At 47.0% G+C, this 576,716-nt stretch overlaps 2 protein-coding genes and 2 long non-coding RNA genes across 8 annotated transcripts in view; all 4 read right to left on the bottom strand.

Annotated features, from left to right (window-relative positions):
* LOC116877046 overlaps nt 1-1,508 on the bottom strand; it is a 2,821-nt gene extending 1,313 nt beyond the window's left edge. Inside the window, exons 1-2 of the long non-coding RNA XR_004384515.1 lie at nt 1,431-1,508; nt 1-232 (exon numbers count right to left, since the gene is read on the bottom strand). The exon at nt 1-232 is cut by the window's left edge and continues 4 nt beyond it. This is a non-coding gene — a long non-coding RNA (uncharacterized LOC116877046). The remainder of the gene's footprint in view (nt 233-1,430) is intronic.
* A 204,953-nt stretch (nt 1,509-206,461) lies between these two features.
* Nucleotides 206,462-361,224, bottom strand: LOC116877048. 3 transcript variants are annotated; one of them, XR_004384519.1, is made up of 6 exons: nt 361,183-361,224; nt 286,659-286,784; nt 284,244-284,768; nt 232,480-232,629; nt 206,810-206,973; nt 206,462-206,740 (listed from the first exon to the last, which is right to left on the bottom strand). It is a non-coding gene; the product is annotated as an uncharacterized LOC116877048 (long non-coding RNA). The 3 variants fall into 3 exon arrangements; XR_004384517.1 differs by lacking the exon at nt 284,244-284,768; XR_004384518.1 differs by lacking the exons at nt 284,244-284,768; nt 361,183-361,224 and adding an exon at nt 361,018-361,163.
* Nucleotides 361,225-361,473: 249 nt separating this feature from the next.
* Nucleotides 361,474-430,730, bottom strand: LOC116876988 (translation initiation factor IF-2-like). The gene is made up of 4 exons (XM_032873445.1): nt 430,084-430,730; nt 428,836-428,995; nt 412,842-412,912; nt 361,474-361,523 (listed from the first exon to the last, which is right to left on the bottom strand). The coding sequence occupies exons 1-4, from the start codon at nt 430,728-430,730 to the stop codon at nt 361,496-361,498; spliced, it is 906 nt and encodes a 301-aa protein (XP_032729336.1). The 3' UTR covers nt 361,474-361,495.
* Nucleotides 430,731-474,097: 43,367 nt separating this feature from the next.
* On the bottom strand, nt 474,098-479,218 carry MYC (MYC proto-oncogene, bHLH transcription factor). 3 transcript variants are annotated; one of them, XM_032873541.1, is made up of 3 exons: nt 478,633-479,218; nt 476,231-476,996; nt 474,098-475,119 (listed from the first exon to the last, which is right to left on the bottom strand). In XM_032873541.1, the coding sequence occupies exons 2-3, from the start codon at nt 476,985-476,987 to the stop codon at nt 474,557-474,559; spliced, it is 1,320 nt and encodes a 439-aa protein (XP_032729432.1). In that variant the 5' UTR covers nt 476,988-476,996; nt 478,633-479,218; the 3' UTR covers nt 474,098-474,556. The 3 variants fall into 3 exon arrangements, with proteins under 3 accessions (XP_032729432.1, XP_032729431.1, XP_032729433.1); XM_032873540.1 differs by having other exon boundaries at nt 476,231-476,999; XM_032873542.1 differs by lacking the exon at nt 478,633-479,218 and adding an exon at nt 477,194-477,277.
* Nucleotides 479,219-576,716: the final 97,498 nt, after the last annotated feature.

A 576,716-nucleotide genomic window follows, 5' to 3' on the forward strand; every position in this document is an offset into this window, starting at 1 on the left:
GAGTGCAGGGAGAGCAAACCATGCAACCCAGACTGCTAGCCCCATTCTCTCAAGTGGATCGGGGTTAAAGCACAAAGCCCAGGGTAGAGTTCTGACCCTCTGGCAGGGAAAACAAGGATTGAAACTCGCTGAGCACTGAGCACAGAGGACAGATCATACCGAAACCATTAGGTGGGCGGGTAATGCAATGTTCAAATGGAACTGGATTTCTTAGCTTCGATTTCCGAAATCTCTGCAGGGAAAAAAAAAAAATAAATTGCCTCTGTTTTTCTTCTCTTCTCCTTATCTGTTCCCGTGTCTGGGATTGTTGGAGTTAGTATCAGACTCTCTGCAGTCTCGAATACGTCCTCCATTGTGTTCTTTCTGTGAAGAAAATTACAACTTGGAAAGGAAAGGGGGCGGAGAGGAACATTACATTCTAAACAGTCTCAGGGAGATAATTGCGAAGTCTCCTTCCCTCGCTCCTTGTTCCCCCTCCCTCCTTGGCCCCTCTGACTCTTCTTTGCCTCTAGGATCTGGCAAAGGGGAGCTGTGCTGCAGGTGGAGGGACGGATTTTCAGGTGCCTCCCTGTCATGTACCAGCTGTTTCTCCTCATCTTCCTGGGGCAGCCTGTACCTGCCTGGTGCTGCCCACAAAGGAACATTCAGGGGATTTTGTCTAGGGAAATGTGGAGTGATTCCTTTTTGTTCTTTTTCTTGGGGTCTAGGTTATCCCTGTCATACCTTCAACTGTCCACTTGGTCACGATTCAGTTCAGCACTCACTGCGCAGTTACTTCACTGTTTCAAGCATCTCTAAGTATTCAATATACCATTTATTGATTCTTTATTATGTGTCTAAAACCATACCAAGCATCGGCATCCTTGATTTCACTGAATCCCCAGAGCCATTGTAGTAGTCCTACTTCCTTTTCAGTGATACACTGGGTCCCAATGAATTCATATGTCCAGCGCTGCCATCCTTGAAGTCTTAAGGAAGAAGACAGACCTTAACTGGAGCTGGTTGTAGGGGTAGAAACCTACAATGAGATCAGGAAGGAGAGATTTTCAGGGGAGTGAAGGACTTGCCCGAGGCTACCTGGCTGTACTTGGAGGCTGGAGGAAGTGATTCCTGTAGCTCCTACTAACAGAGATTGAATGAATTGTGACTACCAGATCATTTAGCAAACACCTGGGCATGAGCTTACAATGATCATCCTCCCTGACCCCTGTGCACAGCCTGGAAGAAAATGCCAAAGGGAAAAGGGGGGAAAAATGCATGACCTTGGTTTTCTTTTTTCCTTTTTTTTTTTTTAAAATCTCTCTCTTTCTGGTTTTGTTAAAAAAAAAAAAAAAAAAAAAAAAAAAAAAAAAGCTAAGCTCTGAGTTAGCCAGACCACTTTGTCTTCATTTCCAAGGCCAGGAAACTGAGGCTCAGGGACAATGAGTCACCTGGGATCTGAAGACCAGGGGTTCTTTCCTTTACACCAGCATTTTTCAAAGTGTGGTCCTAGGACCAGCAGCATCAGCATCAGCTACCTGCGAACGCATGAGAAATGCAAATTTTTCAGGTTGCACCCCAGACTCACTGAATCAGAAACTCTGGTGTTGGGGCCCCACATTCTGGGTTTTAACAAGCTCTCTTTGTGATTCTGAGGTAGCTAAAGATTGAGAACTACTGCTTTACCAACATTTATAGCTCATAGTTCAGAACGAAATCCAGTTGTGAATCCATATATTTAGAATTTTTGCTGCCTTACATTATGGATGGTTTTGAAAGCAATTTTATTTTGACCTTGAAGAAATCCATTGCAAAAGTAAGATGCCAGAAGACTTTTAGAAATCTAATCAGCCGTGTAGCTTGTGATATGCTGGCAGTTGGAGCCTGGCACAGAACAGCAGGTTGCTGCATTAAGTGCAAAGGTGTGGATGGGAGAGGATTTCCCATGTTCTCATCACTTCCTTCTTGAGCTCTGCCTCACTGGGGCCAAGCTAATGGAGTCCTTCCCAGCTGTCAAAGCATAATAAACCTTGTTAGAGTTGCCCTCATGCTAGAGCCTCTTAGTACCAAAGAAAAACCACACCAGCTTCCTCAGAGGTAAAATGACTGTGTAAGGTCACCCAGCTGCAGAGTGAGGTTGAGGGAGGGAATCTATGCAGCCCCTTTCAACACCAACCCTTAATGAATCTGACTGCCAGGTGGTTTTAGCAGATGCTTTAAACAGTATTTAAAACTGATCACTGGTCTTGTTTCCCCACAATGATTGCCAAGCAGCTCAGAAGAAAATCCCCCAAAAATCAAAGGACAACCTTGAAATATTTCCTTCTAATTTTTGAAGTCTGGGGTTTGTTACATTTTTTATTTTCTGTTAATTCTTTCAAGTAGGCTCCATGCCCACATGGAGCCCAACACGGGGTTTGAACTCATCACCATGAGATCGAGAGCTAAACTGAGATCACTTGACAGACTGAGCCACCCAGGGGCCCCAAAGTCCAGTGTATTTTTAAAAAATGATTTCAAGATTTTTTTTCAGCAGTAAAGTGATAAAATGGTATTATAAAAATATTTACATAATCCTTCAGTTTTCAGAGCAAAGACTGAGTGATGTTCAATTAACCCACTGTGGGTATGTAGCCTCATTGCTCTCTGTCTTTCTGAGTCTGAATTTACTGATAGGGTTGACCTCCTCCCTGGCTTCACCTTCCTGCCTACACTCTGTTCAGTCTTTGCTCCATTTCACTGTGGTTTCTTTCCAGCGATTATCAGCAACTGCCTCATCCACAGTCCCCTGGATTATAGTCCTCCTCTGTCCTTCGCTCTTGTGTTTTTCTTTCTCATGATTCCTTCCCTGTCTCCTTGTGGAGTCCATGCCCTTTTTCTGGCTCCTGACCATTGGTGATCTCCCAACCCTTTGGATCTCAGCCCGTGCTCTTCGGGATGACCCATCGGAGCATCCCATTATCTCAAGTGTGTATCAGTCCTGCTCTGAGTTCTTTTTGAGCCTCAGACTGGAATATCCAACTCTTTGCAGAACTTCTCTTACAAGTATTTCAAACGCCACATGGCCCAAACTGAATGCACCTTCGCCTCTCCAAAAGCTGCTTTTTCAATTATTTTAGAGTAGACACATACACCGCATTATCCAGTTACACACTGCATTATCCAGTTACACACACCAGGAACTAAGGAGGTGTTTTGCACAATGCCAAATCTCAGAAGCATCACCTCCATAACATACACACGTACCACAAACACACAGCACACACATGCTTTCTCTCTTACGCACATGTGAGTGCACACAGATGCACAACTGCATACCTGCTTTCTCTCTTACACACGTTATACACACACACACACACACACACATACACATATACCATAGGCAAAGACCAAACCCTGTGAATTTTGCCACCATGTCTTCCCCTCCTTTACAACCCTGCTACCATTGTTCTTGAGCTAAGTCCCTAGTCATTGCTCACCCAACTACTGACAGTTTCCTGACTGTTCTTTTCCCTTCCTTTAAATCCATGCTCCCATTCTAGCCAGAGAAATTTCTCTAAAATGCAAGGCAACCACAGTTCTCTCACTTTGTACATCTCACATCTCCTCTTGCTTGTAGAAAAGGCCCACACTCTCAAGCACAGCCAGCAAAATCCTCCCTGACCTGTTTCTGCAGACTCTTTATCGGTTTCCACAAGAAATACCTCACCAATGAGTACCCTAAAATCCTCAAATATTTTATTGAATTTCCAGACACAATTAATGTCAATAAAAGGCTATTAATTAAAGAAAAAAACTTTAGTAGGAATATGATTCATGCAACAGCGATTTGGAAGTCTTAACAAACTCTCTTGCTGTTCCAATGCCATAAGTAACTGAAGACAATGGTAAGAGAGCGTATGAGAAAAAATTAAATTGAATTAAATTTTTAAAAATAAAATAAACAAAATCTTAAAAAAAGAGAGAGAGTGTGCATGTAACTATAAGAAAAAATTAGGGAATCGTTTACACACCCACGTGGATATATGATAATTTATTTAACCAAACCCCTATTGATGGAAATAAAGGTAGTTGCTAATCTTTACAACCTACATTATTAAAATATCAGTCTGTCTGTCTCTAGGATTAGAAGAAGAGTAAGAGTCAAAATGGGAAGACCAGTTAGAACAATAGAGCAGTGACTGAGACCAGCTGGTGTCAGTGAAGATGGAGAAGAGAGATATTTAGGGACCTAGAGGCCATAGCCTTAGAGAATTTAACATTGTAAGAGAAAGTGCAAAAAAAACTAATAATTCCAGTGCATTGATTCACTTGACACATATGGACTGTCCATCCACTGTATTTAAGATTTTTCACCCATTATATTCTGTCAAGCCCTGAAGACCAAATGTGTAATAAACTTTTGGCCACTTCCTGTCCTCATGAACTTTCAGCCCCAAAAGGAATGCTAGGTGAATATTTCAGAGGATCTAAACCAGCCTGGGACATTTGGCCTGGGTTGTCAGTAAGCAATGTGCTAAGCAGTGGACAGGAAAGTCACTGAATCCATACTTCTTCAAATGCAACCCTCACCAAAGCAGTAATTTGTCAGAGCCCACCTGAAACCTCCTAAATGAGAAATGGGGACTAAGAAGAGCCCAACGATATGGGTTTTAACAAATCCTTAGGGTCGGACTTCCATAGCTATAGTTTGGGAGCCACTGCCTAGAAACCCAAAACATGTGGGAGCAAATTTCCCTGGTGGTGCTGGTCTAGAGAGGCTTAAGGAGAGTGAGAGTTCCCCAGAAGGACAAGGAAAGCTGGAGGGGAACATTCCAGGAAGTCCAGGTATTTGTGCTCCCTGAGCTAGCTTACAGCACCTCCACCCTCACATTTTCTTAACAGAGTTAGAACAAAACTGGGGGAAATGATGTATGCACAAAGTTATTCATTGCATTTTTGCAAACAATTTAAGTGACCAGCTGATGACTTCTCGAATAAACTCTGAGTCATAAATGTAAATGAATACTATCCTTCTGTTTATCAGGAGAGAGTTTTAGAGATGAACTTCAGAATATAGTGCTAAATACAAAAGGCAAGGTACCCAATCATGTGTATATCATGCAACTTTTGGGGTGAACAAATGTAAATTTATGTGCTGCAGAGATGCACAAGAAAGTGAGAACAGGAAATTGGCTCTTGGGTGGAGAATTTAAGGTGGAAGAAAAGGATGGGAAGTAGGTCTTCACTGGATGCCACTTTGTACCTTTTAAATTTCATTCTATGTGCATAGATTACCAACTCAAAGAAATAGATGCCCCTTTCTTAATGCAAGAACAAGGAGTGGGGAGGGAGAAAACATCTGCTCTGAAAGCCTTCCTGGCCCTCAAGAAGGTTTCCCCCTCCTCATCCTCACCTAACACCTTTTGGGGAAATTCACAGGGTGGGGGATATGACAGGGAGGGGTGCTCAGTGTTATAATTATTGTTTTCAGTACCTATTTTGTTCTAACAGGATGTGCTGTTGGGGTCAAGGCCCCTGGCCAAAGTCATAGAAGAGTAGCTGTTTGCGGTACTCCCTCTGAGTTCCTGGTATTTGGGAAATGGTCACCTCACAGCATCAGCAGGGGTGGGAGAGTTGGGGGAGGGCCCAAACCACCACAGTGGTGGGAAGGGGGGGGCCACAGGGGTTCCATTCAGAAAAAGAACAATTGTTGGTTTCAGGCAGCTGAAGTAAGGGCAGAAGGGAAATGAGGTGGCTTAGCCTATTAGAGGGGACAACACTAACCCTTGCCTCTAGCCAAAAAAGGAAACAAGTAGGTACAGAAGAAGTGGGCTTTAGCGCAAAATGCTTCTTCCTTCAGCAGCCTTCAGCAGTCTCAAAAAAGATTATCTCCCCATCTCTTGTCCAGCTTACCTTCCCCACTTTCCCAGGAGGTAGGGGACCTCACTGTGATGAAGTGCCCAATATACACCCAATATTTCTGTTTTTGTTAGCACATTGAATTTTCTCCAAACCCTTCTAGGAAAACACCCCACTGAAGTCAGAGGAGCAATGTAACTTGCCCAAACCTTGCTATGGTGTCAGGATTAGAACCCAGTTCTTCTGACTCCAAGATCTCTGCTACACTGATTTTAGGCTACATCATACTAGGGAAAGACCCCTTCGCAGACTCTGAAATAATTCATCATAGACCCAGCCATGTGGATCCAGACTCAGACCCCTGGTCTGTTTGAAACTATAATGGAAAGCAACAGAGAGCACTGTGATACTTGCAAGAAGATAGAAGGATTAAACAAGGAGATCTTGTTGAAGACAAAAAGAGGATTCCTGGGATTGATTTATCTACTAGGGTAATCATGGTTTGTGACTTCTTCTGTAAAAATACTGGTTTATCAAGTTCCATGTGCTTGATGACCATCTATTGCCCATCTATCACAAGAGTTTTCTACTTGCATGTGACCCAGTAGCCAGGCCCACTCTATTCCCAAGCTCCATGAATACTGTCAAGATAAAATCTTGTTTGGAAGGGATATGACCTTCTCTGGAGTTTCCAAAAAGAACCTTGCAGATGGCTTTAAACTGAAAGGCAACTTGACTTAAATTAGATGAGGGGTTTGCTCTCTGGGATTTGTTTGTTGAATCATTCAGCAAGCTTCACAAGGACCTGGCATGTGCTGAAGATACCAAGATGACTAACACATGGTTCCAGTCTCTATAGTCTTTACCATTTCAACATAACACAAGTATAACACGGAAAGGTAAACTCTGAAAGAGAGGTCTGAACAAAAGTTTAGGAGCACAGAAGGGCAAGAAGTTAATCCTTCCTAGGATTGGGGGTGATGCAGAGGAGGTATCCTTTGAGATGAGTCTCATAGGACATGGAGGAGGACATTCCAGGTACAAGAAAAACATGATCAAATTTTTGGAAGCTCTGAAATTCATTATGCACAGAAGGGTGTTGCTCACTTGGTTGGAATCTGTCTCTAATTCTTGTGCCTGCTATCAACTTTCTATATAATTCTAGGCATCTCACTTTACCTCTGATTTGAAGTCTCAAGTTCAATTCATCTCGGCTATAGAAGCAGAGGGAGAAGGACAGAGCCAGAGACAGAGACCTGCCTCAGTTTCAGGTAAGATGGGATTCACTATTTCATGTCACAGAGGGTCCTGCTGTTCTTTTTTCATCTTTGCATGAAAACACAGGTTTAACTCAAAGCCTTCAGAGAAAGGATTACAAGATTAGCCAGTGGCTGTCATTCGCATTGCCACAGGTCTCAGGTATCTGGTCAAGTTCTCAAGAAAAGAGGAAGTAAAAATAGAAAGGACTAGACAGCTGAAAGCAACTGATTGCTGGTGCTTGCAGAGAGCCTGAAGATGGAATTCCCCTGAGCCTCATTCTGTTCTTTCAGACAGGACCACTTGCAGTGTCTCTCTTTAACTCCGATATGAACTATTTCCACATTCCTTCCCTTATCCACCAAGTCAGATCAGACAGATCTTCTATGATTCACTGTTTCATGGTTTCCTTTATCATATTGAATTGTAATCATCTATTTCCTTGATGACGTCCTTCATAATGTCTCATTAGGACAGCCATCATCTCTCTCCTTTATAGCTACAGCCTGTTACATAACATGTGAAAAGTAACTGATGAATACGAATAAGAGAACAGATGAATGAGTAAAAGAGAGAATGCAAGTTGGAAGCTAGTGAGCAAATGGCAATTGCCACAGAGTAGTCCAGGAGGCTAATGTCACAGAGCTTGAATGACACTTTCTCTGGGATTCCAGGCACCATTATGTATGAGTGTGAGAGAGGAACAAGGAAGTCCCAGCAAAAGAAGTACTGCATTACAACTGTCACTGAAACCATATTTTACTTCCCACTGCTAGAATTTTGAAGATTCAGGTGAGTTTTGGGCCACTTTTCTATGGAGATACAAAAAGCATAATCTACTCCTATCTTCAGCAGTTAGCTTCAGATGGTTGAGCCAGGAAAAGTTCTAGAAGACACAAAAGGAATGATTCATTCTCTGCTGTGAAATGGCAAGATCTGGGCTGGCATGAAATGGAAGTACTGGGATGGTCTCCACTGAACCAAGTACATAATAGTAGGGAAGTCAAGGCAGATAGTGGCAATGATGGAGAAATTAGTGATGACAATGATGATGATGATGATGATGATGGTGATGGTGATGACAGTGAAAATTGTAAACATTTTGAGCATTCTACATTATTATCATATTTACTCCTTACAGCAACTCTACAAGGAGGATATTATTATCTATTCTCATGTTATTCTATAGATGAAGAAAATAAAACTCTGAAAGGTTAAAGAATTTATTGAGGATCACGCAGCTCATACAGCAGAGCCAGGACTTAAACCTGAGTCTGGTTCCAAAACACATGCAGCTAAACATGGCTGTTCTGTCATCCAGTTTCTCTTATGGATTAATATTTTCTTACTTGGGATATTGACATCTTCATGCTAATAGGCCCTGTATCCTGAATAACAGAGTCAGAGTCATTGCTAAGAAAAAATAAACTTCCTACCAAACTTAGTTGCCTGAAAGTAAGTCAAAACATTCATGACAATCTACACTAACTCAATAGACCAAAACACTACCATCCATACTAACTCAACTGCATATTCTAAAGTGAAAGACTATTGCATAACATCTAGAACCTGATTTCAGAAGATAGAAGGTGAGTTCAGATGTGCTGGAATGAATCCAAATTTCCAATAGTGCTTGTCATACTTCTTGCGAACCACTGGATTATCATATATAGATCCCATCAGTTCTGCATGTTGACCCTCTTTATCCAAAGGTAGAACTGAAATCCTTTCTCAAATGTTCTCAAAGTCTTGCTTTGGCAAGAATAATCATATTGGGTGCCTGATCCATTCCGGGGAAATTAATCACTATGGGCTTAACTAATTGCCAGCTTTTAAAAGACAGAAAATATGACCATTAGCTATCATTTACCCAAGAGTCAGGGATGGAATGGGCTCATTAATTTAACAGTCTGGTGAATTAGAAAAGACCATAGCTAACAAAAGATGGATTTCTAGATTTCCAAAATATAAGCTATAATAGAATACAGTACATTTAACCTCATGTGAAATAAAAAATGTCTTACAGTTCATAGAGTACTCTGAAGAATATTTCCAAATATGACACAAGAACTCCATGAGGAAAATAATAGGCCTATCTGCATTAAAAATAGAAGGGCTTGGAGAGATTTAATTATGTGTCCCAGGTCACACATCAAATAAGGAACAGACTAAAATTTGAACTGAGACTTCTAACCCCTCATGCAGTGAGCATTCTGTCACCTGTCCTGCCTCACGTCTTTGGTTTCTCTTCCTTTCTAGTCAACACAGGCATCACCAACATGGTCAGACAAACAGAACTTATATACAATAAGCAAACCATACAGTAGTTTGCTTTTGTGCAAAGGAAATGTGGAATTTATTATGGAATATAGATGGTATATAATCCACTGAGTGCAAAGATAAAGTCCTGTTAAACTTATTATGCCTGGGATTCAGCACAGAGAGAACGTTTGTTGAATTAATCAACTGGCAGTTACTGTTCTATTTGGATAACAAAGTTTGGGGCAAGTCCTAAATCATGAGCCAACTCTCTTCCAATTAGTTGCTCTCTCAAGTCAAATCAAATCAAGAGCTCAGATTTGGGCTGAAAATATTCCTGGACTGGGTCCTTGTAAACTTTCACCTAGAACAATGTCATCTGGTACTTTCAGGATATGTCTCCTTGAGAGCAATAAAAGGAGCACTGGGTGATATCAGGCTGATGAAATCAGAGCGTGGCTGAGATCAGCCACTGGATACCAAGTCAAGTACTGGCTTCCAGCCACAGCTTGCATTTACGTGCAGGACACACTAGATGTCCCTAAGAGAACCAGAGGGTCAGATTAGTGTCCCCAGTCTCCAGTAGACGCCCTTGGTCATGGAGGCTGAACAAAGCTCCCATGAGAGTGAATGACAGGCCACATTTTCAGAGATGACCAGTTTCCCATCTCCCTTGTTACCACTGACCACTGCTCACATGGGAGCATGCCCGTAACCCACAGCCCAAAGCAGTCAATAAGGATAGGAACGAATGGCCAAAGGATTGGGTTTCAGGCTGTAAGATTTAAAAATCTTGATTTTTCTAGCTCTGTGACCTTGGATAGATTGATGAAACTCCTTGAGTTTTAAATTGCTCTTCTGTAAAATGAATGGACACAAAGTTTAAATGAGACGATGTATGGAAAGCACTTAACACATAGTAATGGAGTTGAATTTCATATGACATGTAAAAGTGACATATAATTAAAATTACCCCTGGGAATCCCTTAAATTGCCCAAAAAAAGATAATATATGTGTTCTTTGGCATATATGTCAGATTTTATATGATAAATAATATTTAATACATATTAAATATATTATAAAATATAATATATAATATCATATTTTAAAATATATTATATATAAAATATAAAATCTGCCTTAGTAATATATACATATAAATATACAATGTAAATAGTAGTATATATGCAGAAATAAATTTTATAGTATTCTAATTCTAAACAAAAGAGTATATAATTGAATTTGCATGAGTTAAATAGACATATGAGAAAACCCCACTCTAAATAGAAGCTGAACATTTATGATTTACTGTCCTGGAAGCAGAAGATACAAAGAAGCATAAAATGGCAATAGTGAATTAAGCATATTCTCTAATCAGGGCTCTCTTCAAAGTATTGTCTCACAATTCTTCATTTAATTTCACAACTTGGCAATGTAGTTCTGCTATTATCCCCATATTACTGCTAAGAAGGCTAAGGAAAAGAGAAATTAGAAATTAGTCTGCCCCGCAAAGGACACTGTAATCTAGTTATATGGATGAACTACAACCAAAATTGATGCTACATAAATATCTGTAAGACGACTGCCTACAAGGATAAAAATGGATGGCAGAGAAGTGATGCAGATAACACTCCATAAGCTTAGGATTTCAGAGCTGGAAAGAGCCTGAGTACATCTAGTCATGTAGGGAAGAAGAGTTCACTGTGAAGTCAGAGTCCAAAAAAGGCTATTCTGTGTCTTTGAGGATGGATTTTCCCAGTCAGGTGGTAAGAAAATGGAAGCAAGTGCATGAATGTTGATTATGGGATACAAAAATGCAGAGGCAGGTATATGACATTTTGTTTAGTGGATATATAGGAAAGGCGAGCTATAGCTACAGTGGAAATGGGCATGGATGACATGAAAAATATGCCAAAGTCTTATCGCATTGGTCTCTGGGGTGATACTCCAAGGAATTTGACTGTGAATTTCAGTGACCCACTGAAGACTATGGAACTGTGGAGCAAGAAGATCAGACAGAGCATGTGGGGACATCAGTTCTACTGCTAACCCAACACACTGGGACCATCAAACAGCTTAACCGACCCTCCATGAGAAACAGTTAAAAACAGTTCTGTGGAGGTCACTTTTACTCAACAAGCAAATAACTGAACAAATAAGTCCTCTTTCAGGATGAATATGGACTTTCCAAACCCTTGGGGGCTGTCTTCATACACAACCCACAGGGCCTCTGCTGCATGTCCCTTGCAGCCAAATGACAAAGTCATTCCTGACACTCAAGAACAGTATTTGTGACCATTTAATCTTTGATTTTTTTTTTCTTTTTAAAACTCCTGATAAATTAAGTCTTCTGGAAGGCAAATTTCCTAAACTTTTCTCCCCTGCACTTAAACTTTCCGTTTTCACTGCTTCCGTTCCGTTTTCACTGCATATAAAATTGAATTTATATGCATACTTGGCAAACTGTTGACAGTGATGTAAGCATTTACCATGAAGACAACCATACTTATGATACCTATAGCTTCAGTAGTAAATAAAATAAAGTGTTTTTCTGCCCAATATCTTCTTAGTATACTCACCCTGCTTGAAAAAAAAAAAAAAAAAGGTTCACTTATTTAGGAAGCTTGTTTTGCAAACCTAAGAACACAAAGGTTTGATCAAATGGAGCCCTGGTTCATTTTAAAGCACTTGAAGCTAAATGAACATTGATGTAGTTATTTGTTACATGGCAGCCCCTTATAGCCAAGTGCAATGTGATAACTCAGCCCTATGAAACATAGTAAATAAAGTCAGTCATCATTATTTGTGAACTCCATATTTTTGGATTTTCTTAACTGCTAATATTTATTTGTAACCCCAAAATCAATATAGCACTTTCAAGGTCACTCATTGACATGTACGGAGTGATGAGAAATTTGCATCATCCACTGTGCATATTCCTAGCTGTGACAATGAGGTGCTCTGTCTTCTGGTTTCAGCTTTCATACTGTAAACAAGTATCATTTTCATGATCTATTTACTTATCCTTTTCATGATCTATTTAGCACCACATCTTTCTCATTTTTATGCTTTTTGTTGGTTTACTGTTTAAAGTGGCCCCCAATGGTAGTGCTGAAGTGCTGTCCAGCATTCCTAATCATAAGAAGACTATGGTATACCTTACAGAGAAAACACTGCTGTTAGATAAGCTTTGTTCAAGCATGAGTTGTCATCCTGCTGGCCATGAGATCAATGTCAGTAGATCAATAATATATATTAAATAAGGTGTCTTTAAGTAGAAACACACATAAAGCAAATTTATGTACTGATCCATTGATGAAAATGTTGTGACCAGAAGCTTATAGGAACCTAACTGCATATTTCCCCTAAGAACAATTGTTCACTATTCATTAATTTAGTGTTCATGATGTCTTTAGAGAACATAACTACCGAAAATGAGAATAATGAGACTCAACTGTACCTGGGATGGTGGTAATGGTGTGTATACAAGATCAGTGATGGGAAGCACTAGCAGGGCAAGGAGAACCCATAAGAAAAGTTTCTAAGGAATTTCAAGACTGAAATAAATTCCTATGAACCAGTGAGTGGCAAAGAAATGGTAACAACATAGAGAAGATGGCAGAGAATAGAGACTAATGCTAAATTTCAGAGCAATACAACACTCCTAAATCTTGCTACAAACATGACCACTTCTGCAAAATTTTGAATTCAGTTAATTGCTGATTTTGTTCTATATAAACATACTATTTTCTGGAAGTTGTTCAGGAAATATATTTTCCTTGTAGTTAACTTCATTTTGGAAAACCAAGAATTGCATTACTTTTTTCTTCTCCAGGATAAACAAAAATATGAAATATAACCCTGCCTATGATACAAGTTTCCTTGTTGCCCCAAAGATAGAAAGAGCTGATTCCCAGTGTATCATTCACATTCTTTCTTCTGCTTCAAAGGATCCCTCCTCTCAATGACAACCCTCCCCACACATTAAGACCCAACTTAATTCCTTTTTAGAGAATTCACAGTCATGTTGATACACTAGTTGAATGACTATAAGCACACACGCTGGAATCAGACTGATGTGGGTCTGCCTTCTACCTCAGCCACCTATCAGATTTCTGACCTCTGAATTACTGAATCCCTCATATCTTAGTTTCCTATCTCCAATATGAGTATTAAATAGGAAAATATATGCTGGCTTCCAGTACACTTCCTGGCATAAATCAGCTGTTTTAGCTGTGATTCATTATTGAGTTTTCTGTGTATCCAGCACTCTACTCCATGCTGTCCCATTTTGGGCCCTGTACCTCAATTCTCCCCATGCATGAAATTTGTCTCTGAAATAAGACCCTGAGATCTTTGACAGAAGGAGTCCAACTTGTGTTCATGGTTATCTCAGTCACCTCCTGCCAACTCTGACTCTTTCTGGTCATATGCAGGTTTCTCTCTTTCCTCCATGACCACTGCCACTTCTCTGTCAAGGACCTCCTAGAAACTCCTCCAGATTCAAACTCCTCCTAGAAACTCTCCAGCCCTCCTGTTCCATCTCCTTCTTTTCTAACCTGTTATATTGTTAATAATTATGCTTTCTTGAGCTCCTGCTACTTACCAGGGACAAAGAGAAGCACAAGACATGCCCCTTTCCTAATCTCTACAAGGACTCCAGAGGTGTTTCTTAATATTCCATTTTGCAGATGAAGCAATTGAGTAAGTTTGAGAACAGCTGTTACATGCCTGAGTCTACTCAGTAAATGGGGCTCAAACCCAAATCTATGTCTGCTCCAAAGCACTCTCCAGTGTGCCCTGCTCCCTCCTTAAGTATTTTAAGGCCTATAGCCAATGAGTCTTATTAAGTCACAGAACTGCTCAAAAACATTCCAGGCCTCCTTCTTATTTATGAAGAAAAAACGGGTATCTCTTGGCCTAATATTAAAGATTCTCTATATCTGACCTCAGCCTACAGCCTGAGTTTTATCCCACTGTAGTGCTTCATGACCTTGGGCTGGCAAACAAAACCACCCTCCACTATTCTTCATGAAAGCTCAGCATTTGCCAGTCTTTGCATGTTTAAACAAGACTCTCTGTTGAGAATGCTCTTGAGGCAGCCACTCTCAATGTCAAACCTTCAAACACGTCCTCTCTGTCCCCCAGGGCTCATGTTACACACCGCACTCTCCCTGAAGCATGCACCCTGTTCTCCCCTTCAGTGATGCTTCTGGTGTCTACTGCATGTCAAGCAATTTGACCTCCTGTGCACTCAGCACCTATGGGTGTGACTGTGCCACAAGATAGGCATAGGGGAGGGGCACAGAGGAGCAGCACTAGCCAATCAAGAGGGCCTTTCTGAGGGAGGTGATGGCTTGGTTGAAACTGAAGGAGTTAGTAAGAGGAAAACAATCTCTCCTCACTCCGAACATCCACAGCCAGCATTCTTTCCATCTTTCCCAAGATCCCACTTTCTCCTTTATATTACAGTTACTTTTTTCACCCCTACTAAACTGAGAGCTCCTGCAGAACATTATTTGTGACCATTTCATCTTTGTTTTTTGTTTGTTTGTTTGTTTGCTTGGTTTGGTTTGGTTTGGTTTTTTGTCTTTTTTATAAAATAAGTATTCAGTGGTAGGTATGAATACAGACAGACTTTAGAATGGGCAAATGTGGATTTGAGATCCAGCTCTACCATTTACAAGCCATGTGACCTTGATTGGACTAAATTACTGTTTTAAGACCCCATTTTCACATGCCAACTAAGCAAGAGAAAATTCTGTCTTACAGAGTTGTTAGGAGAACACAAAATAATTACAAAAATGTTTATATAATGTTTCGCATCGTACCTGCTACACGGTAAAAAATCAGTAAGTGATAGCTTTGTATTTCTGGTACACAGTCTAAGATTTATTACTTATTTTACACACCTCTTAGCACAGCACACAAAAATGGTCCCATGTGAATACTCACTAATTTGAAGCATCTTATTCCAGGCAGGATATGTGCACAGAAACATGATCAGATTAAGACCGTATCACAGATATTTCTTTGGCAAGGCAGATTTTTTTCTCCTGTCCAAAAGCTCATAAAGAGGTGGAAACTGAGGTTGAAAAACCTAGTGCTTAATCGTATTGCCCTTTTTCCAGAGTTTGTCAGTTTCTATACAAATGAGCCTAGGAAGTGATTCATTGTTGACCTGCATGTGTGCACATGTGTGTGCGTGTGTGTGTGTGTGTACGAGGTGGTGGGAGAAACTTTCAGTTAAAGAAAGTGAAAATAATCCAGACTTCATGAAAAGTTAAAATCATATCTTTCTTTCTAAGCAGCTTTTGTGGTTGGTACTCAGTATAGATGGTGGTGGTTTTTAATTACCCAAGATAGAGGAACACCCATCTAATAAAGGAAATCCCATTAAATAGTCTCAAGTCAACCTCTTAATTCAGGCAAATAGAAAGAGGCAGATCATGAATTTGAAGGATTTACAAAAAAAAATGCCATTGTATTACCTTCAAATGCACGTGGGAACCTCAGCTACCTCATTACTAATTAAACAGATCCACATTGGAATTCTCTGGATAGAGTGAATATAATAGATTAGAATATTGAGCACATACTGTATACCATACACCACTCCAGGGGACCTGGGATGAATGCACACACGAGTGAGACTGAGGTTCCTTTCTGGGTGAGAGAAATATGCCAATACCTAACTTCATCTTAAGACAGAGTGAAGCAGCACAAAATGGAGGCAAACTTTGCAAGCTGTTTGAGATTCCAGAAAGGGGCAATCCTTGCCATTGGGGCTGACTACTTTCCTTTTCTAGGGGGAGACTATTGTGCTGAGTTTTGAAGACTAATCTGACAGGATAAGTTGAGGAATTCATCCTTGTTGAGAACATATTCTGTGACATATATTTTAGATATTATATTTCATTTAATTCTTAAAAACTCTCCAAAATATTAGTACTATATGCTTATTGTCAAGATAGGGCTTGTTACAACCAAGGGCACACCACCAAAGAGTAGGAGCTTGGATGTTAATATGGGCCTGAATGATCCCAGAGGCCGTGATTTCACCTCCTCTTCTGTCCGGAAACTCCTTTACAGCGTGTATGAGGTCAGCTATCTGGGAGATGAGGTTAAAACCATCGCACTAGAGTGTCCATCATTGTAACCAAACAATGAAGACACGAAAGCCTTTGTAAGCAGTTCATTCCTGTAAGTAGATTATGCTCACTGCCAATACTGCTTATACTATTCATTACCCTGTATAGATAACTAATTTGCAGCTAACTTATAGCTAATTTACACAATTAATAAGGATTATTGGATTGAATTGAATGGATTTCTCTCTCATCGGAGACAGTGTAAAGGTTAACTTTGGCCCACTTCAAGCCTAATTGCAATAAATTATATAAAATACTGATTAGCCAGAGATCTCATGAGGTATTCTCAGGGCTCAGTATTAGGGCACCAGCCCACCAGGTACTAACACATAGCTGATCTCTGTATGAAAGGCCAGAGAAACACAAGGGAGCATGATGAAACTGTAGGGAGTAGAAAGCTTAGACTGCTTAATGTTGTTCCCTAGTAGAATGGCTCAGTATATTACAGTGCCTCCATGTAGCAGGGCAGCATGCACCTCTCCAATGCTTCTTCTTGGTCTTTTGCATGGGATCCTTTTCATCTCTCTGAAAAAAGTCTTTGGTCCGCCTTCTGACTAATCTTCTCTCAACCACGAGGTGATTTCACCTCCTCTCATGGCTTTTAACACCATCCAACACAGGAAACCTGGAAATTCATATCTCTATACCTCTCTACTGCATCCTAGACTGGACTATCAAGCTGGCCAGATGGACAGCTGACTTGACATCTCCACTTCAATGTCTGATAAATGCCTCAAACTCCACACATTCTCACTTAATTTATTATTGAATTATTGCTTTTGCCCTCCCCCTGCTTCCCCTTAGAACCCCTGATCTGCTCCTTCTGAAGTTTTCCCAGTCTCAGGCAATGGGAACACTGTGTATTCAGTTGTTGCATTCAAAGGAACCTGGAGTCAATCCTCTCTATCCCCCATACTCCACCTGAAACCCATCCCCCCACACTATCATCCCATCTACTATCAACGTACTACTCTTACCTCAACCTTTAAAATGCATGTAGGAAAAAAATTAAAATAAAATGTAGGTAGAAACTGACCATTTTGGGTCACTTCCATGCTACCCCCCTGGCCTAAGCCCACCATCATCTCTTGACTATATTTCTGCATTGCCCCCAGTGATCTTCTTGTTTCCATTCTTTCCCTCTACCTTAACGCAGTAGCCAGAGAGGTGCCATTGGCTCTCCACCTTATCAGAGTAAATGCCCAAGTCCATACTAGAAACCATAAAACCCTACATGAGCTGCCTTCCAGCATATCCCCACACAACTACTTTCCCTCTGTCCTTACATCTTTGCTGTCTCTTCCTTGTCAGGTACAGTCTGGTGACACTGTTCTCCTTGCTATTCTTAAAAATAACACACATCTTCTCACCTGGGTCCATCATCCCATAGATGAATGGGTGTCAATCTCTTCTGCAAAATGAGATAATTGGATCAAATGACCTCTTGGGTTCCTCCACAAAGATGTTATGATTTTGTAACTATTTTCACCTGCAGTGATGATCATACAATCCAAGCCCAACAATGACACAATATTATGAGCTCTGATCAATGGCAAAGAAAAACCTGCATTTCCATATCTTTTGCTACTTGTCTGAAAATCAGAATGAGTTGTAATAAGCCATTGTAGTGAGAACCAGAAAATTAATGATGGTCTGTGGATATTTAACCATTTAAATGTTATGCCCATGGGAACTGTATTATAAGGAAAATTATTCTGTTAAAATGTTAAGGGAGGAGTACCTGGGTGGCTCAGTGGATTAAAGCCTCTGCCATTGGCTCAGGTCATGATCTCAGGGTCCTGGGATCGAGCCCTGCATCGGGCTCTCTGCTGAGCAAGGAGTCTGCTTTCCCCTCCCTCTCTGCCTGCGTCTCTGCCTACTTCTGATCTCTCTCTCTATCAAATAAATACATAAAATCTTTAAAAAAATGTTAAGGGAGAATAGAAAGGTAAGTTTGTATGAATACTATTATAGTACAAATAAAAACGTAAAAATAAATGGAAATATTTGTGGAAGAAAAATCATCAACTTGCCAAGAGTAATGGTGTAAAAGTCACAGAATTAAGGGTGATTTTTTCCCCTTTTCTTTCTTTTCTGAATTTTCTAATGTATGATTTATTTTTCTATCTTTATAATGAAGACATAAGTGTGTGTGTGTGTGTGTGTGTGTGTGTGTGTGTGTGTGTGTGATATTTTAAAAATTTAAACCAGGAGATTGCTTTCTAGCTAGAAACAATACTTTATGTTCTTTCAATTATTAGATCTGTACACTACAGGCAAATTAGGAACAGTAGTTCTTTGAACAAGAACATGGTAATAAAAGATTAACAGGCAATTTCCCTACATTGATGTGAATCAGTCATGCAGTCAACACAGTTGGCAGCCAAGAGCCCAAACACAGGCACTCAGGTATTTTCTTATCACACAGACATGGTTAGTTGTGTACTCATTGATTCAAATGGCTGGATTTTCCAGTGGCACTTGGAGAGGTTCTATATTTTTTTCTCTCCCTGATAATGCCAAAATGCTATTCTCAAGTCAAGGGATAGAATAAGCCTGATCATTCAAGAATATTCATTGACTTTCCCAAATTGCAATTCAGTCTGCCCAGTATTTATTAAGTCTATATTATGGATCTACGTATGTAGAGTCTAAAGTTATGGATCCAGAGTGTTCCAATAAAAATCTGATTCTTAAACTCTACTTGTGGCTGATAATTGCCTTTCTCTGATTGAGTTATTTTGCTTAGCATAATACCCTCTAGTTCCTTCCACATTATTGCAAATGGTAAAATTTCAATTTTTGGATGGCTGAGTAATATTCCATTGTGTTGCTGGAGGGGTGTGGGTGGGGCATGGGATAACTGGGCAATAAACATTAAGGAGGGCGTGTGATGTGATGAGCACTGGGTGTTATAAGCAACTGATGAATCATTGAATTCTACCTCTGAAACTAATCATAGACTGTATGTTAATTAATTGAATTTAAATAAAATAAGGTCATTGTTTAAATGATGAAAATAAAAAGCTGTCTGATTAACCAGTTTACATGCCATCATAGGTCTCTATCTTCTCTTCCATAAAATGGGGAAAACAAGAAGCTGGCTGCTGTGGAAGAAGGGAAGCAAGAAAGGAACCATGGAAGGAATGTCTTACAAGGTTGGTACATGTGTTAAATATTATAAGAAGTTGCCATAAGATTTGGCTAAAAAATTCAGTCCTTTCTCTATTCCACAAGTGTCTATTGAAAACTTAGCCATGTGACAGGTCTATGCTAGGTAATATGGACACAACACTGAACAAGGCTCATTCCTCTCCTCTAAAGTAGTGTCTAAGCTGGTAGGAAATTCGAAGAAGTAAAAGACTATTTCAGTCCTAAAGGATATGCAACTAGATGTGCAGAAAGCATGACGCTTTGGGGGCACAGAGAGGACTGGACATTAGGGGGACAAATAACCCCTAAATACACCAAAAACTGTATTTAATATCAACAATAACTTGAGTGCTTGTTAAATGCCAGACACTACTCAGATTATTATAAAAACTTTCCATCTACATTATCTCAGTGATTCCATAGTATTATTAATATCCCTATTTTGAGATAATTGAGACATGAGTAGCTAAGTAACTTCTCCAGAATCTCATAGCTAGCAATTTTATTGGAGCTCACATTCAAAGACTTCCAACCTGTGTTTCTAACTACTCTGGGCACTTCCTCCTTCATTGGCTACTGTGATTATTAAGTGAGGTAACAAATGTAATTGCATACAGTATTGCCTTTCCCAGAAACTATCCATTGTTGACTGGTGTTAGTAATAGCAGTAGTAGCACTAGCAGCAAGAGTAATAGCAAAAGTAGTAATGGTGTAGTAATAGTAGCACTAGAAGGAATAGTAGTGGTAGTGGTAGTAATAACAGTAGTAGCAGTAGCAAAATGAGAAGCTCTCTACAAATGCTAGCAGTTATTATTAGTCTGGGCCTAGGAACATTCTAAGAAAGAAGGTAAAAAGTGCTTTTGTATTTTTGTGTCATATGGTTCCTGCTCTTAAAAAAAAAAAAAAACACTTCTTGGTACAGAAGAAGGAGACATATATAATACATATATAATACAGCTGGCAATTTAGAATAAAAATTATTTGTTTCAAATTGAAAGTTACATTTCCAAGAACCAAATGATCGAGGAAAATGTCATCTTTTAGGGGTTAGTGCAGAAAGGATGTAATGTTAAGTCATAGGAGCACATGCAGCATGCATATGGCACTATACCAACACACTTCACAAGTAGCAGTTCATCTATTCCTTGCAACCATCTGGGAAGTAGATATTGTATCATCCCCTCTCCACATATGAGAATAATGAAGTTCAGAGAAGGTAAACAATTTGCCTTGGATTACACACAGGTAAGTAGCAAAGCCAGGATTTTAACCCAGAGCAATTAACTATGCTCACCTGGCCACTGGATGAAGGTGAGGACAGCTCAGTCTGAGCATGGATCAGATGTGGACAGGGAAGAAGGAAAAGCAGGGCATTCTGAGAAGTGGAGCTGCTGGACAAGGGTCCAGAGTGGAGATGAATACAGGGAGAAGTGAGCTTGTCCAGCTATCAGGCTTGAGCCTGGGCCCTGCCCTTTTAGAGCTCCCCACCCAAGAAAAACCACACAGCTGAGACACAAGAATATCTTGTTTTTAAGTTGCATTTTGTTTTTGTCATCTGTAGCAAGCTGTACAAGCTGTACAAGACCAAGATGAGAATATTGAGGGAGGACAGTTTTTGTTTTTTTATTTTGATTTCTTCCAAAATGTACCCAAAGTAATACAACTTTAAAAAAAAAATGCTACTCTGGGTGTCAGACAATATTTAAGTCCACATTAATCACTCATTTGACTCCTGTCCCCATTAGTACTCAACTGAAGCAACCACAGAAGCCTTATAAGGGCAATCATTCATTCAATCAACAAACATTTATTGAGCACTTAGTCCATATCAGACCACATGCTCAGCAATGTAGACATAGCAGGGAACAGGAAAAGACACCATCCTTGCTCCCCTATAATTCACATTCTAGTTGGAAGAGAGGGGTGATGAATGTAAAACCAAATAAAGAACATGCCAGGTTGAGACATATACTTGTATAAATAGAGCTAGAGTGACATGAAAGGGAGCTACTCAGGTGGGTGGCCAAGGGTGGCCCTGACAAAGTGATGTTTGAACTGGGAAGGAACTATAAGAAGGAGCCCACAATGAGGATCTGAGGCCAAAAGGAGCCAGATGGAAGGAAGAGCTAATGCAAAGACCCCAATACTGATGAAAACTTTGGGTATTTAAGAAACATAAAGAACACCCATTTGGATCAGAATGTGTAGTAGGAGATGAAATCCAGAACACCTTCAGTAAGCGGACAAGGGAGGATCTTGTAGTCTCAGTGTAAGGAGCTTGGATTTTACTTTCAGTGTCACAGAAGTCACTTGAGGATGGTAAGCTGATCAGAGAAGGGAATTTTTTATTATTGGGGAAAGCATCTCCTTGATAATTGTGTAGAGAATGAATTATAGATGGCCACGGAAAGGTGGGATACAAGTTAAGAAGGTATTACAGTGGTTAAGGTTGGTGGGAATAGGGTACAGACTAGAATAGTTTTGGTTTATTTGATCATAAAGTTGGGAGCCCATATCTCAGCTCTCTACTCTGTTCCATTGGTCTGTGTGTCTGTTTTTGTGCCAGTACCATGCTATCCTGGTTATCACAGCTTTGTAGTAAAGCTTGAAATCAGGCAATGTGATGCCCCAGTTTTGTTTTTCTTTCTCAACATTTCCTTAACAATTCAGAGTCTCTTCTGGTTCCATACAAATTTTAATATTGTTTGTTCCAGCTCTTTGAAAAATGCTGGTGGAATTTTGATTGGAATGGCATTGAAAGTATAGATGGCTCTAGGCAGTAAAGACATTTTAACAATGTTTAATCTTCTGGCCCATGAACATGGAATGCTCTTCCATCTTTTTGTGTCTTCTTCAATTTATTTCATGAGTGTTCTGTAGTTCCTCAAATATAAATCCTTTACCTCTTTGGTCAGGTTTATTTCCAAGTATCTTATGGTTCTTGGTGCTATAGTAAATGGAATTGATTTTCGCTTTCTGTATTTTCACTGTTAGTGTGTAAGAAAGCAACTGATTTCTGTACATTGATTTTGTATCCTGCCACATTACTGAATTGCTGTATGAGTTCTAGTAGTTTGGGGGTGGAGTCTTTTGGGTTTTCCATATGAAGTATCATGCCATCTGCGAAGAGAGGGAGTTTGACTTCTTCTCTGCCAATTTGAATACCTTTTATTTCTTTTTGTTGTCTGATTGCTGTTGCTAGGACTTCTAGTACTATGTTGAGCAACAGTGGCGAGAGTGGATGTCCTTGTCGTGTTCCTGATCTCAAAGGGAAGGCTGCCAGCTTTTCCCCATTGAGGATGATATTCACTGTGGGTTTTTCATAGATATATTTTATGAAGTTGAGGAATGTTCTCTCTATCCCTATACTTTGAAGGGTTTAGTCAGGAACAGATGCTGTATCTTGTCAAATGCTTTTTCTGTATCAATTGAGAGGACCATGTGGTTCTTCTCTCTTTTCCTACTGATTTGTTCTATCACATTAATTGATTTACAAATGTTGGAACAAAGCAGTCAGATCTAGAAAAAGTGTTCAAGGCAAAAGCAAATAGCATCACTTCTTACTGTAACTATCTTACTTCAGGAGTGAATGTGGGAGTGCTTGGGTGACTCAGTTGGTTAAGCGTCTGCCTTAGCTCATGTCATGATCTCAGGATCCTGGGATTGAGCCCCACATCAGGCTCCCTGCAGGGAGCCTGCTTCTCCTCCATTCCCCAACTCATGTGCACACTCTCTCTCTCTCTCTCTCTCACTATTTCTCTCTCAAATAAATAAATAAATCTTAAAAAAAAAAAAAAAAGGATGCGGAGGATAAGGGAACTTGTGAAGTCCAGGAATTTCCCTAGGATCTGGATTAAGGAACTGGATACATGGTGGTATCAATCAATAAAATATGGAGATCAGGTGAAGAGAAAATTGCTGGGGGTGCTGGATAAAGAATCTATGTGTTCTGTTTGGAAATAATAGGTTAGAAATTGTTATTAGACATCCATGTAGAAATGTCAAGTAGGCATTCAGATACATGAATCCAGAGTGCAGAGGAGAAGATAGGTTGGATAGATTTGGGGCTCAGATGATAAGTCTGACAGGTGACTGGATATGATCACCTTGGAAAAGAAAGAAGGGATAGAACTAATTCAAACCATCTCAAAATAGTGTAAGCCTAGGTTCCTCATTTATAAAACAGAGATAATGATAAACCTGTAGGGTTTAATAATAATAATAATAAACAAATTAAATTCTACTTATATATAATGCCTTAATCTGTCAGATGTCAAGTCCCTGGCCCATTTCAATATCATATCAAGGTCCCATCAAGGCCAGTTTCGCAAAGGTTAGGATTGCTCAAGAGAGAGAGTTAATTGATTTGTAAAGCCAAAATCCTACAATCCCGTGGTTTCCACCCTATATGGCTTTCTTTTTCCTTTCTCCTTGACCAATTCCATCCCTGACATGTTTTTACACACCACAAAAACATGCACAATACATTTGGATCATTTCTCATGGGCTGCTAAATCTCAGGTCCTCAGGAAATAAAAGATCTTCAAGAGTCCTGACCCGGTGGTACATAACCTCAAGGAGTTGCAATGGCATGGGTCAAATCCCATTGCACAATGTCAAGTCAAGTGGCAGCTAACTCCCCTTGGCTAGAATAAGTAATGGCTTCCCTTAGAGTCCTGGGTTAGTGCCCAGTAGGGTGAGTGGCAGGCAAATGAGTTTTCAAACAATGGGGTACTTGAGGACACCAACATGCGTGTGCCTTGAGCTGCCTTCTCTGTCACATTCTATTGTTCAGAAGAAAGGCAGAGTATACAATAATAATAGCTAATGTTTATTGAGTGTCTATTCTGTATCAGGCATGTTGGGTAACACTTCCTATGTATTACCTTACTTAATACTTTCAGAAATCCAGTGATAACTGATACTAATATAACTCCCAACTTACATGTGAGGAAACAGAGACCCAGGGGAGACAGGTCATTGTCCAAGTCAAACAATTAAGAAGTGATGGATGTTTGAAGGCAGGTCTACTCTCAACCTCTATGCACTATCATCTCTTAGCAATATAGTTATTAATCCTTTCAACCTATGTCAGCAATACTGACCTCCCATGCATATAATGAGAAGAGCACTGGATAAGGAGTCAGGATGTGTCCTGATCTCAGGTATGTTACTTATAATTATGTGACCTATAGTACATCATTTACCTTACCTTCAGTGAGCCTTAGTTCTTCTATCTTCAGAGTGGAGAGAGTAATCTCTCCCTTATCAGGAGTTTTGGGAGCACACAATGTGATAACTTCATAAAAATCATTTGCCAACTTTCAAGTGAGGAAGTCATAAAAGGTGGTTATGCAGTTATGATGATGACATGATGATGATCATGATATTGATGCTGCTGCTAATGATAGTAGTCCACATACACTCCCCTACACACACACACACACACACACACACATACTAGAATGAAAGTATCTCACAACTCTCATCACCAATTATTAAAATATTTAGAATGGTGTCTGGTCCCTAAATGGTGTTCAAAAAATATTATGAAATAAATAATGAAGATGAAAAAGAAAGAGTTAAAGGAGAATTCATAGATTCAATCCACTTCAAACATTTGGGTCTGGAAATTGATCACCTATACATACATAAAGTTAGGCTCAATATGGGAATCAAGGTGTTAATAGCAAAATAAAGGTTCAATATCTATGGTTCAGCTTTATCCTTCAGAGACTTTAGGAAAGATCCAGCGTAGCTAAAGAACTTCCCCCACCCAGTAGTTAGCATAGTGTTTGATCACACAGTAAGTTCTTTATAAATGTGTTTTTCTCATTGACTCCATTTTTCTTCTTTTTCAACACTCCTCCCTTCTCCCCCTATCAACCCCCCACCTCTGTATTATTTTAGATTCTTTTGGTCATTTCCTCTCTTCTCAAATTTCTTCACTTCTTTTGGTCCCTCCATATCCTTTCCTCTCCCCTCTTTCTCCTTACCCCTCCCTTTCTCTCCCCAGTCACTTTTCCTAGCCCACTATGTAATGAACTCTGTTCTTTATCTTTTGGGTTTCCATTCCTCAAGCCAATACTTAAAGATATATTGTCCCCCATGGGTTTTCCAGCAAGTCTTACTGGAGCTAATGACAACTGGTCCAGATAGTCATGGGTTCAGATAGAGTAATTATAGAGTAATACTTAGTTTTAGGGAAACCTGGGTTGCTTCCTTCCTGCACAAGGACCTGGTTGTCTTTAGGACAACTACATCATGGGCTGTCAGAGAGGACATGACAACACCAGTCCTTATTCTCCTATGGATCAGGAAATGGTTTGACTACCCATATTCATTTACCTCGAAGGCCATATACCTGATGGCTGGGCAGGGGATCAACTGCCTCAGACTCTTTCTAAAAAGAACACAAATCTGGATGTTAGAATTAAGGAGTGACCTCACATTCTCCTTTCTTCATATCCCTGATAATGTTGCTTGAAAGTGGTTCAGATAGATCTCACATCCCCTGATAAGTTAGAGGCCGAGGTGAGGCTCAAAACCAGCACAAACTTTAAAATATTCTTGTGAGTCCTTCAGCACTGCCCACCACACTTACACCTTTTATGCCTGTAGATTATTAAACCTACTATGAGTAAGACATTATGGCAGGTATTGATAAAATAAAGCTGCATCCTTAGTCTCACTTGACCAGGAGAACTGTGGACAATAGAAATTATTTGTTTGCATGGCTTCTCTTTCATACTGTTCTGCCCCGATGAACTGAGTCTCCAGAGGGACATGTCTTACCTCTCCAGAGGCCCTTCAAGACCCTACTTCTGTGACTCTCTCAAAGTCTGGCAGAATAGGCCTTTTGGGATACTGACCTTTTTTCTTTGAATAACTGTCATTCTGTTCAAGATCAAGGTCTAAGGTTACTTCCTCTCCTTAGCATAGACATCATCATCTTTGGCAGTTCATATTCTTTTATTTCTTTGTTGCTTTTATTGAGAGTCAAAGGAAGTCAAAAGAAACTCCAAACACCTCTATTCTGCCATCTTTGAACCAATCCTGTTATTTTCAAGGTAAGTAAACTGGTCCAGAGACGGTTAGAGTCAAGAAATCCTGGGGACTCCTAGGTGGCTCAGTCAGTTAAGCATCAGCCTTTGGCTCAGGTCATGATCCCAGGGTCCTGGGATCAAGCCCCACATCAGGCTCCCTGCTCAGCAAAGAGTCTGCTTCTCCCTCTGCCTACTACTTCCCAGGCTTGTGCTTGTTCGTTCTCTCTCTCTCTCTCTGGCAAATAAATAAATAAAATGTTTTAAAAATATATATTTTAAGAATCAAGAAACCCTGGACCACACACAGTGTCATGCCAAATCCTGGCCGCTTGTCTCCAACTTGATGCTGGACAGAAATTTGGGGAAGGAGAGCTCCCAGGTTTGATGCCTTGATGATAACTTGAGGGGGAAATGTTGTGTTGAGAGAGAATGGCCTCCAGTAATTTCCCGCTCATTCTCATTGCTATCCCCAAGAGAGCTAAGATGGTCTCAAAAACTTGGAAGTGTAATTTAGCCAGCAAGTTCATTATGTGTAATTTACTATCTCATTTGATGTGGAGAATCAAATTTGGTGAGAGAATTAGAAGGAGCTGTGGTTTCCCAGTCAATTAACATTTATTAAGACCCATCTGTAGGATAGCTGGACACAGATATAGCTTGTGTCCTTTTCATATGGCAACGGCAACACCATGTGATAGTCTTAGAACCTAAGCTTCAGAGTCAGGCAGCTTTAGTTTCCCTCCTGGATTTGTTATGCACTGGCTGTTTGATTTTGGGGTAAATCCCCTAATCTCTATGAGCTTGGATTTCCTTAACACTAAGATGGGAGTAAAAGTTTCTACTATATAGCACTCTTTAAACAGAATAATGTAGGTCAAATAATTCATGTGGTAGCTGGCACATTAATGTCTGAAAACTGTGAATAATAATCATTATAATAAGTGTTAGATTATAATCAGATGAGAGTATTCTGAATGAACCCACTACCTCCTGTCTTATTTAGAAAAATATTCGAAAAATCCTTCAGATGTTTACTCTGCATCTGAGACACTTAGTAAAAGGGCAATATATTTGCATGTGTGTCCTACTTGGTCCAACACATATTGACACAGATGAGTTTCACTCTTGAATCTGCTCAGTCTTGAAATTTTCTTCTTATGAAAAAAGATTCTGACTTGCCTGTGGTTTTTCCAGTAAATCATTCAAAATAAGGACCTTTTGAAGATCATTTTCACCTTCATCTCTTTTTGGTTTAATGTTGAATTTTAGCATACAGTCCAACTGAGTGGACCCCTAGTGCATCCCGTAATAAATTTACATCACACACGGGAAAGATCACCTCTTCCAATCCAACTAGCCAACACTGGAAAATGAAGTAAATGGATTATTAATGTGAAAAATCAGTTTGCAAAAATAAGACATGTAATTCTAATTTTGCATTCTTTCCCTTTTTTCAAGGTATATACTTACATAGTAAAAACCATGGAAAAATGTAGAGCCAACTGTTAATAGTAAACTCTAAAAAGTGAGACTATAAATTATTTCTTATTATTATTATTCATTTTTGTATTTTCAGAAAAGACTACAATGAACCTGTGTTGTTTGTGTCATAAGGTAAATAGCACAGACAAACTATAAGTGACTTAATCTCACAAAACAAACTGAGGGCTGATGGGGGGAGGGGTTTGGGAGGGGGAGGTGGGGTCATGGACATTGGGGAGGGTATGTGCTATGGTGAGTGCTGTGAAGTGTGTAAACCTGGCGATTCACAGACCTGTACCCCTGGGGATAAAAATATATTATACGTTTATAAAAAATAAAATAAAATAAAATTAGGTTTAAAAACACTCTACTTAATATCGTTCCTGGCAAATTTTAGATGCTCAGTGAATGTTTAATAGTTGAATGAATGGCCCACAATCTGGGCAACTCCTGATGAGCCAACGGTTCAGCTATCGTGGCATATCCATCATTCTGGCTCCAGCACCAAATGATCCCTTCAGGATAACAAGAGAAAAGGGAGGAATGGGGAAAAAATGGAGAAGAGAATAGAGAAAGAAGGTTTAGGAATGAGGCTTGGTAAGAGACCAGTTATACCATTCAACGGTGAATGTTTCACCTGTAAGGCATTCTATGAACAGGGGACTCACATCTCTTGGGCACTACTCAGACACCTCACAGAGAACACAGTTCCCTACTCCTTTGCAACCTCCATCATGCAAATGGGGAGTCAACCTGACCATCACAAGTGTCGTTAAATGACAACGGTTTGAGTCAAGGCCTCCTGACACCACTTCACAGCTCTTTCTGAGAAAGAAATAACATTATGAAATGTATGAGCGATATTTGCAAATTCAATTTGATTTAGGGACTCAGAAGGGTTATGGGAAATACAAAAGAGGAGAATTAGAACACTTAAAAAAAATAAAAAACTTCAGGGGATATTTTGAGCCCCAGTAAAATATATAAAACCTACAGTCAGGTAGAATTTATGCATGGTATGAATGTTCTCAGGAACTAGAAGAGAATCAACCTACAAAGAATAAATCAATTAACTCCTCCAGTATGGAAACCATCTTATCAGCCCAAACACACAGGCAGATATTTACCAACAATCTGTGGGAGGAAAATTCTCATTGTGTATTTAGGATGTCATTCATTGTTGTGTTGAGTTCCTGTGTTCAGAGAAGTGTGACAAGGTCTACTTCTCTTACCTAAATCCCTAGGTCTTTGCCTCCTACCCTGCCTAACCAAAGCTCTATCCTGGAAGACAGGAATTGCTAACGGACTCAAATATTAACTGCAATCCACAAAACTGCATCCCCAAATGCCAAAAGGATGATTTAAAAGTAGACCACTGATGCACCTAGAGCATTCAGTATTCAATCAACATAGAAAGAGAGAATTATGTCTCCCATATTGCAATTCTCTACTTAAAGGCAATCTATTTTTCAGATTATCCTTTTATTTTCATTACGGGAACAGGACACTGTCTTTTAGCCAGGATCTCAACATGTTTCACAGATGTCATGGAGAGGCCAGTATTCCTTTTCTCTGTTCTTTAGACCGTTCTTGTACCAACAGTTTAAGCAAGAAATGAAAGCTTAATGTAATATTGAGGGCTTACATTTTAACAGAGGTAAGGGCCAAAAACTGAGGTGACGTTCCGTTCCTCCCCTTCACCACTGGCATTTGTTCTCTGTCTGGGAAAGGTTCGGGAAGGGCCGTAAGGACCTTGGAATCCCTTCACCCCACCCTGCTGTACCGTCATCTTTTCCCCTGCACTGTCACTGGCTGACTAAATCTGAGAGAGAACACTGGCTGCATTGATTCTAAGAATGTTTTGGTGTCCTTGAATCTAAGAAGGCTTTGGTGCCCTTGAAGTCGATTCATCGTAAATATCGGTTAAGTGAGATTTGGGTTTCGCCCTTATTTTTATTAGCAAATGATAAAAACATTAATTAAATTACTGTTAGCTGCTATTATAAACAAATCCCCCAAATTTACAATGTTCCAAGCACAATAGAAATTTCCACACATACATTATCTAAAATGGGTTGTGCTGATCAGCAACTGGTCTGCTGTCTGATTCCAGAGAACAGATTCCTCCATACCATGGCTCTGTCACGTTCAACATGGGATCCCCAGGGTTAATGGCTTCTCTGGGTCTGCATTAAGCTGATAGACTGGAAAGAGCACAAAAGAGCCCATGAGAAGAATTCTTTATGTGCTGGGCAGGAAAGTGGAGCAGGTCACTTCTGATCTCATCCTAGTTTAGAGTTCAGTAGTATGACCGGGTCTAAATGCAAAGGAGGCTGGGAAATGTAGGCTGTGTGCCTGGAGAGAAGAGGAAACAGGTGTGTTAAGCCACTAGCCAGTCTCTATCCCAATACGGAAATAAGTCAATATCCGCACAATAACAATAAAATGACAGTTTCTAAACAGGAGAGGCCCCACCTCTAATCAGAGCATCTTCAGTCCTACACTAGGACTAGTCCTACAATAGGACTTCAGTCCCCATACAGAAAAAGATTTGGTGAGGTTTTCTCTCTAGAGATTATTTAATCATCAACACAGGACACCTCCCCCTAAAAAATGAAAATAGGGAGATGCATCTCAGGAGGGAAAAAAGGGTTTTAACAACCACAGTTGAAGGGGTAAAAAGCATCAAAATCCCTAATTAGTTTGAAATTTTAATTTACCAATGAGCTGATGAATTAAATGGACTGAACTTATTCAGTCCAGCTAATTTAGGTTTTGCCCTAACCGGTTAATAAGTCAAGGTTATTAAAAGTGATATTGTAGTATATTCAGTACCCTAATGAATCCCTATTTGCCATATATTCTACCTTAGACTAGACAGATGCCTCATGAAAGAAAGAAAACAAGAAAGAAAAAGAGAGAGAAGAAGGAAGTGGGGGTGGGAAGGAGGAGAGAAAATAGTTCCCCTCATTTTGTGTGTTTTCTCCATCATTTGGACAACTACACTTGGCTTTTCATCTCCCGTGCTCTAATTGCAATGACAAAAAGGAGCTCTGAGTGAAGAAACCCAAGAGTATTTGAAACCAGGTTACAACTCCCTTCAGCAATTTGGTTCTGTAAGAAAATATGCATGCCTGCAAATTATCTTTAACTCCTGCAAGGAAACATTCAGATCTCGTGGGAATTTATATTTATTTCGAGGTAGGGGAGGAAGGCATTCTTTTTGCCAGTTTTTAAAATGGATTTCATGACTGTAAGCATGAAAGACAAGTTTCCAGCAGAAAAACACCTGAACTCCAATCAAGCTGAACTGATGTTCTTGATGCTGTAGGATGCCGAGTGAGACAACGGATTGTGCCTGCCTCAAATCAGATACACATACCACCTTGTCCCCTTCAATCTGAGCCATCATCCAACAAATGCAAACACTGAGATGCAGTCTTCTCTCTCATATATATTTTAAATATCCCCTGATATTGACAAGGGTAAATTTAATAGATACACTCAAAAATCACTAGTGGAAGTATAATTTGGAAAGTAGTTTTGTTGGAAATTTTATCAAGGTGAGATGCATTCATAACTAACTTTCTTTCTTTCTTTCTTTCTTTCTTTCTTTCTTTCTTTCTTAGAGACAATGAGAGACGAAGAGTCAGAGAAAGAGAATCTTAAGCTGGCTCTATGCCCAGCGCAGAGCCCAATGCAAGGCTGGATCTCACAACCCCAAGATCATAAACTGAGCTGAAATCAAGAGTTGGATGCTCAACCGACTAAGCAACCCAGACGTCCAAAAAAATGTTTTGTGTTTTTAGAACAAATGATTGAATTTCTGACCTCATTTCAAAGGAAATGCTCTTGATGTCAGAGAAAAAAATTCTGATACATGTTTACTGTAAAGCTATTTATGACAGCAAATGTTACAAGGAGATTGGTCAAATCAGTCTGGCATATATATATAAATGAAGATGGGAGTGCCTGGATGGCTCAGTCTGTTAAGTGACTGCCTCTTGGTTTCAGCTCAGTTAATGTCTCCAACCCTACACTGAGGTCCACACTTAGTGTGGAGTCTGTTTGAGATTTTTTCCCCTCATTCTCCCTCCCCTTTTTCTCTTCCTCCCGATCGCACTCTCTTTCTGCCTGTCTCTCTCTCATAAATAAATAAGTAAAATCTTTAAAAGTTGTTTGAAATTATGCTTTCACTTCAGTCATATGCAAATTATTATAAACTGTAGATTAGTACACTCATAATTACTGATATTTTTTAGAACTCCAGTGTCAAAAACTTTGCAAGCTCAGTCTTTAGCTTTAAGTTAATTAGTATATACTCTCTAGATGGCTAGAATATGTATTTTTGTTTCCAATTTCAGGGTCTTTTAATGAATGAATTGAAATTGAGAATGAATTGAAATTGAATTTAAGTATCACTATGAAAATAATGTCACTTTGCAAAAACCTGGAGATAGGTCACAAGATAACAGCGAGTGAAAAAAAACAGGAAAGTAATTTGTTGGTACAGGGTGTTAACAAAATGAAACAAAAATGAAAATTTTGAAAGAGGAAAAAAATCTCTTCTCATTTTTCTTCCTCCTTTCAAAATTTCATCAAGAAAAAAAAATTAAAGAAAAAAGTTTTGAGAAAAAATATAAACTTGACAAAAATTGCTTCTCAGTTTCGTATTGTCTCACACCTCAAGTGCCTCTCCCCAAATGCAAGATCATTCAGGTTCTGTGAGGCCAGACATTAACTATGCATTCACAATATTTCCTATGAGACACGACAGGGCTCATTCTTAGGAGTAGTGAGATCCCTGGAAGGACTGATGTCCATGGGGCCAACGACGTGTTCTGTGTCCACCCCCACTTCATTATAGAACCAAGAGGTTGAAGTTGATTATCAATTAAAAAAACAGATGTGAGCAAGAATTCCATTCTTTCTCAACTTTGTGGCACTCCTCTGCCTGGGTTCTAGAAATTACTTCTCAGGCTGAACAAAGATGGGGAATTACTTCTCAGGCTGAAGTAATTGGGGCAGCAGAAGAATCAAAATCTGCCTTACACACTCCTCATTAAACGTACCATTGACAGAAAGACTTCAACCACTACAAGTTAACAATCTCTTTATTGCTGTTGCGGCCAGAATGCGGTTTTGTCGCTCTTTCCGTCATAGTGGCACTGAGCCTACCTTTGGTCAGGGTTTTCTGCATCATTCTAAGAGAACTTTTCTCTCTCTCTCTCTCTCTCTCTCTCCTGCATTTAGTCACATTCTCTGCTGCTAAAAGAAGCAGTACTTAAATCCTGTTCAGCAGGGCATAAAAGATCACCTGTGTTCCCAGGATTTTGATAGAGGAGACTTGCCTTCGAATGATAAAGTATCCCAAGGAAACTGCTTGCCTGTGATCCCAGTCTAGCGCCCAAGTCCTGTCTCCTCCTGAAAATTTGGTACGGAGTTGGGTTGAAGAGGTGCAGTGCGAGCTTGCCATGCCTCTTGTTTGGTGCATCTCTATTTCCTTAGAACCTACGAGGTGACAGGAAGTGCATTAGCTGCTGCAAATAGGACAGTGGAGATTTGCCTTGAGCAAATGCTTTCCAAAAGTTATTAACTAACTGAGTTCCACTGTATAGTGTGCTACAGGGATGCCTCAAAGGAAATCATACTTTAGTCTAAGGCAGAGATTCCCAAGTGGGGTCCCCCCAGGAGACAGAAGGCAGTAACTGAAGACATTTTCAGCTTTTACAACTTGGATGGAGGTGAGGACTTGGGCTGGGAGTCTATTGACATCAAAGAGGTAAAAGGTAGGATGCTGCTAAGCATCCTATAATATCAGTAGCGTCAAGGTTGAGAAACCCCAGTGATATTCAAACTTAAGCGAGCAGAGAATCACCTGGAGAGCCGGGCCCCAGGCCCAGAGTTTCTGATTCAGTAAGTCTGGGGTGGGGCCTAAGAATTTGCATTTCTCACAAAGTCCCAGGTGATGCTGCTCTCTGCCGGTCCAGGGACCACACTTGGAGAACTACTGGTCTGTATTTTCACAGAAGGTATTCCCCCAGAAAATGATGTGTAAAGGTTGGCGACTGTCAGCTGGAGAAAAAAGGAAAAGATAAGCTTTTTTAGGCAGTTCAGCCAAGAACCCGGAGGTGAGAGGTTTGTGTTCAAGGATCAGAAATAAAGGAGCAGGGTATTAAATGGAGCTGGAGAGGGAGCCCGAGGCAGATGATGCAGGGCCATAGTGGGATGTGGTCTCATCCATTTAAAACAATAGAAAGGCACTGAGGAATTTTTACCAAAGAGAAGTTGACCAGATAGTTGGAGTGGGGAGTAGAGGGGGGCATGGTGCCTACAGTTTAACATAACAAAAAAGCATGGCCTTTGGAATCAGACAGTCCTGGGTTTCCATCCTAGTTTGGTCTCTTACTAATGGTATGATCAAGGGCAAATTATTCAACTTCCATGAGACTCAGTTTCCTCATCTGTAAAATGGGACCTCTCATATCCACTTCTGGATAGTTATGAGAATAAATGAGATCATGTTCATAAAAGGGTCTGGCACACAGAAGGGCTCAATGACTGTTAATTCTCTTCTATTAAGTGTCAATGATGAAAGGACCAGGGGCTCCTCTAGAAGCTAATTTGCATCTCAAAGAGCACAGAGCAAAGCATGATGTCAGCAATCCAGGTCTGTCCAAATAGCACTTGCATCACCTGTGTGTGCCAAGCCTGTGCCAGGACCTGCTGCTGGCGTGTTTAAGTGCGAATTAGGCAACCACCAGCCCACACAAAAATGCTGCAGAGCTAATGCTAGGTTTGCAGATACCATCACAGGGCTCAGGCCAAAGTTACCTAATTTATTGATGTTTGGATACTTCAGAGGCTCTTTTACCACATCTCTTATTGTTTTGTAGCCTGACAATGGGGATGAGAAACAGTGCTTGGAACCACAATAAATAATAATACTTAGCACTTAAATAACCTGTGCATCTTCAAAGTCATTTCCAAACACTCCCAAATTAAGACTTACCCAGCCCCAGCCTTGGGAAAGTGTCATTATCTTAGTTTCTTCAACGCAGCAAGAAGAAGGAGGTGATGGTGTTGCCCAAACTCTGGCCAGCTGGCAGTAGAATGGGCTGCTTAATTCAATCCAGGCATCCCTAATGAACCCACTCCAGAAAAATCTGGGCATTTCCTTGGACCATGAGTAGAGCAAAGTTTAATTGGAAGAGTTAGTTCCACTCTTCAAGAATCACTTTAAAATAAAATAATAATAATAATAATAATTAAAGAAGGTGGAAGAAGACTTCTGGAGCAGACAGATGTGTTTATGGTATAGATTGTGGTGACAGTTACCAGGTTGTATACTTATCTCTGAACTCCTCAAGCTGTATACATTAAATATGTATGGCTTTATGTATGTTCATCATACCTTAATAAACTGGTTTTTAAAAATTCCTTGTGAGTCTAATTTTGCACAGATGTTCCCAGCATATTCTGAATTAGACTTAATGAGAACAGTTGGTTTGGCCAACAGAGTGCTATCTCTGGTTCCCCGACTCCCTTACTCTGCCATCTCCCAGAAAGCTGGGCAAATGTCAAAATTTTGTGTGACCTTGATAATTACATAATTAATAATGATAATATCTCAAACTTTCCTCATCTGTAAACTAGAGATAATGACATACAGGGTTGTTGTGAGGACAATGTGTGAAGAAAGCCAAGTAGGTAATGCACACAAGGAAACATTCTTTATCATTGTTGTGGTTGACACCACAGCCATTGTATTTATATCATTTTATTATTTCCCATATGTTTCCCATATGCTGTTTTATAGTGTTCATAATCATTCTCTTGTAAGGATAAGCAGGTAGCATTATCTTTTGCAGAAACGTAAGCTCGGAAACAGAAAATGGACTCATCTAAAACCACACAACTAATCACTGCAGAGCAGGGGTAGGAGCCACAGGTTGTCTTTATATCACCCTACTTCATTCATAACTTCCTCCCCTCCTACCCCAAAGACTTCATCTTTGCATTCACGAAGTCTAGATCTCTGTATTCTCTCCTTCACATTTCAGGAAAGAAAAGGCATCTCTTACCTCCCCCTTCCATAAATCCACAGCAACTCAAGACATTTATTAAACCCCTGTATATGCCATACTCTGAACCCAAGGTCTGTGGAGTATCTTTAAGGAGCCTGTCCTGAGGAAGTTGCATGTCAAGGGGTGTCTGGGTGGCTCAGTCAGTTAAGTGTCTGACTCTTGGTTTTGGCTCAGGTCATGATCTCCCGGTTGTGGGATTGAGCCCCACTTTGGATTCTGCACTCAGTGTAGACTCTGTTTCAAATTCTCTCTCCCTCTCCCTCCTGCTTTCTCTCTATCTCTCAAATAAATGAATAAGATTTTAGAAAGAAGGGTCATATCAAGTGGGGAAGATGATCTCCAGCTAGAACAATTGCTTCTTAAAATCGAGATTCAGAAAGAACATTTAGAATGGTCTCCACATGGAACACTCCATCAATAACCAGTGACGTACTGTATGGTGACTAACATAACATAAAAAAATAAATTAATAAATAAATAAAATGGTCTCCACTACAATTCTAGATCTGGGAAATGCCAAGCACCCCCACCTTCACCCCCATTCCAAGGACACCATGTTTTAGAAAGAACATCATACAATTGCCCAAGAAACTCGTTTGTCTCAAGGGTAAGTTTCTTCAGCTAAGGTGCCCAGAAGTCCTGTAGACTTATTTCAAAGTGGATGATGTTCACTAACATATTACACTGACTAAGTGCCCAGGCTTTGGGACCAAATAGACCTGGACCCAAATCCCAAGACCCGCAGAAGCATGACCTTGTACATCTTACTTAACTTCTCAAAAGCTGGGCTTGTGTAAAATAGTGATGACATATTTTGGGCAGAGGATCTGAAGAAGAAAATGTATATGAAATGCTTAACACAAAGCCGGACACATAGTAGCTCTCCAGAAATAGCAGCTATCTTTTATTATATTATTATAATATCATTGCTATTATTATACCACGATATTATTTACACAAAATTTGAGTTGTCCTCTTTTTTTTTAAGATTTTATTTATTTATTTGAGAGAGAGACAACCTGTGTGCACAAGGGCAAAGGGAGAGGCAGAAGGAGAGGGAGAGAGAGAATATCAAACAGACTCCACACAGAGCACAGAGCCAGGCATGGGGCTCAAGCTCACAACCCTGAGATCATGACCTGAGCTGAAATCAAGCATCAGGAACTCAACCAACTGCACCAGCCTGGTGCCCTACTTCTGCTATTTCTCCTATATGTAATCTTAGTGAAAACTGATTGCTTATCTATGGAAACAAAAAGAGGGTCCTCGAAAATAATACAGCTATCCATGACATAGTTGCATAAATTAATTTAAAAAATATTTGTGCTTGTGGGATGTTGATTGCAATATCTCCATCTGGAAGCATTGGTCAGTTGATGACCATTAGGAGTAAGAAGAAATAAGCTCAAAGGAATAGAGCTGCAATCAGATAGTGCAATCCCAGCTCTGCTTTTTACTAGCTTCATAGTCCTGGGGAACTCAGCTGCTCCCCAGGGCTCTGTCTCCTCATTAATAAAAAAGGAAAAATTAAGATCAACTTCCCTGGGTTACTGAAGAGTTAAGAAACAATATGTGGCACTTTACAAATGTTACTAAAATACTAATAAAATACGAATATTTTACTGTTCTTAGAATAGTGCTAGCTTTAATTAATAAGAAACTGGACAGCATACTAGTAACTATTTTATAAATACAATTGTTTAAACTCTTTAAAATAGGCAGTTCAGGGAAGGAAGAAGAAAAGAAAGAAAGAGAAAAGGAAGGAAGGAAGGGAGGGAGACAGGGAAGGAGGCAAGGAGGAAGAAGAAAAGGAAAGGAAAGGAAAGTGAAGGAAAGGAAGGGAAAGGAAAGGAGAGGAGAGGATAGGAGAGGAGAGGAAAGAAGAGAAGAGAAGAAAAAAAATAAGAAAGGAAGGAAGAGAGAAAAAAGAAAAGAAAAGAAAAGAAAAAAGGAAGGAGGGAGGGAGGGAGGAAAGGAGAGTAGAGAAAGAGGGAATAGAGAGCTGATAGATGATAGATAGACATGATAGATAGACATGATAGATGATAGATAGATAGATAGATAGATAGATAGATAACTATTGAAAGTTACCAGAGGGAAAAGGATGATTGGACTTGAGAAAGAGACTGTAGGGACTATCCCACTCTGTGGGCTCTAAAGAAAAGAAAAATCCTTTAGGGATTGGAGGTTATGCCAGTGACCTCTGACTTCCCTTCCAGCTCTCAGATTCCATGACTGTCTCCAAGGAATGGATACGGTGATGATTAACATTCCCTTTTCCCCAAGATGGGTGGTGCATGCTTTCATCTTTCAATGTTTATAAATGCCTTTGAAAATGGAATGTGCCGCATACATACTATGAGCTATTATTAATATAGTGTCCAAACACCTCTCTCCACATGATAGTTAAGGAACAAAGCAACAGGGGTGTGAGTGTTAGAGAACTTTCCGAGTAAGCATGTGTATGTGCACACACCCCAGTCAAGGAATGTTCTTTATTCTCACCCTGCTTTGGGATAGGCAGACTATCTCACAGGGGCCAGCGATGGAACAGAATCGGGGACGTGCAAGGACCTGAACAAGAACTGGGTGGCAAGATCATAGTATAATTGATCAAAGCCATTTTCCTGGGCCCCCTGTGGGCTGCAAGTCATGCTAAGTGCTGTGGAGAATATAAAAAGTTAATGATCACAAGCCCTGATTGGAGCGCACATATGACAAAGACCATGACCCACTTTTGAAGAAGTCTGTTCTCAGAAAGTGGACTTACAGGCTGGTTGACCGGGCCCCAAGTGCAAATGACAGCAGACCTGAGCAAGGGGCAGATCCTACTCATAGATAACCAGGAGTAGGTCATCGAAAAGTTCTGCTGCCAATGCAGAGGCTGTGGTTCTAAAACATTTTGTTCATGAATGCTTTAAGAAACCCAGTGGAAGTTACAAACCTCTTCCCAGAAAAAAATTGCATGCAGATAAAATCTCCTACTGTGTGTCTCACCTAGCTCACACATTTCCTAAAGCTCTGACCTCCCTGGGCCCTTTTCTGCAGCTCTTGTGCAGCTGAAACCTCTAAGTTGTGAAGTCAGCGAACTGAACAAATTCAAAGCAGAGACCATATCTTGTCTAACTCCTGGGCATCTAGCGTGGTTTCCAGGGCATGGTGCACCTAAAATGAACCCTTATTTAATAAACCAGCACAGAATTAAAGTATTTTAATGAGCAACGGTTCTTCCTTTAGCTATACTTTATACGGTCTTCTTTACTTGTTTGTTTTCTTGCTTGTACTTCTCAGGAACTCGACCTCCAGAGTCTACAGAGCCAAGAATACATGATTGGACACTTGAAGCACCCAGAATCATTTCAAGAACAAGGAAAGGTTGAAACATTTACTCTCTTACCCCAACACAGGATGCAAACTCTGTCTTGAAGAGCATTAAGGGACCATGTGTAAATTGCAAAATCCACACCTAAAATGGCCACATTGAGAAGATGTCTCTCTAGAAATCCCAGAAGAGCAAAGCCGTGTATCATTCCAGCCTTTGATCTGTGTGAGCAGAAGGAGCGCAGCACACTTCTTAAACTTCCGAGGGTCCTTCCAGCATGAAAGACAGGAGTAGGTCACACTTAAACTCTCCCTGGCTGCAGGCACCTCTGGGATTAGCCCCCCAATAAGACAAAAGCCTCTGGCAACCATGCCCTGGGAGAAACAAGTCCTATCACTCAAGGAAGATCCTCAGTCAGAAAAGTCAAGATGGCAGGAGAGAGGCAAAGTCGGGAGAGAGTAAAGAGAGAAGGTGGGCGGGCCAGAGGGCCAGAGGAAGGCTTCCGAAAGTCCTGGCTTCTGGTTTCATCTCTTTCTAAAGTAGCCTTTGCCCACCCCCAATAGGTAAATAAATCAACACCATATGGGTATGACGTTATGCAGATGAGGAGGCTGAGATAAGAGACCCTCAAGGCTGCTGAAAGCCATGCCGAAAGCCATGTGTGCATGAGGTCCCAGTACCCGCCGCCCCCACCACCCAGCCCCACCCTGCCAACACCTTTGCATGCCGCTCCCGGGCTCAACCCTTGAGGGCTTCCAACTTCCGGCCACCTTGAGGGACTTTTTGGTGAAGTGCCACAGAAGATAAAATTAGAAACGAGGAAACGAGGCTTCCTTTTTCCCTCCTCTCTCTGTTAGTCACACACACACATCAGCTCTGACTGAGAAGCACCCTCATACCAGCTTTGGGTGACAGATGCTTGAGTGAGCTATACTTTAGTGGCTACCTGTGCCCCTCAGACCTCTGCTTCTCCACCTCCCCCCTCCCCAGCCAGAAGAGAACGCTGCCGCCCCAGACCCACGTTCTCACCATGTCATCTGTTCCCTCTTCTTTCTGAATGTGTGACCCCAGCAAATGGCTTAACTTCTTCAACCTCATCTATAACATGGAAATTAGAAAGAAAGAAAGAAAGAAAGAGAGAGAGAGAGAGAGAAATCTGTCCCCCTGTGATGTTGTTTGAAGGCCCAAATGCAACAATGTGGGTAGCATCTGGGATCCAGCTGGGCACTGACTTCACTGCAAAGATTGTTGCAAGCAAACTACTGTGAGCCGAGTTTTTCAGGCTGATAACTTCCAATTTAGCCTCAAATATGCTCCTGGAGGGCCAGGACCTGCTGCGCTGGTCACTCACTGTGGGGTCTGTGCCCACCCCCCGCAGGTGGTCCAAAAATGTCACAGCCCAGAGGCTAAGGATAAAATATTCACTGGTCCTCTCCCAACAACAAGACCTCTTATGTCATTTGCATTTATCAAGAGGCAAAAAGAAATCAGGAGTTTTCTGTTGTCTTTCCATGAGGGTCATGACTTGATTCATTGGTATGTAGCTGTCACTGGCTTTGTGGGGATTCTACCTTTGGAAACTACCCAGAGTTGGAGTATGGTGGCGAGCCTACTGAAATCCTCTGACAGGTGAGTCTGCAGGAAGTCCTGGCAGCTCCCTCAAGTGTGGCCACACACAGGAGATGCTTCCTGGGGGTGCACAGATAAACGTTTTCTATCTGTTGATGTTTCGAAGCATGTTTTAAATCATTGCAAAAACTGACAGCTATTTTCCAGTTAAAGTAGTTTTCTTCTATATTATTTCTATACAAATTTTGTTTTAAGAAAGAGTTAATCTACAGAAAATATGAAAACAGTAATACAGATGGTTTCTAAGTGAGTCTAAAATCTTGAGTTGGTATTCAAATTATTTATTTTTGAGAAACTATAGACAGTTAGGAAGAGCTTTGAAGGAACGGTGAGGCATCTGGCCCCAGTTCTGTCTCGTTACTTTTCTGTGAACAGGGAGGCATACCATAGGACATCCTTGTGCCCAGATTTCCCAGTCAGGGACAGTGGGGAGTAGGCTCCAGGTAGGACAACTAGTCTCTCTCCCACCACGCCCACTTATGGAAAACATCCTCAGTCTTTCAAGTTTACTCTACCCATGGCCAGCTCTGTTGGACGTGCCTCTCCTTCTGTCCAGTTCCCGTGTCATGACACACAGGCTTCTTGGGAACCAGCATAGGAGAGTGATTACAAGCCTGAGCTTTAGAGCAGGGCTGTGGTCTCCATATTCCAGCTCTGCCACTCTCCAGCTGTAACTCCATTTCTTCCTCTGAAAATGAACTATCTCCCTCATAGAGCCATTATTAGAATCCAGAGAGTGTACATCGTAGAGTGTGTACAGTGATTCTAATCTCATTTTACAGAGTAAGGGATTGAGACCCTGAGTTAAAAAAAAACAGGTGCACCCAAGATTACAAAGTGCATTGGTGGCAGAGCCAGAACTCGAACATTTCTTAAACATTGATATGCCTGGCAATATCTCTGTTTGGCCACCATACTATGCTCTATTAAAACAAATTAATGAACTTTTTTGTGGTAATCATTTTGAATATATACATATTTCAAGTCACTAAACCATACATCTTAAAATTACACAATGTTATGTATCCATTATATCTGAATAAAACTGTAAAAAATGTAAAATAGAACTGTAAAACATTTTAATTGACAGAAATTTTTAAAAAATATATACAGGAAAGGGTTGAATGACTAAATGAAAGACTTGCTTCTCCTGGAAAACACACTATCAAGTTTCCAGAAGAGAAAGATTTGATGGAAACCCACCACCCTCTGTGTATGCACCAGTGTCAATCAAAATAATGCCAATTATTACTGAGGAGGCACTCAGAGCAGGGGTCTGTAAACTAGTCAGTGGGCCACATCTGACCAACCATATGTTTTTGTAAATAAAGTTTGTGTGTGTGTGTCCTGATCCACTTTTATTTTTTTAATTTAATTTAATTTTTTTCAGTGTTCCAAGATTCATTATTTATGTACCACACCCAATACTCCATGCAATACGTGCCCTCCTTAATACCCACCACCAGGCTCACCCAAATCCCCACCCCCCTCCCCTCCAAAACCCTCAGTTTGTTTCTCAGAGTCCACAGTCTCTCATGGATTGTCTCTCTCTCCAATTTCCCCCAACCCACTCCTCTTCTCCAACTCCCAGTGCCCTCTGAGTTATTCCTTATGCTCCACAAGTAAGTGAAACTATGTGATAATTGACTCTCTCTGCTTGACTTATTTCACTCAGCATAATCTCCTCCAGTCCCATCCATGTTGATACAAAAGTTGGATATTCATCCTTTCTGATGGAGGCATAATATTTCATTGTATATATGGACCATATCCTCCTTAACCGTTCCTCTGCCAAAGGGCATCTTGGCTCTTTCCACAGTTTGGCAACTGTGGCCACTGCTGCTATTAACATTGGGGTACAGATGGCCCTTCTTTTCACTACATCTGTATCTTTGGGGTAAATACCCAGTAGTGCAATTGCAAGGTCATAGGGAAGCTCGATTTTCAATTTCTTAAGGAATCTCTACACTTTTTTCCAAAGTGGCTGCACCAACTTGCATTCCCACCAACAGTGTAAGAGGGTTCCCCTTTCTCCACCTCCTCTCCAACACTTGTTGTTTCCTGTCATGTTGATTTTGGCCATTCTAATGGGTTTAAGGTGGTATCTCAATGTGATTTTGATTTGAATCTCCCTGACGGCTAGTGATGATGAACATTTTTTCATGTGTCTGTTAGCCATCTGTATGTCTTCTTTGAAGAAGTGTCTGTTCATGTCTTCTGCCCATTTTTTGACATGATTATTTGTTTTGTATGTTGAGTTTGAGGAGCTCTTTATAGACCTTGGATATAAGCCCTTTGTAGGGTAATTTGCGAGTATCTTCTCCCACTCTGTGAATAAATTTTTATTGGAACATGGCCATACTTTTTCAGTTCTATAGTGTCTATAGATGCCTTCATTCTATAATGGTAGAAGACTGACATGACTAATACAACAGGCAATATGATTGGCTTGCCCAAGGCAGGGTTCAGTCATCTCCAGTCTGTGGATTTCTCCTACATAAACGAAAGAAGGTTCAGGAAGGAGGGTAGTTCATTCAGTGCACACATCTTCATTTTGTCTATTTGACATTCATGCATCAATGCCATCAGAAAATTTTACAACATGTATGGAAGCAAGATGTATCATAGAACTTACCCATCTGAGAATAAATCCTCACTTGAAAATGTTTTTCTGATTCTATAAAGATCACAAAAGATTACTAATACTATAGATCCAAGTTATTTAAAATTATATTTATATCCTTAAGATCAGAAATGCTAAAAGGCAACATCTTAAGCCTTCAAGGGACTGTGGTTTGACCTCCAGGTCTAACAGAGGTCTTCCCTTAGAACCAGAAAACCCAGGGAGGGGCCAGAAGGGTAAGAAGAATGTAGACTGCTGAATCAGCACCTGAATAAATGAGAAAGAAGACTCCTTAATTCCTAGATCCAGCTGCTTAGAATTTTCTTAAAGTCTTTGAGGTTATGCTCATTGGGAGGTTGCATTATTAGTCAGGAAATATTCACTCTCCTTTCCCCAGCACTATGGACAGGGCATAACACCCTGCTCAATGACTCCGGGCCTGACCAGGTGACTTGGTTTGGATGGAAGTGATAGGAAGTTGGTTTTGGATGCTTTGTATTTTCAATCTCTCTCTGCCCCTGCTAAATCCACATGAGAAGTAGATGTCCAAGTGGCTGCTGTTTTTCAGCCTGTGTTCAGGAATGAGAGATGAGTGGGAATACTCCTACACCTGACATGCAGATAAAACCCGATCCTCAGACCAAAACTGACCAGCAGACCCATGTGCAAGAGATAAAACTTATAGTTAGAGGCCACTGATATTGGGGTTATTGGGTGCTACAGTTAATCTGACTAACACAGTTCACGTCTTTATTTGTCAATGAGGGTGTGGAAATGGTTGGTTTGTGGTCAGATGTGTAAATTAAAACTCTTAATTAATGCTTAATTAAATGCCCTTTCTTTCATCTTCACATAAGGAAACTGAAACGCGGAGAGTATCAGAGAAAAGGGGATTCTTGCCTTGTGATCCACTACCCTTATGCTGACTGGCTCATTCATTCACCAGTCTCTTCTTAAGCATTTGTAAATTTAACATTCTAACCTAATAAACACTTCACTCCATGAAAAAGTCCAGAAATTATTATCAGGAAAAAACCCAGATGAATTATTTGGGTGTGAAATAGATATTAATATATCAACATTGTACCAGATCTCCTCAGAAATGATCTGTGAGGTCACAGCAAGTCGAGTCCTAACGGTAAATACAACCACATCTTATTTTTCAGCCTGAGAGCTGACATTCACATGCTACAGATGCTGTTTTAGATTATCTTTCTAAGAAATCTAAATGGTCATCTAGGCTGGCCAGCTACTCCCCAGATGACTCAGAAATATGTTCAAATTAGGCAATTAGACTACATGGTTCTCACCCACTAGCCCAATGTTGGACAGCTAATTTTTCAAATATTCCTAGAACTACAAGATTTTCAGGTTATATGCTTCAAGCTTCTAATTAATAAAGCTGGAGTTTGAGGATCTGAAAGATCCTGTTTGAAACCTCACCTCTTGAAACAGTTAGTGCGTGGCCTTGAGAAAATTATTCAGTCTCTCTAGGGTTTTTGTTCTCTATCTATAGTATGAGGATAACACTACTATTACTTCAAAAGACAAATGTGGAATTGAATGAACACAGGCACTCAAGGAGAGGTGGATGGAGCTTTGGAATAGCCCCACAACTGTTAACTTAGAAGAAATGGTTGGGTTGCTAAAAAGCATGTGAGCTTTGAAATGAATCTCCCAGCCCCAGTGACAGCCCTATATAGCCTGGGTAAATCGTAGAACCTCTTGTTTCCTCATTTGCCAAGTCAAAAGAAGCCAATGAGAAATTTTCACCTATGTTCCAAGGGACTGTCATTGAATCTGGACAGCAGAAATGCTCCAGGCTTCATTTCTGCTCTCCAGCCTCCAATGAGGAAAAAGAAAGTGCAGGATAGTGAAAAGTATAGGACTAAGAACCAGCAATTCTGCTTGCAAATAGCTTCTCATAACCTTCTCATAATAGAGGCTCGCCTCTGTTTTCTCACCTGTAAACTGCACGTGGCCGCTTTTGTACTGCCCATATCCCTGGGCTGTCGGGCTAGTCAAATGACATAATGCAAGCAGAAGAGCCCCATAGCCCACAGTAGCCTCTGCATTTGTCAACAGCTGTGGGAAAAAACAACAGGTTGTGTGCACTGATCAGATCCTAGGGCTAGTACTGAGAAAATGGGAAGACAGGGCAGGAGTTTGAACTTAGCTAAGCTCTCCCCTTTGGGTCTGAATGTACAAAACATCAAAGATTCCACCAAAATAACTAGATCATGCAACAATGTGATACTATACATATATTCCCAGAGACAGCAAAGAGAGGACAAAAGGAAGGGAAGAAATAACCAGATTTGTTAGAGAGGAAGGAGGGGGCAGAGCTTTAGAATATGGGTCCCATTACCTGCTTCTGTTCCTGAATATAACACTTCAAAGCTCCATGACCTTGGCAAGATAACCAAACTTTCTCTGCCTCAGTTTCTTCATCTCTAAAGTGATATGGCCTCCCCTAGAGAGTTGTAAAGATTATATGAGTTACTGCAAATGCTTGGAACTTGAGTGCTTCCCATATAGTGAACACTCAACATGTGCTGTATTTATTCATTCATTTATTTCACTCAACAAATATTTATTGAGAATTCACTCTGTGCCAACCTCATTTGGGACTGGGCATAGAATCATGAACAAAACAAAATCCTTGCTCTCCAGTAGCTTGGAGTTGGTTCCAGAGCAGTTCCAGAAAGACAATAGACAAATTAATATAAAGTATATGGCAGTTCATGATAAATACTATGGATATAAGTAAGATGGGTTAGAGGGGATATGAGATTAAAGGGTTGCAATTTTAGGTCAAGAGGCCAAGTAGACTTCCTTGATCCCGTACTATACTAAGCATGTAAGTGAAAGTATGACGGGCTGTCAGGTTGCCCCCTCAGGATGGAGGCACTCATTCCATGGCTCCCAGGAGCTCTGGCTACTACCCCCAGATTCAGCCAAACAGAGCTTTCATCTCATGTCCTTTCTCTGAAGGCAGCCTGCATCTCTGATCATCAACACAGATGCACAAAAGCCCCATCACTTGTCCTCTCCTGGGACAACACGGAAGAGGCAGCCAGCTCCAGGTTTCCCTGTGGGATTGCCCGAGGTCTCCACTGAAACTGTATCATGGTCCAACTCCTCCTTCTGCCCATCACAGATGTTGTTCCTGACTCTGCTCCCCAGCTAGCTACTCCACACAAATCTCAGATTCTCAGACTCTCTTTCCAAGAAAATCTGACTTATGACCAAGGCTAAGTAACTGGTACAATATCTCTTTGAACAGAAAGTAGTAGATCAAGGGTTTGGTCCTGGGGCTGCCTGCCTCTGCGGCTTTGAGAGTCTTCTGTTGTTATCAGAAGCAGTATATTCTAGTCTGTTCAGTCAGTGCAGTAACAGGAAAACTGCTTGGAATTTCTGAGCCATCCAGAGCATGAGGGTGTGGCTCTGGATAAGAAAAGGAGAGGACGTGTTAATGTCAAGAGCCGAAGACATTGCATGCATAGAAACCCCATGATGTTGAAAGTACATCAACACATTTTGAAAAGAAACATGTAATATTTTAGAATTTGACTTTTTTCCTACAAATTCTTAGTGCTTTTGCCATAAACATACAATTGCTTGTTTTATACGGATTTTTAAAAAAAAAACTATTTTTAAGTAAGTTCTATCTTTAGCACAGATTTTCATCCAGTGTGTTTTTATATATTTTAAGATATCATTTATATCTTGGGATAAAGTGACTTTTGGGGAGCCCCAAAATGTGATCTTCCTCCTGATCTCAATTATGCATTTATTTTTATATCAGATGCCTTGAAGGATACCTGCCTTTGGCTCCAACCTAGATCCCAGATGTAGTAGTTCCAGAAGCTGGAGATACAGTAAATAGGTATCCCACACAGGGAAGTGGGGGACACAGAAATTCCTCAGGTGTTAAGAAAATTTTCCTGAAACAATGTCACAAGCATCTGGATGGGAATCTAGGACTAATGAGAAGGTTAGAGTCGTAAGAGTAGAATCTTACAAAGAAAAGACAAACAAGGGGTGCCTGGGTGGCTCAGTTGTTAAGCGTCTGACTTCGGCTTGGGTCATGATCCTGGGGTCCTGGGATTAAGACCCATGTCGGGATCCCTGCTCGACTAGGAGCCTGCTTCTGCCTCTTGCACTGTGTTCCCTCTCTCACTGTCTCTGTCAAATAAATAAATAAAATCTTAAAAAAAAAAAAAAGACAAAACTTCTAGGACTTCAGGAGAACCAATTCCAGATTCACATAATTTTTTTAAAAGTGCTTATCCTCAGGACCCACTCTAGATACATGTGTACAAAATACATTTTTATGACATGGAAGAGAAAATTAAATTCACCTTATAAGGAAGAAGGTATTAAATATACCGTAAAGCTATGAAAGCTGAGATTCAGGATAGGTAAGTGAATTCCTAAGGTTTCCACTCATGAGTTGGAGAGTGAGTACTCCCAGCTATGCCCAAAAGCAAGATTTCATTTTTATAATGATTGGAAATACAACTCAGGAGATAAGTATCCTGTTCTCTCACAGTTTTGCCCTTTGCAGGCGAGAGATGCAACATTGAAACCCTGGTTAAACTGGAATTCCCTGGGTTTATCTTCGAGTCTCTGTAAAAGTATCATCCACTCTGAAGGTATTTATAAATTTCTTTTTTTTTCTTAGATTTTATTTATTAATTTGACAGAGAGAGAGTACAGGAGCAGGGGGAGAGGAGGGAAGGGGAGGGGCAGGCAGAGGGAGAAGCAGACCCCCGCTGAGCAGGGACCCTGACGTGACACTCCCTCTCAGAACCCTGGTATCATGACCTGAAGGCAGCCATTTAACCAACTGAGCCACTTAGGTGCCCCATGAAGATATTCGTAAATTTCTAATATGTCTTCTGCCTTTGGGTCTCCACCATGGCATTAACATCAGAGGCTAAACTCTACATTATCAAAGCCAACATAGAAATTGGTACAAAATTTCTAGTTGCACAGCATTCTTTGGACAAATTCCTGTATGGCTGAGAGCCAGTGATAATAATGATACATTGGTTCTGATTAAGAAATGACTAAAAGGACAAATGATATCTTTACTAAATATTAGTGACTCTGAATTATACTGATGTAGTGTTGGTCTCTTTCCATTTCAGAATCTTATAGGAGCATCTAAACCCTTATAATATATCAGAGCAAATGTTACCTACCCTTTCGCTGAAATCTGTAAGCATTCAACAGGTTCCTATCAAGCAGAAATATGAAGCAAGATATTGAAATATTATTTTTAACTTCTATATTCTTTGTGTAGTGTATCTTCGAGCATTTACTCTCATCAAGCTTCAGCCTTTTGATCTGCTAGAGATATCTAGGGTGGTGCACTTATCACACGGGCTAACGTGAGCAACAAATCATCCCTTTGGCTGGGTGGTAAGGTATTTGCTGAGTTAGCCTGAAAACCTTAGGTTGGAAATGTGCTGCTTAATGAGAAAAATTCAAATCATGTTCCCTCTCTACCTATCAATGTTCAGCAATCTTTGAGAGTTACCCATTGCCCAGTGCAACCACTAATTTTGGTCCTTGAGGCCTTTAATGACCTGGCCTTAACCTCCTATCTCTCTAGCACAGCCTTCCTTCTCACCACAGTCTAAGATATACCTAAAATATGGGGCCCCCAGGTGTCTCAGTCGGTTGAAAGCCTAACTCACGGTTTCAGTTCAGGTCGTGCCTGTTCTCAAGTTGTGAGATCGAGCTCCATGACAGGCTCTACTCAGGGGGAGTCTGCTTGACATTCTCTCTCCCTCTTCCCTATACCTTCCCCCATTCAACGCATTCTCACACTCTCTCTCTTTCTAAAATAAATAAACATAATCTTTTTAAAAATGTATAAATATATGCCTGAAACATCATCAACTTTTCCCACTCTGTTCAGTCAGCTTTCCCTGTGAAAAATGCCCCTTGCCTTTGCTTCTATCTGCCTGGTGAAATCAAGTCCATAATTTAAAGCCCAACTCTCAAATATCCCCCTAGGGAGATTTCCCCTGCCACTCTCTTGCCACCTCCTAACTTCCACAATACTTTGTCCATACCACCAACCAAAACCAAAGGGTTTTTGTTCCTGCTCAAAGTTACCCCTGGTACTGACAGAATGGTGACCCAGGTACCTATGTCACCTGCTCTCCTTCCTCAGATGCATCAGTGAAAATTACAAAATCATTCTAGGAAATGTGGGAGACTCTGATGAATACTCAAAACAGTTATTCCATGTTTAACAAAGCTAATCTACCCAGCCATCCTAATAAAATTGTGGAAATGTAATTGAGTGGACCGTATGACTCATTCATGGCTGGCTCTGTCTCCTCAGATAAGGCATGGAGAACTAGGTATAGAGCTTATTCAAATAATAAAGGAGAGCAAAAATGAAGTAAGCGGTTGTAATTCCATCAAGGGTCTCGATAGTGACAGAAAGTCCCAGAGGAGGCTTCTCTGGTCACAGAAAGGGCCGTCTCAGTGAAACCATTAATCCCTGCAATGTTTGGCTTAGATTCTGACAGTGAGAAGACTCGCCAGATAAAGCCATGGGCTGCAGTAACTGGTGGGGTTTGGGCAGCAAGGCCGTCCACAAATGGAAGATCCACTTTATGTCAGTGAAAGGTGAATCTGTTTGTGGCTCCTTGAGTCTACAACCTCAAAATAGAATCGTGTCTCCTCCAATTGGAACACAATCCTCTATGAAAAAAATGAAACACTTCAGAATGCGTGTAAGTCACAGCAAGAGAGACTTTGCGGTTACATCCACTAGCCATAAATTTGCTTCAGGTAAGGGATCCTGTAGGCAAGGAGAATGTAGGAGCAAAGGGGTGACTCTGCATTAGAATAAGAAAGGGAACCTTCCACAGGACATTGCACAACAATTACCTCAATAGAGCCTCACAAAATCCGTAGATCTAGGCAAGTTACCCTCACTTCACACATAAGAAAAATGAGACTCAGAGGTGCAGAATGAATTCCCCAAGATGCAAAGGAAAGACTGGGGGTTAGAAACAGTCCCCAGTTCAGTGCTTTCCCCACTCCCCCAAACAGCCTCTCTGAGCAGGGGGTTTCATGCACCATCAAATAGAGAAAGAGAAAATTAGAAACACTGGGCTTCTATAAAAGGAAATGGAAAGTTCTACATTCCAAAGGAAAGTGGTGGTTTCTGAAGATATCAGGCAATAATAATAAATAATAATAATAAATATTCATAGTATCATTAATAATAGAACTGGACTGAGTTTTCTGATCTATACTTTTGGTCTTCACTCCCATGGAACGTGTTTCCCCAGGGAGAGAATATAGTATGTTTGGAGGTGCATGGGGATTTGTCTTCAGACAAGACTTGGGTTCAAATACCAGCTTTCTAGTCACAAGCTGGTGCAACTTTGAAATTGAATTTTCTCATCATGAAAATAGGGACAATAACTCATCACAGAAATAAGATGAGTAAACAAAATAGCACGTGAGAAGTGTTTAATAGTGTAGTTGGCATAGAAGGTGCTCAAAAAATGTCATATCCTGGGGCACCTGGCTGGCTCAGTCAGTGGAGCGTGTGACTCTTGATCTCCAGGTTGGGAGTTAGAGCCCCACATTGGGTGTACTTAAAAATAAAATTTAAAAGTAAAGTCTTTTCTACAGAAACAAACTTTAACAATGTCTCATCTGCTAAGGATGAACAAGCCACCCACAGCCTTCTTGAAAGACTGGCTTCATTCAATGTGGCCCCAGTAGGGCACTGATCTTTGCTCAACCTCTCCCCCTGGGAGGAAGGCGCATGTTCTTAATTTAAGAATCAAATCATTGTCTTCAGGTTTCTGTCAGTGGGCCAGGAACTAAATAAACCTTTTCATCCACCAGCAAAAGATGAGGTGCTCTTTTTCTTTACTAATGGAGTGGCTGACTCATTAGTTCAAATGAAACATGTTCCAAACGTTTGAAATAAACCCTCATCCTGGAAAAGCACGAGATGCCAGTTAACATTTTTTGAGCACCTGCTTAGTGCCAGTCTCTCTGGAAAGCACTTCTACCCACATTAGCACATTTGAATCTTGCAAACAACTCTACAAATAGGTTCTAGAGAGATAATATTCTCTCCATTTCACAAGTTAGGAAACTGAAGCTTAGAGTTGCCCAAGGTTACATAGCTCCTACAGCAGCTGAGGTAGGGCTCTGAGTCTAATGTTGTTCCCTTTTCCTTTAGGACAAGGGCTCACAGCCATATGGCTGCCAAGTCATCACCATGTCGACATCCAACAAAAAGTACCCGAGAGCAAGCAGGGACAGATGCGAGGTTGCCCCCACTGTTGACTCACAACCAGGGGAATCTGCAGCAGTCTTTGCTTGCTCTGACTCTTCACTTGTGAAATGGGACAGCACCGTGCTTGGTTTAGATTTAAGTCAGTATCAAGTCACCAGTAGCCTGATTCATTTCAGAATTTTAAGAAGTATGTTTCCCAGAAAGCCCTTTGGAAAAGCAGACTTCAAGTTTGTTTGTTTGTTTGTTTGTTTGTTTCACTAAGAAAATCTCTCCTTTTTATCCTCACCTACTGTTTATGGAGTGGACACTCTGGCCAGATACTCTGCTAGGTTCTGGGGATAGAGCAAACCACCTGGACAGACTCTAGGCCTGCCCTCCTGGAACTGATTGTCACTGAGAAATAATGGACAAACACTAATCTGTAGGAGTGGTTATATAATCAAACTCTGATTATATATATTCTCTGACACAGAGAACCCTGGAATGCCATGAGAGAGTATCAGGGGACATACCCTAGTCTGGGGGTCAAGGAGGGCTTCCCTGCCTGAGAAAATGATGTTTAAGGAGAAAGCAGAAGGATGAATGTAAGTTAGCCACTTGAATGGAGGGGGATGATACTCCCAGGGAAGGAAACCAGAGCTTGCAAAGTCATGGGAGTAAGAGGGAGCATGCCTTATTTGAGGAACTGAAAGAAGACCAGGTAGCCAAAGCATAGAGACCTAAAGGGGAAGGAAAGGATATGAGGCCTGAGCCAGTGGGACCACAGCACTGCATCCAGATGCACTAACTGGTGGTGGTTTTAGTCACCGTGAAGCCTGTGTTCAGCCCAATGCACATGCCAGCTGGTGGATCTGCTATTTATAGAAGTGACACCCAAACAAATGAAGAGATGAATGGACCAACTTTTCCTTCTCCTTCTCTTCCCCTTTCACCTTATTTTCCTTCTTGATCATCATCCTACTTCGAAGTACCATAAAATAACTCAGGATAAATTATCTCCTATGAAATGCTAGGTGTTCAAAGGGTGCAAACTTTGGGGGGTAAGATGGGGAAGATCTGGGGTCTAACGCACAGCGTGGGGACCATAGTTAAGTATACTATACTGTATACATGAAAGTCGCTAAGACGGTAATCTTAAAATTTCTCGCCACACACACGTACACTCACACACAAAACCGTGCGAGGTGAGGGAGGTATTCAGTAACCCTATTGTGGTAATCTTTTCTCAATATATATGCATGTCAAATCATCCCCTTGAAGGCCTTGAATTTACACCGTGTTATATGTCAATTCTATCTCAATGAAGTTGGGGAACAATATGATGCAAATACAGTTTAAAAAAGAAAAAGAAAGAAACAACATGTACTGCCCAGCCTCATGTACTTGTATCCAGGGACACGTGGTAAAACTTGAAGAAAACCAGTCCACTTCAGGAGTTTTTCCTTCTGAAAATCAGGAGCGTTTCAAAATTTCAGAGCAATTATAGGATTAAATGGGGGGGAAGGTACATAAATCTACTGACTACAGTGATTGGTGCTAATAGTTATGTACTAGATGCCACCTTACCTGTGCAGGTGAGACACCACCTTACCTATGCAGGTGAGATTGGAAACAGGAAAAGTGTTTTGGTGAAGCTAAGCTAACTTCTATAACAAACAAACCCTATGCATTATGGCTCAAATGTGATAAAAATTGATTTAATTCCTTACTCATATGTAATGTGGTGGCCAACTCGCTTCCATACGGCAGTGCAAGGGTCTTCCCTCCCTGTCAGGCCTCCATGGTGTTCTTCTGCATCAGATAGACAGGAAGGACAAAATGTAGAGGTGTGTGTAAAAATCAGGCCTGGCATATCATTTCTCTCGCTAGCCCCCCATCTCATGATTATACCTGACTATAGGCAATAGGCTTCAGAGGATACTCAGGAAGAAGAGGGACCAAGTGTCAGTGACCAACCAGCATTCTAGCCACCACACCAAGATGAGAAGGAGCATAAGCCTAAGTAAAGCAATGTGCCATGATAAGCACTGCATACATCTTTTCTGCACCCTCCCCCTTACAGTCTAGGTATGGGTGCAGCAGTGATGATCAGAAACACTATTATCTTCCTCCCAATCCGGAAGTTCCTGAGAACTTATTAGCAGCCTGAGTCCTCCCACTCCTTTATCTCCACAACCACCCAGCCATCAAATTTTCTACTTCTTTCTTAAAAATGTGTGAAAATCCTTCCTCTTACTATGACAACTGCCATGGCCCTTTATCCTCTGTCCCTGGATAGTGGCAACAGGTTCTTTACCTCCCCTTTATCCAGACTGGCTCCCACTCACCCGCCAGAGCCTCTGACTTCAGTCCACCTTCCTCACTTCAGAGGTTGGCCCTCAAATGTAAATCTCAAATGCAGTCGCCATTAGCCTGCTTCAAATCCTATTTGGCTCATCAGAGATTCAGGAAAAGTCCAAACCCCTTAATTTGCCAGTATACAGAACCTGACCCTACCACCCATGTTCCCTCATCCTTCTCTAAGTGGTATCTTGTACCTAGCCAGCCAGCAACACCAAGCTACTTGTGGTTTCCTGCACACTGAGTCACCAAGCTGTTTCTCTCTTCTAGGTTCTTATGAATTTGTTCGCCTAGTGGCATGCTCCATCTTTAAATTCCATCTCAAGCATCTCCAACCCCAGAAGCCTTAGGTGACCCTCACACTATTCCTCTGTGCTCTCTAAATATCCTGTACATGTATTTCTCCCTGAACAATCACTGTGGGGTGTTCATTTATATGTCACCCATCCTCCCCACTATCTTTGAAACTCTCTGCAGGTATACAACTTTTAGAGCATGGAATGTCATGATAAGGACTTGAAGGTTAATCCTATCCTGTAAGAGAAATTGCTGAGAACTCCTGAAAAAGGGAGTGACACATGTAGTTGATATTTTAAGAAGAAAAATCCAAGGGGGAGATCATAAAGTAGTTATGGGAAGGACTGACTGGATGTAAGACAACCAGCATGGAAGGAAGATGACAGCAGCGTGGAATTTGCTGTATACCCAGGGTCTCAGGGTTTAGGTCCCAGCTTTGCCAGATGTTATCAGTATAACCTTGGGCATGCCACTTCTTGGAGTCTTGTTTTATTTATGAACAGAAGAGAAATAATAAATCATTCTGGACTGTCTCACCAGGTCGATGTGAAGACACTGCAATATAATGAATGCCAAAGTGCTTTATAGATTCCAATGAAATTAGTAAAGCTAGCAGTTAAAATCCAAATGACTCCAAAAAGGGACAGCCTCACTAGCACTCAGCGTCAGCATCCCTCCTTGAAGTCAGTTGGATCCCAGAACTCTCTGGCATTCCCACGTGTAATGTGAGGCTGAGATTACTCCTGCTTGTCTATCACCTGAAAGCTGACTTCCAGTATCTGAAGGGTTGTCATGCACGAGAAGAATGGGGTTAACTCCAAGGAGCTGTTTGGCAGTTATCAGGAGACAAATACTGGCTCAATGCAAGGAAAAACTTTCAAACTGTCAGAGCTGTCCAAAGGCTGCCCGGGGCTGGGAGTGGAGGTGGGCTGTGAACTCCATGAGATTGCAGATGATGAGGCCAGAACTAAGAGACCATGGCTCCAGACTCCATGCGTCAATCAGGTTAGGACTGGCCAGCTTCAAAGTTTCCCTCCAATTCTAAAATCATATTGTCTGCTGCCTCTGGGTGTACCTTTCTCACAGCCTATTGCTCAGGTTGTAATTTTCAATTTAGGACATGAAATGGTCAGTTTAGAGGTCTTTCTCTTCCACTAGACCAGGACCACCCTAATCAACCGAAAGGTGGGGACCAGGTCCCCTTCAACCCAGGATCCTCAGTGCCTGCAACAGCTTCCAGACCACAGGGAGCACCCGTACCTGGTGGTGGAATGAATGGATGGATGAATGAATTATTCTGAGTTTCTCTGAAACCCCACAGGGGAAACACAATGATGACTTAAGCTTGGGGTGGGATGAGTCCTTTCGTAGAAATTGCTGTGTATGAAGACCTTGGTCTGGGTTAGTACTTTCCAGCGAAGAGTCTTGCAACTCCTAGAGGTCCTATTTTCAATATTTTTAGAAAATACTAAAATGAGCCATTTATTCATTTACAGAGTCCCCAGGTTTCTCTTCATTTTGTGGGAATTTATCAACTTGGCATTGTCACTCTTTATCTCATATTGCAAACCATCACCTTGGAACTCTACACATACTCCTCATTTCATCTTCACATGAAGCATGCATGTGAGTTATGTGGCCTCTAGCTTACAGACAAGAAGACTAGGGCTCAGGGAGGTTTCATGACCTGCTTAGTGATGGAAGTTTATGGTGTTACAGGCAGAATTTCAGTCTAGTTCTGCCTGACCTGTTAGCGCATTCTCTTCCTGTGCAGCACTGGGCTTCATTTCAGAGGAGGACACTCTGATGTGTGTTTCTATCACAGAGATCCTTGAGATGAAGGTCTGTCCTGTCCATTAGCTCTTCCCTTCCCTTTCTGGGGACAATGCACACAGGGTCTTGACCACTCAAACAACCCTGGATTTAATGAGAAGGTAGATATACTACCCATGAGAGTATACCTGACCTCATAGGCCTCCCAGCCCCAGAAAGCCCTCAGCCCCGCTTCTAGGAGAATCTCCCTCCTACTCTCAGATGAGATTACATAGAAGAGCATCGGGAAGTCTCCCAGACCCTTTATTTTCAACCTTATATTTTTCTTGTGTTGACAACTTAATACATGTCCACACTTCCTTTTATGGGGAAAGATAAGACTTTGATGGTAATCAGAGCACTAGGGTAGGAAATGCCACATTCTTCCATGTAAATATTTGACTAAGCTTTCTCCAGGCCATGCATCATTGTGCTGAGCCCCCAGAAAACCTTCAAGTCCACAGATCTGCAGGTGAGATACCTTGGCAATGAATTATGAGATGGCATGTTTAAAAACCAAGGCCAGAGCAGTGTATTCCAGGGGGACCCTACTCTACATGACCAAAAACTATTCTGGAGAATCTAGGAATAGAGCATCGTCTCAGTGGGGATGGAGTTCTCCCCTACTATCAACTAATACCTGAGAAAAGGGACTTGTTCGGATGGCTCTTAAAAAAAGAAATGGTTCCGGCCTTGTAGCTAATGTTCACATCCTTTTATAAAGTGAAAAATCTGGAACATCTGAAGGTCAGTAAGGAATTGCTTATTGATCCGTCCATGTAGTGGGTAAATAATCATAAAAGTATTGGTAATGATAGCTAACATTGATCTATTGCTGACAATATGCCAGTAACCACTCTAGGTTTTTTTTTTTTTTTAAATGTAATTACCTCATTTAACCCTCATAAAATTCTCATAATGCCTCTCAAGGTATGTATCACCCCATTTTACAACTGTAGAAACTGAGGCAAGGGAAGGTCAAACAATGTGGCCAGAGTTGCACAGTAAGTGAGTGAAGGAGCAGAAAACTAGGCAGCCAGTAGAAACTATATTACAAATGGATACTTGATGGCTAAAAAATGTTTATGGCATTCAAACGGGTGTGAATCCTTTCATTACTATTATGAAAAGAAATGGAGATCCACCTCACACTCATTGTCAGTGGCCACTATTAAACACACACACACACACACACACACACACACACTAAACAGAGAAGATAAAAAGTGATAGTGAGGATAGAAACTGGAACTGCTGGTGAGAATGTAAAATAAAAAACTACCATGGAAAACAGCATAGGGGTTCCTCAAATATATAAAAATAGAATTACCACATGATCTAACAATTCCACTTCTGAGTATCTACCCCAAAGAACTGAAAGCAGCATCTCAAAGAGATACTGGTACACACATATGTTTACAGCAGCATTATTCCCAATAGCTAAAAGGTAGCAGGGCCTATCACCCAAAGGCCTATCAATGGGTGAAAGTGCTGAATACACACAAGGGAATATTATTTGGCCTTAAAAAGGAAGGGAATTTTGATACGTGCTATAGCATGATTGAATCCAAGGATATTATACTCAGTGAAATAAGCCAGTCACAGAGAGACAAATACTGTATGATTCCACTTAGATGAGGTACCGAGAGTCATCCAATTCACGGAGATGGAAGTAGACGGGTATTGCCAGGAGCTGGAGGAGGGGGAATAAGGAGTTATTGCTGAATGAGAACAGAATTTCCATTCTGCAAGATGAAGAGTTCCAGAAAATAATTGCACGACTATGTGAATATACTTAACACTACTGAACTGTACAGTTAAAAATGGTTAAGATGGGGAAGGAGAAGATGGAAAGGGAAGGGAAGGGAAGGGAAGGGAAGGGAAGGGAAGGAGAAAGAACATGTTACAGTATTTGTGGGAAAATTTCAAAAGGTTGTATAACCAGTGAATTGATAGTAATTTGCATTAGGTCATAGTTTTATATGTAAACGTATCTATTTTGTGCTTATTTAAATTTTCTCATCTTTCCATAAGGACTGTGTATTGTACTTGTAATAAGATCTTTAAAAATTATCTTCAAAATAGGAGGAAAGCAGCAAGGCAGAGTAAAATCTAGAATGCAGGGCAAGTAGCCAATGCTGTGCACAGAGGAATAGCATGCCCACGGCTTTTGCAGGGGAGCAGGTGCCAGCAAAGCCAGCTCTGCACTCCACTCCAGTTCAGTCCTTATGCTCAGATACTCAGCCTTGTGGGCAAGGGGCTTCACAAGGAGCCTTAATGACCAGTAGCAGGGAATCCTCCTCCCTTAAAGAACATGGCTGGCAGAAGTAAAGTGAGAATTGTAATTCTGTGTGGAAGTATGCATTGCCTGGGTGAATGTAAGGAGGATCTTGCATGACACCCGTCTGAGCTCTAATTCTGGAAGTGGGTGAAGCAGGGAAAGGAGATTTGTGGTAGGAACAAATCTCATCTCTCGCTCACTATCAATGCAGATACAAAATCTGAACCTCTGAGCTTAAAGGGACTCAAACCATTCAGCCCAAACGTCTCATTCTACAGAATGATCATCCCCATGCAGGTGATGGGACTCGGACAGCATGCAGCCAGGTTGGTGGCAGAGACCGGATTACCGTCCGCTCCCTGACCATGCCTGCTTTGTCAGTCCCTCTGTCTCCCCACGCCTGCACGCACGTCCATTCTTCTGTTCTTCACTCATATTTGTTCAGCTTCGAGGCTAACCCAGTCTTGGAGGAAGACACTTTTTTTTCCCCATCATTTTGTCCCCTGCAGTGCTTCATGGAGAGGATATTTGCAAAGGTTGCACAATAGAATAGAACGAGTAGATGCAAGTGTATGCTTTGCCACAGGGTCACGTCTCTTCCTCATCGCTGTGTTTGCATTATTGCTCATCCTTTACTCCACTCTGCAACAGTCACCCCGTAAATAACCCAACCACCTCCCTGAGGAAAATTTCAGAGATGACGGCTATGTCACAATCTTCCATGTGAGCCCTATCTCTTAATTAGTTTTTATAGTCAAGGATTTGTTGTCTTTGTGTGAGTTATTGTGCAGGGGGCATACAGACAGTCTGGCTGCCTTGAGGTAGCCATTGTAAGATCTCTTAGAAGTACAGCCCAAAGCCAGACAGAGCTGTGTGCAAATCCCGTGTCTACCACTTTAAGCCATGAGAGCTTAGGCAATTATTTAACCTCTCTGTATCTGAACTTCCTCTTCTATGAGGACCCTAATACTTACCATGGGCAGCTCTTACATTTAGGCATTGAATAAATGTTAACTTTCTCCTTCAAATGTACATGATTGTTAAACTTTCACACCAGCTTTGCTTTTTCTCAAGGCCAACTCCTAAGGTCAAAGAACAAGGTAAATGAGAGGCAGAAGATTCTTAGGCAAAAAGAAGGAAGTAGTTTAGCCATGTTGAGCTGGTTTAGAGCAGAGGTTAGTAAACTGCAGCTCCTGGGCCAACTCTGTCTAGTCCTCTGATTTTGTAAACAAAGTCTTATTGGAATACAGCTACATTCATTTATTCACATATTGTCTGTGGCTGCTTTCTGTTCAGTGGCAAAGTGGAAGAGTTAGGACAGATATTTTGTATGCCCCACAAAGCCAAAAATATTTATGATCTATGTTTTTACAGAAAAACTTTAGGTATATGTGGTATTTTATCAGGAAATGATTGACACATGTAATTTTCCTCCCCAGATCTTCAAGATGAAGCAGCAGACATTGGCAAGGATGCTGAAAGAAGGAAGACCTAATGTTCTTCAGCAATCTGAGGATGGCCTTTTACCAAATTCCTTCCACCGTTCTTTAGACAAGACACTGATGTAGAGCTCTACAAAACCAGAATGTGGTTGTCAAGTGGCAGGCAGTGGGGAGACTTAATTGGTTTTCTACTAGTAGATAATTTGTTAGATCCTAAACAAAGAAGAAAGACTAATGACTCTAAGATGCCAATAACTAAAAGTCACAGGATTCTGCGCGGTTAACCCTGTGATACCAAAATGACTCATCAGAGTCTATGGCTTTCCTACTATTGATTTCATGGTTTCAGTCCCCTTTGGTTCAATGTGTTCATCCTATAGGTGCTGCTGAGAACCTCTTAATGCATGTTAGAGTTAGCTGCAGAGGCTCTTAATTTGGTCTCAGTTGTGTGTGTGTGTGTGTGTGTGTGTGTGTGTGTGTGTGTTTTAGAGCTTCTGGCTTCTCTTGGCAGTTGAAGAAACTGTGAAAGTTTCTGCTTAATTCCACAGTCTCTGGGTTCCACCTCTGAGCTAATGATTTAGCCAACAACAGGAACAGAGTACTAGAAGACTGTCAAGGACAGAGTGCCTTACTCAGCCTGGGTGTCTCAAGTTTGGAAAGGAAGACAAGCTTCCTGAGTATTTCAAGCAGAAAGGGACTTAATACGTAGAATTAAAGGTTTAAACAATTATGGCATGTATTATAGACATGTGAGTAGGGAAATCTGCAAGGGCTGAAATCCAGGAAGCTGCTACCCCTAGAATCTAGGAATTAGTGCTGAAGTGGATAATCCTCAAGAGTATGGGTGAAAGGAAGCCATTGGGAACATGCCACATCAACTAACACCTACCCCCTAACACCTGTTGCTAAGAATAAGGACCTCTCCTTCTCCTTGGACTTCAAAACACCATATAAGCACCTTTCCTTGGCAGGATCCAACCCTGAACCTTGTGGGTAAACGTCTAGGGAGTTTGGTCCCAGACTGGCTTCTCCCATGCAGGGAGAATGTAGAAGGAAAGAGGGAATATTGTCTAGTTGATATGAAATGACTTAGCTTTGGGGAAGCTTCAGGAAGACTTCCTAAAGAATGTGATGCCAAAAACTGGGTTTTGAAAGATCACATTTGGCCAAGCCCTGCCTTGGTCACTGATTCATCAAAGGAGTTTCCCTTTCTAGATTGCAAGAGCCAAAGTTAGGGAAGTACCACCTTCCCAAGAAGTATTTATCTTATGCAACCAAATGAAGAGATGGCTATAAATAACCTGACTTTCTCACTATTCTGTTTTCAAATGGATAAATGCAAGAAACACTTCCTTCCTGAAGAAAGAGAGTTATAGTCACCAAATCAAACAGCAATACCTCTCCTCATTGGAAACACAAATGGGGAATGTTTTCTCTCTGAATATATTTCATAGGTAGTTTTGGAATTATTGTGCCAAGGGAAGAAAGATCGGCCAACTACAATGATTGTTAGGGCAATGTACAGAGTGAAACCCTAGCATCTCCACCTTGATTTGATCTCCCTGTCCTTTGTAGCTCCTCCTCTCCCTTTCAGAGATACATCTGGAACTCTCCAGATAACTAGCCTACTGACAGCTCATATTTTTTCTTTTCATGCAAGTTTAGATTGACAGAAACCTTCCAGTGCTGGAAAGGTAACAGCACAGCATCAATTAAGCACCTCCTGCTTCTTTTAATGCATTAGAAGCTCTGTACACCTATTAAATCCTGTACAGGACCTTTAAGATAAACCTACTATCCCTGCTTTCCAGATGAGGAAGCAAAGGTCAAGAAAGGTAAAGCAGTATTTCTAAGGTCACATACGCACTGCTGTCCTCCAGAAGAAAAGGGCAGACCCCCACTGTCCAACTATAAGTGAATCTTGAATTCCATGATGTTCTTGGGTCTCACAGAGGTCATAACATCCTCATGTCTCTGCAAAACCATGCAGAAGCCTGAGCTCATCCCTGGTGACTACCATTACTTCCTCCTTTTTCCCAAGAAATAGGGTACAGACAGAGCTCGCAATTGCCAGTAACAGTAGCCACAGTGGGGATCCACACCCACTCTAGCCTTCCTCTGTGTCACTTTTCCAAAGACATGAAAAAAAAAAAAAAAAGATGATGCCTTAGAGCCTAGAACCCATGTAGATTTTTTAAATTTCAGGTCAAATTCATTTAGGGATTTCTTATTTGCTATTACCTTCTCACGCTTTTACCATTTCTTTAGCAATCAAGTAAAAGGAAAATCTGTAGCCACATTACAAAGATAAAATATATAGGTCCTTTGTAAGACAATGTGTTTAACACTCTATTTTTCTTCTCCATACTTTATCTCATGGACTTCAGTGTCTTTCTTAATAATTCCTTGACATTTTGGGATCCAGATTATTTTTATGACTCTATTATTTTACAGAGTAAAAAAGCTGTTTCCTTAATGAACTTCAGGCTTTCATTCAGTTTTAAATCCATAGTGGTGCACATGAAAAAAAAATGTTCATCATCATTAGCTATCAGGGAGATTCAAATTAAAACCACATTGAGATACCACCTTACACCTGTTAGAATGGCCAAAATCAACAAGACAGGAAGCAAGTGTTGGAGAGGAGGTGGAGAAAGGGGAACCCTCTTACACTGTTGGTGGGAATGCACGTTGGTGCAGCCACTTTGGAAAAAAGTGTGGAGATTCCTTAAGAAATTGAAAATATGACCTTGCAATTGCACTACTGGGTATTTACCCCAAAGATACAGATGTAGTGAAAAGAAAGGCCATCTGTACCCCAATGTTCATAGCAGCAATGGCCACAGTTGCCAAACTGTGGAAAGAGCCAAGATGCCCTTCAACAGATGAAAGGATGAAAAAGATATGGCCCATATATGCAATGGAATATTATGCATCAATCAGAAAGGATGAATACCCAACTTTTATATCAACATGGATGGGACTGGAGGAGATTATGCTAAGTGAAATATGTCAAGCAGAGAGAGTCAAATATCATATGGTTTCACTTACTTATGGAGCACAAGGAGTAACAAAGAGGACATGGGGAGAAGGAGAGGAGAAGTGAGTTGTGGGGAATCAGAGGGGGAGACAAACCATGAGAGACTGTGGACTCTGAGAAACAATCTGAGGGTTTTGGAGGGTGGGGGGGTTGGGGGGTTGGGTGAGCCTGGCAGTGGGTATTTTGGAGGGCACGTATTGCATGGAGCACTGGGTATGGTGCATAAACAATGAATTCTGGAACACTGAAAAAAAATTAAATTAAAATTTTAAAAAATCCACAGTGGTGATATTAGCTTACATCTTCTTTAATTGCTATTACTACTCACTTCTTGTTCTTCTATATGGTGACCATCTAGTTCTGATATTTTAATTATTTTATGATTCAGTTTGCATACATGTCTTAAAGAAGTGTTTCAAGGTGGTTTTGAAGATAATACGTATTTTTTGTCTCCTTTGTATATGCTCTGATATAGTTCTATTCCCTGCATATGTGAGGACTAACCAGAACTCAGAAATTTCTGGGTCAGATCCTTTTCTTCTCCAAACTCCAAACTTTAGTAGCATAGATGCTACTAAATGCTACTTCTGGTTTTTAATGTGTTGGGAAGAAGACAATGATGGTTAGGTTAATTTCCATCATCAGATACAACCCATTGTTTCATGTCTGGATATGATATTTTTGGAATTTGTGGAATAAATACAAATATTTATTTGTATTTTTCTTAGTAGGCTGATACTTTCAGGCTGGTACTTTCAATGGCTATATAAACATGAGGCTCTGATCCTTGAGCTTTCCTAAATTGGGGTCTGTTCTTTCCATCTCCCATGAGCTTCCTCTTCTTTTAGCCCAGGAATGCTTACCTGTGTCATATGGCTCTACATTTTCTGTCCCATGTTTCAGAAACCTCCTTTATTTTCACTATCTTCCTTTTACCTCCTCCTTTTACTCTCCTTTCTCTAAAATTTAGAAGGGCTTTCAAGTACATCTTCAACACCAATGACAGGGCTTCATGGGGTACCACTACTGCTCTTCCTACCTCTAACAGGGTTGAAATGCCAGCCACTGAGCACATATTCTCCTTGCTTTTCCCGTCACTGTTCCCCACCCAACTTTCCACCTTTGCCCCTCTGAATCCTGCCATCAGACATTCTGCTTTTTTTTTTTTCTTTTTTTCAAAGGGACCTTCACTGAAATTTGTGGGAGTACCATTCAGTTTTCTGAGATGATCTAGATTCTGAGGTAAATTTGTTTCAGTGTTTCTCTGCCTTACTGATATTATTTCTTTTTTTTTTTTCCTTTTCTTTGCAACATTTTTTATGGGCCCCTTGTTGTTGATGATGATGATATTTTTCATTTGACTCGATTCATTTACTGTGAATTGTTCCAGGACAAGATCAGTTTATTGTAATTTTTTAGAGCAGGAGAGAGAGATTTGCTCTGTGCACTGCCCTGGTGATCTAATTCCCTTCTCCAATCTGCAATTTATATTCACGGGTCCCAGTCTGCTCTCACTTAAATAGTCAGCTGTCACCTGGGACACCATGCACTGAATAGGGTTGCCCTTCCCCAGCCCTCAGCCCAGCTTTTGGTTCTCAGAGACAACACACAGTGGGAATAGCCCAGCCCCTCCCTGACAGAGCTTCATGCCTGTCAGGGACAGGCCTCAGCAACCTTCTTCAGATCTTTGCTACAGTTGTTTACCTCCCGGTGGTCACTTCAGTTAAGCAATTTGCTGTGATTCCCCAAATCTGCCTGAATTGGGGAAGTGGGAGAAGAGGAAGCCCGAGAAAGGAAAACCAATGTTATTCAAGAGAACAACTCCTGAAGATGGGAAAGAAGTGACTGTTGCACTTCCAGTTTACATCAGGCTTAGGGTTCAGTCTGATCACAGAGGGTGGGAGTCAAGAAACTTCCTACCCAGTTAAGGGAATTTCTTCATGAATGAGAGCAAGAGTATGTCACATTTGGGAGCCAAGGGAGGCAATCCTCAATCCAGATCCATTCACCCCATAAGCACTGTGCATTGTTCTGGATTGTCATTAGATTGCGCCACCAGTCTTAGCATTCTGTCTCGCCTACCATTTTAACGAGAAGAGCTGAATGGTTCAGCTTTGGGAACCACCAGCCAGCTGCCATTTTGAACCAGAAATCAGTGGGTAGCTTACCTTTAACCCTTTCAATTTCTAAGCAGCTGTTACCTCAAAAAGCCAAAAAGAAAATGTTCAATAACTAAAGCTCATGGTACTCTGTTTCTGTCCTCTACACAGTCTGGTTGAAAACTTGCCACAGAATAAGATTTAAAAAAAAAAAAAAAAGGCATCGACATATTATCTTATTTAATTTTACTCTTTAAGGTTATTTTAGTAAATCCTTTTCACAGAATCTTTCAAAGCTCAAGTCTAGTTTTCATTCAACACCTCAGCTTCTGTAGGTTGTCCTCAGCCGCAGCTCTCCATTACTCTTCTGAGTGCCCCAGGCTGGTCTGGGAAGCCCCATTTCAATAGTCCGCCCTCGAACCCACAGACAGCAGACTCTATCTTTCTCACTTGGAGGCCCAGGTGGTTTGATCTAGGCAGTCAAGGCTGGGGAGGAAAATTACCTCACCCACCCTCTCGCTTTCAACTGTAAACTTTTGGCACCTCATGACTTTCCATCCCTTCCACCTTTCATCCCGTTTCCTAACTCCAAACCCTCCACCCATTACAGGGGCTGACTCCTATGCTCAAGAAAATGTAAAATGCATCCCAAGAGAAGAACAAATTTAAAAAGAAACTAACAGGCTTAGGGTATATTCATATGAAGACTAGCATAATGATTACGTTCAAAGGCTCTGGACTGCCAAGGTTTAAATCCCAGCTCTGCTACTTGATATCTGTAGAAACTTGGGCAAGAAAACTAACTTCTTTGTGTTTTATTTCTTCATCTATAAAATGGGATAATAAGAGTACTTGTCTCATTGAGTTCTTGTGAGGATTAAATGAGTTAATGTATTCAAAGTGTTTTAAGAGATAAATGTTCTGTTCCTGTTAGCTTAATATTAATTAATTAATATTAATTAATATTAAGCAAGTGCTTTGGGACACGTTATTGTTAGGCACTCCATCCTATTATTTAGTTCTTCTCCTCTCCAGGAATCCTTGCTCAGGTTGCAACACACAAAAGGCATAACAGGAAGCAAAGTCAGAACCTTATTACTAGAAGGACAAACACACCATTATCAAACGAGAGCAGGATTTCTCAGCCAAATTCAGTAGTGGGTGTGGCTCAGGCTCAGGCCTGACGTGAAGCCATTCATATTCCAGAATGGCTAGTTCTCCATGGCAGTCTCTGAGCCCACTCACCCCTCCCTCTACCAAGACAGAGATGCCCAACCTACCTCTCCCATCTGACACCAACTGGAAAGTAGACCTGACATGAGCAGTCTCGTGGAGAGAGGCCTGTTCTGCCTACATGGAGGCTGCATGTGGAGGATGCATATGGAAAAGAGAGTCCATCCTGAATGGGCCACACTCTGATGAATAATGTCTGCCTTCCTTCCTCATATCCTCTCCTCTGTGGAAGGAACAAACATGCTTTCACCATACCAACAATCTTTCCACAGAAGCTTCTCCATAGCCAACTAGGCATGCTTACCCATGCAGCCCACTTGAGGAAACTGAGATTCAGTGAGATGAGAACAATCTTGTCTTCAGTCAACATCCACACTGCCTCCACCATGCCCCACTTGTGTGGGCAAAAGTGAGAACACATTAGGTCTCTGCAGTAGGTCGCTAAGCCAGGTGTAGGAAACACACCCATTGAGAGCCTGGGAATCTTATTTCAGCTGCAAGTAGGAGCCTGTGTGGAGTGACCATTAGAACAGGGCCTTCAGATTCTTTTCACACAAGTATACTTCTCTCTGACTTCATACTCGTGGTAAATAAAATTTGCTCACACACCTGCCAGCAAAATTTCCACAGGGCTTCTCAGATTTCACTGAGCCTTGAATTTCCCAACTGTAAAATGGAAATAGTAGTATTGATTTTGCAGAGTGTTGAGAGGATTAGAACTCATCTACCGAGTCTTGGGTGTTAATTAGATATTCACTTGAGAGATGATATTCTTAAATATAAATGCGGTCTTTCCAGTATTCCTGATACTTCTGGTCTTTCCCTGACCTTCTTCCATTCTGGTGGTTAGACATAGTGGCATCAGCTGATTCAGGGGAGAGAAATGGCAACAAAAGAAGAAAAAGTTTTTAATCTCCCAAAGTTTAGATATTGGCTCCAGATACGGACACAAAAGTAGGTTTCTCCCTGTCTCCTGAAATTAAGTAAAGACATTGGGGCACCAGGGGAGGATGGAGAAGAGAGAAGTGCTTGAAAAGCAGCCTCCTGCCCATCCTGAGTATCAGGTGAGGAGGGGAGGTTGGTACTGACAGTCCCCCAGAGAGTTAGGGCTCCCACAAGCAAAGGAGACAGTATCTTCTTTCCCAGATAGGAGCTGAGAAAGTGGCAAGTCCCCAGACACTTAATATGGTGTGGGAGCAGAGGAAATATTTACCATGTAGCCAGGAGCAGCCAAGAGCCAAAGGATCTGAAGGGCCTGGTAAGAACAAGGGGCACTTGTGGGGACTTGCAATAGGAGAGCAAAGAAAAACAGAATGGCTCCGTTGATGGCACCAAGGAGAGGTAATGAACCAGAACAGATGTCTTCTCTTCCATCTCTCAAAATTTCAACACCCTGTAATGCCTCATTTGAAAAACAAAGAGAAACCACTTAGTTGCATCACCTGGGTAAAGGGAAGAGATACTAAATATTAAGCTGAGATTAAGTTGCTGCTACCAGAAAGGCAGCTTACAATAGATACCAAGTTCAAGTAGAGAGAGAAAGGTCATTGTAGGAGTTGTGTCCATGTTGTAGATCAAGTTTTATACCAATTGCACTATTGTTGTGACTACCATGGAATATAGTGCAAGAAGGCACATAATTCCATGCAAATTTATATACTTGTATGTTTCTGGATCAAACCAAGAGAAAGAAAAAAGATCACAGAATCTCCTTCCCCAGTACCTACCAAAATAAACACAAATTAGAAAATAACAAAAAGCTAACAATTCACCAGGAACTACTTAATAAGAGAAAGGAGCTACAAACTTATAAAATAAACTTGGAAAGTAGCCACTAAGGAAAGGAATAGAAGATTCTGATCCACAGAAATGTAGCTATGCACCTAATCCTCAGTTTCTCGAAGATGTCTTCCGATTTGGAGAAGAACAGTGGGAAGAGTGAGCATGCGCAAATAGACGGACATGGGAAAGGTCAGAAACAAATACTTGAGGTGAGAAGTCCCTACACAATATTCATCCATCCATCCATCCATGCAACAAATAATTGAGTGTCTACTCTGTGCCAAGCATCCTTCTTGAAATTGAATACAGCAGGGAACAACCAGACAAATGTACATGCCCTACATTAGTGTTATGAAAAAAAATAATAATAATATTAGAGAAGGGGGTAGATTGTGCCTTGTCACCTGCTGTATAAAATAGCACAATTTAGGAAGACCTCATTAAAATCCTGACCTATATGCAAAGACTTGGATCTGAGACCGAAGCTGTGTGCCTACTTGGAGAATGTTCTGGGCAGGGGAGCCACTCCTGGAACATGTTGAGGAAGATGTGGGCTCGGCCCAGTTGAGGCTCAGGTAGGAAACCAGTGTGACTCAAGCCAAATGAGCTAAAGGATAGAGCAGTTCCAGGGGCCATCACACTAAGAGCCAAGGAGGCACTGGAGCAGTGGGTGAGATGGGAGCTTTGGGAGTGACATGCTTTGACAAAGAATGTTAAAGGAGCGTTGAGGAGGCTGCAGTGAAAAATGGGACCGTGGTGAAGCACAGAGGATTTGTGCAGAAAGAGCGGGGGCCACTGGGACCAGCTTTGGGCTAAGATGGTGGAATGCATGGGAAACATATTTAAATGATGAATGGTGGGCCTGATACAGGATATTTGATGGAACCCTAGAAGACAAACCATGTTGGGCCAGCCAGCAGCTATAGCCCTATATATCCAGAAACCAGAGGAGTATTCAGGAAAGAAGCATCGACTCCAATTACTTCAACTAAAATAGCAAGACAAGGCCACGTGATCAAAGACTGTATTTTCCACATTGGCTTGGAGGAAAGAGAAGGCCTGGACTGAGCTTCCCATGCAAAGCATGAGGAGAAATCAAGGAAATGGCATTTTAACTATGCAAGCATTCTAGAACACAAAAGGGAAAGGAAACACAGTCTGAAAAGAACAATAAAAAACTCAGTATGGTGTCATTTATACAAGACTCAAAAACAAGACAACGAAGCAATATGCTGGGATGAAAAGGGAGATTGCCGGGTTAAGGAAACAATCGGGGGACCAAAGCAACATCCTTATAGATCAAATAAATAAATGCAAACCAGCAAAGAACAGACTAGGCGCAAGTAAGAAAATCAAACAATGACAAAAAAAAAAAAAGAAGGCTTCAGAACATCACAGTGAATACAAAGGAAGAGGAGAACTTGAATAAATCAACGAGTGATGATGATGAGTAAGGATGTCAAAGATGACCCAGTTAAAGGTCACTTACACTTCATAAGAACTGTCCACCCAAAATGGAAAAGTGTTTCACAGATGTAATTTCACGAGGTTTTTTTTTTCTGTTAGAAAAATACTAAATCTGCACATCATAAGAAATTAATACACTAGAAAAAGAAACAATTTACATGGAGATGCTGAACATGCCCTGATCAACATTAACTGTAGAGAGTGAGATCATCCAGGCACAAAGAAGGCAGGGAGAGGTGGGATCCAACCGGCCTCAGATTTCTCCACACTGATATTTTTCCAGAAGAAACTAGAGTAATGACCAAACGTCCCAAGTAAAGGAAAGTGTAACTCAAGAATATTAAAACTGAAGACATTCTCAAACATGAAAGAATTTGGGAACTATATGAGCCCTTTTGGGAAATACGCTGGAAGATTGACTCAGTTACAAGATGAATTTATCGAACACACACACACATCTCTAGGGTGAAGTTATAGGTAAAAGAACTGGCAATGAGAACTAAATCCATTTTCACAGGGATAAACAACAGCACAACAGCAACATTTTCTGTTGTTGAACAGAAAGTGTTATTAATCATTTCAAGTTTAAAATTATAAAAGTAACAAAAGTCAGGAGGCAAAAGAAATGAGACAAAGTATCAGAGTATGAATCGCTTCATCTCTCATCGTAGGAGGTTAATTAGTACTGCCTGAAAAGTGGAAAGATAGAAGTTAAAAGGGGGGAAAAATGACACCAACTTAATTGATGGCAGCAGGTTTTTACTTAGCCTTACTGGAAAGAGATTGGAGGAAATCCTGTTGCTGGCAGAGGAGAAAAAACATATCTAAGTTTGAGCAATTCCTCCAATTTCACTTTGGTTTATCATTCTTTGGTTGCATTCAAGTGAAATTAAGTAATGCTTTATTGGAATCAGCATGTCAAGTAGGATCTCTAGTTAGCTAGCTGTTTATCTACTTAAATAGTCTCCCATCCTTTCAACCTCTCTGTCTATGCACAGGGATATCTGGAATGATGTACACCAAGTGTTAATGTTGGTTATTTCTTTTTGGTGGAATTTCATGGTGATTCGTTCTTTCTTCTTTGTGCCTTAAAAGGTAATTTTAAATTTAATTTTATTTTTTTTTCAGTGTTCCAAAATTCATTGTTTATGCACCACACCCAGTGCAATATGTGCAATATGTGCCCTCCATTGTACCCACAACAGGCTCACCCAAACCCCCAACACCCTCCCCTCCAAAATCCTCAGATTGTTTATCAGAGTACAGAGTCTCCCACAGTTCGTCGCCCCCACGATTTCCCCCATCTCACTTCTCCTCTCCACCTCCCAATGTCCTCCATGTTATTCCTTATCCACCACAGGTAAGTGACACCATATGATAATTGATTCTCTCTGCTTGACTTATTTCACTCAGCATAATCTCTTCCAGTCCCCTCCATGTTGATACAAAAGTTGGGTATTCATCCTTTCTGATGGAGGCATAATATTCCATAGTATATATGGACCACATCTTCATTATCCATTCGTCTATTGAAGGGCATCTTGGTTTTTTCACAGTTTGGTGACTGTGGCCACTGCTGCTATGAACATTGGGCTACAGATGGCCCTTCCTTTCACTACATCTGTATCTTTGGGGTAAATACCCAGTAGTGCAATCGCGGTCATAGGGAAACTCTATTTTCAATTTCTTAAAGAATCTCTACACTGTTTTCCAAGGTGGCTGTACCAACTTGTATTCCCACCAACAGTGTAAGAATTCCCCTTTCTCCAACTCCTCTCTAACACTTGTTTCCTGTCTTGTTGATTTTGGCCATTCTAACTAGTGTAAGGTGGTATCTCAATGTGGTTTTGATTCGAATCTCCCTGATAGCTAATGATGATGAACATTTTTTCATGTGTCTGTTAGCCATTTGTATGTCTTCTTTGGAGAATTGTCTGTCCATGTCTTCTGCCCATTTTCTGACATGATTATCTGTTTTGTGTGTGTTGAGTTTGAGAAGTTCTTTATAGAACTTGGATATCAGCCCTTTGTCTGTAGTGTCATTTGCAAATATCTTCTCCCATTCCGTGGGTTGCCTCTAAAAGGTATTTTTAAAAAGTTGTTTTATTATGAGCATAGATCATTCAATAAGAAATGAAGTTATTATGTTCTGAAACTCTATGTTTACTTAAGGTTTATATTGTAGTAAATCACTTTTTGATGGTGTCCTGAAATCAAAATTAGTACTCAATTGTAACTGGTTATTGTGAGCTTGCTGTGTGCCAAGTGCTTTGCAAAAGACCTTTATAAACAAGACCATTTTCTTTAAAATGCATCACTTCATGAGCATCTTCCTATTTTCCTTTTTTAAGAAAGAGAAAAGAGAGAAAGCGTGAGCAGGACAGAGGGAAAGAGAGAGAGAGAATCTTAAGCAGGCTCAACCAACTGAGCCACCCAGGTGCCCTGAGCATGTTCCCATTTTAAAGATGAGGAAATCAAACTCATCCATGTTGAGTGATGACATCATACACTTCTAAGCAACCGAGAGCTCCAACCCAATGTTCATTCAGCAGTTTGGACCAAAACCCCACTCTGTGCCACATGGTATTTATTCTCCATTATATCACAATTCTTAGACTTCCTCCTGAAGACAATTTTGATGAAAAATTTCCTCTTTAGATGGTTAAAGAAACGTATATGGCAACATTTCATACTGATTCAAAGACTCTAATTCATAAACCATCCTAAAATAGTGCTTCTCGGGGTGCCTGGGTGGCTCAGCGGGTTAAAGCCTCTGCCTTCGGCTCAGGTCATGATTCCAGGGTCCTGGGATCGAGCCCCACATTGGGCTTTCTGCTCAGCGGGGAGCCTGCTTCCTCCTCTCTCTCTGCCTACTTGTGATCTCTGTCTGTCAAATAAATAAATAAAATCTTTGAAAAAAATAAAAAATAAAATAAAATAAAATAGTGCTTCTCTCTGGCTTTCCTTTCTTTTCTTTGAAGATGAAATAGTTACTGATTTTGCATATACCCTGCAGATTTATTTTATTTAAAAAATAAAATATACTGAAATTGGAACCAGGGTGTTTGTTTATGATTCTTTCAGCTGAGTATTTCTCCCTTGTGTATTTTCTGGATGTGGCTGTATTGCGCAATCTCTAAAAAAGTTGTTTTTGTTTTTTTTTAAGAAAGCTTCTAGACACAGGAATGACCTTGCAGTTTGTTTCACTCAATAAATTAAATTCTGATCTGTGGTAAATTGTAAAACAAAGATGCTTAACCATATTTATATTAATGTGTATAGAATTGTGCATTATGTACCTATTCCTATGTATCAAATCAGCCCCAAAGTTAGCACCTTCAAAGAACAAAAGCATATTATTCCACAGATGCTGGGTCAGGAATCCGGGCATAACTTAGCTGAGTGTTTCTGGCTCCCTCTCTCTCACAAAGCAAGAATCAGTGTGTTGACTGAGAGAGCCATCACCGTGCTCAAATGGGGCAGGACTGCCTGCACACTTATCCATGTGGCAGCTGACCAGTCTCAGATCTTTGCTGGCTGTGGATCAGAATCATGGATTACTTCATCACATGGACTTTCCAATAGGTCTGTTAGTTTCCCTCTCCCAGAAAGAGGGATATCAGAGAGAGGAAGAGAGATCTGAGATGGAAACCACAGTCTTTTTTAATAACCTAAAAAAGGTTCAGAGGTTACATTCAAATGTTTATTACATTCATTAGAAGTCAGTCACTAAATCCAGCCCTCACTCAATGTGGGGAGGGGACTCCTCAAGGGTGTGAGTAGCTGGATGTGAGGTCATTGAGAGACATGCTTGAGGCTGCTTAGAACAGACTGGAAAGCCGTATATCAATATGTTAGCTAGCACTGGCTGCTTCACGTAGCAGATCGGAATTATGGGGTTTTTAAATATTATTTTCATTGCTTCTCTGCTTCTCTAAAGTGTCCAAGGTCAAGAAATAGAAACAGTTGGACACATAGGCTCTGTATTTCAATTCTGCTTTTGTTATTTACCACCTGAGTAAGACATAGCCTTGCTAAGACTCAGTGTCTCCAACGCCTTTTTATTATGGTTTTTATGAAGATCAAGATGATCTATATGTAGGGTACGTGGGTGGCTCAGTGGGTTAAGCCTCTGCCTTCAGCTCAGCTCATAATCTCAGGGTCCTGGGATCGAGGCTCACATCTGGCTATCTGCTCAGCAGGGAGCCTGCTTCGCCCTCTCCCTCTCTACCTGCCTCTCTGCCTACTTAGGACCTCTCTCTCTGTGTTAAATAAATAAATAAAATCTTTTAAAAAAGATGATCTATCTATATGTAAAGCACATGCACAGTAGCACATTTCATGAGCTTATTCAATATGGGTGTTTATCATTAATGAATGCCTAATTTTTGAAATATAAAAAAAGAAGATGGGTCGAAGTTGTGCTAATACAAAAAAGGGTTATCCCATTTAAGTTTACACTTACATTTTCACTGACAGGAGAGGACTAGGAACACATAACACACAGGAAAAATGAGACCGTGATATATGCAAATGCTAAATTATGTAGATCAGACCGTAAATGAAGACGCTAGAAATAAAGAGAAAATGGGAGACGGAGCAAGCATTGGGAAAGATGCACTTCAGGGGAGGGAGGGCAAGCTGAGGACAGGCTGAAGGGCAGTATTAGAGGATCTGAAATTCTGGTCATTCCTCCTTGCCTGAGTGCCTCCTGCAAGTCAGCCACTGAGGGTGCGATATTGAGCAGGGTCAAATGTCTGCCTTCAGAAAACTCACAGTCTCAAAGGCAGGGATGTCAGTGAAGAGATGCCTTCAAGATATTTGGTGATTTGGAGGCAGATATAAGCATTTAATCAACAGCCATTTATTAAGCACCTACTATGTGCCAGCCATTATAGGGGATGCCAGAAACCACTGCCCTCAAAAGAACTCAGTGCACTCTGCAGGAGAGAAATAATGAAACGAGTCATTTTAAGATAGTGTAACAAATGCTAAGATGAGCAAAGAGTCTTTTTTTAAAGAGATTGGTGGTTCAGTCCATTAAGCATCTGCCTTGGGTTCAGGTCATGATTTCTGGGTCCTGAGATCAAGCCTCACCTTGGGCTTCCTGCTCAGCAGGGAGTCTGCTTCTCTCTCTCTCTCTCTCTCTCTCTGACACTCCCCATGCTCCTTCTCTCTCTCTCAAATAAATAAAGAAAATTTGGGGTGCTATGAGAGCTCAGAGAAAAAAATGGCCTAAGTGAGAGACAGCAGTCTGGAAGGTTTAGACATGTTAATCAAGGCCAGGTGAGGGAAAGTTCAAAACCACAGACAGCAGGAAACAGGGTGCATGTCTAAAAATTTGCAGAGAGCAATGACTTAGTGGATGCTGTTTAAGGATAAACCTTGTGTTTCCTCCAGAGGAAGCGGGAAAAAAGTGTGAGCTCAGCACCCAGGCAGGAGGTGACCTTGACATCAGAGGTGCCATCCTCCCAATGGTGACTTCCATAAGTGCCAAGGACATCTGGGCTAGAAGTCCACTGGAGCTCATTCTAAGCTCTACAGAACCAGGTGATGCTTCTGTAGATAGTGAAACAGTCTCATGCATCATAGGCCAAGAGTTGGAGAGAATGAGACAGAAGAGGGAACTGTTAAAACAAATAAAAACATACCAGGACTCAACTGGGGTCTTCAGAGAAGGTGTGCAAGAAGGTGTGCTCAGGGAAGGAGGTGCCAATAAAAGCAGAAGAGAGCCAAAAACAGCATGGGAGAAGTTATTAGTCCCCACTACAGTGGGATGACCATCTAATTTCACTACTCCAGAGCAGGGTGACTTTGGTGTAATCACTTCATCTTTTTGACCCAAATTGCATACCTGTAAAGTAAGGGTAATCACCAACCTCTATTTCACAGGACCGCTACAGGGATCAAGTGAAACTATCTTTATGAAAGAACAAGGCACTATCTAACTGTAAATTTCCTGGACTATAATTATTAGAACAGACTGTAATTATTAGTGCCTGGATTCCAGAGTCCAAGCTTGGGTTCAAATATCAGTCTTAGAATTATTAGCTCTGTGATTTTTGGCCAGTTACTTAACTTCTCTGGGTCCCCAGTGCCTTGCCTGTAAAATGAGAAAATAATAGTAGCTACTTCATAAGGGATTTATGAGGTATAAATGATTTATTCATTTAAAATGCTGAAACAATGCAGGCATGGAATCAATTCCCAATAATTATCTGGTATTACTATTATTGGTACTAGTAGTTGTTTTGTTGTTATTGTTGAAATAGTAGCACCAGTAACATTTCTGCACTATATGACCTTGATTTTTAGAAAATGCTAATGGGGGTAGAAGAGTATCATATGCATGTAAATGACATTTACTTAGCACCTCAAAGTTGCTTCATGTATTTGATGTTTTTCAAATGTAATAGCAAGTTTGCAGCATTATTCTCATATTAAATATGAGAAAACAGAAACTTGGAGAAGTTACATGAATTTCTTAGGATTACACACCCAGGAAAGTCTGCAAAAGGAGTTGGCCTCAAATGTCCTGATGCTAAATTCAGTACTCGTCCTGATAAGCTGAGCTGTCTCTCTGTGCTGGGGATGCTGTGCTTTAAAAAGAATAATTTTGAGACATCTAACCAGGAATTATCTTTAGGTTGAGCTAAAATCAAACTGTATGATATTAGCAAGTCTTGTTGTTCCTTTAAAGTGCTTTTGTTTTCTCTGGTGTTGCCTTTTGGATTTCTCCTCCAAGAAGAAATTTTCAATTAACCATTAGCTTATGTTGCAAACATTTGTTCTTAAATGCACTCATTCATTCTTGTAGGTGATTAAGGATGATGGGTATATAAATATACAAGTACATAAATGACAAGGCAAACCATGTACATATGGTAATTTAATTTTGAGATGAGTACCATGTTTATGCACTCTATCAGGCCTCCTACTTTTGATGAATGTGCAATTTCTTACCCGCCATTTTATCACTGCCAATATTTAAGTAAATATCCTAAGTGCAGTGCTAGAGAAAACCTCTATGCCATACAAATAATTTGCAGCTGGGAAAAATAAGCAGCAGGTCTTTTCTAGATTCTAAATCTGGTGAATTGTTGCTCTAGCTACATTCATGCTGCATGTTTAGCAGGTGTCCAGTGATTTGAACCATACCACAGTGGGAAGTAACATTGATCATAGACAGGAGTATAGATTTAAGAGAATGTTCAATCATTTGCCTGAAAATTGGCAAGAACATTTCAGAAACTATCACAGGTTATAGAATTTTAGAGTTATTTAAATAGAGAGAAGGGGACCAAACCCAGATAAGTAGGACTAGCCATAAATTAAAAAAGAGGAAATGCATTCCAGAAAGTAGGAACAAGATGAAAAATAGGATGACTCAGTGCCAGGACCTATGGGAAGTTCTGTTGCTGAAGACAAAATAGCAGAGAGGAGAAAGAGGTGGGCAAAAGCCAGGTTGTGGAGGGTCTTATGTGCCACACAGCAGGGTAGGACTCTACCCTGAGGTCATGGGAGGGTTTAGGCAAGGAATGGCCTGACCAGGTGTGCACTTTAGTTAGATCCCACTAATGAAAATGTGGAGGAGCTTGAGGGATGGTGTCCTTTTCCCACAGCAGCCTGGAACTCCCAGCATTCTTTGCTCCTCATTTACTGTTAAGTGTAGTCTGGGGCTTCCCTCTACAGCAGGGAGGCTTAGAGAATGATTCCAGGAAGCCAGGAACATTCTGGTGCTGCCAAAATCAACACCTAAAATCATCCCTGACCATGAGTAAAGTTGAAATGTTAATAAGTTTCATAGGGCTCACTGCTAAGGGATGGGAACCCTTCAGATATGATGTGAAACCAGAATTGAGAATCTGGGTGGCCATATACTCTCCTAGGGCTTTTTTGCACCTCTCAGGGTGTTGGCTTGAGCTGAGCTATTGTACAACTGCGGGCTCTGCAAACCTGAGCTCATGAGATCTTTTCCACACCTCGCCCTGCAATTTCACCCCTCTGGGGTCTCTGGGTCTGAAGTAAAACCGAAAGTGCCAAAGGAACCACAAGAGACCCCTGCTGTCATCTCCTCCCCAAACTTCTCTTGCCAAAATCTACCCTCTTCTTGTATTACACATCTACTTCACAGATGTTGGGTTGACTCAGGTTCTGGATGCTGTACTGAAAGAACACTGGGCTTGGAGTCCAGGCACTTGGTTTCAGTTCTGGTTCTGCAGCTTTCTGACCATCTGACCTGTCCTTCCATTTAACATTTTGAGCCTTGGCTTTCCCATCTGCAAAACAGGAAATTAGTGAGATGTTGCCTGAGGGAGCTTTAAACTCTCTAATATTCTGTGATGATGAGAACATCCCTTTACTCCTCACTGTCCTGGATGCTGAAGAGTGATAAAATGAAACAAGCCACAATCCCCATCAACATAGTACAGCCATGATAATCATAATGGGCAGGTAATCAAATGAGGTTGTAGGCAGATAGTGAGTGACATGGAAAATTCTTCAGCTCTACTGTCAAGTGAGAAAAGATTCTACAGAGAAGTACAGCATGATCTCTATTTTTGTAAAATGAATCTATGTAAAATAAATCTATAGAAAAAATATCCAAAGGACAGTCTCATGGTCATCTCTGATCATGAAATTTTCTTTGTTTTTTATTTTGTTTTTTCTTTGTTTTGTTTTTTTGCAAGGAAGGTGCATTATTTCTGGAGTAATAAAATAAATCTTATAAAATAGTAAGAGTTATTTTCTGGTGCATGATTACAGATCATTGGCCATTCTTATGGGGAGCTAAAGAAGACTTTGCAGATGGTATGACATTTAATCTGAAATGTGTTGGTCAAATAGGAATAGCTTATTTCTTAGCAACACTTCCATCCACCAATTGTCCTATATTTTTCTCTTGAATGCATCATATTATTTCTCATGAGTAAATAGGACTTACCCCACTAAAGCATACACTACTTGAAGGCAAAAGGTAATTCTTCTATTTCTACTGTATCCTCTCTAAAAATAACAAGGATTTGTCCCCCAGAATATAAAGTAAATAAACTTGCACTTATGATGGGGGTTTTGCTGAAGGTAGGGGTGTGATTAACACCTAACTATGTGGGAACTAGTGCAAAAATCTGCTATCTCTGGTTTCTCAGTCTTCCAAATCTAAGGTCATGAGTTCACTTCCTGCATCAATTAGCTTCATTGTCTTCTTCTGAGGCTCAAACCAAAATCCCAACAAAATATGGCAGTCACATTACTGGAGAAGCTGAATAGAGGTGGAAGGATAAACTATCAAAGCACAAGGGACAAAAGATGTGGATGGATGGTCCTATTCTGTGCAGAAGCAAGGAGTCATTAGGGGAGGGCAGAGGGATGGAAGGAACAGAGGGAGCAGAGAGGAAGGAAGAAACTTCACTTCTTGGACCTAAGCTAAATCAAAGTGAAATCAGTCTTGGGAAAAGAACAGTTGTCAGCTTCACTGCTGCTCTTTAATTACCTTCTATCTATATGCCAACAATGCCCAAATGTATATCTCCAGGCTGGACCCATCTCTCAAATTCCAGACTAGTGTACTCAACTTTGTACTTGATATGTCCACTTGGATACCTAACCAACCTCTCCAGCTCAACGTGTCCTAAACCGAGTTCCTGATCCTTACTCCCCAAGCCTAGGCTATCTGCAGCTTCCCCATCTCAGTGGATGGCAACCTCATCCTTCTGGCTGCTAAGGCTAGAATCTAAAAATAGGCGTCATCTGTGCTGTCGCTCTTTCTTTGTCCAGAAATACTCTTGGTTCTAGCTTCAAAAAATACCAGAATCCAATAATTCCTCACCAACCCCACCACTGCAACTCTAGTCCAAACCATCATCTTTTGCCTGCATTACTGCAATAACCTCCTAGGCTTGACCCCTTCTTTTTTAACCCCTTTAGTTGATTCTAAGCACAGAAGCCAAGTCTCCACTTAAAACATACATTATTTTATGCCACCCTCCTACTAAAAATATTGCCCTGGCTCCCAATTTCAATCAAATAAAAACTCAAAGTTTTTTGTACACGGTGATCTACTAGACCCAATGTGATTTGGTCCCCATTATTTCTCCTGCCTCCTCTCACTCAATTTTTGCCACATGACTTTCCTTACTACTGTTTCGACACATTTATCCACTGCTTATTATTCACGGTTGTGTGTATACATTTTATCTCACTGTTGAAAAACATGAGTAGCTAATATTTGAAATCCCATATTTGCATAACAACTAATAAATTATGTCTACATATAACATTTCACTTAATCTTATAATAATGTTGTAAACTAAGTATTCCTTTCCCCATTTTATGCACAATAAATCTGACTTTAGAGAGGTTAAGCAACTTGTTGAGGGTCATGTGGTTAGTAATCAAGTGCTTGTATTCAAATATAGATCTATTTTACTCAAATGGGAAAAAGGAGGACTTAATGTTGATTGATTTCTACTAGATTAAGGTCCTTACATTAGTAATCTCATTTAAATCTGCTTAATCTATCATTTTCCCTCCTTTTATTATGTTCTCCTCCATTATACAAGGTGTCTTGTACATAGCAGATGATCATAAAATGTTGATAAGCATCATCATCACCATCATGTCCTTACAAATTCTATTTTAAGTCTTTGCTTCAGTTAGCATGGGTCATGTTCTATTTATTTCTCATTCATGCACTGAAGAAATAGACTTATGGGCAGCAAGACTGGATAGTTCAATTCAGTGGGCAGTAATTGCATTTCTTTTTCTTCTTTCTAAAAATTATTACCTATTTTTTCTCAATATCTGTTCTGTGCCCATTGCCAATGGAGTTCTTGGTTCCTTGAGTTCCTACTAATTCCCTTCCCACCAGCAATACAGTTATTCAGCTTCCCAAGTGTATGTTTCCAAGTGGCTTCTCAGTTCTCCTTCATAAAAGTCAGTATGGTCTAACCATTCCCTAAATAGTTCACCTATATCCTTGAGTATAATCCTTTATCTTACTTTGCAGATACTGTTCAGAGCTTGGTCAGTTATCCAGTCAACAAGTATTTGTTTAGTCCCTAATATAGGCCAATCCCTGATAAGATGTGAGGTTGTTTTAGTCTGTTCCTGGGTTATAAATCTTAGCTAGAAGTTACCGAAGACATTGATTAATCTCCACTTTACAGATATATAAACTAAGTGCCGGATTTTTAAAGGCAGTTTCCAGTTTTTATACCAATTATTTTTATCCCAACTGGTTTTAAGTTTCTTAAAGATTGTGTATCCATTTTTAAAAAATACGACATTAAGCAATTTTAATGTTTCACAGTTTTGTTAATTGAAGATGCCGATTAGAGCTTCTAATTAGCACGAGATTGTGTTACTATACTAAATTGATTTCGTTTCAGCAAAATTAGAAAATCTTGACATTTTGTTGAACCTATGATTAATAAGAAGACTAAACATAGTTTTTTGTTTTTTTTTCCCATTGTAACCCCCACAATATGTGTTTCTGGGTGTGTGTGTGTGTGTGTGTGTGTGTGTATTCCTGGAGATTCAAGAAGTATCGTTTGGGAAAACTTGATGAGATGGGAGAATAAGAATGCCAATGTCAAGACCAGAGCTCTTAGTCTTGTAGTATACTCATATTTCTTCATACATTATTCATTCAACAACCATTCTTTGGGACAAGCTCTGTTATGGCTACTCTTATATATACTTTGAGACAAGCTCTGCTATGGCCACTCTTATCCTGCGAGCTGCAGAAGCTCCCAGAGAAGAAAAGAGCTGGGACATGTGGGCTTGTGAGAAGCAAACCATTCAAAGCTGTTGGACCAAGCATAATGAACAGAGGTTTGGAGGAGGTAAGTGAGGTATCTTGTTTTAAAAGAATGTACATAGCATCTTAAGGAGTTTGAACTTTATATGTAAGTAGTAAGAGGCCAAGGAGGGCTCCGAATGAGGAAAATGACATGGTCACTTCATGGTTTCTAGAAGCAGCAATCTGGAATTTGTATTAACATGGAGGAAAAGATCAGAGCAAGGAGACCAAATCAGAGTCTGTCACAGTAATCTAAGCAAGAATGTATGTGGGCAAAAACAGTGGGAATAGAGAAGCAAGAGAATCAATATGAGAAATAGTCTAGAGAAGCAGGAAGGACGAGTTATAAATTGCTGTCAATGTCCCATCAATCAATGTAGCAGTTATTCCCAGCCTCCTTTTTAAGCTTACCATGTGCCTTCTCCCATGAGACCCTCTCTAAGTTGATGTCAGCTTATTGGACACAGTAGATACCCAACTCCAAATGGGCCAAATTTTCTTTCTTAGAAACTTTATAGTAAGTTAATGAAGCTTGATTATCCATTCACCGGAAAGTCTTAGAGATTAAGGTTGGCACCACAGAGATTCAAGGGCTAAAGGCCATGTTGGGTTGTGAACAAGTAGTCAAATGTAGTATCTTGGGTGAAGAATACAAAGGACTCATGGGGGTGGGGGACAATGAAGGACCATGTTATCCTAGAGATGGAGGAGGGAAGGGAAGGACGGGAGAAAAAGAGAGGGGGGCATAGACAGAGACCTGGATAGTGCATCATAGTGTCTAAATCATAAGAAACAAAATCATCCTTCCTCAGAAACAAGAAGACTTACTTATCCCATGCAAAAAAGGTGTTGAGCAGAATATTATATTTCACTTTAGAGTGGTTCCAGGAGACAGAAGAAGAACCTGGTAAAAAAGACCTTAGGGAGCACTGAGACATTGCTACCATGAGACCAAATATGAAACAAAGAAGCTGTGGCACCTAAGTGTTTTAGAAATGTGGCAAATCAAAGTGTTTGCCTGCTTTTAAAGAAAGCAAGCTTTCCACAGGAACAGCTGGGTAACCACAGCCATTATATTTACATAGTCATTTAGCAGGAGTAAATTGTAATGCCACATTTGAGGGGTTGGAGGTTTTCTACAAAATGTTTGTGATGGAAGAGTGGCAACAAGGCTCATTAAAGAAACAGAGAAATACATATGCACTGGCCATTGTTTCAGGTGGACACAGAGTCACAGAAATTAACAAGACATTCCCCACAGGGAGAAGCATACATTCCAGAAAATGTGACAGTATAATGCTAAGTGTTACAGCCAAATTTTGGAGAAGAAGCCTTAAGAATCAAAGTATGGGTATTTGCATGAGCAAAGTGAGATGGAGAAGTGTTTTCCAAAGAAGAGGCATTGGAGTCTTACAGGAGAAGCAGAAATTGATTGGACAACTAAGGTGGAAGCTTACACAGTGACGGAGTTATCACACATTTCTTCTCAATGGTATCTCATACATCTAGGCACTGATCTAAAACAAAACCTAGGCCTCATGAAAGTAGGCTCTTTTTTTTTAAATTAATGAGCTGATATTTCTTTCTCTGAATCCCAACCAAATTTTTTTTATTTAAAATCAATTAGCCAACATATAGTAGTACATCATTCATTTTTCCATATAATGTTCAATGATTCACCAGTTGGATGTAACACCCAGTGAACCAATCTTAACATATCTGGTATTATACTTTCATGTTTGTAAACCCTGTGTGAGCTTTGAATTCTAACATACCTGCCCATAAGTTGTAATTCTGACATTTCCTAGGTGTGTCATCTTGAGCAAACTGTTTCATATCCCTGTGCTTCATTGTTCTAAAACTACCTACTTTCTCAGCTGGTTTTGAGAATTATACCATATAAAGTACATAAAGAGCTTAATGCACTTCTGGTAATACAGAAAATACTTGAAAGAAGTTATTTAAGAACAAGCTTGTGTTTTATATCCCATTATTCCACGAAATCATCTCAAAAATGTAAAAATGTTGACAAATGTGGTTTATTCGTTTACTACCTCTTTTTTTAAAATACTATAGGAAGTTAAGAAAAGAAAATGTTACCTATTATGTCCATTCAAACAAACCACCTACTCTTCATACCTCTCCAAAACTCCCTTCAAATTTTTAGCCCATATACCTGCTATTTTATTTTATTTCATTTTTTGTTATTTTGTTTTGGTTTTTTGCCTGCAATTTTAAATGCCTGAAATTCTACCATACGTCTAAGTATATGTTATGTGCCTTTTTGGTTAACATTATTTACAGACATTTTCTCTTTTGTTATGTATTCCCTTTTAATTATTGCTCAAAATTCTTTAATACTGACATATCACAGTTTATTCAATTTGATCCCTATTGTTAGCTATTTAAATTATTTACAATCTTACACTGTTAAAAATAGTAATGTATTATTTTTATTTATTCCATAAACATGTACTGAGCAACAACTAAGTACAAAATAGTATACTGTCATCTGGGTTTAGGAAGTTTATTCTGGCAGAAGTTCCACTTGCAAGAAGTTTTCAGTCCAGTTGTGTCCAGCTAGGTCAACAGATAGATAAATACATGCAATAAGAGGAATTCCAGGGGTGCCTGGGTGGCTCTGTGGGTTAAAGCCTTTGCCTTCTTCTCCGGTCCTGGTCTCGGGGTCCTGAGATCCAGCCCTGCCTCAGGCTCTCTGCTCTGCTCAGCAGGGAGCCTGCTTCCCTTCCTCTCTCTCTCTGCCTGCCTCTCTGCCTACTTGTGATCTGTCAAATAAATAAATAAATAAATCTTTTTACAAAAGAGGAATTCCATGGATGTTATAAGAGATGCTAAGATACTCTTCTAGAGCAAGGGATTCTATTTGGGATTCTAATTCAGGATTAGTTGATGTAACACCCAGGGAGATTAACTTGGAATAGTTAGGGCAGATCATATAAGGTCATGAACTCGGAGTCAGAAACCCTCAACTACTTTCTATGATTGATGGGTTACCATCCATTGAGGCATCATGGGATAATGGTTAGAAGAGAACAGATCCAACAATAAAAATTTGTTAAATAAATCATCGTATGTACAAATAATGGAGTACTGTGAAGCCATTATAATAAGTGGTTGAAGAAGAACTAATGGCTTGAAAGTGATTTATAATGTTGTCCACATAGAAAGGTAAGGTTATAAAGCAATACATCCAGTATGATCCCAATTTTGTGTCAGAAACAAAATGTAGAAAAAAAAAAAAACTGGAAATTTTTGCTCAGATTTCTTTGTGGTTATTTCAGAGTATAGGGATTATGAATGATATTATTTTCTGTTTTGAGCTTTGCTTTCTTTTTTTTCATTTTTAAATTGAGCACTTAATATATCCCTAATAATTAAGCATTTGGATTCTTTCCAATTTCCATTAGTATAAGTAATGGTTTAATGAACATCCTTGTACATAAATATTTGTATGGGTCTCAGTTAATTCATGTAAGTGGAATTTAGGGACCAAGTGGTATGCTCACAGGATATATATTACTTTAGTATTTAAATTTTTAACTTAAAAAAAAGAAAGCATGAGCTCTAGAGTCAGTCTACATATGTTTTAAACTCCACCACTCTCTAGAATGTGATCCAAACCAAGTTATGTTAGTTTTGTACATCTTGCTCCACTCTTTTTATTTATTTTTATTTTTTAAATATATGAAAGTGTATGTTTTTATTGTGGTAAAATATACATAACATAAAATTTACCATTTTGAGCATTTTGAAGTGTAAAATTAGTGGCATTAAGTGTATCTGTGTTTCTGGGCAACCATAAAGCATATGTTGTGTATCCAATTATAAAATATGACTGAAAATCTTTATGCATTCAAAACTAATACTTATAATACAGTTGAGATATTTGGTTTGGGGCTTTTTTTTTTTAAATATTTAAACTTTATTTTATTTTTTCCAGTATTCCAAGATTCATTGTTTATGCACCACACCCAGTACTCCATGCAATACATGTCCTCCTCAATACCCACCACAAGGCTCACCCGACCCCCCACCCTGCACCCCCTCCAAAACCCTCAGTTTGTTTCTCAGACTCCATAGTCTCTCATGGTTCATCCCCCCCTCTGACTTCCCCCAACTACCTTCTCCCAATGTCCTCCGTATTATTCCTTATGCTCCACAAGTAAGTGAGACCATATGATACTTGACTCTCTCTGTTTGACTTATTTCACTCAGCATAATCCCCTCCAGTCACATCCATGTTGATACAAAATTGGGTGTTCATCCTTTCTGATGGAGGCATAATATTCCATTGTATATATGGACCACATCTTCTTTATCCATTCATCTGTTGAAGTGCATTTTAGTTCTTTCCACAATTTGGCGACTGTGGCCATTGCTGCTATGAATGCTGGGGTATAGATGGCCCTTCTTTTCACTACATCAGTATCTTTGGGGTAAAAACCCAGTAACTCCACTCTTTTTAAAATGAGGACATTAACTGTACCTTCCTCATGGGCTGCTCTGAAGATTGGATGCATTGACTCCTGTAAAGGCTTACAACAGAGCCCAACCCATAGTGAGTGCTTATTAATACATGTTAGAAACCATGAATTTTTTATTGTTTTGGATTTTTTTAATTTTTTAATTTTTATTTTTTTATTATGTTATGTTAGTCACCATATAGTACCTCATTAGTTTTTGATGTAGTGACCCAAGATTCATCGTTTGTATATAACATGCAATTTTTATTGTTGATAACACAATAAAATTTTTCTTATTTTGTTTTCCCTGCATTGTTGTCATTTAAATGTGTTCTGCTATGACAGTATCTTACTTAATTAATTATCCTTTAATTAATCCATCCCCCAGTTCATCTTTTGCTCTCACAGTTTCTTCCTATTGCCCCTTTAGAAAATACTATTTAAGGATAAAACTCAGGTCATGGGATATGAACTTTTTCTTTCTTTTTTTTTTTTTCTGCTCTTGATATGAAAGCTTACTTGTAAATATTCTTTAAACTACCCAATCACTAGTCACAATATATTTTGGCATGAAAGTCAGTTAGAATGTAGTTCTACAGTGTCAAAATCAATTTTGAAAGAACAGTGGGATCCCTAAAGGATTTCAAGCTTCCCTTTTCAAGAAAATATTACAGCTGGAGCAAGCATTTGTTCCCAACTTTTCCCTCTAAGGCCTCACAGAGATATCAGATGAAAGCACAGGAAACAGGTCTTTTTTACAAAGTGGAAGGTGCTCCCGTCAGAAGCAATTACTTATCACCTAAGAAAGCATCCTTTAATTTTTTTTTGTTTGTTTTTGTAGAGCATAATCCTATCACATGAAATAATCTGTTAAAGCCTTGCTTGCAGAATAAGACTCCTTTAGAATTTGGAAGCATTCTGTGTGGTAGCAGAAAAATGAGTCCTTCCCAGAATTCTTTGCATTTTCCCCCTACATATCTGTAACTGATTAAGAATAGGAATGACTCACAGCAAGGAACTGAGGACTGGAAATCAGGATAGCTAGATTTTAGAGTCCTCCCACTAATCACCTGGATGACCTTGCATTAATAGTTACAATGTAACTTCTCTGAACTTCAAGTTTCTATCTGTAGAAATGAGGCATAGAATCAGCTGATGTCCAAAGTTCGGTTTGGTCCAAACATTCCAATGCACTTTTCCTTTTTTGTTGTTTCTTTTTAGACTTGGCTCAGAGTTAGGAATGCAGAAAGCAGTCATTAAATATTACAACAGAATTCCCCTTAACACTTAGAGAGGTTGAAATGCATCTGCCAACATTTTCTTCCTTAACACCAACCCATATTTATAAGGTACCTACCCAGTGTGGGTCCTGTTACATGGTGAAGACATATTAGGAGCAAAATAGAAACAGTCTCTGTCGTTTGAGGTTTATAGTAGATCAGATAATGACACAAGGGATGATAATTAAGTTTGATGGGTACTGTAACTTCAGGGCTTGTCAGCTTTGAGAGGCTGTAATTTTAAAGCTGGACCAACAGTAGAGGAGATACTGATGTAACAGTTCCCTTAGATAACCCTCCCTGGCCATTCCCAATATCCTTAGTTCAGGCTAAGGGTGTGTGTTCCTCCTTGGGGCTCCCATGGCACCCTATGCTTCCTGCCATCTTATCCATTAAAACATTGTGTTGAAAATATATGCACATATCTGTCTGTCCCATCAGACTGCACCAACCTCAAGAAGAAAGGCCATTTCAATTTCATTTTGTGCCTCCATCTACAACCCCTACCTCAGCACACAACGCAGATCTTGATATATCGCTGTGGCACAGAAAATGTTTGTTGAATAGACATAAGACCTAATCTTTTTATAATTTCAGAAGAGCAGTGACAGATGGTGAACTCAGGATATATCAGAGTTCAATCAGCCCAAGAGTCAATGTCCACCTCCAGCCAACCAGGTACTGTCTGACTTAGAGAATATCCAAATACAGGCAATTCTTTAGTTACATACATTCTCATGTAGTGTTTTCTTCTATGGCCCGTGTATTTTAATTTCCTCCCTTAAAAAGTCCCCATTGGAGCATGAAAGCTTAAAGGGATGATGTTGGCCAAGCTCCTTGATCTCTGCAAGAATGTGAACACAAACACACACAGAATAACCTGGCATTCCTTCAGCTTTTTCTTTTTAATATTGAGATCTTGTCAACATCTGATCAACAAGTGGCCCCACTCATTTCAGGATACATGTTTCTAACAAACTCTGAAGAAGGACAAGATGAACAAACATACTCTGACACAACTCCAAGGTATTGGGATCCCCTTGCTGGTGTCCAAAGCAGACAAGCGGTGTTCCGACCAAGTTCTGCAGTTCTGCCACCAGGCAATCTTCTTCCAACCTGATGTGTTCTGTATTTCCAGCTAGCTTCATGTCTGGGGATCTGCAGGTCTGTCTCCATCTCATACCTCTGCTTCTTCCATCACCTGGCCCAGTTCCATCTTTCCTCCTTTTACTTCTTCAGTTCTTCCTTGTTCTTGCTAAGCTGGTCTCTCTGTTCTCTCCAAAAACCCGGCTTTCTTCCACCGCCTTGCCTTTGCACAGAATGAACTCTGGCACCAATACTCCCCCACTTCCCAAGCCATCTGCACGTATTTAAATCTTTCCCATTTTCAAGGTCCAAGTCACATAGCAAATGCTCCAAAATGTCTTTTCTGAATGCTTCAGCTTAATTTAGTTTCTCCCTCCTCTGAGCTTTATATGGAACCCTCTATTTATACATATTCTTCTTATAACTTCCTGCCTGGCATTCTGGGAGTTCACAGACTGGCCTTATCTTCCCTGCTAGCTGCAAGTTCCCCAAAGGATGATTCATTGCTATATCCCCAGCCCCCAGTACATAGAAGATGTTCAGCAGACTAGAGACTGTGGCATGGATGGGTAGTCCTCCCCCTGGATTTCTCATTCTTCACACTAATAGATGAATCTGGCATTTGCAAGGAATGAAGGGGAACAGACAGGCTTGGTTGTCGTAGAACTGCCCCAGATTGCATCCTTGGCTCTCTACGGTCTGCCCCAAGATAGGCTGATTTTTGGGTGGAAAATACTCAATTCCAAGGAAACAGTGTCAGCAAAGCCCTAGAGAGGTGACCAAGCATTGACTGTTCTGTAAACTGTAGAGTGACTTCAATTTAGAGCCTACAATGGGAGAAGATAGAGAACTAGAAATGTAGAGAAATCTTCATGGTAGAGATGCTTGCCCACCCTGTGAGGGGACTGGAACTTTATCATGCAACCACATGAGGAAAGTCACCAAAGGACAATACGCATGTGAGTTCCTGAAAGTTGACCCTGGATGTAGCATAAATAAAAGACTAGAAAGGGCAGGGTGACCAGCTAAGGGATGTTCATTGTGATTCCCTGATTATATGATTCTTTTTGATTTACCCTGGGGTAAAAGAAGGAGAAATGGCAAATTTGTACAGTGTACAAACACCTTTTTTACAATTAAAAAAAAATCTGCAAAAATCAAATGAGCTAACTATTCACAGAAGCCTTCAAACACCAAGGCAACACGCAAATGTAAGCTACTCATCCCCTCAGGCTAAGGGAAGAATACAGCTTCCAAGGAAGTACTGTTTTGAGACACATAGTTATTCATTTTATTCACACAGTGACTTACACCTATTTTTTATGTGAAACATTCACTGTTCTCCAGAACATGAGGAGGAGAAGGGTGCTCGAGAAGCTTGCTGAGTGGAGAGAGTGGAGCAAGTTACAGATCGTGAAATTCAAAAGTGTATTTTAAAAGATTTTATTTTATTTTATTGGACAGAGAGAGAGAGATCACAAGTAGACAGAGAGGCAGGCAGAGAGAGAAGGAGAAGCAGGCTCCCCGCCAAGCAGAGAGCCCGATGCAGGGCTCGATCCCAGGACCCCGAGATAATGACCTAAGCCGAAGGCAGAGGCCTAACCCACTAAGCCACACAGGTGCCCCTCAAAAGTGTATTTTAAAGTAAAAGTCCAAAGCATTTTTTTTTTCGGTTTAACTCTTCACACTCATGTTTCTTTTGGGTCCATTTTCATTCATTTCTGTCCTGGGATCAGTGGTGAAACCCAAAGTAAATACCTAGTATTTGCTGAAGAAGGTATTCCCCTTCATTTTGGTTCCCTTTTTCTTCTGTTGTGGATATCGTTTTCCTGTGGCTGCCATTTTAAAAGTTCTAAAAATAATATGTAAAGAGACCTAATCAGTGAAGAGAAATTTGAGGTGAACAAGGAACTCAAAATCGGTACCTTGAATTACTGCAGTTCTTCTTTCTTCACTGGGCAGAACACTTGATGACGATCCACGGAGCAGAGATTGCTGTCCACTTACCTTGTCAAGCACCTTGATTGACATATCATTATCTACAGAATCAAGTCTAATTTCCTCTGCCGGACATTCAGAATCCTCATGGGTTTGATCCCAAGCAACTTTCCAGCTACATCTTTCCCTGTTTCTCCACATCCTGGTCTCCTCAACAGTCTCCAAACCACTATCTTCATCATATGATGATGCTGTCTTTCACCCCGGGTGTCCATCCAACAAGATCTTCAAACACCTAATGCTACGTTGAGATGTCACTTCTTTGAGAAGAGAGAATATATCTCAGTCATCTCCACTTGTCTTACAGTCATTCGCCCAGTAGCTGCACACAATAGGTCCTCGATATTGGCTTGTTTGCTGTTATGTTCCAATCCAATCCATCTACTTATTCTTGCCTGGATCGTATGTGACTAGGTAGAGGTTGGGCCATTGCAGAAAGGCAGGGAAAGGAACAAAGGTTTATGTGTTATGCATTCTTCAGGCTCATTCATTCATTATCTGTCATTTAGTAAGCACCTATGATGTGCCAGGAACTGTGCTGAGAGCTCCACATGCATGATCACTCTGTCATTTACATTTCAATGAGATAGACACTATTACTAGCTTTATTAGTCAAAAAAGGGAAACCTGGGGTCAAACCTGGTGCAATTTGCCAAAGATCACACAGCTAATTTGTGTCTTATCATAGAATAAAACCTATGGTCTTTCCATTATATGTCATTGCCCTAAGACAAAGACCCTGACACAAAGGAGCTCACAGACTTGAAGGGGATTTGTGTTTTATAGCCTGTTCACTAAAATATTCATCCATTTATTCCACAAACATCACATCAGGCATCAGGAACACAGCTGTGAAGAGCAGGCAGTGATCGATGGGGAAAGAAGGGGAAACATGAAATCCAAGAAAACCCAAGAAACCAAAACAATTCATTCAAAAAAAAATAATAAAACAAAAGAAGTACATGTGACTTATTCACATACTTTTTTTTTAATTGTCAAATGAGGAACTCTACAAACCTGGGTGGGGTTTTCAACATGATTGGTCTAGCTGAAATAGAGGGGGAAGTGAAAGTCAGAGAAGGCAATGGAACATTGATTTGGGGTGCTAAACCTATACTATCACAAATGTCCTGTTTTGTTTCTCAAACTCCTTAAGATATGTGTTCAAAAAGGAAATATCTGACAGTTTACTGGGTAGCCCTGAAATTGTATTGCACAGGTCTCCTGAGGTAGAAGCACCGCTGACTGAAAGTCCCAGCTGCTGGACCTGCTACTGTGTTCATGCCAAGGACACACCTCCCACAGGCTACTTGCTGCCAGTGACTGAGCATGACAAGGTTTCAAGTCCAGACCCATTTCTTCAGGACATGGAACTGCTCACATGGGCAATTTGGGCTCTGTCCAAATACTGAATCTTAGAAAGGTGCTTCCATCTCAGACTTTTTTTCTTCTTTTTTTTTTTTTTCCTTATTCTGTCCTCTGCTTGAGGCTCTTGATCAAGACAAAGCCCTTTATTTATTTATTCTTTTTTTAAAAGATTTTATTTATTTATTTGACAGACAGAGATCACAAGTAGGCAGAGAGGCAGGCAGAGAGAGGGGGGGAAGCAGGCTCCTTGTTGAGCAGAGAGCCTGATGTGGGGCTCGATCCCAGGACCCTGGGATCATGACCTGAGCTGAAGGCAGAGGCTTTAACCCACTGAGCAACCCAGGTGCCCCATCTCAGTTTTTCTGCTGGTCCTTTCCTTCCTCCTCTCCTTTCACAGGTGTGAGACCTGAATCAGGGTCTAAAGGCTCTCCCTGCTTCCTCCTACTTCCTCTCTCTTTCTCTTCACAGGTGTTTCCTCCAGTGACTCTCTTGGGCACCTAACCCTGTCTTAGTGTGTGCTTCTCAGAAGACCCAAACTTCTACACTTGTCCATTCAGTGTTCCAGGTGGTCAAGTCAGAAATATTTTTAAACATATCCCTTTAGCTAGTTTGAATTGACTGGAGAGTTGGAAAGAACTGGTCATAGAAGAACAATTGTTCTCATGCTCCTTGACCAAAGAGCTTTCTAGCATCGGAAAGAACTCTCCTCTCAGACCATCATAAGGAACCATAATAATAATTACAATGAAATCATTTCATCTTTTACTCTGTGATAGCCAGTTAAGTGCTATGGGTGGGTATTTAATGCTCATGTTAGAGATCAAGAGGCCCAGAATAATGAGCAGTCTTGTCTAAAGTGATGATGTCTTAGTGGATGGAAAGACACGGTGAAGATTGACTTTGCCCAGCTGCTTAACTACCCTCTTCTCCATGTTGCCACATAGCATACTCCTGGTTTCACACCCAACTGCAAGAAAGAATCAATTCAGAATCGATTCAATCTGAAGGGGTCACTTTGGGTGACATGATCAGGCAGTTCTACCCAAAGAACTTCGTCTCTGAAAAATAAATATCAAATTCTACAGATATTTTTTAACCATTCTTAAGTGACCAGTCAGAGTCATTCTTGGCAGCCCAGCACCAAGCAAGAATACAAACAGTGCCTCACAAGTATTGGTTGGCTATTGTTGGGTGGGCTGACTTTGGGTTTTCCCAAAAGGCATCATCTTTTTTCAAAGATGACAACTGCAGATGTCTTTGCTAAAAAGTGCTCATTTCAGTGGCAAACTGATGACTACAGCTTGTGGCAACGGCAACTACAGATAGCATTTGTTTCACCCTTTCTTTGTTGTGGTCACTGTGCCAGAACCATGCTCAGTTATTGTCCCATTTTGTAGATGAGAAAAATTGAGGCTTGGATGTATTAAGCAACTTGCCCAGTATCTCATAACTAATAAGTGATAGACATCAGATTCCATTCAGATTAGACAATTACTCATCATTCTATCTCCTTCCCAGGCATATTCCAAGATTGAGCATAAAGTCCCCACTTTGGTCCAACAGTGTGGGGTAAATAAGACTGAAATCATGAATAACCCAGGATAGCCACTAATTTAAAGAACTATTTCCAAGTGCTTCATTCAAACTAGATTAACAAGGTGATACCTAGAAAGGGTGGTTAGACCTTTTGAGCTGTGAGCTAAGTGGAAGGAGTTTATAATTATCTCATTAAATCCTTGATAAGAAAAGCTTCCAAGATACCTAGTGCATACCGAACCATATATCTTTAATATTTTCCACAGATCTGTTACTTTGTTGACATTCTAATAAAGTAGTTTAAAAACTCACAGAAAACTGTCCAGGAAGAGGACTGAAGAGAATGGACTACCTTGGTTTCCTGTCTTGGCTATGCATACAAGTCCTTGAACGCACTACTAGCCTCACCTACCTGTCTTCTCCTTGACTGAACTGATCAACCCACACCAAAAGCTAAAATTGAACTGTGTGATAGGCTATATTAACCTCTTACTGTGTTATCAAATTTGGGAAGCATCATCTGCAGATAGAAAGAATAGTTCTAGGACTGCCTATATCAGAATCAGAGAAATGAGGAAACCAAAAGAATAAATAGGGAGAGAGGCAAGGAGAAGGATATTCTAGTCATTATTTATCCACACATTACTTTACTCAGTCCCCAATAAATATATACTGAATGCTTATTTTAGGTCAGACACTGGGTTAGGAACTGGTAAACCAACCAGCCATAAGAAGGAAATGACAAAAAAAAGGTACCGCAGACCCAGCCTGCCCATGTGTCTTCCCTCCTAGTTCCTTGTTCCAGCCCCAGTGGATGAATCATGACTCTTCTCAGCCATTCACAGTTACCACACTCCCTTTGAAAGCAATTGGTTTAGGGTTAGATATGTGACACATTTCTGATCAATGGCACATAAAAAGAAGTTTGCAAGGGGCCTTCTTGGGAAGATTTCCTTCCCTAGCACAAAGGAAGTATATAAGGAGGAGACCCTTTCTGCTGCCTACTTTCTTTCATTTTGTCTGAAACAATGCCAAGAGGACATGATGCTTAAAGCAGAGGCAGTTGTTTTGCAACCATGAGGATAGTCACTGCTGAAACTCTAAGGATGCATGGAAAGACATGCAGAGCATGGGTCTTCAATATCACAACAAAAGGTGACATGCATCAGAATCCAGCCAACATGTGATCAGTTCAGATAGGCTTAACCGTTGGTAGGATTGGTGGAGTGTCATGTTTTATTAATAATTACAATAAAGGAAGATGGAAACGTACGGCATCCATTTATCCCAGCTCTATTTTGTATGAAGCAATGGGCAAGGTGCTTTTCACAACATCTTTTCTCATCAGCATAAGAGAGGCAAGCTGATAACTGCGGGTGTAAGATGAAGCAGCCACTTCCTATCTACTCAAACCAGTTGCAGTTTTTAAATCTCTAGACTCCATTCCTTCTTCTTCTTTTAAAAGCACCTTTATTTTGTAATGGGTGGTTCTTGATAAAGCATCAGCTGTGCTGTCTTGGCCTTCTCTCACATATCTGACAAATAGCAAGACCTAAGAAACTACTAATATTTTCTCTATAGCTCTATAGCACACTTGTCTTGTTCTCCTGATCCATATATATATATATATATACACATACATACATATATACACACACACACACACACACAAACACACACATACAGGCACACACATGTATATGTATACATATGTATGTGTCTATATGTGTGTGTTAGTGTGTGTATATATATACATATGAAATATGCTCTTCTCCCAAGACTTGACCAAATTTTAAAAAGAAGAATTTATCTTTAATATCTTTTTCAGGAAACCACTTATTCTTAAAAGATTTACCATATAAGTAAGGTTCTTCTTAGGAGACCCGCAAAGTTCCAGTGTTCCAAATTTCCATTTTTCTCACCACAGACTAGCTTCATGTATGTAAAGAAGGTGCACTAGTCCTGGTTAACAAAAAGCTGGAGGGAAAATACGCAGGAGGGCTCTCACCACTCACACTTGTTAGAGAGGTAATATAAGCAAACACAAATTCTGAGAATAAGATTTCCTTGAACGTACCCTGTCATTGCCGGGAAAATATTACTTATCTTTAACACTGAAAAGAAAGGAAAGGAAAAGCCCTGCCTAGAAAGTTCAGGAATATTTGCCTGTTGATGTGACCTAGCACAATGCTTTAGATTCACACTGCTCAGGCCATATAGTACAGGCGTCAGCAAACTACAACCTGAGGGCCAAAGATGGCCTATCACCTGTTTTTGTAAATAAAGTTATGTTGGAACGCAGCCACACCTATTTGTTTACACATTATCTATGGTTGTTTTCACACCACAATGACAGAGTTGAGTCTGTGACAGGGAGCATTTCTTCCACAAAGCCTAAAATATTTACTGTCTGGCCCTTTATAGGAAAAGATCACAGGGTGCTAGTCTAACATAATAATATTAACAATTATTATCAGTTATTGAACATCTACATTTATCATCACTTTTGGTTCTCAGGTCTTGGGGAGTAGGTACCCAGTCCCATTTTTCCAAAAAGGAAGGAAAATGAAGCTTAGGAAGTTTTAAAGATTTTTTTTTTTAATTTATTTATGACAGCGAGAGAGGAAACACAAGCACAGGGGAGTTGGAGAGACAGAAGCAGGCTCCCCACTGAGCAGGGAGCCTGATATGGGATATGGGGCTCAATATGGGGCTGGATCCCAGGACACTGGGATCATGACCTGAGCCGAAGGCAGACACTGAGCCACCCAGGCACCCCAGATTAGGAAAGTTTAGTAGCTTGCTCAAAGCAGACAGAACAAGGATTCGGACATGCACATTCATTTATGAGTATTTGTTGATAGGCTACTATGTGCAGGCCATGCACTGAGTACAGGTGACACAGTGGTAAACAACACTGTATAATCTTTGTCTCATGGAACTTATGTTGGATGGAAAGAAATTGTTGTTAAACAGATAATCATACAAATGCATATATTATATACGATGGCCAGTTGTGCTAGAAAAAGCTGTGAGACAAAAGAACAGAGCACTCAAGTGTAAAAAAACGTGTGGTCAAGTTTAGGTGGGAAGAGAGAGTCCCTTAGGCTGAGTTCCCAAGACAGCAAAGCCTGCAGTAAATCTCACTTACTAATGCTTTATTGGGTGGGGGAGTCTAGGACAGCATGACAAGGGGGAGTGAAGGAATGAGGGAAAGCACATGCAAGGTGGTGCTTTACCAAGCTGGCACCAGCCTTGCAAGAAAATATAGATGATGGCTCAGATAGAGGAGCCATCTGGGACAACTGTGATGTGGAGAGCCCATCCAGGAGAAGGAAGAGAGAGAGATTTATCTCCTGGCTCCTTCCCATCTCCTGTTTTCCCTGACGGGAGCTGAGAGAGCCTGAGGTGTTAGGAGGTCAAGATGTATGTAGGAGATGGGATTCTCCATCAAGCTAGTTGCCACAGCAAAGAAGGTCAGATAAAGCTGAAAAAAAATCTAAGAGACTGAAAAGAGTCCATCATGGATCCTTTTTGAGGAAGTGATGTTTCTACTGAAACTTGAAAAATGAAGTGAATGAATGAAAGAAATTTTAATTCAGGTTAAGGAAAAAGGAAGTGCAAAGGCCCTGAGACAGGGAAGATATTGGCATATTCGAGAAACTAAAGAAGTCTTGGGACTCAGGAGTTACATTTCATAGATCCATAACCCTACTCCTCTATTTACTAACTGTATAACCTAGGGAGGTTTCTGAATGTCTCTGAGTTTCTATTTCTTCACCTATAAAAGATAGATGATAATTGTCCCCATCTCACAGAGTAGTTGTAGGATTAAACAGCATCATACACATAAGTACTTAACATCGTTTTTGGCTCATAAAAGGCAAAGAATAATATTGGTCATTATCTTTATTATTATTATCACTGTTGTTATTACTTATTCGGACCCACTGAATTAACACAGCTGGAGAAGGGCCCTTTAATTGCATGGTTTTAAAAAAATCCCTGTGACAACTTGCATTGCAGATCAGTCTTCTATAGAAGGATTATGCTTCCACACCCTTGCCACACTCTCTACCAAGCCAGTAAATTTTCCTACTCTACTGTCAGATTTGGCTGACTGAAATTGCTTTGGCCATTGGACTGTGAACCACATCCCTACAAAGGTCTAAGGTGATGGCATACCTGAACTTGGTTTCTTACACTCCTGCTTTCTGTCAGAACAGCACTCTGCCTATAGGGCCTGCTCCTTCTTGTGCAATCACAGACAAAGAAGACCTATGGAACTGACCGCTAATCAACCCACAGCCTGGAGCACAGCAATTCCTGGGCTGTAGGCATCCATCCTATGACATAAATGGAAAATAAATTTTCGTTATTATAAGCCACTGAGATCTGGGGCAGGGGTTCTTTGTTATGTAGCAAAACTGATAGATACACTGTCTACTGATTCTTTTACAATAAAATTACAGAAATATAAAACACTGAGGCCCTGCTCTAGGCTCTTAAGGGAGCTTTTTTCAGGGACAGATACCTGGCAGAGTCTCTGAGAGACACAAGTGCGTATTGAGGTGGACAGTGAAAGATGGCAGTATCAGAGAATTTGTTCTACTAGCTGATGTTAAGAAATACCCAAAGCTAATATGAAGGAACTCGCTCAAATCTCTCCATGCTCTGTGTAAGAAGGGCAACCACTCCTTGGCCTTAACACACACATCTGCCTTCTGCATTTTCCATCTGGATGATTTCTGTTCCCTTCCAGGCATCTCAAGATGTGCATTTTCATTTTCCGCTGAGAGCAGAGGTGTGGGGGTGGGGAGTGTTAAAAGATCCCAATTCTCAGGGTGTTTTTCTCCAGACCTCACTTGGACCTTATGCCATAGGTGATCCCAAAACAACCCCAGGCCCTTGAAAATCCACACAGATCACCTTTGCACCATGTTCTTCTCTAAGAACTATGTTAATAACAACATTCATATTTATACAATTTTGACAAAATATATATTAGAAATGAGACTTTTTTTTTTTTTTTACTCTTGCCAATACCTGCTGTCCCCTCACATAGTGGTGAAAAGGGAAAGCTCTGTCATTAGAATGCTTGCATTTAAATCCGCTTACTAGCTGTGTGACCCTGGACAAGTTACCCAACCTCTCTGTTCCTGCATTTTCTCATGTGTAAATGGGGATTATAAAAGTAGTTCTACTGTAGGGTTATTGTGAGCATTATTTGAGTAAATACACATATGGCACTGAGATGGGTGCCTAGTATATAGCAAAATGCTCAAACAAGTGCTAGCTTTTCTCGATTTTTATGAATGTGCTCAAGTATCTTGGTCAGATGGGCAGAGGCAAAATGAGAGATGATGAATTCCAACCTCTTCTAAATGCTAGGGATGATCTGGGTCCCAGCCGTCGGCCACACCTCTTATGACGCACCGCTGTTTTTGCCCTCACTCCATTGTTCTGCTCTAGGCTGTGGGTATTCTTACTGGTGGAAAATGAGCTACAGCTGAGGACTGGAATGAGACCCTGTATAGCAATGTCCAGGGAACCAGAGGAAGGAGAGGGAAAGGGTGCTGGGGAGGAAGAGAGGGCCTGAGGGCCTGAGGACCTAAATGCCATTCTGAGTGGGGTCAGGGCTGCACTGTGGGGTGGGAGTACCCTGGACAGGGGAATCACTGAGGACATTTCAAAGAGAAATTATTTATTTCATCATGAATTATGTACAGGAAAAAGGAAGATGGCCCATTGGTAACAGCCTCAGCCTACCCTATGTCCTCTCAAACAATTCCACTCTGGCCCAGACTTGCATATTGTTCTGACATTAACCATCATCCCTAGAAAGTAACTTAATGGGGGATTATTTATACACTCTTAATTCTGGTGCACATTGTTGAGCACCTCCTACACAAGCCAGGCAATCTGTTAAGGGTTTTACATTCATTAACTCCCTTAAAACTTCCCTCAAATCCGATGAGGCCAGAATTATAAAGATTCTCATTTTGCAGGTGAGAATCCAATCTCTGGGAGGTTAAGTAAACTGCATAGGGTCACTGGCAAAGCGAGGAATCAAACTTAAGTTCAGCTGTGCTGCTCTGTATGTCTGGTACCACTCGAGAGTATTTGCAGTCCAGTAAATGGTGACAGTGAAGACCAAGATGAGGAGACAGTTGTGGGTTTCCAGAATGTGATGTCTCCCTATCTCCTCTCTGTCCCTTTCTGCCCCTTACTTTCTCCCTCCTGGGACCAACAGCCTACTGTCCTTTTTATCCTCCCTATCTTTGTCAGAAGGTTGTAGCTATTACCAAGAAGAGTTTCCCATGATTCAGAGAGAATCTCTAAAACATCTATGACTCAGCATGCTCTGGGGGAGATGCAGTTGCTGCATATTCCAGAAGGAGTCAGGGACTGGGCTCTGAGCTCATCATCTGTCACTAGTTACATGGCCTTGGCCAAGTCACCTGATTTCAGTGAGCCTTCGTGGATAAATGATACATGTCCTACAAACACATTATATTCTTAGAAGGTGGCTGTGATGTCACCCCTTCCCACCTTTTTTTCTCATCAAATCCTCTCTCTGGAGAGATTCTGTTTCTGCTCTACTCCACCAGGTGTGGTCCACAAACCAATACAACAGCACATTCTGGAAAGCCATCTTCCCTAGACCAGGCTCATCTGGTGGCCACAGTGCTCTGTGTATGTCCCTTCTGCCTTAGAGCACAGCAATACAGCATATTCCAGCTGTCCTCAGACATGAGTATGTATCAGGATACAGGAAGACTGCTACCACTTGGAGGGCTGGGCCCCACCTCCAGAGTTTCTGGTTCAATATCCCTAACATGTTCTTGGTTGATATCAACGCTGGTCTTAGGACCACTTTGAGAACGATGGGTATCTCTTAATATTTGACAAGTATTTACAAAGGCAGGCTTACGTGCTCAGACTACATCTTGCCAATTCCCAGCTCTTCTGCTTTCTGGCTGTGCAAAATTGGACAAGTCAATCTCTGTGAGCCTCAGTCTCTTCATCTGTAATGGACATGGCAATGATGTACCTCATAAAGTTATTGCAAAGAAGGGTGAGCTCCTGCTGAGAGCCTTCAGCATTCTGCCTCGCACTTAATGAGTGCTCCGTTTGTGAGTTCTTAAAACTCAAGGGGTTCTTAAGCCCTTAGCATCATTTAATTTACCCTGTATCTTCTCACTCTGCTGCATCCCTCAGCCCCCAGAAACAGTGTCTATTGTCTACTGAATGTGTCTCTGTTCTGGGAGCTGCCCAGAAATTAAGGCAAGCTTCAGAGCAAACCAGCAAACCATGAGCCAAACACATTGAATCCTCAGGCTGGTGGCTGAGAAAAGATCAGACGTCTCACATTCATGCTCTAGGGAAAAAGCTCAGGACATGTCATCGAAAGCTCAGAATTGGTGGGGCACCTGGGTGGCTCAGTCAGTTTAGCATCTGCCTTTGGCTCAGGTCATGATCCATGAGTCCTGGGAGCTTCTCCCTCTCTCTGTCTGCCTGCCCCTCCCCCTGCCTGTCCACATGCTCGCTCTCTCTCTCTCTCAAATAAATAAATAAGCTCAGAATTTGGATGCAGGCCCTACTAGGTTCTGTCTGGGTAATCTTAGACAAGTTCAATGCAATCTCTGAGACTCAGTTTCCTAATCTGTTCAGTGGGGACAATAATGTTTACCACAAACTGAGAGAGCTGTCAGTTTGTTTTGTAGGTTGATTCTCCTAGTTGTGAGAAACCCAGCAGCTACCTAAATATTTGTGTCCCTTACTGCTCCCAGCAATTCCAGTGCCACCATTGATAACCGGAGCCCATCCAGCGCTCTCTGCCTGCCTGGTTGTACCACTATCTGGACGCTTCCTTGGTAGACCCTCATTTCTGAGAAAGGCCAGGACACTTCACTCAATCGGCTTTCCCTGGCCTCAGCCTACCCGTGTTTCCAGGGAACACCCCTGGCCTATGTACCCAACTACAACTCATCTCAAAAAAGTAATGTTCAGCAAAGGCTAGGAACAGTCACAGTCAGCTACGTCCCTAAAACCCTCAAGAGACAAGATTCATGATAATGTGCTCATTTTCCTTCCTCTTCTCTTTCCTCCAAGAAGTCAATTTCACCAGTCACTGGACATGCTTTGAAAGACCTCAGAAAATCCCACAGGAAAGCACCAAAGATTGTTTTTATCATTTGTTCCATTCCTCCTGTTTGCTTAGTAATCCTGGTAAACAACTCTGTGCAAACAGAAACCTTTTTCATTCTATTGAGTTCTTGCTTGGGGCACTGTTGCCTCAATCTTAAAGTTTGGGGCTAGGTGGAAAAAGCACTTTGGATTTAAACTTCCTGATAAGTGGGCACGCAACAAAAATGAAAGAACACCCACTGGCCATTTGTTTATTCATACGACCCCCTTGAGGGAGTTGGATAGGAGTGGCTTTCTAGGTTTCCATACGAATGCTCTATTTTTTATTACCATTATTAATAGCATCATCTTTGTCATCACCATCATCAGATGCTTGGGCCACAAACACAAGTTGTATTTGTAGACTGTGAGTTAGTCCAGGGGATCAGAGGCCTGAGCCCAAGTTCACCTGGTCAGTCATAGGCAAAGCCCTAGAGAAAAAGAGAACCTGGCAGTGTTTGGGTCTGGAAGGGGGCTGCCATAGAACTTGCTGAACTGATCTGAGCCGGGTACTCTGAACCAGGTTACACCTTACAAAGACCTAGAATTTTGCCAGTTTAGAGTTTCCACACTGCCCCACTGACCCTCACTGTATTACCACAGCCGGCAACATTCAGTGACTCTGCATGGGGAACCATCTCCACACCATGAGTTAAGAGGATAATAAATCCTTCAGCTACGGTTTCCTAGCCTTCCCTCTATGGGCTCTCTTACCTCCTAGGCCTTTTCACGCAGTCCTTGCTCTTGACGTTCTCTGTCTATGCTGTCTGGGCCCCTGGCTTTTCTTGCCTGTTCCCATGCCTGGTATAGATTAGCACTCTGTACAGCCTTAGTTCCAATTAATTCTTTGTTTTGTTTGATTTCTAGCCAATGGCCAGCAGCTCCTTGGGTTTTACTCACCATCTCTGAAATAAATAAGCCAAATGTTAATTTGCTGCTCTTCAATTATGATAAAGTGTAGAGATGGTATAACCAGAAATACTAATGTTTGTCTAGGTGTCCCTGGGGATCACAGTGATGGCACTGGGTTTGGTTTGGCTTTGTTTGGTTAAGTGGGGGCAGGGGATGCCCCTTCTTTGAGGTCCATTATCTCACTGGATTCTCTTAACGGCCTGGCAGAGTGGACAGGACAGGGATTATTATCTGCATGTTGCAGATGAGGAAACCAGGCTCAGAAAGATGAAATAAGTTGCCCAAAGCCCCACAGCTCATAAGCAGCACACTGTGGCTAAAACTTGACCTGACTCCCAGTTCAGCAAAGCTGTTGCGGGTGGCTCTGTCCTCCATCGGCTCATCATGTAGGGTAATAATAATATTTTATATGATATTGTTTCACAGACATTTTCTAGGTTATCCACAGTGCATTCTATGATGCAGCAGTTGCATAAAACACTATAAGAAAAAAATTCTGTGGTTAAGCATGTCTGCAATATGTTAATTACTATATTCTAATATAGTATATGTTAGTAATAATATATATATATACTGTAGTCTGTTCTTGGAGATCCAGTATATTGATTAGAACATGGAAGTCCTGGAGGAGGAATCAAGATGGCGGAGAAGTAGCAGCTGAGACTACATCAGGTTGCGGGAGATCAGCTAGATAGCTTATCTAACGATTGCAAACACCTACAAATCCAACGGGAGATCGAAGAGAAGAAGAACAGAAATTCTAGAAACAGAAAATCAACCACTTTCTGAAAGGTAGGACTGGCGGAGAAGTGAATCCAAAGAGACGGGAAGATAGACCGCGGGGGGAGGGGCCGGCTCCCGGCAAGCGGCGGAGCAACGGAGCACAAAATCAGGACTTTTAAAAGTCTGTTCCGCTGAGGGACATCGCTCCAGAGGCTAAACCGGGGTGAAGCCCACGCGGGGTCAGCATGGCCTCAGGTCCCGCAGGGTCACAGAAGGATCGGGGTGTCTGAGTGTCGCAGAGCTTGCAGGTATTAGAACGGGGAAGCCGGCTACAGAGACAGAGCCGAGGAGTGAGCTCACAGCTCGGGGTTACCTTGAACCGGTCGCAGGCTCGGTCAGCTCGGAGCGCGCCGGAGGCCAGGGTGATGGGAGCAATTGGGCGCTGTTCTCTGAGGGCGCACTGAGGAGTGGGGCCCTGGGCTCTTGGCTCCTCTGGGCCGGAGACTGGGAGGCCGCCATCTTCATTCCCGTCCTCCGGACTCTACGGAAAGTGCTCAGGGAACAAAAGCTCCCGAAAGTGAACCCGAGCGGATTACTCAGCCCGGCCCCGGGTAAGGGCGGTGCAACTCCGCCTGGGGCAAAGACACTTGAGAATCACTACAACAGGCCCCTCCCCCAGAAGATCAACAAGAAACCCAGCCAGGACCAAGTTCACTTACAAGGAGTGCAGTTTCAATACCAAGGAGAGCAGCGGAATTCCAGAGGAGGAGAAAGCAAAGCACGGAACTCATGGCTTTCTCCCCATGATTCTTTAGCCTTGCAGTTAATTTAATTTTTTATTCTTTTTCAATTTTTTTCTCTTCTTCTGCTAAATTTTTTTAACTTTTACCCTTTTCTTTTTTAACGTTTTTTAACTAGTTTATCTAATATATATATATTTTTTCCTTTTTATATTTTCTCATTATTGGTTTTCTTTTTTTATTTGTTTCTTTTTTCTTTTTTTTTTTTTTTTCTTTCTGAACCTCTTTTTATCCCCTTCCCCCCCCCCTCACGATTTGGGATCTCTTATGATTTGGCTAAAGCATATTTTCCTGGGGTTGTTGCAAACCTTTAAGTATTTTACTTGTTCCTTCATATACTCTTATCTGGACAAAATGACAAGGCGGAAAAATTCACCACAAAAAAAAGAACAAGAGGCAGTACCAAAAACTAGGGACCTAATCAATACAGACATTGGTAATATGTCAGATCTAGAGTTCAGAATGATGATTCTCAAGGTTCTAGCTGGGCTCGAAAAAGGCATGGAAGATATAAGAGAAACCCTCTTGGGAGATATAAAAGCCCTTGCTGGAGAAATAAAATAACTAAAATCTAATCAAGTTGAAATCAAAAAAGCTATTAATGAGGTGCAATCAAAAATGGAGGCTCTCACTGCTAGGATAAATGAGGCAGAAGAAAGAATTAGCGATATAGAAGACCAAATGACAGAGAATAAAGAAGCTGAGCAAAAGAGGGACAAACAGCTACTGGACCACGAGGGCAGAATTCGAGAGATAAGTGACACCATAAGACGAAACAACATTAGAATAATTGGGATTCCAGAAGAAGAAGAAAGAGAGAGGGGAGCAGAAGGTATATTGGAGAGAATTATTGGAGAGAATTTCCCCAATATGGCAAAGGAAACAAGCATCAAAATCCAGGAGGTTCAGAGAACCCCCCTCAAAATCAATAAGAATAGGTCCACACCCTGTCACCTAATAGTAAAATTTACAAGTCTTAGTGACAAAGAGAAAATCCTGAAAGCAGCCCGGGAGAAGAAGTCTGTAACATACTATGGTAAAAATATTAGATTGGCAGCAGACTTATCCACAGAGACCTGGCAGGCCAGAAAGAGCTGGCATGATATATTCAGAGTACTAAATGAGAAAAACATGCAGCCAAGAATACTATATCCAGCTAGGCTATCATTGAAAATAGAAGGAGAGATGAAAAGCTTCCAGGACAAACAAAAACTGAAAGAATTTGCAAACACCAAGCCAGCTCTACAGGAAATATTGAAAGGGGTCCTCTAAGCAAAGAGAGAGCCTAAAAGTAGTAGATCAGAAAGGAACAGAAACAATATATAATAACAGTCACCTTACAATGGCACTAAATTTATATCTCTCAATAGTTACCCTGAATGTTAATGGGCTAAATGCCCCAATCAAAAGACACAGGGTATCAGAATGGATAAAAAAACAAAACCCATCTATATGTTGCCTACAAGAAACTCATTTTAAACCCGAAGACACCTTCAGATTTAAAGTGAGGGGGTGGAAAAGAATTTACCATGCTAATGGACATCAGAAGAAAGCAGGAGTGGCAATCCTTATATCAGATCAATTAGATTTTAAGCCAAAGACTATAATAAGAGATGAGGAAGGACACTATATCATACTCAAAGGATCTGTCCAACAAGAAGATCTAACAATTGTAAATATCTATGCCCCTAACGTGGGAGCAGCCAACTATATAAACCAATTAATAACAAAATCAAAGAAACACATCCACAATAATACAATAATAGTAGGGGACTTTAACACTCCCCTCACTGAAATGGACAGATCATCCAAGCAAAAGATCAACAAGGAAATAAAGGCCTTAAATGACACACTGGACCAGATGGATATCACAGATATATTCAGAACATTTCATCCCAAAGCAACAGAATACACATTCTTCTCTAGTGCACATGGAACATTCTCCAGAATAGATCACATCCTTGGTCCTAAATCAGGTCTCAACCGGTATCAAAAGATTGGGATCATTCCCTGCATATTTTCAGACCACAATGCTCTGAAGCTAGAACTCAATCGCAAGAGGAAATTTGGAAAGAACCCAAATACATGGAGACTAAACAGCATCCTTCTAAAGAATGAATGGGTCAACCAGGAAATTAAAGAAGAATTGAAAAAATTCATGGAAACAAATGATAATGAAAAGACAACAGTTCAAAATCTGTGGGACACAACAAAGGCAGTCCTGAGAGGAAAATATATAGCGGTACAAGCCTTTCTCAAGAAACAAGAAAGGTCTCAGGTACACAACCTAACCCTACACCTAAAGGAGCTGGAGAAAGAACAAGAAAGAAACCTTAAACCCAGCAGGAGAAGAGAAATCATAAAGATCAGAGCAGAAATCAATGAAATAGAAACCAAAAAAACAATAGAACAAATCAACGAAACTAGGAGCTGGTTCTTTGAAAGAATTAATAAGATTGATAAGCCCCTGGCCAGACTTATCAAAAAGAAAAGAGAAAGGACCCAAATAAATAAAATCATGAATGAAAGAGGAGAGATCACAACTAACACCAAAGAAATACAGACAATTATAAGAACATATTATGAGCAACTCTATGCCAACAAATTTGACAATCTGGAAGAAATGGATGCATTCCTAGAGACATATAAACTACCACAACTGAACCAGGAAGAAATAGAAAGCCTGAACAGACCCATAACCAGTAAGGAGATCGAAACAGTCATCAAAAATCTCCAAACAAACAAAAGCCCAGGGCCAGATGGCTTCCCGGGGGAATTCTACCAAACATTTAAAGAAGAACTAATTCCTATTCTCCTGAGACTGTTCCAAAAAATAGAAATGGAAGGAAAACTTCCAAACTCATTTTATGAGGCCAGCATCACCTTGATCCCCAAACCAGACAAGGATCCCATCAAAAAAGAGAACTACAGACCAATATCCTTGATGAACACAGATGCAAAAATTCTCACCAAAATACTAGCCAATAGGATTCAACAGTACATTAAAAGGATTATTCACCACGACCAAGTGGGATTTATTCCAGGGCTGCAAGGTTGGTTCAACATCCGCAAATCAATCAATGTGATACAACACATTAATAAAAGAAAGAACAAGAACCATATGATACTCTCAATATATGCTGAAAAAAGCATTTGACAAAGTACAGCATCCCTTCCTGATCAAAACTCTTCAAAGTGTAGGGATAGAGGGCACATACCTCAATATTATCAAAGCCATCTATGAAAAACCCATTGCAAATATCATTCTCAATGGAGAAAAACTGAAAGCTTTTCCTCTAAGGTCAGGAACACGGCAGGGATGTCCGTTATCACCACTGCTATTCAACATAGTACTAGAAGTCCTAGCCTCAGCAATCAGACAACAAAAAGAAATTAAAGGCATCCAAATCGGCAAAGAAGAAGTCAAACTATCACTCTTCGCAGATGATATGATACTATATGTGGAAAACCCAAAGGACTCCACTCCAAAACGGCTAGAACTTTTACAGGAATTCAGTAAAGTGTCAGGATATAAAATCAATGCACAGAAATCAGTCGCATTTCTCTACACCAACAACAAGACAGAAGAAAGAGAAATTAAGGAATCAATCCCATTTACAATTGCACCCAAAACTATAAGATACCTAGGAATAAACCTAACCAAAGAGACTAAGAATTTATACACAGAAAACTATAAAGTACTCATGAAAGAAATTGAGGAAGACACAAAGAAATGGAAAAATGTTCCATGCTCCTGGATTGGAAGAATAAATATTGTGAAAATGTCTATGCTACCTAAAGCAATCTACACATTTAATGCAATTCCTATCAAAGTACCATCCATTTTTTTCAAAGAAATGGAACAAATAATCCTAAAATTTATATGGAACCAGAAAAGACCGTGAATAGCCAAAGGAATATTGAAAGCCAAAGTTGGTGGCATCACAATTCTGGACTTCAAGCTCTATTACAAAGCTGTCATCATCAAGACAGCATGGTACTGGCACAAAAACAGACACATAGATCAATGGAACAGAATAGCGAGCCCAGAAATAGACCCTCAACTCTATGGTCAACTAATCTTCGACAAAGCAGGAAAGAATGTCCAATGGAAAAAAGACAGCCTCTTCAATAAATGGTGTTGGGAAAATTGGATAGCCACATGCAGAAAAATGAAATTGGATCATTTCCTTACACCACACACGAAAATAGACTCAAAATGGATGAAGGACCTTAATGTGAGAAAGGAATCCATCAACATCCTTGAGGAGAACACAGGCAGCAACCTCTTTGACCTCAGCTGTAGCAACATCTTCCTAGGAACATCGCCAAAGGCAAGGGAAGCAAGGGCAAAAATGAACTATTGGGATTTTATCAAGATCAAAAGCTTTTGCACAGCAAAGGAAACAGTTAACAAAACCAAAAGACAACTGACAGAATGGGAGAAGATATTTGCAAACGACATATCAGATAAAGGACTAGTGTCCAGAATCTATAAAGAACTTAGCAAACTCAACACCCAAAGAACAAATAATCCAATCAAGAAATGGGCAGAAGACATGAACAGACATTTCTGCAAAGAAGACATCCAGATGGCCAACAGACACATGAAAAACTGCTCCATATCACTCGGCATCAGGGAAATACAAATCAAAACCACAATGAGATACCACCTCACACCAGTCAGAATGGCTAAAATTAACAAGTCCGGAAATGACAGATGCTGGCGAGGATGCGGAGAAAGGGGAACCCTCCTACACTGATGGTGGGAATGCAAGCTGGTGCAACCACTCTGGAAAACAGCATGGAGGTTCCTCAAAATGTTGAAAATAGAACTACCCTATGACCCAGCAATTGCACTACTGGGTATTTACCCTAAAGATACAAACGTAGTGATCCGAAGGGGCACGTGCACCCGAATGTTTATAGCAGCAATGTCTACAATAGCCAAACTATGGAAAGAACCTAGATGTCCATCAACAGACGAATGGATAAAGAAGATGTGGTATATATACACAATGGAATACTATGCAGCCATCAAAAGAAATGAAATCTTGCCATTTGCGACAACGTGGATGGAACTAGAGGGTATCATGCTTAGCGAAATAAGTCAATCAGAGAAAGACAACTATCATATGATCTCCCTGATATGAGGGAGAGGAGATGCAACATGGGGGGTTAAGGGGGTAGGAGAAGAGTAAATGAAGCAAGATGGGATTGGGAGGGAGATAAACCATAAGTGACTCTTAATCTCACAAAACAAACTGAGGGTTGCTGGGGGGAGGGGGGTTGGGAGAGGGGAGGTGGGGTTATGGACATTGGGGAGGGTATGTGCTATGGTGAGTGCTGTGAAGTGTGTAAACCTGGCGATTCACAGACCTGTACCCCTGGGGAAAAAAATATATGTTTATAAAAAATAAAATAAAATAAAAAAAGAACATGGAAGTCCCTGAGAAGTTCTGCTGTAAAAGACTTGGACAAATTTATGACCCAGAATTGTCTGAATGTATTTGATCCTTTGGAGGCCAGAGTGGAAGCAGGGAGATCATGTCCCAGCAATGCAGGCAGGAGCTTGGGGGCATTTGGACAAAGGCAGACAGCACCAAGGTGGTGAGACATGGGTAGATTCTGGACATATTTCAGATGCAGAGCTAACCAGATTTGCTGCTGGAGAGGATATAGGACGTAAGCAAATAAGAGGAGGCCAGGATGGCTCTGGGATGTTAGTTCCGAGCTTCTAGAGGCGTAGAATATAACTGTTCCTTAGAGAAGTTCTCCTGGATTAAGAGCTTCCCCCTATCATTGCGGCTTCCTACAGCATCCAATCCCAAGGCTCCAGAGATTGCAGTTTTCATTTTATCTATTGATGAGATCACTGCCAATGGCTGAGTTTATAATTTTTTTTTTTTCCTTACTACTGTATCTCCAGTGTCTGGCACATTGTAGTCAATAAATCTTTGCTAAATGAATGAACAGAGACTAGCATGCAGCAGTTGCTTAACAAATTGTAGCTCCTATACTATTAAGCAACCTAGTACACGGGCTTGATGAATGCAACTAGTTGATTAGTATGCAGAGGGGTGGTTGGAGGGAGGTGGAAGGGGCATGACTGCTAACTGGTTGAATGACCCAGTTTTAATCTGAACCAGTTTAGACTTGGTAACTATCTCTCAACTTGGATATCAATCTCTCGACTTGAGTAACTCCCTTCCACTCTCTGGGTCCAGTTATGATCCCATTGAACAAGGGGTAGGATAATAAGATTTCCATCAACCTACACCTTGCTGCCCAAGAATCTAAGTGGAAACCATGCCTATATCTCTGAATGTGTGACACAGGACAGTCCAACAGAGACTGGGTCTGATCAAATGCTCCACACGATCTAGCCCAGCTTAAGTCCCAGAGGTGCATAAAAAAGAGGAATGCAGTGGTGGCTAGAGTCACCAAGAAGGCTGACTGGAGGTTCTTCTTTCTCCTTCCAAGAGTCTGAAGTAACAGATGAATATGGTGACATTTGGTGGAGAAAAACAACAACAACACTAAAAAACATTCTTCTGGTTTTTCTTACTCCCAGTCCAGTTGGCAAGACTATAAGAAGAGCTTGCCCCTTTCCTGCCCCTGAGGAGGGATCATTGAGCAAAAGTCACTTGTTCTATTTGACGTCACTTTTAACCTTGCTTTGTGCATCTGAAATAATCTTCCTTTTCTCCTCCAGTTAGGAATACACAAAAATATATTTGCTGCATGGATTTTTTTTTTTTTTTTGAGCCATTCTTCCTAAAACCTGGTCTTGGATCTCTGGATCTGGGTAGCTTTCCTGACCAGGGACCTCACCACAAGGCATGGACTGGGTCCCCAAAGTTTCAACAGCTCTGCCTGTGATGGCTCTCTCAGGGAGAGCTCTGAGCAAATAATTTTCAGTTTCAGTTCATTTGTTTTTGTTTTCCATTTGGCTGCTCAGGGCAAACATCTACCCTGAGATCTTCTCCCCCCGGGGACCATCCATTCTGTCGTTGCTTGTCTTGGTGCAGATGTGTGCTTGCCTCTTTCATTCTCCAGAAGAGGTCACTACTCGATTAAGAAAAATGATAACCCCTTAGCCCCCCAATGCCAATCAATGCACAGTTATCAGTCGCTAATAACCAAACCCTGCAAAGCCACCCAGTCCTTCCTAATATTCTCACCATTGATTCTATTATCACTGCTATGGTGAAAAAATATTCACAGCACCATGTGGTGATTATCACCACCTCAGTCTCGCTTTACAAAGATCCCGGCATCACAATCATTTTATTTCTGCCTCACACTGCCCTGGCACCTGTTACTTAGCCCCGTTTATGGGTGAGGAGACTGAAGGACAAAGAGGTCAACTGACTTACATAAAGATTATCAACGGCAGGCGCACCGGGTGGCTCAGTGGGTTGGGCCTCTGCCTTTGGCTCAGGTCATGATCTCAGGGTGGTGGGATCGAGCCCCACATCGGGCTCTCTGCTCAGCGGGGAGCCGCTTCCCCCCCTCTCTCTGCCTACTTGTGATCTCTCTCTCTCTGTGTGTGTCAAGTAAATGGAGAAAGTCTTTAAAAAAAAAAAAAAAGATAATCAACAGCAAAAGTGGGATGAGAACCCATGTCTTCTGAGAACAAGTTCCCCTGTTGAAAGAAAAGGTAGAGTTTCACTGGCTGAACTGCCCTTCTTAGGCAGGAGTAAAAGATCAAAACATGGTAACAATTCAAGGTGAGAGGTGTCATGCCATGAAGACAGAAGGCCAGGCTGGATTTGGAAGCCAGGGGCTAAGCTGGAGGGCAGCTCGACATTCCTCCTATTTTCCGGGTTCTTAAAGTAGATAATACAAGTGAAGCTACCAGGTTGAAGGCAGCAGAAGTGCACACCCAGGCATCGTGGGATGAGGCTGAAGATCACGTCAGTGTTCCACGGAGTCTTGGTCACTGAAAGAAGTACCTGAGGTGCACAGAATGTCATTCTCAGTTCTTGGTTTCGAGTTACATATGGAGAAAAACTGGGGGTGGGGAGGGTCAGGTAGTGATTTACAGCAAGTTTATGAGGCTCACAGCAACACGACACTTAGAGAATGAGAACCATAGCGGTCTGGATGATTAAGGAGGAGGAAATTCAACCATGATCTTGTAGGAAGAATGCAGCTGAATGCCACCATCAAAGCTACCTTCGTTGTGAATGAATTCTAAGTAACCAGAAGCAAACATCGTACAGCCTGGATCCCAAATCTGAAACACAAGATGGCAATAAGGGTCCAATGGGCCAGGCCCTGGACATTTATTCAGCTCTGGCAGCCTTGGGATGTGGGGTGAGCCTAAATTCTCTGACATCTGTGGTAGGTGGAGGCCACTACTCTCCAACAAAACTACAAAAAAAAGAGAGTCTGTACCAGCAATGCAGGAGGTCAGATATAGCCAGGCCCCAAAATGAAAGTCTATGAGAACCCACCACACATGGGACTGGGAAGCAGCTTTATAAATCCAGTGGTTTTTGCAAAGAAGATGTGGACCACTCTAGCATCTATGGTAAATATCAATCACATCTATAATTTAATGAGCACCTAGTATGAATTGAGCAAGGTAATGAGTGCTATATACATATGTCATCACATTTTTTAAATTTTTAAATTTTATTTTATTTTTTATTAACATATAATGTATTATTAGCCCCAGGGGTACAGGTCTGTGAATCATCAGGTTTACACACTTCACAGCACTCACCATAACACATACACTCCCCAATGTCCATAACCCGACCACCCTCTCCCTACTCCCCTTCCCCCAGCAACTCTCAGTTTGTTTTGTGAGATCAAGAGTCTCTTATGGTTATGTCATCACATTTAATTTCCACAACTGCCCCTGCAAGGGGTTTTATGTATCCTATTTCACAGAAAGGGATCTGAGGCTCAGAGAGGCAAGATAACTTTTCCAGTGTTGCTCAGCTTGCGGTTAGAATTATAACTCAGATCTAGATATCTCTGCAAAGCAGCAGTTCTTCCTACCACCTGATACTATGGTCTCCTGGTGAGACCAGGTAACCCTGCATTTCCATAACAAGAGGACTTTGATGGAAGAAGAATGAAGAACACATGGTAACCACCTTGGAGGGGACATTGTTGATAAGGGTTTGGACCAAGTTGGCATCCGAAGTCATCCCCCAAAGTGAGAGGGAAGCAATTAGCTACAGGGACAACTCTAACAGTACATTATTCCCAGTTTTTACATTTTATCCTATGACCCAAACAACAAACAGGCAAGTGTTTGTTGAGCAGGGCACTGTGATGTTAGGTCCTAGGGAGATGGAAGAATTTCACAAAAGAATTAACTTTTGTTAGCTCACCACAGACCATTATTAGGTTTGCACAAATATAGAGACAATACAGTATACCCAGAAGCTGAAATGACATCTGCAAAGGCAGAGAGACAGTGAGATTAGCCCAGCCTAGAGTGGAGAGTCGATAATATGTAGTGAGAGAGAATTAAAAAGCAAGTTGAAACAGATATATACAGGTATTTTGAATTTCTAGCTTAAGGGGCTTGATATTTACATTGAAAGCAATGGGAATCTGAAGGAGGAATTTGAACTAGTTAGGCACCTGTCCAGCACCCACTATAGTTCTTGGAAGCTAACAGATACTTAATACATGTTTGCTAAATGAGCGAATGAATGAATACTATGTATAGAATGGGCTGGCAAGGGAAGAGAACAAATCAAGGACACCGATTAGGAGCCTATCCCACTAGCAGTCTGGATGATACAGATAGAAATAGAAAAGCCACAAAAAGCTTAGAGACAATGAAAAAGGCATCATAAAAGGAAAAGAAGATTATTCTAATTCCAGCACTATTTTCTGATTGGTAGTTTGCACCCAGAACAGAGGGAAACAACCTTCTACTAATCTCCAAATTCAGGACTCCATAAATCTACCAGTGGAGCTAAAGAAGTTTGAATGTTTCTGGAAGTCCAAAGATTGAGTCAGGAGGGGAAAAGGAGAGGAATGTTTAAAACAGAAAGTAAAATAATGTAAAAGCTCCCACATGTTAAGCTTTGGAGCCAATGGTTAATTGATAGTCTGCTAAATGGTTAATTGATAGTCAACTTACCTGTGGTGAATGAACAAACACAGAACAGCAGGTCTTGTTATGTCCATTTTGCAGATGAGAAAAGTGAGGTTCAGCCCAGTATCTCACAGTGTCTTGACTCCGGGTGATCCAAATGTAAATCCTGTTCTTTTTTTGTTTGTTGTTGTTGTTTTCTATGATCCCCTATGGCAGAAGGAGAAAGGAGAAAACAGAAAGAGAAATAGAAAAATACAGACCTAAGAAGTCCCACTGGTAGATAACTAGGGAAATACGTGGTGGGGCTTCATAACTTATGCTCAACTTTGCTCTTTGATATAAGTATGAACAATCACATGTTTACCTAAAAGGATGAGCAGTGAATCATAATCCATTTTCACTCCTGACAGTATAGATTTTCTTTCTAACGCAGAGAGACCACATATATGTACTTGGCATTTTTTAACAAGTCTGTGTTAGGTCAGTAAATGCCTGCCTTCCCCTTTTCGCTTCCTGCATCATCACTTACAAATTCCAGCAGATACCTCTCCCCCGAGCCAATAAGCCCCAGAATTACATAAAGTTACACCCTTCTAACCAAACAAGATCCTACCGCTGAGAACAAGTTGCTTGGTTTTAGCAATTTGGTTTCTTGACAAGAGCCAAAAAGTGCTGAGATCCCATCCCTGGAAGGATCAGAAACCTGGAAGAAGTCATAGATGGCATATTCTTCGTGCTCAGCATCTTTCTTCATGACATGGGACCTACCAAGGGGATGACAGGGATTTCATAAAAGCTTTACAAGGCACAGTGGGATACAAAGGCTCTGAGCCACAGTCGCCTTCGTAAAGATCAGTGGTTGTGCTCACCTCTCTCATAATGCTTCAACAGAAAGGATGGCCATATTCCTTTCTGTGTCTTGGGAAGCCCCAACAAGTTATGCCTCTTCATGATGATTCATTCAGACTCACTGTGTTCCGCTGACGAAGGAGGAACCTCCAGAGTTAGCCTCCAACATAACTAGTGACTTCTTAGAGATTGTCACCTGAAAGCTGTGTTTAAGTTTTAAGCCACAACAGCTGATGACACGACACTAAAGGTTCACAAGGTGATACCACTTCGCCTGGGCCACGTTCTGCCTTTTCTCTTGTCCCCTGCCAACACTACCACCTAGCCTTGCTCACTAAGAAAAATGGCTTCTTTGGGAAAGCAGAATCCAGGGTTACTGGGATGTAAGAAAACCCCTATAGACAGCAGCTATTCCATATTATGGAGCAGCTCACAAGCATACGTGGGAGAAGGTCATGCAGGGACATTGTTCCCCTCAGCCCTGTGGGAAGCTCAAGCCCCCAGGGAGGTTGGCTTCCAGCATATTCTTCTCTTTGCCCTCTGCCCTTGTTCATGTGTGCCTAAATTATCCTTTCTTACACATGCCAAAAAGTTTAAAAAAGAATTTGGAAAGCATTGTCATCAATTATTTTGGGAACAACTGGGTAAAGCTTTTTAAGGGACAACTGGGCAAAATTTATCAAATGCCTCAAAAAGTGCATCCATTTTAAACCAGAGATGCCACTACATGTGATTTATTCTATGCCCGCAATTAGGTGTAAAACTATAAAAGGATAAGGATGGTCATCACGTGTTGTTTATAATGAGGAAACATTAGAAACAATTTATGTGTCTACAAATAGGCTTCTTTTTTGTTAAGGTCATTATGGTAGATCACGCAAAATGGTATAAAAATCATTTCATTGATCTGGCAGGAAATTTATGATATATTATTAAGCAGAGAAAAGAAGATCAAAAAATAGTCGTTGGAAGCAATATTATATTTTTGTTCAAAAATAGAACATTAAAAATAGAATATATTAATAGGGCCATATATTCACAAATATACATATTATAAACATATATAATAAAAGTCTGTGGCATGGTGGTACGGGGATGGCTTGATACATAATTGCTACTATGTTGGCGGTATTACCTTAAAATTTGGCTTTTCTAAAGTTAGGCAGGGGCTCCTGGGTGGCTCAGTCAGTTAAGCATCTGCCTTGGGCTTAGGTCATGATCTCAGGGTCCTTGGATAGAGTGCCACATCGGGTTCCCTGCTCAGCCGGGACCATTCTTCTCCCTCTCCCTGCCACTCCTCCTGTTTGTGCCCATGCGCTTACTCTCTCTCTCTCTCTCTCTCTCTCTCTCTCTGTGCCAAATAAATAAATAGAATCTTTAAATTTAAAAAAATAATAATAAAATAAACAAATTTAAAAATAAGTGAAGTTAGGCAAAGGTGAAGCCCTGAGGATAAGGGAAATGGTCTTTTCCAAAGTGGAAAATCCCCGCTGTGGTCAGTCCCTCAAGAATAAGGGTGTGTATCTTAGCAATTAAGCATTAAAAAAAGAGATTTCCTTCCTGGATCTTTTGTTTCCTGGTAATCTCCCTGAAAGTCTATGGACCTGTAATCCTTTAGAGTGAACTAGTCAAGGGAGGAGATGTCAAAGTCCAAGCTGAATTCTGGGTCATTTTCTTGGTGCAATCCCTTAAGAAATTTTAAAATCTTTTTTACATTTTGATCTGTTCCGGGGAGCCAATAATAATGATAGCAATATCACTGGGGGCCAGGCACTTTGTATCCATTTTTTCCAACCCCCAACCCCCACCCCCACCCCATTGCGTGAGAAGGAAGAGAGAATTTCCATGTTGCAGGAAGAAAGCGCTAACCATTCTGAACATTTAGGCTAATCAGACACTCCCTTCAGGCCTCTGCCTCAACTCCCCTTAATTCCTCAGGGCAACCTCCAAAAGTATTGATAGGCTCCCACTTTACTATTGAGGAAGCCGACAGGAAGCTACGAGAGATGAGTAGCCCTCCGAGGTCACACAGATTGTTGGTGGGGTGATGGCCCTCAGATTCAGGTAGTTTGTCCCTAGAAATTCTAGCTACTAAGATCTACTCCCAAATGGTGGAAACACGGGAAGGGGGCTTATCCATGGTAGGGCCAAAGGGTTAAATCGGGAAGCAAATAACACTGGAGGCCAGAGCGACAGTGGCAGAAGAATTAAAAAGAACCCCCACCCCCACCCCGAGGGAAAGTCAAATCTCCCAGAGACAGAGGGATGCTGGTGTGGCTGGCCTGTCTTTCCACAGCCTGCCACCCCCAGGCTCTTTGTCTGAAGTGAACTTTGGGCTACTTGTTCTCCATTTTATTGAAAGAGGCTGCATTCTTTAGTGACATCAAGAAGAAACTCAGATCTCCCTGTAAGTTGTGTTTTTCGGTCATTTGATATACATTGCAGACAGAGGCCTAGATTGTGGTACTAGGTTACAAGGCTAAGGTACTTCCGGCCTCGGGGTAAACATAAGAATAGTTTTAATTATGGACCATTGCAGACAGTGAACCAGGCTTCACAGAAACAGAGAGGCACGCTCTGGGATCTATCTGTTGGAGAGAGGAGGGCTATGCCAGGCAAACTTGGTCACAGGCTGGCAGGCATCACTCCTAGCTCTCATGCTCTCAGGCTCTCCAGGAGGCTCCATGAAATGGGAAGCACTTGGCCTTACCCTTGGAACAAGCAAAGAGCCTGGGAGCAAAAGTCTCTAAGAGGAATCCCCTGAGACCTAAGGCAGACATTCCTTGTGGTCCTCATCAGCTCTCTCTCTCTTCTCTCTTTCGTCTCTGCCTATCAAAACAGTGACGATGGCCAAGGTGCCTGAAGGGGATCCGAAGAGCCTGAAGGGGATCCGAAGACTGAGGTTGCCTCCAGACCCAATATAATAAAGTCCTCCCCCTCGCTTTATGCTTTGCGTCTTCTAGAAGCTCTTTCAGCTGGATCTCTACACCCAAACATACACACACATGCCCCACATGCATACACTCATGCACGTGCCCAGATGCTCCTGAAGCAGATATTATTTTTAAATATTTGAGGGCAGTGACCTGCAGGTCTATTGAACTGGAATTACTGCTGCAACAATATCCCTCTCAAGCCAAACTCAGATTCGAGTCAATACCTCCAGCCCAGATTCTCTGTCCCTGAGTGAGAAGTTCACTTGGATTATGTCAGAATGAGCCCAGCACGCAACTGATCCATAATCGTGCTTGCTAAGAGCATTTAGCCTTTCGGCTCCAGCCCCTCTGATGTCTGCCTTAGACTTGTGTCAGGGGCTAATGGCAGAAACAGAGACGGTGCCATTCAGCTTAATTGGGCGATCATTAGGACTTCCTCCAATAAACAAAGGAAGCCATGAGCTGCAGCCGACCTCCCTGGGGCTGTCTAGGGGTCTCCTGCTCAGGAGCTTCCTTACACATGATGAGTTCATCTGCAGTTGCCTAACTTCCCAGCCTGATCTAATTAGTAAACACCTTCAAAGGGATCAAGCTGACTTTTGAGACAAAGTCTACCCCACATGGCAAAGGTGGGCAAATAAATATTTAAAGGGCACATCTGTGTAGGTGGAGTGGGGAGGGGCAAACAGATTAGACACAGATATGAGTTAACTCTGGGAGCTGTGTTGTGTAATTGTCCTTGCCCTCGCCCCTTTGCTGGCCAAACTTGCCCCCTTCTCCACAGCTCCTGTGGAATCTGGCTTCCTAGACACTCAGCTACCCACGTGCCAAAAAGCACCATGATTAGACCTGAGCATAGCCCTGGTCATTCACTACCACAATTGTTTCGGATGCTAGTACTCACAGGGACCTGTTGAAGAGCCTAGAACAGAATGGTGCTATTCAGGAACTGACTGCTAGCAGCTAGCATGCAAATGACTGCTTGGTTGTTGGCTGTTTTTATTTTTGTTTTTATTTCATTTTCTAATCCAGCAAAGATTGAAATGAAAGTTTGACCCTCCATTGACGACATTCTAGCAACACCAGCGGTTACCGACTGTCCCCCCCAAACACCCACCCTGTCTACAGCATTCCTTGACTCTGTGCTTTTGCTGTGGTTCAGCCAATTAACATATAGATCCACCACCACACGGTGCAAAAATAGCTCACCAGACCTCCCGGGTCACCCAGTGGCTTCAAAAGAATCAAAGCTCATGGTGCACAAATGAGCCATGATCACTTCACCTCCACCATTAACACTCTGGAAGAACCTGTGACAGGAACATTTTCATCACTGGAGTTAAAGCCAGAAGCCATATTTGGAACCAGAGTTTGGTTCTCTGAAGTGGATGAGTATGTGAATTGAACAACATACACTCCACTCTGTTCTATTTCGTGTTTGTTGTTTATTGGTTTGGTTTTGGTTTTTCTGCCAAACCATGTATATATTGATCATTCATTTCACAAAAATTATAAAACACTTGAAGGCAAGATCCTTGTCTGTTTTCTCCCCATTGTATTCACAGTGCAGAGCTGAGTGTTGGACCCATATTCATTCATTCATTCATTCATTCATTCATGAATGCATTCACTCATACCTAATTGTCAGATATAAGGGATATAGCTGTAAGGAAAACCAAAAAGATACCTGTTGTCATGAAGCTTACATGTTACTCAAGAGAGACAATACATCAATAAATAAGCATGCTGATAAAAGAAGAAAGGAAGACAAAAACGAGAAGGTGAAAGGAAAGAGAAGATAATTATCAGAAAGTCATGAATGTCATGCAGAGAACTGAAATTAGAAGATATGATGGAGAGAACCGGTGCCCATGAATTGGCCCCTCAATATTCTCAAAGGAGGTGACCTGAGATCTGAATGACAAAAAGGAGGAAGCTGTAGAAGATCAAGGGAAAGTGATTTCAGCTAGAGGAACTGCAAAAACCCTGAGACAGGAATGAGTTTTAGGGGTTCATAGAACTGAGAAAAGCCAGTATGGTTTGAGCAGGTCAGTGAGGGGAAGTTACACAAGATGATGTCATAGAGAGGGCAGGAGCCAGGTGACTCAGGGTTTTATAAGCTGGGATTGGACTCATTCATCAAGTATTTGTTCAATGAATAAATGCACAGGCCTTGGAACACTATGGGAATGTAAGTACCAAATGCCTCTTAGGAATTTACAGTTGTACCAAAAGGATGAAAGAAATCCACATCCATCCATTCAAGAAATATTTACAGAGGCTCTAGCCGTACCAGGCACTGTGGTAGATAGAGGCGGTACCAGGATGAATGAGCCACACTCCTTACCTTCAACCAGCTTTCAGTGTTAAAGAGAGAAACAAGACCACATTACCAGAGCAATAAATCCCTTCATTTGAGGAAACACTATGTGAGCATATGGAAACCATCAGTCTCAGCCTGGAAAAAGTCAAGGAGAAGATAAGACAGCCAAGATGAAGAGTCCAGAGTTGGGTTGGTCACTGGAGGCTGGAAAGGTCAGGTAAACTTCCCATAAAGAAAACCAGCCTCAACTTGGCACTTCAGGAATGAATGGAATGTAGAGGAAAGAGGGGGAGGTTCCAGATTGAAAAACAAGTAGATACAGGTTTGAACCAAAGGTCAAAACTTGAGTGGGCATTCAAATCTCCCACAGTGTTTGTCCCTTTTAACCAACACCTTCCCTGCACACACATGCTTATCTTTCCCCTGTGCCAAAACACAACTGAAACGATCTGCTAACCATTCCCCAAATTGCTGAGCGTCCCAGTCACTCTGAACTGAAAGTCTGATCCTCATTCTAAGAACACCATCTACGGTTTTCTGATGATTGACTATTCCATGGATAGGGAACTCCTAACTTCTCCATGTGTTCTATTCTAGACGCCAAAGAACTTCCTCCTTAAACAAGTCTGCATCCTTGATGCAGCTATTATTTGACCTTAATTTTAATTTCAGAAGTATTTTGGTCAATTGTTACTAGGTATGAATCAATATTAAAACCCCAGGAGCATATAAAAATCAGCATTAACTTCTCATTCATGAATATATGGGCTGGCTGGAAAAGCTCTGTTGCTTGCCTGGGGGTCGGAGTGCTGCTCCATGAGTTTCTCACTCTCCTCTGGAACCAGTGGGCCAGCTGGGACACACTGTTGTTATTGTGATGGCAGAAATATAGGAGAGGGAATCTGCCACAGCACTAAGTAACTTCTGCTTACATTTCATTGGCCAAAGCAAGTCACATGCCCAAGCCCAAAGTCAAAGAGAATCTCAAGAGAAGAGTATAAAGTCTTCTTACCATAAGGACGTTGCAAGAAGAGATGCAATGGGATAATTACAACCAATTATTCAATTGACCACAGGAGTTATAAAGAATTTATCCCACTTCTCCCACTAATGTTAAACCTCAAAATGTAGAGCTTATGTTCCTATAAACACCCTTACTTTCCAGATTAAGCTTCCTTAACTTCTTAACCAACAGGTCCTAAGAACTCTTATCCTCACCATACCCCGAACACATTCTAGTTTGTTAACATTTCTAGCTAATATTTTTGGCAGACACGATCTCGGTACCGTCTTCCAGTGTGGATTTGCCAGTGCAGGATGATGCATGCATCTGTTAGGATTTGATATCTAATAAAACACTCTAAAATTTAACTCCTAATTCTTGGGTCAGCGAGACAGTTATTTTGGTCTGGGCTGGGCATGGTGGCACTCATCTAGGCTTTCTCAAGTGTCTGCTCTCAGCTGGCAGATGAGCTAGAGGTTGTTTGGTCTAGGATGGCTGTGGCTATGATACCTGGGGTCTCCCTTCACATTGTCTACTTCCTCCAGCAGGCTAATCAGGACCTATTTGCATGTCTGTATCAAGAGTTCCAGAATAGGGCCTGAATGATTGAGGAGTAGGTTCAAAATGACACAACATCACTTCTGCCACGTTCTTTCGGCCAAAGCCAATCACAGGGTCAACTCAAAATCAAGAAGCAGGGAAACAGATGCTAGCCTCCCATGGAAAAAGCTTCAGAGTGCTTTGGGCATGTTTGCAATCACGCTGACAGAGGTACTCTGTACCCTCTGTCCATGAATGCAGTGCATGTAGTCAGGCTTGCCTTGGGTCCTAGCCTCTGCCACACTGTCGACTTGCAGAGTTAGAAGGCATTTAACAACTTCAGATACTGAGTCGTGAACCGTTATCTAGCAAATTCATACTATGTCTGTATTTATGCTGTTGATCTGAACTAAAATAACCCTCGTATTCCATTTCAATCCATTTCAATTCCATTACTTCAGCTACCTTTGATCCTTCCATATCCCTCCTTGCAACAATTCTTTGTATATCTCGTAAAAGAAGTTGCCAAATTCTGAATAACATCTTCATGTATCTCCTTGCCGTATCTGGTGTAAGCAGGTGGTTGTTATCAGGTCAGTTGTAACAACCGTTTAAGGACAGCAATGATCATATTGGCCAACACTGCAAGATATTCTATGGCAGGATCATAATATGGGGCACACAGCTGCCCCCTGCTTAACATATGAAGTCACACAAGAGTGAATCAATACTCGATACAACACAAATCCAATGAAGTAAATCAGTGGCTCTTCAACTCTTTTTTTCAGTACAGCCTTTTTTTTTTTTTTTAAACAATGAAATAACATGTAAAAACCCAGCACAAAAGCCAGATACACATGGGACTACTTCGGCCAGAAGAGGGGATGTTCCTGGAGCCCTTTGTACCCAGCTTCTCCCACCCCAATCTCCCTTAAGATGTCTGAGGCCTCCCTGGATGCCATGGAACAAAATTTGAAAATCACTGAATGAAACCTGTGCTTTTCAAACTTGGACAATCATGGCCCTCAATAAGAAATGCATTTTCATAGTGACCCAAAACACACACACACACACACACACACACACACACACACACACACAGAGGTAACTGAAACAATTTTCTCCCTGAATGCAATATACTCTATATTTTGTATTCTACCCATAGATGGAGTAGAACACGAGCTAGGAATATTGATCACGAGCTAGGAAGCTGTTTTTACAACCCACTAAACAGGGCATGCCCCATAGTTAGAAACCACAGGACAAGATGACCCATAAATCCTGAAGAAGTCTTTCAGTGTTGAAACTCTACTGGCCTACTGTTCAATAGCTTCTGTACCCTCAGTGCTCACTGTTTGTTTTCAGGGACAAGGAGAAACCAGTGATGGACACCACCAAAAAGAGTAGAAGCGAAGTTTCAGATAAACCCTAATAATGCTCCCAAGAGTAATAGAGACCATGTGCCCTCATGGACACTAATAAAATTAGTATATTAGCTCATGAGAAGAGTTTATGCTGGAGCCAGACTAGCTAAGTTAATTTCCCAGTTGTGCCAATGGTAGTCTGTGTTACCTGGGCTTATTACTTATTCTATCTACACGTCAATAAGGACTTCTTCTGATGTGTAGGTCTAATAATTAGTATCTACCCTGTAGGGATGTTAATAGCACTAAACAAGATCATGTCTAGTGCACTTAGCAGAGCCAGGAACATAGTAAGTGCCCAGAGTTCCCTAATATTAATAAGGGAGTAGATGGGGTAGGTGGCTCCTCCCCCAAAGAAGTGGGTTCAATAATCAAGACAAACAATGAATTGTTCTCTCCTCCCATCCCCCTTTCATTGTAATAGTCAAAGGGATCTAAGTTCAAATTCTTGTTCTCTCACTTAACAGCTGGGGTCTTAACGATGGTCTTGGATGACTCACACTTTCTGAGGCTCAAGATCCTCCACTGCGAAATGGGAATAACGAAACCTCCCTGAGACAGTTGCTCTGAGGACAGTTGAAAGACTGAATGTGAGACACCCAGCCCAGGGCCTGCTCTGTATTAAGTCGCCCACAAAAAGGAAAGGGACACAGAAAGAGCCAGAGTCAGAGATGGGGAGAGGAACAACTTCACACTATCTGTCCAAAAAGAGAAAAAAATGCTTTGAAAAACAACTGTTCATATTTTGAAAGTAATTGAAGAGCATTCAAGTTATGAAAGAAACAGCCAACCACAGCCGAATCCCATTGTCTGTCTTAGCTGGGATTCAGTGCTCTTAGATGCAGAGTCCTACTAAGAAGTTCCAGCAACATGAAGTCAATACATTCACCATTTGGGGTGTGTGTGTGTGTGTGTGTGCGCACGTGTGCACATGTGTGAGTCTCGTATCTGTTTGACTTAGCAAACACAATTGTCTTCCAGGGGTCATGAAATGTTTTGAGGTTCATTGATAATTCAGGCATGTCCCTCCGACCAGAGAACCTATAATCAATCAATACCTCAACTCTGCTCCCCCCTTTTTTTTTTTAACACTGACTATGTAGCAAGGGTTTTAGACTGTGTCAGGTGTTTTAGACACATCACTTTGCCTAATTCCCAGAGCAACCTGGTCCAACAGGCTTTGTTATTCCCATTTCACACTTAAAAATGCTAAGGCCACAAAACTGGTAAGAGGCATAGAAAGAATATGAACCCAAATCTCCCCAAGTATTAAAGCCTTACTACTGTGCATCAGCCCATAGATGAATAGATGTAGGTATAAAAAGTGCCAGATAGAATATAGATTACCAACTGGATGGCACCTCTGGGTACATACCCCAAAGTATAGGGTAGTGGTTAAGAACACAGGCCTGGCCTCGAAATTCTTGTTCTTGACTGAGTAACTCTCAAGTTCAAGAGAGAGAATTAGATGGATACATGATATAATATAAATTTTCTGTAAATGCATGCGCATGCGCGCGCACACACACACACACACACACACACACACTCAGTGCTGAAAAGTACCTTAAAGGACATTCCAGTCATTACTATGAAGATGAGAAAGCCAACACGGGGTGGAGGTGAGTGCACTGGGGGTTTCATGGCCGGGGTCCCACGGGGGAGGAGAGACAGTAACCCTTAGAACCAGGAGCATCAGACACCCCAGCCCTGGGCTCTTTCCAACACCACACCCCAGTCCGCCTCTCTCGATAAATGTGACCAAGTTTTCAAATGGTTACTTCCCAAATCAAAGGGAATGGCTGTCCCAGATACGGCAGATTATTACAGAAGAAGAATGTCCACCTCATCCGAGATTTTCCCCTCTCTGTTCATTCGTAGAGGTCACAAGAAGTGCAGGGGTATGCTAGCATGACGTGACTCCTGGATCCTCATTCCCAAGAATGCAGGAAGGTTTAAATAAATCAGACTGCAGGCAAGAATTCAGACAGGCTCCCCCACATGTTCGGTGCTTTTTTTTTCCCTGGTGGATACCATCAGCTGTCCTGTTGCTAAGAGACCAGAGTGGGTGGGAAAGGCCAATAGTCGTATTTTTCAAACTTATCTACAAAACCGGTTGTGCCTCTGCTCCCTCCAGGGGTTCAGCTTTCTCAAGAACAGGATATTACAACCAGGCAGATGGAGAGAGTGAGAGTACATTTTTTCGAGAAATGAACTGAGCTTTTCCTGGACATTCCGTGTCATCAGCAGAGTCCTGGGAGCTGCCAATTATGGGTCTGAGGCAATGTTTGGGAAAGAGCCTCCGAGTACACATGACTCAACAAAATGTTCTGATTTACATTCCTATCTGTTGGCAAGTTGCACTTATCGGCACCAACAAGTGCTGAGAGTCAGTAGGAGTGCCGGGCTGAGTTGGTCATTGGAAAATTAAAAAGGAATAAAAAAAATAAGCAGGGGTTGTGGGGAGGTGAGTATTTGAATCACTCCGGGACTTTCCTTTTTGGTTGCATTCCAATCAGACAGACCTAAACCTGGCAGAGTCATTCCATTGCTCAATGTCAAAAACATTTGCCTGGAATGCAGGACATGTGAACTTGGACACCCCCTGCAGCTTCCCTGTGTGGCCCAGCATGCTTCATCCACTATAAACACAGGAGAGCCCAGGCCAGGGTGAGCAGGAAGGTGGCACAATTTCACATAAAGGGAAGCAGGGATACAAAGGGTGCGCTCTGGGCAGCATACTTCCCTCAAGGTCTTTGTACTGGCTCACAATACACTCTGATGAGCCAAGCAGAGCTGGAAAATGAGCCCTTGGGAACAGGCTGGTGGGTTTTTTTTTGTCTGCAGAAGAAAGCAAGAATGTGAAGTAACTTCCTCCTTTACTGAAAAGGAAAAACAAACAAACAAACAAACAAAACAAAAACAAAACAAAAAAACACCAAACCTGCTCTAATCACATATTCCCAAAGAACTCTAAGAGAGATAAACATGGACATCTGATTCCCTATTCTGCCCAGGGACTCCTCCCACCTTGATTTAGTTAAGGTAGGAATCACTGTCACTCTAGTGTAAATGAGGTTATAATTCAGCAAACCAGAAAGTCCACTTAGACCTTGCATCATGTTCCAGAACTCAGTGTCCTGGTCAGCAAAGAGCTAATGGTTGGCAGAGCATTCTAGGCAACCATATACAAATCACATTACCCCGTCTCCACCTCCAAATTTAGGATAAAAGAAAGGAAGATATCACTGGTGATGGGCCTTTCTGCTGTGGAGAATAATGGAGCCGAGTGCAGGATGCTGTGTGTGAGATCAGGGATACTCCGGTTCTAGAAAATAAAAACACTTAAGCTAAATCAAATGTTTACTGTAAACAAAAAAAAACTTGATAGCTTCATCCCATTTAATTTTCATAAAAACCAATGAAGTGTCAGCAATCCCTTTTCAGATTTACTGTTCTGTAGGATATACTAGCCTTGAAAGTCCCTACAGTGCCGAAGGGGAAAACTTGCTGCTAAAAGTGATGATTACTCAGGCCAGCTGTCACAGATGATGCAATCTTTCACATAGGACAGCAATTAGCTGAAATAATCCCAAACCACTGTTGCCCTTAATTCCTGATTGCCCATCTGGGTTTGCAGATTTGTCTACCAAACAGACACTTAAAGTGGCAAGTGAAAGGGCTATTCAAAGAAGATTCTAGAACGAGTTTAAGTGTGCCTTTTTGGAAGACTGACAGGTAGGTAAGGGACCGCTCAGCCAAGGTGAATGAGACCAAAGGCAGGGTGCCCAGAATTGAGTTTATTGCCCTTTAATCTCTGGAGCTCAGCAGGAGGTGGTGGAAGTAGGAGAAGTTGAGGGCAAGAACACTGATATTAGGGTAAATTCCATTATTGTTTTGATTGCGGACTGTCTGTGTGACACAGACATTTTATTTATGGAGGCATCAGAATGCATTAGTCTGGACATCAGCCACCTTGTCCTTCTCCAACCGTCTGATAAAATTTACTGTCTCCCTCATGGCACAAAAGGGCTGAGGCAAGTGATAGCATTTGGAGCCATGGTTATGACTTCATACATGATCCATCGAAAAACAGGGTTTGATCATATCAACATATCGTCTGTAGATAAAACGATGAATCCCATTCATGTCTGGATTTGTATTTAGAGAAGGTGGTAAAAGAGTGGGTCAAAATCTCTCTCGCATTGTTCAGAACGTAAAGAATAATGCCATCCTCACAGTAGATGCCCCTTAAATAGAAAGATGCCTTGTCATGGGTTGAAGAAAGTAACAATCACTTCCAAGTTAAACTTTAACTTTAACGTTGTTTACTGGGCCTTAAGGAAAATCGCCAAAAGAAAAGTAGTAGCTGTTGAATAAATCTTTGTTGAGAAAATCAGGGGCTCAAGGGAATTGAACTCGGATAGAGTGAGAGTAGATCCTTCTCTAGCGGTATTTGGGATTTCGTCCATGGAGGGCAACATGTGCCAGTCTCGGACATGACTTTCAACCCCCACAAACTTGCCTCCCTTGTCCTGTATCACCTTTGTTGGTCAACACTGTTTCCCCTCCATGAAATACCTTTCCACCACATTTGCCTGGCACTATCCTTGTTTGAAACTCTTCCCAAACATCTACTCTGCTGAAAAGCTGTCACTTCTGCAGCTCTACAGACAGCTGGTCACATCCTCCTTTATGTCCGGCCTAGCAAATAGCATCACTTGAAAACATTTTGACTGATGAGCAAATGAACAAGTGGATGGTCAGTAGAATATAAACACTGGGAGTAAATCAGTGTATAGCAGTGAGATGCCTACTAAGTAGAAGGCATGGTACTCCTGGCTTTAGTTAGAATCACACTGCACAACACATGGGTTGTGGCAGGGAAGTGGGGAAGAAACTATAAAGTGAAAACCCATGTACGTTGTATGGTACAGCAACATTCCCAATAGTGTTTGGGTTGACTCGAACTAAGAACATTCTATAAAACTGAGAAGCCAAAAGGAGCATGGAGGCCAACATCACCCCTTAAATAGGAACCATCTCAAAGTGTGGGATCCAACACTGTCTCTGCAGGACTTCCACCCACTCTCAAAAGAGAAAAGAAAGCAGAAGCAACTGCCTTCCTCCTCTGGGGTTGGCATATGTTTTAAAATAATGTTGATCATTTTCACAAGTACTTTGACTCATGCCATTTGTCATCAAGACACTTATTTCCGCCTGGGTCTGTCCCATTTCCTCTTGGAAGAGGAAGGATCATTTGAGCCAAAGGGGCCAAGTTTGTCAGGAGATAGATTGTCCTCCAAAGCAGCAGCCCAAGGACCACAGTGACGCTTTGGCCATGTGGGAATCTAGAATATCAAGGGGCTTCCCAGACATTTTCACACTGAGTAAAGCATCTAGGTTCCCCAGTGTTCACCCTGGACAGAAAAACTATGGAGAAATAACAAACCCATCCTTCTGCTCTCTTTTGCCCACATTTTATTTTTCTGAAAGTTTCCTGAACATTCAAGTCACAAACATTCGTAGCATTGGCAAGGAAGCCTATGTCTGAGTATAAATTATACTGAGTATAAATTATAAATCCCTAATAAAATGTCTAGGAAGGTGCACACAGAGGACACTTTTCACTGCAGTTATCTCTGGAGATGTGAATGGGATTGCGGGGCAATTAAAAGGAATTTTTACTATTTTCTCCATAAGCTTCTGAATAATTTGTGTGGTTTTTTTTTTCACCAAAAACACATATTGATTATAAAATTTAAAAAAAAATAAAGGAAAATAAATTTGTCAAAATGAGGATAAAGGATGAGTTGGGGCCAGTTTGGCCTCAAGAGTTCTCTTTCTCCCCAGCAGTACTAAATATCGGTGCTATGTGATCTCCTCACTCCAATCACGGAGCCTCTCGGTACTTAGACTCTTCCATCCTCCAACATTTACCAATGAGTCAGGAGGGCATGGAGGGCTCCCAGGGAAGAGACGATGCTAACTAAAACTTGTCCCAGAACTGACTGAACCTTTCATTCACACGATCTCATTTTGATACTCTTAAAAATACCACAAAAAAAATACCACTGGGTGCATTCTGAGGATGAGAAAATGAAGAACAGAGAGGTTAGTTGTGCTCAGGGCCACACAGCCAGTAAGTGACAAAGCAGGAATCAGAACCCAAATCTGCCAGGGACCCAAGCTCCTGCTTTTAAAGGTGTGCCCCATACTCCATTCCAATGACCGCTGTCTTCTAGGAGCTCTGCCAATGACATCCTCACCAGACCAGTCCCAGCCTCTCTGCTTACCCACCCTCGCATCAGGAGAAGTTGCTCTTTCCAGATGAGTTGGAAAGGAAAATGAAAACCTCATGCATTTTACTCCCCCTAGGCTCACCAATGTGTAGTAGATGTGATCAGCAACTTCTCTCTACCAAATTATAAGGCTTATTCTTAGACTTCCTCATAGTTAATGGTATGATTTGAATGCTCAGGCTTCTCATCCACCTGTCGACTCCATAATAAGTTCTCTCAAGTCCAAAAACAAAAAAGAGAGAGAGCAATAAAGCACAAGAAAAGGAGAGAAGAGACATGACCAGTATGAAAATGTCTGGGGATTTTAGTCAAAGTGGGTCCAGAATGAGTCAGCAGGGAGATGTGGATGACAGGAGGACAGATTCAAACTTCAGCACCCTTGAAAAGGCCAAGGTGCTGAGAATGGGGAAAATCATTGCCATCTTTTATGTCGGAACAGGGCCAGTTTCTTAGTCTTCCTGGGGTTCAGATTCCTCAACTGTAGAGCCGAGATCATGATAGAGAACATGCACGATAATCGGCTAGCTGAGTACCTAGCACACAGTCAACATTCCAAAAACAAAACCAGTCTCATCATTTCCTCAACAATATAAGAGGAGGTGCTGTTTGTTATTTTACAAATTATGAAACTAAGGTGACAAAGCTCTCGAGTGGCAGAAAATAGATTAACACCAGGTCTGCCTGATGCTGAAGGCCATTTTCATAACCACTAAGCTATACTTCCTCCCTCTATAGAAAATTTAGAACAAGAAGAAAATCCCCCATAACCTCATGACCCAGAGATAAGCACTTTTACCCTCTTAAATACTTTCAGATTTTCTTTCATACAGAGATGAATACTATTGTTCAAAATTGGGGTTCATGCTTTACATTCTACATTTGCCTTTTGCATATTTGTCAAGGCACCATAACCATCTTCCCAGGTCAATGAGCGTTTGTTTGTCTAGCCATTCTCGATGGCTACTTAGTATTTATTCATTTGGACTATGAACATGTTATATCCTTGCACTTAATCCCCTATCTCTGAATATTTAAGTGGTTACATTAAAATGTTTTTAATTTTTTTAAGACTTGTTTGTTTATTTTTATTTATTTTTATTTTTTTAAAGATTTTATTTATTTATTTGACAGACAGAGACCATAAGCAGGCAGAGAGGCAGGCAGAGAGAGAGGAAGGGAAGCAGGCTCCCCGCCGAGCAGAAGGCCTGACGCTGGGCCGGATCCCAGGACCCCAGGACCATGACCTGAGCCAAAGGCAGAGGCTCTAGCCCACTGAGTCACCCAGGCACCCCTAGACTTGTTTATTTTTAGAGAGAGAAAGAGAGTACAAGCAGGGAGAGGGGCAGAGGAAGAAGGAGAGAGAATCTCGAGCAGACTCCCAGAGAAGTATGGATGCAGGGTTTGATCCTGGGACCCTGAGATCATAACCTGAGCCAAAAAGGAAGAGTCAGATGCTTCACTGATGCAGCCACCGGGCCCCCCTAATTTGTTTTATTATTGAGGTGTAGTTGACATGCAATTTTATAGTAGCTGAAGGTGTGCAGCAAGGTGATTGGACAATTCCATACATTCCGTAGTGCTCACCACAAGTGTAGTCACCACCTGTCACCATACAACGTCATTACAGTATTATTGACTCTATTTCGTATGCCATACTTACTTACCTGATAAGTGAAGTTTGAACCTCTTAATCCTTTTCCGCAAATGTCTCACAACTGTGAGCAACGCTGCAGTAAGTATCCTCGCTTGCTGTGTCTTCATCTTAGCTATTACTTAAGGAGGTGCAGAAGCACTGGGCTTGTCCTAGAGAAGTGAGGCTCCAGAGGCAGGAATAGGGACAGGACAGCTGCCCTCAGTGGCTGGGGAGGAGCCTGTGGCACAGGGACTGGATCTTCTCCAATGGTCCTAAGCAAGTACCCGCTCCGCTGAAGGATAGACCCAGCTGTCAAAGGACCTACTAATTGCCCTACCTCAAGAAATGGTGTGTTCCCCACCCTGTGGGAAGCTCAACATGGGGACCTACTGAAAACCAGGTGCTTTATAAACATCACCTTGTTTAATTCACAGAACATTATCATAAGGGATGGGGCACAGCTGATAAGTCCTGGGAATTCAGACCCAGATCTTTCGGATACCAAATCCCTTACATCCAGGTACCGTGATGAAAAGCATGAGTTTTAAAGGAAACCGACTTGGGCTCACTTGTTGGCTGGGTGACCTTGGGCTAATGACTCAACCTCTCTGAACCACAGGCCTCTCATCCACTGTAGCAGGATAATAACCGCGTTGGCTTCTGAGAACGCTCGTGAACACTGAAAGCCCTGACTCCTGTAAAATGCCCAGCACACATGACACTCAGTCAATGTGGAGCCTCCGCTGGAAGAAGGTCTGGAAGAAAAACATCAAGGTTTTCAGACTTCCTTTGGTGATGCATTAGTTTTTCTCTAAAACAAGCCCACCTGGAATCATCCACGAAGACCTCTGAGCCCTCCAGCACCCAGAGACGAAGTCTGGAGCACAGACTCATCCACGAGATGCGTCCATTCATCCATTGCTGGGCCCTCGACCAGCTGCCATGTCTAGCTGGACTGAGCAAGACTGGTGATGCCCTGCCTAGCGGAGCTTCCAGCTTCTGGGCGAAGACAGACTAACCCATGATAATTCCGGATGGAACGTCCACTCCAGAGGAGAAAAGCCAAAACGTGATGGGAAGAACTACTTGAAGGTTAAGCAGAGGGCGTGAGAGGTCATGGTGAGGCTAGGAAACTCAGCAGGAGCCCCTATAAGAGCAATCCTATAAGAACTATTGTACTTAATGCTGTACTTAATGGTGCAGGGTTTAAGCCAAGGAGTAATAGGAAGAGCCTGGAATTCAGAGATTAAGGGCGGCAAGCCTGGAGGCAGTGGCTTCTGGGACAGAAGAGAACAGCAGCGGGGCAGGAGAGCGGCAGTCCTCGGGAGCCACACCTGCCAAGTGCACCCACACTAAAAGCAACCCCAGGGCACCCGGATGAACAGGATTTTTCTTTCTGGATTCTGTATGGAGCTTGACGTGGTAGCTCCAACTGGGATATTAAAAAGTCAAGCCAAGAAGGATTCTGGAGTCAAGATCCTTTATCCTTCTTCTTTGGTTCCACATGTTCAAATCATAGCAATTCAGAAGACTCTGGGTAAGCAGAGCAGGATTTGTCTCCTTTCTGGCTCCAAAGTTATCCCTCCACAGAGCTTCAGCCTCAAGCCAGTTCAGGGGATGGATGGAGAGGGAGGGAGAGTTGGGAGGATGAGGGAAACCAGTTCTTAATAATAATGGGTCGGCTCCGCATAATAACAGCTTCTGGTTTACAGAACACTTTCACAGACATTATCTCATTTGATTCTCACAGTGAATGGGGAGTGGAGGGAGGCGGACAGGAGGCAATTAGCATCAGCCCCCACCCTTTCAAATAGGAATGCTTGTGGCTCAGAGAAGTTAAGTGATTTGCCCAAGATTACAAAACCCGTGAGTGGTTTTATGACTCTCACTTCAGTGCCTCAGCTCCCTCCCTTAGAGCTAATTTTTTGGAAGTGAGAGTGGTTCTTTCTGCCTTAGAAGGATGGCATATGTATACCATTAACTCCTACCAACAGGGACGTCAAGGCTAAAAGAGGATCTCTAGGCATCGATGGCGCACCAAACAGGACAGTGCTGAATGCTGTGGGCAGGGGATATTGGTAAAAGGAAAACATACTCTGAGTACATTCCCAGGCTGGGAGCGAGCTGGATGTGCCAGAGGCAGGAAAATGCTGGTGCATGTCCGTGCCCCAGGGAACTGTTGGAATGAGAACCGGGGGAAAGAACAGAAGAGTAGGAACTCCACACAAGAGTCCAGGGCTGCTGGATGGCTGAGTCCTTCAGCAGAGTCCGGAACCCCATCTAGATGTCAGGAAATGAGAAAATTCCACAAACACCCCCACCAACTCTGAGTAGGGGCGTTCAGTTACAGGGTCCTTGATCTGGTGCCTGTTCAGGTCACCACAGAGTCAGTATGAAGAAAGACCTGAACTCTGTGTTGGGACAGACAACCCAGTGAAATCCATAAAGCAGAAACCAGTTCTTGTGGCCTTGTGGTATGGGGTCTGGCAGCTGACCAGGAAGCTGTGAATGGTTCCTGTTTCCAGAGCAGTTGAGCTGGGTCCCTCCCACCCCAGAGAACCACAGAAAGGAATTTTGCAAGGATGATCTATAACTGCCATCCAGGAAGGAAAGAGGGAACGGTTTCCCAGGGTCCTGCTAGAGACCCACATCAAAACGGCTCTGTCATCTCCATCCTGAAGTGAGGAGAATCAGGGCATCTGAACCTCAACCCACAGGCACTTTTGGTACTTCCTGCATACCCACTGTACCCCAAATCCTATGCAAAGAGCTTTATGCTTGACCCCATTCAATCCTCACAACAACCCTGCATTATGTTGAGGAATCTGAAGCCCAGGGTGGATAAGCGCTCTGTCCAAGGTCACATCACAAATGAACTGCAGAACAGATTTGCTTGGAGGTCTGGAAGCTCAGCATTCATGTTCTTTCCACTCCCCCACAAAGCCTTGTGAGTTTGAGTGCTTGAAATAGCATGGCAGGGATATGAGAGGAAAGGGGCATGGAGTGGGATGGAAATTGTGTCTTAAGCCACCACCCTGACTCACTCCCTTAATAAGCATCTAATGACAGCTGAAGTGTCTGCCTTGGGGGGAGTGGGGGTTTCTAGAATGGTACTTTGGAGAAAAATCCAGACTGGCAGTGACTGAGGCATGAATCAGCATGGCAACTTCCAGGTCAAAGAGGAAGGCTTAATGAGTAGCAGCTCCAAATGCAAAAGGAACAGTTTAGTGTTATCTGACAAATCTGGGACCCAAAGGAACAATGTCTTGCTTCCTGCTTCCATCTTCAGCCTTATTTCAAACTGCTCCCTAAGATGCAAACTACTGGAGCCTTGCCCTCTTCCAGGTTGTGGATACAAGGATGCCCATCTGGCCTCAGGTCTTCCCTCCTGAAGTGGTCTCCATTAGAAATGCTCTCTTCTTGCTCCCTTCTCTGCCCCTCTAACACTGACTGGTTGAACCCAACTTCCTCTTCTTCCATGGGATCTGTCTGGCCTAGTTTGTTCACTCATGAAGTTGTTGAATCATCATTAAACAACAAGTATTAAGCACCACAATTCCTAAGCACCATGGAAGATACTGGGACGCACTGACAAAAGACTCCCTGCCCTCATTGCCTAATAGGAAAGGGGAAAACATGGTGATAGAGTATAATAGGAGTAACAATAAGAGCTTGGAGGACGCTTAACCCTTCTGGGCTACAAAGCCGTTGGGGAGACATCCAGATGAGGCAGCTTCTGGACATGTTTTGAATGATGGGTGAGATGAATGAAAAGCTGTGTACTCAGAGTCAAGAGACCTAAGTTCTGGGCCTCACTCTGCCTCTGTGCTAACCTCAAATGAGGTATCTCCCTTCTTTGGACTTCAAGAGGGAGTAGCCTGGCACAGGGGCCAACATCTCTCCTGCCTGAGTTCTGTTCCTCATATTCACAGACCCCTAATTATTGCTCACCCGGCATCCTGTATCTCCAGATCTTTACTTCCTCATACGTAAAATGGAGATGCTAATAACCAAACTTTGGGACCCTGAAAGATTCAACAGGAGAATGTATAGGAAAGTGCTTTTGAAATTGGATATGCAGAGCTCTGAGAAGGGAGGTGTGGCTGTAGGTCAGGTCTCCACAGGATCATGCTCCCCTCTGCCTTCTTCTAGGGATCTAGCACAAGGATCAGCACACATAAGAGCTTCATAAAACATGCTGAACTGAGCTTTATTTTACACATACACACACATATACTCATCCTCCCTATATCTCAGAATATCCTCCTCCTTCAATCCCAACAAAGCACTGAAATCCTCTGCCCAACCCTACCCAAACAAGTGACCACTCCCACAACAAGACACTAATTCACCTCTTCCTTCTCTGTTCCTTATCATGATTTAGCTACCTATCTGCCATATCTGAACACCATTTCTGGGTCCTGCCTTCCAAGTGTTCCCTGTGGCGTCTTAGACCTCCCATTCTTGCTGGAGTATGTGGTTGGTGAAGCTGCCATGGTGACCATGACCACTTACTGAATGCCTTCTCCATGGCCTGGTTCTGTGACTCTTCCCACTGATCCTCATAACACCTCTGTGTGATGGGAATTATGATTTCCACTGTTCTAGTAGCTGTCACGAAATAAATTCCTATTTTGTGCCAAGCACTGTACCTAGTGTCTTATAAGTCTACTCATCAAACTGTATACTTTAAATATATGATCTTCATTATATGACAGTTGCACATAGATAAAGTTGGTTTATTTGGTTGTTCTTTTGTTTTTTTTTTTTTTTTAAAGAAAACCCTGGAATTGTGAGTATAGAGATGCACGTGTCAACAACATAGGAAGCTTCTCTGTCTTGTGTAAAGTGGGCTCTGAGAGGGCACATTTGCCCTGTAACAGTAATCTCAGAAAAAGTCACATTTGGGCATCTGCTGGGACCTCCCCAGAGGTAGTTGATGTAGAAGAAAAAAAGACTGGTTAAGACTGGTTAAGAAAAAGAGAGAAAGACGGAGAGGAGGAAGGAAGGAGAGAAGGAAGGAAAAGGAAAGGAGGAAGGAAGGAAAGATGGAAGGAAGGAAGGAAGAAGGGAAGGAGTGAGGGAGGGAGGAAAGGAAATGAATTTTTTAAAACAAAAATATTTTATTTATTTACCTTAGAGAGAGTGTGTGTGAGCATGGGCAGGACCAGAAGGAGAGAGAGAGAATCTCAAGCAGACTCCTTGCTGAGTAGGGAGCCCACCACAGGGGCTCGATCTCAGGACCCAGAGATCATGACCTGAACTGAGATCAAGAGTCAGATTACTTAACTGACTGAGCCACCCAGACACCCCAGACCTGATTTCTAACTCAGGTCTTCACATGGAAATGCTCCTTGTGCTGACTGGGCAGGAGCTAAGTTCTCATTTCAGGAGGCAGTAGGGCATAATAAAATGGCAAGAGTTTGCAACCCAGACACCTGGATTTGTTTTCCCACCTTGTCATTGAAAGAATGCACAAAGCAGAAATGCACAATGATGCATTTTCACACCCCAAAGCCCCTCTCCCAAGTGACCTGTATCCAGATCAAGAATCAGAACATTGTCAGAACCCCAGAAGTGTCCTCATGCTCCCTTCCAATCAGTATGTCCACCAAACAAACCTTGATTGGACTTCTACTTCCTTCGCTCATTAGCTATGTGACTTTCAGCACATTTTCTCATCTATAAAGTGGAGCTAGTAATGCTAATTTAATGAGTTTTATTTCTTAAAGAAGAAAGTGAAATAACATGTTTAAAACACCTAGCACAAGGCCTAACATGTCAGAGATGTTTCACTCCTGGGAGTTCCCTTCCCAAGAGGAAACTTGGAAGAGCCAGACCCCAAGGGGCAGGGGGCACAGAATGCGGAATGTAACAGGCACATCCCTGGGTGAGTCACTTGGCCTTCCTGGGCCTCTTGTCTCCTGTCCTGTAAAGTGAAGGCTTGTAAATGCTGGGCTCAACATCACGCCCCTCTAGAGCACCTTGCCCAGGATACAAATAAGCAAAAACATAGCTTTTGCTCCCTAAGAGCCCAGAATCCAAAACTCTCCAGTTCTAATCAGATGTGAGTAGGAATCCCAGCTTCTGTGCAATGGTATGAATACCTATAAATACACAATTGGAGAGATCAGAGCCACCGTCATCGGACTGCTCATCATGAACACCAGAAGGCTTCTACAATGGAAGTCCCCCCTTCCCCTCCCAAATGGACGTCACTAAGAGGCCCCAGAAATGTGGATGTTGCTGCTAATGCCACAGGTGATTTGGGTACAGGTGGGAACTACTAGTGAAGGAGTCAGACCGAAGTGGTGCTGAGACTAGGACACACTGTAGATTAACCCTCCCTTGTTTGAATAAATCTCCAAGACCACTTTGTGTCTTCTTCATTTGCCTTTTCCCCCTGACATATGCCCCAAACATACTCTCATTCATTAAGAGCAGCCAGTTATTTTAGCTCTAATCAAGCAACTCATTTCTTCTTTCAAACCAGGGTCTGAGTTCTCAGTTCCTAATGAACCTGGGATAATGAGAATGATTTACCTGTTTTTGAGCAGCACCTGATTATGAAGTGGCAAGCCAGTCCCAACACCTCCTTTGCGCAAACAGCCTCCCAGCACCAACGACAAGCTGTTCTGTCAACCAGCGGGCTGCTCGCCCTGACAACTCTCTACACTCCTTGTCCTAAGTGCTGATGTTAAGTGGTGGGTATCACTGAGGGTGTCCGTAGCAGTCTTTCCAAAGAGTAGACCTCTGCAGGGCTGTGTGGGTGGCTCAGTTGGTTAAGCCTTCAATTCATGATTCTGGTGCAGGTCATGATTTCGAGGTTGTGAGATTGAGCCCCATGTCAGGCTCCACACTGGGCGTGGAGTCTGCTTAAGATTCTCTTTCTCCCTCTTCCCTACTTCTCCCTCTCTCTCTCTCTCTTAAAAAAAAAAAAGAAAGAAAGAAAGAAAAGAAAAAAAAAACAAAAAGAAAAAAAGTATAAATTAAAAATAATAATAGACCTCTATATCTAATTGCCAGCCCTGATCTGCACCAAGTAAGGAATAATTATTAATAATGCTAACAGCAGCGATGACACTAGCCAGCCTTTTCAAGGCACTGATCCCATGCCCAGATACCCCTGGCATTTTGCAGATGTTATTTCACTTAATCCCCATCAAAATGGAGTTATTGATCCCAATTCTTCATCCCTCTTTTTGGCCGTATCCATGCCCACTGCCATGAGACCGTAATTCTCCCTAGGAGTAGAGTATGTATCTCTACCCCTTTCCTCTCAGACAAACCTAGGCTCAATCAGTGAACCTTCAGGTATCTGAGCAGGAAAACGTGGCTGTGATTTGAAGTCACGAAACATGGAGATGATTTGTTATGCAGAAACAGCTGACCAAACCAGTCCTCTAGTACAGACATTGGCAAACACATAAAATAAGTTTTATTGGCACTCAACAACACCCACCCATTTCTGTATCATCATCTGTGGCAACTGGCATGGTACCAGGCAGAGGTGGGTGGTCACAATAATGACCATCTGATCTGCAAAACCTAAACTATTTACCACCTGGCTTTACAGAGAATGTTTGCTGATTCCTGCCCTCGAACAGGATTTCGCAGACGTTAACCAGCATCACGATCTCCTGGCAGGTTTATTAAAACACAGAATACTGGGTCCCAACTTCAGAATTCTGATTGTGTAGGTCCACAGTGGAGTTCAAGAATTTGCCTTGGTCTCCCGACCCTCCCCACTCACCCCAGACAGACATCCCACTCCTCCGTCAAGGGATTTGAACTTGCTGTTCCTTTGCCAAGACTGTCTGAGCCCCAGATATCTCCCTGGCCTATTCTTTTGCTTTGTTCAGACCCCTGCTCACGTGTCCCTGTGTCAGGGGAGCCTTCCCTGTCCATCCTTTAACTAAAATCAAGTTTCCCCAGCCTCTTCAATCTTTATCCCTTTACCCAGCACCCCTCCTTTCTATAGCATCTGCTATCTGCTTATACATATCTTTCCAATTATCTGTCTCTGCACTAAATGGGAAACTCCCTGAGGCTAAGTATTTGACTTCAGCCCCCGGCCCTGTCTCCAGCACTTAAGACAGACCCACGGCAGAGGGTCCAACAGTAGTTTTGAATGATTGAGTAAATGAACAGCCAACCCTTATTTAAAGTGGGACATTCTAGTTCCCATAACAAGTATCTTCTCTTATTCCCTGCCCCCGCTTCCCTTCAAAAGGACTCAGCAAAAAGCCTAGAAGAAGCAAAGGAAGGTCTGTCAGTTGGCTGCCCTGCCCCTTTGGCGTCCTCGCCCTCCGCCACCCGCCAGACCGCCCGGGCTGTAGCTGGACCCCCGCCGTGACTCTGTGGCCTCTGCAGACTGCAGACCGGGGGGCCCAGGACAGCTCCGCCAGGGAGTCTGCAGGAGCCCCTAGGGACACATGCTTCAGGACTCACACCGCCAGGACACATGTGACTCCCCTGCCTAGACCGCTTCTTCACATCTGCCCCTGTGTACTTTGGCTTCCAAAGCCTGTGTTTACAAATCTGGGTCGAGGAAGGACAGGAATTCCAACAACATGCGATTCACAGAATCCAGCCCGTTTTTCCTTGTAAGCAGCTAGTGTGGAGAGACGGCAAGTCATCTGCTGGACTCTGAGGCCACGCAAACCCCATTCGTGTCCAGCTGGAACTCTGGGCAAATTGCACGGCCTCTGTGAGCCTCAATTATCTCATGTAAAGGAAGATGATAATGCAAATCTGTTATCAGAATTAGAGCCAATATGCAAAGTCCCTTAAGAATTTGGTAATATTATTTCTATTTCTGAATTATGCTCCACTATGTCTATTTCAGGCTGAGACCCAGACTCACCCTCAGTTCCATTCTCTTCCTGAGATAAGAGACCATCATCTTGACATTCTATCTCTTCACATACCACAAGACCCCCTCCTTCTCCCTCTCCCTGTGCAGGTCTCCCCAGGAGAACTGGTCATTCCAAGCATAGACTTGGGCGTTGTTAGCCTGGGATTTTAACCATGTCTCCATCCCTTCTAGCTGAGTGATCTTGACCAAGTTACTCTGTAACCATGTGACTCACTTTCCCAATATGTGAAATGGAGATGGCGGTGGTAGCTGTGGAGCGAACATTGTGGGCCTCTGGCTTTAAAGCCTCTTCCTCCCTCCTCCCTATTGCGCCCTCCCATGCAGAAGGTGGGAAGCCCATCTCAGAGCCCCCAGCCCTCCTCACAGCTAGGGCTGAGTGTAACTCACTCGGACCCAAGAGATCCAAGTGGAAGCTTGCCAGGAAGTGCTGACCAAGCTTGAAGATTAAATGATAATATCCCTGTGAAAAGCATAGGGGAAAGCCTGGCAAACCACACATAAATGCCTATGGAAGGAACACGGAAAGGTAGACACTTCCTGAGTCAGAATTCAGCTGGAGTCATGAGGTGAGGTCCGGGATGGCAGAAGATTTGGGGTGGTGGGTGGTGCTAGAGGAGAGGATGGAATCTGTGTAGGGGGGGATGTGGGTGTAGAGAGGACACAGGTTGGGGCCACAGAAAGGAGCGCATGTTCAGACTCCCTTGAGCGCTGAGCCAGGACACCCCTAGCCCAGGCTTCAGAATGGGCTCAGGAGAAGCCTGTCTCAGGAGGGAAGCCAATTAAAGTGTCAGTCACAGGGATCCGCCATTCATCGCTGGACTGAGAAGTGCTTATGAATTGGTCTCCACATCCATGGATTTTATAGAGAGAGCATTCCAGTCCCTGTGAGTGTGAACGGTGTCTTTCATCTCACGCTGCCTGGTGGCCTGCAGGCCAGACTGGGCAAAGCTCTGTGGGAAGCCCCAGGGCACAGAGCTGCAAACGGTCCTCTGGGCTGCCCTGGTAGAGCGATAATAACCACAACACTGCTCTGGAGAAAAAGTGAACCGCCGGGTCTGAAACCGCCTCCGGTACCCTGTCCCCAGCTGGAGAGCTGCAGTGCTGTGTCCCCACCCTCTGATGGATGCCACGGAGAGCAAGTGGCAAGAGGAGAATTCCCTGTGAAAGGACCCAATTTGGCCGATTTGGCTGATGGCTCCTCATTTTCCTGAATCTGAGGGGGTCTTCCACCTCCACAGCTAGCCCCCTGCAGGGAGGAGTTACTGGTATTGGAGGAGAAGCTAGTGAACACAGCATGGGCACCAAGTCCCCTGAGAGAATGACTCTCAGGTGCCCCACTGGGGTCACTGGTTACTGCAGAGGGCGTGTCTGGAGGCTGACGCTGAGCAAGGGCAGTGCTAACCCAGCCTGGAGACATTCCAAATATGTAAAAAGTTATATTATGCTGGGCACTCAGTAGCCCTTTGAAAACATGTTTCAAATACCTTCTGTGTCCAGTTTCTTGCAGGCTGAACCTAGAATACCACCGTGGGAGTATTCTTTCCCAAAATGCAAACCAGAGAGTATCACTTTCCTGCTCAGAATCTTTGGTGCCTCTGCATTAAAGATGAGATTGAAGCTTAGCCTGGCAGATGCTCCTGCTGTTTACCTCTCCTTCCTTTCTTTTTCTACACTGGACATTCAAAACTAATTTATATCCCGTCCCCCAACACACGGTGACTCTCATCCTTGCTTGCCTCTGTACATGATTTCATTCATTCACTGATTCATTCATTCATGGAACATTTATTAAGCACCTACTGCATGTCTTTGTCAGTGACTAAGATACAATAGTGAACAAAAGTGACTTCATAGTCCCAAAGCTTATAGCATTGAATTCAAGAGTTCTCACACCCGGCAGCACATCCGAATCACCTAGGGGGCTTCGTAAAAGCACAGAGGTTTGGACTTCATCCCAATATCCCAGGCTGGGAAGAGAGGGGAAGGAATCAACAGGCAAAATTATCACAAAAGGAGCAGGGAGCTAAACAGCAGTTTCTTCTGCGACCTCCTTAGGAATCAGTAGGATGAGTAGGGAAAAGCTGGGCTTGAGAGTCAAAAAGACTGTCTCAAAATACAGGCATCCATATAGTCTGGCTTTCTGGAACATTCAACTTTTACATGTTTTGTCTGGCAAAACTCCTAATAGTCCCTCCTTTTATTCTCCAAAGTGTCCTGATTGGGGTGACAAATGACACGGCCACTTTCTTCCAAACTCCACTTTACCCTTTCTTACCGTGAGAACCTGGAGTCTGTTGAAGATCCCCAAGCCTCAGTTTCACGGTCTACAGCACGGTGTGAGCAGTACCCGTGTTAGAAAGTGAAAGAAGTAAAAGATCACGGCTGCCAAGTGCCTCGGAGAGTAGGCGCCTAATTCACAGAAGCCATAACTATTCTTCACCTTGTAGGAAGCAGCCTTCATTTGTTCGCATTGTTATGAAACGACATGTTAAGGATGAGAACACAGTCAGATGAAAAGCAGAGCATATCTATTTGTGGAGAAAATGGCCCTAAATCACCAGGACATGGCTAGGTGATTGCTGGCCAGGATGGCAAACCCATCTGGCATTATATGTTACAATATTTCAACAGCAGCTCAACCTTCTAGAAAGCAGAGCTTTCCCACCTTCCTTATTGGTTAAAATTTCTCAGAGTTGGGCCCAATGTCTCTAATGGGCCCAGATGCAAGGAAATGAAGGCTATAGTCTAATGTGTGGGGCCAGGCAGAGGGAAGAGAGAGATTGACATATCCTCTGTCTGGGTGACCATCCACTCATGACTCATCACATGGGGAGAAGGGCCCCTGTTGGCCTGTCTGTGCGGTGATTCTGCCTGTGATTCACGGATGCCCATGAGGAAGCCCCCTTTTTATATCCTCTTTCTGGTCTCTTCGATTGGCATTTGGGGCCAAAGGGAACCTAGAGGGAGAGGGAGGCAAGAAGATCTGCCAAATGGATGGAATGTGGCTTGACCTAGTGGCAATGAGAGACAAGGACAAGAGGAAGAAATGCTGGCAGGCCTGGTTCCCTGGGTGGAACCTTATGAACGGCTATAGAAGAGAATTTTAATGCAAAATGGTGGATATTCAGAATATTTCAGAGAACCTCAAGGGCAGAGGATGTCCCATGGACAAAAAGAAAAGGGATAAAGCTTTGCAGAAACCCAAAGTCTCTTTGTATGAAGTTACATGAAGGAAGAGCCACATAAACAGATTGCTTGAAAGTCGTAGGTATGTTCATCTGAAAGTAATCAATCAACATAAAGAAGGGGTCTGTAGAGTATAGAATAACAAGGAGGCTGAGACAAGAGTTACCTAGCTCTGTTCTACAAACACAGGCACAGAGGCTGGTAGGTATTGAGTCTCTAGAATCACTCTGAGTTCTCAGGTGTGGGTCAAAAATAAGTGATTAGTTTTCCCAAAGTGTGATAGGCAAAATGAGCATGCCATAGATACAGAAAGAACACTTATTTTAGTAAGCATGCATTTACTCCTACTACTGGCACATACAACCCACAATATTATATGTATTTTCCTTTGAACACAATTGGGTAAAAATATACACACTTCTTTCTTTCTTCAGACATGCCAAACATCAGAGCCCATGAAGTTCTCTCTACCTAAAGTGCTCTCTGGCAAACCCTCTCCTGCCCTGCTCTTCCCTACAGATCTCAGTCCAATGCCACCTTCACAGAGGGTGGCCTTCCCCAGCCACGATGTCAAGCATGAGTGTCTCTGGTCATTCTCTCTCCAGCCTGCTGCCTTTTTCTTAAGAAGTACTTCCAGGATCTAGGTTTATTTATTTATTTATTTGTTCCATGTCTCTGTTCTCCCATCTCCAGCATCTTGCCCATAGTTTGGCACATAGTAGTTGCCTAATACTTATTTGTCCAGTGAAGTCCTATTGAAACAAATTATGACCTTAGTAGTGACATTCTGGCGTGGGAGAAATGAGTATGAGCTGTGGTCAGGGCATGGTGAAATGTGTGGTGCCCTGGATGCAGCCACAGGAAAAGATAAAATGCTTGGTGATAATTTTACCCCTCTCCCAGCTAGCTGACCTATAGGTAGGCCACAGACCCGGGAGTGAGGTAGGGATGGACTATATGCCTTATGGTGGTAAATATAGATTAAAGAACATGGCTTAGAACTGAGTCCAGAATAGGTTTCCTGTTCCTTCCTCTTCTGAGGAGCCCACTCACCCCATTGCAACCCTAAAATTTCAGGCTTTCGTCCTCTCTTCCCTCTCTCTCTCCCTCACTCCTTCTACCCCTCCTTCACCCTACCTCAGGGTGAGGTCTGTTCCAGCAGATTGACTTATGGGAAAGGTAAGAGCCAAGAGAACATGTGTGACTCTGAAGAGAAAAAAGAAATAGCATGTCAGTGCTAGCCAGGGGCCCTGGTCACAGCCTAACCAGTCAGAAAGGCCATTCTTTCATGGGAAGGTGGAAGCCAGGGTAGAAGCTTCCCCTCCAGTTCTTCTGAGACTGTGGAAGTTTCTATGTGGAGGTGGGTTAGTTCAGGAATAGTTGGAAAGGAGAATGGTTCTCCATAGAGTCAAGGTCACACACACACATCTGTGAGAAAGGGAAGTCACAGACCATTGTGAACAATCATGAGCTCCTGGAGATCATAAATTACATCTTGGATACTATTGGCCCTAACATATATCTCTCTGCCTGGCCAACGGTAGTGGTCAATAAGTATGTGCTGAAAGAATGGAAGACTGGATGAATGATTGAATGCACTAGTGTTTAAGTGAGTAATATATGTATTATACAATAGCCTCTTAAAATCTTGTTCATATGTGTAATCTTAAATCTTAATCACCTAAGTATACTAAAAAAATGACTTTAGAAATAGGTAAGGGTGAGACCCAGAACCTGGACCATAGTGCCCCCACTAACTTCTGGTCACCTTGTAAACCCTCTTGGAATACAGTTTAGCTCCAAGGAGGTCGAATTACTTAGAGTAGGTGGCCCGTATCATCTGTGATCCATCAATAAGCCATCTATGCCTGCCTTCCATCTCTTGAGCAGGGAATTTTAACCTGGGTCTATGGACTTTGCAAGGATCAGAGGACAGATATCCAGGGGTCTGTGAATTTGGATGTGATAAAAATACACCTTTATTTTCACCCACGTCTAACGGAAATTCAGCATTTTTATCACAAGTGGATGTAAGTGACAACCCCAATATTAATAAAAACTGTGATATTATCATCAATAGGAATCACCAATAATTTCATGTCATGTGTCAGCTTTGCAGGGATTTGTGTCTACTTCAAAATGACATTAGTTATGGGACCTCTTAGATCTTATTTAATGCCTTCATAAATAAGCATGCGCCATACCCACATAATCATGCCCCTGAGATGATCCTTAATGATCCCATCTCTTAGTATTCACACCCTGTACAGTCCTCTCCTGTGAATATGAGCTGAACCTAGTGATCTGCTTTTAATACATAGAGTAGGGCAAGAGTGAAAGGTCATATACACGGATGAGCCTACAAAGACAGTGACTTTTGTCTTGCTTTCATTTCCTCCTGCTTACTCTGATGAAGCCAGCTGCCGTGTGTGAACTGCTCTATGGAGAGGGACTAAGGGTGGCCTCTGGCCAACAGCCTGTGAGGAACCAAGGCCCTCAGTTCAACCTCCCATGAAAAACCAAATCCTTAGAGTAAGTAAGTGAGCTTAGAAAGCAATTTTATCCCCAGCCAATCTTAAGAGACTACAACCCTGGCCACTACCCACATTGCAACTTCAGGAGAGACCCTTAACCAGAAGCCCCAAGCTAAGCCATGCTCAGATTCCTGACCCACAGAATCTGTGAGATAATAGATGTCTGTTTCTCTAATATGCTAACTTCATTGCTCAGCTACAGATAATGAATAGTTATCTATCTATCTATCTATCTATCTATCTGTCTACCATCTATCTATTTCCTGATTGGTAAGTGCATCTCAAGATAACTAGTTTACCTTGAGGAGGGGTCCTGGGTTTCACCAGTCTGACAAGGTGATCCATGCCACCCAGCGGTTAAGAGCCCCTACACCAGATTCTGTTTCGGAGAAACACTTGTTCTGGAAGGGGCTTTAGGGAGTAGCATACATCTGAAGTCATATCCTCCTGACATTGGAGGAAGCAAATGGAAGGAATAAGGAAAACCAATGATTGGGGTTTGGTTTAGCTTGGTGGGGTGTCATAAGCTGGAGCATTTTCATCAAGATAGCCAGAAACACCAAAAGTAGATAAGAGAGCTGAGAACCCTAAGTTTGAGTCCAAAGTTGGAAGGGTAACAGAGGAGAGGGTAGATGGAGAAGATAGATATGGAACCAGGGATGTCAGATCTGGGGAGAGAAGAGTTGGCCTGGTTAGGCCCTGCAGTGGTCCCGACCACACACTATGTCTCAGGTGCTTTGTCCTGGTGTTTTTAAAGGGAAGATAAGCACAGAGAATAGAATTCCATCTCCCATTCAGAGTAGGAATCTCATGTTTGGTGACAGGCATTTAGACACCACTTCCCTGCCTTCTCATCTGGATGGTAAGCTCCTCAAAGGCAGGGCCCCGATGTACTTATTTCCTCCGTACCCCAGAGATGGAGGACGGCATAAACTTTCATAGATCAAATATCTGCTAAGTGACAATGCTGTACCTGGGAACCACAGATGAATTAGTCTCAGTCTCTGCCTCAAGTTGTCCATGGTCTAAAGAAGGAGTTGATAGAGACAGATAGCGGCTTTAGAAAGCCCTAATTCAAATATGAGATGCATTTCCTAACTATCCTCCTAGTTTGGTGGTTCTCCAAACCTTGATTTTGCATGTGTTAAAATGAAGGTAGTAACACTCATTTCCCTGGGTTGTGAAACTTTAAACCAGATGACATATTCAGAGAACACCATTTAAGTCATGACGTGTCAGGGGTACTTCTACCTCACCTCCTATTCTGTTTCCAGTCTTCAGTCTTAAGGCCCCAGTGTTTATGTGAGATCTAAGTCCTGTGTGAATATTGTGGCCATGTGCCACAGCCCATAAGCTCAGAGGCAGAGACCATGTGGAACTCATTTTCTCAACTCCAGTGAATAAAAGAGCTCAGCCTCAGAGTAGGGACTGTTCAGCACATGTTTGATAAATGATTAAGATGATAAATGACAAATCCTAGAAAATCCTTCAAAATTGAGTGCAACAGCACTCCATAAGAAAGGTCACCATGAGCTGGAGGAGTGGGTGAGTGGATAGGACTTGGTTGAGTGGATAGGACCTGGTAGCAGAGAAAGGAAGATCCAGAGGATACACACCAGCTTACAACAGTGATCACCTCTGGGTGGGAAGGAGAGGTATGTGATGGGGAGGGACAGAAAGGGAGTGTCAATGGCCTCTATCAAATTTCTTTTAAAAAAATAAAATATCACAATCAATTGCACCAGAAATGCCAACATGTATTAAATTGAAGGGGTGGGCACAAGGGGACTGTTAACAGTTCCCCTGCTTCTTACTGTGTTAGAAATTTTTCATGTTGAGAGAGGAAGGAAAAGCATTTCAGATAGGAAGAATGCTGGCCAAATGCAGACGGGTTGGGAGATTGTGGCAAGGACAGAGCAAAGAAGGCCTGAGATAGGTTTGTCTTTGACCCTACAAACAGTGTCCCCAGTGAGGGGGGCAGGGAGCAAGTGGGAACTGTCCTTGGTCCTGTCCTTGGTCCTGAACCAAGACCCCTCCCTTGGTCCCTGTTGTTTCTGGTTATCCTAGAACACTGGGGGTTTCTGCCCAATTCCCCCAAGTGCTCACTGGTCTTCCTGGTATTCTCTAACTCAATGTCTTTAGGTCCAATTTTGCCCAGCTTCTGCAAAAAGGAGCAGAACATGAGTATTTCTCAACCTAATAATAGTTTCTACTATTGATCAAGCTGTCATGTGTGGCAGGCACTGATAGCAGTTTTTATACATTGCTTCATACTGTTATAATTATCCCCACTTTATAGATGAAGAAACAGACACAGACCGAGATCACATAGCCCATAAATGGCATCATTGAGATTAAAGGACGTCACATAAAGACATAGCCCAGGAATTAGCTAATCATTCCCTGGCCCATGCAAAAAGGCCTTAACTCAGAAGAAACTATCCCTTATGAAGTCATTGGCTCCATATTTTCTGGATTTTGTTTTTCCATCTACAAAAGCAGGATAGTGGATTAAAAAAAAAAAACAATGTGGGTGGAATTATCTTTAAAATATCAATTCCTCTACAAACGTTGGCAGCCCTCTCTAAGTTTATTATCAATAGGTATGGTGATAATGAGAATAGTAAGCCTTCTACAGATGTCAACACCATAAACCATATTCTACTTCCATTGTTCAGGGAAGTAAAACAGGGAGGGGGGAATATACTCATATCTCATGCATATACCTACAGAGAGAGAGAGAGAGAGAGAACGCCCCAAGATGGAGCAGGGCAGACTTGGATGTATGGCCCTATTGCAACATGTGCTAGCAATGTGATGGTGGGAGAATCATTTGATAGCTTCCCAGGCTGTGTCCCCAGCTAAAAAATGGTCATGTCCATAACATTACCTATTTCCTAGAGTAATCAGTCAAGATAAGAGATAAATGAGTTAGCCTAGGATAATTACGGTAACTGATGATGATGTTAGAAGCTACCATTTATTGACTGCTTGTGGCCTTGCACCAGGCATTGTGTTGGGCACTTTGTGTGCGTTAGCTTCTATCCTTGTTAAGGCCCTTGGAAGTGCCTATTATTCTCTCCATTTTAAAGATGAGGAAATTGAGGTTCAATGTGCCCTTACTAACTGTCAGCTCAGTCAGATGGAATGTGACTCATCCATAAGCAGATGGCACTTGAGAGGTTGGATGACAAGGGCTGGCAGGTACAAGGTGGCCCTACTTTTTATTTTTTCTAAAGTCTAAGCAGGTACTCCTATCATCAGATCTCACTCAGAGCCAGTGCCTGGAGAGAGAAACCTCACAGACAGACATGCAGTTGAATCACAATTCCAAATTCCATGTATGGCTGAATCCAGTCTGGCTCCCCAGTGCTAAGAGGGCAGCTGCCACTGGCCCTCCTTTTCCCCAAGAGAAGGAAAACCTTTCCTTTCCTAAGGAAAACCTGCCCTGCAAGCATGACAGAACCAGTGTAAGGGAGCTAGGCTCCCTCCTTTCTGCCTGGAGAGCAAGAGAAGAGATAGGAGGGAATTGTGCCAAGGTCACTGTGTTCCCGGTCAGTGTGTTCCAGCTTTGAAGTCAGAGAGCTGCCAGTGTCCAGGCAAGAAGAATGCTGCAGGGTGCTCCACCTGCCAGACCTCTGATGAGCTCCAGCTGGGCCTCAGCCTCCACACAGCTGCATACTGCAGAGAGGCCACACTCACCACACACTGCCTTTCCAGCCCCAGCGGCACCCCTAGGAACCTGTGACTGAGAGAAAGCCAAGCCATGGGATGCACAACAGATGTGCCCAGGTACCTTGCTTCCAGAGCCTCTGCAAAGAAGCCAGGCATGCCTCTATCACCAAATCCCATGAGAAGAATTCTCCACACATCCCCTGGGTCTCTCTTCCTTCTGCCGCTTTACTTACAACTTTTCTTTAATTCATTCAGTCCTGGACCCCTAGGAAACGTTTATTGTGCACCCACTAGGAATAGATTCTACTCAGAGCTGCAGTCTTGGGAGAGCACAGGAGTCTTGGAACAGCAATGCCATGACCCACTTGTTCAGCACTTCCTCCCATCCCTGAGCCCAGCAACCCAGAGTGGACCAGCAAGCTGGGGATGGCTGTCTCCTGCACTTAGGGCCAGCCCCAGTTTGCTGTTCTCACACGGGACCGAGGCTGATGGTGTAAGGGAAATGTGGGGCCACTTTGAGAATCAGGAAGGAAAAGTACCATTCAAAGTACTAAAATGTAAAGTTTTTTTTCTTTTCTTTTCTTTTCTTTTCTTTTCTTTTCTTTTCTTTTCTTTTCTTTTCTTTTCTTTTCCTTTCTTTTCTTTTCTTTTCTTTTCTTCCACAGCCTTGCCCTTGACTTGCCATGGTGGTTTTTATTTGTTATTTAATGTCAGTCTAAGTAAAGCATAATTACAATTGTAAATTATTAGCATGAATTTTAGCTCATGTGTTTATATTGTACTTCATGTTAAGTGCAAATGTGAGAACATTTGACTCGAGCAGAATCAACAATATTACACAATTTGTATTTTGTAGCCCATGCATGTTCTTACCCGAACAGTGGAAGCACTGCACAAACTCAACTATTTGATTTCACCTTTTCAATAGACACGCATTACATCAACAATGGCAGTGGCAGCTTCCTTAACACACACTTGATGCTGGCTTTGAGTGTTGCCATCCAATTTCATTCACAAAGCTCAAGTTCAAAGATAAGCTTATTGAGAATTCCAAAATGGTACCCGCATAGTATTACACCAAGCATGGGGCTCTTCTGAGCATGAGGCCCGATAGGACTTTCCTGGTTGCACAAGCATGAATCCAGCCCTTTGGAATGATGATCTAGGTACAAATCTTGACTATAAGTATTTAACATGGCCAACTGTTTTGACTGTCATAAAAAAAATTAACCTTTCTGGGTGTAATTTTATCTTCCCAGAGGCTTTTGCCTTGTGGTTTGCAGATCAAGTGGGGGTGATGGGTATAGACATGAAAATCAGGGAAAAGGTCTCCTAGAAGAGCCTATACCCATACAATCTTCTGTAGTAGGTGGAGCCAGATTCAAAGCCCCACTTCATCACTGAGCAGCTTAATAACACTTGACAAGTGATTTAGCCTTCTGAAGTTTCGATTTCTTATGTTGTAAAACTGGGGTAATGGCTACCATATCTCAGAGGAACTGCCAGAATTCAAGATAACTCGGGCGAAGTCCCTGCACCCAAGAGACACAAAATTAATGAGCACTATTGTATTGTTTTTATTAAAACACTCCAGGTTTCTGAACTTCAGGCTGTCCTGCTTGCTCTTACTACCCCCAGATACTGCCTAAATCACTTGTTACCTGGAGACACACACATTTGATGGAGGAGGCAGAAATGTGCAGTGAAGGAAGGTGAATGGTTTGGTGGATTTCTGACTCAAGCAGACCTGAGTTCCAATTCCATGCCCATTTCCTGCTAGACTCTCAGCACATGGCTTTACCTCTTAGGGTGTCCATTACCTTATGGATCACAGGGAGGAGAGGCATGATCATAGGGCCTACTTCGTGAAGCCATGGTGGGGATTCCATGGGCTCTGTGCTCTGCTTAGCAGACTGCTGGGCTCAGAGAAATATTCGGTCATTTATCCCGTGTGTCAGTTACCTGTCTGCACAATGAAGATGCTGGTTGTCCACACTGCATGAGGTTGTTTTGGGGGACAAATAATAAATGTCCATGTAAAGGCATCAAATACAGCACCTGGCGCATAGTTAAGGCATCATGACTGTGAAATGTTGACAATGACAATACTTGGCAGTTATCACATTATTGATGACAGCAGATAACCACCACAATTCTCTCTCCTCCCCGTCCCCCTGTGCTGGGCACACGGACAATACCCAAGAGCACTTCCTGGTTCAGTGTCCAGTTTCAGCTTTTGCTGGAGCTACTTCAACACCCTTCCCCACCAGAGAATAGTTTGCCCAAGGACTGAGTATATTTTGTTTTTGAAGACGGAAAACAGACGTTAGTGCCAAAGCACAGACTTCTTCAAAACAAGACAGGGCTCTACACAAGGCCATGGCCCTGACTTTTAGGAACTGGAAGGAGGTGTACTTTCTAGTAACCTCTTGGAGGAAGATGATAGCTACATCTCTTACCCTGCAGTTGTGAATCAAGGTCTCCTTGTCCTCTAGTCTAGCTTCCCTGTTAGAAGTTAGAAGCTGTGAGATTATCTTGCTTCAGGCAGTCACAGAACACCAGACTTTGCCCCAAGCTCCTTTACCCTTCCTTCTGTAACAGGGAGCCATTCCCCATGAACCCTTATACATTATCCAGGCCACAAGGCAGTCACTATATGCATATACCTTTCAGATAAACCTCTTGCTTCCCCCAACTCAATCCATGCCCACCTGGTGAGCTCATTTCTCCACTCAACAAAAACTTCTTGAGCACTTACTATCTGCCAAGCTTAGTGCTAGATACTCAGAGACAGACCTGCTGAGTTAGAGACAAACTGTTTCTTGTGTGTAAGCCAAACTATGAATAGAAGTTATCAAGAGTGTATAAAATGTAGTGAGGAGGGAGAAAAAGGAGTACCATGGAAACTCACAAGAAAAGAAGAAGGGCTTAGTCCTAGGTAGGGATTAAGCATGAACTGCAAAAGGTGACACCTGATCTAATCAAGAAAGGAAATTGCTCTTCCTCACCTATTACATTAGTAAGTCATTCAATTCACACACACATGGAGGAGGCAACCTTTCCCTCCAACCTACTCGTCTCCTCTGGCGGCCCCCCATGCCCTGCCATCTTGGCTCTCAACATGCTGCTCTAGCAGCGCTCATTCCATCATCTGACCCCCAGACCAGAATGTACACCCTGTGAAATCAGCAACTAGACCAACCACGTTCTCTGTCATAGCCACAACCCTTAACTTGGAGCCTGGCTTCGAGAACTGAATATTGTGAAGGCCCCACGCTGGCTCGTGGTGATACAAGTTTGACAAATATGCTTACATAAGTAATTAACAAGTGGAGCTGACGAAAGGGAAATATTAAATGAATGATACAGATTGAAGAATTTGGGAAGAGCAGCATGTTTAATTCAGCTCAATTAGATTCAGTCCAACAAACATTAACTGTGCCTTCTATGTGAGAGGAACATTCCACGAACAAGAAAGGATACAAAAATATATCAGAAGAAGGAAGCCCGTATGCTCAATGTGTGAGCTTAGAGGACACAAGCACACAAAATAAAGATCTACCTACATCAGAGGCCATGAAGATTCAAGGGCAGGAGCCTCAGAAAACATTTTAGAAGGGCTTCAGGGAATGGATCTTGAAGTAAAGCACTTCTCCCATGTGGGTTCACACTGAGTGGGCATGAGCTCATTCCAGTAAGAGAAAACACCAGATGCAAATAGGAAGAACAAGGGTGGTGCATTTCGGAAAGTCCAGCTTACAGTCATCTACAGACAGTGCTCAGGAGGAAAAAGATCCTGGCTTCAGGGACTCAGTGACCCAACCAATTCTTCTAGCGCCTCCTACATTCGTAGTGCTGCAACCCCAGGGCCCCAAGAGCTTTGGAGTGGACACAGGCTGCTTGTGTCTGTCCAATACCTCTGCTTCCTTGGAGGACATCCCCCATCCCGGTTCTGCATGGTCCTATGGAAACTTCAGTCAGGGTAGCCCACCCCAAACTCTAGCCTCAGGGTGGATACAGAAAGCTCCATCATAAAAACCAATCCCCTACAATAACGGGACAGCCCAGTGGCCAGAATGTGACTCAAGGAGGGCCATCAGTATCTTTTCCTGGATTGATGCATAGACATTGGGGAAGAGAAGTACGTTTTTAGCTGATGTTGCTATACTGGGAGAAAATGAATTGGAAATATTTGTGGCCATCCTCTCTGCCCCACAGAGACAGCCTGCCAGTGGTGTGAAGCCAACACACAGAGGAAGCCAAGCTGAAGAATGGAAAGAGGGCCTGATAACAGGCTTTAACAGATGGCTGCATTTTTAAACTTGGGTGGATGAAAGAATGATGGACCCATTAACAGAAATGCAGAAGTCAGGAGGATGAGCTGACTTTCAGAGAGAGATGGTATCACCCCAAATCACCAAATCTCAGAGCTAGAAGAGATCATAAAAAGATTCTGCACAACCAGTCATCTGATGCTCATTTTTTCTGTTTTCCTCAGTTAAGTTTCACTCTGCTGGCTTCCTTCAGTCAACAATGTTGATTAAACATTTGATCAGTTTGGTGAACAAAGCATTAAGGGCCTTCTTTTTGAGGAGCTTACTGTTCAGTTGAGGAGAAAAGAAACCAATGAATATATAATATAGTGTCAGGTTTTAAATATAGGCTATTAGGAAAAAATGAAGGTTTCCTGATGGCTTTGGGTATGCTGCATTAGATTAGGCAGCCAGAGAAGGGCTCTTGAAGGAGAGTGCGTACATAAGCAGAGCATGAATGATGGGAGGAAATTAGTCATACAACTACTTAGAGAAAAAGAGGGCTGTTCCAAGCAGAAGTCACCAAGGTGGGGGAGTGCCGACAGGGCCATAGGATGCCCCCAAAGCTAGGTGTATGCAGAGATGGGACGCCATGGGAGAGACTTGCTGGGGAGGGGGTCATGGTAGTCAGTGGGCTTGGCGAGCCATGGTGAGTATGACCAAAAGTCATTAAGAGAGTTTTAGGTAAGGGGGCCCATAAAAGCATAACTGTGAGAGTCCCCCCAGGTTCCATTAATTGGAGATGGACTTGACTTGAAAGTAGAGAAAGACAGTAAGAAGGTAGGAAAATAAAAAAGAAGTTCAGGCAGGGAAGCCATACAGAGCTAGGAACAGCAATAGAAACACAGATAAGGTGTTTGGAAAAGAGTGAGGGACAAAGATGAGGGACAAAGATGCAGTGGGAATTTTAAGTAAAACCCAGCGGACCAGAAACTGGAAGAGTGAGGTTGGAATCCTACTTTGGTGGGCTTGGATGTCAGGCTGAGAGAATGACTCCTTATCAGGTGGGCAAAGGGGAACCATTAAAGGTTTTTGGAAAGGGAGGGTGAACTCTCTGCCTCAGAAGATCAAAATCGTGTCCCAGGAGAGGATGTGTGTTAAAGTGGGAATAAGCATGAGCTGGGATTCAGGCAGTGCTAGTTCAAGCTCAGATTCCACTTGTATTCTGCCTGTCATCTGGGACCACCCATGAAAAGAGTGAGGCCAAGGAAGGAAATCAGAAATACACCAAAGAGCATCTCATCTCCCACAAAGAGTGGAGTGGGCAAACTACTTTATCTTTGTAAGTAAAACTTTATTGGAACACAGGCATACTGCCCATGTACACATCATCTTGCCCACAACAACAGCAAGGCTGCATGATTGCAATAGAGACCATATGCCTGGCAAAGTATAAAATAATAACTATCTGGTCCTCTGTAGGAAAAGCTTGCTGGCCCTAGTTCCTCAAACCTTACAGACTCAAACTTGGTATAGTAGGTTGGCCATGGTACAGAAGGAGAGAAAAAATGGATTCACACATAGCTACTTGGAAGGGAGGAAGAATTAACAAGATTGGCAGTTTTTCCTAGACGTAGGGGAAAAATTATTTTCTCCTGACAAACAGTCAGACAATGGCAGTTTTAGTGTGAGATAAAGAGGTCAGAGATAGAAATGGGCAAACACAGATGAGAGAGATGGGCAAACTGAAGAGAGAGTTAGAGCCATGCAGACAGGTGAAGAGATAGTCTTTGATATATTTCCAATATGATTTATATAATGTACCTGTATGTGTGTGTGTTTGTATGTGTGTATATCTGTATCTATATATCATAGATAATTTATGGTAGCCACACTCTGGGGTGTTGACAGAGTATTTAAAAAAATATATCCTCAGTACAAAGAAAACTTCTTAGATGGAAATGTCAGAAAGTCATTTCTTCATTCCAAACTGTCCTGAGATAGAAAATCAGGACATATTGCCCCAAGGGTAACTGTGTTGACAGAGACTAAGACAAGATCAATACTGGGTTTTGATAGTGAAGTTTGCAGTATGTGGAGGTAAATAAGACCATGTTCCCTGAATGCTTTTATCAGAAATATCAGCTGCAGGTTTATGAGGCTTCTTTTCCAGTCTGTCTCTTTCTGAGCTTATAAAAGTGCTTTTAGGAGATGTCTTACTGATTGCAAATATCACAAATGGAAGTAATGAGTTTTTAAAACCACAACCTCCCCCCACCCAAGAAAACAAAGCTATTTCCTGATTTTAGAGACAGGAAGAGGGGCCTATTATCCCAGGGAAGAAGAGTCTGGCTGCCTCTGGAAAAGCCACAAACCCTTTCCTGAGTGCACGCCATCAACGAAGACCACAGTTTGATGACTGAACAGTATCAAAAGGCTTGCCAGAAGTAGAAGAGAGGGCTCAGGAGAAAGGAAAAGAGGGGAAACTAGGGAAGATCCTTCCATGCCATCCACTAGCTTTGCTCTGGAGTGATTCATAGTGCGTAGTGTGGAGGCTGGCAAACCAGGATCTGAATCCAAATCTGACACAGGGTCGGTGATGGGTCTTGAGCAAGAAGTTCCTTGACCGCTCTCCACTTCATTTGAGGAACTACAGATAATTTTCTATAGTTGAGCTAGGTGGCACTTGTGAGGACAGAGCAGGAGAGAGCGAGGATGAAGATGACGATACACAACCACAACCACCCCCACCACAATAATAGCTCTCACTGACTGCTTGTGCCCAAAAGTCCTTCTAGTGCCTTAAAATAAGAACTCCTCCTCTTCTCACAACAACCTTCAGAGGCAAGTTATTACAATCATGAGCTCTATGAGATAAATGAGACTCAGAATGGTTAAGTGAAAAAAGCTAAAATTTGAGTCCAGAAAGCCCGCCTAAGGGCCTGCAGGGTTATCTGCTCTGCTCTGTGGCCTCTACAATGAGGCTGGAAAGATAGGCAGGAGTTAGACCATGGTATTAATTCCCTACAGCTGTAGGTAAGAAACGACCACAAACTGGGTGGCTTATAACAATAGAAATTGATTCTATCCCGATCTGGAGGCCAGAAGTCTGAAACCAAGCTATCAACGGGGCCATGCTCCCCTTAAAGGCTCTGGTAGAGGATCCTTCCTTGCCTTTTCCAAATTCTGGTTGCTCTTGTCAACACTTTGCTTCTTGGCGTATAGGTCTATTACAATCTCTACCCCATCTTTATTTCACTCTCTAGTCTTTGTCTTTGCATGTCCTCACTGCTTCTTACAAGGACATCAGCCATTGGATTTAAAACCCACTATGACCTCATCTCAATCCTCATCTAATTATATCTGTAAAAACGCTATTTCAAAACAAGGTCACATTCTGAAGTTCCAGGTAGACATGAATTTTGTGGGGACCCTGTTCAACCCACTAAAATTATGAAGCCCTTAAATTCTAACCTTATCTTGCAGGGGCTTAAGACACAGGCTCTTTCAGGCAGAGCTTCTTGGGTTATAAATGATAGAAACTCTGCTCACATTGGCTTATGTATAAAAGGCATTTATAAGCTCAAATAACTAAAAAGCCTAGGTATACACTTTAGGTATGAAAATTTTCCAGGCAGATATGCTTCCAGGAGCCCAAATTAATAACTATTGAAGTCTCCATCTCTCAAGTCTAACTTCTCTTATGTTGGTTTCCCTGAAGCAGAGTCTTCCCCAGAGACGTCAATGTGGCTTCCATAGTTCCAGAAATAAGATTAAAGGAAAAAATGGCCAGATCCACTTTGCTTTTATTTTTATGTGTAGTTACTGGTAGTGGGAAGCTAGCAACGATTATATCCTACTTTCTCATCAACCCCAAATGAAGGAGAACATGTTTTTCCCCAAACTTCTAACAAAAGTCTTGGGAGTGAATCTCAGGGCACCAACTTGGATCACACTGCATTCTTTAACTAATCGTCGTAGTCAGAGGATGGGGATTACTCTAATTAGCTAGGATGCATACCCACCCCATTCAATCACCGCTCATGTGAATACGTTGTGGTTGGCTCCCCTAGGAAAAATTGGGATGTTGGACCAAAAGGGAGGATGGGTACTGACAGACAGAAACTATACATGTCCATCATAGATGCAAAATAAGTGAGTAAATAAGAAGAAAAAGAAGAGAATGACAGCATTGCATAAACTTGGATTTTCAAAAAAAGGATACAGATGCTTTCCATTATATTCTATCTTCTCTGGCCTAAATTGATGTATTGCAAAACAAATGGGACCTGAACTCCTGTAGCCCAAGAAGGGCTGGCGTTAAACTATTGAAAGTACTTTCAAGTTCATCTCCATGTCACTCCAGTGGGACTGATGTCTCCTTGCAAGCAAGGATTATGATCACTATTGCCTCTTTGTCTACTCTGGCTCTGTTACGCATAGAGCCCCACCCTTAAGAGTTTACATTTACTTGAGGGCATGGCTCCTATGACTTACATAGCGAACTAAGAGGAATAACCCAAGACCAGAGTCCAAAGGATGAACTCAGCTGAGCACAGTGTCTGAAGCAGACAAGCGCTTGACCCCACCCTGCACATCTTCAATTTTTCCCAGAGCGGGATCTAATTAGGAGCAATGGCATGGGAATGAAAGGGTCCCATGAATCCTACTATAGATGACGATTATAAAAAGTGAATTAAAAAAAAAAAACTATGTAATGACCCTGGAAAGCATCCAAAAGCAGAAGCCAGAGGATAATTTAATCTTGGAAAAAACTATAATTGTGAGGGAGAAAAATTAAGAATGTGTGGCTTTCTGATCTGAGAGTTCTCCACAATCTCCATAGCTATAACTGTGGCCCAATGTGTCAGAGATCAGAATACAAGCTTGTGAAAGCAGGTGGAAATTTAAAGAGGAATTCCTGGCAATGAGAGAACCACCAAAGTAATGAGAAGCAAACATCGAGCATAAATTCTGCCTAAATCCCTGGCTGACAGCTAAACCCTGCAAGCATGGGAGAGAGGCAGACAGGCCAGCAAGAAGCAGAAAGGATGAGGAGGAAGTCTACTCTTTCAAGATAAAGGGACAAGGGATGAGATCTGTGAATGTTCTGTTCTCTTTTGTTTTATTTTTTAACTCTGTACCACTTCACACAGCTTGGAGAGCAGAAAGCTGAAATCTTATGAAATCTCGGGCGACAGAACCTGGGGTTAACAGACAAATTAGAAATTCGGGTGGGGTGGCACCCTAGGGAACAAAATTACTGAAAGTGTAAGTCTCATTGCTGCCAAATTCTTGACAAATAACCAAGTTATGCAGGCATCTGAAAGACTCCCTGGAGCCAGGCTAAAGTAGCCATAGGAATAGAGCAAAAATATTGGGTACTACATACCTTTCAAGACAGGCAGGTTAAGTGCTTCTGATTAACAAAAAATCAATAATCCTTAGAAGAACACAACATAATACAGAGTTACTACAATGTATTATCTGCAACGCCCCGTTTTCAACCAAAAATCACACCATGTTCAAACAAACAGATAAGAAGAATTCACACTCAGGAAGAAAGTCAGACCATAGGAAATGACAGTACATGGGAACAGATGTTGTAATTATCAGGAAACAACTTTCAAAATATGGTACTGATGAATGATCACATAAAGAATGAAGAAAATGGAATATGTAATAGCAAGATGAATCAATACAAACTATCCAATCCAAACAGCAGAGATTAAAAGTAGTGAAAGAAAATACACAGAAGCTCAGAGCCCTGTGGGAAAATATCAGGCATGATCCAGAACATATACAATTAGAATCCAAGGAGAAGTAAAGGGTAGAAGGGGGCAGAGCAGTTCTTTGAATCAATAATGACCCCACACTTCCCAAAACTGGCTGTAAAGAGGATGAGGGAGCCAGCCTTCTTCACGTAAACTCAGGTCTTCATCAGGATAGAATTAGCCTCAGGAACATCTGGCCCAGTGGGTCACAGCTGAAGGACAGCTCTTAGGTGGTGGCCACTGCTTTCTGTGGGTGAAGTGAAGCGGAAGTCAGAAAGACCTAACGAGAGAGGTCAGGTCCATCCTTTCCCTGCCATGTGACACTGGCTGGTTATTTCAAGGCTTTGAAATGCTTAGTTTAAATGCTTAGTTTCTTCATCTGGAATATGGGGTGTCTCCTATGCCCAGCATCTTGCTACCCATCTGAAGTGGCATATGAGGAGCATATCTTTTTTATTAATTTTTTTAGTAATATATTTTATCTCTCCCACCAGAACATAAATCCCAGGAATGGGGGGGGGGGGGGCTTTTTTTTTTTTTTTTTGTCTGATTGCTCACTCCTATATCCCCAGCACCAAGAACAATGGCCAATGCGTGATGGATACCCAGTAAATACTGGTAGGAAACAGACACGTGTGACTGAATCAATGAGCGGATAGCCAGCAGAGAGCCTGGCAGAGTGTGGAGGCTCAGTGAGCCTGTTTTCCTTCCGTCCCACACTCAAGGAAACACATCTGCCAGCTACTGAGGGACTCAGCTCTCGGCTCTGGACGCATTCTCATCCCAGTCAAAACAACATGATTATTTGGCCGGGTGAGACAGGAAATGACCAATGGCCACAACTAATGACACAGCGCCTGGCCTGGGAGACGAAAGAACAGCTCTGTGCAGAGGGAACAGTGAGGGAGCCACAGGAATGTGAGACAGAAACATTTTTTAAGGATTATTTCTAGTGAAATGATGCAGCTTGCCTTCCACTTATTCTTTGATAAATCTGACACTCACCTTACACAACTCAGCGACGATTTAGTCAGACAGAATCCTCCCTGCCTCTACACCCACTTCTCAGGAGAAGGGTAAATCGTACTCAACAAATGAGCAGATTAGAGTCCTGCTTCTCTTCGGGGCCGCAGACCTCTGCCAGGCCCTAACAAATATTATAGACCCTCTACCCAGTGGGGAAAAAAATACACAGACAGACAATGGTTTGCATATACTTTCAAGGTTTTACAGGCTCCCATCAGCCAGATCCATGAACTATGTAGTCTGAGACAAGTGCTCCATTTTGCAGATGAAACTGTGGCCCAAGGTCACATAGTAGGGTCACTAATAAGAAACAGCTACACACTGACCCCCTAACTTCTAGTATTCAGTCCACTGTCATTTTCATTGCTTATTCATTATTTCAATTTTCATTAGCAGTCAAAATGTTTTCTGTCACCTCTCATGAGCAAGGTATGTGACTCAGGCCATTAATATCCACTCTGGTGGAATACAGTAGAAGCAGAACATCATGACATGAGGGTTTGTGCCTGAGACCAATGCAGATTTAAATCTTGGCCCTCCTCTTAGCTGTGTGATCTTGAGTCATTACTGAACATTTCTGAGCTTCTGTTTCCCTTGTCTGGACAATAAAAATCAGGAGTACCGACTTCCCAGGGCTGTTGCCAGGATTAAGTAAGATAGTGCTTGTGAAGCATTAGCTGTTATCAGTAGGAGTTGGACCTTTAAAACCTGAAAGCAGTTTCCAAAACGGATGTACAAAATATTTTGAGTAGCAGCAATTGGAAATGAGTGCCCAACTCTCTACAGTTATGACTCTCTACAGTGTTAATCATGTGCCTCCTGAATTTAGGAGAAAGGCCATCCTGTGAGAGTTAAACCCCTAATATTCAAAGAAAGGGAATGTTTCATCAGGATAGGCTGTTATTCTCCCATAACAAATAATCCCCGAGTCTCAAGGCTTATAGCAGTAAAGATTCATGTCTTATCCACAAGACTTACCCCACACTGGTTCCACCTGGTCTACTCCATGACCCAGTTGTGGAGCAGACTCTATTTAGAACATGGCCTGGCATCAGGTCAGAAGGGGGAGGAGGGAAGATATGACAAACCACATGCCATCTTCTGCCTGATAGGGATGCATATCACTCTCACCTATGTGTCATTGGCCAGAGCCAAGCCACATGGCCTGGCCATGTCTCCATGGGGTAGGAAGACATAATTCTACCCCCAGGAGTTGCAATGAGTATTTGTGAACAATAATGCAATCTACCTTGGTAAATGGGAGCTGCTTTATGCAGAATGTACCATCCTAAGTGATGAAATGTAATTACAGGGCTGAAATACTCAAGTCCCATCCAAATTGACAGTTGGAAAAAAGAAAAAAAAAAAAGAGTCCACCCGTGACATAGAACAAAAGCCAAGACCAAATCAAAATGATCCCACCTAGGCATAGAAATAGCTGAGTCGAAAGACCATAATCTACATAGAGGTTGGAAAAGTAGGGATCTGGGTGGGGGCGGTTGGGGGCACGGCGGAGAAAAACCATGAATGTCACCCTCACTGCTCAGGAGAAAGAGGGTTCCAATTATTCAGCAAGAATTTGCTGGCACCCCTGGCAAGCACATTTTTGCCGTGGGGCCATCTGTAAGATGGGGTCATAAAAATACACACCTCTCAGGGTGGTCATGGGAACTTTTAGATGAAATAATGAGTGTGATGTACTTAGCACAGTGTTTGGTCCATATCACAGTATCACTGAACGCTAGCTTACAGAGAGAGCAACACACACAGACAGGGACAGAGACGCTGACATATTCCCCATCACACCTGCAAGGTTGTGAGCCTCAGACCCTGACGGGACCTGGCACTACTCTGCATCATCATGAAGCATGGCTCAGAGCCCTCGTGTCTGTATTGTGCATGAATGCTTGCAAAGTCCATTCTTGTCCACTTTTTCCTGTTCAATCCCTACAAGTCCGAGAAGGGCAAGTTCCCATGGTTTGCTTTTGTCATCGTTGTTTTGTTTGTTTTTATTGCAGTATAGCTGACACTCAATGTTACACTGGTTTCAGGTGCATGACATTGTGATGTGACCGCTCCGTAAGTCACGCCACGTTCAACACAGGGCAGCGACTGTCTGTCCCCATGCAGCACTATTAGAGCACTGCCTATTGTCTTACTTTTCATACCCGTGACTTACTCCTCCTGTAACTGGAAGCCTGTTCCTCCTTCTCCCCTCTACCCATTTTGCCCATTCCCCCACCCCCTCCCCTCTGGCAACCACCAGATTGTTCTCTGTGCTTATGGGTCTGTTTCTGCTTTGTTTGTTCATTCATTTGTTTTATTTTTTAGATTCCACATCTAAGTGAAATCGTATGGTATTTGCCTTTCTCCATCCAGCTTATTTCATTCAGAGTAATACCGTCTAGGTCCAACCATGTTGTCACAAATGAAAGGTTCCACTGTTTTTTAAGTGGCAAAGCCAGTCTCCAAGACCGACTTCACCTGACGCCTTTGGGCTCCAAATCCTATGCTCTTTCTCCAATGGAATTCTACCTGAAGCAGAATTCTGGCCACATTCTTTGATCTCTCCCTGTCTTTCTCCGCAATAGTTACTTCCAAGTGATAATATTTGCAAAAGGAAGATGCTCAGCTACCTTACTTTTCATTCAGTGCATGCATCCTTTTCCCCATTCTCCAGCATGTCTGACCCAGCATGTGACTAGCGTTGGGTAGTTTTGGTCCCTCTTCTGGGCTCCGTAGGCCCTGGCACAGAAGGCTGGGCCTGCTTCTCATTGTAACAAGGTTGCACTAATTAGCTGCATTTGATTTTGCATATGGAGAGTGGATGCAAATGAATGCAAAACAATATGCAAATTAGCAACATCCTGGCTCTCCAAAAGAAGGATCCTGCGGTACTGATGTCATGAAAATGTATATTAATAGTCCATCTCACGAAGGCGTGCTATTTTTTTTGAAAGGGGCGGGCATCCAGGTTCTTTTTTTCTGGAATAATAGAATTCAATAATATGGATTTCCATGTTTATGATCCTTGACAAGAAGTCTGTTAGCCATCAAGCTATGTTCTCTATAGATGATTCTTGTAGACAATGCCTACAAAGGACAGGCTTGGGAACTGAGCCAAAGAGACTGTGGTTCAAAGTCCCGCTCTTTGCCTGGGTATAACCTGAGTCTCAGTCTCCTCAGTTATAAAATGGGGTCAGAGCAATGGCTGAGGACTAAATGAGGTAAATTTGAAAGTCACCTGACATACAGTAGGTGCTGACTAAGTGTTCTTTCCTTTGCTGAACTCACTCCTCCAGGAGTCTAAGATAACAAATAAAGGGCATAGAGGGGGCTCATCTCCCCACCCTCGATGGCCTTGCATTGCTTGCCATTCCAGGTAATGCATCTTCTCTAGAACAAAGCTGTGTCACAGCTCAACCATTATTCTTAAAGACTTTATTCATTTACTGGAGAGAGAGAATGAGAGAGAGAGCACAAGCGGAGGGTCGGGAGGGGAGCAGAGGGAGAGGGAGAAGCAGCCTTCTTCCTGAGCAGGGAGCCTGACATGGGGCTCGATCCCAGGACTCCAGGATCATGGCCTGAGCCGAAGGCAGACACTTAATAGGCTGTGTCACCCAGGTGCCCCTCCATCATGTTTAACAAAGAACTGTGTGATCTCTTCTAGTCCACCACAAGTGAGTAGATGACTGTCCTGTTCACTAAAGTACCACCTGCGAAAAATAGCAGCTACTCTCACAAAGTTTCTTCCAGTGTCCACCCTTCCCCAAGCTGGTGTGAGTTCCCCCACTTTCAAGATTTAGGTCAAGTACATGGTATCCCGATAGCCTTTCATGGAGTCTCTGAGAGACTAGGGGCTCCCTTCTGTGCTCCCAGAATGTCTGTGGCCCCATCCATGCCTGTGTTCTCTTACTACAGCCTCTTGGCTTATCTTCCTCCCTAAATACATGAGATGTTTCTCATGGACAGGGACCATTTCTTTCTTTCTTTCTTTTTCTTTTTCTTCTAAGAGAGGGAAAGAAAGGAAAGAAAGAAAGCAGGCTCCACACCTAGCACGAAGCCAGATGTGGGGCTGGATCTCAAAACTCTGAGATCATGACTGGAGCCAAAATCAAGAGTCAGATGCTTAACCAACTGAGCCACCCAGGCGCCCCCGGACAGGGACCATTTCTGAATTGTCTTTGTGTCCTTAGCCCATGGAACACAGCCTGGTACAGAAAAGGTGCTCAGTCTAGGCGGGAGCAAAGGAGGGAAGGAGGGAGGAAGAGAGGATACAGAAAGTATCATCATCACATATTCAGCTGAAACCAAGCACATACATACACGCAGTTACCAGCAACAAAACCCTGATTAAAATCAGACAAATTCTGGAAAGGCATAAACATCTGAGCTTCAGTCCCTAACACCAAGTCCTGCCTCAGAGCAGAACAAAGCCACGAGGACACAGATCTGCTCTCAGGCAGATACCTCCCTCCCAGGGGGCAGAACGAGGATAGAGGGGCTCTTCCTCAGGGCACCACATCTCCTGGGCCAGCCTCACGCACTCAGAGCCTCACAGCAGAATGTTCTGACCATACACTGAGGATTTGTATTCCATTCCTGCAGCCTCCAGCCTGATGCAAAATAAATAAGCCTCCTGCCCCCACCCTGGTGGAGTGTGTGCACACACACACACACACACACACACACGGGCACACTTACACATGCACTGCCACACGTACACACGCACAGGCGTTCTCGGGTGTGTACACAGAACTCCCTTCATGCTGGACACGTGTGCACATGCTCATGGAAACTCTCACGTGTATACCCAGACTTGTCTTCGGACTCTACCCACACGTGCACACGCACAGCCGCACACACATATAGGCATTCCTGTGAGTGTACGTGGAACCGCCTTCACATGACACAAACACACTAAGGGCACACATTTAGAGCTACTCACAGGCAACAGACACTCTGACATTAGCTTCATCCTCCTCTTTTGTGCCAAACCCCCACACCCAGACACTGCTCTTGATTGGCTCGGGAGCACCTGAACTCCACAGACAGAAAGCATAAAAGCAGCCCCAGGGGCTCGGCCTGCCCTCACCAGAGCAGGGCCTCCGCTCTAGTCTGGCCTCCTCGGGGTCCACCCCAGGGAGCCTCGCATTCTTCCTACTGGCCCTTAATAAATAAACTTCAGGATCCAAGTCAGAGGCACCAGCTGACGACCTGGAGGGCCCACGGGAAGGAACCTAGATACCACCCTCCCCAGTATTTTCTCACAATAGCTCCTGGGAGGGAGGGTTATTCTCACTTTCCAATTGAAGTAAGTGAGAGGTGAAGGGAGTCACCAAAAGACACGCAGATCCGTGGCTGGAGATCCAGAACCAAGCACATGCCACCGCTACAGGGGCCCGGGGCCAGGCTTGCCCCAGGGCTCTGAGCTCTTTGCAAAATAAGCTCTTAGGAAGACAACCGTCCAAAGATCTAGGGTACAACTTCTCAGCCCAGAGGATTCTAAGGACCTCTCCATGGGACATGAGGGAGGGACAAGCCTTCCCCTTCCCTGGACTGAGACTCAGGCTAGCTTTTTGCCCTGCTGCTGGCAGACAGCTGGGGTGGAAAGAGGGAAAGGCAGAAGAAACTGAGCAGTAAATGAAGGAGAAGGAGAGAGGAAAGGGAGAAACTGAGCAGTAAATGAAGGAGAAGGAGAGAGGAAAGGGAGACACAGAGAAGGAGAAAGAGAGGAAGGAAGGAAGAAGGAGGGAGGGAGGAGAGAGGGAGGGAGGGCGGAGGACAGGCAAGTGGGCATTTACCTTGGAGGGAAGAGTGGGTTCTCCATGGAAACAAAAGTGCCTGTTTGTCTTAAGATGGCACTAAAGAGGAAAATTGTAAATCACTTTCCACCCAGGAGGCAGGCATGATTGCCCTGGCTTTGACAGCTGAATTTGAAAAACATTCCTATCCATCACCCCAGGTGCTATGGGGGCTGTTTTTAAAAAGGCAGGCCCCACACACCCTATTTTATTGTATACATTCCTTTTAGACCAATAATATCCAGGGATCATTTTATCTCTTCCTCCATCTTCGGTTGCAAAGAAAAGGAGGGAGGAAGGGAAGGCAGGCCAGAGGGAGAGAGAGAGGGAAACACGAACAAACAGGGAGATGGGGCAAAACTTATTTACCTGCCATGACAGCAGAAAGGGGCTTTCACCCAGACAGAGGTTCTAGAGGTGGACAGACAGACTTACATGTGAAACTCAGCAGCCCTGAGCCAAGCAATGGGGTCTGGGAAAGCACCTTAGACTCTGACCCCCTCTCTGGGGAGGATCGTGATTTAGCACAGGCTCTCATGGGGTTGTTGTCGACTTAACTTAAATATGGCTTCTGTGAAAGAACGAGGTGGGCTAGTGAGGGGCCTAGTGAGGGGCCTAGTGAGCCTGCATGAAACTCCTTCTTCCTTCTCAGATGGGGCATCTGTACGAAAACACCCTCTACCCTTCTCAAGGTAGGAATCCCTCCTTCCCCAGAGGTGACACCAGTCCTGATGAACAGTCTCTCATTCCTTTCCACGCTCTCACAGCCCGCTAATCAGGAACCACATATGTCCCAGCTCTTCTCCATTTGCCTCCGGCCCCACCCGATTCATTGTCTGCGCCCGAGGAGGTTGGCTCCAATAGGTGGCATGTCCCAAAGCTCCTTGTCTTCTGGCTTCTGATTGGCTCAGCCAGGAGGAGGGCCTGGTGAGAGACCCGTGGAGGGGAGGAGGAAGGATGGGGCTACTTCTTCCCTCTCCCCACACCTGCTACAGTTCTGTGTTCTGGAGCTCTGCTGGGAGAACCCCTGTGAAGTCACAGCTCCTGCTGGGTTCCCACAACATTAGTGCCCTGCTTCAGGAACTGTCCCCCCACCCCTGACCTCGCTCTTTCCTGGAGGCCTCAGAGGTGCTGGGTTCCTTAACTCCTCCACACTGATTATATATACCCAGCAAAACACCCCAAAAGTTAATAGCTGAAAATATTAACCAGTATTTTGTTCATAAGTCTGTGGGTTGGCAAACTGAGCTGGGCTCAGCTTGGACGTTCTGCTCAGAGTGATTCTGGCCGGACTTCTCATACATTTGTAGCCCACTCATGGTCACCTAGGGCTGGCTAGTCCTGGGTGGCCTCACGCACGAATCCGATGGGGGTGCTGGCTGGTGGTTGGGTCTTTCTCTCCAGGAGGCACATAATGTCAGCAGCATTTCAAAAGTGTGAAGTGAGAAATTGCAAGGCTTCCAGAAGCTACCCCAAGTCACTTTTGCCAGAGTATCTCACCAAGGCAAGTCATAAAACCAGCCCAGATTAACAAGGATGGAAAAACAGAGTCCACCTCTGATGGAAGGAGCAATGTGGGAATCTGTGGACACAAACCAATCAACCACACCTGCAGCCCTATAAGGGGTCCCATCCTTTCCTTCTCTCCAGTATTCCAAGTCTGCCTATTATCTCCTCCTGAGACCCCGACGGACACAACATATAATGTTACTTGTGACATCCTGCTATGTATCTCTCCTTCAAATGGCTTTTATACTTAACGGTGTTTCTAAGATTCTCTTCCATTTAATCCATGCAGCTCTAATTCATCTATTTATACTTCATTTATTCTCCTTGTATGTGTTCACTTTGTCCATTCTCCATTCTCTGTGGATGGACATTCGGCTTAGCAGTTTTTTGCTATTACAAATGCTACATTTTGCCTTTGCACATGAGCATTCTCTGGGGAGTATAATTAGGAGTAAAGTTGCTGTAGTGTAATACTGCCAAATTACTCTCCAAAGCCAATATGGTTTTTAATAGAACAAATAGAACTTGAGAGCTGAACGAAGATGAAAAACCGGGTTCACCTTACATTAGGCAATTAGCTGTGTTTCGAAAAACTGCAGCACTGTCTGGTTGGAACGGACCTCCCACCCAATATAAGAATCCTTTCAATGGTGTTCCCAGGAGATGGTCAAACAATCCTTGCTTGAACTCTTGGAAATACACAGGGGAAGCTTGTTACTTTAACTGTGATTCCCTTTGCAGAGCAAGAATAATTTGGGGAAAAGAATATTCCTCTCCTTTTGCAGTGCAACTGTAGGCGGGGGTGCATGGCTAAAGGAAGACGGAGCAAGAGACTATGAAGGTAGCAAAGCAAGCTGGGATAGGCCACTGAGGGATCCACCTGCCCCCACCAGGAAGATGTACTTTATCCTGAAACGGTGGGGTGTCACTGAAGGAAGGTGGGCCCGAAAGAAGCAGGTTCAGATTTGGGTTTTCTTCTTTTTAAGATTTATTTATTTATTTGGGAGAGACAGAGAGAGTGTGTGTGTGCATGCAGGAGGAAGGGTAGAGGGAGAGAAAAAGAGAATCTCAAGCAGATTCCTTGCTGAGCATGGAGGCCATCGTGGGGTTAGATGACCTGAGCTGAAATCAAGAGTCAGAAGCTTAACTGACTGAGCCACTGCAGATGCCCCCAATTTGTTTTTGTTGTTGTTGTTTTGTTTTTTAAGATTTTATTTATTTACTCAACAGAGATCATAAGTAGGCAGAGAGGCAGGCAGAGAGCAGGGGGAAGCAGGCTCCCTCCTGAGCAAAGAGTCCAATGCAGGGCTCGATCCCAGGACCCTGGGATCATGACCTGAGCGGAAGGCAGAGGCTTAACCCACTGAGCCACCCAGGCGACCTGCCCAATTTGGTCTTTAAAAAGTCATTTTATGGGCTTTATTGGACTTTCATGGGAATAAGTGCATTTATTCCCATGAAAGTCCAAGGTGAGTGTCACTAAACCCCACATAGTGGTTTAGGGCCCCAAGTGGGTCCACTGTCACCTTCCAGCCTGAGGTCAGATCTTGACCAATAGGATCCTTCCATGGTTCATCACAGAGTCCTCCAGTTCTCCTGTGACCTGAACACTCCCCGCCCACACACTTCCAGCCCCTTATCCTCACCCCGAATGTCTCTTCCGCAGCAGATTGTGAGGGAAATTAGAGCCGTGCTCCTCTATTAAATCTCTGAGTTGTACTATTGAAGTAAGTGTTTACAAGGAATAAATACATCACCAGAAAACATCACTTCCCTTTCCTTCATCCAGCTTGAGGAAAGGGAAAGAGGCTCATCTACTTAATAAGACCCCCCTCCCGCCCAACACACACACACCTGGGTGTGAACACAGCACTGCTGTTCACACTCAGCAGGAGAACCAGGCACATGGCCACATCTAGCTCTGCAGGATGCTGGGAGATGCAGTCTTCTCTCTCCACCAGAGCTGCTCAGCCTCCATGCTGGAGAAGTCTTTGCCATGGGGGCTGTCCTGCGCATGGGGGGACGCGGGGTAGTGTCCCTGGTTTCTGTGTACCAGACGCTAGTCTCACATGCATATACACAGAGGTCATGACAGCCAAAAACATCTCCAGGCATTGCCCAATATCTCCTGTGGGGAGGGAGGGGTTTGGCAAATGTGCCCCTGGGTAAGAGCCACTGCCCTACAAAGGAAGGAGAAAAGAGATTGGGGAGGGCGCAGTTGGCCACCCCTGCAAGAGAGAAAAATCAGCTAAGCTAATCGTTTAGCTCAAATCTTAGTCTCCCCTAGAATGAGCTCCTGAAGGAGATAGGAATCTTGTATATTTTGTTTCCTACAGAAGTCCCACCCTCAACCCCTCCGCTGCATCCAGAGCAGAGCCTGATCCCCAGCAGACATCCCATGCCCGGCTGCCAAAAAAGTGGATGTGCTCTGTGGCCTGGACCAACCGCCACAATGCAAACTTGAGTGCTTTCCAAGAACCAAGTGCTGCACTTATAAAGGATGCCCTCCCTCCTTGTGTCAGGAAGTAGTCCTCATAATGAGAATAATCATTTCCAAAGGCCAGACCCAGGAGAAGAAGGAAATCCCACAGGGTGTCCCCACCCCCACCTAAGTCTGGAGATGCTGAGAATCTGGAACTAAAGAAAAGAGGTTCCAGCTCGGGCTGCTAGTCCATCACCGCTGATTTCCTCCTCCTGAGGGCCCCCCAATACCAGAGCTTTACAGACCCCCCCACAGCGCCTTCTGCCAAGCCACGGTGTTCTCTGAAGGAAGACCGAGAAGACCAGAGGCAGCCCCCCGCAATTTTTCATCCGTTAAGTGAGGCTCCGTGGGGTTTTAATTCTCCCCTCCACTTCAGAGGCTCCGTTCCTTCTCTTAAGTGTCTCCCCTCCTCCTGGCTCTGACATCTCTGTCAACGGGATGGGACGGGAGACGCAATGACATTACCGTCGCAACGGACGAATCTAACGGCTGTATTGATTTCTTGGTCACATCTGCTCCAAGGGAGCCAAAGAGAAATCAGCCCCTCAGGGTCTGGAAGGATAAAAGAAGAGGAACATAAGTGGACTTTTTTTTTTTTTCCTTTTGGGAACTAATAACTACAAACAAATTAGCGTTCGAGTCCATGTTACGGGAGACCAAGAAATACACGCACAGCGGTCTAGGCATGTAATGTGTGATGCAGAAGAAGCTGATCACCAACGTATCCTGAAAAAGAACCTGCAAGTGATTCAGGCAGGGCCATTAAAGGGGCAGACAGATTATATAGGTAATGAGAAGACACTCACTAGCTATGTGAAATTAAAATCTCTGAGCCACAATTCCCTTACCCATAATGTGGAGCTGCTAACATCCACCTTGCTGGATTATTATGAAGAATAAAGACTCAGGGCGCCTGAGTGGCTCAGTGGGTTAAAGCCTCTGCCTTCGGCTCAGGTCATGATCTCAGGGTGCTGGGATCGAGCCCCACATCCAGCTCTCTGCTCAGCCGGGATCCTGCTTCCCACCCTCTCTGCCTGCCTCTCTGCCTACTTATGATCTCTGTCTGCCAAATAAATAAATAAATCTTAAAAAAAAAAAAAAGTCAACAGGTGTGAAAATGTCATGCCAAGTCTCTGCAACATACTGAAATCCCAAGATTATTTTTGCTTCACAGGGGTAAAGAAAAGTGGATACCCAGGCTATATGTGTGGTTTTAAATATGAACATTGATGAGAATTAAAGTTAGGATAATGTCAGAACAGCCTTCTATACATAGTATTGGAAAAGAATAAAAATAAAGTGATTTGCAGTTCCTGCATGACAAAACCAGCAACAGCCCATGGGTCCATCTAAGGCGGCCTCGCGGAATGAATGCCAGTTTCAGCCTTTCCAAACCCCAACGTCTGCCCCATCTTATGCCCCAGGGCCACCACCAGCACACAAAGTGCTATCCTGGCCTGCCCTGGAGAGAGCAAACTTCCCACCCTACCACCCCCAAGGGGCCAAGGAAGCAGAAGATGAGATAGAAAGGAGACAGATTAAGTTCCAGAGTCACCTTGCAAAGCGAGATAAGATGTCAGCTGCCAAAGAAATCAAATTCATGAAAGAAGAGGGATGGTTTTGGCCAAAGGTTGCCATCCACAGCATTGGCTTAGTGGGGCAATCATTTTGACTCCCATTCTTCTCTAAGATGTTGGCTGGTGGGGAAAGGCCTCTTTCTTTCTTCTTCCCTCCCCTTCTTCCCTTCATCTTTTTCTCTCTCCCCACCTCCTTGATTTCCAGGCACTGATCTAGGCACTGGAGTTCCAGGAGACCTTGGGACATTCACTCTGAAGCAGAGCAGCAAACATGGCAGTTGAAAAGTCTTTGATGACTCTAGGACCGGTCCAAGGGACACAGGTGCAAATGGAATCTTGTTGCATTTTTCAGAAGACAACTTCGCTGGTCACTTTTCATTTGGTCAAGCAGGACCAGGGAAAGTTTTCTGGTTCAGAAGGTTACAAAAATCCAGATATGCTGATTTAAAGTAGCTCTTCCCCAACCCCAACCTCTAGGTGATACGAATGCAGATTTGGTTTTATGCAAGAGAAATAAAGGCCTAGGTGAGCATCTACAATATCCTAGACATAGGGGACAGATTCCAACTTGAGCAACATTCAAGTATTCATATTCAATAATATTATCAAGCTCCTACTATATGGTAACCGTGACATTAGGAAATGGGTTCAGAGCAATAAATCCAGTGGGGAAAGGGACAGTTTTCTGCTCTTGAGTTATTCACAGAAATACAGAAAAATAAACAACTTCAAAACAGGAGTGGTAAATTCAGTGGGAATGGCAAGCAAGGGCTGTCTACAGCATGAGTAGTTGTGAGCTCAACAAAAACTTTATTAATTGAATGAATGAATGAGTAGGTATGAATGAATGAATGAATCAGGGAAAGATAGGGGCTGCCCAGCAGAAGGAACATTCAGTGCAAAAGCAAGGGGGCTTGCAAGACCATCAAAATTGTCAGCAAGTAATCGTGGTAGGTGTGCCTGAAGGTTGCAAAGCAGGAACAAGAATAATGATGATAAGAGAAAGATGCCTAGAGGCATTTGAGTGTTTTCCTTGCACTTGGCACTGTTCAAAGGGCCTCAGGTGCATCATTTCATTGAATAGCCACAATACTATTAGCCCCACTGCACAGATGGGAAAATTGAGGTATAGTGAAGCTAACAAATTTCCCACAGCCTTACACTCCACACACAGATGATGGAAATGGGACTCAAACCAATGCCAGAGTCTTCAGTCTTCACCTCTGGATCTTGGGGAAGGCTTTGCACGTTACAGGAAGATTTTTAGACTCAGTCTTACAGTAATGAAGAAGCCAGTAAAGAAGCCATATGGTCTTTTCTTTCAAACATCTCACATCCTACAAGGAGAAATGGACATGGCAGAGGCCTTCAGAGTCTACACAGGGCATGACCGGTGCTGCAGTACAGGCATAGGTGAGAAGGCGTACCTATGCCTCTGCTCCAGAATGAGGGCAAATTGTACACTCATTTGACTGATGGATGAAGGGTTCATGGAGCTTAACTCGAGCTGAATCTGGAGGGACGACAGGGAGCTCAGGCAGATGTCCCAGTATATACAAAGGCAGGAAAGCTGGAACTCACAGATGTTTGAGGCAGCTGCGTTTGGAGCATTCCAGAGCGCTGGAGAAGGAGTGGCAGGAGTGTCGTGTTTTCCACTTGGACAGAGTTTGTCTGTGGCCCTGAATCCAGGGTTTAGACATTGAAGAAGCAGTAGCCAGAGAGTTCCATGAATGCTGGAGACGGCAGCCGTGCATTGATTGCTTCAGGTGGTAGAAGTGAAACTCTTGCAAGAAACCCCTGAAAACACACTGGGAGCTTTCAAAGTGCTTGACAGCTGCTCCACTGAGCACCTGGACTTCTACAAGGCTGAAGGCTGATGGCCACAGGATAGGCTGACGGACCCAAGAAATGTCTCTTTTCCTCTTTTCTTTTCTCAATTTTTATGGGAAAAAAAATCAGTTCCATGACACTGGCTCTTATGAGAAAGCCCACTGAAAGCACCTGAACCAGGGAGAAGGCAAGAGATGAACGGGGAAAGCACCTGAGATCAGGTCCCATCCCGGCCCCAACCACCTGCATGTTAGGCACACCATCAATCCCTCCTGGGGAAGACTACATTTCCCAGCCGCCTCTGCAGTTGTTTTGGGCCATGGGACTGAGTTTTGGCTAATGGAGTATGAGGAAAGGGCAGAAAAGCCACCTCCAGACCTAGCCATTTAAAACATCTCCCTTCCAAGGTGACTTGGGGGAGCCACATGGTCCAAATGGTCCAAATGGTGCATGGATGGGAGAGCCAGCTCACTCTGGTAGGGCTGTGACTTGAGCAAGAAATACGTTTCTTTCATTAATCCACTAACAGTTCAAGGGTCTGCCATGGCTACAACATGGATTCTCCGGTGGTTCTAAGCATGAAGTCAGCTTCACCTGAGAATCTGTCTGAGAAGCAGATTCTCCAGCCCCACCCAAGACCCACGAATTAGAAACTCTGCTCATGGGCTCGGAAACCGTCTTCAGTTGATCATGATGTGGCTAAAGTTTGCAGACCATTAGCTCACTCTAATATGCTACTGCATGGCCTTCCTCTTTTGAGCCTTAGTCACCCCTTCTGTCAACCCCTTGCTGGGTTCACGTTGGGGGAAATGGTACTATGTGATGGGATGTGTATAAGGAATCTAGCTCAGTGGCCCCCCCACACAGTCAACGTGCATTGTTCTCTCCCTTCTTCCTGCCTGGAGTCTGATGCCTGGGAGAGTCAGAGAAATAGAAGGTAGGATTTCTGCCTTCGGCACTGGGGTGGGGGAAGGGGGACCCCCTCCCAGATGGTCTTCAGTGATCCTGCCTCCCTGTGTTCAAGCCCTGTGTAACCCTCTTCAGCGTGTGTGGGCTCGACCTAGTGACGCCCATCTAATGAACAGAATATGCTAAGGCCCTGCTCCATTCAAGGTTCAAGGGCAGAAGTCTTTGCTCCTTGCTCTGTGGAGCCTCTGGTGGCTCCACACATTCCTTGGCTTGTGGCCCTTTCACTCCAGTGTCCTCCTCCATCTTCCCGTGGCCTCCTCCACTTCTTTGTCTTCTCTTTTGTCTCCTGTAAGGACACTTGTCATTGGATTTAGGCCACCCCGGTGATCCAGGATGATCTCATCTCAAGATCTTTCCCTTCATTCTATCTGTGAGAACCCCTTTTCCAAATGAACTCACATTCATAGATTCTGGGATATGGACATACCTTTTTGGAAGCTACCGTTCAGCCCACAATATGGCCCAGGGGCAGGGATGGGTCTTGTTCAACATTATATACCCCCTGACCAAGACACCTAATGCCATGCTTGACAAAAAGTAGAAATTTGATAGAGTTTTGTTGAATGGAAAGGCATCAGAGCATAGCATTTAAGTGCCTGGGCTTTAGAATTAGCTACACCTCAACCACTAACAAACGATGTGACGTTAGGCAAATTACTTAACCCCTCTGAACCTCAGTTCCCTCCTGTGGACGTTTTCTTTGTTTTTTTGGTTTTTTGGGTTTTTTTAGGAGGGATATCCTTTTTTTTTTTTTAAGACTTTATTTGTTATTTAATTGACAGAGAGATCACCAGTAGGCAGAGAGGCAGGCAGAGAGAGAGAGGGGGAAGCAGGCACCCTGCCAAGCAGAGACCCCGATGCGGGGCTCGATCCCAGAACCTTGAGATCATAACCTGAGCCAGAGGCAGAGGCTTAACGCACTGAGCCACCAAGGAGCCCCTCCTGTGGACGTTTTAATCATACCTATTTCATGGGGTTATTATGAGCACTAAGCTTGTAACTGCAAAGCAGATCCACCTGGCAACCAATAGGGGTGCAAAGTGCAGACACACACAGGGCCCACGGGGAGTGATCAATAAGGGCTCTCGACTCTGACTAGCACATTGGTGATTGTAGTTGCTGTGGTTCCCACTCTTACAAAGCCTCCCAGCAATTTGCTCTGACTGCCACAGGAGCCCCTTCCCCTTCTCAGAATCCCTGGGGTTACCCAGAAGCCCTTCTTCGAGTCATCCATGGACACAAATGGCAGTCCTGCCCTCCCACTTCCCTCCCCACTGCCCGGCTCACCTCCTCTAGGGACACCTCCCAGAGCAGGGCTGGCAGCAAGCCTGCCTGGGCCCCTCATTGTTATTCCTGGCACGAGGTAACCCTGCCAGCATCCTCAGAGGCCCGTAAAATTACCCACAGTTTGTCTTTCATCAGAGCAGCTTGAAGCCGCGTGGCAGCCTCTAGAGGAGACAGTGCCCCAACTGGGTTCTGGGAGCCGGCTACTTCCCAGGATGGTCTGGTATTGTGCAAAGCAAAGGGAGCAAGTGTGAACTGAAAAAACGCCTCTGGGCACTGGCTTGAGGACCGCACATTTCCAGCTACCAGGGAGACACAAGGATTTGTGTATGGAGAGATGTTTTCTGGAATTTTCTGGATGTCAGTGCTCTGAGTCACAGGCAAGTGGGGTCTGCAACTCCACTCTGCTACTGAGCAGCTGTGTGACCTTGGGCATCTCATTTAACCTCTCTGTGTTTCGGTTTCTGCCTCTCTAAAACAGAGTGGAGGTAGTAACATTCACTTTACAGGGCTGCTGGGAGGATGAAGAGGATAATGCAGACGTAGATGGCAGCACGTCTCTGACAAAGGACTGGTACCCGGAACAGACTAAGAACTCCTACAACTCAGGAATAAGACAAGCAAACTCCCTCCCCAAGTGCAAAACTTCTCCGACACTTCACAAAAGAAGGTATCTGTAATACATACATAACAAGGTGCTTGATGTCATTAGTCATCAGGGAAATGCAAATGACAACAGCAAGATACCATTTCCACCCACCGACCAGAGTGGCCAGACGAAAAGCACCATCAATACAGAATGTTGGTGAGGATGTGGAGCAACTGGAACTCTCACACTCTCATGGCGGGAGTACAGTAATGATGCGACCCCTTGGAAAAACCATTTGGCAGCTTCTTATAAAACTAAAAATACACTTAACGTGTGACCCAACAATTCCACTTCTAGGTATTTCCCCAAGACATAAGTCTACAAAAAGGCATGTACATGAAAGCTCCCAGCAGGCTTACTCATAATCGCCAAAAGTGGAAAACAACCCAAATGTCCATCAGTTGACGAAGGGATGAACAGAATGTGTGTGTCCAGACAATGGAAGAGTGGACAACAATAGAAAGGACTAGAAAGCTACTGGGTGAATACCATTACACTCCGTGAGCGAAGGAAGCCAGACGTGAAAGAGAACTGCATTCATAAATTCTAGAACCAGGAAACAAACCTGTACCACCCGAGGTGATGGAAATGAGAGCATTGGTCACCTGCATGTGAGGGTGGTAGGAGAGTGAATGAAAAGAAGCTCCAGCACATTTCTGCGGGGAAGGAAATGTCCTGTATTTGTATTTGTATTTGGGGTGATGTGTGGGTACATGAGGGTGACAGCTGGGTACATGAGTGGATACATTTTGTCAAAACTCTCCAGACTTGGTACCTTAGGTCTTTGCATTTTGTCACAGGTAAATTATATCTCCGTAGAAAAGATCAAAGGGGTGTCTGGCTGGTTCAGTAGGTAGAGCATGTAACTCTTGATCTCAGGGTCCCGAGTTCAAGCCCCATGTTGGGCCTCGAGCTTACAGGAAGGAAGGAAGGAAGGAAGGTAGGAAAACAAAAGAAAAGACCAAAAGGCATTGTGTATACAGAGTGCCCAGCAAGAGGGCCAAGCTCAGAGATGGAAGTCAGTCAATGTCAACTACCATAAGGAAACGAGAAACACGAGTAAAAAACATATACTCAACTACATGTTGGGGGTTCAAAGAGCTAATCTGGACTCTGACCCTCACTAGTCTTGTCCCCTCTGAGACACGTGGCAAAACACACCCAAAGGACCCCTAGTCTAAGTCTTCTGTGCCCTGCCGCCACCTTCCTGCACATTCTCCTGTCAACAGAGAAGCAGAAGTGTGTCAGGCTCGGTAAAGATGCTGTGCTTAGAGGGAGCAGAGCCAGTGGGTGGAGGGGTAACTTCGGGGGTGTGGTGAGAACTAGTGTACTAACAATAAGGAGGCATGGATGCCTCACTGGGTCCAGCGCATAAGCTGCCACATCCAGGGGTTTCAAAGACGCCCAAGGCAGCAGTGGAAAAGAGTCTAGCCCAGCTGCTTGGGGGGCGGGCTCTGGAAGACAGGACAGGTTCCCAGGTAAGGGAATAGGCTGAGGCCCCACTGTCCCCAGACTCCTATCTAATCCCAGGCCACCTTTCCCCCTTACTGAGCTTCCCTAGAGGGCTCCTCCCGCATTCCTCACTCTTTCTGGAATGTTCCACCTCCAGGATGTGTCTTGGCTTGCCCAGAAGCCAGGAGGCATTGCCCTCAGTCAGGCACACAGTCTATCCCACTTTATCTGAGGCCTCTCCCTCAGATCTGAAGGTGCTGATCTTCAGTGGGTTGTGGGATCAGCCTGCGGTTGCTGCTTATTCTGCCTAAGGAGCCTCATCTGTTCCACAGGACACAGGCCAGAGGAGCAGCTCTCCCGCCCCATGGCTCTGAGGTGCCTGCAGTGTGGCTGTCAGCCTCCCACTGCTCCCGCCATGGCCTGAGGCTCCTCCCAGAAGTCACGGGGGCAGCAGCTCAGGGAGCCAAGCCTCGTTAGCAGGGCCTCGCTAGTGGCACCCTGCCCAGCCCATGAGGTCCACCTCTCCTTCCTCCATGGCCTGGCCCAGCCTCACCAGCCTCGGAGATGCTGCATTTGCATAGAGTAATTGCCCCCGGTGTCTGTTACAAAGAACTCTTTGCGTCTGAAGATTATAGATACAGAAGAAGGGAAAAAAATACCATCTCCCTATCGCCCGCTACCAAACAGGGCTGCGGTTTGGGAAACAGCCCACATTCGGGATGCAGATCCTACGAAGACCTTAGGAGGCTCTGGGGAAGGCATCTTTGTGGAAAGCAGCAAAAGTGCCATCATCCGGGTTTTCGTCGAAAGACTTTGTTTCTACCGGTGAATCAAGAGCCAGAACAAAGTGCACCGAATTACTGAACTCCAAGTAAGCATTTGGGGGGGTTTTGTCGATGGGGAAGGCAGCTACCATTTCCACCTATGACATGCGAGTTACCAGGGCTGGCTACATGACTAGCAAGGCCTACCCAGTGCAAAATGAAAACGCGGGGCCTCTTGTTCAAAGAGGATGAAGCCAAGCTTTTTACTTTATTCTTCAATCTCTGTCTTGATCTGTTGTAAGCTGTTTATTTGCTATTTAATGTCTGTTTGAGGATGCATGTGGGGCGTGTGCAGCCCCTCACAGATGCCCACGGCCCTGCCCCCGCCACACTGTCCCTTCCCGTGCCTATGCCCTGGTCCCCACCAGGAGCAAAGGGCAGATGCTTAAGGTTATGATACTGTTGGCCAACACAGGGGCAAGGCCTTGGCCAAGTTTCAACTCTTCCCCATTTATGAAATAAGGATAGACCCAGCTCCCCCGTGACAGGCTGATTTGAGAATCAGATGATCTAATGATTGCTGAGTCTTAGATGGCACTGGCTACACACCCCCACACGGTTCTATGTACCTTACAAATATAACTTCACTCAACACTCATAACAAGCTGGTAGGTGGGTTTCCACTTTATGAAAGAAAACACTAAGGCACAGAGAAGTAAAGCAACTTTCCCAAACGCACACAGCTGGTAAGTGGGGAAGCATCGTAGCCAATGTTCGAACCTGTCCACCTAGCTCCAAAGTCTGCATCTGGACCCACCCTGCACAGCTCAGGCCCTTAGTAAGTCAGGAAGGCTGGTTACTGCTTCATTTGTTGTCGTCCTCACAGTGAGCCAATGAGGTGGGTTTTACTCTCATTTGAGGTCACTTTTGAGAGGAAAGCATGGAAGCTCAGAGGTGAAGAAACATGTTCCAGGCCCCAAGCAGGACTGGCTCCAGGAAAGGAGAAGATGGGAGCTGAAGGGGAAAAGGAGAGATGGGAAGGAGGCATCTCTGACGGTAGGGCCCTGCACAGATGCCTTGGAATTTTCGATGTAGGCTCTGCGCTCCAGATAGATTTGGAAGGTGTGAGTTTGAGGGGCATAGAAGAACAGCGGCAAGCCTCAGGATGTGCTAAAGTCCTTGATTATCAAGGCAAGGCACCAGCTTGAAGATCACTGAATCGGAGTTTTAATTTTATGGTTGGGGAAACCAAGCCTCGAGGTGGGGAGTGACTAGCCTCCTGCCCAGAATCAGGAAGCACAGTCCTAGGACAGGATGACAACCCTCTCCCCCAGCCAGAGTGCTCACCAGGTCTGTGGAGTGTCCTGAGCACACCCCAAGGGTCCTGGGCCCATAAATCTAATACCAAACCCCTTCCCCACAGCCTCCCCACAGGCTCCTGGATTCCCCACAGACAGTCCCAGTCACAGCCAAATCCTTATAAAATAAAGCTTCTTGCTGTTAATAAGCAATTTCTGGTTAGGGATGCTTTTATCATCTGTAGAGCTAGAGGGGAAAAAAAAAACCCACTAACTTTGAAGTCAGACCTAGATTTGAAAAGGGTTCTATACTTCTTGGCTCTGTGATCTTAGGCAAATCACTTAACCTTTCTGAGTTTCAGTTTCCTCATCAGTAAAATAGCTCTGAAGTGAGATCACTTCATGGCGAAGGTGGATTCTGGAACACCCTGAGTAGAAAGGAAGATACAGGCTGTAAACCTGCCCTCTGTGTGGCTGGCCGGCCCTACTGTAGGTGCTCGATAAAGGCCATTCTGAAGCCAGTAGAGGCCAGACTTATGTATCATGGGACAGATGAGCTTCAGAGGAGCTGTCAGTTCCAGAAGCACCTACAAGCACCTACCAGACATCTCCATCAAAAGCCCAAGAAGGGAAAATACCACAGAATTTGGAGAGGTCCAAAAAAGGGCCACCATTCATCATGAGCCAGGAGACAAGACTGGGAGGTCCAGGGGCCAGGTGGGCAGGAGGGAGGCTGAGGAGGAGGGGAAGTGTGAAAGGGTTTCCATTTTTGGAGGTTTTTCTTTTTTCTTTCTTTTTTTTTTTTTCTTTTTTCTTTTTTTTTTTTTCTGTTTAAGGTGTTGCTAACTGCTTGGTAAAAGTCATTTTTGATTCTTGGCAGGAAAACACATTCAGCTTAAAAAGTAAGAAGAGACCCTCCTTTGGAAAGTCCTCACCGGCCTTCAGTCTCTCTTGTGTTACAGCAACTGACTTGGGTTGAACAACTCAATTTGAATAATTGAACTTTGAGGATTTCCAGGGGAAGCACCCAGGGTAATCTTCTGACTAGGGGCTTCTATGACACAAACTGATTCTGTAAGTCCAGAAGATTCCCCCGGACTGCCAATGCATGCATCCGACAACTACTTTATTGAGCGCCTACTGTGTGTAGGTGCTCCATTAGAGACTGAGAACACACAGGAGGCCCCATGGACCCCAGCAGAGGGCTTACAAGCAGTGGGGGAAGCTTTCAAAACAGAATCACACACGGTAATAAGCAGCTGGTGGAGGAACAGTAAAATGGGCTCAGGTGTGTGACTCGGGGACTAGGTCATGATGGGAGGCTAGCAAAGCCCTCAGGGAGGTGGCATTTAGGAGGAGAACTGAGGGATGAAAGGGGGGGGTGTGTGAGCTTCCTGGGGTGGCCGGAGTTCCACAGGTGGGGGGCTTAAAACCATAGAAATTTATTGTCTCACCGCTCTGGGGGACAGACGTCTTAAAGCCCAGGTGTCCGGAGGGCCATGCTCCCTGTGACACCCAAAGGGCGAGGACTTTGCCGGCCTCCTCTAGCCACTGCAGGTGGCCAGCAACCTTAACACATCGCACGGCTTGCAGGCGCACCCCCCAATCTCTCCCTCCGCCTTCACACGGCCTTCTCCCGTGTGGCTGTCTCTTTTACAAGGACACCGTCCCTGGATTAGAGGCCACCCTAATCCAGAATGATGCCATCAACGCTGGGGATTATGTCTACAAAAACCCTATCTCTAGATACAGTCACCCTGTAGGACGCCCACGTGTCTTTCTGGAGGCCCCGGCTCTATGCAGTACACAGAGCAACACAGGTAAGTGAGCGCCCAGCCAAGCCGGGAGCTGGAGACGGGGCTGGATGAGCAGGAGAGGGACACAAAGAAGCCAGCATGTCTGGACCATAGTGAGGGGAGGGGAAAGGAGGCTCAGGAGACACAGAGGAACCATGGGGAATTCACCAGCTCCTCCCGCTCTGAGATGGACATGCCTTTTCCAGCTTGTGCTCAAGCGGCCCTCAAGGATTCTGACACACGGGCAGGGCCCCAAGGCCCCTGCATCTCCATAGGCAGACCCACCACACCTGTGACTGTGTGTGCCTGCCGCTCCAGAGAGCTAGAGGTGAGGTGGGAACTTTCCAGCAATGATATGCTCTCTGCTCTGCAAAACCAGAGGCTGGAAGTGTCCTGTTTACTGTACATGGCCGCCTGAGTGCATCCTGGCAGGCAGCCAGGGAAACCAGCAAGCGTCTTCCTTTGCAAAAAATATGGCACCTTGGCTATATATATATATATATAAAATATAGTTTGGTCTTTGAAAGATATATATACACACATACATTTTATATATATCTTGATATACATGCCATGTATGTCTATGTTATATATGCCTGAAACTTTCAACCATATATAAATATACAAAACACATGTATTTTATCACTTTAAGGTTTATTTTCTGTGCTGGCTGTCTTTGGTCTAAGGTCATTCATTCATTCATTCCACAAATATTTACAGAATGCTACTATGTCACAGGTGTGGTTCTTGGCAGGGGCTAAGACAAAAATCAGGGCCCCCCCGCCCCACCCCCCGGAGTTTCATCTCCGGTGAGATAGGGGGAACTCATGGATCGACTCACAGAATTGTAAGGCACGCTACAAAGGTGCCAAGAAAAACGCAGGAAAATAAAGGCAGGAAAGAGAAGAATGAGAGTTGCAGAATGGGAGGCGGGGGACGTTGAAATGTGAAATACAGTGGCCAGGGGAGGCCTGGCTGAGATGGTAACTCATAACCCCTGAACAAGTGAGTGATCAGTGAGGAGAGGGTCCAGCAAGCAGAGAATCTGGAGTGTCTGATAGAGGGCAGGGCAGGGTGACAGGCCAGTCAATGGGACAGAGGAGCTAGGGCACAACCAGGGTAGCAGGGCCGGGGTGCACCGGTCTCCCAGACCATTGCAAGGCCCGCGGCTTTTGCCCTGAATAGGATAGGAAGCCTGCAGGGGCTCTGAGACAGGAAGGTCACGTGCCCTGGGCTGATTTCAGAGGCTGACCCTGGCTTTTGTTTTGTGAACAGACTTAGAGGGACTATGGCAGACGCAGAGACTAGTCAAGGGCTGTTGTCCTAATGCAGGCAAGAGATGATGGCAGCTGGGACCCAGGTAGGGGCTGTGGGGAGGTGAGAGGATGTGAAGCTCTGGATATGGTTTACTGATGGTCTGGATACGATATAGTTGAGTGAACGGAACCCAAGGCTACCTGACTTAAAGGTTGTAGCCTGAGCAACCAAAAAGTTGGCATTGCCACGAATGAAGATGGAGACCACAAACAGGAAGACACAAAGGGGGTGGGATCAGAAGCCTGAGATGCTGGTGGGACACCCCATTGGCAACAAGGTAGATGTAGCCAGATACGAGTCTGGAGGCTGAGTGCAGCGACCCCTGTCCCCTCACTTGTGCTCTGCCTCTCCAGACCTCAGGAGGAGAAACACAACATGCCGCTCGGGCCCTTGAGAGGCCTCTCCTGCCAGCCTTGACCTAGAGGCCTCCTACGCACGCTCAGGCCCCAAGGGCTCTTGAGAGAACCTTTCCCCGAAAGACCTGGGAGGAGCTCACGGTTCGGCATGCCCCAATGGAAGCAAGCGCCGGTGGCCAGAGTGGGGCCATCTGCAAGGATGTGGAGAGCGGGATTCCAAGTGAGGCAGCCCTGGCAAATGCGGCAGACATGGCTCCCACCAGCAGCCAACAAGGTCCGACGCAGTCCCTGCCATCACAGCCACTGAACTCTGGGTCTATGGGGTGGTCTGGACACATGGCAATAGAGATACAACCCAGATGATGTGCCCAGCAAGATGTTTGGTGCTGTCAGCTTGCAGTCACAGAGGAAACCTCTGCAGGAAAGGGGTCAGTTGGTGAAGGGGAGCCCAGCAGGAGTCATTCTCATGCTGAGCACCTATTGTGCACCAGGAATGTGTTATCTCTACATAAGATCCTCCCAGGCCCTCACCATTGCCATTTGAAAAAAAGAGGAGGGGCACCTGGGTGGTTCAGTTGGTTAAGCGTCTGCCTTCAGCTCAGGTCATGATCCTGGGGTCCTGGGATCCAGACCCACATCCTGCTCCCTGCTCAGCGGGGAGTCTGTTTCTCCCTCTCCCTCTGCCTGCTGCTCCCCCTGCTTGTGCACTCTACCAAATAAATAAAATATATTTTAAAAATTTTAAATTTAAAAGAGAAAAACAGGAATATTGAGGCACAGAGCGTTAAATAGCCTGTCCACAGCGGAACAGCTAGAAAATGGCTTCCGTCTTCACTTGTGGTCAGGAGGGGCCGGGGAGGAGGTGATTTGAGAAGCTCTCTGTTCCTCTTGGCAGCTGGTATTCTCACCCCTCCTGAGCCCCTGCACCCAGGCTGTTGGTCACAGAGGCACCACCCCACCTGCTCAGCCTTGAAGTGCAACGTTTCCCCTGGTCTTCAACACCTCCACTGTGCCCTGCTGTTCCCTGTGATGCCAGAAAGCCTGGGGCTTCTCCCCAGCCTCCTGGGAGAGGAGGGTCTCAGCCAAGGTCCTGGGGCTACGGAGGGGCCAGGGCTCAGGACCAGGAGTTAAGGGCATCTCCCACTGCAACACCCTTGCCCCAAGGCCATGCACCAGGAATCCAATTCCATATTGGAGGGACAGGATGGGTAGAGAAGACAGAATGGAAGAGGGACACAGAGAATGCTTCAGGAAGGGAGACTCAGTGGGAACAACTTCAGGCCTGGCTCATGGAGACGTGTCCAGCCTCAGAGAGCAGGATGAAATAGGGTCCCACGCCACCATGTGGGGCAGAAAGGTAGAGAGGCACCACAGCCCTGGAAGCCCTACAGGAGATGAGCTGTCTTGGGAGGTGGTGGGAAGGCGGGGGGAGGCTGGGGGAACTACACCCTTGAGGGGGTGGTATTTTCTGAAGTTTATCTCTGCAGTAAGAAACTCGGAATGGGCAGAGTATGGGCAAGTCCTAAAGCTTGACCTTGGCAGTGTCCAGATGCAGGGGTAACTGAGGTGTCCACCATGCTTAAAAAGCATGGACTCTGAAGCTAGCCTTCCTATGTTTGAACCCTGGCTTTGCCATTTATAAGAGTCTCAGGTAAGTGAATTAGCCTCTCTATGCCTCAGTTTCCCCATCTTTACAAGGGATGATAATCCTACCTGACTCGGTGTTGATAAGAGAAAAGAAATGAGTCTGAGCCTGAAGTCTTGCAATGGAGCCTGGCTGGCATATCAGAGGACTGTCTGGGCCAGATGTCATCAAGTCTTTTCTATAAAGGGCCAGAGAGCCAATGTTTCAGGCTTTGTTGTTAAAATTTTCAATGCTTTGGAAATGTAAAAGCCATTCTTAGTCCAAAAGCCTTATAAAAACAGACCCCTGACCTGATCTAGCCCACAGACTATAATTTAACAATCCCTGATGGAGACCAAGATTGAGCCTGAAGATCCAGATGTGGCTGGGGGTGGGGTCATGGTGGCCGGCTTCTTGTACCTGCCAGGGCTGGCCTAGGGACAATGGTGGGACAAGCCCTAAGCACAGGCAGAATAGGACAGTCGGCCAGGCCAGGTGATGCAGAGGAAGTGTCGCAGGACTGGGGGCCTGGGGAGGGCCAGGCAGGGCTACCATGTGCTCTCACTGAGGGTGGACCTCACCTGTCAGTGTCAGGGCCTCGTGATCTAAGAGTCACATGAGGCCAGAGCCTCTGAGGGCAGCAGGTGGTGCGACATTTACAAAGCGTGACCATTTATCTTCCCAACAAACATTTATGAGACATAGACTATGTTCCAGGTCCTGTTCTAAGCCATGTGACCAGGCTCCATGCCTGGACATCTGGGCTGGAAGCTGGTTCCTTGAGTTGCAAGGATGCACTTGCTTCATTGGACTCAGCCTACAGCAGTTCCTGAGCCATCTCTTCATTGGGGCTTAGGACTCTGGACACCTGTTACTCTGTCCTTGCAGAGGGAAAGGAAGAAAACCACCTGCTGAGCAGGAAATGGTAACAGAATGGTGACCCAGCCTTGCTCAGCCAGCATGGCGGACAGGAAGCCCTTGATTGATAAATGTTGTCCAGGAAGATGCCATCTACCACCCCCAAAGCCAAGGTTGCAAGAGGCTCCTAATGGTGGGCCCTGACCATCACAGGGAGGGTCAACATAAGGCAGAAATTGTTGACTATCACTCTCCCAAACTGAGAAATGATTTATTTTATTATAAAAATATCTGACTCGTTCCTATGTTTCAGGCACTTGATCATAGGTAGTCTTTACTACAACCCAATGTGGTATCATTGTTTCCATTCTACAGATTGGAACATTGAGGCTGACTGGGGGTAACTGAGGTGTCCAAGGTCATTCCGTTTGTAACAATGAAAGAAACCCATGTGCTCTGTGCCCCAGACACAATGAACTTCCTTTGGCTCCCAGTCAGTGCCTTGTCCCTTGATACTGAAGAGTAAGTTATATCTAGTGGGGTCCTCCTTTTTTAATCTTGACTCACCCATAAAGTGTTATTCTCTGGGCTGACTCGTCACAGGGTATGTGGCCAATCCCTGATGACTACACCAGCATTACACAGGTGGCTAGAGTTTCTTCTTACACAGAAATGAAAGTCACACCACCTCACCCATGAGAACAGTGGGGCATTGCGAAGTCCGTTCTGAGCTTGCTGGAATCCTCCGGTGGAATGAGGCACCAAAAGAAAAACTAAGTATTTCAGAGAGGGCATCGAGCATGTGTTTTCCAAGCTAGCTGCTGGTTTTCAACTCGTAACTGCCCACACACCTGCAATCGGGGGGAAATGAGATCGGTGGTCACTGAAGGACAAGGTGGAGGTGGTCTTGACATTCAGAGCAGGGACCACAGGGATTTGCTTATAAAAAGCAAAAAATCTGCAAGACCATACATTTCTCTCACAACTATTCAACTCCATGGCTGTGTCCATCCCCAGAAGCAACCATCACCCCAACTCTCCAGATGAAGAAAAGCAGCACAGAGGGTACATCCCAGAGCTTGTGAGGGGCAGAGCTGGGATTTGAGACCGAATCCCAAATCCTGGGTCTTGCCACGGCTCCATGCCATCCCCCAAATCACAATCAAGACTCTGGATTCCAGCCCAGAGGCTGCCTCTGCCAAGCAGTCATCCTGCACTGAGCCAAAGTGTGGCTCCGGGCACCTTTTTGTGCAGTAGGGGCCCAGCTTCCAGAAATGCCCGAAGCCAGAAACGATGCCATGGAAACCACCAACCTCTGATAAATGCAAAAGAAGCTGCTCTGTAGGGCACCCCTGCAGGACTGCCCCCAGCTGTGTCTGGGACCCAGCCATCCCTGAGGCCGTGAGGGGCTACGATTTGGCCCCACCCACAGCAGCCGCACTGGCCAGACAGGGAGGCCAACGGCCGGAGGACAGAGCCGACAAACACAGTCCTGCGGTCTGAAGGCTTGTCTGCACAGGGCACTGGTGGGAGTCAGCCTGTCGTTCTCTTTTTATGGTTTTATGTGGCTTGGACCCTGAAATAAAGGAGCTCTCTGTGGAAGGGAATGAAGATGGGAAAGGGAGAGAGCGCAGGAATGGACTTTTCTAGAGTTTCTCTTTGGTGCTAGGCACTTGAATTGGACATTTCATCCACACACCATGGGGTGGGTACGCACTGTTGCTCCTGTTTCATAGACCAGGCATTGGCAAAGTTTCTTCATTAGGACCAAGTAGTAAATATTTTTTATTTTGTGAGCCATGCAGCCTCTGCTCCAACTGGTCAGCTATGCCTGGTACACTGTGGGTGCTGTATACACCCTCTGTCGCCATATAGACCACTAGACAATGAGCGAGAGTGGCTGTGTGTCAAGCAAACTCTGATGATAGACACTCTGAATTTCCTATGATGCTCATGTGTTTTGAAATACCATCCTTCTTCTGAGTTTTTATTGTTTAAATGTAAAAATGAAAAATATATGAAAATGTAAAAATGTGGGGCACTTGAGTGACTCAGTGGGTTAAAACCTCTGTTTTTGGCTCAGGTCATGATCTCAGGGTCCTGGGATGGAGCCCCACATCAAGCTCCTACATCAGGGGGAGCCTGCTTCTCCCTCTCTCTCTGCCTGCTGTTCTGCCTACTTGTGATCTCTCTCTGATTTTAAGTTTTTTTAAGATTTTAAATAAAATCTTAAAAAAAAAAAAGCAAAAATGTTTATATGTCAAGTTAGCTTACATTTGCATTTAAAATGTGCATGCAGGAGCACCTGGATGGCATAGTCAGAGGAGCGTGTGACTCTTGATCTCAGGGTCATGAGTTCAAGCCCCATGTAGAGATTACTTAAAAAAAAAAAAAAAAGAAAGAAAGAAAGAAAGAAAAGAACTTGGAGCCCCTAGGTGGTCCACTGGGTTAAGACTCTGCCTTCAGCTCAGGTCATGATCTCAGGGTCCTAGGATCGAGCCCCACATCGGGCTCTCTGCTCGGCAGGGAGCCTGTTTTCCCCCTCTCCGCCTGCCTCTCTGGCTACTTGTGATCTCTCTCTGTCAAATAAATAAAATCTTAAAAAAAAAAAAAAAAGGAAAAGAACTAGCACAGGAACGACTCTATTAAAAAAGTAAATAAAATAAATAAAATGTACATGCAAAAGTGTAAAATTTCAAATGCAAGTGACATTTGGGAATGTAACACCCGTTTTTAGTTTGTGGTCTCCACAAAAGCAGCAGTGGATTGGAGGTCACCCATAGGACATGGTTTGCTGACCCCTGTCCTAGATGATGTCACTGCAGTATGGGAAGGTTCAGCGCATTCCTGGGTCACATACATCGTGGCTGACCCAGGAGTCTAACCAGGTACCTAGGTTTGCAAGCTCCTGGTGTAGAATTCCTAAGGGCAGTGTGGATGATAGCAAAAGCCTCCCTATTTTTGACAATTGCAAATAGAACCATAAAGGCATTCATTCATTCATTCATTCATTCACTGATATTTCAAAATGTGCAAGACCTTCAGGTCAAGAGCCTCTTTTAAGCCTTATGGCAATTCTTCAGAGGGTTGGCAACCTACAGTGGTCATCCCCATTTCACAGATGAGAGAGCAGAGGGGTGGAGAGAAGCCCACATTCATTCCATTTTCTCATCTGCCTAGGCATTGTGCGGGTGAGATCATTCCTTATGGAATGTGGCAACAAATAAGTAAAATACATAAAATGAGAAGGTTAAAAAACAGAGAGATCTTAAGGTTGAAAAATATGTATAATTGCTTCAGATGGGGCCAATGGGCAAAGCTCAGGGTGGGGGCATTTGGGCTGAGCTGCATCTCAGCCATCTAAGATGGGTATCCTAGAGCAGCAAGAAAAGTACAAGGTCCAAAGAAGTGGATGGAAGAGTGTGTGGAGAGAAGGGACTTCCCTCCTTCCAACAGCAGCCACAGACCCTGGGGAGGTGGGACAGGCTGGCCCGAAGAGGGCCCGAGGCCATGCCTAGAGGATGGGATGAGCTGCAGGGCACTGGGAACTCCTGGGGGCCTCTGCTCTGCTGTGACAATGAAGCAATGGTCAGTGCCTGAGTTTAGGAGCACAAGACTAGGGAGTTTCAGAAAGTGCTGGAAGAGAGTATTGGGAAAGTGGGGAAAGAGAAAATTCAGCCCAACTGAGGGGCTGACTGCCAGCTGGAAATTCTCAGCTTTTGAGTCTGCAGCCCTTGGGGTGCTGGGAGCTATAGTCAAGCCCTCCCTGTAGCCCTGACGGGTAGGGGGGGTGTGGGAGGTGGCCGGCAGGCTGGCTGAGCAAGAGGAGAGCGCTGTCTAATTCGGAACCCTCTGGGCCCCAGTTTTCTCAAACACCCCCCTCCTTTCTGATCCTCATACCCTCACGAAGGCAGCGGTCAGGAGCCCCACTTGGCATCAGGAAGCTAACACTCTGAGGCCAAAAACTTCAATTGAGGCCACATCCATTTCCCCTGACTGCTGAGAATGACCACACTGATCGATAATAATTAACATGGAGTGCTTAGGATGTGTTTCCATGGGTTTTCCTAGTCAACCATTTAAGATATATATATATATATATATATATATATATATATATATATATATATATATCTGTAAAAGTTTATATACAGGGTTGCCTGGGTGGTTTCAGTTTGGGTCATGATCTCAGGGTGGTGAGATCGAGCCCCATGTCAGGCTCCATGCCCAGCACCGAGTCTGCTTGAGATTCCCTCCCTCTGCCACTCCCAGTCGTACTCACTCTCTAAAATAGACAAATCTTTTTTTTTTTTTTTTCCCTAAAGACCTTATTTATTTATTTGACAGAGAAACATAGTGAGAGAGGGAGCACAAGCAGGGGAGTGGAAGAGGAAGAAGCAGGCTTCCTGTTGAACAAGGAGCCCTAGGTAGGTCTTCATCCCAGGACCCCAGAATCATGACCTGAAATGAAGGCAAACACTAAACGACTGAGCCACCCAGATGCTCAGATAAATAAATCTTAAAAGAAAAGGTTTGTATATAGAAGGCACATATTATATGCTATGCCAACAATTAGCCATGGAGGGCGCAACCCTGTCCCTCGGCACCTCCCAAGCCCCGCTGTGCCCCTCCCGTGTATGGGAAGTGCCAGTGGGGGACAGAGTCAGTAGGGCAGAGATAGAGAGGAAGGACAAATAAGGATCTTTTTTTTTTTTAAGATTTTTTTTTTTTTTTTTTTTTTTGACAGACAGAGAGCACAAGTAGGCAGAGAGGCAGGCAGAGAGAGAGGGGGAGTCAGGATCCCTGCCAAGCAGAGAGCCCAATGTGGGGCTTGATCCCAGGACCCTGGAATCATGACCTGAGCTGAAGGCAGAGGCTTTAACTCACTGAGCCACCCAGGCACCCCACAAACAAGGATCTTGAACGCACCACAGCCTTATTATCTCCCTGGGGGAGGACACAGAGGTCGTGCTGGGATGGAGTGGGTGGGTGAGCACACTGTGTGGCACGGGCCTGGAAGATCCTTCCGAATGAAGGTCAGGCTTCTCTACAGGGAGAAACGGCTAGAGGGTAGCTGTTCCCTCAACCCCAGTGGTACAGGCTTAGCAGGCTGCCAAGGCGAGCACTGAACTTGGCCGGGCATACGGGGTTGTATAATCATCTCAGCCTGGCCGGGTCACTCTGGAACACCCGGGCAACCTTCGTACCAGAAAAACAAACTCTTGACCACTTGCCAGTCAGAGGAGTAAATAGAGGAGTGATCATACACCAGGGACCCCCTGGTGCTGGGTATTGGTCCTGGTCCTACTGGACTAGTAATAGCCACAGTAACCTAGTTTACTGGAGCTCTTATATGTCAGGTGCATGTGCTCCAAGTTCTAAATGCACGATCTTGTAAGTCATCAAGAAAACACTCTGAGGAAGGTAATAAAACCATCCCCATTTCAGAGCTGAGGACTCGCAGGGTCAGGACTTCCTTTGGACCATCATGCTGTTTGAGAGTCGGGCTGGGATGGGAACCCAGGCCACCTGATTCCTAGAGCTGCCCCCATGGCCTCCAAGCTTCAGGGAGTCAGCTGAGCAGGTGGCAGTTGAAACAGATCTCAGAGCCTGGGGTTATGTAGAATCAGATCTTAGCTCCCCCAGCTTCTGGCTGGAGCTTCGAAGTAATTCTGCTCAGTATCTGTTGTCTCATGGGTGGGATGTGGATCCTTGGTTCTAGGGTGGTACTGAGAATGGGAGATATAAGCAGAGTGGCTGCCAGTAGTTCCTCCATAAAGTGACTGGTCTCATGGGGCCCATAACCTCTGCCAGAGTAAAGCATGTGTCCTCCCGAACCTCAGACTCCCCTTCAGCTCCCATGAAGAGTCACCCTGCCCTCCCAGGTTGTACTCTATATAAAGTAAACTCCCAGCTAGGGTAGAAAACCCCAACAAGTGATTCCAAAAGCTACCAAAGACACACATTCTCTCATCTCCCAGCCTCAGGCCTTCCTTCCTCCAAACAAAGTCAACCTTTAACTCCCCACCATCCTGTCTTGCCAGTTATTATACTCCCTTCACCCAGGGGACAACAAGGGAAATTAAAAAGTTGGGAAAATCAGCTGAGTGTTGGAGGTAACTAGTTCCTAAATGTAGTATTACCAACCTATGGAAAGAAGTTTCTCTCTTGGCCATAAAACATCTCACCACTACTCCAGAAACCTTGAGGTCCCCCTGCAAAGAGTTGCATTTCAATACAATTGTTTTCCTTTGTGATCCCAAGTGTTGTACCATACGCATTTTAAAAGTATTGCTTTCAAAAAAGCATCCAGAGCTTCCCCAGTTTGTAAAAAGAGTCCAGAGCACACACATGCACCAACATGCACACACACACACGTCTCAAAGCTCCTGGCATGCCAGGCCCTAGGAACCCACGAGTTCCTTGCCCTTCATGAAATTATTTCCTAAATAGGTTTACAGAAAGAACCATGTTGTCTCCATCTTTCACTTTCCCTGTGGAAATTCTCCTCTTTTATCTACAAATCTGTGTCCCTGAGAAAGACAGAGGGAGAAGTTAGGCAAAAATGACTCTATTCTGATCTGTATGCACTTTACCAGCTATGACCCCTACTCTGTTTGTCAAAACTGCCTATTTCATGGGGTGCCTGGGTGGCTCAGTCTGCTAGGCGGCTGCCTTCAGCTCAGGTCATGATCCCTAGGTTCTGGGATCGAGCCCCACATCAGGCTGCCTGCTTAGTGAGGAGTCTTCTCCCTCTCTCTCTGCCTCTCTCCCTCTCAAAAAAATAAATGAAATCTTAAGAAAATAAAAAAAGAACAACAACGAAAAACGAACAAAGAAACAAAAAAACCAAACCTGCTTATTTCATTATCTGTACCCCTAGTGCCCTGCAAATTCTGGGAGGGCAGGGGCAATGTTGAATCTATTATTCCACAGCCTAGAACAGCAACTACAAGGAACAAGTCTCAGATGGGTACATGGATGCTGAATCCATGAGGAGGAAAGGCAGGCATGTGGGAGAGAAAGCTCCAAGGCCCTATGGCTTCACTGTTCACTTCTGTGGGTAAACGTCCCTCCCTTGAGCAAATCTCTAGACATTTACTCCTGACCTCAGCGGTCCATTTAGAGTTCTCAGGTTTTTTCTTCTTATTGGGGCCACAAGGGAACAAGCTGGCACAGTTTCTGCCTCCTGGGGTTAGAGCCTGGCCATGCCTTCTCTGCCTGGTGGAGGTTTGCCCTTGCCCTTCCCCTGGGAACATGGCAGAGTGACTACCATCCATCCCCCATGGCAGAGTCCCGGGCTTTCACAAATGATATCCGTGAAGCAGTTCACCCAAACCTGTAGAGTTCACATTCCTGGCAAGTACCTACACAGCATTCCCTGCTATAAACCATATGCCGAGCCAGAAAATAAGTGTTATCCATTTCAAAGGATTGAAGTCACATGCTACATCTTCTCTGAGGACAATGGAAATAAATTAGAAGTCAGCAAGCATGGAAAACCCCCAAATATTCGAAGAAACTCTCTTAGTGTCTGACATGGGGTTGGTACTCAATAATTTCTGCCCCAATATCTTTCTCCTCCATAGTTATGATCCCTCTGGGGCAGAGCGGGGGAAGGCGTCAATGTCATGGCTGCGGTCTGGTGTACAGCAGTTGCTGCCTGATCTACACAGCCAGCTGGGACCATGAGTCAACCTGGGAGCCCCTTCTGAGCCCCTTGACTTTCAGCAGATCACATTCACACAGGAAGGTCTCTGCTGTGCTGCCAATGGGGTCCCCCTCCCCCACCCCTGCTCTCTACTCTGAGAAGCCCAACCTTCTCAAGGGCCTGCCCAGTGTCAGGCCCCACCAGGTGATGGATCTTGCTCTGGTCGCTCAGAATATTCTCTGGCAAATAAAATGAAGTTCATTTCGTTTAGGGACTGTGACTGATACTCCTTGAGGAAAAGATGAAGGTAGCACATAAGAAATGCCTGCTTTCTTTTGGTGCCATTTTAGGGGGTGTCCGTGAGACCAGCGGTATAGTCAACCAGAAAGAAACTCAACGGCCAAGGCATTTGAAGTAAACGGTGACTGAGGCCCTGACATTCCTGGATTGGGGAATGAGGTGGGATCTGAATTTTACTTAAGAGTTTGCTTGAGCTTTCGAAGGCTGTGACCTGATCTGTGTTTTCAGTTCATTATATAAACGGGCAATGATGGTGCTGATAATCCACCCCCCGACAGGAGCCGGAAGGTGGGGGAACATGTTATTGGCAGAAATGGGCAGCGCGTAAACAACGTTTCACCCAGACAAAGCTGGTCCGAGCATCCTTTTCCCACAGGTCAGAATAAAGATCTCCTACACTGGAATGAGTGGGAAATTAAGACCATAATTAAAGTACATCTGGAGGGGCTGGTGTGTGACAAAACTTCTTCAGAACTCTGTCTGTGGAAGATTTCCAATGGGATCCCATCAAGAAAGGAAGTTTTCGGAGGCAAGATCCTAGCCCAGTTTTGTCACTTTCAAGCTGTGGGGCCGAGGGGATAGGACTTCACCTCAGCTTCCTTCTCTGTACATTGGGGATTAAGGTAAAAGAACCTGCCTCAGAGGGTGGTTGCGATGACGCACAAAGACACTGAGCAAGTAGCTTACACAGAATAACAAACAGTCTAGAGCCCTTGTCATGCGATCTAAGCAAACACACTTAATGTTCAGGACAATCCTGGGAAGGAAGCTGTTCCCATTTTGTAGGTATGAATATTAAAGCCCAGTAAAGCTAAGAAACTTATCCAAGGACACAAGCTGTAAGTCATAGAGGTGGGATTTCACCCTCAGGTCTAACTCTGGAGCCTCAGGAAACTTCCAGTCTAATAGGAATGTCCCACAGAAACACCACCTCTGGCATTAACCAGGAGGTCCAGCCATTGTCTCATTGCTCCAGGGACAATGCACTGGACTCATCCTATAGGAACAAGGGTTGTGGTGTCCCATTTCAGCTGGACCTAGAAGGACATGTTGGTTGTCTTTTTTTTTTTTTTTTTAAGATTTATTTAATTATTTGAGAGAGAGAGAAAGGGAGAAAGAAAAAGTGAGCAGGGGGAGGGGCAGAGAATCCTCAAGCAGACTCCCTGCTGAGCACACAGCCCGCCATGGGGCTTGATCTCACAACTCTGAGATTATGACCTCAGCCAAGAGTTGGACACCCGACTGAGCTGCCCAGGGGCCCTGACATTTTGTTTTCACTGAACAGAGGAGCCGGTAAGAAGAATCTTATTAGTGGAAAACTCACATTGACAAAAGCAAGAAGGTGTGAAAAGGAATCCCCTGTTAAGTAGGACTGGAATGACCGCTGAGCTGAGCACTGGGCTGGTTGGAGTCTCCTATGAACTCCTTCCCGTGTCTTTGCAAACACCCTCATCAGTAGGGGCACCTGGGTGGCTCTGTCAGTTAAGCCTCAGTCTTTGGCTCAAGTCATGATCTCAGGGTCCTGGGATCCACTCCCACATCAGGCTCCCTGGTCACCTGGGAGCTTGCTTCTCTCGCTCTGCTCTCACCCCACTCCCCACATGCACACACTTGCTCTCTCCCTCAAATAGATAAAAATCTTAAAAAAACAAATACAAAAAGAACAACAACAAAAACACCCTGATCAGCAAAACACTGTGGGTAAGAACACAAGCTCTGTGTCTGATGGATTGTTGACCTAATAAAACTGTGTGTCTCTGAGCAAGAGACTTAACCTCTCTGGTCCCGAAAGGAGATCATCTTTCAAACGAGGGCCATCACCTTAACCCTCTCTGGGAGGCTGTACTGACTCAGTGGGGTGTTCTACATAAAAGCTGCTAACATCTCAATGCTTCTGCACTAGATGTGTCTCCCCTCTACCATCATTCTTCCCACTGCCCAGACCTCTCTTGCTCACTGGCAATGACATCTCACAGGAACTACTAGCTAATGTCCTTAAAAAAAAAAAAAGATACAAAAGCTGAAGAGCAGTAGGGTAACAGCGGTCTGTTACTACAGCTAGAGATGAGTTTCCATAGCAAACGACTAGTCCTCTTATAACCAGAACTGGAGATCTGGCGTCATTCCTTTTGCAAAATACATTTTTGCTGAATAACTGTGGTGTGATACCATTTGAATTCTCACCATTCGACAGCACCCTGGAAAAGGTGCTTTCTGCCGGGACCACAGGGTCTTCTCCATGGGTGTTTGCACTATATCATGTAAAATAAGATGACAGATCGGAGACTTTCAGAAAAAGGCACATTTGCTTCATGCTTTCTTCTCCTTCCACACAAATGTAAATCTGGGGGTCTTGTTCTGTGCCTGGGCTTAACTAGGTGTTTGTGATTCTTTAAATCAAAGGTCTCAAGATAATATAGCTTTTCAAATTACACCATCTCCACATACGCATGCATCTTACAACAAGTGGCGTTTGGTAGTTTAATTGAAGGCATTTGTTCCTTTCTTAATGGCACATAAATTAATAGTGAGTTGTATAACTGATAGCATCTCAGATTTGAGGAAATGCAGTATGTGCTGGGAACCAAGCTAGGCTTGAAACAAAACTTGATTTTGCTCTAAGCAATGACCATGTAACTATAGAATGTCACTCCTAGCTTACACATGAGAAATCTGATGCCCAGGGTGTGAAAGTAAAACTTGCCAAGAGCACGTTAGGATGCAGGAGGAAGAGTGAGGGCAGGGTTCTGGCTACTATTGCTGAGGATGAACTACCGCAAAACTCAGCATCATAAAACAACAATCCTTTTATGTTACTCATGAGTGTTTGGTCAGGAATTTGGGAAGGGCTGGGCTGGGCAGTTCTCACTTGGGGTTTCTCATGCCCTTTTAGTCAGATGTCAGCTGGGCTGTGGTCATTTCAAAAAGCAAATGGTCTGGACATCCAAAATGTCTGTTTGCAAGGCGGTCGGCCAGCGTGGGGTGCTGTCTGGGACCACAGACGAGGGCACCCACACGTGGCTTCTTCAGCAAGGTGGTCGCAGCGCTTCCCTCAGAAAGAGGACCCCAAGGCAATGTGGAGGGGGCTGCAGGATCTTTTGTGACTCTAGTGCTTGAAGCCATCACCACGACTCAAGGAAAGGACATCAATCCCATTTTTCAATGGGAAGAATGTCAAGGATCGGGGCCACTTTTTAAACCATCACAGATGAGAACCGTCATCTGCCTGGTAAAAAGACGCCATATGTGAGACTGCTTGTCTGGTATCCAGAAGCACAGGGAGGGAGAACAAGAACTCGATGTGATGAAGGGGATTTTTAGACAAAGGCAGGTGGAATCATCCTGTCACCTGTGCATTCACTTTCAAAGTCTTTGCTTTGGGACGTTAACCACGGACCAGGTGCTGCTCCCATTGTTCAGAACCTGTCCGCAGCTTTCTGAAATACAGATTTAGATTTGTAGGTTGTGAACCAACCTAGCAGGTTCACAAGAGACCTCAGGCTTAGGACTTGGCCAGACAAACCTTGTTTCTATGCCCCCCCCCAAAAGGCTTTATCCAATTTAATATTTACTGAACACCAGATGCAGAAAATTCTGGGGTCTGTGGATATCTGAATGAATAGAACAATGCCACTTTCCTCACAAGGTTTATATTCTGGTAGGAGATGCATAAAGTCTTCAAATCTGTAATAATATCAGCAAGGCATAAAAACTATGGATAATGACAGAAGGTGAGGAGTAGGGAAGCTGTGTTGAGGGAGGGTGGCCAGAGGTGGTCTCTCTCATAGAGTTGACATCAGAACAGAGATCTCAATGCAATGAGGAAATGAGCTACGCATGCAGGAGACAAGTGTTCCAGAAAAGGGGAACATTCCGTGCTAAGGCCCTGAGGCCAGCCTGAGATGAGATATGTTTAGTCTATAGCAAGAAGGTCAGTGTGGAAAGTGGGGTGAACAAGAGGAGAAAGAAGGAAGGGAGGACCTAGGGTCTTCTCAGGGAGGGCCTTACAGGGCACAAGAAGAACTTTGGATTTTATTCTAGGTGAGGTGGCACTCCCCTGAAGGGTTTTGAGCAGGTGAGTCATAGGATTTGGTTTACATTTTGAAAAGATCTTCCTGGTTGCTGAGAGAGAAGGGAGGACAGGGTGGAAGCCAGGCCCATCAGGAGGCACACTCCCTCAGTGGCCCAGGCAGATGGTGGATGTGGCTTGGTCTGGACTGTCACTGGCAGAGGGGGTGAGAAGGGGTGAAATGGGCATATATTTTGAAGGAAGATCTCACAAGGTGTGCTAATGGACACATCTTACCAGCTGATCTTGTAATCTCACAAACGTTATGTATCCAAAAAATGTTTAGCCCTTGCCCCAATTCAAATCTGATCTCTACAGAAGGTGGCAACATGGGTAGTGAGAAGCTGGAGAGACCCAGGTTAAGCTGGTTCCCTCACACACACTAGTCAGGGGTCTCGTCCTCATGGCAGAGAAGGGCCAGGAAAGCAGGGATTGCCCTTTCCTTCCTGCACGTCCCCGACCGATCCCCCATCCCCCCAAAGAAAGATTTGAGATTCAAGAGAATAAGCCACTGTCTGGAAAGACCCTTTCAAAAAAGTTTGAGAAAGACTAGAACCTTCTAAAAGGGCTGTCAGGGAGATGCGCACCCATTTGCATGGGCAAGTTTGGGTATTTTGGTCACTCGCTCCATGACACGACTTGGTAGCCACAGCCCCACCTCCTGCACAGGTCGGTTCTCTACGGGGCCTTTTCTGTCAAACAGAAACCCCTGGTGTGGCTGCTTTGAGACAGACTTCAGGGGGAGTTTCATGCTCCAAGAGTCTCAGTGGTGAAAGGGTCAAGAAGCTCTTTAAATACCACAAGTGGCAAAATGATTAGATCAAGGTGCAAACCCGCGCCTATAATAGTGGCTACTTTTCTTTTTCTTCTTCTTCTTCTTCTTCTTCTTTTTTTTCCCCCTTTTTCTTTTTGACCAATAGGTATATAGCTACTTACTACATGTCAGGCAGTATTCTCATCACTTTATGAAACATTAGGTCATTTAATGCTCATTAAAGTAATTATAGTAAGAACTGCTAGTATCCTTCATTCGATACTCAGTACACATTTACGAAGCATTTTGCAGATGAGGACAGTGAGTCACAGAGGAGCTAAATGACTTGCCCAGATCACTGTAGCTAGTAAGGGGCAGAGCCAAGATTAGAACCTGGGACTTCTAGCTCTGGAATTTGGGCTCTTAAGCACCATACTAAGTGGCCTAAAACTGACTGTGCTTCGGTGGAAATCCATATATCTATTCAAAATGTTTTCAGCTGCAAATAAAAGACAGCTCAGAGTAGCATAAAGAAGTAGGCTTTGTTTCAATTACAGAGAGTCTAGAGTTAGTCTTCTGTCCTGGGCTTGGGGGACAGCATAACTATCAAAGATGTAGGTTTTTCCTATCTTTTCTGCATCAGCATTTTGGTCTTTTGACTTGTCACCTCATGCCTGCAAGATGGCTGCTACACCTCCAGGTATCTTACCTTAGATCCCCGCAGGGGGTGGGGCGGGACATAGGAATGAGCTACCCCTGTGGAGTACTTTGTCTTATTTGAAAAGAAGACTGCTCCTGAACAAAACTAGATAACATGCCTGCCATTTCCATACCTGGTTTAAATCAATCTGGACTCATCTCATTAGGTGGGATTGGAACCTGTCTTCCCTGAGGCTCTACGGATAGATACCACCTAAACTTATCATGGTTCAAAGCAGTGGAGAGACCACAGCCATTGAGGAGACAACAGATAGCATTTGTCGCAGTAGGTATTACTATCCCCATTTTACATGGTCACCTCACAGCCAGGAGTCACAAAGTTGAGATTGCTTGGCTGGTAAAATGGTAGCCCTAGAATATTAACCCATGTCCACCTGACTCAAAATCACATGCTCTTAACTATGGCATAGTACACCGCTGAGTAGAGTCAAGAATGGATGGACACACATTTGTTGTTATTATTAATAGTTCTGGAGGCATGAGAAACTTATCAGCATCCCTAAGCCTCAAACATCTTACCTCTAAATTGCAATGACACCTAACCAGAAGGTGGCTGCAAGAGTAAATTAAGTATATTTAAAATATATTTGAAGAGACTGACGATACTAAGTAATCAATAATTCTTGACTTATTGTTATTTTCACTTATTACTGCTCTTGCTTTTTTAATGCCATGAGACTTTGTAGCCTCAATGCACTCGTACCTAAATGAAATAGTACTTTGGGCAACTTTGGGTGGCATGGTGGTCATACAGACTAGTAGGTGGGCTTGAAAGTGAGGAGAGGGTGTTCATTGTAACACTAAGTATGGTTTCAAGAGTCCAGAAGCTTGCCCTGCTTGAATTTAGTGATCCAGGGCCTGACCACCCAAAATATGGGTCCACCATCTACAAAGCACGATAGTTAGCTTTTAGCCTTGGTTCTGCTAATTAGTAAACTGCTGTTTGTTCAGAAGCAACTTGCTTTTCCTTTCTGCACCTCCATGTTCTTATCTGTACAGTGAAGTGGTTTTCCTTCGTCAGTAGTCAATGTGTAATGAGCCTAACTGAGCACCTACTGCATACACTTGTTCACGGAGATGCAGTGATGAGGAGGCAGACGTTGCTCTCAGGAGTTGTAGAGGTTCAGAGATCTTCAAATTTCCTTTCCGCAATAAAATTTGATGTTAACCAGAAGGTGAAGTTAATAACATCCAATGCAGGGGTTATTTTGAGGATTAATATGTTAGTAGTGATACAACTATAAGCATTGAGTAAATGTAAAGAACATAAAACTTTGGCAGTTTCCCACAAGGCAAAAATAGTCTTACCATGTGATGTATCAATCAGGCTCCTGGTGTCTGCCCAAATGAGTTGAAATCTTATGTCCACTCAAAAACCTACACACACTTTACACCAGCTTTATTTGTAATTGCTAATACTTGGAAGCAACCAAGATGCCCTTCAGTAGGTGAATGAATAAAGGGTACGCTCAGGTAATGGAAATTATTCAGCACTAAAAAGATATGAATTATCAAGGCATACAAAGACATGGAGGGGTCTTATATACATGATACTAAGTGAAAGAAACCAAACAGAAAAGATGACATACTATGTGATTCTAACCATAAGACATTCTGGAAAAGGCAAAACTATGGTGACAGTAAAAGATCAGTGAGGTTTCTAGGAGTTTGGGAGGAATTAGGGACAGATAAATTGGTGGAACACAGGATTGTTAGGACGGTGCAGCTATGCTGTGTGATAATGTAATGGTGGGTAAAGGACATTTTGCAGGTGTCAAAAATCCACAGAATGATACAACAGAAAGAGCGGACCCTGAATATAAAGTATGGACTTTAGTTAATCATAATGTGTTCTTTCAAATAATGTGTTGTAACAAATGTATCACACAAGTGTCAGATGTTAACAATATGGGAAATGGTGGTGAAGGGGTTTGGTATATAGGAGCTCTATACTTTGTTCTCAAATTTTTTAAATAAACCTATTATTTCTCTAAAAATAAAGTCTCTTAAATATCTCTATCTTGTTAGATAGATATAATTTTTTGAATAAATTTCATATATTTTGATCAGAGGATTGTACTTCTGAGATTCTCCTGAGAAACAGGACATTTTAGAAGGACAAGTTCATTTATAGAAGGGGAAAAGAGTAAGCAACCTGGAATTGCTCACTAGCAAGTACACGGATACAAGCAAACTAAACAATGGCGGTTGAAACTGCTCTGAACGTGGACAGTGCTTCCAGAAAAATGCTGATGGGGAAACAATGAACAGCTTCTTAGGATAACTATGTAAAACAACACAAATGGTTTCTAGCCCCTTGATAACGTAATTGCTCTGATGCCATGGGGGCGTAATAAGATTATGGATAGCTTTTTTTTATTCTTTTCCCATTTCCTATAATATTTTAAATATATATTCATAATATATATTTTTGAAGGTCTATGACCCTCTAGCTAGGAGAGAATGACAAGAATGGTAGCAAAGCCGGACAGCTAATCCTAAATGCACCAGCTCCAGTTCCACGAGAACTGCGTAGGGGCACAGGCAGGGAAGTTAGTGTTCTTTGTATTTGGATAAATTGTAAATCATTTGGGTAACTCCCTGCAAGTCACAAGGCTACACAGCTCCTGTTGCATACATTCAACCAAAGCGATTGGCATCTGGAGCTCTGGCTTAATCGAAAAGATACTGTTGAGAACATAGTACAGTCACCCTAGGGGTATGGAGCATACAAAGATGTATGGAAAAAAAGAAATACAGGGATCAAGAGAGAAGGTTAAAACTCTTTACTCACTCACTCACCTACCCAGAAAGGCTGTATTTACTGTTTACTAGAGGCCAGGCACTGGGGATACACATATGAATAAAGTAAAACCTCTGACCTTTATTTATGTTTCCACACTGCGATACTTTAAATGGTGGAAAAGCACACTAACTGCATAGACAGGCATAAACGGGAGCTCTGTGGTCACCCTAAATCCTCCCAACATAGGGCGTCTCCCCAAAGGCAGGGACCATCCCTACAAACTATAAGATGATAACTACCCCCTTCCCCCACCCCACTGAACCCCATGCTTTTTAACTTATGCTGATTTTTAGAGTCAGGAAACTTATTTCTGATTCTACCTCCCACCCCACCCCCTCAAAATCAAGCATTTCAGATCAAGTATCTGTGAATCATAGGTCAGGTTGACTCATTCTTAAAGTTTCCAGGCTGTGAATTAAAACTATATTGATCACTTGGAGGGGGGTCAAGTGTCGGAAGAGACAGTGTGACTCGCTCTACATTTATCTGTAACAATGCAAAGCAGGTTTGTAAGTGTTTTATTGAAATGGGGGTGGGGGACAGGGAAGACACCTGCTGAAAAGTACTCCCGGATGCGTGAGGGTAGGTAAATGAATAGGACCCATCCGTCCCTTTTCCCACGAAGTGAAGATCTGCATCATGCTGATGCTATTCACCCGGATGCCTTTTTGTTTCAGTTTGGGTCACGTGAACAGTATTTAGGGCAGGCTTTTGGAAACTGTTACAGATTCAGAGCCTATAAAGTTGTTTTTCAGGGAAAGGGGAGGGAAGGTAGCTTGGGCTGAACACCTGCTGCAATCCCATTTCATCTCTTCGCGGCGGAGCAGGATCCGGCCAGGTGATGCTCCTGGCCTCAGGAGCTCGCAGTGGGGGAGCTGCCCAGACCGTCTTCAGCCCGTATAGACCTGCACAACCAGGAACACTGACCCCAAGGGATGTTCAGAAACAAGCTCACAGGAGGGTGAAAAAGTGTGGGGAGCAGGGAAACTGAACCCCAGAAACTCTGTGGGGCTACAGCACCCACACAGTTTTCACACCGACTGACCACGACCTTTCACCTGCACGATCGCACTATCTCCAGACCAATGTGTAATGCCAAGGCCAGGGGCAAGAATTCTCGCCCCACGTGGGAAAAACCTGACTGGGACCCCGAGGGAAAACCAGCCTGTGTGTGAATCACCCTGTGACCCGTGTGGTCCTGGGTCTCAAAGCAGGGGTTACACAACAACACAAGCTCCGGGGCTCGGGTGGTGGGGGGGGGATGTCTACCTATGAATCATGGCTTCGCAGAAACTTCTCTGGGCCTCCCTGGAAACCCACTGAAGGTCTTCACTGGGGACTAGGGCAGCTGCACACTTCTCATGGGAAAGAAGGTGATTTCAGGGGTTTTGGTGGCCTTTAAGGGTGTCCCATCAAGTCGCAAGATGAACTATCTACAGGTGACAAGGCTCAGAAATGCCAGATGAAACACACGTGAGTGTGATTTTTACTTTCCTTTTTTTTTTTTAAAGCAGATGTTTGGCTAATTTGAAATCGTAGTATGAGCAGTTGGACATCCAGATGTTCGTGACTTGTCTAAGACCACACAGCTGGAACTACAGAAGCCTGTAAGGAGAACTGGAGGTCCATGACTTCTTTTCCCAACACCGCATGGCCTTGCTTAGAACAGAAAGTTCACACAGAGCAAAAGAAAAAGAAAATATATACATTTTAGTTGGGTAATAAAGTAATAAGAGTAAGATCCAAAGGTGGTACATTCTGGACTTCGTGACTTCTACCCAGCTAAGAGCTCTGGGCTGCATCTCCAGTTAAAAATTTTAAAATATATTTTGGGGTGCCTGGGTGGTTCAGTTGGTTATAAGTTTGTCTGCCTTCAGCTCATGATCCCAAGATCCTGGGATCGAGCCCTGAGTCAGGATCCCTCCTCAGCGGGGAGTCTGCTTCTCCCTCTGGGCCGCCACTCCTGTGCTTTCACTCATTCTCGCTCTCTAATAAATAAATAAATAAATCTTTAAAAATTTAAAAAAATATATATGTATTTCAATTAAAATATAACAAAACATATTTAATTCATTAAAATTAAATTTAAAATATATCCTAAAATTGCCCCTCTCCCATCTGGACACATAGTGAAGAGTGGGCTCATACATTCTGTGTAAGAAACCTGGGGCTTTGTGTAAATCCCATTATTCAGAGTCCAGTAATGGAAAAGGCTTACTGAGTCCATTGTGCAGATGAGAAAATAAGGGTCCGTGGAGAGGAAATGACTTGCCCAAGGAAAGTCAGATGACTATGAGCAGAGCCAACACGATATCTAATATCACTCTCTCTGGAGACCTGTGGCGTTCCCCGGGCACAGCACACCCGCAGACAAGGCGATTCAGGTCCCTCTGGCACTCCTCAGCATTTCCCAGGATTCTGTCAACCGGTTTGGCATCATCTCCAAGGCACCTGGCTGATTTTCATGAAATGTGTTATAGCTACCAAAGGTAACAGTGGACATGGTAAGTTTCTTAACATGAATACAAGAAGAGATCCTGAACTACAATGAGTGTGAGAACAGATAAAGAACTTACGTATTTGATCGAATAAAAGGTATATCCACACAATGTGATAAAACTTGGTGGCAGTTAAAAAAGAAAAGGCAGCTGACATGGACAGCACTCCTGGATCCGTTGCTGAGGGCGAAAAGGCAAGTAATTAGTTTATCAAAGGTCTAAATAACAGCACCCTGTGCTTGGGCACGCGCACGCCCACTCGTGTGTGTGTGCGCGTGCACGTGTGCATGAAAGTACATTAGAAAAGTCTACAAGGTTGCGTTCCAAATAACTCAAGCAGAGCTGATGAACAAACCAGGATAGGGACCTAGTGACTAAAAAGAACTTTAGCTTTATTTGGAAAGCCCCCCTCCACCAGGTGAAAAACACTCATTTACTATTTGTGTAATAAGCTTTTTTTTTTTTTAATACTTTATTTATTTATTTGACAGAGAGAGAGATCACAAGTAGGCAGAGCCCCAGGCAGAGAGAGAAGGGGAAGCAGGCTCCCTGCTGAGCAGAGAGCCTGATGCAGGGATCGATCCCAGGACCCTGAGATCATGACCTGAGCTGAAGGCAGAGGCTCAACACACTGAGCCACCCAGGCATCCCAAGCTTTTTTTTTTTTTTTTTTTTTTTTTCTTAAGAGGAAAATGGGATTTTATTCATTCATCTTTGTATCCATCCTACTATTTGCACACTTACTGCTACTGGGTGAGAGGAAGATTTGTCTGCTTGAGTCATGTAATGAGGTAGGTTACATATGTTCTGGGGAAGGAAGGGAACAGTAGAGAGTGGGAAAGTAAAGGGATTTCTGTGTTTCATGGGAGACCAGAGGCCAGAACTGTCCCCAGTAAAATTCTGTCAAGGCCTGCCATCTTGAACAAAAGGGCAATGACAATTGTTCGCAAATGGACAAAACTTTGATATATGTATATATATATATATTTTTTTAATTTATTCTATTTGAGAGAGAGAGCATATGAGCAGGGGGAGGAGCAGCGGGAGGGAGAAGGAGAACCCCAAGCAGACTCAGCGCTGAGTATGGAGCCTCATGTGGGGCTCATTCCCACGACACCGAGATCATGACCTGAGCCGAAACCAAGAGTCAGATGCTCAACCGACTGAGCCACCCGGGGGTGCCAAATTTTAAAGGAATTTCAATTGTCTTTGACTTTAGTTAACTAGAGTTCACAAAGGAATACAGGATGATACAAAGGACAGTCTGTGGTCCCCAAGAATTTAACTCCCACAAAGGGAGATGGTTTTGGTGTTTTTGAAAGACACGGACTCTTTGGCTGTGTTTATTGGTACATAGGCTTACTCTGCTAGGCTAGAAACGGCCTCCGCCAAAACGGCTGTTTTGCTTTGGATTTCCAAAAATAACTCATAAGAAGCCTATAGTATGAGGAAAATGGTCACACACAGCTCTGGGAAGGAAAAGAAATAACATTTGATTTGAATCACCTAAGAGTGGAAATTGAGGCAAATATCTCCTTATAGCAACTGCTGTATAATTATCCATCCTAATGGGATCCTTTCAAAACCAAAGCAGCTCAACAAGGAAGTTTAATTGAAAATACAATTTTCAGACCAACTCTTCTGCCAAAATCACATTGAATGAAGATAGCTCAGCAGTGACTAAATCACTGCTAAATGTGTCATGTGTTACGGGCGAGGGGCAGGAGAGGGTGGGTGTTCTCCTATGTGGGGGAAACACAGCAATCTCCTGGGCTCCTTTTTCCAGGTTCGTGTGTCTTCTAGTCACTGGACACAAGGATTCACTTCTCTCTGGGTCAATGCTACCTGTGCCAAGTGTTTTCTGGGCTCCTGAAAGTAAGAAACCAGAGTTAAAATCTCAGAGATAAAGACAGGGAGAGAAGAGAAAATGATACTCACCATCCAACCCGTTCATTAGTGCAAAGATGACTCCCATTCCAGACGTAAGCTCGTGGAGGACAGCAGTGATGAAAAATGGCCTTCACTGCTTGGTACGTTCCTCTGTGTCCCTTAGCTGTGTGACCTCTGCTGAGTTACTTAACATGTCTGAGCAGTTCTCTCACCTAAAAAAAAAATGTATATATACACACACACACAATTTATATACACACACACACACACACACACACACACTATATATACACACACATAAATATATATTAAAATATATATTATATACAATATGTACATATGTACGTGTATATATATATATATTCCCATACCCTCTGGATAGTCAGGAAGATGAAAGGATAATGTCCATTAACTGCTAACCAGTGACAAAGCTGAAATCTATGCCGTGTAGTGCTCTAGACAGTATCTGGTACCGCATGGGGTGGGACTCGATGTTTCCTTGCTATTCCAAACGGGTCAGTGTGTGGGCCAGCAGCATTAGCAGCACTTGGGAGCCCAGCCCTAGTGCAGGATCTCAGCCCCACACAGAGTAACTGAACAAGACTCTGCATCTAGCAAGGGTTCCCTGGAGATGGGTGTGCAGCTCGAGTTTGAGGAACAAAAGCTTTGGCCATCTTTCAGGTGTGTGGTTCTGCACCAGGTGAACGAGTCAATAGAACATGATCTAAAAGCTGCCCTTGGGGCAGAAGCAGGGTCCTCAGAGGGCCACCTGTGGCGGGCATGTTTCTGGAGACCATCCCAAATTGTCATCCAGTCTTCCTACCGGCAGAGAGGGAAACTGAGGCACAGGACCTACCAGAAACTGAGGGATTCTCCACCAACGGGGCTGGACCACCCTGGGATCCATGGTCACGTCATCACAAATGTCCCCATGTCATCACGTGCACCCAGGAATAGGCCCCAAGTGCAGAGTGGGCAACAGTAGCAGCTAGTAAGTGACAGGCGGGAATGGTGCCTGGAAACGCAGGAGAAATGGGATGGACAACAGACTGTCTTCTTTCCCTGATCGTGGCCTAAATCACAGTGCTCGTGTGCTCTAAGACAAAGCAACCTCATACTGTAGAGAAAGAAATAGTACACACACAGGGAGTTTGCTGTTTAGGCGCAGACCATCTAGAATCACAGATGAGACGCTTTTGAAGTTGACTGCCTTCTGGAAGGGAGAACTATAAGCTGGGGAACTGGAAATTGATGGAGGAAGAGAAGGAAGAAGAAAAGGAAAGAAGGAAAGCAAGGGAGGGACACTGACATTTAAAAATAATAATAATAATAATAATAATAATAATAAAATAAAAGATAGTTGAGTCTCCTGTTACATATGCAGGGTTAGGTTTAAAAGTCCTCCCAGATATTCAGGCCACAAAGCCATCTTTTCTATTATGACCCTCTGTTCACACCTAGTGCTTTGTCCCTCACACCCAGCACATCTATGGCTGAACATGCTTGTGTGAAAGAATCTGGCAAGGGCACGTCCCGGGTGGCAGACAGCTCCCTTGTTTATTTGCTCCCACAAATCGATGGACACTAGAGCTACCCCACCCTGCCCAAATCCCAGGGGCTCCTGACTCCAGTTCACCTGGCTTCGTTAGACAAGGACAAATCTCTTGTAGAAGATTCTAACTAAAACTCTGGTCTCCAGAGACTTCCCATGACTAAAGGGGATTGGGGGACACAATGCTTACACTTTGTGTGAATGTGAGTACATGAGAATGGAGATAGGATACAAACAGGAAATGACAGGTCAAATCCTAATTCTGGAATAAGTAGCATTGATTATGCTGAGTTTATAAAGCTTTTCTTAAATCCTTACTGGGAGGAAATAGAAGAGAAATCGGATTTAAAGGTGGGGAGACTGAGGCCCTGTAAGGTGTGTGGTAGAACCAGGAACTGAGTGTTGTACCTTTGCTGTCCCAGAGCACAGGCTTCTTTTGTGTCCCAACATCCTTGTCGGTGACTGGTGTCCCAGCCACCTTCCCGTAATGACCTGCCCATCTACCTGCTGCTGGAAGCATTACACTCTATCTTTAAGGCTGGTGATTAGACACTGTTTTTTGGTGTTTTTTTTTTTTAGTTTTTTTCTTTTTCTTTAGACTTTCTTTACAAAAAGCTTCTCTGGGTCTTCAGATGAAAATTTATTCTACTGATAAGGAAAGTGATGGCAATGTTCCGTTGAGCCATGGAGCTACTACTGATGATGTATAGTTGGACCAAAAAAAAAAAAGGCCAGCTTTCAAGTCAAAATGTCCCCAAACTGTGTCCTTAAAAAAAAAAAAAAAATGTCCTTGCTACTCAGCCCTGTCTGACATTTGGTAAGTTGATCTCTCTGATGCTCTGGTTTCTTCATTTTTAGAAATGGCAACAGCACCAGCTAATGTTTATCAAATGTGAGCTCTATGTGTCCACTGTGCCAGTGGTATTCTAAGTAAGCACTCTGTATTTCCCCAGTCATCCAGTACTTGTAACACACGATCACTAATCTCCCCGTATAAATGAGAAAGCCGAGGCACAGAGAGGTGAAGTGACTTGCTCAAAGCCACGCAGCTAATAAATGTCAGAACTGGCATTCTCCAGTGGTCTGGCTGGAGTCTGGGCTCTCACATTAACAGAGATGTTCTCATAGGCGGTCAGGAGGGCTATGTGAGATCATCTGACCCAGAACAAGTACTCAATAAATTGTAACTATTGGGTATCACTTAGAAATTAATTTCTTTGGTTAGGCCGGAGCAGGGCTCAGTATAGTATGCACGTGGCTAATGAGAAGCTGCCTACAGTGCTAGCATTCGGCCTCGAGAGTGTGCCACAGGCAGGAGCTCCAGGGCTCAGCCCCAGGGTCTCCATACTGACCACTTTCACAGGGAGCCCACACAGAAATCTAATTTGGGGTGGCCAGGATGGGAATAGGTCTGATGTCCACCTGGCAAGAAGAACAGCAGGTTCCAAAATGGGCCGGACGGATCAAATCCCCAAGGCAATGCCCATGGGCTCGCTGACTCATTGCTTTAGAAAGTCTCTGAAATTGGCTAATTGCACAGAGTTTCGAGAATGATTCCTTGTAAAGATGAGGCAGCATGACTCAAAAAATTGGTACAATTAAAGATCTGGGGTGGAAGAAGAGTCCACTGGCAGCTGAACGACCAGCTTTCTTCCCCGATGCAACTTTCCCCAGTTCTGCGCAGGTATCTGGAAGAGGCACATGGCGGCCGTGGCGAATCCTGTTGTGCCCGTCACGGTCTAGCCTAGGGTGGACTCTCGGCCCCATCTGGCCAGTGAGACAGAAGGGGAGTCTACTGGGGATTTCTGGGGAAATTCTGAGCCTGAAGAGAAGAGAAGAGAGTTGCAGTAGGAAGGAACCCCTTTTCCTTTTGGATGTTCTTCCGGCCTGAAACACTGCTGGATAGGTTAGGTCTGCAGCATGAAAGAGCACCACAGAGATGCTAATTCGATGCCCTCGGGCCATCAGATGCATGCTTTCTGAGACATCTGGTAACAGCAGGTGCTGGGGAAGACACAGGAAACAGAAAGCCCTGCACACTTACCGGTATAAGTGTAACCTGGTGCAGTCATTCTGGAAGACAACCTGGCAGTACTCGTGAAATTAAACACGAGCACAGCCAATGACTCATCCATCCATCCCCGCCCGGAGTCCGCCCAGAGAAACTCTCCCACAGTCCCTGCGGGCACAGGTGCAAGGTGTCACCACAGAACTTGGCTGTGCTTCCCTAGTGTCCATCTCCAGGGGCAAAGGAGTGAACAGGGCAGGACCAATGGCAAGGGAAGGCCAGATGCAGCCCTCGGATGAGCTATGTGTACAGAATGAAGAGAAGATCTCTAAGAGAACCCCATTTGTCTAAATTAAAAAGTGCCCAATCATGGCCCTGCAGCAGTCCACCTGTGCAGCACCCAGCAAAGGCACCCGAGTGGACGCCGGTGAGGAGCAAAGGGAGCAGAACGGGCAGAACACAAGAAGAATGACAGGGATCCTGCAGAGGCCAGAGAGAACGTGCCTTGAACAGAGAAGACTTTCATAAAAATTCAAAAGATAAAATGCAACCGGATTGGGAGTCAGAAAACCCAGCTAGTCATGTTTCCAGGACTGATTCTTACTGGCTGTGGGCCCTCTGGCAGGTCACTTACAGCCTCAGTTTCCCCACTGCAAAAGCAGATACAAAGGGAAGGCCTGTAGAGGAGACGTGTGCGCAGCCCGAGTCTGGAATGCAGCAACTGAATGACAACTGAGGACTGCGCTTTCTCGTCTGTAAAACGGGGACATTACCTAGCTGGTATCTTTAGGGTGAGGTTTCAGTGAGACAGGACACAGGCAGGACAAAAAGCACAATGATGAACGACGCTGTTTGGTACACTTGGGAGGAAGGGAGCATATCCCCCAGGGAGCTCAGGCTCATACCAGGCACTGTGCAGGGAGCACAGCAGCACATCGCACCCTCACTGGGTGCGGCACACGGGCCCTTCAGACCTGGAAGCATGGGCAGCCCCTCCCTGCAGGGCACCCGTGGCTCACTCCCCCGACCCCCCGCAGGGCACCCATGCTGTTTTGGGCAAACACCTGAGAGAGGGGACATCTCAGGCTATCTTTATGCTCCCACTCCTGGACACCTGGGGCCTTACAAATCCACATAGATATGTCTTTTTCTTTTCTTTTGTGGCAGTGAATCCATTTTTAACTAGATGAGCTAGGTTACCAAAAAGAGAAAAGACACGAGGAAGAAACAATCATCACTTGCCTGCTATGCTACCAAATAAGCCAATCTTCACTTTTCCAACAAAGAGCTATTCTCTTTCTGTAACTTCCTATAAGGAAGGACACATTGCTGTATGTGACTGTCACATCAGGGATGGTGGCCACTCTCCTTAAAGTGAACACCTCTTCCCCATCCCTCAGATGTCTGGCAAAGATGCCTTGGCGCCCAAGTACCATGTATCCTTGGGTGTCTCCTGGTCTCCAACTTTGCTCCCAAATGTGCCCGGCTTCAAAAAACCTCCCACCTGCAAACGAGTGCCTTCCCTCCTGGAGCGTGTCTTTGAAATACGTTCCGTAAACAGGGATACGAGGTCAACATGGTGTTTGATAACTCCTGACAAACCGTTTTTTCCAAAAGACCCATTTATGTGGCCACGTGTGGTGGAGGCACAAGCCAGGCTGCCTACAGAAACCTGTCACTCTAACATCTGGAAATGAGCAGGGAGTGGGAGGCTATAGTCATACCTGGAGCTTCAGGTTAGGTAGACTTTCCACGGGGTCACCAATGCTCTGCTGTCCTCCCATGAGATCTGCGTGCTCACGAGTGCTCCCAGAGGGTCTCTGCATACATTATGGACCCCTTCACACAGCCAGCCCCTGCTAGCAGTGGACAGCAAGTCCAGCCTGGGAGGGGGGTGGTGTGTGGACTGGATGGTGGAAGCGAGGGAGCAGTCCTCAGCCACCACTCTACGCTGGTTTCCCCCTTCCACTATGAAGCCCCACGCCAGGGAGCCAACCAGTGCTTAGACCACGTATGTCTCAAATGCCTGTTAGTGCCTAGACTCTGGGTGAGGGATTGCAACACCAAGGCCATTTCTCGACCATAGCAGCGAGTTAGGGAGTCAAGACGCCAACACGAGGAATGCTAGATACCAGGGAGGAATGAAGGCAAAGATAACAAAGCCAGACAATCAAAGATTGATCGTGTGTGGGTACTGGGTGGTCTGGGGTCCGGCGGCAGGTCCCTGCAGGCTGCGAAGGAAGTGCTCAGGATGACCGCAGCATGGGGGGCTGGAGGGGTTGGGGAGGTGGGGAGGTGGGGAGGTGGGGACGTGGAGGAGGAAGGGGAGGAGGCCTGTGATCCAGGCCAGGAGCGGGGGATGTGGGTGGCACACTCACAGGCCAGGGAGGTGCTTCCTGGGCCTAGAACAGAAAGAAAACATCTGGAAATCCTGTTGGGTGAGTCAAGGCCTGAATTTTGAGGACCCCGAGAGCCAGGTAGAGGAACAGAGCTCATAAAGCAGTGCGGCTGATGGGAGCAGTCTATGAGATCTGTGTGGGGCAGCCCTCAGGAGGGTCTGCATGAAGAACTTGGTGAGTAGGGAGGCCTGTGGTACCAGGGCGTCCCCGTCCCACCTGCCAGCATGGCAGGCCCTGGGTTGAGGGGCCTGTGGCCCATGTGAGCTTGTACGTGGATGGCCCTTGTACGTGGATGGCCACGTTAACTTACTGTCGTCCCTGGCATGTTGGCCCGGATGCTATGCTAGGAGCTCGGCAAGGGTTTTCCGTGCACTTTCTGCCTTACTTGTCACAGCACTCTGATGAGGTTGGGGGTGCTGTTAGCATCCTGGCGGTGAATGGGAGAGGACCCTGAGGCATAGGAAGGTAAGTAACTTGCTCTGATCTCATGGCTCAGGAATATGGAGCCAGAATGCACCCCCAGGCAGTTCGCCTCTAGAACCCTCCTGCTTAACTGCTGTGCCTTCGGGCCTCCCTGCATGACCACCTTCCTCTCCTGTCATTGTGGCGCGTTCGATGACGGGCTTGTGCTGTGGAGTCAGGCCCACCCCTCCCTGTCTGGGTGTGTCTGAGCCTTCTATTGCTGATGGGGAAAATGGGTATAAGGACCCCTGCCACTTCAGGACTGATAAAAGGGCCAAAAGAAGCAGCAATATTTTACGATGTTTGGCGCTCAATAAATGTATTGTCAATTCTTGCTGGTTGAATGAGTGAGAAATTACACGTGCCCTGAATAGGGACGTACCCACGCCACTCGCTTTTCCAGACTGTCTCCTGCAGGTCAGGGTTGCACTTCCTCACCTGCGGTGACTAGATCTGGCGCACGAGGAGTGAGCAGAGGTGACGTTCTGTTTCTGGCCTCTGTGGGGAAATGCTCGTGAGCGTCCCTCTCTCTTCCGCCCCAGTGCCCTGAAGTGCCCCGCACATGGTGTGGCTGGTGGGGGCGTGGGAGGAGAGGTGCTGCCAAGACAGAGGGGGTGCAGGGAGAGAGGCCACGTGGAGTCAGAGCCTCGACGCGGGCCTGCCCTGCACCCAGCTGCTCGCCTTCCGCCATCTTGTCTTGCTTCTTTCCCAGCGCTGGGAGCTCTCCCAAAGGCCCGGACTGCGTGTGGACCGGTCGTGCTGCCTATTGCCCATCTCCCTGACTGGAGCCTCTGCTTCAGGTTTGCCTTGGTCAGAAGGTCAGGCTCTCGGGAGGGCGCTTGGCAGACAAGGAATGGGGGAGCAGAGACACCAAAGTTCCCTGAGTGCAGGGGCTCCGTCAGCTTTTTTCGCTGTTGCCTCCACGGCACAACACCCAGCACCTGGCAGGTTGTGTGCACCGAGGCCTTTGTAAACCTCAGGCTCCATCAGAGGACTCAGCCCTTCATTCTCTGCAGGGAATTAGGCTAAATCCTGGCCTTGTCAAGTGGGATGCCTATTGGTGAGTGGTTTCCACACAGAGTCCACCGTGGCCTGCCCCCGGCCCCCACTCAGGGCTCCAAGCTGGGCCTCAGGGTGGCCTGAGGACACAGGTACCAAAGGGGAGAAAAGCCAGAGTGAAAGAGACATGTGGGGAGAGACTGCAAGGGGGCAAGGTCACCTGCCCCTGAACCCTCGTGCACACATTCAAAGCTATCCATGCTGTGCTCTAAAGTGGCCCTTTCTGGAACTTGTTGCATGGCCAAGGGTGAGTCCTTCTCCTCTAGGTCCCGGTTTCTCTGACAGTCAAACATGGGCACCGAAGAAGAACATTTTTTTTTTTAAGATTTTATTTATTTATTTGACAGACAAAGATCACAAGTAGGCAGAGAGACAGAGAGAGAGGAGGAAGCAGGCTCCCCACCGAGCAGAGAGCCTGATGCAGGGCTTGATCCCAGGACCTGAGATCATGACCTGAGCCAAAGCGGAGGCTTTAACCCACTGAGCCACCCAGGCGCCCCAAGAAGAACATTTCTTCCTGATCGAAAATGCTAGGAACACAAAATCCCGTAGGCTTCGCTCCTCAGAGCCTGGCTCATGGGGTTGAAATGCCTTCAAGGCTTCTGTAGGCCCCGAGACAGCTATCAAGTATGTTAACCCTACCTGGCTCCTGTATACAACATAATTCCCATGTAACTGCTAAAGCGGAGTTGCATTTGACCAGGCAATAAAAAGTTATATAAATATGTAACACAATTTCCATTTTGCAGCTCTGTCTTCATATTTTGAAACTAACACACAGTGTCTTTCTGGTCAAATGGACCCATCTATGATGTCCGGTGAAAATGCCATTTCCCAAGCCCCACCCCAGAGCTACTGAATGAGAAAATCTGGTGGGGGAAGCCCAGGGATCTGCATTTCACCAAGTTTCCCAGGTGGTCATTTGCAAACTGAAGTTTGAAAACCATTGCCAGAAAAAGAAGCCGAGAAAAGGGGCTGGGGCAGGCATTCTGGAGCCGGAAGGAGGGCTGCAGAGGTGACCGAGGAAGGGGAGGCGAGGTGATGCGGAGGACAGCACGTGGCTCCTGCTTTGCATGAGTGCAAATCGCTGTTGCCCATGTGTGCCCTGCGTGTTCCACCAGCGTAAACATACATTTGCAAAACCCTGACTCACCCTCTGCCCAGCCCTTCCCCCAGCCCAGGGAAATGATACTCACACTCCACCCCGGGACTGCGTTCTCTATAAGAGAAGGTTTCCAACGTGTTGGGCACATTGCGGACAAGGCTGTTTGCGGACCGAGGCCACCGCCACCAGGAATCGTGCTGCAGGAAGGAACGTAAATAGCATGGCCACCCAGAGCGTTGCTGCAGCTGGTTTGACCTTTGGTTTGTGACAGATCCTAGTCCCCGCAGCGAGTTGCCCCAATTCGTCCACAGGGACGGAGGTTCTGTTTAATGTCGCACTACACACAGAGAAGTGCTCCTGATGAGCCTGCACACACGCACACACATACGTAAACACACGTGCACACACACGCATGCGTATACATACACGCACACATACACACGCGCACACACACACACACGATGGGCTGAGGGTGTATATAAGCTTCTGCAATGATTTGAGGGCTGGCGCTCCGCCGTCAGGAGTCACTTGGACCCCTCGAGGGCTAGTTTCCAAGGTACCAGGAAGGCGTCCTGCTAAAAGGAGGGAGGAAGAGTAGAAAGCTGCTGGGAAGGGCCAAGTACTGTGTGTGTGTGTGTGTGTAGGGGTACGGTTCCCATGGACGTTTCACACCACTTGATCCGGGAGACTACCATCAGTTCCATTCTTCTGATGAGGAAATCAAGACACAGAAAGACCTGCCCACGATCCTGCAAGATAGAACTCTGACCTCGCCAACCTTGAAGTCTGTGTTTGGTACTTACACAGTACTGCCTTAAAGCTGAGAACCAGGAAGCATGGTGGGGATAGAGGGGGGAGTCTCTTCCAGGGAGGTGAGCCTATGCAAACTGACCTCTTCCACGAGTGAGAGAAGCAAAATCACTCAACAAACAACTGAATTCGCAAGCAATAAATGGTCATTGGAAAAAATAAATCACAGATATGCAATAGAAAAAAAAATCACATTATAATCACATTCTCCTAAAAATAACAGCATTTATACTTCCAGGCTTTTATTCTAGCCAAATATATATATGTGTGTGTGTATATACATATATTTTTTTTCCTAGCCTACAAATAAAATGATGCAATTTTTGCAATTTTATAAGAAATTTCATACTGCTGATTTTTAACATAGGTAATTAACAATGTTTGTCCAACCCTGATCTTCTGTGTGCTTACGTCCATCCATAAATTTCTCTGCAGAGCTTAAGGGAAAGATAAAACCTTTCACTTCTTTTCTGTTGCCTGTTATTGCCAGTTCATCAGCCACTAGTGCATTTAAGGAAGGGTTAGAGTGTTCTTGTGGAAGATGCCACTTTGAAAAACACACCCCACTTCACCCCCCAAAAAAATTCAGGTTGGTTTTCTCCTCCCCACAGATGAAAATGGATAATAGGTTTTGCAACAACCAAGAAAATGGTGCCCTCTCCCACCCCAAAAAGTATCTCAAAGCCAAGGGAAATGGCAGCTCTACTATTCAGAATTGCCCATCCCCCACTGCAGGGACCAGCCCTCCAAAGGCCCCCCAGGCCTCCCTTCCAGCCTTCCCCTGGTTAGGTAAGTGAAAAATAACCTCTTTTCCTCCCTTTTGGTGTTAACGAGGCTTCCCACTGCGACACAGTTAATCACATCAATTAAAAGCCTCTCACACTTGGCCTTGCCTGCCTGGTCCTCTGTCCAGGATAAGTCATGCCTGGAGATAGCTAATATTCTTTTCTTTATCCCCCTCTGCCTATGCTTTTTTTCACTTGTATGCTCTTTTTCAATTTTTTAAAATTCAAGCTTAATTAACACAGTCAAATGTCCAAATCTTTAATGAACAGTTTGATGAGTTTTGACAAATGCAGATACCAAAAACACTAAACCACAAAGACACAGAACATTTCCCTCACCCAGAAAGTTCCCTGTGCCTTTTCCAATCGTTGCTGCCCACCTCCCAGAGGAAACCACTGTACTGATTTCTAGCACCATTCATTAATTTTGTGTGTTCCAAAAGTTCATATAAATGGAATCCTGTGATTTGTAAAGACGGGCATGAATGATGGCCAAGAACACGCAGTTCCTATGGGCATGAGAAACAGTGTAGGTGCTTTGGAAAACAGTCTAGCCGTTCCTCAAAAAGGCTGCAGAGAGAGTTGCCACGTGACCCAGCCTTTCCACTCATAGGTATATATACTCAAGGAAATGCAAACACACCTCCACTCAAAATCTTGCACGGGAATCTTCAGAGAAGCATTCATTATTCATAATAACCCCAAACTGGAAACAACCTGTCTATCCACCAAAGAAAGAGTAAATGAAACGCAGTCCCTCCACACAATGGAACATTACTAAGGCACAGAAAGGAATGAAGTACAGACACACCCTACAGCGGGATGAACCTTGATAGCGTCATGCTAAGTGGAAGAAGCCAGCTGCAGAAGACCACCTATTGTATGACTGCCTTTGTGTGAAATGTCAGGAAAGGCAAATCCCCTGTGACAGAAATTCTAGGTTGCTCAGGACCCGAGGGGCCAGGGGAAGGGGGAGAAGGAGGTGATAGCTGATGGGGACAGATTTTTTTTCTGAGGTAGTCAAAATGTCCTAAGACTGGTAACTTGTATGACACATGAATTATATTTCAGCAAAGCTGTTGAAAGAAACCAAACATTCGGAATCAACCCAAATGGAGCCAGTTATGACACATGGGAAAGACACCGGCTTTCCTTCAGTGGGATTTTGACAGATGTGTTTGGCGCTGAACCCCATGCCACCTGGGGAGCATCACTGTGGTCCGTGAAGGTCCACCTTCCCGTGGTCTCCTTCCCATGAGAATGTCCTCTTACCGCTTTCCCCAGGGGTCCCTGTCCTATCTCCAGAGTCTAAATTCTGAAGAGTCCAGGAGACATTCACCAAATTCATTCACTCATTCCACCAGCATGTACTAAGTCTATATTTAGTAGAAAGCACATAACCATATCTAGTCTTGTCGTATTACCTCCCTGCTCTCAAGGGACTACACTTTTAGGGACATCTTGAATGCTTCTGTACATTTGGCCATGTGTTTAGCAGGTGACACCAGAAGACGGTGGTGGGTGGGGAGGGTATAAACTCATTATGAGAGAAAGGTCAAGAACTGTGAGGTCCAATGGGGTTGGTTCTCAGTACTGACTCTACCACTCATGAAGGCATACCTCCGCCTCTTCCTGCCTCATGTCTCTCCCCTCCAAAGACCAATAACCTGCCCTATGGTGGAGCCATCAGGAGCCCCAGCTCTGAGAACCAAACCCATGCTCTACCACCAACAAGCTGTGATGACCTCAGGCACTCTCTTAACCTCACTTCCCTGTACAGTCAGGATGGCGGCAGTAACAGCCTGCCCTGTGCAGGGTTAGATGGGTTCATACGCGGCTCAGCAAACTGAGGGGCCAAATGGGGAATATTCTGGGGCACTGCGAGCCATGCCATCTCTATACCAGCTCCCCATCTTTACAATCAGAGTGGCAAAGTCACCACAGACAATACCCAAAAGAAAGGGCAGGCTGTATTCCAATAAAACTTTATTTATGGACAATGAAATCCAATTTCATACGATTTTCATGTGTCAGAAAATACAATACTTTTGGATTGTATCTGTCAGCCATTTAGAAATGCGTAGCTCCTGGGCTGTACCAGAAAAGATGGTGGGTCAGATTTGGCCAGTGAGTGGCAGTTTGCCATCCCTCTCCCGACATAAAGCTCCTAGAGCAGAGCCCGGCACACAGTGGGCACTCACCACCCCTGGACCATGGCCCCAGCAACGAGAGCCGAGCCCCTGCGTGTGCTAACCACGCGCTGCACACTCCACGTCGCATTTAAACCTCACCTTGACTGTGTGAGGCAGGTAACGTGACCCCACAGAGGAGAAAGCAAAGCCCTAGGTCGGCAGAGGGACAGCGCTGTCAGAAATCCAGGTCCTTCTGTCGTGAGCTTTTGCTTCTGACCGTTACGAACTACTGTGCCGGCTGCCAGGACACAAAAGGGAACCAGACACACTCAGGCTCCGCTCCAAACACCACAAATCATGATTTAATTAATTTGAGACATTTGTTACAGAAAGCAATGGCTGCAAGGAGGAGCAAGGGTATTACAGAGCCCACGGTGAAGGAGGTCCTCTGGTGAAGGGACACGTAGGTTGGGAACAGCAGCCATGTGTCTGGTGCTGGGCCAAGTGTCAAAGAGAAGAGGCTAGAAAAGGCACGTCCGCCCTGGCTCCCTACTGCGGGGGGCTCAGAGACGTGACGGTGTCAGATGCGGTGGTGGAGAGAGAAACCGGTCCAGACTTCCCGAACGGTCTGCAGCAAGCGCAACAGCCTAGTCTATCTTAGAGGATACATCCTCGTGAAATAGGAAAACACAGTCGTGAAGATTTAACCATGTTAATATTCACGGAAGCCCTGTTTGTAATAGTACAAGTGTGGAAATCGTAAGTGCCCCCAGACCCTTAAGAAAAACTGGGAGAGCCTTTGCGCCTTCTGTGTGAACAACGGTGCAGCTGCGTGTCCCAGCAATCAGACGGTGAGGGGGCAGAAGTAGGCACACTAATGTGGAAGGCCAGCTGCCGCACATCGCAGCTCTGTGCACACTAATGGGTGCCCTACCCTGCTCTGCGTCGGATGCATATGCATCGACAGCGCTCCTTTCCCTCAGTCACCTCTGAAGGATAACAGAAGTCTTGTAGCTTCCTGCCCTTGTGTGTTTGGATTGGGTGATACTTCTGGAATAGATACTCGGTGCTTTGTGAGAAGAAATGAAGGACAGCTGGTGGCCGGACAGGAGTTCAATTCTCCAAAGCCGCTTGGCTTTGGTAAAGCAGAAGTACTATGTGTTCATTCAACAGGTGCCTCTGTGGGGAGAGTCCGCCACACGCCAGGCTCTGGGGCGTGCGCTGCAGAGGGAGGTCCGTGAGGCTGACGGGGCCCCGGTTTCGTTGGGGAGGCCTGCTCAGGTGAACACGTCAGTGCATGCAGGGGTTGATGTCCCACCGTATTTGCAGAGGGACCATCAGATCCTGGGGAAGGCAGAGGTCCTGTCCCAGAACATGAAGCTGCCTCAGTGACTGCACATACGCTCGGCTAACAGTCTACTGGACGGAGGACTCCTGGGAGCTGGGAGCAGCCTGGTGTTTGGGCTCAACTCGAGGCCCTTGGCCTTTGTCTTTCTTGTCCACAAGGCCAACGTCCTCTCTGGGCCACTGTGTGGAGCAGTTAAGTTTCGGGAAGCGTTCTTTAGCGGCAAAGCTCTGCACACACGACGGGAATAACTTAATGCCAAGATCTGAACCCCTTCCTACAAGGGTTGACAACCTGGAATTTCAATCTTGATGGATGCCAAAGGATGGGGAAGAAAACATGTTTACAACAGAAATACTCCACAGAGAAAGACAGTGAGCAGTGTGACTCCCCGTCACCACACCCTGGCCAGCCTCCCCGCTTCTGTGCCTTCCAACTCGGCCAACACCAAAGCAGCTCCTGACTTTCTGGAACACAGTGTTTGTAACCCCGAGGGTAGTCTGTACATTTTACATTGGAGACACCTTCTCTGTGTGATTTTGTTGACATGTGTTAAAGGGAAGTATTTAGGACCTATGGCCTTGAATAGAAATCCTACATACATCTCACCTCTGCCATATGGAAGAGAAAAGGCTTTCCAGTGAGGTGGACAAAGGTTTAAATGCTGGCTCCTTCTGGAAATTGTTTATTATTTCCTACTTTCAGGATAATGGTATCTTTCCTGCAGGGTAATAATTACAGTAACATATGTATAAAGCATATATAGTCAATAAATGACAGTTGTTTTTTTTTTTTTTTTTTTTTTCTCCCTAGTGGGAAGACTCAGGGAACAACGAAACAGGGTCACATTGCCCAGAAGCTGTACCTTGGGGAAAATCAGCTCATTACGAAAGGGAGGGCTGGAGGCCCAGGGTGGTCTGGCCACCCAGAGCTAACCCTGACCTTGGCTCAGCCTGGAAAAGGTGAAGCAAGGAGACCATGTCTTCCTTGGTGGTGTGGGAAAGTTTAATTGGACTGAAACTCCAAATATGAAACCAGCCCTGTGCTTTGCTTCACCCCCTCACCCTCCCGAGATCCCAACTGTGTGTAAGTAGAAAGTACTGGGTTTTTCTGAAAGGAAACAGGAAAGCGACTGAATCAGAGAATGAAGGTGGTAGCTGGGGGACAAGCCACCAGCAGAAGCGGCAGAGTGTGGGTCCCAGGCAGATCACCCCAGAGCAACTGGGCAAGCAGGACTGGGATGGGGCCGAGGAGGGTCCATATCTCACCAGGACCTGCTGACACTCTGCTTCTCAAGGACAGGCTAGGGAACTGCTCCTAGAGTGAGGGTACCAGGCATGGGCCTGGAAAGGGCTCAGTCCAAATTCCCGCTGGGTACCAGCTCTCATGTCCAACTTTAAAATTTTCTCGGAAACACGACCCAGGCCCAGGGCAAGGCAGGCTGCAAAGATGTACGCACAAGGAAATAACCTTAGAAGCGAGGCACTCTGGACACTTGAGTGGAGCAGCTGGTTAAGTGTCTGACTGTTGATCTCGGCTCGGTCGTGATCTCAGAGTCATGGGATGGAGCCCTGCATCAGGCTCCATGCTCAGTGTGGAGTCTGCTTGCCCCTCTCCCTCTGCTCCTCCCCCTGTGCTCTCTTGCTCGCGCTCTCTCTCAAATATATAAATAAATAAAATTCTTTTAAAAAAAGTGATGTACTAAATTTCATACACACACAGAGATTGTGCATTCATATGTACGTGTACACGTATACACACCAATACAGACAGGCACTCAGGTGTGTGTATGCATACGCACAAATGCATGTGCACTTACACACACACGCATGTGTGTACACGCACACCCGCGTGCGTACACACAGGCATATCCTCACACAAGCTCTACTTTAGTACCAGTATCGTCCCCATCTTCCTGAAGAGGAGACTGAGTCGTGGAAACAGGAAACTTGTCACCCAGTTAGTCTGCGGCAGAGGCAGGCTCTGAAACAAGATGGCCGTCCCCAAGCCCCTGCTGAGACTCACTAGATGATCACAGATAAGCCAGGACGGAAGCCATCGAAGTTGAGAGTCATCAACTCTGAAAGCAACTTGTGCGCTGGGGTTGGGGTGTCCAGTGCGGGTGGCCGAGAACCTCTCCCACTTCTGTCCATGCGTGTTGTTTCCCCATCCCGTGCCAGGCTTGATTTCTCCTGCCCCGGAATCTGGGCTGACCTGGGACCCCCTGAGCAGGAGAACTGAAAGGGAGTGAGGTCCTGTGCATTCTGCGCCTTGCCCCAGGAGACCAGGCGGCCTTCACACGAGGCACTGGGGGGGATCCAGCTGCCGCGGTGTCAAGAAAGTCGGGCTGGACGACGATGGTGAGATGGCAGAGAAAGGGCGAGCCCCCAGGTGCTGCTGTCATCCCAGCAGAGGCCCCAGCTGTGTGAGGGAAGCCTCACAGAGCTCCCCCGGGAACGCAACCACACAGACTCCGAGTGTGGTCGAAGAAACTCCTGGCAGGGCTCAGCCACCCTACAAGACCGAGAAGGATAAACAGTCCTGGTTTTAAGCCACTAAGGTCGGGGGTGGTTTACCGTACAGACAACTGGGTCATGTACCTATGGGGCTCTCAGACAAGTATAAATTTTACAATGAGCAATGTTATTTGTTGAGCACAATACCAGACAGCCTAGGAAGCTCTCTGTGTTTATTGTCCTGTTTGTCTGTATCTCTGCTCATTCGCCTAGCATGTGCTCATACTGTTTCCAACTTACCCACAAAGAGACTAAAGCCCGGTGATGTGAGCAAATAAGCCTCCCCAGGCAGTGGCGGTTCTTAGACGTGGACCCACATCGGTCTCGTTCTCCCTGCGGGTACTACTCAGGCTTCTCCAGGGAAGGGAAGTCATAGCATGCGTGTGCACACTCACTTGGAGGTGGACACCATGGCCCACTGAGCTGACAGACAAAAGAAACCCTGACACTGCATTCCCCCTACCCTGAACCTCTTCGCCTGGCAAAGCTGGACCCCACGTTCCTGGCCCACAGTGATGCTGTACCATCATGGAGTGCATAGATAGCAAAATAAAGGAGCCCTGCTGTCAGAGTCTGTCACGTGGAACGGCAGGATGCCTCACAGATGTGGCAAAAGGCTGCTGGCCATGGAAGCCGCCATGGAACTAGCTTGGAGGAGAGGGCAACTGCAGGGCTGAGGCAGACTGGAGGTGCTTCCCTCAACAGGGGACGGGAACAAAGATGGCAGCATGGAAGGCCCCGTGGAAAAGGAGGGAAGGACCTGAGGTTGGTTCTAGGACCTGGCTTACTCCTAAACAGCCGTGTGACTGTGGACTATATGTCACCTCTCTGGGCCTCATGTCCCCAAAGCAAGCTTGGTGATGTCCAAAGAACCGTCCACTTCTGTCCATGACTCTCTGTGGCTTTGGATGCTGCACCAGTCGTTGCCTAGCATCTACTTTTGACGGAGGGACGCCCAGGGAACACCACTTTGCCACCATAAAGACTGTGGGGCTGAGCCCGTCCCTGCTTTCTGGTGGCCATACAGTAAGTCTCCGATGGAACCTCCAAAACCCAGGAACCCCTAAGCCTGGGCATCTCTCCTACTGGCTAGTCCCACCCTGTTCCCACTCTGTGCTAACATACTGAATTCAAACTCCCCTTTTGTAAGAACTCACACTCAACCAACACCTCTGAACGTGTCCTGCAGCCACCCAGCAGCTTCTCCATTCACGCAGAAGACTGGCAAGAGGTTATCACTGTCATTGGGGTTTGTTTCCTTGTCCCACTGAAGCCAGTGACTTCCTCCGAGCTGGTATCAGGCAGGCCAGGAAGTTTCTTTTTCCCTGTAATCCATTGTATGTGGGAAGATCAGAAGGACCTGTCGAGTGCGAGGACGGAACCAGCTGGGCACGTGGAGATAGGGGCTGGCCCTTGCGACTTCCCCCAGCCCTTCTGGTCGCTCAGCCAGTCCCAAGCAGGGGGCTATGCTGACGGACAGTGAGGACAACAGGAGACTTGCTATGATAATTAATCAGGAGCATTATCATCACCCTGGAGAACCTCTGGGCTGCTCCAAAGCCAGTTAGGAAACTGACCTCACCCCCTTCCTGTCTCCTAAACCCACTGTCTCCACTCACCTAGGACCAAGGGATGGAATATTTCTCCATGCCCAGCCCAACAAAGCCTGCCTGAGGAGCCTGTGTGGGCGTCAGATGAGAGCGCCTCTCATCTCACCTCACGAATGGGAACGCTGAGGCCGACAATCATACCAGTGGATAGAAAGTCCTTGGAGCACGAAAAGCCCCATTGTAAGTGCCAGGCGTGTAGTGGTTTGCAGACTCGCCACCTCCTGAAGCGGCCCACACCCTAATCCCTGAAGCCTGTGACTATTTAAGTTGCCTGGCAAACGCAAATTCAAGTGGCAGAGGAAAAGAAAGTGAATGTGGGGATGTTAAAATAGAAAGATTATCCTGCATGATTTCTGTGGGCCCAATATAATCAGAAGCATCCAAAAATGGGAGAGGGAGGCAGAAGAGAGAAGCAGTCAGGGTTAGACGTGACTATGCAAGAAAAGCACAGACGGGGTTAGGTCGCCCGCTCTGAGAAGCAAGAACACTTATCCCCCGGGGCCGCAGAAGGAGGCAGGCCTGTGTTCCTTGATTTTAGCCCAGTGAGACCTGAGCTGGACTTCTCACCTGTGGAATTGTGAGATAATACACCGTGCTACTTGAAGACACTAAGTTGGTAGTAATTTGTTACAGCAGCAAAGGAAACCAAATATGTGAACCAACTCACTCAGTTAATTAACATTCTTACAATAACCCTATGAAGTGACCTAATGGTATCCACTGTGGCTGCAAGGATGCCGTGTGACAAAACAGCCCAACTCTGGGCAAACGACAACGAGCACTGCTTTCTCACTCACATGTCTGTTGTCAGCTGGGGGCTGGTTGGTACCAGGCGGGCATGTCCGCACTCAGCTCCATACGAGGTGTGAATTCAGAATCTGCTCCATGTCTCTTGTCCTTTGTGGACTGGAGGCTGTCAGAGGCACCTTGTCACCATGAAAACCATGCAAGCAAAGAAGCCCAACCTCGTACAATTTGTGTCTTCCACTCCCATTATGCTGCTAACACCCCATAGACCAAAACAAGTCACATAGCCAAGATGGATGTCACTGCGAGGAGGACTGCCCCTGCTCACCTGAAGGCCACGGCCACGGCCACAGAGTCCACGTGTTAATTTGATGATAAGGGAGGAAAGCACTGGGACTGTTCCATCTACCACAGAAAGGCACTACTGTCAGCGTTCCAGTTTACAAATGAGGAAACCAAGGCACAGAGTCTCATCCAGGATCCCACCGCTAGTCAATAATGCAACCAGGATCAAAATCCGATCTGGCTTCTGAAACTTCAGAAGAACCTATGGGTCAAGGACCTACTAAGTGAGGGAGCTAGGACACCATGGATCTAAATGTCACAGTCTCTGGGGCAGGAGGGGGTGCCCTCCAGGAGGGGGGTGGTTTGCAGTGATCTCCAGAAGTAAGAAGACAGTGTCAGAGGTTGCCCATTGAAAGTACAGCCAGGCTGAATTGTTGGTCTCATCAGCAGTTGCTGTCAGGGCCAGGCCTGGGGCCAAACCACCTTCCAGGGACGAGGTGCACAGGGAACCAGCGTTCAGGATGAGCCAGCTGTCCGTGGCCGTCACAGGACCAAACGTCCTTCTCCTCCTGCCTTGGAGGGGCTGGACCAGCTGCTCGACAGGCCAGTCTGCAAGAAGCCGGCATGTGGGCTCCTTGTAAAGTTGTGTATCTGAAGGCCAGAATGAGGTAAAGGGGCGGTGAGAGATGCAGAGAGAAAGGATTAGCCACATAATGGGGGCGGGGGATGGTGGAGACAGGGAGCGAGGGAGGAGGAGTGAGCCGAGGGAGGAGGAGTGAGCCGGAGAGAGGAAGCTGGAAGGAGGGCGATCAGGAGAGAGGAGGAGAGCAAAGCGATGTTTAGAATTCAACATTGCAGAGAAATTTTATTTGAAGGCCACAGGCAGGGAATTCCTGGAAAGGGTCAGAAAGTCACACCAATGATTCTGGGCATTTGGGGTCACAGTTCCTTACCGTCCTATCCAGAGACCCAGACACTCTTGGGGGCCTTCAGCCTTGTGGCATAGGCAGGGGGTGTGGTCACCAGAAGCCCACCACACCTGGCCCTGCAACTGAAGTCAGCGAACACTCCAGTTATGGCGAGGGCATACTAAGGCTGAGAGGAGGCTTGGGGACCACCCTCTGTGTCCTCCAGGAACTACGTCCCTAATCCTTGTCATCCAGCCAGGCCATCCCCTGCTGGGGAGGGGGGTCTGCTCCCTCCTAGCTACTTTTACCTGAAAGGGGTGTGAAGCACTCTCCCCAGAGACAAGAAGCCCACTAGGAGGGCAAGGACAGTGAAGACTTTGTGGGTCATGTATGAGCCCTTGTTCACCTCCCGATGCTCCTGTACCACTGTGCAAGGGCGACAGCACTGCTTAAGTCCGAGATAAGAACATCCCAGCTCAGGGAAGTGAGAGGTTTTCCACAGTCCCCGGTTAGTAACTATAGGGGAACCCTGACTGCAGTCCAGGTCTTCTGGGCTCATTCCAGGTCCCTCCGCCCCTGACCGTGCCACCATCCCTGGGCCCAGCACAGAAACTACAGTGAGGACCTCCCTGAGAGATGGGACACTGGCCCTTTGATTCACGAGTCCATCCATTCACTGAGCATCCCCTCTGGGGAAGCACCAGCAGGCTCTGCCAAAGGGGTTAAGAGCAAGGACCCTGGAGCCATGGTTTGGTTTTAAGATCTACCGGATGGGGCAGCTGGGCTGTACTACTTAACCTTTCTGTGCCTCAGTTTGCTGATTTGTAAAATGAAGGCAGTGACAGCATCTATATGTCAGTAGGGTCTCATGAGGATTAAGTGGCTGGGTAAACATCACACCTAGAACCATGGCTGGCACATGGTCAGTATGATCAAAGTACTGGCTTTCATTGTTCTTGCTGCGGTAGATGAAATTGACCCCATCTTTGCATTTTCAGGAGTACAGTCTCATGAAGGAGGACAGATGTGAAATAAACACAAATAAATGTATCATGATAGATCACACTAGGAAGGAAAAGCAAGGAATAGTGGGAGGAAACAACAGGAGTGGTGAAGAGTGAGAAAGCATGCAAAAATAGAGGGAATGAGCATTCCAAGCAGAGACACAGCATGTACAAAGGCCCTGAGGTGGGCAGGAATAGGATGTATCACTCAGCAGAGGTCAGTGTGGCTGAAGAACAGTGAGCAAGGAGAGAAATCCAGGCCAATTCATGTAGAGCCCCATGGGGGATTTGGGGTTTTATCCCAAGAACAGAAATGGGAAGTCCTTGGTATGTTCAGTGGGGCAGACACAATTTGATTCACATTTTATAAAGATCGTGCTGGTTGCCAAGTGCAGATGGGATTGCAGTGGGACAAGGATGAATCCGGGAGTTGAATTTGGAAGCTCTAGCTATGAGCTATGGGGAGATGAGGATTATTTGGGTAGGAAAGTAGGTAGTGGATAAAAAATAAACTCAACTGAAACCCCAGATGCTTGAGGCTCACAAGGAGAGAAACCCCAAGTCAGTCAGCCAGGATGGTCAGCTTGCTGGCTCCCTCCCACTGCGCTGGCCAGGGAAAAGCTGTCATGAATACTCAAGGCAACATCATGATCATTTGGGTTGGAACCTTCTACAACACCCCTCTTGGAGGACTTCATCTAACAAGGCCTGTGCCAGGTCCATGATGCAAAGTGCTGCTGACCTTGGAGCTCTCCCCCTCCATCGTAGGAAGGGAGGCCATGACAAGGAGAATCTGCAGATTGGATAGTCTCAATCTTGACAAGGCTACTCATGGCATCTCGAGAGGGGACCCCATGCTCTGATCTGGGGGATGGGGGCATTCACCTGAAGGGAGGCATCATCTCCTTGGCCATGGAACTCTTCCCACACCCCCCAACCCACATCAGGTTCTGAGCTGCCCATGGGGAGGGACAACGTCTCTCCAGGTCTGTAGTCCATGACTGCCACAGACTCTTGGGTAAGGCAACCTTCTTACTAGAGGACGGGCTCCATAAGGACAGTCTCCGTTTTACGCCTCCTTCCAACTCCAGTGCCAAGAACAGACCTACTACAAGATGTGCGTTCAGTCAAATGTCACTCAACCGAAGAACAAATGACTCTCCTCCATTCCCTTGGAGTCAACTGCTCAATCACTGAATCGATGGCCAAGCTGAGAATCAGGATGTACTGTAGCCAATGCCCTAGAGCAATCTACGTCATGCTGGGAAGTCAGACACACGCAGAAAGAGACAAGGTCTATTCTGGCTGTCCAGACAGGAGGCACTAAGATGGAGTCCTTCCAACAGAGGAAGTTGACTTCAAGGCAGAAGAGCCCAGAGGGAAAGTGAATGATGGAATGGAATTTGAGCAGAGGCAAGGTTTGGGTAAGCTGAGGGGCAGCCAGTTAGAGAGAGGGGACCCCTCACTCACTAAACACCTGTCCCTGGGCAAGCCCCAGAGGGACTCTTCTCCAAAGAACCCTGGTGCTGGAGCTCACAGCCCATGTCACAGTTGAGGACACTAAAGTTCAGTCTGGTTTAGTGACTAGCCCACCGTCACAGAGCAAGGAGCTGGTAGAGCAGGGGAGGAGCCCAGCCCTGTCTGTGGTCCCCTCAGGAGGAGACATGACAGGATCAGGTACAAAAGTCAAAGGAAGATAGTGGTTGGTTCAAAAGACAGGGATGGACCCTGCATGAGAGGCATCATCACAGAGGTGACCAGCACAGCATCACAGGGTGGGGTGAGACTGAGGGGAGCTTTAATGGGTGATAGGAGGAATGACTGTCTTTGATCGGAGAGGGACAAAGGCTGAGCGGTGTTTTCAGAAAGCGGACCTGCTATCAGGAGGTGAGGAGAGAGACAGGGAGCCTCAGCACGCCTCACCAGAGGGCGGGACTGGAGAGGCGGGGGAGAGACGGAAGAAAGCAGGACTTGGGGCCAACAGGAAGGAAGTGAAGCAGGGGCAGGACTGCTAGCTGGAACAGGTCCAGGGAGAGGGAGAAACCACTTCTCCTTCCCTTTCTGATGATGGCAAGATTATGACTGCAGAGCAGGGCTGCACAGGGCAGGACTTCCCAAAAATCAGGAGGGAAAGAGCTCTGCGCATGTGTCCAAAACAGAGCCTGCAATCCCCAAATCATGTGGTCACCTCTGACCTCCTCTACCCACCCTGGAGCTTCATCTGCAGTGAGCTCTGGCTTTGGGCCCTCGGGGACCCCTCAGTGCCCCTTCCTCCAGATATCAGGGCAAAAGAGAGACACAGAAATCACGGAGATCCAAAGTGGCCAGAGACCGCAGTGGAGGCGGTGTCACCTCATGTGATGGGTAGAAACCTAGGCGCAAGAGGTAAACGACTTGTCTAATGTCACACAGGGGAAGGGACAGAATCAGGACTCAGATGCAAGGCCTTTGGTGTAGACCTTGCCCATATCCATCTGGGACTCAGCAGGAGCAGCCAACGAGTACACTGACCTTCCTCCCTTCCCGCCCACCCACCCTACCTCCCAAACAGAAGCCACCTACCCTACCTCCCAAATACCCACCCTACCTCCCAAACAGGGCCCAGGAACCCCGTGTGGCATCCATCCTGTTGCACCCACATAGGACAGCCTCTCTGTGCCAGGACAAGGTGGAGGATGGGTGGGGGGCATCTGGAGGGGGACAAGGAGTTCATGCGGCACCTCACCCCTCCCACAGCCAAGACTGTGGCAGGTACTTGGGCCTGAGCTGCCTCCCCTCTGTAGAACCGTGGGGCAGAGGCCCCAGGCCTGGGCTCTGCAGCAGGAGGCCACCTGGCTCTCCGTCAAGGGTAAGGCCCCACAGGTGCCAGTGCTCTGTCTCTACCCCCAGCTGCTCCAGCATCTTCACATCCCCTCCTTCCTTCCTCATTCACTTGGCCTGCCCTGCCCTGCTTCGATCATATGCAAAAATGTCCCAACGGTCTACTTCCAGTGACAAGGCAGGCTGTTGGGAGTGGCTGGTTGTCATGCGGAAGAGACAGGGGCCAGCTGATGCCCGGTACACAGCAATGTGCCCACCCTGAGCCCCCGGCCACCCCCCTCCTGCCCTGCCTGCCAGCCCCACACACTGAGGCCCTGCTGCCAGTAAAAAGAAAGGGCTCCTATCTCTGATTCCTCAGGGCCTCTGATAAGAAATGTCATCCCTCGCTGGGTAATATTACCCACCCGATAAGAATCTCTATCAAGCTCAAACATATGGCTGGCTACAGAACACAGAGCCCAGCAGAGCAGGATAATTTATTTGCTTAAGCTGAAAACCCTAGGCGGCCAAGAGAAGTACGCTGAATAAAAGAGGAAGGAGCCAAATTTTAACCTCTCTGACTTGCAGAGGGGATTTTCCCGGGGAAGGCTGGGGCACCTGAGGACAATAGGGGGCCCTCCTCACTTTCCTCCCTACAGGGAAACACTCTCCCCTGGTCTCCCCTCAAAGGGCACTTTCACTTATGCTAGCTATCAAAGCTACTCACTCCTCAAGACAACCTCAAGAGAAGCATTTTTTATTCTCCTCTTACAGACCAGGAAATTGAGATTCAGCAAGGTTAAGTAACCTGGCCAAGGTCACACAGGCAGCCAAGCAAGAGCTCAGACTTAGACCCCATTGGATCTGACTCACCAGCGTGCAGCTGCTGGGTCGCCTGGCTCCTGGGACTAAATTAATCAGTTGGGTCAGATGTGCCCAACTTGTCCGTTTCAAAGGTCCACTGCAAGCCTCTCCCTATCCCTGGGTCTCTACAATCTGGAACGACAAGGAAGCCTGGCAGGGCACAGAAATTCAAGGGAGAGAGGAGGGGAGGCCCAGATCAGTGGAGAGGTGGGAGCGACAGAACATGGTAAGTGGGGGTGCTGGAAGGACAGGAGGCTCCTTGCGGAGAGGTGGCTGTTAGCACACCCCACACTCTTCCAGGCCCTCCTTGCTTCATCAACATTGGTAAGGCTGAGAGTGCATTTTGAAACTGATTATTGTTTTAAGATGGTTCCATTTTCCTTCATCAAGCCACTCATTCTTTTTAATAACTGCATAGTGCTCCATTCCACGGACCCAATCCCAAACTGAGGGGCTTTAAGGATGGTGTCTCACAAAGACGCATGGACAGGTGAAACCCAGAGGAATTTCTTCAGGGCCGTGAAGCCTGCATATGATACTACAATGCTAGATACCTGATGCACATTTGTTGGAAAAGGGGCAACACCAGGAGTGGATCCTAACATAAACTATGGACTCTGCGTGATGATGACGTGTCAGCGTGCATTTGTCGGCTGTAACAAGCGTCCCAGTCTGGTGTGGGATGCTGATAGTGCATCCGTGGGGACAGGGTGGATATGAGAGCTCCCTGCATTTTCTACCCAATTTTTCTCAGACCCTAAAACTGCTTTGAAAAATAAAGTCTGTTTAATGATAATAAAAACGAATCGATCACACAAGTGTGAATCACAACTGGCTCAGTTGTATTCTGTTAACTGCTGACTTTCTTTTCCCCGGAGTTTGGGTCAGACTCTCCTGCTTCTTTATGTATCCAGTAATCTGATTAGAAACGAGGCTTCAGGTGTCAATAAATAAATAAATCATCTTATCACTTGCCACTTCAGCCGTATTGAGATGAAGATGCTATTCACACCATCTGCACCTGGGCAGGTGAATTCCTAGAATTCACCCAGTGCCTTAGAAACTCCGTTTTTTCTCTCCTTATGCAGCAAAGTCTCGACACTGAGCATCGCCGAGCTGGTGGCTCCTGGCATGCCCACCCTTCTCAGACCTCAGTGGGACTCTGCTAACAGGGCCTTACTAATCCTCGGTGAGCAGCTCCTGCCATTTCCACAAAAGCACATGAGGAAACAAACATATTTCCACTTCTGGTTGCCAAAAACCCCCATTCTTCCTGCCCCTGGTGGGTTCGTTCTGGAATCAAGCTGAACACTAAGCAACACACCAACCTCTCCTCATTCAGGCCATCCCCAGAGCTGGTCAGCATTCTTCTTTTCCTTCTGGGCCCAGAGATGTTCAGGAATACAGATAGCCCAAGGTTGGATAGAGGCAAATCTCCACAGGAGCTCAGGACTCTGCTAAAATCACAGCCTGACAACCTAGGAAAACACAGTAAATATCAATTATGCCATTTGGAGCCCGAGGCACCTTGAAGAAAATCATCCATTACAAACAGAAAATCCTCTGATAGTCAGAAGATAAAGAACACTTATCTCCCTGGCTGAGATGAAGAAGAACCTAGAGGTTGATATCCACTGAAGACAGCCGTGGATGCTGAGGGGCACACAGACATGAGTACAGCAGACCCCCTCCCTGTTCTAAAGGAGTCAAGACCCACTAGGGTCCTGAGAGAAAGGCTGTGATCCATATGGTCATAGAGGGAGGGACCAAGAGCTTTGGGAATAAAGAGAAAGGAGGCACAGACTCTTGCCACACAACATAAAGAAGAGGCTATTTGAGCTAGGTATTGAAGAGTAGGGGTCACCAGGCAGAGAAAGGCGAGGGGACTTTCAGATGTCTTAACATCATGTGTGACATGGAGTGTGAAAGCTTGGACAGGGGCCAGGCGGTAAAGGACACCCCTCATGCTATGTTAAGAAGTTTCACTTTCCTCTACAGATGTGATGGGAGTCACAGAAACTGCTGAGCAACAGACTGACAGATCACCACCATGAAGGGACCCTCAGCCACAGGGGACTCAGTATACACGACTCCCAAGTCATTCTGCAAAGCAGCAGACATAGTGGTTAAACCAGTAGCCTCCAGAGCCAGCAATCTGTCTTCAAATTCCAGCTCTGCCACCGCCAGGTTGTGCAAGTTGCTTATCTAGTCCGGTGTTCTCATCTGTGAAATGGGTAACAGCAGCAGAGGCCTGTTCTTTGTGCTAGCGTGTGGACGGTGAATTGGATAAAGTTGGTATATGTAAGGTGCTCAGACCAGTGTCTGGCACATGACAGGGGCACAACACATGACAGTTTGGGGGGCTGCTACCATCGTCCTTGTTCCCCCTGTTTCCTCTTTCAGCATTGCCCTTTCTTTGGAGACATGAGCTGCCCTGAATCTGAGCAAAGGTGAGCAGGCTTAAGTCCTGATTTTGCTCAAGAAGGGCTGGAACTCTTGTCTGAAATAGACTTTGAGGACTACTGGTTTCTCATCAGCTTCCCAGCATCCCTGTAACAGGTGCTGTCAGACGGGCTCTCAGCACGGCTGCACCACAGAATCACCTGGCGAGATGTTGTAACCTCAGTGCCCAGGCCTCACTCCAAAGTCAGAATCTTTGGGGGCTGGGGGATGCGGGAGCCGGGCATTCCTGCCACAAGATTCTTAATTTCCTCAGGTGAGTCCGACGTTACACCCCATCTGAGAGCGACTGATCTAAGGGCCGATCTGAACAAGGAAGGGAAACATGGCAGCGTTCAGGAAAATGCCGCCACCCTCAGTTGGGTAATCTCCGAGACAAAAGGCACCTGGCTCCCTAGGTTTCTGCTTCCGAATGCTCAGGGTAATGCCTGGGCGCCTTACCTTTTCCGGGGATGCCACACTGAGCTAGCGAACTTGAAAGTGCCCTGGATCATGATGACCATGACAGAGCCGTCAAAACTCTTCTGGAAGTAGGCAGGCCATAGAACACCAACAAATAACAACCACGTAGGGACATGCAGTGGAAAAAGCGTGGGTGAGTTGCACAGACCTGGTCACTGGGTAGGCTCTCACGCTAACCACCGATACTACTGGGGATCCCATGCCTTTTGTCTTCAACTTTGTCCACGGCAGGCCAGGGATAAGAACTGATCTGCCCATCAGACAAGGTGTCTGTGAGGTGTAAGCAGGAAGACACAGGTCACACCATGAAGGGTCAAGCTCTGGTAAAGAACTTTATTTCACATTTCCTAGGTCCTCCCTGCAATGTGGAAAGTTCCAGAGAGAGAAATGCCTCCTTTCACAACTGTTGTAATGGAGGGTGGGGAGGAGACAAGGAGTGGTGCTGACCACATGAAAGCTTTGCTCCTGGCAGGCTGGAATGGAACCTGTCAGGGTCCAAGTGGGGATCAGTGATAGGCCAGGAGGGCGGGGTGGGGCCCAGGGCGGCTCCAGGGAGACGTTAAGATAGGAAATGTTATCTGGGAACAATGGAACCACCAGACCGTTGTCCTGGCCTGGATCTGACAAGCCGGGATAAGACTCCAGGAAACATGTCCCTCCACAACTGGCCAGAAATGGCCCCAACAGACCCCTGGCCCATGCCTGGTTTTGCATCCATTCTCGCGTGTACCCTGAAGTGGGCATACAACCACCATGTACCAAGAACTGGGTTTGTTAGAGGTGGGGATGCGGGGTGCCTGGGAGGCTCAGTCTGCTAAGCCTCTGCCTTTGGCTCAGGTCGCAATCCCAGGGTGCTGGGATCGAGCCCCCCATTGGATTCCATGGGATGCCAAGATGAATAAGGCCTGGTCTTCTCCCTCAGGAAGGACAAAGACAAGGCAAACAAAGAAGTAACATTTAGATACAACACTATGAACTAAAATGTGACAACACAATAGCCACCCCGCGCTGCTGGCCAACTACACGTCAGTCAGCATGCTTTGTGTTTTCTCTTTAAACATCTCAAACCCTCAGTGTCCCCTCCAAATAAGGGTACTAGCTCCATCCTACAAATATGGAACCTGTGGCTCTGAGAGGCTGGTTACTGAACGCAGATCCCACAGCAGTTAAGAGGCGGGGAGCACATCCGGATCCAGAACAGTGTTACTCCTAACACTCGGGCCCCTTGCCCACAGCTCAGCACGACAACCCAGGGTATCTTCCCTCACGCACCTCTTCCCAGCACAGCGTCTGCATCTGGAGACAGTTTACGCACCATAAGCAGCAGACCAGAAGAAACACAATTAGGCACAGCACCCGGCCTCAGCTTATGGCTCAAATAGAACAGCATCGGAGGAGCAGAGGGTGAGGTGTTGGACATCGCAGACCCAGGCCTGAGGCTCGGCCTCAGGATTTACACCTCCCTGAACTTCAGGGCCCTCGTCTTAGAAACAGGAACATTACAGGGCATCTGGGTAGCTCAGTGGGTTAAAGCCTCTGCCTTCGGCTCAGGTCATGATCCCAGGGTCCTGGGATCAAGCCCTGCATCGGGCTTTCTGCTCAGCGGGGAGCCTGCTTCCTCCTCTCTCTCTCTGCCTGCCTCTCTCCCTACTTGTGATCTCTGTCTCTCAAATAAATGAAATCTTAAAAAAAAAAAAAAAAGGCAAAAACAAAAACAAAAAGTATTGAAGAACTTGCTTCTGGGGATTCACCGTGAAGTGTTTCTTCTCTGACTTCCCATTGGATTGGAGCTCCTGAAGGCCAGGCCTCAGGGATCTGCCCCTATACCTGGCACCTGTAGGCCCAGCAGGTTTGATGAATGGATCCACAGGTGGATAGAAGCAAGGAAAAGAGAAAAGGAAGAAGGGAGAGAGGGAAGGGAAAAGGAAGGTGTGAAGTGTAGGGTTAAAAAGAAAATGTCTATGAGATGAAATCATGGGAAATAGAGATAAAAGGGAGAAGAGGATAAAAGTAAAATGCCCACAGAACAGCTGGAAAAAAACTATGGAATACGATGCAGCAGTTAAAAAAGAACAAAGGGTGTGTGGTGTGTGTACGCACACACACACACATAGGTACACACCCACAAAAGACCTGTAAGAGATATTGTTCAGTGAAGAATGAGTATATTGAAATATTCGATGGTCTGCAGCTCAGAATGCTCTGCAGTCCATGAAGCCAGCAGACCCAGGGCTGCTGGCTTGAGCGGGGTGGTGGGGAGGGTGAGGGGGTGGTGGGGGGTGGGGGTGGTGGGGGGGGGGGGGGAGGGGGGGCGTGGGGGAGGTGTGTGAATTCCACAGAGATCAGCTGACCCAGCCCACTGCCTCAGGCCGACATTTCCGCCCAGCCCACGACGAAAGGAAGGCCATACCCTCTCTCCGGGGCTCTAGGCCACAGCAATCTTGTGATTCAGCTTCCAGTCTAGCTTTGCTCCCCCAGCTCCCTGAAAATACTTATACTGATTTCAAGACAAAATAACTGGAAGGAGCTTCCGTCACCTCCAGGGTCCCCGCCTGTGGTAACACGTAAAGGACAATGCCCTCTCACTGAGCTGTAAATGAGGACCTATGGGCTCTGTCTGGCTACGGGTTTCACGCAGGGAATGTTGTATTTCTGAATTTGTTGTCCCCATCTAAAATTCAGGAAATTTCATTACAGTACATAGTCCAAAAACTAACTCTGCAGCCATGATGCCACACAACACAGTAGCTAGCTGGGTGCTGGGGGGGGGTGCTTATTCAGGCCTGCACCCTCCCTCTGGCCACCATCTCATCCCTCCGGGATCACCCAGCCCAAACTCATCACAGAGAGAGGACAGGAGACTTACCCAAGGTTACACAGCAAACCAGGGGCAGGAGGAGACCAGAACTCCATATTCCTCACACAGAGACCTATGTCTCTTCTGGCTGCCAGTTTGAACCAGTTGCAGCCTTAGAAGTTAGATGACCCATTGACATCTGGCTAGAACAAGGGTTCTGGGGTTAAAGTGCAGCTCAGGCAGCAGCAGGATACCTCCTACCACAGGTGACCCAAACACACCATAATCAGCCCAGGCCTGGTCATCAGGAGGACTCTTGCTCAATGTTATTCTTTGCTTCATGGGTTCCACATCCAGAGGAACAATACTTCCCCCAAAATCAATTGTCCCCAGAAACCTACCTACAGAGTTCTTGGAAAATACGGGTTAAATATTTTGCCGCACCCCCACCCAAAAAAACCCAAAAAACAAGGAACAAAGAGGGTGAGGGAAATTCATCAGCAGGGTCCTGCACTTTTCATTATTCACACCAAACGTTTTTCAAGTCACCAAGTTCAAATGCCCCTGTCCCTTGGGGCTGCAGAACTATTTTTACCAACACTTGCCAGTAAGGAGGCTCCACATGTTTCAATAAATGGAATTACTCAGTATCAGGAGACACAAAATGGCTTCGAGGGGCTGGGAGGTCAGGGGAACTGAAAATGTCCGGGAAGGAAGATGCCAGAATAATCAATTTCTGACACAGGAGAAGGAAGAGCCGGGTGCCACGCCGACGCCCAGAACACTAGGGAGGCTGACACATTGCAACAGATCAGTCAAATAATAAATAAAGGTCCACTGGGGATCATTTCCCAAACTTCCAGAGCAATAAAGGAGATAGAGGGCAGCAACCAGTCCTGGGGGATGTCAACACATAATAAGTGGTCAGTATATATTACACACACACACACACACACACACACACACACAGTCCTAGTCCTGGGGGATGTCAACACATAGTAAGTGGTCAGTATATATTACACACACACACACACACACACACACACACACACACACGTGCTGGAGAGCCCAGTGGTCTGCTCCTGTCTGCTCACACTTGCCCTCTTGGGGATCGCACCAGTCTCTTGGTTTAAGTAATAGGACTCCAAAATACGTCATCCAACTACTATTCTTTTACTCCATGCATCAGTCCGGGTTCTTCAGAGCAACAGAAACGTAAATAAGGAACTGACTCACTGAGGTATAGAGGCTGGGAAGACCCCGAGATCATGACCTGAGCTGAAATCCAGAGCTGGACGTTTAACCGACTGAGCCTGTCAAGGAGCCCCCTGACACACAAAGTTAATCTTCACATTTCAGATGCATATATCCAGCTACTTCCTGAATATCTCCCTTTGGATGTCTGATGAACATCTCAAACATAATGAGTGGAATCCTACCTGCCAAACAAACAAAACACGCATTCCCAATCCCCTCACTGATTCCCTAAAAAGAATGAACGGAACTTCATTCTCTACTTGCTCAAGGTAAAACCCTAGGATTATCCTTTATCTGATACTCTGTATCCAAGCCATCAGCAAATGCTACTTTTGTGATACATTCTTATCTGATCCCTTCCTGTGATTTCTTCTGCTACCATGTACACACTATTGTCACTCCTTCCCTGGATTTCTTCAAAAACCCTGGGTTTCTGCCAGAGCCTCCTAACTGGTCTACCTATTCCCACCTTTGCCACCCTTGGTCAATTTTCAGCAGAGTGGCTGGAATGAGCCAGTTAAAATGCAAGTCAGATCTGTTCAGCAGCCTCCAATAGCCCCAACTCAATAGAGAAGAGCCAACGTCCCTGCCCCACCCCCTCTGAACCATTTCATCCCTGACTCTCTTCTGCTTTTTGTGGCTAGCCTGCCTTTTCCCTGGGGGAACGCCTGCCCATCTCGCAGTGCCCACCTGGGGCATTTCCTGAAGCCTAGCCAGCACCACCCGGCCTTACAACCAAGCGAGGACCCTGAAGGCATTAGTACGGAAACTGGAGGACAATGTAGGTTGCAGCCATGCACAGTGCTGACTAAAGGAGAGGAGGGTACAGGCGGGGATTCGTGTCTTTGAAAGACTTCCAAAGGCAGCTGGTGTGGCTTGTTCTCTGAAGTGCATTTTAAGAGAAGAATCAAGTGGCTTCCAGGTAAGGACGGTGGGCTGAGGGAGGAAGGCGGGAAGGAGGAGAGGTGAGAACCTGTACAGGTGCATGGCAACCTCTGACGCTCGCTGCCATGAGATGGCCGGTTCGCACATCCCCGGCTGGGGGGATCCAGGCAACAGACACAGAAAGAAAACACTGCATTTGGTCATGGCCAGGAGGAAGGGCAAACGCACGATACCAGTGGGATGGCTTGGCAAGGAAGCCGACCACCCCCTCCCATCCTCCTGTGCCCCTTCCCCCTCTGACAGGATCTGAGGACAAAGGTTCAAAGGCTGCATGGTCCCTTCCTTAGCTGAAGACTTAGGGACAGAGAGAGGAATCAACATCTTTCATCCTGCAGAGCGTGAGGCTGCCTTCAGAGGACCTGCCCAGCTACTCAGCAGGGTGCTCTGGCAAGGAGGTGAGGTCCAAGGTCCCTCCGGGGCCTCCTCTCACGGGGCCCAGTGAGACTGGCCCTCACCCCTTCTCAGAAACGCCTCTCGGTTAGCAGGACACTGTCTGCTACAGAGCGTGTTCTAAGCCATGACGAGACTCTCCCTAGAGGGGCAACTGGTGGGAACAGGGCTCTGAAGGGGACGAAGCTAGGGCTGAACAGGAAGACCGGTGAGAGGGTGACCTGATTACTTACAGGGTCTTGCAATTCCAGAGAGCCCCTCCCTCGAGCCCAGCAAAGGGCTGCGCCTCTGTCTCAGCACTGGGCACTGCGGGGATTTCGACTGTTTCCACAGCCTCCTGATGGTCACCACGGGTCCTGTTCCTGCCGTGGCCATGAGCACTGCTCCCCACGGCACCCCTGCACCCCGAGAAGCACCAGCCCCGTGGCGAGCGCTGAGTAAATCTGCACTGAATAATAACGCCCTTCAGGTGCATGAGAGGGGGACAGGATGGAGATTCCTGGAGAAATCTGGAGCTCTAAGGAACCGTCCACAGACACTGGATCCAAAACGTGATTTTCAGGCGGTGGAGGAAGTTCCTATTAGTGATTCGTCACTGCGGGTATTTGGGCTCTTTTACAACTGGTCAGAAATTCTACCGGAAACTGCACCTTCTGTTTCATTTTCAATAAGGCGAGAGAGCTCCCCAAACGTCAAGCTTCTTTGCTTGATACTGGCCAGAATGTAGTACTAACTCAGTCCAGTTGCAAGGATCAGAAACACCAATGGGTGGATTATTTTTAGGTAAGAAAGTGGGTTTTAGGTAAGAAGGTGGGAAAAAGATTCCCGGACAAGTGAAGTCTGTTTATTTGAAACAATTGTCTAAGAAGGAGGGCGAATCAGTAAAAGGGATTTCTGGAGTTGCAAAGGTGGGGCCTCGCTGGGCTACACCAGTGGTTCCTAATGGAGGACGCTGTTGTCCCTCACCCCCCAGGGAACATCTGGCAGTGGCCAAAGGCATTTCTGATGGCCATGACTAGGGACTGCTGTTCAGTGTGTATAGGCCGGAAAGAAAGGGGTAGCTTCTGGCAGACTTTCTGACCAACTGAAAATCCCTGGCCTTTTATATCCTTCTATTCCAGAACCAGGCGTAGGGGAGGGCTCACAGTAGGTGGCCCAAAAGTATGTCTTGTGAGCCTGAACACATGCACGATAGAGTTATTATAGAATCAAAAAGGATGATGAGCAAGAAGGGACCCATCCAGGTCCCACGTGAAAAATTTGTCCATCTCTACACACACTAGGCAAAGCTCCTTCGGGGACTAGTGCTGGCAGTCAGGAGCAAAAGGTACTGCTTTTGCTTTGGGCTCTGTTACGGGTTGAACTGTATCCCCCCAAAAGATATTCTGAAATCCTAACCCCGAGTACCTATGAATGTGATCCTGTCTTGAAATGGGCTCTTTGCAGATGCTATCGTGTTGAGATAAGGTCATAGCGGGATTTAGTGTGACCCTAAATCCAGGGACTGGTGCTCTTAGGAGGAGAGAGAGGTGCAGAGACTGATACACACACACACAAACACACACACAGGAGAGAAGTCCAGGATGGAGTCCACAAGCCAAGGACCCAAAGCTATAGGATTCCTGGCTACACCAGAATCCAGGAAGAGGCAAGGAAGGATCCTCCGCTAGAGCCTTCGGAGGGAGACTGGGGTCTTCCTAACTTGATTTGGGACTTGCCTTGGGACTTCTGGCCTCCAGAACTGTGAGGGAATGAAATTCTGTTGTGTAAGCCAAGTTTGTGGTGCTTTGTTATGGCCACTGTGGGAAACCCACATGGGCTCTAACATCCTGCGTAGATCCTTTGGAAGAAAGGAGAGGGGAGTGTCAGCCAGGATTCCTCTACTAAAAGTTCTCCTTGGAAGGTAATGATCCTGGCCCTCATCCCCTGGCTGAACCACCTTCATCCTCCCTTCTGACCCCAAGGACCAGATGTCCACAGACTCCAGTGCCACTTAAAAATCCAGAGTCTGGGCAGGGTGGACAGCTGCCAAGGGCTAATGAACACACCGACCTAGTGCAGTAAATACCGCTGGATGACTGATGGACTCGTCAGTAAGTGAGATGGGTGAGCATGGAGGAAGCTCTCAGAGTTAATTAGCTGTCACCTTCCTGTCTACAATCAGCAGGGATTTCCAGATGGACACCTAAGACAACCCTCACTGCACAGTACACTCAGTGGATCTGCTCTCGGGCTCTCTGTCAGGGGGGATCAGGGCAGCTGCAGGGCCAAGCACCGTGGTGGGGAAGGCTGGGAGGCGCAGGCTCAGGCAACATTTTGCAGTGTTTGCCCATATCTGTGCACCGTGCATGACAACACCCAATTACAGAAATGCAGAGGAGCGGGAACCACTCCCACACTTGCAAGCTGCAGGATCTCAGCTCTGTGAGGTTCGGTGCTTGCCCAGAGACCCACGGTGTGGTAGGGAAGTGGGAGCTTCGAAGCCGAGGCTTCCCACGGCAGGCCCCCATTCCTTCTCTCCTGCACCGCACAGAGTAAGTGGAATGCAGGGCGGTGGCTGATGGACTCTGCATTCTTACAACCACATGACGGAAACCATAGCAGGAAAGCAAATCTAGCCAGTATCTCCCATCACGCTGGCATGAAAACTTGAAATTCCCAAAGTGGCCTTTCTGGAAGTCATCTACATGCCCACGCATTTGCACATTGTACTCATGTGAGATGATGTGCTCTGCCTGCATCACTCAGATGTCATTTTGAGGATCTCAAAATGCTCATTTGGCACTCATTCAACCAATTTCATTTTACACCTGCTATCTGCCAGGCACCTTCATGGGCAGTCAAGACAAAATGGTGAGCAAAAAGGACACTGTCACCACCAAAGAAGTAAGGGAAACGGACCTTAATTAAACAACCAAACAATGACCTTATTCGGAACTATGGTAAGTCCTATAAAAAGGCAAAGTGTTGAGCTCTAAGAAAGCTTGTAATAGGAACTTCAAAATGATAATTTTAAGGGTCTCAAAATATTGGACCAGGTGGGTGATCATATTTACCTCAATAGTCTCCATTCAGTCAAGTTTGGTTTCAACTTTTCATCAACATGACTGAAGTTACTCTGAAATATCTGGAAATGAAATATCATGACGTTTTATCATTTACTTGAAAATACTTTGGAAATAAAAAAGATGAAGTAAATAAAGCAAACGTTTGTAACTGTTAAAACGGGGAAGGGGTGTATATAGGTGTTCATTATAGCAGTCTCTCTACTTTCCTAGATGTTTGACATTTTCCATCATCAAAAAAAAAAATCATGATTTAATAGACATTTGCACAAAATAGGCTTTTTTTCTTCCTTTGAATTATCCCCTTAGGATACAACTGGCAAATGAGGTAATGGCATGAAAAGATGCAGACGCCATCAAGGTATTTCTGCATACTACACTAACAAAACCCATTCCAAACATCCTACCAACTGCCACAGGCACCCCATCCACACACCTGCTGTCCTCTGGCCTCATTACAGCAATGGAGGGCAATGTTGAACTTGTTTCCTCATTTAATTAATGTAAATAGGTAAGGTCCATTATATTTTACATTGCTCCCATTTCCCAGTGAAGCATCTGAACTGCCTTTTATAACATCAGCGAGCTGCTCAGAGAGCAAAAAGGAGGGTCTGAGGAGTCAGCAGGATCCCAGGTGAACCCTAGCTCCTCTGCCCCTTAGGTAAATGCTTTGGCAAATACTTAAGTTTCTGGGCTTCACCTGAGAAATAGGGGTGAAACGTCTGCCTGAGAGGGGGAGGCAGGGCTTAATGGGACAGCCTATGGGGAAGGCCTTGAGACAGCCTGGGGGCACAGTGGGTATTCACCGAACCGCCTAGCACCTTCTCTGCCCTGGAGCAGACTGCACCCCTCTCTCACTGGCCAACAGAACCTCACTGCAAGCCCTGATCTCGTGCTCCGGTGTGAACACAGGGGCTGCGTGTCGTCACCTCTCAGAAAGTGTCACGAAGGCACAAGATGAAGGGCCCGGGACCGAGAATCTGTGCTGGCTGGGGGCTCCCCGTCTTCGTGGGCTCCTTAGCCCAGCTGGTACGCATGCTAAAACTGCAATGAGCTCTACCCTCCAGATCTCACTACCCAGATGTTGCCAGGTTGCCTGCTCACTCTCCAACAGCCCTGCTGACATGGCGGAAGGAATGCAAGCAGACTGTGATAACAATACGGAGACAAAGACATATTATTTCCAGTGGTGGGTAGTGGGGTACAGGGGCAGAGAACCACTACAGCAAAACAAATCAATGCAAACCCTTCCTCTCTCCCCTAAATCTATTACAGAACCAAAGAGTATAAACTCCAAAATCACATCTGGGATCACCTCTTACTCTCTGTGTGACCATAGGCAAGTCAGCCTCTCTGTTCCTGTTTTCCCTGGTGCAAGCAGCGAGAATGATCCCTCACCTCTGAACGGATGTGTGGGATTAGAGGAGAAACGGTGTTATCCAGTCACAGCGCTACAGAGCACAATCTGTAATATGGGCACAAGGGCTCCAACTTCTCAGGAGTGTGGCTGCCACAGAGTCCCCCTGGAATGCCTGGTTCTGAGCAGCCTGGACTCCGCCCACTGCCTGGGGTTCCTCAATCCCTGCACCCCTGGAATGGTGCAGCGGACTCTGCCATGAGAAAAGGGGTCCAGGTGGCCTGTTGTCAAGTGAGAATCCCAACAGGGGTCTGCAACAGACAATCCTGAGCAGCATCAACACCGACTATGCCAAGGAAGGAGCCGGAACCCGTGATGCCTGGATGGCCTATGGCAGCTCCACACACTCTGCTCACCCCTGCGATGCCGAGCACATAGCAGGGGTGAGATACATATTCAAGAGTAGCTTAAAAGGAAAAACTGGGCATTTCTGTAAATTGCACTACCCTGGGAAGATCAGGGGATAAGAAAACCCATGACACCTGCTGGTCCCACCATCCCCTATCAAAAGGGCCAGCCCAGGAGCCTCTCCAGCTGTATCCCTGCACTTGGGCAGCCCCGCTGGGTGCCTCTCCCACACCCAGCATCCTGCTGATGAAGGAGGAGGCACATGGCAGGGATGAGAATCTTTGAAAAGTGATGTACCAAAAAGCCCCTCAACAGATGGAAGGTGGAAGCAGACCTAAGCCATTAAGCCAGGGCTTTGGGACTCCAGGGATCTTGCTCTGAACCATTGAGCCCCCATGGGTTCCTTCATCCTCATACAGTATGGCAATGATCTGTCCTATGAGTTTCCCTGTTGCTGCTGTAACAAATTACCACCAACCTCATGGCTAAAAAACAGCACAAATTCATTCTCTTACAGTTCTGAAGGTCGGGAGACCAAAACAAGTCTTAAGGCACTAAAATCAAGGGGTCAGCCAAGCTGGTGGTTCCTTCTGGAAGCTCCAAGGGAAAATACGGTCCTCGTGTCTCCCGCTTCTAGAAGCTGTGGGCACTCCTGGGCTCCTGGCTACATCACTTCATTCGGTTTCCACAGTCACAGGGTCACATTTCTCTCTGCTTCCTTCTCCTAGGAACACTTACAATTACATTAGATCTGGGTGCCTGGGTGGCTCAGTTGGTTGGGCAACTGCCTTCAGCTCAGGTCGTGGTCCCGGAGTCCTGGGGTCAAGTCGCATGTCAGGTTCCTTGCTTAGCAGGGAGTTTGTTTCTCCCTCTGCCCCCTCCCATCTTATGCACTCTCTCGTTCTCTCTCAAAATAAATAAATACATAATCTTAAAAAAAAAAAAAAAAAGATTACATTAGCTCCTCCTAGATATGCCAGGATAATCTCAAGATCCTTCACTTAATCGTTTCTGCCAAAATCCCTTCTGCCCTACAAAGTGGCAGGCACAGGTTCTGGAGATTTGGATGGGGAGATCTTTGGGCGCCCATTATGGGGTGAACCATGGGTGTTGATTTGTATTTGTCCCACACCACTTGTCACCGTTCCTTCTAGAGCCAGCACATAGCATGATGCCCGCTAGACCGTAAGTGCCCAAGAGATGCGGAAGAAGGGAAAGCAGGGAAGAAGAAGGGAGGGCCCAGCGTGGGCACATAATCCTAAAGTCTGCATCGTTCCTGAGCCCCCACAAGGGCGAGAATGAGAGGAGGTTTCACTAGCAGCTATGCTGCCACTGGGCACACTTACAAACTGCCAAGTATCGGCTCCTTATCGGCTCCCCGGTGCGCAGTGTGTTTGCTTTCCCGTCCCTGTGTGTTCCCACAACTACTGCTGTCTACACAGCAGGCGGGGGTGGGGGGCGCTGAGAGGGGGGCAGCAGGCAGCTCCTTCCTGCGGACTTCCTGGGAATCCAGGCAGGGCTGGAGCGGCCAGCTGGCTCGCTGCTGAGGTCGATGCGGGCACTTTGACTGCAAGAGAAATGACACCTCCAGAAGCCTCCAGGTAACTGCCGCTTTGCCACAGAAAGGCTTGGGTGCCCAGCCCACCCCCGCCCCGCCCTCCTCTCCCCTGCCAAGAAACCGTAGAAATGGTCCCTTCTCAGGACAAAGCCCGCTGGCAATGAGAGCTGCAGCTCACGCCTGAGCTTTGCCAACAATGATCTCTATTCTTTTCAGCCATATGGGGGAAGGAAACGTTTGTTTCCATGTTCATTTCACAGGTGTGGAAATAGAGGCACAAGGCAAAAGTCACCAGCCGGGAAAAGGCAGAGAAAGGATTTCTGAGTCTGTCGAATTCTCAGGCCTGGCTCTTTCCGCGAGGGCGCAAATCTGCCAAGCATGAGGGTTAAACTGTGTCCCTGGAGCCACAGGCTTTGTCTGTAGCTGGTGTGACAGGAGGGCTTTCCAGCCTCTAACTCGGAGCTAAGGATGTGGAGCCCAGGCCCTCTGCTGACCTGACAGTAACCCACTTGCTGTCACATTCATGGAGCCACTCTGCTCAGGGAAGTGACATCTACATGTGCTCAGCCCAGAGGCGGGCCCCAGGGACAGAGAGATGATGGAGCTACTGTCACTGTCCTCAGAGGGCTTGGTGGACACACACACACACACACACAAAACTGACCAGTGCTGGCAGCGCTCTGTGGCCCGGGAACGGTGTCCTGCTGAGGCCGTGCCCTGACCCAGAGGTCAGTGGCCCCAGCTGCGGGGGTGACGAGAGTCTCATGGAGAAGTGGGCTCTGCTATGAGGTCCTGAAGGATGAAGAGTTTTCCAGAGACGAGAGAATACTAAGAGTTCTTACAGGCAGAAGGGGATCTTCTTCATAAACCTTTAGCTCACTGGGAAAAATACACACCTGGGTTGGTGTTTGGCATAGACTATGCACAGTGGAGTGAAGGAAGGGAAGAAAGAGGAGGAAGAGGAAGAGGGAGGGGGTGGTCTCTTGTTTCTGTCTTCCCTGTTTGAGGCTCTGCACTGGACTTTTTTCAGGCCAAAGGTCAAGGCAAAAAGAGGCACAGATGGTAATGCCTCCTCCCGCTAGGGAGGTGAGGTCAAAGTAGGTGGCTGAGGCCTTCCAGTCTGGCCTCCCAGCAGTCCCCTCAGACATGCACCTTAGTCTGGGAAAGCAAGCAAAGCATGGCAAGGGGTCCAGGGCAGCTGGGTAGAGGACAGGGCTCCTCGGGGAAGGGCCTCTGAGACAGAGCTCAAAGACTGCATTTGGCATTTTTATTCCTTGGGACTCAGCCATGGGTGAAGGGGACAGAGGAGGAGGAGCCACAGCTCCAACCATACAATGAGGAATCCTTCCTTTGAAGCCATTTTCAAAATCAGATCCCTGACTTGGTTTTGATCCTCCAGGCTGGCTATTTAATAGGTGAGGCCCCAGCCCTGAACGACGGCTATGATATGGCTGACGGGCCTCACTGCTCCATGTCAGGGGTGTTTGGGAAGCCCCCCGTCCCAAGGGTCTCAAGAGAAAATCTGGGGTCTCAAGGGAACCATCTACTATGGTCTATGGGGTTGGCTACCCAGAGGGAAGACTGTGGGGAACCAGAGGCTCTCCTCACCCCTTGGAAGAAAAGGTTACTGTTTTTCTGTCCTACAGCATCTTTAATTCCCAGCATCCATCTTCCAAGAAACACTGAGTCTGCGAACTAGCTGCGTCTTCCTCCTGAGTTGGACCTGGGTACAGGTCTGGGCTCTTCCACACATGCACCCGAGAGACGGGCTTAGGGCAGTCACTCGTGGCTGAGTCACTTCTTGGCTGGGTGACCTTGAGAAAGCGGCCCTGCTCATGAGGCCCCGGGAATCACAGTACTGACATCCCCCCTTACATGAAGTGCCAGTTTTCAGGACATTGGCAGGCTAGTCTGCTGGGCCCAGGAGATGAAAGACACACAGAGTAGGGTTGAGACACTTCCAGTCACCCCACAGAGACTAGACGGACGGACCACAGCCAAGCCCAGACACGGGGATGTCCAGCCAAGATCAGCAGAGCCACTCAGCCAACCAGCCCAGATCTGTAAGCAATAAATGCTTATTATCAGAACTGTGAGATGCTGTTGCTTGATACGTGGCATTACTAGGGCAATAAGTCTTAAATTCAATCTGTAGGATGAGAGTAATAATAAGGACCTTTGAGAGCCACTGTGCAGATTAAATGAGACAAATGAGTGTTTGCTCTTGGTGAATGGGTCCTGTGACCCCACCATGTTCACAAGAGGGTCTGCGATCACCATGGGATTGATGGCAGAGCCTCAGTCCACCATCCTGAAGGAGCCGGCCAAAGTCAACATCTCTGGGCTTCAGTTTTCTCATCTATAAAACGATGATCATAGTACTCCCTCCTCACAGTGTCATCATGAAGATCACATGAGTTAATACACACAAAGCAGTTAAAACGGTGTTTGGCACGTAAGGGAGGCTCCGTACGGTTAGCTGCCCTCTTGGGGCTGCCGCCCATACGACACTTAGACAACCACATAGCAGGCACGTTCAGCGTCTCACCTCCTTGAATCCTCACGAGGGCTCTGGGAAGCGTAAAGGGACTTGCCTCGATCTGAAGGCAATGCGGTGCCTGTTACCCCAGGGTCCCAGGCGATGGGCAGGCCACAGCAAGGCCCCAGAGCGTGCCCCCACGCCTTCCCACACCCAAGGCTGATAAGCTCTTTGCCGGTATCCAGGTTGTTCTCATTTCACTTGAGCTGCTTCTGCAGCTTTCGTCCTCCACGGTGCACTCGGCTGGGGAGGCACCCCATGGCATCAGAGACTCTGCTGGCAGCAACTACAGGGAGAAGCCGTGCCAAGGTCCCTCCCCTCCAGCCCCCAACCCCTGACCAGGCGGCCCGGGAGACTTGCAAAGAGGAGGTGCCTGGCCTTATAACCACTGCAGGTGTTACTGAACCCTCAGCTGCATGGTCTGCTCTAGAACAGCCCAGGTGAGCCAGGCAGGGGCCGATGGCCAGCTTGCTCCTGGACCCATGGTGACAGGTGGATCGCTGGAAACTGATGGGGCCATGGAACTTGACCTCTGCATGTGAGGAAAGGGTTCAGAAAAGCTCTGTGGTGGGGGCACTGCCTGGAATCCAGAGTGCAGAGATCCCTGCATCCACTCTCCAATTCAAGCACCGAGCACCTGCTCCAGGCCCTTTGGCTGAGGGATTCAGAGCTAATCTGACCTGAGGTGCCTGGGGGGCTCAGTTGGTTAAATGTCTGCCTTCTCCTCAGGTCATGATATCAGGGTCCTCGGATAAAGCTCTGCATTGGACTCCCTGCTCAACAGGGAGTCTGCTTGTCCCTCTCGCTCTCCCTCTTTCCCTCTCAAATAAATAAAATCTTAAAAAACAACAACAACAAAAAAAAAAAAACCAAAAAACTAGTCTGACCTGGTCCTGTCCTCAGGAGTACACAAGCTAGTGCGGAGGCCACGTGTGGAGACACACTGAATGCCAGAATGAGGTGTGAGCAAGAAGACCGGGATCAAAGGGAAGCAGACAATGTAGTTCATTCACTCAATGACTGTTAACAGGGCGCTCAAATGACAGGTACTGGGGATACAAGAGTGAGGCAGGCAGACTTGATCCCTGTTTTGATGGAATGCATCTTCTTGCGAAGTCTGCCTCAGGGAACCACAGACACCTCCACGGACAAGTGTCTGGGTGTCAGCCGTCCCCCAAGCACCTGGGCAAACCTGGCAGGTGCCTGATGGGACAGGGAATCAGACCAGGCCCCCAGAGGGCAAGCTGGGCTCAGGTACTAGCTCTGGCTCTGTCCAGTGCTCAAAGGCTCAGCAAACTCCGCGAATATCACCAATAACAATAACACATCCCAGCAACTGCTTATCAAATGCTTACAGTGTGCTGACCATCAGCACCTCATCCCTCCTCCCTGGACATCCATGCACTGGGAGTTCTGTTCTCCCTGTGTACAGAAGAGAAACTGAGACACAAAGCTGGTAAACCCCACAGCTAGCCACGGTAGCTTGAGCACGGTGGTGCTCAAGCTATGTGTGTAGCCAAATCCTGTGTTTCTGCTCCCCACCCCACCTAGAGAACTGAGAACCCAGCCAGCCTGTTCCCGCTGAATGCTCGCTCTCCTCTGTGGGGACCAGAGCTGGGCTTTACTACAGGAAAGGCCTGGGAAAGGACTTTGGGCTGTGGGAACAGCCCAGCCAGCAGCCCTGGATAAAGGTCCGTGCCAATCAAGATCGAGGCAAACATCCAGGTTCTGCTATCCCTGCAGGACCGGGCGCCAGAACAGCCAGGCCCAGGGAGGTGGCAAGGTGGGCAGGAGCCTCCCGGGGCCCTGCCCTGGCCCCAGCCCCAGCCCCAGCCCCGGCCCTGGCCCCTGTGTACTCGGGCCAGCTCCACTGGTTGTCAAGGCTTCAAGGGCTGTGCCAAGCAAGCTGGGGGACCGGGCTAGGCTGGCTTGCCTGAGATGGAGATGGGAGAACAAAAGGAGGCCATGTGGGCTGGTCTGGCAGGAGCCTGTGGCGGGACAGAGGGCGGGAAAGGGGAGGCAGCGGGGGGAGGCAGCGGAGGGAGGGCTGCGGTGAGCAATGCGAGGTGAAGTTGGCACTGCGGAGCCAGCAGGAGGTCCCGGCAGGGCACCCGCACAATGAAGAACCTGAGGGTGGGGGAGGCTGGGCCGAGGCAGGTGGTGGGTAGCTGGGAGCAGCCCCTTGCACCTGTTAGGAACCCCCAGGACTCAAGTAGGCATCTATGCATTTCAGAGAACTCACTTGCTCATTTCTCCACTCACCCAACGTGGACCAACACCCACTATGAGCCAGACACTCAGGATCACTGAGGACCAGCCATGAGCCGGAATGACAGGGGTCCTGTCTCAGTGACCCTGCTTGGTGGTAGCTCCTACAGGCCTGGGTCCCTTGGGGTGAGGGCAGGGGAGAGCCTTGTCTCATGGCACAGCAGTTAGGTGCCCATGTGGGACCCATAGACAGAAGGCCTGGGCTCCCTTCCTGACTCCATCCCCAACTGTGACCTCGGGCATGGGTTCACACCCAAGCCTCTGTGCTTGGCACACAGAGTCTCTTTGGTCAAAGTCACTGGCAGCCAAGCACAACAGCATGTTGGCAGGTGCAGGAAAGCCCATGATGCAGCACAGGACTCCTGTCCCCAGGAAAAGTCTCCTCCAGCTGTGTCTCACAGGCTCCCAGGGAATCACTGCCACGTGGAGTGAGAGAGGCTGGCATCGTCTAAGCACCCAGACACCTGAGTCCATTGTAAATGTCACAAGAGAACATCGGAGGAAGGAAGTAGTCGCTTAACTGGGGAGATAATGCACACCCTGCCCTCGGCCACATGGGCAGGGAACTGGGATCCCACCATCTCAGTGCCCCGACTTTCCAGCCCGTTCCAAAGACAAGGTCATGTCTGGCCCCTGCCGGAGGGGTCCTCACGTTCTCCCTGGAGATGACAGCCACACATAAATGGAACCGGGGGTACCATGCAGAGCAGCTGGTGATCAAGGGTCACAACAGGTCACAGAGGAGAGCCCAGGGAATGAGGGAAACAGAGGGGGGAACCAGGAGAGGCCAGATAGGACCAGAGCCTTGGAGCACAGGCCGAGGAGGCAGGGGCCCATCACATCCCCCTTCACTAGGTGAATGAGGGCCATGGAGCAGGGGGGATCACGGAGGTCTGTCCTTCCATACCACAGACCCCTGGCTCTGGACGGGGGGCAGCAAAGAGGCTGGAAGGACATGGTCCCTGCAGGGGAAAAGGGCCAGCAGAGTGTGCATGGCTTTGGGTGCCTCCCAGCCTTCTCACCTGGTGTGGGGTCATCCTCACCACGACCCCCTATCCCCTGCCGGCCCTGGCAAGCCTACACAGCACGCTGAGAGGAATAGTGAGCCTCCGGAGGCAGAGAGGCTTGCATCAACCAGCTGCCTCTACTTACTGTGGAACTTGGGGAAAGACCTTTCACCTCAGGATGCCCAAGCTGTCTTGGGTGCACTGTGGGGGGTGGTGACTAAAACCTGCTCAGAAGAATAGACGAGACACCACACAGCAGAGCCTAGACAAGAAGTAGCTCAGGGAAATACTAGTTCCTTTCTACTCTGACCTTATTTTGAGAGCAAACTCCCTGGAGTGAAAACCCATGGTTTTTTTTTGATGTACGCAAATGCCAAAGAGGGAAATAGAAAGAAGCCTAGATATTTAGTGGGAAGACCTGGCTTCCAGTCTCGTTCTACCTGTAAGGACTGGGCAGCGTACAAAGTCTCCTGGCCTCAGACACCTGACCTGTAGGATGGGAGTGGCCATGCTTCATCCCCAGGGTGTGAGGGACTGGACATGCACTGATACCAGTGAGTCTTTGCAAGCCAGAAAGCTCTCTACATGCTGGTTATAGCAATGCTGCGTAAGAAGGGGCCTCGGAACCCATTTCTCTCACAGTTCTGACAGGAAGGGAGCTGCCCTGAAATTCTGGGTGAAGTTAAATCATTGCTAATGTCTAATCAAAGGTGGCCAGTGTGTCACCGGAGGTGTTCTCCTGGCCAGAACTGCAGCAAATACTTCTTGACGTGGCAAAAGGGCTGGGATGGTGGGAGGCCGGACATTTGAAGGGGCTGGGATGCTGCCAGCAGGGGCCTGGCTCCCTCCAGGGCCTGAAGGGGCCCGATGCCGAGCTTCTGGGCCCCTTGCCAGTGTTTGTTCCGTGCACACCAGCGGCGGGGGCGGGGGGGGGGACTCCTCCCTTACTCCAGGGTCACGTTAGATGGTGGTGGGATTATCACCTGCCTGTCAGGTAGCTGAGAGAGGGAGGTACAGAGAGGCCAAGAGACAGGTCCCCAGAGAAGCTGCCAGCCCCAGCAGCTGGACCCCGAGGCCCGGAACGCCCAGGGCCCAACGGAAAGCATCCTGCTTCCTCTCCCAACTCGCTGAGCAAACATAGGAGGATAGCAGGTGCCCGGGGCAGCTAGCCAAGCAGGGCTTCTGCCCGCTGCTCCCACCTCATCCGGCCCAGCCAGCACAAGCCCACGCCCTGGCCCTGGTCCCGCTCTCACTCCCTGATGCTCAGAGTGGGGGCTTCCCTCCGCAGCCTCTTGGTGGGGTGAAAACAGCAGGGGCCCAGAGGCTCTGGCAAGCTGGGCGTCTTAGTGCCTGTTTCCAGGAGCTGAGGTGCACACCTGGAAACTGCTAATGCCTTCGCTGGGAACCTACCAGGGCATTTCAGTGATGCCACTGACCCATGAGATCTCCTCCAGACACACCACAGGGCCCAGAAGGGTGTCAGATAACCTGTTCACGGTGCATGGCCAGGGCAAGCCAGGCCTCTGCTCTTGGGGACGGACTTCCTCATGGACACAATGACGGGCTCAGGCCCGGAGCCTGCTAAGATCCCCGCAGGGCGTGATGGGGTGGAAAAGAGGCTGTCTTTGCTGTCAGGAGGCCCTGGACATCAACATTTGTGCTGCTACCTTCTTCGCTGTGTGGCTGTGGGAATCCATTTGCTGTCTCTGAGTTGTTTCTTTGTCTTCAAGGTGGGGAGGGCAATTCCTCCCTGCAGTCTCTTGGTGAGAAACAAATGAGAATGGCCAAAGGGGCCAAGTGTGGAGCAAGTGCCCCAAATGGGGAGGCTGCTATACCCTCCGCACCCACAGTAGGTTCTTAAATATTATTTGTGTCCAATCATTTTCCTTCTGAGGAAGAGAACAGGCTTGCTCTGGGGGTTGGGACCCAAAGTGCTCACTGGATCAAAAGAGCCTTACTGATCTCTCACTTTCTTACATAAAACTAGGACCTGAGCTACTCCACTCCCAATACACACACATGCACACATTCATATTGTCTCTCCTGCTCTCTGATTCACTGCCTCACTCCCTCCACACATGTCCAACAATGGCACCGCTGCTCCTACAGGAAACCAAACGAAGGGGGGATGGTATGGATCCCAGCCGATCGGAGAGATTCTGAGTAGAGAGAGGGCCAGCAGCAAGCTGGAGGTGCACAGAGGGCTTTTCTAATGGTTTTCCCCTATCAGATTGCTCAAATAGTCCACAAGGATGAGAAGGACCGGGGAATGCAAGCAGTGCTATGGCAACCCTGCCCTCGGCAGAGTTCAAGTCATCTATTAGTTATTATTGATGTTCCCACCATATCTACCACCAAGGAAAAAAAAATGCTGTGTAACAACAAAAGCTCCATGGCATAGACACTAAGTGTCCGTGTGTCTGGGTGGCCAGTCAGGTGGCTCTTGTGACCTCTGTGGGGCTCACTCAAGGGTCTGGGAGTTGGCTGGTCTCAATGAGAATTGAATAGAGCCTTGGCTATGTTCTGCGTGTCTCTCCTCCTCAAGGCTCGCTCAGAAATGTTCTCTTGGCGAGGATGGAGGCCCCACGATGTAAATGGAGACGCTTCTTCAGAGCTCTCTTTGCGGTGTATCTGAATCTGCTTGTGTTGGGCAAACGTGAGTCAGAGAATCGAGCCCAGCATCCGAGATACAGGGCATGGGGAAAGATACGGGCCATGGGTGCAATCCACTTACCACTGCGCTAAAGGGAGGAGACCTACAACTATGTCACGGATAGTCTGCAACACGAGAGCCGCTGGCCTGATGCTGCAGCTGGGTCCCGCCGGGGGAGACGTCAGTGTGTCCCAGGTACCAACGGCCCTGCTGAGTGGGCAGAGCACTGACGACGCCCGGGAACAGAGGCTGAGGAGTAACCCAGGTCTGGTGACCAAACTCTTTTTTTTTTTTTTTTTTTTGAGAGAAAGAGGGAGGTAGAGAGAGCACAAGCTTGGCGGCAGCAGGGAGAGGGAGAAGCAGGCTCCTTGCTAAGTAGGGAGCCCGACGTGGAGCTTGATCCCAGAACCCTGGGATCATGACCTGAGTGGAAGGCAGCTGCTTAACCGACTGAGCCGCCCAGGTATCCCCTCCCCCAAACTCTCTTCTTCTTCTTTTTTTTTTTTTTTAAGATTTTATTTATTTATTTCACAGAGTGAGATCACAAGTAGGCAGAGAGGCAGGCAGAGATAGAGATAGAGGAGGAAGCAGGTTCTCCATTGAGCAGAGAGCCCGATGCGGGACTCAATCCCAGGACCCTGAGATCATGACCTGAGCTGAAGGCAGAGGCTTAACCCACTGAGCCACCCAGGTGCCCCCCAAACTCTCTTCTTTCCTCGATACAGAATGAGGGCAAATAGCAAGGAGTTAGTTAAAATAGCTGGAACAAACTGGCAGCCCTATTTGGGGGAAAGAGTGTGTGAGTTACGCAGTCCCACAGAAAGGAAGGCAATCTTCCAAGCTCCATAAACCCAGGATAAAGGTCAAGCAAAGTCTCCATGTTAATTGTCCTCCCCTGCTCCCCACCCCAAAATGTCCTCGTTTTACTGGGGATAAGGAGAACACGCAGCAATAAACCACCTCTGTACAGGGTCCGCAGCTCTGCTGTCTCTGCTGGCTGGAGACTCGAGAGAAAAGGCCTACTAGGGATCGAAGCTTGTGTCCAACCCCAGAGTCAGTGGCTCTGGGCTGGGGCTCAGGAGCTGATGTTCTTCATGAACGCCCCAGGAACCTCTGCTGCAGCTTCTCCTCAGATCACTCTCTGAACCCCTTCTTCCCAAGACGGATGAAGGAACATGGCTGTCAGATCAGCCCATGCCCTGCAGAGACCCCATGCGCCCAAGGCCACGGAGTACTCACGTTCGATTGCGGAAACCTGAGTGCCTACAACACGCATGCATGCGCACACACGCCACACATACTCATCACAAGCACGTGATGTCGAACGAGGGGCGGGTCTGTAATCACAGCAGCTGGCGTGTTCACTCCTCACAGGGCGAGCACTGCTTCTGGACTTTGAGTGCTCAGCGAGCATCTCTGTCTCTCTGTAATCGGAGGCAGCGGGTATTTTTATCGCTTATCTTTTTCAGGTGAGAAAAATAAGGCACAGAGAACTTAGAGAAGTTGAAGTGTCCAAAGTCCCAGAACTAGGGAGCTGTGGCATCCAGATGTGTCAGCAGACATTTGGACCCCAGAGCCCACGTTCCCTACCCCCATGCCGTGGTCACAAAGGAGCATGAATCCCGACTGGGGGTGCTGTCCACCACCAGATGCCCCAGCCTAGCAGGTGGCACCCTTATAAAGACGGGAGTCAAGTTCCTGAGCTTGCCTGTGGCCCCAGTACCTTAGAGCAAAACTGTTAAGATCATTAAGTCCTTTCTCTGATCCTTTGTGATGGGAAATGGCTTACTCACATTGCCTCTCATTTTTTTCTGACAACCTCTTCATGCCAGTCTCCACTACACTTCCTGTCAAGCTACCCACCTAAAAGGGGGTACCACGAGGAAGGCAGCTACCCCAGGACCTACTGTGTGCATGCACGCAGGCAAGGAACATGCCTTCCTTGGGTCTCCACAGCCTTGCTAGGACCACGCCTACCTGCCGTCCACTGCCCCACTTTTGCAGACAAGGAACTGAAGGAGCCTCAGAGAGGTTAAGCAACTTGCCTGTGGCTACACAGCCTGTCCATGGGCCAGCCCTGTACTTGAACTTCTGTCTCGTGTAGTCTAGATAGAGCTTGATCTCTCACCTCCTCTAAAGTGTGATTCATGCGCCTGTTTCAAGGCCCTTGGGGACTGAACAGAACGTCAACATCCAGTCTGAAAAACGTGATGACCATCTTTACTGGAGGGAAAGGAACTTCCTGTGTAGTTATTATAAGTAATGGTGGGGGGTGGGGTTCAAACTGGGAATAGGAAATATGCTGCTTCCCAGCAAAAGGGTGTTCTGGAGCCAAGGAGATGCTGTTTTTGAAGGCACATTCCAAGGAGGGGTCGGCTGCCTGCAGTCAATGCCCGGGGCTACTAGGGAGGCCCCCGGGCTGTGTGCTGGCTCTGGCTCTCCAGAACGTTCTCTGCGGACGTGGCTTTTGAGGATGGGGACGGGCGTCCAGCCAGCAGCTGACAGGACGCACTCTTTGGCAAGCTTCCCTAGGATGGGATAAGGAAAAGTTTTTTGTTTTTTTTTTAATTTCTTTCCCTTCCTACGCCAAGTTTCCCCAGCTTGGGGAAAAAGAGAGGAGAGAAAAGAAAGAAAGAGAGAGAGAGAGAGAGAGAGAAAGGAAGGAAGGAAGGAAGGAAGGAAAGAAAAAAAGGAGCCTCCCTATCCTGACAGAGGAGAACTCACAAACGGAAAATCTAACAGACCAAAATGAAATTCTAAAATATCACTTCCAATTTGGGCCTGTTCAAGGACCTGAAGGGGCCTAGGACGCCTGTCCGTCTGCTGTGGGGCCCTCTTTGTGCAGGAAGGGACACTGGACTAAGGGTGAGGAGTCCTGGGGAATCTGTACCCGGGGATTCGGTGCGATCCCATGAGCTCACGGCTTCACACCTCATCATTTCACTTGGGACATCATTCTTGCCACGGCCACCAGGCTCACATCCCTGTGATTATTCAGCGTGAGAATGGGGAGGAAAGCCTTTAAAATGGTAAAGACCTGCTGTACACATGACTTGTTAAAAATCGTAACAATCAGCGAACCCCAGCAATCACGTTCACGATGTCCACCCAGGAATAAAGGGCTGTTCTCCTTCTGATGGGTGGAACAAAATGGTGGCTGCTCAGGGGTCGTGACACCGTAGGCTCTAGAGTATCTGTGTGGCTGGGAAATAGGGCTCGACTCCTAACCAGCTGTGTGACCTTGGGTAAATCACTTCGTCTCTGTGTGCCTGTTTCTTCATCCATAAAATGTGAACAACTCAGCATTGTTCTATTAAGTAGCCTAATCTATGATGATCACGCATGGCCAACATGTCTTCACCATTATAAAATTAGTGACAGTGATATTGCACTGTAAATTGTAAAATACTTTTCACCATGTTTGGGCCATCTCCAGACGCACTGTACATGGCTCCTGCAAACATGGGTGCTGTTGCCGAAAGGATGTGGTAAAACACCTCGGAGTTGGTTGATGACCTTGGAGACAACCCTTATAAAACAGTGCAAAACGAGCCCGCGGAACACTCCTGGAAGAGGCTTTGTAATGCTCGACTGCAGGCACTGTGCCCAGTGCAGCGGGCAGGCCCTCAGCGTCCTCCTGCCCTTCCCCTTCACCCTGGACATCCCACGACTGGGTGGTGAGCACAGGTGACGGATGGTGTGTCCGTGGCACCGCAGGAGGAGCAGGGAGAAAGGCCCGAAAACAGCATATACGGTCCGGTGGGGGCCCGGCCTTGTGCACCACACAGCTCTGGGGCAGGGCCTCTGGGGGTCCTGCTGAGACTGCAGGGGTGCGCTGGCCCATGAGCCGGGCCCTGCAGTATGGGACAGCTGGGGCATGCCAGGGGCAAGAGGAGGAGGCAGGCGCACAGAGGGAGTCCTGGGGGAGCGGGCTGCAGAGGCCTGTGAATTCCCAGCCAAGGGGTCTGTGTTTGACTCAGGGGAAAGGGACCCCCAGGGAGGGCTGTCACTGGGGCAAAGCCATGCTCCAGAAGGCGGATCAGACAGCACTCTGGAGATTGGGCAGGCAGAGGCAGCAGGTCTGGAGCTGGGGAGACCCCCTAGGAGGTTCAGAGAGCAGCATCGGGGCTCTGACTTTGGGAGCTGAACTCCACATTGTGGTGGAAAAGCCACCAAGTAGCGACTCTTGGTGGCGGAGAGGCGAAGGGTTTGTCAGATGGTGGGATCGCCTCCCTGGACGTAGCCCAGGGGAGCAGGGCTGGGCCTGGAGCAGGACACACACCAGGCACTTGAGGGTCTCCTGGGGAGGAGCCACAGTCGGGAAGTCAGAACAGAAGGGCCTGGAACCTGCATGAGCTTTCTACAGCTACGGGGACAAACAGACACAGTGGCTTCAAACAACACGCACGCACTGACTGTCTCAGTCTCCTCGTCAGGCGTGCAAGTTGGCTCCGCTAGGTTCTCGGTCCCAGCTTTTGTGGGCTAGATTCAAGGTGCTGGCTCTAACTGGGTGGGGGGAGGGGCAGCTATGGGGAGGATCCTCTTCCAAGCTCACTCATCCATGCCCTTGGGTGAATTTGGTTCCCTGCGGTTTAGGACCGAGGGCCCATTTCCTTGCCGGCAGTCCGGGGGGGCCACCCTTCTGCCGCCCGACCTCGCACCTGGGCCCCCACATATGGGAATCAGCAATACGCCAAACCCTCCTCACACTGGAAGTCTCTCGGATCCCTCTTTAGGGGATCTCTTTGATCCCAAAGAAATTCTCTGCATCGTCTAGAATAATCTCCACAGAGGCCCACCGATGAGTCATCTTAATTCCATCCTCAAAGTCCCTCCTGCCAGGTAAAGTAAACATCTCATAGGCCTTGCCTCAGAGATAAGGGAGGCTCTTCTGCCTGGGAGAGCGTCTCTGTCCTCTACAGGAAACCTGTACACATCACACAATAAATAATCAGTACCACCAGCACCGCAGATGAGAGCCCTGCGTTCTAAGGGACAGGGAAAAGGCACATTACCCAGCCTTGGAGAGCAGGCGTGGGGAAGAGAGGAACAGCAGGAAAGGTTCCCTAGAAGAAAAATGAGATTATCTAATGGACCCTGAAGATGAGGGAGAGTGAAGGGAAGTGTGACCACCAGAGGCGGTTAGCCTGCAGACTATTAGAATAATATGTTTAGGAGAGGCCCGAAGTCTCCAAGATGTGGCCAGTGGTGCAGGGGCCAGCCTCCCTGAACTAAGAACTGCCGTCACGCTCCCCTCTTCTGGTGGAATGAATCTGCAAGAACCTTCCAGAAGCAGCACAGTGCACCTTCACGGAAACCCCACTATGCAAGGGAAATAAGCTAAGTGAATCTGCATGTGCAGGCTGGGGAAGAGGTATGCGGCACAGGAAATGAAAACGACATGCAGACCACTATGCGTAACGGGTTTCCAATTTCCTCCCCCGCCCTCCCTCCCAAATGACAGTGATCACTTGCGACCATGCACAGGTTTAGAGAAGCCGATGGTTAAAGATTCAAGAATCGTGCAAACTGGATTTTAAACCTTTTGTAACCTGAAATTGGCCATGGTGGGATTTCACCACCAAAGTCAGCAAACCTACAATTCAGGGCTCTTTTATTCCCTCCTGAGAGGCTGAACAGCGCACCACTGGGTTTGCGTAAATGACCAAACTGATACTAGGGATTATCTCAGGAAGAGGTGGGATGCGTTTCACAGTGGTGTTGCCCACTTTTCCTTCCTTGGATTCTTAATTTTTCAAATTGGTGCAATTACAATCTTTTTCACATCTTTTCATTACTTTCCAGATACAAATAATGAGCATAAAAATGCACCCCAGAGCTCTCTGTGATCCCCATTTTCGGGGCTCTCCAGCCACGGAGGCAGCTGCAGCAGGCTCTGACGTTCGCAGGCGGACAGGAACCACTACCCCACGATAATGCGCGGCTCATCCCTGACGGCACTGCTGGGAATGGAGCGGCCCAGGCCAGCGAGACGGCTGGGCGGGAGGCGGGGGGGCAGGGGGTTGTCCTTTGGGATGCTGGGCACGCTTCCTTGGGAAAAGACCTCCATCAGCTGCAGTCTGAGCCATGGGCCTCATGCCTCATCTGCTACAATCATTATGAATCACACTCGGATCGTCAGAGAGCTAGGACAGCTTCTCTGGGGCCCGCCAGCTCTGCTTCCCCTGGCCAGCCCTGCCCTCTGTGCGGTCACAGCCAGAGAATGTTCAGGGGGCGGAGGAGTGGAGGCGGGAGGCTGAACAGCAGACAGCACCACCAACTACTCGCCCAGCCGATTTGTAACGTCCTGGGTAACTAACACACTCCTAGTAGCCCACAGGGTGTGGAGGTAGGAAGGGGGGCTTCTGCCCAGCAGGCTGGACAGAGGCCCGGTGGAAGACGAGCTCAGGTTCCCCGAAGCAGACACCCCCTGATTTAGCCTGACTGCACTGCTGTCACCACCTGCAGCCGAGTTTTCCACCTGGAATCTTTTGGCCTCTTACCCCAGGCATTTCTCCAGGACTTCTTTCCCTCTGTGACCTCTCAGAACAGCGAACACGTGGACCACGCCTCCAGGGAATGGGGAAGTCATCATCACACAGAGCAGTGAGCCCACCATCACCCTTGGTGCCAACTGCGCCATTACAGAGCGGTGAACACGGCCTGCCGCGGCGTTCTGCAGAGGGTCCGCTCAGAGCCGGGCTGCCGGGCACTGCCGGGGGCTGCAGGGAGCCTAATGGTGCAGAGAGAAGCACGGACAGATGGCTGCTCCTTGGAGCAGAGCGTAGAGAGCTCTCCCAACCCCAGCCAGGTGCCCGGCATACAGCAGCTGATCGTGATGTGACCCATGGCTGATCCATGGGTCACCTGACCTAAATGCTTACGGAGCTTTCGTCTATCCTTATCATATCATTGTGCCATGTAAACGATTTTCATCCTGCCCTTCCTTCCCAGAAGGTGGCCCTTCCTAACCATCCCTGTGATGCTGAAGTGGTGGGATCACAAATTCTCTGTGGGTGTTACCATCCCTTCAGCTGCTCCCATATTATGCAACATTAAAGCCATTTCTGATTTTTCGCTGGTATAAATACTACTACGGCCAACATCTCTGTGCATAAGCACAATGGGATTCTGAAAATAACTGAAAAATAATCTACGTACTCATCTGTAATACCTGCACCTTGGTCAGGTGCAGCATCATCCCCGACAGGGAGAAATAAGAACGTTCGTGACCCAGGTCCTGTCTGGTGGGTGACAGGAGGCGGAGGATGGCTGCCAACATAAATGAGGGAGCTGGTGTCTGGGTTTTATTCACTTGTGCTGACAGGGGAAGGAGGTGCAGCTAACACATTCTTTCTGGATCACAAACTAGACGGCTGGAGTTTTGGGGTCCCACCCACGACCTCTCCTACCAACCACCATCACCACAACCCCAGAACACTGAGAGGTCTGGGGTCTCTCCCAGAGGTCTCTCTGGCCCAGGAAGGATCATCCACAATGTTTGGAAAAACAGCACTCTGGGGGTGCCTGGGTGGCTCAGTGGGTTAAGCCACTGCCTTCGGCTCGGGTCATGATCTCAGGGTCCTGGGATCGAGTCCCACATCGGGCTCTCTGCTCAGCAGGGATCCTGCTTCCCTCTCTCTCTCTCTCTCTGCCTGCCTCTCTGTCTACTTCTGATCTCTCTCTGTCAAATCAATAAAATCTTAAAAAAAAAAAAAAACAAAAACCAAAAACCAAAAAACAGCACTCTGGAAGCTTGAAAAGGGGCCCAAGAGGCCTTAACTCAGGCCAGGGACACCCAGATCTGAGGTCCGCTAAGTTCGTTTCTGACTCTGCATAATTCCTTCCCCCTGTCTGAATCTGTTTTTCCACCTATAGGCAGTGGGGTGCTGACCAGAAGATCTGTGAGGCCTCTTTTCTGACATTCTCTGAGGCTCTCAAACCCAAGAAGAAGGGAGCTGCCACCCTAGGAGAGGCAGGAGCCTGGTGGCTTCACCTGGACCAAGAAGTCAGACCCTTTGTACTTCAAGACCCCAGAGCACTCGGGCTGTTTCTGGAAACCACTCCTGTCTGTGCTGGGATAGCTGCTCCGTGTCACCTGTACGGCTTATTGAATTCAAGTGTCCTGAGGGCAATGAACGGCAGGACTCATCTCTGTCTCCCTTACGACACCAGCTGTGCGATGAGTATGTGGATTCATTCTGTATCCTCTTTCTCAGCAAACAAGCAGATACAACTGAACGTGATCTGAAAGACGCCAGCAAAGGACAAGCTAACGTAAATCGTGATCCAGCTCTGGAAGATGACTGAGCCATTACACGAATGGTGGAGAGTGGTCCTTACTAGCATAGAGAGATGTCCACCACACACTCTCCTGGGGTAAATTAATTACAGAACCACAGAAATGGATGTGTGTGGCCATGCACGCCTGTGGGGGGCAATTATGTGCTGTGTGTGGAAACCCCTGGGTTTTGGGATTTTAGGTAAACTTTTAAACTTTCTCCTTTGTCTTTCTCTGACTTATATCACGTTTTTCATAAATAATAAGCATTCCTACCTAGTAGCATCTAAGACAGCAAAGGGCAAACTATGGCATTCAGGCCAAATTTGACCATCACCTGTGTGTGTTTGGCCTATGAAATTAGAGTGGCTTGCAGATTTTTTTAGTGGGGGGAAAAAATCAAAAGAAGAATAGCATTTTGTGACACATCATGATTATCTGAAGTTCGAATTTCAGAGTGCAAAAATAAAGCTTCTCGGGAGCTCAGCCATGGGCAGTTGCTCTGTACTGTGTATGGCTGTTTGCGCTACAATGGTCCAGGTAGCTGCCGTGGAGACCGCATGGGCCGCACAGCCCTAAATATTTGCTCTCTGCGCACAGACTGTCTTCAGACCCTGGTCTAAGGCTCCACCTGCTCTAGAAACCTCTGTGGATTGGCAGCTCCGCAGGGATGTATAGCTCACACTTGACTGCTACGCTCGGGATTCTGCATCGCGCATTTGCCTCCTCGCTAAAATTTACCTGGAACCCCTCTTACGTGGCCCTTTAGCAGTTACTTCCAGATATTCCCAGAGCAGCAAAACAATGTGAGCTGTCCAGCTCGCGTGTTCCCAGCTGAGGCCGGACAAGGCGATACCCGGCTCCTGCTCGGCTCTCGCACTGTAAAGGAGTATCCCTTCTGAGGTCTCGGCAGTGCCACATTCTTGTCCTTCTTTTTTGGTGTTTTCGCTCTTCAAAAAGCCTCTCAACCCAGTGCCTGAGTGCTGCATGGTGTTCCTGAGCACAGAGGTTGTGAGGTGCCTTCTTATGTGAGATAAACTTCGTTCAGACCACGAGATACAGCGCTGTGGGCCAGTCGTCCAGTGCCAACGCACCAACAATACCCATTAAAGAAGGTGCCTTTGGACAGAAACGCACGGAAAACAAGGTCATGTATTGATTGGCCAATGAACATGTTGTGGCTAGAGGCCCCGGGGCCCTGACCCTCTCTTTCCCCTGGGGCCACGATTCAGCATTCACTCAGTGATTGTCTCCCCTTCATACAACAGAACTAGGGCAGCTAATGAGATTCCACTATCCTTGCTTTCATGATCCATCCCATCACCACCACCTCTGTTCCCACCAAACCGCCAGTTCCTTGGGGCCAGGGACAGGGGCTTGCTCCTATCTGTATCTGGGATCCTACCACACTGTCTGCCATGCACCCTCCTCACCCACGCAGTGGTGAGGTCAGGAGCAGGGCCAAGCAGGAAGGGCCTATGCTCCTCTCTAAGCCCCCCTCATCTCCAGGCTCCCCGCCAGCAGGTGACAGCACAGTGTGGCCACTGAGCCTCATGATCCTCTTCTAGAAAGCAGGGATCATCCCAGTACCTGCCTTGGGTTGTTGAGGGGACTCAGTGAGCCAGGACAGGTAAGCACTTGCCTCCTGGCACCCTGTGAGCGCTTGGCGAGCTATTCTTATTTAGGAAACTTCCAAAGAAAATGTCCCTTTCCTTTCTCGGGAAACTGTCACCAGGCTTGACCACACTCTTCCAAAAAACCCCTTTCCACATATTGAACACAAACCCTCTTGTACATGCTGCTGAGTTCTCAGTAGAAACAGCTAGAAAGGAAAAGCAAGTAGCCACAAAGCCCCGTAAGGAGCCACCACAAACTTGTCGAACCATCGACAGTTTTTGGCAAAGTACTGTGACAGACACAGAAAGAGCCTGACCTCTCCCTCATCTCATCCCCCAAATGTCACACGTGCTACCAACATAGGAGTTTACAAAGTAGCCTGTGAAGAAAAATATAAAGAAAAATCCATTAATCTGTAAGGTATTAGAAAAGAGCAGAGGGAAATCTTACACATAATAAAAGGCAGAATTTGTAGTACATGTGAACCCAAACTTACCCTTCTACAACACTAAAGGAAGGTATTTAAGGCAGAATTGCTCACCAAGTTTGTGGTCCCCCTCCTAGAGCTCACTTATGCCCAGGGAGGGATCACCCAGGAGGGATGACATTTCTCTCCTTCTAAGGAGGGATGATGTGCCCAGCTCTCACCAGAAGAATGCAAAGACAGGGACTGGATGCCACTTCCAGATGAGGTGTTTAGGAAGTGAGTGACCTTCTTGACCTTCCCTTCCTTCCTTCACCAGCTGGGTTAGATTTCAAGGTCACTGAAGGGATGGCAGACTAAGAGTATGGAACACATTTGAGTCTTCCAATCACTGCTGAAGGTCTACCTGTGGACCAGGAACATCCCTCAGGGGCCAGTCCGTGAGTAAAACATGGGCACTTTTGTGCTGAGCTACTAAAATAATGAGGTTTATTTGTTATAGCATCTAGAGTTACCGGAATGAAACAGTCCCAACTTTCCTTTCTTCTCTCTTTCTCTCTCTCCTTTTTTTTTTTTTTTTTTTTTTTTACTTTGTTGGTTGAGAAAACCAAGGCTCAAAGTGGTAGATTAAACCTGACAAGGCTAAACTTCTAGTAAGGTATTGATTTCCACTAGTTGCTTAGAACGTTTCTAAAGCCTGTGATCTCTCTCTGAGACCCAGCCGCTGACATGCTAAGAGCTCTCTAAGAGCTCTGAGAGTCCAGATGAAGAACGGTTCAGGGAAAACACTCTGGAAAGCACAAAGCGCTCTAGAAATAACAAAGGTACATGTATCATCAGCTTCCCTGTCCATGTTCCCTTTGCTTAGCCAGGTTCAGTCCATCCAGAATGTCACTTCCAATGCAAGCAGAGAAAGCAAATGTGGTGACAGACACACCTAAAGAGGCTCAAAGGCTTCTGATAACTTTGAAACGAGCTAAAAGAGTCCATCCTTCCCACCCACCACATCCCCAACTCCCCAACCCCAGTCTGTGCTCTGGGTTCAGCTTATCATGAGCACGGCCTGTGGCCAGGCACGGCCAGGCTGCCTCACAGAAGCCAAAGAAGTTATCAGAAATGAGTACGAGCTGTGACAGGGAAGCCAGATGTGCAGACGGGGGCATTTCGAGGCCCTCACTTCCCTGCTCACAATTAGTCAGCTTCTCGCAGTGACGAGAAGCTGAGGGTGTCACAAAACAGTGCCCTTCGCCGGCAGCTCCTGTGAGGAAGGGCAGCTTCAGCACCAGCACAGGACTCGACACGGCGCTCGGGGCTTCCCAATGTTAGCCAACCTTCTCCTCAGAGCTGAGGACAATCCCCAGGGAGGAGACAGTTCATCGGTCCAGCTGCTGTGGATCAGGACCTACTGTGCATCAGGCTGACAGACACATGCATGCTTCCACCCCACGCACTGTCAAGGGCCCACTGTCCCGTGAGTGCCCCTTCTTCAGAGTGGCCGTGATGGTCCAGACCTACATGCACTTGTATATCCGTCTTTCCCACAAGAAGGTAAAGGTCTTTTCATCTGTGTGGCTCCAGATTTTGCACAGGTTCTCAAGGTGTGTTGCTTGAACTGAATTCAACCAAGGGAAGGAAGAATGGAAGGAAGGGAAGGAGGGAGGATCCTGGGGATATAAAAATGAACAAAATGCTTTTCCTAAGCCCAAGGCAATGATTGTAGATGAATCGGGAGGGTGGACAGGTGAGCAATCACACCGAGTCCAAGGACATCGGATGTGCAGAATAAAGAAATAATGGAGAAGTCATTAGCTCCGGCAGGAGCAGCCTCTCCATGATGAGCAGACATGAATTAGGACCATTTGATTTGTTACATGCACTCCTCAGCATCCTGGCCTGCCTCACCACAGCATCCCCTGCACATTCTTATAACCTTTGTTCATCATCTGTCCCCTTCGAAGACAAAATTCCCCAAGGAGCAGAGACTGCTTCTCTCTTGTCTGTTCCCCAACACCCAGAAAAGCTGAATAATCATTTGTGGAACGGATATATCCGATTAGAGACGAATACACCTTATAATCCCCTAATAGATACAGATAGAGCTACGGGGTGCGAGGCTTACGCACAAAGTGGCTAGCTGTGCCCTGAAGCAAACAGCAACATTATATACCGACACAGACAACTTGCGGCCACCACAATGACAACAACTGATCTCATGGACCAGTTGTGGTCCCCCGGGTGGATGCTCACAGCCTCATGAGGAAGTCAGCATCATCATTTCACAGAGGAGGGGAGAGGTAGAGACACAGAGAGAAGGTGGCAGGCCCCAGGTCACAGAGCTAGTAAAGACAAGAGTTGAGTGACTTCACATGGTGTGCCACTACAGCACGACCTCAAACCAGGAAAGTCAGAGGGAAGGAGAAACAAAGTCATGCCTGAAAAGCAGACAGCCACCAGCACCAGGCTAGGCAGACCCTGGGAAGAAGGCAGACACCAGCCTTCATGCCTCATCACAATCCCCAGGGAAAGTGCATGCCCAAGTGTGCCCCGCAGCAACACTAATTCAGTGATTCTCAACTACTGGAAGACACATTTAAAAATACTGAAGCCAGATCCCTCCCCAGACCAATTAAAGCCTGGTTTAGAAGGCAAGGGGCAGGGGGGTTTGCAGAAATTGGATACCAGCATTTCTTGCAAGCTCCTGGGTGACTACAGCATGCAGACAGAGCTGAGGACCTCCGGGTGAGGTGTCTGCAAACCCGCTAACTTTCCAGAGCCGGGCTTTGGCAGGAGGAACTGCCAAGAGGTTGCTGGAAATCAGGTGTGAGTACAAGAAGGAATGACTTGCCTGTTGGCCTACTGTCTTCCCAGATGAGTTATTCATTTACCTGCGACTGTATCCTGAAAGGAGGACCCCTGTCCACTCTGCGTGTGGTCAGGAGTGGCGGGCTCTGCCCTGCCAAGGTGGGAGGCTCACAGGTGCTTGGGGAGGCTGCCCACCACATGCAAACCCAGTGCTCTACCACAGAGGAGCTGGATACCTTGCAAAAGTCACGCAACTCTTGGAGCATGTTTTCTTACCTGCAAAATGAGAATAAGCATGTTGCGAGGATGGAAGGGGCTATGGATGCTGAAGAGTTCACTAAGATGAAAAACAAACAAAACCAGAAAAACACTACCTAAAGAGAAAGTGTTACCACTGCCAACTTGGAGGAAGTCGGGTCGAGCGGTGGGTAGAGCAGAGATCTGGGTTCAAGCCTGGCTTGGCCTTTATTACGAAGTCAAGAAACCACTCTGTGCACAGTTTCCTCTTCTGTGGCCCACAGCACAGCAATGGCATATCTGTCTACTCATTCCCTCAGTCATCCAGCTTGTACTGGGCACCCAACACAAGGTTGTTGGATGAATCAAATGACATAATACTTGTGAAGACGCTTTGGACATTGTAATCTGCTCTACAAAGGACAAGCTCCTTGGGGGAGGGCTGTATAATGGTTAACCACGGGCTCATGGGCTTCTGGGTCTACAGGGACCTTACAGGGGAGCATTCAGTGTGATGCTCGATTCCTCCCATCCTATTCCCTCTCAGTGCAGTGTGACCTCTATGTGGATCTTGCCGGCAAAGAGACCGTGACTGCTGTCTGAGACCACTCAGTCCACCCAGGTCTCCATTTCCTTTTCCTCCATTTAGATATCTGCCTGTTCTTTCCACTTCTCTATCTTGGTTCTGATCTTTGGGGCCACGTAAGACACATCGGAGCTATCGTCATCCTTCCTGCATTTCTCATTGGAGACGATCATCATGAGCATTCACCTCTACCCTCCCAACTCCCCTCCAGTTTTCTCTGTGGGAAGCTGGGGCAGTGCGAGTCCCCTGTCTCCGTTAGCTCAGGCTGCCACAACAAACAACTCGAGACTGGGTGGCTTAACCAACAGAAATTTGTTTTCTTGTAGTTCTGGAAACAGAAGTCTTAGATCAAGGTATTGACAGGCATAGGTTCTTCTAAGGGCTCTCTTTGGGTTGCACATGGCTACCTTCCTGCCATGTCCTCCTATCAGCAGCAAGGAGAGAGAGCTCAAGCTCTCTGATATCTCTCCTTAGACAGGACACTAATCCCATCATGGGGCCCCATTCTCATGACTCCATCTAAACCCAATCACCTCCCCAAAAGCCCATCTCCATATACCATCACCTTGAGGGCTAGGGCTCCATCACATGAATCTGAGGGGACACAGTTCAGCCACAACACAACCCCCCAGAAGGTTCTCTTGCTCAGAAGAGGTTCCTGCTCAGTAGCACCCACAATGCCTATGAAGCATTAGTTATATATGTGGAGAAAACAAATAGGAATTACCTGCCCTCGGGACACTACTGGTCTAAAGGGGGTCTCTATCTATACACAAGCAGTCCTTGTACCATGAGAAAGAATGGGCCAGAAGCCGGGGATAGGAAGTTCACAAGAGAGAACAAGAGGTCACAGCAAGAAGAAAACATCATCCTGCCCTTTGACTAGCATCTACTGTAGAGGCGGTGAGCCCTGCGTTGAGATCAGGAGGCTCTCACTCATTCATTACTGACTGAGCACCTTCTCTCGCTTACCAGGATCCCTGCTATAGGCTACAGACGTAGCCAGGAGCAGAACAGACAAGCCAGCAGCCCCGAGAGAACAGAATTCTGTGTTCTGAGACAGGCGTGCGATCCTTCCAGGTGGGATGGGGTCATACCCTGAGGACATGCTTAACGACACAACTCATCAAATAATGAGTGAAAACTCAGACCTCTCCAAAGTCAGCCTTTATCATCAGGGGTAATTTATTGGCACTTACTCAAGGATGGCCATGTGCCTTCCTAAATGCCAGAGGATCACTCCCTGATTATTAAGGAGAGCCAAGGGCCCCAGGGGTCCCAGACAGCTGAGCCCTCGAAGCCACTGTGACGCTGTTCTGGTGCAGATAGAGCACAACAGGACTGGACTGGCCTTCTGATGACCACTCACCACCAAATCCCAGGGCTTGACGACAGGTTCACTCCTGGAAAACTGGAATTGGGTGAAGAAGCTGGCAGCTATGTCGCTGCCTGCTGTGTGGCAGGTCTTGGGGGAGGGCTGGTGACTCCCACCCTGGCCTTCACCCAAGTGTCATGGAGGAGGAAAACCCGCCCACAGCTGGCAAGACCAAAGCAACAAGGTCACTGAGACAACTGTTGCATTCAGTAAACTGGGGCAGCCTTAAGCTACTTGAAGTGGGAACTGAGAAAGGACACAGTTTGAGGGATCAGCAGTGTGGATCCCTGATGGGCTAGATGTCCAAAGAAGCTTCCGCCAGAGTCCAAACAGCAGTTACAGGGCACCAGCTGGAACAAAGTGTTAAGTGCTCCTTCTGGGTTCCTGTCAATCTCCCCCAGCGTTTAGGGAGAGATCCTTACTGTTCAGCCTTGGAAGCACATTTCCCTTTTCAGTTGACTTTCCTGAGTCATGCCTTACTGAGTGACAGTTCTTACTCAACTCTACTTCCCATGCCGGAATCTTATTGACAAGAGATTTAGAAGGGCTGGGTGCCAAAATACCCAAAATGACACTTGTTCTTAGGTCTAGCACAGTTTTATACTAAAACATTGTATACTGATATTTATCCTAACATTAATTTAGTGGAATATTAAAATATTTTTTACTAAAATAGTGCATATTTTCAGTTCACATAGAACTGGAATACTACAGTGTGGCTTCCCCTTGGTCCTTTCAAACACTGAAGACATTTGCCTGGACATCTATGTTTACACTGCTCACATCCACACACACTACAACAGGATGGGCACAACCACTGCTTTTGTCAGATCTGCCAAGTGTTCAATTTTTTTAAATGTACTGTTCAAAATACACGTACACGTATAAGCAGGGTCCAACTCAGGATGGTTTGACTTACGATTTCTTGACATTATGATGGTGTGAAAGCAATATGCACACAGGGTAGAAAGCATACTTGGAATTTTGCACTTGGAACTTTTCCCAGGCTGGGGACATCTGGTATGAGCCTCTCTTGTGGTGCTGGGCAGCAGCCCCAGCTCCAAGTCAGCTAGCGATCACAAGGGTCAACAGCTGGTGCAATGACAACAATTCTGCTTGTCACTTTCAGTAGAGTCGTCGATAGATTACATGAGATAGTCCACATTTTATCAAACAGGCTCTCCATTAGATGACTTTGCCCAATTAGGGGCTAATGTTAAGTGTTCTGAGCGTGTTTAAGGTAGACTAAACTAGACTATGATACTCAGTAGGGAGGTTAGGTGTAGTACGGGCATTTTTGACTTACGATATTTTAACTACGATATTTCAACTTAATGATAGTTTTGTGTGGATATAACCCCACTGTAAGTTGAGAAAGAACTGTATATGTACACGCGCACACACACACACACACACACACACACACACCTATTTTGAAAACATCACAGAGCTCTTCAGACAAAAAAGTCTCAGAGTTCAATTAATGTTTGCTCTTTGGGTGCAATGTGACAGGAAAGATCTGAAAACAACAACAACAACAACAACAACAACAACAACAACAAGACAATCAGGGACACCAGGATGGCTCAGTCAGTTAAGCCACTGCCTTCTGCTCCGGTCATGATCTCAGAGTCCTGGGATCGAGTCCTGCATCTGGCTCCTTGTTCAGCAGGGACCCTGCTTCTCTCTCTGCCTCTGCCAGCTGCTCTGTCTGCTTGTGCTCTCTCTCTGACAAATAAATAAATAAAATCTTAAGGAAGAAAAAAGGTGGGGGGGACTATTCAGAATTTTTAATATAATGGTACCTGTGTCTTACCCAGGACTTATAGAATAGGCACTTCAATGTAGCAAATGTTTTAAAAGACAGATGCTTTGTTATGTGATGGTTTTATTATAGCTAAAACAATTTCTGATCATAGAATTTCTTAAAATTTTGTCATTTCTTTTACCATACTTACCAAAAGATGATTCTTTTTGTTGAAAGACTGAACTTTTCCCCTTCTTTTCCATAGCCTTTGGTTGAAAAACAAAACAAAACTGTTTCTACTAATGAAGTAAGCAGACATCTAATATTTTATATGCGTTTCAGCTGTGTAATTTAATATTGGGATACTTCATTATTAGCTTATGTCATTGATAAAGTGGTGATGTGTATGAATAGGAGTTGAACCATATACTTATAATGTCTGGGAAGATGCAGCTATAATGCTGTGGGAGAAATAATTTGGCAGCGTTCACTTGCTTACAAAAACCTAGTGCAAGAGCTTAACTATCTAAGCGCATGCTGAAATGAAAAGAACACACAGAGGGGACTTAGCTTCCTGCTCCTAGACAAACCTGTGGATTTCAGGCCCCCATCCCACCAGGAGATCCTAAACCTCATTGGGTGGGTGCCAGCATAAAGCCTGGGAGTGCCTGGCATTTTGTCCAGCACAGTGAAGGCTGGATAAAGACACTTACAGATTCTATTTTTACTATTTTCATCATCATCATAATAATTACCAAGAAAACCATCCACGGAAACAACATGCCAGAACAAGGCAAAGAACCTAGAACACAAAAGTGGGGCCAGCATTTAGGAGCTATGGGAAGTCATGGGGCAGCCCAGTGAGCAGAAAGAAGCAAAGAGAAACCGTTCTGGACAATGACCCGGAAGGAGTAAGGGACAGGCAAGGGGCAAGGGACAGTTCCTGCAGGAGCTAATCCAGTGAACCCACCAGAGCCTGCAGGCACACCTTTAGCATCAGTTTCCTCATTGTTAAATTGGAACAATGTGACCTAGCAGGGGGGAGATTACATTAGTCAACTTGTAATAGCTCACAGCACAGGGTAGAGCTTCAAGAGATGTTACTTTTGTTCTTGCTTCTTCCTTCTTGAATCAAGAAGCGCTGGCTCTAAAATGGGAAAACTAACCTACGCATAAACATAAATCCAAGTAAATGAAATTTTACATAAACCACAAAAGCCTAGTAGTGATTATTAAAAGTCCCTGGGAGGAACTGATCACAGTTCACCAATTAATTGGGTTTAAAGATACCAAGCACCACTTAACCAATCATTACTATGTCGAGGAGCAAATATGATGACTGTCACTTGGCAAATTTCTAATTTATACTCCTCTGGGAAGACTGGAAGAACATGCACTCGGGCATCAAGTTCTCCCCTCAAGTTTTCAAGGGTGAACAACTGCCAGCTTCCTTGGATAGAGGTAAGATGGGTCAGCTGGTTTCATGATTAACCAGCACGGACCACAGGCGCACCTACCCCAATGCATATCCAACCAACGGATATGTTAAGGATCAGATGGAGGAAGGCAGAGAGTGGATTGAAAAGTGGGTGAGTGTTCACTGGGTAGACCTTTTGCTCAGCACTGCTTGTGTGCAGGGACCTGCCACTGAGACTGAGCTGGATGGGGGTCATCAGAACTAAACACACGTGTGCAGAAGCACATCCACACACAACCCATGTGCTCACAACTTTTCCATTCTAGGAGTAAGACATGCTCTTTAAAAAAAAAAAAAAGAAAGAAAGAAAGAAAGAAAGAAAGAAAAAGTCAGACTCCAAGCTCCTGCTTTCTCACAACTTCCAATCACATTTCCCAGAAATGTCTGTTAACAAGAAGTACAGACCCTTCTCAGAACTTCTTCCACGTGCTGATAAAAATGTGTGTGTCCTCTATTGTTCTGCCTTGTTCTGTCAGATACGTTACAGTCCTTACAAAAGCGGGTAACTCTGTGCAAAAAGTACGACTATTATTCAATTGATTCCGGACACCTATCCATATTAGTATATATAAATTTATCTTATTTGTACTTAAATGTCTTTTTAGTTTTTAAAAATATTTATTTATTTATTTATTTATTTATTTATTTTAAAGATTTTATTTATTTATTTACAGAGAGAGATCACAAGTAGGTAGAGAGTCAGGCAGAGGAGGGGGGGAGCAGGCTCCCTGCTGAGCAGAGAACCCGATGCGGGGCTCGATCCCAAGACCCCGGGATCATGACCTAAGCTGAAGGAAGAGGCTTTAACCCACTGAGCTACCCAGGAGCCTCTTTTTTTTAACTTTTTATTTCAAAATAGTTTCACACTTCCAAAGAGAGTTTAGAAATACAGTGAATTCCCACAGCCTTGAAACTTCTCAGTACAGATGTCTTGTGCAGTACAATTACCAAGTTTTATCAAGAAATTAACATTAATTGCTTAATCCAGAGACTTTATTCCAATTTTACTAATAGTGTCTTTTCCAACGCAGAATCTAGTCCCAAGTCACATATGGCATTTATCTGACATGACCCTTAGTCTCCTTCAACCAGTAATCATTCCTTAGTCTTATTGTGTCTTTCATTTTTGAAGAGTACTGAGCAGCTATTTTGTAGAAATGTCCCTCAGTTTGGTTCTGTCGGCAATTTCCTCATTACTAATTTCAGCATATGGGCTTCTGGCAAGAATTCCCACTGAAGCAGTGGCTGACTCCAGGGCTGGGGGAGGGACGGACAAGATGAGACTGGAACATATTGTGGTGCCAAGAAGTAAGGCAATGCTCAAAAGATGATGTCCAAAGGACACAGAGCTCAACATGAAGGACACCCCAGTGGCCAGATCTAGAAAAAACTGAGCAAAACAGTAATTGTTTTTACCAATAGTAACCAATATAATAAAAATGCATGAGTTCCTACCAAAATGAAAAATTTTTTTGAGTAGAAAAGAAAGGAAAGCTCTTCTGTACATTAGAATCCCAAGTGATAAATACAGAAATAATGAGACAGACGACTGTGAAGCAAGCACCAACAGTTGAACAGTTTCAGGCAAATAATCAATGATGGGTGCTAAAATTAGTCAGGTAAAAGTAAAATGAGAAACCCACTATTTACATAGTTTTAAAGTATCTCCCAATAAGATACCTCTTAATAATTAAGAGAAAAAATAGTGACTTTACAGTGTAGATACCGGCCAGACACCAGGTTGACCTTCATCAAGTGATCAAGGTCAATATTCTCAGGGATGGGACAAACCAGCACCATGTACCTCCTGATCAGACGCACTGAGGAGGACACAACAGCTCACTCTTCTTGGGGACTGCTGAGCAGGGCACCATCTAACAGTGAGGCTATCTGCCACGTTCTGCCATTTTATCAGTGCTGTCGCAGGAGAACCTTTTGCAACGTGTTCTGCTGGTCCTCCAGGACCGGCTCATCAGACGTGCACCCGCTCAGCACTTTAAGACGTGCCGCCGAAACTTCCTTCAACAGAGCTGGTCTGATTCATCACCACCCCGGCCCCCAGCACAGCTGGAGAGCACCCACTTTCTCTTGCCAACGTTCATCGCTACAACTTGCAGAACGCCTGATGAAGTAACTAAGGAAACCGGCTCTGGCACGCCAACGCCGGGGTAAGATGCCGGGAGCAGGAGCCAGGAGAACAGGGAGCATGGGTGCACCCGGCCACGGAGGGATTTCACAAGGGCCGGACTCCAGGCCACGCACACACACAAAAAACACCAGGGAAAGGGGCTCTCCCATAGCTGCAGGATGCCCCACTTGTGGGCTACTTGGGAAGGACTCAAGAGCTTGAATCTGTACCAATCCCCACCGGGCCTCAGCTCCAGACTTACAATAACAAGTCTCAAACAATACCGATGTAGTAACGAAGTTTCCCAATCAAACCTGCTCGTGGTAACTCCCAACCTTTGTGTTGTGTTTTATAACCCGCTGTATGTCACTCTGTGGACATTTCATAACAGTGAGAAGAGCAACACTCCCTGTACAGGTAACAGAGAACAGACACTCAGTGAGAGGAAGTAACCTGGCCAGAGTCAAACAGTGCGTGGAAGAGAGAGGCGGCTGGAATCTGGAAGCCTAGGTCAGAGGTCATCTGGAGAGCAGTGGTTCTCCCGGCCTGGACTATGATGGGGCCGAGGGCCCACAGACAGTCACTCATTCCCTCTCCACACCCACCTGACAAGGCCAGTGTCATGATTAGCTTCATTTTGCAAAAAGGAAAGACTGGGATTTCGCCAAAGTCCTTGCCAGCAGTAAGGGACAGGCTGAGGACTCCCACCAGTTTATGAGACCTGTGACGGTCCTGCTGGGCTCTTACCTATGACTAGGAAGACCTTGCTTCCTCCCGACTGTGCCCTGGGCAGTGGGCAAGGAGGGGAGAAGCAGAACTTGTTCATGCTTCCTCCTGCCTTCTCTGAGATGAAGAAAGGGTGAGAAAGGGGAAGCACTAGCCATGGGGGACATAGCCCTCCTCTCTCTACCACATGACCAACCCAATAAATTCTCAGTCATGATCACCTACTGTATACAAGCTGGCTGGACTCCACAGCCCTGCTTTACGAGCTAGTCTGGAGCAAGACAAATCCATGAATAAAAATCCAAATGATAGTCAATACCCAACAGTGACATCAGTGATGGTGAGACAAGACACACAGCTGGATGATAAATCAAAGGGCTGAGAAAGACAGGGCCTGGGAGGCCTCAAGGACGGTGGCAGCCACAGTGAGCCCTCCACAGTCCCCCTACCTCACTGGAGCAGGGGTGAAGGAGCCATCGCTGCAGGGCAGGGTAGGGGCAGGGGGCAGGTGGGCAGAAGGGAAGATGGCCTGCAGCTACTAAGCACCTACTTAGTGATGGCACTTACCCTTTCCTAATAGCCCCCTAGGCAGGCATTATCCCCATGTGGACATGAAGAATGACAAAGGCATCTGTAATTTGGAAAGAGAGGCTCAGAGAGGGTGGTTAACTTGCCCAAGGGACCCAGGCACTGATGATAAAACAAAATATAATACAAAGTGATAAAAATGCCGGGATAAAAACCAGGTATAGCTGGAAATCAAGTCGGGGCCTAATCAGGCTCCAGGTTTTTGGTGCAATTCACAAGACCCAAGGGCACTGGACTGTATAATAAAATCCAGAAGATGTGACATGTTGTGGGCTGTCTCCCCAGAAATGCATATGTTGAAGTCCTAATCCCCAATGTGACCGTATTTGGAGACAGGGCCTTTATGGGGGTAACCAGGGATAAATGAGGTCATATAGCTGGAGCCAGATCCAAAAGGACTAGTATACTTATATGAAGGGGCAGCATAGAGCCTGTGTATTCTCTCTCTCTCTCTCTCTCTCTCTGTAAGGAAGCAAGAAGGTGCCCATCTGCGTGCCAGGAACCGACTCTTCACCAGAAAATGAATCAGCTGCACCTTGATCTTGGACTCCTCCATGTCAGAACCACAGAAAATAAACGTCCTGTTGTTTAAGCCACCCACTCTATGGTATTTTGTTATGGCCATCCAAGGAGACTGTGACTTGGCCGGTCCATACATCAGACCGGTAGCCTGATTTCTGTGTTCTTGGAGTATGCCCTCATCACTAGTGTTTGAGCACAGCCCCCAAATTCTGCATAAGTATTTGTCATTTGTACACATAAATGCCTGTATTATGATAAAACATACACAAATGAAGCCATTTTCTAAGAAGGGAATAAAATAAAAACAGATGTAACCTTTTCTTCATAGGCCCTGTTTCAGGTTGAACTGTGTCTCTAGAAAGACATGTTACAGTCCTACCTCCCCAGTCCCTGTGAATGTGAGCTTATTTGATAATGGGTCTTTGTAGAAGTAGTCAAGTGAAATGAAGCCACCCTGGATTAGGGTGAACCTAATCCTTACAAGAAAGGGGAAATTTAAGTACAGCCATATCAGAGAGAAGCCCACGGGAGGCTAAGGCACAGACAGGAGAGCTACAGACAGGAGAGCTGCAGCCACAAGCCAGCAAAGGCCAAGGACCGCCAGATGCCACCAGGAGCTCAGAGAAGAGAAAGGACTTTTCCCTAGAATCTTCAGAGGGAACATGGTCCTGCCGACACCTGGATTTCAGGCTTCTGACTCCAAGAACTGAGAGAGAATAAACTTCTGTTGTTTTCAACCACCTAGCTGGTAGTCATTTGTCACAGCAGTGCCGGCAGACTGACACCACTGCCAATAAATCCATGAGGACGGTGAATTCAGACCAGGGTGCCAAGACAAGGGGCAAATCACACACGAGAGTCGTTTCGGTGTCAAGGAGACGCTCTTTGGTGAGTGGCCATGGGGAGTGTGAAGGGCCACAGTAAGCATACCAGAGTCGGCCTTCAGTGGGGTCATGGCCCAGAGGAAACCCCCTGAGAAGCCCCGGCCATGTCTTCTGCCCAGGCCAGCCTCACTTCCCCGTCAGCCCTGCCCTGGTCTATTTCCACGGGGCTGTTTACACCCTGCACGGGCACACGCCCCTGCAGACACAGAGAAGCCCAGCACACCCTGGGGACCGGTGCTTACAGCGGAAAACCCGAAGCATCACCCACCCCGCTCAGCAGGCTGTGGAGACGGGCTGCCGGCGAGCCCCCCGGGAGTGCCCCTGGTCGTGGGTGGCAGCAGGAGGAGGTGAAGACGGCCGCCAGCGAGTGTCAGCGGCAGGCCTTCCGGGCACGGAGGACGCAGGTGGGCGGTGAGGCAGCCCATTCTGGGCCTCGAAGTCACAAGTTTGGAAACGCGCTCCGAGCTCAGTTGAACAAAGGGGACAGGAGTGGGAAATACAAAGATATACCTTGTGTATTAATCAGGGTTCGACCTGGAAGAGGAAGTCTATCTGCTGTTTCAAGAGGCAGAATTTCAGATTAAGCAGCCATTTACTGAAAGGCCAAAGGGAGACCCTGAGGCATCGGGGAAGCAGTGGCTGCTTAGAGTAGTACGTCCCCTTAGGGAGGGGGTGCAAGAGCGGGATGATGAGAAGTCCCGCGGGCCCGGGCGGGGTCTCGGCTGCGGGTGTCATCTCTGAGAACAGCCAGTGAAGCTGCTTCCCAAAGTGTGGAACCAAAAGGAACCCGTGCACACGGGGACGCCACTGTTGCTCTCAGGACCAAGTGCTGCCTCCGTTACCACGTCAGGAACAGCGGCGAATAGCAAGGTGCAAGGCCCCTGCCCTCCCAGGCTTATGGTCCCCCTGGAGCCATCAGATCTGGCCATGATGGGTCATGGGCTGGCCACTGTTCCCTTGACAGTGGGCATGCACAGGGGCAAGAGTCAAAAGTTTTACAAATAAGAAGTTAGGCACAGACCCCAGGCAACCCGGCAGGACACTGACCTGAGCTGGGCAGCTGGGCAGAAAGGCCCTGTGCTGTCCAGTTCCCCAGCAAGCCCTGATGCCTGCCCAGCAGGCCCACAGCGCTGACTCCCATCACCTGCCTGGCCCTGGAGGCACATGAGTTTGAGACAGCTGGCAGGAAAGGGAAGCAGGGAGGGCACCCGCACTGTATGTGAACGCCCTCATTCCCCTTCAGTGTGTGGCAAATTCTAAGAAAGCCGGGCATGTGTCTTGTCCACTGCTTTATTTTCCCGACAACCTCAGGAACCAAATGGATGAACCGTCTCCTGGTTTTGGGGGGCTGTGAGTCCCTGCTAAGGTGACACAGCACTTCCCTCATGGGTTTGGTCTACTTAAGAGAAGCAGACAAATATTCAATTAAAAGGGGGGGTGGTGGGCACATTCTGATGTGGTAAGGCCAATGGGCTCGGGAGTGTGGGCGGAGAGGGCATGAAGCAGGGCTGACATGGGGAAGGCTTCCTGCAGGAGGACAGGAAGGCCAAGGGGCCAAGAAGGGCACACAGGCCCAGGGAGAAATGAGCAAAGGTTGATGTGCACGTGATGGCATCCTGGTCTACATGTATTCTGGGCAGGACACGTCTCTGAGTCTCTGTCACAAGTGTCCAGATCATCGTCGCTTCTGCACATGAGACCACACTGCCCACAGGGAAAAGTCCAGTGTTCTTAGCCCACGGCTCTCTGCCCATGTGGACTTCTGGACCTCACCATTCATCACCACCTCTTGCCAATCAAGGTGGCTGGAAAAAACAAGTCTGTTCAATAGTATGTGATACAGTAATGGACTACAGCTGGGGCATCAGTGGAACTCATGGTTAGCTTAAATAGATTTGGACCAATAACTATGCAAATATTTATATGTGTATGGGTATACACGGGTTATTATACACATGTGGGTATATGCGGGTTAGTATACATGTGCCACTGGACCTGGGTTAGTATATGTGTGGGGTTGGATGTGGGTTAGTATATGCGTGTGGGTAGGTATACACGGGTTACTATATGCACGTGGCTGTATTTGGGTTAGTATACACGTGTTGGTATACGCAGGTTAGTATACGCGCATGGCTGCATGTGGGTTAGTATATGAGTATGGTTGTATGTGGTTTAGTATATACATGTAGTTGGATGTGGGTTAGTATACACATGTGGTTGGATGTGGGTTAGTATATACACATGCACTTCATCACTGTCTTTGGGAAGGCCTAGGAACAGTGACATCCCAGTAGCTGTGAGCACATCTCATACCCACATCTTGGTTTCTAATACCATTTGCTGATACAACAAACTGGGCTCCTTGAGAAAATGGCTGATTCTAGGTCTGGGACAGGAAATATATAAGTAGTGCCAGAAAGTAAGGAAACACTCAAAAACAAGCAAACAAGAAAGCAAGCAAACAAAAACTCCTATAATAATGGAAGGTATGTCAAAATAATGGTATGTCAAAGGACAGAGGAGCCCACAGAAAGAGCTCCCAATGGCCAAAGCTAGAAAAACGTGTGCAAATAAAGAAAGTCATACTGGATTTTAATCCAAAGTATATAATCAATATCCTTGACTCCATATTGAGATACAGATATAGAAACAGATACAGATATCTATGCACATATATACGGATGGCGCGGAGGAAAAATTGCCCAATGGAGAAGAATCCCACATAGTGCATAACTGCTCCACCACCAAGGGGGCATAGTCTCCTGCTCCCTAAGTGTGGGCTGTACACAGTGACATCCGACTAAGCACAGAGGAGAAGGTGGGGCAGGGAGAATAGAGTACAATGGAGAAATCTGATGAATGGCACCATAGCCAGGTGGTCAAGGTTAACATTAACAGTGATTACTCAGGTGACAGTATATTGCTTGATATGGTGTGGTGAAATAGCCCTTTGCCCCTGGGGTCTTCCTTCCCAAAGCCATCATCCCAGTCCATTGCTGGGTAAAACATCAGACAAATCCTAACTGAGGGACAATCTACAAGGCACTTGACCTACTGGCCATCAGCAACAAAGGAAGTCTGAGAAACTGTCACAGCCAAGAGGAGCCTAAAGAAACATAGTGACTAGATGTAGTAGAGTGGATGGGAACCTTGGGCAGTAAAGAGAGTATCAGGGGAAAAGTAGGGAAATCTAAAAAAAAATCATAATAATAAGTATAAACTGCAGTTAAGAATAGCAAATCAATATTGGTCATTCATTATAACGAATGTGCCACACTAACATAAGATGTTCATAGTAGGGAAAACTGTGTGGGATATGTGGGACCCTTCAGAAGGACTGTCACAATTTCCTGGTAAAACAGAAATCTGTATTAAAGTAAAGTTTGTTTAAAAATATGTGTGTAGGATATGCACGGGAGAGTGGAAGCATCGGGGGTCCAGGTAAAAATCATGACTCCTGGAAAATTTGTTTCGATGTCTGCTCCTCTGACGACTGTCTGATGCTCCCTTCCATCATCACTGGGGACAGTCAGGTTTGAAAACCCAAAGCAGATGGCCAGTGAACGCATCATCTCGACCACTGGTGGAACATCTCCGGCGTCTTAGAAGAGTCAGGCTACAATGTTTTTGGTGCTCAGAGCAGCTCGCTGGGCAGCGAGGAAACTGAGGCTCAGAAGCACCAAGACCCTTCCTCCTAGCACAGGGCTGGTGGGTGGCAAAGCAGAGACCAGGGTTCAGATCTCCTTCCTGGGTCCCTTCTGCTCCACCTCTCCAGCTGAGGTCAGTTCAGGGCACAATTCCCTCCCATCCCAGCAAGGGCAGGGGCTGACAGGAAAGAAGCAAGCTCAGAGAGGATGGCATTTAAATTGGTTTTTCTTTTTTCTTTTTTTTCCCTCTTACTTTAATTTTTATGAAACTTTCCCTTAATCCAACCTCTTTAAAGCTCCCTCCCCCATCTGATTTCCCACAGGCACAAAGCCAGGGTGCCTCTGGTCCGCAGCAGCACAAAAACGGCCATGAGTCTTTGAGGCCAAACACTGTATGATGCTGAAAGGGGTCAGTTCCCTCATTTTAATAGAAGTTTTATTTTTGCAGGGAGATTAAAACAACAAGAACAACAACCACCACCTCACAGGCCAGCCTGCATCCATCCCACTGATGGGTGTTTTCTTCCCAAAGGCACCCACCACGACTCGTTCTGCCAGAGTGACGAAACGGGAGAGAAAATGGCTTGGAGCAGAAGAATGGGAATTCCAGCAAGCTGGTCATTCCTCAGAGTGACAATGGGGACCCAGAGGGCAGCAGTGCGGGGCTTCTGGAAGCAACCAGAGGAACCAGGCCACGAGACTGCTGTGTGCCATGTGGGGCTGTCACTTTGCTCATTACAAACCTAGAAGCCAGCCACCCAGACAAACCTGGATCCCACAGGAGCAGGAAGGGAAGGGTTTCTCACCAGAGAGAATGTGGTGCCCAAGCTGGGAAGCGACCTGGAAGGAATCAGGGGCACCTGGGGTGAGAGGTACCAAGAGACACACTAGGATGGGCTGACCCAGTGCAGCTCCCTGTGACATGGGGAGAGCATCCCTTAATCTGATCAGGTCAGGATCCCGCCCTTCTGGCCTTATTTAAGCTTATTCCCTTCACTCAAATATAGCCAGACTGGGATAGACGGTTGTAGGCTGTGAATTTGGGTGAGGTGGGGGCATACGAACATTTAGTTCATTACCGGCACCATTTCTTTGAGTCTCCAGATCATTCATCCCAGTTTGCTCAGCCTACCATCGCAAGATGCCACCCATGGGGTGGCTTAAATGACAGACATTCATCTCTCACAGTCCTGGAGGATGGACGTCCACAACTTAGGGGCTGGCAGATTTCAGTCTTCTGGTTTCGCCCTCTCACTGCAGAGACAGAGAGAAGTGACTCTCTCCTGTCCCTTTTCTGAGAACATTAATCCCATGGCCGAGGGCTCCACCCTCATGACCTCATCACCTCCCAGAGGCCCCGCCTCCTAAGACCACGGTGCTCTGGGTAGGATTTCAACACATGAATTTTGGGAAGGCACGGACATGCTGTCCAAGACATCAGGGATCGACAAAGCCAGTCTCCATTCCCAGATTGCCTTCAGAGCAGGAATGGTGGCTCCTCCCTCCTTTACTGCGGATGCCCACCGAGTGGGATGCTGTAGGCTCTCGGTCCAGACTCGTGCCCGAAGAGGCAGGAGGAAGGATGAGGGAGGCCTTCATAAATGGAAAGCCCTAAAGCAGAGGATCGTGCTTAGGTTGATTCCAAAGCATATTGGGGAGCCCTTGAAAGAGGAGGGCTTTCTGCCTTGTTTCCAACTTTCTAGCCCAAACTCAGTCGGTCCAAGAAAAAAATCTCCCAAGCACGTCCTGTGTGCCTGTCGTGATGCCAAAAGCCGGGACTAGAGAGAGCACAAGACACTCAAAATATTTACACTGCAGGGGAAAAGTTGGTATTACAGAAAGTCGGAGGCTGCTTCCGGAGACAATGAAGCCCACTGGAGACATAACAAGAGCCAAAGTGACAATGTCTGGCCTTTACTCTAATAATAATTATAATAATGATCACACATAATGATAACCGCAGTGGTTGTCCATCTGTGCAGCCAGCTGCTGGCCCAGTGCGCCCGAAAGAGTCCCAGAAACACTTTTTTTTCCGGGGATGGTGAGGACACCGTGCCTGCCTCTGCCTGAGCCCACGGGAGCACAGCTGAGGAGGCTTGGTGTCTGCTGGCATGGCAGGTAGGGACAGGAACAACAAAATTAGGCACATTCTCCTTCAGACTTATGAATCCCTCTTCTGCATTTGCCCTCACACTCTGACATTAATCGAACTCTGTCTTCACTACTAAAAATAAACTCCAGGTCAAATGCAATGAGCCAAAAACCTCAGCATGAAACCACAAGAACTAGAGTAAATAGTCAAATGGGCTAATGGCAGAGGTGTTTGGGTGAAAATATGTTTTCTGTTTCAAGCCCAGAGTCCCGAGTGGGCCGGGAGCTCTTTCAGTGCTGCAGACTGGGAAATACAGGAGGCGACCACACAGCGGTGGCCACGGACCAGGGCTGGCTCCTGTCCACGAACAGGCCGGCAAGCAGGAGCTCGCAGACACCCTCTCCCCCAAAGGTCAGGGCCGGCGGCAGCCTGAGAAGATCTCGTGGGAGCCGAGAGACACTCCCAGGGGAACAGTGGCAGGAGAAGAGTCCAAAACAGCAAGGTGAGGGTCAAAGGGTCTAGAAGGCAAGCCTGTCTGTATGTCCAAGCAGGGGTGGGGATGGGAAAATCAACCATCAGAAGGTAGACAGGTAAGGAGGTGGAGAAGCCAGCAAGTGCTCCCTTTGGCTGAGCATTCTTTTCAGACCAGCTTTGGGCTCCTCAAGACCAGCCTGAGGGGGGACTGGTCCATTTTGCCACTGAGAGACAAGAAGCCTGGAGAGGGTGAAGGACCTGCCCAGGTCCCCGGGGCCCTAGGAGGGGGAGGTGGGACAGAATGCAGGCGTACTGGTACCTCTGTTCCAGGACCCAGGCTCACAGACGGCAGGGGTGCCGGCAGACAGGCCCCCGGTGGAACGACGGTGTCCTCCGGCGGCCAGAACCACACGCACCAGCACAGCGTGCACGCCTTTCTCGGAGGCCCCAGCACAGACCAGCCCTGCCAGGGTGTTCACCACGCTGCTCCTCGGAAGCTCAGCACCCACCCCTGCGCCATCTGCCTACTCCCAGCAGCTGAATTCTGGGGACGCTCCTTTCCCGTCACCCCCAGACTGATGGGTCAGGCCGCTCTTCCATTCACAGAATGAAGGCAATACCGTTCATGTTCACGGCTGCGGCAGCAAGAGATGGTGCTCCCAGCTCGCAGCTCGTCCCGCCAATGACTAGAGTCCCATCAGCCCTTGTCTGCATTCCCAGTGGGAGCAGCTTGTTCCAGCCCTAATGCCAGGTGCTCCGGGGAAAAGGGTGATCCCACAAGAGGCTGAGGCACTTTCACCGTACTCCCGCTTCTGAAGTCGGCTACCTGGATCCGGAGCGTGGGCTGCGGAAGCAAACGGCAAGGGACTGGCTGAGCGCTGGAGAGCAGACCAGGTTGGCCGGGCAGCGACACTCAGTGTAGAAGAGCTCTGACCCCAAAGCGGGCCATCAGCTCCTGACACGGCAGTGGGGACACAGGTGCACCAGGATGCTGGTGCACAGGCACCCCAACTGCAAATCGGCTTGGCTCCTACTAGGTCTCACTCATGTGCCACCTCCCCCCCTCCCCAGAAAGCCCCCGTGACCCTGCCCTGCCCTGCCTGTGGAGAGTCTAGAGAACCCCAGGTGCGCGTCAATCTCCCCGACCTTGAGTGGAGGGCGGGGCCTCACACTCGCACCATGTGGGTCACTGGACCACGGGGGGCACAGGAGAGGAGAGATACAAGTGCACTCAGACACATTTAACACACAAGAGAAAAGACACAGGCACATGGACACCGTCCTCTGCTGTCCTCTCCCTCTGACGGCCACACCTGTCCTCTCATGGGTCCCCACCTGAACCATGGTTCCATGTTCCGTTGTGATTCATTCTTTTCAACACCTTGTTTTTTAAAGAAAAAAAGTTGCAACTGACCTCATTCTTTGCTCTAAGTCTTTAAGAACTTTCTTCTTTTGGTGTTCTCTTACTTTCTCCTTCCTCCTTTTTAGTTACTCATTCCTTTGTTCTTAAAACATCCACAGTAGTATCAGGTGGGTGTCGGGAGGGCTGTGAGGATGTGGAGACAGGCCTTGCTCTAAACAAGGTCATGAGCGACTGGGGGCGTGGGCGTGGGTCGGGGAGAGACACGACAGGGTCTGAGGGAGGCATGCCCTAGATCGCGGGAGGAAGTCAGGCACTCCGCTCAGGGAAGGGGGACCTGCTGGGAGCGGAAACACAGAGAGAAGAGCAGACCAAGGACTTGGAAGGAGCCTGCTGTGCGGAAGGAACTGTACATGGTGTAGTTAACGAGTTTAAACAACAACCACCACCACCCCAGGGTGCCTGGGTGGTGCAGTTGGTTAAGTGTTGGACTGTTGGTTTCACTTCAGGTCGTGGTCTCAGGGTCCTGAGCTGGAGCCGCCCACTGGGCTTTGCAGTCGGCATGGAATCTGCTTGAGATTGTCTCTCTCCCTCTCCCTCCGCTCCTCCCGCTATTGCTCTCTCTATCTCAAATATATAAATAATTCTTTAAAAAAAAAAAAAAAGAAAAAGAAAAAGAAAAAAAAAAAAACAAAAAACCCCTCCTGTTTTGGAGCATTTCCTTCTCCATGTCAGGCAGCCTGATGAACTATCTCCACCATCTTATTCAATACCCGCGACATCCTCTTGAGGCCAGAGCTGACGCGATCCCTATCTTGCAGATGAGGGAACTGAGGCTTGGAGCAGCTGAGTGACCCGCCTACGGTGGCAAAGCCAGGAAAACCCAGGTCTGCCCGAAACCCTGGGTTTTCACCTCTTCCTTTACCCCAGACAGCCTCGGACTTGGAACGACTAAGCATGAAATGCAAGGGGGTGGGAGGGTGACAGGGATTCTGTCTCCCCCCAAACACCCAAAAGGTGTTTTGCCCACAATGTACCATCTCATCTCCCCCAGTGATGCAGTCTCCATACGTCTCAGCAGGACAGGGGAGTATCCGCCCGCCTCGACCAGAAGGAAGGGTGCGGGGTATCCACTTAGGAGGGGGTGGGCTCCATCCCTGGCTAGACACAGAGGGAGCGCTCCCAAAGCATGACACTGAGGCCACCGAATGCCGAGAACCAAGTCCCAGATGTCAGGGTGAGGTTACGGGAAGTCGGCTTCTCAAATCAGCACAGGAAACCAGGCCAAGAAGTCAAGAACCACAACCCAACTTGTGTTGCAGGAGATCACGGATTCCAAAGGCTAGTTTTTGTTCAAGAGGAGAAATCTCTTACCTTTATTCTCCAAATCCCCAAATGGCCCAGCTTTTTCATTCAGGGAAGGACATTCCCTCTAGAGTACCAAACAGGTACATCTGCTTTTCAGACTGACAGCACCAAAATCCAAGGTATGATGGGATTCTGTAAACCGGCAAGAAAAGGACAGAGAAGTATTAGAATCAAGGCTGACACAGAACAGATTTGATGAGAGGTTCCATTCATTTGAAAAACACAAAATGCGTACTGACTAGATGTTGAAGGAGAAGCTTCAGAAGAGCAGACATTTACTGAGCAACTATTATGGGTCAAGCCCTGTGTTAAGTCATTTAATCCTGGGAGACCAGTTTTGATGGCTCCGTGTTTCCGAAGTCACGTATGAGGCCAGGCCAGAATGCAGGGCCACATCTTCCTGCCTCCTAAAACCCTGCCCACTGATCTCGTTTTCTGTCCCCACTAAAGCTATTCCACGCACCTAAGTCCGGAAACCCCAGGTAGAGGGAACAGAAAAACACACCCAGTAACTTCCCTCTGAGAATGTCTTGTCCCTGGATGTCCAGCCCATTCCACAGATGGTGGGGACACTATAAGCCATGGAGATGGTGTCACACTCACTAGGTTGTAAGCTTTATCTGAGCTGGACCCTGTCATATGGTAACCTGTGACCGGCAGACACCACGGATTACTCAGGGAACAAAAAGTGTCACTTCGCCAGGGGTTCTTATTCTAACTGATCATCAAGATGGCTATATGAGGTGGCCAAATGGGGGGTGATGGGGAATGGGACAAGGGGGCCACTGCTGGTCTTACTAGCTCTGGAAGGACCTCCCAAGACACCTGGAGCAGAGCTGAACGCTCAGCCGTGGGTGTAGACACAGACTCTTCTCCTTTGAGGGGCAGTTGGCATAACCGAAAGCCACACTTCTGGGGTCCCGGGGTGGTTCAGTTGATTAAGCCTCTGCCTTCGGCTCAGGTCATGATCTCAGGGTCCTGGGATCGAGTCCTGCATCGGGCTCTCTGCTCAGTGGGGTGCCTGCTTCTCCGTCTTTCTCTGCCTGCCTCTCTGCCTACTTGTGATCTCTGTCTGTCAAATAAATCTTAAAAAAAAAAAAAAAAAAAAAAAAAAGATTACATTGACAGTGGGTGATTCTACCCCGTTCCAGACCTTCCTCAATTTCCCCAGCATCTTAGCCATCAGATCATCTAGAAGATGGAGCTCGGTGAACACGGACTCAGCATCAGTAAGACTGACAGGTTCTGAAGAGGAATTTGCCCCCAAATGTAGGAACAGCTGGAGAAAGACCGTCATCCCCAGCTGAGAGCAGATGTCAGGTGGCTTGTCTTCCCCACCATTGATTCCTTCACCCTCGTCCAGGGGAATGTGGTCACAATTAGCTTCTCTGAGCCCCCACGTTGTCACACGCCTCCCTTGGACGTGTTGGCATCATGGACGGACCCACAGCAGCTCTGCAGGCCGGGGAGTGCCTGTCTCCTCCCACCCCATGCCCTGCCCCCGTTCCTAGCAGAAGACGCTCACTCAGGGAAGTCCCTTGCCTGGCGATGCACTCACAAGGCTGCGTCCTCGGCACATCCACGCTCCAGCTATGGGCGGCCTCCCACACTTCTCAGGCACTTTCTTTTTTTTGCCTTACTGGCAAAAATGCACTCACCTAATTGCCTGGAAAAGGCAGCAACCCAGCTCCTGGTTGTTAGACCGCCTGGATAGGCATTCCAGGTCTACAAGAGTCTTTTTATGGAGCCCGAGCAAGTTACCCTCCAAACCTGTTTCTCATCCTAAAGGTTTGTTCTTAGTCTTCAGTGAGAATCTTTGCAGAGCTCAGCACTGAGTCTGCCAGGTTGTGAAAACTCAGAATAATCAGCTATTAGAAACACCACTTAGCCAACGCTCAGGCCTGAACTTCTTGGTCTCTTCCCAATGAGGGGGAAAAGGCCCCCCTCCTCCTACCTCAGCACGATGACTTATCCAGCGCAGGGGCTCAGCACTCGGGGCAGAGGGAACAAGCAAAGCCCATCAGAATCCATGCGGTGGACCACAACATTCACCCGTCTCCCAGCTGTGCCACCAGCGTTAGACAAGATAGAGCACGCAGGAGGGGCTCTACAAACAGTCAGGTGCTAGAGCACCTTACTGAATCACATCAACACCACCACTGACAAGCGCCATCTTCACAGAACACTTTGCTAAGGAATGTCCTCACAGGACCACACTGAGCACCCGCAGTGACCCGAGGAGGCCAGGTCACCGTGTAAACCTCATCGCCATTTTACAGATGTGGGAACAGAAGGTCAGCGGGGCTGAGGAGGAACTTGCAGCTGCATCTCTGGTCTGTGAGCTCACTCCCTCTTCCTTGAAAGGGGGCAGCAATAACACACAACATCAGCTCTTACAGAAAAAGAACCTCTTTCCAAGGCAGCCAAATTGATTAATGTTTTTAATTAATGTTTTAAGCCACACACACACACCCGGAGCAATGTTCCATGGAAAACGAAGAGCTAAAACTTCCAAGTTTCTCCTGGGAGCCAGTCCAGCCAGGTGCTCGCTGCCAGAGGGATGGGGGGAGGAGTCCTGAGCCAGCCAGGGAGGTCAGAGTGGGAAGGTCACAGCCCTGCCTCGATACACTGGGTCTGGCAGGCAGTCCGGTCACTTCCCATCCACAGAGATGAGCCAGGGATGAAGGAGACTGGTATAGTACAGGAATCCGTCAATCTCAGCAGAGGAGAGAGCTGGGGTGCAGAGGGAGGCCCGATGTGTAGCAGGTGCCTGGGTCCTGGGCCTAAAGGGGGAGGTGGCTGCTACTTCCAGAACCTCCCGCCTGACGCTTGGTCCCAAGGATGGGACATCCACCTGCTCTGCAGTACACGGAGATATGCCGCATGTGAACTGGGGGCTGCAGGCATTCTCCGGATGCTGACGAGAGTTCCCTGATGGGGCCTGGGATCACTGGTGCGGCCCAATGCTGTGTTCAGATGAGTAAGGGATTGGAGTGCCTGTGACAGGCAGACCCAGGACCCCACGGTGCCCTGGAGGTGAAAAGCAGACTGGGGTCCAGAGAGGAGCCCTCTTCTGTTGTGCTTAGGGACCCCCTTGCTCTGCCAGTGGTATTCCAAGTGAGTAAGTGAGTCCTGTACCCAAGTGTCCTCTACACAATCTGAAGGCAGGGCCGTATCAGCTTCTTATCTCCAACAGGAAGGTGAGGGGCATGGAATGTGGCATACAACACTGAATAATTAATCAGCAGCTCCACTGAGGGCATGGCGGCCACACTGTCAGTGCAGCTGGCCTTGAATGCCACCTGGATGCTGCATGGGCAGTGGGGCCAAGTGGGCACACTGACAGCAGCCAGGACCGGCCACCTTCTTGGTGCAGGCCCTGAGCCGCTTGGCAAGAGAGAGCTCTGGCTGTGAGAAGAGTGACTGCATGGGAATTCCTGACTTTAAAATCATCAAAATGCCATCTGTTCACTGCAAATAGACCACAGAAGTGGACTACGGCACCTGTAGCAGCAGAGGACAGGATAGCTGTCCCCCAAGAAGCCCCTGAGAGCAGGACCCAGGCTTGGGATGTGTTTGCTCCCTCTGGAAAAGGCCTGGGGGAAAGACATTGACTCAGGTACATCTGTGACTCTCCTGCAAGGTCAGCAAAGCTGGTGGAAGCCTCCAGCCTGGCCCAGCAGTGATCCCAAGTGACATCACGGAAGTATGGTCAGTAGTGCCCCCAACGCTATGAGATCCAGCAGGCTGAATGCAAAGGCAACAAGTGTGCTCAGGACACAGGTTGCTCAGGTCAGAGCTAGTCCCTACCCGCTAACCGCTGTGCACCCTGGGCAGTCAACTCACCCTCTCTGATCATGTGTAAATCAGGGCTCCTAAGAGCAGTTACCTTTCTGGACGGGGCAAGGATGCATGCAGGGTGTGCAGAGCGCCAAGTACAATGTCTGGTGCAGTAAAGGCTTGAGTCACCCTGGGTTATTCTCAGGGTCTATGTACTGTCTCCACTTGTGTTGCTGAGCAGGCAGATCAAACAGCCTTGGATTCAAATCCCAGCCCTGCCACTTCCTAGGAACATGGCCATGGACCATTCACTTGACCTCCCTATACCTTAGTTTGCTCATTACCAACAAGTCACAACCAAGGATTACAGGACATGAAGTAAAGCAAGCGGTATGGCGTGAACTTTCAGGAATGAGGGCCCCACCCCAAACTGAACAACACTCCATGAAGCAAAACTGGCCCGGACTCTTCAAAACATCAAGGTCAAGAACAGCCAAGGAAATGTTCCAAGATAAAGGGAGGCTAAGGAGACATGGCCATTAAACCCAGCGGTGACCTGGAATCGGGGGAAGAGAGTCCCAAGGACATTACTGGGACGGCAGATGAAATTGTGTGTGGCCTGTGGAGGAAAGAAAACAATTGCAGCCATGCTGAATTTTCCGAGTTTGATCGTTACAGGGGGTTTCTGTGAGAATGTCCTTGTTCTTAGGAAAGACACGCTGAATACTTTGGGATAAAAGGGCATGTCTACAACTTACAGATGATTCCCCAAAAAAAGTGTGTGTGTGTGTGTGTGTGTGTGTGTGTGTGTGTGTGTTTCAGTCGGGGTGGGATCGAACCAGCCACTGTGATTCTGAGTGTATGTTGGTTCTCCGCATTGCCTCTGCAATGTTTTCTGCCAGTATGAAATCATGTCCAAATGAAAGATGACCGAGGGCCCAGATGCGGGACAGGAGAAACAGACCTGAGGGCTGGCCTCAGCCATCCATGTGAGCCAAAGCACGGGCCTTTCCTACAAAAACCATGTCACCTGACGTACAAATGTTGTGACGGATTGTGCAGAAAACTACAAAGGATAAAGCTGAAAAGCTGAAATTCAATTTGCACCACCACCCCCTCCTGCCAAGAGAAAGAAAGACAAATGGATGCCTCCTCTATGACTAGGCCCCAGGGCCCGGCTTGGCCGACGCATTGGAGCCATCAAACAGTGTGAGGGCGGTGGGGGGCCTACAAGTGCAGCAGTGCCCCCAGAGGGGGCGGGGCATCTGGGGCTGGTGTTCACTAGGGGCCAGGCGGTCTTGTAAGAGCTTTCTGCACCCTGAGCTTCACCCTGAGCTTCCCCAGACCCCTCGAGGCAAATGCAATCATTATTCCCATCGCGTGCTGCAGGAAAATAAGATTGGAAGGAGGCTCCCGTGGGTTTAATCTGGAGCATTGGGTTCACTGGGATTTAAGCCCAGCCTGCCTCCATAGGATTTCCATGGGCAGCAGGGAGACAGGCCCCACTGGCCAAAGCAGCAGCCAGCACCCAGACAGGACCTTCCTCTGCAGCTGAGGCCTCCTGCCTGGCAACACAGGGTCTCGATACAGTGGGAAGCTGCAGGGGGCTGAGACCCTAGCCCCAGCTGGACACCGAGGTGCTCCGCACTGGCTTGCAGATACACTCACGGGCATACATCTTTTATAAGGAGTCCAACCATGCACACAAGATCTCTGGGAGAAACCTAGCAGACTGGGCCCACCAGTGTCATCAGAGAGGAGACACAGGGGTCTGGGGACATGAGTGGGGATGGGTCTTCATTGAAAACCTCTTTATTCCTTCTCAGTTTTATCTTGTGAATGACTTACTTATTCAAGAAGGTTTGGGTTTGGTTTGGTTTTATAATACAAAAGAGGAAAAGAAATGGACCCTGTTACTGTGTGAGCTTGCTCTGAGGATGAAGCAGGAGCCATTCCCTACTGCACACCAGAGGGTCCCGGGAAGAGAGCAGTCACATACCCCACCACCTCCTGCTTTCAGAGGCCAGGGACAGTCATGCTTCAAGCCCCAGGAGAAGCAGCAGCATCGTACTTGAGGAGAGTAGATCTGTGGGCCAAAGAGACCAGCCCGGAGGGCCTGGCCCCCAGCGGTGCTGTTAAGGTGACATGGGAAAGCCACCTAACATAATGTGATCTCACTGGCAGCTTCCCCTGCACCATGGAAGGGTCCCACCTCAGACTCTCCTCTGTGGATGCACGCTTACATTCAACTTTCCCTCACAGACACCCTCCCACCTTTCCTCCTACCCCAGAGGTGTCGACTTATTAAATCAACGCCAAAGGTAAACAGTTTTCTTTTCTCCAACCCCAAAACCTCCTTTCCTGCCGGTGCGCTTGGGTCTTGTCTCCCAGAACATCAAAGGCATTGCTTTCGGTAAAAGCCTCTCGGATCATCAGGTGACTGCCGTGTGCAGATAAAAACAACCCACCACATGCCAGGCTGGGCCCCCTGTGGGGCGGCGAGTGGGCTAGGAGGAAACGGTGACCTGCATGGAGCCAAATACTGGCCCCTCTGCCCAAGTCCACGTCTGCCTGGTGACCTTGCCAGTCCCTCCGCCTGTGACCTTGCCATGTCCCTTTTCCAGCTCTGGGCTTCTCACGGAGGAAGGCGGTTGAGCTGAGCAACCTTGAGGTCTCTTTCAGATGTAAAATTCACTGATTCCATCTCGTCCTCCCTGCTCAGAGTCTGTACTTCTAAATGTAGTGGCAGTTCATTTACATACAGGAAAAAAAAAAGACAACAACAAGATTACGTGGTTGCTAATACCCTGAGCTGTAGTTTTTGGTGACTCAGAGGAGAAAACACATTTTTCCACTCAACCCAAAAGAGTGGTCCCTCCATTCTCCAATTGCTCAAATGATGTAAGTCCTGGGCCAGTGGGACCCTTGGGGAAGTTCCACGCTGCTGGGAGCACAATCGTCAGTGAGCCGAGATGAAGCGGGGAATTTCCCTTGGCTGACAGGTGCACTGACAGATGGGTTGGATGGAGAGTCCCCTCCCTGAATAAAACACCCCTTACCCATTCATTCTCTATCTTAGTAAGTCTATATTCCTTAGGGGGCCAAGGAAACACGGGGCTTAACACTGGCCCAGGGACCACCACCCAGGAAGTCACACCCCCAGCATGAAGATTACCTCTTCCAGGAAACCAATGTTGAACCCCCACCCACCTTGGCTTGGCTGAAAACAATGACCTTGCTCAAGGTTGCATATCCTTCCAACAGAGCCTACATACAATGACTGGTCAAACCCTTATCTCAATTCTGGACCATTCCAAGGGCCATTCCAGCTCTCGGGCTCCCATGGGGTTGGCGGAAGCATTTGTTGGGACACTGGTAGAGCCTAACTTCTCCCTCTGCCCAACCCTAAATCCTCTCCCCTCAGTTACATAGCTGTTGTTCCCGAAGTCATGCCATAATAAACAAGCGGCTTACTAATCTCCAGTTCAGCATCTGCTTTCCGGGAAACCCAACCTGCATCAAGAAGCTCCTTATGCTAGACGCTCAGGCCCTACGGCACCAGGACAAAGCCTCCAGGAGTAGGACAAGCAAACATCCCATTCAGCAGATGGGAGTTCCTTCCTTGGAGCACGCTACTGGTGGCAAGGATGCTGAAGTTTGGGCTCAGGGCTACAAGCAGTGAATGAGCTGTATGGGTGTGACCACCTGTAGTGGTTGTAATGTGTGGCTGAGTCCCAGATCCTTCTAGAGACTCATTTTCCTGGTCTTTCTCCCACAGCACCCAGTGTAGGAAAGGAGCTTGGTAAAATATCCATTGAATGGTAAGATGATGAATGGATGGATGGAAAGATGGAAAAACAGAGCTCATTGAACAAAGAAGTCACACCTAGAGAAGCTAGACAACAAATGGAAGGCAACAATGACTCTGTCTAAGCTAAATCGTATAATTCCCGTAAAGTGTATCACAGTTCCCCAGAAGCATCGATGGTGAAGATGACAACTACGCCCCCCGTGGAGACCTCCTTGGAGGTGGTGACCTGGGATGAGCAGCCTGGAAGTGAGAGAAGAGTAGAGGGTACACGAAGTAAGAGAAATGAGACATTAGCCTTAGCAAACTGAGTCCCGACACTGCTCATCAGATACTGAGTGAAAAACAAGACCCTCTTCAGCAGGGTCGCCATGACTGCCCAGTGTTGGAGAATGGGGAGAGCCTTCTACAACCATAACGTCACTATGAATGCCGGCTCTGACGCTCTCATCACTGGCAGAGGCGGTCGCCGATAGAGGGGCTTGTAAACGGTACTGTGGTTTGGGGACTTAATCCTACAGAGATAGGAAGCCACTGAGGTTGAGGAGCAGAGACACTAGGTGACAGAATCGACTCAAGAATTCTTTAATCACCCATCCCTCCGGTTGTTGGCAGTTGCTCTGAACCCTCAGTCTGCTGTGCTTCTGGGCCAGGTGGGGACTCGGGGTGCCCAGAGCCTCCATGTTGAGAAGGTAGCCTTGGGGGAAGAATCAACACTGGAGGACCACGGACCCCAGGCTCAGTACCCCTCAGAAGTGTACGGACCCTGGGACCATCCTCGTCAGGCACTCGTCTAGCCCACTGAAAGTCCTCGTTTCTGAGGGCAATGCCCGGGGAACATAGCAGTGCAGAGGGAAAGGGGAATAACTAGGGAAGCTGGCGTCTGTGCAAGCAAGAATCAGGGAAGAGGACAATGGGAAGGGAGAAGGTTTACCTGGGAAAATTGTGAACATATTTCAAGGGACATAATGGGGCAGTTTGCTAAGCAGCCCGGTGTATCCCAGAAAACACGGATGCCTTGGGCCCATGACCACTCGTCCCTGAGCTGGGAGCATCTAAAAAGCTAAAAATGTTGAGACTATCAGAGGCAGCAGGCAGGGGTGACAACTCAGAGAACCGACGTCAGTGCCAGCCAGGTGTCAGATTGAAGGAGAAAGTCACAGAGAGGCAGTACGGCTCACAGCTGAAGCAGACGGGCTTTGCTGCTGAGCGACCTGGGCTGGAGGTGAGGCTCCACCACTTCCTTCCTGAGCAACCTGGCCGAGGCAGAGGCTACCTCCCTGAGCCTCTCGGCCTGTCTGTAATACAAATCTATCGGGGAGCCTGCGGAGGTGAACCGCACCTATGCCTGGCCCCCACAGACATGCAGGTGGTGCTTGAAAGTGGACGCTGGGTTAAGAGATCGCACGTCACAGGTCTGTCTAGGAACCTTCCCAAGTAAGCCTTCCAACGGCACAAAACACATTCTGAGGGGTTCGAGTCCCCTGGGAGGCCCCTCTAGGGGCCTGATGTAGTTGGGGCGGGAACGGTGAGGGACCATAGCCTGATTTAACCCAAACACATAGATTTCAGTTGCAAAAGGGGTGTGAGGGCTTTGAGAAAGCAGCCTCTTTGCCTTCCTGGAGAAGGAAATGAAGCTTCATGACCCAAGGGGCTCCTCTAAACTCCCACAGCAAGCCCGTGGCTGTGAAGAAACGACTCTGTGGGGGACCCTGACTCTTGGGCAGTCAGTTCAAAGGCGGGGGTCACTAGATGCATACTCCAAGGTCAAATGCTCCAGAGGTCCCAGTGTCTTGGTATACCCCAAGACCAAGTTCACAGCTCTCACTCTCGGCCTGGTGAAACGGGTGAAAGGAGAAGCAAGTGGAGAATGAAAATCTGGGCAGAGAGCGAGATCCCGCTCCACTTCTCAGAAGAGGGCGAGTAGGGACGCCTGGGTGGCTCAGTTGGTTAAGCAGCTGCCTTCGGCTCAGGTCATGATCCCAGCATCCTGGGATCGAGTCCCACATCGGGCTCCTTGCTCATCAGGGAGCCTGCTTCTCCCTCTGCCTCTGCCTGCCATTCTGTCTGCCTGCGCTCTCTCTCTCTCTCTCTCTCTCTCTGACAAATAAATAAATAAAATCTTAAAAAAAAAATAATAAAAAAAAAAAAAAGAAGAGGGCGAGTCTATCCCAGATCACTCCCCAGAGCTAGACTGGGGCAGGATAAGGCACACAGGCCCAGGTGCCTCAAGGAGACTCAGTCCATAAACGTCAGGAATGAGAGAACTTAGGAACTGAGGAGAAACCAGTTCCTTCCTTGTTAAGAAATCACCGCTCCCAGACACTCTTGCCATGTCTTGTCCAGAGTCACACATGGTCTCCAAATGCCCACAACGCAGACCCATGCAAGTGGCTATGTGACTTCTCCCCGGGCAGGGACGACAGAAGAACAAGACTTCTTACAAGTCTAAATGATTCCAAGTGACCACAAGTCAACCGTCAACCCCAGCATCAGCGCAGACAAAGGGCAGGAACCCTGGCATGGAAGAATCGACCTATCCCACAGATATCACGCGTAATGGCCGCTCATCCCAGCCTCCCTGGTGCCAGGTCCCGGCAGGCTTTCCATGTGATCTCAAATTCTAAAAGCCAGTCATATTGTCCCCAAGTCACAGATGGGTAAAATGAGGCTCAGAGAGCTTCCCTAAGACACAGCCAGATCTGAACGCATACATTGTGAAGTGTCCTAGGCTAAAACCCCTTCCTCCAGTCCTGCTGCTTTTTCCCCACACCCTTCCCATTGGAAATCCCTGTTTTAAGGGCATTAAGTCAACACAAGGTTGATTTTCTGAGATCATCATGGAAGATGTTGACCACACAGCACAGGGGGCTGCCCGCAGCCATGAGGCCAACCTCACAAATGCATTAGAGGGGGGCCTGTTCCAGATTGCGATTGGGAGAGGGGACCTCTGCAGCTTCATTTAACCCTAATATTCTCTGAGTTCAAACTGAAATTTCCCTTCCCGTGCAACCATCCCCCCTCAGGCGAATGTAGGTGTTTCTATGGGTCCAAAGATGTAAGCTTCACTCTTCTCAGAGACAGCAAGTCTCTTTGTGCTCCATCCTGGCTTCTCCCGACTGGTTCCGGCCTTCCTGGGGAGCAAGGTTTCAGCTGGAGAGCTGGGTGGGCACGACAGCCCGGCAGAGAGAAACAGGAGCAGATGAGCCTCCTGACCCCACAGGATGTGGCGAGGTAAAGCAGCGAGACAAAGACAGAATCTGAGAAAGTCATGAAGCAACGCCAACAGCGGCACGAGAGCTTTAACAGGAATGAACGTGTGGGGACTTTTCTTCTTCTTCTTCTTCTTCTTCTTCTTTTTTTTTTTTTTAGCTAGGAAGCCCAAAATAGTTGAAAGAGTTGGGTCTCAAAGCTTTCTGAAGAAAAACCATGCCTTGTTCCTAAGACACATTGAGGGGGCAAGTATGAGGTTTGGCGTCACGAAGCCTACAAGGGCCGGTTCAGTTGCACACGAGCTCCGGGGTGTGAGCTAGGACCGTTGTGCCGGCCCCAGCCTTCACCCTCAGGAGCCAGCGTGCTGATGCGCGTTTTGCGCAAGGCCTCGATGTTGACGCTCACTCGTCTTCAGTAAAGCCTGGGTGGCAACTGGCTCCCCTTGAAGGTGTCCGGTGGAAAGTAATGAAGCTGGCGGGAGGAACAGCTGACAGCAGCGTCCCCAAAGTCAGTTGATAAACAAGCGGATGAAAAAAATGTGGCCTCACGAAGGCTAAAGAAGCATAAATTTAACAAGAGACCGTTTCGCATCTATTGGATTATAAATTTTTTAATATATTTTTTAAAGATTTTATTTATTTGACAGAGATCACAAGTAGGCAGAGAGGCAGGCAGAGAGAGAGGAGGAAGCAGGCTCCCTGCTGAGCAGAGATCCCGATGCGGGGCTCGATCCCAGGACCCTGGGATCATGACCTGAGCTGAAGGCAGAGGCTTAACCCACTGAGCCACCCAGGCGCCCCGGATTATCATTTTTTTTAAGCTAATAATACGTGGCGTCGATGGAGCTGTGGCAGAGCTGGCAAACCCACAGGTGGATGGCGGCTGCGCCAACAACCTTATTTGAAAATAATTTGGCAATACAGGTCAAGAGCCATAAAACGGTGCCTTCTGACTCAGTAAGCTTCTGCTGAGGATGTGTCCAAAGGATTTTGCAAGAAGGGAAGTGTTCTGTGCACAGAGCTCTTCATGCACCCTGAAGTGCTACAGTAAACGGCTGGGAACCTTAATTTTCGACAGCAGAGAAGTGGTTTCGAATACAATTTATCGACTTGATGAGCCATTACATGCGCTTTGAAAATGGTCATTTGCAAGGTGCTCCAACAAAATGGAACAATACCTATGATCTGATGTCAGATAAAAAACATGACGAAATATTTCCTATACCTATGCCCTTATGAAATTGTAAGTTAATAAATGGACTCACCTGTCACACATCTGAAGACAATCTGATGGGGGGGCAGGGTGGAGGGCAGTGTTATTGATGTTGTTTTCTCATCCATTTCCATTTTTTTAAAGAAATTTTTATTAGAGAGAGAGAGAGAGCATGGGTGCATGTATGAGCAGGGGGAGGAGCAAAGGGAGAGGGAGATAAGCAGACTCCCCACTAAGCAGGGAGTCGGATGTGGGGCTCAAACCCAGGAACCCCCAAGATCACAACCCGAGTGGAAATCATGAGACACTCAACCGACTGAGCTGCCCAGGTGATGATTATTTTCCATCGGCCAAACTTCAATAATGTGTAGGAAAGAAATGGGTGGAACTCTGGGGTACTAGGAATAGAATTCAGGAGATGAGAAACAAGCAAATCCCAGAGGCACCTGTGGATCAAGGCTACGACACGTGATCTCCAATCAGTGAATGGAACTGTCGGCACCCAAGGGGTCACACGTTAGTGACAGGAGTGTCCCAGGCCTTGTGTTGCCCCCAGCAGTATCTGATCATGTCCAGTTCATAAGACCAGCTCTCCTCCTCTCCACCACGCCCACGGCACTCGAACAGGAATAGAAGAGCCCATCTCTGTACAGATTTAAATGCCCAACCTCCTAAACCAAAACTCTGCTGAGAGGCCTAAAATTAATTTAAATACCAAATTTCCCAAACCAAGTCTTTTTCAAAAAAGCAACTTGAACGAGTTTCTACACGTGGAACTCGAGGTCATATGGGACTTCCATTTTCTATAGCGGAGGACCCCGCCGGGATTTCTGGTGTGAACAGTAATCTCAACTGAGAGCTGTCCCCACTGGCGGCCCCAAGCAGGGACACTCAAGTCGGCACTGGGGAGTCACAGGTGACCAGTCCCGATGGCCAACGCTACCAGCCCCGCACCACCGCATCTCTTCTGTCACCCTGGGACCTCTGATCTGCCTCCAGCCAGTGGGGTCCTTTCAGCACCCTCCTCAAGGGGGTGGGGTGAGGGGTGAGAGAGCCATGTCCACTCTGCTGTCCACTCTGCACGGTGCCCGGCAGTGGGGGTGCTCCCTAGCTGCTGGCTCGCTTCCTCACGCTCATTTCCTTGTCTGGTCGACTGGTCTCCAAGTGCTCTGTGTGCCCTGTGTGGGGAAAGAGGGCACCCATGCAAATGAGGGAGGGCAGCTCCACCTTGCTTGCCAAGGAGGGTCACCTGGGGGCTTTGGAAAGCACAGAGGCTCTGGTCCCTCCCCGAACGATGACATCAGGTTTCCCGGAGGCGTGGCCCTGGCACAGTAGTTTTGTAAAGCTGATTCTGTGGTGCCACGGGGCAAGGGCGCACGGGGTGAGGGACCAGAGGGGCCTGTGATTTCTCCTCCAAAGCCCCAAGCCCACGACAGTGTAAGGCAGGAGTCTTTTTTAATTTATTTAGGCCACGGTTCAACAGCTCCTTTTGGAACAACACTCTCAGAGTGACTGGCAAATGGAGAGGGGTTCCCCCACTCCCTGCCTCCTGCTCAGCCCAGGGATTTCCTGCAAAGCACTAGAGCGGGCCAGCTGGAGCAACCTGCCTCGTGAGCCGCTGGGAAGCACCTGATCGACTTGGGCAGTGACGAGCCACAGCTGGACATGCATCCCCGGGGCCACCCCAGTCTTCTGCCCCTCTTGTGCAGATTCCTGTGTGTCTCTGGCACAGTGGCAGCAGACGGGCCCTGTTTGCAGAGGCGGCCAGCCCAGCCCCTCTGGAGGGCCAGGTGGAAAGTGCAGGAGGACCCCTCTTCTGGAAAGCGGGCCTAACCTTCCCTGGGCACCGCTGAGGGAGAGGCCATGTGCTCCATGCCAGGCCCAGAAAAGGCTCTCAACCACAGTGGCAGGAGCTACCGTTGGTGGGAAGTGCCACTGAAGGGAGACACTCCTTCTGGGAGAAGGTTAACCCTCTGCCTGGGGTCGCGGACAGCAACAACAGCTGCTGGCTTCCCACGGGCAGGCTCTCCCAGTTCTGGAGGCTGGACGTCCTGTGAACGTGTCACAGGGCCCCGCTCTCGCAGAAGGCCCTAGAAAGAATCCTCGCTTGCCCCTCTCCTGGCTTCTGGCGGCCGGCAGTCCCTGACACCCCTTGGCTTGCAGCAGCAGGGTCTAATCTCTGCCCCATCTTCACATGGTCTTTGTCCCCCATGTACCTCTGTGCGTCCATCCTCCGATAAAAACACCTGCCATTGGCTTTAGATTCGGCCCTACTCTAACCTCACCTTAACTTAGTGACATCCACGCAGACCCTACTTCCAAATAAGGTCACATTCACAGGTACCAAGGATTAGGACTTAAACACAATTTTTGGGGGTACACAAGTCAACCTACTACACAGCCACCACCCCACCTACCTCCTGCTCTTATCAGAACCTCTCCAATATGCTCCCCTGGGCAGCTCTCATCTAAGCCAGTGTCCAGGTGGGCTGGGACCTCCCCGCACCTTCAGTCAGCAGGGATGCACGGAGCTCCTCCCACAGATCCCGGGGGGAGCCTGGGCACAGCATGTCAGTGAGACGAGAGGAGCTGCACCTGCCACCCTGGCCCCCATCTCTGGGAACTCTGAGCGGCTGCATTCACATCAGCATGACCCTGGCTTCTTCCCAACAGTAGTTCTGAAAGGGAGCCACCTCACACCATACCCCTACCGACTCAGAGCTCTGCACTCAAGAGGCACCCAGGTCCAGGGTCTCTGGGACAGCAGAGGTTCTCAGACCCGTCCCCGTCAGAAGGGAAGCTGAGCAGAGATCTTGCTAAGAAGCCAGGCAGGTGGGTGTCACTGAAAAAGGGGCGCACGCACCCCTGGGAGTGGCAGGTCACTCGATACGGTTCTGAGAGATCCAGAACCTCTCCCTCCCTGCCATTTGGAAAACCCTGAGCGCTGAATCTGTCCAGTCAGCCAGGTGGTCCATCTACAAACATTTCTCAGGCTTCACTCTACTGTCCGTGATTGTTAGCCGGGCACAAACACCAGCAAAACAGGACAGCAAAGAGTGAAACTGGCCCTCCAAGGTCATAGGATTCCAGGGCCTTCAAACCCCAAAGAGCCCTCCCGATGAAGCAGCTAGGAATACCGCAGGCATCAATAAATGTTAGTTGTGGTAAACTGACCAGACAGACTTTTCCAGTCCATAAATGAGGCCTGTGTACGCTCAAATAGTTTTCAGTGACCTGCTGTGTGACCTTGGGCTAGTTACAGAGCCCCATGAGTGAGCTCATCTGCTTATCTAGATGTACGACCCTGAGATTAAAAGGAATCTTGAAGTACTTGGCATACTTTCCCTTTCTGTCTTTATGGCAGAAGGACCAACCAGGTACACTGCTCCTTCTTTAAGAGAGGTCTCAAAGCAGGCCGTGAAAAGACAAGTGAACCTTCCCTAAAGGGGCCCCGTTCTCCACGTGGCCACAATGCATGTTCTGGAGCCAGCCGGACTGAGCCTTGGGTTAGGGGGTGGGCTGGGGCCGCTACAGACCCCGTGGTTCCATCCTGAGCATGAAGAACATTCCTGCTTTGTGCGGTGGCCCCAATGTTAGCATCTACCATTTATCTTCCTTCCCACCAAAGTTGTACTGCAGTCCTACTTTGTGCCACATAGTGGGGTCTGGAAGATGGGGTGACAAACCAAGGGACAAAGACCCACCCAGTCTTCAGGGGACTAACCCTAGGGTCCTCTCCTCCCTCTACCCCTTCTCCAAGCCCCCTAGGACTTGATCCCTTCTTCTGGATTCAGTGCCCAGCTCACCCCTGATCTTCCTCAAGAGGTCCCCAATCTAGTTTTCCATCCAAAGGCAGGCCCTGCCCTCCTCCTGACCGCTCCCTTTGTCACAGTAGGTGGATGCTCGTTCCTGTACAAAGCATATAACCTACAGTCAGCCTGGGGTGACATCCCAGGAGCCTCCAGAAGCAAACACTCATTACTCGGGGATCTGTCAGGTGACCCCCCCAGTCAGTCTTCCTGAGCTGGGGGCAGCAGCCCAGTGGGGTCCCCCTGCTGGGGGTGAAGGGGCTGGAGAGAAAGGAAGGAGACATTCTGATGTCCCCACCAGCAGACACTCCTGGCTGTGAACCTGAAAGAGGCAAGGTCGGACCCAATAAACATGTGGCTTGCACAAAGTCGGTCCCACGCTCCTCTGTGGCCCAAACCTGATTCTCCCATCTTAGCCACCAGAGTTCAGAGCCCTGGAAGGGAACACAAGCAGGGACGACCTTAAGCTCCACCTGGAAAGGCTCAGAATCGCCAGCTAGCCCTTCAGCAGGAGCAGAGCTGAGAACAAGGAAACTCTTCAGAGAGCCAAACAAGTCAGGTGCCCCCACCTGCAGGGCCCCATGGGGTAGACAGGAACCATTAATTTAAATATAAATAAGTAAATTCACATGAAAATTGCTGTTTCTCAGATGCCACAGCCCCATTTCAAGTGCTCTGTAGCCACATGTGTCCAGGGGCTCAGGTATCATCCCACACAGGGCTTCACGCTGCTCCAGAACTTTCCTCTGGCTGCCTGGAAGTGGAACAAGACCCAGCCCACCCTGTGGCCCCATCTACACCGGGCGTCCCCAAGGCATAGTGTTAAATCTCTCCAAATGGAGAGAAGTGGGTCATGGCTCAGAAACGAAGGAAGAACAGAGGGTTAGAGTCCCCGAACTTGAGGCCTGCATGCAGCTCTCCCACTGACTGGGCAGCAACCCCAAGCAACCAGCATCACCTGTGAGCACCTCAGTTGCCTGGTCCACATCCCAGGAAGGGAGAAGCACTCCCTGCCCCTTCCCGCAGCCGTTCAGTCTTCGGGGACTCCCAGCGTTCCAGCGTCGCAAAGAGAACTCCTGCTCAAGCGGCATTCTGTGAGATGTGATTAGCAGCCTCCTCTTCTCATTAGGGAAACGCCAGCTCTACTGACCCACCAGGAGTTAACAGACTCTTAGTAATGAAATTGAACTTAATACAAACAAGGAAGAGACCGTCTCCACACGCCCCCTGCAAAACTCCTAGAACCGGAATTGCCATTAGTCTTACTTGTTATGAAATGCTCTTTGGCTGGTTTTCCAGCCCTAACTGTGCACTAAAGGAAGCGTGCCTTCCAAGACCTCTGCCATCGGGTACTGGTCCCATCGGTGCCCTGAGCTGTGGGCTGCTACATCCCGTGAGCTGAGAAGGCATGGCCAATACACATTTCTGAATGGATGGGCAAACGTCAGCCTCCTGCTCTGACCGGAGGAGCAGGCACGCCACGGGGCAGGAGAACGGGGCTCCTCTTGGACCTGTCCAAGGTGCGTCCTCCTCTGCATGGCCTTCTGTCACCCCAGCTGCCTGTCCTGACCCCCACCTGAGTTTGCCTGTGTGGACTCTGGCTAGGTTTCCTCTTCCCCCCGTCCCGCTGTGAGCCCTCGAGAGTGGGGACATGTCCATCCCCATTAGCCACCTGGCCCTTTGCAAGGGTCACAGCAAGAATACATAATCCCAGAACTGGAAAGATAATCCAACTGCTTAGCCTACGTAATGTGCAAGGTAAGAATCACTGAGGTGGGGTGACCTGCTAGGACAGAGCCCCAGGGGCCCAGACCACAGACCCACTGGCCTCTACATCCAGCCCAACCCGGACTTCTGGCCTAATCAGCTTTCTCCCCCACACAGAGCAGTCCTTGTTGTCTCCCCAGGGCAGAAAACAGTGCCTGCTGCATTGCACATACATGGTATTATGTCTGTTGAATGACTATCTGTTCATTGAACCAGGAGCTCAAAGGAGGCATATATAAAGTTAGTCTTCGTTTTGCAAATGTTGCTCAAACACAGAGCTGCCCTCTGAATGGAAAAACAAAAACTATCTAAGGATATGAATTCCCTCTGGGCTCATACTTCTGGGAAGTGCTCTGCCATGGTCTTCCTCAAAGAAGGCAGGAAAGTGTGAGTGAGAGGAGCAGTCCTTGGAGGGCTTCCAGTAGCAACTGCAGCACAAGCAATGCTTCATTCACCAGACGGCCACCAAGACTTACGGGGTTGGGATCGCGAGAGAGACAAGGCCTGTCACTGCTGCTAAGAACACATGGGAAAAGCAGACAGTGAGCAAAGCCTGGAAGGAAGTGATGGGAGACCGGGACCCAGAGAGCAGAGGCGAATGCTAGGAGCAGCCTGGGACCGGGGCAGGAGGGCTGCCTGGAGGCAGTGGCAGACCCGAAAACTTGGAACACACACTGTAGATACCTCCAGGAGGAAGAGACTGCTGGGCCAGAGGAGGGCCAGATGAGACCGCGATTCTGTAGGGGAAAGAAAAGAGCCACGGGGCAGGTCAGACCTCACAGGTACTTCCTTTCCCCAACCCACACCCCCTTCCCTGACCACCTCACTGCGGATATGACACCATTCACACAACTGTAGGTCTCAGTCTGCTCCTCTGTTAAAGAGGGACACTAAAATGGAGAAAAATCCCCATTAGACAGAAAAAAAGCCCAAGCCTGGAATTTAGGAGGCCCAAGTCCCAGCCAGCCCCTTGAGGCCCCTCCATGCTCTTGCCTACAAAATAAGGTCAAAGCAAAGCTAGATGATCTTTAATGATGCAGCTGAGCTAAAACAAATTCAGGGAGTCAGTGACATCCATCTCAAGGCGCTGGTCTCCAGGTGAGGAAGGAACATACGTATCAAAAACCTATCCAGCTGTAAAGCAGTGTACGAGGATAGAGGATAACGTATCAGACAGCAAGCTGCTACACTGACCAGACTCTCTGCTGTGCCCCACACTCTGCTCTGAGGGCTATGCCCATTGTCTCCCGGTCACACAACAAACCTGTAACGTACAGATGTGCTTCGATTTCACAGACCAAAATAAGAGGTCACATACCATTAGCCACTGCTGGAGCCAGGAGTCAGATCTAGGTGGGGGTACCCCAGAGACACACAGATCACCACCACTTGTCCTACAAGGACTGGCAGGGGAATCCTAAGGACATGGAGGAAAGGGGAGCAAACATACTTTGCTTTTTTGCTTTACAAAAGAATCCATGCCCTTAATGGTTTTGAGGAGGGAAATGTGTCCGGGGTGTCAGGGATACCTGACTCCTCCACGGTCCCAGAGACAGGGCTGTGGTCCTCAGTCTTCGGAGCCTTCAAGGCAGCTGCCCAGAAGGAGAACCTGGACTTGCCAGTGTTAGGGGACCCTGGGCGCAGGTCTCCTCCAGCCCTGCAGTGAGGCACAGACCCCTCCGTGGCTCCAGCCCAGACTAACCTTGCCCCAGCTCCAGCGCCACGAGATCAGTGCCATGCCACCCACTTGCACAAGCGCACACACGCACCCCTGCACTTCCTAGCACAGTGCAAGACACGGAATCCATGTAGGAACCCACAGATGCCAGTGGCATATTGCTGTCTTTCCCTCCTATAAACCCCCAAGCTTATCACATACTTTGTTGGGGCTTTTCTCTCTGGGACCTCTCTCCCACTCTAGGCCCCAGTCACCACTCTGCCACGTTCTATATCTTGTGTCCATAAGGCAAGGGCGAGCTTTCTGAAATGCCAAACTCATGTTCTCACAGCCTTGCTTAAAATTCCCACAACTCTACACTGTCCCCAGCCACATGGTCTTTCCAAGGATCTGGTCTCTTCTTCCCTCTCCCCTCCCACAGCACTCCTGCCTGCCTCTTCTCCAGGCTTACTTCTCCCTTCTTGTCCAAGTCCTCGCTGTGGGACACTGTGGGCTTATGCAACCTGTGTCCCCAGCATGGCAAATCTCCCCTGCCTGGAGACCAACAACACTCCAAGGGAAGAGAGCATCCTGCCTCTTTCTGTGTTCCCAGGAGGCAGCACCACCCCCGGCCTGTAGTTATGTTCAGCTACACAGTTGCCTAGTGAGGCCTGTGCTGCATTTTGCAGCATCCCAGGAAGCTGAGAGAAGATACATGGACCAGGATTTTTTTTTTCTTTTTTTTAAGAGGAGGGCAGAGAAGAATTATCTTTGCCTCAGTTACTGTATCTGCAGAGTGGAGACAGACTCCAGAACAGGGTGGACAGGAAGGAAGTACTCCAAGCAAGCCCCAGAGAGGCCTCCAGCGATAAGTGTTCTCGAGTCCTATCTTCAGCTTGTGGATTTCCCTATCAGGGTGCATCCATCCAGAAGGCTCAAGGGTGACAGGCTCTGCCACAGAGATCCTATCTCCCACCAACTGAACTTCAAAAGCATCTTTATCTGCAGAACCCACCTCAAGGAAGGTTGATTCCTAGCTCCTCTTGGTAATCCTTTTATTCTAGGCCTGCGAGGCACACCCATGGAGCCTTATCAGCAACACCCCAAAGCTGCTGTCTTTCCAGGAAGGGTGTCTCCTATCTACAGACCTCCAGGAAGGGAATGGAAGTGAGCACCACCAAGGAATGGAAGTGAGCACCACCTGGTTCCCTCTGCAAGCTTGCCACCTTCTAGCTGGGTGACCTGGGACCAATCAGTCCACCTCTGGGGGGCTCGATTTCCCCCATTTTCCCCTCTGTATCAGGAGGGGGTGAGTGGGCTCCAGGCTCCTCCATCAGGGGCCAGGCCAGATAAGCAGAATTGATACCCTGCCTGCCTTTGTTAATCCCTCCTGGCAAACAAGGGAACAGCAAGCAGAAAGAAATCGGGGATATTTCCGGTAACTCTGTTATCCGGTGTATGCTCTGAAGACAAAATTACTATACGCGGGAGAGCTCCTCCAAAAACAGCCTCTGCATCTGGGGAGGGCCAGAGTGGGTAGACACACACCCAAGCAAGTGAGCATTATAGACAGTTAAGTGAATGCCAGTCCCCTGCTCCCAGGAACTGAGTTTACACTAAGAAGAATTCTTTTGCAGCCTCTTCTGTATGTTGATTTGGGGGACCCACAGAGAAGCAGGAGCATGGACACCTGAGGGGCTGGCCAGCTCAGTCCTAATCCACTCCTGGCATTGTGCACCTGGCTCGCTCTCCGCCTCCTCGAACCCCAGACACGGAGCAGCTCGACGGAGAACGTCTGCAGCCATCTAAAGCAGCTCCAGGCCCAGAACTGATGCCTACTTCCTGCCTCCTTCCCCTAAGGAGTTTGTGCTGAGCAGAGAGAGTAACTCTGAGGGCCAACACTGGAGCTTCCTGCTTCTGTATCTCCAGAAAACAGGCGTTGCTTAATAAATGCTCCGTAAACGCAGGGTGAGGATGAGAACGTAGACAGGAAGCCATCTGAGGACGGGTCGGAGCAAAACGCAGGGAAATGCCTGAGCACTCAGGAGATGTCACCCAGGGCCCCCAGCTCTTGCTCCCTTAGAACTGCGGAGGCGCCTACCCGCCCCATGCCACCCGATGCTTAGCTCTGAGAGGCAGTGCAGGGCAGTGGCGAAGCTGGAGGATGCAGGCCAGCCAATGGGGTCCAACCGTGCAGCTCGTCAAACTCCTTGAGCACCAACCACCTCAGGAGCCCTCAGTGCTCCTGTTCTGACAGCACCCACCTTGTAGGGAGTTATGAGGACGTGGTGAGTTGACACATCTAACATGCTCAGAAATGGGTCTGTTACCCTGGGACCCAAGCTCAGAGCTTTGAGATGACCCGCTCAGGGCGGAAGCACCCGGGCACGGCTCTGGTCACCACCAAGCAAGGTATACATCCCCGATTCCAGAACACAGAAGGCGAGCTGCATTTGGACTTTGGACCTGGAAACCTAAATCCTTTGGTCCCACCCTGGCTGCCCCCCCCCCCCCCGTCCCCTCCCCACCCCCACCCGGCTGTGGCCTCTGGCACATTCCTCATCTGAAGAACAGATTGCTGCATCCGCTCACAGAAAGCAGAAAGCTGTCCTCCTTGGGTACCATAAATGCTACATAGCTATTTTTATTTAAATGAGTGAATTACAGTCTCTGCCACCCTTACATGCCCCTGCCAGACAAGCACTCTGCATGTTTCTGTTAGATTCCTCACCCAGGCCCTCCCCACATCTTTCCCATTTTTTCCCCCTCCCCGCTTTGTGTTTGGTGCCCTCAGCTCTGCTCACCCAGCTGGGCTTCTGGTGCCGGGGGAATTGGAAACTGCAGACAAGCTTTGCAGAATGCAAGCTCCCACGGTAGACAGTGGCCCCCACCCTGGGGCTTTGCCTGGTGGGACAAGGGACAACACTGGGAACAACACCCCCTGCCTCACATTTCCCTTCCTGCCCGCGATTCCGCCTGCCTGTGTACGGTTCTGAGGATCACAGTGGCATGAGCTGTACCACATATGCTGCTACCCTTGAACAAGACAAGCACTGGCTGAACCACATACCAGCGCACAGGCAAGGATACCAGGCAGCCTGGGTTTGAATCCTGCTGCTGCCATGGAAAAGCTGTGTGACTTTGGGCAAATGTGTCGACCTCTCTGTGCCTCCATTTCCTTAGAGCTATAAAATGGGGAAACTCAATGGCACTTGGCTCTGTCTGACCTTTGTTCTGGAAGTGAGTTCTTTTCTGAGCCCTGCCGGGCACCTGCAGGGTCAAGTAGGAGGCAGAGCAATACCCAGGCTCAGATGAGAAGGAGCCTCTGTGGCCAAGGTGGTGAATATGGAAGAAAAGGAGTGCTGTAGCTTCGTGTTCCTAGGGCACTGTCATTCCCTAGGCCTTCAGCTCCGGAAAGGGAGCTGTCTCCCTGGAGAGAAGTAGCTGAGAGGGGAGGAGGGAGGGAGAGGCAGGGCCTCCCCACTGCAGAAACAGGAGAGTGTAATTTGTCTCCCTGCTTTGTAGACAAGGTTCCCAGGGGCTGAACAACTTGCCCAAAGCACTCTCTCCTCCGACAGGGCAGGGGCCCTGGGAAGGAACAAGTCACTTTTCCTGAGTTTGGGTCCCTTCTCCTATAAATGGAGACTGTCTCCTCCCCACCTCCCCCACTCCCGCCCCTGCCCAGGGTCCCGCAGAAGATACATTAAAAACCTGAGAGTGAGAAGGAGTTTGTGTGACAAACTGCCACTGTATGCTACTCTCAGGCCTGGGAACTCAGGAGCAGAGAGTGGATCCTGCCACTCCACAAGCTAGCTGTGCAACCTTGGGCAATTGCTTGATATCTCTGAACCTGAGCTTCCATCTGTGCAAAAGGAGGATAATAACAGCTAAGATCAAGGTGACAGTAGTTGAAAAAGCTCTTTGAAAAGCACTAAAACACCATACAAGTAATACAAGTAAAACCCCAAGGCCAGTAATACTAGTTAACTTCTATAGAGAAGAATAAAAGTTCATAATGTTGGTGATGATGGTGATAAGAGTTTCTATCACGAGAATGTGGCGAAGAGATGGCTAGTCTTTTAAAAAGTCAACAGAGTAACAAGAAGGTGCTGCTCCCGAAAGGCAAGTTCTAGCTCAGGTTCAAAGCACACCCTGTGTTCCGCTTTAGCAGAAACGTGTCGGACTTCATGAAAAAATGAAACCGAGGGCTGTGTCTTCCCTTTGCCAGGCAAGATGGAAAAGAGGCACAGTTCTCCCCCTGCCGTAGCTCCCTGCCTGTCCCTGCACTGTCTGGAAAGACAGACCAGGCTCTGTGCAGAGCAAACACGGTGGCCAGCCGCTCCCACCCTCCAACCAAGAGGCGGCTTCTGGTGGTGGCCCACATGAGACCTGCCCCAGGCCCTCCAGCCTGGCTCAGCCCCTTCCTTCCTCGGGGACAAGCACTCGGGCTCACCCCGGAGCAGCTAAGTGTTGGCGCCAAGGAAGGGGCTCTTCCCGGTTGTGCCTAGGTCCCAGACGTTGGTCTCGAATCCTATTTTAATGTACTCTCATTGCTGACTGGGGTGTCTATAGCCCCAGAGGTTTTGGAGGACACGGTCCCAGGTAATGTCAGTGGAGACGGGGTGCAGTGCAGTGTGTAAATTCACCGTTCAGGAGCCCAGGTTCAAATCCTGAGTTCGAATCCAGTACCTACGCAAACTAACTGCCTCTTGTCCAAGTGACTAAGTTGCTTTGCGCTGGGATTTGCATCTGCAAGACTGACTCTTGTGCATAATTCCAAAACCTCCAGACCTCTCGAGATGAACCATGGCTGGTAATTTTGAAGCCTGATTTGAATGAACGTAAGGCTATTTATCGAGTTCATTTGTCCCACTTGGTATGACAATTCCTATGGAGCTCTTAGTCGACGGCACTGCCCCAGACACACAGTCTGTCCGTCTGTCCCTCTGCTAGGACTCCTATAACAAAATGCCACAGACGGAGTGGCTTTAATAACAGAAACTTATTTTCTCATACTTCCGGGGGCTGGAAGTCCCAGATCAAGGTGTTGGCAGGTTTGTTTCCTCCTAAGGTCTCTCTCCTTGCCTGAAGACCACCACCTCCTTGCCATGTCCTTATATGCTATTACATGTGCATCCCTGGTGTCTGTGTGTCCAGATTGCCCAGGTGGGTTGGATGAGGGCCTGCTCTAACAACCTCATTTAACTGAACTGCCTCTTTAAAGGCTGTACCTCCAAAGACAGTCCCATTCTGAGGTGCTGGGGAGCCATCTCCAAGGGTCACGGCCAGGAGCCAGTGCAGGCACACACACAAGCCAGCACACAAGCCTGCACGTGGTGGGAGGTGCTTCCCACGGGGAGGGACTCGCTGGGTCACAAGCAGCGCTTGCTGGGTCCAAGTCACTGAGGACACACAGCCCCACCCGACACCAGTTCATCGAGCAATGCCTCTCCTAGTCATGACACAGGGTTTGCAGGCCTCTCTCACCTCTGAGAATGATTCTCAAAAAATATTCTGGGGCCCTAAGCTGGCAAAGCTGGCAGGGGTGGGGTGGGGGGCAACTTGACCTCCAAAGGCAAGTCAAGCCCTTGCCAAGGAATGACAAAAGCCTAGGTTTTTTTGTTTGTTTTTGTTTTTGCATATGTTTATGCTGTTTTCTAGTAACAAACTGAGACGTGTTCCAGATTATTCTGTTTGAACTTTGGTGGGGGTTTTCTCCAAAGTCCTGCAGCCACACCCCTTGGCCATGCTTGGCTTTTCTGTGTCTTCCGCAGCTGGAATTCCACTGGGAAGGGGGATGGGTGTGTCAGGCAGCTTCTGACCCATCTATCTGGGCTCTAGTCAAAAAAAGCCAGTCATCTAGGAAATCCACATGGAAATGGGCTCACAGATTTTTTTTTTTTAAGTATTGGAAGGGGAATGTTTCATCCTCTGAGTCAGGACATTTGGGTTTTAGCTTCAATTCTGTAACTTTGAGGTTCAGTCTCAACTTCCTGGTCTGTAAAATGGGAGCAAATGGCCTGCTCAACTGATTCCATGGTGAGCTTGGAAGGAGTGCGGGCAGTGCTGTTCCTGCCAGACCCAACATTAGATGCTTCCACAGAAGTGGTTAGCTCACAGTAAACACTCAAGAAATGTTAGCTATTACGAACTATTTTTCCATCTTTCTTGACAGTCCCCCTGATAAAGGTATTCCAAAGATGTAATGATTTAATGATTCCTGATTTTAATGATGGAGGTTGCAGAGCTGGCCTCGGGTCAGGTCCTCAGGGCAACCTCAAAGCCACCTGCCCATTCCCCACATGTGAAGAGCCAAGGAGAGGTGTTCTTGCACAGGGACATTGAGGCGGGGTGACCCCTGGCAGATCGCAGCCAAGATTCTCCAGATCTACTCAAAGGACAGAAATGACCCAGCCCTGGCATTGCTGCAAAAATGAGCAACATACCATCACCATCATCTCAGGGTCAAATTCCCCTCCTCCCGTTAAGGAAGAGCAGAGCAGCTTCTGCTTGCTGGAGAGAATGATCTGGAAAATGCAGACATGATTTGATCGGGGCAAGGCATGACCTGGTAAACACAGTCGGGGAGAGGATTCACTGCTCTAAGCCGTGACCTGGTCGACCTCTCCAGCCTGGGCCTCGGGTGCCTCACCTGCAAATGGGTGTACACGCATCTCGCTTCCCAGGATGGCCGTGAGGTCTAAAGGAGTCAACGGATACATCAGGCTCACCTCAACAGAAGTGCCCAACATATGCCCGTGCCTTCGAGGAGAGCAGGTTAGTGAAAACCCAGCAGATATTCAAGAGGCAAAGGAAGCATCAAATAAAACACATAAGGACATAAGGGGGCTGGAAGGAGAAAATGGGCTTTGCGGCCCTGGGGACGTTTTTGCTGAGTAAGCCATAACGAGGGGGCCAGTTAATGCGGCCTCAGCGCTCAGGGAGCTCAAAGGGCTTGAACAGACATGATCTCACTGGGATTTTTTATTAGCTTCTAAGGCAGGTTAACAGGTTCCTCCATCTCTGCTGAGACAGTGAAACTGCAGCTCCCCCAGCCATCCCTGACAGGGGAGAGGCCTTTCTGAGCCTACCTGGGCAGCAAAGACCCAAGATCTGGCTCCTGATCTGCAATCTATCACAAAGCAGGCATCGCAGAAAGAATTTATTTATTTATTAATAACCTTTCCTAGAGCAATACTGAAGAAATTCCGTTTCTGTTTTTCTAAGGAGCAAAAGCAGGGAGGGAAGAAGGGAGGTTTGGGGTCGGCTCTGGGCTGAATCCTGGATGTGCTTCTCAGTCTGCAAAGATGGAGCAAGCAGCTTTCTTCCGCGAGGGCGACACCGAAGACAGGCACCGTGGGGACCGTGAGGCTCTGACGAGGCACATGACTGCCCGTGGATGGCCGCTGTTGCTGTCACTGCTCCCCCGTTACACGCCTTGTCACTTCTCCTTCCCAGAGCCTCATTCCGCTCTAATCTCGGGACCATTCTGCTATCTCCCGATGCAACTCAGATGTCTGCCCTACAGTGGGAGGCTATCGGCCTTTTGATGGTTCTAAGTCCTACATCGACTCCACCCACCGATCTACCGGAGCCTCCCACTCAGAGTCCTGCATCCAAGCCCACAGCCAGGCTCGAGTAGAAGGATGAACACGAGCCTGGACATTCTGTGCAGGGAAGGGGGCCCTTCGCTGGAGGACTGCGGGGTTCCGGCCACACGGTGGGGCAGCAGGAACGGGGGCCGGCTCCCAGGCAGATACTTCCCCTCTGTGGAGGCCTCAGTTCCCCTTCACTGAAATGGGGGGCTTGGATTCCCACGTGATTGCTCAATGGAATGAGATCATGTCTGTGAAAGTGCTGAGCAGGCAGGCACTGACTTCCACTGTCCCCCCACCTCTTCGAGGGGGTATGTTCCTCTTGGGGACCGTGAAAGACAGGTGGGGGGTGGGTGGACTGTGGACCCAGGGAGCTCGCCGGGGGCCTGGTCTCGGGCATCAGCCTGGGCCGTGGGCGTGTGCCAAGGGGCCAGGAAGGAGGGGCCCAGGCCCTCGGGGTGAAGGTCGATGCTGCCCGGCCTATCTCTGCCGTTTGTGACTCCCAGCGGTCTCCTCACCACTCAGCCACTTCTTCTCCCCAGTCTCTAAAGCAAATCTGCCACCTGTGCTTGGCGACCACACAGCTCTTTCCATGGTTTCCACTTGAGAAAGTGGGAAGCTCCGCCCATCCCTCCCACACAGGCCTGGGGACAGTGGGGAACGTTCACGTTCTAGAGTCGGGGGCCGGCCAAGCCCACCTGGAAAGCTCCGCTGACATTTCCTCACATTCCAGGATAGCTCTGTGGTGCAGGCTGGACAGGCAGACCCCATGCCTGCGTGAGCCAGGGAGCCCAGAAACACCCGGGTCTGGTCTCCCACCGTGAAGCAGGCATCACGGCAGCGGCATGGGCATGCAAGGGCTCAAGGGAGTCTAGCCAGCTGCCTGGCACCCAGCATCACCCAAGTCAGATGAGCTACTTTGTCTTGTGAGAGGGGAGGCTGAGCTGGCTTCCTCTTCCGTGGGAGGGAGATAGGAAGAGCCCCTACCATGGAGGTCTCCTGAGAGAAGCAAATGAGAAGACAAGACGTTTGTAAAGCGGCCGGCACAGCAGCTAACACTTGGGAAGTGCTCGAAAAATGAGCTCTGGCCTGGCTGGAAGTCAGAGGGAGAATCTATACCCTCCAGCATGGAGCTGGGCCAGGAAGCAGGGCTGCCCAAGGAGGGGCCGGCCTCAGCCAGGAGGAGGAGAGTCCCTCTGGCCAGTGACTAAGGCCTGGCTGCGGGATCCCACGGCGCGGCAGGGCGGGGGTGGGTCCTGGCCTCGGCTGGCCCACGTTCAGGGTGATGCGTTTTTACCGTAAGGCCTGAGTAACCCCGGAGCCAGTGCAGGCCTCCTGGTCCCCAGGGCCTGATGCTCCATGGCCAGCGGTGAGAGATGCTCTGTACAAGAGGCAGAGTCCAGAGCCCTAAAAACTACAAAGGGCAGCAAAGGCGCGGTCGGGGCTGGGGCCAGGGAGGAGAGGAGGGACTCGCAGGCACGAGTCGTTTAATAAAGGCCACCCTCTGCTTACCATCTGAGGTGCGACCGGGGCTCCGCAGGTCCGGGCGCCAGGCTGTTCCGGGACAGAAGCCAAAGTCAATTAAGATCAGGGATGAGGAGGGAGGATAAACAGTGAGAGGAGGCTCATGGAGTAACAGAGAAAGAGGTGCTGGGACCCAAAACAGGGAGGGGAGAAGGCAGACAGCCCCGCGCACACACACACGGCGCACACACAGCTCATGGTATCTACACACCATCAGCTCGGTGCGGACAAGAGAAGTTCCAGATCCAGGGTGTCTACCTTCCTTCCACAGTGCCACTGGGCCAGGCCCCCCCATGCAGTCTTCTCTCCGTACACGGTGTCTCCTTGCGGTAGGAGCCAGGACCACGCGGTGGCCGGCTCGCTAGGCGGCCTCTGGAGACGGAATGCAACAGTCCATGTGCCGGCTGCCCACTGCTTTCTGAACAGCATCAGGGAAGTTAAGTAACAGCTCAGGGCCCCACTTCCTTCATCTGTGCAATGGGAACAATAATACCCACCCCTCCCCCTCCCCAAGAGGGTGCACATGAGCACTAAGGGTGTTCAGACACAGAAAGGGCTAAGAACAGGGCTACACCAATAGTGAACCCCAATGCCTGTAAGCCACTGTTTCACCCCGATTCAGCCTGTGAGGCAGATATCCTAACGCCCCCTCTCACAGCCGAGGTAAAGGGGCTCAGAGAAGATGAGCCGTGGTCACTTGTCGGTCAGCTTGGGCTGCCAGACGCATAATGCCGAATAGGCAGTTTATACAACAGAAATGTCCTTTCTCACAATTCTAGAGACTAGACAACCAAGGCACTGGAGCCTGGTTTCTTGTGAGGCTGCTTTCCATGGCTCGCAGATGGCCATCTCCCTCTGTGTCATCTTGTGGTCTTCACGGGGTGCGGGTCTGTGTCCTCCTCTCCTGTTCTTGTGAGGACACGGGTCACACTGGATTAGGATACACCCTAATGATCTCATTTAACTCAATCACGTCTTTGAAGACCCTGGGTTAAAACCATTACATTCTGAGGTCCTGGGGGTCAGGAATTCAACATACGCATTTTAGAGGGGACACAATCAGCCCCCGCTGGCCGTCAAGCTCCCCAGGTTGGTGATGAAGAAACCAGAGTGAACAAAGAAGGAAATCTGAAGGAGACCGTAGCTTTGCCGTTCTACCAGGAACTAGCGTGCGGCGAGGAGCTCTGTCTGTGAGTTTCCTACCTTGGAAGTCCTTCATCACTCGAGAGCTGCCCAAGAGAATGAAAACACCAGCACGTGCCGCATCCTCCACCACTTAAAGCACAGGTTCTTGGAAATGTCACTGGACTGTGAGACTTTCTTTTTTCCTCTTTTGTCACCAGACTCAGCATGTGGTAGGTACTCAACACATACACAGGGTGAGTCCCAGACTTGTCCAGAAACCTGCCCCCAGGTAACAAAGCTACTGAGAGGCAGGGCTGGCGAGACGCTACCGGACTTCCCCACTCTCCCAAATGTAAAAGAGGTCATCACAACTACACCCACTTCCGAGGTGAGCAAACTGAGACCCGCAGATCGGCAGGCTCTCTGAGCCTGCCTGGCCTTGGGCTGAGCGGCAGAAAGGTCAGAAAGCAGCATAGGGTTCCAGGATAAAAGAAGTTTCAAAGAGCTTGTTCACAGCTGTGTTTTACCCAGACTGTCGCCATCAGCTTTTGGGGAACAGTAACTATCTCTTCCCACTGACCAACTGCATCTGATCTCATTGACCCGATTATTTTCCCATAAGGGAATAAGGATGCAGACATCAAAAGCCAGACATCTGGGGTCTTGAATCCATTCAACCCAGCTGTGTGACTTTGGGTGATCTACCGAACCTCTCTGAGCCTCTATTTCCTCATGCAAATGAAGAAAATACCCATCTAGTTGTTATGAGAAAAAATTGCCATGTGACAGGCCTTCACCAACAGATCACCCCTTGTCATAAATAAGACATGCATCATGAGAAAGTGACCAAGGGTTTAACTTCCCAAAGGCACTATGAAAACAAAGTCTTCATTTTAATTAATACCTATTATATAAGCGAACAGATTCATTCCTAGAGCTTGCTGCTTGAAGAAACTGGGGAAAGGGCACTCAATAACAAGGCAACAGTGTCAGGAGGGGAGAGGCATGGCCGTGCATTGAATGCAGGCGGAAGACGGCCAGACTCGCTTTTCTGTGATTTGCAGGGATGTGAGCCACACGGGAGAGCAGCCACAGACACTGTCAGATAAAAGGAAGAAACCATTCCCAAATTTGGACCCCTTGGCATTGGCCCTGTGGACAGACTGTCCCTGTGCACTCAGCTTGCTTACCTGGAAAAGTGGGATAAAAATATTCCCTGCCTTAGTCATGCCAAGCGCTTATAAGAAGGTTTGACACCCAGTAAGTGCTCAGTAAATGTAAGCCATCCTTTTTATTCCCAATTAATATTACTGATTGCCATGGTCTCTTCTCTTTCCCTCCTTGGGGATCAGCACTCACTCAGAGACAAACCACAGTTACCAAAGCAATGAAGACTGCCACCGCTTCCTGTCTACTAAATGACAAGGTCCCCTGGAAACATCTGGGAGACGTGAAGATGCTTTCTTAGCACTGAACAAATCCTTCATGCTTTGCTCTCTCCCCCACCAGACTACAGGCCACCCAAGGGCAGAGTGTGTCTCTGTGTTTGCTTATCCTTATATCCCTAGCAGTTAGAATAGTATCTAATATAAGGTCCCGTAGAATGGAAGGTGTAGCCGGTACATAACAATCACCTGGTATCTTGGGGTGAACGAGCATGAGCAGGACGGCCAGCCACCATGAGCTCCGCCCATAGCCACGTGGCCTCCTAACCCAAGCCAGGGGAGGCTGGACCCAGAGACCAGTAGTCGTTTAGCCCACAGGGGTCTGCACAAGCATCTCGTGCACCACCAACTTGTGAGGATGGCAGCGTCAGTCCTGCAGTATAGAGAAACAAACGGACACCTGGAAAGCTCGCGGGTCTCACTCTGGGCCATGGGGTTGATAAAGAGTGAGGCGGCAAGAGTCCTAGCAGCCAGCCTAGACCCCAGGACTTTCCTTCCACATCCTGCACTGAACAAAATGCTCAGTACACATGGGTTAGATGAAAGGGAGGGGGGAAAAATCAATGAATGGGATGAACAGTGGGATAATTTCCCAAAGAAAGCAGAACCCTGTGTCATTCAATGCTGGAGAAAACGGCTCAGTGGTGGGTCTGAAATGGACATCCCTTGCCAACAAACAAGAACTGGGCAGGGGACTCACTTCAGACGGAGATGACGAATCGATCAATCTTCCTGTGAGTCAGGGGAAGAGCAGGGGCCGTGATGATTCAGGCTGCCTTTGGGTCCTTCCTTCCAGGTGCGCACACACAGACAGGGTAGAGGACCTTTTCCCCCTAGCCATCAGGGACACTACCAGAAACTGCATCTCACTCGTCAGATTAGCAAAATGGTGAAAATCTGATGTGTGGAATGTGGGTAACCAGGTGGGGAAAACGGGGCTCCTGTGTACAGAGGGTGGGAGTATAATTCGGCTCTGTTGTTCTGGAAAGATTTGGCAGTACCTGTAAAATGGAGAGCGTTCATCGGGAGGCAGCAATGTCACCTTGGGGTGGGAACCCTAGAGGCGAGCTCACACATGTACCCAGGGGAACAGGAGAATGTTCCTCGAAGCACTGTTTGTGATGGGGGTGGGGGCTGGGGGACGGAAGGAAGAAAGGAAAGGCATCAAGCACAGTATCTCAAGAAGGGAAGGAGAGCCAGCCCTTGAAAACCACTTCTGACTGTTCATTGTCCCTGTTCTTCTGTCCCGACTTCCCCGGCTCTGCACTGGCTCACCCACCTCATTTTCATGTCTTATCAGCCTCCTGCCTTGCCCTCCAGGGAAAAGCAGAATTCACAGATGAAAACAGAGTGCCAGACTCCCCGGAAAGCTTTTCAATGTCCTTTGCCCAGGAGAGGTTCTCATTACAATGGGGCCTGGACCTCAGCCATGAGCCCAGGGAGGGGAGAAGCGATTTCATTCCACTTAACCCAATTTGCGGGGCCCAGAAGGCGGCTAATGAGCCGCCAGCACCCTCGGAGTCAGATACCACTTTCCAAATCAAGTTACCAAATTGGTCTTAAAACTGCTTCAAAGAGGCCAGGCGGACTGTTCCCAACGAGGCATCCTGCTGGCCATATGGCCACAGTTCCTGCCGCGGGCACCGTCTTCAGCACCGGTGACAGAGGGAACTAGCTGGCGCCCTGGTCTTTGTTCTGGGGGCCCCCATCTCCTCCAATGCCTGATCCTCCGGAGTGGAACCCAGGACACCATAAAAATCATGAGTCAGTGATGGCAGAGAGAACCAAATCACGGAAGACCCAAAGTCAGAGGAGAAAGAAGAAATTCCCACACTTGGCTGCACCCAGTGCACTCCCCAGGAAGTCTCCCAGATAAGCCACCCCAGAGCTGGCAAAGGGCCCAGTCCAGCATCCAACAGAGCACTGGACAACAGAGCCTCAAAGGTCACCTCCGGATGAGAACAGCAGTGGGCAGATGCTCTCTGTGATCTTGCTGAAGCCTCACAGGGCCCTGTGAGGTCAGGAGTCTTATCGCCCCATTTCACAGATGAAGAAACTGAGATGACAAAATGTGAGCATGGTCACGCGGCCAGCACGTGGCTCCCACAGAAACCCAGCCCGCAGCGGCCTCTTCAAAGGCTGACTGTGTTCAGCCCCTCGGTCACACCGGCTTTAGAGCTGAGATCTTGATAACTTACATTCCCTTCTCTGTAATTAAATACAAAAACAGTCCAATGAATCTTGCACAAGAGCCAGATACGCTTTCCTTAAGATACCTTCCGTGAACAATCCTAAATAAGGCACCTACTTTTTCTTGAGCACCCATGGAATGTGAAGCCCTTGACCACCTTATCCTTCATCACCTAAAAGTCCTTAAGGGCACGGGATTATTTCTGTCTTTTACAGATGAGGAGCGAGCCGCTCCAAGATGTTGAGTAATAGATGCGATGTCACACAACTATGAAGCTCCTGTCACACAGAAGGGATGAAATTCGCTTTAAACACTTAACTCAGGGTTCTCTTCCCTAGACCAAGCTACCTGTTAACCCTTCTGCCTCCAGGCTCTGTGGAAGAGTCTAGTCAACTCTACTAGCCAGGGAGAGAAAACACATCGAGACCTCTGGTTCTCAACAGTGTGATTTGGGCCCCACTCTCCAAGGGAATATTGAACAATGTCTGCAAACACTTTGGATTGTCACAACTTGGGGGTCTGAGGTTTGGAGGGACGGTACTACTGGCATCTAGTGGGCAGAGGCCAGGGGTGTGGCTACACATCCTACAGTGCACAGGACCACCCTGCAGTGAGTTATCTGGTCCAACATGTCAAGAACACTGAGGTTGCTCCAGACCTTCCACATGTCTTCGGCGTCTCTGTGTTTCTCAATACAACAAAACAGCACTCATTAATTTGCATTAAAACTTAACACGCATTATTCTTGGGGCTAACGTACCCACCGAAGCCTCGCAAAGGTTAGGCCAGAAGTGAGACTTGAGCTGATTCAGTGCAGGAAGTAATGATGCCAGGACCTCCTGAGAAATCTGCTCTACCTGAACACGGGCTGAGAGCCTGCTGGGCGTCAGGATGGATCTAGGGGTGGATCTGGGGGTGGGGCCAGGGCACAGGGGCACTCTCTGTGTCAGAGGACTTGAGTGCCTTCTCCCCAGGGAGAGCCACCAGATGGGCTGGGAAGACATTGCCTTTTATCTGGGCGACATTTCCAGACCCTCAGGCCCAAAGCCCCCACAATAGCACTTTCTCTTCTTTCAGGACCTCCGGAGAAAGGCTCCAGAGACAATAAAAAGAGAGCAGGAAAGACAGGCCATTGAGTTTGCCCAGCAGACCAGGCCCAGCTCCCTGCTTATTCCCCAAAGTCCCAAGAATAATAACCAGAGGTGAAAGGTCAGCTTGTAGAACCTCAGTGCCGGGCTCCCCAAGGGCTGCCCCAGACCAGCAGCCAGGCTGGGAGAACCGATGCCCAGCTTCAGAGCGGGATTTAATCCCAGTGGCCCTTCTCCATTGAAAAACAACAGAGCTGCAGGTGATCTGTCACTCCACCTGCTAAGCACCCCTGGGAAGCCGAGTGAGCTCTTGAACCCAGCTTACTCCACTCCACCTCACCAGTTTCCCATCACTAATCCTGGTCACCAGTACCTGGTGTGACCGCAAGAAAGCCCGGTACCCTCCTGGGCCTCAGTTTACTACTTGTAGAATGGGTGATGGCTGCTCAGTCATTAAGCATCTGTCTTCGGCTCAGGTCATGATCCCAGGGTCCTAGGATAGAGCCCCACATCAGGCTCCCTGCTCGGCAGGAAGCCTGCTTCTCCTCCTCCCACTCTGTTCCTTCTCTCGTGTGTCTCTCTCCATCAAATAAAGAAATTTAAAAAATAAAATAAAATAAAAAGTGATGCCTGGGTGACTCAGTCGGTTAAGCCACTACCTTTGGCTCAGGTCATGATCCCAGGGTCCTGGGATCGAGTCCCGCATCAGGCTCCTTGCTCTGCAGGGACCCTGCTTCTCTCTCTGCCTCTGCCGGCCACTCTGCCTGCTTGCGTGCTCGTTCTCACTCTCTCTCTCTCTCTGACAAATGAATAAATAAATAAAATCTTTCAAAAAATAAATAAAATAAAATATAATAATAATAATTAAAAAAAAACAGTTATGGGGTAAGAAACAGAGAACTGGGTCTGAACCTCTCCTGGGGTCACGGGCAGACAAATCTGGGCTGAGAGGTCAGCTCGCCGTTTGAGGCAAGTCGATCCCACCCACTTCCATGACAGGGATTGGTAGGAGCTGCTCAGAGCGAGCATCCAGCCTTCCTGCAGCCATGTGAAGAAGAACCACACCCAGGGAGAGAAGGAGCTGGGGACACAGACCACACCCCAAGGGTAGCCACAAGTCTGCGGGTGTGGAGGCCTAGAGCCTAGGCCGCCCGTGGGAAGGGAATCATGGTGGCACTGATCCCCGAACACAGGCCCCCAGGGACAGCAAATGTATGCTTCAAAGAACAAAAGGCCCAAGAAAATCCAGAGGGTCATCCCTGGAAGAGGGAGAGGGACCGCCACATCCCAAAGGGATGAAGTCCCACTACACATCTACATTCCAGAAGAGGGGCTGGCAATGGAAGGGGGGCACGTCCAGGCCTGCCAGAGGCTGGGGACAGGAGCCATGCACCAAGCCAGGAGATAGGAGATACAGAGCAAAGAGGAAAAAAAACCCAGGACCCCAAATCAGGCATCTGTTTAAGACACGACGATCATGAAATGTATCAGGATGCTCACCATCAGCGTTAAAATACCAAAATAATAATAACTTTTAAAAAAAGGAATACCCAGTTAACAGGAGACTAGAGCAACAGCAAACCAGCTCAATAAAGCATGAAGTTTCCACCACTGAAATTAAAAAAGCGAAATTTCACAGAGGATTTACTAGAGACTAGATATAATAAGGTGGCCTTTTTTGTAGGTCCACGGTTGAATGCTGGCAATTCCAGAGGCTTCAAGCTACCATTTTTAAGCACTTCACATGTATCGATCAAGTTCCCTTAGGGCATGGTGGCCAGAATCATCCCCCGCCTCCACAAAAAAGAGATGTCCGAGTCCTAATTCCCAGCGCTTGTGACTCTGTCCCCTCCCTGATAGAGGGAACTTAGCAGATATGATTCAGGCGAAGGGCCTTGAGCTGGGGATTGGCTTGGATTATCAGGGTGTGCTGATCTAATCACGGGCATCCTTGAAATCGGAGAACATGAGCAGAGAGATGAGAAGGAAGAAGAAGGATCCCTGAGAGGCACTGTACCCACTGTTGCTGGACTTGACCATGGAGGGAGGAGACCACCAGCCGAGGGTATGGGCAGCCTCTGGGAGCTGGATACAGAGCCCAGCTGACAGCCAGCAAGAAAACAGGGATCTCAGTCCTGCACGTGCCAGGACATGACGTCTGCCAACCACTGGCAGGAGCAGGGAAACAGACCCTCTAGAGTCTGCAAATGAGTGCAGCCTCTAGACACCCTGATCCCAGCCCAGAGAGAACCCTGCCAGACCTCCAACCCCACAGAACTTCATGATAATAAATGGGGCTGTGGGGTGCCAAGTCTGGGGTCATTTGTCGCAGTAGACATAGAAAACACACACACTAGGTAAAAAGCATTCACAGCCACCATCAGGTACACAGGAGAGGCAAATCACGGTGCCCCAGGCCACAGAACCAGCAAGGGGTTGGCCAGGACCTGGCGGTGGCAGGAGACCTCCAGGGACCCCTGGTCCTGCCACGTTGCTCTGCAGTCCATGGCAGAACGATTTCAAATCAAGTTCCTAGAGGACAGCAGAAGTCACTGCTGGAATTACTCTACCTGGAGTTTCTCTTGACATAGTTATTTTAAAGTGAAATGGGGGGGGGATATAAATATATATATATATATATATATATATGAACACACAACCTGTCTCAGGAAAACTAAGGGGAAAGTTCTGTCCAGCCCAGGCCTAGATGGTGGTAATAATTACAAGCCTGGAGAGACCAGGCCCAGACCTCAGCAGGCACCCACCCATCTGCTATCATGTTAACATACTAAAATGCTTCCAGAGCAGTTCAGAACTAGCTGCTTCCCCAAGACAACTCTTGTCCCACTATCTGGGTCTGCCCACAGCCCCCTGAGACCTCACAAAATGCAGGGTTCAGGACTGGCACAGCAGGAGGACCCCACATGATGGCACCACACACTCTGATTGCTCGAGCGCTATCCCCCCTGGGGAGACCCAGGGCAAGATGAAAACCAGGGATTCCAGCAGGCAGATGACCATGGACTCACCCAGAAGAAAGGAAAAACTGTCCCTCCCCCAGGCTCTGTGGCTCTGGGCGTTACACGGAAAATCCAGAGGCCCTTCCTGGTGTTGAGCCTGCGTCTCTGTCATCTCCTACCAGCCCATGGCCTTCAGCAAGCCACTGCACCTCTTCGACTCTCAGTGTCCCTCGTGGCAAAATGCAAATGTCAAGATGGCTATTCGCTGCGTCCTCAAAGGAGAGAACCTGTGGGTTCAGCCCCCACTTACTGGCCTGCAGCGGGTACACCCAGATACCTCGGAACAAGGCGTGGTGGAGTGTGGTCAGCTAGGACTGTAAGTGCTCTGGGAACCAAAGGCGTACTTTGCAGAGCACAGCATGCCCAGGGACCTGGGGGCTTGGAGAAACCCCTACCTCGCTCAGCTCAGTGCTTCCCGATGTGATCAGCTTACAGCTAACTTTTCCTGACAGCCCACCCCACGGGTCCTCTGTCCACGATGGGCGGATGCTTTTTGCTGGTGCACGTTCCCAGCTCAGATCAGGGTGTGGGGCCATGGTGCAGCTGGGGAAGGACAGAAGCCCAACCCATATAATGGGGAACTCTACAGAGTTTGGTTAAATGAGAAGAAAGGTAGGAGGGAAAATCACTGAGTAGCTGAAACGGACCCCGGCCCTCTCCTCCTCGATAATCACAAAGCCACGGCAGAGACAAAGACAAAGCAAGAAGACCCTCTAGTCCAGGTCCCACAGCCAGCCCTCACAGACCGAGAAATTAAACACCAGAAAAAAGAAGGGGCTCCCACGCCATCTCACCGCCCCACATCGTTCTGTTCTACCTGGCCTCCATCTCTCCACCAGTCACATGGCCATGAGGCCTGCTCTGCCCGCCTCACTGCAGGGAGGGACTGCTCAAGGGACACAGGCGACGGGAACTTCTCTGGGAGCGTAAGGAACATTCTGCCATGTGACGAGAGTGGCCCTCATGGAGCCCACACTGTGGCCACACACAGACTCTGGGATGAAATTACCACGCGATAAGGGCACCTGGGGGCTCACTCTTCAGGCATCTGCCTTTGGCTCAGGTCGTGATCTCAGGGTCCTGGGATGGAGCCCCACCCACATCAGGCTCCCTGCTCAGCAGAAAGCCTGCTTCTCACTCTCCCTCTGCCACTCCCCCTGCTTGTGCGCTTGCTCTCTGTCTCTCTATCAAACAAATAAATAAAATCTTTTAAAAAGAAAAAGAAATAACAAGGTGCAACCCAAGATACCACCCATTTGTAAGAACAGCCTGGGACTTTCATTCATTTCCAGGGACATTTACACCTTCTCCAAGTTCTTGGCTTTGAGAACAAATGGCCTGACTGTTTTTCTTTAAAAACTTTAACAGAGAAAAAGGAATCTTACAGGTAACCTATCTATGCAGTCTGTCTTACTGGGAGTTTTCAAATTTGGAGCCAAAGGATGTAAGCCCAGGAGAAGGCCCTGAGTTCCCATCGTGAGCCCTCATATTTTCTTGGGCTTCTGCTGTTCATCTTGAATGGGGTGCCATGCATACAGCGTTGACATGAGTTCAGTGTCATCTCTGGCCAAGAAGAAACCTGATAGGATCCAGGCTCTTCCGTCCCAGAATGGGACCCCCTCGGGCCGGAAGCCATGTGCAGTCACACACTTCTCCTGGAAAGTGATGAGATTTTTAACTTCGCTCCCATGCGATCATGGTCGATTCCTCTTAGCCTCCGCTAGGGGTGGCACCAAATCCAGAATGGGAGGGGCACAGGGGGCAAGGAGAACCCTGGACCCCACACCAACCCCACCTCTATGCAAAGACACATCACTGGCTGAATGGCTCCTCTCCCGGGAAACACCCCGGGACGTGGCCTGAGGCGGCAGCAAAGGCGGGCACAGCCAGTGGCCTTGGCCTGGCGTGAAAGAGGTGAGTTTTAGAAGGCCCAGGACATGTGCCAGGAGGAAAGGAACAGAGAGAGGCTGCCATCACTCCATCCATCTCCAAACAGGTTTTGAGGAGGTCAGAGCACATGAAAGGTCATGACTGGGGACGAAAGAAACACAGTGGGTCACGTTCCAGCTCTATCACTTTCTCAGTGAGCGACACTGAACAATGTCTCAGCTTCAGTCTGAACGTAAGTAGCATGGCTGTGTGGTGCTCCGAAAGATGACAGCCAATAAGGCAGGTATAAGCATCTTCAGACAGGCACGCGAGACCTTCCAGCTCCTTGTCCTTGCTCACAGTCTGCTTGCAGAGGCCCAGCGGGTGCCCCAGCAAAGTGCCTGAACCAGAGAAGATGACGACCCAGCAAACGGTGCAAATGGCAAGCCCACATGGGTGGGTGACTCAGTCTGGGCTGAAAACAGGGACAGTAAGTGGGACAATAGTGGTCATTTTCCCAATCTGCACATTCTTTCCTGTGCAAAGCTCTGCCAAAGCGTCCGTATGAACACAGACGGAGACTCCAAGCCAAGGCAAGCTGGGTGTCTAGGAGGAAGATGCTACTCTGGGCGGGGGGGGTAGGTGGTCTGCAGAGGGGGAGCTGTGCCAGGTCACAAAGAAGGGTATGTCCTCATGCCAGGCGGCAGGGCAGACACCTGCTCAGCCTCTACCGTCAGGGTGCCCACCACTCGAAGGTGCCAACAAGCCCCCCACTCACACAGAAGCAGGAGAGGGAACAGTCTGGCCCTGCACACGGCCAGCACTGGGCAGCACTGACAGGCCCCTGTGGCCTTTGAGGAGGAACCCTCAAGGGGGTAGGGATGCACGTCCCCAAAGCCAGAGCCTGCAGGCCTGGCCTGGGCCAAAAGGAGGGAAGGAGGTGCAGATCTGACAGTCCACCAGGCTCACAGCATAGCCAGAATTGGGGCAGCCATAGGAAGTCAGCAGCCACACCCCACACAGGCTTCCTCCTTTCTAAGAAAGACCATCAAAGCGCAGCAAAGGTGGCTGACAGGGTGGGGAGCTCCTAGCACAAACAGCCCCTTCTGGGCTCCAGTCACGCTCAGAGAAAAGCACCGCCTGCCCCACGCACATCCCAAGGACACCGCTCGCCTGGACCCCCTCCAGCATCACCTCACCATCTGGCCACCCCTGCCAGGAGTCTCCTTCTGAGCCCCCAGCCCCCACCCACACTGTTAAGCATCTTCGGGTCACTCACAGCGAGTTGCCAGGTCTGGTCAAACCCACCTGACCCAGGATGGCCACAACAACCCCGGCCCATCGCAGCGTGCACTGTATGCTGAACCCTGTTCTCCGTCCCTTAGGGAAGACCTGACTGCGGTAAACATTCACAATGACCCCAAGGGCTGAGTACTCTTACTACTTCATTTCACAGGTAAGATAACTGAGGTTCAGCAACGTTAAGTCACCTGCCCCTCCCTGTGTCTGCAGGCCGTGCACACCTTACCTTCCCCTGTGCTCTGTGCACCCAGAACCTTGGTTTAAATATGACTCTGACTTGACCGACACTGACCTCGGGCAAGGCCCTCGCTCTCTGTCCTTGAAGCTTCACTTCCTCCTCTGCAACAGGGGATGTTAACATTGGTCCTTGCAGGGGCTGTCTCAGTGTCAGTGAATGCAAACCCCCACCCCAGGGCCCTGCTCGCAGTAGGTACTAGAAATGGCAGCTGCTCCATCCAGGGGCACCTAGAGGAGACCTGCACACATGCACACAGACTGACCTAACTTCTCTTAAAAAAAAAAAGCAGCAAAGTAACCGTCAGAAACAAACAGCGATGGGGCAACAGCACAGGACAGCAGCACGTGCACACTAAACAGCACACTGATCACCTCCTTCCCGAGGGAAGGGGGGCTTAAGAAAGAAGAGGAAACCGAAGAGGGCCTGGGCAGACGCTGGAGCATCTGGAGGAAGCCATGATAACAAAACAGGACTGCCCGAGGTCACCCTTCACCCAAGCTCACCTGGCGCACAGTGACCAAAGTGGAGATTGGAGAAGCAATGACCAGAATGTCAACTCTGCCCCAGCTCTCAGTTCCCCAGTAAACCGCTGACAAGTGAACACCATGAATGTAGCTCCAATCACCTTCCCAGCACCTCCGCGTGGCCCTGCATCCCCAGAGTGAAGTCTTAGTGCTGAAAGCTGTTGAGGGAACCTGTAAACCACCCCTGCAGGCATAAGGGGAGCTTTGCTGGCTGAAGGAAGTGGTCTGGAATCATCCAGAGCTCAGACCTTTCTGGGGAGGAGGCGGCACGGAGGGAAGGGTTCTGGGAGGCCAAACTCCCTGTGGGCACCACCTACCCCACCTCCAGGCTGGTGGCTTGAGGGAGATGAAGATGGGGCCGTCTCATTGACCGCCCTTTGCCAAGACGAGTACCCAAAGGTGTCTGAGAAATTTCGTCAAATGACTGACTGAGCAGGATCGTGCCCCCCAGAGGAACTTCACGTGGTCACCGCCGCTTGGTGAAATGCCCGAGAGACGGAAGCTCTTCTGCCCCTCTGCAAATACGAAAGCCACCTGCTCAGTTACGTTCAGCAGACAGCCAATACCAGGGCAAAGGAGACCCGCCATGGTGCAGAGAAAGGGGCTGGCTGCGCACCCCGTGACCAAAGCCCGTCCCGTGACTCCTAGTGTCAACTTATGGGCAGCACGCAGCTCTGTGAACAGTCACGGTTAGGTGACAGCTTGCTCTGCCCAGCTCACCTGGCCCTCTCGCCTTATGAGACACAAGTGACAACCCTCACATTTCATGGATAAAGAACACAGGACCCGAGGAGCTAAGCAAACGTGGCTAGGGTCACTCATCTAGAAAGCGGCGGTGGCAAGACCTGCTCCCAGCTCTGTCGACCTCCCACGCCCAGGCTCTTCACCATGGTCAGGCCCAGAAGACACAGGGAGCAGACCAAACAGAACCCCTCTGGTCTCGGGGTGGCCACACCTGAGCAAGCGTCTCTAGGGTCTGTCCCCCCCAAACCCAGGAAGACCTCTCTCTGCCCCACCAGTCCTCACCGGCCTCCCTGTCTCCAGCCCACCCACAGGCACACAGGGTCTTCACTCCTCCAGAGCCCTCAGCCAAGGGACCCATGCTCACAGGGCCAGTGGCACTCTCCATGGGAAAGTGGGAAGCAGGGCCAAGTCTCCTCGCTAAACCCAGCACACAAAGGCACTTTACGACATCAGGGACACTGAGCTGCACAACGGATCCATTCCCATCTATAGAACAGGAATAAAACCATCAACCTCCGGGGTTGTTGGGAGAATACGATAACCCATGAAAAGAACTACTAACTAGGGTTTGTGTTCTTGTAAATATATTCCTAATTCCTAAATTTCTACAGGTGGGAAACGGGAAAGTAAAAATTAAATAGGCCAGTCCCTTAGCACGCTGCACCTCACGCACTGGGGGCATATAGACGTGTGTGGACGAGCATGTGTTTGTGTGGGATGTGCGTTTGTGTTCATGCACATATCAAGACAGAGGGGTGTGTGTGTGTGGTTGTTTTTCCACTGACGATGGGGACACAGCCTTGAGTGTGGTTAGCAGGGCTGTAACTTGGACTCGTCAGGCAAACTGCCCCCAAAACAGCTGACCTGCACAGGGTTAACTGGAGTCCAGTGATGTGCCCATGGAAGGCGAGGATGCGGCCATTTCTGGGGGGACTGTGATAAAGCTGGTGCTTGGAGGGGAGAATGCTGGGCTGGCCTCCAAGTGTTCATGTTCATCTTGCAGACAGGACAGAAAGAAGACTCATGCATTCCAAAATTCTGCATGCCATACACTGTCCGTGATCACTGCGGGAAATTCGTCTCAGCCTTCCTTTTATCGTCCCTTTATCCCTTCGTCCATCTCTCTGCCAGCAGAGGGGCAGAAAGGAAGGAGCTAAAACCTACAGAGGAGAGGCAAGTCAGTGCACACCTGCCAGGATTGGGGGAGGAACAGAAGCGTGGCCTGATGGTCTGAGCTGCCCACCTGCACCCCAGAGGCTCCCCACACCTATGGCTGGGACCCCCTTTTGCTCCAGGCACATGCCATTCCCAGCCGGGACGCAGGCCCTGCTCCAAATGTCCCTTCCCATCCACAGCCAAAGCCCTGGGGGGTGGTGTTCCTGGGAACCTGGAGAACGTTCAGGAGAGGAAGCCCAGGGATGTGGCAGGAGGAGGAAACGGGGCAGAGCGACCTGCCAAGTCTTCCAGAGGAAATGAGTAACCCGTTGTTAGGCAGTTACACAACGCCAAGCGAGGAAGTGGCATTGTCTGAGGACCGGCCACGGGCCTTACATAACAAGCACCCCCTCACACTCTGGCCATGGCCGTATTTGGGGATTGGCAAAAACATCTGATGAGCACCTCTACCCTGTGTAAACACTGGCTTTATTAGGGTGGTAGAGAGAGGTCTGGCTCACAGGCCTGCTTGGCTCAGGACTGACAGTGAATCTGACTCCACGTCTCTGGGGCCCCCCTTTGGCGGCGTGCACCCACTGGGTGGCTGGGTGGCTCGGTGCTTAATGTGGGCTCGGGGTGGGGCCCAGGCTCCCGGCCTCCACCACCCCGCACACCCCGATCCCCAACACCGTGATGTGAAATCGGACAAAGACCTCCCTGGGGGGCAGCGAGCAGAGGAGAGAGGCATGGAAATGAGAAACGCTAAGTTCTTGCTGCAGTCGTAGGAAGCTGCTAGCAGACTTGGACAGAATCTTCAAACTCAGGTGAATTCAAGTGACACGGTCATGGGTCTCAATGCCAGTGACAAGGCAGAGAGATAAGGATTCAGTTCCCAGCAGCCTGCAAGTCCGTCCGCTGCTCTGCACGTAGGTATGGAGCGCAGGTACGAGGGTGGGAAGAAACCCGCAGTGCCCCACACTGGGGCCTGCAGGTGGCCTGCTCGAGCCCCTGCACTCATGGTGTCCCTTCTGACTGAGAACCTGCCAAGGTTCTCATACACACCATCATACACACGTACATGCGGACACTTACACGGGCACTTACGCATGCTCCGATACATGGCCTTTATTTTGAAAGCTGGGAAAACAAACACAGAGAGGTGAAGTTCTCTGGCTAATATGAAACCTTGGGTCAGATCTGTTTTACTCTCCACAAAAAGGATCTGTCCCCTTCCGTTGGTTAGTTGAATTTTTTTTTATTTAAGTAGGCTCTTCACCCGGTGTAGGGCTCGAACTCATGACCCTGCAATCAAGAGCCACATGCTCTACTGACTGAGCTGGCCAGGCACCCTTATTATATTTCTTAAAATAATCACAAACTTAGACAAAAGTTGGGAGCACGGTGCAAATTATGTTTCCTTACACCACGTGGGACCATGTGGCTGGCCAAGGCCCCAGTGCCTCAGAATACTTGGGTGGCTACTTTCCAAAGGAGGGTCTTTTCCTGAGAACCACAGCCCACCAGCATGACCAGGAAGGGGACGCAGACACACACAAACGTCACATCCTCTGTCCATGCGAATCAGTGGAGGGTCCACAAGGGAGCCCTGCAACAAACTGTCACAATTCATCCCTCTCCTCGAACCTGGAACCGGTTGTCTGTCTGTCCTTCACTCTCATGACCTTGATGCTTCTCAAGGTTATAGGACCATTAGGTCGAAGCATGTCCCGCAGTTTGGGTCTGTGAGATAATTTCTCACGATTGGATTCACAGTGTGCATCTTCATTAACTTTTCCCTTTTTTTTTTTTTTTTTTTTTTTTTTTGCATAATTGCAAAGCCAGAGCCGGAGGGAAGACTTCCTGGACAAAAGTAAATCATCTCAGTCAGCTGTGATGACAGCCTTCACCCAGGCCTTTTTCACCAGGCGCAGGAAGGCAGCGGAGGGTAGCCTCTGACCCAGAGCAGTGAGCAGTTGGGGTGGGGGGGGCCGCGGCGCTCAGAGTCTACACAGCCAAGGAGATGCTAGCATCTTTCTCTCATACCAGCTTTGCTTATAAATAAAAATAAAAAAGAAAGAAAAAGAAAAGAGAGAGAAAAAGACAAACCTCAGAGTTCAGTTTAAAAAGACCTTTCATGCGATGCCAGGCCTCTCCCTTTCCCACCCCCTGCCTCTGTTGCAAAGTACAATACATATGTTTATCTTGCTCCTAAGAAGGGGTATATTAAAATACTTGAGGATTTTCCCCTCCTAACCCTGGCGTGCTGGCTCCTACTGGCTGCAGAGCCACGTATAATGAAGTGAAAAGCAGCAGTCAATTATGGCTTTTGCAAACACAGGGATCTTTCCTGAGGTTGGAAGTCACATCACTTGAAAGGCCGACTTTCTTCAAACTTCCAGGAACTGAGTGGCCCAGAGCCCGTCTATTTAAAGGTCAACCCAGCCCTGCTGTATTTGGAGGGCTGCCGCGGGCACAAGCTTATTCTCGGCCCCTGTCCGCAGCCACCGCAGCGGGCCAGGCTGTGAGTAGTGCTGTGTCCCTTCAGAGGGAAGGGACGGGATGCCAGAGTCAGAGGCAGGGCCAGAGAGACAGGGAAGATGCCGCTATCAGTCACCTCCCCCCTGCTCACTGTGCCCTTCTGAGGGATGGCAGTGGGAGCTGGACTTCACAGAGTCAACGCCCTCAGGGCTGACCCTTGGAAGCAACAGCCACAACACCGAATTGAGCCTAGTCCCAATTTCCTGGGATGTGATGGTTCTTAGGTTCCCCCTTTTAGCTCAGCTCTGTGGGCCCGAGCTCTGGCAGGGACAGATGGCCCCTGAGCCGCCATGAGACCAGAGGGGCGACAGCCTAGTTCACCCACCGAAGTTCACGCACACAGCTCTGCGTTTACGAATCCCCTGTGCTTGCCTGGGAGTTCCTTACTCTTCCAGCTGCTGGCCGATACAGAGCGGCCAGGTTATTGGGACACCATCGCTGACAGCGTCCCTAAAACGTGCCCCGCATTCTATGGGGGAGCGGCTGGCTCAGCTTCCCAGCCCAAGCTGTCCTGCTGGGGAAGGAACGGGGCTAGAAGCCAAGTCTGACACCGGAACACACACCCCCTCCTCACACCCACCACGTTCGCAAAGGCAGTGATGTCCTGAAGAAAAGAAGCCCTGCAGGTCCCACACTCTCTGGCAAGGAGTGTCACACTAGGAAGTCCCGACCCTGCCTGCCAGGTCCCCAAGCGTGCTTCGGAGCAGGTGGCGTCCGTGGGGTTCCTTCCGCAGGCTCAGAGAGACAAGGAAGAGCAACCCAGGAAGAAGGCACAATGTGAGCAAAAGCAATGCAACGTGAAAAGGACCTGGGTGGGTGAGAGCTGGCTGACAAGGATGAAGACCCAAGGGGCTGTGGGAGCCCAGGAGTCCTTGGGGACATTTCTGCAGCCTCTGTGAACCATGTACCGACTCAATACCCCTCACTGTCCCGGGTCACCCACCCATCCTCCCCACAGGGGCGGGGAAGAGAGATTACCGGTCCAGGTTGCGGATGAGAAAGTGTAAGGCCTGGAGAAGGAACACTACTGATCACCTGGTTGCTGGGTGGCCGGGCTTGCCCTTGACCCAGGGCTGTCTAGAACCAAGGCCAGAGTGCCTCCCAAGTGCCTTCCCAAGGCCTTTTTCTGCTGAAGTCACTGCTAACACAGGAAAGGATGCTGAGAGGGAATGGGATGGGGGCAGGGGGCCGAGAGGAAGTAGGGAGGGAGGGCGGGCGGGAGGGAGGGGAGGCAGGAGGACAGTGCCAGGACTGTGATTCAGTGCAGACCTTTCCTAATGTCTGATTAGCTTGAAAAGACTTTGAAACCAAATCCAACAAAACAAAACACTCAGTGGGCCAAGCCAGGAAGGAAGCTCAGGCAGAGAAACTCCAAGACTCAACGGCATCAGAGGGGTCCCAGGAAGGGACATTACCAGAAAGGGTCTTAGTATGCACTCCCTGGAAACAGGTCCTGAGATGGGGATTCCCTTTTTTTTTTTTTTTCTTTTTTAAGATTTTATTTATTTATTTATTTGACAGAGAAAAAGAGAGAGGGTGCGCACATGCAGGGGGAGCGGCAGGCAGAGGGAGAGGGAGAAGCAGGCTCCCCACTGAGCAGGGAGCCAGATGCGGGGCTAGATGCCAGTATCCTAGGATCATGACCTGAGCAGAAGGCAGACGCTTCACTGACTGAGCCACCCAGGCGCCCCTGGAGATGGGAATTATTTTTTGCCTATTTATTAGAGAGTATGCACAGGAGAAAGGGAGTGGGGGGTGCAGGCCGGCCTGAGGAAGGGGTGTTCAGCACAGACCTGGTCTCAGCTCGATGCCAGCCTCGGCCTGAGCCCACAGGAGTTCTGGCACATTAACGGCACCACAAAGTTTGCCCCACTTGGAAGCACAGGGGGGCTTGCCTGTTGTACCTCTGAGTCAGCAGGAGCTGGGGAGGGGGGGCTGGAGGGTGAGCAATGTCTTAGATGAGGAAACAAATCTCTGGAGCATGAAGCACTGCGAACTTCAGCAACTGGGAGGTGACTGTGCCATCCCATGAAGGGGACCTGGGTCAGAACACCAACAGCATCCACTAAATTAGTCATCACTGGATGACCAGGGGATGACCGGCAACAATAAGTGTGCCCATTTTTGAACGTTTCCTGTCTAAGCCGGACACTGGGCCTGCACTGAGTCAGCCACTCAGATGAATACTAAAGCAGCTGGGACAACAAGCTGGGACGAGGGACACCACGAAGCCTGGCACAGGTGTCCGAAGGGGGATGGGAGAGCAGGAAGGGCATATCATCCGAAAGTGGGTCTCTTCCCTGCTTCTCCCTCCTAAAGACAGACATTGTGTGATGTCACATGAAATGGGCCAAAGACACAAACTAAGTGTGCCATCCCCCTATTCAGAGAAACCCCAGCAGGATGGCCCAGGAGACGCATAGATCTTTTCAAGGGATTTTACCATCAGGCACAGTTGGTCAGAATTACCAGTTAAGCCTCCTCCTACAGTGTCTGCATACACGGAGTGTGAAATAAAAGCTAACGGCTTACCAGCTGAGCACACCTCGACCTCCACCACACGCTTAATGCCAACCTCCTAGGCCTTTCCCAGAAGCGTGGAGACTCATTTCTGAATGAGGTGCCACCTCCACATGTCCATCAACACATGGATACATAAAATGTGGTGTGGTCACACAGTGACATACTACTCAGCCATAAAAAAGAACTGAGCATTGACACACGTAAGAAGCTTCATGAACGAAACTGGGAAATACTACACCAAGTGAAATAAGCTCAGACGAAAGACCGCGTGTACAAAATGAGGGCACATACGTGACACAGACAAACGGGCAAATCCGCAGAGACAGAAGGTAGACTGGTGGTTGCCTCGGGAGTGGGGAGAAATGGGGTGACTGGTCACGGATACAGGTCACGGAATATAAAAATGCTCCAAAATAGATGGCGAGACATTCGCACAACTCCACCAACGTATTAAAACCACTGAACTGTGCGCTTGGAGTGGGTGACTTGTGGGGTATGTGAATTCTGAAGCCATGCCAATAACAGCACCCGTGCTGATACCGGCCACTGTGCGGACGTGTGAGCTGTGGCTTCCAAAACAGGCTGGGCCAGGTCTGAACAGCTCCATGAACACAGAGATGGGGGTCCCCGGACACAGTCCCCCACAGACGGAAGACCCTACTGGCTGAGAGCCAAAAGGCTTCGGAACAGCTGCTGCCCCTCCCTCCGCCCCCCAAAACTCTGACCCTCGCGATGCAACGCCACGACAGAGGGCCATGCAGCGGACAGCCTGGAGCTCTTATTTTGTCTCCCGCCCCGAGCAGTTCCTAAACAGTGGGAGTTAAATATTTATAAAGAAGTCACTGTTTAATGTTCCGTCTGTACTCACGAAGCCTGATGCAGGGAAACGTTGCCGTGACAGCTGATGATACAACCCAGGGAAGCCCGCGCGCCGGGGCGCCTGACAGTCCGCAGGACCCCAGCCTCACCTTCCCTGCCTGCTGTTTCCCGCAGAGCCGCCTTCCTCCTTCTCGGGTTGCCCTCCACACACACCCTCCACTTCCTCCCTCCCGCCCACCCAACCAGAGGAAAGAGCCCTTTGGGCCAAAAGCTGCAGGTCTCATGGATCCCGGTGAGCGCTTTGAGCCGTTCCTGGGTGAGCAGGGTGCTGCGGGGGAGCCGTCTTCGGCAGAGAAGCGGTGAATACGATGGGAGCCTCCCAACCAGGCAGCAAGAGTGCACACATGGACCAGGATCACCTTCAGAGGAACCCCCCCCAACTGTCCTCCCAGGTCAGTGCCAGGCACCAGTCTGAACATGGCATTGAGGGTAGACGCCAGGCCCCAACTCCCAGACCTCACAGCCCAGCTTCAACCTTCTCTGCCTCAGTTTCCCCAGCTGTAAAAGCCACCTGGAAGGCCTGGCTGATGGATAGAGTCACTTCTGAGCATGAAATAAGATGGGACTTAAAGGCATCAAGCACATGTAGCCATTCTCATTGTGATAGAAGGTGACCACCGCCACCTGCTTCCCCTTCCTGGCTCCAGCCTCACTCGGCTGGGACCTTGCGCTATTCTGGTCATGTGTCCCTGCCCTCCACAGTGGCCTAATCAGCAACTGGGAATGAAGGAGACAGGGTGGGGAAATGGTCTTTGTAAACCAGAAAATGCTGCTTCCTGCACACGTTAGGAGCTGTCAGTGTTGCTGGTAAACTGTAGGGAGGGGAGGGGAGCACTAGTGCTTCCTCTGTCCCTCCCAGGACTCCTTTTTGGGGCCTGCACACATCTGAGAGTGGCTCATGCGCGGAGGCTGGGTTGCTGGCTGCAATGGAGAACGGTTCCACCAGAATCCGCCTTCCCTGTTTGCCCTCCGAATTCAAACCCACCCTATGTCCCTAGGCCCAAGGTGAGGGCAGAGGGGAGGCCTTGCCCTAGTCTGCTGCCCCTTCCCTGTGCCTGCTGGGCAGGAGGTTCTGAGCCAGGCAGACCCAGACCAAGAGGCAAGGTCCCTTTCTGCAGGAACTCTCTTCCTTGCTCCGGAAGCCAGATACCGAAGGGACTCGGATGAGCACAGGCACAGAGGGAAATCAGGGGGCACGGGGACGTGCAGGCCAGGTGGGGAAGAGGGAAGAATGGGGGCAAGACCTGAGCACAAGGAACCACATGGAGAACAGGACCCAGAGAAGAGCTGCTTGACGCAAAGCCGCTTAAAGTCAGGTCCCGGTTTTCACAGTCAGGGGGCAGGTGTGTGTTGGGGGGAAGGAGGCACTTTCTCTTGAAAAGACACACGGCCAGCACCTGCTCTGGATCCTCAGTTCCACTCATTTGGCTGTGACCTTGAGCCATTGAGGTCACTTGGGCTTTACAAGAAACAGAATTATTAATATCAAATATTTTACATTCAGAACTTAATGATTTAGCATTTATAAATCACAAATGTATAAGGCATTAATTACAAATAATTATAAATGCAAATGAGGTCTGTCTTAGACTTCAATTCAAAGTTATCATTTTAAACTCCCCTCTAAATGTTGGTCATGCAAAGAATGAATCCAATGCCAAGGCCTTTCTCACCACTCGCTCTTGGCACAAAACGGAAACTCCCTTCACTCCTCATCATTAAAAGATCGTTTTACAAAAGACCTTCCTGGACTTCCTCAATCTTCCCAAGTCCTCTTCACTTTTTTAAATTCTTTAATTTCTAAATCATTTTCTTTCGGTTGCATGGAATCATCTTTTCTTTCTCCCCTCCACGTTAACTGGGCTGATTCCACCAGAGCCCCCAGGTCTCCCCGACAGCAGTCGTCAGGACCCCTGCCTGCTTCTCTCTCCTTAGGCCATAGTAAGCACCCTCTCTTTAGCCTCTAGTTCCCTTTGTAGTTGCTTCCCCTAGAATGCTTCCCCTGCCCCAGTGCCTGGCACACACAAGGTGTTAGAACTAGTATGTGTGATTCAAGGAGCCTGCCCACGGTACCTGTGCCTGCATCAGGGGACCCTGAGGTCTGGACAAAATGTGCAATGCCTGGGCACTGATCCGCCTTAGAGAGCAGAAGCCCCAGGACCCAACTCCCCCATGGAGGAGGAGGGCCCTGAGGAAGGGGGCAGCCATGAACAGGACAGATACTTACATACTTACCATAGCTGTACGTGTGTTCACCAGTCAAAAGGCAGGGTCTTTCTTGGGGCCACTGACTGGAGATGCCAACTGTCTTTCTTGCCAAATACACCCTCACCATGCAAAATCTATGATTTCTGATTTCCATTGCTCTAAAGCGGTGCAAAAGTTTAAGTCACCTGCAAAGCACATGGAATACAGACTCCTTATAATTTTACTGTGTCTTTTCCCCTCTTTTTACAGTTGTTTCGTCTCTAAGGGATTCAGTGACAACTTCTTAGCAAATCAATGTTATCTGTTCTTTCCAAAGTACTAAACTCAGTTTTCATGCAACAACTCGCTTTATACCCAGTTTTCATCAGGTTACGTGATATTTAATTACCAACACAACTAACTTTTGGCCAGTGCAGGGATCAAGGAGTGGGATAAGGCTTCTGACACACCAACAGCGAACATTTAACAGGTGTTTGCTACATGCCAGAAAACACTGTTCTAAGCATTCACATGTATTAACTCATTTAATGCTCATAAACACCCTAGAAGATAAGTACTCCTCTTCGTGCAGTTTTACAGATGAAGCCTACAGACACAGAGAGGTGACTTAACCTGCCTAAGGTCACACAGCAAGTCAGGAGCAGAACAAATGTCTTAATCTGGAAAACTGGATTTGCGGGTAGCCCAGCAGCCCCGGGGCCTTCAGGGAACTTGGGCCCTCATGCAGTTTGCTACCCAAAAAATGGGCAGCGTCCCTCCCCGGTAAGAGAGCCAAACAGAGGTCAGTGAAGAGTTTCTGTTATTCTTGCCCTGGACTGACAGATGTTTACAACGTCTGGCCATCAGCAAATGACGGATTATCGTCAGATGTGGGTGGGCTGGACACTAGCAATGAGTTTATTAGGGTGTATTTTTGTGTTATGATGACTTCTGCCTCCCTGGGCAATCTGTCTGTAGGAACACAGATACGGGGGCCCATCGACTTCTGTGTGGCTGAGGCATGAACCCTGAGTCAGTGGAGGGCAAGAAATGAGGTGGGTTCCGAGCGAAGCAGAGTTCAGGTCAGATGAACGGGGCCGGGGGCGAGGGGGTGTTGGACGGAGCATTCTCTACGCATTCTGCTTCATGTCTAGCAACCGGCCTGCTACCTCTCCCAGCGACAACAGGGGATGAAGAATCCCTCATCCGCCGGTGCGTCTGGCAGTGCAGGCGCAGGGAAGGCCTGCAAAGGGGGTGGGAAGCCTTTCCTTCTGCTTTCTGACCTGCCTAGAGACGCCCACCAGGCCCACACTGCTGGACCTGGATGGACGCACCCACACCTTAAACGGGTAAGGCCCTGAACAGAGGCCAGACAGGTCTGCCAGGTCGACAGGGAAGGTAGGTGCCTGACCTGGTCTCTCGTTATCACATCACTTTCCCTGCCCCAGGCCACAGTGCCCCTGACAGTGACTGCTGGGGGTAGGGGGCCACACACCGCCCCCCCCAGTTTCACAGAAGGAGGGAGAAGTACTCAGTTTCCAAAGGCCCAGACACACTGACACAGTGTCACTAATTCAATAACTCCGCAGACTAGAGGATCAAGAAAGGGAAATGGCTTAGCTACCTGAATCTCTTCCATGGGGTAGAAGAGGTCACCTCGCTATTTCTTAAACTAAAAAGCATCAAAGAGGAGCTCAAGGAACATTCAGCTTCTCAGTGCTGAAAAGGTGCCACACTGGAAAGTCAAGATCTACAGCGGCCCAGGTGTCTCCCGAGGTGTGGTGTCAAATAAGAGCAGTTAGGCGTCTGACTCTTGGTTTCAGCTCAGGTCGTGATCTCAGGGTGGTGAGACTGAGCCCTGTGTCAGGCTCCATGCTGAGCATGGAGTCTGCTTGGGACTCTCTCTCCCTCTCCCTCTGTTCTGCCACACGCTCTCTCTCAAATAAATAAATAAATAGATCTTTAAAAAATAAATAAATATGCATCCCAAAAAATGCCACCTTAGACTTGACTGCTCCCTTGTTTATATGGGGGCTGGTCACATCCCTGTTCACGTGCAGTCACACCACGAGGCTAGGGACGTTTACATGCCCTCAGCATGTGCTGTACGTTCTTCCTTTAGCTTCATCCACAAACAGTGCTCAGGAGCTGGGGAAACAGGCTTGGGGAGAGGAAGTGTCATAACAAGTGCCATCCTGCTGGGTAAGCAGGCAACTTAGAAGGGACGTGACATCTGCCTTCAAGAACTTGGAAGCTGTCGTCTATAAGGAGGCTGTTTAATTGGGAAGGTCCCAGGAATCAGAACCCAGAGAGCTTCGAGAAAGAGCCCACACCCCAGCAGAAGGAAGTGCATTAGAATGGTCAATGCCACCTTTCAGTGGTAGGAAGTGCCCCGTTGGTGGAGGTATTGAAGGGCACACTGGACAGACATGTGGCTGGGTTGCTACAACTGGAGAATCAAGTTATCTCATGGGCGGTTGTCCTGGACTGTGGCAGGGAGTCCACGAGCGGACCAGGTCTTAAGGATGTGCCTGCTGTGTCCTGTGTGCACTCCTCGAAGTCTCTACAACTAGCATGCTTCAAGTTCAAGTTATCTAACCTCTGTTCATCCCCTCCCACCCGCCGGAAAGCTAGATGACACATATGGCTGGCATACACAAAGTCTCCTTTCTCCATCGAGCCATCACCCAAGCATTTACAGAGGACCCGCTATGTGCCAGGCGCTGTGTGGGGAATGTGGGTAAATAACGCAAGTCTCTAGATCCTTCTACCGCCTACAGCACAATGGGGCAAGTTCATCAATGACAGGGGAAACCGATGCACATTCCTGACTCCAGACGGTGCACCAGAGCAGCTGTGGAGGCCACGAGAGCTGGTGGCATGAGCATGCCCACTGGCAAAGGAGGCCAGAGGCCACAAAGCACAAATGACTCCCTAGGTCCACCCAGTGAGTAGAGAGCCAGCCTTCAAATCCAGCCAGCTCTGTCCAGCTGCGAAGGGCACCCTCTTTCCATGACGCTGCCAGATGCCAGGAGACACGTTCCGGTACCAATAGGAGCCCCCTGTCAGGACAGTCAGAACTTGCCTCTGCCGTCTCCACTCCTCTACCCATAGCATAGCCTAGAAGGTCATTCCACCCTTTTCTTTATATTTTACCACTGGCCCGATCCAATTCCGGTGGCACCGGCCGCCCCGGATGCAGGCCAGAGCCGGGCCACGCTCTGATAACAGAGATGAAAGGCCGCTCTGCAGTGTGCTTGACATCCCAACAAATGTCAACTGCTTTCATCAGGAAAACCCCAAATTACCCGCTCTTAGGCACAGTCTTTCATCTCCCACAGGGCAAGCAGAGGCTGCTTATTAGAAAAGCTGCCTTGTCCACAATCTCGCTGGTGGGGCTGCGGGTGGGGGACACGGGCCCCGTCCCCTCTCGGAATCCTGGCACTGGCTCTCAGAGGGGCCCTACTGGCCCTGGCCGCAGGCCACCAACTAACTGGTCAGAGAGGAGCTCTGCGCTGGGCCAGCCACCGCCGCTGCAGAGGGACGGCGGTGCCAACGGACAGCCGTCCCCAGAGCTGGCTGCAGCAGCCGTCCCCAGAGCTGGCTGCAGCAGCCGTCCCCAGAGCTGGCTGCAGGAGTGCCATGCCCCGCTGAGCCGCGGCTCTGCGCCTCCCACACACACAGCCTGCGGCCCCAGGAAACGGAGGTTTGGGACCGCAAACATAAATGTACAGCAGGACTGACCAGCCCCTCTGTTTCTTCCTTCTTTCTTTTTCTCTCTCTCCTCCAGCAAAGCCGAGAGTTGAGATCTCCACATCACAGATTCCTGTGGCTACAAGGGGCCTCTTGAGGTCATCAACACGGTTCTCCCACATCAAGACAAGCCCGTCCTAAAGCTGTCACAGGAGCCAGGCCATAGTCCTCCGTGAAGGGATCTCAGGGGAGGCTGCTGGCCTGCCTTGCTGCTATGAGAGCGGTCTGCGCCTTTCTGAATCATAGCACCCGAGACATTTGATTTTCCTATGTTCTGCCAATACCTATGTCCCACTCATGACTGTGAACTCTTATGACCTCTCGGTGTCCTCAGGACCTAGCATATTGCCTGGTTCAGAGGACACGTGGGTTACGTGTGGGTGGCTGGGTGAGTGAATGGGGCGGGTAGTTGTGTCAACAAGTGGGTGGGTCGACGGGTGGGTAGGTCAGTGGGTAGATGGATTAAAGTTCAGGCAGAAAAGATAAAGACAAAAGATGGTTGCAATAAGGGGCTTGTACCAAGCACACCCACCATCAACTGTCAGAATCTTCAGGTTTGGGGGCCAAAAGGAACTTGAGGGATCCTCCAAGTGTCATCCCCCCGCCTTGTTTTGCATGAAAACAGAGACCCCCGATACAGGCTGCCGTGTCCAGGGTCACATGACTAAGAGAGAGCAAATCCACAGTAACACCTACTGCCTTGGCCACCTCGATCAGAAAGAAGAAATAGCTCTCCCACCAGCTGTCAGAACCGAAACGATGCTCACATCCCTGACTTGTACCCAGAGAGGCACCGCCTCTTACCTCCAACCCGGAAAGCTTCAGCTGCGTGCTCCTGAAAAAGTGATGGGATCCAGCAGAAGAGGGCACGGGGCCGAAGTGATGCGGCTCTTCCACCCTGATATGGCCAGATTCAGGCGACAGCCCAACAACTTCCCATCAGGAGCGTCAGCCCTGCCGCCTCTGCGCTGGATCACACACCGCTGCAGGGGGAGGCGGGATCAAGCGGAGCACCTGTGGCTTCCTCCATGACGTCTTCCTGCAATAATTCCCACCACGCAAGAAAAAAGCAGCCAAAATCCAGAAATCAGAATGAAGCTGTCCATCTCCAGCTTGGGTATGGAGAAGAGAGACAAATCAATCCCCAGTTGTTTCCTGACGGCCTCCTACATGCTCGGTCCCGGGGCTGAGCACACACAAAGGACACGTACAAGCCTAAATCCTGGACCAAGCCCACAATTCAGGTCAAGGCCTGCCTCCTGCCCCTTCATGCTCTCGTTCGGGCAGCAAATCAATACTGAGCACCAGTCACATGCCCTTCAGCTAGATTTTGGGGTTTGGGTCTGTTCTCTGCTGCATATGCCAGAATGTTGACCTTGATTCAAGGAGTGACCCTGCCACCCCTCATGTCCATATGGTGCTTTTCCATCCTTCAAGTCCAGACACAGATACGGTCAGTCAGTCCTCACAACCAGTCCAGGGAAGATGCCTGAGTGTTGTCCCGCTCTCCCACGACACATTTAGGGAAACAGAGGTGCTGCAGATTTAGGAGGCTCATCCATGATCACACAGTAGGACTGTGCTCAAACCTTCACCTTTCGTTTTCTCTCGGCTACAAATCTTTGCATCCTTGGGAGGGAAGTGAGCAGTGTGTGTTGGAAAAAGATCTCTGTAGGCAGGTGGCCAGAGTGGGCCGGGATTCAGAGGACGTGGGCATGAGGAAGGTAAGGGGCAGGCATCTCCCAAAAGGATATGAAGCTGAGGGAGGCTGAGCACAGTTCCCGACATGAGCTCATTCTGAAGCAAGGCAAAGCCAAACAAAAGCCTTTTGTGCTGGCCAGGAGGAAGAGTATGGAGAAGTGATCGGGGTCGGACCCAGATAAGCCCATATTCATGTCTGTCGGTGCCTCCCTGAGTGCCCTAACTGAGCCTCAACTTTCTCACCTGTATAATGGAAGTAACACGGCCCATCCTATCTTTATCAAATTCACTGGGGTCAAGAGTCAGACATAAAGCACATAAAGCATGTGCCCCATGTTTCCTCTTTTTACCCCTTGGAGACCTGCAGTGACGCCGGGTGTGTTTGTTGTAGTTGAGGTGAAATTCACAAAAAATAAAAGTAACCATTTTAATACACACAATTTAGCGGCATGTAGTACACCCGTGATGCCGTGTGACCACCTCTTGTCCTTCTAGAACATGTCCATCACCCCAAGGTAACACCTCATCCCCATGAAGCAGGAACACCCCATTGCCTCCCACCCCGAGCAACCACCAATCTGCATTCTGTCTCTATTCTGGATGTTTCCTAAAAATGGAATTATGCAATATGTGATCTGTCATGCCTGGCTTTTTTCAACTTTCTGAGGTTCATCCATGTTGTAACATGTATCAATACCTCCTTTACATACGAGTGCGGTCGCTTGGTCACAGGGTAATTCTACAACTAACTTTGTGAGGAGCTGCCAAGCTGTTTTCCACTGCGGCCGTCACCCTGTTACACCCCCACCAGCAATGCAGAGGGCTCCAACGTCTCCACAGCTTGGCCAGCACCTGTTATTTTCTGCTCTTTTGAAAGTATGATTACAGCCATCCTAGCAGGTAGAAAGAGAGAGCTCATGGCTTTCATTTATACCTTTCCTTAATGACTAATGAAGTCAGGCATCTTTTCATTCACCAGCCATTTGCACATTTCCTCTGGAGAAAGGTATACTGAAGTCTTTTGCTCATTTCTAAACTCGTTGTCTGTCTTTCTGTCGCCAGTGCTTCTGCTGCCTCCAGATGAACGATCTGGTAGTGATGGGCACCTCATACACAGGGGCCTGGAGCAGGGCAGCCCCGGGGGCAAGGCCCAGCCCCTCACTCAGAGAGGGTGCAGGCTCTAGAGAACACCCGGTCCCGGGATAAGCAACCCAGCAGAGCAAAGACACAGCTAACCTGGGCTGGGAAGTGGGACCTGTGAGGAAGTCGGAGGGGGTCCAAGAGAGGGCAACACTCGAGATGACTTAACACCTTCCACTGGCCTGAAGCGGCTGAGCAGGTGATTTGGAGAACCAGTGACCAGCTGGCTTCCGTCTCCACAGCACAGAAAGGGGAGGAAGGGTGCACGGCAGGTGAGCTGAAGGAAGGGCTCCCAGCCCGGAGAGCACTGTGGGGCCCCTGAACCTGACCAAATCTGTCAAGGCCTGGCACAGATCACAGACCAGCCAGGGGGCCAGTCCACCCCCACCCACGTGGCAAGCAGTGCCCCAGTGGGGCCTCCCCCTTCTCTGCTGCCATCCGCCACTAAAACACCATCTGCACCAAAGAAGTGGGACCGACCGCAGTCACACATGGCCCAGTATGAACCTGGATGCCCAATGGCTTCCTGGCGCCAAAGGGCACACACCAGGTCAAGCTTGGTGGATGAATTTTCTGATCACCAAGCTTCAGAGGGAATCCTGGTTTGAACGCTGGGTCCTGGGAGCGGATGTGAAGAGGAAGCCATGCCTGAGTCTGAGGGGTAAAGCTCGCTCTCCAAGTCGGAGGAAAGCAGAGGCACTGTGAGGACACCTGCACGGAAAGACCAGCTGGATGGGGTGATACGAGCTGAGCCCAGAGGTCGGCAAGAAAGGAAGGAGATCTAAGAGTGACCCCGTATTTGGAGTCAGTGGACCTGAATTCAAGCCTAAAGCCACCACTTAGAACTTGCAGAATTCTGGAAAATTCCTTAACCACTCACAAGCCTTTCTTTCCTCATCCATCACAAGGGGAATTATTCAATCTTCCCAGTAGGAGAGTGGTGGGATAACATGGGGGAAGGGTCAACTCCAGCTTCGTGGAGCCCTCCGCCGGCAGAGGGCCCACCTGTGTGAGCCTGGCAGCTGCTCCCTGTTCAAATCCCCACTCAGTCACCTACTCCCTGAGGGATCTTGGGCACGTGACTTAACTGCGTCAAGTCTTTGTTCATCTTTAAAATCGGAGTGGTGGTAACAGTAGCTATCACATCAGGCAACTGTAGGGTTACGTGAGTTAGCACACATGAACCACTCAAGAGGCCCAGGAGGCACCCCCCATACTGAGCTAACTCTTACGGTTCGACAGCCTTCGGGAAAGCAAACTGTCCGCGTGGCTAGTACAGATATCTGCAATGAGCTGAATGCCGGCTCCAAAGCCTCACCCTGCAGGGTCACAGAATTTTTAAACAGGGGGATCTGTTGGCTCCTCTTGATGAAGTGAAGAGACAGCCCAGAGGCCCACCTCCCTAGGGGCAGTCAGCCAGGTCTCCTCCAAAAACCAGTCCTGTTCCTGCCCCCAGCCCCATTCACCAACTGCCCACACAGCCGCGCCCATTCTTTATCCCTCACGAGACAAGCACCACCCAGAAACCTGTGGTGAACTTCAGTTAAAACAGTTTATGGCCAGGAAAGCTGCTCCTTCTGTCTTCGCCTAAGATAAGCATAATCACAGACCGGAAAGGAGCCAGGACATCACCTGCAACACTGACTCCTGGTCAAAACAGAGACGTTCTTGCCGTCCGTGAGCATGGCAGAGCAGGACCAGCATGCTCTCAGACATAGCCGGTGTTCAGCTCTAGTTCAGTGGCTATGTCTTCGGGCAAGTTCCTCAATCCCCCTGGACCTCAGTCTCCTCACCTCAGGGAATCCATGGGGGTTGTAGTGATGATAAGGCTTAAGGCACCCCAGACAGTGTCTAGTGCACAGTTTCTTCCCAGATTCCAGCCCCGCACTGCAGAGCCGCTGGAGTGACGGCTCGCTAGAACTCCAGCCCCTGTAGAGTCTCTGCGAGGCCAGCAAGTTAAGTGCTGAAAGGCAGGACCAGCAGCCACAGGGCTCTGTTACATGGGTCAGAGAAGCCATGCTCAGGCGCACTCCTGGCTGCAGCTTTCCTGGTGAGAGCTCCCAGCACAGATGTGCCTGGATCTACTCAAATGACCCCAGCCAAGAAAGCAATGTCCAATACAAGGACCATGTCTGTCAGCAAAAGGGAAAAGTTTCCAAGAGGAGCTGGGCAGATGCTGGAAACAAAAGGAGAGGTCACCTACTTCTGGGGTTCCTGCCTGTTCAGCTTCCCTGTGCCACCGATGGTTCAGATCAGGTGGAAGAGAGATGGGTGTCCAGGGTTCAGCCTACCCCAGACTCTGAGCATAATCCCCTGGCAGTGGTAACCTGTGGGACGCTGAAGAAAAGTCTGTACCCCTATCTCTTCCCAGAACCCTCGGTGGTTAACAGCACAGGCTCTCGAGTGAGACTGCTGGGGCTGGAATACCAGAGCAGCCACTTTTAGCTGTGTGACCTCAGATATTACACTCAACCTCTCTGATCCTGTTTTCCTTGCTTGTAAAATAGGGCTAATGACAGCACTGCATCTCCTAGGATGACTTCAGGAATTAAGTTCTAGAACAGATGGCCAGGACTTAACCACTAGATGAATGTCGGCTATGACTATTAGCTACTAATCTAATTATTACATCAGCCAGTCATTTGACTTCACTGATCCAACTAGTGCGGGCTTTGCAGATGTCTGTCTGATAGCGATTTCCCAGCGAAGAAGACAGTTCAGAAAGAGGGAGGCTTTAGCATTCTCTGCCACATTCCTACAAGCTCAACCATTTCTGCTCAGGATTTCACACCTGCCCCAGAGTTTCTTATCCCCAGTTTGCAGATGCAGACACCAAAATTCAGTGGCCTAGGAAACAGAAAGCAAGTCAATTCTTTCAGAACAAAAACAAGCTTCAAAAGCATCCCCTCCTGGTGCACATTTTCACCACTACCACCCCCATTTCACACACATCTACTCCCAACTCCCGGCACCCCAACCCTCTTCTCCTGAGTCGAGGGTGGAGCCTGCCTAACTAAGCACCCTGCCAACTGTTCTTCCTGCCCTAACTGTGGCAGGGTTGACCTAGGGCAAGTGTAAGCCTGAGCACAGTGTGCCTGGGCCCGCCCCTGCACCCCACCCCCAGCACCTGGCGGCTTACCCCTTGCATGCACAGCCTCTCCCCCCCATGCACAGCCTCTTCCCCCAATGCACAGCCTCTCCCCCGGCCTCATCAGAAAAACTGGCACCCACTCTGGCACCGCAGGCACACACCGAATCTTGGCCACGGTGCCCACTGCAGCACCTGCAGGGCTGACGTACAAACAATCCTTGAAGAACACGAGCACGAGTGCCCTGCTTCTCTCTGGTTCCAGAAGCCTGAGGCCCAACATTTTCCTCACCACCCTCCACTCCTGGAGGCTGGTTACTGCCTCCCAGAGGGGAGTCCTGGTTCCCTCTCTCATCCCAGCGTCTCTGCAGGGGCTGCCCACAATCCAGTTTTCCAGCACGCAAGCCTCTGCATCCCAGGACCCCACGCCCTGCGCTGCACCACCATGCCCACTAAGGACCGCACTGAGCTCCCCACCCCCCACAAGCAGAGCTGCAGTTCTTAGAGGTGCATCACGTCCACCTAGCTTTTAAAGGAAAAACAGTGGCCCATGGGTCTCCCCCCAGAGAGCTTCCCACACATGCTCAACATTATGCATGTACTAGCTCATTAAAATCTTCTCCAGATGTGAACGCTAGCTTTATTTACTCCCATTCTGCAGCTAGGGACACTGAGGCTCAGAGAAGTATCTGGTCTCGGGTTACATGCTCGTCAGCAACAAAGCCATGATGCAAACTCAGGCCTCCTCAGGCTGAGACACATCATCTGAAACACTGTATTAGACTGTTTTCCTGCTGTTTTACCCAATTTAGGGAGGGACAGGTATGCCATTCAAGTAGCTTCCTTGAGAACACAGCAGACATCCATATATACCCATTGATTATCAGAACGATAAACAGCAGCCAATCTATTAAGGGGGAAAGTGGCCTGTGTGACCCCATCCCCTTTAATTCGGAAAAGTCTCAACCAGTCTCTTGAGAATCCCTCCAGCACCGCACATGGGCTGGCCCCACACTACGGGCTTTGAAATACAAGGTGAGCCCAAACCTGGTCCTCCCATCAGAGAAGCTTCTAGGCCCATGGGAAAGACAGATCCATGCGGCAGGAGCACGCTGGAGCAGAGAGCAGGTAAATGCCTGTGAGTGAGGGGGAAGGGGCAACCAGCCCTGCGGGGGAGCCAGAGGAGGCTGGGTCTAAAGTCAAGGTCGGTGGGGACTGGGAACTACAGAAAGCACCCTATCAGGATGTCCATCCCCTCTCCCCACTTGATGGTGCCGTGCTTCACCTCCCGTGACAGATGCCCCACTGCCACACCCCTGGGTCCAGAGACCTCGGGGGACTCTTCCAGGGAAGCAGGCCAGGAAGCCGGCCGTCCCGAGAGTTCCAATCTGAAGGTCCTGGAGTGTTGAACCAGAGGTCCCCCCAGGGGTGGGGGTGGATGGAGAAGCAGGCGCGGAGCCCCAAAGATGACAGGAACAATGGCACGTGCACAAGTCACCCGGCCAACACGGCGAAGGCCGGCCAACAGAACACGAGGCCTGGGACGCCTGGAGACGACCGCACGTGAAGACCGAGGCTGGGCTGTGCTTCCTGGAGTCCTACCATATGATGCCTCCACACGTGACCCAGAAAAAGAAAAAAGGCAAATTCCAGAAAGATGAGGAAGCCACAAAATGAAGATTGAGAACGGCATGAATGATACATGATGGAATTCCCTCCCGAGTCACTGGAAGGCACAGGAACCCAACTCCAGGCTGAGGGAGGCCACTCTTGCCACGTGAATCAGCCCCTTGTTCTCTGCCGGGGAGAAAGTTAAACCAGGAAGAAGCTGGGTGTGGAACGTGCACCCTCCTCTCCTGTTCCTCCCTTCCCTCAGCCGCTGCCCCTTCCCCATCCCAGCCCCACCACTGCTTCCCTCCTTGCCGCCACCACAGATCTCTGGCTGGGACCCCACATCCACCATCCCTAGAAGGGTAACCAAGAAAACAGGGTCCTTTAAAATGCCGAGGACTTTGTGGGAAAATATAAAGATTCCCCATTTCTCTTTCTGCAGCCCAGTCTTACTGACCCAGATCTGGTCATCTGAGCTTCCGTGTAATAACCCGACTCCATCCACAATGCGGTCAGCATTGTCTGTAGGTTTTTTCCTGCTCACCAGCCCTGCCTGCCTCCCTGATGGCCACCAGGCCCATGTCCACCAGCAAACCAATGCAGTGGGGTGTAGCTTCCTATCTCCATCACACCCACCCCAACAGAGCAGTTGACCTCTGGGGTCCCTTCAGGACAACAGGACTGTCAGTGTAGCAGGCTAGCGTCAATTCCATCAGGTGGGAAGATCCAGCCTCCCATAGGGCCCCTGTGTCCATCTGGGACCAGAGGCCTGGCATCTCGCATGATAGGTCGTGATGTTTCTGGGGTAGGGAGCAGGCAGCCTGGGAAACAAGGTCAGGAGTCGCAGGGAAACTCAGAATCCCAGGTTAGGCCTTACGAGCCCGGAGCCTAAAACTGTTCTGAGGCTCTGTTTTCACACCAGTGAGGTGAGAGTCACACAGCATTTACCTCTTGGGGTTGCTAGAAGCTTTATTTAAGTCTTGGAGCATAAAAGCCATTCGATAAAGGGTAATTAATATACAAGCACCATGCCACCAACGTCCAGATATCCACACCCTCTTCGATCCTGCACCCAAGCCCTTACATTGCACAGAATGGACAGAAATAAGACTCAAACATTAGGCCATGGACGCATCATGAGAACACAGGCTTCTCCGGGCAGCCAAAGCTTCCCCTTACCTGCTGATGCCCCTCTCACCCCAACACCTGAGAACACAGGACATCAGGAGTGTCCCTAAGCCATGTCTTATCCATTCATCACACCAAAGGGGGACAGCCTGCCCTGCCCAAGCCTAAATTTCCCCTTTACCTTTTCTGCTATCGAAACATTATCTGTCCTCAGGAAAATGCAAGAAGCCAGTGCTCTCTGAATGCAAAATGCAGTGTCAGCTGAGAACCTCAAAGCCAGTGGGAGGTGTTTCTTTCAGTGCTACCCAGAGAGCTAATGAAACCCCGGGGAGGGCTTTGTTCAGCCTGCAGACAGCAGCCGGCCAGTTTCTTCCTATCTCACTCTGGCTCTCGAGGCTTTTTGCAAGAATGCCGATAACACATGGTCGGTCCACAAAGGCATCGCGGGAAAGGTGCTTGCCAGGCAGGGAAGAAGGACCAGGCTTATCCCAAGACCTGCCGTAAACTGACTGAGTGACGGTCAGCCAGTTCCTGACCGGCTCTGAAGCCCCGTGGGGTCACCTGGAAAGACCAGGGTGCCCAATGCCACCCAGGCTTCATCCAACACTTGGTAGGTGTTGGTGCCATGCTGAAGGCTTCATGTAGCATCTCGTTTAAACCAGAAGGCTGACTTCAGGCAGCTGAGATTACTGTAACAATATGCCGCAGTCAGGGGCTTCAACCACCGACCATTACTTCTCAGGGTTCTGGAGGCTAGAGTGCCAGCAGATTCTGTCCTTGGTGACGGCTGGCTTCTTGGCTGGTGGGTAGCCACCTTCTCGTGGCTCATGGGCCTCCCCTTGGTGTGAAAGCATAAAAAGAGAAACAGAGATCTGTCTTCCTGTTTTCAAAGACACTGGTCCCATCGCAGGTGGGGAGGTGGGGGCACCCTCATGACCTCCTGTGAGCTGGATCACCTCCCAAAGGCCCCACTCTGAATGCCATCCTTGAGGCTTAGGGCTTCAACATAAACATGTGGGGAAGACACAAACATTCACCTCAACGGAAGAGCTATGGTGACCCCATTTTACAGATTTGAAAACAGAGGTCAAGGGAAGTTAAGTAACTTGCCCAAGGTCATCCATCCAACAAACAAAAGGGCCAAGACTAGCACCAGACCCCCTGAAGCTACTGCACTCTGTGACCCGGGAGACTTAGACCACAGTGTCAGGTAACCCGGCACTTCCGCTCCCCACCCGCAGAACAGGGGTGACAGCAACAGCCTCCCAGTGCTGCTAGAGTGACTGAATAATGTGAGGCCATGAAAGCCACCCAACGGAAGCAAACGCATCCTCAACAAACCCACAGGGCCTGGACTTCTCAAGACAGGGCCCTGCGTGTATTAGGTGTGTGACAAAGACGAATCAAATGGGAAGACCTTACAGGGCTGTTAGGAAGGGCCACCCCTGCAGACACTTAAAAATATGCACCCTGGACGCATTCTCTTCTCCGGATGTGGCTCCCCCTGGCCCTCACCCCTGGGCACCGCGTGGTGGCCTGCACCCCATCCCCAGCAGAGACAGTGATGCCTGCAGGCGGGAGGCGTGGGCAGCCAACCACAAAGCAGGAGAGGGAGGGCATGGTAACCCCTCAGGTCCCGCATGCCCCAGGGGTAGCAGGGTGCCATCAAGTGCTGGGAGGTGGGGCTCCCAGTGCTGACTGCAGGAACACCCCGGAACAGCCAGGGTGTGGGGTCACCCGAGTCCTAGCAGGGGGTGCTCCCAGTGGAGCCTCGTGAGCACTGCCCTTCTCTATGTTCTATATTCTCCCCAAAGACCTTTATTAGTTTTACCATCAGAGAAAAGGTTTAAGAAGAAAACGGGCTATCTTGCAGTATACACATTATTTTCCCCGTACTAAATCCTAATTTTCCATTCCTAATCATTCAAAAAAGGGGAGGGGAAAAAAGCCTCAAACCTTGTGTCTGATCCTCCCTCGCCCTCTTGCTTCTCTCAGCTTTTCCACGGCATGGATCTTCCTTCCGACACTCTCTTCCCCGCACGGTCCACAAACGCCCCTGCTGCAGCCTGGCCTCCTGCTCTCCTTTACTGCTTCTGAGACACAGGCTTTGCTGGAAGCCCCATTCCTGGCTGAGACTGGCTCCTACGATGGTCACGGGGATACCCATGTCCCCCATGGTGGGGACCCGCCTGCATGGACATGGCCTCAGCCAGCCCCCCAGGAGCCAGCCTCGTGATACCCAGCCTGGCCCTGCCACCCCTGGTTTTCAGCGCACTCTCGGTGCCTTTTTCTCCACCACCCCCATCTCTGTTTTTCTCTCCACTGACCTCGCTTTGGCAGAGGGCAGCTGTGGCAGGGCCTCCTCTACACCCTAACCCTGGTCCTGCCCTCCATGCCAATCTCATCTCCTTCCAGAACTCACCCTGTTCAACAAGTAATGAGCGGATGCTGGTACCATGCACTGTCGACCGGACACAGACGCGGAGCAGGGGCGAGCATCACTCGAAGAGCTCTCCAGCTCACAGAGAGACACCTCCCAGCCCCCAGCAAGTAGAGGATCCCAGCTGGACGGCCGCAGGGCTTCCCTGATGAGGCAGAAAGCATGCATTCCTGTGCATCAAGGCCCTGGGGACACCCGCAAGTGCACCGGGAGGTTTGTGCAAAGAAGTGTCCCCCAGCACTGTTTACAGTAGCAAAAACCTGTTAACGACCCAAAACCCACCAGGCGGAGCAAACAGCAGCAGCAGCAGCGGTGGCGGCGGCATCCAAACAGAACAGAGCAGAGTGCCATGACCACGTGCCTACACAAGGCCACCACCACAGGAGTCTGCAAACAGGAGAACGGGTGCCAGAAAAGGTCTCCAGACGGATCTGTAAGAAAAGGGTGAGCCACGACGGACCACAGCCCGCCTTCAGAAGAGCGGTACTTCTGGGAAGGGAAGGAGCTGCAAGGAGAGAAGAGAGCCCACAGGCTTCCACTGTATCTCTAAATTATTCTTATTTCTTCAGAAGCAATGATCTGAATCACACAGGTCCCCTCATTTAACCCCAGTTCGTCCTGGGGTAGGAATGGGGGAGTCTGTTAAATGACCCTCTGCAGCTTCTTGCTTTGTGTCTCAGATCTGGACAGCATGCAAAGGACAACAGCCCACACCAAGCAGATTCTAGAGCCTGGCAAGTCAGTCTGAATGATGCGGGAAGCAGAGGACAGCAGAGCCGGCAGCACTCACAGTGTGTCCAGCCTCCTGGCACGGCTTCTGAGGGACACAGGGCCATCCACATCCCAGACACACTTCTCGGGCTGCCTGGTCTTAACCTTGAGGAATGTGCTTGAACCTGCCACCTATGCCGCCTCTAGACTCCACTGTCAAGAGATCAGGCTCAGCCATCACACAGTCCAACAACAGCCACATGGGCCAGCTCTCAGGCACTTTAGGGAACTCATTTGGTCCTTTCAACAAGCAGATGAGGGACAAGAGCCACAGACCACCACCACATTGAAGGACTAGAAGTCAGAGCCTCAGAAAAGTCCCAGGAACCACCTGAGATGACTCAACAAGTGGAAACAGGATAGTCACAAAAGGGACCCAACTGGCAAATCTGATTTAAGTTCAGGTTCAGAGGCTGGGAAGGGCCAGGCTTTACATCTCAGGTCTTGTAATTTTCACAAGAACCAGCTACAGGAGGAGGAAACTAAGGTCCACAAAGACCAAGTGTCCCACCCAAGGTCACACAGCCAGGAAGCCCCAAGACACACATGGTCCTTGACTTTCTAGCGTTTCCTGGGCAACCTCTTTAGAGCAGTTCTCCATCGGGAAAATTCTTTTTATGATGAGCATCATCACGTTCTCTGAAAACGCAGCAGTTTCCAGGGCTCCTGGGTGAGTGGAAAGCCGGGAGCTTGTTCTGGTTGATGTTTATTTGTTTACGTAGCCTGCTAAACCCTGTCCCTACTTCTGAGGGACTCAGAGAGCTCACCAGAGCAGCTGCTCTGGTTGGAGCCAGATAAGCCTCCATGGGGAAGGGAAGGGTCAGGGCAGTTCCTAGTAATCAGGTAGAGCTGACCCCCTCTCCCCAGAAGCCCCACCCTGTGGGGAGTCATAGATGGCGGCAGATAGGGCAGACACATAGCTGATAGGGAAAGACCCCCACCCCCAGCCGCTGTCCTGCAAAACCAGGCAATTTGAGCAGACAAAGGAAGGGGACAAAGCCTCCCCAGTGCCCACCTACCAGAGAGCAGCCAGGGCAGACTGAAGCAGATGCCACGCAGCTCCTGGCAGGTCCGCACCCGCCACCCTGAGTCCCGGGGACCGCAGACACAGATGGAGCTGGGCACAGACCAGCCCCAGCCACTGTGGCCCTTCAATGACAGCAATTTCCCTGCCCCATTCTGGGTTCCAAAGCCTTTCCCCTGAAGTTTCCATTAGCAGGAAAGGGAGAATGCATCTGCAAACTGTATCAGGCAACAAGGACCCACCCCCTTTATCCGGTTAGTCCTGAAGTCAGAATCATGGCAAAAGCTTTCTTTCTTTCTTTTCTTTTTTTTTTTTTTTTAAGGCTCCTGAGTCGGGGTGCCTGGGTGGCTCAGGCAGTTAAGCATCTGCCTTTGGCTCAGGTCATGATCTTGGGGTCCTGGGATCGAGTCCACATCCGGCTCCTTCCTCGGCGGGGAGCCTGCTTCCCTCTCTGCCTCTGCCTGCCTCTCCCCCTGCTTGTGCTCTCTCCCTCTGTGAAATACATAAATAAAATCCTTAAAAAATAAATAAATAAAGGCATCTGGGTCTTTCAAATTTCTCACACAGGCCCTTAGTCCCTCTCCCCACCTTTATAGCTGAGAATTATCCCCTCAACTTTTTCAAATATGCTCTCCTTCTCCCATGATGGCCTGCCTTGCCCACTCTGGTGGCTCCAATGCCCTTCTCAGGTTAACCAGGCCCCACAGGGAAGAGACTCAAAGTCAACCACCCTGGCCCAGACTCCCCGTGGCCAAGGCCACAGTCGTGCCCCATCACGTGAGAGCTGCTTTATGGAGCTGCTACAATCCTTTGATTGCCTCCAAACTTGCTCAGGGATGACAGGGGGTTGGGGAAAGTGTGGGAGGTCAAGCAGAGACCCTTCTGGAATCTGCTCCCTTCATTAACTTCGGAATTCCTCAGGCCAGTGTTTTCTCAAGCCTTCTTACCCCGAACACTCACCAGGGAGACGGAGCTGAAATCCTCACATCCACAGGCTCCAGCTTAAAAAGCCAGGACCCGGTTTCCTGGGATAAGGGACAGGTGAGGCCAGCAGCCACCAGGCCCCCACAGGGAGGAACTAACATTTAGAGAGGAATCACTAGCTGACCACACTGAGTTAAGAACTAGAGACTCAGCAGTGCCATGGTTCCCACTTTGCAGATAAAGAAAGTGAGGTTCAGAGAGGTTTGGGAACCAGAGCTAGGTCACACAGCTATGGAACGGCAAAGCTTCAAAACCTGGTTGTGTTTTGCTCTAAAGACCACATTCTTCCATTAATTGCAGGTATCACTCTAAGAGCGCAAGGATCTCATCTGACACTCCCTCCTCATCCTGGAGCCCTCACTGCGAGGTAGGCTGCTCCACAGCTAGCGCCTGGAGCTCAGGCAGGCCACTTAAATTAGCATTAAGGCTTGTGTGTAATTCAGGAACTGGAGATTGCAAAGGACACCAAAAAAAAGATCTAAGCTGACCTCCCTGCAGCACTGCCTTGCTAAGGCAGTCCCACCGACAAAACGCATGCACCTTTAGGATGCATTAGGGATCCACATCAAAGGTGGAGACATAGCAAGGCCTCAATAAATGTTTGCCAAATCCGTGGTAAAAGAACTAGCAATGTAAAGGTCTTCTGCATTTTCCATACAACCCCAACAAAATCACCATCCCTACACTGTCTAACAAGCTTCCTATAAAGACCACCTCCTGGGGCTCAGCTGGTAGAGTGTGCAGATCTTGATCTCGACTCGACGTTGTAAGCCCAACACGTTGGGTGTAGAGATTACTTAAAAATAAAATCTAAAAAAAACAAAAACAACAACAAAAAAAAACCCCCTACATCTTGTAACAAATTTTTCTCAATGTTTATAAGCCAGAAGTTGTTCTTTTTCAACAGCAGACAGGTTTCCCTCATTTAAAACGAAGTGCAAACTACAGCCTATGGGCCTACGGTCGGTTCTTATAAATAAAGTTTTATTGGAACACAGTCATGCCCGTTTATTTACCTACGGGCTATGCCTGCTTTCCAGACGCAGAGGCAGAACTGACTAATGGTGACAGAACTCTGTGTCCTGAAAAGCCAAAAACATTTACTACCCAGCCCTTCACAGAAAAGTCTGCCAACCCTTGACATACGCAGACAAATATAACCTACCCAGTGTGTTGGGCTAACTAGAAAGAGCAGAATTTCATACTAAAATTTTAGTAACTCGCTCATCCTCAATGCTCTTTATTTCTGTATGCCTACAAGTTCTGATCTTCTAATTCCATTTCAACACTTTATTTAAACATAGCTGGTATTCCCTGTGTGCTTATTACATGTCAGGCCCCAAATTAAGCCCTTCAATATGTTCTCTTATGTAATTCTCACAAGGAACCCATGGGCTAGGTAACATTATCCCCTATTTACCAAGGAGAAATGAGTGAAAAAGAATGAGTGAATGAGTCACCACTTGACTTCATAGGCAGAATAGTTACTATTTCATAATTCAACCTCAGACAGTGATCGAGAGGTGACTGGAAAACTCTGGGTGCTCAATAAATACAATACGTTGCCTGTGCCATGATCAGGGGCTGCCATCAATTCAAGCAGAATTACAGGATCATAAAGTGTTATCGTTCTGCGATTCTGTTTTCCCACCTAGCTTCGGAATGAGCTGTGTAGTCCCTTCACCGTGCATCCTCTGTATTTCAGGAGGATCGCGGTGAACGAGGGCGCAGACGTGTTCCGACATGAAGCAGGGTGCAGACCCATTGCGTCCGGGGCAGAGAGACATGTTCTCTGGGAACGTGGCCAGAGCCGTGCAGCCGAAGGAGCACAAACAGCAGAGGGGACTGCCCTCCAATTTGGCCCTCTTCAGGAGGGCTGTGTTTACTTGCTGTGGTCACCTCAATATCTTTGCAAAATTGGCTTTTTTCTTTTTTTATCTCAAATATCTAAGTCTTAAGCTGTGACAGCTGCACAAACAACCAGTCTCCTGCATTGTGATCTTTTCCTAATTCAAGAGAAGGTAAATATAAAACAATTTTTTTTTTAAACTCAGCCTGTCCCTCAATAACCTACAGGCACTTTGCACACCTCCCCGCACACTGAGAACCAACGTTCCAGCAGGCGAAGGGAGGCTGAAGGCTAACGGACTGGAGAGCAGGTACCAGCTTCTCTGCTCTCTCCAGAGATAAGTGATAAGTTGGGAAGCTCTCTGGATCTCTCTGAGCCTCAGTTTCTTCATATAGAAAAGGGGCACCACACCCATCTCGCTGGATTGGAAGGTTAAGCAGGCACATTTCCAGACACTAATAAGCACCAGCCACGACACGGTCCCATGGCTGTTCATTGAGAAGCCTGGGCTCCAGACCCAGTCTGGAAAATGAGTCGCAGCCCTTCCCTCAGCCTAGCCTGTGTCGACTCCAGGGGACCTGGGCTCCCCTGTTGGTAGGTCTAGGGCAATAAGCCATCTCTAGAAACGCTGGCTTGGGGTGTCTGTGTCAGTGGGACAGCGGCACTGCACCCCGAGCCCCAGGATGACTGTATGTACTGTCCACCACCACGGGTTCCCGTGAAAATAAACAAACAGAGGGTCAGGCCTGCACTAGCAGAGTCTGGGGTAACAGAGCTCGACGAGACACAGGCTCCTCCAAGCAGATAAAGATGGACTTGTGAGATAAGGAGATGAGGCCAAGCTCATGTGCCCCACGCGGAAATGCAAGCTGTCCATGTGGCTGCAAAGGGGGATGTGGAGGGGCTGCTGCAGACGCAGGAAATAGCACCAATTCACCAACAGTGGTACCAGCACCAGGACCAGGACCAGCAGGACCGGCAGCACTGCCCATGATCTAACTGATAAGACCAAGGAACACTGGGTCTACTCTGCCCAGCAACAGCCGTTTGCACCTGTCGTCCCAGACCAAGTGTTAGCACGCAGCTTTCACTCGCAAGTGTCCAGACTTAGAAAGCAGGTGGTTTCCCCACCAGTCAGGGATATGAAGGCCCAGATTAGAGAGGTAACCTGCCCGAGATCACACCGTCCTCACCAGGGACCAAGAAGGAAGCAGAAATGGGTCCCTCAGCTCCAGGCAGGGAGGCCTCGTGGCTTTGGCTTCCAAGAGAACTGTTCAAATCCTGCCTTGTGCTCAGGGGGACCTGCTCTGCCTTTCTGCGCTCCAGCTACATCAAGAGGAAAACATCAGACTAACCGTGCTTACCCCACAGGTGTGTTCTGGCCTTAGAATGGAATAGTGTCGGCCACATGTGTGGCTTAAGAAATGGTGGTCATTTCTCTGTCACTGTCCATAGGGTGCAAGCCTGCAGGTGTGGGGCAGGGACTCAGCGGCCAGAAAGGAGGGATCCAGCAGAGTCTTATTCCTGACTAGGACCATTCTGTGTCTTCTGATGCAGAGCCCACCCTTGTCTTCCCGGGAGGAGTAGGAGATAACCCAGACCACCACAATGGGTTTGTTCTGGGGAGCAACCGATAAAAAGAGAAGCGGGGTTCTGGGTCATGTGATAAGTGGGGGCACAGCTGCCACAGCGGGAGGGACAGGGAAAAGAGCAAGGGGGTCAAGAGGCCTGGGGCAGTGCTGTGCCTTGGTGTTCCCAACTCACTCTTCCAGCGGAGGCCCTCGGGTCCCCAGGACTGACCTGATCACCCCTGCAAGCCCAGCCAAGCCTCCCCATCCTCAGAGTGCTCCCAGACCTTCACCAGCCCCCTCAGAGGAGTCCCCTCTGCGTCGTGTTTGGCCATGGTATGGTGGGCAGCACACCCATCATAGGGGGCTGCAAATCCCCACCTACCCAGGGGCACAGGCTCCTCACAGGCCATAGTCTTCCAGGGGCTGGACCGCAATCCCAGCCCCCCTTCATCCTGCCTCCTCACACAGGAGTGAGTTCTTCCTGAAAGTCTGTCTCTCCCGGAGGACAAAGAGGGTACCCAGTGCTGAGGAGCCCAGGAGCATTCCTCAGCAGGCAGTGCTACACACACACACACACGCACACACACACACACACATGCACACACACACATGTCCTTCTAAAGACCTCAAAGGAATAGCCTTTACTCTTCTGCTGAACTGGCGTGATTCAGCATAAAGCTCCTGGCTTCCTGCTCAGTGTACGTCGGGTGAGTTACGCAGCCCCACCAAACCTCCCAGCTCTCAGCTGCGCGGTGCGCACACCACTGCCCCTCAGCAGGACCACTGGCTGATGAAGTTACACAGATGCTCAAAAAGAGAGTGCTTCCCTCTGTCTGACCTCTTCAGGAACACCGAAATAAAACCACTGAGAGTCACCCTGCGATCTGATCAAGCGAGATACAATAAATAACATGCCTCCAGGGCAAGACAAACCCATTTCCTGACCTCAGAGAGGCAGCTTTCCAGGGTGGGGGAGAAAGACACGCAATCAGACAACCTGTGTAAGTGAACACCACATCACATCTAGGCGCTCTGATTTAAACCTGTGGGGAGAGACCAGAGGGACAGTGTTTCCACCAGGAGATTGGGGAAAGCCTCGCTGCAAAGTGCCACTGGGCAAGAGTGGAACTGCGAACTCAGGCAGAATCGAACCCCAGGCCCCACTTCACTGTGGTCTTGCCAGCCACCCCAGGTGGTCCCAGGTGACCTGTACCGGGACATGGGTAGTTTGAGCTGCCATTGTCCTATGGGGAGCCCAGTGCTAAGGCAACATCTCTCTGTCACCAATGTCATAGTTGCCAAGTTGGGACAGGGGTGGTGGGGGTGGGGAGCCAGTCCTTCTGCTTGCCAACTGCAGAACTGCCATGGGCCCTTGTGGCCAAGTTCAAGTCTGGCTGCTCCTTCCCTCACGCGGACACAAGGCTCCTTTCCCTTGCCTGCTATTGCCTTGCCACTTGGCCCTCCCAAGGGCTCCAGGGCCTGTGATCTGTGATCAACCTTCCATGCCAACCAGCCATACCCAGTGTGAAGGCCAGCACATCCCACCTGATTCTCGTTCACGGCCCACATAATACCCACCCACTCCAGAAGCCTCTCCCTGAGCCACAGTGACGCTGCCACGTGCAAGGGTCTGCTGTGTGCCAAACACAAGCATCTATTCTGTGATCCTTGATACCAGCCCTGCAAAGAATGATGACACATCACCTCTACTGAAGAGAGAAAGGGAGAGGCATGCAGCAGTCACCTGGCCTGAGTCACACGGCAGGTACAGGGCAGAGCACCCAACCCAGGCCTTCTGGCTCCACGGGCCGCCTGACAACTCTCAACAGTATGTTTCTCGCTCTAAGCACAGAGCCACGCACACTTTCCCTATTTATTCTCAATGTCTTCATTCACTCTCCATCATGCCTTCATGCCCTTTCTGCAGCAGGAGACACTATACTCTGTCTTCCAGACCCCCGCCTTCAAGGCACTTGTGGTCTGGTGCCCAGAGACTGGCCCATGAGCCCGGCCGTCGGGGAAGGCTGACAGGCATGACAACGCACATTAGCATGGGGAACCGGGGTGGCTGCTGGAAAGCTCCTTTCAGTTTCCTGCTGTCTCCCCACGTACCCAGCATCCAGCAGACACCAGGAGGGAGGTCAGTAACTGCCATGTCCCCCTGAGAACCGGCTCCATCACTGTGACTTCTCTCGCCCCAGCCAGGCCAGTGTCCCTGAAAGTCCAGGTGGGCACCTGACAGAACACGCAGGAGCACGAGGAGGAGACGGGCCTTACCTTTCACAGGCGCCCTCAGTGAGGCTGGTAGTGACCCAAGCCAATGCTTGTGCAGATACGGCAGAGATCCCAGGCACCACAGGAAGCCACGGTCCTCTGTCCCCCACAGGGATCTGCCAGGCATTCAGCCATGGTCTTCCTGAAAACTGCCATTAACATCCAAACGTGTGCCAGGCGTGTGTGATTCCAGACCATGCTTCCTCCGCCATCATCCTCGGGCAGCTGAATGTCACTGTAAATCCATAAGGCTCAGGAAATCCCTGAACGCAGCTTCAAGCAGCTTCAAGCACAGCCATTGTAAGGGGCAACTTTTTCATTCCTTTCTGGTCCAAAGATCAGGCCTGATGGAAGAAGAAAATCATTTGTCTGTTACAATCACGGACCCAGAGCAGCAGTCGTGTTATTCTTCCTTCCTTCTGTTTGACCCTAACCTACTTAGAAGGGAACTCACTAAAAATAATGTCCTGCAGCTCTGATACCCAAACAGAGGTGTGGCAGGAAATCAGGGAGCTTTCAGGGGAGAGTCACTTTGCACAAGCACCGAAGACCTCTCAGATCCAGAACTTTCTACAGCTTGGGGCTCCCCAGAACTACCCTGAGAGGTCTGTCTGTTATAAAGATGAGGAGAAAAGGTTCAAGAAGGGGTAAGTGGCTAGCTTAGGGAGTCAGCCTGACATGCAGCCCTGAGCTCCTCCGCAGGGCTGAGAGGTCCTGGCAGTGAGCTGAGGGGGTTTGGGGTCAGCTGGTAGGAAGTAGTTCTTCGTTTTGTTTCTTTTTAAAGACAACCACAAAGCTCTGGCATCTCTCCAGGCCTCATCCTGCACAGCGAGGGCAGGGCAGACACCCGGAGGGTGTTCCCCAGGGCAGGGCTAGGGGCTTCTTTCTGTATTCATGTCTGCAGCCATCACGGAGCACCTGCTAGGTACCTGGGACTGTTCGAGGCATGCAGGGACCCTTCTGCCTCCCTGGCGTGGCGCCCTTCAATTATTCTCCAGATTAACCGAGGAAACACATAGGTGCACGATGCAGAGGGCCTGAGGCTCAACAGTCACCAGCCACCCAAAGATAATAACAGCTGCCCCGTGTGGACGGCCTATCGCTCACCCTGCTGAAAGCTCCGGCCCACCACCTGATACAATCCCCCAACCACCCTGGGACTCCTGCCTCTATTTTCCAGATAAGGAAGCAGAGGCACAGACAGCTACCTTGCTGCTAAGAGTGGAGCCGGTGTGCCCCCCAGTCCTGTGGGACCAGTGAGGATGCCTCCCTCGAGCGACTGTAGCTAAAACTACCACCAGGCATTTCAGGAGCATAACAATCCTCATCTAATCCTCCAGCAACCTCGCAGGTTACAGACCATCCCTACCCAGTTTGAGAGATGAGAAACCGGAGGCCCACAGGGTTAAGCAAATTGCCCAAGTGACACAACTGGAAAAATCATACGTCAGGGATTGGGAGTCAGGCAGCCTGGCTCCAAAGCCCATGAGTTTGGCCATGACACCAATGGTCATCACAAGCACCTGGCTTGTTCCTGTGGTAACTTCAAACACTCAGCAGCACAGCACAACACGAATTCATCATCTTACACTTTAGGAGGTCAGAAGCCTAACATAGGTCTCATCAAGGCAAAAGCAAGGGGTGGGCAGAGCTCTTTCTTCTGGAGGCTCAGTTTCCTTGCCTTTTCCACCTTCCAGAGGTGGCTCTTGGGTACCTCCACACACGGTTCCCTTCCTCCCTCTTCAAACACGGCAACATGGCATCTCTCTGACCCTGCTTCCCCCAGTGAACCTCCTTCTCTGACTCTTCAGCTTCCCTCCTCCACTTTCAAGGACCCCTAGGATTACACCAGGCCCACACAGATGACCCAAGATAACACAGTCCCTCCTGACAGGTAAGGAACATATTCACAGGGTCCCGGGGACCAGGGTGTGGACATCTCTTGGAGGACATTATCCATAAGTGTTCTTCAGTGGCCAGGGTGGGTCACAGGGTGAGCTCCCTTGGTCCCACTGAAAACCCCCTGACATAGCTTTTAGACCCAAGAGAAAGGAAGTTTAAGTTCAAAAGGAAATTTAAGTTCAAAAGTTTAAGTATCCAAACGTTTAAGTTTAACTTATTGGATAAGTTTAAGTATCCAAACGTCAGCCTCCGTGAGAGAAATACAGGGTAGTGGTTAAAACATCAACATTTGTCGTCAAACTAAGACATCCAGTAGCTATGTTACTCAGAGAAAATGGTTGTAGCCCTTAGTTTTCTTATCTGTAAGGTGGGGAGAAATCACACCTACCTACTTCTCAGAACTAGGCGGATGGCGGGAAGTCATCATCCTAAAGCCCTCAGCGTGTGGCTGGGCACATATTAGGAGTCCAGTTAGCCATTGTTTCACGCTGTAAATGGATGAGGCCTCCTGCAAGTCAAGCATGGCCTGTCCAGGGACACCTCACGCTCCTCAGATCTGACAGCAACCAGCACCAAGAGCTGGAGGCCCACGCAGCAGCCAGGAGCGGCAGGGCACCGGCATGTTGGGCCCAGACTCCTGTGGGCCGAGAGGGGCTGCTTCCAGCAGGAGTGGGCAGTGACTTGCAGTATCAGCCCCAGTCAATGGCTAGGGGAGAGGAGGAGGGACACGGTCTGTTAAATATCGACAGAGGCCCACTGGAGTCACGTCTGTTTTGTTGGATCATATACCTTAAAGCTCTGTCATGTTGGGAAGAATTATTACACGGTCTGCTGGGTATCCCTGCAGCCAAGCAGCAGACCACCACCCCCCCACCCCACAGGAGGCTCCCCCATCTTGGGGAGCATTTTCACTTCCTCTGCTATGTTGATTCCTTTCTAGGCATTTGCTTTCCCTAACAGATTGATCAAAATAAAAAAGATGGTCAGTACCCAGGACCAGCTTCTTAGTTGGCACTGGAATTCTCACACAAGCTGTCGGACAGACGATGGGAAGAAACACCTGTGACCACGCTGGGAAACCGTTGGGCATCATCCTCTAGAACTGAACGGACATGCGCCCAGTTCCATGCCTACATGTAAGTTCACAGAAATGTGTACCTGTTCACCGAAAGGTATGTCTTGGGATGTTCACGGCAGCACCACTCATAACGACCCAACATGGCAAACTACTCAAAAGCCCATCAACAGAAAGGACTTCAGAAACACACACATGGGGGCACATGGGTGCCTTAGTCAGCTGAGCACCCAGCTCCAGGTTTTAGTTCAGGTCATGATCTCAGGGTCCTGGGACTGAGCCTCACATCAGGCTCCCCGCTCAGCAGGGAGTCTGCTTGTCTCCCTCTCCTCTCTGCTCGCTCTGTCATTCTCTCTCAAATAAATAAATAATTCTTTTTTTAAGACTTTATTTATTTGAGAGAGAGAACGAGAGAGACAGAGAAAGAGGGAGTGCACAAACAGGTGGAGGGTCCGAGGGAGAAGCAGGCTCCCCACTGAGCAGGAAGCCCGATGTGGGGCTTGATCCCAGGACCCCGGAATCATGACCTGAGCTGAAGGCAGACACCTAACGGACTGAGCCACCTACGCGCCCGAAATAAATAATCTTCAGTAAATAAATAAATTAATTAATTAATTAAAATAAAAGTAAACACATAAGCAGGTTAAACGAACCTGTGCTCTGAGAAGTCAGGACAAGGTGATCCTGAGAGAGGTGTAAGGGACAGTTAGTGACTAGAAGGTGTCAGGTGTGGTTCCTGATACGCTCGTGACCTTCCATTCACACAGGTGAAACTTTTGAACTTAAATTTCCTTTTGAACTTAAACCCACGGTTTGTGAACACTTATCAAGCCGTCCATATACTTAGGATATATGGGCTTTCTAGTGCACGTCACGCCTCAATGAAAAGTTGGTTAACGTTTTTTTAATCTGTCCTGTGAAAGTACGCTTCTGGCATGCTGCAGACTCAGGGACAATCCTCAAGGCCTGGGAATCGGCACCTGCCAGCTTTCCCTGCCCCTCCGTAGGTTCACGGCCCGCTGCCTTCCAGCTGACCCTGCCCCCAGAGGGCAGGGAGGGGAACACTCTGCAAATAAACGTGTTCTGGGCTGGTGGTGCGGAATCTGGCTTGGAACTGCCACACAAGAAAACACAGCCCCCAGCCCCATTCTCTCGGCTGAGTTTCTGTCTCCTCTGCCTCCTGGGCTGTCTGGCCCAAATAGATCATTTCATTTTTGACCCTCTCTAGTTCCACCAGCAGTGGGCATTTTGAAGAAAAACAAAGACAGGTCACCTCTATTTCCTGCCCTACACTTGAGACAGCACATTTGTACACCAGCAACCCTTAAATACAGGATACACGCAGGGACACTCTGGGAACTAGAAGATTCCTGGCGTCCCGGGTTGGTCTAGAGCAGTGAACAGGGGTTCAGGGCATGGGCTGCACAAAGCCAGGTCAGCTAGCTCCTGGCACCCACATGTGAAAGCAGCACGGTCCGCAGCGGGAGCCAGAGGGAGCATCTCCCAGGTGTGCCTGGCAGCGTGCTGTCCCTCTCTGCTGCTCCGTGGGTGTGTGCACACACGCACACTCTCTGTCTCTCACTTCTCTCTCCTCCCTCTCTGCTCTTGCAACAGCGATCAGTCCCGTTGTCCATTGCAGTGCAAGCGAGCATCAATAGATGGTGACTGCAGCAGCCGTGACGCTGGCCGCGGGGCATGGCACCAGCCATCGGGGAGGACAGAGCAGCTCCCAGGTGTGAGGGTCCGGCGGGCAAGCTCTCCCACTCCGAGTGCCCCCCACTTGCTCTCTCAGGTTCGGGAGGCAAGATTTCTTTGATTACTTGTGCCACACAAGAGGGGTCTACTCCATCTTTTTCTAATGAAGGGAGAGACCGTGATTTCCCTGGCCGTATTCACATTCTTTCTCTGTGCTGCCCCGAGAGCTGGAGCCTGCCTCACCTGGGCAGATAAATCAAGGAGCTCTGTTCCCAGAGAAAGTGGCAGCTGTCCTCCTGCTGACAGACTCTATTTTTGCTTCATTTTAGTTTCCCTACCATGTGTGCGGGGAAGACACGGATCAACTGCTTTGGAATTCCCAAGCCTTCCAGCACATGCTCCCCGTGGCACTCACCCGATTCATCAATCAGGGGATGGGGGCCGTGGGGGGATGAGGTGGGGCTTGTGCGCAAAATAAACCGGGTGTGAATCGCGATGCTGTGGTCGGTCACTGGCCGTGGGCACACCCCTTAACCTCTCTGAACGTGTTTCCTTGTCTGTTTAATAAAGATAAGGAACCGCAGCGCGTGTCCTGTGGGGTTCGCACGTGGATGAGAGACGATGCGGTACTCAGCACGCGCGCCTGCCGCCGTGGGCTCACAGCTCACACAGAGCCGCAGCTTCACCCCTGACAGCCCGACCCACCAGCCAGGCATGAGAGAGGCCAAGTGAGCCCAGTCCTGTTCACTAGTGTCAGCAAGAGTCTGCTGATCCTCTGCTCCATGCAGACGCTGTGGGCTCACACAGGACAGGCGAAGGAGCCCACACAGCACGAGCCCGTACTGCACTACCTACGGGAGCTCTGCTCACACACGGACCCCACTTAGAGCCAGTCTTCAGAAACACTGGCATTCGGGTTCAGCCAGGCTCCAGAAGTCCCACGCAGCACTCAGGTCCTTAACACATGCTCCGTAAGTGCTGGCTGGAATAATGCTAGGGGCTGGAAATAATGTCACTCAAGAAAGACAGGATCCCTGCCTTCAGGGACCTTCCAGGCTGCACCAAGAGACCCAGAGAAGTGACCATGCAGACAATGTCTGTCCACCATTGAGCACACTAGGTGGTGTCCAGGCTGTGATGGTGGCGTGGCAGGAGCCAGGGCAGAGAAGGAGAGGCTGGAACATACATGAGATGTCCCTGCACATCAGAGCATGAGAAATCTTCAATTCCCTCACTGAGCAGCTGAGAAATGAGGCTCTGAGAAGTAAAGTGACTTTCCCAGGGTCCCCCAGCTAGGACCTGTGCAATGTAGAATGAGAAGCCAATGTCAAGTGAGAGGTGAGCTGGACACACAGTGCCTGGGAGAGGAGTGGCTCCTTAACCGGGAGGTGCAGTGTGCTGTCAGCAGAAGGCAGTGTGACCAGAGGTTTGCCAGGGCAGGTGAGAACCATATCTCCCGAGGGCTTGTTCAAGAGCACTGGCCACAGTAAGTTATGTCACTTCGACAACCTGTAAGGTATGAACCCATTTTCTTTCTTTCTTTCTTTCTTTCTTTCTTTCTTCCTTCCTTCCTTCCTTCCTTCCTTCCTTCCTTCCTTCCTTCCTTTCTTTTTTTAAGATTTTATTTATTTATTTGACAGAGATCACAAGTAGTCAGATAGGCAGGCGGGGGTGTGGGGGGAGCAGGATCCCCACTGAGCAGAGAGACCGATGCAGGGCTCAATCCCAGGACCCTGGGATCATGACCTGAGCTGAAGGCAGAGGCTTGAACCTACTGAGCCACCCAGGCGCCCCAGGTACGAACCCATTTTCAAATGAGGACAGGTGTCAGAGATGAGGCTGAGATATGACCCCATGCCCTCTGCCTCCAGAGCTTTTATGTTTAACCACTAGGTTGTCCTGCCAAAGAAGGGTTATGTGGCGGGAAAGACGGGGGCAGGGTGACAGGATAAGAAGGTTCCAGAAGACAGAGACAGGGAAGCAGGGGCTTGATGCTGGAAAGGTCAACGAACAGTGACTCCTCAGCCATCAACAATACCCATGCCAGCATCAGACCAGAAAGACCCCCAACGGAGCGCCCTGTCAGTAGATTCCAGTTCTTGCTTTTCCTCTGGTAAGAAGGGCCTCACATCACCCATGACCCACACCTCTCCGGGTGGCTCCTCATCAGAGTGGGCAAGTGTCCAGCTGTGGCCCAGAGTCACAACATCATCCCCACCAGCCTCAGGGCTGCCATGACAGGATTGAGGAGGTAGTCTCCCCAAAAATCAACTGACCGCTGAGTACATCTCCCTACCCGCAGGTGAGAGGACAAACTCTCTGGAAAAAACCTGTGAGCAGTGCCCGGGTGGATATGGCACTTCTCACAAACTGTCCTACAAACCTGCGAGGACGGAGGCCCCGAAAAGGTTCAGGGATCCCTATCCTAATAACAGGTTCCTGGGTTCCCTCACAATGACCTTCTGTGTCATTAGCTAGAACACACCAGAAAGGAATAACAACAGCAATTTTAAGAGAGAGAAAGAGAGGCAGATAGAGAGCAGGGAAGGGGAGGCTACACCAAGTGACAAACAGACCCAAAGCTTACTATGCAGCTGTGACACTTGGAGCTTCCTGAACCCCCATCCATATCTGCCAAACGGGTCCTGACTCACAAAGTGGGTGAGGAAATCAGAGATGGCCTGTGTAAAGCCCTTTCACGCAGTAGGTCCTTCCTTCCACCTCCCACTACAGCTTAAAGGTGATTCAGATACTGAAATGGGCTGAGAAAAGTCACAAACACTTTCCTTCCACAAATGAGAGACCTTTAAGGTTTGGGAGTATTTTTTTCCCTACTTCCTTTTGTTTGCCTTCGCTCACAAAATCCCTCTGGGAAAGGTCAGCAAAGACTCAAACATCCATCAGATCCCTGTGAACAAAGGGGGCAAAGTCCCCCGGAGCAGAGCCACCAAACAATGACTAAAGGAGGCAGCAGGACCCGCCCTTGAAGACTCAGGGTACAGATGTTCTAAGGCGTGCATGTTCTCCAAGAAAGGAACTTTGTAGGAGACTCAAGATCTCACCTGTGCCCCTGCCTACAAAGAGGTTCCCATCTCATTAAAGAAAAGGGTCATTGAGAAACCATCCACTTAAGGACTACACTAACAAATTGTAGTCCACGTACCCTGGGACCTCAGGGAGCTCCACACGGGACTGCTGATGTTTACATGACGATCACATGGGCCCTGAGAGGTATGTCAGTTGGGAAGAGGGAAAAAAATGCTCAGGGTAGGAGCAAGGGCTAATGCTTGAATTAAGGAGGAAATGAGAAACAGCGTTTACCAACAGCCAATCACAGAGCAGATCCCTTGTAATTTCGCTATTTAAAACCCATTAATGATCACAACCTGAGGGACAGGACTCACATCCCAAAATGACAGAAACAGCAGCATGGGGAGAGCAAGCCCCTTGCTCAATGTCACACAGCTAGCAAGGGAGGGAACAGAGCCCAGAGCCATGGGCTGCACGCATCCCTCGGGTCCACCCCTGCCCCAAGCCCCTACCTCTCTTTATCATCTGGATCCCATTCTGGGGCCATAAGCTCAATTCCTCAACACAGAGCTTCCCACCAGGCGCCCCTGCTGCCCCTGCTGCCCCTGCCCTTTCCCACACCCCACAGCTCACACATCCCTTAATCACCACCTTTGTTCCAACTCCTCTTTAAAACCTGGATTAGCTGGGCTTCCGTGGAGGTCACGCTGTGACTCTGGAATGCACTTCTGACTTTCACAGAAACCGGTCTTACTTCAAGCCACACAGGCACAGGTCCCTAAGTAAACTAGCGCCATCTACCTTGCCCCCAGGATGCGATGAAACCCAAAGTGGACGGTGTGGGGCAGGAGGAAGAGACCACAGAACAGAGCCCCAACAGGCTGGGCGCGAGGCACAGGGAGCCCATGCTGCGGTGCAGTACCCCAGGCACGCCAGGCGGGAAAGAGCTATATCCATCTGCCCATCTGCCAGCAAGCCCCATGCGGAAGCTCAGTGGCTCCCACTCTCCCGTCCTCCGTCCCCCCCTCAGACGGCGTACCCTGCCATGTCCCATCTCACCAGCATTAGAGGGTCAGAAGCCACAGAGCCTCTGGGCCACAAGAACACTGTCTAGAGAAAGACAGCAGAAGAAGGGAGGGAGGAGAGAAAAGGGAACAAAGGCAATCAGTAAACAGCAGAACCACGTCAGAATAGCAGTCCAGAAAAGAAGCCTAACAGGGAACTCAAGAGTCCAGAGCTCTGTGGGACCTGGGCAATGTTCCAACACTCATGGTGGTGGTGGTGGTGGTGGTGGCAGCAGTGGGGTGTGTGTGTGTGTCTGTGTGTGTCAGAGAGAGAGAGAAAGAGGGAGAGAGTGCATCACTCAGACCTACCGAGTGCCTGCAGGGCAGGAGGCACACAGAAGGTTTCTCTGGGCTGGGGGCTCACACCTGAGTGGCCCTCACAATCACCTAGGGGCTTGTTCCAGTACCCCTGAGGTCCATGCACAGCAAGGCTGGTCAGTAGGCCTGGGCTGGGGTTGACTCCACAGGCCCCCACAAGTGGTAGGGACACAAGGGTGCGGAAGAACTCACTGGAGAAAGCCCGCTCCAGGAGTGAGCCTGTGGCCTGAGATGAGTGTGGGCAACTGCGGCTAGGCGGGAGGAGGGGCTGAGGCCTGCCCTCACTGGCACCTTCTGTGCCAGCCTGTGCAGGGCTCCTGACACCCAGGGTCTCATGCTGTCCCCACCCACCCTTGGAAGTTGTCCTCGGCTGCAAGTTTGGCAGACAAGCAGCTAGTGCCCACCAGGGTGGCTTGTCAGAGGTCACCGAACCAGGACCAGCAGAATCTGGAACTTTCTTTTGTTGCAGAGAAGAGGAAAACAGAAAAAGAATACATACACGCTAAATTCTGAGACTATAGGCAGGTTTAGAGGAGATGAGGAAAGGAACAGAGTCCTGAGTGCTCACTACTTGCCGTATGCACCCACACCTCTTGCCATCCTGCAGTTGGGCTCCAGAGAGCCCGTGGCCTCTGTGGCCTGCCTGGCTGCCACCACCGTCAACCGGGGGAGAAACAGATTCGGAGAAACAGTTTCAGAGAAACAGGGACCACAAGTGACTTTCCACAGTCATGTGGCCAACTGACCAAAGACTCAACTGGAACCCGGTCCCCTGACTTCATGGTTACCACAGAGCACTCAGCAGGCTCAGCACAGCTCAGTGTCCCTGCTGCCCCACCTGCAAGTACACAGGCACCCGTAGGGTCATGGCCAAAGAGATGGTGCAGGGGAAAGCACCGCTGCGTCTGGACGCACACCGGAAGCAGAGGACCTTCCTTTCAGGAAGATCAGGGCCCCCAGACACGTCTAATCATGTCATTCCCCTGTCTCAGACCTGCAGGATTAGCCAACAGCTTCACAGTCAGGGCCAAGGTGATGCCCACAGCTACCAATATGGAGCGCCTTGTAGGTCAGAGACAGCATGCGTCTTCATCGCTCAGTGCCCCAACAGGTAGACATCAGTCCCTTCCCGGCATATAGGTGACAAAAACCACAATACCAGTAACACAGGGGTAACAACACCAACTGGGACTAAGACCCCACAGTCCGAGCTCTGAAGCTTTCAGCCTCAGCTTCAGTCCCCTCTGCACTCTGGCCACAATGGACATGCCACTGGCTGACCACCCTTTGGGTCTCTGCTCCTGCTGTCCCTCCAATTGTTCAACTTCTACTCATCCTGCAAAGCCCTTTCCCCACCTCCGTGCAACCTTCCCAATTTTCTCATCATCCTTCTGTGGCTCACAGTTGAACCCACTGCTGCCCCTCCCCCAGGGCTCCCAGAGCACAGTCACAGACACCATATGAATTTTAAGTTCCAAGCCTGTCCTCTCCTCTGGCCGATGGCTCTGCCTGGGAACCCAACAACAGGCCCTGGGATGTTCTGAAAGCATGCAGGCCTTACTCTCTCCGTAACCCCAGCCCCACACTGAACTGCCCACATTGGTATGTAGCCTTGACCTTCCTCCATTACAATCTGTGAGGGAGCAGCCCAAGGACAGCAACTCTATCATCCTTAAATTCTCTACCTCCCAGGATCTAACACTGCAGCAAGCAGATGCCCAACGAGGGTTCACCCTGGATATTCATTTACTGTGTTAGTTACACGGTTTGGCCAGAATGATGGAGACGGCTTCTAATGGAGAGATGGCAAAAAGATTCCAAAAGAAAAGCGGACGATCCCGAACCACCAATTCCGAGACAGAGTGGAGCAGAGAGATGCACAGAAGATTCTGGAAGGGAAATATCCTCTTGGGAAACCCAGGCTCTGTTTGCATTCTGCCTCCATTATTCACTGTGTACCCCAGGAGGCTTACTTGGCATTTTGATGGTCTGCCTTCCCCCTCAGAAATTAACAACTGTCCTTACTTAAAGGACAGCTGGGGAACAAAATGAGACAATCCATGCAAAGAGCACAGCGATCCCTCACACAGAGAAAACACTCAATAAATATTAGCTAATATTACTATCCATCCCCACCCACCCCTGACAGCTCAATACGTGAACATTAACCACCATCATTTCTTAGCAGCCCAGAATGCAACAGAATGATAAACATATTCCCTATGTTTCCAGAAATTAAAAGGGGTCTCCTTTCGATTCATTTTCCAAATTAGTTAAAGATGAGAAAGTGTCATCCTTCAGCTAGTTCAGTGTGCCAGGCACATTCAGGTCCTGCAGGTAAATGAATGGAATGGAAACACGGTATGTGTCATGGGCATTTCAAGAGTCTGCAAGGGGGAACATGTATGCCATCTGAACTTGCCTGACTTTCTCTAGAACCCGTGGGAGGACACACCCAAGGCCAGAGGCAGACCCAGGTCTTGGGACACCGCAGACACTCCTGGCTGCATGCCTGCAGCTCCACGTCCTTGCCTAGCCTGGGCGGGAGAGCTGGAGCTGGCCAACACCAGCAAGCGGAGAGAGCAAGAGCTGGGGCGGACATAGCAAGCAGCTCACTCTCATGCAGCTGGCAACAGAGCAGAGAACGCATCGGGCTTTTCTAGACACTCTGCTCTCCAGAATCTGGATTCCTAGAAGATCAGAAGCAAAGGGGTGGGAATGGGGACAAAGAATATCACTGAAGCCACCTCAGACCAATGATAGCCCTGGACGTAATTTCACCAAACATCTCGGCAAACTCTCCTGATGGCACTCGTGGCGGGGGGAGCCGTGGAGGAGGACTTTTCCCTCATGTGAGACCTTTAGAAACTGAAAAGTCAAGAAGAGGCTTCCAAGCCAGGGTTTTCTGACTCCTTGCGTTAACATTCACTGCCAAAGGATAGCGATGACAAAGGTCACTTCCTACTTTTAAATTTCTGTAGTGGTTGAGGTTATTTTTCAATAAGCACATATTTTTAATATGATCAGGAAAAAATATGGATGTTTTGCTTGGTTTTGCTCTTGATCACCATCTGGCACTAGAATTTGTGGCTATTCTACTCGGGTGCCAGACCAGTTCCTGGCTGTAGGTATAAATGTACCAAAAAGCCATATCCTAATCTTTCCTTTGCATGAAAGATACCCTGCCCACACTGATGGGCAGTCCCACACCACACCTGATTCTAACAGACTTCTGCCTAGGGACAGATAAGTGTCAGGGACCCTGGGCACCAGGAGACCTGCACAGCTGGTTGCAAACCCCAAGCTACTGTGTGAAGCAGCAGGCAGCCTGGGCACCACTTACACGAATCTACCTGCTCCCACCCCCCATGAACTCGAGCCAGGGCCGAGAAAGGACAAGTGCACAGGGACAAGGGAGAATGCACATTCTTCCCCAGCCCTGGGAAAGGGTCATGGAACCAAACGAACCTCTCTGACACCCAATTTCCTAAGCTGTGAAACAGGGTTATTGTGCAGATGGCAAAAGCTAAAATTCAACGTTTCCTCAAAACTCTTCCACCCCCATGATTTGCATGACCAAACACAAAGGTGGTGTGACACTGGGGGGTAGGGTGGGGGAGGGGTTCCCGTTCCTCCTGAAAGTATTCTGTTATACCAGTTTTCATATCGCTGCTCCCAACCCTCTTAGGTCTGCCATTCCTGGGAACATTCCTGGGCATCCAATCCACAGAAGTTTGTCTAGCACTCACATTAGGCTACAATGTCGATGCGCATCAATTTCCAACACACACCTCCTGGGGTGCCCTGGCCCAGCCCCCTTCCAGCAATAACCGTTCCTCTGCATGTCATATTCCTGCTTTTTCTCCTGCCCATTCTTCCTTGTGGGAGGGTAGACAGAGCAGGGTTACTCAACCCACCGACATGGGGATGGGAAATGAATCTAACAGAACAGGAATGATTTCAGCTTCACCCTGTGGGCTTCCCGCCCTTCCGGGCTACTGGATGGAAGAAGAGGTCTGGGGGAGATAGGACACAGACATTACAGGGTTAACAGGAAATGGGGACACAGGCAGCAACACAATAAGCTGCTAACATTCTGGGGCAGCAACCATGCACAGGGGCTCTGCACGCATCATCATGTTTAATCCTCACCATCACCCAAAACAGGTTCACCTATTACAAGTCAGGATACCACTAAGGTCCAGGGACTTTCAGCTGCCTTCTCAAGGTCGCACAGCAAGCAAGGCGGAGAGGGGTTTCCTCTGGCTTGAAGAGGATGTTTGCTTGGGCCAAGGCATGCAGACTGGGAGTCCCGGTCTCACAGCACAGGTCATTTTCCCCACTGTTGACAAAGCGCCTACACTTACAGAGAGGAGTGGGCTCTTTCTCCCTCCTGCCTTCTCCCTCCAAGGGAGGCTGGCTCTGTGAGGTCAACTCTCTTAGGAAGACTACTCTGCCTGGCCCTTGCCCCTGGAGGTTCCCTGCTCTGCTTGCCCTTCCTTGGCTCGCAGCTGCACCACTAGAGTCTCTGCCCTACAGCCCATGGCCTCTTCCCTGTGTCTCTCCAGAGCATTTCCCTCTATGCCCTTGTCTCTCCTCTCCTAAGCACACACTCATCGGACTGAGGGTGCACCCTAATCCACGATGACCTCATCGGAACTAACTGCATCTGCAAAGACCCCATGTCCCCACAAAGCCACATTCTGAGGTCCCAGGAGACACAGATTTGGGGGAGGAGAGTATGTCAGTCAACCCAGTACGGCTGTCCACTGTGGCTTTCTATTACCAGATAAAATCTGACACACATCCTCAAAGTTCAAGTTATGGAGCTGCAGGGAACGGTACATGCAAACAGATCCTCAGGCTCTCAGGAAAACAGGAAGAAAACCCTGATGGAAGATGGCTGGCACAGTCTCGCATCTCTGTCCCTCCAACTTTTGGTGTTAACCAAACACTACAAAGCTAAATACTAAGTAATGAAACTTAAATGATTAATACATAATAGCATTAGCACCATTCTGTTGTTTAATAAGAAAGAAGAATGTCAGCTTCATGGTTTACTAATGACAGCTTAAATAATTGATAGTTAATATGTAATATGCAAACTGTGGGCTCCTTCACCAGACCCCATCCTGAACCCAGCCCCCAGACCTCTGGTCACGGGCATCCCTGCCACCAACATTGCCCTAAGCTGCTGTTTACCAACCTCAGTCCATCAGAAGCAACTCCCTCTGCACGGAGGACACAGCGGTGCCTGCGCGGGGATTGTGTCTAGGGGAGTTTTAAGTCATTCTCAAAACTTAGTAAACTTCTCAAAAGTAAAGAGTCAACACTAAAAATGAGAACTATGTGTAGAGAAAAGAGGACCAGGGTGCAGAAGTACACAGGCAGCGCCATTAAAAAGCATGTTATAAAGGGAAATCGTTAAACAAACTTTGATGCTGCTGTACAATGAAACTATGTAACTATATCCCACTATCTAAATCCTAAGTGCGCTTCTTCCCAGGCAGTGCAATTAACATTTTCCACTTTCCCCTTTCCAGAGCAGAGAAGGCCCCAGACCCTCCAGCCATGCCCTGGGCCGGTCCTCAACCTACAAACTGCACCCTGCATCCTGGACACCTAACCTCTGCCTTTGCACCCCCTCAGGGACCGTAATGGGATTAAATTACATGTGGAACTATCTGCAAAGGACTTGGGACAGTTGCCTTGTTCATAATAAGGGCAAAATACAATTTTTTGTTAAACAAATATTATTTTATAATAAGAAAAAAGTGAATTATTGAGAAATCAAGGAAAAATGACTAGTGAATGAGGACAGAAGGGATCACAGCAGCGCAGTATAATTTCCCTATGGCTAAGTGCTTTCCTTTTCTTATATGCTCCCTTCATAATGGTTTCGGGGTGGGGGGCTTCCCACCCTCCAGGATGGTGCAATTTAGATTCACCAGGGACAGCAGACGATAATTTTATTAGAGGGTGGGTGACCCAGGGCCCCTGGCACATTTACACTAAGAGAGATGCCCCAGAAGGGGGGACTTCTATGGAGTCCCATCTCATCACTCCACCCCACCAGGTCCCAGGCCCCCAGCACATCTCCATAAAAAATGAGACTGCACAGCCTCCTGGGCAGGCGTCCAGATTAATTTTTCACCTGGAGCCAAGGCCAGCCGGAAGGGCATTACCATTCCAATGGCTCGCCATTGTCAGCCAAGGAAGGAGAGCCACACGCCCGGAAATGCAGGAAATACAGGGCTGGTTCCAAGAGCCCTTCCAGGACGCAGCATCCTCCAGGAGCACTAGGAGGCAGGCATTTGCAACATCCGTCATTGTTATTCCAGCCTGAACCCCAGATTAGCGCAAAGGAATGTGCACCTCAAGATCAGAGCTCATGCTCCCCATGAAATTCCTCACCTCTCACCCCTCTCACTGGAGGAGGGGGTTCCTGGGGGTGTTCCTGGGAGAGGAGCAGGTGGTTTGCACATAAAAAGGTTGGCAAGCTGCAGAGTCTTGGTCCCCCCCCACACCTCCACCTTCTCTACAAGTGAGGCCCTCCCCCTGCATCCTCCCTGACAACTTGACCCTGGCTGAGGCCAAATGCAATTCCCAGCCATTCCTCACAGTCCCGGTGATGGAGCCCGAGGAGGCCCCAACAGCCCTAAAACGGGACAGAGCAGGGTATCTGTAGCCAGCAGAGCCAGGCCCTGCGCAGAAGTCACTCGGGAGCACCCTGTCATTCAGCTGAGCAGCCCAGGGACTTGGCAGGTCCCGCTAACAAAGATGGGAGCTGTCCCAGCTTGGGTTGTACGAGGCATGTCACGCAACACAGTGAGCCCAACCCCCCCCACACACACACCCTTACACACACAGTGCGCCTTCTGCTAAAATGGCCCAGACTTCTAAAAGCTAAACCTCAAGGCTCCACAATGCACCTCGAACAGTGTACATCGAACACCTGTACAGGTCCCCACACAGGAGGCAAGGTGTTTAACTCTTCGGGCCTGGGACTCTTCACTGGTGACAGTAGAGGGGACTGTCTATATAGGATATAACAATGCTGGTGCCCTCCCTAAATGCCTGTATTCACTACCAGATAAGCGAGCCTCCCACACAAGCTGAGATCTCTGAGAAGGCTTCTGACACAGCTCCCCTACCCTCTTAGCAACATCAGCTCCTGGCTCCATGACCTAATCATCAGCCCAGGTTCGCCCAGTCCCTGCAGCCTTCTTCTAGCCCAACCTCTCTCTTAGATCACCCTCCTCCTCAAGGCAAGTGCCTACTTTATGTCCCTGTTCATCTCCAGGCTCCTAGTAGGCTCCCACCAGGTAGGTGTCGGCAGTGCCTACTTTCCAAGAGTAGACCAGCCAGCCAGGTCCCAAGCAGGTAAGTAGTTGGCCCCAGGTTGGGGCTGGGGTCACCTCTCTCCAGTCCCCTGGCTGATATCTTATCCCTGGGGCAGGAGTGCAAAAGAGGATGGGGGACAGGAGTGCACATGACCTGCACAGGCAGCTTCAGAGGGCCTTATCAGCAGACTTTGGACATGTGTCAAGGGAAGACTGAGAAGGTGCTGGATCCAGAGATGAAACACAGCCATGGCTTCCAAGCAGCTTACAGAAACACCAAACTCACTTCTCAAACTCAACATCCAAAAAAACAGATAATCAAGTCAAAAAATGGGCAGAAGACATGAACAGACACTTCTCCAATGAAAACATACAAATGGCTATCAGATACATGAAAAAATGTTCATCATCACTAGCCATCAGGGAAATTCAAATCAAGACCACACTGAGATACCACCTTACACAAGTAAGAATGGCCAAAATCAACAGGACAGTAAACAACAAGTGTTGGAGGGGATGTGAAGAAAAGGGAACCCTCTTATACTGTTGGTGGGAATGCAAGTTGGTGCAGCCAGTTTGGAAAACAGTGTGGATTCCTCAAAAGGTCAAAAATACACCCACCCTATGACCCAGCAATTGCACTACTGGGTATTTACCCCAAAGATATAGATGTAGGGAAAAGAAAGAGCACATGAACCCCAATGTTCATAGCAGCAATACCCACAAAAGCCAAACTGTGGAAAGATCTGAGATGCCCTTAAACAGATGAATGGATAAAGAAGATGTGGTCAATATATACAATGGAATATTACTCAGCCATCAGAAAGGATGAATACCCAACTTTTGCATCAACATGGATGAGACTGGAGGAGATTATGCTGAGTGAAATAAGTCAAGCAGGGAAAGTCAATTACCATTATGGTTTCACTTGCTAGTGGAACATAAGGAATAACATGGAGGACATTAGGAGAAGGAAAGGAAAAGTGAAGGGGGGAACTGAAGGGGTAGACGAAACATGAGAGACTATGGACCCCGAGAAACAAATTGAGAGTTTTAGAGAGGACAGGGGTAGGGGGATGGATAAGTCTGGTGATGGGTATTAAGGAGGGCACATATTGCATGGAGCACTGGGTGTTGTATGCAAACAAGGAATCATGGAACACTACATCAAAAACTAAGGATGTATTGTATGGTAACTAACATAACACAACAACAAGCCAAAAAAAAAAAAAAAAAAAAAGAAGAAGAAAGAGAAAAAGAAATACCAAAAGAAGAAGAAGAAGAAGTAGTAGTACTAGTAGTAGTAGTAGTAGTAGTAGTAAAAGAAAAAGAAAAGAAATACCAAAGTCCGAAGACCAGCAATTAAAACTTAAAACAGCAGGATAGGAGGGGTAGGGATCCCCAAACACCTAACACACCTTTAGACCACCCTTCCCAGAGGGAGGGGTAATGGGCCCTGGGCATTTGTACAGGATCTTTTCTCATATGGACCTCAGACAACCTGGTTACCCAAGCCATCCCTGCCAGGCCACCAGGGAGGCCTCGGTCTCCGTCAACGATGATCACCCCCAATCAAGGGTTGCCTGCCAGGGCCACAGCCACTTGCTCTGACGGTCTCCAGCGGCCACTCCACATGGTACAAGTGCAGCCATCAGATGCTTCACCCACTGCATGAGCTTCCTAGTGTTGGCAGAACAAAATCACCACAAGCTCACACCTTCAAGGCACACAGATTGACTCTCTTATAGTTCTGGAGGGGAAATGTCCAAAAGGGGTCTCACTGAGGGTCAGCAGAGCTTCATTCCTTTCTAGAGGCTTGGCGTGGGGGTACGGGGGGGCGGTGACTGATTCCTGAATTCCTGTCTTCCCGTCTTCTAGAATCGGTTAAGACTATTCCCTGGCTCAGGGACCCTTCCTCCACCTTAAGAGTCAACAGCATTACTTCTTACATCTCTCTGACTTCTTCTGCCTTCCTCTTCCACTCTTAAGGACCCTTGAGATGACATCAGAGCCATCAAAAAATCTGGGATAATCTCCCTAATTCAAAATGAGCCTTCATTCCATCTACAACCTGAATACCCCTTGACAACGTAATATGCAACATTCACAGGTCCAGGGATTAGGGTGCAAACTTGGGGGGCACATTATCCCACCGGCCACACCCATGTCTGTGCCAGGCCCCAGGCTGCTGCTCAGCACTCACAAAGCCCCCAGATAAGTAGCTACCACTCCACCCCATGAAAAAGCCTATCTGGACCTGATCCCAGAGGCTCCTGGATGCTCCCAACCATGCAACCATCCCAGGGATCCTCTCTCATCCTGGGGAACAGCGACCCTCCCTTCTGCCCCTCTGACAGGTTTGGAAGCAGTAGCGAGAGAACTATCAGGGGGCCCCTCGGCTCTAAGCAGTGCATGTGGGATGGGACCATGCGTCTTCCAGTGGGCTTGCTGTCCACCCACACACACGGACCCCAAGATCTCAGAATGATTCCAGGCTTGTGCGTTTAGCTCCCTAGCAGATTCCTTCCCACACCAGGCCAGCTGTGCCACCCTCCTGTGGCACTCCACTGGGGAGGAGGACCTTCAACTTGACTTCTCACTGAATTCACACAACATTTCCCAGTATTAGAAATGTTCTGCCAAATTCAGTGTCAATGAAGAAAAATGGAGGGAGGGAGATCGAAAGGAAACCAACCACCCTTGGGCTCTTGTTAAGTACTAGGAACAGGTGTCCAGTCAATGGATTGCCCATGAACCCTGAGAGTAGCAAGTGTAATCATTTCCACTTTTCCCACAGGAGGCTGGGTCCCCAGAGATGGCTGGCATGCCCAAAGTTACACAAGAGGGAGTGGGCGGCACCTGCTTCCAGCAAGCGGGCTCTCTCCCCTCCCCACCGAGGCCTCCCCTATCCCTGCCCACCCAGGAACCAAGCATTCCAACCTACATGGAAGTTACCCGACCACACCACGGAGACATTCCCTCTCTCCTAACCCTTGGTACAAACCCACACCCCACCTGTGGCTTCTGCTGCCTTGTTGTGATGCAACAAGAGTTCCCAGATGGTTTCATGCCCCAGCTTGTGACCAAGAAAGCTTCTTTCTCTTTCTACAGCAGGCCTGGGGGACATCACGCCGAGTGCAGGGCATGGGTGCCGCCAAGCGGAGGGTGCAGCTGGCTGTCATTTGTCACTCACCTGGAAACCAGTCCCAACCTTTCCCCTAGATCTCACTCTGTTTTCACTGAGCCAGAATAACCTGGAATGACCGATGCCAGTGAGGCATGGGGACAAGGCCTGTCATGCCAGCCAACTTTTGCTCTGCTCACCCAGACACCAAAGCAAAGCCCCAACTACACGTGAAAAGCCTCCTGGAGAATCCAGCTCAAATCAGCAGCACGGAAGCCACATGAAGCTGGGTGGCCTCAGGCAAGTCACTTTACAGCTCTGGGCTTTCATTTCCAAGCACTGCATTAGGGACTAAAGTCACAACTATGATGCATGGTCCCTGCCCTCAAGAGGATTCCCACCCACGTAGAAGCACGGAGAAGCAGACATTAAACAAATGTTGACAGAGACAGCCAGGAAGCTAAAAACTGCTGAGAACACTGCAACGGAGAGACCCACCCAACCCCCATTGGCCGCTAATCTGGGGGTTCTAGGTGGAGGTCCTGAAGGGCTGACATGTACACTGATCCCTGGAAGTTGGCAGGATTTATCATTTGCTTATGAAGAAAGAAAGGAAGAGAGAAGTCCCTTTGGCAAATACCACTTAAGTTGGAACTTTTAAAAATCGGGCAACTGCCCAGATTAATGAGATGGTCCTGCATTCACATGCAAAACATGATTTTGCTACCACAATCAGATGCCGATTTGTAAAAGAAATGCACCCCGCAGAAATGGAAGCGCCCCTTCTTGGACCAGCATGCTTAACAAAAAGTCTAGAGGGGCTCCCCATTCCCCCATCTGTAAAATTCACAAATTACTCAAAACAGATCTTACAAATCAATGAGAAAAAATTGCTAACACCCCCAAAGGAAATGACCAACTGACAAAACACACACAGAGGGAATACACGGGAAAAACTGGTCAATCACACCAGAGGTCAAAGAAAAGCAACGAGAACATCATTTTGTTTGGGGGCATCTGCTGATCAGAGGCCCTCACCGTGCTTCACTCCCGCTGAAGGGTTTGTCACATTCATCACAATGTTCAAGTCTTAGGACACAGCCTCCGTAGCCCTTCCGAGTGGTGACCAGTGAACTATCCCTCAAAAGACATCTTACAGAATACATCAAGGCTCCATAAAACACCTCATACCTTGTGGGGGGCGGGGAGCTCTGTGAGGGAAACAGCCAGAGATGCATGAAAAGGTGTGTGTGTTGTAACGGGCAGAAGCAGAGGGAAACGCGGGTGCCCAGCAGTGCTGACCTGGCTAAGGATCTGACGTCAGTAATGTCCCCGCAGCCCACTCACACATGCTCTGCACTGTCATCTGCAGGGAGGCACCTTGACAGACAGTCCTCACCTCTCCCTCCCAGAGAAAGGCCAACCCCAGTAAAATGGAGCCCGACTTACAGGGTCTCTCTTGTGCAGGTGTGCGATCACATACAGGAAAGCAGCTCGAAACAAGTTGTTGCAACTCTGAATGGCATGGGGAAATGGTCATGATAGAACGTTAAGTGACCCAAGTCAAGACATAAAATCATATGGAAGCAGGAAGAAAGATTCTAGGAGTAGAGGCGATCTGCCTTTTCTGCTTAATTTTATGTTCTGCCTGCATTCACCACATAAGCGTGCAAGGGTGGGGGGGCAGGGGGGTGTGAAGTCTGTCTGCCTGTTAAGTTCCCCTCTGTTCTATGGCAGGGGCCTGATGGGATGGTGCATCTGAAGGCTGCCCTTGGCCTCCAAGAGTCACCTGAAACAATTCTCCAGTGAAAGCTGCCCAAGGCCACCCAAGCTAAACCCTCTCTCCCCTCCACCGTCCAGGGTTCTCCCGCTAGGACTTCCGTTAGGGCTTCCTATATGGTGTGTCCTGAAAGGACTTCATTATATGCTGAGCTTCCCCCCAGAATATGAACTGCTTCAGAGTAGGGACCTTGTGGGTTCTTCATGCGGGCATCTGCAGAGCCAGGTGCAGCGCCGGTGCACAGGAGGTAGTCAAGGCTACCACGTGGGTGGCAGGGTGGCTGGGTAGAGGGAAATACCGAAGGATGATTGGAAGAAAAGAAGCATGGAAGGGTGGACGGAAACACGGAAGTCAGGAGGGGAGCACAGACACAGGAGGAGGAATCACTAAGGGAAATCACCGGGAAGAGGTGAAGAGGGGCCCCACCAGAAAGACAGCGGCAGACCAACGAGAAAAAAGGCTGCTGACTGTGTCCACAGTGACAATCCAGAGTTCACATCTTGATGTTGCTACACTAAGTCCACTCTGCGAGGAACTCCCCTGTCGTTTGTAAGGTCACGCAACAGGAGGGAGAGAAACAGCCATACAGCAGAGCTACACGCCACAGGAGAGCGAGAGCTCTTGAGCTGGCATCTTGCTCTCCACTAATCTCCTCTGCAAGACCCCCTGTCAGCAGGCAAGCTCCTCAGTGAGTCTCCCCACGGTGCTCGCGCCCAGGAATCCTTTCCCTCGATGTTCCAACCAAGGATTCCCAATCCTCTCCCTGCCTTGGGAAGGTCCCTCTGGGGAGCAGCCAGTTCCCGGAGCCATACCGCACCCCAGAGCCCACACCTGGGAACCCAAGCTGCTGGGAGGAACCCTACTTCCTGCAGCACCACCTCCACCATCAAAACCTGCTCCCCGGCTCAGTGCCCAGCAACTGGTTCCCTCCAAAGAGCCGCCCGGTGGTTCCAGCAATAAGTCACCTGCCCAGATCCGCACACACCGTGCCCCACAGTCCCTGGGGCGCTGCAGTTCTCGGCACTGCTGGCAGCCCGGAGCCAGTCATAGGGCACGGCGGGAGAGGAGGCGTTCCCGGGGCTGTCTGTCACCAGCCAGTTTGTACAGCGGCATTATTCCCGGGGCTTGCCACACCCAGCTAACGCGGGCTGAAGGAGAGGCGGGATGACACATTTAAGGAGAGAAGAGAACAGGATCTCCCCTCAGGACTTGTGACTCAGCATCTCTACTTGCAGGGACAAAGAAACAGATCATTGCTGAGGGGCTCCCATGTACCAGGCCCTTCATAGATGAAGAGTCTCATGGAACAACCTTTGGCCTAGTTGGTATCACACCCATTTGACAGATAAGGAAACTGAGCTGAGGGCAGTTTAGAGAGATACCCTGCCCAGGATTAACCCCAGATGACTCTATGGTCCAGACCTGACTTTGCACTGATTCCTGGAGCCAAGTTCAGCACCACCTCTTGTATACACTGCCTTGTCTACTGAACGGGAAAACACAGGGTTGGGAGGGTTGCGTGAAGTTAAGTATGGGGCAGGATGCATAAGCACTTCTTAGCGAGAGCTAGGTGGATTATTTGACGGCTATGAAATTCTGTCCCTGGCGCAGTTAGGAGCACAAGGCCTAAGGCTCCACACGCCAGGCCTAACTGCTGGCTGGCCTTGCCCCTTACTAGCTGCATGGCCTTGGATAGAAACTGTGTGTCTCAACCCTTAATTTCTTCATCTAGCTGATGGGAATAATGACAGTTCACCTCCCCATTAGGTTTTTGCTAAGAATTAAATAGGTTAAGGGGCGCCTGGGTGGCTCAGATGGTTGGGCGTCTGCCTGGGGCTCAGGTCATGATCTCTGGGTCCAGAGATCCAGCCCCACATTGGGCTTCCAGCTCAGTGGGAAGTCTGCTTCTCCCTCTCCTGCTGCCTCTCTTCCCCATTCATGCTTTCTCTCTCTCTCTCTCTCTCTCTCTCTCTCTCAAATGAATAAATAAAAAAATCTTAAAAAAAAAAAAAGGATTGAATAGGTTAATATAAAAAGGCACTTTAGCTTAGGCCTGGAAAGTAGAAAACCCCAATGGATGGCTTCTGTAGGACACTTGCTGTGTTTCCAAGTCAGTCTGACATACCAGCCAGAACCTCCATACTCCCACCCTCCATGAAAGCTCTCCCCATCCTTGTCTTCAACCTCGATCTCTGGTCTGTGTCTGGAGTGGAGACCAAATACAAGAAATTCCTCCATGAAGAGGGGTGTACACTCCCATTTTTCCAGAAACACACAGTATGTTTTCATCTACCACTTTTGATAGAGAGGTGGGCATAAGAGATATTCACACCTCTTTGCTAAAGGAAGAATAATAAGATGAGTAAGATTACAAATGCAAACTGCCCTGTGGCTCCCATGGGGTCCTGGGGAAGGACAGGACCTTGGGAACTGCTCATCAGGAGGCCGTCACAAGAGGCATCTAGTTCTGCTCCAGCCAGGGTGGCTGTGTGACAGTGAGACCACCGCACCCAACCCAAGTTAGGCCAGAAATCCCACCCTCTATGTGAAGTGGATGGAGTGTATCCTTTGGGATTTCAAACCCAGGCCCACCCAAACCCTATCTGTATAGCCCATTTGGCCCTAAGCCACATTTAGGGCTAAGGCCCTGCAATTCCAAGGCTCGCAGCTCAGCACATGGAGGGCAGGAAGACCCTGAGGCCTTACTGCAGAGTCAGGCAGGGGCTGGAGAAAGGAATTCTCCAGCCTTACCTGAGAAGCTCACTACAAATGCAGATCCCAATTCCCTGAGCCCCAGGCAGATGTCTGGGCCCCAGGAGGGGTAGAGGTTTTGCTTTAGAAACACTTGTGTGGGGCAACTACCTCCCCCTCTCTGTAGGAGACACCTGAGACCAGCAGAAATGAAGTGACCCCACCACACACCAATTTCACCCACTAAAGGAAGGTGCAGCTAGAGCCTGAATCTTCCGGAAGCTTCTCTTGGGCCCAAGATACTTCCCTAGCACCTAGTGCCTCAACACAGATTTCTCCTCTGGGTCATAAGAGTTACCCAATTTCTTCACACCATGCCCCATTCCCACCCCCAGCTCCCAGAAGGAACCCTCAGGGGCCCTCGCCCTGTCAAGGTCTCCAGCTGCTTTCTCAGTCCTGTGGAGGAGGTCTCCCTCCCAGTCTGCCCTCAGGGCTCAGCATGCTGATTCAATCCACAGTGACAGCAGGACTCCTAATGACACTTTTGTTTCCTTTTAATAGTGGGCTTCCTGAGAGGTTGACAGCTGCCTTCCTTAGGAAAGACCCCAGCAGCCAAGAGGCAAAGAAGCAAAGAAAAAAAGCAGAGAGAGAAAGACAGAAGGGAAGGAACAAGATCAATCAGGGAGTCTGGAAGTGAACTGAGGTCTGGGCTCAAATCCCCACACGCCTCTTTGTGCACCTGTGACTCTGAGCCAGTGGCTCCTACTAAGCACTGCCTCAGTCTCTTCAGATGTGAAACGGGTCTACAGACGGTGTCTGATGTCTCTGGGTCAGAACTAACAGTAGGCAGCACAGTGTTAACAGAGAGATGTTATTATTGTAGCTGCTCCAGAGTAACGGGGTGGGTTTTCAAGGTCCTTGCACGATGCCCACAATCTACACAAGACACAGGACACTTGTGCGCGCCTCCCGTGGCCTGTCAGGGCATGAGACCTGCCCCCCCCCACCATCTTGCCGCTCCACTCCCGCCCTAGCTTGCTTCATCTGCCCACGCTGCTGCTTTCCCTTTCCCGTAACTCAGCTGCTGACTTGAGTCAAGCTCTTGGATTCTGGATCTCAAAGGGGCACAGCTGATGTGGGCAGGGCCTATAAAGGGATCCGGAGGCAAGAGACCTTGATGGTGGCCAAAGCAGAGAGGGTCAAACACCAATTCAGCCCAGGAGGGTCCCACAAAGGACCTGCTTGTTGAGGACAGGGCTGCCCCTGTGACTCAGAGGCCACACTGTGGGGCAATGACTCAGCAGCCCAGTGCAAAGCTGGGCCGGCCCAGCGCCCTGGAGCAGCCTCCAAAGCAGAGGTCCCATGCCAGCCCCGTGGGATGGGAGTCAGCCTGGAGGAATGCCCCCTCCCACCCGCCTGTGCCCGCTGTTGCCGACTCACGAGGCTGGCATCCCGGGGCAGCCCGTGATCGACCTGTCCAAATGCCAGAGGAAACAGGCGGGAACAGGAGCCCAGCTTCCCGGCTGTGGGGTGAGGTCATGCCTGCACAGGGTGAGCAGGACGGAGGAGGGTGGGCAGCCTCGGGGCAGGAAATGGCCAGGATGCCAGGAGGCCAGCACACTGGCTTCTGGGGCTGGAGAGAGAAGAGCCAGGAAGAGAAGTGACAGGCGAGCAGGACAATGGACAGTAGGTAGAGCCAGGGCACAGCCCTGAGAGACAGGGACATCAGTGCTGTAGCTTATTACCTATAGCATTCAGAGGCTTCACTGGCACAGGGCGCCCTCCCTCCCTGGCTTCTTCTTCCCCCTCCTCCCCTGCAATCTCTCCCTCCTTTCTTCCCTCCCCACCCCATGCACTTTAAGACAGTTCAGTCCCAACCGTGTCCCCAGCATCTGAGGTCACATAGAGCACCTCCAGAAAGCCTCTGCCTCTGCCAGCAGCCAGCGCCCTCAGGTAAACCTGAGCCTCTACCAGCAAAACTCCACCTCCACCACCCCTACCACTCCACCCCATTTCCCTCTCAAAAATCCTGTCACTCGGGCACCTGGGTAGCTCAGTGGGTTAAGCCTCTGCCTTCAGTTCATGTCATGATCTCAGAGTCTTGGGACTGAGCCCCACATCAGGCTCTCTACTCAGCAGGGAGCCTGCTTCCCCCTCTCTCTCTACCTGCCTTTCTGCCTACTTGTGATCTCTCTCTGTGTCAAATAAATAAATAAAATCTTTTTAAAAATCTTAAAAAAAAAAAAAAATCCTGTCACTCACCAGCCACCTCCTCCAGGAAGCCCTCCAGAATCCTCAAGGGCAATGTGTCACTTTCCCTGCTTGGTGTCCTTCTGGGCACTGACTCACCTACTCACACTTTCACTACTGCTCTAGGTTCCTACTCCTATTGGTCCTGCAAGAGCTCTGTTCTGCCTCTTCACCTGCAGCCCAGGTTCTGGAGGAGCTGCGGTCCACCCTCCACATCCACTTCGAGGCTCTGGCCGACAGAAGATCTAGCACACCGGAGATGCCCAATAACCTTATGCTATGACTTCTTCCTATTCTGAAGTCTGGACAGCATGAGAGAAAATCCCAGCTGCCCTAACAAGCCAGTCACACCCAGTCACTGTCTACTAGGCTCCTCTCCACACCAGACACCACACTAGACACAATGGAAGCAGAAAGGACCCAGACCCGGGGGCCCTGCCACAGGCGAGCAAGCAGCCAGGTTCCATGTGGCAAGAACTGTGAGCAGGGCTGGCAGCAGGCACTCTGGAGATGGGGAAGGGAGAAGGGTGTAGGACAGGCTTTATTAACAGGAGTAAGGGTCCGACAACATCAGCTCACATATACAGAGCCCTTCATTTGTGCCAAGCGCTTTACCTCCTTTAATCCTCAGACACTATACCGTCTACTTTACATATGTTCATTTGTTTAAAACCCCAACCATTTGGGGGAGAAACTGTTACATCACAGATGAAAAAAAGCTGGGGCCAGAGAGGTTGATATCATATTGAAGATCACACAGCCAGATTTACACCAAGGCAGGCGAGCACTGGGGTCCGGGCACTAAACACTCCGCCTCACTGCCTCCTGCTCCAAAGCTTCCAAGCAGGGCATAACGTGCTGAGCAGAATTTTGATGACCCGTGCAAGTGTGCAAGTATCACTCCAGTGTCCTGCTGGGCTCACACCCCCTTGCAACAGACCACAGAGACTCGTTACGGGGGACCTGCCCCTTCCAGCTGCAGCCATCGCTGCTTCACTGGGGACTCTACACAAAGTCCACACGACTCATCACAGCAATTCCTGCCACTGCGACTCAGCCCTAAGAAGTCTAAAGCCAGAAACCGAGGCAGCATCCCCCGTGCCTCTGAGCCTGGGGATGGTTACCCAAAATCACAGTCAGCCAACAGGCAGCCTGGCTCCTGGTCATCCTTGTGAAGGGCCAGCTGAGCTCTAAGCACCAGGAAATCTGGATGAGCCTTCACACAGGTGACTTCACCAACCTCCATGTAGGAGTGGGGACTGTGGTCACGGCCAGCGAGACTGGGGCCAGAAAGATGAGAGGGTCCTCCCATGAAGCCAGTCCACTGAAGACCAGGGGGCAGAGCACGAAGGGCTCACGGGATCCCTCGTCCCAATCTCACCTCTGCATAGAAAACCAGGGTCTACCTATCGAATCAAGTCTCACCTGAGACTCCTGACCCCTGGTCCAAATTCATCCTCCCAAAAGACTATGACTAAGTGACTCCTGTCACTTGGCACTGAGACCCTCACCCCACTCCCTGGCCTCTGTCCTTCCACTGGAGGTGAAAATCCCACATCCAGGGAATCCCATGGACCGAACACCAATCACGTGCCTGGGCCAGCCATCTTCATTCTGGCCAGAAACCCACAAGGTGTACACTGTCACCTCCAGTGGACAGATGAGGACCACAAGGGCATCCTCGGAAGTCAGGTAGCTAGGTCACATAGCTTAGGATGGAGTTTGGATTAAGAACTCTGGATTATCTAGAAACATGGCCCTCTCTCTTCCCATAAAACCACAAGGGGTCCCAAAAAAGAGAAAAACCACCAGGAAAGGGTATTCACCCCCAAATGTACCTACTAGACCAATATTTAACAGAAGAGGATACTATAAAAATAAGTCAGGGGCCCCTGGGTGGCTCAGTCAGTTGGGCATCCAAGTCTTAGTTTTGGCTCAGGTTATGATCTTGGGGCCCTGAGATCGAGCCCCACATCGGGGTCTGTACTCAGGCAGGAATCTCTCCCTCTGCCCCCATTCCCCCCATGCTCGCTCTCTCTCTCTAATAAATAAATAAAATCTTTAAAAAAATAAGTCAGTAAGTTATTCACAATACCCTACTCCCCCCCCCCAAAAAAAAAGTTTTCTATTTAAAATTTAGAAGATATTCCCCAGCTACCTACATCAGTTTTGGGGTTTGTGTTTGTTCCTTCTACAGTCCTGTTTCAAAATAAAATGTTTAGAAAATTCTCTGTAACAGCATTTTCCTACTTTACAACAAAGAGACTGACCCACCACTGAATCTGCACAAGAGTCTAAAGGACAAAATTCATGTTTCAGACTTACACCGCCCAATTCCACGTGCAGACACTCCTCATATGCTCTGACAACTGCCATGCGCTCCACAAGGACCAGGCAAAGGGACCATTCTTAACATCTGCAAAGGCAGGGCTGCGCTGGTCCACATGACTGCTGCTGTGTGAATGAGCTGAGTCCCAGCGCTTGGTGATCCGTACACCTTGAAGTCATCTCTACCCCCAATGTGGGGCACAAACGTCTAACCCTGAGATCAAGAGTCACTTGCTCTACTGACCAAGCCAGCCCAGTCCCCTCAGATATCTTTTTAGGGTCCCTGAACTGGGAATAAAACATCGTTAACAGAAGCACAAACATGTGCCCAACAGGGACACACGGCCTGGGTTCCAAGTCAAGCCTCAAGCACTGTATCAGGGAAACAAGAAATTAAAAATCTTCTACAACGTAAAGGTTCCTTTTCAAAGCCAAAGAGCTACTCCCCAGTTACCTATTTTGTAAACCAGATACCTGCCCCTCAGTTTGCCTACAAAGGAGGCTCACCTTTGCCTAACTGCCCTTTAAAAAAGTTTCTGATCCCCAACAGCCTACACACAGCCCCAAGCCTGTAGTCCCACATGCACACGCGCATAGTCCTACTCCTTTCTTATTTTCCAGGGTCCCTGTTTCTTCTTCTACCCCCTTTACCTTGCCAGCCAGCCAAGAATGTGACAACAGAAACCTCTTGGGGACAATGACCACTGTGCCCTGGGACAGGGCCCTGGAAGTTTCCTCGGGATCCTGCCTTTATCTGATTGAGAACCAGTCTTTCCACCTCCCTGGAACACCTTGTTCTGATAGGTGGCTAGGCTTCAAGTTCTGCCTTAGCCTCAGAGACTCCAAGGATTCGAGCCTAGAGGGAGCCCACAAGCTTTTCCACCCCTGGCTTCTCCGGGCTCCATCCCAGACCACCCTGAGCCCACCACAGAGACCCTGAGAAGTTCTATGGAAAGAGACAGAAAACAGCCTGGTGCAGCACGGGTCCACCTCGGTCAGGCTAAACCCACCCAGGGTACCCCCATCTCAGGGGTCATCTGCGGCCTGTTCTCCAACCGCCCCCCTTGCCTCATCCTTGACAACCTCATAAATGATCACGCATGCTTCCTGCTGAGCCAGGGCAGCTCCCAGCAGTCACCAGCCAATCGGGACTGGCCCAGGGAATGAGACCATTTGCCATCCGTTACTTACCCAGCAACTCAGAATCTGCTGGGGGCAGGGAAGGGAGGCGAGCCTGGCATGTGACCACCAGCTGTGTCTCCAACCCCACATCCACACACTGAGTGAGGACTTCACTCCACCTCTGGTGTCCAGCAACACCCCTCCACGCTGGCGTGGCACCCTCCTGCCTACAGGCTATGCCATGTGCAGGTTCCCACCATGAACCAGCTGTGGGCACCTGGGACATCTGCAACGTCTCTGACCCTCAGGCCTCTCATCTGTAAGACAGAAATAACTCATGAGTTATTGAGAGAATCAAATGAGGCCATGAATTTTTTTCCACTTCCTTTATTTTTTTTTTTAAATGAAGTAATCTCAATGCCCAATGAGGGGCTTGAACTCATGACCCTGAGATCACTAGTCACATGCTCTACCAACTGAGCCAGCCAGTTACTTACTGTTTTGTTTGTTTCTTTGTTTGTTTTTAAAGATTTTAGGGGTGCCTGGGTGTTTCAGTCCATTAAATGTCTGCCCTTGGCTCAGGTCATGATCCCAGGGTCCTGGGATGGAGGCCCACCTCAGGCTCCCTGCTTAGTGGGGAGTCTGCTTCTCCCTCTCCCTCTGCCCCTCCTTCCTGCTTGTGCTCACTACCTCTCTCTCTCTCTCTCTCTCTCTGTCAAATATATAAATAAAATCTTCTAAAAAATTTTATTTATTCATTTGAGAGAGAGAGAGCACAAGTGGGCGGGGGTTGCGCAGTGGGAGAAGCAGGATTCTGGCTGAGCAGGAAGCCCGACATGCATGGGGCTTGATCTCAGGACCCTGAGAACATGACCTGAGCTGAAGGAAGCCACTTAACCGACTGAACCACCAGGTGTTCCCCCACCACTTACTTTTAAACAAACAAATTTTTAGAATAGTTTACAATTTTACAAGAAAATTGTGAGTATAGTACACAGTTCCCATATACTCCATCCCCCCTTTTCCCCTACTATTACCATTTTATATGAGGATTCTTATCAAATAATGAACTAATACTGACACATACTATGAACTGAAGTCTATACATGATTCAGATTTTCTTAGACTTCTAATGTCCTCCTATTCCAGGAGACCACCCAGTCTCACATTACATTAGGTCTTCATGTGTCCTTAGGCTCTTCTTGGCTGCCTAAGATTTTCCTTGTTTTTTTGGTGACCTTGCCAGTTTTGAGGCATACTGATCAAAGTATTTTGTAAGTCCCCCCACTGTGATTTGTAGAAGCCATGTTGATGCTAATGATGGAATAAGAAATGGCACTCTGCCACTGTGGTTGTCCTCCCCAAAACTGATAATCCCAGCCTAACCACAAGAAGGTCATGGATATTTTAAATTAAATGTATGATAGATTAATACATTCAACACAGTTCAAAATTCAAATAGCACACAAAGAGACACAGCCAGAAATCCCCCTCATGTCCCTTTCCACTTCTGGCTGGGCTCTCCCCCACACACCCAGGCTGCCAGCCACCTGGGTTGGTTTCTAGATCCCTAGAGCATTTGGGCACATATAAACCTTTACATCCCTCCCACACAGGTACGCTTCTTCCACAAAAGGTGGCGAGCTGTATTTGCTATTCTGCATTTTGCTTTTTTGCAAGAACGTACCCCAAGATCTGTCCATGTCGTGCACAAAGCCATCGTTTCCCCTATCCCACATCCAGTCCGCTGGACAACTGGCCATCATTTACTGCGACAGCCTTTGGCTCACGGACATCTGAGTCACTCGACCTTTTGCTACCGTAAAACTGTTACAGAAGGAAAATGAAGACTACGGAGCATGGTTCATTTCACACCATCTGCAGGTGTATCTCTAGGGGAAACACGGGAGCCCTCCTGACCCACTGCTTTGTCTTCCAGGGTTTTATTACCTTCGGCCAACCGCAGTCTAACCACAGATGATCCTCCTTTGGACCAACCATCACAAGGTCAACAGTAGCCTAACACAATGTTAGAATGCCTGCCTTCTTCCCCTCCCTTCATCTCAACACATAGACATCTTATCATTCACATGGTCACAAGAAGAAGGATGAATACGAAGCAAGGAGATGTTCTGAGAGAGAGCCCACGTTCACTTAGCTCTTATTACAGTATATCACTGGAACTGTTGCATCTCACTACTAGTCACTGTTGTTACTCTCGCACTATACCTAGTTTATAAATTAAACTTGATCCTAGGGTAAGTGTGCATAGGAAAAACCCAGCCTACATAGGTTTGGCACTAGGGTTTTAGGCATCTGCTGGGGGTCTTGGAACGTGTCTCGAGCAGATAAGGGGGGAACTGCTATATGTCAATGCCAGGTCACTGGGTCAAAGGGTTTACCTGGATGGAGAAGGCCAGCAAACCCTCCCAAAGGGCTGTAAACATTTGCATTCTCTCAGTGGTGTGTGTTTCTTCGTGGCTCTATCTACCACAAAGAACATCATCATCTTGCAAGTTAGACGATTTTAAGAGGGGCAAGTGTCATTTTTGCCTTTTTATGACTGGGTAGATCATCTGTTTAAGTACCATTTGAGATTCCTTTTTCCAGAACTATCTTCCTCTTGAAGAGCTGTGCACCATACACCTATCAGCCGTCCCCTTAGCCATGGGCCAGCACCTGTGGGTGCAGCCCAGACACACACTGCCAGGGCTCCAGCCACGACAAGGAAGCCAGCAGCCTGAGGAGGCAAGCAGGACGCATGTCAGGGTAAGAACGACGACTCGGCTGTGGCTCGGGCCTGGAGGGAAGGTGAGACTCAGCCGAGACCTCCAAGTACTATGTGTCACTTGCAGGGGCATGCAGGAAGGAAAGGTTCTCAGCAGGAAGAAGCCTCCCATGGGGGTGACTGCAGGAGACCTGAAGAACCTGTGGGGTCTGTTTAGAGGACAGGTGGGACCAAAGGCAGCATGGACGCCACCCCAGCCACACAACTAGCTCTTACAGTGTAAAGTGGAGGGGAACGTCCCAACCTCGTTTTCTTTCTTTACATTCTGCAGGCCTCTCAATGGGACTCCCGTTTTTAGACCACTGAGCTCAGCAGCTTAAAGCCTTGATCAGCTGAAGAACCCTAAGAAAATGTACTTCCCAGTCCTGAGTGGAGTCTGGGGTGTGCACTTGGAAAGGGGTCCCCGCTGGGTGATTCTCAGGGCATCTCTGATAAAGGACCACCCCCGGGCTCCAAGGTGGTCGACAAAGCCAAGGCACCCCTGAAAAGCAGGGTTTCAGAAACTCAAGTTGGGCAGGAAGGTGAAGTTTCAATAAACAGGAGTGACCTTTCCTCAAGTTTCATTCAAGAGAGAAAACCACAGATACCAGAGAAACACCCACTTTGGAAATCTCTCTCATATGCATAAATCTGCTCCAGGCGTTAAGACTGTGGATGGGGAAACGAACATTCTGTTCTGTAAATATCTCAGGTCGACTAAGAATTTTCCCCAAGACCAGAGATACCCTGGGCAGCTCATCTGCATATCTGATGAATTATTTATGTTCCTGCCAGCTTCTGGAGTGCACTGGGTCATATCACTTGCATAACCTCATCTGGTGGGTAGAAATGGCAGTGTTGAGTCAGCTGTATGTATATAGGCTTAGGGTCAAGGGCTGGTGCTCTTAAATTTCTAGACTCCAGGGAGATATTTGTCCATCCATTCCTCTCCCCCTCAGCACACACCCGGCTCAAGGTTCTCAAGTGCTTTGAAACCTCCTCCTCCCTTTCCCCACCTTCACCATCTCCCCTCCAATCCAGCCAGTGCAACAAAGACACAATCTTAGTATTCTGGAGGACTACCAGCCCAAAAGCCCGGGGGGGGGAGGGTTCTTCTTCTCCTTGGGGACCCCAAACCACTCCTCGCTCAGGCTATGAGCACATCAGCAAGCCAGCCTAGCCCGCCGTCTCCACGCTTAGAGTCCACCAGCCCTCTCCCTCCGACTGTCAGCTCTTCAGAAAGGAACCATATCAGGATCCACAATGAAGCGCCTTTGCTTCAGCCTCCAGTGCCCCCCCCCCCACAACACACACTGTGTGCCCTGCTCTCATTATCCCTAAAAAGGGCTCAATTCCAATTCTATCTCCTTTAAGAAAGCTTTTCCTACGCAAAGAGTCCCTAATAGGTTGCAGGCACCATCGAAGACCTGGAGGTTCATCCCTACGAAGCTCAGTCTAGCGGGTGAGACAGATGTGCTGATGCCAGTGGATGAGATGGGCTCTGTTCATGGTCAACACAGGCAGCTGTGGCAGCCTGTCCTAAATCTGGAAGTCAGGGAGGACTTCCTGGGGGAAGTGGCACCTGAGCTGCATCTTTAAGAACTGAAGAGGACTACAGGTTGCAGGAGGGCTTCGTGGCTTGTAAAACATGGGTGGGGCTGTGTTCAGAAGGCCTCATGGGCAAGAGAAAGGGGAGAAACAGGCCATGCTCACAGCACAAGCACCCAAAAGTACACTCGAGGAACGGCAGCCTCAGCTCTCCTGAGGGCTTCACACTTACTATTTCAGATGCTTCATGAGGCTGCAGCAGGACCGCCCTCCCCAGCAGCTTTCCCACGCACAAGGGCACCCATTTCAGCGAACCGATGCAAATAGAGCCTTTAATAGTGCAGACACACTGGATAATTCAGCAGCCAGGAGGCTCCCAAAGGAACCGTGAGGCATATCAAGAATCGCCTGCCCAGGTTTTAACAGCTTCAGAAAGCAGAGGAGCCCTTTGAGGCCATACTTTGGAAAGGAACGACCTTTTCTCAAGGCATCTGCACCAAGTACCATGTGAGCACATCTAGACAGCCCGAGACAACGAGGGATTCCGACCGCTTATAAAAAAAGCAAGTGCCACTCACAAAGGGTTTGATTTATAAACACCTGGCCCATAACAAACCCCTTCCAATTTGACCACCTGTTCTATCCTCACAGCCAGAGTGGTGGGCAAGGTCCCTCCTGATGCTTCTGCAGGACAGGAAGCTGGGGCTCTCACCTTTAGGGGAGAGGGTACTTCCCAGGTCCCGTCACAGAAGGTTTCAGAGAGAGGATTCTGGCCTGGTACTCTGGGCTGGGACACCTGCTCTCTGCCATGTGAATTCTAGGAAGTCTGGAACTGGGCAGACCACCAGAGGCCACCTAGTGCAACTTCTCCTGGTACCCAGGGAAAGACTGCAGGGTTCCGTGACTCTCTAGTGACCAAGCTGGATCAAGATGTCAGTGTTCTAAGACTGATTAATTAGCTTGGGGACAAACCAGGTCTTTTCTGAAGCAAAGATATGGCTAATGCACACTAGTGCCTGCGAGGCCAGCCTGGCCCTCTCTGGAAAGAGGGAACAGATGACCTCCGTGGGGGCTGAGGATGGGCCTGGGAGCAGCCCTCTGTGCTCGAGAGACACAGACAGAGCGGGACATTAACAAATGCAGTGCAGAGTCCCATCAAAGGGCAAAACAGTGTTTTAGTCTTTGTCTTAAACACCGAAAATGGATAGGGGCGTCTGGGTGGCTCAGTCGGTTGAGCATCCAACTCTTGATCTCAGCTCAGGTCTTGATCTCAGGGTCATAAGTTTGAGCCCTGCGTGGAGCCTACCTAAAAAAATAAATAAATGAATGAACCAAAATGGATAAAAGGTAATAAGAAAGACACAAAATTCCAAGAATCTAAACATAAACCACTCCACAGAAGTTTAAAGGGCATACAACTTAAAAAATAAATAATAATAAGACAAATAATGAAAAAAATGTAATAATAATAAGCCATTTAAGCATAATGTAAAAATCCATTTACATGCCTTCACAAATAAACATACAGTTGTACATCTTTGGTCAGACAATAGGGTATGAAATCGTTGTACAGTGACATACGGCGTGGTGCCAAAACCTGGAATCGACATAGATTCCCACATCAGACATCTGAACTTCTATCAAATGGAGCTAGTGGTATCTGTCTCCCTTTCCAGCTGGTCAATGAGAGACAGAGAAAGCTCTAATTCTGACTTGGAAGGGAATTTACGGAGCATGTACTATGTGCCAGGAACCCTGCCTCATTCCCAATAGTCCTTTGAGATGTATTGTCCCCATTTTACAGGATGGAGACTAAGGCCCAACCACCATTTCCAGAGCAAGCTTGGGGGAAGGAGTCCAAGCCACCAAGGGTTTCTGGTCTACTTGGTCACAGGGGTAGAATGGGACAGAACTGGAAGCTGTTGGAGCCCTGGGCTTCTCTCTCCACTCACAATCCCACTAGACACAGGCCCAGGGCCTACAGAGGTGCCCTCCCACTCCTGGGCATCCTGTGAGAACCAGCTCAGCACGGGGGACTCAGCATAGTGTGGCCTGAGATGCCAGGCGAGGCCTCATGCCTGGCTGGGCTGTCCCAGCCTCCTGCTACAGCAGCCTCTTCCGGGAACTCGACCACACCAGAAACCCTCTGTGTGCCTTGCTCTGCAAAGCCCAGCCATGAGAAAGTCCCCACAGCCAGGGCTGTCCCACCAAGGTGTGGCCCATGCAGTGAGCATGACCTCTGACCCTTCAGAGCCCGTCTCCCCGCATTCCACCCTATTTTAAGGCCTTCTTGAGAACCAAACAGGATTCAGGGCTCGCCGGGGACAGTCTGTAAAAGTTTTCCACTGGAACAAAGATTACAATGCTGTAACTCAAAGCGTGACTTTACAATGGGATCTGATTATCAAGAGTTCCAGAATATCCTCTTTTGAGACTCACTGCTCCTTTCTCTTTCCTGTCGTTTATGGGCTGGCAGGGCCACAGCACGTAGACCAGACAAATGCCTCATTTGGAGGGGTGGGGTTCCTCCCAGGGGGTGGTTCTGGGGTCCCAGCACTCATCCTAAGGGACCCCTGTCAACACCACTGTCCTGATGACAGTAACCTTGATACTAAATATATCTGATCCAACCCTCCAGGGGCTTCCCACTTCCCTCCAAATACCACCCAAAGGCCCCATGCAATGTGGACTCCTTGCCTCTCTGGCCTCATTTCCTACCCTTCCCTCATCTGCTCACTCCTCTCCAGTCACAGGACCCCCTCACTCCCTGGGTATCCTCCTTTTGTCCTTTCCCCCAACTCCAATCCAGTGTCTGCCCTTCCCCATCCAACTCTGCACCCAACAAGCATACACCTAGGGGCTCTATCAACTCCCAGATGCCCTTGGCCATCCGTTGAGTTCAGGCAAATGGGAGGCACCAGCAGGAGGTCAAAGGGTGGGCTAAGGAAAAGTTCTAGGTAGGAATTATGGGACTCCTTCCACACAGCAGGTGGTTTACCAAGTGCCCCCCCACCTCCCTGGCTCTGGCAATACTATCCCCTCCCTGCCTTCCCAGGTTTGTGCCTCTGTCTACAGCCCTTCATTAAACCCTCCTCAGCTGAGCCATCAGGACCGTGACCTGCCCAACCACCTCATGACCAACCTGGGTGTTTCCAGGGCTCTCTGCCTGCCCTCTCTCCCCAGCTGCTCCCTTGGTTCATCTGCGTTCATGTCTCTGCAAGCCTGCCCCCATAAGTCCTCTCTCTTGGCGGTATCTTTCTCTGAGCACGAATTACTTCCTAACATACCCTAACTCCTTCCCCCTCTAGATTTAAGCTCCATTGAGAGCAAGAACTTCGTCTTACTCTTACATTCCCAGTTCCTAGAGCAAGGTCACATGAATGTTTAATACTTGCCAAATGAATCTGTTAACAGACATTTATAAGGCAACACTCACTAACTATGACCATCAGAAATCGACCAGTATTTACAGAGGGCCGACTGCACACCAGTTTCTGCTCTAGGTGCTGGGGATTGAGATGCTGGCCAACACAATGACACACCAGTCCCCACTCAGGAGCATCCTCCAGTTCCAGCCTACTCAGGCAGACCCTGCACTTGGAGCACGCGGGAGCCTGCATGCCTTGCACAGTAGCTAGCTGTCCTGCCTGAATGCGAAGTCCCTCCTGGAGTCTGAATGCACGAAAGGGCTCCCCTAGACCTTCGGCACCAGCCAGCAGAATCCAGATGTCTGCTGACCTCCACAGGATGTGCAGGGAGCCTGAGTAGCCATCGGATTTGAATTGGGTGCTTGGATTTCTCTGTGTCCTGTGCTGGCTTCAAAGGATGACGAGAGCCAACAGCAAGGCTGGAGTCAGGCATGACGGCTTCACATCCCTGCTGAGCCCCTCCCTGGGTGCACAGCCTTTGCGCAAGGAACCTGCCATCTCTGAGGACTCAGTTTCCTCACCCATAAAACGGGGAGATCTGTCTTTAATTTTCCCAGGACTACCATGAAAATCTGATACCCTGCCTGTGGAAGGCCTGGCACAAAGGAAAAAGAAACAGAGCAAAAAAATGGAAGCTGTCATTACGTTTCTGAAGGGTAAATGCTGGGGTGAGTTTCCAATGCATTATTTTCAATGGCATGCATATGTGGGGTGGAGTGGGGAATCAAGTTCCAAGCTAGAAAAACATCAAATATATTTAGTCACTCCCAAGGACCTATTTCTGTAATCTTTTGGGCAGAGAGTTCACGAGTTTGAGAAACCGGCCTTTTAAGGGAAAGAGGACTTGTCCCCACTGAGAGGGACACCAACTCTGTCCAGAGGGGGCATGACAACAGACGGAAGCTGGTAGGCATGAAGGTGATGGAATGGTGTGTGCACGTGCCTGTGGTTTTCAATAAATGCCATCACTTCAGGAAGTTAAACATTTGTCCCCACTGTGGTCCCACTATAAAAACACACAGGGAGCGCCTCACTTGACTGTGATTTCTGAGAGCGGACCAGGCTGCGTCAAGCCAATGTCACAGTTGGCCTCAAGGCTCCAGAGTAAGTTCAGGCTCATGCTACAGGCCCATCCATCATGGGGCCGCTGGGGGTTCTAGTCAGGAGGGTCCTCCTCGTCCTGTGGCCAGGAGGCCAGAGCAGCCACCATCCACAACCTTCTGCCTGCCCAACACACAGCTCTCAGAGCTGCCACTGAAAGCCACACACTTCTCACATTCCATTCCGGGCCGTGGTCTGGCCCCACCTCAAGGAGGAGGAAAGCATCCTCGTGCATAGGAGGAGAGCAGATATTGAACAGAGATGCTGCTTATGATCGCTTTTTATTTTCTTTCTAACCCCCTCACCCAACACAGTGTCTAACAAACCATAAAGACACTCAGGAACATTCCTTAAATAAATGAACAAACCCTTCTCTATGCTTGACTTTCAGAGCCTATTTATAACACCTGCAAGAGAAGCAGGCCCATCCCTGGTCTATGAACCAAGCAGTCCTGGCTGGTCCTAGAGTCTCACTGCCTGGGTTCAAATCCCAGCTCTGCCTTTAATTACTTGGGTGACCTTGGGCCAAGTTGGTCAACCTCTCTGTGCCTCAGCTTCTTCGTCTGTAAAATGGGAATAGTGCTAACAGCATTTGAAATACTGAACTGTTACGAAGATGAAATCAGTTAGTTGGCAGAAAGTACCCAGAATAGTGCCTGGTAGGTAATAAGGGCTCATTAACAGAAGCTGTTATTATTACTAGGCTCGGAGTCAGACCTTGTTTTTGCCCCCCTATGGTGTGACCTATGTGACTTTAATTCCTCAACACTCTTCCAAATGACACATCTTCAAGCTACATGTGCCCAACACTTGCTGAGCACAGACCACAGAGCTGGCATCTGTCCACCGCTCCCCAAGACAACTGCTTCACAGAGGACCACCCTTACTCTCCATGCAAACTGTGACAATATATATAATTATATATGTGCCGGACGCACACACATATTTTGTAAATTCACAAACAGCCACACCCCTTTCGAATTACATCTGATATCCACACCTCCACCCAAAATAGCAGATTAAGTCAAGGAAGCAGTACGTGGACTGGTCACATGTGGCAGCCCTGAGGTTATGAATGTGGGGACAGTTCGAATTCCGACTCTGGGCAAGCAGCACCCCACAAAAGGCATCCCTCATGTGTCAAGGAGGGGTACCCGCCCCCCACCCCCGCCTCTGTAGGATCACTCAGTAACAGCCTGAGGAAAGTTAAAGGAATGATTCAGCCCACACGTGGGAGGGGCTCAATCAATATGAACTCTCTTTTCCTCTTTAATAAAACACAACAATTAACATAGAAAACCCAAGGAAACTATACAGAAATAACGTGCATTAAAGTTATCCATAGCCTCCTAAAAACAATACATCAGAGGAACTTTCCAAAAGTCTGTTTTCCAACAATGGTTCATGAAGCCATCTGGAAGTTTCTACGCGTCCCCTTAACTTCCGGTATTCAAACTAGCACAGGCTTCATGGACGGAGTGTCAGTGGCAGCAGCGGACGTCCGCCCGAGCCTTTCCCTATTCTCTCAAGCTGGAGGTGTTGCTGGAAGCCCCACAGTCCTTCACCAGCAAGGGTTGGGCCCCCAGCCTCGGCTGTCCCACCTGCTGGTCCCAACCAGACCCCAGTGCCCGTCGTCAGCGTCTGTTCATCCATGGCCCTCCTGCGGGCACCGGAGGGCCACCCCGGAGAGGGAAGCGTTTGTCAGCTGTGAAATGGAACAAGACCCCAAAGAGCTCTATAGCCAAATAACTCACCTCAGGAGGCCTGGCTTCTGGCCCATGCACTACAGTCCACACTCTCCGGTGCGAAAGAGGCTGGGGAAGACCCCCTAACTGGAGCCCCACATGACCCCGGGCCATCCAGCTGGAGGTTTGTGAAAGGAAGCGAGTGAGGGGACGTGCCCAGCACAGCCTCCCTCCGTGTTGTATAGGAGTTCAGCACACAGACGTGGGTCCCGGGTTCGAATGCAAACTCCCTGCTTATCCCGTGTTGTCTCCCAGCCTCTCTGGGTTAAGAAGAGGGCACTCGTCCGTAAGACGGAGAAAGTGCACACAGAGCAAGAGCTGCAGAAGCTATTATTTCATTATCAGCACGTAGCATTGTGACCGTCATGGCCAGCCTCTGGGACTAGGGAGCTCTGCTTTCTTCCACAGTGAAGTCACTCCCAACTTCGGCTGCGGGGCTCAGCCTTGCTCCGGCCCTCGGCAGGCTGCAGCCAAGCCCTCATTCACTTTTCATTCATTCAAGAATATTAGTCACCCACAACGCATCAGACAACACAGAGAACAAGGAGGACAAAGTCGCAGACAAAGTCCCATTTTTTAGTACAGCCATACCAAAACCAGAGTGAGGCAGGGGTTGGGGAACAGGGCAGCTGGGTGATGAACATGGGGAGGGTGTGTGTTGTGGTGAGCACTGGGTGTTGTGTGAGACTGATGAATCACAGACCTGCACCAAATAATACATTATATGTTAATTTAAAATAATTATGATATAAACAAAAAAAATCAATGCATTTATTTCTATTTTAAAAGAAAAGAAGTGAAATACATCAAAAAAAATTTTTTTCCAGGCTGTGATTGATGCCACAGCAGAAGTCAGCAGCACTCAGTGACTGAGAATAACGAAGGTTGGGGAACAGGCCTATTAGAAGGGATGGTCTGAGGAGGTGGCCAAGGTCAGGATGAACAGAAGCCAGCCTTTCAAAGAGCTGGGGGAGGAATGTTCCCAAACAAGTGACCAGCAAGCACACAAAGGTCCTGTGGCGGAGTAGGGTGAACAGGAACTAACAAATGCCAGGGTAGTGGGTGGGAGAGCACCCAGAAGAGGTTAGACGGGGGCGCCTGGGTGGCTCAATGGATTAAGCCTCTGCCTTTCACTCAGGTCATGATCTCAGGGTTCTGGGATCGAGTCCCGCATTGGGCTCTCTGCTCAGCGGGGAGCCTGCTTCCCCTTCTCTCTGCCTGCCTCTCTGCCTACTTGTGATCTCTGTCAAACAAATAAAGTATTAAAAAAAAAAAAAGAGGCTAGAAGGCAGGCAGGGTCTCATAGGAACGGGGATTAGACTGGAGAGCCTGGGGAGGGCTTTCATTGGCCACATGGCCAGGCTCTGCTGGCTCCCAGGGAAGGGACCATGGTAGAAACAGGGCCCCAGGCAGGCAGATACTGCATATGGGCCGTGAAAGGTAAGGGAGGCATGGATGGGGACGGTGGCATCAGAAGCAGAGAGGACAGGACTTTGAAGGTACTGGACTAAATTATGGTCCTCCGAATGAGATAGACTTCCTTCAACCTTGGTGCCACCATGAGCTTGTTAGAGACTAATTCTAGACCCCTGGGTGTGGGGCTCAGCCGTCTGGAGTTCAACAAGCCTGCCATGCAGTTCTGAAGGCCACGGCCATCAGAGAAGCAGTGGGCGAGATGACTGATAGTATCAGTGAACACACCGATGTGTCCCCCCAGGAACTGTCTTCATATCCGTCCAGGGCCCGGTGGACTCTAACCCTTGCTGCCGTGTGTGATCCTAGACCCATAGGTGGTTTCTAGAAAATACCCTGTCTGTGGCATTGCTGTCCAGTTGCCCCAGCTGGGGCAGCCTAGGCCAAGCTAGAGACGGTAAGAGGGACCTAGGTCCAGCTGGCAGAAGGGCACTGGCACTATTGGGTCAGTGGGGCTGGGAGCAGGGAGCAGGATGGGGAGAGGCTCACACTCCCCTGGGGCCACTGTCATTGCACAGCATTCCAGTCTCAGGACAAGAATGCAGGCAATCCCTCTGAGTCCTGGGGCAGGACTGTCCTAAAGCAGAGAGGATTATGGAATGCCTGCTTATTGACCAAAACTGCCCTGTGGAATCTGACCCAAATCCCTCAACCACTCCTGCAGTCGTGGCCAGCAGTATTCCCCTAGGCGCAGTAGGGCCCAGGCTACAGAGCCAGGACTCACACACAGAGGTCATGGAAACAATTCATTTCACAGGCCTTGGGGTCAGGCTTGCTCTCACAGACTCTAAAACATTCTCCCTTCTCCTCATCCCTCTCAAACCAAGAGACACTCATCAACCAAGGTGACACAGCAAGGCAGAGACCAAAGCCCAAAGAGGCAAGAGAACAAACATGGGGTCAGAATCCAGAATGCACCCTCTTCTGTCCGCGTACTGGCGCCACCACCTGCCCAGGAGACCAGCGCTCTCAGGTGGAATGAAGCAAGTAGCCTCTCCACCTCTCCTCAGCCACCCCCCAGCTAGCCAGCTGCTTGACCCCGTCCTGCGTCCTCTCCACCCTCCAGTCCAGCCACCCCCCTCACTCAGCGTCTGCCATCTGGCCTTCCTTCTTTTCCTCAAGTAACCAGGCTTGTTCCCATCTTGAGAAGTATCTATCCATACCTCCGTTAGGTGACAGTCATAAAAATCATAACAACAGCAGGTGCTGTCATCCGTCTGGGATGTTATCTTCAATAGCATGCTAGGCGTGTCTACTGGGTTCAATAATGTGTCCCAGAGATTCATGTGTCCCCAGAACCTGAGAACATGATCTTATTATTTGGAAATTGGGGGTCTTCTGCAGAGTGATTTGTTAAGATGAGGTCACCCTGGGTTGGGGTTGGCCCCAGCTCTGGCGACTGGTGTCCTTATAGAAGGAGGCATGCACACAGAGACACACTCAAGGAGCAGACCACGGGACGATGAAAGCAGGAGCTGGAATCTTGGTACCGAAAGGCAAGGAATGCCGAGCATTTCCAGCACCCACCAGAGAAAACACTAGAGAGGGGTGAGGAAAGGTTCTTCCACAGAGCCTTCCGAGAGAGCGTGGCCCTAAAGGCACCTTGATTTTGGACTTCTAGCCTCCAAAACCTTGAGAGAATAAATATCTGCTGTTGCAAACGACGTCGTTTGTGGTCACCAGTCACAGCAGCCCTAGCAGACCAAGGCAACACCGCACAAGTACTCTCTACAGCCTGTGCCCCGACCCTGCTAAGGTGGAATCCCAGTTCTCACTCTACAGGTGGGACAGAGATGACCTATGCTGGAGTTCACATGCTGATGAGTGGCAGAGCTGAGATCCAAACTTAGACTCTAGAAATAGGTTCTTCACACCAGGCTGGGCAGCCACTCTCTTCTGGCAACACAGGTTCCTCCCACCCAATAAAGGAGCCTTGGAAGCAACACCTCGAGGCCTGCTCCTTTAAAGCCCTTCGCAGCTGTTCTATCCTCGAGGGTTTCTGGGAAACTCTGCTTAGCATCGAGAGAGGAACTGCCTCTGAAATTCTTCTAAGAACAAGCTCGAAGGCAGGTGGAGGCTTATTACCTCCACAGCTACAACATAAATTTTTCTTGCGGGGACCACCCCATCTCTCTATATATTTAAAAGGTTTCATTATATGCCATAATTATTTTTTTGCTCATCACAGAGTCCTTTGTAGTCCCTGACCTGAATCATTATTATTATACTTGGCTCCGATGCTAACAAGCTTACCTTCTGAACAGGCATTCTGGGCAAAAGATCCAAAAATCTTTAACTGGTTGAGGCGCAGAACTTGGAACGGCATCTGGCATGTAATTATTTTTAACAGGAAAAAATAGCCCATCTTGTCAGCTTTCCATTTCCAGCAAAGACAAATTGGCCACAAGCACATACATAAAAGGGTGAGTTTGGTAGAACATACATCATCCTTTCGTTAATTCACTGAGCTTAATCAAGATGAATGCAGTCATTCACTCTCTACGGATGGACTGCCCTTCATGTCCCTCTCTGCCCACGTCGAAAGGGAAACTTGGCCTATCTTGGCTCCCAAAGCCAACGAGCAGAGATTTCCCGCAAGTTTTCTAAAGCTTCAATGAAAACAGGGCTTGTTTGCTTTATCATTTAAATTTCAAAATGCATCGCTGGCCAAGGAGAAATACAAACACCGGAGGGCTGGCGCTGCCAGTGCTGAAGAGAGGACAAGCCACCGGAGGAGAATCAAAGCCCCACACTGTGGGGCCGCTGCTGCCACTTACTATTATCGTTTCGGTTGTTATTGTTGCTGTTACCGGGGATAAGGACTCACCTCCCCAGAACCTCACAGTCTCTCCCTCAGGAACGGCACAGCTGCCCTGTGCCTCAGTTTCCTTCATCTGTACAAGAAACTCGACACAGGAAAACGCCTTGGGCCTGAGGTCTACTTTGCGAATAAAGAGGGGAGGAAGTTGGCGCAGCTCTGCTGAAATGTGCCTGGGCGTTAATGGCCAGAAAGCACTGGCCCTTCTTACCAGCCGTCAGGCTAATGCAGGGCCCCGTCCAAGCAGCGACAAGGTTCGCCACCCCCGCCCAGCCCCCAACCGTGGGATCAATATGGCTGTTTTCGTGTTGAATGGGGAAACAAAAATGGGCCTATAAACACTTCTGGATGTCCTAAATTGGTCACTGCGTGGGGGGGGGGGGGGGGGCCCCCACCAGTGAACGGAGACCTCCAGAGAGAGAGGGGGCTAACTCAGGGCTAACAATCTGGCTCCCCAGCCCTGACCGTGGCCCTGGGAGAAACCGGGGTGGGGTGGGGGGTGCTTCAGGCCAGCATGAAGATCAAAAGTGTTTGAGATGGAGGAAGATAGGGGTTTCAGGCCTTCTGCTCCTGCTCCCCACCCCCTCCTCCCCCCATCCCTCACCATCCAAGGCTGCAGAGCAAGACGCTCATTCAGGACTCAACTCAAATGACCCCTGAGATGCAGGGTCTGGGGCGGGGCAGGAAATCCAGACTTCGTGCCAGAAAAAAAGGGGGAAAGACATTTTTCCAGGGAGCTGCCAACTCTGTGCATGGGGCCTGGGGGAGCAGCTCAAGCCTGCCCTACGAGCAAGGCGGCCCTGAAATGCTTGGAACAAGGCTTGGTTCAAAGGAGGATAGGGAACAGGCTGCACAGACTTCCTTCTGCACTGGGAGATACCTGTGTCGGGAGGGGGTTGGGTGGGAGGAGGCCAAGGCCTCCAGCATCAGGCCTGCTCAGTCTGGCCCAGGGCTCCCCGACACAGTGCACCCCAGAGGGTGGCACACAGGGACACAGGAGTGGTCAGCTGTCTGGGGACCAGGGGTGTTTAAGACTCCAGACTTGGCTTGGCAGACTCTGGAAGGCAGGGAAGAAGGCCAGCAAGGGAAAAGCAGAGAATGGGTGGGACTAGAAGAAAGCTTTCCAGTCTGGGTTCGGGTACATGGGTTCAGATGGACAGCTACGAAACTAACAGATTTCTGAATACTCCTAAGAGCTTGTTATGATTGCATCAGGAAGCAAGCGGGATAGCATTCAAAGATTTTTTACCACCTGGCAGACTTTTATTTTTATTTTTTAAGATTTTATTTATTTGACACAGAGAGAGAGAGAGAGAGAGGGAGCACAAGCAGGGGGAGTGGGAGAGGGAGAAGCAGGATCCCCACTGAGCAGGGAAGCCAACATGGGGCTCGATTCCAGGACCCCGGGATCGTGACCTGAGCCAAAGGTAGACACTTAATAACTGAGCCACCTGGGTGCCCCTACCTGGTGGGTTTTTAAGAACTTGATTTTTATTGATTGAAAAATGAATACGTGCACTTGGTAAATCTTTTCCACAGAATGGAAAGTGTCTTAGAATCAATGCTAAGCTTCCCTGCGACCTCAGAAGGCCCATTGGCCTCCTCTGCCGTAGCCGCTAGTCTCAACTTCTTTGCTCGTCCTGCCAGATCTAGTCTGTGCACACATGCTTTTGTGTGTGTTCTTCCTTTTCCAAGCAAATGGAAACAGCGAGAAAATTCCAAAAGCGCGACTCACCATCTGGAGCCTGATTTTGTCATCTGTCAAATGACAAGCTTGGATGGGTCCCTTCTGACTCTGAAGAGTCGGAAGTATGTACCTACCTGCCAAAAGCCAGAGGCAATCGGCTTGAGAAGCTATCCTGCACGTTGGTTTGACTTAACTCTGGGGATCTGTTGGGGCTGCCAGAGATTCCAGAACTAACAGCTGACCTTTCCTGAGCAGTTCCCGGGACCAGGCTCCGGGCCAAGCAAGTCACAGGCACATACTCATCTAACCTTCCCAAACACCTTAGGAGGAGAGGACTGGTATTATTATTCCCATTTTATAGGAAAGGAAACCAAGGTCCAAGAAGCAAAACAAGTTGACCAAGGTCACACAGCTGGTAAGCAGGAGGTAACTAAGACCTAAATGCATTTCTCTCGTGTTCATCATTTTGGATGACACAACGTAACAGGGAAGAGCTGCACGTCCTGTGACACAGACATTTATCCCCAGTGTGCTATTTAAGTGAAACCCCAAATCATCTTAAGAAACAGTGACAAACACCAAAGAACTATCCCCTTCACCTCAACGAGACCCACATCAACCCGGCCTCAGAAACCCAACTTCACACGAAAGCAACTCCATACAGGGCAAACGTGTAACATCAGCTTGTGGCTGCAATCCAGCCAAACCAAATGGGAAAGACACTTAACAATCAAGAGCCTTAAAACATCTAGAACCTTAGACTTGGTCATTCTAGACCCAGAAATCAACCTTAAGGAAATCTGAAAGATGGAAATAGGTTTATCTGCACACATGCACGTGCATACAGACTCATCTCAGCATGAATTACGAGAGATGAATACAAAAAATATTCTTAATACTCAAAAATACAGATAAAATTTGGAAAATGACAAACTATCATTACGATGGGATAGAACAACATTATGTTGCATTAAAAGTCATGCTTAAAAGCCCGCTTTTAACTCCATTTAGAAATACTTCTATTACAGTAAGAGAAAAATCCAATGAGATTGTTGACATTAGATGATCTCAAATTTAAAAGAAATAAGCAAAGAAAAGAGAAAGGAAATCCAGAGAAATACATTAATGCTATTTTCTTCTTTATGCTCTTAACATTTCCCAACTTGTCCATGGAGTTAATAACAATAAGCATTGACAGAAATGATAACCCAGGTTCCTGGATCAAATGAGCAACAGGTATAATATGAGATCGAGAAGAATTTAGTTTGTTTTCAGATTATGCTTCCAACAAGCTAGGATTTAGAAAGCGATTGACGGAGTGATCCATTAAAAAGTGGTTCAGTCCCAGAAGAACCATGGAAAGCAGACGTGGGAAGCCCCAGGAACAGTCTACACCACAGCAGGTCCACTGGGGAGCAGGGGCGAGGAGGGGGGCAGGTGAGTAACCTGAGAAATAGGGTGGGAGGGCCTTGATGGAGCTGAGAGTTTAAAAAACAGCTCCTCTCAGGATAAAAGTCAGATAGTTCAAGGAGGGAAGAAGCGACCAGAAATCCCAGGACAGAGAACCATCCAGAAAGGACACATGATCAGCACCCGTAGCTCCAGTGTGTAGGGAAGACCATTTAGAGGCATAATCTTATAAACACTGTTTACCAATGTTTCAACTTCTAGAATCAATCCTGCCAATAAAGCACAGAAGTCTTAATTATGGATGTGGGAGAGAATATGAACGTTATCAGCCTTGCCAACATGAAAATATAGATGCCAGAAAGAGGGAGGTGGAAGAGGAAGGGTAGGCATGCGGATATCTCAGGCTCAGCAAATGTGAGTCACAGGATACCAGGGAGACCTTCGAGGGGGGTGGGGAAGGGGGGTGGAGAGGAGCACCTAAGCCTATTATTTAGAGATACTGACCACCCCGCCCCCATTCACTTAGGAACAGGACTGAGGGCAGGCAAGAAGAGGACAGGAAGACAGAGGATTTCCGCCCCTTTCCACACCAGCCTTTCCCACTTGATTTTAAATATGTGCATGTATTATTCGATTGAAAACCCAATTCTTTGGGCGCCTGGGTGGCTCAGTTGGTGAAGCCTCTGCCTTCTGCTCAAGTCATGATCTCAGGGTCCTGGGATCCAGCCCTGCATCTGCGCTCCCTGCTCACCGGGGAGTCTGCTTCCCCCTCACCCTCTGCCCCTCCCCCCCACTCGTGCACGTGCTCTCTCAAATAAATATAATCTAAAAAAAAAAAAACACAGATTCTTTTAAAAAGGTGTATGACTCTGAATTCAAACACACTAGGGCTCCCATCCCTCTTTCTTATTTGCATATGTTCAAGAGCTCTGCATCTGTAGGAAGTAGGAAGCAGCCATCTGTGGGACAGGCCAGTAGCCTGGGATAAAGCTTCCCCCAACAACCCTGGACAATAATGCAAATCGCCAGCAAGCTGAAGCCACTTTTCAGTGCAAACCATACCAAACATCTTGCACTTGCAGATACTCTGGGAAGGGGTGACATAAGTGGGATCATAGCACACATGCCACTTGGACCATAAAGACTTTTAACTTTAACAAAAAGGTACACCACATGGACTTTTGAAATGGTGTGCTTCCTTCTCTTGATCTCCCTGTGCAGGCTCCATGCCCTCTGTTCAACACCACCTCCTCTGAGCACCTGGAGTGATCTGATGCCCAAGTCCAATCATATCGCCCTCCGGCCCCAGATTCTTCCTTGACTTTCCCTGGAGAATCTCTGGGAGGTGGCCTCTTTTCTACTGGGTTCCTTTCCACAATGCCCTGCTGAGGTCTGGCCCTGCAAACAGCTCATGTGGCCCCCGTACAGAGCCAGCTCCCACCCATCTGAGCCCAGCAGGTGCTGCTCCAACTGCCTACAATGCCCTCCATCCTTCTGCCCAGGAAGCCTGGAATCTCTGCTTCAAAGATTCAGCCCAGGTAAGTCCTGTCTCCATGGGCATGTCAAGCCTGGACGGACTTATGCCCTCTACTCATCACTACATTTATATGCATTCTGCTCCTTTCCCTTTCTGGTTTCCCAGTGACTGGTTGTTCCATCTCTGTGTCTCCAGGTCCTAAACCACAACAGCCACTACAATAATAATTACAACAACCAAGACACACTGAGGTCCTAGCACAGGTTGGGTTCTAAGCACTTTGTAGGCATTATTTCTTTTAATCCTTCCAACAACCCTATGAATGTAGGCACTGTTACAATTTTCATTTTCCAGACAGAACAACTGTAGTTCAGAGAGTCCAACAACCTTGGGTCGGAAGAGCTAACATCTGCACAGCCTCTGGCTTCTACCCAACAGTGCTTCCTGTAGCTCTTATGGTGAGTGCTATGAAATGTGTAAGCCTGATGATTCACAGACCTGTACCCCTGGGACAAATAATATAGTATACATAAATAAATAAATATATAAAAGTGCCCCCAGCTGAAAGCTTCAGAAACTGAGGGTCAGAGAGGTCACCTGCTCAGCCCGGAGTCACACAGCCAGTGTGAACCAGAACTCAGACCTCCTGCCTGCAAATCCAGGTCACTTGTCTTCACTTACAACTTGCTAAATGCTTCACCCAAGCCACGCCAGCAAATGGGTGCCTCTGTCCCTAGAGGGAAATACGACACCTCCCCTGGGGTCGGAAGCAAGTTACTGAAATGTTTGCATCAATCTTTAAAGAGATTGATCGGATCATGCACCCACTCTGCTTCCTGGGCAAAGAACATCTGGAAGCTTAAAACACTCAACAGCTGGGAGATATCCTTAAAAAGCACCATTTATTACTCCCACATTGAAAGCCACACTGTCAGTTTGGGGGGAAGGGGAGCAACTTGGCAGCTATCGGTTTCTTGCCTGTGCGCCCTGAGCCCCATGAGCTACTGGAACAAACGGAAGGAGCCTGCCACCAATACACCCTTACTGATTAAGTCCCAGCATGAGTCAGGGCCACAGGACCGGTGGGTGATGGGATGCGAACCTGCATTTATTGTTTACGTTCATTCATTCCCCAAGGGGGCTGAACTGCGGGCATAGGGCAAAATCCGAGGGAGAAACCACACCACAAACATATCTTCAAAAGGCAAAAAGTTCTAAGCCTCAAATGTTCAGCCCTACCCCTCGGTCCATACTCCATCCACTGACATTCCAGAAGGACGAAAGAATGTGGATGAGCCTTGGAGCTGCCAGATGGGAGAGATGATCTGTGGTACAAGGGACAAAGGGACATTTGTGTTCAGATCCTACCCCCCCCACCCCGCCACTTCAGCAAAGCGGGGGCCTCCCCTGGACTGCCCTGTGCTCCTGAGGGCTGGGCAGAGGGTGCCATTAATAAACTTCTCCCAGGGCGCCTGGGTGGCTCAGTGGGTTAAAGCCTCTGCCTTCGGCTCGGGTCATGATCCCAGGGTCCTGGGATCGAGCCCCATATCGGGCTCTCTGCTCAGCAGGGAGCCTGCTTCCTCCTCTCTCTCTCTGCCTACTTGTGATCTCTGTCTGTCAAATAAATAAATAAACAAAATCTTTAAAAAATAAAAAAAATAAAAAAAAAAAATAAACTTCTCCCAAACACCCCTAAATTCTTCCGCGTTGCACATATCAACCATCAGCCTGGAACCCTTGAGGCAGATATAACCTCAAGGCAGGAAAGCATACCAGTGAAGACACAAAGATCCTAAAATTAGGCTGCCTGGTTTCAAATCTTAGCTCTGTCCCTACTACTTATTCACAGTTACCTTGAAAAGTCACTTACCCCTCTGCCTCGGTTTTCCTATCGGTAAAACGGGGAAATTAAGACCAACCACACAAACTACACATACAAAGGCAGAGCGCTCAGGTCGGAAGCTGGTATACAGTCAGAGCTGTTTATATGCACGCTAACATGAGTCCACAGTGGAAGAAATCAAGGCCCAAAGGAGGGTAGCAATTCATGTCATTTTTCAGAGACAGGGGCTTAGGCATGGATCCCAAGTCTCCAAAACTAGGAATTTAAAAAAATGAAACAACACTTATAAATGTTTTTCAAAACAGGAAGCACTCAACACCCTCACTCATTCATCACGTGTTTAATGACCACCTGTTGTGCCAGATACCCCGTTCCAGCATATTTGGGGCTCGTGGGCTGGCTGGATAATAATCACCAGCACTTACTGAGCAACAACTACATGCTGGCTCTGGGGGAAGCTCCCAGTGCACAGAATCTCCTTCAATCTTCGCAACAAAGTACCTGGCAGATACTATTGACTTTCCACTTTCACAGAAGAGGAAGCACACTCAAAAGGGTGACTTCTCCCAGGAGATTTGAGACTTCCCAAGGCAGAGGCAGGACCCAAACCTACACTGTGCAAACAAGAAGTCCTCCCTCTTACCCATTACGCTTCGGACGCTTTTCCATGCTCCTAATGCATGGGGACGACTCTCTGACGGCTTTTGGTGGTCTCTGCCGACGAAGAACAGAACAATGCAAAATGCTAGACAGAGCCCCAGGTCGTTAAACGCCCAGGGTCTGGGCTCTCAGACCCTAAATGAATGAATAAATCTTGCTGATGAACCAGGTCCTTCTCCCAGAAGAGAGACCTGCGTCCCCTCCTCCCCCAGTTTGGGTCTAAAGGCTGGAACGTGAGGCAGGGAGGAACACAGAAATTACAGGGCTATTTACTCGTGGGGCAGGCATCCAGGGAGGGGTGGGGCTTCTTGGGAGCCCTTTCTATTAGACCACAACCAGTGTATCTGTTTCTGGAGGGCTTACCCTGGCTGGGGGTATGTAAGTCCCGGGCAATCAGAAACACAGTTCCACCAGAGCAGGCGCCCTGCCTTCCTACATTCCAAGCAGAAAAGCACTAGGAAGTCTGGACAGGAAGAGGGGAAACCCACCTGGGCAGGTCAAGATCATCGGGCGGAGCACAATGGTCCAGCAGGACTGTGGACCTGCCTGGAATCCTGGGCCTACAATGAAAGAAAATACACTGAACAGGGGCTGTTTCCAGAATGCCAATCCCACTGCTCCCACCTTGTCTGAGCTACTGCGCATATCCTGGGCTTCAGTTTCTATCTCAGCATCAGCCTGGGGCAGGTATAAGTGATCTTTAGACACCTACGAGGATTAACACCAGCAGGACGGAGCCCTTGCTCAGCGTTTATTATTACTCTGGTCCAGAGTTAATCCTGCACAATCTGATCCAGACTTTTACCCTTGGTTCACAGTGGAGGAAACTGAGGTAGGGAAAAGTTAAGGTCACTGCACAATGAACTAAGTCACAGAAGGAGGCAAAGGTAGGAGGGAAGCAGTGGCCATCCAATGTCACGGACTAAGCTCTTCACCACAACGTCAAAAATATTTTCTTTTAGATGATCAGTGAAGGTGAAATACTTGGCCAAAGACGCCCCCTCCAATTTTGAGAGTGTAGGATCCCGGGACAGTCCCAAAACAACATGGGGTGCCAGCACTCCAGACATAAACCCTGCCCTGTGGGACCTGTGTGAACAGGCAAACAAGACGCGCCCAGGCACCTTGGTGGCTCAGTCAGTGAAGCATCTGCCTTTGGCTCAGGTCATGATCCCAGGGTCCTCAAATCAAACTCCGAGTATGGCTCCCTCCTCAACAGGGAGCCTGCTTCTCCTTCTCCCTCTGCCTACCACTCCCCCTGCTTGTGCTCTTTCTCTCTCTCTCACTAGCTCTTTCCCTGTGTCACAAAAATAAATAAATCCTATAAAAATATGTTTTAAAAAAGACCATTTACTTAAAAACAACAACAACAAAAAAAACCACACACTGCACCCAGCAGTGCTGTTTGTGTGGGGAAGGAAAACGACAAAACAAAATAAAGGAAAACAACTGCCAACAATTTGCATGCCCTTGGAGAACGGAAAAATAAACCATGGTGTGTTCACACAGTGGAAGAGATGACCACAGAGAGAAACAGACTGCTGTGAACCAACAGGGACTTATCACGAGGTGCTGAGGCCCAAAGGAAGCTGCAGAGAGCACGGAATTTCTGTAAAGCTCAAGAGGAAGGAAAGAAAATAGTGTAGTATTTAGGCTGACTCATGTATACAGTGAAAACAATTTTTAAGCAAAGAAACAGTAAACTCCAAAACTCAGAATCACAGTTCTCCCCGGAGGAGAGCGCTGAAGCATAGGGCTGGGAGAGACCGGAAAGAAGATGCAGGTGGAGTCAGTGCTCACGGGTCAGACCCTGGCTCCTGAGCAAGGTGCAGGGATTACAGGTGTCCGCCGGCTACCATGCCTCACGACTAGCCAATACATGACAGCCGTTTCTGTTTCTTCTGGAGGCATCAATAGAGGATGATGGGCTAACCACCAAAGCTACATGAAATCTGCTCACCAACTGTCACCACAAATGTTTGTCACCAAAAGCATTTGCTGGTCAATTCTTCTGCAAAAAAAAACAACTCTTGGACAGGTCTTCGATATGCTGGAGTGTCCAGGGCGGGCACACTGTGACCCCTGCTAGGCTACTGACTGCACGTTAGTGAGTACCTGCCCTCACCCAATCTTCCCCAGGTACCAGGAAGCTGGGAGCCCCCCTGTACTCTGGAAAGTGCGGTAAGAAAGGCCACCTGCTAGAACTCTGAGGGCATGACCAAGAACACGCACGGGAGAGCTAAACAGAGACACCTGACGAGGTAAACACTGGCCACTGGAATCCAAAGGATGAAGACTCAGGGCAGTGCTGCAGGGCACAAGACTTGTGCTCTGATACTCTGACTGGATGACCATGGCTGGAGTTTCATACAATTTCTATGCCTTGTGCCAAAACCAAAGACAATGAAAGAAAAAAGCGGCTAAGTTGGACATCATCAAAATTAAAACCACTTGTACATTCAAGGAGTAAAGAGACAACACACAGAATGGGAGAAAATGTTTGCAAATTATATACCTGAAAACCGATTAATACCCAGAATATATAAAGAACCCCTACAACTCAGCAGCAGCAACAAACCTTTCTGTTAAGATGTAGAAGTGGTCAATAAGCACAGGAGAAAACGCTCAACACTTAGTCGTTTAGTGCGATGCAAATCAAACCCACTGTGAGACATCACTTCACAATTACCAGGGTGGCTACCACTTACCATATACATGTACGTATAGTTAAGAATATATGTAAAATAAGTGTTGGTGAGGGTATGAAGCAACTATGGAAAACAGTATGGCAGTCTCCCCAAAAAAATGAACACAGAATCACCACATGACCCAGCAATACCTACATCCATAATTCCAGAGGCATAATTCACGGTAGCCACATGGTGGAGGCAACCTAGATGTCCATCAACCGGTGAACAGATGAACGAACCTGTGGTACGTGCGTCCAGCAGAAGAGCATCCAGCCTTAAAGCACTGACCCATGCTCCAACAGGACATTATGTTCAGTGAGCTAAGCCAGCCCCTGAAGGACAAATGCTGTCCAACCCCACTAATAGCAAGTATCTGGAGTAGTCACAGTAGCAGAGACGGAGAGTAGAACAGTGGCTGCTGAGGCTGGAGGGAGGAGGAATCGGGACTCAGCGCTTAATGGGTTCAAAGTTTCAGTTTGGGAAGACGAAGATGCTCTGGAGATTCATGGCTACACAACAATGTCAATGTGCTTAATGCCCCTGAACTGGATACCTAAAAATGGTGAAAATGGTCAATTTCATCATGTGTATTTTACCTCCATAAAAAAATTTAAATATGAAAACTAAAAACAAGCTATGCCTCAACCCCGCCACATTTGTCAATGAGGATGGCGATCAGCTCCGTCACCTCAAAGGGTTTGCTACTCAAAGGGTTTGCGTGAGCCCAAGCATGCAGGTAGAGCAAAGCGCTTCACAAGCAGGTGCTCAATAAATGAGAGTAAGCGCCCAGCATACAGCAAGAGCCGTTCTCCAAGACTCAACCCAGCCCCTCACAAAATGGGGAAGAAACAGATGGGAGACATGAAAGGCTCACTCACTGTGACCCCCGCCCAGAAACACCTCTCCCTGACCTTGCTGACACCATCGGCCAGACTGCAGGATTCCAGGCAGGTACAGAGGTGGCCGAGATGGCCTCACCTGGTCAGCCCCCCTCCCCCTCAATCAGACACCAGAAACTCTGTTCTTGGAAATCATGGGGCAGGGGGTAGGGAGCAGGTACAGAGGTCTTATCAGTAAGAGAGCCTCCTTTCAACTCCCAGGTCCACTTTCCACCAGGAATACCAGCAATCCAGGTCAACAGACAGTACAGAAATCATTTCCTATCTGCAGGGCTCACAGTTCCCCCTCCCATTCATGTTGGGTTCAAAGAGCCAGAGGTGAGATACGCAGCAGGCCTGGATCCACTTCCTCTCTGCCAACCCCCCTCCACCCCCTAGATGTGCTAGCTGGAGGGCGGATCCCCAACCACCTCTGGGAGAGCCTGTGAGCTCCCAGGGCCTCAGATGTGGTGCCTGGAAGACGAGAGGCACGCCCTAAATCTGTTCATCTGAACTCTGTTTCCTCCTGTGTCACCTTTTACAGAGGAAGGAACTCAGCCCAGAGTCGTGAAAGTCATGCATCTACCCTGCAGCAGTGCTGAGGTTCAAGCCAGAGAGTCTGGCGTTAGAGTCTGGGGAGACGGAGGCAGACATGAGGCCAGGGACATAAAGGAAGATCCGATGGACGTTGTCCCTTCTACCCACGCCGCCAGAAGCAAAGCTGGGTACAGGGAGGCACTTACAAGGGTCACCAGGAAAGCAAATGGAGGTAGCACCCTTGTTTCCTTGTTCAAAAATCCGAAGGAGACGGTCAGGGAGGAGGGAGGAGGAGAGGGCTGAGCCAGACACCTGAGCGATTCCTCTCCCCTGGCACTTCATCAATGTGCTCCTCACGCCTCCCCCTCACTGCCACCAAGCCCCACTTATAATTAAAACAGGTTTAGGACACAGAAAAAGCAGTAATGGGAAGCCCTTTGCCCTCCATCCCCATCACCCGGGAGAGCTACAACCTCAATTCTTCCCTTTGCTCTCTCAGTCTCTATCCAGAGATTGTCTCATTCAGAACAGACACCTGGGGTCTTGATATCTAAAATTTACAGCTGAAGTCAAAACTGCCCTGCCCTTTCAGAATACTGCAGAAGAGGGGAGATCGGAAAACGGGAGGGGAATAAAGAGAAACTTCATCTAGGGAAGAGGATTCGTTTTTATATTTCCTGAGGATCTGGAGTTCATGGGTTGGTTCCAAACCCAGTCTTCACACTCTGACCTGGGTTCCCATCTACTTTGTAAGAGTTGTGTGAACCTGGGCTGGTCAGGGAACACCTCTGAGCCTCCATTTGTCCCATCTGGAAAATGGGGTTGATAATGGTTGCTGTCACATAAGGCAGTGCTGAGCAATGCATGGGCTGATGCCCGTGACATACCTGGCACTGTGCCCTTCACACAGCGGGCTCAGCTACAGTCCGTAACACACCACTCTGATTACTATAGATTATCACCATTAGCCTAAGGAAAGAATTCGTGTTCCTACTCAGAGATAAGAAACAGACTCCTAGCCCCTCTATCACAGGCAAACCCATCTCCACCTACTCCACTCCAACCTAGTCCATGACCCCCATCCCCTGACCACAAGGCCTTCCCAACCACCAGATCTCCACCCACCCAAGTCAGCAGCTCTTGTAGCCTTCCCTTATGTTCAGTTGCCGGGCTTCCGGGCTCCAGCACCATCCCGTTCATCTCTGAGAACCACTGTCCCAGCATGGTGTTGTCCACATGTGCAAAATCCCATGTGTGTATCCCCGCACTAGACTCACTCAGTGGGGAGGGTCTCCGAGGGACCCCCGGAGCTCTTCTCAATTGCAGAGCAGCAAGCCTAGCACAGTGCCTGTACGTGAGACAGGCAGTAAATGCTGGTGACTGAACACAGCTGTTCAAGTGCAATTTACACACGGAATTCGCTCACACTTACTAACTACATGAATTAATGTGGGGACGGTTCTGCACGCTGGTGCAGTCAGGGCTTAGCCCAGTAGGGTGGGGATTTCCTACAGTGATGGGTAATACTGAACACCATGAGGCTGCTGAGGGCTGCTGCACTGACAGAACTTTTGCTCTCACTCCGCCGAGATCTCTCAAAGGCAAGGACTAGATCTTCCATGAAGTAAACTCTAGTCCAGCTCTGCCACAGCCCTGGAGCCCTGCGTAGTTCCAGGCACAGAAACCTCCTGTGGTCCCCAAGTATGTCCTTAATGAATTTTTCCTGTGGGACGCTCCCGCAGATAACACAGGAAAAGCTGTACAAAGTGGGGTGGGGCTTCTCTCCCCATGAGAGCTGCTTGTTTGTTTCCTTCAGCAACTTTGCTGCAATCGCGCACAGAAAATCATGCATGTTCCCCTGCCAGAAATTGGCGATGACGAACCTGCCAGGAGGGCAAAAGCCCAGGAGCTGCCGGGAAACCATCATCATCATCATCACGGACCGGAAACAGCCCACCAACACCACGGCTTCCCATCCAGTGGGATACAAAAGGATTGGCTTCCAAAAAAAAAAAAAAAAAAAAAAAAAAAAAACCAACCTGTGTCAAAGCAGAGAGGGAACAGGAAAAGGAACAGAGCAGTCTAGAATCTCAGAAGCAGCTACTTTTCCAGGCACACGCAGCCCATCACAAAAGCATGTAAGGGTCTGAGGAAGCAATTCGGAACACCACTGTTCAATGGAAGAAACTGTTCTATGCAAGCTGTTCTATGGAAGAAACATTTCTTCTCTTCGGAGAGGGGCTGGCCCAGTTGCAGCTTTCAGTCAACAAGGACTGAGGCAGGGAGCACCCACCAGGGTACCAGCACCTCACGCCGGGCCCCTGCTGGGGCGGGGGGTGGGGGAGGAGGGGCACAGCAAAGCCTGGCACCTCTGCTCACGCAATGGGAGAGCCATGGCTGTGGGGGCAAGCTCTTGCACACATCTGCCCCACGTGTGTGTTTTCTTTGGAGACAGAACGGACTTCTGCCTGGAGAGCAGAGCTGGAAGGGTGCCATGTGGGACTGAAGAGGTCATCAGCCACCTTCCAAACAAGGGAGGTACTTGGACTTTATTCCACAGAGATAAGGAGCTACAGAAGGTTTTGAACAGGGGCAGGGATGAGATCAGAGTGCATTTCAGAGAGATCGGTGTGCTCGTGGTGTCCTGGGCATGGAGTCTGGGAAGAACATTCTAGCTAATGCAGCCAAGAGTGCCCTCTTATTGGAGGATTGGCTTTTCCCATTTTTCAAAAGGTAATAGGAAAAACAAAAGGTCCTCTGTGTGGAACGGCCCTTGTAATTTATGGGAGAGCAGCTGGAGCAGACAGAGGCCCCTTCCGGCCTTCACTCCACCGGGTTTATTACACAGTCCCACTTAAGTAATGATTCATCCAACCAGGGCGGGAGGCAGCCTTGGGATCACTTCAGCCTATCTTCCCACTTAGAGACAAAGACATCTCCTATCCTTGGGGAGCCTCGCTTCTTATAAAACAGATGAGTGCATCTGGTCCATTAAAAACCCATGAGGCAAAGGCCAGAGTGTCCCGGCGAGGTCTGTACTCAGAGGACACTGCTGCTGGGGACCTGGGGGGCCTCACCCAGAGGCCGTGCTTCCTGTTGCCATAGCCTCCACTGCCCCTTTACAGGCCCACCTTCCCCCAAGAGCACCTGGGAAGAGGAGCTTGGAGGCTGCCTGCCGGCCATAGCCTCCTCTGTCCTCCCAGAGCCAAAGGCGCTCTCCCTTCCCTATCATCTTGCTGGACATTCCACACATGTTTTCTCAATCAGTAAGGCATTCCCTGCATAGTTACTTGTTTAAAAGGAAAAGCAAAGGGTTTTTTCCAACAAGCAAGGGGTGAGGAAGGAAAGGGGAAATCACTGTCTTCCATCACCACGGCAGCACATGGAAAGTGTCCTTGCAGACACAACTCCCAGACGGTGCAGTAAGGTTTCCACATTTTATACCTGAAGGATTCCTGAGACCCTCGACCCTGGTTATGCAACCATCCCTCCTCTGATCCAGCACTGAGACCTGACATCCGGTCCTGGAATGGATTCCTGGGAGCTCCCGCCTCCTGCAGCCTGCCCTCCTGTCGGGGGGTACGCCCTCCCGTCCCACTTCTGCCCGGAGTGTGCTATTCGGAGGGTAGGGGAAACTCCAAGGCTGAAAGCTTGTCATGCCTTCCCATTTTAGTCGGAGTTCCTGCTACGTGATAAGCAGGCAGTGAGCAGCCACCAAACAGCCCACAGAACCGAGCCCTCACCCACTCCAAACTACAGGCTGAGCCTGGGCCTCGGGTCAGAAGCCCGGCTTGTCTGGCCAAAGGCAGCTGGCAGATAGAGGGCTTGAATGATACTGAAGGTTAGGAATGACAAGGTTCTTCCTGAGGACTGGTGTCTGAAGACAGATCACTGACAGTCCTGTCTCCCACAGACAGAAGCAGCCCCCAGCAGGACAGCTGGTGGGGAGGGGTACCAGTCCCCCTCCCGCACTTCCTCTCCTAACTCACTCCTGCTTATGCTTCCTGTCTCAGCCTAGGGGTAACCTCCTCGAGGAAGCATTTTGCATGTCTGTATTATTCTTTCTAGTTTTCTATGCCTTAAAAGTAAAGTCAAAGCAGCCTTTTGGCCCTCACCACCACCACCACCCCTGCTTTCCTCCTCAGATGATGACAGTGACTTTGATCTAAGTCCTTCTGGCCCATTCTCTAGACACTCACATCCATCCCCAATTACCCTTAAGGAACATAGAGCAGGAGCTGTGAGTTCTCAAACTGACCAAGGGGTGTGGGCCTCACACATGATTTTGATTTTACCACATGCTGCCCGCTGGTCCCTCAGGAGACCTCATGCTCGAAGCTGAGTCAGGGGACCCTGAGACACACAGCCTCGCCAAGACTTGAGTCAGACTTGCTATTTTGGTCACATTTTAAAATAGGAAAGATGTACCCCCTGGACACCACTCAAATGCCTGTCAGCTGAAAGATGTGTTCCAAACCAGGGGCGTATCCATGGAACAGGATGGCCATCTGAACACCAAACTGCAGATACCTATGGCAGCATCCCCCATGCATCAGGCTATGCGAGAAAACCAGACTTGGGGGGCTACACACCATCCCAGTCCGTTTATGTGAGAAAGACAAAACTGTAAGATCAGAGAACAAATTACTGGTTGTCAGCGGCTGGGCACAGGGTAGCAGACTGACTGCAAAGGGACAGGAGGGATGTCTGGGGGTGATGGAAGTCGTCTGGACCTCAACAGTGATGACAACACAACAGTGTTACACAGTAATGTGTGTTTACGACAATGCCCCATTCAGTTTGCCAAAACAGAGCAAATCCGCTAGACCAACATCAGACCTCCACCGCACCTCGCACCTGACCTCGTCAGTGAGACTCAGAACCTCTCCACGTGCACTCGTGCCTCTGCCTTCTGCCTTGAGAGCTGCTTATTGATCTCTTTTACCTACTTTGTGATGAGGTTGTTTAGCTCTTTGTTATTGACTTTGGGAAACTCTCCACCCTCTTTATTACAGCTTTTCTGTGCTTAGACACGCTTTCTTCTTGAATAGCTGGTCACATTTGTCAATGTTTCCCTTCTCATGTGTGCTCCGCTCCTTCTCTGGTGAACCTCTCCTGGGCCTCCCTGTCTCACTGGGAAGCAGGATTTCAGTACTGACCCTTTCACCCCACAGAAACTACCCTCCCATATTATTCTATTCATATTTTTTCACACTCCTTACAATAATGGGGCTCGTTTGTAGACTTGCTTCTTTCTGTGTCTCCCCCATACATAATAAACTCCCTGAGAACTGGTACCAAATCTGTTGATTACTACTGAACATCCCAGGCCTAGAACAATGCCCAGCACACAACAGGCATTCCACAAACATCTGCTGAATAACAAAGTCAAGAACAGTGTAACGCAAGTGCCTATGATGCATGGAAACATGCGTCTAGCATGTAATACACACTATACGTAACTGTTAATGACGTATCAGTGTATCACTGTACCATTGACAGCAGTAAACATCACACCTCTCATCAGAAAACAGCAAATGTCCTTCAGGGCCAATCTCATGAGCTCCAATAGCTACCTAAAACTTTTAAAATATTGAGACGCTCTGCTGTAATAATTCTGAGACTGGGGATTTACCAAAAACAACATCATCAACAATAAATATAATACAAAACAAAACAAAAACAAAAAACCCTAAACAGCTTTAACTGAAATATTGAAAAATTTATGTATATATATATATATATATATATATATATATATATATATAAATAGTCTATTATGGAGCTGAGCATCAAAATGAGAAGAATGATTACATGAGCAATGAAGTTGTCACTGAATGGAAATGTTATCAACCAATAAGAATGGACAGAGACTGCAAGAGTATTCAGGGATGCCTACTACCTGACAGTAACTAGGACAAGTCAGGATGTGACCATATACACCAGAAGGGCAACCACAGCAATAAAGACAAAACAGTAACTGTATTTAACTCAAGAAATTATATTTAACTTTTATAGGCTTTTCCCCAGATTTTCAAAGATAAGCTCCCCTTCCTTTCTCACGTGGAAAGCCAAATTTCCCATCACAGAGTCTGGAATCTCCAACTCAGTTACCTGCTTCCTGAAATACCCTCCATGTGCATTTGTCATCTCTCTAAATATAAAATCTGGAAAACCACTCCTTGGTTGCAATCCTTGGAAAGTGCCCCCAGAGTTGGCAGGACCCACTTAAGTCCATTTCTGCCTGGTCTTTAAGGCTCTTGAGAGTGTCCCAGCCTCCTGCCATCTCCCCTTGACACACAGGAGCCTCCTCTCCCGATTCCCCATCTTCTGGGCCCTTGCTGAGACCAAAGACCCCTCACCCCTCTTCCCTACAGGGTGGGGACTGGAGGACTCAGCTGCCACATACTTGGCTGCCTCCTTTTCATGTCTTTCCTCCCTACCCCAGCAGATATCACCAGCGATCTGCCTCTCTCCTCTACTGGGAGGTTCCTCACTGCAGAATCAATTTCCTGTACCTGTACTCCCTCACCCACGTACTCGCTCCTTCCATCCCCTGAATTCCTACCATGTCCCAGGCACCCTTCTAGAGCCGCCCTGTTGGACAGAAACAGAACGCCGGACACATGTACTTAGATTTTCTAGTAGCCACGTTTTAAAAAGGTTAAAAGAAACAGGTGAAATTAATTTTAATAATGTACATAAGCCAATATATCCAAAATCTCATTTCAATATACAATCAACATTAAAGAATTCATTAATGAGGTATTTCACATTCTTTTTGTACTAAGTCTTTGAGAGTGATGTGTATTTTACACATGCATTACATCCCCATTAAGACAAGCCTCTTCCAAGTGCTCAGGGGCCATCTCAGGCTGGTGGCTACCGCACAGGACAGCAGTTTTAGATGCTTGGGATACAGCACTGAAGCCTATTACTGGCAGCCATGCCCAGCACCACAGCCCGGGCCAAGAGCCCGTGATGCTTGCTTGTTTGCCCAGAGGCCCTGGCTTCTGACCCTGTTTTAGGCACTTCTCAGCACAGTGGGCGGACGGATCGTTTCAAAAGCTCAATCATATCCCATCAGTTTTCTATCTGAAACCCTTCAATAGCTCCCGCTTTTACAGAGTAAACGATGAATTGCTGTGTAAGGTGACAGATATTAGCTAGATTTGTTGTGATGCTCATTTCACCAAGGTCAGGTACACCTGAAACTAACAGAACGTTTTATGTCAATTACACCTCAGTCAATGAAAGAAAAAAGAAAACAACGTCTCCGCAAAGACCTGAAGACCATGTAAAGGACCCACTGCGTGCTGCTCTGCCGTCCCATTCCGCCTTTGTCCTAGCCTCCTGGCTCACGCCACCACTCCAGTTCATTCTCGGTGTTGCTCCTCCGTCTCACAGGCTCACCCCTGCTCTCAGCCTCTATCTTGGCTCTCCCCAGGGCCTGGAACAGCTTCCTCTGCATCAACCTCCTCCACCTCCTTCAAGGCTGCTCCAATGTCGGCTTCTGTACGGAGCGTTGCCCCACCAGCCAACTTAACACTGCAGCCCACCCCAGGCCTCCAGACTCCTGCTCTACCTGCTGCCTTAGAACGAATTATCCTCTAAAGCACTATTAACAGGACACCTGGGTGGCTCAGTTGTCAAGTGTCTGCCTTCCTTCAGGTCATGATCTCGGGGTCCTGGGATGGAGTCCTGCATCCGGCTCCCTGCTCAGTGGGGAGTCTGCTTTATTTATTTGAGACAGAGAGAAAGCGAAAGAGAGAGAGAGAGAGAACAAGCAGAGGGAGCAGCAGAGGGAGAGGGACAGGCAGGCTTTCCACTGAGCAGGGAGACCCACATGGGGCTTGATCCCAGGATCCGGGGATCATGACCTGAGCCACCAAAGGCAGACATTTCACTGACTGAGCCACCCAGGTGCCCTCAACATACGAATTTTGGAAGGACATAAACATTCAGTCCATAACAAATACCATGGAGAAAAATAAATCTCAGGAGGGGAAATGAAAGAATACAAATATAGCAACTACCACTTATATAATAACTATCACATGCCAGGCCTGGTGCTAGGCACTTCACGCCCAGCGGCACAGCAGGGCCAGAGTCACTCTGCACAGAGTGGGTGCAGTTTCTGCCTCCACCAGTTCCACATCTCCCTCTGAGGACCACCCTGCCCCACCGTGCGGCTTGGGCTGGAAAGGATGCTAGAGGAGGGCAGGGATTTTTATCTCTTTCCTTCCCTGCTGGATCTCCAGCAGCTAGAACAGTGCCTGGCACACGGCAACTGCTCAGCAAATGAACGAACGGATCCATCAGTCTTGAGCTGAGTAGCAGAGTGACCAAGCAAAGGGAATCCTGAAGAAAAATCAGGAACGACTGCTCTTCTGTCTCTGTCAAGAACTTACTTCCTCTGTGCTAAGTGCTCTGCACCATCCCAGAGAGGGAAAAACCATTCTCCCTGCATCGAGCTGAGAGGTTAAGTCACCTGCAAAGACAGACTGAGGCCTGAGAGGTACCCACCCCCACTTCCCTGTCTTTTTTTCGGAGACCTGCTTCTGCAGCTTCCCTGATCGCTTATCTCTTTCCTACTTACAACAACCAGCCTTTCTCTCAGATGCTTGCAAAGACCTCTAGTGAAGTCACTGCCATCTTGTCATCTGTGTCCCCAGAATGTCACCTTTACATTAAAATGTATTCAGAAACCACTACTCCAAGCAGCCACAGGAAGTAATAAAAACCCAGTAATTGTAGCAGTAATATTAGCTCACTTCTACAGAGGGTTTACTATGAGCCCAGGCCCTCTGCCGAATGCCTGCTGTTCATCCCCGATTTCCTCCTCACGCCAACTTGTGAAGCAAGTGCTTTACTGTCCCCATTTTATAGATGACAAAACTGAGGCTTACAGAGGTGAAGTAACTTGCCCCCAAAATAACCCTGATCTGCACTACCTCTTATAGGCATTACCCAGATGCCTCCAGCAGCTACCTGGTTTCCTTCTCTTTCTTCAGGGTTCGTTCCCACGGGGCAAACCCTCCACTTCCCAACACTTTGGGCTGTTTCATCTCTAAGACAATGAGAATAGACTAGGGGCTGCTTGATTCCTTAAAAACAAAGCAATCCTTGACAGTCACCTGATTCAGATGAGAACCAGGGCTGTGTTAGCCACCAGACTGGTGAAGACCACCGGCCCCTCCTCACCCAGCCCCTCCTCGCGCCACCCTCCCCTGCTCTCAAGCAGCTCATGGCTAAGAAGGGAAAAAGAGGCAGGTAAAGAAGTAATCCTGGGGCTCAGATTACCCACCAGACACCAGCAAAACAACATCCTCTACCTTCACCCCCCCACACAAAAAGAGGAAGAGAAAATAAAGGAAAAACAAGTCAGAATTCTGCCACCAAAAATGACTGAGACCATTTTGGCCTCGTGAATGTAAGTCTTGTGTTTTATGACCCATGGTGTCATTGTTTTTACCGACAGGGTTGAAAGAGGGGCTACGACAATCTCTGGATAGGGGGTTTGGAAGCTACTGGAGCTGCACACATGCAGGATAAAGGCAAGGACTCAGAGCAGTTGCCGGGAATGTGCAGGAAGGGGAAGATTTGCTCAAAGAGCCCTATCTCCCATCTGCTGTGATGTTGATGGTCATTAAATGCCGGTTACGAAGTCAGGCAGGGTGCCTGGTTGTGGCACTTTACAAACACTCACAGATTCTGCACTATGTCTGAGCTTCCTGTCCGGGCTCCGGGGGGCCTTTGCTCCCCAGGCTCTGGGGTCAGAGCTCTGCAGACACTAAAGGCCTGTCTCAGGCTCCGTGGCCCCACAAGGCGCAGCCCAATCCAAGGGTCGGAAGAGGCAGGCAGCCAGAGCCAGAGGTGTCTTTGTACAAGATGTCAGGATTGGGGCACCTGGGTGGCTCAGTCATTAAGCATCTGTCTTTGACTCAGGTCATGATCCCAGGGTCCTGGGATCCAGCCTTGTAATCAGGTTCCCTGCTCAGTAAGAAGCCTGCTTCTCTCTCCCCCACCCTCACTCCCTCTGCTTGTGCTCCCTCTCTCGCTCTCTGTCAAATAAATAAATAAAATCTTAAAAAAAAAGATGTCAAGATTTCTGTCCTGCCTGAGTCCTGCTGCTCTTGGTCAAAAAGCATCCTTTGCATATTCTTTTTTTTTTTTTTTAAGATTTTATTTATTTATTTGACAGACAGAGCTCACAAGTAGGCAGAGAGGCAGGCAGAGAGAGAGAGAGGAGGAAGCATGCTCCCCGTGGAGCAGAGAGCCTGAAGTGGGGCTCTATCCCCGGATCCTGAGATCATGACCTGAGCCGAAGGCAGAGGCTTAACCCATTGAGCCACCCAGACACCCCATCCTTTGCATATTCTTAATTTCACTGCCCTCTTACTTCTGGGAGCAGGCCCTGGGCCAAATCCTGACGGCAGTGTTAGTTCCCACCTGTGTGATTTCAGGGCTACTTTCAACCACTCTGAGCTGTGGGTTCCTCATCTACAAAATTCTGGTAATAATAATAATTTTATATGATCATTGGGCGATTAAGTGAGATAATATATTTAAAGCCTTTAAAACCGATGCTGGCCCATGATAAGAACCTCATCATCGCTAGATACTTTATTATAATTGCCTGGTGAGGTTGTTAGGAGCATACAATCCAAAGAACATGCTTGGCATAATATATAATTTCCTGTTATTATAGGAACTACTATCATCATTATTATTTATTATTATTACTATTGTTATTAGTTCCTTATATTACTTGGAGAAACAGAAGAGACGGAGGAAGCACCTATGAGAGAACCATCTGAGCAGCGTTCTCCAGTAGGCCGAGAATTTCTGAGGCTTACTAGGTAGACTATAGAAGTGGCCATCAATGGGGCTTATCAATGTTGCTCTGTTGCCACCTTGGATCCGGGGCTCCCTATAGACCCAGGATACAGAACAAGGGAGTCCTGGTCTCTTAAAGAGATCACAAACCAGCATCAGGAGAGAAGGAAAAAAACAAATACAAGGAGAGTGATGTGTCTACAGCCAGCTGTGAAAGGGAATGCAAAATAAAAGGCCCAAGCATCCAGGAGGGCATCTGACATAAAAGAGCCACAGTCAAGTACAGCCTTTAATAGGCCCATGGCCACATCGCCAGACAATTCATTCCGGCAACTATCCGGTCCTCAGATTCCTCAGAAAAAGGCTGATCTGCCATTGGTCTGGCCAAATTCAGGGATATGAACACAAAGAAGAAGAAAGCAGGGGTGTCTTATCATCCAGGAGACTCTTGAGCTGAGCTGTTGGAGAAAAGTGTCCATCCCAGGCAGGCAGAAGGTTCCAACCCCAGCCAGCCTGCCTGCCAGCCATTCAAGAAGAAAAAAAAAAAAAGCTAAAGCCCATGGGATTGACTGGATGTGGACAGGGAGAATTTCCTCCGGTGTTTTAGACCAGCAATCACAGAGACCAGTGGGGGTCGGAGATCTCAGAACGGAGAAAAAGAACTCCCTCCTTCTAAGCCAAAAAAGCTCCAGCCACGGACAGAAAGAGCACACCAGACAGCATGGGGGAGGGAGGGAGGGGAGAGGGAGGAAGAGAGAGGAAAATCCGAAAAAGCAGCTGATTTGTCTACACTTCCAGAGAAGCCTGGCTTATGCAGGATTCTGCACTCAGAGTAAGTAAAGCCACAACAATAAACAGGACCCTTCACCAGACCAAACTACAATGTGACCACATAATAAATCCCCTCTGGGAATTCAATGGGTACAGCATTATGGTTGACCCTGGACCCAGCCAGCCTTTCCATCACCAGACCCACACGAGGAATTCCAGTTAAGCCCTCTGCCAACGGCTCAGACCACGAGGCCATCCTCACCTCTAAGATGTAACTCCCCTCGTCGTGGAGACCGGGCCACGAGTCTTTGCCCAGCCAGCGATTCTGTTTGTCCTTCTGCTGCTTCCAAGGTTTTTCTCCTAATAAATCTTTCAGGAAGTTCCACTCAGGGTTGAGAGGATCCATACAAGTGCCTTTTCCACTGGTTAGAGTTTTAGAAAGATTTGCTGTGACCACAGGACTGTGTCAAATGAACAAGCCTCAACTTGTCAAGGCCAGTATGCAAAATAGGTCTGCAACATCCTATGACTAACAGCAGAGCAGATACAGTCCCTGTCCTCCAGGCCCCCGCCCACCCACCACACACAAACACACGTTTTTCTCCAGGCTTTGCTTCCTCCAGCAGCAAAACAGCTCCAGGAGGCAGGACTCACAGTGGTGGAGTGGGCCAGCCGGGGTTGCCAGCCTCCCTTTGGAAAACATAAGACCAGAAAGGAAAACCAAAACTTCACTCTCTACTCCCTAAAAACCCTCGCAAGTGATTTCCCCTCTTCTCTCATCTTCTGGAAGGGCCTGAAGCCAGGGGCTCCCGTGAACAGAAGAATATTCCATGCTTACAGAGTATCAGGAAAATTCATAGTGTATCCGGGCACCGGACACATGCAGCCTCATGGCTGCCTTCCTGAAAGTCAATACCCACCCCCAACACTGGCAAGAATAAGAGCATGTTAGTCCAAGGAGAGTAAACACAATTACACCAACAAGCCATCCAAAAAGAAGGACCATGAGAAGGGTGTGGGGGGCACCCAGCAAATCTGTAAATACAATGCAAAAGCAGAGAAAGTTTCCAAAAACAGTTTCTGGGTTTTTGAAAATCATCTGGTGGGGGAAGATAATGGTCAAAGGATGGAGGCCGCATCACATGCTTCACAGACCTCCAGCTTCTCAAAAGGGTCCTCCAAACCCTATCTGCGACCCCAAATCGGTACTGATTGGAGGAGCTCTATTTTTAGGTGTTCGGTAACAATACACCTTCCATCAAGTGCACAAACCCAGAATTATCTCACGCATGCATTGTCCATTTGATGTCTCCCCCCCCACCCCGCCCCCCACCAACGCCCAAACTCACTGCCACTCTCCAGTCTGGTGATGAGGAAAGTGCGCGGTTAACAAGCACACATCGGAATCCCAAAGCCCCTCTCCTCCGTCCAGCTACTCTCTGCGCATCCCAACTCGCCAGGCCTAGGCTTGCGAGTTCCCAGAAACGCAGAGGGCAAAATTCTAACTTACTGGAAGGTGGATCCCGCTGTGTCTCGGCAGGTCGCCGGGACTGCCAACACCCTCTCCGCGTGGAAATCCGCTCGGGGCCCCGGGGGGTGTCGGGGTCCGTCCCTGCGCGCTGCCCCTCGCTGCCGGTCCGGGTCCAAGCCGCCCCGAGCCTGCCCAGCCCGCGGGCCCATGTGCTCGGCGGCCGCACGCGCTCTGCCCGCTGGAGCGCGGGGCTGGCGGGCCGCCCGTGACGTCACGGCGGCTCGCGCTCGGGCCGCGGGGGAGGGGGAAGCGCGCGCCGCCCGGCCGGCCGCGTGCGTCCCGGGTCCCCGCGCGCCCGGTGCTCGCTGGCCCCGGCTCCTAACCGCCCCGCGCGTCCCTCCGCCCGCCGCCGGGGCAGCGCGGGTCGCCCAGCGTCCGAGGGTTGCGCGAGGAGGCGGGGCGGGCCTCGGGCGCCTTGGCCGCGGAGGACCCAGAAGACGCTGGGTGGGGGGAGGGGAGCGGAACGCTGGGTACCCGGAGAGAGGGTGGGGGGAGCGCTCGGCACCGGCGGGGGTCCCGGCTGCACTGGCGCCCAGGCCAGAGCGAACCCGCGCGAACCCTGCGGGGATGCCCGCGCGCTGGAGCGCCGCGATTTCCGCACTCCTGCTCCCAGCCTTCCTCCCCATCCTGGCGCTCTGGAAGCAGGGAGTCTTCCCACTTGCCGGATGGGGAAGGTGAGGTCTGTGAAACAGAAGAACCAAGATGCCCTGAAATGGGAGGGGAGACCCCTGTCTGAGCTCCATCCCTAGCGATCCGAGCGCCTCCGTGGGTACCACCCAGCATCCGCGGGCCTGGCGAGGGGGGCACACGCACCTTCCCACCTTCTAGGATCTCCCTCTCCTTCTCCAAAGGCTGAGGTTGGCAACCCCCCCCTCCCCCGTAGAGAGCCGCTGTCTGCACCGTTCCCTCCACCATAAAGTATGACAGTCCCCCACCCCCACCCCCCAGTGCCCAATAGTCCCTCCGAAGGAACTCCGGAGCGCACGCCTTTTTGTTTTCTCCTCGTTATCCCCGGACTGGACCTATGCAAGGAGCTGTCTCTTTTCAGTTGAGCATTTATTGAGCACCTACGTACGGGGAGCCGAAACCCTGCGAGGTGACGGAGTTGGGCACAGACCATGGAAGGTCACAGTCCGGTGAAAAGATGGACGCAAGTGGGTGATTTCGGTATTATGGAAGCTAAGGCTTCCCCCATCTCCCCACCTAATGCCTAACCTGTATCATTTCTACCACCCACTCCTCCCTCCCTCTCGTGTCATATTGTTCTATTTCCATAGCTTCTTCCCGACGTGAAGCGTTCTCCTCTCTTGGAAAAGGGAAAAAAAAAAATGTTCCGTTGATGCTTGCAGACTGCCCGCTACACATACCTGTTTATAATCACGAAACAGTGATTTGGGCCTGGCGCCTTTGGGAGCTGGATGCGTGTCTAGGCTATGGTGGTCAAACCTCAGCACCGATCCAACAGGCTGTAGGAGCTGTGCGAACTTAGTCCTCTGATTGCTTAAATGTTCTCCCAGGAACCAAGGTCATCACCGGGGAGGGGACGGGGAGGGGGCGCGGGGGTGGGGGCATAGTTGCCTGCTGGATGCTCCCAGGCCACCGGAGGCCCAGCTTCTAAAGGCAACCTCAATTCCCTTCCCGAGTCGGGACAGGCTACAGATCCTTCCGTTAGCTGCCTACCCTGGGGCCTCTCTGGGCTGAAAAGACACCTTGCCCTAGGACTCCTTCAGCCTTGACCTTGACTCTGTGTGCCATCTCTAAATACCTAATACACTAATCCTGGGCTCACAATTTTCCTTTTTGAAAATTCTTCTTTAAAATTAAAAAAAAAATTTTTTTCAGGAAAATACAAAATATTTCAATATCCCTACCTTGAAAAATTAACTTTTTATTTTTTTATTTAAATTGAATTTAATTTACATATCCTGTATTATTAGTTGCAGAGGTAGAATTTAGTGATTCAGCAACTGCATATGACACCCACAAAATTAACCATCTTTTACATTTTGGTATATTTGCCCCCAATTGTTTTTTTTTTTTTTTAAATCATTTGTTTTTGCAAAAGTGGTACAGAATATGTGCATTGTAAAAAATTGAAACTAATGCAAGAAAATACAGAAAATAAAAGGAAACCAAAACTTTATCAGCTAGAAATAATTTTCATGAATAGTAGATAAATCCCAGACATTTATCTTTTATGATATATATATGTACATATACATATATATAAAATAAAAAAGCAGGGTTGACAGAATAGATAGATTAAAAAAATAAATCTATTGTAAAATATTAACACCTTAAAGTTGCTGTTTTCAAATTTAAGGTATTATACTTCCTCTTAATAGAAGAAAGGGAAGCTGATAGGAAGCTGAAAGAATTACTGGAACATTGTCAATGTTTCTTTACCCCATGAGAGATGTTTTTTCCTAAATAATTCTACAAAGGTTCAGAAAAGCAACGGTGAAAAACGAGAAGAGAGTGAATCTGGGTCTCTCCATTTTACAGAGCAGGCAAATCCTTCCAGGACGCCAGCACATTTCCTCTCACCTTCCCTGACTTTGCCTCCTTTATCTGTGCCGCTGATACTCCATGGCCTCCCTCTACTTTTTAACCGTGATGCTCATGATCGGTTAGTCTGGGGTCTATAATGAAATAATCTCATGCTCACGTCCAGTCCTTTGCTTTTCCACATCCGCTTCTTCGTCTACAAAATCATCCACTTGTTTATCACACACTATGGAGCCCCTAGTGTGTGCCTGGCACGCCCTAGTCCCTGGGACTCTAAAGCAAGGTCCCTGCTCTCCAAGGGCTTAGGTTCCAGTAAGAAGAGGTGGACAAAGAAGCCAGTAACCAAGACAGTTTCAGCAGTGATAAATGCTACTGAGACAGAACAGCTAGGTGAAGGGCAGAGAGGGAAGAGGAGGAGGGGAACTGACTCTAGACAGGAATCTGACCAAGAGGCCAGATGTGCAGACTGGAGAGAGTGCCCCTGGCCTGGGGAATAGTTAAGAGCAAAGGCCTGAAGCCACAGGAAAACAGGATCATCAATCATTCCACAAAGGCTGTCGAGACAGACAGGGAAACAGTGGCCGGCGGTCATCCTTTTCTATCAGGTCAGGAATCACGTGTTTTCAGCTCGCCCTTCTCTCCCCAGCACACACTCTGTAAATAAAGGGAGACCCCATGAGTGAATGAATGCACGGCCATCCTGGGTCTTGAGATAGGACGAGAGGGCAAAGTGCCAGGTGTAGCAGAAGCGCAGAGGGGATCATCTATTTGGCACAGGCTGAGAAGACTCCCCAGGGAAAGTGGTTACTGAGGCAAAATTTGAAAAACAGATTAGAGTTGCCAATCCAGACGAGGAGGAGAATGGGGGTATTTGAGCAAAGGGAAAGACAAGTACACTCATGGGTTGGACAAACTATAAGCGATTAGCTATGGCCAGAGGATAAAATCACTGTTGGAATGGAGGACTGGGTAGCTCAATCAGTTGAGTGTCCAACTCTTTTTTTTTTTCCTTTTAAGATTTATTTGTTTATTTATTTATTTGTCAGAGAGAGGAAACTCACAAAGAGGGGGAGCAACAGGCAGAGGGAGAAGCAGACTTCCTCTGAGCAAGGAGCCTGTGGTGGGACTTGATCCCAAAACCCTGGGATCATGACCTGAGCTGAAGGCAGACACTTCACCAGCTGAGCCACCCAGGCATCCCTGAGCGCCCACCTCTTGATTTCAGCTCAGGTCATAATCTCAGAGACCTGAGATTGATCCCCACAAGTACATAGCCTGCTTAAGATTCTTTCTCTCCCTCTCCTTCTCCCCCAATACCCCTCTCTCTCTAAAAACAAAACAAAACACTGTTGGTAAATTGTGAAAAGGCAGTGAAGACAGAAAAGGGTACAGCAGATTCTGAGGAGTCTTGAGTTCCGTAATTTAGCCTTTGTCCTTAAGAAAAGGGAAAGCACCTGAGGACCTTTGACCAGGCCTGAGGCACAGGCTGTCTCCCTGGGTGGAAAGACAGCACTAGCTGTCCTTCAGAGAACAGACTTCAGGGGGCACCTGACCAGAAGCAAAGACAGAGATTAGGAGGTAGCAGCAAAAATCCCAATGAGGGAAAGATAAAATCCTGGATCAGAGCAATTGCCTTAGGAATGGAGAGGAAGGGATAAATGCAGAACATTTAGGAAGATAAACCCATTAGATGAAGCAGTCAGGGGGAAGGGGGAGGGAAGGAGGAATCACGGGGGAGGGCAAGGTTTCTGGGTTTAGCAGGAGGGGGTTAATGGTGGATTAATTCAGATGGGTCATACACGGAACGGATGCAGATTTGAGTGGGGAATTGGGATGCCCTTGGTTGGGGACTGGTTTACTTAAACGAACCTTTGGGTCTCCCAAGTGAATGTCTTGCACATTCATGAAAGGAGTCTTGGCAGGAGGTAGACATTGAGCAGTCACCAACATATAGAACAGTGGCTGATGCGCTGGACAGGAATGAGCTCACCCAGGCAGGAACTGTGTTTTTAGTGGGAGCACCATGGATAAAACACTGAGGAATGAGCATTTATGGGGCAGAAAAAGACAGAGGCTGCTTCTCTGTTCAGAAGGCTCTCTATAAATCTGTGATTTGAGGTTTGGTCCTCTGCCTTCTGCCCAACTCCACAGCCCCCAGCGGTCCTTAAGACAGAACCATCCCTTTGCTGAGGCACCAGACCCCTGAGTTCTCTTCTCGACGTCTGTCCAGTGATTAGGGTCATTAGGCTCACCCATCTATCCTTCATGCTCACAGCCTTTGCTCTGGAATAGGCTTTTCTCCCTCCCTTCTGGATTCTGCAACAACCCATCTGGTCCCTCTGACTTCACATCTCTGTGCGTTGATAGGCTCCAAGTAGTGTCTGCGGATTTGCTTTATGAAGACCAGGTATCTCTATCCTTGCCCCAGCTGCTTACTATCTAATTGTCCCATCTCCTTAGCTTTTCCTCTTTCCTAGAATATTCATCTTTAGAGCTCAGCTGGTGCTCTGTTTTTTAGCCCCTGTGTCTCCTCTTCTCTGAGGCAGTTCACAGAAATCTGCCAGCCTGTGTCTCCTGCTTGTAGGACTCACGCTTATGCTGGCCCCAACCCTGACTGGCAACCTCCAGTAGCTGGTGAAGAGGTCTCACCTCCCTCCCCAGCTTTTGAACAGCTCTCAGGTAGAAACTCTGCTATAACGCTATTCACCAAGTCAAACCAGCAAGCTGACCCAGAAAGCTCATTGTCTTGCCAAAGTTCAGACAATCGGCAAGTGGCAGAGCCAGGATTTGACACTGAGCGGACTTACCTGGGTCTCCTACAGCTCAGCTGGCCCCAGATGAAACGAAGCCAGGACTGGCTGTATTTTAGGCAACAAAAACAAAGCAAGTAGACTCTCAATTCATCAACACTTCTGGAACCGCACTGATCCTCCCCCTACATGGAGCGCTAGAAAGAATGTGTGATTTGAGGTCAGACAGACCTTGGTTGGAATCCAGTAGCTTCTGTGATACTCTAGATGACTTAAAGTCTCAGATTTTTTTAAAAATTATTATTTTTAATATTATTTTATTATTTTAATTTATTTTTATTTTATTCATTTTTGAATTTATTTTTTAAGGTTTTATTTATTTCTTTGAGAGAAAGAGCACATGCCAGAGCCAGGAAAGGAGTAAAGGAAGAGGGAGAGGGACAAGCAGACTCTATGCTGAGCAAGGAGCCCAACATGGGGCTTGATCCCAGGACCTTGACCCAAAAACCAAGAGTCAGATGTTTAACCTACTGAGCCAACCAGGCACCCCTAAGCTTATTTTTTAAATTGTGGTACAATCGACTTAACATACAATTTACCCTTTTAACCATGTTTTAAGTGTCCCATTCAGTGGCATTAAGCACATTCACATTGTAGTGAAACCATCATCATCTCGCAAGCCCTTTTGCTCTTAAAAAACTGGAATTCTATAGTCATCAAGGACTAACTCCCCATTCCCTGCTCCCTCTGACCCTGGGAACAGCCAAACTACCTTCTGTCTCTGTGAATTTGATGACTTTGAGTATCTCATGTGAAATCATACAATGCTGCTATGTACATGGTGTGTAAATATCTCTTTAAGACCCTGCTTTCAACTCTTTAGGTATCTATCCAAAATTTCTGGATCATATGGCAGTTCTGGTTTTAATTTTTTTTTTTTTTTTTTTAGGAACCACCATACTGTTCAGATGTCTTAAATGAACTTTTATTTTTGAATAATACTAGATTTTGAGAAAACTTTTTAAATAGTACAGAGATTTCTTGTATATCCCTCACCCACGCCCTATTATTATTAACATTATACATTATCGTGGTACATTTGTAAAAACTAAGAAAACAACATTTGTACCTTCCTATTAACCAAACTCCAGATTTTATATGAATTTCAACAGTTTTTCCTTTAATATGCTTTCCTGACTCAAGGATCCCATCTCCAATACCACATTCCATTTCTCCTTAGTCTCTTGTCATCTACGACAGTTTCTTAGCTGTTTCTTGTTATTCGTGACATTGCCAGTGTTGATGATCATTGGTCCAGAATTTCATTTTGGTTTATCTGACGTTTTCCTGATGATTAACAAAGTCTCAGTTTTTCATCAGTAAGATGGGGGCTAAGATGCTATTCTACAGGTTATCTGTAATGAAAAGATCTATCCCAGCTGTAGACTTTGCTGCACCATTAACCTCTGGATCTCCTGCTACACTAAATCCAACCACTTTTTTAGAATCTTATGAACTTTGATCAAAACAGACCACTTAACTGCATTTGAATTCAGTAGTTTAAAACCCTTCCTATCAGAGAAATGTAAATCGATCCTGCAATGGTATATCACCTCACACCTACTAGGATGGCTATCATCAAAAAGACAAGAGATGCTGGTGAAGATGTGGAGAAAAGGGAACATTTGTGCTTTTTTTTTTTTAAGATTTTATTTATGTAATTGACAGAGTTCACAAGTTGGAAGAGAGGCAGGCAGAGACAGAGTGTGGGGGGAGCAGGTTCCCTGCTGAGCAGAGAGCCCGATGTGGACCCTGAGATCAGGACCTGAGCCAAAGGCAGAGACTTAACTCACTGAGCCACCCAAGTGCCCCAACATTCGTGCATTATTGACAGGAATGTAATTTGGTTGTATGGGAAAGAGTATGAGGTTTCTCGAAAAGGTAAAAATAAAACCACTATATAATTCAGTAATTCCACTTTTGGCTGACTATCCATAGGAAATGAAAACGGAATATTGAAAGAGATCTCTGCACCCTCGTGTTCATTGCAGTATTATTCACAACGGCCAAGGTGTGGAGAGAGCTTAAGGGTCTATCAATGGATGAGTGGATAAAGAAGATGTCTCACACACACACACACGAATATTATTCAAACATGAGAAATAAGAAATCCTGCCATTTGCAACAATAATGGATAAACCATGAGGGCAATTACTCTAAGTGAGATAAGTCAGATAGAGAAAGAGAAATATTGTATAATATCACTTACAAGAAGCATCTGAAAAGGCTGAACTCAGAAACTAAGAGTAGAGTGGGGGTTACCAGGAGCTGGGGGTGGGAGAATTGGGGAGATACTGGTCAAAGGGTACAAACTACAATTAGAAGATGAGTAAGTTCTGAGCATCTGAAGCACAACATTGTGATTATAATTAACAATACAGTATTTTATGCTTGAAAGTTGCTAAGAGACTATATCTTAAGCTTTCTTACCACAAAAAAGAAATGATAATTATTGGAACTGATGGAGATATTAGCCAACACCAGGGTGGTGACTGCATTGCAATATACAAGTTATCAAGTCAACACATTATACACTTTACGCTTACACAGTGTTTTATGTAAATTATTTCTCAATTTAAAATAGACAGTGGGAGGGGCACCTGGGTGACTTAGTCAGTGAAGCATCTGCCTTCAGCTCAGGTCATGATCGCAGTGTCCTGGGATCGAGACCCCCTTGGGCTTCCTGCTCTATGGGGCGTATACTTCTCGCTCTCCCTCTGCCTCTGCCCCTTGCTTGTGTGCTCTCTCCCAAGTAAATAAATAAAATCTTTAAAAAAAAATAAAAAACAAACATATAATGGGAAGAATTTCCTCTTTCCTAAATTTCACCAAAGGATTTGTTTATTTAGGTATTGTTTATGTAGGTATTGAATCCCTCAGAAGACTCTTTGTCTGTATTTTGAGATAATAGTTAATCAATGAAAGTGAGGAGGAAATGTGTGCGTTTATTTTCCTTCTGGAGAAGTAGTTGACTTAGGAGTTGGCTGAGAATAGGAGCTCTGGAGTCAGATGAACCTGAGTTTAAATCTTTCAGCTACGTGACATTGGGCAGATCCCTTCAGGTCTCAGTGCTTCTATTTCCTCATCTGTAAAATGGGTCTGGTAAGGGTACCTACATCACAGGATGGTTGAAAATGGAATGAAGCAATTCACAGGTAGCACCGGGCCTGGCCCTTTGTAGGTCCCTAAAACATATTAGGGCTTATTATCCCAATACAAGTCATCACACAGGGCTCATTGAGTATCTTTATAGTGTTTGGGTTTTTTTTCTGGTTAGTAATGCACAAATGAATATGTATTATAAAAGAATTGAAAACATGGAAAAGTGTGAAGAACATAAAAATTATCCATAATCTCACTACCTGAAATACCTATTAACATTTTGACTCATATTATCTCAATCTTTCTTAAATACGTGCTAAATTTGAGCATATAAAAGCACATTTGTTTCATTTCTTCAAAGTTTAATATATCGTTTATGCTTCTTTGTGACCTGCTTAAACTCATCTTCATATCCTGATCATCGCCTTAGTCAATATTCATCTCTGGATTAAACATTTTTTATTAAATATGCTTTTAAATCCTTGCTTCATCATGGACTAGGTGTCTATACCAGCATAACAGGTGTAGCCACTTCTCTCTCCCTGACTGGAGAGACTGCCAGCCAATCGTTCTTCATTATGTAGAGAAACGCACGTTGAAACCCTGAAACATGAGTCCTGACGGGACCCTCCAGTCCCTTCCACCTGTTCCACGTACTGGGGTAGACATGTGATGTCATCGAGAAGGAGGGTTTTGGAAACTCCACCCACTGGGAAATTGTTCTTCAGAAAGGTTTTACCTCTGAGCTGACACGTCTCCTTCCTCGCACTCCCAACCAAAGCATCCTCTTTTCTTGGGGGAGAAACATTCCAGTTTAATGAAAAATAAACAAATGCACAGAAAGAAAGAAACTACAAAAAAGAAGGAAAGAAAAAGTTGTGTCTCATTTTTGTTCTTACTGCATGTTGGATCACTACCAAGAATGAATACTCACATATGTTTACCAGCTTATTGCGTGGTTTCGTGAGCGTAGTTTTCTCAGACCCACTGCCTGTGTTTTTCTTGAGGTGTTCTTTTACTTTGTGGGATTTGTTTTCAAAATTACCTTCCTTTTGTCCCTCCTCCTTTTTTTCCTTCCTTCTTCCTTCTCCTTTTTTTCTTCCTTCATCCCTTCCTTCTTTTCTTCTAAAAGCAACTCACTATAGAAAAAAAAATCAACAAATATATCACCCAACAGAAATACCTTTGTTTAACTGTGTTATAGATATCCTTCTTACGCATACACACACACACACACACACACACACACTCACACAACTGCATTTTCCTTCAGGAAAATAGAATCAAAGGATACCTTATTTGCATTCTACTTTCTCCAGTTAATAACATACCATAATTGGCTTTCCACAACAGCACAAACATTTCAGCAACATTATTTTTTAATAATCCTGTAGCATTCCATTTTAAGTTTGTATCATATTTTACTTAACTGGTACCTTATTGCTGGAAATTCATCTCACTTGCAAATTTTCATTATTAAACACAGTAATGCTACAAACATCCTTGTGACTAAATCTTTGCATGTGTCCTTAATGATTTCCTTAGGGTAAACTCTTAGAAGTGATTTGTGGCATATTAACACTTCATTTTCTGCAAGGAGTTCTCCATGATCTCTTACTTGCCTTTTCTTTTGGTTAGTAATAGGTTGTTTTATAGTCTTAATTTCAGGAAGCCCATATCTACCAGTTCTTGAATTTGGGGTGTGTTCCTCTTGGTTTTTTATTGAGAAAGTCATTATTTATCTTGTGCTCATGCCCCCGGGGGTGTGTTTTAGTTATTGTCTCAGTATGTGTTGCACGAATCATGGCTCTGAGCTTGTCATTCTGTTTCCCTTCCTGGTGATCAATTCAGGAGTGGATTGGCTGATTCATTCCAGACAACAGAATGCGAAAGGCGAGGACTGAGTAACTGAAGGGAACAGGGAACCTGAAGCAAGATATCATTTCTCTTCTTAACTTGGAAAAAAGAAAAAAAGAAGAAGAATGTGTTTCTTTGTTGTTGGAGACAGTGGTAACCCACCGAAGTGTTTTCAGCTGCAGATAACCGAAAATGCACTAAAAGCAGTTGAAACAAATAAGGATTTATATTTCCTATTAACCCGTAGTCGGGAAGCTATTCAATATTGGTTCAGAGGCTCACTGGGGGCTCTCAGGTGGCTCTTGCCACCATGGGCATCACATGTGTGGCTCAAGCAGAACAACATGAAATGAGCAGCGTCAGCCAGACCTGTCCATTTTACCAGAAAACACAAATGTCTTCCCAGCTGCTGTTGTTGAACCTCTAGTCTCATGGGCTGGAACTGTCACGTGGCTTCTGCTGACGGAGAGTGAAGCTGTGAAGGCGAACATTGGGTTTCTCCAAACTCGGTAGCAAAGACAGCCAAGTAGGAAGGGATTAGGAACTGGGTTGCGTTAACCAACTAGCAGAGTTTGCCTCAGCCAGTCTGAGTTGAGGATTCTGTTGTTTGGAAAACATCTTTCATAGAAGACCTGATTTTTTTTTTCTCTTTCCAGTTGTTTTAACAAGTTTCCCCTTTTTCTCCTAAACTCCTTAATCCATCTGAAATTTCACTTCATTAGATTCTAGAATTCTGAATCTCTCCTTGCAGGGGGGAATAGGAAACACACTAGTACCTTGGAATATGAAAACATACATAGAAACAGCAAAACCTGCAAGGTAGTCTGGATGCCGATGTCCAGAAGTCTGTGCTGAAAAAACGGTCCCTGGTCTCACCCACCAGGTCGGAAGAACTCAAGGAGATCTGTTGCCGAATTTTGTCCTGGATGGGGTGATTTATCATCCTAGGTCAGAGTGCGATGCTCCTGAGTCTTAAATTATAAGGTCTAATTTCTCACACTCAAGTTAGCAAGATCCAAGCATAGGGAAATTTCTGTTTTAAAGCTGCAGCCCTCTACCCATGCACCAAGTCAGATACCTCTCTCCTGTGAGAGGGTTTTCAAAGAAGACACCAGGTCTGAGACTCTGAAAATGACTAGAAGAAAAAAATCAGCTACTATTTATCAAGCACCTAATTGTAATCAGCTACAGTATATATGTATATATGTCATGTGTGTATTTTCACAAAAAAAAAAAACAAAAAACCCACCTCAATGCAGGATCCAGTGAAGCAGACATGGGCTTTGTGCCAGAGAGAGCAGTTGGAATCTTCAATGAACCTTCACCAGTTATGCAAGTTCGGATAGGTCTGAGGCTGTTTCCTCATCTGAAAAGTGAAATGAGTAAATTCACAGCATGTTTGTGGGAATATGATATATGATGAGATAAATTCTGGAAAGCAGGCTCTGTCCACCTCACATAATGTATGTAACTGCCCAGCCTCTATGTAACAACTCAAATTTTTTTCTAAAGATTTTATTTATTTATTTGAGAGAGAGTGTGAGAGAGCACAAGCGGGGGAGAGGGAGATGTGGGGCCTGATGTGGGGCTCAATCCTAGGATCTGGGATCATGAACCAAGGTAAAGGCAGCCGCTTAACTGACAGCCACCCAGGCACCCAAACAATTTAATTTTCGTAATAACACTTAATATTCTTAATCAGAATATTTTCTTGATAGTACTACTTGAAATTTTCTTATTTGTTTATTTGTATCTATTGGCTATCTCCAATCCCCCTCACTGGAATGTGAACTCTGACGGGAAACCCTGTCTGTCTTGTTCATCTCTGTATTCCCAGAATGTAGCACACAGCAGGTACTCAGTAAAACTTGCAGTATATTTGTAGAACAAAGACAGAGCCTAAGGTAGTTTCTCACACATAGTAAATGCTTAATAATGCTCATTCCCTTTTATTCTTTCTCTAACACCCTAGGCAGTGGCACTGTTTTTAGAATAAACCCCATGCTCAGCATCCAAGGCAGGGATCCAATTCCAGCTTTGATGGCATATAACTGTGTGACTTTAGTAAAATGACTTCCCCTCTCTGTTCTGTTTCCTCATCTCTATAATGGGAGAATCCAAGGAGATGGTCACTTCTAAGCTGTCTCAGTTGGCAGTGTTGTGTTTCTGAATGAGTTGCAGCCTCTCTACATAAGGAAGGCCATGCAGTCTATCTTTCTTTTCCTGACAAAGGAATGAGGACACCTAATAGAAAGATCTGCCTCCATGGAACGTGGCCTCGATGAACAATAGCCAATGATCTGACTGCCATGGCTGAAGGAGAACTCAGAAACTGTCCAAAGCAACCCCCTGTTTGTGCGGGGGCTCTGAGAGGTGAAACTGACCTGCCCAAGGTCATATCACTAATTGTAGGAGGAGCCAGGAATAGAACCAGATTTCTTAACTCCCAAGGTCTCTTCTGTCTCCAGAGTACTTCCTTTTTCTGGCTATGCCCCTGCCTTCCAACTATCCACTGACCCTCAACCCATTTAAATGCAGAGAAATCACTTCTCTGCGGAGAAATTTGCAGTTCTCCAATGTGTGCAGTTCATGGCAGTTAGAAGAATGGTCTCATGTGAACTCTTACTGCTTGATTCATGACTAAATATTAACAAATCCCTTCTTGGTACATGTTGTCACTTTCCACCAAGCTTTCTCGGCTCTCTGTCCAGCTCTGATTCATAGGGTCACTGTCTTCCTGCCTTTCTTGGCTCTTCCACACTTTATCCACCCTTAAGTCTAGACACGTGGTCTCTCAGGCCCAAAGAGTCCTACAGAAATGGAGTCTTTTCTTTATAGTGGCCTAGGTCTTTTGACTTGGGTCTCAGGTCAGAGAGGGTTATCTGGCACCCATGTCTTTCCAAACTTGCTGAGCATAAGAGATCAGTGCTGTGTGGCACATGATCAAAAAAAAAATTATCGACCACACAGCTCTTCAGCTTGCTGTATTTATTTCTTTATTTTTGAGAAAAGAGAATAATAACATCTATTACACAGAGTTATACAGTGGGCTGAATGAGGCTTCATGGGTATAGGTTGTGGTACAGTGACTGGCACATCATAAGCTCTTAATAAACATTTGTTGAGACTTATCCGTACTTGAACCCTTCACCTGTACACAGCTGTATTAGTATTTCTTGGGTTTCATGTGCAAATTAATGGAATGGATCCAAGCGAGGGAATAAACAGGATTCACTCCTTGACCAGACTCTAGCCAGGTTGCTGGGTGTCCCCTCTTCCACTTGCCCATAACCTTGGTTTATGAGGGCTTGAGCAAACACTAACAGGGTTTCTCACAGCCCAAGGATGCATCCTTAGGACGACCCTAGCTCTGCTTAAGGAGCCTGCCTGAGAAAAAATTCAAGCCTGCCCAGAGAAAGAACGGTTTCAGCCTGAAGATAGGCCCCTGTCTCCCAACCTCGGTGGGAGGGAGAAGCCTAATTTTAGTAAGTAACCGCTAGCAAACCCAGAGGGGTGTCACATCACCAGTGCCTTCCTGCTTTTTGTCATTTTTCCTTTCCCTGACTGTGCTTGAGCCCTGCACCCCTCCTTACTACTCCCTCATTCTCTTTTTAAAATGCCTGTTCACCTGTGCACAAATCTGAAGGAAGTTTGGCTCTTCCCCTACTGTCAGCAGCTACTGAATAAAATCTATGTCACTGTGGTAACTAGAGCCTGGCTGGGGCTCATCTTTGGCACTGACAGTCCAAGGTGGCCACTCACACAGTCATTCAGAACTCTATGCTGACAGAAGCTCTGCATCTTTAATATTAGCTTCTATGAGATCCTGGAGGTCACCATTCCAGTCAGCCTAAATGGGAAAGGAGAATGGGGAAGTGATCTTCAGCTGGACCTGGAGTGGCTTGCTTCACCTCCATCCACGTTCCTTCTGCCAGAGCTCAGTGACACACCATGGACCAGAGAAAGAGTAAACAGGCTTGGTATACAGCTGGTGGTCTCTGGCCCACATTCCCGTCAACTCCGTCCTACCCCTACCTGACTCCTCTTCAATCTCTGTAAAGTATTTTCCAACACTTTCAATATTGGAGCTTCAATATCTTTATGGAGTTCACCGCAAATTCACCATTTTCAGTAAGTGTGAAGGAGAGAAGCAGTTATTGAGCGTGAAACCCATGTCAGTGTATTAGTCAGCTTTTGCTGCAGCAACAAATGCCTCCAGATGTCATGGCTGATGATTTCTTTTCTTGCGCTGTGCACTTTACCTGTGGCTATGTCCACCTCGGTTTAGGGTGTCTGCTTGTTCCTGGATCTGAGCTCATAGACAAGCCCAAATGGAGGACACATTGTTCTCCCTGCAAAGTATGAAAGGAGGGAAGACATTTCCACCTTCATTCATGTGTTTAAGATTCTGCTGGATTTGACATACATCACACTCCCTCACAGTCCGTCAGTCAAATTAACATGGCTAAGCCCAAAGTCAGTGGTCACAAAAGTATATTCTGCCTATAGAGAAGGAAGCAGGGCAAGAATGAGGAGAAAGTGACTAATGGTGAGCAAACAGTAAAACCTATTAATCTCTCATAGTCAGATGCTCTGCGCCCAAGATCTAATAAATATTATTTCACAATCCCAATTTTGCATTTGAGAAAATAGACCTCAGAGACGTTCCTATTTGTCCAAGTTCTCAATAGATGATAAATAACAGTAAAAATTCAACTTGAAGTCTCTTTCACTCCAAGACACATGTTCTTTTCCTGGTCCTCTCTTATTAGAGTCAGATCACAAGATGACTTGCTCAGTTTCTTGGCAAGATTATTTCTCTTCTCAGGAACCAGAGCAAAAATATGTCTGAGGGTCATTATATTCTTGTTCCCATTTCTCCTACCTTCCCCCTGTGTGTCTACAGTTCTCTGGTCCTTAATGAATGTGCCAAGATACCACCCTGTGTTTAAGAGAAACACTTCCTCTGTGAAGCTGGGCGAGACACTCAAAGCCAGGCTTCAGTCCTCTGGGTTGTCCTGTGTCACATACAGATCTCCAGCCTGGCAATTATCACATTACATTAGGTGAATGTTCTGTTTGTTCCCATTTATAACAACAATAGTTCTTAACTATTTTTTAAAAATATGTTTGAGGTTGGTAGTCATACACCTCTCTGAGCAAATAATGAAGACCTACACGTCCTCCACTTTGGAAAAATGCACCTGTGCACATATGCAGGGACAGGTGCTTACAATCTCCTGGGTGTGTGGATTCTCAGTGAACCATATCCACCATGGGCTGTGGGCTGCACTCTTGTATCCCTGACACCTAGCACAGAGCTTAGAACCCTAAATAGGTCCTCAGTACATGTGAATATGTGATTGAAAAATGGACAGGCACAGTAAGGGAGAAAGGATAGCAAAACTTACCCAGAGCTTATTATGTGCCACACACTGTTCTAAGGGATTTTTGTGGGTTACCACAATGAAGTCTAACAACTTCTAAGGTAAACACTGTTATTATTCTCATTCTATGGAAGAGGAAATTCAGGCACCAAAAACTTCAGTGGTTTGTTCAGGATCACTCAGCTAGGTCTAGACTCCATAAATATAACCATCAGATTATAAGAAAAATGCAACAAAATATTTTAGGACATTTTAGTTGTTTTTCTTTTTAAACTTGAATTCAGCTGATATCTTCTAGGTGCCAAGCCTTATGCCAGGTGTCTCTAGCTCCAACTAGAGACTGATGTCCCCTTTTGTTTGGGGTCCCAGGTAATCCAAACTGGGTGGAAGATCTTGTGAGCTTCTGTCCCACTGTAAGGTCCAGATTGAGCAATTCTTGGTCTAGAACCAGAAGCACAGGTTCTCTTAAACAGAAGCATTTCCTTATAAATGGCCAAGATTAATGGGGTTGGTTTATCATCTTTTTTAATGAATTGACATTAACCTTAAATATCATAGGCTGGTTGGACTGGCCCATCAAGGTATGGCACCTTTGATGTCTTGATCAGCTTGGTTTATCTAGAACAAACATAACCATGTGCCCATCTGTCATTAATCAAACACAAAGAAGCTATTGCTTTCAAATTATCATCATAGAATTTCCTGGCTACTGGGAAAATTGATATGATAAAGACAGCAGTTGTAGTTAGAAAGTGCCAGGAAAGAGGCCACCTGAATCTTGCTCCGATCGTGTTATTGGCATAGATGCTTGCTGCTTCTAGGCCTCAGTTTCTTTTTCTTTATTATTATTAAGTTTTTAATTCTAATTCCAAAATATTTACTATACAGAGTTATATTGGTTTTAGGCATACAATATAGTGATTCAACAATTTCATACATTACTCAGTGCTCATCATGGTAAGTGGTCTCTTAATCCCCCATCACCCATTTCACCCATCCTCCCACCCACCTGTCCTCTGGTAACCATCCATTTGTTCTCTATAGTTAAGAGTCTGTTTCTTCGTTTGTCTCTCTTTTTTTTTCCTTTGCTCATTTCTAGGTTCACATTCTTTAAGTTGGTCATTTTTTTGTTCCTTTTCCAACATTCTTTTCATCAGAGGATCATTTGCTTTGTGAGAGATGACTGTGAACATGCATTTTGAGAGAATTCAGTGCACCAGGAAGGCTGTTATAATTATTATAAGCAGGATAACTTCCAATGTTTGGAGGGTCCTTTGAAGCCTTGGTCTCCAACACCCAAACTAATGAGAATCAAATAAGTCAAAGAAAGGTCCCACTGAAGGACCAACTGGCTTGTTCAGTGATATCATGTTGCTGGGTCTCAATTTCCCCAGAAATGTTAATACGAGTCCAGCTGTTGGTGTTGACCACAGCACAAATGCCTCCTTGCTCAGCTGGTAAAGCTGCTGGGAACACTTGTAGGCCTCAGTTTCTTATCAGTGAAATGGGTGAGCCACACAAGGTGATCACCAGACATTATAAAAGATTTAATAGTCTGTGAGTCTGTGGATTTATTTAGTGCCAAGCTTCAGCAGTGTCAAAAGCTGCAGTGAAAGAGCTGAGAGGGGCGCCTGGGTGGTTCAGTGGGTTAAGCCTCTGCCTCCGGCTCAGGTCATGATCTCAGGGTCCCGGGATCAAACCCTGCATCGGGCTCTCTGCTCAGCAGGGAGCCTACTTCCCCCTCTCTCTCTGCCTGCCTCTCTGCCTACTTGTGATCTCTGTCAAATAAATAAATAATCTTTAAAAAGAAGGAAAGAAAGAAAAAAAGAAAGAAAGAAAGAAAGAAAGAAAGAAAGAAAGAAAGAAAGAAAGAAAGCTGAGAAACTGATCTTTCTTTCTTTCTTTTTTTAAATTCATTCAGCAAATCTGTATCGAGCATGGCTCTCAGTTCTCTGGATATAGCAGTGAAGAAAACAGATAAACATGCATGCCTTCATGGTGCTTACATTCTATACAGGGAGGCAGACATAAAGAAGGTGAATGAGTGTATCAGAAAGAGATGAATACCAGAGAGAAAAATAAAGCAGGATAGAGGATACAGGTTGAATTATGCCCCCCCTTCACATGTTGAATTCCTGATCTCTGGCACCTTAAAATGTGACCTCGTTTAGAAATAGAGCAATTGCAGGGGTGCCTAAGTGACTCAGCCAGTTAAGCGTCTACCTTCAGCTCAGGTCATGATTCCAGGCTCCTGGGTGCCCCTGGTTGCTATATGGATGGGGGTCATAGGCCAAAGACCAATCGTACGGGCATCTTAGCTTGGACCAGGAAGGTTGCAGATGGAAGTGGTAAGAAGTACCAGATTATGGATAGAAAACAGAGACACACAGACATGCACGTGTACACACACACACTAAAAGTGTCTTAGAAAGACATCCATATACGGACTTCTAGCCCTATGTCATTCTTTCCTCTTCCTGGTCCCTTTCCTAATTCCATTTGAATAAAGACAGTCTTGTGTTTTAGATAGAACTACACAAAACTGATAAAGGTTAAAAATATTAGCCATTTCAGATAGTTCAAACCCAAACCTTCTCCAAGAGTTAGCCACAGTTCCAGAGAAAAAGAAAAAGCTCCACTGTTGCAGGTGGAATTCTGAACATCCCAGTGGAACGTGAGCCTAAAATGCAAGGTAAGTTTGAGAAAAAGTAGAAACAGTTTTATTTCTTGCACAGTGGGTAGTTATTGGACTGACACTTACACCACCATCATGTAGGGTCTTATCCTGCATTTCTCAGCCTCTGCACAGCTGCTGCACCTCAACTTCTGATTACCAGCCCAAGAGTTAGACCCAATGAGTCATGGCCGCCACCGTGAGAACTGATGCTCCAGGATACAGGACTCCTGGCCATCATTACTCACTCAGAGTATTTTCACTTTTGTGGGCAGATCTGGAGTCCTACCTTGCTCTTTGTAACTGGTGTATGGTATTCTACATTATCTAGAATGTCATAACTTGTTTGACTACTGTTTAGGGATGAACAGGAAGGTTGCTTCTTTTTTCCCCACATTTATACACAACATGGCAATGAACATCTTTGTGTACTTGGGTGAGTGTTTCTTTAGGAAACTTTTCAATCATTTTCCTTCCTTTTCACCTTTATACTCATTTATTTTCCCCATCATTTTAATTGAGAAAATTTTCTAATATACAGAAAAACAAAAAAGAATAATATAGATCATTTAAAGTCATCAATTATTAACATTTGACGTATTTATCTACTTTGATAGCTGACCCATGTCCCTTCCCCTAAATGTTTCAGCATGCATCCCCAAACAGGACATTTTCTTACTCACAATACTGTATCCACACAACTAAACAATAATTGCATATTCAGATTTTCCCAGTTGTCCCTAAAATGTATTTTTCAACTCTGCCTGTGTGTGTGTTTAACAGATCTAACCAAGGACAGAGTCATGAGTCTCTTCACCTGTAACAATCATCCTCACCTCTTTTCTTTCATGAACTTGATTTTTGAAGGGATCAGGCCACAGAAAATCCTATATCCTAGATTTGCCTTTGTTTGCGGGGCGAGAGGGATGTTCTTTCTCTAGCAAAGCCCTTGTTAATCTACAAAGACTAATTCAAATGTCCTGAATTTAGTCTTTGTAAATCAAGTCAGCACCTGTCAAAATGATAATTTAGCTGGGCAGATTCACAGGGAACTGGAAGACCTGAATTCTAGGCCAGTGTTTCTCTACTGGGAGCACTTTTGCCCCCTAGGAGACGTTTGGCAATGTCTAGAGAAAGAGCATGCTACTGGCATTTGGTGACTGGAGGTCAAGGATGCTTCTAAATTTACCACATTGAACAAGACAGCCTCCCACAACAAAGAATTGCTTGGCTCAAAATGTTAATCGTGCTGAGGTTAAGAAACCCTGCCCTAATCTATCTATGACTCTGACATCAACTTGCTCTATGACCTTGGGCAAGCGCCATCCTGTCTCAGGGCCCCTTTTGAGGGTTTTTTCTAGCTCCACCCAAGCTGCTTAGAGAGAGGCAAGTTCTACTCTACTATGGGCATCGCCGCAACTGAGGCAGAATAGCTCAGGAATATTCCATGCCAAAGCCTCCTGTTTGACTGACAGTAGGTCAGGTTCACACCCTCTCTTATCTCTAACATCCTCTTTCACACATTGCAGACAAACTATTTTGGGGCCAAGCCATACAGGACAGTTTGGAAAAACCCAACCACAAGACAAATGGGCTGTGGCTAAACAATGCCACACAGTGTTGCTTGTTTCTATTGAGTCTTATGATTGACCAAATAAGTGGATTATGAACTTATAAAAGAGAAGAAAAATGGGAAAGCAAAATAACAAGACATATACACACTTCATTTATTCTAGCGAAAGGAGAAAAGGTGAGCCAGACAATCTGAAAATCACTCAACCCTGAATATCTGTTGAAGGTATACCTGGAGATCACAACTGCCCTTGGTTTTGTGTCAGCTAGCCACTATGAAGTGAATACCTACTATGAGCATGTATTCTACTGAGCATTTAAACATATAGTATTTGTTTAATTTTTAAATCTTACAACTCTATGGCAACATTTTCTTTCCAAAAAATGGCTTCAGCAAGATCTCCCATCTCATCAGCTTTTCTTACAATACAACGTGGCATTCCTTGTACCAGGAGGTTCCTTCTGCTTGAACCTAGGTGGGCTTGTCACTACAGTGGACATGACACTATATGACTCTGTGGCCAGGTCATAAAAGTCAGTACAGCTTTCACCTGGAGCTCCTGGGACACTTACTCTTAGAACCGAGCCACCATATTTTGGAGAAACCCAAGAAACCTATGACAAAATCCATGTGAAGGAGAACCAAGAGTCTCAGACCACAGCCCCAGGTGAGTTCCCAGCTGGCACCAACCCACATACCAGCCCTGTGAGCATGCCATCTTGAAATGGACGGATCCCCCATCCATCCAGATGGACGGATCCAAACTTTGGATCCCCTAAACTACTTCAATTCACATTGCCTAGAGGAAAAATGAACTGTCCCTGCTCAATGCTGATCAATTATAGATACATCAACCAAATAAATGATTGTTGCTACTTTAAGGTATTTTGCTTTAGGATGATTTGTAATGCAGCAACGCATAACTGAAACTAATGTCAAAGTGTAAGTTTTGATATCTTTATTTCACAGTTGAGGATGCTGAATTTCAGAGTGGCAAAACCAGAATTCAGACTCAGGGCAGTCTAGTTCCAAAACTTGTGCCTTTACCTACCACACCCTACTGTCCATTAAGAATGAGATATAGGGGCGCCGGGGTGGCTCAGTGGGTTAAAGCCTCTGCCTTCGGCTCGGGTCATGGTCCTAGGGTCCTGGGATCGAGCCCCGCATCTGGCTCTCTGCTCAGCGGGGAGCCTGCTTCCTCCTCTCTCTCTGCCTGCCTCTCTGCCTACTTGTGATCTCTCTCTGTCCAATAACTAAATAAAATATTAAAAAAAAAAGAACAAGATATAATCCCTGCTCCCAAGGAGTATAAACTCCAATTGGGGAAATGGGACCTAAATTGTATGCATTAATAAAAAATTCAAGCTTACATTGCTTGTGGACAGACAATATCAATCTTGGTATGTTATCTTGTGGGAAAAAAAAAAAATCCAAGAGGACATGTCATGTGTAACCACAAAAAATTTTGCAAGACCTTGAATGTCTCACAGTCAGAAATGATTGATAAAATATTATGCCAATAAAATCTGTCACTATGAACATGAGGTGACAACTTATAAAAACGATCACAAAATCATATTAAACAACAAAAGCAAAACACAAAGTGAGGTGTGCACCCCATGCTCATGTCAACATAAAAAACAGAAAAGAAAATCAAATGTGTTTAACTTCTCCTAAGTTCCTGGCACCGTATGTATTGTTCTTTAACTTCAGCTTTCTAAGAACTCTGTGAGGAAGTATTATCCTTGTCTCGCAGATCCGGGAACTGAGGTTCAGGAGAGATTAAGTAAATTGCACAAAATCAAATAGCTACTACCTGGCTGAGCCCGCGATTGGACAAAAGTGGAGGATGGGCAATTAAGCAAAGGTAGGGCAAAGAAGATGAGAGCAGATAGAGCTTTGGGAATGAGATTTGATGAGGTCAAATGATTATTTTTGCTATCGGTTGCATTCACTATTTCAGTGGAAGCAGACTTACCTTTCAGATCATAGTGTTAAGTTCATTAAAATCAGCAAGTAACTGGGGAGCCTACATGGCTCAGTTGATTAGGCGTCTGTCTTGGGCTCAGTTCATGATCTCTGGTCCTGGGATTGAGCCCCGCTGAGCAGGGAGCCTGCTTCTCTCTCTTCCTCTGCTGCTCCCCCTGCTTGTGGTCTCTCTCTCTGATAAATAAATAAAATCTTTAAAAAATAAAATAAATTAAAATCGGCAAGTAACTACTTAGCAGCTGCTGATCCAACACTGGACCAAGCCTTGGGGTACAGAGATGAATATAACAACGGTACTAACCTGAAGGAATTCTTGGCTAACTGAACCTGTTACAGGCTCCATTCGTTATTTCTGGGGACACTCTAGGACATCTATGAGCAGGTGGACAGGTTGGGAGATGAGACCAGTGATTGTAAACAATATTCTGACACCATTTGCAAATGGGTGGTTCGCGGGCAAAGAAATGGACAGTAAGTTCTTCAGACCCTTCTTCCTGTTTTGCCCTACAGGTGACTTAGACTTCCTCAGAGAAGGGGCTCTTCAAAGATCCAGAGCTGAAACAATGAGCAATCAAGTAAGTAAAAACATAAAAATTGTCAGGATGTTCCCTGGGGAGGAGAAAAGGCAAAATATAAGACTCGCTCTCATTTGGATAGCACTCTACAGTTTTTGGAACTCTTTATGTGTATAATTAGGATAGCCAGGCTTCAGAATATGCCCCCGCCCCGACCCCTGTAGTGATCTTTCCCTTCTTGTAGTCTTACCTTTATGTGGTCCTCTTCATGGTGAATAGAGTTGGCCTCTGCAACTCCTAGGATATTCAGAAAGGATGCATGTGATTTCTGAGTCTAGGTCGGAAAAGACCTTGAGGCTTCTGCCTTGCCCCCTCTTGGAAAACTCGTTCTGGGGAACATTAGATGTCACATCATGGGGACACTCAAGCAGCCCTGTGGAGAAGTCCATATGACCAGGAACTGAGACCATTGTCAATAGCCAGCAGTAGTTAAGCCTTCAGATGATTACAGCTGGGGCACAAAATGGTGACTTCTTGAAAAATCCTGAACCTAAACTATTCAGCTAAGTTGTCCCTGAAATCTTGACTCATGGGCACTTTTTGAGGTAATAGGTATTCATTGTTGTTTTAAGCCACTAAGTTTGTGGGTAATTTGTTATACAGCAATAGCTGACTAATACAGGGCATGATCTCAGGGTCGTGGCATCCCGGCAGTGGGCTCAATACTCAGCGTGAGATTCTCTCTCCCCAGTCCCCCTGCCCCTCCATTTTATCCTGCACTCTCTAGCTCTCTAAAATAAATTAATAAATCTTAAAAAGAAGAAGGAGAAGATCCTCAAAGAAGGGTAAATGACTCTCCCATTCTCTCAAGCTAGACTGCTTGTGTCCTTTCTCCCTGCTCTGAGCTGGGGACTAGGAGGGACCTGGCATTTCTTCTCATCCCTTGAAAATCAAAGAGCAGAAGGGTGAAGAGCTATTACAGTTTCAAGAATTGGAGGATAGAGTAGAATCAATAGTTTCCTTGAAATAGTGGAAATGACTAGAATTCTAATATCAGGGAGTGGTGAAAGATGTCTTCTGAAATCATATACAGTCCAAATTATTAGTCTTTTGGATTTCTTATAACTCTGGATTACATCAGTCATGATGCCTACCAACTCTCTGGGGTTGAACAGGTAGAAAAAGATGGGATGTTTAGTACCAGCAAGATAGGAAGTTGAGTCTAGACTAAGACCTTGGTCATGACACAGTCTTAAAATGTGCTTTTTTTTTATCGTCAAGGAAAAGAAATTAACTTTCTACTTCTCTTCCATCCCTTTTCACCCCCTATGAGTGTGGTTTCACAGAAAGAACACAGAGTTTAGAGTCCCAGGTTATAACCCTGATGTGGCGTCATAACTGGAGATGTCACTGAAACCCTGAGTTTAGTTTGTTCATCTGTAAAATAAGTATATTAGTTTCCATTTCTCAGATTCTTGTGAAGAATTCATGACTTCATGTTCAGGGAAGAGGCTGACATGCAGTGGATAGGTGCCTAGTAAAACAGATTTTCATTCCTTCTTTCTTCCACTACTGAAGGAGATCTTTATGACTGGGTTATAGTCTATATTCCCTGAGAAAAAGGTAATTTCCAAGGGTTCTTGGATTAACAGCTTTCCCCAGGCTTAAAAGAGACAAAATAAATAATGATCCCTTTCATATTTGTATATGTGGACATCTTGTGAGAGGGTGTGTATGTGCATGAACACATACATGCACACACACACACACACACACACTCACATGCACTCACACCCACTCACACCACACACACAGTAGTCACCAGCCAGAATATCCCTCAATAACCTGTCCCAGGACCAATGCCCTTTAGATGGATCCTAGCAAACAACTTAGGTAATCACAACCAGAAGTAAACATCACATGGAAGTCTTAATTAAAGTTATCCCTGAAGAGAACCCATAAATGACCAATTTTAATAAAAACAGGATCCAAGAGCATTTATCCACATCTCGCACTGTGGGCCGATGACAAATTGCCGTGTTGGCCAGGCCCAACATCGAGGAGGACTAGACTCAACTCAGAATGAACCTCGTTAAGGAGAAACAGTCCATCTTCCACACTCAGCCAGTAGGCCTCGGTCCAAACTTCCACACACTGCCGCTTTGTTTGGGGCTTGCTGAGGGTTTTCCAGAACCTTCTGCCAAGCTAGGCTGTGGGGAACCTGTGCTGAGCCACCTCGTCCTACAATATTTCATCTCAACACCAGGTTTGGGAGAACACACTTGGACAGGCTCTGTCCTGCTCTTCTGGGAAAGCAGCTTTAGCTGTTAGAAAACCCGATGTGGCAACTGGACACAAATGGACAACCTTACCAGAACAACGTGGGGCCAGAGAGAGACAAGCTCTGCCTCTCATGCCCGGAGGGCTCAGGTTTGTTTCCCAGCATGTGCTTCTTGGGCAAAGTGACGAGTGCATCCACACAGCACCCAGCACACAGAGGAGCCCACATTTGGTTTAGTGCTCTACTAGCACTGTCCTGAAATGTGTAAGAATGTTTGAACAAGGGGCCCTGCATTTTCATTTTGTACTGGGCCTCCAAATTACATAGCAGGTTCTGTGGTCCCTTGGGCCTTTGCACATACTATTCCTTGCTTGGAATGCTTCCCCTCTGCCCCACCATCTCCTGCCTGGGGAATCCCTAATGTTTCTCTCCTGCTTTCTTTCCTTCTTCCTTTTCTTCCTTTCTAGTTTCCATCCTTCTGTAAATAGCCTTGAAGTCCCTTCAGGGCCCTCCATCTGGTGCCAGGGACTAGCAGTTTCAGCATAGACAAGATAGAAACATTCCTTGTCTTCATGGTGTTTACAGTCTGACGAAAGAGGTGGACAAACAAAATCACAAGGAAACAAAAAAAAATGCAAATTATAGTCATTGCTATGAAGGAAATATGCTGATGAAAAATCACAGTGGCAGAGGTGGGGGACAGGAGGCCTCCTGGGGAGGCGGTCTCTGGTTTCAGGTCAAGGTTCCACCCAAACATCCCCTTACACTCTACTCTCACAAGAGCTGGTCATGCCCCCACTTTGAGCCTAGTCTTTGTCCCTCATTCATTTCTCTCTTTTTGTGCCAGCCACACTTGATGGCAATGATATGCGGACATGTCCATCGTTCCTCCTGGGATACAAGTTACAAGGTGTGTGGAGAATGACACCATGACATGAATATTTTTGTCTTCCTACACTCTTTGTGGGTACTTTACAGACACTGAACAATGTCAGATGTTTTGTTCCTCTACCAGCAGGCTGAGGGGGTTATTTTGCCCCTCAAGGGACATTTGGCATGTCTGGAGGCATTTTTGGATCATGATAACGTGTGCCATCTAATGGGTAGAACTCAGAGGCACTGCATGATATCCTATAATACACAGGACAGAGATTATCTGGCCTAAAATGGGGCTCTACATTCTACAGACCATACAAAATTATGTATATAAGTGATATTTTTTAAGTATTTTCTGGCTTTTGGGACACCTGGATAGCTCTGTTGATTAAGTGACTGCCTTTGGTTCAGGTCATGATCCTGGGGTCCTGGGAATGAGCCCCACATTGGGCTCCCTGCTCAGTGGGGAACCTGCTTCTCCTTCTCCCTCTGCCTGCTGTTCCCCCTCCTTGTACTCTCTCTTTCTGTCAAATAAATAAATAAAATCTTTAAAAAAAAATTCAGTGGTTTAACTCATTCTTGGCTTTCCAGACAAGTCAGACTTAAAAGGTTCTTCTTCCAGAAACTTATCAGAGGGAGCCCCACTGTTGTTCTCAGGACACACTGCAATGACTCCCAGCCCTGAATGTCCACTCTTTCTTTCCCACTGTGATTCCGTGAGCTCACAAGCTAAGCTCCTTAGCAAGCACTGGACAGCCATGATTTCCTCTTGTCCAGCACTTTCTCCCCAGCTTCCTCTGACCTAACATTCTCCTGATGCAGCTAAAATGCATTTCCTCAGCAGAAGATATTTCTGAGCGTACCAGGTCACCCAGGAACATGATTGAGCAAGTCCAAGAGCGCATAGCTGCTGAAGGAGTTTGAAGTCGAGGAAGGAAGGAACTAAAATTTGGTAAGAGCACTTACTAGGGGTCAAGTACTTTTCTCAGTATGATCCTCAACACAGAGTTTCAACAGAGATATAATTAGGTCTCCCCCCCACTCCCAACCTTCTAAAAAAAAAAAAAAGAATAAACTGAGGCACAGTAAGTCTTGCAAGGTCACGTAGTTACCAAGTGGTCCAACTGGGCTGGCAACCCAGAGTCTTTTTTCTGATGCCAAGGCGTAAGCCTGTTCTGTCACTGATGTTCACAAATTACACTGTGTGTATTTTCGTTAATTTCCTCCTTCATTTCAAAGTGGGTGTGAAGTAGCTTCTGGATCTATATCACACCAAGGGAAAGAATAAGTAAAGAAATCAGGGTAAGAGAAAGAAGAAAAAAACAAAAAATGATGGTAAGAAACATAAAATGAAGCCAAGGACGGGGTTAGTACTGAAAATAAGTGCTTTAAATCTTAGAGACTTGCTGTAGATGGACATTAATTTGGTTTTGTGCTTTAGCGGCCAAGGCAAGGCAAAAAATAGCACCAGTTAGTTTTTCCTAATGCCCCCAGAGCTGAACAGAAAATAAATATATTAAAATTAAGGTTATAATCTCTGCCTCCAAAAAGAAGAGCTCTCTTGGCACCGAGATAGAAGAGAAGCTTCTGTGGATTCCTAGTGCTTGCTAAGGAACTTAGCTTGTGAGCTCACGGAATCACAGTGGGAAAGAAAGAGTGGACATTCAGGGCTGGGAGTCATTGCAGTGTGTCCTGAGAACAACAGTGGGGCTCCCTCTGATAAGTTTCTGGAAGATTCCTACAAAGGCAACTATGCTAAATCCGTGATCTTACTGACATCCCTGCTTTGTGACATACCCTGGCCAAGGGCAGATTTTGGTGTAGATGTATACACTGTTAAGAAGTCAAGTGGGCAAAATGGTAATGTCGTCTGTTAATGAACAGAAGGTTAAGTTATAATTGGAGTTAAATTACATTTGTCAAAGACATAATGTGGGTTTTATCAGTCTAAGCAGAGTAGGTAACAAACAACTCTGAAATCCTAGAAGTTTACTGTGTGCTTATTTGGTGTCTTTGGACATGCAATTCAACCTGCCCAAAGTTGGCAGTATAAGAGGCCAATTGCAAGAGAATGTACCCCAATGGGTGGTTATAGTTAATATTCCATCTTAGATGTGAACATATTTGGCTGGGCCTGTAGTATACACTCTCCAGGCTTCCATTTCTCTTTCTTTTTCTTTTTTTTTATGATTTTATTCATTTTTTTGAGACAGGGAGAAAGACAGAAAGTGTGTGTGCACAAGGAGGGGAGAGGCAAAGGGAGAGGAAGAAGCAGATGCCCTGCTGAGTGGGGAGCCCAACCGCTTTGGGCTCCATCCCAGGACCCCGAGATCATGACCTGACTGACCCACCCAGGTGCCCCTAAGCTTCCAATTCTTGTTTGCTCTTCTCCTTCCCCTTCCTTTGACCTGTGAAGGTCCTATCATTCATCAGGAGGGGATGACTCTCTTTTTTCATGCCAAGATGTTGGCAAGCTATTAGATAAAGCTGTTAGGGGCACTCACCACTCTATAGAGAATCTCTGGGCTGGAGAGGACTTCACATATCAACAAATCATCTGTATCAAATCTGATATCCAATCCCATATCATCAAATCCATCTGCTGATCTGATGTGTGACCATCAGCTCCTTTTCATTGTCCCACTGGTCTGGTTCTTTCACCGACCATCCTGGGTAGTCTCTGAAACCCTGCACTCCAAGCAAAAACAGGACCCGTGGTGCTTTCTTGAGTTTGTTTCTTCACACTTTGCTCCCTACTCAGTTCTTGTCAACTTATGCCTCTATCTTCGCTGTGTGCTTTGGGCTTGGCTGCTGCGTACCAAGGAAAGTTTAATTACCATTGACTTCCCGCCTGCCTGCCTGCCTGCCTCCCCGCCATTAGCTTTTGATACTCTTGTTGGCATCTCACCCGAAGCAGAACCGATATCCTGAATAATGAGCTGGAGCTCCTGCCAACTGGTGAGGTCACTGCTCCAAGCCCAGAACTTGACAGCCGAGAGACTGTAGTTCAGGTACCTACTTGGGTTTCGTCTAGGGCTCGATACAGAATCTACTCCTTGGATCCTCATCATCCCCTTTCAGCTTACCTAAAATGCTCTTCTCAGACAGCTTAAAGTCAGCCTTTCCAACCAAATTATCTCCCACGAACACATTTTATTTGAAACTACGAGAGCCACGGGGGACTGCGGAAACAGGAAAATGTGTGGGTAAACCTGTTACACTTTTCTCACTAGAACATGTTCAAAAATTTCTCATTCATTCATTCATCCCATGCCTTTTATTGAGCATCTTCTATATGCCCGGCATTAAGCAGGGTCTGAAGGTATAGTGGGGAAAAACAAGGAGAAGGACATGATCTTTGGGGCGCCTGGGTGGCTCAGTTGGTTGAGCATCTGACTCTTGGTTTTGGCTCAGGTTGTGATCTTGGAGTCATAAGATGGAGCCCAACAGAGTCTGCTTGTCCCTCTCCCTCTGCTCCTCTCCCCCACTCTCTCAATAAAACAAACAAATATATATATATATATATATATATATATATATATATATATAAAGGACATAATCTTTATTTGCAAGGAATTTACAACCTGAGAAAGACCACTGTCTCAGAGAAGCAGATTGTCTCTGGGATATGAAGAATCAACCAGAAGTAGAGTTCAGGCCTCCTGACGCCCAGCAGCTCTGACACGCCATTAGCGGGCAATACTCCAGGTGTCCCCAGCTTCTTTATTCTTTGCCATGCATTTAATCTTATTGCCTCCTTCCAGATCTCCAAGCATTTTGCAAGGGTTTAGATTTCAACAGCTCTAAAATCAGTTCTCTGGCAAGAATGAGGAATGCAGTAGTTGACTCTTACCCCAGGCACAAGGATGCAAAGATGAATAAATCCAGTCCCTGTTTGCAGGAGTTCGAAATCTGGAAGTGAAAACTACAATTGACTGTGGTCAGTGCAAAGAGGAAGGTCTGCTCAGCTCAGGGCTTCCCTACCTGGGGGAGAGATACCAGCACCAAAATACGGTATGATTTCAGGCAGTGCACACTTTTAACAGGGATAATATGTTTATGTATTTTTCCTATGAAGGAGAAATAGAAACAACACCTCAACTCCTGTTTTCATTCATTCATTCAACAAACATGTGGTGACAGTGACTGTGCCCAGCACTCTAGTCTCGGAGCATCCAGAAATGAATAAATAGTGAAAAATCCCTGCTCTCCTCGATTGTACCTTAAATCCAAATAAAATATTTGAATCTAACAAGTGAGAAGATTTAAAAAAAGAAATCCACAGAGAATCCAGCTTGGCCAGTTCCTGGATGAGTAGCCCCACACCCGTTCCTTACCCTTCCTGTGCCTTAGTTTCCTTATCTGAAAAATAGGGATAATAATTATATCCTCCTCACTAACATTGTTCTGGCCCTGGCGTGGGCTGACAGAGTGAGAGGCACACAGTGCCTGGAACATGATAAGTAAGCCACCTGTATCCGTGTATCCGTTTGTTTGTTTGTTTGCTTGTTTGTTTGTTTGAAGGACAGGGTAAAATTTTTGAAGATGAAGTAATGACTCAGTTCTGGAAAGCTCGGCCTAGGGCATCTTCCTAAGTGCCTGGAGTGATTGCTAAGAGGCATACATCCCAGTCTCCACCTTAGAGACCCAGCTTAGTAGAACTGAGGCAAAGCCCTGGTGTAAAGCCCCTCCCCCAGTGCCATGAGAGCAAATCATCCATGGGGGCTGGTTGAGGGTTCAGGTAAGGATTCCTCCTTCTAGGGTGGGTGGGGCAGGGGGATGCCTTCCTGGGTGCTCCGGCGCCTCGAAGGACATATTCACTGGCAACCCGTTGCATTCAGGGGGACGTGTTCAGCAGGGCAAGCAGGCGCAGAGGGGCGGGAGGAGGCAGGTTCAACTCATAAGGCTGCCAGAACTTGAGTGAGATGCGAGTGTCCAGGATGTGAGGCTGTTGGCTGACTCTGATTCGAAGATACACTGTGGCTTCTTGTCCCCAGCCCGGGGAGCATGCTGAATCAAGTTCAGTGGAATTCTGCCAACAAGGACCTTTTTGAAACTGTAAGAAGTTTGCATTTTAGGCCTTGTGATATGGCACTCAGAAGAAGCCCAAAGCAGCTGCTGTGAGAAAAACTGATTCCAAGAGAATCTTCGGTAATGATTTGCAGTCTGTCACTTTGTCTGCAGTGTTCCCTCTTCACAGCAACCCCACCTCCCTGGTGATTTCAGAGGAGCCAGAAACTGTGAAGAATCTTCTTAACTCCTTCAGGAAACAACAGATCATACTCAGAGGTCTCATACCTTTTCGGGAAGCTTGGCTGAGAGGCTCTGTGAAAGCATAAAATATGGAAAGATCAGTTTCATAACCCTCGTGTGTGGAAGAGAAAGTGCTGTGGAACCAGACGAACATAGGTTCAAATTCGGACTCCCCTTGGAACTGGCTGTGGGACTCTGGGGAAACTACGTAGTTGCTCAAGACCTCAGTGTTCTCCTCTGTCCAATGGGTATCATGCCAAGAACGAATGACTTCATGAGTGTGCTGTGTGTGGCAGGCACACTCGTCTGGCGCCTAGTAACATCTCAGTAAGTGACAACATGCTGTTAATTGTTAATAAGAAAAAGTGAACTAGCGTCCAGAAACTAAAGAAAGAGGAAGACACCAGTTGCGATTGCAACGGGGAAACTTTTCACTTGGGACTTCTGGAGAAAAACAATCGGAAGGGTGTGTAGCCAAGACAGGCTATTTGACTAAGGGCTGAAAATGTAGGTTGGCTTTCAGGGGACTACTGAAGGCGTTACATCCTAAATGCCGGGGTGAAGAAATGCCTGGGTGGGGTGAGGAAGCTTGAAGATCCTCACCTCTGGAAAAGGTGTGTGCACACACACACATAAATACACACATCTCCCCCACAACCCCCACCAGCCCTTTGTGGCTGGCAGGAGGAAGGAAAGAGAAAGGAGAAAAGGAGGCTTGGGTGGGTGGAGAGCCAGAAAAGACAGCCATGAAAAAGGGAAGGAAGGCGGCGAGGGAGTGGTTTGCTGTTTAGATGGCTGGAGTAAAGAGAAAACCACCTCTCTTGAGCTGAGTTCATGGCTGCCCTGTGTCCAGCTGGGATTATGAGGGTCCACTGTGTGCATTCCCCAGTTTAGGCACTGAGAGGGATGTGGATCTATGCCCCAAACCCAGTTCTGGAGGCACCTACTCATCTGCACTGGGCTGACAAGTGTCCTCCTGGAATTCAAGTCCCCTGGAAACCTCAGAGGTGACCTTGGTTGGAAATAATGTCTTTGCAGATGTACCTACTTAGGATGAAGTCATACTGGTTTAGGGTGGACCCTAAATCTAATGACCGGTGTCTTTATAATAAGAGGAGAGGAGATGCAGAAACATATACAAATACAGGGAAGAAGGTCGTGGGAAGACAGAGACAGAGACCAGAGTGATGAACCTACCAGCCAAAGGATGCCAAGGATTGGCAGTGTGCACCAGAGCTAGGGATAGGTGAAGAAGCATCCTCCACGGAGACTTTAGAGGGCGCATGGCCCTGTGGACATCTGCGAGAAAAAGATCCTATTGTTTTAAGCCACCCTTTTGGGGCCATGGCAGCCTGAGGAAACTAGATACTGTGGAAGAAAACATCAGAATGCAGGTACTCCCCGTTTTGCAAAGCACCGTATTGATAGAAAGTTGTGCACATCAGGGTTGCGTCCTCATTTCGCATGTTCAGTGTTAACCGATGTCTAGTTTCAGTTCAGTGGTAACTGACCTCTAGTTACAGTTGACACGGAACCATGCAAAGCCTGTGCAGACCCCCTCCCGCTCCCCACACACACCCCTGCAAAAGCCCAAGCAGTTCACAATAGAGAGAAAATTAATAAAGCACAGCACCCCGTGCGTAACAGAAAACCTCAAGTTTGAAGAACCAACTTTGGTTAATCAGGAAGGGCTTCGGGGCGCCTGGGTGTCCCAGTCGGTTAAGTCCCTGTCTCTGGCTCAGGTCATGATCCTGGGGTCCTGGGATCAAGTCTCACATTGGAAGGAGCCTGCAGTCTCTCTCTCTCTGTCAAATAAATAAATAAAATCTTTTTTAAAAAAGTCATGAATGGCTTCCCGGTATGAGCAAGTGTTGGCTGCAGTTTTGAATGATTGGAGGAACAAGGGCCCTCAGAAATGACATGGGGCGGGGGGGTGGGTGGGGACGATGGGTGCCTCCAGTCTTTCTTCCAGGGTTCCAATGCCTACTGGACCACAGATTTGCTCTGGGGTCTCAGTCTACCTGGGCCTATGTTTTCTCATCTGTGATCCTACACTCCAGCGTGACTGCAAACTAGACTGGGTCACTCACAGCAGCAAAGGTGTCCTGGTTTGTATTTAAAAAAAGAAGAGCATTGGGATAAGTTTTATTTTCTATTTTTCAAATATGAAACTGTTCACTACATATGCTTTTCAAGCAACCATTTCCCTGGAGATTCTGATAAATTTGCTACCTTGGGGGCGGGTTCCCTGGTTGAGAACCACGAGAGTGGAATGTCTGAGTTTTTTTCAGACAATTCAGCCTAGAGTTTTAAAGGAAGACCTCTGAAGCTGAGCTGACATGGGTTTATATCTAAGGCCTATGACCTGCCAGCTGTGTGGCCTTGGCAATGCATTTACCACACCCCCACAGCCCCATCTCTGAGGGCCAGTTTTTCCCTTAATGCAATGGAGCTAATTGTAGTATAATATTAAAAATATTAATAATATTGGGTTCTAATTAATGATTACACATTTTAATATAATGTGCACTAATAATAGTGCAATAAATCTCAATTCTCCCTAGAATTGCTGGTTTGATTAAACAGTACATATAAAACCTTTAGCACAATACCTGTCACAAAAGGACGATTTCTTAAATGGGAAGATTTTTTTTTTCTTTTTCAGTGAGAGTTCAAAAAAAAAAAAAAATCTAAGAATCGTGCTTAAGTTGTGCAGGGTTTATTTGGGTTTGATAGGAGGAAGTCCTTCTAGACAGAGTGGAGACGCCACGATACACAGACAGCCTGCTATCAGCTCTGTCGGTAGACCTGAAGCCCTGTACAAATTATCCCTAATTGCAGATAATCGAAGAACAAAATATGCAGCCGATGAGACAATGAGACGCGACACAGAAGATGTTACTGCCCAGGATTTGATTGTATTTCTACCTTGTTATGGCTTTCAGCTTGCTGCCTCTTTGCCATTTTCTTTTTTATCTTTTTTCTTTCCTGCTTTCTTTCTTTCCCTCTTTCTTTTCTTTGCTTTCTTTTTCTTTCTTTCCCTTTCTTTCTTTCTTTCTTTCTTTCTTTCTTTCTTTTTCTTTTTTTCTTTCTTTCTTTCTCTCTCTTTCTTTCTTTCTTTCTTTCTTTCTTTCTTTCTTTCTTTCTTTCTTTCTTTCGGGTTGTTGTTGTCTTGACCCAGATCAAGGCAGCATGATATTGTGGGGAAAATTTGAGGAATGCTCCATCACTCAGACCTTTTTAGTTACAAGAAACAAAAAAAATCTAATGACTAACTGAATTCTAAACAGAATTTTGCAGAAGGACATTGGAGAGTTCCCAGGACTGATGGGGACATGGAACAACAGGGTTGACCAAGTCTTGGCTGGGGGAATGCCAAGTGTCTAGAGAGCCAGACAATTTGTTCTCTCCAGGAACAGCAACCACAAAGAACGGGCTCCCACCTCTACATTCTTTTTTTGGGTTCCTCCAATCAAGACTCAAAGTCCTGCAGGGCCCAGCGAGAAAAATTCTTGCTGGTCTTCCCTGGGCACCTTCGTGGCTAGAAGAAGCCTGTCTGTCCCCTAGGACTCCCAAGACCACCCACACTGGGTAAGAGGAGATTCCCAAAGGAGATGGGGTGCATTACTCAAAGAAGAAGGAAAGATGCCTGGAGCCCCAACGCCACAGGGGATTTTTAAAAGCCGGCCTAAGAAACTCAGGCTACTACCACGAACTGCTCCTGAATGACTGTGTGCTCTGTCCACAGCCCTTCTCCTGGCTGGACCTCAACTTTCTCATCTGCAAAATGAGATGGTCAGCTCATGCGATAGTTGGGGGCTTATCCTTCCAAAATGTTCTCTGACCCCCAGAAGCTCCCCCTGCTCTGATCACCCCTCTCCTCGTGTTTAAACGTCCCACCCTGAGGGTCATGAGTGACTGACACATCGGAAGAGTTGACTGCAGGTAGGAGGACTGTGGGCCAAATCCTAAAATGAGCACAGCGATTTTTCAAATTTATTTCAGAAGAGGGAGTAGTCTTGGTGCTTAGGAGGAAGGATTGAGAAGTGGGTGGAAGGGGGTATGCCAGGCTCCTGAACAGACAACCTCAGGATGCCTGTCTGGCTGTGTAAATCTGGTGATGGTCCAGGGCTGAGGCACAAAGATGTGGTTCATGTCCAACTGTGGTGCCATAGACTTTGGGGTTGCTCCCATACCTCATGGAAACCTCTAACGGTGCTCATCTGGGAGCCTTCCGGTGTCACATGGGGTCCTTTGTTAAAACTTCAAAGCACCTGGAACAGCCTTAAAAATAGAATGGCCCAGGCCATTGTGGTTTCTGGGGCTTCAGGACTTTGTGAGGGATTGTGGCCCTGTGATACGGTGGATGAGGACCTGGGCTAGGGAGTGGAGCAGACCTGGCCTTGAATGTCCCCTCTTCCACCTCTTCACTTGGGACACTTGAGTCATTTATTAATTTTTCTTAGAGTCTTTTTTCTATTCACGTGGTGGTACTGAAGATTCAAGGAGGAAAATCATGCATGGTGTTTTGTGCAGTACTGGGCTCATAGAAAATCCTTGATACACGTCACTATTCTTATTTTTGTTATTATTGTTATGACCCTGTTGCAAAGAGCTTAATATTTCTGGTTACCTGGTCTAGGCTTCCCGATCTATGTTACAGACAAAGATACAAAATACGGTGGGTACAGACAAGGGCGGTACAGAAAGTCAGTGCTATGCCTTCCGACGCGACCACACCCAAGGCTGTGGGGATGGTGTGGCCACGACCAGAGGATCCAACAAACACTGTGGGGAATGAGGGGAGCTCCTCCACTGCAGTCTGTCCTCAGACAAAAATCTGAATGCTTTTGTGAGGCTCCTGGGTGATTGGCTTGGGACCCACCCCCTGGGCTTTCTCCAGCAGTGATCTCCTGCTATCTGCTCCTTCCGTTCTAGCTTGCTCTGGGTGCCCTGAGCATGTCTTCTTCGCTCCCACTGTAGGGTCTCAGAAAATTTGGCCTGACTAACCCATACCCATTCTCCATGTCTTGGCTGAACATGTTCCTTGAACCCCTGGGCTGTTAGACAGTCCCCTAAAAACTGTTCTTCTCACTGCTTTGGGTGCTTGAATTATTTCTTTAATTATTTGTGTAAATACTCGCTCAACATCATGCTTCTTTACTACATTGTTCAACTGATTTCTTCCACACTGGTGCCTACTCTGTATGTAGGAGATACCCAACAAGTATTTGTAGACTGGGGAAGTCTGCAGGTGGGATTACTGAGAACTGGGCTGGACGTAAATTGCCCCTACCTTAGGAAGTTATCCTGGATTCAGGTAATGCAAGGAAACAAATCTTTTAGCTCAAAAGACCTGAAGACTTGAACCAAATCCTCTGTATCTTCTTTGGAGGCTTCATCCAGAAAGCAAAGCCTAAGATTGCCTCCAGCTCTTGACCTCATCCTGTCCCGTATCCCAGTCCTCAAACAGCATGGCAGGGACACATTCCTTTGGACATAAACTTGTCAGCAGTCTCTGTCTGGCCACAGGTCTTGGCACATGAGTGCATTGGCTGCATTTATTTAGCAACATTAATTGAGTCTCTTCGATGTGCTTAGTCAGCACTAAGCACTGGTAATAGCAAGACACATAAGCAAGCAGCTCCAATTCCAATGCGCAAGCAAGAGGAGGACATAGGCGATTTCAGTGTAGTGTGGTAGACTTGAAGCAGTGGGAAGTGGAGGAACGTGGCGACACAGAATCAAATGACCTAGGGTTGACTTGTTGCACTGACACTGCTTTGCTATATGACCTTGAGAAAGTTACCTGATGATCCCGAATCTCCGTATGCTGATGAGGAAGTGAGTGCTTTCATCTCCTGGGGATGCTGTGAGATAACACAGAACAGGCTACGAAAGAGTCACAGTGCTTCACTGCTATTAGCTACTGGGAACAAGATACGCATGGAAAAGGGAACAAAGGGAGCAGAGATCACGGAGGGCTTCTCTGAAGAGGTGACGTTCAGAACAAGACCTGGTGGAGATGAGTCTCATTCAGACCTAGAGCAGAACAAGAGCAGAGGTCCTGAGGAGAGCATGTGCTTGGCAGTTCAGAAGAAAGGCAATTGTCTCAGTGTAGCTGGAGCTTTTACCTGAGGGAGTGATGTGGCTTGAGGCCAGACGGGTAAGCTGGGGGCAGGTCAGGAACAGATATGAAGATACATGTATTTACAGTCGGTGTAAGAAGAGCTGCTAAATTCTTGCAGGTCAGACAATGAATCCAGTCAGCCATCTTTTGAAGACCACTCCTGGGCCTTTGTGGAGACCAGACTAGAGGCGGTGAGAAGATACTAGAGACCCAGACAAAAGATAACGGTGGGTGAAAAGAAGGTGGTAGCAGCGGCCAGGAGCCGAGAGGTATTTCGGAGGTAGAATCTAAAGGAGTTGGTGACACATTGAAATGGAGGGGTGGGAAGGGGCGAGAAGGAGAGGAAATTCTCTTTTACTGCATCTGAGCCACACCGTTTCTCACATGATACCTCATTTAATTCTCTCAAAAGCCCCGGCAGGAGGTATGTTTCCCATATACCCCTGGCTACCCCTTTCTTCTCTTTCTCCCCCATCAATTGGGAAAGTCAGGCTCAGAGTGGCAGAGTCATGTGGCCCAGGTCACAGAGCCAGCTGGCAGCACAGCTAGATCAGAACTCAGGTCTGGGAGACTTCAGAAGCGAGGTGCCTTCAGCTCTGACATTAGTCCCCAGACCTACTTGTTCTTTCCTGTCACTTGTGGAACTTTGAAAAGAATACAGTCTTCTAGGCCCCACTCTCTGGACACTCTGGTTTTGTAGCTCTCAGGTGGATTTTGGGAATCATTATTTTAAAAAAAAGATCCTTCAGGCAATTTTGAGAGTTAGTGGGGGTTTTTAAAACACCTGGGTTCTTCCAGGGAACTCTGAGGAGCTTAGCACCACGATTATTCTGTGAGTCAGTCTGGGGAACACCTGCTCTTTTTGTGTACCCGTCTTTTCCTTTTAGGGATTGCCGTTCCTCCTGCTGGATGGGGCTGTCAGTCAAAGCTCTACCACAGGAAGGGGGCTGGGAACCAAGGGATCCACCAGCCTCAGAGTGGGCATGTAATCCCAGGAGAGTAATCAGAATCCTTTCTGAAGGTGCAGGCAGCCATCTTTGCCCAGGTGGGATAGGGAGCTCCTGTCGGAGATGAGGGTGTGGAAAGAATCTTTAAGCTACCATTAAAGCCCCTAGATACAGTCACTCCTGGGCTTTTTTCAGTTGCATAAGCTAATGTGTACTTTTTTGTCTTTGCTTTGTTTTGTTTTTTGCTTTTTTTTTTTTTTTTCATTTGCCAATTTAAGCTGAGTTTCTGCTGCTGGAAATGTAGAGACCCTGACCCAAAGACTCAGAGAAGCTGTCCTTGAGTGTCCTGCCCTCCACAACGAATGAGGTCGACATCAGCGGGGGGATCGATTTCATATGAGCTGCGCACAAAGCAAAGGACTGAACAGAGTGAGAAAGATTGACGACCCCAGGAAGTAGACACTTAGAATGTATGGCAAATGCATGCATTCATTCATTCGTGTGTTAAAACACTCACTCATTCGCTCAACGCAATTTTATATATTAGACATGTGCCTACCCTGTGGGTACAGTGATGAGGGAGAACATCAGAGACCTTATTCTCCAGGATTTCAGAGTCTAGCAAGAGAGAAACAGAGTGCAACAGGTGATTTCTAACACAAGTGAACATGGCCTGTGAGAGAGTGAGAGCAGAGCACCCTGGAAGCCTGGAGGAGGAGACCTGGGCTGGCCTTTGCCAACACTGCTTGGAGGAATCGCTGTCTGCAGGAGTGGCCCTGTCTGGAATGCACCACCCCCCACAACCCGTCTCCTTAGCTCACTCACATTCCACACTAGGCTGAAGGCCTTTGGAACTCCAGGAGATTGGTAGCGGGCAGATAAAGAGGGAAGCTGCCCTTTAAGTGGCTATGCCTGGCTTCATCCCCCTTTCCTACTGTATCTTCCATTCTCCCCTTTTCGGCTCTGCGCCATCAGCATACAAATGAATTATCTCTTCCGTCTTCAGCAAGATAAAGTCAGAAGCCACTCCAACCCAGCAAACCAAATAAAAATTCTGTCTTTACTGGATGTATCCATCTTTCTTTATCCTCACAGCTACACATTTGAAAAGGTTAGTGAGAAATGTTTCCATGTTGCTTTAAAATGGCTCTTTGCAGGCACCTGGGTGGCTCAGTTGGTTTAGCATCTGCCTTCAGCTCAGGTCTTGATCTCAGGGTCCTGAGATGGAGCTCCCTGCTCAATAGGGAGTCTGCTTTTCCCTCTGCCCCTCCCCCCTGCTAGTGCTCTCCTGCTTACTCTCTCTCTCAAATAAATAAAATCTTAAAAAAAAAATGACTCTTCATTTGGCCATTCATGAAGGAATCGTCTGGTCCCTGTTTGATGCCAGACATTTACATTGGTGCTGGGTGAGGATTTGTTGGTGAACAGGATCCATGTGGTTCCGTCTCTCAAAGCAGGACAAGTGATGTCTGTAAAGGGTGAAAAGTGTTTGGACACGTAATCCAAGTCCTCTAAGGAACCCTGTCTCCGTGGTCAGTGAATACTAGAAGGTGAGCAATGAAACATGAGTGAGAACATGCCAGGCCTATAGGCTCAGTATTGGTGGATTGGGTGGGTGGTGGGTCACCAGAGGGGGCAAAGTGTCTGAAAAATCTCACAGGGCATAGGGAAACCGGAGTGACGACAAGACCTGTGAGGGAGCAGAAGGCAGTGTGTGGAGGACCTTGTAGGTGTAGAACAACTTTGGACTTCAGCTGAACAGTCGCAGGAACCCTTCAAGGGGGTTTCAAGCATGGCAGGAGCCTATCCATATTTGTGATTTCGAAAAATCACTAGGATGGCAGTGATGGGGAAGGCAGTGGTTCTCCAACATTCTCAAGCCCCAGAGGGCTTGATAGAAGACACTTTCCTGGGGCCTACTCCTGGGCTAATTCAGGGGACTATGTGTTTCCATTTGCAACAAATTCACAGGTGATGCGGATGCCAATGGTCTAGGCATCACACTTTGGGAACTCCTGGAGAAGGTATTGCAGGAAGGCCGGATGTGGGGGAAAGGAGCAGCCAGCTCTTTGAAGTGATGGATTGAATGAAAGGCATGAAGAAGAGGGGGAGGATCCTGGGGAGGAGGCATGGCTAAGAAGATGCATCCGTGTTGGGAAGTCTAATGGACCATTCTCTGTGCGCTGATGCCCTTTCTGATTTTGTAGAAGACCTTCCTCCTGGCTTCATTGACACCATTTTTTTCCTACCTTCCCTCCATCCCTCTGATGATTCTTCTCTTTGTTCCTCTTCCAGCTTTCCTTGAGCTCCAGCCTTGATTCCATTTTCCCTCCAGGGGGAAGGGGTGGGGTTTTCAGCAGAGAGCTTCAACTCCAACCTGCTCTAAAAGTGTTTGTAAAATCTCTTAGTCTGATTATCAGTTTTCTTTGTTCTCTACTAGTGGGTAGGTGACTCAGGGCTGGGACCTTATCTATGCGTCTCTGCCCACCTACAGCACAGTGTTGTGGGCACACAGTAGGTGCTTAATTAATATTTATGAACAAATGAATAATGCCTGCTGTCACCATTTTGCCAGTTCTGTGAATGAAGTCAAGTTACTTAATCTCTCAAAATTTCCATCTCTTGATTTATAAAATGGGGATTAGAAATAGAATTCATCTCCTAAGAGTTGCGTTGGGGATGAAATAAGATAATGTGTGTGAAGTGTTTGGCATGCAGCAAACATTAACTACCATTGTTGTTGTATTTATTGTTGGTACTTGTGTGCCTTTGGAAGAGCTATTGAACTTGTCTAAATTTCAGTATTGTCACATTCAACAATCACTCTCCAGCTGGCTGTTGTGAGGATCTGTGAGATGGAGGGTTTAGCAGATAGTAGGTGTGTAAGAAAGGTTAATTCTCTTTCCCCAACTCCCTTTCTCCACCCTCAGAGACCCCTTACTGGCTTGTTTTATCTCTCGATCAGCTGATGGGGTGACAGTGGGAAGAAAGTTTGGGGGTTTGTGGCTGAGCTCCCAGGCATTGTTTAAAAACAAAGAACATTCCTTTTAACCTCAGAGGATCTGCATCCCGGTAACACTGGCTCCCCTCAACTGTGTCTTCTTAGCATAGACTAATATTGAAATAAATAAAATTAAAAACAAAATGCAAAATCAACTCAAGAGTCATTTAGAGTCACCTCCAACCAATTAGAGAAAGCAAATATTCTTGGGGGAGTCTTCTAAATTTGGAATTAGTCTAAACTCTCTCCTGAAGGATCTAGACTAAAGAAAGTTTATTGCTCCAGTCTTAGCGGTGGGTATAGAGTCTTTTTCCTTTTATTTTTTTTTTTAATGTGTCTCTGTTCTCATCCTATTAGCTTGTTTTTACCCTCCTTCTCCTTTGAAATAGGTCTGTAATGGTCTATAACCTTAAAAGAGGAGCCTTCTGCGAAGCTACCAGTGCATTTATAGATCGTGTTGTGGGATACCCTTCAACGTTTTCTAGCCTAGGGATTATTTATTGTTGGGAAGAAATGCAGCAGGGGCCCCTAGAGTGTATGCTAAAAAAATTATTACTGACTGAGCCAATCATAAACTATTACAAACAAACCACAGAAAACCCCCTAACACTTGTTGTCCTCTTTCCCAAGCTTTGTGCCAGAATTTGTCTTAAACACCAGCAGAGAACTCTACTTAGGCTGCGATTTGGAAAATTTTGTTCATTTAAAAAGTTGATTGTTTTTATATTGTGGATCTCCTTTGTTGCTTCCAAATGGCAGCATTGAAAGAACACTTCCTTCCTCTTTATACATTCCATCCCTAAACAAAATCATCCCCAGAGTTCCCTAGTAGCTATTAATTCTTGGACATCATCCTGGGTAAGAGGCACAGTCAGTAGTAGCTAATTCCTTCCTGTATATTCTTGACCAAATTGCAAGCTCCTCTCCATCTCCGATTCTTGATTATGGTTATCTACAAAATAGATCGAACAATGGCACAGACCATGGGGAATCCCCCGGCTGGCTCTGAGAGCCCATTTGTGTTGGGGTCAAGATCAGCCTGATTTTCTGGAAAGAAGTTGGCATCTGCTCTGTTTTCTGACCTTACTCTTGCTTCATAAACCTGAGAGGGGCAACTAATAGTTGGAATGGATCCCTTCCATCCCCACAGCCAAGCTCTGCATCCCTAAGTTGATTCCTGATTATTTGGAACAGGGAGATGTTTTCCCAGTGAGGAACACTCTCCTTTTCTGCTGGCTTGCCTGGACTTAGTGATCAAATTAACACCTTCCTTGTTCTCAAGTGAGTCACTCCAGAGCGGCACTCCAGCCACAAAGGGGCAAAGAGGGAATCTTTTAAGATCGCCCCCGCTTTTTAACACTTTGAACTGTTCAACTTCTGTAGATTGTATCTCCCTTTGAATTTAGGGTATAGGGTGTGACTACATGAAATATTAGGGTGGGACTTGGGATCCAAAATAAAGAATCCAGAAACAGACATTAAGGGCTTAAGTAAATTGTTCTAGAGTTCAGAACCAAAGACAGTAATTATTGATGTATGAGGTGGTCGTTGGTGCTGGTGGTGGTGGGTTAAAGTTCTGAAAAGAGTACAGGATTGAGGATCAGTACTCTGAGGCTGGAACAGCGAGATAATTAGAACAGCGATAGTAACCTCCGTTTGCCTATGTAATAATGTTCTCGTTTCCGGTTCAGACCCTGGGTTTGCGAAGGCTTATAATTAATAATGCTTACATTCAAAAATGCCTTTTCATGTTCTAATGATGACCATGTGTCATGAGTGTACATGTGTCAAAGAAGCTGGAAGGAAGGGGAGTTTGTAGTTTCCAAAATAATGACTCATGTGACAAAGAGTAAGTATGTTTTATTTTATGATCCGAGCAGTAGCATTCCAAACTGGCTGCTTCCCAGGAGAAAGGGGTGAATTGCATTTAACAAATGGCTAAGGTAGGAGTGAATGACTTGTGGGTTTCTCAGAGAAAGAAAAACATGAAACAATGAACAACAAAATAACAAAATGAAACAAACAAAAGGGGAACTGATGCCCCACAGGGCCTAAATGTTGAGATTTATGGCACGTGACCCACTAGATTGGTCTAACTCCTGTTCTTATGAGTGGCCCGTTTATTCCCACTGGCTTGTTAGCAGGGTGTTCAAACACAGGCTAGGAGTCGACTGCCTGGATTTGAATCCTGGCTCTACTGTTCATTATCAGTGGGCTTTGGGAACCTAGCTGAGTCATTTGCGCCTCAGTTTCCCCTTCTATTATAGGGAAATCAACATTGGGCTGATTTCCTTCATAGGTTTGCAGTGAAATTATTGCAAAGAAAATGCTTCTAAGAATGCCTGACACAAGAGTAGGTTAGTATGGCTATTACTCGAGTTGGTCCATCAGACCCCGAAGCAAAAGCATTCCTGGCCTTAGCACTTTAGACCCAGGATGAACTAAGGCATAATAGTGAAGTGGTAAGTATTTTTCAATGGAACAGGGACTTTGGAGGCAGCCGCTGACTGAGTGGCTCCAGAGAGAAGTTGCAAAAGCCCTCTGAGTCTCTCTAGTTCATTGTTTGTAAAACAGGGTTACTAACTTGCCTCCTGGAGCACTTTGGAGATAACCTGAGGAAAGGGCCTAGCACCAGGTAATAGTAGTTAAGCAGCAGTGGGGTGGCATGGGTTAACCCAGCTGGAGTTTCTTCATCTTTCTCCCACCCCCAGTGCTTACCCATTTGTATACTTAACTTCTCTTTAGCCACTAGCCTGCCTTTGCCTTCTCACCAGTGTACCGCCTGTTCATTCTTTCATGTAGCATGGCCCTATCACAAATCTCCAGGAAGCCTCTTATAACCCTGAGAAAATAAAGACCTTAAAGCCCCAGACCCATTTTAACAAAGAAAAGCCCTCTCGTCCTTTCTTAAATAACTTCTTTTCCCATCTTTGTAAATTCATTCCCTTGAGGGCGAATTGGTGGGACTCGGAATTGATGGAAAGAGAATGGAAAGAAAAAAAAAAAAAGGCAAGAAAAGAAACAAAACACAACTTCTAAGATTTGGCTCAATTATATATTTGCCAGGTATTTTATTTTTTCTAAAAACAATAGAAAAAATCAACTTTAAAAAGGATGATGTACTTAAATAAAAAAAATTATGGTTTATAATACATGGTTTGAATTCTTGTATAACTGCTATAAACGTTTTATTAAAGTTATTTACATTTAATGGCCATATTTACATGGGGAAATGGGGTAAACTTTACGATTTTTTAAAAACAATTCTTAAATACAAATCTGTTAAAGGGGGAAAAAAAAAAAAGATGGCAAGCATAAAAAAAGTTCTTTTATGTCCAAATTCCATTTGAGGCAGTTTACATTATGGCTAAACCTTTCAATCCTAAGACTTAGCCAAGGTTGTGAGGTTGCACTTGAACATGCATTTGAAAAAAGTTCAGATAGGAGAGGTTTCTACAGTTCTGTCAGAAGGAACCTTTTTCCTTACTTTCTCTTAGTAACAAATGAGAATTCATGAGCAATTCCAGTTCCTCCCTCCAATAGGTGAACTTAGGCACCAGAGTTCCTTAGCTGTTCAAGTTTGTGTTTTAACTGTTCTCGCCGCTTCCGCAACAAGTCCTTTTCTGAAATGAGCTTCTGCTCTTCTGTCTGGACAGACAGGATATATGCGGTGGCTTTTTTAAGGATGACTACCTTGGGGGCCTTTTCATTGTTTTCCAACTCTGGGATCTGGTCACGCAGGGCAAAGAAGCTCCGTTTCAGCTCGTTTCTCCTCTGGCGTTCTAAGACGTTGTGTGTCCGCCTCTTGTCATTCTCCTCTGTGTCTGAAGACCTGGGGCTGGCACATTTGCGGTTGTTGCTGATCTGTTTCAGGACTCTGCCACTGTCCAACTTAGCCCTCTTGGCAGCTGGATAGTCCTTCCTGGTGGAGGGGGGAGCTGCGTAATTGTGCTGATGGGTGGACACATGGCATCTCTTAAGAACCAGCGGGCTGTGAGGGGGTTTGCTGTGGCTTCCTGCCGAGGGTGACCCCGATTCTGACCTTTTGGCAGGGGGCTGCCTTTTTTCCACAGAAACGACATCAATTTCTTCTTCATCCTCTTGTTCTTCCTCTTTAAGAAAGGAAATAGAAACCACCCAGTTAGCCACGTTTCCTTAAAGCTATCAATGCCTAGATTAAATGAATGCTGTGTAAATAGAAGGCATTATTATGTGAGAAAGAGCCCTGGCACCAAGTCATCCCCAGAGAACCAACTAGCCTATCAATCCTGCTCTTGCCATGAAGGCCCGAGTCAGAATGGGAGAATGACAGCTAGGTTTATGGCACAGACAAGAAAATTACAATTTACCAGGATAAAACGTTGATGCCAATTCTTACCTAAGACTTAATGAGGCTTTGGACACACCCAAAGAAAAGCACATTTCCCAAGCACCTCCTATTTTTAAGGGATTTTACTAAGAACTCTTCAGGTGTTGCAAATAATAGCTCCAAATCTCTTGGTAGGACTTTAGCAACTCCCTATTTTACTGGAAGTGCAAAAAGAAAAAAAAAAAAAATTCTTGCGCCTTTGCCAAAAAGTTCTAGGGGTGGAGGAAGGAAAAAAGTCCAATTTTGGCAAGGATTTGCTTTTAAGTGTTCCAAACAGGCTAAACAGATCCCAACTCCTCAGCCCATCAGTCTTTAAGGCACTTTCACTGGTTCACAGCACCCCGTGGAGAGGCTACTCTGCCTCTGTCCACTGCCCTGGTTTATTTTTTGGTGGATCTGTAGTCCCGGAAATCCCAACACTTTCTTAGAACACAAGAGGGAGGCAATACATTCATTCTCAGGGATCAATCCTCACTTATCCCCCTTCACACACACCCTCACACCCCCTACCCCAGGGCAATTAAAATGCTTAAGAAAAGTAAGAGGGAGTGGATTGAGTTGCAAGATAAGCTAGAAGATTTAAAAACCCAAATGAAATTCCTAAGGGGAGGGAGGGAGAGGAGGGGGCTGGTCAAGGGGGCAGTCTTAGAAGGGATGGGAGGGAACCCTAAAGCCCAGTGTTCCGGGATGATGAGCTCCCAGATCCTTCCAGATCTAACATTTCCCTTCCCAAATCTGAGTAGAGAAAAAAGGCTGGGTCAGCTGAAGTGGTCAGTTGAATGAGCCGCCCGAGAAAAATCTTTAATAAGAGACCCAGTCGCCCCCTTTGACAGGCCAGGAGGGGTTCAGCTTACCGGAGTCGCTGCTTGTGGTGGGTGGTGTTTCCTCGTGGAGCGCCAGGGGCTCGGGACTGGCCCGCGGGGACGACTCGGCCGAGGAGAGCAGAGAGTCCGAGGACGGAGAGAAGGCGGTGGAGTCCGGGGAGGCGCAGGGCTTGGGCGAGCTGCTGTCGTTGAGCGGGTAGGGGAAGACCACGGAGGGGTCGATGCACTCGGAGGCGGCGGCGCTCAGGTCCTGCAGGTACAGGCTGGAGGTGGAGCAGCCTCCGGGCCCGCGGGCGGGGCTCGGGCTGCTGCTGTCCTTGCGCGCAGCCTGGTAGGAGGCCAGCTTCTCAGAGACCAGCTTGGCGGCGGCCGAGAAGCCGCTCCACATGCAGTCCTGGATGATGATGTTTTTGATGAAGGTCTCGTCGTCCGGGTCGCAGATGAAGCTCTGGTTCACCATGTCCCCTCCCAGCAGCTCGGTCACCATCTCCAACTGGTCAGCGGTGGAAAAGCTGCCGCCGCCGCCGTCGTCGTCCCCCCTGGGGGAGAAGGACGCGACTGCAACGTAGGAGGGCGAGCAGAGCCCCGAGCGGCGGCTCGGGGACAGCGGCGGGGTGGGCAGCAGCTCGAATTTCTTCCAGATATCCTCGCTGGGGGCCGGCGGCTGCAGCTCGCTCTGCTGCTGCTGCTGGTAGAAGTTCTCCTCCTCGTCGCAGTAGAAATAAGGCTGTACCGAATCGTAGTCGAGGTCATAGTTCCTGTTGGCGAAGCTGACGTTGAGGGGCATCGCGGCAGCCTGCTGAGGGGGGCACACAAAGGGGGGGGCGGTCTTGAGTTAAGAGGGTCTGGGTGGGTGCAGCCCGGCGCAGCGCGCTCCCCGATGCCGAACCCCTTGCTCCCCTTGGAGCGCTAGCCAGAGGAGGCTGGTGGCGGGAAGAAGGGCACCCTTTTACCCCCTCCCCCAGGTGGCCCCCTGCTATCTGGGACACACACTTGGCGAACCAGCTGCGGAGCGCCCGCGGAGATGGCGTCTCCCTTTGGAGCCCGGAGCGCGAAGGCCGGGAGTCCGCCCCGCCGCCGCCGCCGCCGCCGAGCAATCGAAATCGGCTTTAGCTTCCTTAAGCGGCCCGGGGAGGCGGCAGCGGGGAACACAATCCGCCAAACCCGAAGGCGCAAAGTTTGCGCCACCTGAAGGAGAAGGCGAGAGGCGCCGCGGCGGGAGCGGCAGCGCGCGGCCCCCTCCCTCGCCGGGCCCCTCAGCGCCGCGCCCGTTCCCACTCGCACCCTCGCCGCGCTCCTTCCCCCGCGGGCGCCGCCGCCCTTCCCAGCCACCCCCCTCACCGCCCCTCCATCCCCACCCCCAGTGCGCCCCCCTTCCTTCTCCGTGGCTCTCGCCGGCTGGTGGGGCGAGCCTATACGCCGGCCGTAACACCCCCCCCCGATAAATAAAAAGGGGTGTTAGATAATAACAAGGGCACCTCCCTTCAACACCCAATACGGCGACGCAACTGCGCCAGAGCCCCTGCTGCGATTCCGCGCCCGCAGCCGGGCGTCTTCCCCTCACCCGCAGAGGGTAGCAGCTGTTCTGGAAAGGCCCCGAGTCCCGCTCCTAGTCGTCCCTCCGCATCTCAGGGGCACGGGGGACACCAGGGGCGGCGGCGGGGGAGCCAAGGATGAGCGCGGAGGTTTGCCCTCGCTTCCCCCAAGTCCTTGATTCCAGGAGAATCGGGACACATCCCTGCCCAGCCTCCCTATCCCTGGTCCTCGCGGATTCCAGTACCTCGGAAGCCCAAGATCCCTATTTTTATTATTCGTTTAAGAAGCCAAATGCCAACTTCTTAAAAGGAGCAGGGGCGAATGGGAAACGTCGCGGGGATCGGCGGGCGGGACGCGCCGCAGTGTCTGTCTCCGGCTGTCAGAAATGCGGTAAGACAAAATTTAAATGCCCTTTCCGAGACGCGGAAAAGTCAGCGGCTGCGGAGCTCTCTGGCTCCCACACGCAATTTGTAATTCTTACTCCCAGGAGCTCAGGATGCACAGGGCTCTGTCCACCGCGAAGTACAGCAGCACCCCCCCCCCCCCCGCCAAGCAAAAGCAATTAGTGCAATAAAGCAGGAATGTCCAGCTGGTCGGGGGCAGCGTCCATACACATAAGCAAAATAAGCAAAAATCTCTAAAGACGAGTTTTAGGAACGCACCCGTTGTCCCTCTGCCTTCTCCCCTCCCATCTTGACAAGCCACTCTCCCCCATCCAGCTCTGGTTCGTCCTCACCCCACCCCGAGCTACCACAACTATTCTGAAAAAAGTGTCAATAGCGCACGAATGGCTGAGACGACACCCCAATTCGGGCATTCGACTTCGACTCGTCGCGGCATTGCATTGAGGCGGTAGGGAAAAATAATTGAAAAGACAAATAGATCCAGGTGCTTACCGGGTTTTCCACTAGACGAAGGAAATCCAGCGCCCAAAAAGCAGCGAGGAGCGCCTTTCAGAGGAGCCGGTCGCGGGCAGCGGCGGGGAGAAGTGTCTTCCCAAGTAGGCAGAATAGCCCCTCCGCGTCCGGAGAGTCGCGCTCTCGCTCGGGTCTTGTAAGTTCCAGGGGAAGTGTCCGCCCGCAGCAATGCGCAAAGTTTCGTGGGTGCGGCGGGGGGCTGTGCCCGGCTGGCACCGGTCGGCGGGCCGGGTGGGTTGGGGGCGGCTGGGCCGGAGGCGAAGCCCCTTTTCGCTCCGGATCTCTCTTCCCCGGGCGCCCGGAGCGCCACTCGGCTCGCTCGGCTCGCTCTGCACTTCCACCCTAGCGGGCGCGCCCGCTCACTCCCTCTGTCTCTCGCTGGGATTACTACAGCGAGTCGGATAAAGCCTGAAAACCGGGTTTTATACTGCAACCAAGATCCCGCCCCCCCTCTGTTCTCTTTTTCCCGCCAAGCTCTGAATAGCCCTGCCCTTCCCAAGGCCGGCTGGAAGCCAGGCGGCGGCCAGGGCGCAGCGACGGCGGCGGCAGCTGAGGCAGCGGGGAGAAGCGCAGCTCAGGGGTCCTCGGCCGCGCAGACCCTCGCATATAAAGGGCCGGTGGGCGGGGATTCGCTAGAGAGGATCTTTTTTCTCTCTCCCCCGCCCTCCTCTTTGGGAACCGAGGAGGGCCGATTCTGCGGAGGGAGGGCCGGGGGTGGGGGAGCGGGGAGGAGACTCAGCCCTCTTGGCCTGGCACTCCAGTGCGCAGAGCTATCGGATGTAAACAGTTAGAGCGCAGCTTGAATTAACTGCGCACCTACCATTTTCTTTCGCTCCCGCTCAAACCCTCTCCCTTTCTGCGCCGCTCCTCTGGAGCAGCGCTCGGTTTGACAAACCGCATACTTGTTCTGCGTGCTTAAATCATCGCAGGCGGAACATCTGAGCCTTCAACACAGCACACGCCATGTACCCGCCGCCCCGCCACGCACGTCCCGGGCGGACGGGCGCCTCCCGAAGGCTGGGGACAGAGCAGCGTTTGGAAAATCAGTCTTATGAAGACGGGAAGGAAGCAGGGGTATTTATGGGCGCGCGCTCTGAGTGCGTAGGGTGTTAGTGTCGATGGGGATAAATGATAAGAGATATAAGGAGGAAAATGATGCCTGGAATATTAAAATAACTCAGCAACCCACTGCCACGTATACCTGGAGAACGCATTATGAATAAACACCCACTGCATTTGCCTGCGGTGTTATGCCTTATATTACCGCAGCGATCTATCGCGATTGGGTACCTTCCACCGCGAATGAATCCCTCAATTTGCTGCCTAAGCAGCAGACGCCCTCGGCCCCGCCCCTCCCACGGAGACCTACAGTGGGGTCGACGGGTGCCGGCTGTTCCCCGAGGACGCGCTAATCCCTGAGACCTTTTCTACGTACTCCCCAACTGGAGTTGAGGAGGAGCGCGATTGCGGGTGCGCGCGGCGGAGGACCCTCCCCCGCCCGCTTTCTGCCCGTCTGCACCGGTATCCCACCCCCACGCCTCTCACTCGGGAGTTCCCAATTCCGCAGCCAGGTTTCAGAAAAAAGACAAATCCTCTTTGCGCCCCTTGGCGCCAGTTAGCACCAGTCTGGGGTTCCCAGGTTTGGGGGAAATCAAAGGCGCTAGACGCGAGAATTTTTTTTTAGTGGGGACTCCCCCCGCAAACCTCGGGACTGGAGTTCCCAGAAGGCGAGGGAGGAGACGAGCTGGAGGACCCGGCCTTGGGGGTTTGCAGAGACCCTGGTGAAGACCGTTAACTCTTTCCTCCTCGGACATACCGGACATTTACTTCCTTTCTGTGTCTTCTTTCCACTTTATCATTGGAATCGAGATCATGCAAAATAAAATAAAAACAAAAAACGCATCGATTCTTATCAAAGTTAGAGGAGGCAAATATTACTTCCATGTCTTTTTGATGGGTCTTGGGTCAATTAAACATTGGCCAAATTTCAAGCATCAATTTCCTAGTTCACTGACTCTAAATTTTTTTTCTGACCACAGTGTTCAATCTATATACATTACAACCCAGAATATTACCCAACACGGCTATTTATTCGCTCCTCATGATTTATTCGCTCCCTAAGTGAATCTGCATTTAATATATAATCATATTCCCTCGGGATTTGCTATTTTGCATTACACAGGGACATTAAAAACAAAGGGAATCTTCCCACCGTGGTCCCACACCCAAAAGCATTTTCAGTAAACTTTTCCTTCCTCCCCACCCCCATTCCAAACAGAAGAAAATTCGGGGAGGGGGGAGGAGAAGATCTTGCAGAGCGTGTTTGAGATAAATTATTACCCGTTGAGTTTGCAGCTCAGCGTTCAATTGTTAAATGAGTAGCAACTTCCTCCAAATCAAGCGCACAGCGCAATTTGACTTTAAGGATTGCAAAGTATTCCGGCCTCTGGGCCTTTGCCGCAAACGCCTAGGAAGGGACCAACCAATCCCTAGTCAAGGTTTTGCTGCAAAGCGTCTTTCCCCGTCCCCTCCCGGGGCTGCACCCGCGCTGGGGTTTGCGAAAGTAAAGTAAGTGTGCCCTCTACTGGCAGCCGAGATCACCGCGTCCGGATGCCAACTGAGGGAGGAAGGTTGGTGGGGGCAGGGGCATCTGGAGCGCAGGGTTACTTGTGGGGCGAAGGATGGGGCGGCTCCTTAAAAAGAGTTTCCAGCTCCCTCCCTACCGACTCCTTCAGGCCCGCTGCAAAGGAGAGGAAGGAAGAGGAATTACTGGAAGGAAAAAGGGCTCAGAGGCAGCTGTTCGACCGCAAAAGCAGCGGTGAAAATAAATCCATCACTAGTTATCTACAATGAATATCACCCCACGGAGAACTGATGCTATTTATGGAAAACACGTAATAATTAACAAGTACAGACACGAAAAAAAAAATGTCCAATGAAACTCTAAAGCAGCAAAACAAGATCCCTACGTCTTAAAAACCCATCCTGTCCTAACCATCGAGTTTTAAAGCAAGATCTTGGATTCTTTGGGGAAGGCGAGACACAGTGGAAGGGGATGACTATTTGTGTCTTGTTACTAAAAAAACCAAAAACCAAAAACCAAAAAACAAACAAACAAACAAAACCTTTCCCCCCCAAAAAACAGGTCTAGTGAACAACAGCCAGACATTTTGATACTGATGGGGGAGGGGCATTTGACAGTCCACTGGAAAAAAGAGCGTAACGGAATATTTTGTTAAAAAAGTTTCCCTACGGAAACAACTGGGCAGTAAAGGTTGCAGCAAATGTGAAGGGAATTGACATTGTATGTTTCGTGGGTGTGAGTATCTCAAGTCCTCTCTTTATGATGAGCAGGGTGCTTGACAGTGTCTGATCACCTAGGTATATCCTCAGGAAATTTGGCAACAAGAGATCCTTCCTGCAAGAGGCCTCTTGAGGCGGTTTCCCAGGAATCTGGCACTTTGGTCTTTGCTCTGCTGGAGGTTAGCTGACTACAATCCAAGGACACACAAAAACAAAAACAACGAAACCCCAAACCATCCAACCTAATCAAACAACAACAGCAAAAGTAGGTTTAGCTTGACCTCAGAGGGTAGTTTTTGAAAGCTGTTGAAGATGGCCCATATGTCCTATCTTAATGTCTGACTATTGAATTATACAGCCTGGTGTGGGACCCGTTGAAGATGTGTGAACCCCAGGCAAATATCCTGCTTGTGGCTTCAGGACTCAGCCTCACTCTCCCCCAATTTGGTGACATCACCTGGGGTGTTACTTTCAAGTAACAGCCTGGCGTGGTTTCGTTCCTCCAAAGGAAGTAGGGGCTTCCCATCTTATAGTCAAGGAAACAGAAAATCAGATCTCCACCAGGATCAGGGACTCCATTGTATTTTAGAAATTTTTAAGAATCACTTGATCTAGAGTAGACATTTGCTGGGTTGAACACGGCTGGGGAGATTAAAAGAAATATCTTTGCAGATGACCAAAGTGGTGCATGCTCATTGTGAAAGGAAAAATGTAAAATAGAAAAATAAAGGAATCAGAGAATGGAAAGAGTTTGTAATCTTAATCACCCAGAGATGCTGTTGGGGTTTATCTTTTGAGGATACCATTTAAGGGACAATTTGGTCTTTTTACCTCCTTTTGGAAGTCAGTAGTAAGTGTCTGTTGACCAAACATTCCTGGTTTGCTGGTCTAGGGACACTCTAAGGCTGTGTCTTTCCTTTTTTAGGGTGTTGTTGGGGTTCTAAGAGGAGGCAGGTCTCCAGAAGGGCAGCTCTGTGATCACCCACAGGGTTGGGACTCCAAGTGAATAGTCCAGTGAGATTGTCCTGGAAGAGAACACTATGTCACCGCAGGGAACATTCTTCCCTCCAGGACGGCACAAATTAAGAATCATTAATTCTCACAAACGCATATTCTCACAATGACTTTGTGGATGCCACTTTTAGGCTGAGGAAAAAAAGAAGGGTGTGCAGAAAGAATGAGCAATTTGATTCAACGTTCTCTACTCTTTCCAGAGACGCAAAAGGTGAGATTCAGAATGTGTGACTTACATGATATAACACCAGTTCCTATCGCCCCTCTTCTTTGAATATCTCTTCCCCTGCCCCCCAAAAGTTTCCTACGAGTAAGTTGATCTTTGACAGATAAGAGCAGTGACTAATATAGACAGAAACTGGACCCCAGCGATCCAACGTTTCAACATGGTGGTGAGAAAGAAAACCCTCAACCCCCTGCCAAGGAAGGCTGGCTGATAATTTCAAAACCCCCTGAAGTCATGTGGGGCCTGACAACAGGGGAGGAGAGGGGGGAAATGATAAATCTGTATCTCCAGAAGAAAAATCATTTTGAAAGAAGGGCCATGAGATCCAAACCCAAGCCAGCTAGGGAATGTTAAAGACAAGGAAGGTCTCACCAGCATTTTCACACCAGTATCCCAGTGAGAGGAACACTGGAAAGCTCTTCAGCAGAGGAACAGATGAAATCTGGCCAATCGTTCATTTGTAGGAATGATAACAAAAAAGGCAGCGAAGAAAATCTTGGTGCATTTTAAAAAATGCATGTTTTTAAAATGTTGTCTCCCTCTTCCCACCCCTACTCTGCATCACTCAAAGGGAACACGAAGGAAAAAAAAAAAATAGATGTTTTTAACTGAAAAACCTAGACTCTACATTCCTTGTGTCACATTGAGTATATTTGGTTTCTCTCTTACCCGCTGACTTCAGGTCCTGGCGGAGGGTCTGGGCTCGACCCACTAAACGTTAGTCTCCTCTCCAGCTTGGCATTCTTTTATTCCTCAGTCCTCCAGAACCTACGTCCCTTTGTAGCCGCTGGAGTAGACAAATGGTTCCTTTGTTTAGCCTCTTCAAAGGCTCGGTTTATTGTTCCGTAAGTGCCAACCCTAAGCCAATCTCTGAAGTCTCCACACTTTGTCGCTCACTTGGCCCATCTTTGCTATGGTCCTTTTGGGTGACATCTGTCCCTAGGATGGACCCTAGGGAGGTCAGGAATTAGTCACCAAACATCAGGTAATCTCTTTGTGGGGGTGATAGTAAAAGACACTGGGTGGGGGGCAGATTTTAGCTTCTAAATCTCTGACCTTCCTTTGGAAGCCCATGTAGGAGCCTGTTCTTACAGGGATTTGTAGAAGTCCCAAACCAAGGCTTCTGACTTTCTGCTGGTAGCTCACCCTTGGTCATTCTCCTTTTCAAACTGTTCCTCTATAAGTCCATTTGAAAGGAGCTTTCTAGCAGGTACCTGTGAACTCCCATCACCAAAGCCAATGAACTCTTTCCCATTTTCCCTCTGGACTTTGCTGCTCTAAAGGGAAACGGATGGCTTTCAGAAATGATTGCCCTTTGGATTCTCATAAAATGATGGCTCTTCACTAGAAGATTCTGCCTCCCAGGGAATATTTGGCAAGGTCTGGAAACGTTTTGGGTTGTCATAGAAGGGTGGGGCTTACTTCTGAATGTCCTCACATGCCCAGCACGGCCAGACCGCAGAAAGGTGTCGGCTGGTGTGTCCGTTTCAGAGTCCCTGGCGTAACTCCACATTGTGCTGAGGTCATTCCCACCTCCCCAGCTTGTCCTTCCTTTCCCTGCATGTAGCTACACGTAGCTGCTGGAACCACCTTGCACCAGACTCCTAATAGTACAAACTAGAAAGCTTAACACTTCATTTATCCATGTGCGTGGACTCATTGTCTTCCGCACTTGAAAGTCTCCAGGGGCTTCCAATGGCCAGGAAAGAGTTCGAGGTTGTGCCTCCTGGGCCCTCCTGCGTTTGCTCTCTGCCTTCTCTTTCCCACCTGCCCTGCACTTCAGAGAAACAGGTGATTTAGAGTCACTCCGACCGACACGCAAGTCCCCACCTCAGAACTTTTGTAGGGGCCCTCTGTCATGTCTCACTGCCTCTTCTTGCTTTATCCAAGAACGGCCCTTCCTCCGAGGCCCAGAGTAAGCCCCGTTTTCTCTGTGGCATCTCCGCTTACCACCCTCGCTGGTGACCACCAGACAGAATCATGAAAGTCTGGAGCTGGAAGCAGTTTTGGAGAACTTCTAGTTAAGTTGTTTAGAAACACAAGCTTTCTTCTCAGAGTGTGATCAAGGGGACGCCTGGAGAAAATGGGCTCAATGTGGCCTTTTCAATATGTCAGAGAAGGGCCCTCTTTTTTTCCTTCTCCAGGAAAGTACAAATGTCACATGTCAGAGGCGTCCAATCTGGCTCCAAAGGGAGGCATCAGTTAATCCTTTTAGAGAGAAAGGATGCGTGCTCGTGTACAGCTGGGTAAGAAATCTAATGGGTAGACTTTTTCAATTACTCTTTGGCTCTACAAGAATCTGGAATATGGAGGCGCCTGGGTGGCTTGGTGGGTTAAGCCTCTGCCTTCAGCTCAGGTCATGATCTCAGCGTCTTGGGATCGAGCCCCACATCGGGCTCTCTGCTCTGCAGGGAGCCTGCTTCCCCCCTCTCTGCCTGCCTCTCTGCCTACTTGTGATCTCTCTCTCTCTCTGTAAAATAAATAAAATCTTAAAACAAACAAACAAACAAACAAACTATTAAAAAAAAAAGAATCTAGAATATGAGCAGAGGCTGGGGAATTGGCTTGTTAAGTCTGGCAAGTCTCAGGACCTCCCCGAAGCTCACTTTTCTCGTCTGTAAAATGGGACTACCATAACTGTAGTGCCCATCTTATTGAAGATGCTGTAAGATCTGAATGAGCTGATGCATTTCCTTTCCTACAGAGCCTTGCGCCTCGTGAATGTTAACAGTTGTTAGTGTTGATCCTGGATTTAGCAGAAAATTATTTATTGAGCTATTTTAAGTTTAATGCATCACCATTTCACGGTCCCCCATAGACAATTGCATAACATCTAGAGCCTCTATCTCTTCACCAAGCATGAAAAATTGTGAACTGAGACAAACTTGTCACGGGACAGAGGAGAAAGTGAGGTCTGGCATCACAAAGAGATCACCTGGTGTTTGGGGACTACTTCCTGACCCACCCCTCTCCCGTCACCAACTGCTACAGGACTTACTATTCTGAGCGTGTGCCCTTTTATAGACCTGTTCATCCAGAAAGAGCAAAATTTTGAAAGCTCTGGAAGGCAGAATTATGCATTGTTCCTATTTAATACAAATCAAGGCATTGTGTGAGATTTTCCCTCCTTTAACTGAATTCCTCTGCTGTCCAGGGGCTGACCACCAGGCAGTGGTCCTGGAAGATGCACAGAACAAGGGAGTAGCTTGGTCCCCAGTTCACTAAGGCCTGTGCTGAGATCTGCATCTGCTTTCATGCCCTGGTGAGTTGGCCTAGACGCTGGAAAAACTTTTCCTTCGAAGTATCGACCAACATCCAGATTTAGAAACTCTTGACTTCTAGCCCACATTTCTTCCTATCAAATTTTAGTTTAAGGGTGGCTAACTCAGATGCTTATGGGGCCTGGCAGGGAATGTAAATTAGGAAAACAATAGGGAGCCGTGGGGACTGTGCCAAGCTGGAGACCGTTTGCCTGTGGGAGGCTGACAGCTGCTTTGCAACAACCTGCTAGTCAACCCCTTCAATAGGGGTCTTCCAGTTCCTCAGGGAAGGTGGGAGTTCAGGTTTTAAAATGTTGGCAACTAATTTTAAAACTTATGTGTAGACACAAAACATATCTGTGGGATGGATTCAGCCCTCTGGCTGCCGGTCTGGAATCTCTGCTTTTAGCTTTTAGGAATCCAGCTGATAATCCAGCTGATGTTTGCTTTCCTAGGTGCTTTTCCTGATGGTTTCCCCTTTTCCTGATGGTTTCCCTCTTCCTTTGAGGGCTTTAACTATCCTCTCATTCTTTCATGATAAGGAATCTAACAGTTTACTACTTAGGTGGGTTTTCATGTCCACCTTCTTGACTAGAAGCTTCTAGGGTCAAGGAAGATTGTGGTTTATTCACATTTGCATTGGCCAAGAAAGCCAACATGTTGCACTGCTGCCTGGCCTGCCATTTACAGACCACATGGTCTACTGGGTCTAACCACCATGGTGCCTGGTACATGATGGGCCCTTGGCAAATAGAGGGAACTTCCAAGAGGAGGCACAACCAATGCAGCCCAGTTTTATTCAAAAGAGAGAGAAAAGCTTTGATAAATCCTCCTTGCTTCAGTTCCATGGACAGACAATCTTTGTGTGCACGTGTCCTGGATGACAGGTGAGACCTGAGATGGTTGGAGGCAGGGGGATGAAGACAGGAGCCAGCCCAGAGAAGTCGACTGGACTCGCTTACTAAAGAACAAAAGCAGTAAAATCAAAACCAAGCCAAAGTTCAGCACAGCTTTAAACACCACCCCCGTAGCTCTCTTTCCTCCCACTTTTATACGCCCACCCAGAGGAAAATCCACCAGAATTGAAGAGAGGAGGGTGGTGTGGGAATATGGCGATAAGTACCAGGCTGGGAGAAGCTCAGTGTCAGACTTTTCCCATGGAAAGTGAGGACCCTTTACAGGGTCATACAATCAATGGAATTAGCCACGATCAACATTTTTCACAGAAATGGACTAGCGCAGAAAATAATAAAGCCATTGAAGAATATTACTAAGTATGGCTTCATGAATCCTCTCTCTCTTTCTGTTGCTCTGTGTATGAACTTGGTCATGAAGTGAACTGCATCATCTCTGTGAATGCACAATGTTAGCCACGGAAAGCTCTCCCTAAATCTCTACAGTAACACGACGAGGTGTGGATTGGTATTCCGTTTTATAGATGGGCAAAGGGAGGTGTTACAAAGACTTGCTCAGATTCACACAGAGAGTACAGGAGATGGGATGCCTCGCTAAGTCCTTCTGATCCTACAGCTCGCCTGGATCTGCTCTACTCTCAAGTTTCGGAGACACTGGGACCAGGCACTTGTTATTTCTCTGCTGCTGATGCTCAGACCAGGGGAGAGTTTCCCAAGGGAAATGCTGGAGGAATCAAATAGAGCACTTCACCTCTCACCGCTACTCCTTTCCGTGGTGCATAATGGCAAAGGCATTGTGGGGGGGGGGGTCAAAGAGAACATGAGTGTCAAGACAATGAATTCATATAAATGGATGGGTCCTTGCCCTCCAAAGGGCTTGGTAAAGAACACATTCTCTCTCTCTCTTTCTGCCTGGGAAGTTCTATAAGGCAGGTTAGCAACATATTTGCTTTGTGCAGTAGACTTTGTGTTGGTGAGGGGACGAGGGCAGAGGAAGGGCAGCGATGGTGCCCAGGGGAGAGGACACAGTCCCCCAGTCCTATAAGCCCTGGCAGTGCTATGCATCCCTATGAGATTAGGGTCAAATGCTGGCACTGACTTCGGGTGTGGAGCCTTGGGAAAATTACTTCACTGAAACGAGCCTCAGTTTCTCCAGTTTCTGTAATGGTGATAACGCCTCTTAGAATTATCCTGAAGGTTACTTGGCAATGCATGTCCTCAGAAATGACAGCTGCTTTGTTGTTAAAATGAACGATACTCTTTGCTTCTGAGCTTCTGATTTCTTTATTTTCTCAGATGGGAACGCTATTGACTACCTCAGGGACTTCTTCAAGGGGCCTGTGAGGGAATGCAGGGTCAGTGCCAAGCTGTGTGCTCTAGCTGGCGTCTTGGTGGGTGTCCATGTGGGGTAGGTCTTATGACTTGGGAGCGAAGAACAGGCTGGTGACTCTGCTCATCACTTTCTGCTTGCATCCAGCCTCTAGTTTATGAGGTAGAGTGGACTCCTCTCTGTGCCCTTCAGTCCAAACGGACTGGGAATATCTGTGCCTTTGGAAACCCTTGCCTGCTGTCTGTGGGCCATCTTGGAATTATCACCCTCACTCTGTCTCTGCAGGCAAGGAGAGGGGGAGGGAAGTAGAGGTTGGACACTGGCCAGGGAACTTCACAGGCCCAACAAAGAATTTCTTAAAAGGGTTGATTTGGTAATAGGCAGAGGGGAATTCCGTGGATAAATAATAATTTATGCAAGGAATGCCATCTCCTTCCCTGTTGAAGCGTTAGTGCATAACTGTAGGTTCATTTCCCTTCCCATTCCATGCCCTTTACATTTCAACCCCTTAAATAATTACACTGAAACCTCCCCAACTGACTGGGTGGGAGGAGAGGCATGGGGTGCCCAGCCTGGATGCTGGCTGTAGACAGTTTGCCATAAAACTGAAATAATTAATTTTGATGCATTAGAGGATTAAATACTAAATAAGAACATATTGAAGTTCTGGCTAGTATATCTGAATGTTGTGCTGGAAATTAATAAAAACTGGCTTCACTGGAGACATTCAATTGCAAATTAAATTTGGTCCTTGAATAAAGACTCTGTTATAGGGTTCTCTAATTAGATTAGGAATCAAAACTGGGGAACCCCAAGATCTCTCCATGATACCCTACCCTTACCTTGGCGTCTATGAGAATGTTTTGGGACTCCGAATTTATATGAATTCTTCTGTCTCTTTTTGCAGCTTGGGTGAATTCTGGTGGAGGCTGTGAGGGGGTCAACCTGGCTTTAGGGCTGGGGAGGTAAGGTGGAGGCTCGGTGATCATTTTGGGAATCAGGCTAAAGTGCTTGGAGCAGAGAGAGCAAGCCGGCTTGAGGACCGACACGTGCCTGCTGATACGTTGGCTCAGATGCAGATTTTGACCTTCTCAGCATTTGTGACATTTAAAAAATAGGTGCCCACACTTAAAAGTCAATAGATTTCACATAAGAGTCTAAGTTTCTGCTTCTCTTGAGAACCCAGCTTTGCTAATCCTGGGCTTGCCTTCCCACGTGGCTGGAGGCTGAGAGGCAGCCACTGCTTTCTTTAGAAGAGCCTCAAGCTTCACAGTTTCAGTCTCTCCCACTCCTTACGCTGAGCCAGTCAGCTCACTCATGGCCCCTTCCTGGCTTCTGCCTGGTCCTCACAGGCCTTTGAGTTTGACACCTCTGATTTAGAAAATTTCCTGGTCTATCTACAGCTCTGATTACGAGGAAGGATTTCACTCTTAGGAAGGAGGTACGTAAGAGTTATTTATTGAATAACAATGATACTAGCTAATGTGAAGTACATACTATGTTCCCAGGGGCTTGTCCCTAATTTTTTTTTTTAAGATTTTTTTTTTTTGTTTATTTGAGAGTGAGCGGGCAAGCGAGCAAGCGAGATAGAGAGAGAGAGAGAGCGTGAGAGAGAGGCGTGAGCAGGGATAGGGTCAGAGGGAGAAGCAGACTCCCTGTTGAGCAGGGAGCCTGACTCGAGGCTCAATCCCAGGATCCTGGGATCATGACCTGAGCTGAAGGCTGACACCTAACCAACTGAGCCACCCAGGTGCCCCACTATATATATATATTTCTTATAACAGCTTTATTGAAATGAAATTCACATACCATACTGTTTATTTATTGAGTGTGTGTGCGTGTGCAAGTGTGGGTGGGTGGGGAGGCACAGAGGGACAGAGAGAATCTTTTTTTTTAATAAAAATTTTATTTATTTATTTGACAGACAGAGATCAAAGTAGGCAGAGAGTCAGGCGAGGCAAGTGTTGGGGGGAAGGAGGCTCACTGCTAAGCAGAGAACCTGATGCGGGACTCCATCTCAGGACCCTGAGATCATGACCTGAGCCGAAGGCAGAGGCTTTAACCCACTGAACCACCCAGGGGCCCTGAGAGAGAGAATCTTAAGCAGGTTCAAGGGCCAGCACAGAGCCTCATGCAGGGCTGGATCTTAGGACCCTCAGATCCTCTTCTGAGCTGAAACCAAGAATTGGATACTTACCTGATTGAGCCACCCAGGCGCCCCAACGTTTAGGATGTTTTCATCGTCTCAGAAGAAACCCTGTACCTCTTGGCAGTTACTCGTTATCTCCCCTCAACACCCAGCCCTAGGCAACCACTACTCTGCTTTCCGCCTCTATGGATTTGTTTATTTTGGCCGCCTCATATCTGTGGAATCACACAATATCTGGCCCTATGTGACAGCCTCTTTCACTTAGCATATTGTGTTCAAGGTTCATTCATGCAGCATCTAGCAGTACCCTATTTTTTTTTTTTATTGCTAAGTAACATGGCAGTGTATGGCTATATCACATTTTATTCATCTCTATTTGTCGAGGGACATTTGGGTTGTTTCCACATTTTACTATTATAGCTAATGCTGTTATGAACATTCTTGTGCAAATTTTGTGTGGATGTAGCCTTTAATTTCTTTTGGGTATATGTATATGTATGCATACATCTATGCATCTGAGAATGTATACATGAGAATGGAAACGTTGGATCTGGGGTCACTGGAACTTCCCACACCATTTGCTAAAGCGGTGGTGCCATGTTACAACCTCACCAGCCGTGCATGAGGGTTCTAGTTTCTCCACAGTCTCGTCAACACTTACTCTTATCTATATTTTTATTATAGTCCTGCTAGTGGTGTGAAGTAGGATCTCATTGTGGTTTTGATGTGCATTTCCCTGGTGGCTAGTAATATCGAGCATCTTTTCATGGCACATGGCCCTTTGCCAGCCCTGTTGTAAGCACTTAAGTGCACTAACTCTTTGTGCCACAACAACCTTGACTGATAAATACCATTATTACCATGCTTCCCTAATACATGCCAAGCTCAGACTTTCGGTTGCAAGCTTTCTTTCAGAGGATGAAATTAATCCTTATTATACATAAAGGAATTTTAGTTCCTGGTTCTGGATAGGAGAGTAAATCTCAGAAGAAGATCGTCTGTGCCTCAGTAACTCCTGTTTAGCATGCGTTTCCTCTATCAGGACTTTCGCATGTGCTGTTCCTCTGCCTTGAGCTGTCTTTCCCTGGCTAACTTTTGGTCATCTTCTAGATTCTCTGAGAGGCTTCCCTGACCCCCTCCAGTCCAATTCTGGGCATTCGTTTGCCCTTGCAGTACTCTGGACTGACCATAATCATATCCATTCATTCATGTCTTTCTATTTTCTTGTCTTTCTTTTAAACAACAGATTTTTGTGTTTTATACACTTCTAATTATGCTGTTTGTGTTAATTTGTATTCCACTTAAGAAAATTTAACACTGTATTGCCAAAATCAATGGCGTCATTGAAAGCATAATTTTAAGCTGCTATAAAAATATTCTCTGAAGTGATTATAAAATAGCTCATTTGACCATTTCCTTTAAAAATGTTTCAATTTTTATCATTGCTTTACTATGGTAAAGAACACTGACATGAACATCTTGGGGCATAACGCTTTTATCTGTAGGACTGTTTTCTTGGGGGTAGAGTCTCAGTGGCAGAATTATTGAGGGAGAAGCATTTGTAAGGCCCTTGATGTACCATTGCTAAAGCCCTTGGAGAGAGATGTTACAGTGACTTAGACTGCCCCAAATACGTGTGACAGCGTTAGCGCTGGGTTTGTTATCTTTCTAAAAAAAAGCTTTGCTTTAATCTGCATTTCTTTGATTAACAGTGGGGACAAATCTAATAATTACATAAACAATGGAAGCACATCTTAATTGATAGGCCAATTAAAAAAAATAGATACTCCATTACTGGTGTAGCTTCCCGAAGGAGACCCGAAAAAGACTGGACGAGAGCATTTGTTGGTGAGGATAAGTGAACCAAGTGGCCCGAACAGCCTCCATAAAACTGCTGATAATGGGATTTGCAGATAAGGCGGAAGGACATATGGCTGGACTATTACTCCATAGCTCATTTTTTATGCCTTATCAGTGTAGAGGCCTGCTCCCCTGCAAATGAGCTACACCTGGCGGTGCAATAAAGAGATTTGCTCGCTGCAGGTGGGCAATAAGAGCGGCTGGAGATGGCTCCTGGCGTGGAGGACAGAGCTAAAGATGCAGAAAGTTGGGATTGGAGGAGGCTTAGCCAACACCGGGAGGCGAAGTGTTCTCAAGTGTTTTATTTTAGTTTAATTACCGGTGGAATAGTTCATTTCTGTGTGAAATCCCAACATGGAAGCCAGGTCAGGAAGAGTGGAAGGTAGAAGGAGGAGGGCTATTTGCTTCCCTCTTGTCATTCACAAATGGCCTTGAGATGTTGGCCCTTGTCTCCAGATGCAGTGCAAATGTGATCCCAGGGCCACTCGACAGGACGGAGAGATTTCTGCCCTTGGACTTTCCTCTGAGCACTTAACATGTCCTCATCAGAGTCCTTGCCGCAACCCAATCAGACTGATACCATTCTTACATATGTCCTACAGAGGAGGTAACCACAGCACAAGGTAGTTAAATAATCTGTGTACAGCCAAACAGTGAGTAAACGGTAGAGCAGAGATTCAAATGCAAGCAGTCTGAAGAGGGCAGGAGAGAGACTCTGAATGTCACTGGGGAAATATGGTCTATTGAGGGAGATATCCTGACTTTTTAAAACTATTTATTTATTTGAGAGAGAGAGAACATGCACATGAGTGGGAGGGGCAGAGGGAGAGAATCTCAAGCAGACTCCCCACTGATTGCAGAGGCTGACGTGGGGCTTGATTTAAGGACCCTGAGATCATGATTTGAGCCAAAGATAGATGCTTAATTGACTGAACCTACCCAGGCACCCCAAGGGGTAATTATCCTGACTTTAAAAAGAAAATCCTGAATTTTCATTGAAAAGGGATCAGCCAATCTTAGCTTCCTGAAAGATGTTGATGAAATTGAGCAATTGAAGTAAGCAGAAGACATGGATCAGGGTGGGTCAGTAGAGCCCCACGTGGCCATTTAAGGGTCAGAACCTTAAGAGATAAATGGAACATTCCTAAGAACAGTCCGTCCACTTGTTTGTTCCCACACTCATAACTCATGAAGCAGGAAGTGGGTGGAGAACAGAGGTCCTTAGGTTCAAATCCTGTGGTCCGTGCTCTATAAATCCAGATGACTCTGTGAGCCCCAGTTCTCTCATTTCTGACGTGGGGTTAATAAAGGTACCAGCCTCACTGGGTTCTTGGGGGGAATAAATGAGACCATGCATACAACCTGCTTCTTTTGTACAGCGCATCACAAATGCTCAGTCAACGCTCACTGTTAACGTGCAGCGATTCTCTCTTTTAATTGTTTGCTTAGCCTCACCTGTACTCCATTGGGTTAGTGGAAATGTCTTGGATGATACAGGAAGGGGATAAAACAAAGTCCTGAGGCCAAAGTTTCCAGCTACGAATGTGTTGATGGGTAAGAATGTTTGAGCAAGAGGACTTCATAACTGATTCAAGCATAGAGACAGATCAGGACAAAGGGAATGGACACATGGTTCTCCTAGAACACAGACTCAGAAGCACCTGGAGGTGAGGACTCCCTCCCCCCACTTTTTTTTTTTTTTAAAGATTTTATTTATTTACTTAGAGAGAGTACAAGCAGGGGAGGAGAAGAGGGCAAGGGAGAAGCAGACTCCCTGCTTAGCAGGGAGCCCAGTGTGGGGTTTGAGCTCTGCCTAACAGACTGAGCCACCCAGGTGCCCAGAATTGAGGCCTTTTTGACATGGGTGGGCTGTGCTCCTTTTAGCTGCCTACGATGAGCAAGGTAAAACAAAAGGGAAAAATTAAAGCTTCCCCATTACTTAGGGTCAAAATAGGGATGTCTGGGGGACATGGTAGAGTGTGTGACTCTTGATCTCAGGGTTGTAAGTTCAAACCCCATGTTGGGGGTAGAGATTACTTTAAAAAAATATTTTTAAAAAAATTAATTTTTTTATTTGACAGACAGAGATCACAAGTAGGCAGAGAGGCAGGCAGAGAGAGAGAGAGAGAGAGAGAGAGGGAAGCAGGCTCCCTGCTGAGCAGAGAGCCCAGTGCAGGTCTTGATCCCAGGACCCAGAGATCATGACCCGAGCTGAACACAGAGGCCCAAATCACTGAGCCACCCAGGTACCCATGCCCCCCCCCACAAAAAAATCTTTAAAAAAACCCCCAAAATCGCAATCTCTGTCATAGAATGCAATGTTTAGACCTTCTCTCTACAAAATCAGCTAAAGTCGAGCTGAGTGAATTGGAAAGAATTCAGGCCGTAAAACAAGGTGTCTGAATTTGTAGATCGCCTGCTGTGAATAAATCATCTAAAAATTACATCAGAGCTCAAACAAAAGTTCTCTCTCTCTAAATCGACACCTTGAATCACTTTTTTCATTTAAAAAAAAAAAAAAAAGGAAAAAGAAAGGCAAAGAGTTGAATGGAGCCCAGGGAGGCAATCACAGTCCTTTGAAACTCCAAATAAAGCCCTGGATGAAGTAACATTTTTTAAAAACTGGGCTTTGGAACTGAAATCATCATATAAACAGCAATAATTCCTACAGCACTGGCCACATTCTAAATTCTACATCAGAAGCTTGATGCACCATGATTTCATTTTATTAACATTTTCTAATTAAAATATATTTTTAAAGGCTTTTTTTTAGTTTAGCCATTTTATGTTCACAGCATAATTGAGAGGATGGTATTTCACATATATTTCCCATCCCACACATGCACAGCTTCCCCCGTGATCTACAACACTTACCAGAATGGTCCGCCCACCAAGGGTGAACCCATATCGACACATTCTGATTCTCCAGAGTTCCCAGTTTACCTGATAGCTCACTCTTGGCATTGTAGTTTCTAGAATTCGGACAAATATATAATGACATGAATCCATTATTATGGATACATGTCATTATATATTTTTCCAGAGCCCTAGAAATTCTGTATTATCTATTTATCGTTCCCTCATCCTCCAACCCCTATCTAGAAACACTGATAGTTTTACTGTCTTCCTGGTTTTGCTTCACCCAGAAAGTCATGCAGCTGGACTCATAAAGTGTGTAGCTTTTTCCGAGTGGGGTCCTTCACTCAGTGACATGCATGCAAGCTTCCTCCATGTCTTTTCATGGCTCGCTATCCCATTTCTTTTTAGCCCTGAGTGATATTCCATTGTTTGGATGGACTGCAGTCTGTCTATCTATTTATCTACAGGACATTTTTGTCGCTTCCCAGTTTTGGCAATTACGAAGAGAGACTACTAAAAAAAATCTGTGTGTAGGTTTTTGTGTGGACATAAGCTTTCTGTTGTTTTGGATAAATATCAAGGAGCATGATTGCTGTGATTTCATTTTAAGTTTTTCAGCAGCTCTCTGGTATGGTCATCCCTATGCACATTTCACAGACGAGAAGGCTGAGGTTCAGAACGTCATGATTTACTTAAAGACACAAAGTTAGGAGTCAAAGCTGGACTAGACAAGACTGGGTCTTTGTCGTTGATGTGATTCACTAGAAGTCAGAAGGCAGCCCCAGCCCCGGTTTTGTCCAGACACTCTGGATGCCCTTGATCTGCTGCCTTAGCCGCTCTTCTGTAAAACAGTCATATGTCCTCCTGGTTCACAAAGTCCTTGTCAAATGCAATCCTGGGCAGAACACCACTCTGGATTTCTCATGTTTCCAGTTAGCACTGTGGACAAGTCACTGTGTCTCTGGGCTTCACGTGTCACATGTGTGCAGTTAAAAGCTTTGGACAACTTTCCAGTTCTGGAAGAGTAGGATTTTGTATCTTCACACCTCTCTGGGTTCCTCAGTGGTGACCTGGAGACACTGACTGTCAGGGGGAAGGATGGGAAGCTGTGAATGCTTCTATTGGAGCTTTGGGGTTGAATAATGTTGGCAATTTTGAAGTCTCATTATCTTACTCCCTAATGCTTTGCTTCTAAACAGCTGTAGTTCTTGGGGGAAGGGGGTTGGAATAACAGTGTTGGAAATAGTTCCACAGGGGAGGGTGAAGGTTAGTCGGAGTTTTTAATTTAGAATCTTGGTGACCAAAGACTGCTCAGAGTTTGTCCCTGGGGCACCTCAGTCTCAAGCAAGGACTATACAGTGTTTGGAATTGCGCCTGTTATTAAGTGGGGGCTGGGTTGTGGAGGATAACACAGCTAGGGGCGGGGAAAATACACTGCAGCAGCCAGCATGGGCTTGGTTCTAATCTCTGTTCTCTCACGCCATGGCTATGTGACCCCAAGCTCTCCATGCCTGGCTCTCCATAAAGCAAGAATGGTAACACCCTCCAGACTGGTGTTTTAAGAAAGAAAAGAGGGACGCTTGGGTGGTACAGTCAGTTAAGCGTCCGACTCGATTTCGGCTCAGGTCATTATCTCAGGGTCATGAGATGGAGCCCCGTGTGGAGATCTGCGCTCAGCACCAGTCTGCTTATCCCTTTCCCTTCCCCCTGTTCCTCCCCTCACTCTCTCTCTCTCTCAAATAAATCTTTAGGAAAAAAAAATGAGAAGAGAGGTACAGCTTGATGTCTGGTGGTTAGTTAGCTATTGTCTAATTCTGAGTCTACAGAGGATGGTCTTGTCCTTCAAGGGACTGGAAGCTGCTTGGTTTGCCCCTTCTAACAGAGCTGTGACATCTCCCTGATGTCACACCATAGTGTTTTTGTTCTCCTCCAGTGAGGTGTAGGCTGGGAAGTGGAAAGAAAGGAGAGCCTAGGCACTGTCTTGCTTACATCCTGTCCTTATAACAATGCTCTAACATTATTACTCTTCTCCCTGTTTATAAAGGAAGACTTTGAGGTGCAGAGAGGTAAAATTTTGCAAAGACGACTGAGGTAATAAGTGGAAGAGCTGGGATTCAGACACAGAACTGTCTGTGACCTTCTTCAGATCGGGGGGGTTGCTAATGAGAATTACTGGGGCTTGGCCTCCCCCCACCAAGCTCTCCCTGCCAGTGGCTGCCAATGGATGGCAAGAATCTGCTTCTCTGAACTTCTCTGGGCCGTTCACAACCGTTGGGAGGTTCGCGAAGAATAGGATTAAGGACACTGCATGAAGGACTGCAGAAATGGCAAGAATTCATACAAGATGCCTGTGAATTGCTTCCATAGGTGATGATACCTGTTCTTCTCCCGTGGATCTGGGCTGGTCTGGTGACCTGCTTTGGCCATTAAAATGAGGTGGAGTTGATGGCGTCCTAGTTCCAAGTCTAGGTCTCAAGAAGCTTTGTGTGCTTTCTTAGAAACCCACCCAGCTGCCATGTAGACAAACAGGCTAGAATACTGGAGGATGAGATATGAAGTGGAGTAGAGTCACGGTGTGCCAGCCCAAAGCTAAGCCATGTCCTAGAGACAGAACTACCTTATTGACCTACAGCAGACTGTGGTTTCATGAGTGAGTTCAGCCCAGACTAGATCCACCGAGCAGAATCCAGCCCAAACCTCTTGCCCCTAACGGTTGTGAGCTAAATGTATGGCATTCCGTATTTTGGGAATAAAGTTTGTGAAAGAGTTGGAAAGATAATATCTCTACCACAGTTTCAATTTCCTTCAACATTATCATCTTATACTATTATGGTGCAAGTTTTCTTTGTCAAAACTAATAAACCAATATTGGCATATTACTCTGAACTAAACTGCTGGTAGTATTTGAACTAATGCCCTTTTCTATTCCAGAGTCCAATCCAAGATGCTGCAATGCATTTAGCTCTTGTCTTTTCCTTCATCTCCTTGGACCTCTGAGAGTTTCTCAGTCTTCCTTGTTTCCATAACTTTGACAGCTTTAGGATCACTGGCTAGGTATTTTGTAGCATGTCCTTCAACATGGATTTGCCTGATATATTTTGATGATTACACTGAAGATTTCACATTTGGGAAAGGAATACCACAGATGTGAAGTGAAATGTCCTTCTTATCACATCATATTAGGGGGTATGTGAGTCCCTCTTGACATTATTTGGTGATATTAACTTCCACACTTGGTTAGGACAGTGTTTTGGGGGCGCCTGGGTGGTTCAGTTGTTAAGTGTCTGCTTTTGGCTCAGGTCATGATCCTGGGGTCCTTGGATTGAGCCCAGCATTGGGCTCCCTGCTGGGCGGGAGTCCTGCTTCTCCCTCTCCCATTCCCCCTGCTTTTGTTCCCTTTCTCGCTGTGTCCCTCTCTGTCAAACAACAAATAAAATCTTAAGAAAAAAAAAAAAAAAAGAACAGTGTTTTCCAGGTTTCTTCATTGTAAAGTTACTCTTTTTTTTTATAAGACACTGCATTTTGGAGTGGTTTGCCCAGTAGATAGCTGTTACATACTACTTCCTCATTGCATTCACGCCTCTCTGAATTTGGCTTTTCCAAGTTATTTCCTGGACTCTTTTCCAACTTTAGTCATTTGGTCAGCAATCCATTGTAATATTGTGCTGGATATTGATCTGCCCAATCAAAGTTCTAATTTCACTTTTGAAATTCTAAGAATTTGTCTAGGCTCTGGTCAAATGCTGTTGTCTTTGAAAACCTTCCTGGCTCACTCTGTAAATCCTTATAGTATTAATTCACTCATTCATTCATTTTATGGAGCACCATCTGAGTGCCAGAGTTTCTTTCAGGCCCTGGGCCACAGCCACAAACCAAACACTTCTCTGGAAACGTGCCAGGAGGGAGATACACAATTAACCCATCAGTTAAATCACTTTTTAAAAAAGATTTTATTTATTTATTTGACAGGCAGAGATCACAAGTAGGCAGAGAGGCAGGCAGAGAGAGAGAGGAAGGGAAGCAGGCTCCCTAGTGAGCAGAGAGCCTGATGCGAGGCTCGATCCCAGGACACTGAGACCATGACCTGAGCCGAAGGCAGAGGCTTAACCCACTGAACCACCCAGGCGCCTGAGTTAAATCATTTAAAAAGAGTATATAACTTTGGTTTTCTCTGATATCCATGTTCTCATGTTGGAGGCATTAAATTTTAGTCTTCCGATGCATCTCAGTTAGTCAGTCAAGAACTCATCCAGCAAATATTTCGTGTGCATGTACCATGAACCAGGAATTGGGATAGACCTCTACAATGAATGGCTTACATTGCTTTTGGAGTCACAGAATGTAGGCATTGTCTCATCCAGTTCATTCTGTTGTTTTTATTTTATTTTTTTAATTTTTAATGTTTTTCTTTTTTAAATATTTTATTTATTTATTTGACAGACAGAGATCACAAGTAGGCAGAGAGGCAGGCAGAGAGAGAGGAGGAAGCAGGCTCCCTGCTGAGCAGAGAGCCCGATGTGGGGCTCGATCCCAGGACCCTGGGATCATGACCTGAGCTGAAGGCAGAGGCTTTAATCCACTGAGCCACCCAGGCGCCGCAAGTTTTATTTTATTTTATTAATTTTTTTTTTTTTAATTTTAGGCAAAGTCTATACCACATGTGGGGCTCAACCTCATGATACCAAGATCAAGAGCGGTATGCTCTACTCACTAAACTGGCCCAGCACTCCCAATTCATTCTATTGTTAAATTGTGAGATGAGGACAGTAGAGGGATGGCTTCCTGGGGCAGAGCTGGGGCTCCAATCCAGCCAGGCCCATGAGGATCTGGCATGGGGTTCTTCCCATTGTGTCCCACTGCTCTGTTGGCTAATGAAGAGGAATGGCTGGCATGTCTCAAAGGTGAGAGCAAATTCACCATCTCAGAGCTGGGGATGGGAGATTGGAATGTCATTTACCCAGAAACCGATCTTCCTCCAGGGTCAGGATATGAGACCAATTCATCTCCCCAGAATTGAGACTACCCTGGAATTCAAGCAGTACTCATCAGACTTTGCCCTTTGACTGAAGATCAGTCATCTTATCCAGGTGTTTGTTATCTGTTTCTCTATTAGAATATAAACTTCGCAATTGCAGAGACTTGTCTGTCTTTTTTACTTCTGTATTAAACACATAAATCAGAGCCTAGTATTTAGTAAGACATTCAGCAAATACCTATGAAACACCTGAGTGAATACTGATTCGTGAATGATCATGAGATCAAGGTCAGTGATTTGTTTTATAGCAAAACCTGACTGTGTTCTTGTCTTGTCCAAAATCCTATCCTTCTATGGCTCCCCATGGTCTGTAAAATAAGCCCAACACTTCAACTCTTTCACTTGTAAACAATAGAAACTAATATTGGAGGAGCCTAATCAAACAGAACAATACACAACACATTTTAAAAGGCAACAACTTTTATGGCTTACCTAACTACATGTTTTTTTTTTTTAAAGGTACAATTGGATCAAGGAGTTTGTGACATCTCTTATTATTATTATTTAAATGATTTATTCATTTATTGATTTGAGAGAGAGAGAGGGCATGAATGTGAGCAGGAGAAGGGCAGAGGGACAGGGAGAGAGAATCTCAAGCAGTCTCCCTGCTGAGTGCAGAGCCTGGTGTGGGGTTCCTCTCACAACCTCAAGATCACGACTTGAGCTGAAATCAGGAGAAGGACACTTAAGCGACTGAGCCACCTAGGTACCCCAACATCTCCTTCTCTTAGATCAGCTTTCTTCCCTGTTGGCTTTCTTCTGAGGCAGATTCTCCCTGTATGGCCATTTTGGGTTACATGAGCCAAAACATCCCCTCCTTTTCTTTAAGTCAGTTTGAGTTGGGTTTCTGTCACTTTCAAAAAAGAACAGGTGCTGACTACTCTTCTTCCGCCTCTTTGGACATGGCAGGGTGTAGATAAGAAGGATGAATAAAGAAATGAAGCCTGAAGATGAAGAATCAGAGTCTCCTAGTACCTCAGATCCCTCTTGCTGATTGCTTCCCAGGGAGCTTGAGTGCAGTGATTTTTAAAATTTTTTTTTTTTTGACAGACAGAGATCACAAGTGGGTGGAGAGGGAGGCAGAGAGAGGTGGGGGGAAAAGAGGCTCCCCACTGAGCAGAAAGTCTGACACGGGGCTTGATATCCCAGGACCCTGAGATCATGACCTGAGCCGAAGGCAGAGGCTTTAACCCACTGAGCCACCCAGGCATCCCGATTGCAGTGATTTTTGACAAGAGCTCGCCTTCCCTAGGCAAATCTTGCTGAACAGTTTAAGCTCACTCGAGGGTTCTTCCTGTGGGAATCAAGATCCTATGGGAACCAAATGTCTCTTATGTTAAGTCAGTGAGATTTCAGAGTTTATTTATTACTGCATGTTATTTATTACTTACATGTTAAACATTCAGTTTGTTTTAAAGCTGCTAACTCTAGGCCATCTCTTTGGTCTCTCTGGTTATAATGGGTTTGAAAAGGTAAGCGGTGTTAGCTCTTCTCAAAAGTAGGGGTGGCAGGGCCCTCTGCATTTCCTTGACTATATGCAGTGAGGGCTGTGATGTGATCTCCAAATTTCTCAGGATAGCCAGAAATTCTAGAGATCACCATCATCACTCAGCTTATAGAAGCTGCTACTTTGTTGTGCAAAGCATTTTGCTATTCTGTTTTCGATAGACCTGTCAGGGAATTCAGTTGTGTTCATTTTTTTTTTACAAAGATGCTCAACATTCCTGTATGACCCAAAGGAAAGGGGAGACATGTTGTAGAGATGTCTGGAGGCTTTCATTGTGTCCCAGCCTCCCTTCTTCCCTTGGAAGATTGGGGCCAGTGACTGATTCTGACCACCGGACTGTGAAAGGCAGTGATTTGTGTGACTCCCAAGCCCAGGCAATTGAGAGCATCATGTGCCCTCCTTTCTCTCTCTTGTGTGGGTGATCATGGAGTCTTTATCAAGATAGTGAAATCACAGGATGGAAGAAGCTTGGATGCTGGAGTCACCAAAGGGAGCTGTGAAGATTTGTTTGACACGCAGTGGTTGCTGAGTAAGAATCAAACGTTTCTTACGTTAAGCCGCTGAGATGTCAGGGTTTGTCTATTACTGCAGCATAGTTGAGCCTATCCTGACTAATAAAAGCCTGCATTTCTCCTCCAGTTGACTCGTAGGATGGTTGCTGCCTGATATGTATTTAAACAAGATCGATCTTGTCATATATATTGATCCACTTTCCAATTCCTGGTGTTTAGGTTTTGCCTTGAAATTACTTTGAAGCAGCAGACTTGGCTCAAATCCTAGCTCTGTTACCGATTTTCTGGTAACCCTAGACAAGTTGCTTTGCCTCTCTGAACTTCAGCTACTTCAGTGATAACAAGTTGAAAATGATTGGGCTTTTTGGAGACCCATCACTTACTTCCTGTATAACTTTCAGCAAGTGACTCCTCTTTCCCAGTTTCAATGCCCTTTCTGTAGGAAAGAGATAATTGTGCTCCATGTCAGCTAAATTTGCCCTAAGGAGGACAGAGGACAATATAAGAACCCAGAAAAGGCACTTAGTGTATTTTAATCTCTCTCTGACTTTCTTATCCACTGAGATCCCTTAGTTTTTCCTATCACTCTGCTTTATTCATTTATTTCTTTTTTCCTGCTTTCTCAATCCTTACTCAGATCAGAATATCACTTCTTTTTAGAAGAGAACTTGGACCCTTTTGTGGTCACTCCAGTGTCGTTGAGAAGGAATCAACTTTCTAAAATAACGCAGAGCAGGATTGTGTCTGTGTATGAGTGTGTTCACACTATTTACACCCTAGTACGGAAAGGAAATGGTGCTGGAAGCCAAGGGCAAAGTTGAGTCCACACCTGAAGAACATACTTAAATACACTGATAAAGCCTTGAGGACCTAATCATTTGTCTTGAAGAAAACTGAAACAGTCACACTGATAAACAGACCAAGTGAGAACAATTAACATCTCAGTCACTTATGAGAAGCCAAACAAGGACAACTTCAGTAGGTTTGAAGGTGAGAAGTCACTCAAACAGAAACTCAGACCGCAGGATTCCTTGAGAACAGGACATTTATAACAAGGTCTTACCCAATGCTCCTCTAAAGCGGGAGTGGGGTATGTGCAGAACAGAGTTTTGGGCGGGGTCCCCCATGGGCAGGGCTGGTGGTGGGGGAGACAAGAATGACACAAATGACCCCATATGGCGATAAATTGAGTTTATGTGCAGATTCTTTCTTTTCTTTCCTTTTCATTACTTCTGCTTGAACTTTGTGGTTTTCCTCGGAGAGATTGGCGCCCAGAAGGAAGGGTAGAAAGAACCAATTGACTGTTCTCAAAACAAAACAAAACTCAACAAAGCCTCTTTCTTCCTCAAGGACTATTCACATGGAAAGTAAAAAGTTAGTCCACTTGGAATTACCTGACTGCAGAAACAATGCCACTTTTATTAAAGGGAGTTCGTTTTTTTATTCACCCAATTTAAATATGGCTCCATAGAACTGCCCAAATCTTCAGAAGGGATATGGTCCTCAGACTAGAGACCACAGCCGAGAAATTTAAGACTGAAAGAAATATTTTTTTTGAGGGAACCAAAAATAGTGGTTTAGAATGGAGCCACTCTTCTCAAATTATGTTCATAGGAAGATTTGTCGTTCAGATACCACTGGTGAGAAATGAGACCTTGTCCAACGGCATTTTCTGCAGTGTCCTGGAATGGGGCAATTACTTTGGTTCTCAGAGTATTTTAAACCAGCCCAGCAAATTTTTAAAAGCACATTTGGGTTTGTTTTGGGGTTCTATGTAGTGTTTAATAGAACACATTTGTGGGGCGCCTGGATGACTCAGTTGTTAAGTGTTTGCCTTTGGCTCAGGTCATGATCCCAGGGTCTGGGAATGGAGCCCCACATTGGGCTCCCTATTCTGCGGGCAGGCTGTTCTCTCTCTCCCACTCCCTCTGCTTGTGTTTCCTCTCTTGCTGTGTCTCTCTCCATCAAAATAAATAAATAAACAAACAAACAAACAAACAAATAAATAAAATCTTAAAAAATACCCCACACATTTGTGTTGAAATGGGCATGTTTGCCAGCTTTCCCTGTTAAAAATGTGCATATCATCTTTGGACTCATGATGAGTAAGGAAATCACATTGTGGCACCATGGAAAAGAATTCTGTCCTGGGTATGGAGAGCAAGGGATTTGTTTTTTTTTTCTCTAATTCAAGGCAAGTATGAGGAACCTGTTATCACTTGTTCCTAGTTCCATATCATTCCATATCTCAGGAGTTCCCAGAACATGATCATTCAGGAGGGGCACTCTGGACTTACCCCACAGAGCTTCTGGAAAATACAAGGTTTGTATTTGCAGGGAACCTTGAAGTTAGGGTTAACAAAGCCTCAGGTGGTCTTGTCCCTTCCTTGAGAATTCACACTGTCTCTGTTTTTTTACTCAGGTGTCTTTGGTGAGAAAGTAATGTGATAAGTCTTGGTGTGGATCTTGACTACAGTGTGTAGTAAATAGTATTCTTCTTCTTCTTTTTTTAAACAAAAGAAATAACTAGGATTTGAAGAAACCCTGATCATTGCTAAAAAGATTCAAATAGACAATATGTTCTTTGGGGACAAAAACGCTGTCTTGTTCACCATTTCATCTTCTGTACCAAGCACAATGGTGTTCAGTTAGTGACCACTGAAGAAAGGGAGGTCGGATACCATCTATCCTACACGCCGTGTTAGACAGCTCCACTCACTGTAAAGAGGAATGCCGACTGCGGGGTCGTTTTTCCTTCTCTGTTGCCTCAAGAGGAACACAAAAAGATATTTTTATGTTGAAAGAATTTTATCCATCATCCCCATGGGGACATGGGCAGGAGAACTAACCAGCACGGGTGTTGACACACTTTTGAGGCATTTTGCAGCCATGATCTCTGTACTATGTGTTCGGATTCCTTCACGCAGAGAATCGGTCCCACCTGGCTCCTCGCACCTCAGAGGCCCCCAATCTGGTTGCTGCATGATCTGTGTTTCTCAAGAGCTCTGGGCTGACTCCTGTTTGTTTGTCTCCTGCCCTGTACATTGCCTCCCATAGTACAAGAGCTTTCATCTGGAAGGCTCCCATGGATGCAGAAACTGTCTGCTCCCAGGAGATACACTGAGGAAAATGTGTAGCTGTGTGAGACACACTATTTAGCCCTTGAGACACTTAGAAACAAAAAGAGAAAAAGACACATGTAGAAACTGTTCTAACACAAAATGCTAAGTGAGAGGAAGCGGGCAGAGAACCAGTGTGCAGGCGGCCAGAGGCCGATGGCGACCAGTCGGGACCTGGCAATTCTTTCCTGGTTTTGGTGCTGTTGTCATGGGTGGAGGAACATCACAAAAATGTGAATGTTACCCAGTGTGTGGACCCTGTGTGTCCTCTTAGGAATGCCCTTGGAACAAATGTTCATCGGGCTTCGGGACCAGGAATAAGTCTGCTTTTTCCTGAGAAGTGGCTCGTTTTCACCTTGATTGGGATGGGATCTGCATTATTGGCTGCTGAGTTTGGGACCAAAGCTGGGGCTCACCACAGAGCCTGTCAGTAACTTAACGTATACAGAACATGACAGCCAGATTCCAGAGTCTGTTGTAATTTCCTAGCCCTTGTAAAATTTCTGTCTTTCCTCCTTAACACCCTTTTTGTCATGTTTGCACTAATTTTTAAATTTCCATGGATACTTTTGGTATAAGGCTGTAAGAAAGAATGACATGATGAAAATAATCAACTGACCCCGATCTGAGGAGGGGTCCCCTGAGCTGGCACATGACAGAGTGGGGTGAGTCTGATGGAGGAGGAGGGGGTTTCAGGGAAGATGAATTGTGCACGAGAAAGCAGAAAGCTATAAAACAGCCTTGGGTTCCGGCTCCATTGCAATGGTATGAAGGGAATTCATATAACAACACATTGCTTCCCCCTTCACGTGATCTTGTTCTCCCCGAGTGCAGTCTGGATATTTCTAATGCAGTCTGTTACGGTGGGCAAGCAAGACTCATGGGAGGTGACCATACAGGAGCTGAATTCGGCCCACCGTTCCTTCCCGTTAAGTCTGCTCCAGGGGCCTATTAATCCTCCTGGGGCTGGAAGAAAATGTAGGGGCCCCAGGATTGTTCTGGACCTTTTTCATTTTATCAGCAAATAGCATCTAAATGGAGGAATTAAAATGTCTTATCCAATACTACTCTAACTTGATTAAGGTAGAGGCTTTTGTCTTTCTCTGGCTCAGGAGGGGAGTCTGCAGGTGGGGAAGGGGTAAGGTTGGCTCTTTCTGTCCTTTGCTGGTTCTCCCTGTCCCACCTTGCCCCACATCTCTGGGCTTCTGAGCCTCCAGTGTGGAGTTCAGGGAAGGGGGTGGAGTGGGAACACTGGCCTAGACACGGCACAGACGTGTGGGCCCAACTTCTCACTCCACCTCTTGCTTCAGCAATCAGTGCAAGCAGAAGCAACCTCATAGTCTTTGCTTTCTGCTGCAGGGCTGCCTTGCTGTCACCCTGCTGGATGCCAGAGAACGTCCTGGTCTTTCTGATGTATGCCCAGGGGAAGATAACCCCACTGGACAGCAGTTGACTCTTGAGGGTGGCGGGTGGAAATCTAATGTTCCTTTTCCCCATGTCTCAGAAGATTAATACTAAGGAGGATGCTACAAACTCCTAGAGGGTCCCTCGTGAGGAAAAACCAGCTCAGTAATGCAACAGGGGACAGCTTCCTCCCCATGCCCCGTTGGACAATTCCAGGAATACCCCTCCCGTGCCTAGTGGCCATGTTCCATAAGGGACTACCTTCATGGAAGCCCTTGTCTTAGCTATGCCTTTTGGAGGAACACAGGCTAAAACAGAAATCTAGCACTTAGATACCTTTTGCGGGTTTCTCAGAAGTTGCAAGCTGACTTTTTGTAGGTGCTTCCCTGGGATTTTTAGGGAATGCTGTCATTGGGAATGTGTCATTTACACTTCCTGGATGGGACAATTGCATCTTTCTTCCCACGGATGGCTATCTTCTTCCTTTGCCCCGAGCCAGGACTAGCTACCTAACTCACGGGACCCAGTGCAAAATAAAAACGTCGGGCTCCTTGTGCAAAAATTAGTAAGAATTTCAAGATGACTGTAGCAGAGCATTAAACCCAAGTGTAGTGGGGAGCAAGGCCCTGCATGATTGCGTGAAGCTGACCCTGCCTCTGGCCTGTTACATTCGCCGTGCTTCTAATCTGAGATGACTCCACAGCAGGCCTTTTTCACTAAGACGCTACGTCTGGTCCATGGGAAGCCCACATCCTTTGTCCTGCATTTGCTGATTCGGCTGCTTCAGTGAGCCTTTTCCCCCTTAGACTTAGCATAAGTCACATGCAGTGTCCTGAACACTTACATTACTGGCCTTCAGGATAGTTCCTGATGATCCTAGCCTCTTGATTTTGATGCTCTCCCATACAGAAGTAGGGCTGAGCTGTGTGACCCGTAGAATACCGCAGTTGGTGACTTCTGATGCTAGGTCATAAAGGACATGAGAGCTTTGGCTTTGGTCCCTTGATTTTCTCTCTCTGGGACTCAAGAAGCCCTTTGGAGATGACATCATAGAAAAGAATTGTCCAGAAACCAGCACCAACTTGCTGGCCATGTGAGGGAGCCACCTTGCAGGGGACCCTCCAGCCGCAGGCCAAAGCTTGGATGATGTGGCCCTGAATGACCTTTGACCGCAGGATCTGAGATCCCAAGCCAGAGCTGGCTGGCTAGGCTGCTCCTGAGTTTCTCAAGCACAGAACCATGAGAAGTCACCAATCATTATTGTTGTTTTGAGCTGTTAAACTTTGGGGTGACAGGACGTGTAGCAAAGGATAACTCTTTGTCGCCTCTGGGAGAGAGATGGTGGGATATTTTAGGTCTGAATAAGTAGGATGACCCAGAAGAGAAAAGCTCTAGTTTCTGGTGGCACTGATCTCTTTTACATGCTCATTTAAAAAAAAAAAAAAAAGATTTTATTTACTTATTTGGGAGAGAGAGTGAGCGAGAGAGAGAGAGAGAGAGAGCGAGCACGGGTGGGGGGAGGGGCAGAGGGAGAGGAAAAAGCAGATTCCTAACTGAGTAGGGACCCTGATGCAGGGCTCGATCCCAGGACTCGGGGATGATGACCTGAGCCGAAGGCAGGCTTAACTGACTGAGCCACCCAGGCGCTCCTCTATGCTCAATTTTGTATGAGGGATTTAAGCAATTTATATGCAAGTCTTTGCCACTTATTCTGATTTTCTTTTGCATCTTGTTCAAATATCTTATTCTAGAATATGCCTCAATTTCTTTCTTTTCTTCTTCTTCTTTTTTTTTTTTTTTAACCTCCAGTTATATTTTCTGTATCTGACTTGGAAATCAATGGGACCCATGTCTTGATTAGGACATTTTCCTCCTTCCTGTCCTTAAGGATACCATCTCTGTGAATTGGTTTTGGGAAAAGTTCTGCATTACAGAACTTAATTGATTTAGTGTAACGATATCCCTACCACAGTCAGATTGGGTAGCCGTGGCCTTGGAAAACCGAGGAGTCCAAAACAGTAGGAATATTCATTATACAACAGAAGTCTGGAAACCTGCCCACATTCTGGGAAAAAATCTCTTAGCCAAAGAACTGAAACTTCTGTTCAGATTTGCATGAGTAAAATTCCAAAAAAAGTCTCTTCTCAGAGAGAAAGAGAGCGAGAGCGAGAGTCACTTCTGCAATTCTGACCTAATTCTACTAATAAGGAATTTATTACTAAGGACCAGATAATTTATTTAGCATCTAATCACAGATGTATTTCCCCACAACAAGGACCTAGATGGGGCATTGGGGAACTGAAGTGCCAGTTATCATACTTCCTCTAATGATCTGTGTGACCCAGTGTAACATGCATGACCTCTCCGTAGTGCAGACTCTGTCTCTGCGTGAGTCTGAGAATATCTGTTGACCAGAGATAAACTATTACGGGGCTTTGAAGTGCTGTAAATGCTTCACCTCTTTGAGGTTTCATTATTATTTTGTCTCTCATATTTAGAACCATTTTCTGGAAGAGGGGAGAAAAATGGCTTATATGACATTATAAAAACATTAAAAGTCAAATAAAAAACAAGTCAGGGCATAATGACTGTTAAGCCAGTTTCTGTTAATTGAATCATATTTCCCCATCGATTTGCATAAAGAATGATGATTGGTTTCCATGGGGGCAGGGGGCTTGCAGCGAAGCAGAATCACACTGAGAAGTGTAGAAAATCTCTAAGCAGTTATTTTAAGATACCAAATAGAGGCCAGGAGTACGGATGTCTCATGACAGTAAACATACTGGGTTCTTTGCAGAAAGGTCCACCTGTGGGGAGATATACATTTAGGCTGGGGGCCTTTAGATCATCAGGAGATCCTCCCAACTCCGAAGGAAGTGAAATCCTGCTAGTTAGCACAAGAATACATTTTTTTCCCCCCAGGGAAGGGAGGTAAATAGATGTGTGTAAGTGGAGGTCTGGTTGGTAGGACACAAATTCAGTAGTTTCCAGAGACAGTGTTTCCCTGAAAGAAATGAGGGGCATATAGGATTGTTGGAATAGCTGGGTGGGGGAGGACATCAGGGGACTCCAGCACGGCCAGTCTCATCCCAGAGCACCCAAACGGGTTCTCATGAACTCCGCGGGGCAAGAATGTCTGGGAAGCTCCCCCACAAGTCCTCCGATCATGGCAGGAAAGCAGCGGTTCTCAGGAACCCTCTGGGAGGCTGCTGTGAATCTCTCAGGCCTGGCTGCTACGGCCTCCAAAGCAAAGGGCCCCTCCTCTCCTGGGCCCTTCAGATCTGTTGGCTCTCTCATTGGCCAGCTCTCTCTGGGAACCACTGGGGGAGGGGTATCCTGGGAGAGGAGCCCTGCTTCTTTTGTGCAAAGTGGACAGAACTTAGAAGGAAGGGAAATGATATGGTTTCCACAAGAGACCGTCTGGTGCAGGGAGGAGCCAACTAACCGTAGGATACTCCCCAGTGTGCGCTGTTCCCAGTGCCGGCCCTACCCACACGGTCTCTGTGAACCGAGCAGCCACTTCAGGAGCGAGTTAGCACTCATCCTTTACCCTTCTTCCCACCGCCCCCCCCCCCCCACTTTATTATTATTATTTTTTAAATAAGGGCTAAAACTTTGGGTTTAGAGGCCTAGGAACAACTGGGATGTAGCCATCAGGACACAAGCCTGAGTCTATATAAGGGAAAATCTCACGTTCTTTTGGCATCTGATACATCTAAACTAGTGGTTCAGACTTTATTGTATCAGAAACACCTAGAGGCATCACTCCACCCCCAGAGTTTCTGAGTCAGCAGGTCTGGGGTGGGACCTGAGATTTACATTTCTCGCGAGTTCCCAGGTGATGCTGATGCTGCTGAATTAGGGACTCTACTTCGGGAACTCTAGAGAAGGCAGACAACACAGAGCAGACAACTCTGTGTCTTATCTCAGTTTGCTGGTGCTCGGAGTCAGGCAGATCCTGTAAAATACTAACTTTGCTTTAATTATTCTTACTGAGCTTGCGTATGGTCCCTATCAAGTAAGGCAGATACCCACGCTTGGCTATGCGTGTGTGAGTTTGTGTGCTGTGTGTATTTTAGCCCCATAGCCTTAGCAGGTCATCACACAGCTGAATGAAAATGGACGGGCTCCTATTTCCGAGTGCTGCCTTATTTGGAAACCAAGAAGGGTACCTGGTACTGTGCGTATTTTCCTGATTGAGCCAGAATACCAGATTAAACCTTCGAGTTGATGATTTATTTATTATTTCATTGTGAGTTTTCAAAAATCAGCATTTGATAAGTAAATGGCCCAAATCGTACTTCAGCATTCATGGAAGTAACATCAGTCTTGATGAATTATTTGCTTATTCAGTGAATATGTAATTTAATTCTATAGAAATTGCATGGCAATTTAGCGTGCATTAATGAGTGGATACTGTCTCATAGCTTAATGAACCTGTCATCCTTTTAAAGTAGGGGAAACATTTAAGGAATTAACAATCAACTGAGAAGAAGTCGGTTCAGAAATTTAATGGGCTCACCCAAACTTTTAGGAAGGCTTTCAGGCAAGGATTGACAAGATTTCAAACACCCAGGTCAATCCCTGAGGGTAGCCGCTATCTTTCTTTGAAAAGGGTTAGAAGGACCCAAGTGAGCACCCATGCAATGTCTCTCACTGGGTAGAGGGCCAGCTGTCACTCAACTTCTGGTGGTCTGCATCTGTCAAATGGGAGGTTTGAATTCTTATCTTACGGGATCATGGTAAGAATGAAATGAGATCATGAATGGATGTAAAAGTTTTGAAAGGTAATTGATTCGCAATAGATTATTATGATTTTATATATATTAGAATGCTACTATTTATCTTAGCAACAATTTCCCCTCTTTTTCCTCCCTCTCTTTCTGTGATCTGTCCTCCCCACCCTCCCCCCTTTCCTTCCTTCCTTCTTTCTTCTATTCCTTTATTAAATGAACATTTTTTTTCTTTTTCCTCCTCCTCCTTCTTCTTGCACTGACTGATTTATTTTAAAGGGTACACCTCGGGAATAGCCAGATGGAAGAGAGGCATAGGGTGAAGTACTCCAAGCTAGTGGCGTGGAGCTTCCTGTCCCCTCCAGGTATGCTATTTTCCGAGCAACCACACATTCACCAACTTGGAAGCTCCTCAATGAACATTTCTTTCAGGAATCTGAGACGACCCATTTTCTGTGGCAGAAGATTCAGCCATTCTGAATCACTCTGCCCTCCCCATCCACGTTGCCCTTCTCCCATCTCTGTGCACATCGTTGTCCTGTGTCAAATTTCTCCTTAACCTTCAAGATGTAACTTGAGCATCACCTCCTCTGTGAAGCCCACCATGATCACTTTGAACTATGGCAGAGTTCAGGGCTGTTGCCTGCATCCCCTTCCATCTTGGTGCCTACTCCCTTGTACTGAAATTGTCTGTATTCATATCTGTATTCTCCAAATGCAGAAGCTTCTTGAGAAAATGACTTTCTTGAGAAAGGTGACTTTGGCGCCTGATCCAGGGATAAGAAGTTGGTGTTTTTTTAATGCCGCCCCTGGTGCTCACACCAGCTTATGATTTGGGGAGTTAAAGCTGGGACTAGGGTGTGGAGAGCAATGTGCATAGTGCACAAAATCTACCACGGCCAGTCTCAGCCTGAAGCAGGTGCTTACTTCCTGGGCACTCCTATTGGACACTTGGCGTTATTGAAAACATCCATCTACATTTATTGCACAAGATAGATGTACTGGCTTCTTTGAGACTTTTGAACTTCAATTTTAATTCTTTCATTCACATATTTCCAAGGCTCACATTGGCATTATTACCATCCCAACCTGTCTGAGCTAATGCTCCAGGATGCTGAGTGCCTGCTATGTGCTAGCTCCCAGAGATACAGCAGTGGCGCCGTGACCCCCCTTCATCTTCAGCCTCATTTTTTTTTTCAATTTTATTTTTTATAAACATATATTTTTATCCCCAGGAGTACAGGTCTGTGAATCGCCAGGTTTCAGCCCCATTTTAACTCTCATTTTAACTCTGGTAGGGATGAAGATGGGGTGGGGGGGTATGTGTAAAGTACTGAACTTAAATGGCTGTAACGGGAGGCTACAGGGTGTTCAGTTTTATAAGACTGGGGAAGACAAGGTACAGGGGATTAGGAAATGAATGACAGACCTCGGTAGGACAGAGTACTGGGAGGACGGACAGACCTGGGGAATGAAAGGACTGTGGATTACTCACATTAAAGCTGCAGATCTTTTTGGTGCCTCACTCCAATCCTCAGTTGCTGGGGTGGCTGGCTGCTAAAACTGAGAGTTGTACCTTTTCTGGAACATTGCCTTCTGCCAATAAGCCCCTCTCCCTGAGATGCCTGGGAGGTTGTTACCTCCTTGCAGGTGGCTACCCCCTTCACTATGGGTCTCTCATGGCCAGCGACAGATCTGTGCCTTGTTTCGAGGTGAGGCAGGTCTGTGGTGCCATTCACCGTCCTGGGCTCCCCGTGGGATTGGGCTGAGACTGGATTTCAGTTGACGTCACCACTTTGTCCTTCCCTTGCCTCCTCTTCCTCTTCCTTCTCCCCGAAGGTCTGTCCCAAGAGCATTTCCCCAGGAAACCACTGACGCAAAGAGCTCCCATCTTAGACTCTGCTTCCAGGGATTCAGGCTTAAGACAAAAGAACAACAGCAACAACGACAGTATTGCTACCAATAACTTGATCTCCACGGTGTTGCATGGGATCACTTAGTGAATTCTTACAAAACCCTGTGGGTTGTCATCCCCATTTTGCAGACTAGGATGCTGAGGATCAGAGATGCTCAAGGTGTTTGCCTCCATTCACACAGTTGCTAAACTGGGAGGCAGACCTGGCAAGTCTGTCTTTGGTTTCACCACAAAAGGCACTCCTTGGCTACTGTACCTGCACACCTCCAGCTCCAAGAGCTGTGTGCGGCAAGGAAAGTTCTGCAGGACTCTGGGGCATTCCTGAGTTGTGAGTCCGTGACCTTGGTCGGAACAGTTGGGCTGGGAGTTAGGAAGCCTGATTTTAGGTCTGGGTCTATGCCTAGTGACTGTGTGATGGTTTCTCCTTGGGTCTCAGATCTTTTACCTGCAAAATGGGACCAATGGCGGCTTTGTGGTGTTATCATGTGCATTTTATGAGAATGTGCATTCCTAACCCCTATGCCTGGAGTTTAGCAGGTGGTGAATTTATGTGGCCCCCGCCATGCATGAGGCCATCTGACAGCAGGTGCAGAGGCTGGTCCTAAGGGTCGGTGTGGCAGGAGCACTGGTGAGCAGAGACATGAGCTCTGGTCTTATGGCAGACACCACTTTGTGATCAAGCTTCTTTTGCTCTTTGGTTTACTTTTTTCTCCTCAAAATGTAGCTGCCCAGGGCTGGTTTGGAGGCTCTAGCGTGGCGCTCTGCAATCTTCAACATGTGATTTCTCCTGCAAGGTCCAAGAGACCTGCCTGGGAGCCAAGAGAAGGGAAAGAGAGATGGATCTCCCCTCTCCATAGGGACGGTTCCTGGAAAACATCCCATTTTTACTTCTATTCCTTTGAGAAAAACTTAGTTTAGGTATAGCTATACCTTTTTGCTGAGAGGCTGGAAACTGGGATTTTTTGTTTGGAGAAGAAGGGCAAGTAGCAGTTCCCAGCTCTGTGGAGAATCTGGGGTTTCGATGGGGGTCCCAGCTAGGCAGTCTTCATGTACCCTCACTATGCGTTGGCCACAGGTATTAATTATCTTTGTTTATTTTCACAGTCATGATAGGGACATGCCCATTGAATAGAGGAGTCGGTTCAAGGGCAGAACTCGGATGTGATCGCAGCCAGGGAAGCCCTCGGGAGCACACACAGACTGCTATGCTGTATTGCGGCATCCAGAGTGGAGAAACACAGTTTGAACTCATGGATTTGCTGTGGACTAACACATGACCTTGGTCAAGCTATTTTGTTTTGAGAGGTTTCAATGTTCCCATCTGTAAAATGGAGCTGACACGCATACTTAGCTGAGTGGTTTTATGATCAAATGAAATAAATGACAACCCGGGAGAGCTCTTTGTCAACAGGAAAGTGCTCAGAGTAAGACCAATCAATTTCTTTCTTTCTTCTTTCTTCCTTCCTTTCTTTCTTCCATTTTTAAAGAATGATTTATTTATTTGAGAGAGAGAGAGAGCAGGGGGAGGGGCAGAGGAAGAGGGAGAGGGAGACTCCCAAGCAGACTCCACGCTGAGCACGGAGCCTGATGTGGGGCTCTATCTCACGACCATGAACTCATGACCTGAGTCAAAACCCACAGTGGGATGTCAACTGACTGCACCACACAGGCGTATCAAGACCTATGGATGGCTTTTAGTGACCACGGGACTCTGAGTTCCAATGGGAGTGGAGACAGAGGAGCTGGTATCACCTGACTGTCACCTTCCAAAAGATGGAGATGTCTGCATTAAATGTTATTTTTGGGATGATCCTTAGGCAGCAGGCCACATTCCCCAGTATTTCTGTCCCCTCCCCCTGTGGGGGAGAACCACGCCTGGCAGGAATGCTTTGCCATTCTGTCCTAGGCAGCAGGAAGAGCAGGGCAGACAGGGGCACCAGGCAGAAGAGGGGACAGATGCAGGCTGCAGAGGGAACATCTGCCGTGTCACTGGGAAGCCCCGCCTCCGGGAGCGGGATCAGGAGGGTTTGTTCACTGAGTCTCGCCACATTACTGCAGGCCACTTCTAGGAACATCAGCAAAGGCTTTGTCATTCTTTGCTCTTTGCTTGTGTTAGATGCAGGACAAGAGAGGACATCGGCACAGCTTCCAAGGGGCTTGGAGTCCAGGGCTCCGAGGTAGCAGAGGCTCAAGGACTAATTGCTGTGAGTCCGTGAGCGGCTTTTGGCTTGTGCGGCCAAAGGTTTCTCAGCAGCTGCTGCTAAAGTGGTTCTGCGTGGTGCCGTCTCTGTAAACTGGGCTAATGGGTCAGTCGGGCTTTAATATGCCAGCCAGTCTCTCCATATTTATGTGTAGGGCCAGATCTGGGGCAGGAAAAGATTTGGACAAAAAAACCTATTTAGACCTTTCTGTGCTGATGCTGAGGGCACGGACAGCTGTTCATTATTTATGGATCCCACAATTGTTTTTTGCGCAGTAACCTTATTTGGGCATACAAATAAGCAAAGGATAAGAGAGGAAAACAAAAATGCACTGACTTTTTTTTTTTTTCTTCTCTCCGAATGAAAGGCAGGTGAAGCAGTTTTATATTTGCTGAGTCCTAGCTGGCATATTACCCAGACAGCAGGAATTAGAATAGATTTAATCCTCTAATCCATACTAATGGAGACATTAAAATGCTGTTTATTAAATTATCTTTTTGACGTTTTAAATATATCCTACTGCAGCCTTGCAGGGGAAGCATTGAATAGCAGTAATATTTAGCATTTCATCCATGTTTCCTGTAATTGGGCCAGGCCCTGGGCTGAGTGACACACATGATCTCATTTGGTCCTCCCTGTGAGAGCATGAAAAAGCATCAATGTCAACTCCCATTTCATAGATGAGAAGCTGGAGGTAGGGGGAGGGTAAAAAATACTTTGCCAAAGCTCCTCCTGCTGAGAGGTAGGAAAGCTCATGAGTTCTCCGTGAGTTCATGCCCTTGGCCACTGCACTATATTGAACGGGGAAGCGGGGGGAGGTCCCTGCAGCTGGGGGGTGGGAAGTCCCTGTTTCCGCTGCGACAGGAGCTAATCTTGGCTGGGTGCCCGCTGTGTGCTGAGCACAGAGCAAGGCCCTTTGCTTACATGATCTCATTTTGCATCCCGAAAAAATGCTCATGGGTGGATCCACTTCTGAGCACCTCAGGACCTTCCTTAGCAAAGAGAATCTTGAATTTTTAGAATTTACGATTTGAAATAACAGAACAACTTTCCTGACATCTGGACCAAGGAATGCCAGTAAATGAGTTGGCTCAATCATTTGTTTACGTCAACGTTTATTTTTTGAGTACTGACTGTGCCCTAGGCACTAATACTTTATAAGAGAACAAGACAGGCAGACTTCTCCCCTCAGGAAGCTCACGGGAACTATTTGCCAGCATTTGGGAATATCAGAATTACAGAGACAATCCCATATTAAGTCCTAATTTTAGGGGGAGAGATATAGAAGGCAAGAACTTCACTACAGCATGGGAAATGCCCTGACAGAGGCTGGAGGCCAACAGAAACTCCATGGTAGCTAGTCTCCATGATGGCCCCCAGTGGTCCTCACATCCTTGTGTTTCATGCCCTATGTAATCAGTTCTCTCTCCCACCAGTAGGGCTGACCTGTGTTTATTGCTGTTTTAAGACATTTGTTATTCAGTACACAACTGAAACATTCAGGAACACAGTCTGGGAAGGGAGGGGATAGTAATCATGAAAGGCTTCCTGGAAGAAGTGGTAATTGAGCTGAAGAACATCTCGAAGGCATTTTCTTGAAGAATGAGGAGTCCACGTGGCAGAGAAAGGGTGCTGGGTGGTAAAAGCTTTCTAGGAAAAAGGAACAATAGGTTTTAGTTTCTGGTTTCAGCTCAGTTAGGGATGGTAGGAATGCCTACCAGGCCTAGGCAGGGAATGCAAGTGAATGAAGCAGACCCTTTCTGTTGTGGGATACTGTGCATGGCGGGCGCAGGGGGATGGGCAGAAGACGGCCTACGCCTCTCAGCTTTAGCTCATTGCCGCCATACCAGAATACAGGCCCAAATTTGCTGAATCTTTCACTGTGTCAGGATAAGTCCGAAATTGTACTTTAGTATAAAATCTAATTTTCAAAAGCAGCCAACCCCGATCTGTCAGTGGCCCAGTGTCCCCCATCTGCAGCCTCTTATTCCAGAACTTCTTATGAGTCTACAGGAAACTTAGCTTCTCTCTTCTCTCTCTTTTTAAAGACTTTATTTATTTATTTATTTATTGACAGAGAGAGACCGCGAGAGAGGGAACACAAGCAGGGGAAGTGGGAGAAGGAGAAGCAGGCTTCCCGCCGAGCAGGGAGCCCGATGCGGGGCTTGAAACCAGGACCCTGGAATCATGACCTGAGCTGAAGGCAGATGCCTAACAACTGAGCCACCCAAGGGTCATGAAACTTCAGTTCTCTTGAGGGCTGATCATAAACCTTTGTCTTTTGCCTCCTGCTTAGCCTGAGTCCAGGGTGACTGGTGCAATGATGACCTGCGTCGATGGTTTTCTAACTGGTATAGAGCAGCACCTTAGCCGCACTGAGCTCCAGTGGGAGGAAAGGAAGCCAGTATTAATCCACATGCAGACTTCCAGAGCACCTCAGCAAAGCTGTCTCAGTGTAATATTCTTATGGCAAAAGTGTGGAAGCAAAATCACAGAACACAAGGTAGCTAAGTACTGTGAGCCCTGGGTGAGTTTCTGAAGCACAAAGCCTAGAGGTACACTCTACGGCTGGCTTTTTAGTATGCCTTTTTGAGATGCTGGTGGGTAGCCTGGAAGCGTCTACACCCTAGAAAGAGGAGCCCTTGAGTTTATCCAGCCCTTACTGTGTCAGGCCTCGGGCTGTATAAGTGGGAGCTCACTTCATACTCACAGCAGCCCAAGCAGATTGTTGCCACCACTGTGCCCATTTTACAGATGAGTAAACTGAGTCCCAAGGAGTTTTTCTGGTTTGCCCAAGGTCTTACAGGCAATAAGCTGCAGGGCAGGAACCTCTTCTGGGTCTGTTCAAAGCCCACTTTACTATCTACTATCTACTTTACTATCTACTATGAATTTTCCTCGCTGGCATCAAAAAAGAGAGGTCTCTGAAGTTTTTACTTGAGGGGACCTTGGTAGTGACAATGCGACTGGAAGGGCTGGGCTGGCAGGGAGAGTATAGGTTTTTCTTTCTTAGAATGGAGTTCTTTCCCTTCCTCTTGCTGCAAGTCATCTACTTGGTGACACCATGGACAGAGACTTAGTGAGGAATGGAATTTCAAGGACAATCCATATATGTGAGATTGAGTCACCTGGTATACTGAGCTTGTGAATGATACTTGGTGAGTCGGAAGTCTTTCCCTGTTGGACCAGGTACCTTGGTTTGCTGTGGGAGGTGGCGCCAAGGAGAGGAAATGTTGGGGGTTCTGGGACCTGGGAAATGTGGGTTTCCATCCTGATTCTGTCCTGATTCAGCTGCTAACTTGCTATGTGACTTTGGGCGAGTTGTATGACCTATCTGAACCTTAGCCTCTTCTTCTGTTCCATGGGGACAAGAATATTCAACTCAGTGTCCTGGTGCTTTGCACAGAGCCTGGGATAGATGCACTCCACAAAGCCTTGCTGAATGAATGAATGAATGAATGAATAAACGATTAGGGAAGACTACAGATCGGGTGGGATCTGGAGAGCTTCTGGATGGTTTCAGTATGTAGACAAGAGGAGCAGGGGAGTTGCAGACCGGCCAGTGAACGAGGAGAAGTGTGGTACAAGAAGGTTGTGTGTAGGGGACAAGGAAAGGTGATGTGGCTTCTGTGGAGGAAAGGGAGGCCCAAGAGAGGCAGGTCCTGGGTACAGACACAAATAGAACCTCTACGGGTCCTTGCATCTCAAAATACTTTGCAAATGTTGATTCAATCTCCAAACCCCTCACGATGATAAGTATTATTCATCTGCTTTCTGTAGGTGAGGAGATCCAGGGAGGAGAGGCGACTTCCCCAGGGCAGTGCTCACCAGGTGCCCTCTCCCCAACTCCAGATTGCCCACGCATCCTAGCCAGAACGCAGTTCTAGGAGGAAAGTGGGGAAACAAAATTAGGTTTCTCCGCATTCCCTCCTCCAACACCCTCATGTACACAGACACAAAACTAGGACAAAAAAAAAGTGAAAGTCGTCACAAATTATATTTCTTAGAATTTCATTAAGGCCCTCCAATACATTCTCAGATATACACCTCTCTTCATAGATTTCTGGGACTTGTGGGTGATGTGGTTGGTAAAACTGTCTAGTTAAGGGTTTCTCGGGTATAATTCAGATGTCAAAGCTGGGTTTCATATTTCTCATCTGTAAAATCAGAATCTTTCCTTGGCATATGTGGGAGGATTAAATGAGTAAATATACGTAAAGATATGTATATTTTATACATATATATTATTTATTTATTTATTAAAGATGTTGTGTATTTGTCAGAAAGAGAGAGAGTACATGAGCAGGGAGTGGAGGGGCAGAGGGAGAGGGAGAAATGGGCTTCCCACTGAGTGGGGGGCCCAAGATGGGCCTCAATCCTGGGACCCTGGGAACATGACCCGAGCTGAAGGCAGACGCTTAACCGACTGAGCCACCCAGGCTTCCCTTTACATATATATATACATATATATATGTGTGTATGTGCACTAGCCTCAGGGCCAGACCCACTGGAGGTACTTGGTAAGATGTGGTCACGATCCTGATTTTAGTGGAGCCTGCAGAACGTCCACCCTGATCTTCCAAGTAGCTCTCAGACATTGCCACTTGCATGTCCTCCTGCTAGTTGAATGCATTTGTTTGGCCACTATTTACTGTCCCTTAGGCAGTCTCTGGGAATAGAGCAGTGCCCAAGGCAGGCAACGGCTCTGGTTCTACTCTGGCTCACAGCCCAGTTTAGGAACTGGACGTTTAGAAAAAAGAATCCCATGCTGCAACCTTCCTAGGAACAGGGGATCCGTGATGCTCTGAGAGGGCTTAAGAGAAGGGACCCTCCAAGCCAGAGTGGCAGAGAGGGCTCCTGGAGGGAGTGATGCTCTCACTGGGATCTAAAGGGTGAAAGATCAGTGGATGAAGGAGAGAGGCGAGAGCATGCCCCGAGAGGGAACAGATGTGCAGAAACACACCCAACTGAAGAGATGAAAAGCCTTCATCCAAAAACCACTCCCAAGTTCCTTGTTTGGAGTATCAGGCACGTGGATGGGAGAGGCACAGGTGAGAATCCAGCCTTAGAGGAATGGGTTTCAGGAATGTTCAACGGTAGTACCCACCCTGGAGTCCAGCTTGACAAGGGACAGAGAGAAGGGGCTAGAATGGCTCGGAGGCAGGCTCCCAGAGGCGGCTTGGGAGCTGGGATTTCTGTTATTTATTTGTCAGCAGAAATGATGGAGCATCTCTAACATGTGAGGCAGTAGGCTTTGCCTGTGGTACAGGAAGGAGCAGGAACAGCTCCTTGTCCTGAAGGAGGTCACCGTGGGACTGGGCACAGGAAGGTTCAGATGTTGGCCGTGGAACAAGAAAGAATGTGATCGAGTTTTCGTGTTTGCCATTGGAGCACATTGGCGGGGGGGCATGTCAGCAGGGGTGAGTTGTGTTCCCCAAGGCTGCCATGATGGGAAGGTTAAGGCTCTATAACGACATCGAACTAACTAATACTAATCAATAGCGCCTTGCTTTGGCTCAGCATGTCACACCTTGGAAAGCCTCTGCATGAGTTTGTTGGTGAGTTCCAGCAGTTCTTTAGGAAGTCAAACAGGCATCCTCACCCACATTTAAAAGACAATGACTTTGAAGCTCAAGAAAGGTGATCGAGTGAGTCCTTTGATTTTTGTGGGATGGAGTGTCCATCGTTGATAACACATACTTGGAGGACTTGGGTTTCCCATCCATTCACTTTGAACACGCTTTTGCGCGTGTCTTGCCTGAATCTCCCCAGGATATCTGAAAGTTCACGGGTAAAGATCAGATTTTGGTGCTCATGTGAGACCCTCAACGTGAGACGCCGTGGGCAGACGTCTCTCTCCAGGTCACCTGTAGCAGACAGTGTTTGCCAGTATCCACGGTCACTAGCTGAACAGCCGGGCGGCATTTCTGTAGCACATGGGTGGCCAGATACTAGAACATGTAACTGGAAATTTTTGAGAGTGAAAGGGGCTGTGATTCATAATTACCCAGGGCAGCAGGCATGCTCTGGGACTGTCCCCAGAAAACTGGACCACAGGGTCACCCTACCGATGAGTCATCCTTTTCCCTAATTGGATTCAGATTCTTGCTTATGTCTTCACTCTTTTCTGAATCACTTACTTATTCATTTATAGAACAGTCACCAGACTCCTGCTCCTCAAGCGGGGCTGCCGGGGATGAAGTATCCTGACTTCTTCTCAGTAGAAGCCCTCGGTGAACATTGACTAACTCCCTTGGATAAGTGGATGTAGAGTAACCCGTCGCTTTCATTGGCCACCTTGACCTGTTTAATGAATAATCAGAGGCAATGCTCCTGGAGGGCAGAGGCCATGTCTTCTGTGCCTTCCACAGCATGTGGGTCACGAGGAGTTGGGTTCAGGAAACTGCATCCACAGATACCACCAGGCAGGGCCTTTCAAAGTGGGAGGAAGCTAGACCCCTCCTGAATAGAGCCATGCTTAGCTGATGGTTCCCTGGGGGCCCTCCCACTGACCAGTGACTTTTCCCCTTTTCTCTTGCTTTGTTTCCTGTGTTGTGAAACATTCATCATGTGGTAATTAATTGCGGACATTGGTTTAATGCTTGTCATACCACAATGTAGGGCCTCGTTCCCACTGCCCGGCAGAGGTGGTGGCTCATGGAAGTTTCTACTGTGTATTTGCTTGCTGATTAATTGACTTGAGGTGTGAGGCACAGACTGCCTCTGATGAGAGCCCTGGGGAACCGAACTTCTTGGGAGAAGAATGGAGTGAATGTAGGCCTGGGGAGGGGCTCACAGATCTGGGGTGAGGAACAGAAAGTCCTTCCTTGAGTGGGATATCCACAGAGATGGTCTAGCTAAGGAGAAGGAATGAGATGTCATTTCCAGAAGTCTTCCTTCGTGCCTCAGGTAGGGTGGCGACTCTATGGTAGTCTGCCCCGTCTGCCATCTGCCCTATCCAGAGGTAGGTTTGGCCTGTTACACAGCTGAGTGAGAGAAGGAGTAAGGAGTAGGATTTCCTGTCTGGACTGAATGGAAGCCCCATTTCTAGGATCCCAGATGTCCCAATGGAAAATGCCAGGGACTGTTGGCAGGTGTCTAGCATTTGACCAAGCTAGCAAGAGAACCTCAAATCTCAGAGACATCATCATCCCACCCTCTACAGATGAAATTGAAGCTTCCAACAGATACCTGGGTCAGGCGAGATTTCACAGCTAGTAAGTGAGGATGTGATCATCACCTGTCTGGATCTATTCCAATAGATACCTGGGTCAGGTGAGATTTCACAGCTAGTAAGTGAGGATGTGATCATCACCTGTCCAGACCCCACTGAGAAGACCCTGACCTCTTTATGCTGGGACTCGCCCTGCCAAGGTCCTGGGATTCCTCATCCAGGGACGGCTTCCTTGCTGGCATACATTTGGCATGGTGCCTCGTGTGGACCATGTGTGCGTCAATCATCCTAACCCTAGCTGGTCCTCAATAAATATTTGTTAATTGAATAACAATGAGCAATGTTAATGGCATGCTTATCAGGTGTTTCTAAGAGCACCCCATGTGTGAGCCGTGTATCCCTCCCTACCACACCATGTCAGTACAGTGATCATCTCTATTCTGTTTTACAGATGAAGAAATCGAGGTGCAAGGAGGTTAACTACTTGCCAGAGATCATAAGACGGGGAGCAGAAGTCCTTGATAGGAGGGACCCCGATTCTGTGATCTTACAGCTCTGCCTTCTAAGGTTTGATATCTTTATTTTGTCATGCCCCTTTCTGCAGAGGTGAGGGGAATTCAGACTGGGGTGGGGGGTCTCAGCAGATGGCCATGGCAATCTCAAAACAGTGCCATGGTTATATCCCAGGGGTGGAGGTGGAGGCCTGGATGCCCTTTTCGGGAACTGAAATACACCAGGCTACCTGGTCCTTGAAAGGATTCAGAAAGTATCAGCAGGTTGCTTGTTGCTGACTCAGGGAATTAGGCTGGCAGACACTGGGGACTCCCAAAGCTTGCTTGTGTCTGCACATCTCTATGGGAACAAGCCCAGGAAAATCTTTGAGAAGGACAAGCTTACTGTAAAACAGAAGACTCCAGGGTCATAGAAGTCCCAAGTATGAAGATGTAGAGGACCCAAGACTCTCCCATGTCCCTTTCCTTTCCTTTCTGCGAGTGTCTGTCTGTCCCTCACTGCACCCCAGCCTGCCCAGAAGGCGGGACCCATTCCTTCATCTCAGCGTGCTTCTGCCCCACCCCCCCAAGCACCTGCAGTGGTGCTCGGCCCATAGAAGGTGTTGCCAACACATTAATCACATAAGAAATGCTGAACATAATGTGGCTCGTGTATACATTTCCTTGTGGTTTGTGGCCTGGATGTTCTGCTTCCTACTGGTGTGACCTTCACTATGTCTCCTGCCTCTCTGCGTCTGCATTTCCTGCTGTGGATTACATGAGATAATACAGAATTCAGAACACTGCTTCGCACAGGATGAGTATCCTTCCAGCGTTAACTCTTCCCAATATCATGAACACACAGTGCATAACACCACCGTCTTCAAACCATTTCCTACATGTGATGGGAGTGCCGGAGTGAAGAGACCTGAATTTGAATCCCTACTCCCCTGTGTCTTGGGTAAGTGATGACACTGCTGTGAGCCTTGATTTCTACATCTGTCAAATGGGGACAAAGTCTCTACCCTATGGGGTACTGGAGATTACAAGGGAATCCCCCCCCCCCCCCCCCGTGCAGAGTGGACACATTAGCAGGTGCCCCCGGGGGCTTGCTGGGGCCTGGAAGTTGCCCACGTGGTGACAAGAAAGCTGTGAACACCTGTGGCACAGTCCCAACATCACATGGGAGAAACAGGCGACAAAGAGGCTTGTGGTTCATTTTAGGGCCACTGTGTTCCAGGAAAGCTCAACTTCCTTACCTAAAAAGAAATTATAGAAGAACCGCATTGGGCCGTCCACCTTACCCTCCCATCCTTTCCCACCAGAATCTTCTTGGCCCTTTGAAAAGGGGCTTCTCGTCCTCTTCCAGGCTTTTGTGCCTTCTGGACAATCTGATTCCCTAAGGGCAATTCTCTCTGAATTGTAGAGCATCACCTTCCTTCAGCCTCAGTGGAACTTCCAAACTGCACCAGGCCACCATTGGTCAGTCTGCCATTTGAGGACAGGTCTCCATGGCCCTATGGGGGGGTCCTTGCAGACTTTCCCTGAGAGAAAGGGCAAAACCCAGGGCGCTTCATTTTTATTATTTTTTTGGCTGCTATTTTTTTATTTTTAATTTAAAAAAAATTTATTTTTTATTAACAGATAATGTATTATTAGCCCCAGGGGTACAGGTCTGTGAATCGCCAGGTTTACACACAACACTCATTTTTATTTTTGAGATGACAGCGCCTAATGCCATAAACCCCCAGTGAAGGGGAAAGAAAGCCTCTTTTCCCTTTTTCCCCCCGTACCTCCCCCGAGCCCCCAAAGTGCAAAGCCCAGCCCTGCCCCATGGCTAAGCCTTGGTGCTTTAGGAGGGTGACAGCCCGGTGCAGCCGAGCGGCCGGCCCTCCCTGGGTTTGAATAAAAAACCACAAGCCATAATACACATAAAATCCTAATGTGCCTTCAAAATTACCTCATCTTTTATTTAGAGGTTATTCCGCCCTTGTCCTCCTTTATCGCTCTTTATATGACTGAAGTGGGTGAGCGGCACCAAATGAGGCCATCCCGGCCGCCGAGCGCAGGGAGTGTTTACGGCCCGAGTTCGGGGAGGCAGCGAGGCCCCAGGAGCCCCCTCATTTCAGCCCCTCTCCCTTCCCCCACACCAGCCTTTTCCACGGGGAGGCTGCCGCTGCCTCCCTACCAGGTCCGTCTTTGTGTCGTCCTTCCAAACGTGGATTTTATTGTATTTCCGAGTGACAGGGAGGTGCCTTTCCGAGAAGCCGTGATTTCTGAGTGGGTTGCAAATGCCACCCCGGCGAAGGCCGGGGCTCTGGTGCTCCCGGGGCCAAGGCTTCGGCTCGGCATTTTCAGTGGAGGTCCTTGTTCTCTGAGCTCAGGGTCCTTGACATTTAAAGGCCAAGAAGAGCCATGATTTATTCTTAGGCCCAGTTTAGAGAAGGGGGTGGGGAGAATGGAGAGATGGCTTTTTGCAGGCTAACTTCGCTGCTCAGAGATTTTAGTGTCCTGAAGAATCACCCGTAGGGCTCCCTGACCCTCAGAGTCCTGGGGCCCACCCTCAGAGGTGCGGGTTCTCTGGGTCTGGGGGAGGGCTGGTTTTCTGCAGTTTGCAACAAATTCCTAGCCGGTGCTCATACAGTGAGCCCACAGACCACACTTTGAGAATCACTGGGCTAGAAAAATGCATGAATTAAGGTGAGGGTGTGTGTGTGCATGTGTGTGGGTGTGTGTGTGTGTGTGAGAGAGAGAGAGACAGAGACAGAGACAGTGAGGCAGAGAGATAGCAGAAATACACACACACACACACACCCCTGCGTCCACACGCACATGCCGTGACTCTGCTTTTTTTTTTTTCTGTTTTTTTAACCTACTTTTGGAAGGAAATTTCCTACCAAGCGTGAAGATGGGCTTAAATTACAGCAAATTGGAGTCTAGATATTAAAACTGTGAGAACCTGGAACATATGGTTCACGCAGCTCCGCAAGCCTCCCTCTGCCCCGATTTCAAAGGGTGGCTATTATCAGACTTTGGAAATGCCTTTAGCCTGGTCCTGCTGGGAGGCAAACCATGCCCTCTACATTTCCCAATCATTTGAAATTAAAAGTGTCTCAGAGGTGGGGCAGTTGGGTGGCTCAGTCGTTAAGCGGCTGCCTTCTTCTCAGGTTGTGATCCCAGGGTCCTGGGATCGAGCTCCACCTCTAGCTCCCTGCTCAGAGGGAAGCCTACATCTCTCTCACCCACTCCCGCTGCTTCTGTTCCCTTTCTCGCTGTGTCTCTGTCAAATAAATAAATAAAACCTTAAAAAAAATGTCTCTGAGGACATAACAGCCACCACTGTCCTTCAGTATGGCACAGTGGTTCCCCACGCAGTCGGGGGTCAGACTGAGAGTGAGTTAATCTTTGTGATCTCGGGCAAGTCAGAAGACCTCTCTGAGCCTCGGTATCTTCAGCCGGGAAAAAGTTAGAATTTGAACCCACATCTGAGGGTGTTGCAAGAATGATGAGTGAAGTAAGGCATTGGAAATCCTCCACCCAGACATGGTTGGTCTTAACACCGTGAGCACGGTCTCCTCTCTTGTAGTTCTCCCTTAGATGCACTGAGCAGCTATGGAATCTTTATGATGTGCTAAGCTTTCTTAGGCTCATTGTCTTGTGTAATCATCCAAATTTGTTGAAGTAGCTGTACCATACTATTTTACTGATGAAAGAACAGGTGTTTGGAAAAGGTTAAGCGATTCCCTGGGGTTCTTTAGAAGGGACAAAGCTTTCAGTGGGTCTCCTAGCATGACTGGCTTCTCTATCCCCCCACAAGCCAATTGGAGCTGGAAGTTTCTCCTGGCTCTGCTTTTGGGGAGCTGTGTGATATTAAGCAATGTGCTTACCCTTTCTGGCCTTCATCATATTAGAAGTGAAAGGATTAGATTATTCATAATGAAGTCAGAAGGTCCACTAGCTAGGGGCCTAGCAAGTGTTCTGCAAGGATTTTTGTTGGACCTAATCAGGTTTCACTGATGTCATTTTAATTCAGCGATTTAAAAAATATCTTTTTTTAAAAAAATATTTTATTTATTTATTTGTCAGAGAGAGAAAGTGCACAAGCAGGGGCAGTGGCAGGCAGAGGGAGAAGCAGGCTCCCTGCTGAGCAAGGAACCCAGTGTGGGACCTGATCCTAGGACCCTGGGATCATTGACCGAGCTGAAGGCAGACGCTTAGCCAACTGAGTCACAATTTACAAAATATCTATTGAGCATCTACATGCGTCCAGTGCCATTGTAATTAATGGAGATGGTAAGTGAATAAAATAGAGCAAAGTCACTTCCCTCCCTGAGTTTATGTCCTTGCTTAAGGGGTGATATTGAAGGCAATGGCCCTAAACATATAAACACCAAACATATGAACTATAAACAAGTCGTCTAGGGAAAGGAAATAGCAGGAGCACAGGCCCTGAATTGAAAGCAAGCCTAGAATATTCCAGAATCAGCAAGGAAACTAACATGGCTTGCACTGCGTGAACAAGAAGGAGAATGGGGCCTCCTGGGTCATGGCACAGACCTTGGCCTTTACTCTCAGGTCAAAGCCATTTATCTTGGTGTGAAGGTTCCCTAGATTCATCTCCAGAGACACGGATGTGAGTATTTCACATGGGAAGGGATCCCAGGAAACACCAGAAGAGGACGTGAGGCAGGAAAGAAAAAGAAACCAGTGGAAGAGGAATTGTGGAGCTGGTTACCACTGGGAGAAACTAGAGCTCGGCTTGCTGCAGTTTCAGGCACTAGTGCAGAAGAGGCCTTCATGTTATCACAATCTTCCACCTCCGTAGCTATTGATGGTGGAGGGCTGTATCCAAGGGCTGTCACTATCTGGCACCTTCTGTAGGCCCAGCACTCGGCTGTGTGAGTTTCCCAGCCAGAAAAAGGCTCTGAGGCAGGGAGCTATAGATAAATGGCCTTGGCTTGTCCAGGTGAATGCAGAAGGGATGTGGCCAGGGCACCGACGTTCCATGACACTATTGAGGGGTTCTGAGCAAAGGAAGGATGTGATCTGAAATATCCAAATGTGTCACCCTGGGCTGGAGTGGGTGGTAGGTGTGGAATAGATTGGAGGCAAGAGGAGAAGCCAGAGGAACAGCTGGAAAATTAGTGCAATAAATCATATATGATGACTCAGATTGGGCTGGTGATGGTAGAGGTAGGATATTGGCTGACATTTTGAATGGACTCTGTACGCTTCTTTGAAACCCTCATAATGGGCATGACTGTGCCCATCATAGTGCTACATGGCTTCTTACTTAATTTCTTTTCATCTTCTTATGTGCTTGGAGTTGAATTCAACACCTAAATATATTCAAACAGTATGCAAATTTAGCTCATTTGTGCATCGACTCCAGAAAAGTCTGTTAGTTTTCCTTTTTAGGAACAAACATCAAATACTTCTGACAGCAAGACTCAAATGACATGCTAAGATTGTAGAAGCTTAAGCATACAAAGAAAAGTCTTGAACCTAAAAATAGTCAATTTTTGGTTATTCAGGTAATGAGTTTAGGGATCTACTATAATTCAGTAGTTATAAGTAAGTGTGTTTGTCTTACAGGACAGAATACTAAGCAACAGTTATATAATAAGTGATTATTGAACTGAATTGAATCTGCTTATAAAAAAAGCCATAGCATTTCAATCTTTATCAGTGGGAAAGTTACCAGGGATGCCTGTTGTTGGTTGCCAATGAATTACTTGCTTTATCCTGTTCTGAGGTAGTTAATGTCTATTTTGTGCCTACTACATGCCAGGAACTTTACAAGCAACATTTAAATTAGTTACTATAGTCACTAGCCTCCAAGATGGCCCCAGTGATCCCACTTCCTGGTATCCACACCTTTGGTCCATGTGGCAGAGTGATAGCTTGTCACTTCTGAGATGAAAAGATACTGCAGCTAGTTTGGGGGTAATTTGTTACACAGCAGAAATAACTAATACAATTCTTACAGTTCTTTGGGGACAGGCATTGTGTTCTCTCTTTTATAGATGAAGAACCCAAAGCTCCCAGAGTTAAGTCTAGTGGGAACATGTAACATATTACTTGCACTATCACACTTTGACCATGAAGGGGGTGCTCTGATTACTTACACTGGGACAACAGGTGTAAATTGGGACAGTCCCTGGAAGAGCATGAGGAATGGTCACGTTAATGTAAAGGAGTCTCTCGACACCAAGTATCAGAGCCAGAACTGGCCCGAGATGGGCATGTGTCCAAAAATTGCACCTTCCACTACCCTAAGCTTCCTCCCTGGCTGTTTCTTAAGTACCTATTCAGGAGTCATAGGAGTCCAGATAGGAGTAGTTATGTGCACACACAGTATAACTATAATTTGATTAAAAAATCCCAAGTGGGAGAGCACCTGGGAGTGTCAGTTGGTTGGGCATCTGACTCTTGATTTCAGCTCAGGTCATAATCTCAGGGTCATGAGATCAAGCCCCCACTGAGCTCTGCGCTGGGCATGAAACTTACTTAAGATGCTTTCTGTCCCTGCTGCCCTCCCCAGAAGCTCTGACTGTGTGTATGTGCTTTCTCTCTCTCTCTCTAAAAAAAAAAAAGTCCTATGTAGGTACAGAAAAAGTCAGGAAGCAAACAAGGCTCAACGCTCTATTATTTTCTTTTGTGTCATTGCATGTATTACTTTTATAATTATAAAGCAATGCATTTTTCTTTTTTAAAACAAAAACCTTTGCAAAATACTGGGTGAAGGGCTCTTGACCAAAGCTTGAGATGAGCCAAGAGTATGCAAACATCACATGTAGGCAGTCTGCCAGTAGAATTTGCCAAGGGTGAGCCCCAAAGTGATGGGCAAGCATCCTTGTAAAACACTCACGTTTTCTTTTCTGGTCAGGTCTGTGGTGCCAAAGAGAAGCTGAAGGCAGAGAAGTTTCCTGGAGAATCTCAGATGGTCAGCTCCAAACTGGAAACTTCTGCTACTTGAGCCCACAACACACACAGTTATGGAGGGTTTGGGGAACATTTGTCCTGCTTTTATCTCTGTCTCTGTATCCTCCTTCCTCCTTCCTTCCCTTTCCTCCTTTCTGCTCTTCTTGTCATCTGTTCTTCTTTCTTCCCCCATCTGTCTGTTTCCTCGTTTCCTTTGTCTTCATTCATTAAACAAATATTCACTGGGAGTCTACCATGTACCAGGAAACAAGCTAGATGCTAGGGATATCGCTCCTTCCTTCATTAGGAAAATACTGAGTCCCTACTCTGTATGTGCCAGGCACTATTCAAGGCACTGAGTCTACAGTAATGGACAAAAAGGCAAACACTGTTGTCCTCTTGAAACTTATACTACATCGGGAAGAAGTGGACAATAAATAACAAAGGCAAATAAAGCACATGGTACGTTACATGGTGATAGCCTATGAAGAAAAATAAGGTAGAGAATGGGGTTAGGGAATGCCAGTGAGTGCATAGCATGGGCTTTGTTTTTGTTTTTAATTTTTTAATTTTTTATTTCTTTTCAGTGTAACAGAATTCATTGTTTATGCACCATACCAGTGCTCCATACAATATGTGCCCTCCGTAATACCCACCACCTGGCTCCCCCAACCTCCCACCCCCCACCCCTTCAAAACCCTCAGGTTGTTTTTCAGAGTCCATAGTCTCTCATGGTTCACCTTCCCTTCCAATTTCCCTCAACTCCCTTCTCCTCTCCATCTCCCCATGACCTCCATGTTATTTGTTATGCTCCACAAATAAGTGAAACCATATGATACTTGACTCTCTCTGCTTGACTTATTTCACTCAGCATAATCTCTTCCAGTCCCATCCATGTTGCTACAAAAGTTGGGTATTCATCCTTTCTGATGGAGGCATAATTCTCCATAGTGTATATGGACCACATCTTCCTTATCCATTCGTCCGTTGAAGGGCATCTTGGTTCTTTCCACAGTTTGGCGACCATGACCATTGCTGCTATAAACATTGGGGTACAGATGGCCCTTCTTTTCACTACATCTGTATCTTTGGGGTAAATACCCAGTAGTGCAATTGCAGGGTCATAGGGAAGCTTTATTTTTAATTTCTTGAGGAATCTCCACACTGTTCTCCAAAGTGGCTGCACCAACTTGCATTCCCACCAACAGTGTAAGAGGGTTCCCCTTTCTCCACATCCTCTCCAACACACGTTGTTTTCTGTCTTGCTAATTTTGGCCATTCTAACTGGTGTAAGGTGGTATCTCAATGTGGTTTTAATTTGAATCTCCCTGATGGCTAGTGATGATGAACATTTTTTCATGTGTCTGATTGGGCTTTGGTTTTAAGTGCGCTAGTCAGGGAAGGTCTCCTTGGAGTAGTGGCAACATTTGAACAAAAACCTAATGAGATGAGGGGGTAGTCATGAAAATTGTGGAGGAAGGAGAATGTTGGAGGAAGCAGGCACAGCAAGAGCAAAGGCCCTGTGGTGGGAATGTGCCTAATAAATTTAAATAATCACAAGGAGGATGATGTAGCTGGAGAAGAGCCAGTGAAGGAGACAAGTAATAGGAGCAGAGAGCTAATGGGTGGGCAGGGGGCTGTGCAGGTTTCATAGGACCTCACAGACCAACCTAAGGACTTTGCTGTTGACACTGAGTGATGTGGGAGCTATCAAAAGCTTTTGAGCAAGGGAGTGGCATGATCTGATTTGTAGTTTACCAACTTTTCTCCGGCTATTGTGAGCCGCAGTGAATAAGGCTTCAGCCTTCAAGGAGCTCCTGGTTTAGTGAGGGAGAAAGCCCTGCAAAGTCATGAAAGTGAAGTCAATTCTTTGGGCCTCCTGTGGACTGAAGGCACAAAGGAGAGCCTTTGTTCCCGGATTGGAGCAATCTCAGAAAATGTGCTGAGAAATACTTTGTAGAGGTGGTGCCTTCTGGGCTGAGGCTTGAAAGATGAATGAACCATATCCAGCAGGGGACAGAGGAAAGGGTGGTCCAGGAAGAGGGATTGGCGTAAGCAAAGGTATGGAGGCTGGACAGAGCACGACACACACAGGAACCACACACAATCTTTAGTAGGACTGGAACCATGGGTATGGAGTACTGAATGACAAGAGTCAGGAGTGGAGAGCAAGTCAGGTGCCACATCCAGAAAGTCTTGTAAGCTGCAGAAAGCCCCAGAAAGGAACCAAAGGCAGCCCTTGAGGGAGGTCGAGCAGAGGAGCACTGTGACCAGATTGCTGCCACGGCTGCGGTGTAGACACTGCTTAATTTGTAGAGACCTTGCCTTTCCAGTTGCTCCATATTCTGCCAGCACATGGTTTGAGGAGTGTGATTTAGGGGAAGTGTGATAGTATCTTGGTTGCACTCCACCCTCCCTAGCAGCCACTTAGCAATAGAGGGCACACGAATGGACCTCTTGTCAGGCACCCAGCAGTGGGTGGACTCCGCCAGCCCAGCTCTTGTGCCAGAAACTCCGCGATCATGTCCCCACACCCAGGACTGGGACAGAAAGGGAAGGTGATCTCTTCCTTCTCACTTGATCCCTCAATGTCTGCCCCTGAGGGTAGGATATTGGGGCTTCCAGAGCATCTGATGAGAGATTCTTGCTCTATGTGTGGCCTGGGACGAGGCCCTGGTAGCTCAGTTGCGGGCAACAGGCAGTAGCAAATGAGGGAGAGTATCTAAGCACGAGGAGTGCTGTGACACTGGCCATGGGGGAGGGGGGGATGCCAGAGCCAGAGGAGGATGCTGTTTCAGCAGAAGGCAGGGAAGCTTGCAGAGACCTGAACAAGGGGAAAAGCAGGGCATGAAGGCATTGAAGGAAAGGCGCGTGGGCAGAGGGGATGGCGGGGCAAAGGCAGTGAGGTGGATGTATGCTTGCTGGGTGTCAGAAGCAGGTCAGGCTGGCAGGAGATGCAGGACGTGGGGGGAAGGTGAGGGCAGGTATCTGCATTACCTGGGGCCCTGTGGGCCATGGGAGGGACTGGGGATATGAATGTAGGTGTGGAGGATTTTTGAACTGGGAACAATGTGACAGGCTTTATGCTGTAGCATTGATCCTGTTGGCCTCCGTTTGCATAGGGAATAGTGTAGGGAGCAAACCCGGAAGTGGGGAGAAATGGAGGGGGTTGCTGGAGGGCGTTGCTGGAGGGCCTTGATGCCTGCAGGAGGGTTGAGAGTGTCACAGGTTATGTTGGGGCTCTATTTTGAAGGCAATACAAATGGCTCTGAGGTGGTACTGTGTCAGCTCACTGATATTGATGGTGCTCACACCATGATGACACAGAAGAGACAGTGAGATTCCTGCTCCTAAGTCCCCAAGTTCCCAAGGAGGTTAGAGTCTAATGGCAAGAGACACCCAGCCAAACAGACCAAGATGCGATGAGAACCCAGAGGGCCTATCACCAGAAGAGGCCAGGACTGACCTCACAGAGCAAATGGTGTTTGAGCAGGAGTTTGTTCCATAGGCAGGAAGCGGGGAAGGAAGTATGTGCCTGGAAGAGGGAACAGCTTGTGCAAAGCCACAGAGGCTGGTTTCATTTCTTCTTCCTCTCTGGGGAATCTAAGATTGGACCTGACTGATGATTTTGCCAGTGTCTGGCTCCAGAAATACTGGTATTTGGTGGATAAACAACACCATGGTATATTTGGGAAACTCCAAATTGGCTCATAATCGGGAGCCTAAGATGCCATGAGTGTGTGGCATGGTGTCCCAAACTCTATTTCAAACTGAAGGGATTGTGAGGTTGTGTTGGTACAATTATCTGCACAAGATTATGTATGGCAGAGGGTCACTGTTCCCCACTTGCTCCTAGGCACTGCCTTTGAGGCTGGAGGCAAGTCTGGGGAGTTGGAGGGCAGGCGGGGCTGTGTTTGTCTTGCTAATGAGTTCCAACTAGGCCAACAAGGGGCTCTTGAAGGGATTCCTGAAAGTGAGTGAAAGGTTCCCATGGACCTTCTAGAGAGTTCACTCTAGAGCCTTGAGGAAGATGGAGTGAAGAGGATGGAAGACAGTAGTTGAAGAAAAGAGTGACTGTCCCTAACATCCACTACAATCTTCCCTTTGTAGAACCTTCTTTGGGTCACACCGCCGATTCTTGTCTCTACTGGCTCATCCTAGGCTTTTTGTGGAGGAGGCCCTAGAATACACAGGAAAACTCAGACAAGGAAGAACAGAGGAAGGATGGGAAGCAGGTCCCAGAACCTGCAGCGGCTTCCCAGCAAGCACCCATTCAAGCTGGCTCTTTTGGCAGCCGGCATAGGAATTGGCCCTGGGCAAGTTCCCCAGGTAAAAGGTGCAATCTGGGCGTGGGCCGGTTTCCTTGTGAAAGCTGGTGCTTTCCCCGCCAGGCTCACCCTGGTTGCTGCTGAGTGATCTGCAGGCTGTAATCTGCCCGTCAAGGCACTCTGGAAATGGAGTGTGAAGGTGCCAGGTAAACAGCCTGTCTGCACACTGCGAGTGTGCAGCCAGAGCTGGGCTGACGTCTGTTTTGGGGGAAGCCTCCCTTCCCGCTGGCCTTTGGGCTGGGCCTCCACCTCGCTCGCTTCTCTGTCTTGCTCTCCTAGGCTGCCTTGTCCTTCCCTGGGAACCAGGTCAGGGGCCCTGCTGGCAGGTGTCATGGGGCATGAATCAGGTCCCTGCAGGAGGAGGCGGGAGATCTGGGCTGAGGCCAATGAGGAGGGTTAATTGGATGATTTATCTGGTCAATAGCCAACATATTACACTCCCTGGAGCGAATGAGGAACCTGTGTGTGTGATGGGTCCTCTCTTTGTGGGAGAAATTTAGGTAACTGGTAACCACTTTTTTGGTCAAGAACAACTTGGTTGATTTCTCCACAGCTTTGGTGGAGAATTGGGTTTCTTACATCTGGGTGACTTCCAAGTGGTAGAAGCTGGGGGTCATTTGGCTGGTGGCTCACTAAGGCAATCTATCTCTTTAGCTGGCCTTTGATTTTCAGGGTGGATAGACATTCCAAGGCAAATTTATTTATGCTGAAGCCCAAGGTAAGCCTTCAAATGGTTCATACTGAGACTTGACAACCAGTGAATTGACTTTCTCTTCTCGACTCCTGTCAGTTTGACTCAACAGAGCATGACTAGTCCTTGTCACTATGCACTGTTGGACAAATCTAGCTATTTGGAAAAGGTGGATACTCAGTCCTGCCCTTGAGAGGTTAGTTACGGTCCAATGCTGGACTCTCACTCACACACACACGCATACATGCTCCTAATGGTGTAGCATGATGTGTGGAAAGCAAAGGGTGAAGAGAAGTTTATCCTGTTAGATAAAGGAGGAAATCAAGGAAAGCTTCCCAGAGAAAGTGAAATCTTAGATGAGTCTATAAGGATAAGTAGAAGTGAAGGTTCTCCAACTGTGGTCTATTTGGTGATCTCGGGGTTGGCTTCTTGTCATACCGGTTTTGAGAAGAAATGAGTAATTCACTTGTAACATTAATAACAGGAAGAAATCATTTACTAGTACTGTGAGTGGATTTATCCCAGACTTTTCAGTAATTTCCCCTCCTATACCTCTGTTGCTGGGGCACACAATCTTTACCCTTTGTAAAGTGGGCCACAGTATAAAAAATTCAGAAGTCCCTTTATGAATAAATCTCTGATAAGTGAGTGAGTTGGAAGAGTATGTTGGTCGTGGAGTTAGGATATTGAGCTATGAGCTATTCTTCTGACTTTTCTCTTTTAAAATACTATGATTCTTCTAAGGAAAGGGCAGTTTCTTACTCATCTCTCTATCTTCCAAAGCCAATCCAGTGCCTGTTGCCTTATAAATGGGGAAATATTTGTGGTGTCCTTGTGATTTTCTTCCCAGATAGACTCCTGAGCTCACAGTCCCATGTTTTGTATGTAGGCTTTTAGACATGATCTTCTCTGGCTCATTTCTTCTTGCCTATTGCAATAATTTAAAGATCAGAATTTTCACAGTCCTTCCAGACCAACCTTTCTTATTATTTGGTTAAGTCCCTTGGAAGAGCTCTCTAATTTGCTTCATTTTCCTTGTTTTTCACTGACATCATCCAGGGTTGTTCATGAAGAAAAGCCTGCAGGGGCCCTGGGACCAGAGGAACTCTAGGAGATGCCTGGGTAAACCAGTGCTCTTCTGAGACCCTCAGACTCAGCAGAAAGCCCCCTAGTTAAGAAAGAAAAAAAAAATTAGACCCATATCAGTCTCCATCAAATCCCTCACATACTCTAGGAATGGGCCATGATTCTCCCCTTTTCTACATCTATGCAAGTTGAACTCTCTAGAAGGGAGTCAGGCAAGGAAGAGAGGTCTGAAGCTTGCTGTTGATGGCATCTTTATGAGTAAATCTCTGCGGGGCATGGTGCCATTGAGAAGGAAGATGGGAAAGCAGAGGGCAGATGGGCCTCCAGAGTTCTGTGTACCCTGTGGTATCTATAAGACAGCGTTGACATGCTGGGCTCTGTGCTAGGCACTGGGACTTCATCAGTGAGAGGTGACCCCAGCCTCCAGAGTCTCACCACTAATGCAGGAGAGAGATGTCAGTACACAAGTCCAGCAGATGGCAAGCATTAGGATGGGAAGCCAACAGGTGTAAGCCACAGAGTCCTGAAAATTTCAAGTTGAGTCTGGAAGGATGCAGGGGAGTTGCTCAGAGTGAGCCATCAAGGGGAGGTTGGGAAGTCAGGGGATGCTCCAGACAGAGTAATAGAAAGCCGAGGGGCTAGGAGAGATGATGAAGACACGCGTCAGTCTCGGTGAAGAGGAGAAGAACAAGGAGCAACATATCAGCAGGGGAAGGAAGGTTGTTCAGGACCAAACTTGAGAGTGAGGTGTGTGTTTGAGGGCCCCCACTTTACCTACAGAGACAGTATTCTCTACTGTGACCTTTTGAGGAGGGTGGGCAACCTTTTGGGGCAGCCATTTTCACTATTGAGAACCTCTGGCCATTACTGAGTTCTGAATATTAACAACTGGTGCTGTTTCTAAGGCATTCAACAAATATCGGAGTACTTTCCCACATATTCATCTTGGGAAGTCTGGGAGGACAAGAGGCAAGAGGTCATGGGGTAACCACTCACTAGCTAGGTGGAAAGCCACTTAACCTTGCTGAGCCTTAGTCTTTTAAAAAAATTATTATTCTTATTCTTATTTTATAAACATATAAAGTATTTTTAGCCCCAGGGGTACAGGTACACACTTCACAGTACTCACCATAGCACACATCCTCCCAAAAGTCCATAACCCCACAACCATCTCTTGACCCTCCTCCCCCCGGCAACTCTCAGTTTGTTCTGCAAGATTAAGAGTCTCTTATGGTTTTTCTCCCTCCCCATCCCATCTTGTTTCATTTTTTTCTTTTCCCACCCCCCAAACCCCCCACATTGCATCTCCACTTCCTCATATCAGGGAGATCATAGGATAGTTGTCTTTCTCCAATTGACTTATTTCGCTAAGCATAATACCCTCTAGTTCCATCTACCTCGTTGCAAATGGCAAGATTTCATTTCATTTGATGGCTGCATAGTATTCCATTGTATGTATGTGTGTGTGTGTGTGTGTGTGTGTGTGTGTGTGTATATATATATATATATATACATACTACATCTTCTTTATCCATTCATCTGTTGATGGACATCTAGCTTCTTTCCATAGTTTAGCTATTGTGGACATTGCTGCTATAAACATTCAGGTGCACGTGCCCCTATGGATCACTACGTTTGTTTTGTATCTTTAGGGTACCCAGTAGTGCAATTGCTGGGTCATAGGGTAGCTCTATTTTCAACTTTTTGAGGAACCTCTATACTGTTTTCCAGAGTGAGCCTTAGTCTTTTGAGCTATGAAATGGGGACACTGACACCTACCTCATCTCATGGATGTGAGGTCTAGATAAATTAATTGTAGGGAAGTCCATAGTAGACCTGATACCTACCACTATTCCCTTATTGGTCATTGTTACCCCTCTGGGCTGAAGGATTCAGAACCACTTCCCCCCATTGTACCAGGAGGTCCACCCTTCCAAAGCTTCCTGGATGAGAATCAACTGGTGTTCCAGTTTGAGTGTGTTGGGGTGTGGCGAACGAATCCTCGCTCCTGCTTGTCAGATAGGAGACACTGTCTTTAAGATGTGCCCAAAGCTGAAACTGGGAGGTAAGTGTCCCAGAACAGTGATACATGTTCCTGCAGGATGCTGAGTCCAAGTGTCTTATATCAGCCCCTCTATATACTCTGATGACTCATGTTCACCAGCTTTAATTGGCCTTCCTAGCTGCTTTTGCATTTTATTTTATTTTTAAGGTTTTATTTGTTTGAGAGAGAGCAAGCACAAGCAAGGAAGTTGCAGAGGGAGAGGGAGAAGCAAGCCCTGATGTGGTGCTTGATCCTGGGACCCTGGGATCATGACCTGAGCTGAAGGCAGATGCTTAACCGATTGAGCCACCCAGGTGCCCTTGATTTTGCATTCTAATTTGGACTTCCCTCCATCACGGTTCCTCTGATTCCCAGACTCCACTTGCTTCTGTTGCTGTCTCCAATGCATATACATTTCGTTCACTAAATGATAACCTTAGTTATCTGTACCCTGATTTTAAAGCCATATCCCTTGCTTGAATCTTTTCACATTTGACCTCAGACATGACCCACCTCCTTCCTCTGACTGTTTCCTTATTTTCATTCTCTTCTCGAATTTATTGAACGTCTGATAAGCAATGTGCTGTGTGGAGAGCATTCCAAGAGGACGAAGACATAGTCTTGTGGGCACAAAGGGGCCATCAGGATGCACCCTCTGTTAGGTTGGGGAGGCAGAGGTTAGAGGAGACTAGGGGCACCATTCCAGGACCTGGGACAGGTTTGGGAGGTGATGGGGGACCCTTTTAGGCAGAGGGAATATCCTATACAAGATAAAGGAGGCAGAAGGGAGGCTTTATTGGTGTCCTAGGGCTGCCAAAATGAAGTATCACAAGCTGGGTGGCTTAAAATACCAGAAATTTGTTTTCTTACACTCTTAGAGACTAGAAATTGGAAATGAAGGCTTTCTCCAAAAGCTGCAGGGAAGATTCTGAATCTGTTCAATGGCTTCCTCCTAGCTTCCAGTGTCACTGGCAGTCTTTGGCACTTCTTGGTGGAGGTGCATTACTTCGATCTTTTCTTCTGTCACTACATGGCATTCTCCCTGTGTGTCCATTTCAGGGTCTCTCCTCTTCTTATGAGGACACCAGTCCTGTGGATTAGAGCCCACCACAACCGTACCCCAGTGTGTTCTCATCTTAATTGGTTGCATCTGCAAAGACTCTGTTTCCAAATAATGTTACATTTGCAGGTCCTGGGGGTTAGGATTTCAACCTGTCATTTTAGGGGATGCAATTTGAGCCATAAGAGAAGACTTACAGACAGTCGTTTTTTAGAATCTTAACTTCGTGACTGGTCTTTGGGAATCAACATACACAGAGGCAGGTTAGAAGTGACAAATACCAGAGATGGCCCTTCTGGGACACACCCCGCACTCCCTAGGACACTTTCTCTCTTTCTGGAGAGATTCCAGGCTGGTGTTCAGAGAAGGCCAGGGTGCTGTCAGCCTCCCTTCCCATCTCCTCTCCTAAACTCCTGGATATGAACTCTTGAGCAATTAGATGTCTGGTCTAATCTGAAAGTTGCTTCTCATTATGAATCTGTTGGGCTGATGTGTTGATGGTATCTGGGAAAGGCTGTAGCAACTGTCCAATAAGGGAGGTAGAAGAGAGAAATGGAGTTCATCTTGATCAAATGTGTACAATCTAAAGACATTGCTGAGGCTTGATGATGCCACTCTGAATTTTTTCCCTTGAAGTGCTTTGAAAGACGGAGGCTTAAAAGAATAAACAAGATGAGATTGGTGAGACAGCATTTCAGAATGGAACATAGGTACAGCTAAGCTGATTTACAGAAGGAGAAAGTGCATGTCAAAAAAAAAAAAAAAGACAGGCAGGCAGGCAGGCAGGCATGAAGGAACAATGAAAGAAAGAAGGAAAGAAAAATGCCTCTGCCCTGTGTAACTTGTGGGCAGCAAACTTCTTCTCTTTTCTTTTTTTTTTTTTTTTTTACAAAGTGCCCGTTTGTGTTTTGAGTGACTGAGAGTCCAGAGACAAGTTTAAACACACATACGTTCAATTTAAAAGTAAATAAGATAACACTGGAGGAAATTAATGATGCGATGTCCCTTTTTATGTAACACTTTTTCCTTGGAAGTCAAAATATATATTACTTAAAAGTGACACAGCAGGGGCACCTGGATGGCTCAGTGGGTTAAGCCTCTGCCTTCAGCTCAGGTCATGATCTCAGAGTCCTGGGAGTCTGGGAGCCTGCTTCCCTCCCCCCACCTCTCTGCTTGCTTCTCTGCCTACTTATGATCTCTCTCTGTCAAATAAATAAGTAAAATCTTTAAAAAAAATGACACAGCAACTTGGAGCATCTGGGTGGTTCAGTTGGTGAAGCGTCGGACTCTTGATTTCAGCTTAGGTCATGATCTCAGGGTCTTGAGATCCAGCTGCACATCAGGCTCTGTACTCAGCATGGACTGGGCTTGAGATTTTCTCTCTCCCTCTCCCTCTGCCCCTCCCCCTGCTTTCTCTCTCTCTTCCTCTCTCTCTCTCTTTCTCTCTCTGTCTCTCTCTCTCTCCCTCACACACACACACACACACTCTTTCTCTCCCTAAAACAAATAAAATCCACAGGGCACGTGGGTGGCTCAATCAGTTAAGCAACCCCCTTCTGCTCAGGTCATGATCACGGTGTGCTGGGATCAAGCCCCACATCAGACTCTGCTCAGTGGGGAGTCTGCTTCTTCCTCTCCTTCTGCTGCTGCTTCCCCTGCTTGTGCACTCAGTCAAATAAATAAATAAAATCCTTAAATTTAAAATAAATAATTAATTTTTAAAAATCTTAAAAAAAAAGAGACATATTGACTGCCATATAGTTAAAAGACATATTGACTGCCATATAGTTAACTGAATCCCTCCTTCATAGCACCCTAGCAGTGGAAGTGGCTTCAGAGGGAGTCACTCAGCTGAATTCACTTGACCAGGAAAGGGAAGGGAGATGGTATTTATTTTGAGGGGAGGTAGAGATGACCCCCAGCTAAGTTTCTAGAAGTCTGTATCAGCATGAGGATAAACATTCATTTATTCAGTAAATATTTATTGAACTCCTACTATGTGCTGGCATGATGTGGCAAGATGCATCCTAAGTTGGAGAGGGAAAAGAGGCCCAGATTTTGAAGGGCCTTGTATGTCATGAGAAGGAGCTTGGGTTTTTTTTTTTTTTTTAATAGAAGGTGAGAGGTAGGTGATGGAGAGGAAATGAAAACTTTAAACCCACAGGGCTTGGCTTTCCGCTGTGAACGAGGTGTTTAGGGGGGTCAGGGTGCCAACATGGAGACAAAGAAACCATGGTACGAGTTAATGTGTATCAAATGCTTAGAATGGTGCTTGGCACAGTCCCATTGCCATGTGAACATCTGCTCTCATTGTCATCAGTGAGGATGGTCTAAGTCAGGGGTCAGCAAACTTTTCTATTCAGAGCTGGATTGTACATGTTAGGCTTTTCATTAGGCCCGTCTGCAGTCACTCAGCTCTGTTATAGAATGAAGGAGACCACAGACAATACACAAATGAGTAAGCGTGACTGTATTCCAATGAACTTTATTTAAAAAGCCACAGCCCAGGGGTACCTGGGTGGCTCAGTCAGTCGAGGGTCTGACTCTTGATAACTGCCTGAGTTATGATTCTGGGTCTTAGGGTCATGGGATCAAGCTCTACTTTAGGCTCCAAGCTCAGTGCAGTGTCTGCTCAAGGATTCTCTGCCTCTTCCTCTGCCCCTGCCTGCTTTTGCTCTTTCTGTCTCTCTAAAGAAAAATTCACAGCCCCTAGACTCTATTTTGCCAACCCTTGCCCTATGTGATGCTGTAGTTACAATCCCTAAACGTCAGGGGTTTAGAAGGGTTTACTCTTATTCTATAATTATCCATCAGAATGGGTTAGGTGAGGCTGCATTAACAAACAGCTCCACACATCTTAGTGGTTTATAAAAACAAGGATTTTGATCTTGCTCACATTCCATGTCTACTTTGAGTGGGCTTGGAGCTCCATCCACTCCATGCCTCCTTACACCAAAACCCAGGCTGGTAAAGCTGCCAGATGTTTTTGGTCTCTGAGGGTGAGGGACGGAGAATTTTCAAGGTCCTACAGCAGCAAAGAAGTGATTGTTCCTAGAAGTGTACATAGCTTGTCCACTTACAACTCATTGGCAGGCTCTATACACGTGGACCCATGCAATCACAAGGGGCCCAGAAAGTGCAATCACTGTGTGCAATCATACCATGTGTCCAGGAGGCAGGCATCTGCAAATATCTGGCAAGCATTGCTGATGATTTCCACATTATTACCACTTCTCAGCTTCTAAGTCGACTTGTTACAGCTCTGGCCACATGGGGAAAGAGACATCGTCTCAGTATAATTCCAAATTCTTGAGGAAGGGAATCTTGAGGAAAAGACCCATTGGTGGTCTCATTCTCTGAGGTAGCTGTAGGGTGTCATGCACAAATATGCTTGGTGGGAACTCATTGTTTGGATGGAGGGGTGGAGAAAGTTAAAGGAGTTAATTTAAGTGGGGCAAGGTATTGTAATAAAAATGTATATATGTTTATATACATATTTAAGTAAGTTCCATGCCCGACATGGGGCCTAATGTAGGGCTTGAACTCACAACCCTGAGATCAAGACCTGAGCTGGGATCAAGAGTAAGATACTCAACCGATTGAGCCATTCATGCACCCCAAGTTATTGTAATATTTGTGTATCTTAGTAAAATGGCAGAGAGCATTTCAGCTTTCTGAGAGGGCCAGAAATGGGATGACAGTGCTGTATGGGATGACAGCTCTCAGGGGAGAGCTGGCCCATGGAAATGAAGGCTCGAATCCTGGTTCTGTGGCTTACTGGGTATGTGACTGGCGTAAAATATCTCAAAAACTCTTGATGCATTAGTTTCCTTACCTGTGAAATACATACCTTTGTAAAATGGTAGACAAAAGGAAGTATAGTTTTCTGAGAGAAATGAGAGGTGATGTTTTGAAGATCCAGTGAGACAATGGGTTTGGAAATGCTTTGGAAATCATACTCTGGTCTTCTGAATTGCACGGTGCTGGCCATGTTGCTTATCGTTCCTGAGCTCCAGTCTGCCCATCTTTTACATGGGGATTAAAAGATCGACTTACAGTGGTGAGGATTTGAAGAATTGAAAGCTGGATGCTACGGCATTGGGTTCATTAATGATGGTCCTTATTTCTACTGGTCTATACCAGTGGCATCTGAATTCATGTGTCTCATTGGCCTACCAAGTTGATTATGCTGATCTGCCTCATTGAATTTGTTCATTTCTCTTTTCTTGCTGCCACTGACACCGTGGCTATGAGTGTATGTCTTCCAGGAGCTGTGGAATGAGCAAGGCTGACCCTCCAAGCAGGTGGCATGTTACGAAAGGCCATGGGAGATGCACAGCACCCCAGACTGACTCCCCTACTGGTCTGTCTGGGATTCTCATCCTCTGTCTCGTGAATCATGTACCCATCAGGCACTGTTTCCAGAGGAATGATAGGCAAGCAAACTTTGAATCCATCAGTAGTTTGGAGGAGACGAGATTTCTGACCTCCCGCTCTGGGTTGGATCTCAAGGAATGGAATCCAGGGCAAGACAGATGAGGCTGTGCACTGGGGATTGGAATTACCTGAGGAGTTAAAAAAAAAAAAAAAAAAAAAAAAAAGGACTGGTGCTCGGGATCTGCCTGCAGAAATTCTGATTTAATTTGTTTGTAGTGTGGCCTAGTTTGGGGGATATTTAAAAACTCCCCAGATGATTCTCACATGCGGCCACCGGTTGAGAGCCCAGGGAATTGTGAGAGAGGGCAGATCTGCATGGGAAACTGTGGTGGGAGCTTGGGCAGACAGGACAGGGCCGATGAGGTGCCAGATGTTTTGAAAGAGGGAGTATGAGTGGAAAGTAGACTGAGAAGATGGGGAGACCAATTTTTACTAAGCTTAATCTAAGCTTAAGAGCTGTTTGGCAGTTTGGCAGGAAGAAGGGGTGGTAGGGAGGGGGTGAGGTTTATTGTCCTAAGACCTCTGTGATGGTTAATTTTATGTGCCAGCTCGGGTGGGCTGCAAAACCCAGATATTTCATCAAACGTGAGTCTAGATGTTTCCTCGAAGATATTTTTCGATGAGATTAACTCCATAAAGTGGGTGATCTCAACCAATCCATGGAAGACCTAGATTGAAAAAGACAGACCTTCCCGAAGGAAGAAGGACTTCTGCCAGCAGATTGCCTTTGGACTTGACCTGCCTGTCTTCCCTGCGTTCACAGCCCACTGACCTACTCTGCAGACTTCGCACTTGCCACTTCCCACAAGTGCATGAGACAAATTTTTAAAATCTCCCTCTCTCAATTTCTCTCTGTCCATATACACAAAACATTGGTTTTGTTTCTCAGAAGGCCCCAGACCGATACAACCCCAAGGAGGTGGTATTATTGGCTTACTCCATTTTACAGGTGAGAAAGCAGGCTTCGTAATATGTCAGCCTCCAGGCAAGTGGGGGAGACTCAGGCTATAAAGCCAGACAGCTGGCTCTAGCGTCTGCCCATTCTGCAGAGAGTACAAGCAGGGGGAGCAGCACAGGGAGAGGGAGAAGCAGACTCCCTCCCCCACCCCTGAGCAGGGATCCTGATGCCGGGCTTGATCCCAAGACCCTGGGATCATCACCTGAGCCAAAGGCAGACCCTTCACCAATGGAGCTACCCAGACGCCCCTCAGATTCTTTCTGAGAGGTGGTCAGTGTGGTGTCCAGTCACAAAAACTAGATTGTTCTGTGGAAATTACTTCTTCCCTCTGAGCCCCAGTTGCTTTATCTCCCAAATGAGGGGTAGACTCAGGTAGACTCTTTCAACCCTTCTTAACTTGCACCCACAAGTGGCAAACGCTGGCAGCTGATGCTGGTCCCTGCAGTTGTCCGGATGCTCTGCGCAGCGATACAAGCACGCACGTCTGCTCTGCTTTATCCCTTGCGGCGCCTCTGCTCCATCTCTTCTCCCCGTCTTTGGGGGCTGACCCTTTGACTCACTGAGACCTCCTTGGTTTCTCAACACCTATTCATCGCTTCCTCGATGGAGCTCTTTCAGCTGCCACTGTCTGACACATTAGCAATAACCAAAGCCCAGAGTGATTGCTTCCAGCAAACACTTGCTTGGTTTCAAACGTATTCTCATCTGGCCACCCTGGTTGCTGGCACTCTTTTTAAGCTTCTCTGTGTACATGTGCGTGTGTGCGTATGTGCGCGCACGCTTTTTTTTTTTTTTTAAAGATTGTGTTCATTTATTTGAGAAAGAGAGAGAGAACCCAAGCAGGGAGGAGGGGTAGAGGGAGAGGGAGACTCCTTGCTGAGCAGGAAGTCTGATGTGGGGCTGGATCCCAGGACCCCAAGGTCATGATCTGAGCCAAAGGCAGACACTTAACCAACTGAGCCACCCAGGCACCCGTGTGCTCCTTTCTAAATAAGTCACCCCAAATTTTAACCCTGTACATATCTGAGTAGACTGGCTCTACCCACATACTTGCAGTATTTTACCCAAAACTAGAGTCTATTGGTCTATTGTCAGAATTTTTCTTTTTCCACTTGCTATCTGCCTAAACTCTGGTAGGTCAAAGTCCGGTCCTGGCAATAAAGAGATTGGGGAGCATGGCTCTGCTTGAGAAGGGCATCAGAGATTCAGGTCCACACCTCCTCCTTATCTCTCATTGCTCTGTTTCCCTTCTCACCTGACACTTGTTTGGTTTATCAGGCATCTTTTATTTTTTAATCAGCTTTATTGAGGTATAATTAACACAAAACAAGTAGACATATTTAAAGCGTACCATATTAAGGTTTTACACATGTGCATATCTGTGCAAACAGCACCACAATCAAGTTAATGAATATCTATCACCCCCAAATCATCCTGTCCCCCTTGCCATCTCTCCTTCTTTCCTTGCCCCCATCTCTACTAAATATTAGTTTGCATTTTCTAGAGTTTTACACAAATGGAATCATATAGGATGTACTCTTTTTTTTGGCAGGGGGAGGGTCTGGTTCTTTTCCATTAGTGTAATTATTTTGAGATTCATCCGTGTTTATGAAGGATTATTCATTATTATTGATGAGTAGTATGCCGTTGTAGGGATAGACCACAATTTGTTCATCTAGTCACTGTGGAAGGACACACAGTCACTCTTAGTTTTTGGTTTTTACCAATAAACTGACACTCATTTATGTGAAAGTTGTATGGACATATATTTTCATTTTCCTTACAGATCTAGAAGAAAAGCATCTGGGTCATGTGGTAGGTATATATTTAACTTTTAAAAAACTTCCAAATGATTTTCCAAAGCGATTGTACCGTATTTCATGCAGGGTGTTCAAGAGGTCTCACGGCCCTACAGCCTCACCTCCACTTGGTATGGGAGTTCAGATCCTACTCCTTTACCAAGTAACTGCTACTATTACCCCCATTTTCCAGGTAAGAAAACTGAGGCACAGAGAGACTGGGTCACAACCATCAGTCTCATGATGGGACACACCCAGAAAATATGTATCCTCTTGCTCTGGCTCTTACAGCCAGTGGATGGCATTTGAACTTACGTGTTCTGGGTCCAAAGCTGGCAGTATTCTCTCTCTCTCTCTTTAAGATTTATTTATTTATTTGAGAGAGAGAGAGAGAGAGAGAGATACAAGAAAGCGAGAATCCTCAAGCGGGATTCCTCCACTGAGCATGGAGCCCAATGTGGGGCTTGATCCCAGGACCCCGGGATCATGACCTGAGCTGAAATCAAGTGTCGGATGTGTAACCGACTGTGCCACCTGGGTGCCCCTGAAGCCGGCACTTTTAGCCTCTGTGTCACATGCATTTGTCCTCTCACTTACCAAAACACATCGGATCACAGACCTCCAGGGAGGGAAGACATCTTTGCGATTGTAAAGACTAGCCTCCTGCCCCTCTACACCCCCAGCCAGGTGTTTGGCTCCCTCCTGTGCCGTCTGCTTAAACACTTCTAGAGATGAAGGCCTCCTGCCCCTGCCCAGCCTTCGGGGACACGTTTGGCACTAGCATCGTGAGAATATTATCCTGTTTGTCGAGGCAAGTGTGGCCCACTGCTGCTGGGGCTTTCTCTGAGCCTTGGCTGGCCCCCAAGGCAGCACCTGAGGGTGTGAGCTGTGGCTGCTGGGATAACCCCGGACAAAGTCCGTTAGGGACTCCACCGCTGTGTTCTTTGCATGGAAATCATCACGAGGTGGCTGGGCCCATGCTAATTGGCTGCATTTGAACTATAACAACATTCAAACCCAGCAAGACAATTAAAACTGAAAATGATCAGCTGAGATTAAAAGGATTCAAAGGGTAATTGCTTCATAACAAGCTACACTGCTCCACGTAGCAGGAAGGGTTGACGGGACTGGAATTAATTATATTGGAATACTTGTTTATTTTTATAGAGTCTTTTAAAATCATTTGGATTTGGCCAAGTTGTGCCTTTCCCCAATACTCTGGGCTTTGGGTAACTGCCGTGGATATATCTGCCAAGTGCAGTTACTGCTGTTCTTGGAAACCGCGAAGGCACGAAAACACACTCGTCATTTATCAGCAAGATCAATCCCTTTATTGCCTCTGTAATAATGATGCCCACATTTGTATAGCGCTTGTAACATTTTCAAAATGCTTTTACATACGTTATCTCACTCTGTCTTCACAACGACCCAGTGAGATGGTTCAGGGTTGGCATTCCCATTCGGAGGTGATAAAACCAAGGCAGAGAGAAGTGAGCCACGCAGCAGACCAACAGGACAGCTCTGCCTGGCATCCAGATGGCCTGCCTCTCCTCTGTGCTGTTCTAGCGGACTAGAAAAGACGTATCTTGTGTGCTGGGTGGGCAAGGCTTACACTGCTGTCAAGAAGAAGGGAGAAAGTCATTGTGGAGGTTTAAGCAGAAATTGAAACTGATTCATGAATTAGCCATTTAAGCTGAGAAACATTCAAAGAGGTTATCGAGGGGCACCTGGGTGCCTCAGTGGGTTAAAGCCTCTGCCTTTGGCTCAGGTCATGATCCCAGGGTCCTGGGATCAAGCCCTGAATCAGGCTCTTTGCTCAGCGGGGAACCTCCTTCCCTCTTTCTGCCTGCCTCTCTGCCTACTTGTGATCTCTGTCTGTCAAATAAATAAATAAAATCTTAAAAAAAAAGAAAGAGGTCATCGATCAGATAGGAGAGGTGCTTTTGGCAATGAGGTAGCTGTAGGAAGGCCAAAGCGAGGAACTTTGGTTTGGAGTTAGCTTCCTTCGGTTTGTGTTTCTTCCCTTGCTTGAGGGTGGGGTGTGTGTGTGTATCTTGTCACATGACTATTCCTCTGCAATCTCAGTTTTCTCTTCTGTAGAGTGGGTCTAACGATGACCTTTGCCAGTGTTATGGTGAAGGTCAAATGACAAATGGCATGTGCCAGAGCTTACAGGCAACTGTAAGCTTCTTTCGTCGCTGGCGTTTTTCTCTCTGATGCCCCTATTTTAACTGACTGTGACGTAATAAACGACAACAAAGATGACTGGGCAGCTTCTGCAGGTTGTTTCTCAAAATACTTCACTCCCTATATCTTAAAAGTGTTTTTGTTTTTTTGTTTTTTTTTTCCAATTACAATAGGATGTGTTACTAGCATTTCAACATTTCAGGAAAACAGGGAAACTCTTCTGGATAAGCACGAGGTGGACCCACTACCATAAACCAAGCAACACCTAGGAGACGTGCCTTCTATTTCTGGTGCTCATACTACTTCCAGCTTTTGGTGGCAATCCTGCCCAGGCTGGCCAGCCCTGATGTTTATTCTGGGGCTGGAGTTTTTCAGAACTCATGAATGTAAAGCCGCAGGATATACTAAGGCCACTTCCAGATTTTGCAGTCCAGTTAAAGACTGGTTTCATGCAGTGCACTGAGGATTAACCCCCACCAGACAGAAAGCCTGTTTCTAGGCCTTGTGCAGCGCATGAAAAATAAATAGGACACAGCGTGTCTCCCAGGAGGTACTTACAATCTACTTGGGGAAAGAATATGGACACATGTGAAATGCTTAGAATATTTGACTCTCATGGAGCTCTTGCCTTGTGTCAGGAATCAGGCTGGGCCTGCTCTTTTTTTTTTTTTTTTAAGATTTTATTCATTTATTTGACAGACAGAGATCACATAGGCAGAGAGGCAGGCAGAGAGAGAGGAGGAAGCAGGCTCCCTGCTGAGCAGAGAGCCCGATGCGGGGCTCAATCCCAGGACTCTGGGATCATGACCTGAGCTGAAGGCAGAGGCTTTAACCCACTGAGCCACCCAGGTGCCCCTGGGCCTGCTCTTAAGTGTTACCTCTTTTCATCCGATGGAATAAGTACTATTGCTCTTGCCCCCATTTTATAACATAAGAAACTGAAAGTTAAGAGGGTTTTAGGACCTTTCCAGGGACAACTCAATCCATTTGCCTCCAAAGACCCTATTCATACCCCCACCGATGCTACCAAACTCAATGAATGCGTGCCCAAGCCAGCCCTGAATCTGGGTTAATGCTACAGGGTATAATTAACCAAAATGCAAACGAATAGATTGCTTGCAAAAGACTTCACCTTAAGGAAAGGCGATGAGGTGACAAGGGATGAATGACAGTGACTTCTGGGGTGTGACTGGCCTGGCTTTGAACCCTGGACCTATCACTCACAACTACAACTTGATGAGGTGCCGTGGAACTCCATCTTGACATTTCCGTGAAGGAGGGAGAATGTTCACACGTTAAACAAGACAAACTTTGGAAAGCACCTGGCACAGAGGGACCAATAAGTGGTTCCTTCATCCTTCCATTTAATAGCTGTTCACCAGCAGCCCCTGACTTCAAGCTTCCTCCTCTGCCCCAGGCTGCCTTATCCACCTTCTCTTTGTAGATTTTATACACAAGGTGTCCTGCTCACCTGTTTTGAAGCTTGCCAGCTTCTGTCTTCCCTCCTCCTAACCCTGGTGTGTTCTTGGTCTAGGGAAGATTCCACATGCCCACCTTCTTACAGTCATGGCCAGAGTCCAGCTCCCAAACTTGACCGTGGCCCTTAGAACAGGGAAGTATGTTTACAGTTCACAAATGTGTTTGAATTCCCTAGACCTGATGTCAGAAAAGCCAGAACTTCAGCATGACCTCCAGCAGCCCATAGTGCCCCCATGAGATGCTGCTGCTGGCAGGAAGTTTGTCCTTCAGCTGAGCTGAACCCCAAGAGAACGGAACCCAGCTGAAGAAGTCGGAACTGCCTGTGAATCGATGCTGAGCTTGTTTCCAAATGCTTTACTGTCTTAAATGAAGCTTCATGCACACGCTTGTGTGCCCGCGGGAGTGTCTCTGGGGGGATCCTCCTGGAGAGGCATTGTCAACGCACAGACGGGCACACCTTCAGATCGACCTAGTGCTGCCAAATGGCTCCTGGACTGGTTGCAAAAATTCACACTCCCTCAGAATCTATGACAATTTTGTTTCTTTGTGACCTCCCTGATCTTGGTATTGTCTGACTTTTAAATTTTCATAAATCTGATGATGTGAAATGACATATCCTTGTTGGTTGAATTTATGTTTCCCAGACTACGAGTGAAGGTGAACATCTTTACATGTGCTTTTTTTTTTTCTAAGATTTACTTCTTTATTGTTTCAGAGAGAGAAAGAGAGAGAGAGAGTGAGCATGCATAAGCAAGGGGGAGGGCAGAGGGAGAGAGAGGATCTCAAGCAGACTCTGTGCTGAATGGGGAGCCTGACACGGGACTTTATCTCACAACCCTGACATCAGGACCTGAACCAAAATCAAGAGTCCAACTCTTAACCCACTGAGCAACCCAGGAGCCCCTACATGTGCTTATTGACCACTTATGTTCCCATTGCCTTTTCTGATTTTTTTTTGCCCCCCCCCACCTTTTTATTGGGTTGTGTATTGTTTTCCTACTGATTGCCTAGGAGTCCTTCCTGGCTTGTGGACTGCTGACTTCTCACTGTGTAGTCACATCATGCTGCTGTGTCTCCTCCTAGCTTTACGAGGGCACTGATCCCATCATGGGGGCCCTGACCTCATGACCTCATCGAAACATAATCACCTCCCAAAGGCTCTACCTCCAAGTACCATCCCACTGGGGCTCAGGGCTTCGATAGATGAATTTGGGGTGAGACACAAACTTTCAGTCTGTTGCAAATAAATGTACAGGGAGGTTCTGTGTGCCTAACACCTGGCTCCCCCCATGAGAAGGTCTTGCCCAGCTATAGCACAGCACCACAAGTGGAAAGATGATGTTGGTTCAATCACAGAGTTTATTCAGAGTTTATGAGCTTTCTTTGCCCATCTGTGTGTGTGTGTGTGTGTGTGTGTGTGTGTGTGTGTGTGTGGTTTTATGTAGCTGTATCCTATATAGATTTGACTAACTGCCACCACAGTCTACATGCAGGGCTGCCTCAGGACACTCACTCCTGCCTAATACCCATTTCTAGCCTGTGATTTTTGTTTTGAAGCATCTTAAAGACGGTGCTGGCTAAACCCATTCTCTGTTTCTCTGGAGGACTTCAAAAGAGTGAATTAAAATCCACAAAGTTTCGGGATCCTGAATGGCTCAGTGGGTTAAGCGTCTGACTTCGGCTCTGGTCATGATCCCAGGGTCCTGGGATGGAGCCCTGCATTGGGCTCCTTGCTCAGCAGGGAGCCTGCTTCTTTCTCCCTTCGCCTTGCCCCTGCTTGTGCTCTCTCCCTCACTCTCGCTCTCTCACTCAAATAAATAAAATCTTAAAAAAAAAAAAAAAGAAGAAGAAAGAAAAAGCCACAAGTTTCATCTGCACGCCGGGTACAAGACAGAGCCAGCGCACGCTCGCGGATGTAGCCACCTGGCTCTGCGGCACGCCCCAGCTCCTCCCTGGCTGGGCAACCTTGACTCACCTCTTCAGTCCCTGCAGAGAAGGGGGCTACAGGGCTCAGGAGGAGGGGCCCCGTGGTTGCAGGGCGGCCAATCAGCGCCTCGTGAGTGATAGTTACTATAATGGAGGTTTTCTCCTTCAGCATCCACCTCATTACGTGGATTGCCTTCCACATGAACGGAAGTCACGGCTGCTCTGGCCCCCCTCGTGCCAGGCCAGCTGACGAGCAATCCTATCGAGGAGGCTCTTTATTTCCTTTAGGGCTTCCTCCTCCACTTTGCTCCCCAGCAGGAGCCCTGGCTGTGGCGGAGGCCCTAAGCTCATTAGCTGGGGTCTCCCACCTTCGCCCCCCTCGTGTTTCACACGTCCCCGTTTCATCAGCAGTTTGCCAGGGCAGCCTCCAGGCCAGCCGTGCCTGTGCCAGCCGTGCCTGTGCCAGCCCTGACGTGCTGGGTGCCCTTTCCAGAGGAGCACCGCGGCGCCGCGGCCCCCGATCTCGGCAGGGAGGGCTGCACTGGGGAGAGCCAAGAGCATCCTTCCTGGGGGAGCAGCTATTCCGGGAAACCAGCGCTCCGGGCATCTCATTAGCATAATCTCAGGAATTAATGGCTTGATTGATGTTCCACGTTTCCCCACAGTTTTCTATAAATGATAATGTATTAAAACGAGATGGAGGAAAGAAAACATGACACGACATATATTATTTAGGTGTTTGCAGAGAGGCCGACACACAAACACACACGATTTATCAACAGTCATTTTTTTGCACGGTGTTCTGAGCCCCAAGCCTCCAAGATGTGGAATTAATTTCATAGCAGGTGATTCTAGGCTATTTCACACGGGCCATCTGTCGCTTCTTCATCTACCTTTCTGCTGTTACAATAATTAATCATTTCGGGGACTGCCTTGGCCCCAGAAAGTCCATTCTGGCTGAGAGCTGTACAAGAGTGGATAGCACTGGAGTATTTGTTTCAAAGCCATTTCCCATGAAGCAGGTACGTTCGAATATTTTTCTCACTCACTTTTATCTGTCCACACCAGGGGCTCAACAGCTGAGGACTGCTTCAGAGAATATTACATTGTTGTTGCTGAAATTGTTCCTGTTCTCCCTTTGCAGTTGCCGAAACTGAGTTCAGAGAGGCTACTTGAATTGTCCAGGGTCACACAGCGAGTCTGAGAGAGCTGGGACCAGAGCTCAGACCTGTCGGCTTTTCATGCCTTGGTCCCTCTGGTTCTTGGTCTGCAGTGGTTCTTCCATAGGTCGAGAGGAATGTCACCAGAAATAACAAGATAGCCCTCGGAACCCAAGGGGTAGCTCTGTGTGGGACATTTGGGGCCCAATCAAATTAAGTGCTACAAGTCAATGACTTATTCATCCCAGAGATCAAATATCATCATGCTATAAGATAAGATGTATGTTAGAAAAAGATCAGTTCTTTGAAGGAATGTGTTTGGTGTTTGGTGTTTAACTGTGTTTGGTGTTTAACAGTGGAAGAGATAAAATACCAGGCCATTTCATTGTCCAAGATGCATTTGCCTACTGATGTGTATTGATTTATTAGTGACACAAATAGTTATTGATTGACTTAATGCCAGGCACTGGGCTAGGTGCTGGAGACGCAAAGATGAAACACACATGGGGTGATATTTGAGTGGAGGGACTTACAATGAAGAATTCAACACAAATTGGGATGGTGCTTCAAAAGAAGTTAATAAGGGGCAGAGACAAGGAAGAAGCGGTGGCATTCCTCCCTACGTGTGAGAGTGCCTTTAGCTGGGATGGTCACGGAGGTCCCCTGGGAGAAAATCGCCATTTGTGATTAGATTGGGAAGGTTGGACAAGGTGCACAATGCATGGGAGAGAGAGGGTTTCAGGTGGCGGGGGCTGCATCACAGAGGTGATGAAAGGAAGATCAGCATGGCAGAGATGGAGTCAGGGTTGGGGAGGCTGCTAACGGAGAGGTTAAGAGAGCTAAGTGGGAAGGAGGTTGTTCAAGTCCTTCCTCACGAGTCATGGTGATGAGTCTGCATTTGTCTCAAGGGAAGCTGCTGGAGGGGTTTTAGCAGGGGAATGCCAGAATCTGTTGAACATTTTATTATGCCCATTTTACAGATGAGGAAATTGAGGTGTGGAGAAATAGTGTAACTTGCTGAAGCCCACCCAGTTTTCTAACTCCAGAGTCCAGGCTCTGAGCAAAATATGTTCGAGGGGCCGAATCCAGCCTCCTCCCTGTTTTTGTAAGTAGATTTTCAATGGAATACCGCCACGTCCATTTGCTTACATTTTGTCAAGGGTCACTTTCCCACTACAAGGGCAGAATCAAGTAGTTGTGACGGACACTATATGACCTGCAGACCTTAAAATACGCACTCTGCGGCCCTTTAGAGAGGACATTTGCCAATTCCTGCACTAGCCTGTAGCCTCAGTTGGGAGAGATCATGACTACCTTGTTCCCAGTGTTTCCTCAATATCACTAGTGACTGGGATCAGCCAGGGTCCAATAAACATCTGCTGAATAAATGAAGATTGGGGGTGGTGCACAGAATTAAGAAATCAAAGGGCCAGAGATTGGGTAGGCAGGGTCAGCATGAGATAAGAAGCCCTGGTGGGTGAGCACAGGTTTTCCTTGGTTAGAGCAGGTGGACCAGCTTGGCTGGAAGGGCAGAGCAGGGTGTCAGGCCCTGGGGGTCGATTGAGAAGAGCCTTGAATGCCACCATCATTAACTGCTGAGACCTTTCAGTGGCTGAGTTAGCAGTCACAGAGGCTGGGGAGAGACCCGCTTTTCCACGACGAAGATTATAATTGGTTATTGATGTCCTATTTGTATGCTAATGCTGCTCAATAAAGTAGCTAAACCATAATTAACGCTCCGGCTTCCTCTAAAAAAAGCCCACTGAAAGGTCAATGGATTTCATATAATAAATTATTAAATAATGGGAAACACAGGAAGTTAGGTTTCTTGGCTCTAATCTTTTCAGGTTTTATTAACCATCCTTTATTAAAAACACTGACAATATTTACATTTTGCTGCCGCCAGCTCCAGAAATTTTTGGAGTTGGACTCAGTGTTGAGTGGAAAAATATATTGTTTGCCAGACTTCATCTGTTTGGAAATCAAGACAGCATTACCTCTGTGATCTGACTTCTCATCGCTGTGTGTCAGCGTGAGGTCAAATAGTGCAGCAGCATCTTGGCAGACCTTCTGCTGTATGGAAACTGTGATGAATAACTCTGCGATGCTAGTTAGATTTATTTGGTAATCACAAAAATACACCAGGACCCTTTGTGGATGAAACTCTTACTCCTGTTCTGCAAATTTTGCCAGAGGGAAGATCTCACTCATAAGGAAAGAGCAGGACAAAATAGATGCCAATGAGATTGGGCTCTAGGGTCAGACTCTCTGGGTTCAAACCCCTGCTTCACCTCTCAGTAGCTGTGAACTTTGGATTTAGCTCCTCTGAGCCTCATATTTTTCTGAGCTGGACTAGAGGCATGTGAGTGATATTTAGAGCACAGAGGTGTGGTGACTAAGAAAAGGCACATAAAATGCTCTAGATAGTGCCTGGTGCACAGTAGATATCCAGTGAGCAATAAGCATCAGTATTTTATAATATATATATATATACACACACACACACATATTACATATTTTCCTATATATATATTACATGTATTCCTATATATATATATTACATGTATTCTTATATATATATCTATATTCTTTTTGAGAGAGAGTGAGACCGTGCATGCTTGTGCCCATGAGTGGGTGTGGGGGCACGGTGGATGGAGGGAGAATCTCAAGTACTGACCCTGGAGCCTGATGCAGGGCTTGATCTCACAACCCTGAGATCATGACCAGAGCTGAAATCAAGAGTCAGATGCTCAATCGATGGAGACCCTCAGGCAACCCAGGCATTATTATAACCGTAAGATTTAAAGTGCTCAAGTTCAATGACCACAATGAGACCAAATGGATTGGTAGGTTTATTAAGTTTAGATTTTCCCTCCATTAATCCATCAGTACATTGGTCGTTTACCTACCAGCCCTGTATTGTGTTTTGGGGAGATGCTAAAGAAGTATAAGCTGAGATCATCCTGGTTGTCAAAGAATTTACAATTCTTGGTGACGAATTAATTCAAGGGCAACCCAGGGTACTAGTAATCAAACTCACTTGTTCATTCATTGGGCAGCTACAGTATGTCAGGGACAAGGTCGTGTACTGGTGACATAGGGATGAATCAGAAGAACATTGTTCACAGTCTAGTGAGACCAAGACAAGAATTTCAATATAAGGTGGTAGAATCAATATTAGAAATATTTCTCCACGAAGAATATGAGGACCTTTGGATTTTAGCCCTCATTTTAAATGAGGGGATTTTGGTAAATTTCCAGCCTTAATTTCCCCATTTCATATTTGAGCCTGAGACATAAAAGATGTTCATCATACTCAAGGACTCACTCCCTGAGGATGTAGAGTACTTTACATAGAGTCATGGTTCAATAATCAGATGACTGATGATCAGCTTCCAAAAAATACATTGCGATGATGAAAGTCATAAGCTTTGTTAGAATCATACATAATCTCAGCATCTTAACATAGCAACTCTTACGTTGTATGAACTTTTCTTCTGGTCTTTTTTTGTTTGTTTGTTTTTCTCCTGTCGTGTTTTCAAGTGCAGTTTTAGCTGTAATTCCCATCAAAGGACACACAGAGAGATTTTTTTAGTATCATAGAATCTAATATCAAACATAATCTCAGTTCAGAACACACCTCATTTTTTCAAGCCCATAGAATTTAATGTCCTCTTGTTCCCTGTTTGAATTCAACACAAGTGTTTTGACATTGCTGCTCGGTTTTGACACACCTGAGTATCATGGTTGTTGCTGTTGAATGTAAGCATTGTCTGGCTTTGCATCTGTCAAACACTGTATGTTCCGACTTATTTCCAATTATGTAAATTTCCCAAGAGTGAAGGAATAGGGGGAGCAGGGAGAGTCCGTGCTGGCAAGGTCTCAGATGTCATTGAGCCCTTCTTTTGGCTTTGGCGCTGAGAAGAATGTCAGAGGAGCATTGCTCATTGCTCTGATAGTCATGGCTGGCTGACTCGACCCATGTCTTCACTGCTTTAGATGCCCCCTATGTATAGTTGGTGGCAGAAGTGATATTGCAGGCATTGTGTGAGAATGATCATTTAAAAAAAAAATTAATAGACTATTTTTAAGGGCAGTTTGAGGTCTCTAGAACAGTTGAGCAGAAAGTAGAGTGTTCCTGTACCTCCCGAATCCCACCCACAGTTTTTCCTATTGTTAACATCTTGCGTTAATTTGGTATATTTGTAGTAGTTCAAAAACCAATATTGATACATTATTATTAGCTTAAGTCCCATAGCATACATTAGGTTTCCCTCTTCATGTTGTACCTTCTGCAGTTTGGACAAATGTATAATGAATGACATATATCAGCTTTACAGGATTATACAGAATTGTTTTACTGCCCTAAAAATCCTCTGGGCTCCCTCTAAGTTCCCCTTCCTCCATCTCCTCTGGTCCATGGCCTCCACAGGCCTTTTGTTGTCTCCACAGCTTTGCCTTTCCCAGAATGTCACATAGCTGGAACCACACAGTATGTATCTTCTTCAGATTGGCTCTTTTTTTGTCTTGCAGAGCGCATTTAAGTTTCCTCCATATCTTTTCACGATTTGATAGCTCATTTGTTTTTATCACCGAATACTGTCTCACTGTATGGATATACCACAGTTTATTCATGTGTTGACAATGATGAACAAAGCTGCTGTAAATAGGTGTGTAGATTTTTTGTGTGGACTGTTTTCAGCTCATTTGGGCAAATAACAAGGAGCACAACTGCTGGATTATATGTTAATTTTTTTTAATTTAAAAAAGCCTAGGTACACTTTAAGAGTTCTCTACAAAGTTACACAGAACAATTGTACTTGAAACATTTCAGCGTGTTGGGGGAGGGTCTGATGGAAATGTGTTTGTTCATACCTCCTCTCAACAGTAAATAAGGGGACGGTCTGGCATGTACATTCCATAAAAACTTTCTAGAACTCAATATTTCAGTACACAATGTTTTGAACTCTATTACATTTATAAACTTTGGCCATTCTGCCATCCAACGAGCTACAAAACTTACTCTGTAGGGAAGGAGCACCCTTTATTACTACATGTGAAAAATGAATAAAAATCCATATAGAACAGGGGTGCCTGGGTGCCACAGTCTGTTAAGCATCTGACTCTTGGTTTTGGCTCAGGTGGTGACCTTGCAAGGGTAGTGAGATTGAGCCCCGCGTCAGGCTCTGGACTCAGCATAGAGTCTTGCTTAAAACTTTCTCTCATTCTGCGTCTCTCCCCTGAAATAAATAATCTTAAAAAAAATCTATATAGGGGTGCCTGGGTTAAGCCTCTGACTTTGGCTCAGGTCATGATCTCAGGGTCCTGGGATTGAGCCCCGCATCGGGCTCTGTGCTCAGCAGAGAGCCTGCTTCTCCCTCTCTCTCTGCCTGCTGCTCTGCTTATTTGTGATCTCTCTCTTTCTCTCTCTCTGTCAAATAAATAAATAAAATCTTTTTAAAAAATCCATATAAAATAAATAGTCAAAAAGAATTTAGGCAAGTGTGACCCACACTCATTTTACCTCATTTGATTATCTTCAGAGAGAAATCAGTGTGATGAACACTAACATTTTCATGACTTGGTTTTAGCAAATAGTGAGGTTTTGCTCACACTGTTTTATCCATCCCTCAGCTTTTGGCTTCATTATTTTAAAATAACTTCTGCACATTCTACTTACATTATTTGTAATGGCTGCTTACTATTGAGCATTACAGTGAGTGAATTATGTTCCAAAATTTTTTCCATTGTTGGATAGTAAATAATACCACAGTGGATATATGGGATTCTAAAGCTTGTTGGTTATTTCATGAAGGCTAATATGTGAAATCTTTCTCTTCTACCCACGAGATCTAGTACAATGAAAGAGAAGTGTTAGAGTCAGATGGATGGAGAATAAGGTTTTGGGCATATGGATTTCCACATGTTACCCCCATCCCTACCCTGAATCAACTTTATATCTTTTCTTGCTCAATGTAGAACAAAATGAGCCTCCTGAAAGCAGCATGGAAAAAGGGAGTCCAGCATACGTCTGAAGGCTCTTGTTGGGCTTCATGTCCAAATGTACCCATTTGCTGAGGCCTTCTCTCCGAGTTGAGGCAGCATGAAAGACGGGAGGATTCTGACTCTTCTAGGGTATGGAATTCCCCCCTATAAAAAGAACTCTGAGGACTGGAAGATAAATAGTCCCTCTTACAAAAGATTTTGGATTAATCTCCAGTTGGGGGATTCCTGAATCAAAGAATGAATGCAATCTTATGGCACAGTGCCAAATTGCTTTCCAAAAGAGCCGAACCTTTGTATGTTCCTACACACCATGAATGAAGCTGCCCACATTTTAAATGGGCCAAATTGCATAAATACGTTTAGCATTATTGCATTCCAATAATAAGACTGCTGAGCAGAAATCGTTGACTGTTCCCTGGTAGAGATTGCCAAAACCCAACTAATCAAATTGGGTGTTAGCATCCTTATGCAGACAGTGGGGGCTGTCTGACCTGAATAAGGCACCAGTTGGAAAGCATGAAATTACTGACTTTGTTTAAATCTAACTGCAATTTATCTGAAAGAACAGCACTGAAAGGTGACATTTGTCTTCGTGAGTTTCCCATTCATTTCTGGAGCTGGAGTTCATCAGTCATGCAGCTCCAGTGCATGATACACACAGATGAATATTTATTATAGATGATGGAGTATCCTTCTGGAAACATAATACACTTCTTTCACTTGAAAAGGGAATTCAAACAGATCCATGATGGACTGCTTGTGTGACTGTGGGGGCCTTTCCCCTCCTTTCCAGAGAAATCTGTAGAGAATCCGCCATTTTGGTCAAGGGAGAATCCACTTGGTTAGTGTCCATGTGTAAAATGGTTTTAAAACATCATGGCTAGTTGGGACGCCTGGGCAGCTCAGTCATTAAGCATCTGCATTTGGCTAGTCATGATCCCAGGGTCCTGGGATTGAGCCCCACATCGGATCCCCTGCTTGGCGGGAAGCCTGCTTCTCCCTCTCCCACTCTACCTGCTTGTGTCCCTTCTCTCATCGCATCTCTTTGTTAAAAAAATAAATAAAAATAAAATCTTAAAAAAAATCATGACTAGTTAAATCTAATTAAGTAAATTTGGAAATTAAGGAAATATGGAAAAATAGTGACTATCTCAAAAATAATTCATTCCTGGTTGATGAAAAACCAGTTACGTATCTGAATTCAGCCAATAGTTTTAGAGCATATTGGTTGTTTGAATGTAACCCCCATTGTTCGAATCTTTGTAAATTTATATGCGAAGATACAGATTTGGCCTGATTCACAGAGTTTCTGTGTACTCAGAAAGGGTTTTAAAATAAAGCATGCATTTCCAACATTGATCTGACACTGGAGGTTAAGTGCTTCTTTCTTAAGAAATGCAAGATCAAAGACAATGAAATGACAGGAAAAAATACACTCAGAGCATCATTTTTTCTTTTTAATTTAGAAGCCACTCCTCTTCCCAGGAGAGCTGAGCAGAAAAATCACTAGAAAAATCGCTTGCGCCCATTAAGCTACCTTTTGTTTTCTTTTGATGACCAATGGGAATTTTGTTCATTAAAATTGTATGGATGCCTTCTCCTTTCCTCCCACTGTTTATTTACACATAAAAAATAGATGATTTCAAGAATTCAAACACCATGCTTTGCAAAGCTGCTGAAAGCATCCATGAACAGTCATCTGTGTTTGCAGAACCATTGGGGACTGGCCTAAAATATACAACGATGTATTCAAGTGGGTGTATTTGTGGAGGTGTGGACAAGGCTGGGGATCTGAGGAAAAGGAGCATTACAACAAACCTTCCTCATCTTGTTTTAACAAAGAAGAATCACCCTCCCTCCCCAGTCTCCAGACACATGCCTTTCCCATTATGTGCTCGATGGAAGTTACAGGATGCACGGTGAGTATGGGGAGACTGAAACCAAAAGTACGGCCATTGAGGAAGATTAAACTCAACTTGACCCCCAAGGCTGATGGACAAATGATGATTAGAAAGAGGATATGCATATCTAAATTACATTTTATCTCTATTACAGTCTAACGACATTACTAACATTGCTGTTTGATAATTCGTCAATGTGAAAATGTGTCCACTTATCTCTGGCTATAAAAACAATCATTGATTCAGCCCCTCAACGTGGGTCTTGCCAAATTATCATGGGCAGATGGTCAGACCACTGAATCAGGGTTGGATCCAAATCACCTCTGTCTTTCCTTTCTCTCTCCCCACTTCTCCTCCTCTTTTCCTATGTCCTGAACAAGCATTACTGTATTCCTGCTCCACGTTTACCATGGTCTGGACTCTGTCTGTACAGACTACTCACTGGTGATTGTGGTCAAGTCACTAGAAATCTCGCAACTTTGATATTTTCCTCCTTAAAAGGGGAATGGATTCTGCCCTGAGTAACTCAAAGAGCTGTTGAGAATCATGAAAGTGTCAGCATTTGTAGGCAGTAAAGTGCTGTAAAAAACATGAAAATCCAGGTCCAGTTGGGCTACAGTATTCATTTATGTGTTCATGGAGCCCTTACTATGTACTAGGCAATGTATGTGAAAATTCATAAAACATACTCCCTGGGCTTTCTACATTTTCAGTCCAGCAGGGGAGACAGAGGTATAAAGAACGTAAAAAAGGGAGCTAGTGTTGGGAGGAACATCCCATACAAACAAAAAAGCATGCATTAAGGTATAGAGGTAGGGGCAGTGCATGGCAGCAAACGGTCATCTTTTGCCTCGTGAACATTGCTGTTTGTTAGTCTAGACCCCGCCTCTGCATTGCTATATTCCTTGGGACCAGGACCAGCCCAGGTGGGGCCTGTCTCAATGATCCTGATGGATGCTGTTGCTGTTAGGGAATCATCATGTGGCTGCTGGTGAGGGACATAGGTGAAACAGAGAAGCTGATGCAGAGGATAGACATGAGATTGACTTGGGAGGATGCCCATTCCCTTGCATTCCGTCCATTTACTGGTGATTTGGTGCACTTCAGAGATGAAAGATGTGACCTGACAGGCTCCGTTCAGATCATGGACTTACCTGGTCCCTGGGGAAAAGGAGCAACAGCTTCTCAGGTGGCACAGCTGGCACTCTCCTCAGCCCTAGGACACAGACACCATAGCAGCACACTCAGAACAGAGTCAAACTGACTGGCTCTGAATTGCAGTTTCCACATACATTATCTGTACCATCTACAGATCTACAGATTGAGTTCTATAAGCCTCAATTTATTATTTGAAAAATGAGAGTAATGATGACAGCAGCCCTGTTGTGTAGCTGCTGGGGTACCACCTTGCTTCACACAGGTCTTCGTACATAACAAGCACTTAGTCAATGCTTTTGTTGCAAGGATTACTTGTTTCCTAATTTTGAGAGAATTAGCAGCAGAGGGGTGGGGAAAGAAAAATGGTATCAGCTTTTCCATGGGTGGGTACCACTTGCTTCTTTCAGAGGGAGGTGTTTTTTTTTTTTTTTTTTTTCCCCGCTAGCAAGACAGCAGTCAAGAAGGAAGTGTTGCAGCTGTTAAGCCAGCTGCTGCAAAGGAAATTTTCCTGCAGGTGCTTCTGTACAGTTTTCCCAGTGGGTGTTTCCAGAGTGTATTTTCTAGCCTGTGTGGTCTGGAAGGTCCTCTTTCCAGCTGGGCAGCCTGTGCTGTGTTGTAGGAATGCAGTGCCCCCAAACCTTAGTGGTTTATGACAGCAAAAGTTGGGTTCTTCCCCATGTTACTCATCCACTGGGGATTGGGAGGGGATGCTCGGATCCTTTTGGTCCCTCAGGGATCCAGCTGAGAGATGTTCCATGAAGTTGGTTCCATAAATTTCAAGGCAGGAAAAGGGAATGTGGTAGATCTTCTATTGGTTCTTAAAGCTTTTCCTGGAAGCGCACACATTACTCTTGCTCACGCTTCACTGGACAGAGATGAGAAGGGTGATCCCACCCTGAACTGGAAGGGGTGGAGAACTAGAAATATTTGGTGAACAGCACTGACGATTCCCAGGGACTCCAGTGGCCCCTTCCCTTTCTTCCTTGATTGTGGAAACCTAACTTTATTAGGGTTGTAGTGTGATAAGCCACGGGGGACAAATCATTATTGCCCTAATGATGTCATTGAGATTCCATTCATCTTTGCCAAGGCTGGTCTAGACTACAAGTGAGCATGTGACCAGCTCTGACCCTGCTTGAGGAACTTCTGGAAAAAGTCTTTCCCTGATAAAGGGAGGAAATGGCACCACGAAAGGTTTTTTGTTGTTGTTGTCCCCTCTCTTTTTCTCTCTTTTATGGGATACTGTAACTTACTGTTACTGTGTGAGACAATTAAATTAGTTTATTGTTTAAGCCCCTCTATGTCAAAATTCTGTATTTTTAGCCAACACAAATGAATCTCATTCTAACGAGTAGACTATGTCAGTGTTTCCCAAACTTGCCTACTCAGGAGAGGCATTTATTAAAAAGATATTCCCAGGCTCCTCCCTAAAAGATTCCTAGTAAGTAGGTTAAGGGTGGGACCCAGGAACCTGCATTTTTTTTAGGAACCTGCATTTTAACAAGTGATTCTTATGATTAAAGTTTGAAAGACACTGTGCCAGATATTTGTAAACACTTTAAGCAGGAGGCTGACTGTGGTTTACGAATGAACATTCGCAAGTGTGGTTTGCTTATTTTTAAAGACCCATAGCAGTGATATGGAGGGTGTTCTAGAGGAACCAAAGAGGGGGAGCGGAGAGATCCGAAGTCCAGGGGAGAGAACGTGAGACCTGGAGGTCATCTCAGGAGAGCCAGGGAGGTGTAGAGAAATCCCACATATCAGCTGGACTTGGTGACTGAGCAGATTTGGAAAGTAAGTGAAGAGTCCAGGAGGACCCCAGGTCTCTGGGTTGGGTGCCTGGGCAGCATGGTGCCCTGACCAAGGCAGCAGATGCAGATGAAGGGGCAGGTCTGAGGAAGAAGAATAGAGGTGGGTCTGCATGTGCTCCAGGTGAGGTGCCAACAGGCAGAACTATAGACACCCCTTCCCCAGGCAGGACCTGAGCCATGGTGGTGGCAGTGGGAGAGGAAGTGAATAATCTGGGCAAGAAGCACGCTGCCCATCCAAATCTCCTGGTTCTGGCCAGGTCACTGGCTACAATGTCTGTTCTTAGTCTAAAATATTTCCACTTCTTTGTGAGGTCATTTTGTATCTCCAGCATGGTCAGGAATCAAGGCAATGAACAGGCTGATGTATCCATTCATTCAATCATTCATTCATTCATCCAGATGTGGTGTCTAACCTATACTAAGAGCTAAAGATGAATTGACGAAACAGATAGATGTGGTTCTAGCTATCAGTGGGGAAATCAGACAAAAAAGAAGAAAAAAAAAAAGAAATTCTGAACTATGAGAAGTTCTGTGATGGAACCAAACTTTGTTCAGGAAGGAGACAGTATATTGGGATGACCACAAGGTTTGGAGAAAAGAGACATGGATTTCCTTAGTTCCCTTATGTGTGAAATGAGATTCCCTCCATACCTCACAGCTGTTGTATGATTTTGGCTGAGTGATGCTGTGATAACAGAGCATGCCCACATCTTGGTGACTCGTAAGAACCAAATAGGTTTCTTGATCACATTTCATGTTGGTTGCAGGTCAGCTACAGCTCTGTACCTTGTCCCCTTGTCTCTGAAAGGGACAGCTGGTACCTGGAACATTGGTATTTCTGTGGCAGGGGTGAAGGGTAATGTTGGAACCACATGCCTCTTACTGCTTCTGCTTGGACATGGCACAGAGCTTCACTTGTATTCTACTGTCCAAAAAAATTCTTGTTGTTTGGTCTGGGGTGTGAGGTTCTCTTCCACTAGGAGAACAGTGGGAGAAACGTGGTAGGAAATGCCGACTCCCTTTTCTTTTTATTTATTTGTTTGTTTGTTTGTTTGTTTTAAATTTTATTTTACTATCTTATATTAGTCATCACATAGTACATCATTAGTTTCTGATGTAGTGTTCGATGATTCATTGTTTGCATATAACACCCAGTGCTCCATGCAATCCATGCCCTCCTTAATACCCAACACCAGGGCCAACCCAAACCCTACCCACCTCCCCTATGAAACCCTCAGTTTGATTTCCAGAGTCCATAGTGTCTCATGGTTGATCTCCCCCTCTGATTTCCCCTTTCATTTAAAAAAAAAAAACACAAAAACATTTTGCTAATTCTTAAATACTTTTCCATTTTATTTAAAGAATTCTTATAAAGTTAATCTCAAAGGTCACAAAAAAGTGTTATTGACTTATTTTGAAGATATTTTCATGACTTTTCTTTGAACTCTGAAAGATCCACTTTTTCAATGTCACATTAAAAAAATGAACTATTCAAAAAAATTTTGCTGAAATTTTACATATGTTGTGTGCCAATAATAAACTTACGAAGGGTGTACTTATTAAGGTAACGAGTATTTTAAAACAAATAATACAAGTCACAGATGTGAAAATCAGTTTAGGTAGCTAGGTTGAATTTCTTGTTCAATGTAAGTTCAATTGCAAGCATTAAGAAATAATCCCCCGTGTTCCTTGAAGCATTCTTTACAATAGTCAAGACATGGAAACAACCCAAGTGTCTATCAGTGGATGAATGGATAAAGAAAAGGCAACACACACACACTCACACACTCTCTCTCAGGCACACACATGGGAATATTCTCTTATTCAGGCATAAAAAATAAGGAAATCCTGCCATTTGCAATCACATGGATTGACTTGAAGGCATTATGCTAAGTGAAATAAATCAGACAGATAAAGACAAATAATGTTTGTTCTTACTTATATGTGAAATCCAAAAATGCTGAACTCATAGAAACAAAGAGTAGAGTAGTGATTGCCTGGGGTGGGGGTGGGAGAAGATGTTGGTCAAGGGCACAAACTTCCAACTTTAAGATGAATAAGTTCTGGGGATCTAATGTACAACATGGTGACTATAATTATCAATACCATATTATAGACTTGAAAGGTGTTAAGAGAATGGGTCTTAAATGTAATCACACACAAAAAAAGTGGTACTTATGTGAGGGGATGGAGCTGCTAACTAACCTTATTGTTGTTTTCAAATCATCACATTGTATACCTTAAACTTACATATGCTGTATGTTAATAATATCTTAATAAAACTGGAGGAAAACAAAAAAAAAAAGAAAATTCTGACTTCCTTCAGTTGTATTTAGTAAACCATCTGAAGTTATGGATTAATTCAGGGAGTGATATGTGAGTCACCTGTGTGACGGTGTGACAAGAGTATTGATGGTGACTGAGGATGAAGAATAACAAGCGTATGAACATCCCCGGTTTTATGATGGGGACACCAGAATCCACACGTTATGTAATTTGGACCAGGTCTCATAGTTGGCATTTGATCCAGTTGGCTGATGCAAGGCTCTGTGTTCCCAGCCACCAGGATCTGTAGTGGCTGTGGGCTGGTGTGAGGCGGGCAGGTGTTCGGCTCTCCATGCAGAAGCTCTGGTGAGAAGTGGGAGGAGATTCTCTGAGACCCACAGTCTCTCTGACAGGACAGGGGAGGATTCCTTGGGCTCCCCGAGACTCTGCTGCACTACCTTCTGGGAGTATCACCTCAAAGATTGGATAGATAATCACTGAAGATGGCAAGGAAACTTCTCCATTGCTAATGCCCTTGACTTAGTTTGCCAGGGCACAAGTTCATGTTGCTGAAACCAGTCTCCCTTATCAAAGAGGCAAACAACACCCATGGCCGGGGCCCTTTTGAGTCAGAACTTGTGGGAACAGGGCTGCTTTTCCTCCTTGAGAAGAGAGGGTAAGGATGGTCTGTCTCCTCAGTACCCAGGCTGGTATCTGAGAGTCTGGAATATTCTACACTGATCCAATTCCTATAAGCCGTCACTTACTCATTTTTGACTTCTGGGTGAATTTTCTTCCCCTTCGAAAGCCAGATTCAGATATCAAGAGGCCAAGGTATATTTACTTGTCCCAGGTATGTCATTTGCATATGTCACTAGGGTTGACTTGTCTATGATTAAGAGGCTGCTAAAGGAACAACTTGTCGAATGCGTTTTTTTCTTTGTTTTTCTTCCTCACTTCACTGTCGACCCAGTGGCCTTTTCTAGAAAGGCTGGGAGACATAGACCTGCTAAGGGGAGGTCAGAATGGCGTGAGAAGGGATGAGAATCACAGACATTTTGAGGTCTAGTTTGAGAACACTGTTTTAGATGTCAAGAAAACTCTGGCATGATGATATTTGCCACTCCCTGAGTATTTTACTACATCAGGCACTGGGTAAAGGGCTTGAAATGATGACATAGCTTTCATTAAATCGTCACCAGAACCTTATGAGGTAGACACCCTTATTTCCATTTTATAATTGGAGGGACTGAGGATTAGGGTTTATCTGACAACACAAACCCACTCACCTAATAACTGGCAGGGCTGAATTCAAACTGAGGTTGATCTGGCTGCAGAGCCCATTCTTCTCACTGTTCTGCTCTTCCCCATGTGGTGACGTTGTCCATAACTATTCACTGCAGGTCTCTTTCCTATGAGAGGATTGCACATATCCCCCCTCCTCATACCACTTGACTGGCTGTGTCCCGTGTAGAAGGGAGGGAGTTACCTCGCAGCCACCTTGCCTGACATTGGGTTTGGCTGTATGACTTGGTTCAGTCAGTAGATTGCAAGTAGATGTGACATGTGCCACTTTATGAATCATTAGAGTTTCTGTCAGCTCTCTTGCTCTTCCCATGAAAGTGGCACACTCCACACAGAGGCTATTCCTTCAGTTTGGATCCCAGCATGAGAAGACACGTGGAGCCGAGTGCCTCAGTCTGTTCAGGCTGCTATAAGAGAAATACCATACACTGGGTGGCTTATGAACAACTGAAATTTATTCTCACCATTCTGGGGGCCGGGAAGCCCAAGATGAAGGCTCTGGAAGATCTGTTGTCTTGTAATAGCTTGCTTCCTGGTACATAGGTGACCATCTGTTTGCTGTGTCCTCACAGTGTGGATGAGATGGGAGAGTTCTCTGGACTCTTCCCTTCATGAGGGCTCCACCCTCATGACCTAGTCACCTCCCAAAGTTCCTACCCCCAAATACACTCATATAGGTCATTAGGTTTCAATATATGAATCATGGGGGGATACAAATATTTAGTCCATAGCACGGAGCCACCACTGCTGACCTGCAGGCATCAACATGCAACATGAGCTAGAAATAAGTTTTTGTTCTTGTGCTAAGCTACCAAGGTTTTGGTACTTTTTGTGGCTGCACCTAAATCTGACCAATATGTCCAAGGGTATTCTGAGACCCATGGATCATTAAGATAATAATAATCTCAGGGAGATGGTCCTGGATTTGATTCTCATCTGTGCCACCTGGGATGGGTTAATAATAATATCTTTGGGAATCAATGTAAAGTAATTAGTTATAAAAGACTTGTGAAATCATAAAGTTTCATAATTCATTATCCTAGTAAGCACTGTTCTTTGTGGTATGGAACTTTGTTCCATTTACTTTATAAAGTTCATGAAGTCAGGAGCCATGTCTATTTTGTTCAAAAATATGTAGTGCTTGTCACAAGGAAGATGTTCAGTAACTATGTAATGATGAATGAATGACGTAGGAGGTCTTAAGCAATGACAAAGTGTCCTGTGAGCAAATACAATTTTGACCTGCTGAGCTGAACCAGCTAATTTCTTGTGGAACTTCTCAGAGTTTTCAGTGCATTAAAGTGAATTGTGAGTGACTCTTATGGGGGAGGTAGGGCTAGTAGACAGCATTTCATAAAAATGTTTGACCATGAAACCCTTTTCTTCTCAGGAACATCTCATGGGATGAGATGCTTTTTTCCTCTTAGCCTGTGGACTAGACCTCAGATGAGGTCATTGTCTGTAAGCTGACTAGAATTAGAAGAAGCCCTGTAATTGGCTGTTGCATTTCTGATCGTTTCTGTCCGAAAAGAGCTTCCGTATTGTCAGGAATATTGCATTGCTAATTTGTATCTGGATTTCCAATCTGTGCAAAGGGGATATCTTCCCTGCCTGTCTCATATTTTGGAGGAAAAAACAAATGATCCTGGGAAGTAGAGTGAGCTACTTGAGAACAGAGTCTGTGGCTTACTTCTGACCCCAGAGCCTATGAGCTGTCACATGATGGAACTTAACACATTCTGCTGAGAGAGTGAATAAATTCATTGTGCCAACCAAGAGCAAGTGGTAGGACTGAGATGGAGTTGGGTATGCATAACGAAAAACCAGCCAGAGGCAACCTGGTCACATCCTCCAATAAAGCAACCAATTTTCATCTAGGTTTACCATAACAAGAGTTCCACTGTGGGCAATGAGCCTATGCCATTTAGGAGAACAGCGAGTTTGTGCAGTAAGAAATCACAAGGGGTGTGGTGGATGCCACTGCTGTGTCTATTAATCTATTCCCAACTTTTCTTTCGTGTTTCCCTTCACCTTCGTTTGAGACTGTGTCTTTCAGAAGGAGAGAATTAGTTTTAGCCATGAAGTGGTCTCATTCTCCTTGCCAGGGATTGGTTTAGGTGTGGACATGTGAGACATTTCTGGTCCATAGGATATGGGTGGGAAATTTGGACAACTAAGAAAGGTTTTTCAATCTCAACAAGAGACACCAGAGAAGGGATGCTTCCCTATTTTTCCCGTTTCCCCTTTGTTGACCCTGCTGTGTCCACGTATCATGCCTGAAACTCTGGCCGCCATCTTATCATCACGTTAGAGATATTGCCAACAGAGATGGCTGAGTGGGACTGTGGAAAATGCTGGTTTTGTGAAGGGCTCCCTGACATTTTGAACTACTTGTATCTGCACCCAGCTTTATTATTTAGTGAGACAATGGATGTATTTATTGTTTGACCATGTTGGGTTGGCTATCCCTTGCAGTTTGAAGCTTCCTAACAGATGCAAGATGATGGAACAAGGAGCAACCTGTGGAGTTTATCTATCCTCCATTATCTCACACCCTGGCTTGAAAGGCCGCAAGGCAATAATTAATGCCTATGTGGTCCAATTCATGCCATAATACAGGTATAAAGAGGGTGCCTCAGGATGGCACAGGGGAATGAGCTTGGTCTTCCATGGAAGGTTGTGGAAGGCTTCAGAGAGGAGGTGGCTTTCAGTGGAGGCTTGAGCCAGATGGGCCTTGTAATCCAGGTGGAGGGAATGGTGCATTCAAGGCAGGGAGATCTGAGAGCATATTTGATTAAGGCTTGTTTGTTTTGGCGCTACTGGGTTGGAAAGGGAGCAAATGAGGCTGTGATCATGAAGAAGCTGGTGAGGACACACAAAGAGGCATGGTAGCCGAGGCATGAGCACATCAAGACTCAGGAACAGGGAGCTTGAGTCTCAGGCATTCATGTAGTCAGTGGTATTTATTGAATGTCTGCTGTGTACCAGGCTCTGCCTGAGCTGGGAGCTGGGGCTGCAGTACTGCGTGCCTTACTGTAGTGTCCCGAGGGCCTAATGCCATCATGGTCCCCACTGAGTCTCCAATGGTTGGACTTTGGCATTCAGGGAACTTCCATCATTGTTGCCCAAATGAACAAAGCAAACAGCATCTCTTACCTGTGGGAACTCTGCTGACCAGGGAGAAAATAGGCACTTAACAAAAAATGAAACAGACCATTGAACATAACTTTGATGAGTATAATTATATGATCATACTTCGGTGCTTTGAACCCAAATTCTGTGGGGACCTAAGAAACTCAAGAATGGCCATCCAGGGAAAGAGGCCAGTAAGCACTTTTTTTGGTCTTAATAAGGGCCTCACTTTCCTTATTTGTAAGCTGAGAATGATAATTCTTATTCCCAAGGGTTGCCAAGAGCTTAGAGATAATATATTTAAAGTTTCTAGCACATAGTACATGCAATATTTTTTTAAATGCAGTTCAGGTAAGTCTGCAGGAAGAATCACCCATAGGGAAGATACTGCACCTTGGAATTCTCTTGCACATCATGCCTAGATCCAAAGCTAGAGCCACAGCTTTCAAGTAACTTGTGGGGATTCCTCAAAACTCATTTCCTGACAATGCTGGAAAAATAAGGCATTCTTACACTTCTTAATGAAAAACAAAACAAAACAAAACAACTTTCTTGAGCTTGACTGATATCAGAATTATTCCCTCCTTAGCTCCTGGCAAAAAATTAGCCAGGAACTAAATGTTCATGTTGCACACAGTCAAAAGTGGATTAATGGGTTAAGACAATGTTTTAAAGGAGATGAAGAGAACTCAGTTTTCAGAGGAGCAATTTGGGGAAGGCTGGTGGCTTGTGTTGCTTCTTTTCCCACTAAAATGGACTGGTTGAGGGGCATCTGGGTGGCTCAGTCAGTTAAGTATCCAACTCTTGGTTTTGGCTCAGGTCATGATCTTGGGGTCCTGGGATCGAGCCCCATACTCAGTGAGGAGTCTGCTGGAGATTATCTCCCTTTCTCTCTGCTCCCTCTTCCACCCCACTCTCTCTCTCTCAAATAAGTAAATAAAATCTTAAAAAAAATAATAAAGTGACTGGATGGTTTTCATCATACCTGGAACTCTGGAAGCTTCTCCAGGGCCCAAGCTGAGGGACCTGCAGCGTGGTGAGGCTCTCGACCAGGACCTTTGGGTAAATCGTCTCCTTCAGACTCAACCCAAGGCTAATTCCTTGTCTTCTGAATCCCGAACCATGAGTATCTGTGCCTGAGTGAGGCTCCCAAGTGCTCCTTAACGGATGAACCTTCAGAATGCTCTGGTTCACAGTTCCCTGTGCCAAGTGCTTGCTATCCTGGAGACTGAGGGCTAACTGAGTTGAGAGGTGGAGGCAATGAACAGGTTTTTAACATCATGTGCCACTGGGCTGGATGCCTCACATGCCATAAACTTTGTAATCTGCATAGCAACCCTTCAACATGGGCAAGGTCCCCATGTACAGATGAGAAGACTGAGCCTCAGAGAAGATAAGAAGATACACGGTGATAAATCCAAAAGGCCACAGAGCTGGGATTTTTAACTTGCCACATTTGACCTAGAAATCTGAATGAAGGGAAGAACTGTGGGTATTTTTCCCACAATTTATTTTGGAAATGTGTCTAAAATGTGTAAACTTGTATTCTATTATTTCTATGAACTCACTAGATGGTATGCTCAGTGAGGAAGGGGAGATTAAAAAAAAAATCTCCCAGAATGAACAGGAGGGAAAGGCTAGGCCATGGGCTTCCCTGGCCTGTCTGATGGGTGAATGAAAACTGGGAGCTCACGTGCTGAGGATCCTGATTGGGTCTCTTTAGTCAAAGGGCTGCAGAATTGCAGACTCTGAGAAACGGAAGGACCTACACCACCCAAACAAAAACTTGCCACCAGTCATTCATCAATGAAGGGAAGTGTCACAGCAGCTGATGAGGGGACTTTTTCCAATCCTGGACTGATTTAATTGTTATTATTAGTCACAGAAGCAGCTGTCATTTACTGAGCACCTAGAACATGAGGACAAGAATTGCCTCCCTGTCATTGAATTACTGAAAATTGAAAGCATGTAAATTGCTTAGTACAGCCAGATTTTCTATAAGGCGACATATGCACTCCTAAAAATCACTGTGCTATGCAGAATCGCACAATAAAACCACAGGGCTTAGGGGAAAAATGGGGTTAGGGGAAAAACACAAACTTCACCAGCAACCTGTATGCATGTATGAATATGATACGGGCCTAATAAAAGGGCAGCACTGTTTTACATACTAAATGGTTAAGAACTGCATAAATACTGCAATAAATAAGGCCCTTTGTCATCAGAGAGACCTGAGCTTGGCTTGTGTTTGTGGGTTTCGGAAGGGCTCTAGCTTGTGAGACATTGTGAAGCAGTGAGGGCAGTGAATTTGAGATCAGATGAAAAGCTGTTACACCAGATGTGCATAGGTGTGGCTGAACACACACCCTGTCTTTCCACCTGAGATGGCTGTGGATATTTGAAGTGTGTTTTGAGTGCTCCTACCTATTGAGGTTCAGCTAGTGCATCTACTGTTTCTCACAGGGGAAATCCCAGGTAAGCAAACACGAAATCGGCATTCTGCTCCCATTGTTCCCCAATACATCGGTTGTGCTGGAACAAAGTAGTGTTTTCAAAATAATCCTTATAGCAGAGCTGACGATGTGCAATCAATGATAATTGTAATTGTTAACGTGGAGTTTCTCTCATCCATGCATTAAACTCAGGAAGGTAGTGTAAGCAATCCCATTTTATAGATGAGTCACTGAGTCACAGATGTTGACACCCTTACTCAAGGAATAGAGGTAGGAAGCAGCAGGGGCTCTAGCTGCCCCTCTGTAGGTCTCACCATGATGTGAGTCTGCTTTTACATCCTTTTATGGGATACTGTGCTGGTGGAAGAGGGAGCCCCAGGATGAGTATCTCTAAAAGATAAAGACTTAAAAAATTTACTTGCAAGATCATTATCATGTCAAAATAACAGTACTTCCTTAATATCAAATATCCAGTCAGTGTTCAAATTATCTCAATTGCTTTGTTCAAATTAGGATTCCATGTGGATATGTCTTTCAAGATTCTTTTAGTTAATAGGTTTCCCCTTTATTTCTCCCTTCCTGCCTCAATTTTTGTTGTTCTTTGAGAAACCAGGCTTCTTATTATTTGTTGAGTTTCTTAAATTGGGAATTTTGTATTGCACTCTGGTGGTGTCATTTAACACATTATTTTGCCTCTTGGTTTTCCTATAACTTGGGCATAGAATCCAATGCCATGATCAGATTTGGTTTTGATTACCTTATTTTAATTTAAAAAAAATTATTTATTTATTTGATAGAGGGAGGGAGAGAGAGCAAGCAGAGGGGAGGGGTAGATCGAGAAGAAGAGAGTCTTAAGCATGGAGCCCAATTGGGAGCCCAACACAGGGCTTGATCTCATGACCCTGAGATCATGACCTGAGCTGAAACTAAGAGTCAGAAACTTAGCCGACTGTGTCACCCAGGCACCCTGGTTTTGATTATTTTAAATGTTTTGTTCATTGTGGTAAAATACATATAACATAATATTTACCATTTTAATCTTTAAAATATACAGCTCAGTGGCTTTAAGTCCATCTGCAATGCTGTGGAGTCACCACTACCATCCATTTCTTGAACGTCTTCATCATTCTAAACAGAAACTCTGCATCCGTTAAACAATAACTCTCCATTTCCCCATATCCATTCCCCACCTGGTAACCTCTGGATTATTCTCTGTCTCTATAAATTTGCCCATTCTAGGCATATAAGTGGACCTCATGGGAGTGGAATGTATAGTATTTATCATTTTGTACCTGGCTCATTTCACTTAGCATAATGTTTTCAAGGGTCATCCACATTGTAACATGGGGCAAGAACTTCACTGTATGGATATACTCTGCTGTGTTTATCCATTCATTTTCTCATGGGCATCTGGGTTGGGCTTCTGATGCTTTGACAAGAATACTACATTGGTAGTACTTGATAAGAAACACAACAAGACAATAAATAACATGTGTTGGAGAGGATGTGGAGAAAGGGGAACCCTTTTATACCGTTGGTAGGAATGCAAGTTGGTGGGGCTACCTTGGAAAACAGTGTGGAGATTCCTTAAGAAATTAAAAATAGAGCTTCCCTATGACCCTGCAATTTCACTACTGGGTATTTACCCCAAAGGTACAGATGTAGTGAAAAGAAGGGCCATGTGTACCCCAATGTTCATAGTAGCAATGGCCACAGTCGCCAAACTGTGGAAAGAACCAAGATGCCCTTCAATGGATGAATGGATATAGAAGATATGATCCATATATACTATGGAGTATTATGCCTCCATCAGAAAGGATGAATACCCAACTTTTGAATCAACATGGATGGAACTGGAAGAGATTATGCTGAGTGAAATAAGTCAAGCAGAGAGAGTCAACTGTCATATGGTTTCACTTACTTGTGGAGCATAAGGAATAACATGGAGGACATGGGGAGATGGAGAGGAGAAGGAAGTTGGGGGAAATTGGAGGGGGAGATGAATCATGAGAGACTGTCGACTCTAAGAAACAAACTGGGGGTTTCAGAGGGGAGGGGGTGTGAGTTTGGGTGAGACTGGTGGTGGGTATTATGGAGGGCACGGATTGCATGGAGCACTGGGTATGGTGCATAAACAATGAATCTCGAAACACTGAAAAGAAATAAAAGGAAAAAAAAGTGTTAAAAAAAGGAAATATCATATCTATACATCTCTCATTAAGAATTCCCAAGTATGAGTTTACTGCCCATCTGTGTCTTCTGCACATTCTGTATCCACCTCCTTTCTCACAAATATTTCACCTCTGCTTACTCTTCCTTACCTCAGCCTGCTCAGCAAATGATCCTCCTGTCTTAGAGAAGACCTGGCTTTCTCACAAGGACCTACTCCTGCAAGGTGAGGTGGATTCACACTAGAGATCTGGCTCCCTCTTGGTCCCCACCACCATGTTAGATTTTTGTTGCTCATTTCTCCTATCCCTTTGCCTTTGCCTTGGAGGCTCACCCCATCCTTTAACTGCTGGTGTCCCTTCCCCACAATTTTCTGGAGATGTTGGTCCTAACTCAGTGCTTTTCCCTTCCCCTCATGGTTTTTTTTTTTTGTCATCACAATTGACCTCACTGCCCCTGGGAACCCTGCACCGCTGCTTCTTCCTTTCCTGACTTTGTCAACTCCAGTGACCTTCCCCTCAGGTCCACCTTAGCCACCTTCCCAGCCCCAGAGTCACACCCTGTCTATTGTCAACACTGACAGCTCCATCTTTGGAAGCTTCAGCTCAGCATGTCCCATTTTGACCGTGGCTTCTACACTTGATCTTAGCCAAAAGGCTGAGAAGCGATGACCCTGGCTTCTAGATATCTGTTTCCTTCATGCTCTCCCCTCCATCTTCTCCTGATCAGTCTGTGGCTCCCAGCTTTACCCCTTCCCTACCTGGCCTTGACAACTTGG

The sequence above is a fragment of the Lontra canadensis genome, unplaced genomic scaffold (assembly GCF_010015895.1).
Source record: "Lontra canadensis isolate GAN:19392208 unplaced genomic scaffold, GSC_riverotter_1.0 scaffold49, whole genome shotgun sequence".
In the NCBI taxonomy this organism is placed as follows: domain Eukaryota; kingdom Metazoa; phylum Chordata; class Mammalia; order Carnivora; family Mustelidae; genus Lontra; species Lontra canadensis.

Bases quoted from the DNA above. Each gene is read 5' to 3' on its own strand.
- LOC116876988 (XM_032873445.1), bottom strand. From the start codon at position 430,730: ATGGGGAGGAAGGCTGGGAGCAGGAGTGCGGAAATCGCGGCGCTCCAG. The intron at 428,996-430,083 runs GTAAGTTAGAAT...AACTCTAACCAG, and splicing joins ACAGCGGGATCCACCTTCCA to TGGAAAAGGCACTTGTATGG. The intron at 412,913-428,835 runs GTGAGGATGGCC...CTTCGTCGGCAG, and splicing joins AGGGGAGTTACATCTTAGAG to AGACCACCAAAAGCCGTCAG.
- MYC (XM_032873541.1), bottom strand. From the start codon at position 476,987: ATGCCCCTCAACGTCAGCTTCGCCAACAGGAACTATGACCTCGACTAC. The intron at 475,120-476,230 runs GTAAGCTGAACC...CCTTTCTTAAAG, and splicing joins CACCACAAGCAGCGACTCCG to AGGAAGAACAAGAGGATGAA.